The sequence below is a fragment of the Eptesicus fuscus genome, chromosome 5 (assembly GCF_027574615.1).
Source record: "Eptesicus fuscus isolate TK198812 chromosome 5, DD_ASM_mEF_20220401, whole genome shotgun sequence".
Taxonomy (NCBI): Eukaryota; Metazoa; Chordata; class Mammalia; order Chiroptera; family Vespertilionidae; genus Eptesicus; species Eptesicus fuscus.
In genome coordinates this window covers 100,458,126-101,034,841 of record NC_072477.1, presented here as the reverse complement: position 1 = coordinate 101,034,841, position 576,716 = coordinate 100,458,126, and the positions used below count along the sequence as shown (strand labels likewise).

Here is a 576,716-nt window from a genome sequence, read left to right as displayed (position 1 = left end):
ATATATTGAAGAGACTGTGTTGACTCCATTGTACGTTTTTGCCTCCTTTGTCAAATACTAATTGAGCATAATGGCTTGGGTCGATTTCTGGGTTCTCTGTTCTGTTCCATTGGTCTATATGCCTGTTCTTTTGCTAATACCAGGCAGTTTAGAGAACAGTGGCTTTGTAATATAGCTTAATATCTGGTATTGTGATCCCTCCAACTTTGTTCTTCTTTCTCAAGATTGCTGCAGCTATTCAAGGTCTTTTTTTATTGCAGATTAATTTTTTCATAGTTTGTTCAATGTGTCAAATATGTCGTTGGTATTTTAATAGGGATTGCATTAAATCTATAGATTGATTTAGGTAGTATGGACATTTTAATGATGTTGATAATGCCAGTCCATGAACACAGTATATTTTTCCATTTATTTATGTCTTCCTCTATCTCTTTTTTCAATGTCCTGTAGTCTTCTGAGTTCAGGTCTTTTACCTCCTTAGTTAAATTTATTCCTAGGTATTTTAATTTTTTTGGTTCAATGGTAAATGGGATTGTTTTTTGTTGGTGGTGGTTTTTTTAGTTTCTCTTTCTGTGAGTTCATTATTGGTGTATAAAAAAAGCCATAGATTTCTGGGTGTTAATTTTGTATTCTGCAACATTGCCAAATTCATTTATTAAATCTAGTAGTTTTTTGATGGAGTCTTTAGGATTTTCTATGTGCAATATCATGGCTTCTGTGAACAATGACAGTTTTACTTCTTCTTTTCTGTTGGGGAGTACATGAGACTTATTTGGAAAGTTTGTAAGGAGGACATTCTGATTAAAGGAAAGTGTGGGGAAGGCAGCCTGCCCTGTTTATCATAATTCTGATTTAGGGGAGACTTAGGGGAGTGTCACAGGTGGCGCCCCTGATTATTCCTTGACCTTTCCAAACATGCCTGTGCATATGCAGACCCTCAGGTGTTTACTGGAATACTTATGCTTAATCCCTGGATGTCCTTGCCTAGAGGACAGTGTAAACACATGTGTCCTCCCAAGATTATTCACCTTACTGATTGTATCTAAAGATAAAAACTGCAATAAAAGGCTAACAAGGCAAGTAATAGCGACTGCGCTAGCCGCTAGAGCCAGCAGCCCTTTATCCCTCTCTTTCACAGTCAAACTTAGTCTGAGTAATCTGTTCATCCATTGTTCAGGGGCTGCTTGTCAGCCCCTGCACTTTTCCAATTTGGATTCCTTTTATTTCTTCCTCTTGTCTGATTGCTATGGCTAGCACTTCCAATACTATGTCGAACAGGAGTGGTGCTTGGTATGATTTCTATCTTCTTGAATTTGAAGAAACTTTGCCTGTGTGGCAATATGTGGTCTATCTTTGAAAATGTCCCATGTACACTTGAGAAGAATCTATATTCTGTAGCTTTGGGGTGAAACATTCTGAAGATATTGATTAAGTCCATCTGATCTAGTGCGTCATATTGGATTGCTATTTCTTTGCTAATTTTTTATCTAGAGGATTTATCCAGTGGTGTCAATGGGGTACTAAAGTCCCCTACTATGATTGTATTGCTGTCAATCTCTTCCTTGATATCTTCCAGAAGTTTTTTTTTTTTTAATGTATTTGGGTGCTCCTGCATTGGGTGCATATATGTTTACCATAGTTATATCCTCTTGTTGTATTGATCCCTTTAGTATTATGAAGTGGCCTTCCTTATCTCTTGTTATGGCCTTCACTTTGAGGTCTATTTTGTCAGATGTAAGTATTGTTACCCCAGCTTTTTCTTTCATTTCCATTTGCCTGAAACTATTTTTCCATCCCTTCACTTTCAGTCTGTGTGATTTCCTTGTTCTGAGCTGGGTCTCTTATAGACAGCATATATAAGGGTCATGTTTTCTTATCCATTCAGCCACTCAATGACTTTTGATTGTAGCATTTAGTCCATTTACATTTAGGGTTATTATTGATAGGTACTTGCTCATAGCCATTTGTATTCTTTATGCCTGTGTTCCTTCTTCCCTTTCTATTTCTTCTTTTTACAACAGTACCTTTAGGATTTCATGAATTGCTGGTTTGGTAGTGATAAACTCCCTTAGCCTTTTTTTTTCTGCAAAGCTCCTGATTTCCCCTTCAATTTTGAATGATAGCCTTGCTGGATAGAGTATTCTTAGATTCAGTCCCTTGCTTTGCATCACTCCATGTACTTCATTCCATTTCCTTCTGGTTTGATGTGTTTCTGTTGAGAAATCATTTGATAATCTAATAAGAGATCCTTTGTAGGTAACTCTCTGTCTCTCTCTTGCACCCTTTAAGATTCTCTCTTTGTCATTGTTTGCCATTGTAAATATGATACATCTTGGTGTGAGTCTTTTTTGGTTCATTTTGTTTGGGACTCTCTGTGCTTGTGTGACTTTTTTATTTCCCAAATCAGGGAAGTTTTCTGTCATTATGTCTTCAAATAGGTTTTCTAACCTTTGTTCATCTTCTTGTCCTTCTGGCACCCCTATTATAAGTATGATACTTCACTTCATGTTGTCCCAAAGCTCCCTTAGGCTCTCCTCCTGCTTTCTAATTTTTTTCTCCAATTACTGTTCATATTCGGTGTGTTTCTCAGCCCTTTCTTCTTACTCACTAATTCCATCCTCAAAATCTTCTAGTCTACTGTTGAAACCTTCCATTTTTATTTTTTATTGTAGTTATATCATTTTTATTTCCTCTTGATTTTTACATAATTTGTTGATTTTCTTATATATCTGGTTTATGAACTGTATAGCCCTTACTCTTAATTCTTTTTCTGACATATTGCATGCCTCTGTTTCATTTAGTTCCTTTTCTAGCAATTCTTTCCTTTGGGGGTTGTTTCTTTGTCTCCTCATTTTTGCTATCACTGAAGGTCCAGGCAGCCAGTCACACAGGGCGCATGGCTGAAGCAGCAGGTTGGCGGGAGAGTTGTGCACCCATAGAGTTACCAGAGAGTCTAGGCACTTGGGCCCCTGGCTGAAGCAATAGGGTGGCAGGAGATTTGTGCAAGGGAGTTACTGGAGAGCCCAGGCACCAGGACACACAGGGCCCGTGGCCACATCAAGCCAATGGGAGGGCCTGCACCCCAAGTGTCACCAGAGAGTGCAGGCCCCAGGATGTGTGGGGACTATGGCTTCAGTGGTGGGAGGGCTATGCATCCCGAGAGACCAGGTGCCTGGAGGGTCATGCACCCCAAGATTCATGGGATTCTGTGGCTGGGGAGGCTGGAATCCTGGTATCCATGGGTCTATAACTAGGATAGCAAGTCTTTGGCCAGAGTTGCTGTTGGGTCCAGATTGGTGTCTGAGGCCAGTCTGGGTGGTGATGAGGCTGGGCTCCTAGTCATAACAGCTCTCTCATACAACATGGCATGGTTTCTGTGCTAGCGATGGCTGCTGGAAGTGCTGGCAGCAGTAGCAGGGGCTCCCCATCTAAGATAGCCCCATCCTCCAGCCCCCAAAAGTCCTGCAGGATCTAACTGTCCCTCACTCACACACATACCATACATGTCTACACACTCCCCTTTTGCTTACTCACTCACTCACACTCTGTTCCTCACTACCATCCTGCTGGCCACCATTTTGGAAATTTTCTCAATGACATTTTTTACACCAACAATGAACTCTCGGAGAAACTGAATATATATACCCCACTTATCATTGCAATGAAAAAATAACATACCTAGGAATAAACTTAACCAATAATATAAAAGACCTGTACTCAGAAAACTATAGGACATTAGAGGAAAATACCAACAAGTGGAAGCATATACTATGTTTGTGAATGGAAGAATTAATATCATTAAAATGTCCATACTAACCAAAGCAATATTTAGATCCAATGCAATCCCCATTAAAATACCCTCAGCACACTTCACTGATTTAGAACAAATATTCTAAAAATGTATATGGAACCAAAAAGGACCCTGAATAGTTGCAGCAATCTTGAGAAAGAAAAACAGTTGGAGGCATCACACTACCAGATATCAAACTTTACTACAAAGCCATTATAATAAAAAAAGGCATGGTACTGAAAAAAGAAGAAGCATATGGATCAATGGAACAGAACAGACACACCAGAAATCCACCCACGCCAATATGGCCAATTTATATTTGACAAAAGAGACAAGAGCATACAATAGAGTAGAGATAGTCTCTTTAATAAATGGTGTAGGGGAAATTATACAGGTATGTGCAAAAACTAGACCACCAACTTATACCATATGCAATAATAAACTCAAAATGTATAAAAGACTTACATGTAAATCACAGAACTATAAAAATCCTAGAAGAAAACATAGGCAGTAAATCTCAGCCATCTAACATAGTAGAATTTTCACTGATACATCTCTTAGTGCAAAATAAACAAGAAAAAAATAAACAAATGGTACTATATCAAATTAAAAAGCTTCTGCACAACAAAGGAAACCATCATCAAAATGAAAAAGGAATGCACTATATGGGAGAACATGTTTGCCAATGATACATGTGTTAAGGGGTTAATTTCAAAAATATACAAAAAAATCATACAACTCAACAAAAGGAAGACAAACAATCCAATTAAAAATGGGAAAAGTACCTACATAGATGCTTCTCCAAAGAGGACATACAGATGGTCAATAGGTATATGAAAACATTACTAATCATCAAAAAGATGCAAGTTAAAGATACATTGAGGCACCATCTCACAGCTGTCAGAATGGCTACCATCAATAAATCCACAAACAAGTGCTGTCCAGGATGTGGAGGAAAGGGAACCTTAGTATACTGCTGGTGGGAATGCAGACTGGTGCAGCCACTGTGGAAAACAATATGGAGTTTTCTCAAAAAAATTAAAAATGAAACTGCCCTCATGACCCAGCAATTCAACTCTGGGAATATATTCAAAGTAACCCAAAATACTAATTCGAAAGAATATATGCACCCCTATGTTCATAGCAGTGTCATTTACTACTAGAGGCCCAGCACACAAAATCGTGCATGGGTAAGGTCTCTAGGCCTAGACTGCAATCAGGGCCATCTTCTGCCTGTTCACCAGTCTCCAGTCCTACCCCACTACAGACACCTACCCCGGTTCCCCGTTTGCCATCTGGCAATCTATTGGAGCCTGCAGGCCAGGAGGAGGGACCAAGAAGTCTGCCCTCCACCTGCTTGCCAGTCCCCAGTTCCGCCCCACCACCAACACCCATCCTGGTTCCCTGTGGTTCCCTGTTCACCATCTGGCGATCAGAGCCTGTGGGCGCGGGGAGGGACTGAGAGGTGGTCAATGCACCTCATAGCGACTGGTCGATCAGTGGTTCTGGGTGTAATGCCATTATGGTCACGAACCTTTTATTATATAGGATAGCTATGATCTGAAAACAGCCCAAGTGCCCATGAATAGATGGGTGGATAAAAGAGCTGTGGTACCTTAACACAATGGAATACTATGCAACTATTAAAAAGAAGGTTGTCTTATCCTTTGCGACAGCATGAATGGAAAACTATTATGCTAAGAAAAATAAACTAGGCAGAGAAAGACAAATATCACATAATCTCACTTATATGTAGAATCTAATAAAATAAACTGATGAACAAATAGGTCCAGAGATATGGAAGCATGGAAAAGACTGACAGATATCAGAGGGTTGGAGGTAGGTGGGGGTAAGAGAATAACAAAAGAACTCATGCATAGATGCATATCCCATGAACACAGACAATAATGCAGTGAAAGCCTAGTATGGGACTGAAGCCAGGTGGAGGAGGGCAAAGGCAGGGGAGTAACAGGGGACATCTGTATATCTATAATAATAAAAATAAATTAATAAAGTAAAAATTAAAAAGGCAAAGATTAGACACAGATCCAGCATACCCATGGTTAACTTTGCTGATTAGATTAATATGGTTCTAGTAAATTTGTAAATTAGATAAAATGGCCAGGGGAAGGAGTGGGGAGAGAAAGAGATTATCTAAAGCTTGGTAAGATCAAATTACATATGGAATATCAAAATTACTTGAGAAAATCACAGGTTTTACTGACTTGCATGGAGTTTACTGGGATCAAACTGATTGGAAACAAAAACAGTTAAGTAGAGCAATATATGACCAAAAGCACCACCAACCTGGGTTAAAAGAAACTATAACTATTCAAATTATAAAATATCCCTTGTAGGTCATTGGGAAATTCCTCCTAACAGGATTCCATATAAGAAAGGGTGAGCTCTTTCTGCTTCCTTCTCCTTGCCCAACAGAGATTGGCAGCTTCATCACTGTTCACCATGCACAGTCCCTCTCCTCCACCTTACCTCATGGATGGATGAGATAACTGTGATACATAATTCATGATGAGCATGTTTCTGGAGGACAGAGAAAAAGGGAATTAAACATTTGATGTCATTTAAAAGTTGGAAGTCAATTGATATATTTATATTTGATAATAGATTAAGAAGCAAAGTCTCTAATCTGAGATAGCTTCTCAACCGTGAATGGCATATTTTCCAATATCCACTTCAGAGGAGCCCAAGGATAATAATGGAAAAGGGAGAGCTGTATAGGGGTGGGTTCAAGCACCACAGATAACAATGATCTGAGAAGTGACTCCTAGAAAATGTTACAGGAACAAATCAAGGAGCATTCCCTACCATCAGGGTGGGGCGGGGGAGGGGAGGGGCTTGCCACTTTTACTCAGTGAAATACTAGAATTGCTATAAACCAGTGACTGGTATGTACTTCACTTTCTTCCCATTTTTAATATGATGTCCCTACCCCACCATTGTATTATATTGGGTGTTTGAGAAGAATTGGATGGACAACTGTCATTTTAGTTCATAGGTCTCTGAATCAAGAAGAGCAGCAAGCAGCCATGATGTATATATCCAGATTCTGAACTTTTGTGCCCAGTGGCTGGGAATTTTGAGTATCTTGGGGAGAAGTGAAAGTATCTTGTTGGCAGAAGAGCAAATTGGGGAAGATCACATTCTTTTTAAAAATATATTTTTTTTATTGACTTCAGAGAGGAAGAGAGAGGAAGAGAAAGATAGAAACATCAATGATGAGAAAGAATCATTGATCGATTGCCTCTTTGCATGCCCCACACTGGCTATTGAGCCCACAACCTGGGCATGTGCCCTGACTGGGAATTGAACCCCATGATCTCCTGGTTCATAGGTCAACACTCAACCACTGAGCCACCCTGGCTGGGCCAGATCACATTTTTTGTTTACAATTATTTTTCCTTTCTCTGCCAACCTTCTTGATAGGTGCAATATATTTGCTAGCCCCATTGGTTTTGGCCATGACTATGTGGCCAATGGGACAATAATGGATAGGAGGTTTGTCGTGACCAAACAGATGATGTTAGAGGCATTGCAAATTTCTACCATTGCTTTTGTTGAGCCAGAGAGTGGTTTCAACTGTTTTCAGAATGAGATGACATGTAGAGTCCAGCACAGACCAACAGAGTTGCAGCTGATTCTCAGTTCTAATGTAAAAAAAAAAAAAAAAAAAATCGGTATCTGTTGTTGTACTTCACAGAGAGTCCTTCTAAAATCTAGTGAGACACCCTGTAAGTTGTAAGGGACATATTTGTTTGATCTCTATGTGACACATCTGGGATGAGGAAGCACATACTGAATGATAGTTTTAAAAAGACCCAATTAATATTTTGGGTCAATTTTTTTCTCTTCTGAAATAGGAGAGGAAAGTTTTCTAGAATGAACAGCTTCTGCAACTATAAGAAACTTTCATCAGTTGGTTTGGTGTCAAATACTCATTAAACCTGCATGATACCCAGATTCTTATCAATGGGGCTCCATGAGCACTCGATTCTAAGGCATGGATATAGCATTCTTTCCTAGATTTTTAGAATGTCCCCCATGCTGATGTTTGGAAATTCTGTTAATCCGCTCTAAAATAATTTATTTTTGGACCTTAAAAGTTTGCTACAAATAATTGATAGCTCATTTTAAAGCTGTAATAACAAAGAAGGAAGAGTACTAAAAATGGATAATAAAAATTATGGGAGATTCATTTGGGGCTCTTTAAAAATGATGAGTCCTTGGAAGGAGAGATGCTTTTAAAACTTGAAATGTCCCTTTGGAAATCAAAGGAATTCCCAAAGTGAGTGAAATGTTTCTGGAACCTCCCTTGTTCTGAGCCCTGTAGTTTTAAACCAGTGCTCAGATGGGCATTAAGAGTTGACAATTTGAGAGAAGGAAGATGGCTGCCAATGGGAAGGTATACTGCAAGATACTGCGTGAGTGAGAGAATGAAAGAAGAGTGTGTGGTCGCACAGGGAATGTATATTTGTGGGTTGAGGGACAGCTATACTCCAAGGGACTGTTGGGGATTGCCGGACCGGGTTCCCCTGACTGGGCAGCTTCCACTGCTGCTGAAATCTCTCCCAAAGCAACCAGCTTTGATTCAGAGACCGCAAAATCTTGAAGGGGAGACTGGCTGTTTTCAGAAGCCTAAAAATCCTGGGAATCTACAACAATAACACCCAGGGAACAGCTGAAAACCCAGGAACACCAGACCTCAAGCAGCATGAATACGTGGACTCACATGAGCTCTTCACCTTCTCAAGGAAAGGTCAGATTTCCCCTAGGAAAAGGAGAGAGTGAACCACTTAACCAGATAACTGGAGAAGAAAGATCATGGGGAGACAAAAAAACAGCCCGCATATGAAAGAAAAGGAGACATCACCAGAAAAGGAAGTAAATGAATTGGAGGTGAGCAATATGTCAGAGAAAGAATTCAGAGAAATGGTCATAAGTCACTAATTATCGGAGAGATGCAAATCAAAACAAAAATGAGGTATCATCTCACACCTGTCAGAATGGCTATCATCAACAAATCAACAAATGAAAAGTGCTGGAGAGGATGTGGAGAAAAAGGAACGCTTTTGCACTGCTGGTAGGAATGCAGACTGGTGCAGCCATTGTGGAAACAGTATGGCATTTCTTCAAAAATTTAAAAATGGAACTGCCATTTGACCCAGTAATACCACTTCTAGGAATATATCCCAAGAAAATAGAAACACCAATCAGAAAGGATATATGCACTCTTATGTTCATAGCAGTACAATTTACAATAGCTAGGATTTGGAAACAGCCTAAATGCCCATCAGCAGATGAGTGGATTAGAAAACTGTGGTACATGTACACAATGGAACACTATGCTGCTATAAAAAAGAATGAATTCTTACCATTTGCAGCAGCATGGATGGAACCGGAGAGCATTATGCTAAGTGAAATAAGCCAGGCAGTGAAAGAAAAATACCACATGATCTCACTCATTTATGGAGATCATTAAGAACATTATAAACTGATGAACAAAATGATACAGAGGCAGAGAAGCATTGAACAGACGGTCAAATTACAGCAGGAAGGCTGGAGAGTGTTGTGGTGGTGGGTGGTGGGTGGTAAGAGATCAACCAAAGGACTTGTATGCATGCATATAAGCATAACCAATGGACACAAGACACAGTGGTGGGGGTGATGGTATGTGCCAAGGGGTGGGGAGGCCAGGGGAAGGTCAATGGGGGGGAAAAAGGAGACATAAGTACTACTATTTGTAATACTTTAAACAATAAATAATTTTAAAAAATAGAAAGAGTTGACAATTTTTGCCCTGGCCTGTATGGTTAAGTTGAGTGGAATGTCATCTGATAAACTGAAAGGTCACTGGTTTGATTCCCCATCAGGGCACTGGGCACATGCTGTGCCCTGTAATCAATGTATGTTTCTCTTCCTCTCTCTCCCTCTCCCTTCTACTCTCTCTAAAATCAATAAAACCATGTCCTTGTGTGAGGAATAAAAAAAATGAGTTTGGGGAAAAAAGATGGCCACCAGCAGGAAGGTAGGGAGGGAGAGTGTGTGAGGGCGTGAGGGAGCAATAGAGCAGTGTGTGGACCTGAGTGGGTGTGTGTGTGAGTGAAATAGGGACAGTTAGACCCTGAAGTTCTTCCAGGGGGCTGCCAATCCGGGCAGTCTTAGACGGCAAAACCCCACTGCCGCCGCAAACACTCCGGGGAGAACACCGGCGGCACAAGATCACGCCATCTTGAAAACCAGAACTGCTTGAGACTAGGATCCTAGCCTCACCACCACCCAGTCTGGTTTCGATAGCAAACTGGGACCCTACAGCCGCTCTGGTAGAAGACCTATGACCACAGCTCTAGACACCAAGACTCCAGGCACCCCGGCTGCAGATTTCTGTGCGTCACAAAGCCAATTGCCCTCCCCCACTGCCCCCACAGCAGCGGATAGGAACTGCCAGACCCAGGCCGCACAATAGGGCTTTCTGCATACACACAGCAGTGGCAGCTCTACCTGACTTTAAGCCTTGGTGTCCGACATGGGAAGTTTGTTTCCAGCAAGCAGGCTCCGCGCCAAGGCAGGGAGACTGCTGAATTTGACCCTAAGTGCGCATCTTTGGGGAGATTATTTGCTGCGACCAGATCCTGTGCCCACGTAGGGCAGGAAAATAGTGCTGAATTTGAGCCTGGGCATGTGAACTAGGGGAATTTCGTTTCCCCGTGAACAGGCTCTGTGCCAAGGCAGGGAGACTGCTGAATTTGACCCTAGGCGCGCATCCTTGGGGAGACTGTTTTCTGCAACCAGATCCCGCACCTACACAGGGCAGGGAGACAGCGCTGAATTTGAACCTGGATGTGCAAACTAGGGGAATTTGTTTCCCGCAACTAGGCTCCGTGCCCAGGCAGGAGGGCTGTGCTGAATTTGAGCATAGGTGCATGACCTTGGGGAGATAGTTTTCCGTGACCAGATTTTGCACCCACGCAGGGAGACAGCGATGAATTTGAGCCTGGGGGTGCAAACCTGGGGAGTTTGTTTTCCATGACCAGACCCTGCACCCTAGCAGAGAGGCTGCGTTGAATTTGAACCTGGATGTGCGAACCCAGAGAGTTTGTTTCCCTTACCCAGGCTCCTCGCCCAGGCAGGGAGGATGTGCTGAATTTGAACCTGAAAGTGAGAACTCGGGAAGTTTGTTCCCCAAGACCAGACCCCATGCACACACAAGAGGGCAGCGCTGAATTTGAGTCTGGGTGCATGGACATGGGGAGTTTGTTTCCTACAATGCACACCCGCGGGACCAGACCCTACACCCACACTGAGCAGCAGTGCCACCTGACTTTGATTCAGGGCAAGCGCACACAGAGGCTGTTTTTCGCAGGGCAAGAGTGGACCGCCTGCCAACACAGTGCAACTATGCAACCCGGGCTCCCAAGCAGATTGCGGACCCTGAATCTCCATGTAAGAGGCAGCAATGAGCACCAGTGACTAGACTCTGTTTCTCATTGCATGTGCCTGGGATCCCTGATTCCCAGTACATTCACACTAAGAGCCAGTGACTCCAATTCTTGGTGCATGCACACAGAGGGACCCTGATTCTCGGCGTGAGGCTGCACCAAGCAACAGAGTCTGATACTCAATTCTTAACGTGGACAGAGGGAGCATCTGACTCCTGACACGCACTAGGGGACTTTGATTTTTGGCACAACTCAGCAGGTTCTCTGTTTCAATGTGACTCAGGCAGGGCCCTAGATTCTAGGTGCACACACGAGGCCACACTAAGCACCTGTGACTCTAACCCGGGGCGAGCGAGGCTTCCACCACCCCATAGCAGCCGTATGTCGTGTGTCCAAGCTATTCAGTGACACTTGGGGGGGGGTGCAAAACTCCCACTGCACGTGGCCCAGGCCCCCGCAACTCGACATTTCAACCCTCTGGTGATAGTCAGAATGGGAAGACAATGAAACAATGCTCAGAGGAAAGAAAAGGAGGAATCGCCAAGAAAGGAAATACGTGAAACAGAAGCATGCAACATGACAGAAAAAGAATTCAGAGTAATGGTCATATAGTTCATACACCAGATGGACGAAAAAAACAACAACTTATGCAAAAATCAGGAAGAAATAAAAAATGATATAGCTACAATCAAAAACACTATGGGAGGCTTCAACAGTAGACTGGAAGAAGCAGAAGACCAGATCAGTGAATTAGAAGATAAAGTACAAAAACAAGCCCAATCTGAACAGTAACTAGAGAAAAAAATTAAAAAGCAGGAGGAGAGTCCAAGGGAGCATTGTGACAATGCAAAACAAAATAACATACATATAATAGGGCTGCCAGAAGGATAAGATGAGCAGCAAGGATTTGAAAATTTATTTGAAGAAATAATGACAGAAAACTTCCCGGATATGGGGAAGAAAAAACTTACACAAGTACAGAGAATCCCAAGCAAGGTCAATCCCAAAATACCCACACCAAAACACGCCATAATTACAATGGCAAATGTTAACGACAAAGAGAGAATCTTAAAGGCCACAAGAGAGAGACAGAGAGTTAACTACAAAGGATCCCCCATCAGATTATCAAATGATTTCTCAACAAAAACACATCAAGCTAGAAGGGAATGGAAGGAGATATACAAAGTGATGCAAAGCAAGGGTCTGAATCCAAGAATACTCTATCCAGCAAGACTATCAATCAAAATTGAAGGGGAAATCAGGAGCTTTGCAGACAAAAAAAGGCTAAGGGAGTTTATCATTACCAAGCCAGCAATGCAAGAAATGCTAAAGGGAATGCTGTAAAAAGAAGAAATAAAAAGGTAAGAAGGAACACAGGCTGAAAAAAATAAAAATGGCTACAAACAAGTACCTTTCAATAATAACTTTAAACATAAATGAATTAAATGCTCCAATCAAAAGACATTCAGTGGCTGAATGGATAAAAAAAACAGGACCCATACATATGCTGTCTACAAGAGACCCACCTCAAAACAAGGGATTCACACAGACTGAAAGTGAAGGGATGGAAAAATATCTTCCAGGCAAATGGATATAAAAAAAAAAAGCTGGGGTAGCAATACTTATGTCAGACAAAATAGACCTCAAAGTGAAGGCCATAACAAGAGATAAGGAAGGCCACTTCATAATACTAAAGGGATCGATACAACAAGAGGATATAACCCTGGTAAACATATATGCAACCAATGCAGAAGCACCCAAATACATAAAAAAAACTCCTGGAAGATATCAAGGGAGAGATCGACAACAATACAATCATAGTACAATCACCACTGACATCACTGGATAAATCCTCTAGACAAAAAGTCAGCAAAGAAACAGCAATCCTAATGACTCACTAGATCAGATGGACTTAATTGACATCTTCATAACATTTCACCCCAAAGCCGGGGAATATACGTTCTTCTCAAGTGCACATGGGACATTTTCAAAAATAGACCACATATTGGGTCACAAGCAAAGTCTCCCCAAATTCAAGAAGATTGAAATCATACCAAGCATCTTCTCAGACCACAATGACATACTATTAGAAATACACTACAATAAAAACAATCCAAAACACTCAAACCCTTGGAACTTGAATAGCATGTTATTAAATATTGATTGGGTCACCAATGAGATCAAAGAAGAAATTAAAAACATCCTGGAAACTAATGACAATAAAAACACAACAATTCAAAAACTATGGGACACAATGAAAGAAGTCCTGAGAGGGAAGTTTATAGCTCTACAGGCCTACCTCAAAAAACAAGAAAAAATGGTAGTAAATCATCTAACTCTACAACTCAAAGAATTAGAAAGAGTGCAAGAAGAAAAGCCCAGAGTGAGCAGAAGGAAAGAGATAATAAAGATTAGAGCAGAAATAAATGACATAGACACCAAAAAAAAAAAAAAAATACAAAAGATCAATGAAACCAAGAGCTGGTTCTTTCAAAGGATACACAAGATTGATGAACCGCTAGCCAGGCTCACCAAGAACCAAAGAGAGGACCCAACTGAACAAAATCAGAAATGATAGAGGCAAAATAACAACAGACCCCACAGAAATACAAAGGATTGTTAAAAATATACTATGAACAACTCTATTCCAACAAACTAGACAACCTGAAGGAAATGGACATATTCCTAGAAAAATATGACCTTCCAAAACTCAATCAGGAAGAATCTAAAAATCTCAATAGGGTGATAACTATGGAAGAAATTGAAGCAGTCATCAAAAAGCTTCCAGGAAACAAAAGCCCGGGGCTAGATGGCTTCACAGGGGAGTTTTACCAAACATTCAAGGAAGAACTAAAACCTATCCTCCTCAGACTATTCCAAAAAATTCAAGAGGAAGGAACACTTCCAAGCTCCTTCTATGAAGCCAGCATCACCCTAATACCAAAATCAGATAAAGACAACACAATGAAAGAGAATTACAGACCAATATCCCTCATGAACATAGATGCCAAAATCCTCAACAAAATTTTAGCATATCGGATCCAGCAGTACATCAGAAAGATCATACACCATGACCAAGCAGGATTTATCCCAGGGATGCCAGGATGGTACAATATCCACAAATCAATAAACGTAATACATCACATAAACAAATTGAGGGAGAAAAATCACATAGTCATATCAATTGATGCAGAAAAAGCATTTGACAAAATCCAACACCCTTTCTTGATAAAAACTCTCAGCAAGGTGGGAATAGAAGGATCATACCTCAACATAATAAAAGCCATATATGACAAACCCACAGCCAACATCATACTCAATGGGCAAAAACTAAAACCATTTCCCTAAGAACAGGAACAAAACAGGGATGCCCACTCACACCACTCCTGTTCAAAATAGTATTGGAAGTACTAGCCATTGCTATCAGACAAGAAGAAATAAAAGGCATCCAAATTGGAAAAGAAGAAGTAAAACTACCCTTATTTGCAGATGACATGATACTGTACATAGAAAACCCTAAAGACTCTATCAAAATATTATTCGATTTAATAAATGGATTCGGTAAGGTAGCAGGATACAAAATTAACACCAAGAAATCTATAGCATTTCTATACACCAAAAGTGAATTTACAGAAAGAGAGACTAAAAAAGCAATCCCATTTACCATCACACCAAAAAAATTAAGATACCTAGGAATAAACTTAACTAAGGAGGTAAGAGACCTATATGCAAAAAACTACAGGACACTGAAAAAAGAGATAGAGGAAGACATAAACAGATGGAAGAACATACCATGTTCATGTATTGGTAGAATCAACATCATTAAAATGTCCATACTACCCAAAGCAATCTATATGTTTAATGCAATTCCCATTAAAATACCAATGCATATTTCACAGACCTAGAACGAACTCTCCAAAAATTCATCTGGAATAAAAAAAGACCCCGAGTAGCTGCAGCAATCCTGAGAAAGAAGAACAAAGTAGGTGGGATCTCAATACCAGATATCAAGCTGTATTACAAAGCCACTGTTCTCAAAATTGCCTGGTACTGGCACAAGAACAGACATATAGATGAATGGAATAGAATAGAGAACACAGAAATCGACCCAAACCACTAAGCTCAATTAATATTTGACAAAGGAGGCATGAATATACAATGGAGTCAAGACAGTCTCTTCAATAAATGGTGTTGGGGAAATTGGACAGATACATGCATAAAAATGAAACTAGACCACCAACTTACACCATACACAAAAATAAACTCAAAATGGATAAAAGACTTAAATATAAGACGGGAAACCATAAAAATACTGAGAAATCCACAGGCAGCAAAATCTCAGACGTATGCCGAAGGAACTTCTTCACTGATACTGCTCCTAAGGCAATGGAAAATAAAGAGAAAATAAACAAATGGGACTATATCAAAATAAAAATCTTTTGCACAGTAAAAGAAACCATCAACAAAACAACAAGAAAGCCCAGTGTATGGGAGAACATATTTGCCAATGTTATCACTGATAAGGGTTTAATCTCCAACATTTACAGGGAACTCATCCAGCTTAACAAAAGGGAGATAAACAACCCAATAAAAAAAAAATGGGCAGTGGACCTAAATAGAAACTTTTTGAAAGAAGAAAGAATGAAGGCCAAGAAACATACAAAACATGCTCAAAGTCACTAATTATCGGAGAGATGCAAATCAAAACAACAATGCGGTACCATCTCACACCTGTCAGAATGGCTCTACTCAACAAATCAACAAATGACAAGTGTTGGCGAGAATGCGGAGAAAAAGGAACCCTTGTGCACTGCTGGTGGTAATACAGATTGGTACAGCCACTGTGGAGAACAGTATGGAGTTTCCTCAAAAAACTAAAAATGGGAGAACATATTTGCCAATGTCATCACCGATAAGGGTTTTATCTCCAACATTTACAGGGAACTTATACAACTTAACAAAAGGAAGATAAACAATCCAATCAAAAAGTGGGCAAAGGACCTAAATAGACACTTTTCATAGGAGGACAGAAGGAAGGCCAAAAGACATATGAAAACATGCTCAAAGTCACTAATTATCCGAGAGATGCAAATCAAAACAACAATGCGGCATCATCTCACACCTGTCAGAATGGCTATCATCAACAAATCAGCAAATGACAGGTGTTGGTGAGGATGCGGAGAAAAAGGAACTCTTTTGCACTGCTGGTGGGAATGCAAACTGGTGCAGCCACTGTGGAGAACAGTATGGAGTTTCCTCAAAAAACTAAAAATGGAACTCCCATTTGACCCAGTGATCCCACTTCTAGGAATATATCCCAAGAAGCTAGAAACATCAATCAGAAAGAATATATGCACCCCTATGTTCATAGCAGCACAATTTACCATAGGTAAGATCGGGAAACAGCCTAAGTGCCAATCAGCAGATGAGTGGATTAAAAAACTGTGGTACGTCTGCACAATGGAATACTATGCTGGCTAAAAAAGAAGGAATTCCTACCATTTGCAACAACATGGATGGAACTGGAGAGCATTATGCTAAGTGAAATAAGTCAGTCATAGAAAGATAAATATCACATGATCTCACTCACCTATGGGAAATAATGAACAACATAAACTGATGAACAAATCCGGAGACAGGGAAGCATCGATCAGACTGTCAAACCTCAGAGGGAAGGTAGGAGAGGGTGGGGGTAAGGGGGAGAGATCAACCAAAAGACTTGTATGCATGCATATAAGCCTAACCAGTGGTCACAGACAACAGGGGGGAGGGGACATGAGAGGGGGGGGTTGGGAAGGTAATGGGGGGATGAGGACAAATATGTAATACCTTAATCAATAAAGAAATTTTAAAAAAATGAGTTGATGATTTTTAAAATTACTATTGTTAATGATAACATCACTTAACATTCATATAGTAAATTTAATTTAAAGTACTTTCACATCTATTTTGTCACTATTCTACACAGCAACCCCATGAGTTGGCTCTGACTTCTGGTGACCCTATGAATAACACCTATCATGTCCTGCTCATCTCCATAGACTCATGCCTGTGGCTTCTTTGGTGGAGTCAATCATCTCAAATTTGGTCTTCTCCTTTTATTTCTGCCTTCTATTTTTTCCAGCATTGTTGTCTTTTCCAAAGAACCCTGCCTTCTCATGAGGTATGAACCAGGGTACACAGGCTGTATCATCTCTTTTTAACAGATAACAAAATATAGATTCATAAAGGTTGAAAGAGCTGCCCAAAGTTGCATAGCTATTAAGTGGAAGAGATGGCTCATTTTACCTCAGGACCATTGTTCCTTAATCTATCATTAAACCTCAATAAAAATATACTAACTAACTTCCAACATTTAAATGACAACAAAGATGTAACTGCCCTTTCATTTTTCCTCCAGAAACATGACAGGTAGAGTTGAATAATCAATCACAGTTATTTCATTCATCCATGAGGTAAGATGGAGGCGAGGGACTGTTCATGGTGAACAGTGGTGCAGTTGCCAATCTCTGTTGATCAAAGAGAGGAAAGGCAGAAAGGTGACCCTGTTAGGAGGAACTTCCTAATGAGTTACAAGGCTCTGTCACCTGATTCACAGGCACCACACACAATTGCTAGTCCCAGGCACCCATGCTAATGGGGATGAGTGATAGCCAGATGGACTCATAATGAGATTAGTATACAAAGATACTACACAAGAAAAGACAGAAAAAGGAAGTGGGGGTTCAGAACAAATTAAAAAGTATCACCAGAAATGTGACACCACAGAACAGGCAAAAATTCAAGTATATCACCATGAATTTGCAAATTGAGATAAAACTATTGATTTATAAAACAACCTTTTAAATTTGGTTTATAAAGGCCTAGGGAAGATAAAGTGAAATAATAGATAAAACAAATGCTCACAGAAGTGTAAAGGTGGCTTTGGAAGGCGCACAAAGGAGAATAGACACTGCTGAGAACAAAATAAGAAATATGGACAAGAGTGAGGAAGTGAGAAATGGAAATAAACAATAATTGCAGAAGATTAGAGAGGTAAATATAGAAGAAATGTTTCTGAAATCCATTATTAATAGGAGACTTGAATCTAAATTTTAAATGGCATATCTTATTCTAAGAAAATAAACTTAAATCAAATTAGCAACACTAAGACAGATCCTGGGAAAGCTACTAGATATCAAAGATAAAGAAAGATTTTCTAACAATAGGAACAAAATTCAGAGGAAAATGAGAACATAAAGAAGGAGATAACATAAGTTGAGAGAGTTCCTTATTTTTCATAGTCAGGCAGTTAATATGTTGATTTAAATATATAAATATATGCATTAAAAATCAAACAAAAGCAGCAGTAGAAAGAATATTGGGAGAAGTGGAAATTATTGATATCAACATTATAGTAGTAAGAAGTTAAACAATGTTGAGCAAAGAAATAGATGTCTTATGTAAAGTACTAGAGGCCCAGTGCACAACATTTGTGCACTGAGGGGGCGGCAGGGGGGGGGAACCTCAGCCTGGTCTGCGCCCTCTCACAGTCTGGGACCCCTCAGCGGATGTCCAACTGCCAAGGGGTCCTTAGTGCTGCTGCAGAGGCAGAAGAGGCTCCCGCCACTGCCGCTGCACTCGCCAGCCATGAGCCAGGCTTCTGGCTGAGCAGCACTCTCCTTGTGGGAGCGCACTGACCCCCAGGGGGCAGCTCCTGCGTTGAGCGTCTGCCCCCTGGTGGTCAGTGTGCATCATAGCGACCAGTCATTCCACCATTCAGTCAATTTGCATATTATGGTTTTATTATATAGGATTATATAGGATACTTATAAAAATAAACAACCTTAGAGAATTATAAATCTTTCTTAGTATCAGTAAAACAAGCAAACAAAAAACACACACATAGACCACATGGCAAAAGATAGAAATTAAAGCATCAATAAAACCCAGAAGTACATCATTAACTATAACAAAAGTAAGATCTGCTTCAAGAAATGTATCCTACAAATATATTCATATATGTGTGAATTATGTATATACAAAGATGTCCACTGCAAAATTGTTTGTAATATCAAAAGACCTGGAACAATTTTAACTTTATTATTAGCAACTGATTGAATAAAGTATAACACATCCATAAAATGAAGTATTATATAGCAGTCAAAGAGAGTGAAGCAGCTTCAAAATCATAGTGTTAGATTTAAAAATAAGGTATAGGATACACAAGTATTTGTATAAAAATCATACAACATGCAAATCTGAATATGGGTATGTATAGGTATACATTTTACCTGGAAGGACAAAGAAATGGGTAAAAACAGCTCTTACCAGAGAGGGAAATTGGGTCTGTGGCAGTCTGAAGGCAAGAAAAGTAACTTTTATCCATGTACTTTTCTGAATCATATAAATTAAGTAATTTTTAAAATGCAAAAATAACCTTACCAATTGGTTGACCTTGTTATGCAAAGTGCCAGTTTATCATGAATTGGGAAAGAAAGGTGGTTTGACTCAGAAAATTCCCTGCCTAGAACATCTCTGAGTATCATATTTACTTCTGTATCCCACTGAGAGATAAAGTTTCAATTTGCCTTTGGAACCACTAAGAGTTTGACTTAGAAAGGATTTGAACACAGAGATCACTATCTGAACTAGATAAAAATGGTCCAGACCAGTAGTCAATGCCTACTTCAAAAGAAGGCTAGCCCTAGCCTGTTTGGCTCAGTGGGTAGAGCGTCAGCCTGCAGACCCAAGGGTCCCGGGTTTGATTCCAGTCAGGGGCAGGTACCTCGGTTGCAGGCTCCTCCCTGGCCCAGTAGTGCAAGAGGCAACAATAGATGTGTCTATCTCACATCGATGTTTCTCTCTTTCTCTCTCTCTAAAAATCAATGGAAAAAATATCCTCGGGTGAGAGTTAACAACAACAACAACAACAAAAGGCTAGAGAATGCCCATTTGTGGCATGCCCCTTGCACACAAGGAAACAGAATTAAGTCAGATTGAAGTCAGATTGCAGTTAGAGGCAGAAGCATGGTGTGTTCAGGGGCATGGAACCCAGCCTGCAAGGCTGTTGCTAAGTGTTCTTCAGTTCTTAACTTTTCTAAATAAATGTCCACTCCCACTAAGAGCACCCTCCTACAGAGCTCATTGGAAATGAGAAAATATTCTTGCTTTGCCTGTACTTTGTGGATTTTTTACCTTTCTATTAATAGAGTATAATCTCTTAGACCTAGATCAGAGAGACACTTTACACAAGACTACTCACACAGTATAGCCTTCCACAATTTGTTATTTCAAGGCATTAAAAAAAACAATCACAACTGATTAGAGAAAAAATATATAAGGGCAGTCTCCCTCTTGAGAGTTCAATTTGATCCTTTAAAGCCAGCAATTTGAACTTTTCAAAGGCACATCCTGTTCTAATCAATCAAGCTCTCACTTCCAATGGCAATTAACCTTCCCTAGGAACTAAAGAAATCAGAAACTAGAGCCTTGAATATGAAAAGTCAATATAGTCTTTTCTACTAAGTTGACTTGGTACCACAAACTTAATGTTCCAATATATCATGAGATACCAACACCATCTATCTGCACCAATCTGTCACATTAAATGGAGGAATTAAGGGATAATGTTTCTGATAAATTTGAGAAGACCCAAGGATAAGCAATAGCTTTCAGTATTTTTTCTCAGATAATATTGTTTTTGACTACTGTGTGCAAGATTGACTGGCTGAATATTCCAGAACATATGAGGATCTGAGTCTACTTACTCATAACAGTAAGTGGCTTTGCAGCTGTTGTTGGCCAGTAAAAGTGATAGGAAGAGTCATAAAATCTAGGTTATGCACACAATGAAATTTGCAGTACAAGACATGTTTTAGGGATTTTTTTTCCAATGTGTCACATTAGAAATTTGCAACAGACTCATTTTAAAAAGAACACTTTATTGAGCTACAATTGGCATACCAAAGTTGTACATATTTAATGTATCTAACTTCATAAGTTTGGAGATAAGTGTACACCCATAAAACCATCACTACAATTATGCCATAAAGATATCCATCACCTCAAAAAAGTTTCCTCTAACCCTGTTGATTTATTTAGTGATAAGAGGACTTAACGTAAGATTTATCTTCTTATTTTTTAAAAAATTATATATTTCAGAGAGAGAAAGGAACAGGGAGAGAGAGAAACATCAATGATGAGAGAGAATCATTGATTGGCAACCTCCTGCACGCTCCTCACTGGGGATTGAGCCCCCAGCCCAGGCATGTGTCCTGACCAGGAATCAAACCATGACCTCCTGGTTCATAGGTCACCACTCAACAACTGAGCCACACCAGTCAGGCAAGATTTAACTTCTTAGCAAAATTGTGAGCATACAATATAGTACTGTTAACTCTAGGCTCTATGTTGTACAATAGATCTCTAAGACTTAACTCATCTTGAATAACTGAAAGTTTTAGATCTAATTATTAATTTAAAATTCCCTGCCACTCTTATGAAACATTATAGGTTGGCTGGAAGCTAATCTTTTTTTATATGTTTTTTTAAGGTCATAATATTGCATTTCATGACACTGCTAGGTAAATTCATTAGACATGCAATTATAAAAGTCACTTGTTACAGTATATTCAGACTTTCTTTAAGCAATCTAAGCTTCTCTACAGCTTTATGTTCAATTAATACACATAATTATTCTAATTTAGTAGAACTGCTTAACAATCTAATTAGCATTTATGTTCTAGGAAGTTAAGAGGACAAATTTCAGCTGCCTAACTGCATGCAGATGTAATGTTTTCATTTTGCTCTCCAGTCCTCCTGCAGACCAAACCAAGGCCTCGGGGCTTAAGCCAGATCCAGGAGAATGAGGGCATCAGTGGAGGATTCCAAGGCATACATCTGCATGAATGAACGAGGCCTAAGTCACCCTGCTGCTGGTGCTGGAGTCTCCCAAAATACACACAGGATGGGAAATGAATCCATCCTGTGGCCAGAGTTGGAACTACCTAGAAATCTTTGACTCCCTAAAGACTCTGGTGAAGGCAGCCTGGTAGTAGTTGTTTTTAATCGCTCAATGCTGAGCTTGGGAGACCCAGATACCTTTCAGTAACTAAGAAAGGGCAGGGGTCAGTCCTGTTCACAGTTGTTAGAAGGTTTAAATGAGCTAAATTAGTCATGTAATCAGAGGCCATGCTGAAGAATGTTCTACTGCCACATAACTAGTTTGTGGTTTTCAAACAGGATAAAAGGGTGTGGGCTGAAAATGTGGCATACCACCTAGAAATAGCTGAAATTGCCAAGCAGAAGGCATAACCACATGCCTTGTTTATGATCTGTTGCCTGGCTCCTCCCTACAATATGAGCCCATGTCAGTTATCTAAGAAAATAAAGTTACCTATCTGAATATAAAGAAGGGCTTAGTGCATGGCTGCAGCTATTAGTGCCAGTCTAATGGCAGCAGGGTGTGCAGAGAAGAGCTCCAGACAAGGGGGAGAGTGCAGAGCTCCTGCCTTGGGAGTGTCTCTGACAAGAGTAAATCATGCAAATGCTCTGGGCCTTGATACCCTCCTTTATTAAACAATAACAACTGTATTTTTCTTGCAAAACTGTGCTCAGGATAAAGAAAACCAAGCAACTAGTATTTATGAGCTCCTAGTGCTTACAAAGGTATAGACCCAAAGGTGGGCTTGAAAAGGGGTAAGAAATCATTTCTGACACAGATGGCCAATACACATATGAAAAGATGCTCGATGTCGCTAATCATCAGAGAGTTTCACATTAAAACCACAATGAGATATCACCTCACACCTGCCATAAAGGCTATTATCAATAAATCAACAAACAACAAGTGTTGGTGAGGATGTGGAGAAAAGGGAACCCTTGTACACAGTTGGTGGAATACAGACTGGTGCAGCCACTGTGGAAAACAGTATGGAGTTACTTCAAAAAATTAAAAATGGACTACCTTATGATCCAGGGATTCTACTTCTGGGAATTTATCCAAAGAAACCTGAAACACTAATTAAAAAGACTATATGCACCCCCATATTCATTGCAACATTATTTACAACTAGAGGCCCAGTGTTTGTGCACGGGGGAGTGGGGGGGGGAGAAGGAGGGTCCCTTAGCCCGGCCTGCAATGATGCCAGCATCCCACACGTCCCAGCCAGCCTCTGACCAAAGGCCCGCCCACCTGTCCTCCCTCTGCGGGCTGGGGCGCATGGGACGCTGGGGCTCATCACCAGGACTACACCACCAACGTCCAGCACTCTGGCCGGGATGGGCACCACCATATTTGTGATGAAGTGATGGTTAATTTGCATATTGCCCTTTTATTAGATAGGATAGCCAAGATTTGGAAGCAGCCCAAGTGTCCATCAGTAGATGAGTGGATAAAACAACTATGGTACATTTACACAATGGAATATTACTCGGCCATAAAAAGGAAGGAAATTTTACCCTTGGCAACAGTATGGATGGATCTGGAGAATATTATGCTGAGTAAAATAAGCCAGTCAGAGAAACACAAAGACCATATAATTTCATTCATATGTGGCATTTAATGAACAAACTGAACTACCAAGCAAAATAGATAGAAACAGACTCATAGATAGAAAGCGGGCAGATAGTTCTGGTCAGTGGGGAGAATGTTACTGAAGGAAAGAGGAAGGGAGTGGAGGGATTGAGCAAAAAAAGAGAGAGAGAACTCGTGGACATGGATAGCAGTGTGGTGATTACGGAGTGGGGATGGAAATGGAAGAGGGCATAGAGGGGATAAATGGTGATGTGCACTGCAGCCGGCCAACCGGCCCCATTGCGGGTGGCCTGCTGGCCAACCTCTCGTGGCCCCTCTCCCCCGCTGACCCCATCCCCAATCATCCCCCCACCCTGATCGGGGCTGGGACTGGCTGACCAACCTCCTGCCACCCCTCCCTCCAGCCAGCCTGGCCCCCATCGGCCCCAATCAGCCCGGATTGGGTGGGCCGGCTGGACCCCATGCAGGAATTCATGCACCAAGCCTCCAGAAACCTATAATTTTTTAAGATTTCACAATCAAGGGAGGGTGTCCATGACAGGCCAGCAGCTAGGCTGGATCCAGAAAGCTGAAGACAATTGGGCTGGTGAAGGAGGGAAGGACAGGCATTCCTGTGAGAGGAACTGCATTAATTCAGGCTTCAAGGGAGCAATGACAGGGTTATTTAAGGGGCCAGGAAGTGACTGGAAAACATTTAAAGAAGAGTAGGGAATGAAATTATATAGGTAGAACGAGACCAGATTACAACAACAATGAAGCCAGGTAAAGGTGATTTGGGGAGGAGGGGGAGAGAGAGATAGGGTTCAGATATTTTCAATCAATAGTGACCCCATGTTTAAAGAAGATTATTTTGGTAATCAGTGTGTAGACTGATCAGAGCTAAGAAGATGAAACGTATTAAGGAAAAGCATCAATTACCCACTCTTAGTAGTAGTGATAAAAATATGGAGAAATAATGGAAGAAAAAAAATCAAACTTTACAGAGGAAAAAAACTGAAGAGGAAATTGAGATATGCTAATAGTTCATTCAAGGTTTGAGGCTGGTGACTACCAAAATGTCTGCTCTGTCTGAAAGACAGCACACACTGTTACTTTTTTAATCTGCTTTACTTTGCTTTAGTGGGGATCATTTCAAGAACTGCTTTACAAAATATTATAAATGCAATTGATTCATTAATTATGAACTTACTAGAGGCCTGGTGCATGAAATTCATGCACGTGGGGGAGGGGAGGTCCCTCAACCCAGCCTTCACCTTCTCCAATCTGGGACCGATCAAGGGATGGCCTAAACAGGCAGTCAGACATCCCTCTCACAATCCAGGACTGCTGTCTCCTAACCACTCACCTGCCTGCCTGCCTGATTGCCCATAACCGATCTGCATGCCAGCCTGATCACCCCCTAACCACTCCCCTGCTAGCCTGATCGAAGCCTAACTGCTCCCCTCCTGTCCCGATTGCCCCTAACTGCCCTCCTCTGCTGGCCTGGTCGCCCCCAACTGCCCTCCCCTGCAGGCCTGGTCCCCCCCCAACTGCCCTCCGCTGCAGGCTTGGTCCCCCACAACTGCCCTCCCCTGCAGGCCTGGGTCCTCCCCAACTGCCCTCCCCTGCAGGCCTGGTCTCCCCCAACTGCCCTCATCTGCCTGCCCAGTCACCCCTAACTGCCCTCCCCTACAGGCCTGATCGCCTCCAACTTTCCTTCCCTGCTGGCCTGGTTGCCCACATCTGCCCTCCCCTGCAGGCCATCTTGTGTCCACATGGGGGTGGCCATCTTGTGTGTTAGAGTGATGGTCAATTTTCAAATTACCTCTTTATTATATAGTATTTCCTCAGCACACACTGCTAATCAGTACATATTTCTGTAAGTAGTTTCTTGATTCTTCCCATCTTCATTTAACATCGACTCCTACTCTCTGGTTTTGCAATAAATGTTCAGCATTGTGTTCTTTTCACTGTTTTTGCAGATCTCTGAAGCTTAAAGTAGAATTGTTCATTGAATCCATCAATCCTTATTTTAACCAGCACACTGTTTTTATGAATGTTAGCTTCTAGGTCTTAGTAGCAAGACGCAATTCCATCTCAATACACTAGATGGCAGATAATCACTACTTTCTCTTTAAAAAAAAAAAAAAGAGGAAAGAAAGCTAGTTACAGAAAAACTAAATAATCTGGCTCACACATTTGTTTGTTCTCTAACCTCATATAAATACACACAAGCACACACACACACACACACACACACACACACACACTTTTATCCCTAACAGCTATCTGCATTAGGCTAAAAAAATGCAGGGAAGGGTTTTCACTATATTGAATCTTCAGTACATGTATTTTGCTTCTTTTAGTTGTTGTGGGCTTTTTTCCAAGTGTTTTGTTTCATTGACTTTGTTTTGGGGGCATATTTTTGCTTGTTTGTTTGTTCTTGTTCTGTTTTTCTGCTTAGGAAGGCAATGGTGGTGGGAACAAATAATAATGAAAGTGTTAATAAGGACATTATGAAGTGAGACTGTATTGATTATAATGCATTATTCATTCATTCATTCATTCATTTTGCAAGGCAGGGTTGAGGGAGTTAGGGTCAGGAGAGCACAATGGGAGCATATAGACAGACGATATGGTCAGGATGATTGAGCTTGTTCCCCAAAGCCATACAGCATCGTTACCAAAGAGCCTTTGACACTCTTTCAAAATTGCCCTGGCACCCCAGGTCTGAGAAATGTTACCAAAAGTTACTTTAAGGAAATATCTAGTTTATCTTTCTGTTTCTGCATAGTACTGTACTTAAATCAACTTAATAGGAAGAAGCCAACAGTGGACTTCAAATATGACTCTAATATTGAATTACTTTGAAAAGTGGAGTAAAAAAACATCCTTTGAGTGTCTACTTTGTGCAACACACTGCAGTGAATAGTCCTCCTATGCTGTGTAATGGCTCTCACATCTACCCCAGAAGAATTTAAAGCTACTGAAGCTTGTGAGACTTATTTATTTCTAGAGGCCCATTGCATGAATTCATGCATGGGTGGGGTCCAGCTGGCCTGCTCCAATCGGGTCTGATAGGGCAGGGTTGGCCAAGAGGAGGGGCCACAGGAAGTTGGCCGGCCGGCCCCACCCCCTGGTCAAACTCCCAGTTGAACTAGTAGAACTCCCGGTTGAGGAGATAATTGGCATATTAGCCTTTTATTATATAGGATTTTTCAAAATATTCTAACAACATTCAATGTCCTCCTACATGTTTTCTAATTATAACCAGAAAGTAAAATAAATGTTTTATTTGAATATGAAATCTGCGTTAAGATTCTGTTTCTAATTCCCTTGATAAAGTCTAATATTTCTAGTTTAAGGATAAGTTTTTTCAACAACAATAAAACTAATCTTATTTAAAGCTAAAGAGACCCTATTGAAATGACATTATTTTTGTGTATTTCCTTTAAATCTCTGGTCATTCTGAATGGGCTTTTTCACGACTCACTTTATTAGACCACAACTTACAGCTTATTTTGAGTTATGTTTCACACAATAGGACTTATATATGCTTACTCTTATCCTCCCTTGAACTTCTTCTATATACTTAAAGTGGACCGACTTAATTATATGAAGGCAGATGGTGTTTGGCCCTATTAAAGGAGCCATAACAGGGCACATGGAGTGATAAGCACTCTGCATTGACTTCCCCTGGGACTCAGGCACGGGGTACCAAGACAACAAGTGGCCGGCCATGGAGGAGGGGGTGCTGAGCTGAGGACTGCTCTGTGAAACACACTGCTTCAAGTCAGCGGTGATGAATAAGATCACTCTATAAAGACAAAACTGCTTTCATAATTGACTCACTCTAGCCCAGAAACTACCTTGGCCAACAGTATTCTAAAGTTTTGTTCATGTGATTTCACTTTCTAGTTTTCCTAGGGAAGCGGGAGGCTGATCTGTGTGAGCGTTATTTCCATATATAGAAAGAAAAACTGCCTGGTGAAAAAAAGAACCCGAGAGAAAGCTGAGTCAGTGGCCTTAGGTAGGAGTGACTGTTGGGAGTGTCAGGACTAAATCTGCCCTTCAGCAGACATTATTATTAACCGTGTTAGGGCTGCAGAGGATTCCAAAGACAGATCAGAAAAGGGAGGTGCTGCAAATGTCATCACATTCACAGAAATCTAACTGGCAGAAGAGAGTGCAAACATTTATTAAAATTCTGGAGGACTAATGCAAAGCAGATTTTCACAGCCTTAATTTTTTTAAATGATAATTATTACTACCTTTATGTCTACATTTGCTTATTTTTATTTAAAAATATATATTCCAAATAGAAACAGTTGTGACTTTGAAGCATTGCATTAGGATTAAAAATAGTGTAAAAATAGACATAAGGCAACCTTGCTGACAAGTCAGAATAATTCTGCACATGTACAGAAATTGTTTTTGCTGTTTGTGACATAATAGTTACTGCAGTTTAAAAGATAGAACTAGCAGGAATTTTGACCAGAATAGTTTCAAGAGGAAGGAAAGGACTTTTGGATCAATATTTGGGAAAGAATAAAAAAATGTACATCTATTCCTGACTCTTCAATTTTGCCAGTGTGTGCATAGCTCATACTATCTCCTTTTCCACTCATAAAAATGGTTGTATCGTGTCTCTACTTAGTTTTTAGTAGTCTAATGAATTTTTCTGTGATTATGCTCATAAAGCTTTTCAAACTTCTTGGGGGCAATAAATTCTTGTTTTTAAACATACATGTAGTTTACAGATAAATATGGCTATACTGATTATCACATGAGAATAAATAAAAAATTTGCCTAGGTGGTGTGGCTCAGTGGTTGAGCGTCAACCTATGAATCAGGACGTCCTGGTTCAATTCCCGGTCAGGGCACATGTGGGCTCGATCCCCAGTAGGGGGTATGCAGGAAGAAGCCAATCAATGATTCTCTCTCATCATTGATGTTTTCTCTCTCTCTCTCTCCTTTCCTCTCTGAAATCAATTTTTTAAAAAATCTGTAACATGGGAAATTTAAACATTACTAAATAACTGGAATGATCCCCTGGGCTTATTATTCTCAGAGTCCATAACAGTGGCAGAGAGGAAGTATCTAGTCAATACAAATCAACTAGAGAGGAAGTATCTAGTCAGTACAAATCATCTATAACACTGCTGTGACTAAATGAGCAAGGTGATGTAGGAAACCAAACAATTACCCAGTGACCATTTCCTTGCATAAAATAGAGAGATAAAAAATTTTTCCTCCAAAAAATACTTTTCCACTTAATATAGTATCTTCAATTTTTAACAGAAGTTAACATTGTCATTGTGGAAAATTCAACAATACAGAAATGCAAAAAAAAAAAAAAATGTGAATACCACTTCCTAGTTTCACTCTCCCCAGAGAACAGAGATAATACCCTGCCAGGCCTCTTTCTAAGGATAAACACACACACACACACACACACACACACACACACACACACACACACACACAAGTGCATCCATGCATATCTATATGATCATAATATAATATTCTGAAATTAATTTTATATAACTTTACAAATTAATATGTATAGATCAGCACCATTCTTTTGATTGGCTGCAGCCACTGACTGACTACACCACAGTTTACTTAAACTGTTTACATCTTTGAATGTTTGCATGCCCAAGATCAAGTATTTCCCCAAAGGTAAATTATAAAAGAGAAATTTCTGGGTCAGAATCTGTACACTTTCAAAATTTGGGGATAGTTTCAATTGCTCTCTCTCCCCTCAAAAGCACTTAATGCACTACTACTTTGTTGTACATGTTAAGGCATGTCTATTTTCTGTTGGTGTTGATTCTGCTGATGAAATCATTCTTGTTAAGGTATTATTGCAATCTTAACAGTTTAACCATTACATTATTATCAAAGAACCCCAAATGTATCATTTGATCCTGCCAATCAGTCCCCTTTCTCATGGGTTTTGCCCAGCAGGCAAATGAAAAAAGTGTCCACTTTACTGTTAGCTACACATGGACCTAATGCAGAGCTCTGGAACAGCTCTATCCAGAATGCAGTTAAAACATGAAGTATAGAAGGTGCACTCATTTCCCTCATGCCCAAATCTGAATGGTGGGATTCTTTCAACTATCCTGAAGCATGCAGAGAGAGTGGTGGCAGGGCCTCCTGTCCAGTCAGTTTACCTACAAGGGGCAGGAAAATAAAAAAGATGGATGAGATAAAGTTAACCATGAGTCCACCTCTTTTAATACCCAGTGCTTCGGTCCACAAGTGCCTTTGGTAAAGCTGATTCTTCTGGAAGGGAAGCTTGGAAGGGCATGATTAAAGGCAGGTTGGTGTGAGGAACTCTGCAGAAATTCTCCCTCCCCTACTGCTGATTCTTTCTCTATTTATACTCCCTTAGACCAGTTTTCGTGTGTTCTTTTTTTTTTTTTAATTGACTAGACAAGTCTACATATTATTTTAATTCCACAAGTGGTCATTATTATATTTTAACAAAGAAATCTGAGCCTACATTTCTCTATCCGAATCTATCATCAAATTATAACTTTGATTGCTCTTTTCTACTCCACTTGGAACTTTTTGAAAACTTTTACTTTGCCCTCCCTCTCTCCATCCCTCTTTCCTTTCCTAGGTTTTACTGAATAATCTGCCCAATTTTCCAGATGCTTTAATAATGATTTTCTTACAATATGATTTATTTTTTCAAGACTACTTTTAATTGCATCACACTTCATTTACCAAAATTTATTTTAAATTAATTCTTAATTTTATTGAAATTTTACTATTTACTACTCTTTCTTATATATTATGTTCTTTGCTTTTTTATGATCTTTACTCTGATTCCATTTTTATTTAACTAAATATTTTCTGAAGTAATTATCCCAAAAGTGTACATAGTTGGTACACTATTATATTCTGATTCTCGAATATCTAGGATCCTGAATTATAATCCATTTCCTTACTAACTTATGATTCTGGTATTAAAAGTGGGCTTTTGAAAAACAATACTGTCTTTAGTTGGTGAACATTTTCAACCTGCAAACAAAATCTTTTCTCCAGTTTTGAAGAATGATCTTCTATTATTTCATCAATTGTTCATTCTTTATTGTTTCCTTTTCTTGCATTTAGAACCCTGATTTTTTTAATCTTTATTGTTGAAAGTATTACATAGAACTCTCTCTTTCCCCCATTGACCTCATCTAGCCCCGTGGTTGGCAAACTGTGGCTCGCGAGCCACATGTGGCTCTTTGGCCCCTTGAGTGTGGCTCTTCCTCAAAATACCACTGCCTGGGCGAGTCTATTTTGAAGAAGTGGCGTTAGAAAAAGTTTAAGTTTAAAAAATTTGGCTCTCAAAAAAAATTTCAATCGTTGTACTGATATTTGGCTCTGTTGACTAATGAGTTTGCCGACCACTGGTAGCCCATCCCTGTCCACCACCCCAGGCCTCAACCACCCTATTGTCTGTGTCCATGGTTTGTGCATATATGCATACAAGTTCTTTGGTTGATCTCTTCACATGCACCCACTGTCCCCGCCTTCCTTCCCTCTGTGTTTAGACAGTCTGTTCCATGCTTCCATGCCTCTGGATATATTTTGTTCATCAGTTTATTTTGTTCATTAGATTCCACATATGAGTGAGATCATGTGATACATGTCGTTCTCTGACTGACTTATTTCACTTAGTATGATACTCTCCAGGTCCATCTATGATGTCTCAAAGGGTAAGAGATCCTTCCTTTTTAATGTTGCATAGTATTCAATGGTGTAAATGTACCACAGCTGTTTTATCCAATCATTTGCTGATGATGGGCACTTGGGCTGCTTCCAAATCTTAACTATTGTAAGTTGTGCTGCTATGAACCTAGGGGTGGATATATTATTTCTGATTGGTGCTTCAGGTTTCTTAAGATATATTCCTAGAAGTGGGAACTCTAGGTCAAAAGGCAGTTCCATTTTTAATTTTTTGAGGAAACTCCATACTGTTTTCCATAGAGGCTGCACCGGTCTGCATTCCCACCAGCAGTGTACCTTTTCTCCACATCCTCACCAACACTTGTCATTTGTTGATTTGCTGATGATAGCCATTGTGACAGATGTGAGGTGATAACTTATTGTCATTTTGACCTGCATCTCTCGAATGATTAGTGACTTTGAGCATTTTTTTCATGTCTTTTGGCCTCCTGTATTTCCACTTTGGAAAAGTGTGTATGTAGGTCCTTTGCTAGTTTTTTAATTGGATTGTCTTCCTTTTGTTAAGTTGTATGAGTTCCCTATATATTTTTTAAATTAACCCCTTACTGGATGTATCATTAGCAAATATGTTCTCCCATTTAGTGGGTGCTATTATCATTGTTTGGTGGTTTCTTTTGCTGTGCAGAAGCTTTTTATTTTGATGTAGTCCCATTTGTTTATTTTCTCCTTAGTTTCCTTTGCCCTAGAACCGTGGTTGGCAAACTGCGGCTCGCGAGCCACATGCAGCTCTTTGGCCCCTTGAATGTGGCTCTTCCACAAAATACCATGGCCTGGGCGAGTCTATTTTGAAGAAGTGACGTTAGAAGAAGTTTAAGTTTAAAAAATTTGGCTCTCAAAAGAAATTTCAATAGTTGTACTGTTGATATTTGGCTCTGTTGACTAATGAGTTTGCCAACCACTGCCCTAGAACATGTATTCCCAAATATATTGCGACAAGAGATGTCTGCAAGTTTGCTGCCTATGGTTTCTTCTAAGATTTTTATGGTTCCACGACTTATATTTAAATATTTTATCTATTCTGAGTTCATTTTTGTGTATGGTGTAAGTTGGTGGTCTAGTTTCTTTTCTTTCTTTCTTTTTTTTTTTTTTTTTTTTGTATGTATCTGTCCAATTTTCCCAACACCATTTATTGAAGAGACTGTCTTGACTCCATTGTATGCTCTTGCCTCCTTTGTCAAATATTAATTGAGCATAATGGCTTTGATCTATTTCTGGGTTCTCTGTTCTGCTCCATTGATCTATATTCTTGTTCTTATGCCAGTACCGGGCTGTTTTGAGTGCCGTGGCTTTGTAGTATAGCTTGATATCTGGTATTGTGATTCCTCCAGCATTGTTCTTGTTTCTCAAGATTGTTGCAGCTATTCGGGGTCTTTTTCCATTCCATATAAACTTTGGAGTGTTTGTTCTAGATTGTGAAATATGCCATTGGTACTTTAATAGGGATTGCATTGAATCTATGGATTGATTTGGGTAGCATGGACATTTTAATGATGTTGAGTGTTCAATTCATGAACATGGGCTATTCTTCCACTTGTTTATATCTTCCTCTGTCTCTTTCTTCAATGTCCTGTAATTTTCTTAGTACAGGTCTTTTACCTCCTTAATTATGTTTATTCCCAAGTACCTTAATTTTTTTGTTACAGTGGTACATGGAGTTGTTTGTTTAGTTTTACTTTCTGAGAGTTCATTATTGGTGTATAAAAATGTCATAGATTTCTTGTTGTTAATTTGTATCTTCTACATTGCCGAATTCATTTATTAAATCTAGTTGCCTTTTTGGTAGACTCTTTAGGATTTGTTATGTACAATATCATATCATCTGTGAATAATGACAGTTTTATAGCCTCCTTCCCAATTTGGATACTGTTTAATTTTTCTTCTTCTCTAATCACTATTGCCAGGACTTCCAGTACTATGTTGAAAAAGAGTGGTGAAAACAGACATCTCTGTCTTATTCCTGTTCTTAATGGAAATGCTTTTAGTTTTTTTTTTCCATTAAGTATGATGTTGGCTGTAGGTTTGTCATATCTAGTCTTTATTATGTTGAGGTATGATCCCTCTATTCCTACTTTGCTGAGAGATTTTATCAAAAAAGGATGTTGGATTTTGTTGAATGCTTTTTCTGTGTCTGTTGATATGATTATGTGATTTTTGTCTTGCAATCTGTTTATGTGATGTATCACATTTATTGGTTTGCCAATATTGTACAAGCCTTGCATCCCAGGAAAAAATCCCACTTGGTCATGGTGTATGATCTTTTTAATGCATTGCTGGATCCTATTTGCTAATATTTTGTTGAAGATTTTAGCATCTATGTTCATCAGGGATATTAGCCTTTAATTCTCTTTCTTTGTAGTGTCTTTATCTGGTATTGGAATTAGGATAGTGCTGGCCTGATAGAAAGCTTGGAAGTGTTACTTTCTCTTGAATTTTTAAAAATAGTTTGAGGAAGATAGGTGTTAGTTCTTTCAATTTTTTGTAAACCTCAATGTTTGTTCACCTCTGTCTTTGATTCTTGATGAGTCTAGCTAGAGGTTCATCAATCTTGTTTATCCTTTCAAAGAACCAGCTCTTGGTTTTATTGATCTTTTGTGTTGTTTATAGTGTCTATGTCATTTATTCCTGCTCTGATCTTTATTATTTCCTTCCTTCTACTTATTCTGGGCTTTTCTTGTTATTTTGTAATTCTTTAAGTTGTACTCTACAATGTAGAGTTAGTTAACTTATGACAAGTTTTTCATGTATTTTGATGTAGGCTTGTAATGCTAGGAACTTCCCTCTCAGAACTGCTTTCACTGTGCCCCATAGATTTGGGGTTGTTGTGTGTTCATTTGCATTTGTTTCCAGATATTATTTACTTCTTCTTTGATCTCTTTGGTAACCCATCCATTGTTTAATAACATGCTAGTTAGCCTCCCTGTGTTTGAATATTTTTTAGTGTTTTTATTGTAGTTGATGTCTATTTTTATTCCATTGTGATCTGAGAAGATGCTTGATATGATTTCAATCTTCTTGAACTTGTAGAGACTTAGTTTGTGCCCTAACATGTGGTCTATCTTTGAAAATGCTCCATGTGCACTTGAGAAGAATGCATATACTGTAGCTTTGAAGTGAAATGTTTTGAAAATGTCAATTAATTCCATGTGATCTATTGTGTCATTTAAGATTGCAGTTTCCTTGTTGAATTTTTGTCTAAAAGATCCATCCAGTGATGTCAGTGAGGTATTAAAGTCCTCTACTATGATGGCATTGCTGTCAATATCTTCTTTGATATCCTCCAGAAGGTTTTTTTAATATATTTGGATGTTCCTATATTTGGTGCCTATATGTTTATCAGAGTTATATCTTCTTGTTGTTTTGATCCTTTTAGTATTATGAAGTAGCCATCATTATCTCTTGTTATGGCCTTCACTTTGAATTCTATTTTGTCAGATATGAGTATTGCTACTCCAGCTTGTTTTCATTTCAATTTGCCTGGAAATTTTATTTCCATCTCTTCACTTTCAGTCTGTATGAGTCCTTTGTTCTGAGGTGGGTCTCTTGTAGACAGCATATATGTGGATCATGTTTTCTTATTCATTCAGCCACCCAATGTGTTTTTTTATTGGAACGCTTAAGCCATTTACATATAATCTTATTAATGATAGGTACTTATTTGTTATTCTTTATGCCTGCTTTCTTCTCTTTCTCTCTATTTATTCTTCTTACACCAATCCCTTTAGCATTTCTTGCAGTACTGGTTTGGTGGTAATAAATACTTTTAGCCTTTTTTTTTTTTTTTGTCTGTGAAGCTCTTTATTTCACCTTCAATTTTGAATGACAGCCTTGCTGGATAGAGTAGTCTTGGTTTCAGTCCCTTGGTTTTCATTACCTTGTATACTTCATACCACTCCCTTCTGACCTGAAGTTTTTCTATTGAGAAGTCTGCTGACAGTCTAATGGGATTTCCCTTATAGGTAACTTTCTGTCTCTCTCTATCTTTTTTTTTTTTTTTTTTTTTTTTTTTTTTTTTTTTTTATTTTTTTTTTTTAATTACTTTATTGATTAAGGTATCACATATTTGTCCTCAAGCCCCTCCCCCCGTTCCCTTCCCAATCCCCCCCACACACAAGCCCCCCTCCCCCTGTTGTCCGTGATCATTGGTTAGGCTCATATGCAAGCACACAAGTCCTTTGGTTGATCTATCTCCCTTGTCCCCACCCTCCCCTACTTTCCCTCTGAGGTCTGACAGTCTGATGGATGCTGTTCTTGTTCTTCAGTCTATGTTGTTCATCTTTTCCCCTAGATGAGTGAGCTCATGTGATACTAGGAATACACTTATAGGAACTGAAAATGAGACAAGCAATAATGGTTATGCTGAGAGGCAAATGAATCAGTCTGTAGTGAGTTTCTTTCTGGGCCAACAGTTCTTTTGAGTCCCGGTTTCTATGTCCAACAGTTGTTAATGTGTTCATAACAGCAATGATACTTCAGTTCTGGATGGTGGACAAACGGCGGTATTGCAGGTCCGACCCTCTCCGGTTTGGTCCTGGGCAATCTGCAGTGACGCACATCTGCTGACTGCTAGTATGGCAAGGCATCGTCAGCGTCTTCCATCTCTGGACTGTCTCTCCCCTGACTTCATGGCTGGAGCACTCCTGTCAATTCCCCTCTATCGCAGGAATCCACATGTCTCGGAGCTGTTCTCTGAAAACATACAAACACACTCTCGACCAAAAGTTAATAAAGGAACATTTTCTATGAATTTGATTTGCGATCCTTTTTCATTTTTTTGCCCAAATGATTTTCCTTTGGCTTGTTTTGACACCATGTATGTTTTACCTGGGTGACTTGCTGTTAGCATTACAGATGAAAGTTAATTTTCTAAAGTAAAAATTTTCTAGATGTAATTTATTTGCAGGATATTTTTCCTTACATGATATTCTTCTACTATCCCCCCTTTTTTGGTTTAAATATTGGGAGGCTTTTGGAAATTTTATGCTGTAATCTTGATAGCTTTTAAATTTTACTTTTTTGCACTAAAATGTGACTGCTTTAGGTTCATTATATGTTATGCAATTTTACCATGAGATGAACTACCAATAAAAATTTTAGTTAACACTTTAGTAACAGCTTTTTTGTCCAGTACAATTGATTTTTCTAGAGTATTTGCTTATTTTGGTTGGCCAATTTAAATTAGTCTGAAAACTTGACTACTATTTTACTGTCAAATTTAATATTCTAACAACCATCTTGTTTTACCCTGTAATTATTAGTGGAGAGGATTATTTGCCTTCTTGAGTAGGCCCTGAGCATTCCTGGTGCTAGGCTGGATTTAGATATCCTAGACCCCAGTTCCCCGGATCATGGGTGCAAGACATCTCCATCAAGTCTTGTTGCGGTGAGAGGGCATCTGCTGTCGGCCAAGTCTCTGTTACCTGGGTCCCGATTTGAGCTGGGCATGTGAAGCTGAGCAGCCATGGGGGCAGGAGATCTCCTTCAGCAGGGGTGAGGGTTCAGGCCCCTGCAAACTTGGGGGGGTGAAGGTCTGTGCCCCACCTCTGTTGACCCCCAAGTTCTCTCCTGATGGCCCCTGTGCGACTGTGCCTGTCTTAGGTTGTTCCTTCCCTGAGGAATCTTACCCGTCTCTGGCTAACCAGCCATCCTCCGGGGCCAAGCAGGGTGATGTGAGGTTTAGTTCTGTCTCCTTGGTCGCCTATGCCCCCATGGCCTCCGCGCCCAGCACCTGTCTTGGGATCCCCTCGCCTGCTGGCAGGGTCCCAGCACTGATCACATATCTTGTGGAATCCAGATTTCTTCTCCAGGGAGGCCCAGCTCACCCCACTGGGCGAGAGACACATCCATGGTACCAGCCATCATGAGGTTTCACCCTTGGCATGAACAGAAGCTCAGGCAATAGCTGTGGACAATTGGATTGTGAGAAGCAGGTCCCTCTTGGCTAAAAGGGCAAGAGGGGCCAATTTAGAATGCTCAGGTGCCTTCCCAGGGGGCCCTCTACATAGTGGAAGGGATTAAACCCTTTCATGTCCTTTTAAAATTGCTGCCAGACATTCAAAGAATTAGTTTGTAAGTTTGTTTGGGGTTATTATATAATATGCTGTTGTAATTCTAAAATATCTAGAGATGTGTTACGTTTGTCTCCAAGCACCAAACAGATGATTCCCCCCACCCCATGGGTGTGAGGAATTATTATATGTAATGGGGGTGATCCAAGTCTGGGAAAATTTTTAATGACAGTGTAGAATAATATCATGTAAGGATATTCTTTATTCCAGTCCATGGCAATACCCTTTCAAACTGGCTGTCTATTTCTTTTTGTATAGACAAGGTCTTGGTTACATTTTCTGCACTTCTACCATGGGCAAGTAGTGATAGTAGTGACACCCTTTCTTTGGTGTCCACACAAGCCAGAAACCTCTCTTTAATTTTACACACAAAGGGGCATTGTTTTGATTTTGTGTCATACAAAAGGGAAGCTGGGTGAAGACCCCTGTGTATTTATACTTTCTTGCCCCCTCCCCCCCCCCCCCCCCATGGACCTCCTGGATAACCAAGGTGTTTGGTATTATTGGTGACTACGTTAGTCAGGGGATCAGCCTATATGAGTGGTCTTACCCATGAAGAGTCAGGAGCATAAGTCCAAAATACTTACCCTCTTGTCCCGGGTAAAATTACCTTACATCTGATGATTGCTAGCATGGCTGGAAAGGCGTTCTCGTGCATTCTTGGGTTTCTGGTTACCTCACAATTTCTTCCCTGAGGTTTGACATTCTGATTGATGTTTCTCTGTTTCTGGATCTATTTTCCCCCCATCAGTTTATGTTGTTCATTATATTCCACAAATGAGTGAGATCATGTGATATTTATCTTTCTCTGCCTGGCTTATTTCACTAAGCATTATGTTCTCCATCTCCATCCATATTGTTGTAAATGGCAAGAGCTCCTTCTTTTTTACCGCAGCATAGTACTCCATTGTGTAGATGTACCACAGTTTTTTAATCCATTCATCTGCTGATGGGCACTTAGGCTGTTTCCAAATCTTAGCTATGGTGAATTGTGCTGCTATGAACATACGGGTGCATATATCCTTTCTGATTGATGTTTCCAGTTTCTTAGGATATATTCCTAGAAGAGGGATCACTGGGTCAAATGGGAGTTCTATTTTTAGTTTTTTAAGGAAACTCCATACTGTTCTCCACAGTGGCTGCACCAGTCTGCATTCCCACCAGCAGTGCACGAGGGTTCCTTTTTCGCCACATCCTCTCCAGCACTTGTCATTTGTTGACTTGTTGATAATGGCCATTCTGACAGGTGTGAGATGGTACCGCATTGTTGTTTTGATTTGCATCTCTCTGATGATTAGTGATTTAGAGCAGGTTTTCATATGTCTCTTGGCCTTCCTTCTGTCTTCTTTCGAAAAGTTTCTATTTAGATCAGTTGCCCATTTTTTGATTGGGTTGTTTATCTTCTTTTTGTTAAGCTGCATGAGTTCCCTGTAAATGTTGGAGATTAAACCCTTATCGTTGACATCATTGGCAAATATGTTCTCCCATGCAGTGGGTTTTCTTGTTGTTTTATTGATGGTTTCTGTTGCTGTGCAAAAGCTTTTTATTTTGATGTAATCCCATTTGTTTATTTTCTCTTTAGCTTCCATTGCCCTAGGAGCAGTATCAGCGAAGAAGTTCTTTTGGCATATGTCAGAGATTTTTCTGCCTGTAGATTCCTCTAGTATTTTTATGGTTTCCTGTCTTATGTTTAAGTCCTTGATCCATTTTGAGTTTATTTTTGTGTATGGTGTAAGTTGGTGGTCTAGTTTCATTTTTTTGCATGTATCTGTCCAATTTTCCCAACACCATTTATTGAAGAGACTGTCTTGACTCCATTGTATGTTCATGCCTCCTTTATCAAATATTAATTGAGCATAGCGATTTGGATCGATTTCTGGGTTCTCTATTCTATTCCATTGGTCTATATGTCTGTTCTTGTGCCAATACCAGGCAGTTTTGAGAACAGTGGCTTTGTAATATAGCTTGAAATCTGGTATTGAGATCCCTCCTACTTTATTCTTCTTACTCAGGATTGCTGTAGCTATTCGGGGTCTTTTTTTATTCCAGATGAATTTTTGAAAAGTTCGTTCTAGGTCTGTGAAGTATGCCATTGGAATTTTAATGGGAAGTGCATTGAAAGTATAGATTGCTTTGGGTAGTATGGACATTTTGATGATGTTGATTCTACCAATCCATGAACATGGTATGTTCCTCCATCGGTTTATGTCTTCCTCTATCTGTTTTTTCAGTGTTGTATAGTTTTCCGTGTATAGGTCTTTTACCTCCTTAGTTAAGTTTATTCCTAGGTATCTTAATTTTTTTGGTGCGATGGTAAATGGGATTGCTTTTTTAGTCTCTCTTTCTGTAAGATCATTATTGGTGTATAGAAATGCCATAGATTTCTTAGCGTTTATTTTGTATCCTGCTACTCTGCCAAATTCATTTATTAAGTCTAATAATTTTTTGATGGAGTCTTTAGGGTTTTCTATGTACAGTATCATGTCATCTGCAAATAAGGACAGTTTTACTTCTTCTTTTCCAATTTGGATGCCTTTTATTTCTTCTTCTTGTCTGATTGCAATGGCTAGTATTTCCAACACTATGTTGAATAGGAGTGGTGAGAGTGGGCATCCCTGTCTTGTTCCTGTTCTTAGGGGAAATGGTTTTAGTTTTTGCCCATTGAGTATGATGTTGGCTGTGGGTTTGTCATATATGGCTTTTATTATGTTGAGGTATGATCCTTCTATTCCCATCTTGCTGAGAGTTTTTATCAAGAAAGGGTGTTGGATTTTGTCAAATGCTTTTTCTGCATCAATTGATATGACTATATGGTTTTTATCTCTCAATTTGTTTATGTGATGTATGACGTTTATTGATTTGCGAATATTGTACCATCCTTGCATCCCAGGGATAAATCCTACTTGGTCATGGTGTATGAGCTTTCTGATGTACTGCTGGATTCGATTTGCTAGAATTTTGTTGAGGATTTTGGCATCTATGTTCATGAGGGATATTGGCCTGTAATTCTCTTTCATTGTGTTATCTTTATCTGGTTTTGGTATTAGGGTGATGCTGGCTTCATAGAAGGAGCTTGGGAGTGTCCCTTCTTCTTGAATTTTCTGGAATAGTCTGAGGAGGATAGGTTTTAGCTCTTCCTTGAATGTTTTGTAAAACTCCCCTGTGAACCCGTCTGGCCCTGGACTTTTGTTTGCTGGAAGTTTTTTGATGACTGCTTCAATTTCTTCCATAGTTATCAACCTATTGAGATTTTTAGTCTCTTCCTGAGTAAGTTTTGGAAGGTTGTGTTTTTCTAGGAATGTGTCCATTTCCTCCAGGTTGTCTAGTTTGTTGGAATAGAGTTGTTCATAGTATTTTTTGACAATCCTTTGAATTTCTTTGGGGTCTGTTGTTATTTCACCTCTTTCATTTCTGATTTTGTTTATTTGGGTCCTCTCTCTTTGCTTCTTGGTGAGCCTGGCTAGAGGTTCATCAATCTTGTTTATCCTTTCAAAGAACCAGCTCTTGGTTTTGTTGATCTTGTGTATTGTTTTTTTGGTCTCTATGTCATTCATTTCTGCTCTGATCTTTATTATTTCCTTTCTTCTGCTCACTGTGGGCTTTTCTTGTTGCTCCCTTTCTAATTCTTTGAGTTGTTGAGTTAGATGATCTATTAGCATTTTTTCTTGTTTTTTGAGATAGGCCTGTAGAGCTATACACTTCCCTCTCAGGACTGCTTTCATTGTGTCCCATAGGATTTGCAATGTTGTGTTTTCATTGTCATTCATTTCCAGGATGTTTTTAATTTCTTCTTTGATCTCATTGATAACCCAATCATTGTTTAGTAGCATGCTATTCAGTTTCCAAGTGTTTGAATTTTTATGAATGTTTTTATTGTAGTTTATTTCTAATATTATGCCATTATGGTCTGAGAAAATGCTTGATATGATTTCAATCTTTTTGAATTTGGGGAGACTTTGCTTGTTACCCAAAATGTGGTCTATTTTTGAGAATGTCCCATGTGCACTTGAGAAGAACGTATATTCCATGGCTTTGGGGTGAAATACTCTGAAGATGTCAATTAAGTCCATCTTATCTAGTGTGTCATTTAGAATTGCTGTTCCTTTGCTAATTTTTTGTCCAGAGGATTTATCCATTGATGTCAGTGGTGTATTAAAGTCCCCTACTATGATTGTATTGATGTCGATCTCTCCCTTGATATCTTCCAGGAGATTTTTTATGTATTTGGGCGCTCCTGCATTAGGTGCATAAATGTTTACCAGAGTTATATCTTCTTGCTGGATTGCTCCCTTTAGTATTATGTAGTGGCCTTCCTTATCTCTTATTATGGCCTTTACTTTGAGGTCTATTTTATCTGATATAAGTATCGCAACCCCAGCTTTTTTCTCATTTCCATTTGCCTGAAAAATGTTTTTCCATCCCTTCACTCTCAGTCTGTGTGAATCTTTTGCTCTAAGGTGGGTCTCTTGTAGACAGCAAATATATGGGTCATGTTTTCTTATCCATTCAGCTACCCTATGTCTTTTGATTGGTGCATTTAATCCATTTACATTTAATGTTATTATTGATAAGTACCTGTTTGTTGACATATTTTTCCTTAGTGTTTATGTTTCTTCTTGCCTTTCTCTATCTTCTTTTTACAGCAGCCCCTTTAGCATTTCTTTCATTGCCGGCTTGGTAGTGATGAACTCTCTTAGCCCTTTTTTGTCTGTGAAGCTTCTGATTCCACCTTCAATTTTGAACGATAGCCTTGCTGGATATAGTATTCTTGGATTCAGTCCCTTGTTTTGCATCACTTTGTATATTTCAGTCCATTCCTTTCTGGCCTGGTGTGTTTCTGTTGAGAAATCAGTTGATATTCTGATAGGAGATCCCTTGTAGGTAACTTTCTGTCTCTCTCTTGCAGCCTTTAAGATTCTTGCTTTGTCGTTGGTGTTCGTCAATTTAATTATGATGTGTCTTGATGTCGGTCTTTTGGGGTTCAACTTGTTTGGGACTCTGAATGCTTCTTGGACTTGGATAGTTTTTTTCTTGTCAATATCAGGGAAATTTTCTGTCATTATTTCTTCCAACAGGTTTTCTAGTCCTTGCTTCTCTTCCTCTCCTTCTTTTATCCCCATTATTCGAATATTGTTTCGTTTTTTGTCGTCCCAAAGCTCCCTTAGGCTCTCCTCTTGCTTTTTAAGTCTCCTTTCCAGTTGCTGCTGAGTTTGTGTGTTTTTTCCTACCTTGTCCTCTAATTCGCTGATGCGGTCCTCAGCCTCTTCTACTCTACTCTTTAAGCCTTCCATTGTGTTCTTTATTGCAGCTATGTCGTTCTTCATCTCCTCTTGGTTTCTTTTCATGTTGGTGACATTTTCATTCAGCTCCTTATAGTTCTCATTGAGTTGTGTGTATTTGTCATCCATCCGTTTAAACATCCTTATAACGAATACTCTGAATTCTTTTTCTGTTAAGCTGCTAGCCTCAAGTTCATTTAATTCCCTTTCTGGTGATTCTTCCTGTTCCTTCCTTTGAGAATTTCCTTTCTGTCTCCCCATGTTTTCCTGTAATGTTTTGATTGTAGTTCCAATTGCTTTGCTACCCAGGATCTTTTGGTGATGGTGCTACTGGTATAATCTCTCAGTTTTCCTGGGCTTGGTAATCAAATGTAGTTCCCTACTTGAACTATTTGGGTTCTCTTGATGTAGGCCTGCGAGTTTGAGAGGCACAACTGCAGTGTCTAGAGGTCAGCAGTCGTGGAGGGTAGTATTCAAATTTTTCTGTCTTGCACCCTAAATTGAAGTTACACTTGCCCAGTGGGGACTCACAGTGGCTCCAAGGAACCGTCTGTTGGGGTGATGTGGCTCGGGGGGGCCTGCACTCTGGAAAGGCGTGACTGTGTTGCCCAGAGTTCTGTAGTTGTGGGGTGGGCAGACTCAGCTTTTAATGCTGTACCTGTGGTGGATAGGTGCTTACTCCCAGTGGCAGCTCAGAGGAGCACCCTCGGTAAGTTTGCCAGCGAGGCACACTGAAGCACTCTGAGGAGCTCTGGTAGTATAACTGCTTAATAGATACTAAAGGTTTTTCTTTTGGGCGGTACCTATGGCCTCAGGGAGTATTCAAATCCTATAGTGTTAATCAGAGTGGTATCTGGGTGTGGCTATAATGGTTGCCTGGAGACTGGAGGGAGGGGTTATCTCTTAGGAGAAAATGGCGACCGGGGATCCGATGTGACTCAGCCCCAGACACGCTTCCACCTCTGCCCACTCTCCCCAGGTTCCACCACTCCTCCCCTTCTCCTGCACCTCAGCACAGGTAGGTGTCTGTATCCGAGAGGTCCTACGAACTAGGTTCAGTGGAGAAAGACGCAGGCCCCGGCGCGAAGCGGACCGTGTCTTTGCAATCTCCTCTCTTGCCGGCACTGCGCGGTCGGGCAGTTAGCTCTTCAGGGCTGCCTCCGAGCTCAGATCTCAAATCAGACTCCAAGGTCTAAAATCTACTACCTCCCGCAGTCCCGTGGACCCTCTTCCTCAAGTTCAGACACTCTGCCTGTCCTCAGGGACGCGGCTTGGCGCCGTGTAGTTTTCCCCTGACCTTCCGGGTTCAGAGATCCGGCAGATTCTAATGCCCAGAACCTTGTTTTACCTTTTTCCAGGAGATCTCTGCCCTTCCCAGCTGCAAACTGTCTCACCAGCCACTTCTCCTTCACCAATTCGGGCTGGATTCCTCTCGTTTCAGCTGCTCCCACTATTTCCTCCTGCGGGTGCGGGGCCGCGCAGACTGCTCACTCCCTTCCCGCCGCCATGTTCCCTAGCTCTCTCTATCTTTTGCAGTCTTTAAGATTGTATCTTTGTCTCTAATGTTTGCCATTTGAATTATTATTCAGCTCGGTGTGGGTCTTTTGGGGTTCATCTTGGCTGGGACTCTCTGTGTTTCCTGAACTTGAGTGACTATTTCCTTCACCAGGTTAGGGAAATTTTCTTTCATTATTTCCCCAATGTTCTTTATTCCTTGCTTGGATTCTTCTCCTTCTGTTACCCCTATGATGCAAATGTTGTTACATTTCACACTGCCTCAAAGTTTCCTTAAATTCTCCTCCTGCTTTTTAATTTTTTTCTCATTTGCTGCTCTGAGTGGGTGTTATTTTTTTTTCTACCTTGTCTTCTAATTCACTGATTTGATGCTCAGCTTCTTCTAGTCTACTGATAAATCCTTCAAGGTTGTTCTTTATTTCAGCTATGTCATTCCTCTTTTCCAATTGATTCTTATTTATTCTTTCAATCTCTTTTTTCATGTTGGTGCAGTTCCCATTAAGTCCCTTAACATTCTCATTAATTTCCTTATAATTCTCATTAAGTTGTTTGTAGTTCTCATGGAATTGTTTTTTGAGCACCCTTATTACCATTACTCTGAATTCTTTATCTGACAAATTGTTTGCCTCCATAACTTTGATTATTTTTAGATTAGACTTCCAAATCTGTTCTCCATGACACTTATATTTTCTTGTTCTCTCTCTGTCGCTCCCTCTCCATATCATTTGGTTTTGTTTAATTGTCTATTATTCACTATCATTATTTAGATTTTTATTTTGTCATGTATGGTTCACAATTTTTTTCAAAGAATTATTTCTTATTTTCAGAGTATTTCTTTTTCACAAAAGCCTGGGTTTCTTTTATTGTTTCTTCTTTATTTTTTCTAATTCACACAATATCTTCTCAAGTTTTATTGTGAATAGGAATCAGAATGTTTCCTCCAAACTCTCTTCTGGTTTGTTTGTTGTTGTTGTTGTTTTTAATATATTTGTATTGATTTCAGAGAGGAAGGGAGGTGGGAGAGAGAGATAGAAACATCAATAATGAGAGAGAATCGCTGATCAGCTGCCTCCTGCATGCCCCACACTGGAGATCGAGCCCACAACCTGGGCATATGCCCTGATTAGGAATAGAATTGTGAATTCCTGGTTCATAGGTCAACACTCAACCACTAAGCTATGCAAGCCAGGCCTGGTTCTTTTTTTATAGAGGTTCATTTGTCCTAAATGGTCAATGTAGTGCTCTATTTTTGACCAGAAGATTCTACTTATGTTGTTAGTGATTTGCTGCTATCAACTGGCTTATTTAGTATTGTTAGCTGAAGTGAGTCTCTTTAGTACTTATATAGCTCTGGCTCTGGGATTTCCCACAAGGAAATCATCTCTGAGTTGACCACTAGGAGTGACTGAGCCTTTTGTTAGATGACTTGGTGGTGCGTACCCTTGCAGGTGCACTGGAGAAAAGAGTCCGGCATGCCCATTTCTCCCAATAAGACAGGAGGCAGTGGGTCAAGGGGAAAACTGTGATTGGATCAACTCTTCTGGCTGACTAGAAAGATTTAAGTGAATGAAAGGACTCCATCAAACAATTCTTGTGACCATGGAGTCCAAGGGCTTCCCATTAGAGAGGTGAGCAAGACCAGATGATCATCCTTGTAACCTGACTATTGCCTGTATAACCTGTACATTAGTTTCGTATTGTTGCATAATAAATTACTACAAAGGACCGGCTTGAAATAACACATGTTTATTATAGTTTCCATGTTCCAGAGTCCAGGCAAATCTTAGATCCTCTGCTCAAGTCTCACAATCACAATGTCCGCCCTGGCTACAGTTCTCTTATGGGGCTCTGAGTCCTCTCCCAAGTTGATTCAAGTTTTCGAAATAATTCTGTTCCTTGTAGCCTATGACTGAGGTCCCTGTTTTCTTGCTGGGAACCACTCTCAGTTCCTAAGGCCACTTGCAGTCTCTTGTCTCATGGCCCTCAAAGCAGTTCACAATAAAGTTGCTCTATTCTTTCAGGCCAGTGGAAGCACACTTCTCTGACTTTCAGTCTCCTTCTGGTCTGCTGCAAGGATGTCTTATAAAACATAATGCAATCAGGAAACTGACCAACCCAATACCTCCACATTCTCACCCGCACTTATTTTGTTTACTTTTTTGTTTTCTATAAACACTCCCTTGGGCTTCAATGTCCCTCAAAGAACAATTCTAATGGCTCACCCATTCATTCTAAATGGGTGTGGCCGGACTAGTTTTCAACTGGGTGAGAAGGTAAAGAAAAAAGGGGGCAAATCTTCCTTTATTGATGGTGGAAATGTAAAATGGTACTGTGATATAAAAAAAAAAAAACAGTATAGTGGCTCCTCAGATTCTCTCTAGATACATAGCCAAAGGAATTGAAAGAAAGCATAAACACATATTTGTACGCAGACAGGTTTATAGAAATATTCACAGTAATCAAAAGGTGAAACTACCCAATGTGCAGTAATAGATGAATGATGGGTGAATAAACAAAATATGTTTATCCATTCATCCATTATATAAATGGCATATAGTGAAATATTATTCAGCCTTAAAAAGGAATGAAATTCTGACACACACTACAACATAGATGAACCTTGAAGACAATATGCTAAATGAAATAAGCCTGGTAGAAAATGGCAAATACTGCACCACTTTTATGAGGTATATCATACTAGTAGAAACAAAAAATAGAATAATGGTTTCCAGGGGTTAGGGGAGGGGAAATGGAGAATTATTGTTTGATTATAATGTTCAACACTTCTAGTTTCCAAGGTTATCATGTACATATAAATTAAGCTTATATTTTTTAGGATGTTTTGCCATGAATAAAAAAGAAGAAAAAGTTCTGGTGGTGGATAGTGGTGATGGTTGTACAAATGTGTAAGTACTTAATGCCACTGAACTGTACACTTACACATAGTTAAAATGGTAAACTTTATGTTATGTATATTTTGCCACAATAAAAAAAATATTCATGAAAGGAATGAACATTGGGCAGGAATGGAAGTCTGGCTCCATCTGGCTATGTTCTTGCATGACACTTATCTCTGGGATCTTTGAATCCTCCTTTCCAGAATCTTTAAGTCTGTAGTCATACAGTCATTCAATCATTCAACCAATGTTTAATGTTTATTAAGTGTGTAAGTTACTCTAACCCTATGGAATAGCTTGGAAACTATTAATTATAGGTTAGATGCAGGATCAATTTTATTAAAATTATCAATAAATGGGATTAACCAAAATTGTTTTTCTATTGAAACAATATAATTTCTTGCTATCCATATTACAGATTTTTGACACACGGATATTGATTTGATTCTTAAATCTTAGAGTGTCTGTTCTAGACTGAAAACTATAAGAAAAATGATCTAGTCTAGTATATTACTTAGCCTAGCAATTTTTCCAACTAAATTCTACAGAAATAACTAATATAGCAAAATACAATATTAAAACTGGTACATAGTCTTCCTGAACAGTCTAAATTTCCATTATTGGGTCAATTGTGGAAAACTTAAGCATATTCAAGGACCTCTGACTGCTGAGGTTCACCTGAGCTTTTAAGAATCCTCAGAGCACAGCTAAAAATCCATATCTAATTCTCCCCCTTGATTCTACAGATTGAAGTAAAACACATAATTTTTTTCATTGTGATTTTCAAAAGGTACTTTAAGTTGAAAATGAAATAGTTTGTTATTTTATTCACAATATTTTAAAACTATAAATCAATTGAGAAAATTGGAAAAGTCTACACGTCTAAGAGGGCAGTTGAATAAATATCGGACAGTACAAGAGTATGGACTTGGAGCCCAAAAAATCTAGTTTCTGGTTCTAGCTCTGCTGGACTTGAAAAGAATCATGCAACCTCCCTGATCTCTCTCTCTGTTACACTACATCTGAAGCTAAGGATCATAATACCCAACACATCCGGTTTCCAAGGTTACCATGTATGTGAGTTAAGCTTATATTTTTTAGACTGTTTTGCCATGGTATAAAAAAATGATAATAGCTATCACCAAAAATGAGGTTTTTTAAGTATAAAGAAGATGGTATGTACATTTAATGCTCTATATTTAAAAAGTCAACATTTTATGTTAGCCCAGATATTTTTAATTTATAAAACTAAAGTATCAATCCCACTCCCCAAAGAAAAAAAACTAGTCATAAAATCTGTAATTAACTTTTGAATTCCACATCTGTCATTGGACAGAAGTTCTTAAAATAGGGGCTACTCTACTATTTCATCAGTTTCCCCTCCACAGTAAAGAAAATATAATTTTCTGATTCCTCGATTTTATGGTCCTTCCATCTAGTCACAGTTCAGATTGCATAGCTCTTTCCTTAATCAAATTTACATTTAAAATGCAAGATTTCAAGACACTACATTTACTTTTCTATTGAAATAGTTTTATTAACTTAAAATATCTAAGCTGCATGCCTTAATAAGGTTATTCAAGCACAAAACAGATAACAATAATCCCATTTCAGAATGATTCCTTTGGCAATCCACAAAATCTCTAAAACAGAATATTTTTTTTAAATCTGAAATCCTCCTGTCTGCTTTAAAAAAAAACAAAAACTGGTGCTTTTAATCAGCAGTTTAAAATAATTCAGTGATCTAGGGTAGGGATTGGCAAACCAAGGCCTACACACCAAATCTGGCTTGTTTCCTGTTTTTGAAAATAAAATTTTCTGGAACAAAGCCATACTCATCTTTTTACATATTGTCCATGGCTGCTTTTGCACTATGAGAAAAACCACAGTTGAGTAGTTGCTACAGAGATTATATGGTTTGCAAAGCCAAAAATATTTCCTATTTGATCCTTTGTAGAAAAAATGTGCCCACTCCAGACCTAGGGACTAAGTAAAGAAAAAAGAAAATAAATGCTCCCCTTTCTTGAAGTCATTGTATAATCAGTAAGATCTAAAATATAACTACTCTGCCCTGAGTTGGAAAACCGGCATTCAGCCTAATGTTAATTAAAGCCTTACACTGAAAGATCAGCCTCTGGCCAGCACTCTTATTCTAGAGGACAACTAGCTGTGTCCAGATTGTTTAGGCAATATGACATTCTAAAGACAAACAACAATAATATACACGTAATAATGATACATAAACAAAGAGTAACAAAATGGTACAGATCCTTTCAGAAAATTTTGGATGGGTTTTTGGACCAACTTTACCTTATTTACACTTTTACTTTGAGAAGCTGTGCCTTTGGGACCGAGGTTTGGAGACTACGGGAAGTGTGCAGCAGTATCCTGGAGGTGCATTTCCTGTGCTTTCCTGTGCAGTGTAGGGACACTTCTTTTTTTTGTAGAAAGAATGTTTTAACACCTCCTGTACAGGCTGCCAAGCCTGATGTTGGGTCCACTCTATTATTTTCTAGCTACATAAAGCAATAAAGTCTGTCTTTGCTTCAGGACTTTAGGTAGGATTTTGACCGCTTACAATAACACACTTCTTTGCCTGATCCCCTCAGTGATAATGGTCCATGACTTTTCATTCCCAAGAAGCTCACCAGTGGGGGCCTGCTACTCATGGTGTTTAATGTCTGACCTGCATTAGAATCACAGCTCCAATTACTTGTTGATTGTGTGAGCTTTTGAGCATCCATTCCTACCTTTATAAAATGGAGACTATAGTAACTGCTTTCAATATTGTTGCAATGATGGAAAATACATATTTGAAAAGCATAAGGCAGAAGAGAGACAAAAAAATATTATGCAAGTGTTCCTCCAGTCTTCCTCAACCCAAACAGAAACAGTGGATTAAGAAGTCCTGACCCTCACCTCTTTCAACTCAACCTAAACATACTCACTCTTCTAGAATTAATTCAACTGTTTCTCCTTTGGGAAGTTTTCTCTGCCCACTAACCACTTTACTAAGCTTAGCTAGATGATAATTCACAGTGATTTTACAATCCTTTAAGATTAGACAACATTAAAGAACTTAAACCAGTTTTTAAGAATAACTTTTGCCTGGCCAGTGTGGTTGAGCATCAACCTATGAACCAGAAGGTCACAGAGCACATGCGTGGGTTGTGGGCGCGATCCCCAGTAGGAGGTGTGCAGGAGGCAGCTGATCAATGATTCTCTTTCATCCTTGATGTTTCTATCCCTCTCTCCCTCTCCTTTCCTCTCTCTGAAATCAATTTAAAAAAGAACACATTTAATAAAAGAGTAACTCTCAACCTTATTCATAATAGCATGCATGTTGATTATTTTAAAAACTGGAAAAGTACAAAGATGAATGTAATAACTGCACAAATCAACCATGTTACCATTCCTACAATCCAGAAATAATAAATTAGAGATTTCTCTCTCTCTCTCTCTCTCTCTCTCTCTCTCTCTCTCTCTCTCTCTCTCTCTCTCCTCTACCTACATGCATTAGAATGCTTTTGGTTGCCATTCAGGAAAAATCAAGACACAATATTCATTTGGCTTAAACAATAAGAAATAATTGAGTTACATTAATCCAGAGATAAGGTCACTTCTTTTTTTTAATTTAAATTCTTTATTGTTTAAAGTAATACATAAGTCTCCTTTTTTCCCCATTGACCTCTCCCTGACCGCCCCACCCGCAGCACATGCCCTCACCCCACTTTCCCATTCTGTATCCATTGGTTATGCTCATATGCATGCATACAAGTCTTTTGGTTGATCTCTCGCCCTTACCCTCACCCTCCCCTACCTTCCCTCCGAGGTTTAACAGTCTGATCGATGCTTCTCTGTCTCTGGATCTGTTTTTGTTCATCAGTTCATGTTGTTCATTATATTCCACAAATGAATGAGATCATGTGATATTTATTTTTCTCTGACTGGCTTATTTAGTTTAGCATAATGCTCTCCAGTTCCATCCATGTTGTAGCAAATGGTAAGAATTCCTTCTTTTTTACAGCAGCATAGAATTTCATTGTGTAGATGTACCACAGATTTCTAATCCACTCATCTGCTGATGGGCACTTAGGCTGTTTCCAAATCTTAGCTATTGTAAATTGTGCTGCCATGAACATAGGGGTGCATATGTCCTTTCTGATTGGTGTTTCTGATTTCTTGGGATATATTCCTAGAAGTGGGATTACTGGGTCAAATGGGAGTTCCATTTTTAATATTTTGAGGAAACTCCATACTGTTTTCCACAGTGGCTGCACCACTCTGCATTCCTACCAGCAGTGCACGAGGGTTCCTTTTTCTCCACATCCTTGCCAGCACTTGTCATTTGTTGATTTGTTGATGATAGCCATTCTGACAGGTGTGAGATGGTATCTCATTGTTGTTTTGATTTGCATCTCTCGGATGATTAGTGACTTTGAGCAGGTTTTCATATGTCTCTTGGCCTTCTGTATGTCCTCTTTCAAAAAGTGTCTATTTAGGTCCTTTGCCCATTTTTTGAATGGATTGCTTATCTTCCTTTTGTTAAGTTGTATGAGTTCCCTATGAATTTTGGAGATTAAACCCTTATCGGTGATGTCATTGGCAAGTATGTTCTCCCATGCAGTGGGCTTTCTTGTTGTTTGTTGATGGTTTCTTTTGCTGTGCAGAAGCTTTTTATTTTGATGTAGTCCCATTTGTTTATTTTCTCCTTAGTTTCCATTGCCCTAGGAGCTGTATCAGTAAAGATGCTGCTATGACAAATGTCTGTTACTTTGCTGCCTATAGCTTCTTCTAAGATTTTTATGGTTTTCCATCTTACGTTTAAGTCCTTTATCCATTTTGAGTTTGTTTCTGTGTATGGTGTGAGTTGGTGGTCTAGTTTCATTTTTTTGCATGTATCTGTCCAATTTCCCCAACACCATTTATTGAAGAGACTGTCTTGATTCCATTGTATTCTCTTGCTTCCTTTGTCAAATATTAATTGAGCATAATGCATGGGTTAATTTGGGTTCTCTGTTCTGTTCCATTGGTCTATATGCCTGTTTTTGTGCCAGTACCAGGCAGTTTTGAGAACAGTATCTTTGTAGTATAGCTTGATACCTGGTATTGTGATCCCTCCAACTTTGTTCTTCTTTCTCAAGATTGCTGCAACTATTCGGGTCTCTTTTTTTTATTCCAGATGAATTTTTGGATAGTTTGTTCTATGTCTTTGAAGTATGCCATTTGTATTTTAATGGGGATTGCATTGAATCTATAGATTGATTTGGGTAGTATAGACATTTTAGTGATGTTGATTCTACCAATCCATGAACACAGCATATTCTTCCATTTGTTTATATATTTTTTTTATAATTTCTTTATTGATTAAGGTGTCACATATTTGTCCTCATCCCCCCATTCCCATCCCACACCCCCCCCCACGGGTGCCCCCACCCCCCTGTTGTCCTTAACCATTGGTTAGGCTCATATGCATGCACACGAGTCCTTTGGTTGATCTCTCCCCCTCCCGCCACCCTCCCCAACCCTCCCTCTGAGGCCCGATACTCCGATCAATGCCTCCTTGTTTCTGGTTCTGTTCTTGTTCATCAGTCTCTGTTGTTCATCATTTCCCCTAGATGAGCGAGATCATGTGTCACTAGAAATATACTTATAAGAACTGAATGTGAGACGAGCAATAATAGTTATGCTGACAGGCAAATGAATCAGTCTGTAGTGAGTTTCTTTCTGGACCAACAGTTCTTTTGAGACCCAATTTCAATGTCCACCAGTTCCTTATGTGTACATGTTGGCATGACTTTTCAGCTCTGGATGGTGGACAAATGGTGGTAATGCAGGTCCGACTCCCTCTGGTTTGGTCTCGCCCGGACCCAGGGGCACGGCTTCACCCGGACTCAGGGGCGCGTGGCCTCACCCGGACCCAGGGGCGCATGGCCTCACCCGGACCCAGGTGTGCGCGGCCTCGCCCGGACCCGAGACCCAAACTCACCTGAATCCAGGGGCACACGGCCTCACCCGGACCCGGGATCCAGCTTCACCCGGACCCAGGGGCTCGTGGCCTCTCCCAGACCCAGGGGCGCGCGGCCTCACCCTGGCCCGGGACCCAGCCTCACCCGGATCCAGGGGCACACGGCCTCACCCGGACCCGGGATCCAGCTTCACCCAGACCCAGGGGTGCGTGGCCTCACCCGGACCCAGGGGCGTGAGGCCTCACCCAGACCCAGGGGCACGCAGCCTCCCCCGGACCCACGGGGGTGGCCTCACCCGGACCTGGGACCCAGCCTCACCCGAATCCAGGGGCACACGGCTTCACCCGGACCCAGGATCTAGCTTCACCTGGACCCAGGGGCGCGTGGCCTCACCCGGACCCAGGTGCGTGCGGCCTCACCCGGATCCAGGGCACATGGCCTCACCCAGACCCAGGATCCAGCTTCACCCGGACCCAGGGGTGTGTAGCCTCACCCGGACCCAGGGGCATGCGGCCTCCCCCAGACCCAGGGGGATGGCCTCACCCGGACCTGGGACCCAGCCTCACCCGGATCCAGGGGCAAACAGCCTCACCCGTACCCGGGATCCAGCTTCACCCGGACCCAGGGGCGCGTGGCCTCACCCGGACCCAGGGTTGCGTGGCCTCTCCCAGACCCAGGGTCGCACAGCCTCACCCGGACCCAGGATCCAGCTTCACCCGGACCCAAGGGCACATAGCCTCACCCAGACCCAGGGGCGCGCGGCCTCCCCCCAACCAAGGGGGTGGCCTCATCTGGACCCAGGACCCAGCCTCACCCGGATCTAGGGGCACACGGCCTCACCTGGACCCGGGATCCAGCTTCACCCGGACCCAGGGGCGCGTGGCCTTACCTGGTCCTGGGGACGCGCGGCCTCTCCTGGACCCAGGGGTGTGCAGCCTCACCCAGACCCAGGGGCACATGGCCTCACCCAGGCCCGGGACCCAGCCTCATCCGGACCCAGGGGTGCGTGGCCTCTCCTGGACCCAGGGGCGTGACCTCACCTGGACCCAGGGCCCAGCCTCACCCGGACCCAGGGGCATGGCCTCACCCAGACCCAGGACCCAGCCTTACCCAGACCCAGGGGCGTGAGGCCTCACCTAGACCCAGGGGCATGTGACCTCACCCAAGCCCAGGGGCGCACAGCCTCGCCCAGACTGGGGACCCAGCCTCACCCAGACCCAGGGATGTGCAGCCTCACCCAGATCCAGGGGCATGTGGCCTCGCCCGGACCCGGGACCCAGCGTCACCCTGACCCAGGTCCCAGCCTCACCCGGACCCAGGGAAGCGCGGCCTCACCCAGACCCGAGACCCAGCGGGGCTTCGTCTTCTTGATCCCAATTCCTGTTGGTCAATTCCCTCTCAGCAATTCCTTCGGCCATTTTCTCAGAGCTGCGGGGCGGCTGCCGCGGAACTCATTGGGCGGCGGGTTCGGCGAAGCTCCGGTGTGCCCGGTGAGCGGTGGCGGGCTGGTCCAAGGTCATTGTGATGGCACTCGGCTCTGCAGTAACAACCAGTTGCCAGGCAAGCACTCCTGGATTCAGGACCCAGCGGGGCCTCGTCTTCCCGATCCCAACTCTCATTGGTCAATTCCTTCTCAGCAATTCCTCTGGCCATTTTCTCAAAGCTCCAGGGCGGCTGCTGCGGAACTCGCTGGGCAGCGGGCTCAGCGAAGCTCCGGTGTGCCCGGTGCGCGGTGGCGGGCTGGTCCGGGGTCACTGCATCGGCGCTTGGGTCTGCAGCAGTGGCCGGTCGCCGGGCGTGCGCACCTGGCCGCTTCCAGGGTGCTGAGATTCTCGAAGGACTAGGAGGTCAGCAAGCACGGAGTCTCCCACCCCATGTCTCCCAGGGGCTCGTCTGTTCGTGCTTGGCAGCGAGTGGAGCCATCCCCTCAGCCGGAGACCACCAGGGGAACTGCACCAAGCATGTTCCAGGCCGCCATTGTGTCGCCAGAGCCGTAGTTCTTAAAGTGTGATCTTTGGCTCACCGGCATCAGCATCATCCCGCATACCCCTCTCTTTTATTCTAGTTGTAGAGCTCAGCCAGCCCTCTGGTGGTTCTGGATGGTGTCTGCTCTGTTTTCCCGTTGTAGTTTCAAAATTGTTGTGGTAGGCAACAATCAGGCGTCTGCCCTATGCCTCCATCTTGGTCCTCCTTTGTGTAGTTAAGTCTTGATTGTTGTTGGTGTCACTGGGAGGAATTTTCCTCCAGGCCAATTGGCTGTGAGGACCCGCTGTGTCTATAAAGGAAGAGTTGCTGTGCAGGAGACACGTTTATGGGCCAGGTCTTGGTGCAGCAAGGCTTTGGTGCTCACTGAGTCTGCCTCTTGAATGTATCCCTTATGCGAGTGGTTGAAATCTGGTGTCGTCTCACACCGACCACTAGATGCCCTCGTTTCTGGGTCTCCAATGGGGTTTAGGTCAGCTACTGTCTGAGGCCACTCAGCAGGAGTTATAGCAAAAACTGCAGCTTCCTCCTGCCTGAGAGGCCCTGGAGCAGTCCGACTAGAACCGCAGTTCACCTGGTCAAGCTGCCACAGGGCAGGCCACCTACATGCAAAAGCCGCTGCTTGGAGCCCGGGCGGGCCTGGAAAACATGCGGGGCGGGTCCCAGGGCGGGGCGGGTCTCAGGGCGGGCGGGGTCTCAGGGCGCCACCAGGCCATGGCGTGGCGAACCGCAATGTCTGCTTTTTCTGCCTTTCCGCGTTTCCAAGACCCCTCGTTCCGCACTCCAGCGCAGCAAACACTGATTGCTGGGCGCACCTCCACAAGGAAGTTACTCCCACTCTCCGACACGAAGGCCGAGAGTCCAGCCTCTCCCCGCAGGTGTCTGGGTCCCCCGCGCGTCCCCAGAAATTGGATTTCAGAGTGATGGGGAGCTTATCTGCCTTAGGGTTGGGAAAAAAAAGCCGCGCGTTTCCTCCCCCGCCACCAGCCCGACCCACGCACCTCCGCACCTTATCCCCTCCGAGTTTGCTCTTTCCTCTTCCCTCTTAGTTGTAAATCCACCACTCAGCCAGCTCTCCTGTGGTTCTGGGTGGCAGACGCTCTGGCCTCCAGTTGTATTTTTGAAATTGCTGTGCGCAGCGCAGTTCGTTTGTTTATCTTTGCCGCATTCTTGGTTTTCCTCTCTCAAAATGGCTAAAGGACTTGAATGTAAGACGGGAAATCATAAAAATCCTCCAAGTAGGTGTCGGTGGCCTCCGGGGCCCCGAGGATCTCACTGGGCAGCTCGGCCAGGTCGTTGATGTGGATGAGTCCTCCTGCAGAAAGATGGTCTCTTCCTTCACCGAGAGCCACTGTGCTGAGTCTGCGGCTGCCACCGCAGCAGCTGCCATGGCCACCGATGAGCCCATGGCCCCGGCTGAGGTGCTGACTGAGAGAAGCAGCCGCCCGGCCTGGGGAGACGTGAGCAGGAGTCGCCGCGCTCACCAGTCCATCTTTTAGTTGTATTTCTGAAACTGCCAGAAGGCAACAGATCAGCCATTCAACTCCATCGCCATCTTGGCTCCATTTGTTTATATCTTCCTCTATCTCTTTTTTCAGCGTGATAAGATCACTTCTTAAATAGAACAATTCATCAAAAGTCAGTCTCAAGTTACAGCAATAAGGAATAGGAACTGAGACAAGTTTAATATGTCTTAAAGAGTGCTATTATGAAGAGAAAATGAAAATCACTCAACTATATCTAAATAGTTAAAATAAATGAGTACATACAGAAAACTGGCCACATAGAGAACTGGTTACAGTGGTAGACATTTGGTGAATTGCCTTTTGGCCACTGACCTACAACCAATGACTGCAAGGTTGACTGATCAGCAGGTCGGCAGCACCAGCCAGGCATCCTTCCACATTCTCCTGTGTGTCAGCTCAGCTCCAGGCCTGGTGGCATGGTGGCTGTCATGGTGCAGACATCACCTGCAGACCCACCTACATTTACTAATAATAGAAGCAAGACCAATCTTTGTTCCTTGTGTCTTTCAAGATGGAGAAAATTTTTTTCCAGAAGCCTTACTACCCCCAAACCATCTCACTGGCCTGATATAAACCACATACCTACCCATGCCTCAATCTAATATTAATAAAGGTAACTCGTGGCAACCACAGATTCCTTTCTTAGGGCAGAGCTGGCCCCTGCCTCCCCTAAGCACATGGCTATGCAGAGGAAGATAGAAACCTCAACAAAATTGTGTTGTTAGGAAGGGAACAGGTAGGAAGACTGTAGAAAATGGGTTTAGGTAGAAAACCATTATTTTCTGCTACCATATCTTTTTGATTTAGCCTACATAAATTTCCCCATGACAATAAATATTTTCAAAAACATGATTTTAACTGAAAGCATAATTGCATGACAGCATCATAGTTTATTTAATAAGTTCTCTATTGTCAGACATTTAGGACAATTCAATTTTCTACTATTTTCAGTGACTCAGTGTTTTGTCTTAAAACTGTCAAATTAATGTCCATAAATCCATTAATGTTCATAAATCTTGAATAATAATGTTTCTCTCACTAAAATAAGTATTATCGTTGCCAGTTAAAAATGCTGTTATGTTTTCTCACTGTCATCGATAAGTCAGTAAATGATTATTCAAGAAATGCTGATTTGTAAAATGCATATAGACTTTTTTTAACCTTTATTACCAGCTCCTACATTATCTCACTTTTCTCCAGCTACACAAGCTCTTGGCCAACTCATTTCAATAAATATTTACTGATAATTTTGTCAACACCATTTGATGAGTACAACCCAGTTTTTGCCTTTTTGAGCTTATGATTTGGTAGGGTTTTTTCTGAGTTAACTCTTAGCAGATAAAGATCTTGAAATTTTCAGAACTGTCTGATTCACGTATTTGTTTAATATATATTGATTACCTGTTATTTGCCATGCTCTGCTCTAGGATCCAGGGTGCAATGCCCTCTTGGGACTTAGCAATCTTCTTTAGGTACTGAGAAAGCCATCCAAGAGGAACTTTCAAAATTATTCTCCTACCTTTTGTTTCCAGGCCGCCCTTTGTCACTTAAAGAGGAAACATCTGGCCTCCCTGCCTTTTTCTGATTACTTTTGAGGGAATAAATTCATGTACATTTTCTCACCTTTGGCCTTGTCACTGATGCCATAGATAATGTGGTTATTTCAACAGAGGGCTCAGTCAGAAAATAAAATTTGACAGACTTTATTTCCTGATGCATTTTGTGGCTTAAAACAAGGCAGGAAGTACTGCTCACAGTGAACTTTGTTGGCTGTGGCTGTGAATGATATGGCCACACTGAGATGCTGCTGACCCAGCTGGCCTATTCTCTCCAGGGACCCTGAACTTACCCACTGGTGAGAGCCCACAAAGCACTGGGCTCAGACATAGGACTTCTATTCAGTCTGGAATTTTTCAGGATAGGATTTCATCTTTACAAATGGGAATTTAAATGTAAACAGTTTTGCAGTTGCCAAGGTGAACTTAGTTTTTTAAAAAGGTACAAACATTTCATTTTTACTAAAATAAAATTATAAGAACCTTTTTACCTTTTGATAGTTCATCTAATTCTAAACAATTAATAGATTTATTTTTTTGGCTCAAAAGGACTTGATTGGGAAATAGATAATGATTTATAGAATTTTATATTTAGAAGGGCCCTTGGAAATCATATAGTTTTATGATGGGCAAACTTAGCTGCCCATCCAAAGAACATGAGGAGTTTTTAAAAATATGGATTCCAGGCCCTACCTAGACCAACTGGTCAGATTCTAGGGGTATAGGGTCCCAGTGCTAGAAACAATGGTCCAAAACTTCTCATTTCACAGATGAGGAAAATAGGGGCCACAGACTTGTCTAGTCACAGAGTCATATTATTTCAAAGAGAATAATACATTTTGTTTCCTCAAACATCAACTTCTCTCTTTAATCTATTACCCAAAAAAGGTCAGTGAAGCCAGAGGAGAGGCACTGCTGCAAACCTTTTGAATCCTGTAATGAGAGAAGGAACCCAAGGGGTTATCTGAAGAGAGACACGGTGCATCCTGTTCCAGAACAACCTTGCCCCAGCCGCACCACCCCCCCTGCACAGCACTATGGCGCTGGAGGCAGTGCTGCAGGAGCTGCTACACCATGGAGTCCTGATGCAGCAGAAGGATCTGACTAATCAGTCAGGTGCCAAGACAGTGACTCACCACAGTGTAACAGTGACTCAGACTGGATGCTGCCCAGCACTCCCTCAAGATGGTAACAGAGATACAGGCTCAAGTAAGCCCCCAGCTTTGCATCTGGGGACACACTTAGAACTGAGCTCAGGCCAGTAGCCTGGGGCCACATTTTCTTCGCTATGCAGACAAATATAGAAAGTGGTTAAATCCTCCTCCCCCAGCCCCAGGCTCCACGATGATATAGCTTTTTTAGAAAGACAGCAAAGGTTGTTGTTTTTTTCTTTTATGATACATTTTAAAAAGGCAGACTTTAATACTAGTCAAAGGAGGATAAATTGCTGTGACTGAGTTCTCCAATAACATGCATTAATTTAACAGATATTTATTGAGCACCTACTATACTCTCTAGGTACTGCTCTCTGTGGTTGGTTTCTAGAGCTTACATTCTTAGAATAGCAATCATAAATATCTTAGTAGCTAATGAATGGTGCATAAATTATGGTTTCCTTTTTCTGGAGTAAAAGCTTTCTGTCATTTATTGAGGTCTGCTTATTTCAATTTTTTTTTTTAAAGAGCAGCAATTTAATCAAGTGAAAATACCAGAACTAAAGATTGTGGCATGCTCGCAAATAGGAAGGACATATTAGGTTAATTTCACTCTGGCTAACATGGTAAACAAATTCCTTAAAGCCATACATTATTGTGTAAAGGAAAATTTAGTAAATTTTGACTCCATAAAAACCCACAAACTATAATTGTACACATCTTTTACTCTTGTGTTAACATAAAAGGTATTGATATATAATTTTAATAATAGTACCAATAGCTACAATTTACTGGACACTATGTGCCAAGCATTGTGCTAATATGAATTTTTAAAAATTTAATCCTTACCATAAACTTTTGAGGCAGATCGTGTTTTTCCCATTCTATAGATGTGATAATTGAAGCACACAGAGGTTAATAAATATGTCTAAGATTACACAGCTCTAGAACTAAATTCAAACCCAGTTAGTCTGATCCCCATTCCCCAGTATCAAAGCCAAATAGTGCCTGCCTCACTGAACCATCTTGGGGAATAACAGGATAATCCACGTAAAGCACATGGAACAGTTCTTGGTTCTTAGCTCTCAGTTAATGTTAACCACAATAACTATGGTAAACAATATAATAGTGGAGTGATATGCAGGAGTTAGAACCTTGGCTTTGGTATGAAATCTTCTCTTCTAATTTTAATCCCCCAAAATCTGAAGTTTGAGTTCTTGAGTCTCTTAGAATAATGACAAATTTTCATCAGATTGCTGGTTTGTTTCTTTCTTGACTCATCACCATAATCAAATTGGGAGATAGGAAATTGTCATACTAAAGACTAGGGCTTTGAAGCCAGAATAGGGTATGAAACTTGGCTCTGACACATAACTAATGTGTGGCCTTGGACTAATCATTAAATGTCATAAGCCTGCATTTCTCATCTGTTTATGATGAAGGATCAATTTTTCTTCCTTCCCCCCTCCCTCCCTCCTTTCTTCCTTTCTTTCTTCCTTCTATTTTTGTCATTTCCAATTTACTGTAGACAAATACTTTTGCAAAATACAATAGAAAAATCTTATGTCAAATTGCTACAGATGTCCTGGCCAGGTGGCTCAGTCACTTGGAGTGTCGTCCCATACACCAAAAGGTTGCAGGTTTGATTCTTGGTCAGGGCACATACTTAGGTTGTTGGTCTGATCCTGGGTTAGGGAGCATATGGAAAGCAGCCATCAGTATTTCTCTTTCACACTGATGTTTCTCTCACATGCACTCTTGCTGTCCCTTTCTTCTTTCTCTAAAATCACCAAAAACATATCCTTGGATACTCAGAGAGTTTTTGACTGTGCCTGGCTCCAGGAGTGGAATGAAGAGCTCCCAAAGGGAGCTGGTGCTTGCCTACAATGTTATCCACCTGGACAATTCATATAATAATCTATAATAATGAAAGCATAATATGCTAATTAGACCAGACAGCCGAACCACCTTCCGTATGACATTCCAGATGTCCTTCCAGATGAAGCCGCGGCAGAGGCGGTTAGGGGTGATCAGGCAGGCAGGTGACTGGTTAGGGGCAATCGGGCAGGCAGGCGAGCAGTTAGGGGCAATCAGGCAGTCATGCAGAGTGGTTAGGGGCGATCAGGCAGGCAGGCAAGCAGTTAGGGGTGATCAGGCAGGCAGGCAGGTAAGCAGTTAGGAACCAGCGGTCCCAGATTGCGAGAGAGTGCAGGCCAAGCTGAGGGACTCCCCCACTACCCTATGCATGAATTTTGTGCACCAGGCCTCTAGTACATAATACAAAGAAGACAGTTAACAATTGGTGGATCTCACTTTAAGTTTTCCTGCTTTAAGATTTTATTTCATAATCTATAAATGTGGGACACAAATACGTATTTAATATGGTAGTTGTAAAAAATCAAGTGAAATGATGTAGATAAAGTGCTTAGCATATTATGAGCAGTGAAGAACTTGGAGCCCTTTAGGAGCTCTTATTCCCAGCCTGTGCCAGAAACAGGGCTATAGAGATAGAAGAAAGAGCTACAAAAAGTAGCGATCTCAATGAGGAGGTGAGGAGAGGGGAGCATCTGTGATATTTTCAAAAATAAAGATAAATTTAAAAAATAAATACAAGTTTAAAAAAAAATAGTAGAGATCTCAACTATTCATAGCTGAGTCCCTTATGAGTTCACTTCTCCCCATCTCTTTGGGCAGCTGAATTGCTCCTTGGGAGATACATCCCAGAACTCTAGTGTTTTCATGATGTTTTAGAAGGGATAAGTGACTAGTTTGAGCTAAGCCCCGAGTCATGCCAAAGTTCATTCTGAACTGTCCACCATTCTGTTTTGCTCAATATAAGCATAAACCTAGAACATCACTAAAAATAAGCAGTAAGGACATCAATTTGCCTGTTTCAAAGAATTAAGCGCATTATCACCAGTGTTTCAACTGTGGCTCAGAAGTCAAAGAGCTCTCCCTATAATGCTTAGTTAAATTAATTTGAGGAAACACTGCTAAAGTAATACGTTTAATGACTTTGTGTTTGCTCTTTTGGTATGTCATCCTTTTGGCTCTAGGAGTGGAATGAAAAGGTCCCAAAGGGGACTGGTGCTGGCCTGTAATGCTATCCACCTGGACAATTCATATAACAATACATAATACAAAGAAGATCAGAAGATGCAGCTGAATCACAGTGATAATTGTCAGCAAACTCCAGGCAACAATCAAAGACTCTCTGAGCATCCAAGTGTTTAAATTGTGTTGCTAACATAAAACAGGATGTGTCTCCTTGCTCAAGATATTTAACTGAACCTGGCACAAGCTGAAATGAAAGCACAAAAAAATATGACAAATATCTCCAAGACTTACGTAATGACTCTACCCCTCAGTAATATCCTCAAAATGATAATGAAAAGTGGCCTCATGAAAACAGCAGTTAAGGCATGCCTAAATATTAGAGTGAAATTAAGCTCCCAGAGTCCAGATTTATATCAAATTTAAATTTATACCAAACTATATCCCAATATAAATATTAAATATATATATATACTTTATATATAATAAAGTATATATATATATATATATATATATATATATATACACATATATATATATATATATACATATATATATATATATATATATATATATATATATATATACTATTATATATATATATCAAATTGACCATTAGCCCTCACAAGATGGCTGCCTACCACCAGGCCAGCAGGGGGGTTAGTGAGGGACAACCAAACAACTGAACAAGCAGGCTGCGTGGAGAGACCAGGCTGGTGGGGGGGCCGTGAGGTGTGACCAGGCCAGTGGGGGGTGGGCAGTAAGAGGTGATCAGGCTGGCAGGGGGGGCAGTTGGGGGCAACCAGGCTGGCAGGGGGGCAGTAAGAGGCAACCAGGCCATTATGGGGGGAAGTTAGGGGCAACCAGGCCAGGGGGGTGCAGTTGAGGGCAACCAGGCTGGCAGGGGGGCCACTTGGGGGTGATTAGGGGAGGCAGTGAGGGGCGATTAGGCTGGTGGGGGGGCAGTTGGGGGTGACCAGGCCAGCAGGCGGGCAGTTGGGGGCGACCTGGCTGGTAGTGGGGGCAGTTAGGGGCAACCAGGCTGGCGGGGGGGACAGTTAGGGGTGACCAGGCAGGCAGGCAGGTGAGCAATTAGGAGCCAGAGGTCCAGGATTGTGAAAGGGATGTCTAACTGCTGATTTAGGCCCTTGGATCAGACCTAAACCGGCAGTTGGACATCCCCCAAGGGGTTCCGTATTGGAGAGGGTGCAGGTTGGGCTGAGGGGACCCCTGCCCCATGCACCAATTTCATGTACTAGGCATCTAGTTATTTAATATAATACTAATTATATTCATAAATAAAATAATTCCCATAGATTATTTATATCAGATATCAGATAAATTCTAATGCAGCCTGGCCAGTGGGCTCAGTGGTTAGAACATCAGTCCATGCACCTAAGTGTGTGGATTAGATTCCCAGTCAAGAGCACGTACTTGGGTGGTGGGTTTACTCTCCACCCCCGGTAGGGGTGCAAGCAGCAGGCAACCAGTCAATGCATCTCTTTCACATCAATGTTTCTTTCTCTCTCTCCCTCTCTCCTTTCCCTCCTTTTCAGTTTCTCTGAAAAGCAATGAAAAAAAAATCCTCTGATGAGGATTAACCAAAAAAAAGGATTTCTAATGTAAATATTATTTTGCCTTTCAGCTATGACATGGAAAGGTACAATACTGAAAAGCATTTGAAAGATAATATCTGTGTCAAATAGGACACACCATAAAAATCTTCCATATGGTCTTGGCCGGTTAACTCAGTGGTTAAAGTGTCAGGCCACACAGGAAAGGGTCACAGGTTCAACTCCTGATCAGGGGCATGTGCCTAAGTTGCAGGTTCTATTCCCTGGCCCCAGCCGGGGGTGGGGGAGGCATTCGAGAGGCAACCAATCTACGTGTCTCTCACATCTCTCTCTCTCTTAACAAAACAAAACAACAATGGAAAAAATATCCTCCGGTGAGAATTAACAAAACAACAACCAAAAAAATCTCCCATATGAAGCCCCAAGTGGAAATAAACTGGTAGAGAAAAAAAGATGTGAGAGTCAAATAACAAGTTGAAACTATTCAGTTCAGTATGGAGGAAAAATCAGTACATTGACACGTTGTATGCTCTAAAACAATGAAAATATAAAGCTGATCACTTTCACTAGTTGAGTTGACATTGTCTAAGGAGTCTCAATGTTAGCTTCATTATCAGAGAAGAATCAAGTAGTGTTATAGAAATGGAAAGAAGAAAAGTTCTGGCTCCTAAAACAACTGGGACAGACAAAAAGGAACATTAATGGACAACACATAAAGTAGTACAAGAAACAGATACCTAAGCAGCACGCAGGTAGACAACTTGAAGTGGTTACGAGTATGAGCTTTCAGTCACACAAATCTGGGTTGGAACCTTTCTATCAAATGGGGTTAACAATGTCTTCCTTGAAGATTTAATAAGGTGATATAAGAAAAGTGCTTAGCAACTTCCTAACATATACTGTGGGTTAAAGAAATGAGAACCATTGCTAAAAGTAACAATAATGATAAAGTAAGAACAATAGGTAGGGGCTACTTCACCCACTGTTTAACTTGCCATTCCCCCAAAATATAAACATTAAAGTATCACATATCTTATTTCTAAATCTGTACAGCTCTCTTAAAGGGAAAACAATCTCATTGTAAAGGGAAAGTAGAGATAAATTTAGCAAATTCATGAGGGGCCTAATTTATTTTATTTATAAATTGAGGTGAATATCATGAGAGGTAGCATGAAATCCTTTAGGGGTTAAATTATTTTATTTAGTAAGATCCTGAGTAGTTTATGTGAGACTACATTACTATTTAGCCTTTAAACTACATACTTTAAATATATCTGCTGGATAACTAACAGATTTTTTTTCAGCTAGTTGGTAGCTAAAGGGTAAAATAGGGACAGGTTGTATGGTGGACTTGAAGGTTCTGGTTTTAATAAACTAACTGTAATAATATAAATTTTTTAAATTACCAGAGAAATTTGACTATGGGTGAATATGAAATAATATTAAGAAAAAAATTGTTACTATTACTGAGTGCGATGATGTCATTGCAACTGTGCAAAAAAGTGCCCATAGTTTTAAAAAATTTTACTGAAGAAAGTTAAATGTGAAATAAGTTTCTAGATGGCTGGGTTTTGCTTCCAAATATTTCCAAAAAAGAAAAACCTGGATGGATGAAGCAAAGCAGCAAAAGCCTGGTAACAGGTAACTCTGGTGATGAGACTATGAAAGTTTACTGTATTCCTTTTCTCTACTTTAAATATGCTTGAAATTTTAAATAAGTTAAAATGAAAGCACTTCAACATCAGGTAGTTAATGTTCTCACTTTTTTAAAAGGGGATGCTTGGAAATGAAAATTCAATTTATTAATGTTCACCTCTATTTTTTCCCCAGCAGATAAATTATACTATGTCTCTGCATTATGTCATGAGGAATATGATGTAATGATTTGGAATTTACAGTACTTACAATGTCAGAATCTCTCCCTTTTAAAATCTACTTGACAGAAGCTCTAATATTATTGGGAAATGTGGCTAAGGAAGCTTATGTACTCTGATAAATTCTAAAAGTTTAAAGGTATTTACTTCATGATGACATAGATGACTTTTTGCTTAAAGTAAAAGAAATTAGACTGTTCAGTTCTTTTAGATTAAATCTATTTTATGCATCCATGTATAAAAAGATGCAAAAAGAAATTAAAAGCCAGGATCCTAAAAGTCCTTTCTCGTTTTAGAATTCAGGGACGGTCCTTACCTGGGCCTGGGAACAAACTCCTCAACACTCTTAATTTAATTTCAGTGTCCTCTCATAGAAATAAATTGTCAAAGACATATTTAAAATGTGCTAGATTCTGCCTCTCTGTTTGTACAGGTGTGTGTGTGTGTGTGTGTGTGTGTGTGTGTGTGTGTGTGTGTGTGTGTGTGTTTCTTCTAATCTGAATCTGGCCCATCTCTCCCTTTCATCCCCTCCATCTTGAAGAGGCCTCAGATCCATAGACCTCAAGTCTAAGCGACTCTTTTAAAGCTCTGCCTTTTCCTTGGTCCTTTCATGTAGAAATATCACCTTTCACCTTCCAGTTGTTTTTCTTTTGAGCCATCCTGTATGTGTTTTCTGCCTTCTGTTTTGCTTGTCACTTTCATTTCCTCTCTTGGGATGGCTCACATTCTCATTTCCCCCCTCTCCAGCCTCACTTTAAGGACAGTTTCTCTGCTCCTCATATTTGGCTTTCAAATCTTCCAAGTGTAATAAACTGGGAAAGAGAAACATTATCAGTGCATATTTCTAGTGATGAAATGAAACATTATCAGAGGTTCTCTAAAGAGAAGAAAACTAGAATATACCGAAGGTTGTGCTTTCCAAATAAAGAGATGATAATATCTAGGGGGGAAAAAATTATATATATTATAAAAAAAATAATTTCTATGAGGCATATATATATATGCCTAAGTGACCATCACAACCAAACAGACAACCGAACAGGCTGCGTGGGGCAACCAGGTTGGCAGGGGGGTTAGTGAAGGATGACCAAACGACAGAACAGCAGGCTGCGTGGGGCAACCAGGCCCGCAGGGGTGGGCAGTGAGTGGCAACCAGGCTAGCAGAGGGGGGCAGTGAGGGGTGACCAGACCAGCAGGGGGGCAGTGAGGGGTGACCAGACCAGCAGGGGGGCAGTTAGGGGCGACCAGGCTAGCGGGGGTGGGGGGACAGTTGGGGGCAATCAGGCTGGCAATGGGGGCAGTAAGTGGCAACCAGGCTGGTGGGGGTGCAGTAAGGGGTGACCAGGCCAGTGGGGGCAGGCAGTTAGGGACGATCAAGCAGGCAGGCAGGTGAGCAGTTAGGAGCCAGTGGTCCCAGATTGTGAAAGGGATGTCCAACTGCTGGTTTAGGCCCAATCCCTCAGCTTAGCCTGCACCCTCTCCAATCCGGGACCCCGCAGGGGATGTCCGACTGCCGGTTTAGGCCCCATCCCAGGGATCGGGCCTAAACCGGCAGACGGACATCCCTCTCACAATCCAGGACTGCTGGCCTCTAACTGCTCACCTTCCTGCCTGCCTGATTGCCCCTAACTTCCCCACCCCCCCCCCCCCGCCAGCCTGGTCGGGCCTAAACCGGCAGTCAGACATCCCCTGTGGGGTCCCGGATTGGAGAGGGTGCAGGCTGGGCTGAGGCAACCCCCCGCCATGCACGAATTTTGTGCACCAGGCCTCTAGTGATTGTATAAATAAAATAGAATCACTGTGGAGTGGCAAGCTGAAAAAGTTTGTAATTGTATAACAATATTTACTAGGAAAACACAACTGAAGATTTTTATAATGAAACTAGAGGCCCGATTCATGGATTTGTGCACAGGTGGGGTCCCTCAGCCTGGCCTTCACCCTCTCGCAATCCAGGACCCTTCAGGGGATGTCAGACTGCCAGTTTTTGGCCGAAACCGGCAGTCTGACATCCCTTGAGGGAAGTAGCAGTGCCGAAGCAGCAGGCAGCCAGGGGAAGCCTCAGCCAGGGATGGGCACCCTGCTACTGCCACTCCCCACTGCTCCTGCCGCCAACTCCTGCCCTGCCACCTGCTGCTGCCTGCAGCCACCACCTGCCTCCACTGCCACTCGGTATTGCTGCTGTGGAGGCGGGAGAGGCTCCTGCCACCACACTGTGCTCGCCAGCTGTGAGCCCACTGTGGGAGCGCACTGACCGCCAGGGGGCAGCTCCTGCATTGAGCGTCTGCACACTGGTGGTCAGTGTGCGTCATAGCAACCTGTTGTTCCAGTTGATCAGTCGTAATGGTCGCTTAGGCTTTCATATATATAGATTTGGAGTTGAATATTCTTTTAATTCTGCACTGGCAATGTAGCAAGCTCAAAAGCAAACTGCAAATCTACTTGTACATAGAGGCAATAGTCTCTTATTTTACAAATGACATTGTGATTATTTAAAAAAAGAAATTTATTTTCAGAGAGTTACAGAAAGTTCAAAAATTTCAAAATATAACTACAGATATTCAACTTGACACTGGAAACATCAAAGTCTAATCAAAATGGAATGGCAACAAAAGCTATTTCCTTCCCAACTATTTTTTCATAACATCCTGACTGACCAGCTGCCAGACTTTTAACATGCTTGACATGGAGGTTCTCCTTTCCATTGCAGGACTGTCATCTTGTTGAAAAGCTGTGGCCCTGAATATATGTAAATGTTTCTGATAATAATACCATTAAGTGTTTCTGAAAAGAAAATGCTTTCTGCTTTGTCATCCTAGTGCTAGCCAAATATTTCTCTTTACTAGACCAGAAAAACAACACCCTAAAAATCTAAATCTAGGGAGGAATGAGAAATCATGTAGCATGTTTCTTATGCTTAAAGTATGAATTAACTAAACTTGTAAGTGACAAATTGAAGCATAGATCTTTGTAAAAATTTCCTGATTATTCCACAACTTCAGTGACTAATTTCTACTCAATAATTTTTTTTTAAACCAGAACCCAAGGGATAAACGTATAGTACTAAGTTTGCTCCACTATGAAGCAGAATTGACATCACCCTCAACATTACTGTAGCAGATGGTGTTCACAAGGTTTATGTGAGTGATGGTATGGATATTACAGCAGCACTGAAGGGACACATAAAATCACGAGCAGTTCAGCCATCCCTGAAGCTTCACCTCTCAGCTGAGTAATTTTACACTGGCTTGAGCTCTCACTCTTATTTACTTCTATACAGAATGCTCCCCCTGTTCCCCACGCCCCAACACCACCACCACACACACACCAACAATTTTACATTTAGATACTTAATTTACTGTAACTTTCAATTTTCTTACTTTGAGACCTCTTCATTCTCATCATAGGCTCCGAAAGTCAACATTCCCCCCCCCAAAAAAAATGGAAGATTTTTCACATAAAAACAATGCAACTTTTATTCAAGTTACTGCTTTCAATGACAAAAACAGAACAGTCAGGTTGTGGAGAGCTGTGGCTGGTGACTCAGTCCTGAGCACTGGCCTGCAAGGATCCTAATCACACCTCAACAAAGGCAGTTGTTTAAAATTAAGGAAAACTGTACATGTTAAACTATGAACACCAATCAGTGACTTCTGACATATCTGGATTCAAATTCCCCTCACAATTTAGGGGGGCTCTAAACAGCAGAAAAATATTAGACCCCAATTTAATGTATTCCCCTCTTCTTTTCTTCTCCCTCCTATTATTTTGCTTCTTGATTATAATCATGTGTAATCTCTTTAAATACCTGCTCCTCCCATGACAACATAGTCAGTAGGATGTGGGTTTCAGGTGCACCGGTGAAAATAGTTGAGGGGGCCTGCTCTATATAATAGCCCATTGGCCCTTGAAGGCTATTATCAGTAAAAAGCTTTCACTCCTCTCCATTTAATAATCCCACTTACTCTTATTTTCTTTTCTCTTATTTTTTAGGCTCCTGTCCTTTAATCTTCTCTGTGGCCCCTCTCTGAACTTTTACCAAGTTTTACCTAACTGGTTTTGTTCAGTGGTTAGAGCGTCGGCCTGCGGAATGAAGGGTCCCAGGTTTGATTCCGGTCAAGGGCATGTACCTTGGTTGCAGGTACATCCCCAGTGGGGGGTGTGCAGGAGGCAGCTGATCGATGTTTCTCTCTCATCGATATTTCTAACTCTCTAACCCTCTCCCTTCCTCTCTAAAAAATCAATAAAATATATATTTTTAAAAAAACAAAAAACAGTTCCCTCTGCTTAGAAGAAATCAGTGCTACCCATAGAATTCTTAGAAGGCTCCAACAAGGCCATTTATGCAATTACATGATAGAGAAAATAAAGACTTCTTCAGGATTTTGTGTGTGTGTTTTTTTTTAATATATTTTAATTGATTTCAGAGAGGAAGGGAGAGGGAGAGAAAGATGGAAACATCAATGATGAGAGAGAATCATTGATCGGCTGCCTTTTGCATGCCCCATACTGGGGATCAAGCTCATAGCCAGGCATATGCCCTGACCAATAATTAAACTGTGACCTCCTGAATCATAGGTTGATGCTCAACCACTGAACTACACTGGCCAGGCTAAGACCTCTTGAGTTTTAAGAGGTAAAAGCCCAGGCCAGTGAGACTGGAACCAAGATGCTCATATTTGTGGTATTCCAAGATGTTTAAAAGGAAAGTAGTTAAAATATCTCCCAGCACTAATTTTTTCATTATATATAGTGTTTCATTTACTTTTTACATTACATATATTGCTGCATTTACTTTATTGTCCATAAGAACCCTGAGAAGGAAGTCATTGCTATCTCTATTTTACAGGTAGAAAGCTAAGGCTCAGAGAGGAAGTGTTAAAAATCAGAATGAGATTCCAGGTTTGTCTGACTTCAGAATGAAAGCTTTTGTACTAAATCATGCTGTTTTGCAAAATATTGTAAGTAAGGAAAGACTTTTCAGCCCCAGAAACAGCTCACCAGGGTGCTTTGGGGGTCCTACTCAAATTATCAGAATTGCATATTAATCCTCATAACTCTACAGAAACCAGCAGCTTTTATTTTACCTCTACTTTCCAAGTTTATTATCACTTAAAAGGGTGGCAAAAGGAGATAGAAACAGAAGAAAACTGCTATGTACCAAAGATATATATATATATATATATATATATATATATATATATATATCCTCATCCAAGGATGTGTTTTTACTGATTTTTAGAGAGAGAGAAAAGGAGAGAGAGAGAGAGAGAGAGAGAGAGAGAGAGAGAAACCAAAACATAAATTTGAGAAAGAAACATCAATTGGTTGCCTCTCTTACACATCCCGACTGGGGAATTGAACCCGAAACCAAGGTATGTGTCCTGACCAGGAATCAAACCTGCAACCTTTTGGTGCATGGGATGAGGTTCCAACCAACTGAGCTACCTGAACAGGCCAAAGACGTATTTTAGAAAATAAATTTTTTTATTCATGAATGGAATTTCTATGAGGCTAGTCTTAAATTAATGATAACTTGCCTATGCAGTTTTAAAACAGAATTTCTATATAAATGTAGTCATTAGGCATGCCATTTTCAGAATGACATTTGTCAATGGCTCTACATTGTCATTGTTCACCCATCTCTGTCAAATCTATAGACAAATGGTCTCCATCTTAACTTTACGTAAATTATCTTATTTTAATTTATTTTTTCCAAGCTTTTCATTATTTTGTTTTCCTGATTCACTTTTCAACACATCAATATGATTTTGGTAATAAACTAATTTTTTTTCCACAATGTTAGCTACCCACATTGATTACCTATAAATGACCAAGTTTCCTCAGTACTACCTAGGATTGACTCATAAAATATATCTATATCTCTCCACTCAAAACAAATATTTAAAGAAAATGGAACATTTTTATAAGACAATTTTCTAATTAATTGGTGAGCACACCTCATAGCCTATATACCACATAGCCTCCTTTTTTCCAAAAAAGTCTATTTTATAAAGATGTAATAATAATCACCAAATATTATTTAATGTCCTTAAGAGTACAATTGGTGCTGTACTAGATTTGCTTTGTACTAAAAGCCAGGGTATTTGGGGAAATTAGTCTTTTCCCAGAAACATGATTTTACTTGCTTGAAAAATGAGAATTATTTTGGAGTAGATTTATTTTGAAGTACTTATTTTTAGAAATAGCCTCAAATTTTTTGGTGTGGTATTAAAAGTTTATGTTTTGGTGGGAAGAAATATAAAGTGATCAATTATTTTTTTCCAGTTTTATTGAGAAACTAGTGCTCCAGTGCACAGATTCATGCACATTGAAAGGAAATTAATTAGAAGAAATATTTTAATATCGCTATTCGCCCTTTATCACAGAAGTGTCAACCAAATTCATGATCAACAATGACATATCGAAACACACACATGCGATTGGCGCCAGTGAGAGCTTTATATATGTTGCACTTGCACGAGTCAACTTAGCCTTTTATAGATATAGAATAAACTTGCTTAATTAGACCTACTTTCTGATTTAGCTAAACTTTTTCCAGTCCAGTGAAATACCCCAACTTCTCTTTCAGGTAATTGTCAGCAACACTGCAGTAAATATCAACATGAAGCAGATTATTATTGTAGATCACGCAGGGAGAACAAAGGGTAAAATATTTAACTGCAGCAGTGTTTGACTATATTCTAAGCAGTGAGAAAACCTGAAGTCATTTTCAAGTTCCACCATTTCTTACTTTTTTTCAGTCAGGTCAAGTTTGTAAACTTTCTAAATCTCTGTTTTCCGGCTAATGAAAAGAAAATAGGATTCTACAGAGTCTCCTATCTACCTACTCCAGGACTTCTGTGAGGATCAAATGAGATGAGGCATGGGAAAACGCTTCACAAACATTTGGTTAAAGTTTGAATGTTTGCACCTGGCTATGAAGCAAGTCGTGTTCCTGGGCTGAAGAAATTCTAAGGAGGCTAGTTGCTAGGGAGAGGAAGCCAGGCATTGCTACGTGACGTCATTACCTGGCACCCATAGCAACCATTTATGGGCTGGGCTGGGCTGGGCTGTGGGCTGCATTTTGTGCCATGGGGTCTTGGCAGCATTGGCTGCGATTTGGTGGGCTGTCACTCCGGGGTGGTGGCAGGGCCTGTGTCCCACTTGGGGGAAGCCGAGTATTTGTTTGTCGGCACCAGGTCTGTGGCACTATTTATTTTTAAATAGCCAGTGCACATCATGGCAGCTCCTGCATTAAGCGTCTTCCCCCTGGTGGTCAGTGCACATCATAGGTCACTGGCCACCAGGGGGTCAGACGGCCGGACACTTAGCCTTTTATATCTATAACTAGAAGCCCGATGCACGAAGATTTGTGCCAGAACGGATCTTCCTTTCCCTGGCTGCCGGCACTGCTTTTGCTCTAGGCGGAGCCGCCTTTCCACCTTCCTACACTGCTCAGAGGCCCAGAGCTGCCAGGGGCGCTTGGTGGCCACGTATGCAAATTAACTTCCATCTTTGTTGGGTTAATTTGCATACTCACTCCTGATTGACTGTGGGCGTTGCGAAGGTATGGTCAATTAGCATGTTTGTCTATTACTAGGTAAGATAATAAAAGTGTAATATGACCGGACATCCTTCCAGACGCCCTTCCTTCCAGACAAAGCCGCAGTGGGCGGGGGCCGAGGCAGAGGCGGGAGGAGATGGAGGCAGAGGCGGTGGCGGGGGGACAAGGCCCTTGCACTAACTTTGTGCATTGGGCCTCTAGTATATAGATAATTGGCATACATCACTGTATAAGTTTAAGGTATACAACAAGGTAGTTTGATTTACATATATTGTGAAATGATCACCACAATAGGTTCAGTTAATATTCATCTTCTCATATAGATACAACATAAGGAAAGAAATAAGAAAAGAAAAAAATTCCCCTTGTGATGAGAACTCATAAGATTTACTATCTTAACTTTTCTATATAGCATATAGCAGTATTAGCTATAGTCATCATGTGTACATTACATGCCTAGTATTTAATTAACATAAAACTGGAAGTTTGTACCTTTTGACTATCTTCTCCAATTCCACTTTCCCCTCTGCCTCTATTAACACAAGCCTCTTTCTCTATGAGTTGGGGGTTATTTTAGATTTCACATACGTGTAAGTGAGATGATATAGTATTTGTCTTTCTCTATCTGACTTAATTCACTTAGCATAATGCCTGCAAGATCCATCCACGTTGTCACAAATGGCAGGATTTCCTCATTTTTTGTGGCTGAATAATAGGCCATTGTGGTATCTACACTAATAAAAGAGAAAGATGCAAATTGACTGTCACTTCGCAACACCCACCAGCCAATCAAGAGTGAGTATGCAGATTAACCCACCAAAGATGGGTTAATTTGCATATGCAGGCACCAAGTGGCCTGGGTCCCAAGGACAGGCATCCTCAGGAGCCAGGCCGCTCTGAGCCTGTAGGCCCGCTCTGAGCCTGAAACGCCCCCGGCCACTCTGGGCCTACACTCGCAGGTGCCCTGCAGCTGGGGGCAGGGCGGGAACATCCCCTGCAGTGAGCGAGCAGACAGCAGGGGCCTGCTTGCCCCTGGCTGTGGCAGTGAGGGGCAAGCAGTCCCCCACAGGGCCCCCACAGAGAGCAGACACCAGGGTCCTGCTTGCCCCTGGACCCGGCCGCAAAGGGCAAGCAGGCTTCCACAGAGAGCAGACACCAGAGCCTATGGTGGTGTGAAGGAGGCAGGTCTGCAGAGAGCAGAGAACCATGGGGAGTGGGCCTAAGCCATCAGTAGGACATTCCCTGAGGGCTCCCAGATTGGAGAGGGTGCAGTTCGGCCTGAAGGACCCACCCCCCCATGCACGAATTTCAAGCATCAGGCCCCTAGTATGTATGTGTGTGTGTGTGTGTGTGTGTGTGTGTGTGTGTGTGTGTGTGTGTGTGTATACATCACAACTTCTTCACTCATTCATCCACTGATGGACATGTAGATTGTTTCCATGCCTGGCTATCATAAGTAATGCTGCTATGAAGTGGGGGAAATTGTGCAGATACCTTTTTGAGTTAGTGTTTTTTGTTTCTTTTGGATATATTCCCAGAAGTGGAATTGCTAGATAATATGGTAGTTGTATTTTTAAATGTTTTTAGAATACTTACATGCTGTTTTTTTTACAGTACCTGTACTAATTTACAATCCTACCACATGAACATTTATCTCTTGTCTCTCTAATGATGGTCATTTGAAAAGACCTGAAGTGATATCTCACTGTCATTTTAAATTATATTTACACTAGAGGTCTGGTGCATGGATTCGTGCACCGGTGTGGTCCCTCAGCCTGGCCTGTGGGATCAGGCTAAAACCGGCTCTCCAACATCCCTGAGGGGTCCCAGTTTGTGAGAGGGCACACGCCAGGCTAAGGGACTCCACCAGTGAACAATCGGGGCTGGGGAGGGACTGTGGGAGGGCTCCAGGGTGTGTCTGGCCCATCTCGCCCAGTACCGATCAGGGCTGATGGGGGCCATCTCACCTAGTCCCAATTGAGGCCAATCAGGGCTGGTCAGCTGAGGAGGGACCACAGGAGGTTGGCTGGCCAGGGACGAACCATGGGAGAGCTCCAGGGTGTGTCTGACCCGTCTCACCCAGTCCCAATCGGCAGGACCCCAGCAGCAAGCTAACCTACCAGTAGGAGTGTCTGCCCCCTGGTAGTCAGTGTGCATTATAGGGACTGGTCAAATGGTCGAATGAAGAGTTGAACACTCATATTAGGCTTTTATTATATAGGATACTTACTAGTGATATTAAACATTTTTTTTCATGTACCTGTTGGCTTTCTTAATATCTCCTTTGGAAAAATATTTATTCAGGCCCATTTTTTAAAATTGGGTTATTTTTTCTCCAATTGAGTTGTATGAGTTCCTTATATATTTTGATTATTAACCCCTTATCAGATATAGGGTTTGCAAATATTTCTCCCATTCCATAGGCTGTCCTTTCACTTTGTTGATGGTTTCTTTCACTATACAGCTTTTTAGTTTGATGTAGTCCCACTTGTTTATTGTTTATTTTGTTGCTTGTGCTTTAGGTGTCATATTTAAAAAATCATTATTAAGACTCATGTTAAGGAACTTTATTCTTATGTTTTCTTCTAAGTTTCATGGTTTCAGATCTTACATTCAAGTCTTAAATCCATATGGGTCCAGTTTTATTCCAGTACCATTTATTACAAGATTGCCTTTTCTCCATTGAGTATTCTTGGTTTCCTTGTCAAATATTAGTTGACTTTATATTCTTGAGTTTACTTCTGGGCTCTGGATTCTGTTTCATTGGTCTATGTGTCTGTTTTTATGACATACTTTGTTGTTTTGATTACTATAGTATTATAGTACAGCTTGAAATTGGAAGTGTGATGCCTTCTGCTTTGTTCTTTTTCCTTAGGATTTAATTGGCTATTCAAGGTTTTTTGTGGTTTCATATAAATTTTAGGATTGTTTTTTTCTACTTCTCTAAAAGTGTAATTGGAATCTTGATAGGAATTACATTGAATTTATAGATGGCTCCTGGTGGTATGGACATTTTAACATTAATTCTTCCAACCCATGAACATGGGATACCTATCCATTTATTTTTGTATTGGTCAGTTTTTTCAACAATGTATTATAGTTTTTTTATTTTATTTTTTGTTAATATTTATCCAAGGATATTTTTCCCTTAATTTTTTAGAGAGAGAGAGGGAGAAAGAGAGAAACATCAATGTGAAAGAGAGACATTGATTGGTTGCCTCCTGCACATGCCCCAACCAGGGCCAGGGAATCAAACATGCAACTCAGGTGTGTGCCCTTAACTGTAATCTAACCTGGGACCTTTTGGTGCATGGGTCAGTGCTCTAACCACTGAACAACACCAGGACTACAATATATTGTAGTTTTGATCATACAGACCTTTCACCTCCTTAGAGAAATGTATTCCTAATTATTGTATTGATTTTTATGGTATTGCAAATGCTATTTTAATTTTTTTCAGAAAATTTGTTGTTAGTGTATAGAAATGCTACCAATTTTTATATGTTAATTATGTATCCTAAAACATTGCTGTATTAATTGATTATATCTAACAATATTTTGGCTGAATTTTTAGCATTTTTTATACAGGCAGTCCTCGGGTTACACTGGATTCGACATACTGACCCCGGATGCCGTAACAGTCACAACCAGTCAGGCACGTAATAGTCATGACTGCTCAGGCACGGCCTAGGAGCGCCCCACAGCAGAAGTGGCCACCAGCAGGGGCGCATGCAGGCCCATGGCGCCCCCCAGCCTGGAGGCCGCCCAGCCAGGGGTCGTGAGCAGGGCCGCAGCGTCCCCACCCTGTGCTGAGGTGGAGCTGCCCCTGGTGGAAGTGGCCACCAGCAGAGGAGTGTGCAGGCCTGTTCAGCACTGATGTCATGCTGCCTGCCTGCATGGCACTGTCTGTGTGCATCCCCACCCAGTGCTGAGGTGAAGCTGCCTGCCTGTGTCCCTGACAAATAGCAATATTAAAATATTTTCTCTAATTAATTCCCTTTTAATGTGCACGAATTTCATGCACCAGGCCACTAGTTTATTTATTAAAAAAAAAAAAGTTCTGTCATTTCGACATATGTACATATGTGCTTTATTTTTTTTTATTATTTATTTACCACAAGTAAAGGTCAGGAATTGTTATCTTTTTAATTTTTTTTTTTTTTTTACTATTTCACTTCATTACTGCTGTGTATGTGCTCCATGTGAGTGACGTAGGTGCTTATGTAGGTGGGTTCCAACTTACGGCGAAAATTGTGTTACATCATGCTGTAGGAACGGATCTCCAACATAACCTGAGGACCTACTGTATATGACATCATGTCATCTGTAGAGATGACTTAACTTTGTTCCTTTTTTATTTTGATACTGTTTATTTCTTTTTCTTGCTTGACTGCTCTAGTTAGGATTTGGGGTACTGTGTTGAATAGGACAGTGAGAGTGGGCACCTTTGTCTTCTTGGTCTTAGAGGAAAAGCTTCCAAATTTTCACCATTGAGTATGATGTTAACTGTGGACTTGTACATGATCTTTATTATTTTGAGATGTGTCCCATCTATGCCTAATTTATTAGGAGTTTTTATCATGAATGGATGTTGAATTTCATCAAATGCCTTTGCTGCATCTATTGCAATGATCATATGATCCTTTTCTTTTATTCTATTAATGTGATGTATCACATTGATTTGTATATGTTGTATCATCCTTGCATCCCAGGGATAAATCCCACATGGCGAATGATCCTTTTAATATGCTGCTGAATTTGGTTTGCTAATGTTTTATTGAGAATTTATGTGTCTACATTCATCAAGGATGTTGGCCTGTAGTTTTCTTTTCTATTAGTGTACTTTGTTCGTTTTGGTATCAGGATAATATTGGCCTCATAAAATAAGTTTGAGAGTATTTCCTCCTCATTAATTTTTTGTAACTTTGTGAAGTACTGCTGTTAATTCTTCTTTAGATATTTGGTAAAACTTACCAGTAAAGCATTCTGGTCCTGGGCTTTTCTTTGTTGGGAGATTTTTGATGACTGATTCAATCTCCTTATTAGTAATTGGTCTATTCAGATTTTCTATTTCTTTATTATTCGGGCTTGGTAAGTTACATGTTTCTAATAATTTTCCATTTTTTCTAAGTTGTCCAGTTTGTTGGCTGATCATAGTAGCATCTTATGAGCCTTTGAAATTCTGTGATATACATTGTAATATCTTCTTTTTCATATAAAATTTTGTTGACTTGGGTCCTTTCTCTTTTTTTCTTTGGTTAGTCTAGCTAAGGGTTTGTCATTTTTGTATAATATTCCAAAGAACAAATTCTTAGTTTGGTTAATTTTTTATTGTTGTTTTTTCTATTTTATGTATTTCAGTTTTAATTTTTATAATTCCCTTTCTCCTGCTGTCTTTGAGCTCAGTTTATTCTCATTTTCTAGTTCCTTTAGGTGTAGAGTTAGATTTTTTTATTTGGGGATCTTTCTTGCTTCTTAATGTAGGAGTTTATTTCTTAGAACTATGAATTTCTTTCTTACAACTGTTTTTGCTACATCCCATAAGTTTTGGTATGTTGTGGTTCAATTTTCATTTGTATTAGGTGTTTTTTTAATTTCCCCTTTAATTTCTTTCTTGATTCATTGGTGTTTAGGAAAGTGTTTAATTTCCATGTATTCATGAATTTTCCAATTTTCTTCTTGTTATTCATTTCTAGTTTCATGCCATTGTACTCAGAGAATATACTTGGTATGATTTATATCTTTAATTTGCTAAGAGTTATTTTGTGGTATAATGTATGGTCTATTCTGGAAAATGTTCTTGAAAAGAAGGTGTATTCTGCTGTTGGATAGAATGTTCTGTTATGTTGCTAAGGTTAATTTTGGTTTCAAGTGTTGTTCAGATTCATTGCCTCCTTATTGATTGTCTGGAGTATCTATGCATTGCTGATAGTGAGGTATTGAAGGACCCAACTATTACTGTACTAGAGGCCCGGTGCATGAAATTTGTGCACAGAGGGTTTCCTCAGCCTGGCCTGCACCCTCTCCAATCTGGGACTCTTCAGGGGATGCCTGACTGACATCCCTCTCACAATCTGGGACAACTGGCTCCTAACCACTCGCCTGCCTGCCTGCCTGATCACCCCTAACCCCTCTGCCTGCTGGCCTGATTGCCTATACCTTGCCCCCCTGCTGGCCTGATCACCCCTACCTTGCTCCCCTGCCAGCCTGATCACCACTACCTTGCCCTTCTGCTGGCCTGGTCGCCTCCAACTGTCCTCCACTGCCGGCCTGATCTGACCGCCAACCACCCTCTCCTGCTGGCCTTATCACCCCTAACTGCCTCTTCCTTGGCCCCCACCACCATGGCTTTGTCTGGAAGGAAGTCGGACATCTGGAAGATGGCAGGTCGACCCAGCCCAATTAGCATATTACCCTTTTATTAGTGTAGATAGATTATATAGGATAGGATTGCTCAAAAAAAGGGAGAAAAGCCTTTTTCAGCAGGAGGAGATGCTCTTGGCAGACAAAAACACGTAATCTCCATATCTGGACTGATAGCCAGCCATATGTACTATACTGCCAAACCAGTCATTAAAAAATTGAATCACTTTCTTACAACTTACACCAAATAGCTGTTGCACTTAAAACCCCTCCTCAGCCCCCACCTTAGGTTCTGCCTTCGCAGTTCACCCAGATTTGGTTCTGATTGGTCGGTTTCTATGCCATTCAGTGTCAAAAGCTCCATCTCCTAGGCAGCCATTGGCTCCTCGCAATTCACCCCGATTTGGTTCTGATTAGTTGGTTTCTATGCCAGTCAGCATCTCTGGGCCTATCTCCGGGCTTGATCATAGAGGCGGGGCTGATCAACAGCCACCCCAGGCTGCTGGCAAGCGGGCTGAACTGCTGACCTCTGGGAGAGAGAGAGAGGTTTGGCTGTTGACAAGGCCAGGAGAGAGAAGCAGGGTGACCAAACCCTGCTTCTCTCTCTGGCCTTGCTGCTGATGATCAGCCCCACCAGTCTCTCTCTCTGAGAGGTCAGCAGTTCAACCCACTCGCCTGCTGCACACGGAGCCTGGCATTCAGTCGAGCCTCCGGTCATTGTGGATGCTACAACCCTGGCTCTTTATATATATAGACTACAAATTCATGCCCCGGGGGTGGGGGGTTCCCTCAGCCCAGCCTGCAACCTCTTCAATCCAGGATCCCTCAGGGGATGTCTGACTGCCAGTATAAACCGGCAGACGGACATCCCTCTCACAATCCGGGACTGCTGGCTCCTAACTGCTCACCTGACTGCCTGCCTGATTGCCCCTAACTTCTCCCCCTTCCCCCGCCAGCCTGGTCACCCCCAACTGCCCACCCCTGCCAGCCTGGTCCACACTACTGGCCCCCTGCCAGCCTGGCTGCCCCAATTGCCCCCCTCTGTCTTCTTTATCACGTTCTTTTATGTAATTGCTACTGTTTTTTTTTCTTTGTGATTACCATGAGGTTTACATAAAACATCTTAAAATTATAACATCCTATTTTTGCAGCTAAAGACCTAACTTCAATAGAATACCTAAACTTTACACTTTTATTTCTTCTATCCTTCACATTTTAGGTTGTTTCTGTTACAATATACATATTTTTTATATTGTGTAACTAATGACATTATTGTAATTATAGTTATTTTTACTACATTTATTTGTAACTTTTAAACTAACATTATAAGTGAACTATGCACTACCATTACTAAATTACAGAATCTATCTTTTACTATATATTTACTACTACCAGTGAATTTTATACTACCTTTTAATGTTTTTATGCTGTTACTTAGCATCCTTTTACTTCTAATTAAAAGATACCTTTTAGCATTTCTTGTAAAACAAGTCTGGTGTTAATTAATTCCCTCAGCTTTTGTTTGTTCAGGAATGTTTTCATCCCACTTTCTTTGCTGAAGAACAGCTTCACTGGATATAGTATTCTTGGTTGACAGATTTGTTTTTTCTTTCAATATTTTAAATATGTTATGCCATTATTTCCTCACCTAAAATGTATCTGTTGAAAAACCGGTCTATAGTCTTATGGAAGCTCCCTTGTATGTAACTGCTCTCTCCTCTTGCTTCCTCTAAAACTCTTTCTTTGTCTTTTGACAATTTAATTATAATATTTCTTAATGTAGCCCTTTTTGGGTTCACCATATTTGGGGCCTTTGGGGCCTCATGATCTGGATGTCCATTTCCCTCCCAAGGTTTGGGAAGTGTTTAGCCATAATTCCTTTTACTATACTTTTTGTACCTCTCTCTCTTCATCTGGAATTTTCATGAAAATATTGTAGGATTTTGTTTTGTTTTGTTTCATTGTTTCCCTTAAGTCTCATAAAGTTTTTTCCCTCTTTTTCTTTTTTTGTTCTCTTCATTCACTAAGTAATTTCTAATGTTTTATCTTTCAGGTTGCTGATGTTTTTTCCTTCTGCATGATAAAGTCTGCTTTTGAAACTTTCTATTGAACTCATCAGTTAAATGATTGTATTTTTCAAATCTAGGATTCCTGAGTGTTTTCTTTTATGTTTTATCTATTGCTTTGTCAAATTTCTCATTTTGTTCATTCATTGCAGTCTGTGTGTCTTTGTAGTTCATTAAACTTCTTTAAGAGAATTATTCTGAATTCTTTGTCTGACAAGTCATAAATATCTATTTATTTAAGATCAGTTATTAGAGGGCATCAGGATAGTTCTAGAGCCTGTATGGCTCACTTTGGTAACCTGAATCAGGCAAAAGTGCACAATGAATTTCCTGGTCAGGTAAAGCCACTAGTTTTGCTCTGTAGATTGGAAAGGCACATGCCACTTAAGCATGGCTGTTGAATGGGATACACAGTTTCTTGTATTCTCTGTTTAGGTTTCCTGGTTGGACAGGCTTAATATTGTATTCAGCAATAAGGGGACTATGCATTAGTTTCCCTGTCTGGACATAGTGAGAGAAGCAGGTCTAAAACTGGTAAAGCTGACCCAGGCTCCAATGTCCCTGGCCAAACAGATCCACTGGCTTTGCTCTGCAAACTATTATGTCCGCCTACCCTTACTCAGCTAGACTATTGCACAGCTTTCAGGCTTGTTGGTTTTGTTTTTGTTTTGTTTTGTTTTGTTTTGTTTTGTTTTGTTTTGTTTTGTTTTGTTTGCCAGCCCTTCTAGTCAGATGGAGCCAGGAACCACAATGTGGGAGCTTTGTCTCAGTTCCTTTGCCTGGGCAGGAAGGCAAGGGGTCATTCGAGGAAACTCTCAATTTCCCAACAGGCTCTTTGTTTGGGAAGGGCTTGCAACTATTCTTAGCCTTGGTTATAAATTAATTGTTTCTGCCTATGTGTAACAGAACTCCCTCTGCCTAGTACTGACTTTGCTTCAAGGGTGATCAGCTTTGCCTTCCCACATCTAGGGAGCAAGCATTGCTGAGCTACATAGCTTCCAGGTGTTCCTTCCAGCCCCTCTGATCATATGTGGCAGGGAGACAGTCTCTATAGTGAGAAAGACTGATTTGCCTGGCCTCAACAACCCAGGCCTTAGAACCAGTAAAACCCCTTGTTTGAGGATCAAAATAAGGCAGATCTGTACCATACTGAGTTCTCTGGGCCAGAGTATGCCAACCTGGTTATGCAGATGAGTAAAGCTGCTATTTGGGATTACTACTTGGGCAATGTAAGTATGAACTCTGTCTACCAAGATCCTTGTGCTGATTGTTACAAACCCCACCCCATTTTTATGTCAGTCAGATTCCTAGTAGATGCGCTCAGATTTCCCTGCTATGCCTGTGGGGTCCCACAAAGTGATCCACAATGCTGGAGGACATGGTGATGGTTGTCTCCCTTTGGTTTTCTTTTTCCACTGGAGAAACTGCAGACTACAGGGAAATCTCCCCATGTGGTGCCACACTGGCCTGGGGGAGGAGCAATGTGGTCAATGTGCAGCTGCTTCTCTTACCTTTCTAATGCAGTCTGTCTTGGTCTCTGTAGTATGGCAGGAAAGGGGGATGTTGCTTCAGCTTCATCCCTGTATTCTAAGATACTTTCAGTTGTGTCTTCTTCATGAATATTTGTTAGTTGTGAAGAGAACCAAGTCAGGACCAACCTATGTCAACAACTTGGTGATGTCATTCTCCATCTTATCCTACCTAATAATAGACAAATATGCAAATTGACTGTACCTTCGCTATGCCCGTGATTGGCCAGGAGGTGCCGGGGGGCGGGACTCGGGGTGGCCGGGGTGGCCGATTGGGCCAGCAGGACGCTGAGCTCGCATCGCCAGCAGCGGCTCGAGCTCAGCGTCTGCGCCATAGAAGGGGCCTCTGGGGCAGCGAGCTCACGTCCCACCGCGGACCATCAAAAGCAGGCACCATCCGCTCAGGCACCAGGCCTTTCAGAAGCCTCCGGTGGGGTGGAGGCTTCGGAAAGGCCTGGTGCACCAGCGGACAGGCACCCAGCTCCCCCACAATCGAAAGCAAAAGTGTGGGAGCTGGGTGCCTGTCCACTCAGGCACCAGGCCTTTCAGAAGCCTCCGCCGTGCTAGAGGCTTCTGAAAGGCCTGGTGCACCAGTGGACAGGCACCCAGCTCCCCCGCGATTGAAAGCAAAAGTGTGAGAGCTGAGTGCCTGTCCACTCAGGCACCAGCGGACAGGCACCCAGCTCCCCCGTGATCAAAAGCGAAAGCATGTAGAGGACCCTACACGTGCATGATTCAATCATGCACTGGGCCTCTCGTCCTATATAATAAGAGAGGAATATGCTAATTTTCTGTTATGCTGTGAGGTGTAATGACCGACTGCATAAGGACCAGATCATGGATCTGCAGGAGGGTGGGGCAGCGAACTACAAGAGGGAAGCGGAGAGCTACAGGAGGGGGCAGGGCAGCAAGCAAGCAGGAGGTGGAGAGCTACAGGAGGGCGCCAGTGACCTACTGGTACACGGATTTGTATGCAGGGCTACTAATCTCTTATATAAAAGGCCCGTGGTTGTCACGCCATAATGCCTTCACAACCAAACGAGCAATAACTCTCGAGGTGGGCAGGGCAAGGTGCAAGCTACTAGCAGCAGAGAGCTACGCTTGGTGGAGGGTGGGGCAGTGAGCTATGAGCGGCGATGGGCGGGGCGGCCAGCTGAGGCAAGTGGTAGCAAGCTACATGCACGCTGAGTCTCTAGTATTTATATAAATGTGTAATTGTAACAACTAAATTTAAAGCATGTAACTTGCCTTCTTTATTACTTTCATTAATATTTATTCATGCTGATTATGGTTAAAGTATAGCACTTACTTAGCATTTTCATCAATTTAAAAAAACAATAGAAAAGATTATGTGATTAAACAAATCTACTCAAGGCATAAATGTAGAGCAAGAATAAAAGGAAATTCTGATATATGAAGGGAATTTTATTTGTTGAAATGGTGAAATTATGGAGTATGTTCCAGTGTAGCATTTGAAATACATAATAATTTTAACTCTATAATATGAAAATTTATAAACATATAAAAGTACAGACTAATATAATGAACCATGGTATGTCTATCACCTAGATTCAGGAGTTATTAATATTTTTATCATGGATTTATCTTTTTTATTCTTATTGTATTTTTAAACAAACCCCTAATTTCAAAATTTTTCTCTTTTTTAAACTTAAATTCTTTATCTTTGAAAATATTACATATGTCTCCTTTTTTCCCCCATTGAGCTCTCCCTGGCTGCTCCCACCCCACAGCACATGCCCTCACTGCACCGCCCCCCTACTGTCTGTGTCCATTGGTTATGCTTATATTCATGAATACAAGTCCTTTGGTTGATCTCTTACCCCACGTCCCACCCTCCCCTACATTCCCTCTGAGTTTTGACAGTCTGTTTGATGTTTCTATGTCTCTGAATCTATTTTTGTACATCAGTTCACGTTGTTCATTATATTCCACAAATGAGTGAGATCATATCCTTCTCTGACTGGTTATTTCAGTTAGCATAATGCTCTCCAGGTCCATCTATGCTGTTATGAATGGTAAGAGTTCTTTCTTTTTTACAGCAGCGAAGTATTCCATTGTGTAGATGTACCACAGATTTCTAATCCACTCATCTACTGATGGGCACTTAGGCTGTTTCCAAATCTTAGCTATTGTAAATTGTGCTTCTATGAACATAGGGGTGCATATATTCTTTCTGATTAGTGTTTCTGAGTTCTTGGGATATATTCCTAGAAGTGGATCACTGTGTCAAGTAGGAGTTCCATTTTTAAATTTTTGAAGAAACTCCATACTGTTCTCCACAGTGGCTGCACCAGTTTGCATTCCCACCAGCAGTGAATGAGGGTTCCTTTTCTCCACATCCTCGCCAGCACTTGTTGTTTGTTGATTTGTTGATGATAGCCATTCTGACAGGTGTGAGATGGTATCTCATTGTCTTTTTGATTTGCATCTTTCAAATCATTAGTGACTTTGAGCAGGTTATCATATGTCTCTTGGCCTTCTGTATGTCCTCTTTCAAAAAGTGTCTATTTAAGTCCTTTGGCCATTTTTTGAATGGATTGTTTATCTTCCTTTTGTTAAGTTGTATGAGTTCCCTGTAAATGTTGGAGATTAAACACTTATCTGAGATAACATTGGCAAATATGTTCTCCCATGCAATGGGCTTTCTTGTTGTTTTGTTGATGGTTTCTTTTGCTGTGCAGAAGCTTTTTATTTTGATGTAGTCCCATTTGTTTACTTTCTCCTTAGTTTCCATTGCCCTAGTAGCTGTATCAGTAAAGCTATTGCTATGACAAATGTCTGCTACTTTGCTGCCTATGGCTTCTTCTAATATTTTTATGGTTTCCCATCTTACATTTAAGTCCTTTATCTATTTTGAGTTTGTTTTTGTGTATGGTGTGAGTTTTTGGTCTAGTTTCATTTTTTTGCATGTATCTGCCCAATTTTCCCAACACCATTTATTGAAGAGACTTGTCTTGACTCCATTGTATGATCTTGTCTGCTTTGTCAAATATTAATTGAGCATAATGGCTTGTACTGATTTCTGGGTTCTTTTGAATTGGTCTTTATGTCTGTTCTTGTGCTAGTACAGGCAGTTTTGAGAACAGTGGCTTTGTAGTATAGCTTGATATCTGGTATTGTAGTCCCTCCAACTTTGTTCTTTCTCAGAATTGCTGTGGCTATTCACAATTTTTCAATGTCATCATTTTTTATTTCACATCACCCTTACATATTTCTCTAAAAAAGGGACATTTTATTACATAATCACAATACAAGTAGCAAATCATTAGAAAGTAATAATTTCTTAATATAATCTAAAAATATGTTCATTAAGAATATCCTCTGGTGAGCATTGAAAATATATCTGTCCATATTAAAAGTTCCCCCAATTATTTCTTAAATGTCTTTTTATATTTGACAAGAGGCCTGGTGCACGAAATTCGTGCATGGAGGGGGGGTGTCCCTCAGCCCAGCCTACACCCTCTCCAATTTGGGACCCCTCCAGGGATGTCCAACTGCCTGTTTAGGCCCAATCCCACCTAAACGGGTAGTCGGACATCCTTCTCACAATCCAGGACTGCTGGCTCCCAACTGCTCGACTGTCTGCCTTCCTGATTTTCCCTAAATCTCTTCTGCCTGCCAGCCTGATCACCCCCTAACCCCTCGCATGCCAGCCTGATTGATGTCTAACTGCTCCTCTGCCAGCCTGTTTGCCCCCAACTTCCCTCCTCTTCCGGCCTGGTCACCCCTAACTGCCATCCCCTGCAGGGTGGATTGCCTCCAACTACCCTCCCTTGCAGGCCTGGTGCCTCCCAACTGCCCTCCCCTGCTGGCCATCTTGTGGTGGCCATCTTGTGTCCACATGGGAGCAGGATCTTTGACCACATGGGGGCAGCCATATTGTGTGTTGGATTGATGGTCAATCTGCCTATTACTCTTTTATTAGATAGGAGGATAGAGGCCTGGTGCAGGGGTGGGGGCCAGTTGGTTTGCCCTGAAGGGTGTCCTGGATCAGGGTGGGGTTCCCTTGGGGCGTCAGCCTGGGCAAGGGGCCTGTGGTGGTTTGCAGGCCAGCCATACCCCTGGCGACCCAAGCAGAGGCCCTGGTATCTGGAGTTTATTTACCTTCTACAATTGAAACTTTGTAGCCTAGAGCGGAGCCAAGCCTCCTGTTCAATCCGTGGCTGCCATTTGGATTTGTTTACCTTCTATAATTGAATCTTTGTATCCTTGAGTGGAGGCCTGGGCCCGCCAGAGTGTGTGGAAAGCTTGGCTTCTTCTGTTGCCGGGGAAACCCAAGCCTCCCTTCTGGTAGCCATCTTGGCTGGGGTTAATTTGCATACTCGCCCTGATTGGCTGGTGGGTGTGGCTTGGCTGGTGGGCGTGGCTGGTGGGAGTGGCTTGTGTAGCGGAGTGATGGTTAATTTGCATATTAGTCTTTTATTAGAGAGGATTTGTTCAAACCAGAATCCAAAATAAAGTTCCACTCACTGCAATTGATAATTATGTCTCTTAACCTTTTGCACTCGGATACCGAGTGTGACGCGACACGGTTAGCATCGGTAGCAGCTCTTTTTATACTCTTTGAATGTATCAATAATTTGAAATATAAAAAAATCCAAATAAATAAGTTTGTATGAAAAGAAACTCCAGTTTTTTATTCTACTGCCGCGCTTTGTAAAATCTGGGGTATTTAAAAAATTAAATCCCAAGTAGAATAAAGGAATCAAGAAAAAAGCAAACGAGTGCAAAGGGTTAAATCTCTTCTCCTCTTCATGTTTTCTTTTCAAGGTTCTTACTTGTAAAAATCATTTTAGACGGACTGCAGATTAGCCCACACTCTGGAGTTTTCTGGTGCTTTCTTATGGTATCATTTAAATTATTCCTCTATCCCCTGTACTTCTTATTAACTTAAAGTAAGATCTAAATGCTGGAATAGATTCTACTTTAATTTTTGCATTTTACAGGTTATATTTTGAACTTCACAAAACGCATCACATCAAGAAGTTCACGTCTGGCTCTAGCCGGTTTGCTTCGGTGGATAGAGCATTGGCCTGTGGACTGAAGGATTCCCATCAAGGGTACATGCTCTGGTTGGGGGTACCATCCCTAGTAGGGGGAGTGCAGGATGCAGCCAATCAATGATTCGCTCTCATCCTTGATGTTTCTATCTCTCTCTCTCCCTTCCTCTCTTGAAATCAATAAAAATATATTTTAAAAAAAGAAGAAAAAGAAGTTCATGTCTGGCTGAAAGACTTCCAGTGATGCGAAGACAGATCTATAAGTTCAGATTGGAGCAGTCCAATCCTTAATATTTTGTAGCTCTGCATCAAACTTTACCCTAAAGATTTATAGAAAAATCAGTTCTTTCAACAGAGATTGCTAAAAAGTGATGATTGCTAAAAATGATAAATGATACCTTTATCATTTCTTCTACAGTTATTAACTATAATTCTTCCATGAAGAAGAGCTTTATTTAATCAAATATACCTGTTTAGATACTTTGCCAAACAATTTGTACAGAAAAGACGGGAAATGCTTTTTTTCTTTTTACTCTCATTATTTGTTTCCAGAATAAGAATAGAAATTGGAGCTCTGGCCACCTTCAAAGATTACCAAAGAGAATTTTCTTTCTTCTTTTTTGAATTGTTCACTTTTTTAAAAGGTGTGTTTTTCCCTTCTTAAAAATGGTAAACTCATAAATGTTTTTGAATTCATTATATCTGAATCAATTGCAGTCATCTTTCCTCTTGATACTCAAATTGCCCCTTCTTGGACAGTAGAAAGAGTTTTTTCAAGCTGGATCCTCAGTCTTTTTAATATAATACAGTTAACCCTTAATAGTTTCCTTAGTTTCTGGTGTGTATGTGTGGACACACTCACATACACGGTCAATCCATCTTGTACATTTTCTATTTCTGGTTTGGAATCAACCATTTTCCAAGCACCTGTTGGTGTGATTTTCTGAGAAAACTCCCTATAGTGTTTCACAGTGGCTGCACCCAGTCTGCATTCCCACCAGCAGTGTACTAGGGCTCACTTTTCTCCAAATCCTCAGCAATACTTCTTTGTTGATTTGTTTATGGTAACCATTCTGATGAGTATGTGGTGATTCCTCATTGTAGTTTGAATTTGCATCTCTCTGATGATTTAGTGACATTGAGCATTTTTTTCATATGTCTATTGTTCATCTGTATGTCTTCTTCTTTTTTTTTTTTCTTTATTGATTTCAGAGAGGAAGGAAGAGGGAGAGAGAGATAGAAACATCAATGATGACAGAGAATCATTGATTGGCTGCCTCCTGCACACCCCCTACTAGGGATCAAGCCCACAACCCGGGCATGTGCCCTTGGCTGGAATCGAACCTGGGACTCTTCAATCTGCAGGCTGACGCTCTATCCACTGAGCCAAACCGGTTAGGGCTGTATGTCTTCTTTGGAGAACTGCATTTTCAGGTACTTTTCCAGTTTTTAATTGGATTGTTTGTCTACTTTTTGTTGAGTTGTTTGAATTCTTTATATATTTTGGAAATTAACCCCCTATCAGATGTATCATTGGTGAATATGTTCTACCAAACAGTGGGTTCCCTTTTCATTTTAATGATGGTTTCTTTTGCTGTGCAGGATTTTTTTAGTTTCATGTAGTTCCATTTCTTTATTTTTTCCTTTGTTTCTTTTGTTTCTCTCTTAAGTGAGATATCTGACTATGTTTTCTTCTGAGATTTTTATGGTTTTGCAACTTACATTTAAGTCTTTTATACATTTTGAGTTTATTCTTGTATATAGTGTAAGTTGGTGGTCTAGTTTTACTTTTTGGATGTACCTGCCCAATTTTCCCAACACCATTTATTGAAGAGAGTACTGTTACTCTACTGTATGCTCCTGCCTCCTTTGTCAATTAATAATTGAACATATTGGCCTGGGAAAATTTCTAGGGTCACTGTTAGTTCCATTGGTCTATATGGCTATTCTCTGGCAAGTACCAGGCTGTTTTGATTGCAGTGGCTTTGTAGTATAGTGTGATATCCAGTACAGTGACCCCTCCAACTTTGTTATTTTTTCTCAGAATTGTTATGGCTATTGGGATATTTTTTGGTTCCATGTGAATTTTTGGAATGTGTCTTCTAGCTCTGTCAAATATGCTTTTGGTATTTTTTTTCTTTATTGATGAAGGTATTACATATGTGTCCTTATACCCCCTTGTCCCCCATCCCCCACCCCCATTCATACCCTCACACCCCTGGTGTCTGTATCCATTGGTTAGGATTTATATGCATGCACACACACACACACACACACACACACACACACACACACACTAGTAGCCCAATGCATGAAATTCGTGCACTGGGGGATGGGTTGTCCCTCAGCCAGGTCTGCACCCTTTCCAATCTGGGACCCCTCGATGGATGTCCTACTGCTGGTTTACAGGGATCGGGCCTAAACCGACAGTCGGACATCCCTCTCACAATCTGGAACTGCTGGCTCCTAACTGCTCACCTGCCTGCCTGTCTGCCTGATTGCCCCTAACCACTCTGCCTGCCAGCCAGCTTGCCCCAACTGCCCCCTGCCGCCGGCCTGCTCACCTCCAAATGCCCCCTCACCAGCCTGATCACCACTAACTGTCCCCTGTGCCAGTGTGCTTACCCCCAACTGCCCTCCCTGCTGGCCTGCTCACCCCCACCTTCCCTCCCCACTGGCCTGCTCGCCCCCAACTGCCCCCCTGCTGGCCTTCTCACTCCAAACTATTCCCCCCACTGTCCTGATCACCTCCAACTGACCCCCACTGACAGCCTGTCACCCCCAACTGGCCTCCCTGCTGGTCTGCTTACCCCCAACGGCCCCGTACCCCACCAGCCTGATCACCCACAACTTCCTTCCCCTCTTGGCCTCTAACCGCCTCTACCTCAGCCCCGCCACCATGGCTTTGTCCAGAAGAACATCCGGAAGGTCTCCTGGAAGGTCTCCCAGTCTAATTAGCATATTACCCTTTTATTAGTATAGATAGAGGCATGGTGCATGGGTGGGGGCTGGCTGGTTTGCCCAGAAGGGTGTCCCAGATCAGAGTGGGGGTCCCGCTGGGATGCCTGGCCAGCCTGGGTGAGGGGCTGAGGGCCATTTTCAGGCTGGCCATACCCCCTTCAGGGTGGAGGTCCCCACTGGGGTGCCTGGCCAACCTGGGTGAGGGGCTGATGGTTGTTTGCAGGCTGGCCATGCCCCCTGGCAATCCAGGCTCCCAGCCCCTCCTTTTGTTTCTTTTCTTTTTGTTTTTTTCAGTGCCTCCTTGAGCGGAGACCAGGGCTGGCTGGAAGCAGGTATCTGGGATTTATTTATCTTCTACTAGGGGCCCAGTGCATGAACCTGCCCCCTCCCACATACTGGGAGCCCTCGGGGGATGTCCTACTGATGACTTAAGCCACAGTCTGGCCTCCCTTTGTGGGAGGCAATCGGGCTGATCAGGGGAAGGCACCAGCCCCATCACCCCGCTGTTGCAGCCACTGCCAGTCACCACAGCCACCAAGGTGTTTTCATCAACACGGACTCCAGTCCCTTCACCAAGAAAAAATGATAACTTTCTTTAGGCATTTTCAAGATGTGTCTTCCATAGGATATGCATTTCTTTCTTTCTTTTTTTTTTAATCCTCACCTGAGGATATGTTTCCATTGACTTTTAGAGAATGTGGAAGAGAAAGGGAAAGACAGAGAGAAACATCAAAGTGAGAGGAACACTTTGATTGGTTGCCTCCTGCATGAGCCCTGATCTGGGCCCCGGCCAGGGAGGATCCTGCAACCTAGGTACATGCCCTTGATCAGAATCAGACCCAGACCCTGCTGTTGGCAGGCCGAGGCATTATCCACTGAGTGAAACTGGCTAGGGCAGGATATGACATTTCTTAGCCCTCCAGCAGCAGACCTTCATTTTTTTCTCCAGAAGTGTGGTGGAAAAACCCTAGATCAGCGTTTTGGATTCTTATTACCCAAGTTACTAAGAACATTACCAGTGGCATACAGGAAGCTTAGCCATTGTGTAGTCAGAAAAGGTGTTTCCTCTATAGTTCACACCAATCGCAGGCTGGGCAGGGGCCCTCCAGCACCCTCTGATCGCAGGCTCCACCCCTGCCCAGGCCTGCCCAGGCCAAAAGCCTCTAGGGCAGGAGCAGAGCCCCAGCTCCCTGCCATTGATCACAGGGGGTCCGCTCCTGCCCAGGCCGAAAGCAGACCCCAAGCTCCCTGCGATCGATCGCAGGGGGTCCACTCCTGCCCAGGTGATCAATTGCAGGGGGTCTGCTCCTGCCCCAGGCCGAAAGCCTCCGGATTTCAACTGGAGCAGGAGCGGACCCCCAGCTCCCTGCGATCGATCTCAGGGGGTCCAGTCTGGCAGAGGCTTTTGGCCTTGAGCAGGAGCAGAGCCCAGCTCCCTGTGATCGATCACAGGGAGGCTTCTGGCCTTGAGCAGGAACGGAGCCCCAGCTCTTTGTGATCAATCGCAGGGGGTTCGCTCCTGCAACAGGCCGAAAGCCTCCAGCGAAGGCTTTCGGACTTGAGCAGGAACAGAGCCCCATCTCCCTGCGATTGATCGCAGGGGGTCCGCTTTTGGCCTTGTGCAGGAGCAGAGCCCCAGCTCCCTGTGATCAATCACTGGGGGTCCGCTCCTGCTCCAGGCCGAAAGCCTCAGCTTTCGGACTTGAGCAGGAGTGGAGCCCCATCTTCCTGTGATCGATCACAGGGGGTCTGATCCTGCACCAGGCCTTACCTCACAGTGACCTGGGTGCCAGGATGTTCCTGGGACACAGGCGCTGGGTGCCTATGTATGCAAATTAACCACCATCTTTTTTTGGTTAATTTGCATAGTCACTCTGATTGGCTATGGGCGTAGCGAAGGTACGGTCAATTTACATGTTTGTCTATTATTAGGTAAGATAATTGAAACTTTGTAGCCTTGTGCGGAGGCCAGGGCCGGCCAGGGCGGGCAGGAAGCTTGGCTTCCTCCATCGCCAGGGGCAACCCAAGCCTCCTGCTCACTCCAGCTCCATGGCCGCTGCCATCTTTGTTTGGTTAATTTGCATACTCGCTCCTGATTGGCTGGTGGGTGTAGTGGAGTGATGGTTAACTTGCATGTTTCTCTTTTATTAGTGTACTAGAGGCCCGGTGCACGAAATTCATGCACAGAGGGGGGGTTGTCCCTGGCGATGGAGGAAGCCAAGCTTCCTGCCCTCCCTGGCCGGCCCTGGCCTCCACACAAGGCTACAAAGTTTCAATTATCTTACCTAATAATAGACAAACATGTAAATTGACCGTACCTTCGCTACGCCCACCGGGATCGGGCCTAAACAGGCAGTCGAACATCCCTCTCACAATCCAGGACTGCTGGCTCCCAACTGCTTGCCTGTCTGCCTTCCTGATTGCCCCTAACTGCTTCTGCCTGCCAGCCTGATCACCCCCTAACCACTCTGCTGTCAACCTATTTGCCCCCAACTTCCCTCCTCTGCTGGCCTGGTCACCCCTAACTGCCCTCTCCTGCAGGGTTGATCACCTCCAACTTCCCTCCCTTGCAGGCCTGGTCCTTCTCAACTGCCCTCCCTTGCAGGCTGGGTGCCTCCCAACTGCCCTCTCCTGCTGGCCATCTTGTGGTGGCCATCTTGTGTCCACACGGGGGCAGGATCTTTGCCCACATGGGGGCAGCTATATTGTGTGTTGGAGTGATGATCAATCTGCATATTACTCTTTTATTAGATAGGATAGAGGCCTGGTACAGGGGTGGGGGCCAGTTGGTTTGCCCTGAAGGGTGTCCCAGGTCAGGGTGGGGTTCCCTTGGGGCGTCAGCCTGGGCAAGGGGCCTGTGGTGGTTTGCAGGCTGGCCACACCCCCTGGAAACCCAAGCAGAGGCCCTGGTATCTGGAATTTATTTTCCTTCTACAATTGAAACTTTGTAGCCTGGAGCAGAGCCAAGCCTAGGGCTTCCTCCGAGGCCAGCAGCCATTTGTGTTGGGGTTATAATTGAAACTTTGTTGCTTTAAGCGGGTGGGCCCGGCCAGGGTGTGCAGAAAGCTTTGCTTCCCCTGTTGCCTGCGGCAACCCTGGCCTGCTCTCTCAAGCTCCATTCTGCCGCCATTTGTTTGAATTTGTTTACCTTCTATAATTGAAACTTTGTAGTTTGAGTGGAGGCTTAGGCCTGGCAAGGGCAGGCGGAAAGCTTGGCTTCCTCTGTTACCTAGGAAACCTTGCTCTCTGTGGCTGTAGCCATCTTGGTTTGGGTTAATTTGCATACTTGCTCTGATTGGATGGTGGGCGTGGCTTGTGGGCGTGACTTGTAGGTGTGTCGGAGGTATGGTCAATTTGCATATTTGTCTATTATTAGATAGTGTGTGTGTGTGTGTGTATATATATATATATATATATATATGGCCCTCAGCCCAGCCTGCCCCCTCTCACAGTCTGGGAGCCCTCAGGGGTGGGAGGCAACTCGGCAATCAGGGGAAGGCGACGCCCCCATCACACCTCTGCTGCTGCCACTGCCGGCAGTGAAAGCCTCGGCCAGCCCTGCTTACCTGAGCCTCGGGCGGCCCTGGGCAGATGCTGAACAGCTGCCATCCGAGGCTTGCCTGCGCCTTGGGCCAGCCCTGGCCAGCTGGGCAGCCATGATCTGAGGCTTGCTACACCTTGGGCCTGTCCTGGGCGGCTGGGAAGCTGCCATCTGAGGCTTGCCTGCACCTTGGGCCGGCCCTTGGTGGCTGGGGGCTGAGGGGACTGGGGGACTCCAGAGGCAGGCTCGCAGAGTGGCTGGACCTGCCTGGGGCTGGGTCTGTCCATGCCGCATGCCTGCCACCCCAGCAGGGCTGAGGGGACTGGATGCCACCATCTTGTGGCTGTGGGTGCTGCCATCTTTGAGGGTGTGGCAGTCAATTAGCATATTCCTTCCTTATTGGCTGTGGGTGCCATCATCGTTTTGAAGGTGTGATGTCAATTAGCATATTCCCTCTTTATTAGATAGGATATATATATATATAATTTATATATATAATTTATTATCATATATATATGATCTTCTTTTCTTATTCATTCAGCTATCATATGTCTTTTTATTGGAGGATTTAATCCATTTATACTTAAAGTGATTATTGATATTATGTGGTTATTGCCATTTTATTATTAATACTTAACTCTTATTTATGCTCTTTTTTTCTCTTCTTAAAGTAGACACTAACATTTCTTGTAATACTGGTTTGGTGGTAATGAACTCCTTTAGCTCTATTTTTTGGGGGAGGCTCTTTATCTATCCTTTACTATTAAATTATAGTATTGTTGAGTAGAGTGGACTTGATTGTAGGTCTTTGTTCTTCATCACTTTGAATATGTTGTGCCACTCCCTTCTGGCCTGAAATTTCATGTTGAGAAACCAACTGACAGTCTTATAGGTGCTCCCTTGTAGGTAACTAACTGTCTCTCTCTTGCTTCTTTTAAGATTCTCTTTTTTGTTTATAACCTTTGTCATTTTAAGTCTGATGTGTCTTTGTGATGGTCTTTTTGGGTTCATCTTGTTTAGAACCCTCTAGGTTCTTGGACTTCTGTCTTTTTCCTTCAACAGTTTAGAGAAGTTTTCAGTCATTATTTCTTCAAATATATTCTCAATCCCTTACCCTCTCTCTTTTCCTTCTGGCACCTCTATAATGAAAATCATTTAATGGTTGATATTGTCCCAAAAGTCCCTTATACTATGTGTCAAATGGGAGTTCCACTTTTATTTTTTTGAGGAAACTCCATACTATTTTCTATAGTGGCTACACCAATCTGCATTTCCACCAGCAGTGAACTAGTGTTCCCTTTACTCCACATCTTTTAAATTCTTTTTTTTTTTCTTTGCTGCTCTGATTGGGTATTTTCTGCTTCCTTATCTTCCAAAATGCTGATTAGATCATTTCCTTCATCTAATCTGTTGATTCCTTCTAGTGCATTGTTCATTTGTTATCACATTCTTCAGTTCTGACTGTTGTTTTTTTAATTCTTTCTATGTCTTGTTTTTATTATTACTATCTCTTTTGAAGTTCTCACTGAGTTCATTCATTCTTCTCCTAAGTTCTTTGAGCATCCTTATAATCAGTGTTTTAAATTGTGTGTCTAGTAGATAGTTTGCCTCCATTTTGTTTATCTCTTTTTCTGGAGATTTCTCCTATTCTTTCATTTGGGACACATTTCTTTGTCTCTCCATTTTGGCTGCCTCTTTATGTTTGTTTCTATGCATTAGTCAGATCTGCTACTTCTCCCTGTCTTGGTAGGGTGGCTTTATGTAGTAGGTGTCCAGTGGGGCCCAGTGGCACCATCTTCCTGATTTCTTTAGCTGGGTGCTCCAAAAGTGTCCTTTGTTTTATTTATTTGTGCTCTCCTTTTGTAACTGATCTGTTGCCACATCAGTGGCTGGGATTCACTCTCAGATGATCTTGCTGTGAGGATTGGCCATGACCACTCTGTGGGGCTAACTTCACAAAGGGGGATTTTCCCATGTGGGTTCTATTGCCAGCCAAAAAAAGGAGAAAAAAGGAGACTTAAGTAATACTTTAAACAATAAAAATTTTAAATAAAACAAACACACACACACACACACACACTTAAATGTAAGTTGTGAAACCATAAAAGTCCTAGAAGGAAACATAGGCAGCAAAATGTCAGCCATCTCATGTAGCAGTATTTTCGCCAATACATCTGCCCGGGGCAAGAGAAACCAAAGAAAGAATAAACAAATGAGACTACATCAAAATAAAAGCTTCTGCACAGCAGAAGAAACCACCATCAAGATTAAAAGGGAACCCACTTGTATATTCATCAATGATACATCTGATAAAGGGTTAATCTCCAAAATATATAAAGTACTCATACAACTCAACATAAAAATACATACAATCCAATTGAAAAATGAGAAGACCCCTTAATAGATACTATAGTACTTCTCCAAAGAGGACAAGCAGATGGTTAATGGACATATGAAAAAATGCTCAAAGTCACTAATCATCAGAGAAATGCAAATTAAAACCACATAAGATATCACATGATACATAAATCAATAAACAAGTGTTGGCAAAGATGTGGAGTAAAGGGAACACTAGTTCACTGCTGGTGGAAATGCAGATTGGTGTAGCCACTATAGAAAATAGTATGGAGTTTCCTCAAAAAAATAAAAGTGGAACTCCCATTTGACACAGTGATCCCACTTCTGGGAATACTAATATAACCTACTATTAAAAACCCAGAAACATCAATCAGAAAGAATAAAGGCACCCTTATGTTCATAACCACGCTATTTATAATAGGTAAGATTTGGAAACAGCCCAAGTGCCCATCAGTAGGTGAATGGATAAAAAGCTGTAGTACATTTACATAATGGAATATCACACAGCTGTAAAAAAAGAAGGGTCTCTTACCCTTTGAGACAGCATGGAGGGACCTGGAGACTATTATGCTAAATGAAATAAGCCAATCAGAGAAAGACAAATGCTACAAGATCTCACTTGTTTGTGGAATCTAAGGAACAAAGTGAATTGACTAACAACATAGGACCAGAGGCATGGAGCCATGGAACAGACTGACATATATCGTGGGTGAGGGGATGGGGGAGGATGAGAATAGATAACCCAAAGAACTGATATATACTTTTATTTATAGCCCATGGACACAGACTATAGTGTCGTGAGGCCTTGGGTGGGGAAAGGGTTGGGCAGAGGGGAGGGGGAGGGGGAGTAAATGGGGGACATCTGTAATACTGTCAACAATAAAAATATATATGTATTTTTTAAAAATTAAAACAAAATCAAAGGTGTGTAGTGATATCTCACTTTTGTTTTAATTTGAAATCCCCCAAATATAATACAGAGCCTCTTTTCATATGCTTATTTGCCTTCTGTATATCCCATTTGGTGAGGTATATGTTAAGGCCTTTGGTCCGTTTCTTTAAAATTTATCTTTATTATTGAAAGTATTACAGATGTCCCCTTTGATTTTTTGTGTGTTTTTTTCCCATTGATCCCTTCTACTCTGCACCTATCCCTCCCAAGCCTTCACCATACTATTGTCTGTGGCCCATTTTTTAAAACAGGTTATTTTCTTATTGTTAAGTTTTAAGAGTTCTTGTATATTTTGGATAACAATCCTGTATGAGATATATCTTTTGCAAGTATTTTCTCCCTACTAGCGAAGTTTTAATTGAAGTGCTTCATTTTCATTTTCATAGCCAATGTTCTGACTGTAAGAGAAAAATAGTTTAATTGATATTTTAGGTATGTGGCAAACTTTACCAGTTCTAAATAAGGAATTCTTGTGATCATAGAGTAAAAAGCCTGTGACATCAGTGAACAACAATGCAGAAATCCTAAAGTAGCAGTCACAGGCCTTGTTTTCTGAATGCAACATGGAAGATATTATTAGGAAATATCATTAAAATGTATTCACAATTGCTCTCAATCTAATTAAAATTTTACAACAATTTTTAACTAAGGTGATTTTTAGATGTAATTTGAAGGTATTTTTGTCCCAGTATGTATGTTGAACATTTGAAATAAAAAGTTCTAGTTTATCTTTGAAGTTTATTGTACCTCGAAAAGTAAACACAAACAGCACACTCTTTAGTTATGTGGATTGATACAAAAGATTTACTTTTTCTGTTCTAGCTCCTACAGTTAAATAACACTGCAGTGAAAATCTCATTATAACAACCTATTTGGAACTTTATCTGATGTTTAAAGGTTTGTTTTGGATAAAACTAATCAATATACAACTCAAAATTCTAGGGCAACAACAAGAAAAAATTGGTGACTGAAGGAGACTTGACTTGGGTGGTGGGCACACAATGCAATATACAGATGATGATGATTGTACACTTGAAACCTATATAATTTTATTAACCAATGTCATGCCAATAAATTTAATTAGAAAACAAAATAATGATTCCTAATGTTTTAGGGTTAAGATCCTATTAAAACAAGAAATAGCTGCAAAAACACAGATTTGTGTGTATAAATGAAACTTTGTTTACAATTTTAGGGTGTTCATGGACTCATGGTTTCCCATGTATAGATACACAGCAAAAATTCTATCTTAGATCATATGTTATGGGGATTAATTTGGAGAAAGAGGATGCTTCTACTTATAGACATACTTTTTAACACTAACCACTCCGTAATGAATTTGGTCTAAAATCAAGCTTCTCCTAATTCAAATTGCCAAATTTTCTCAACATACTCAAAAGTAGTTAAATGAGTATAGAAATAGTGTTGTTTTATAGTCACTAGCCATAAACTATTGGTAGCACCATCATTTCCTGTACTGAATGACCCTGGTTCCTAAAAATAACTCAGTGTTATTCAACTGCTTATATTTGGCATATTCTTCATTCTTATTTGGGAAGGCACATTCCCTTCTCCAGCTGAAGAAACTCAGTGTCTGAAAAGAGCTGCCTAAAAACACTGTTCCCTCTGGACTCCTAAAAATGTTCAGCATCTGAATGTTGGCAGGGAGTGCTCATTCCCAGTGGACAGGAGAAAAGGGGGCCGCTATATATGGAGAACATAAAGCAGAACCAGTTGAGGCAGCCTTTCGTAAGTGACCCATATTCAAAGCCATAATCCAGCAATGACTAAGTGTCTAGAAAAGGAAAAGACTTAATGGCTAGCCTAAACTAAAAGGAATACACTGCAAATCAGGCCAGACTATTCTGGCATTTTCCACCTGACTTTAAAAAAACAAAGGAATAAAGCTCTGACTGAAGCCTCAAGACAGGCTAGTCAAATTCACTGACACATACCATATGTACAGAGTTGGTGGCTCCCTTGTAGCAAACTGAATATTTCATGGTTCCTCTGGCAGTGATAACAGGGTATTGAGAAGTGTCCACTAAATCAAAGCTCCCAAGCCAAAAATTGGTTTCCCTGCATTATGACTATTTGCATGTTATTTATATATTTAGAGACAGAAGGAGAAACTAGAAGGATTGTCTCACCCTTTCTTGTTCTTCAAAAATGTCAATAATTCTCAGGGCTGCCTTTTTTATTTTTTTAAACCAAAGCACACAAATTCACATTTATTTATTTTTTAAGAAGTTATGTTGTGTTTTTTTAAATATGCTTTTATTGATTTTAGAGAGAGGAAGAGAGAAATACCATGTGTCCCTGGATCCGGGTGAGGTCTCGCGCACCTAGGTCCGGGTGAGGCTACGCTCCCCTGGGTCTGGGAGAGGCCACGTTCACCTGAGTCCGGGTGAAGCCGTGCCCCTGGGTCCGGCCGAGACCAAACCAGAGGGAGTCGGAGCTCCGTTACCACCATTTGTCCACCATCCAGAGCTGAGGGGTCAGTGCTGACATGTACACATAAGGAACTGGTGGACATTGAAATTGGGTCTCTAAAGAACTGTTGGTCCAGAACGAAACTCACTACAGACTGATTCATCTGCCTGTCAGCATAACTATTATTGCTCGTCTCACATTCAGTTCTTATATCTCTAGTGACACATGATCTCGCTCATCTAGGGGAAATGATGAACAACATGGACTGAGGAACAAGAACAGAACCAGAAACAAGGAGGCATCGATCAGACTATCGGGCCTCAGAGGGAGGATAGGGGAGGTTGGGGGGAGGGGGGAGAGATCAACCAAAGGACTTGTGTGCATGCATATGAGCCTATCCAACGGTTAAGTTCAACAGGGGGTTGGGGCATCCGTGGGGAGGGGTGTGGGATGGGAATGGGGGGATGATGACAAATATGTGACACCTTAATCAATAAAGAAATTAAAAAAAAAGAAAGAAAGAAAGAAACATCTATTGGCTGCCTCCTGCATGTCCCCTACTGGGGATCAAGCACCCGAAACCCAGGCATATACCCTGACTGGGAATTGAACCAGCAACCTCTGGTGCATGGGATGACACTCAACCATCTGAGCCACACTAGGCAGGGACAGATTCACATTTAATAGTGGGATTTTAGTTTCTTTAAAAAGAGGAATAGGGTTATTTATGATTTATAAGCACTTTCGTATCAGTATAAGACATTACCAGAGACTATTACTGTTTCCATCCCCATCTACTCACCTTTTTCTTTTTCTTTTTTAATTAATTAATTTATTTATTTATTTATTTATTTATTTATTTTATATATTTTTATTGATTTCAGAGAGGAAGAGAGAGGGAGAGAGAGATAGAAACATCAATGATGAAAGAGAATCATTGACTGGCTGCCTCCTGCACGCCCCCCACTGTGGATTGAGCCAGCAACCCAGGCATGTGCCCTTGACTGGAATCGAACCCGGATTTGATTCCGCAGGTCGACGCTCTATCCACTGAGTCAAACCAGCTAGGGCTCTTTTTTAATTTATTTATTGTCTAAAGTTTTATATATGTCTCCTTTTTCCCCAATTGACCGATTAATACTGCGCCCCCCCCCCCCCCGCCCCCGCCCCGAGACAAATGGCAGGGTTTGGGGAGGGGTTTAGAGAGCAATCTTTTTCTTTTTTTAATGTTTAAAGGCATTACATTCTAAGTAGCTGGACATGGAAGTTGAGAAAAATATTTCTGATCATTTTTAGAAACAGTTCTTAGGAAAGTAGCTGAAGACTTATCTAGCCATGGTCAATCAGTTTGCCTTGGAAGCCATCATATATATTTACAGCATGATTTAAAACCAAGTCTTGCCCTGGCCGGTTTGGCTCAGTGGATAGAGCGTCGGCCTGCAGACTCAAAGGTCCCAGGTTCGATTCCGGTCAAGGGCATGTACCTTGGTTGCGGGCACATCCCCAGTGGGGGGTGTGCAGGAGGCAGCTGATTGATGTTTCTCTCTCATCGATGTTTCTAGCTCTCCCTCTCCCTTCCTCTCTGTGGAAAATAAAAAATAAAATAAAATAAAATAAAACCAAGTCTTGTTAGTCATCCAGGCAATTTTCAAAGATTTTTCCCTAACTAAACCTCCTAGTAGGGAATTTTCCTCACATAGGAACTGCCTAACTCAGCACATTAATCCCCACACAGGTTTTTTTTTCCCCCCTTTTATCAATGTTGGAATTGATCTTTACCTATACACCTGAAACCTGATTTGCTATATTTCCCTATGCATCCCCTTCAAATTTCTAATTACTCTTCATATTCTTCATTGTCTGGAGACTCTTATTTATATCAGGATGAACTTTTGAAAATGAAAAAGAGTGTTATTAATAATTATGTTTGGACAACAGACAAACTGGGGCTATCTTGGGCATAGTGGGTCATCAAGTCACCCTGTTTATTTTTAAATGATTTGGTATGAACAGAGCCAGAATGTGGCAGTCCATGGCCAGCATGAAGAAAAATTTGATCTTGGGTATACACTTCTATTTTCACAATGCAGGTATTCATCCTTTGTTCTAATGCCATGAGGTCTTGCCTCTGGTGATTATTATACTTAACTAGAGGCCCAGTGCACGAAATTCGTGCATGGTGGTGGGTGTCCCTCAGTCCAGCCTGCACCCTCTCCAATCTGGGACCCCTCAAAGGATGTCCAACTGCCCATTTAGGCCCGATCCTACCGGGCAGTCGGACATCCCTCTCACAATCCAGGACTGCTGGCTCCCAACTGCTCACCTGCCTTCCTAATTGCCCCTAACTGCTTCTGCCTGCCAGCCTGATCACCCCCTAACCACTCCCCTGCCAGCCTGATTGATGCATAACTGCTCCCCTGCCAGTCTGATTGTCCCTAACTGCCCTCCCCTGCAAGCCTGGTCACCCCTAACTGCCCTCCCCTGCAGGCCTGGTCCCCCCCAACTGCTCTCCCCTGCAGGCCTGGGTCCCCCACAACTGCCCTTCCCTGCAGGCCTGGTCACCCCCAACTTCCCTCCTCTGCCAGCCTGGTCACCCCTAACTGCCCTCCCCTGCAGGGTTGATCACCCCCAACTGCCCTCCCTTTCAGGCCTGGTCCCTCCCAACTCCCCTCCCTTGCTTGCCATCTTGTGGTGGCCATCTTGTGTCCACATGGGGGCAGGATCTTTGACCACATGGGGGCATCCATCTTGTGTGTTGGATTGATGGTCAATCTGCATATTACTCTTTTATTACATAGGATAGAAGCCTGGTGCATGGGTGGGGGCCAGCTGGTTTGCCCTGAAGGGTGTCCCAGATCAGGGTGGGGGTTCCCTTGGGGCGTGGGGAGGCCTGGGCGAGGGGCCTGTGGTGGTTTGCAGGCCGGCCATGCCCCTTGGTGACCCAAGGGGAGGCCCTGGTATCTGGGATTTATTTATCTTCTACAATTGAAACTTTGTAGCCTGGAGCGGAGCCAAGCCTTCTGCTCCCTCCGTGGTGGCAGCCATTTCTTTTGGGATTTATGTATCTTCTATAATTGAAACTTTGTAGCCTTAAGCAGAGGCCAAGGCAGGCCAGGGCTGCAGAAGCATGGCTTCTGCCATCGCCGAGGGCAACCCTAGCCTCCTGTTCTCTCCAGCTCCGTGGCTGCCACCATTTTTGTTGGGATTTATTTATCTTCTATCATTGAAACTTTGTAGCATTGAGTGGAGGCCTGGGCCCGCCAAGACAGGCGGAAAGCTTGGCTTCCTTCATTGCCGGGGAAACCCAAGCCTCCCTCCTGCTCTCTCCATGGCCACAGCCATCTTGGTTGGGTTAATTTGCATACTTGCTCCTGATTGGCTTGTGGGCATGGCTTGTTGGTGTAGCAGAGCTATGGTCAATTTGCATATTACTCTTTTATTAGATAGGATAAATGAAAATCATTGTGTACTAAAATATTTGCCTATACAAGTTTATACTTCTTAGAATGTTTCCATTCTCAAAACCTGAAAAGCTTTCAAGTTATCATGGGATGATTTGTGGCTAACTGAATGAGGTAATATTTTAAAGGCTAAGTGCCAGGAATGGTAAAACTAAAAGAGAAAGACAGCTATCTACTCCTGAAGCAAACACTGACTCACTCTCACTGTTCAAAAGAGATAATCAAATTTCTAGTGAAGCCTTTAGCCATTTTGTACTGGACTAAATATTAGTAGTTTCTTTTGTTTATGTAATCCTATACCTTAATTATAAATCTGTAGAAATAGGGATTAAATACTGATTGAAATTATCCTGAACATCCAATAAAGTCTTTGCTGGTAAGCAACTTTGAAACTTTACTTTGGAAAGAGTAGGTGAATAAAGATAGATTTTGAGGAGCACATGGTGGTATGGTGCTAAAACTAATAGGTCAACTTTTAAATATTTGACATAATGACTTATGAGATAGCAGAAGAAATTTATAATTGGAGACAGTACAGGTAAAGTATGATTTGTCTTAAATTCATGGTGCTAACAGATGTTCTATTATGATATGACTAGAGGCCCGGTGCACAAAATTCGTGCATAAGGGGGGGGGGAGAGTGTGTCCCTCAGCCCAGCCTGCATCCTCTCCAATTCAGGACTGCTGGCTCCCAACTGCTCGCCTGCCTGCCTGCCTGATTGCCCCTAACCGCTTCTGCCTGCCAGCCTGATCACCCCTCTAACCACTCCCCTGCCAGCCTGATCGATGCCTAACTGCTCCCCTGCTGGCCTGATTGCCCTTAACTGCCCTCCCCTGCCAGCCTGGTCATCCCTAACTGTCCTCCCCTGATGGCCTGGTCACCCCTAACTTCCCTCCCTTGCCAGCCTGGTCGCCCCTAACTGCCCTCCCCTGCAGGCCTGGTCCCCCACAACTGCCCTCCCCTGCAGTCTGGGTTGCCCCCAACTCTCCTCCCCTGCAGGCCTGGTTCCCCACCCCACCCCCCCCCCCGCTCCAACTGCCCTCCCCTGCTGGCCCAGTCACCTCTAACTGTCCTCCTCTGCTGGTCTGGTTGCTCCTAATTGCTCTCACCTGCTGGCCTGGTTCCCCCCAACTGCCCTCCCTTGCAGGCCTGGTCCCTCCCAACTGCCCTCCCCTGCTGGCCTGATCACCCACAACTGCCCTCCCCTGCTGGCCATCTTGTGGCAGCTATCTTGTGTCCACATGGGGGCAGCCATCTTTGACCACATGGGGGCAGCCATCTTGTGTTGAAGTGATGGTCAATTTGCATATTACTCTTTTATTAGATAGGACTAGAGGCATGGTGCACAGATTTGTGCACCAGTGGGGTCCCTCAGCCTGGCCTGTGGGGATTGGGCCAAAATTGGCTCTCCAACATCCCCCAAGGGGTCCCAGATTGCAAGAGGTCACAGGCCAAGCTGAGGGACCCCGCCAGTGCATGATAGTGCCAGGTAGGCCGCAGGTGGGCTCCAGGGCATGTCTAGCCCATCTTGCCCAGTTCTGATTGGCTTGATTCCAGCAGCAAGCTAACCTACTAGTTGGTGCATCTACCCTCTGGTGGTCACTGCGCATCACAGCAACTGGTCAAACAGTCAGACACTTAGCATATTAGGCTTTTATTATATAGGATCTAGCAATGAGACTTGTACTTTCCCTGCTTACTAGGATTTCATCTTTAGTCTGGTTAGTCTGACCAATCCTTTTTGGACTTCCATAAATTTTATAGTTAGGTAATTGTCCATTGCTTAATATTTAGGGGAAAATTCAAGTAGTGAAACTCCTGAGCAATCACTGGTTTTCTTAGAGAACATGTTCTTTAATTTCTCTTTTCCCAAAAGCTCATGACTTCTGTACATAAGTTGCTACTTACACTTCATTTTAGCCAAATGTTCTGGCCTGGTCCCAGGGAGCAAAAGGACCCAATTATGTGTTTATCAAATATTAGCAGACTCCCTATTATGTGTTCTGGAACAGTGTTTGATACTGGGATTAAAAAGATGATTCAACTCTCATGAACTAATTTTGTTTAGGGGTATGCAAATGTAGGTTTCATAACATTCTTGTGGCAAAGTTTGCCTCCTCAAATTTCATACAGGGAAGAAAATAAAGAGATATGTACTGCAAATCAACCATGGATCAATTATACTTTTTTTTTTTTAAATGGTCTCATATGCTGAGATCAGGCCAATCCTGATTAATTCTGAACAGTGGGATAGCCAATACCTTTATCTATTTAGACAGAATTTAACAATTTATTTGAACATGTCACCTAATATTTTGTCTTAATTTTTTTTTTTACTTTTTAAAATTGGAATTTATTGGGGTGACATTGGTTAATAAAAGTATACAGGTTTTGATAAGAAGAAATAAAAGGCATCCAAATTGGAAAGGAGGAAGTAAAACTGTCATTATCACAGATGACATAATGTTGTACATAGAAAATCCTAAAGACTACAAAAAAAACTTATTATGTAGATTTAATAAATGAATTCGGCAATGTAGCAGGATATAAAATTAACACACAGAACACTATGGCATTTTTACACACCAATAATGAACTCTCAGAAGAGAAACTAAACAAACAATTCCATTTACCACTGAAACAAAAAACATAAGATACTTAGGAATAAACTTAACTAAGGAGGTAAAAGACCTGTACTCAGAAAACTACAGGACGTTAAGAAAAGAGATACAGGAAGATACATAAAAAAGTGGAAGAATATACTACCATGCTCATGGATTGGTAGAATCAATATCATTAAAATGTCCATACTACCTAAAGCAATCTATACATTCAGTGCAATCCTTATTAAAATACCAACAGCATATTTCACAGACCTAGAACAAACTCTCCAAAAAATTTTTATGGAATGAAAAAGGACTCTGAATAGTTGCAGCAATCTCAAGAAACAAGAACAAATTTGGAGGGATCACAATACCAGATATCAAGTTATACTACAAAGCCACTGTTCTCAAAACTGCCTGGTACTGGCACAAGAACAGGCATATAGACCAATGGAACAGAAAAGAGAACCCAGAAATTGACCCAAGCCATTATGCTCAATTAATATTTGACATAGGAAGCAAGAGCATACAATGGAATCAAGACAGTCTCTTCAATAAATGGTGCTGGGAAAATTGGACAGATACATGCAAAAAAAAAAAAAGATACTAGACGACTAACTTACACTTTACACAAAAATAAACTCAAAATCGATAAAAGACTTAAATGTAATTAGTGAAACCATAAAAATTTTAGAAGAAACCATAGGCAGCAAAATCTCAGACATCTCTCCTAGCAATATGTTTACCAATACAGCTCCTAGGACAATGGAAACCAAGGAGAAAATAAACAAATGGGACTACATCAAAATAAAAAGCTTCTGCACAGCAAAAGAAACCATCAACAAATTAACAAGAGATCACACTGCATGGAAGAACATATTTGCCAATGATACATCAGATAAGGGGTTCATCTCCAAAATTGATAGGGAACTCATACAACTAAATAAAAGGCAGACAAACAATCCAATTTAAAAAATGGGCTAAGGACCTAATTAGATACTTCTCCAACGTGGATATACAAAAGGCCAAAAGACATATGAAAAAATGCTCAAAGTCACAAATCATCCAAGAGATGCAAATCAAAACAACAATGAGGTACCACCTCACATCTGTCAGAATGGCTATCATCAACAAATGAACAAATGACAAGTGCTGGCAAGGATGTGGAGAAAAAGGAACCCTCATGCCCTGCAGGTGGGAATGCAGACTGGTGCAGCCACTGTGGAAGACAGTATGGAGTTTTCTCAAATAATTAAAAATGGAACTCCCTTTTGACCCAGCAATCCCACTTCTCCAGTAATCCCACTTCTAGGAATATATCCCAAGAAACCAGAAACACCAATCAGAAAGGATATATGTACCCCTATGTTCATAGCAGCACAATTTACAGTAGCTATGAATTGGAAACTGCCTAAGTGCCATCAGCAGATGAGTGGATTAAAAAACTGTGGTATGTTGCTGAAAAAAAAAAAAAAAAGATGGAACTCTTACCATGTGCACAGCATGGATGGAACTGGAGAGCATTATGCTAAGCAAAACAAGCAAGTCAGAGAAAGATACTAGTAAGTATCACATGATCTCACTCATATGTGGAATCTAATGAACAACATAAACTGATGGACAAAAATAGGTCCAGAGACACAGAAGCATGGAACAGACTGTCAAACTTCAGAGTAAAGGCAGGGGAGGGTGGGTAGGTGGGAAGAGATTGACAATGAACTTGTATGCATATATGCATAACCCATGGACACAGACAATAGGGTGGTGAAGGCCTGGGGTGGGGGTAGGGGGTGGGCTGCGAGAAGCCAATAGGGGAAAAGGGGGACATATATACTACTTTCAACAATAAAGATTTTAAAAACAGAGGTGAGGCACAGACCTTCACCCCCCCCAAGTTTGCAGGGGCCTGAACCCTCACCCCTTGCTGAAGGAGATCTCCTGCCCCCATGGCTGCTCAGCTTCACATGCCCAGCTCAAATCGGGACCCAGGTAACAGAGACTTGGCCGACAGCAGATGCCCTCTCACTGCAACAAGACTTGTTGGAGATGTCTTGCACTCATGATCCGGGGAACTGGGGTCTATGATATCTAAATCCAGCCTAGCACCAGGAATGCTCAGGGCCTACTCAAGAAGGCAAATAATCCTCTCCACTAATAATTACAGGGTAAAACAAGATGGATGTTAGAGTATTAAATTTGACAGTAAAATAGTAGTCAAGTTTTCAGACTAATTTAAATTGGCCAATCAAAATAAGCAAATACTCTAGAAAAATCAATTGTACTGGACAAAAAAAGCTATCCCTAAAGTGTTAACTAAAATTTTATTGGTAGTTCATCTCATGGTAAATTGTGTAACATATAAAGAACCTAAAGCAGTCACATTTTAGTGCCAAAAAGTAAAATTTAAAAGCTATCAAGATTACAGCATAAAATTTCCAAAAGCCTCCCAATATTTAAACCAAAAAAGGGGGGATAGTAGAAGAATATCATGTAAGGAAAAATATCCTGTAAATAAATTACATCTAGAAAATTTTTACTTTAGAAAATTAACTTTCATTTGTAATGCTAACAGCAAGACACCCAAGTAAAACATACATGGTGTCAAAACAAGCCAAAGGAAAATCGTTTGGGCAAAAAAATGAAAAAGGATCGCAAATCAAATTTATAGAAAATATTCCTTTATTAACTTTTGGTCAAGAATATGTTTGTATATTTTCAGAAAACAACTCCGAGACCATGTGGATTCCTGCAACAGAGAGGAATTGACAGGAGTGCTCCAGCCATGAAGTCAGAAGAGAAACAGTCCAGAGATGGAAGACGCTGACCATGCCTTGCCATACTAGCAGTCAGCAGATGTGCGTCACTGCAGATTGCCCAAGACCAAACCAGAGAGGGTCGGACCTGCATTACCACCATTTGTCCACCATCCAGAACTGAAATATCATTGCTGTTATGTACACATAAACAACTGTTGGACATAGAAATCGGGACTCAAAAGAACTGTTGGCCCAGAAAGAAACTCACTATAGACTGATTCATTTGCCTCTCAGCATAACCATTATTTGCTTGTCTCATTTTCAGTTCCTATAAGTGTATTCCTAGTATCACATGAGCTCACTCATCTAGGGGAAATGATGAACAACATAGACTGAAGAACAAGAACAGCATTGATCAGACTGTCAGACCTCAGAGGGAAGGTAGGGGAGGGTGGGGGACAAGGGAGATAGATCAGCCAAAGGACTTGTGTGCTTGCATATGAGCCTAACCAGTGATCACGGACAACAGGGGGATGGGGGCATGCGTGTGGGGGGGTTTGGGATGGGAATGAGGGGGGGGGGTTGATGACAAATATGTGATACCTTAATCAATAAAGTAATTAAAAAAAAAAGAATAATCAAACTGGCCCTGGTCAGTTTTTCCCAGTGGTTAGAGTGCCAACCTGCACACCAATGGGTCTTGGGTTCGATTCCCAATAATGACATATACCTGGGTGCAGGTTTGATCCCTGATCCCCAGCCCAGTTGGGGTGCATGTGGGAGGCAACCAATCAATGTGTCTTTCTCACATTGATGTTTCTCTCTCTCTCGCTCTCTCTCTCCACTCCCTCCCTGCCTTCCACTCTCTCTAAAAATCAATGGAAAATAAATAATCAAACTATCAGAGGTGGGCTCCAGTGCTTTCCTTTGAGCAAAATGCACTTAATAAACAATTTAGACCATTTAAAAAATCATTCTCTTTTAAATTACAGAATTCCTACAGCTACACTTTATATTTAAAAAGAGTTCATCATGAATTAGTCAAGGTCTAATACACAAAAAAGAAAGGTAATGGTAATAAGTATAACTAAATCAGTATCTTAATCCAGTTAGGAGTCAGTCCCTTATAGTGAAGAAACTTTATGTAAACACCGTATAAACTATATTTAGGAATAATAAATATTTCATATATAAATACCAGATAGAGCATAAAAAAACTATAACCAAAGAAGATAAAATTATATAAAATTCACATTAAGAGACTTGGGTACTACATGGTAAAAACCTAGAGAATATGAACTTTGAGTCAAGATTTCTATTATCTTTAAACTCAGTACCTCTAAAAATAAAATTAAGCTTCTGAGGTTTTAGATATTTCCAAAGATTTTATATACTTTTCAAAAACAACTTTCTTGCGAGGTATAATTTACATACAATCATAAACATATTTAAAGTGTACAATTCGGTAAGCTTTCACAAATACACCTTGTCAAACCAGTAAACATATCCAACACCCAAAATTTTCCTGGACCCTTCATTATCCCTCTTCCCACCAAGAGAATGAATGATCTGCTTTCTATTACCATAGGCCCGTTACTAAAAATAAAAAAAAAAAAAAAAAAAAAAAAAAATTTTAAAAAAATGTATACAGGTTTTAAATATACAACTCTTCAATATATCATCTGTACTAGTATATTGCATTGTGTGTTTACCACCCCAAGTCAAGATTCCCTCTATAGCCATTTATCCCCGTTTACCTTCTTCTACCTCCTCCCACACCACCTTCCTTCTGGGAATCACCATACTATCGTCTGTGTCCATAGTCTTTAGTTCTTTTTTTTTCTTAATCCCTTCACCCTTCTCACCGAGCCCCCAAAACCTTCCCCTGTGACAGTTGTCAGTCTGTTCTCTGTAATCATGAGTTTGTCTCCATTTTGCTTGTCTGTTTGTTCATTAGATTTCACATGTGAGATCATATGGTATTTGTCTTTCTCTGACTAGCTTATTTCACTTAGCATAATATTCTCCAATGCCTTCTATGCTGTTTTAAAAGGTAAGATATCCTGTTATTGTTGTGTGTTTTCTGTTTGTTTTTTTATACAGCTCAGTAGTATTCCATTGTGTAATTGTACCACAGCTTTTTTATCCACCCATCTACTGATGGACATTTGGGCTGCTTCCAAATTTTGGCTATTGTAAATAACACTGCAATGAACATAGGGGTACATATATTCTGTCAAATTAGTGTTTTGGGTTTCTTTGAAATTATTCCCAGAAGTGGAATTGCTTGGTCATGAGGGCAGTTCCACTTGTAATTTTTTTGAGGTAACTTCATACTGTTTTCCACAGTGGCTGCCCCAATCTGCATTCCCACCAGTAGTGTCCCAGGGTTCCCTTTTTTCCACATCCTTGCCAACACTTGTTGATTTTTTGATGATAGCCATTCTGACAGGTGTGAGGTGATAGCTCATTATGGTTTTAGTTTGCATTTCTCTGATTAGTGACATTGAGCACTTTTTCATTGTCTATTGATTATCTGTCCTATTTGTTTAAGTGTCTATTTAGGTCCTTTGCCATTTCTTAATTGAATTTTTGTGGGTTTTTTTGGTGTATTGAGTTTTATAAATTCTTTATAAATTTTGGATATTAGGCCCTTATCAGATGTATCAGCAAATATTTTCTCCCATTCAGTGGGTTGTCTTTTCATTTTGCTGATGGTTTCCTTTGCAAACGTTTTTTTAGTTTGATGTAATCCCTTTTATTTATTTTTTCTTTTGTTTCCCTTGCCAGAGGAGATATATCAGAAAAGAATATTGCTATAAGAAATTACCTTTAAAATTAAGAATGTTGATGTCTGGTGGAAGCTTTACCATTGGGATATTAATATGGAGACAACATTTATACTCTTAAGCTTGGTCATCCATGAAGGAAGTGGCAAAAATCATGCTCATTTCTTAGAGGTCTTCAGAGATTATCTAACCAGCAGATTTGATTTTACTAGTGAGCAATGTGCAAATGTTCCACAGGTGGGATTACTGTATTTTCTTGTCTAAGATTGGCAGCCAAATGGGCATCCCAGCTTCTAATCTCAAGCAAGTGAACCACTATTTGCCATTTTCACAGACCTCATAATTTGGGCTCTGCTACAATTGGGTGCTGCAGCTCACCGACTGGCAAAGCACATTTTCAGTTTGCCAGCAGTATATTCTGAAATTACTGGGTTTCAGTATGATGCTGGTTGGTTCAAGTTTCACTCTTCTTATCAAAATGTGCCCGGTCGTGGCGGGGCGGGGCGGGGGTGGGAGAGGTCAATCGCGGGGGAAGGGGACAAATGTAATACTTTCAACAATAACGATTTAGAAAGACAATGCGCCCGGCCATTTTCATAATGAATGTTACCCTTTCCTCTTAAATGCTCCTTCTCCAGCCCCTATGTCCACTGCTAAAAAAAGAGTGAGGATAAATAGAAACTGTATTCTTCAGGATGAAACTTTTCCTTCTTATCCATGTTTCCCATAAATGGACCACGCGGTTTATCTCACAAGAGCAGCTCCCCAACTCGGCAGTTTTTCTCTAAAACTGTCCTCCTCTCCATCTTTCTTGGTACCCATCCTCTTCACAAGTATTCCCCTTTCTCACAGACACAAGTCCAGAAAACTGTCATTCTGGGAGAACACTACTGGCTTTACCTAATTCCCTTCCAAAAGGGAAACGTTTTGGGCCCCATGAACCCCTACAGGTGAGGGGTCCACCTCCAAGTTCCCGTAACTGAAGGGGCCGGGACAGGCCCCTGTAGGTCGGACAGACGCGCAGCTTCGGGACGGGACGCAGAACCGGGAAAGCGGAGTCCAGCGGGACGCGGGTGCACAGCCCACACCCCGCCCCTCAGCTCAGGAAACCGAGGCACCGCGCGGGCCCGGCGGAGGCGCGACCCCCTCCGCCGCCGCGGGCCGCTCCCCGCCCGGCCGGCTCCTTTGTCCGGGCCTCGGGCTTCCGGCCGCTTCCTCCCGCCCGGGCGCGGCGAGCGGCTGACGCGGCGAGGAATGCATTTCCGGAGGGAGCGGCCGGCGGCGGCAGCGGGAGGAGCGGGAGGAGCGGGCGGGGCGCTTCGAGAAGGCAGGGCCGCGGGGGTCCTTTCTGGCCTGGAGGCGGCTCCGGGCCGCGAGTCCCCGCCTCTCGCCCCCAAGTAGGAGGAGGAGGAGGAAGAGCCGCCGCCCGCCCCGCCCGAGACCGAGAGGCCGCGCCAGACCGCGGGAGAGGCCGAGCGGGAGCTGACGAGCCACGGCCCGAGCCGACCGCGCGGGACCGGACGCCTCCCGGAGAAGGTAGCGAGCGGCCTGGGTCGGGCGGGCGGCGGCTTCGGGCTCCCGTGCGCGGGCAGCCCGGCGGGGACCTTGGTGCTGGACGGCGGGGCTGGGGTGGCCGGGACGGGAGCGGAAGTGCGGGCCGCCCGCGTCCTGCGGACCTTCCCCGCCGCCCCTCGCTTCCCAGACGCCGGCGCCCGAGGGCGCAGAGCCCGCCCCGCGCCTTCCGAGGGCTGGGTGGCCGGTCTGGGCGCTGTCACCTCTGGGCTTGGGGTTGCTTGCGGAGTACCAGGACCCCCCACCGGCCATCCTGCCCCCCGCCACTCAGAGCGGTCGTCGCCTGACGCGTGGTCCGGCTCCGGAGGGCCGGGGACCTCGGGCCGAGGGCGTTCCCTCGGCCGACGGGGCGCGAGCCGGCGAGGAAGCGGGTGGAGGCCGCTTCGGGACGCCCTGGCCTCGGGGACTGAGACCCGCCCGGGCCGCGTCTCGCTCCAGCCTGAGGTCGGCTGCTCTTCCTTCGCTCCACCTGGAGTTCGGGGATTAGCTTCCAGGACCGGGGATTGCTCATCCTGCCCCGGAGCGGAGTCGGTGGCAGCTCTCCGCCTGTGGCGGGGTGAGTGTGGGCTGGGCCCCGCCGGGCAGGCCCGGAGAGCGCAGGGGGATGGGCGGGGAGGAAGGCGCAGTGGGCGTGGGGTGTCCCCGGCCTCGGCGGCCAAGGCCAGCGCCTGCGGAGGCCGGACGACGCGCGTCCTCGCAGGGCGTCCCCCTGGGTCTCCGCGAGATGTGGTGCCCGACGCTGCCCGGATCCCGTGTATTGCGTGTCCTTTCTTATGCTTCATAATGATAAGTGTTGTTTTAAACAGTACAAGCATTTTATGCCTAAGCAGTTTTTATTTTACCAAGTTTGTGCTTTTGAGTCAAAACCTAGCACTAATTGGTGGGATCACTGGTAAATGATACTTTCGGCTTCGTTTCCTCATCTCTAAAATGGAAACAGGAATACTGAACACTAATAATAAAAGTAATAATCACTATAATACTGACAGTGAAGGCCATGCTTAGCTCAGTGCACTTTATGTGTATTTTCTTACTTAATCGTGGAACCGATCTAATGAGGTAGTTGCTGTTTTATCCCATTTTACAAAAGAAGAAACTGAGGCACAGGGAGCATAAGTAATTTGCATGTGGTCATCCAGCCGCGAGTGGAGAAACCATGGGGTCTAGCTCCATAGCCCATGTTTGAATCACAGGTTACAGAATGGTTGTAAAAATCAGATGTAAAATGTGAAACACTTGGAGTATATGATCAAAAGTTGACTCCTTTTCATCTCTTCTTGACATAATAAAAGATTTTAAAAACTCAATATGTAATTGATACCCTCACTGGTAAGGTTTCTTTGGGCCTGCATACCACATAGATATTTAGGTGCATAGAATTGCTTCCTGGATTTTGACTGCTTTGATGGCACAGAAATAACATGCTAAATAAATTTTGATTAGGCATCTTTCTTAAACTATTTATGACCTTTCTAATAGATCACACAATTGACCACTTTTAGGAATTATTAAGGAATTTTAATTGGAAGTTACCTAGTATACGTTTGTGGATATCAAGGTGCAGAGGGGACAAGAACTCATCTAAGAGTCCCATTATATTTATATTTTCAAATAATTTTGGTTCGTTGATCAGTATTAAACGAGGGAAGATGAAGTGATAAAGAGGAAATGGATGAAACAAGGTGGTATTTTGGTTACAGGCATTTGAGGAGAAAGTCATTTTACTTATCCTAAAATTCAGTATAAAATGGAAGACATTATTAGAATAGTAGTTTAAAAGACGGGATGTGGTTCATACTTTACTTATGTAAATAGAAAGCAAATAAATTCTAATTTAAGTCATCTATGTTGACTTCACAGACCTAAAATTTTAAGTTCTTGTAATGTTGATTCTTTTAAAAAGAATGTTAAGTTGTATATTAAGATTGTTTTCTAATCTCCCTCAGCTTTCTGCGCATGAAAAGTATAGAATCAACAATATTGAAAATCACTGGATTTTGTAATTTTAAAAAGCTTTCTTCTTAACTTTCTGGTCAATAGTTAAAATCTGCCCCTATTTACCCTCACTGAATGAATATGTAGTTCTGTATTGGTGTCAATAAATTCCTAACTCTATAAGCGACTCTGGGGACTGAGTGAGATCTGGTCACTCTATAAAATGAAAGTTAATCAAATAGTTTAACATGATGCTGGTTTTCATGGAATGCTTGCCACTTAATATCTTTTATTGTTTGGCTTGTCAAATAAATTGTAGCTCACAGCATGGGGGAGTAGCATAATATTCTATCAGAAGAAAACTTTTTCATTAATATCCTGTAAGTGCACTGGTTTACTCTTAACTATAGTGCTAGAGTGATGAGTTTAAACATCTTAACTGCCAAAAATTTCAGCACTTTGAATTCTGAGAATTTAAATTTCTGACTGTATAACAAGCTGGAATTATCTGAGAAGATCCACATGGACTGTTCTTAGGATCAGTCAGATTGTTGGTAAAATACTAGAGGATTATATTGTGCAAATATGTAAATATCTCTCTTTTTTTTTTTAATATATTTTATTGATTTTTTACAGAGAGGAAGAGAGAGGGATAGAGAGTTAGAAACATCGATGAGAGAGAAACATCGATCAGCTGCCTCTTGCACACCCCCTACTGGGGATGTGCCCGCAACCAAAGTACATGCCCTTGACCGGAATCGAACCTGGGACCCTTGAGTCCGCAGGCCGACGCTCTATCCACTGAGCCAAACCGGTTTCGGCTGTAAATATCTCTTGTTGTATTAGTAGATTTATTTTTATTTTGGTTGTATATTGTGGGGTTTTTGTATGTTGCAGAGGTGGGAGTCTTGGGGTAGGAAGGATGCTTTGACAGGGGTAAGGGTAGGGAAGAGTAAAAGGTCCTGAAATAGTATCTGTATATGTAGAAAACTTTAAAAAAAAAATGATAGTATGTACTTGTGTTAAAGGAGGTGCAGCCCATAAAACCCAGAACATTAGCAGCCTTAGATTATTTCAGTAGATAAGTGAAAAAAAAAAGTGGTATCTTCTTTCAGGAGCTGTGTGCAAAAGGAGCCAAACTGTATTTGGTAAAATTCTCATCTTTTTAAAGATAGCTAATTTTAAGACTTTTACAGAGTTAAGTATTTAAAAAAAATTTTTTTTATTGTCTAAAGTTTTACATAAGTCTTCTTTTTCCCCAATTGACCCTCCCCCTTTACCCCCAGCCATTTCCACCCCAGGCAGGCCCCCACCACACCAGTGTCTATGTCCATTGGATATGCTAATATGCATGCATACAAGTCCTTTGGTTGCTCTCTAACCACCCCCTCCCCTACCATTTGTCTCTGGATCTATTCTTGTTCATCAAATTATGTTGATCATTATATCCCTCATCAGAGGCCCGGTGCATGAAATTTGTGCACAGGGGTGGGGGGGCCCTCAACCAAGCCTACGCCCTTTCACAGTCTGGGATCCCTCAGAGGATGTCTGACTACATTTTTAAAAAATCACCCTGTACTTAATTTTCTTACTAACTCCTCCTTTTAAACTCCCCTCACTATCACATTCTGTTTCTTTTTATTTAACTACTAGAGGCCCGGTGCACAAAATTTGTGCATGGTGGGGGGTGTCCCTCAACCCAGCCTGCACCCTCTCCAATCTGGGACACCTTGAAGGATGTCCAACTGCCCATTTAGACCTGATCCCAGTAAGATTGGGCCACTGGGATCGGGCCTAAATGGGCAGTCAGACATCCCTCTCACAATCCAGGACTGCTGGCTCCCAACTGCTCGCCTGCCTGCCTTCCTGATTGCCCCTAACCGCTTCTGCCTGCCAGCCTGATCACCCCCTAACCACTCCCTGCCAGCCTGATTGGTGCCTAACTGCTCCCCTGCAGGCCTGATCACCCCTAACTGCCCTCCCCTGCAGGCCTGGTCCCCCCTAATTGCCATCCCCTGCAGGCCTGGTCCCCCCCAACTGCCCTCCCCTGCAGGCCTGGTCCCCCCCAACTGCTCTCCCCTGCAGGTCTGGGTCCCCCACAACTGCCCTTCCCTGCAGGCCTGGTTGCCCCCAACTTCTCTCCTCTCCTGGCCTGGTCACCCCTAACTGCCCTCCCCTGCAGGCTTGATTGCCCCCAACTGCCCTCCCTTGCAGGCCATCTTGTGGCAGCTATCTTGTGTACACATGGGGGCAGTATCTTTGACCACATGGGGGCAGCCATCTTGTGTGTTGGAGTGATGGTCAATTTGCATATTACTCTTTTATTAGATAGGATTTTCCTGGCCTCACCCCATTTTAACATCCTTCTCTTTCCTTTCCCTCCCTCCCTTTGAACCTCCCACGGCCCCTCTCCCCCTGCTCCCTCCCTCCCTCCTCCATTCTCTCCCTTCATTCCCCATGTCTGTCTCCTTCTTACTCCTCCCCCCTCCCCCCCATTCGCCTTTCCCTTGTGAGCCTGAACCCTGCCTCCCTCCCTCCTTCCCTGTTATTACCGCCCCCCCTCCATGTTCACTGGTTTCTCTAATTTTAAACATTCCCCTTTCCTCTCTGGGACCTGCTTCCAGCCCCACCTGAGCACACATTGATATTAAAGCTTCCGTTTGGGGGGTGTTAACCCCCATCCCAGGGCCTAGCCCTGGCCAGGCCTTCGCCGCCCCTTCTTCCCCGGCTTCCCTGCTGCAGTCCTCCTCCCATTCCCTGCCTGGGACGCCCCAACTTCTAGTCAACAAAGTACACTTAACGCGCCACCAACCTAACCCTGGCCAGTGTCTTTGGGGTCCAGCCTTCGGGGACGAAAGCGGTACCCTCCTTAGTGTCCGACTCTGCCCCAGCTAAGCTGCGCCTCTCCTCCTAGTGTGGGGCGCCCGGCCCAGTGAGGGTGGCCGAGGCCCGCGCGGCCCGGCACTGCTGCTGCAGAGTAGGAGCGCCTCCGCCCGGAAGGCCTTGGACCGTCCACCCCTCCTTCCCAATGGCCCGCACCGGGGGCCACCGCCCTCCTCCTGCATCTGGGCGGGGCTCCCCGCTCTGCACCCCGCCCCTCGCCGGGTGCAGCTGCCCCTCCCCCCCGTGGTTGCCACCCCCTCCCATGTGCAGCCCTGCATTTCCTTCCCTTTTCCATTCCTGCGTCTTTGTCTTGTTCCCTTTCTGTATTTCTGTTTCTCCTCTCGGCCTGTCTGCATGCAGGCCTGCCTTCCTCTCCCTCTCCTTTCTTATCCCCTCCTATCGTATCCTATCCTACCTACGCTGGGCCTTGCAGCTGCCTGAGCAGGGGGCGGGGATGCAGCCTGCTGAATGGTCGTTACGTGATGGCGTCCTGGACAATTTACATATTCCTCTATTATTAGTATAGATATGAGTGAGATCATGTGATATTTATCTTTCTCCGAATGGCTTATTTCGCTTAATTAGCATAATGTTCTCCAGTTCCATGCGTGCTGTTGCAAATGGTAAAAGTTCCTTCTTTTTTATAGCAGCATACTATTCCATTGTGTAGATGTACCACAGTTTTGTTTTTTCTTTTTTTCCTTTTATTGTCTAAAGTTTTACATGTCTCCCTTTTCCCCAATTGATGCCTGCCCCCCCCCCCCCCCCAGCCATTCCCACCCAGGGCAAGCCCCCAGTGTCTGTGTCCATTGGATATGCTAATATGCATGCATACAAGTCCTTTGGTTGCATTCTAACCCCCCCCCCCCACACCATTTGTCTCTAGATCGATCTATTCTTATTCATCAAATTATGTTGATCTTTATATCCCACATATGAGTGAGATCATGTGATATTTATCTTTCTCTGACTGGCTTATTTCGCTTATCATAATGTTCTCCAGTTCCATCCATGTTGTTGCAAATGTTAAAAGTTCCTTCTTTTTTATAGCGGCATAGTATTCCATTGTGTAGATGTCTTGTAATCCACAGTTTTTTAATCCACTCATCTTCTGATGGGCACTTAGGCCGTTTCCAAATCTTAGCTATTGTAAATTGTGCTGCTATGAACACAGGGGTGTATATGTCCTTTCTGATGGGTGTTTCTGTTTTCTTGGGATATATTCCTAAAAGTGGGATTACTGGGTCAAATGGGAGTTCCTTTTGTAACAAAACGCCATACTGTCTTCCACAGTGGCTGCACCAGTCTGCATTCCCACCAGCAGTGCAAGGGGGTTCCTTTTTCTCCACATACTTGCCAGCACTTGTCATTTGTTGATTTGTTGATGATAGCCATTCTGACAGGTGTGAGATGGTACCTCATTGTTGTTTTGATTTGCATCTCTCGGATGATTAGTGACTTTGAGCATGTTTTCATATGTCTCTGGGCCTTCTGTATGTCCTCTTTTGAAAATGTCTATTTAGATCCTTTGCCCATTTTTTGATTGGATTGTTAATCTTCCTTTTGTTAAGTTGTATGAATTTTCTGTAAATTTTGGAGATTAAACTCTTATCAGAAATATCATTGGCAAATATGTTCTCCCATGCAGTGGGCTTCTCTTGTTGTTTTGTTGATGGTTTCTTTTGCTGTGCAGAAGCTTTTTATTTTGATGTAGTCCTATTTGTTTATTTTCTCCTTAGTCTCCATTGTCATTGTAGCTGTGTCTGTAACGATATTGCTACGACATATGTCTGCTATTTTGCTGCCTATGTAGTCTTGTAGGATTTTTATGGTTTCCTGTCTTACATTTAAGCCGTTTAGCTATTTTGAATTTGTTTTTGTGTATGGTATAAGTTGGTGATGTAGTTTCATTGTTTTGCATGTATCTGACCAAATTTGCCAGCATCATTGAAGAAACTGTCTTGACTCCATTGTATGCTCTTGCCTTCCTTTGTCAAATATTAATTGAGCATAATGGCTTGGGTTGACTTCTGGGTTCACTGTTCTATTCCATTGGTCTATATGTCTGTTCTTGTGCCAGTACCAGGCAGTTTTGAGAACCGTGGCTTCGTATTATAGTATAGCTTGATATCTGGTATTGTGATCCCTCCAACTTTGTTCTTTTTTATCAGGATTGCTCTGGCTATTTGGGGTCTTTTTTATTTCAGATGAATTTTTGGAGAGTTCTACAGAGATAAGTTTTATTAATAGAATAGAATAATAAAATGTGGGTTTTTAGAAGTCAGCTACCTTTAAATTTTATTTTTTGTCTGTGGCTTTAGAGAAGATAAGGTTAATTATATTTAGCAATATGCCAAAGCATGTGTATATCATTTCATCATGAAATATATGTGTGTGAATCAAAGAAAGTGTTTCAAATGGCTATTTGAAGCAGTGTCTTTGTGTGTATTTCTTACTATAGGGACATTATACAGTTTCTAAAATGTAGGTTCCTGAACTTTAGGAATGTTTTTGTTAAGGTTTATAGTATCTTATTATATTGCTGTAGACATACATGTATTTTAACTTATAAGTAAATATGCATATATTTTGGGTGTCTGTATGTATGCTCAAAATATTTTTTTAAATATATTTTTATTGAGTTCAGATAGGAAGGGAGAGAGGAGAGAGAGAGAGAAACATCAATGATGAGAGAGAATCATTGGTCAGTTGCTTCCTGCACGCCCCTCACTGGGGATCAAGCCTGCAACCCAGGCATGTGCCCTGACCGGGAATCAAACCCAGGACCCTTCAGTCCCCAGGCTGACACTCTATCCACTGAGCCAAACCGGCTAGGGCTGCTCAAAATATTTTTAATAGTAAAGGTGAGTGATCACAAAGCTTTGGAGATCATTGATATGTATAGGAAATGAGTTGGTTGGGGGTACAAGAACTACTGAGTTTAGGAGGGAGAATTGATAAAAGTTGGAGTTTGAGGTAAGAGAGATGAGAGAAATCCAGTGCACAGATTTCTGGTTAGATGATGCCATTTGCCAAGGTTGGCAATATGACCACAAGGGGGTGATCTAGTTGACTGAGGGAGGGGGAATGAATTTATAATAATGCTGAGGATTGTTTTTTTTAAGGTGTGCATGGGACATACATATGTAGAGATGTTTAGAGTGCAGAATGGCAGCACACACAAAAAAAGTCCGGTTGGTAATTCTTACTCTATAAGTGCTAGATGAAGCAATAGGCTGCAGGTGAAAATACCAATGGAGAGTGTAGAGCAAGCATGTCTAACTCAAAAGCTAACATGGGCCAAATAAACAAGGCTTAAGTTTATGTGGGCCCCAAAAAACAAAAGCTTCAATTTTCATAGAAACATAGGATTATTTTGATAGAGACATGCTGAATACAGAGGGCTGAACTAAATGAGTAATAGTTAACATAAAATAATAGAACATTTCAATAAAATTTAATATTTTTTCTTGAACATTAACTTACCAGACACTGAATAACTACACAAATTAATAAGCATAACCCAAATAAACCTATTTTTCTTGTTCTCCGAAAGCAAAATATTTCCTGTTACGCACACCAAACAAGTCAGTCCAAGACTAATTACGTGGCCACCGGCTGCTGAAATATTTGCTGCTAGTATTAGTGGAGAGAAATGGTGCACCTGCACGTAAGGTGAGGAAGGGAAATGAATGCAACATGATTATAGTAATCAGTCATTAGTGAATGTTGTAGTTCGTTATTAACCTTTTGCACTCGGATGTCGAGTGTGACTCAACACGGTTAGCATCGGTAGCAGGAATCGAGAAAAAAGCAAGCGAGTGCAAAGGGTTAATAACTAGAGGCCCGGTGCATGGATTCGTGCACCGGTGGGGTCCCTCCGTCTGGCCCGTGGGGATCGGGCCGAAACTGGCTCTCGGACATCCCCTGATTGTGAGAAGGTGCAGGCTGAGGGACCCCACTGGTGTACGATCGGGGCCAGGGAGGAACCATGGGAGGGCTCCAGGGTGTGTCTGGCCTGTTTCCCAGTCCCTGATGGGCCAGACCCTAGCAGCAAGCTAACTTACTGGTCAGAGTGTCTGCCCCCTAGTGGTCAGTGCGTGTCATAGCTACCAGTCGAACGGTCTAATGGATCTTGTAGTGAATATCTCGCTTAGGCTTTTACATATATAGATTATGTATAACAGCGTATTGTAAAAATTAAGTTACAAAATTTTTATTAAAATGTTTCTTACATACTGTTATATTGGCTGGGCCACAAAATTATTCATCGTGGGCTGCAAGTTTGACATGCTTGGTGTAGAGTAAAAAGGGGCCAAGGAGAACTTGGGAACACTTAGTAGTCAAGGTCTGGGAAGATGCAAAGGAGTCTACAAAAGCATTTCCCTTTCCCAGTTTCTAATTCCTTTGTGTGGCAGTTCAGTGAGTGACTTGGGTATTTGTGGGTTTTCCCTTTGGCATGTATGGTTTAAAGACAGACTGACTAGTCTTTTGAGATAATTAGAGAAGCAGTTTGATGCAGTAAGGTTTCTTGATTGGGAAAGAGGAAACATGGGTTTCAGTGCAAGTTCTGCCATTTTGGCTTTCTCTATGACCTTAGTGGGAATACTTCACCTTTGAATAAGGCTTTAGTTCTGTATTTATACCAGTAAGTAGTGGTCTCTACCTTTCCCACATTCTGTGAGTTGAAGGGTAGCTGCTGTTTGACCTGAGCACTGCAGAGTGCAGCTCTTCTCTTTCTCCCATGAACAAATAGTTTCTTGTATCATCACCATAGGGGGGGAGGTGCTGTGCCACATTATCGTTTAAAGCAGGCGTCCTCAAACTACGGTCCGCGGGCCACATGCGGGTGTTTTTGTCGTTTTGTTTTTTTACTTCAAAATAAGATATGTGCAGTGTGCATAGGAATTTGTTCATAGTTTTTTTTTAAACTATAGTCCGGCCCTCCAATGGTCTGAGGGACAGTGAACTGGCCCCTGTTTAAAAAGTTTGAGGACCCCTGGTTTAACCTTTTGCACTCGGATGTCAAGTGTGACTCGCCACAGTTAGCATTAGAATAAAGGAATCGAGAAAAAAGCAAGCGAGTGCAAAGGGTTTTAAAGGAAGCCTGCTGCTATGGGCAGTGTGGCTCAGTTGGTTGGAGCATTGTCCCGTATACCAAAAGGTGTAGGGTTTGATTTCCGATCAGGGCACATACCCAGGTTTCCGGTTCCACCCCCAGTCAGGTTGCATGATGTTTCTTACATCAATGTCTCTCTTCTTCTCTCTAAAATAAAAAAAAATAATTAAAAAAAAAGAAGCCTGCCAATGCTAAACAGCCAAATCTGTTGCTCTTTGTCAGCTTGTACCTCTGTTGTACATTACACTTTAATCTATCTGTGTAATGAGTGCCAGTTACCTGAAAAATGTGCTGAGTAGGTGTAGGAGCAAGAAGTTGTCATGGACCTTGCTGTTGAGTATACCAGTATTGTGGAGTTGGGACAAGTATGTTCAGTCTAGGGAAACATAACAAGTACCAAAGAATATTTTACACAATGTACCATATAAAATAATACTTTCTAATAGATCTTGAGAAAAAGATCAGCACTGGAGTAAGTGATTTTGGAAGGTTTTGTAGAGGAGCTTACAGAGGTATGAGCAAATATATGGATGATAGATGGATGACATATTCAAAGGACAGTGTAGTACAAAGCAGAATCTAGTCTGATTTAGCAAATGTTTTTTATTACTTCTAAAATGGGAGATCAGAGTACTTTTAAAATTGATTTTTTTAAAATTTTAGATATAGTGTTTATACTTTATTGGGTAAAGTAAAAGGATTGTGTTGAATAAATCAAGGATTAGGATGCAAAAAACAAAACAAAACATTGAGGACCTACATTCTTGCCTCTAGTTCTAGTCTGATGAGGCTCACAGACACAAATACAATTAGTTATAATAGAAGTTTTATAATGGAATTAAAGTAATACTTTATTAATGAGCATCACTAAAGGTTTGTCATTCACTGTGATAGGCACTACAAAGATGATGTTTTAGTACCACAAAGAATGGAGTAGTTAATTTTGCTTATTGTGGTTGGAGAAGAGATGAAGAGCCAATGAAGGCCAAAATAAAGCCAGACAGGTAGAAGAAAAGTTAGTATTCAATTTTGTTGTAGGGAATGCAGTTTCAGTGGAGTGATGAGGAAAGTATTTACATGAAAAAAATTTGGGGAATGTACCATTTGAAGTATGCAAGTCATGTCAGTGGTAAGTATTGAATGAATATGTAAACAACTTAGGTTTCATACTCTATGAAATTGGGAATGGTAATTTTTTAGCGCTCCAATATTTTATAGTTTATGTATGATATATTCATATTATAAATTTAGTGCTTCTTTAAAAGGGATGATGGTGGGTCATATTTCATTATTGGAGGAAGAGGCTGTAGTTCAAAAAAGTGCATTTAATGTTATATTAGGGAAATACATCAAAAAAGCACAATAGGCGATGGATTTGGGCTTCTTAAAGAAGCATGGGTTTTAAAAGATTGAGAACCTTTTATTAAGTAGACACTCTGTTTCTTATGTTTAGAAGCCTATGACCAGTGAATGAGTAGGAACTTAGAAGAAAATTCAGTAATCAAGTAAACTGTGATCTGTACATCACTATAAAGATATTTGTTGCTAAGAGCTTTCTCATTCATGGGCATATTTTATCCTTAAAACAGTTCCAAGGTAGATGTTATGCCCAGCCTAGTACTGAGTAAAATGAGAATGTTATTTTTCCCTATGTTTAGTTAGGTTTTAAAACATTTTTTACATATTTAAATCATACCCAGCACTGCTTGTTCTACTCCACTACAGGACAGAGAGGAAATGTGACAAATGACATGGTCAACATTTATTAAAGTTTTGATCAAGAAAGAATTTTGGAGTGGCCTACTTAAAAAGTGGATAAAATTACACAATTTGGGAACATAGTTTACAATTCTCCTTAATTGAAATTATGTGGAAGAAATTGTGCTTTCAAGTGCTTACTGATACCACTAATCAGGATGGATAACTTTTTTTTTTTGCTAGCTCCATTCACAGTTATTTTTGTAAACTTGCCTCAAAGTAAAATTTCCCAACTGAAACAGTTACTGACTTTTTCTTTTCTACTCACAGGGAAAGGCAACACCTATAGATATACAAAAGTATAAAGAAGGGGTGGCCTGTGGGGATTGGGCCAAAACCCACAGTCCAACACCGCCTGCAGCTCCTACCTGCAGCTCCCGCTCATCCTGGCCCCACTGCGCCTGCTGTGGGCTCGCGCCCAGTCAGTCCAGATCAGGAGAGTCAGGTGCCGCCACAGCAGTGCTTGCCAGCTGCCAGCAGTGGTGAGCCCTGCGTCTGGCGCCCTCCCGAGGGGAGTGGCCTGCGGAATCTGGCCGAAACCAGCTCTCTGAGGGACCCCACCAGTGCACAACTGGGGCCAGGGAAGGACCACGGGAGGGCTCCAGGGCGTGTCCAGCCTTGTCTCGTCCAGATCGGGCGATTGTGGCTGGCTGGCCGGGGAGGGACTGCGCAGGGCTCCAGGGCATGTTCGGCCTATCTTGTTCAGTCCCAATCAGCTGGACACCAGCTCCTCCTGGTAGGAGCGTCTGCACCCTGGTGGTCAGTGCACGTCATAGCAAGCGGTTGAGCGGCCTTAGCATATCATTAGCATATTATGCTTTGATTGGTTGAACAGTCAACCAGTCACCGGATGACTGGGCACTTAGCACATTAGGCTTTTATTGTATAGGATATGTTGTATATCCATTCTTTATCTTCCTCTTGCACTTGTGACTGGGTGGTGATAATTGACCTTCTATATGCTCATTTTCCTGGAGAAGATGGGTATTTTGTCTTCAATCTGTTATTGTGTAATTTTCTTAAAGTATCTGGTGTTGTTATGAGCTATTCTCAGACTTCACATTGTTTTGGGAACCTATAGCTTTGGAGCTGCCAAACCTTTGTTGTTGGAGCTCATTAGTCTCAAAGCCTTTTTTCTTCTGGGTGGGAGTAGTGAATTTTAGGAAGTTTTCTAGTTCAGGGTACTGTTCTATTTACCCACAGTGAATGGAAAAGTACTTCAAATAAGTACTTAGTTGCATCTTTGCCTTGGAATACTTAGCATCTTATCTTCTCTTTCCTGTTCTCTATCCTCCCCCACCCCCCTTCTTCATCCTTTCTGCTAAGTTTTTGTTAATTATTAACTCTAACTTAGTATTTGGGCTGTGATGGGGGGGAGGGGTTTGAGTTTTAATTGGTCTTCCTGTAAGGGGAAAGGTGCTCTTGCTCTGGATGAATTCACCCCCAACTCTCGCCCTCACATTTGATGGTATCCTTAGAGATCAGTAGGATTTTTCAGATTTCCTTCTATTTATGCTCTGCCATCTCATTGCTTTCTGTGCGGGGCAAAGTGGACTGAAAACAGACCTTCTAGCCCCAGTCAGGCCTTCAGATGACTGCAGCCCAACTGATGGCTTGGTTGCAACCTGGAAGGGACCCTGGGCCAGAATCACCTGCTAAGAGTCTCCTAGATTCCTAACTCTCAGAAACCACAGAATATAACAGATGTTGTTTTAAGCTGCTAAGTTTGGGGGCAGTTTGTTATGTAATAGTAGATAACTAGAACAGAGGCATTTTCCACAAAGTAAGGGAAATTAACAGTTGCATCTGATATGTGGAATCTAATGAACAAAATAAACTAACAAAATAAAAACAGACTCACAGATAGGGAACAGACTGACAGTTATCAGAGGGGAGATGGTTGGGGGCTGGGTGAAAAAGGTGAAGGGATTAAGCAAGAAAAACAAACAGATCCATAGACATAGAAAAGAGGGAAAGGGGGGGTTAATCTTACTTAGGTGTAGAACCTAAAATAAGTATCTAATTATACTTGTTAATATAGTTAGTATTTAATTATTATAATAATTAGCATCTGATTAAACATATCCAGTATAATAAGGTTGTGATATTGTATCAAAATAAGTACTATATGAATGGTAATAATAATCAACATTGTTTGTAGTTGTGTTATTTCTAACCCTTATACCTTATCTTTTATTCCATATCTTGTCTCTCCTAACATAGATCAATCCAAAGTTTTCTGGTTATAATTATGATTGAAAAAAAGGTAAACATTTAAACATAGTTACTTCTTTATTCAGTTAAGTTGTTGTTGAGCTCTAGCTATAATGTGTATTAAGAATGATAACAAACACTATTTAGGCAGTGCTTACAATGTGGCAGAAGTTGTTTTACGTTTATCAACTTAATTAAACTTTACATAACCCCTATAATTTTTTTTAGGATTTAAAAATAATTTTATTTTATTGTTTAAAGTATTACAAATAGTAGTACATATGTCTCCTTTTATTCCCCATTGACCTCCCCCCAGCCTCCCCTATCCCACAGCACATTTCCCCCTCCCCCCCCACAGTGTCTTGCATCCATTGGTTATGCTTATATGCAACCCCTATAATTTAAGGACCATTGTCTCCAGAGGAAAATGAGGTCCAGATTAAATAACTTGCCAGTATCACCTACCTAATTAGTCATTGATCAGATATTAATATTTAGGCATCTGGGTCTATAGCAGTGATTTTCAACTTTTCTCATCTCATGGTACACATAAACTAATTACTGAAATTCTGTGGCACACCAAAAAATATATTTTTTGCTGATCTGACCAAAAAAATAGATAAAATTTTGATTCATTCACACTGGATGGCTGTTGTTGTGTGGGATGTTATCATTTTTTTTTTATTTGACAATCTAAGGAAAAAGATGTCAGTGCTCCTCACTAAATAGTCAGGTATTGCATATTTTTAAAAATTCTTGTGGCTCACCATTTGAAATCGCTGGTCTGTACCCTTAACTCTGTCATGACAGTGGTGGCTTGCTTGCCCTTGTTAATCTTGCTGGCATTTTATTTTATTTTATTTTATTTTATTTTTTAAACCTTTATTTTTGAAAGTATTGTATATGTCCCTCTTTTTCCCCCATTGACCTCTTCTAACCCTCCATACTGTCCCCCCCCAACCCCAGGCCTTCACCACCCTATTGTCTGTGTCCGTGGGTTATGCATATGTGCATACAAGTCTTTGGTTGATACTTCGCACCCTCCCACCCTCCCCTGCCTTCCTTCTGAGATTCCACAGTCTGTTCCATGCTTCTGTGTCTCTGGATCTATTTTGTTCATCAGTTTATTTTGCTCATTAGATTCCACATATGAGTAAGATCATGTGATACTTGTCTTTCTCTGATTGGCTTATTTCGCTTAGCATAATACTCTTGAGGTCCCTCCGTGCTGTCTCAAAGGGTAAGAGATCCTTCTTTTTTATTGCATAGTATTCCATGGTGTAAATGTCCCTCAGCTTTTTTATCCACTCATCTACTGATGGGCACGTGGACTATTTCCAGATCTTAGCTATTGTAAATTGTGCTGCTATGAACATAGGGGTGCATATATTCTTTCTGATTGGTGTTTCGGTTCTCTTAGGATATGTTCCTAGAAGTGGGATCACTGGGTCAAAAGGCCAGTTCCATATTTAATTTTTTGAGGAAACTCCATATTGTTTTCCATAATGGCTGCACCAGTTTGCATCCCCACCAGCAGTGGACTAGGGTTCCTTTTTCTCCACATCCTCACCAGCACTTGTCATTTGTTGATTTGTTGATACTAGTCATTCTGACAGGTGTGAGGTGATACCTCATTGTCATTTTAATTTGCATCTCTGATGATCAGTGATTTTGAGCATTTTTTAATATATATCTCTTGGCCATCAGTATGTCCTCTTTGGAGAAGTGCCTCTTTAGTTCCTTTGCCCATTTTTTAATTAGATTGTTTGTCTTCCTTTTGTTAAGTTGTATGAGTCCCTTATATATTTTGAATATTAACCCTTTATCAGATGTATCATTGCCCAATATGTTCTCCCATACAGTGGGCTCCCTTTTCATTTTGCTGATGGCTTCTTTTGCTGAGCAGAAGCTTTTTATTTTTAGGTAGTCCCATTTGTTTATTTTCTCCTTAGCTTCCATTGCCCTAGGACAGTGGTCGGCAAACTCATTAGTCAACAGAACCAAATATCAACAGTACAACGATTGAAATTTCTTTTGAGAGCCAGACTTTTTAAACTTAAACTTCTTCTAACGCCACTTCTTCAAAATAGACTCTTCCAGGCCGTGGTATTGTGGAAGAGCCACACTCAAGGGGCCAAAGAGCCGCATGTGGCTCACAGAGCCGCAGTTTGCCGACCACGGCCCTAGGAGATGTATCGGTAAACATATTGCTACGAGAGATATGTGAGATTTTGCTGCCTGTAGTTTCTTCTAAGATTTTAATGGTTTTTACAGAAAACCAGAGAAGAACCAAGCAATGCTTAGAGAGATGGAGTTACATTTATTATGTGCGGGCCCAGAGGAAAATGTCTCTCAAATTCTGGTCCCCAACATGGAGGAACTTTCCCTATTTATATGTTTTTACCTGCTTTGTCTCCCAAATATGGGGTGTTTCCAGCCCCCTTTTGCAAGTTCTTAAAGAGCCCTATGTGCTGGGGCTTTGAGATCTCAACCAAAGGCCTGGCCTGATGCCAGCAGTGATAACTTTGTCCGGGGAAGGTTTAATGGACTCTCTGAAGTGGGAGTAGTCTTATTTTCCTTATTATTTAAGCAAGCAAGCATCTACAGAAGCCAAACAGCAGGGTTAAAATTTCAAACAGCAGTTTTTATATAAGATGGATGCTTCAGTTTCACTAATTACATCTAAGTCTTTTATCCATTTTGAATTTACTTTCTTGTATGGTGTAAGTTAGTGGTCTAGTTTCATTTTTTTGCATGTATCCAATTTTCCCAACACCGTTTATTGAAGAGACTGTCTTGACTTCATTGTGTATGTTCTTGCCTCCTTCGTCAAATATTAATTGCCCATAATGGCTTGGGTAGATTTCTAGGGTTTCTGTTCTGTTCCTTTTTGTTTGTTTGTTTTTTGAGAATTCATAATATCTCCAGTTACCTTTATCTATAGTTTCTTCACTTATTAAGTATTAAGATACTGTACTAAGTAAAGGGGACATGAAGAAATGACATTTAGATAATTCATAAGGCAACTCAGCTGTACATATCTATAGTAGATGGGTAAGAGCTACTTATGTCTTAAATACTAAATCTTTTAAGCTAAGATGGTTTATATTTGTTTAAAAACACTAGTATGTATACTAGAGGCCCGGCGCATGAAATTTGTGCATGGGTATGGTCCCTAGGCCTGGCCTGTGATCAGGGCCATCTTCCCCAGCCCCACCCCCTGCTGCCACCTACCCCGGTTCCCTGTTCGCCATTGGGTGATCGGAGCCTGCCGGCCGGGGAGGAAAAACCAAGAGGTTGGCTGCTCCCGCCCACTCACTGTTCCCGTCCCCCGATGCCAGTCGCCCTCTGTGTGTGAGGGGACCAGTGGGGCGAGGGCCTTGGCCTGGTGCTGCCCTCATCTGCCGCCACCCACCCCCAGTTCCCTGTTCCCCCTTGAGCAATCGGAGTCTGTCACCCAGGGGAAGGGACTGAGAGGTTGGCCAGCAATTGGGGCCTGCGTGCTGGGGGCAGCTCCTGCGTTGAGCGTCTGCCCCCTGGTGGTCAGTGGGCATTATAGCGACTGGTCGTTTCACCGACCAGTCATTCTGCTGTTCAGTCAATTTGCATATTACCCTTTTATTATATATGATGTGTCTGTATGTGAATTGCCTGGTTTAAATCAGCTCCCTAATTCCTCTCATCATTAGGGGGCCTCAAGAGTTTATAGGATGATACTTCTTAACCTTTTGCACTCGGGATGTCGAGTGTGACTCGACATGGTTAGCATTAGAATAAAGGAATCGAGAAAAAAGCAAGCGAGTGCAAAGGGTTAAACTATGGTCTAGCAATTTTCTTGACCTGTTCAACTCTGGTGGCCTTTGAGTACTGTATTAGAAACTAGTCTGTCCCCAATCCTCCTGGCCTTCCCTCTGATTCCAGCCACTGCTACTGGGAACATTTCTGTGACTGTTGGTTGACTGCATCTTTCCTTGAGTGCCTCCATTATTTCAACCCCTGGGATTTCTCTAGCAAGCACTCTTGTCTGTGGCCTTCTACAGCAGCCTTGTGGGCAAATGCACTGTAGTTCTTGGAAGTGTGGGGAAATTAATGTCCCTTGGGACAGATTTACCAATGGGGACTGAATTGATAAACTGCACTTCTGCACATTGACCCTCCTGTGGGAAGACTTTTTATATACACTTCTCAAAACTTCCCAGCAAGATCAAGCCTCCAGGCACCCACTGCAGTAAATCAGGTATCCTGAGGTTGGCTTTTCTCTTTTTCCTGGTTCACTTTCTTCAGTACCTCTCTCCTGGGCTCACCTTTGGAGTACACCCTTTGCCTGGACTCCAGTTCTTGTCTCAGGCTTCTTTTGGGGCAAGAACCTTGGCTAAAACAAGTACCCATAGCTATACTTTTACTTAGATCTTTTGACCCAAGACTGTGACATTTTAAAACCTCTTGGCTTACTTCCCAGCTCTTCTCCCTCCTTTGTTTATGTGGGCTCCTTTTCTCTCACCGCCTGGTGTAGTCTCTAGTCCTTTGACTTTGTCCTCATCTTTGTTGTTAACTTTTTGTCAACTCCATTTCTTTATGCACCCCATCCCTTCTGCACTTGCCCTGTAAACCAGTGGGTTAATTCAGTGATTTCAAATTGGCATCTGAGAATGATGGGAGGTAGTCTCAGTGATTTCAGCATTTCTACAAGATTTTAAAAAATAATTTTGTGCTTTTGTGCTGATAATTCAGTAATAACCAACAAACATTTGGATTATACTGAGTAATTGTTATTTCAGTGCGTATGTTTGTATTTGCTTGTGTGTGTAAGTTAATTTTGGTTCATAATGTATAGGAACCTATATCTAGCCTTAAGTTGAAAATCATTATCACTAGGGTATCCACAGTAACTGTTTTTTATTAAAAGAGGATCTGCACATTGACTAACCTGAGAAACTTTTCTTTCCTCTGAGTAATGTCAGAGAAAAATGTCATACAATATTTGAGCATTGATTTTGTGCCCAACACTTCTGGTGCAATGAATGAATAAGACACACCAAGGCTCTGTCTTCTTGGAGCCCAGAACCCACCAGGGAAGATAGATAACTGGTAGTTGCAAGTGAAATAAGTGATAATTGTGCCTTTATAAATTAAGATGTCATTACCTGCTGGCTCCTCAGCATTGCTCTATACCCCATCTCCTTTTCTCTCAGGGTAGTACTTACTTCCTATTTCAGAAGAAACATAGGCTGTTACTCGTGAATGCTCTCGCTTCATACCTCCTGCCATGACGTAGAGAAAAGGTGCTGCACCTCTCTTTAGGGTAGTATAACCCCTTGTGCTCTGGATGCCATCCCTCTTTGCTTCAAGGGGGCCTGGCTCCATTATTTACTTTTACTCTCTTTTCTGTGTCTTCACCTCTTCAAGTCTGCCCTTAGCTCTTCTCTCTTCCTAAGAATTTTTCACAATCTCATTCATTTTTCTAATTTCAATTGCCACCTATATAGTAACAGCTCTCAGATATGTATTTCTAGCCCTGATGTATCTCCTGAGATCAAGAATCCTGTGTCTTAACTTACCAGTCAGTATCTTTCCTATAGTCACAGAAGCATTTCAGTCTACATTTCTAAAACAAAAGTTATCATTTTCTCCCCTAACTTCATTCTTCTGTATTCTTTATTTGAAAGTGATGATTCTTTTTTCTCTCTGACCCTATCTTAATAATCATCAGATCCTACTGTCGCTACCTCCTAATCACTGATTTTCTTGTCCATTGCTACTGTCTGAATTTAGACATTTATAACCTCTTACTTGAACCTTGGCAGTAAATTTTGTACATCTCTTGTGGCTCCTCTCTTGCCATTCATCCTCTACTTCATTAATTTTCTGCAATGTATTTGTTGTCATGTCGTTAAAGAGTAACCTTATAACTTGTTTTGAAAGCTAGATTCACAGAAGCATTTCAGTCTACATTTCTAAAACAAAAGTTATCATTTTTTGGCAACAAATACATATCCTATATAATAAAAGGGTAATATGCAAATTGACCGAACAGCGGAATGACCAGTCACTATGACGCGCACTGACCACCAGGGGGCAGACAATGCAGGAGCTGCCCCCTGGTGGTCAGTGCGCTCCCACAGGGGGAGCGCTACTCAGCCACAAGCCTGGCTGACGGCTGGCATGCGCAGCGGCGGTGGTGGGAGCCTCTCCCACCTCCGTGGCAGCGCTAAGGTTGTCCGACTGGTGGCTTAGGCTCGCTCCTAAGTCACCAGTCGGACATTCCCTGAGGGCTCCTGGACTGCTAAAGGGTACAGGCCAGGCTGAGGGACCCCCCCACCCCGAGTGCACGAATGTTGTGCCCTGGGCCTCTAGTCTATCAATAATTGAATCTAAAAATCAAAATAAACAAATAAGAAACCTAATGTATCCAGTAGTTTGCTTGCTTCCATTTCTTTCATTTATAACATGCTTCTTTGTCTCGCATTTTGGCTGCTTCTCTGTGTTTGTTTCTATGTATTAGAGCTGCAATGTCTCCTGAAATTCTTAGAGTGACCTTGTGTAGTAGATGTCCTGTAGGGCCCAGTGGCTCAGCCTCCCCAGTCACCTGAGCTGGGCCCTCTAGATGTGCCCTTGTGTGGGCTTATATGTAGTTGATCCTTGATTGATGTTAGTGTCACTGGGAGGAGTTGACCTCCAGGCCAATTGGCTTTAAGGACCAGTTGCAAGTACAGTGGAAGAGCTGCTATGCAGGAGACACTCCTATGGAGCAGGACTTGCTTCATTGGGCCTTTGGTGCTCGCTGAGTCTGCCCCTTAGTGTGTCACTTAGAGCTGTGTAAAGTTGTAACCTGCTATGGTTTGAAGCTGTCCACCAGGTGCTAGGGCCTGGACCACTGAACTAAGACCTCCAGGGAGGTGCAAAGTCAGCCACTACCTGGGGCCACCCAGCAGGAGCTACAGAGAGATCCACAGATGGCTGCTATTTGTAGTGGGCTAGGAAGTTCCCAAGCGAGGCCCAGCTGTGAAAGCAAGGCAAGCTGGTCCTAGTGCCAGGTCTTGGACCTTTTATTGGGGCATGCTGATGCCAGCTGCAGCTTTTTTGAGAGATTTTAGTAAAGTCTGAAGCCTGAACTAGGACAGGCCATTCATATGGAAAAACTGCTGCAAACAGATTGGGTCGGGCAGCAAATTGGATGGGACAGGCTCTCAGAGAATCACCAGGGTTGAGCCAACAGTATGAGTTATGCTGATGGAAACTCAGATATGGCTGCCAGCCAGCTCTGCGATGGGGAGGTACCAGCACAGTAACAATGACCCCTGCAAGCACCCCCATATGGGAGAGAGCCACCCCAGAATTCCTGCCCCAATGCTAGATAATCCAGTTCTTCCCCTAATGTGTCTGGGTCTCCCAAAGCTGCCTGGTGCTGGAGTTCAGAGGGATGGAGTCCAAATCAGTGTGTGTGCTGGCCCTTTAAGAGGAACACCTGTCACCCAGCCACAATCCCTGCTTGTTTTTACAGCCCTAAGTTATGGGGACTTCTCTTTCCAGCTCTGGAACCTTGAGCTTGGGGTCTAGTGTGCTGCTGGGACCTCTTGCTCCTCATGGGCGTCCTCCACAGGGATGATCTCCCTCCTGATTAAAAAAGTGGCTCATGTGGGTGCCAGACCAGCTTGTTCTGCACCTCTGCCCCTCCTACCAGTCTCAGTGTGCTTTCTTCTTAACTTCTCTAGTTGTAAGACTTCCATTCAGCCAGCTTTCAGGCAGTTCTGAATGATGGTTGTTCCATATTTTAGTTGTAATTTTGATGTGGTTGTGGGAGGCAACATATACCTGTGTTTATCTACACCGCCATCTTGGTTCCTCTCTGCCCTGTTTTTATTTTTTTTTCAATTTCCTTACTCTATATTGAATAGAATCTAAACTCTTTTAGCATGGCTTTGAAGGCTCTCTGTAACCCAACTCCTCCTGCTTCACTGGTCTCAGTTTCTGTTATTTCCCACTTATAATTTAAGCCTCACAAATAGTTAAGTACTTTAGGATTCTTTTTGGCCTCTATATTAAGATTTTAACATAATTGATACTTACTGTAGAAAATTACAAGGATAAAAATAATCACTCATCTCACTGACCAGATTTAACTACAAATAACATAAACAAAGAGAGGCCTAGTGCACGGATTTGTGCACATTGAAAGGAAATTAATTAGAAGGTGTCCAGCAGGGCAGGACTGGGCAAGATGGGCCAGGCACGCCCTGAAGCCAACCTCCTGCGGTCCCTCCCCATCCGGCCGCACCTGGGGTGATGCTGGGGCTGAAAGGGCGAAAGGGCGTCTGCAGAGTGACCAGGGGTCCCTCCGGCAGGTGGGGTCCCTCGGCTTGGCCTATGGGGATTGGGCCAAAACCGGCAGTCTGATATCACCCAAGGGGTCCCTGAGTGCGAGAGGGCACTCTGCAAAGTTGCTGTCGCACGGCAGCTCCTACGTTGAGCGTCTGCCCCCTGGTGGTCAGTGCGTGTCATACCTACCAGCCAGTCAGCCTGTCACTTAACCTTTTATATATATAGGCTAGGGCCCAGTGCAAGAATTCGTGCACCTTGAAAGAAACTGTGGGCCCGCACAGCTGCAGTGGGCACAGGGGTGAGTCTCAGCCCATCCTCTGTGCTCCTGCCCAGCCCCTCCCACTGCAGCCCCTGGTCCCCTGTCTGCTGGCCGCCCTGCTTCTGCCGCCACCACTCTCATGCGCTGACAGTGCTGGCCCCTCACGCATCCACCGATGGTATGGCGCCATTGGGGCCGGTGCCAGCAGTGGGTGCAAGCGGGGCCATTGCCGGCAGCAGGTGCGAGAGGTGGCTGCTGGCCCCTATCACTCCTCAGGAGCAGGGGAGGTGGAGAAGCCCTGAGGGGTAAACAGGGCCAGCAGCCACTGCTGGCACCTGCTGATGGCGCTGAGCGATCGGGACCCGAGTCGGCTCTGGCAGCAGGTGCGAGCACTGGGTGGGACCACGGTGCGCAGGAGCAAAGAATTTTCAGTAATCACCAGAGAGAGGCTCGCCCTGATGACAGCGAACGGCGCCCCACCTTGGTATGGCGCCCCCACTCACTTGCTCCACCATCCCGCCGTGGCCGACACCCGCAATGTTCCACACTCTGCCACCTGCTACCGACGCCTACCATGTTCCACGCACGCACCCTGGTGGTCAGCGCACCTCAGAGCGACCAGTTGTTTGGTTGGTTGTTCCACAGTTCAGTCTATTTGCATATTAGGGTTTTATATATATAGACTTTTTTTCTGATCTTCTTCCTCTAAAGATAGAGTGAGACAGTTCCATTTGTGGAGGTGTGTAGTCACCCAAACATGTTTAGAAATTAAGGTTGAAAAGAAATAATTAGAATTCTTCTCAGGGCTCCATGGCTTTGCATGTACAAACCTTTTTGCCTGGAAGTCTTTTCTCCATTTGCCAACCCATTTTTTTATATGCCTAATTCTGGCTGAAACATTGCCATTTCCATGAAGCCTCTGAACATACCCAGGCAGATTTTGGGTCCTTAGTGCACTTTGTTTTTGTCTTCATTATAGAAAACATCATGTCATTTTGTAATTATTTGAATTTTTATCTTTGAAGTGAAAATTCCTCGAGGTATCCCAGATAGGGCACAAACCTGACATAGTTGTCTGAGGAAGAACTTTCAGAGACACCAGTGGTCCAGGGAAATAGAGTGTTTTAAGAAACAATGGTGAAATGTATTAAATATGTAATTTTTGTGGGTTGTAAGCTGCTGTATCTCCTCAAGTGCATATTGTAGGCAGTCAAGACATTTTTGAACGAATTAATGAATGTAGAGGGTAAGGTAAGGTCTGGAAAGTTTTCTTTTGCAAGAGCAGTTGTACATGCATGGTAGCGAGTGGACACCAATTATAGCAGAGGGAGTAGGAGGTTTTGAAATGGAGACCAGTGTAGACAACTATTTGTAGAACCTTGAATATAAGAGGATACAAAAGATAGGGTCAGGTTAATATCTGAAGGCATCTCTCCCTGTTGGCCCCTAATATATACTGTTCTATGTGGAATGTTCTTGATGGGAAACTCCTTAGGCCACCTTTTCTCAGTGTAAGAATTCCTGGAAGTACAGCCCAGGCCCCATTCCAAGACGGTGGTTTTTAGGTGTGCAATGGGCACCGGGTCAATCTGATGCACTTGTTCCCTACATCACACTTTGGGAAGTGCTGCCTTAGGAAGCTCTAGGTGTGTCCTTCTTCCCCGTACAGGTGCAGAAGTATCTGGTACCTTTAAAGACTGTCACAATTGGGTGGGGAGGCTGTTGAGTCTTCTCTGTACTTCCTCTTCACTATCCAGCTCTCTGCTGCTGACTTTCCTGGTGGCCACTTCTAACCAGGCTCTCTTCTAAACCTTATTGTCCTCATCGCTCTTCTTTATTTTTAACTTCTGTCTTCTATCTCCTGTGGCTTCTGTTTTCTGGACAGAAATCCTGGCCTTTTTACATCACCAGCCAGTGACTGTGCCTCTGTTTTGCCGGTACGCTGACCAGTCACAGGAGAGCTGACATTTGTCCTTGAGCTGTTCTTGGATGTTGTCCTTGTTCCCTCAGCTGTGCTTCAACACTAAAGACTTGATTTGTCTGCTTCTGGGTTTGAGCTCTTCCAGAGGCCTGATGCTTTCAGAAGGCTGATCTTTGGCTTGACAATGTTTATAGGAGGACGATGGCATTTAAAGAAATATTTTAAATCTATGTAACCTAAGAATGTTAGGAAATATTTTCTGTTACCTAATAACTTTATCTTAATGGTGATTCTCTGAAGTGTGTAATATTTTAAGAGGTTTCTCAAGGTAGTCTAGTGGTTCTTGAAATAGCCTGAGAAGTATTCCTATGAAACACGTATCAGTCCATATATGGTCTTTGTGCAGAAACTGCCCTTGATGCTCCATTTGTCACAGTCATGCATTTCCTTGGGAGTCTTAATGTTCCAGGTCCTTTTAGTCACAGCTTTGGAATTGATAACATTTGAGTTGCTTAGAAGTATGGTCTACATGGATTTATTACATGTTGCATCTTTTAGGTAGGCCTTAAAAGGTGAACTGTTAGGCATTTCACACTTTGTGTCAGTTTTCTTGGTCTTTTGGATGCAGTCACTGATATATAAGCACAACTGTGAGCTCCTGGCATAACAAAACTTGGCTAGCCTGAGCACAGTTGCCAAGTGGATGACTATGCACGTTATTATCACTTTTCTCTGGGAAGCTAACAGAGAAAAGGGGACAACTGTTCACAGCAGGGAAAATGCAAGTACCTGGGTGCTCTAAGACAACTTTGAAGCACTGTCTGGGAGCTATAGAAATTGCATCCTGGAATGTAAGGTTTTGAAGATGGAGGTTTTTAAAAAATATATGTTTGCTAAATGAAGGAAATTTACCAAAATGAATAATTGCACACAGCTACTCATCCATAAAAGAAGAAAAGACTATAACAGTTTAAAAACAAACAAACCCATAGTATCTATATTGTGCTTACAGCGGTTTGTCATATACAGATCTCTTGGGTTACTTTATATGCTGTTATTTTTGCATACCTGTTATCTTAATGTATACCTTACATCCAAAATTATTCTATAAACCTTTTAATGTTACTCCATTTTATTATTCTTATGACTCTAATAGGTCTATTAAGTTAGTGCAATTAGCCATTTCCCTATTTTTGGGTAGATGTTTGCACTTTCACCTCTTGTAAATATACAGAGTTGGGTAAAAGTTGCTTTACAGTTGTGAATATGGAAACACAGAGTTTATTCTTATATTATTATTTAGTAATTATTATATTATTTCCATACAAACAATTGTAAACCAATTTTCACCCTTGAGTTCTGTACTGATTGTGTATGTGCATGTGTATCACCTCTTATATTTTTAATTATTTCCTTAGGATGAATTTCCAATAGCTAGATTGCTAATTCAGAGGGTAGAAACATATTTTCATGACCTTTGATATAGGTTGTTAAATTATTTCCCCCCAAATTATACTAGTTTACAGAGCCATATCTGGTTTCTCTCAGTCTTCTGCAGTAAGTTTTGTTAGGTTAAAAAAAAAAAAAAAACTTTTTTTTTTTTTTTGCTTGCTAGTTTACCTTATATTGCTTTCATTTCTTTTTATTTGATAACTAATAAAGCTCTCCTTTTTTTTTTTTGTCTGTGTTTGTTTTTTTATATGGTTGGGACAGATATTTATGCATAATTATTTGACTGGCTGCTAGTCCAGAGCAGAAAGTAGTTAAGGGATAGGATCAGTGACCTCTGGCTATAGCGGTCTTTGACAAACTGGAAAGTTATAGATTAATATAGTAAAAACTTTGATTCACAGAAAATTGCTATCTCTATATATAAAAGGCTAAGTTTCCTTGTGTCTGACCAGTAGCTATGATGCATACTGACCACCAGGGGGCAGACACTCAAGGCAGGAGCTGCCATGACGCGCACTGGCCATCTACACTAATAAAAGAGTAAGATGCAAATTGACCTTACCTTCGTGACACCCACCAGCCAATCAGGAGTGAGTATGCAAATTAACCCAACAAAGATGGCAGGTTAATTTGCATATGCAGGCACCGAGTGGCCGGGGGCGTACCACACTGCCCCAGACGCTCCAGGCCTCTGGGCAGCATGGGAAGGCGGAAAGGCAGCTCCGACCGGAGCAAAGGCAGTGCCGGCAGCCAGGGTAAGGAAGGCCCATTCTTACACGAATCTTCGTGCATCGGGCCTCTAGCTTAAAAATAAACGGCACTACGAACGTGGCGCCAACAAACCAACACCCACCTTCCCCCAAGTGGGGCACAGCCCACCACCACCCAGGAGCAACACCCCACCAAATCGCAGCCATTGCTGTCAAGACCCCATGGCAAAAAATGCGGCCCACAGCCCAGCCCAGCCAGAAAACGGTCACTGTGGGTGCTGGGTAATAACGTCACATAGCAACGCCTGGCTTCCTCTCCCTAGTGACTAGCCTCCTTGGAGTTTCTTCAGCCCAGGAACCCAACTTGCTTTATAACCAGGTGCAAACATTTTACAGTTTAACCAAATGTTTGTGAAGCGTTTTCCCATGCCTCATCTCATTTGATCCTCACAGAAGTCCTGGAGTAGGTAGATAGGAGACTCTGTAGAATTCTATTTTCTTTTCATTAGCAAGCAGTGAATAGAGATATTAAAATATTTCTTCTAATTTCCTTTCAATGTGCATGAGTCCGTGCACCAGGACACTAGTGTATATATAATAATTTAGGTTATTCTGCTTAATATACAAAATATTATTTACTTTTTCTTTAGAGACTCTGTAAGACTTAAGCCTCTTTTAGGTTTCTTATGCCCCTCCCTCCCCCACCTTTTTGGAGTCTAGTTTGTAGATACAGAAATTGTGGGGAATTAAACTAAATATTTTATTAACTCCATGCATAAAAGTTGATTTTCTTAAAAAAGAAATTAAAAAAATTGAGTCAGAACCTTGTACAGGATATTGGTCATCTCCTGAGGAAAAATAAAAACTATTAAAAAATTGTAAGATGTCACATTCTAGATATGCCTGTTTGACCCCTTAGGAGCCATAGGCAATAATAGAGATACATATTTCACAGGACAAAGAAAGTTAATAGCTTTTATAAGTGTTAGGGAATACTCAACACTGTTAGTCTTTTTTTGAAGTACTGTTATTTAAATGTTAAGTATATGTGAATTGAAGAAAAGTAAGAACAGATTCTGGAGATTTGTTATGAAAGTTATTTTAGTTAATATAGGTGAAAGATGAGGTACATGGGGAGGAAAGGTAAAATGACTGGGGTGTGGAGAAAGGTTGGAGAAAAAATGGTTGAGAGGTATTATGTTAAGGCAGATAGAAATGATTTATGTTTAATATATTTTATTTTTAAAATATAATGTACATTTTATATTTCAGATGAATTTACAACTGATTTTCTGGATTGGACTGATCAGTTCAGTTTGCTATGTGTTTGGCCAAGCAGGTAAATAAAAAACCATATTTGTGTTTTCAGTATCTTGTATGGCTTTTTGACCAGTTAAATTCAAGGGAGACCTAAGTCAGATCCTACTGATCCATTTGAAAGCCCTGCAATATCTCACTCGAGTAAAGGGTAAGGTCCTTACTATGGCCTGCAAGGCCCCTCACCTTTGCCACCCAGAAATATGGTAGGCAGGTCTATAAGTGAAATGCTAAAATGATAGGATATTAGAGGCGCAGTTCACAGATTCGTGTGCAAGTGGGGTCACTCGGCCTGGCCTGCGCCTTCACGCAATCCGGAACCCCGCAGGGGATGTCGGATAGCCGGTTTCGGACCAATCCCTGCAGGGCCAATACAGACAGGGAGGGAGCCCGATCCCCACAGGCCCGATCCAGACAAGAGGGAGCCCGATCCTGTGCGTTGAGCATCTGTTTCCTGGAGGTCAGTGAGCATCATAGCGACTGGTTGACCGGTCGCTCAGTCGCTTAAGCTTTGATATATAGAGACTAGAGACCCAGTGCATAAAATTTGTGCATGGGGGGGGGCGGTTGTCCCTTAGCCCAGCCTGCACCCTCTCCAATCTGGGACCCCTCAGGGAATGTCTGACTGCCGGTTTAGGCCCGATACTTGTGGGATTGGGCCTAAACCGCCAGTCAGACATCCCTCTCACAATCTGGGACTACTGGCTCCTAACCGTTTGCCTGCCTGCCTGCCTGCCTGATTGCTCCTAAGTGCCCTGCCATGATCGCCCCCTAACCACTCCCCTGCGGGCCCCTAACTACTTCTGCCTGCCTGCGGGCCTGATTGATGCCTAGCTGCTCCCCTGCCCGTCTGATTGCCCCCAACTACCCTCCCCTGCCGGCCCAATGGCCCCCAACTGCCTTCCCCTGCTGGCCAAATCGCCCACAACTGCCCTCCCCTGCAGGTCTGGTCCCCCCCAACTGACCTCTGGGTAGAAATTAGTGTGTATCAAGGATTTTAAAGCCATTAATATTCTTCAACTCAGTGTGTTTTTTTTAAATCTATGATAAAAAAATAGAGTTTTATATTATAAGAATGGGATCATCTGAGTGGGTGCATCTATGTGTATGTATGTGTATATATGTGTTTCAGGGGTTTGTGTGTGCATGTGAACAAGCATGTGTGAACACAAGTTTGTTCACTAAATAGGGTGCGATATAATGAAATATGCAATTATTAAAAGCCATCATTTTGAAGAATTTATAATGATATTCTTAGGCTAAAGTATAAGAAGTAGTACACAAAATTTATGTCCTTAGTTTCATTTATATAATGTATATATATTATGCATTCTTGATATTTCTTACCTATTTATATGAAAAAAGACTAGAAGCATATATTTAATAGTAGTTCTATCTTATGAGCACATTGTGGGTGATTTTTAGGTTTTTTTTTTTTTGTTTTTATGTATTTTTCAAATTTTCCATAATGAGCATAATCTGAAAAGACACATTGTAGACAGTCCATGTCAGTGTTTACCACATGAAAGGCATGCTGATATTTAGATTAAAGAATTGTAAAACATACTTTGAACACAGAGCCTGATAAATCATGGGATTTTGGCTTGGATGAATATGAACTTTTCAAATATTTAACACTAGAGGCCCGGTGTATGAAATTCGTGCATGGGGGGGGGGTTGTCCTTCAACCAAGCCTTCACCCTCTCTAATCTGGGACCCCTCGAGGGATGTCCGACTGCCCGTTTAGGCCCGATTCCACATCCCTCTCACAATCCAGGACTGCTGGCTCCCAACCATTCCCCTGCCTGCCTGCCTGATTGCGCCTAAGCGCTTCTGTCTGCCAGCCTGATCATCCCCTAACAAGTCCCCTCAACGCCTAACTGCTCCCCTGCCGGCCCGATTGCCCCTAACTGCCCTCCCTTGCCAGCCTGGTCACCCCTAACTGCCCTCCCCTGCCAGCCCGGTCACCCCTAACTGCCCTCCCCTGCCAGCCTGGTTGCCCCTAACTGCTGTTTCCTCCTGGCCTGGTTGCCCCCAACTGCCCTCCCCTACAGGTCTGGTCCCCCACAACTGCCCTCCCCTGCAGGTCTGATCTCCCCCAACTGCCCTCTTCTGCCAGCCTGGTCCCTCCCAACTGCCCTCTTCTGCCAGCCTGGTCCCTCCCAACTGCCCTCCTCTGCCAGCCTGGTCCCTCCCAACTGCCCTCCCCTGCTGGCCTGATGCCCACAACTGCCCTCCCCTGCTGACCATCTTGTGGCGGCCATCTTGTGTCCACATGTGGGCGGCCATCTTGTGTTGGAGTGATGGTCAATTTGCATATCACCACTTTATTATAAAGGATAATAAAAAGGGAAAACTGCTCTGGATGCTTATAGGGTATGGCGATATGACTTAAATGAAGTATGCTTTGCCAATTTGTAAGAAAACTGACAATTATAACCATTCAACCTGATAGATCTGGAATAATGCCTTTGACAAAAAGGATGTGCATTAATAATTGTATGTAGTCCTTGCTATAGAAGACAAGAAAGATAACTGTCTTTTTATGGCTTTGTGTTAAGGTAATCTAGAATCACTACTCTCTGGGGCCTCTTTAGGGCAGGTCTAGATCATAGTATTCATATTTAATGTTCATATATATAATTCATCATTGTGATCCTGATTTTTTATTTTCTCTCTTGACACATCAAATAAAAATAAAGTGGTCTATTCTTTTTTTCCCTGACAGATGAAAATAGATGTTTAAAAGCAAATGCCAAATCATGTGGAGAATGTATACAAGCAGGGCCAAATTGTGGATGGTGTACAAATTCAGTAAGTAAGACAGCACAAATTCTTTCCATTTATTCTCTAGTCATGTAGTATTACACACAACTGTATCCTTGGAAGAGCTCGATGTGAATTTTCATTTAAATCAGTGTTTGTTGAATAAGCGTCAACTCTGTGTATAGTATTGTATGATGATCTAGAGTTGTGCTGATCAACACCTCATGTGACTTGAACACTTGAAGTATGGATGGTTCAAATTGAGAATTGCTGTAAGCCTCAAATAAATAACAAAGTTTGAAGACTTATTAGCATTATTAATACTTTTTAAAATCATTATTTTATATATATATAGCCCACCTTTGTGGAATGTATTATATTTCTATTGGATAGCTGCCCCCAAAACTCTAGCTATTTAATTTGACTATTTTAGGGTTTTTCCTTTTATTGATGGGAGAGGTATAAATTAACATTTCTAATTATATTTGAGTTAAACTAATATGGAATTGATTTTTCATTGAATTGATTTGCCAACTATTGAAGTTAGGGTTTAAATTTTATTCACTTTTGTCATCTCTATATATTGCTTAACATGGAACCTTCCACAATAGCTTACTGAATGAACAGACAAACCAATGAATGAATGAATGGATTAGAACAGGAATTGAAGGAAAGTCATTTTGAAGATGTATAATTTATTCAGAGTGAATATCAGAAGGTCAAAACTTACTTGTTTTTATTCAGTCACTTGACCTCCACATTTCAAGTACCGGTTTATAGACATAACTGGTCAAATTTGGTTTGACCATCTGAAAGAAAAAAATGAAAGGTTTTTGTTTTGTTATTTCAAAATTTTTCTAATGGTTACTTTCTGTTTTCCTAAAAATAGTATTCTGGAATTAAATTGGAGACAATGGAGGAAATAGGGAGTGCTGAACTTAATTGCAGTTTCACTTAAAAGGTTCTAAATGAGTGATAACTACTATCATCAACAGTATCCATTTTATTAGGGTTACTAGAGGCCCGGTGCATGAAATTTGTGCACGGGGGAGGGGGGGAGGTCCCCTCAGCCCAGCCTGCACCCTCTCTAATCCGAGACCCCTTGGGGGATGTCCAACTGCCGGTATAGGCCTGATCCCAGGGATTGGGCCTAAAGTGGCAGTCGGACATCCCTCTCACAATCTGGGATCACTGACTCCTAACTGCTTACCTGCCTGCCTGCCTGATTGCCCCTAACTGCCACCCCTGCCAGCCTGGTCGCCCCCAAATGCCGCCCCCCCCCCCCTCACTGCCCCACTGCCAGCCTAGTCACTCCACGCAGTCTGCTCTTCGGTCATTTGGTTGCCCCTCACTGCCCCCCCCCTCCCCCCGCTGGCCTGGTTGCCCCACGCAGTCTGCTGTTCAGTCGTTTGGTCTCCCCTCACTGCCCTCCCTACTGGCCTGGTCGCCCCACACAGCCTGCTGTTCAGTCGTTGCGTGAAGGTGTCCCGACTAATTTGCGTATTACCCTTTTATTAGTATAGATTATTAGTATAGTAGATTATTAGTATAGATAGTTTGTCTGGAGTTGACAGTTATCCTACCCTAACTATTTAAGTAGTTTAGCCTTTGATCTTTATAGCATAATTCTTAAGTTAATAAGGCTATTTTGGAATATGTTGAATGACATTTTACTTACATGTTATGATTTCTGGATTGGCTAATATTTAGAAAGTAATAATGTACTAGGTAGTAATTTATGTTTGATAATACATAAAAACAGTGCAATTTTGAACCATCTGATCCATGGCATGTTTTTTTTCCCCCCAGTTGTTTTTCTAATTATTTAAATGTTCTCATTTAAGCTTATGTTTCCCTTTAAAAACAGCTGATCAAAACCACTGTTTATTTTCTGTATTTAACCCTTTGCACTCGCTTTCTTTTTTCTCGATTCCTTTATTCTAATGCTAACCGTGTCGAGTCACACTCGACATCCGAGTGCAAAAGGTTAAGTGTTCTAACTATATACAACACCATAAAATTGGTAGATCATAAAATACCATATCAAAGTGAACATAAGTGACTCCAAATGAAAGGCCTTCTCTCATTTTCCCAATGTTAAGATTTTAAAATTTTTTGACTTACTAAATATATAATTTTTAGGGATATATGTCAAATATCTATTATAATAATTGATTTAGTTATATGTACACATTTAAAAATCATACATACACTCACATTGTTTTTTTTTCCCCCTCACATTTCATGAAAACATGTTATTCAAAATCTTTTATATACATCTTAAAAGCAGTGTTTTTGTTTTTACTAAGGTACTTTGGTCATCTGATACAATTTTTATTTCCATCTAAGTTGTTGATGTATAACACATTCTAAAATCATGTCATTACTGGAAATTTTACCCCAAGCCACAAGTACCATTTACATACCATTATGATCTTTTCTATTTTTACAATTTACTCGGTGGAAATATATTCATAACCCTTGTCATATAATCACTTACTGTATTGTTTACTGTAATATTCAATACTTAAAATTGTTTTAAACCTCCAAAAATACTAAATTTGTGCTAAATTTCTTCTTTTTGTTTAAAATGACATCATTAATCAAGAGGCTTTTAGGATAACATGTTTTCCACAATATATTGTTCAAGATTATTATGGTGGAGAATACTACATAATATGAGAGGCTTCTAAGGAATTTTCTTAAGGAAAAATATTTGCTGTTTGGTTGTATATACATTATTAGTGGATGTTAACCATGCTGAATTAGTGATTTCACTAAATAAATTTATTAGATACTCTGAATTTGAAGGTGGCATAGTTAAAATGTACAGTTAGATCAGTCCTAAGTATTATTAAAATAATACATTACTAACAATATATTAGTAAAAACAGAATTACTTTCCAGGGAAACATTCTACAGAATAAAAGCCTAATATGCTAAGTGTCTGGTTGTCCGGTCGGCTGTTCAACCAATCAAAGCATAATATGCTAATGATATGCTAAGGCCACTCAACTGCTCGCTATGACGTGCAATGACCATCAGGGGGCAGACGCTCCAACTGGTAGGTTAGCTTGCTGCTGGGCTCTGGCCAATCGGGACTGAGCGAAATGGGCTGGACATGCCCTGGAGCCCTCCCATATCCCTCCCTGGCTGGCCAAATTTCCTCCCATGTCTCTCTCCAACCCCATAGGAGATGTCAGAGAGCTGATTTCAGCTGGATCCCGCAGGCCAGGCTGGGGGACCCCACTGGTGCACGAATTCATGCACCAGGCCTCTAGTTTTGTTTATAAACAAAGAGCATTTATTATGGATTAGATGAAGGAAACATTTTGTTTAAAAACTAGAAATTAAGTACATTCAATATGTCACTTGATTTGTGCAATTTGATTGTGTATTAGCAGTTAAGTGAAAGATTTGACCATTATACTTTTTATTTATACCTATATTTTATTAAATGCCACTTAGACATTTTTACAAGAAGGAATGCCTACTTCTGCACGATGTGATGATTTAGAAGCCTTAAAAAAGAAGGGTTGTCATCCAGATGATATAGAAAACCCCAGAGGTTCCAAAGATATAAAGAAAAATAAAAACGTAACCAACCGTAGCAAAGGAACTGCAGAGAAGCTCAAACCAGAAGATATCACGCAGATCCAACCACAGCAGTTGGTTTTGCAATTACGATCAGGTAAGACATCTAATTCTGGGATACCTTTGTTTCTACTTGAGCTTTTCACAACAACTGTATATAATCCTCATCAGTTTCTGTTGAGGGTTCATTTTCATATGTGGACATGTTTTTAGACATGTTTTTCCAGACATAACAATTTGTAATACTTAATTGAAATAATAATAAATATTGCCTAATGTTCAAAGTAAATTGTTAAAGATTAAGAAAGTAATAGATTTAATGGTTTTTAAAAATAAAAGTGTTCATATATGCAGACAACATTTTAGCCTATATTTTTCCTTTGTATATGTTTAGTATTGTTAAATTATTAAGGTTTTTATCAGAATCTGTAACAATCTTGTATCTCAACAACATCAAAACACAAGCCCTCTTCCTGCTCATTCCAACGTCCATCCCCTTTCTCTCAAAAGAGTGGTGTACATTACTTTTGTCCCTGATTTCCACTCCCATTTACTCTTCAACCTGGTGCAGTCAGACTTCTGCCTCTTAGCCTGTTCTGGCAAAGCTCTACCATCACCTTGAACCACCAAGTCTAGTGAACCCTTGTTGCGGGGGGCCTTTTTCTTTTTAACCTTTCTGTACCAAGTGATGCCTTTGAGCCTCTTGAAATGCTCTTTATCTTGACTTCTATGGTATCACTCCTAGTTTTCTTAATACTGCTTTCTAAACACTTTTTTGTGTGTCTTTTTGTCTTCCTTTCTCTTTGCAGTCCTAGTTGTAGGCTTTCTTCTTATGGCTTTAAAACCATTTGTATATTGTCATACTGAATTTTCTCTTAAACTTCAAACCCATTTATTGAACTATGTACTAGAAATTTATATAGAAATAATCTACAAGGTAGTTGTTATTAATCCTTACTCGAGGATATTTTTCATTGATTTTTAGAGAGAGTGGAAGAGAAGGGGAGAGAAAGAAAAACATTGATGTGAAAGAAACACATCGATTTGTTGCCTCCCACATGTGCCTTGATCAGGGCCAGGGATTGAGCCTGCAACCTCAGTATGTGCCCTTGACCAGAATCGAACCCAAGACCCTTCAGTCTGCAGGTTGATCGATGCTCTATCCACTGAACCAAACTGGCTAGGACTACAAGTTAAAATTTTTATGATTTTCTTTTTCACCCAAACCTTCTCTTTCTCATGTATTTTCTAAGTGAATTAGACCTAACACCTCTTACTCATCTCTCTTCTCCTTCCTCATTGTTTCCATTCAGACTTTCACTGTCTTAGATTTTTGCTATAGTTTCTTAACAAGTTTCTTTGTCTCTGTAAGTAATTTTTAAAACAGGTTTTCTAAAGTAAAAAAACAGATTATGTTATTTGCATATAGTAGGATCCCATTAAATAGAGAACAGTCTTGATTTACAACTTCAAACTCTAAAAAGTCAGGTGTACCCTATAATGTGCCCTTCTCACCCACCCCAGTTTCATTTATGTTTTTCCATCTACTTGTTTTTCTCTGTGCTAGTTGTAAATTAACCATTTTTGTCTGTTTTACCCACTATGGATTTGGGATGTTGTCTTTTTCATCTTGTATCCCCAGGCTCTGGCATTTTAAGTATTTGAATGAAATTGAATATACACCCATTGTATTATGTATAGAATTTTGTGAAAAATATAGCAATAATACATTTCATTTTATGGTGTTTACCTTTCAAATACAGTCTGTTTGGTTTTCCTCATTGCTTTTTGTTGTTAACAAGCTAATTTCATTTTCTAATATCTGTTTAATTAGGGGAGCCTCAAACATTTGCATTAAAATTCAAGAGAGCTGAAGACTATCCCATTGATCTCTACTACCTAATGGACCTTTCTTACTCTATGAAAGATGACTTGGAGAATGTAAAAAGTCTTGGAACAGATCTGATGAATGAAATGAAGAGGATTACTTCGGACTTCCGAATAGGTGGGAATATTGAAAAAATTAATAATTTTCATTTGTATAAATCTTGGCAGTTTTGTTCTTCACCACATACTTATGAGATAAATAAGGTCAGGTTTTAGGCTTTTCTTTCAGAGAGGACTGATAATTTTTGTCACACATCTAATAATTTTTCTGTTTCCTTATTCCTCTGTTATGTATACTACCATGTTATTTGACACAGATTATAGTTGTGCCTTATATCCACTGGGTATTAGTTCCAGGACCCATGCTAATACCAAAATCCAAGGATGCTCAAGTCCCTTATATAAAGAACTCAAGGCCCAGTGCACAAATTCGTGCACAGGTGGGGTCCCACAGCCTGGCTGCTGATCAGGGCTGATTGGGGCCAACTCGCCCAGTCCCAATTGAGGCCAGCTGGCCGGGGGAGGGGTTGCGGGAGGTTGGCTAGCTGGGGGTGGAAGGGGCCGTGGGAGGTTCTGATCAGGAGGGGCCGTGGAGGTTGGCCAGCCAGGGGAGGGGCCATGGGAGGTTGGCTGTGGGAGTGCACTGACCACCAAGGGGGCAGCTCCTGTGTTGAGCATCTGCCCCCTGGTGGTCAGTGCACGTCATAACAACTGGTTGACCAGTTGTTCTGATTGTCCGATCATTGCAGACGTTCGGACCTAATGGTTGCTTAGGCTTTTATATATATAGATGGTATTTTCATTTAGGCAACAGCAGGAACTGCCTACTTGTCACCTTATTCACATGAATTCATCATAGTTCTCGGGGTATGGCAAATTCAAATGTTTGCTTTTTGTAATGTTCTGAGATTTTTTAAAATATTTTTGATCTGCAGTTGGTTGAATCTGCAGATGCAAAACCCACAGATGTGGATGCCTGATATTCTACCAGATGGATAATGAAATGCATGCTTATGTTCAGGAATTTAGTCACTCATTTGTTGATTTATTTTATAAACATGTTGAGTATTCAGGTTCTATTTCATTACTAATTAATATGATTGTACCAGCCAGTATAGCCTACTCTCTCTTGAGACCTGAATTTTTCATATTATAATGATCTCCTTTGAAACCTTATTATTAAAATCTTATTATTTTTTGTAAGGAAAAAGGTTGACTTATATGTGGTAACATTCTTGATTTTCTTTTTAATGCAAATTTATCCATTCATCTATCCATCCATTTCTCTTTATGCATTTTTCCTACACAGGGTTTGGCTCATTTGTGGAGAAAACTGTGATGCCTTACATTAGTACAACACCAGCAAAGCTCAAGAACCCTTGCACAAGTGAACAGAACTGCACCAGCCCATTTAGCTACAAAAATGTGCTCAGTCTTACTGATAAAGGGGGAGTATTTAATGATCTTGTTGGTAAACAGCGCATATCTGGAAATTTGGATTCTCCAGAAGGTGGTTTTGATGCAATCATGCAAGTTGCAGTTTGTGGGGTAAGTGCATTCATTTTCTACAAAGGTATATTATTTGTATGAATTTTAGTGTGATTTTACTATCAGTTAATGGAAAAAATTATCTTTATTACCATATCATAGTTAGTTATTCCAGAGAAGTACAGAATTTAGTCCCTTAAATTTCCTCCAACCATAGGTGTTTTATACAAGCACTAGAGGCCCGGTGCACGAAATTCGTGCACTGGGGGAGGGTGTCCCTCAGCCCAACCTGTACCCTCTCCAATCTGGGACCCCTCGGGGGATGTCTGACTGCCTCTTTAGGCCCGATCCCTGTGGCAGTCAGACATCCCTTTCACAATCCGGGACTGCTGGCTCCCAACTGCTCGCCTGCCTGCCTGATTGCCCCTAACCACTTCTGCCTGCCAGCCTGATCACCCCCTAAACACTCCCCTGCCAGCCTGATCGACGCCTAACTGCTCCCCTGCCAGCCAGATCATCTCCAACTGTTCTCCCCTGACAACCCGGTCACCCCCAAATGCCCTCCCCTGCATATTCCCTTTTTATTAGATAGGGTTTTTTCTTTAACATATTGGACAGCTCTAACTGGTTTGGCTCAGTGGATGGAGTGTCGTCCTGCAGACTCAAGGGTCCCGGGTTCGATTCCGGTCAAGGGCATGTACCTTGGTTGGGGGCACATACTGCAGGAGGCAGCTGATCGATGTTTCTCTCCCATAGATGTTTCTAGCTCTCTATTCTTTTCCCTTCCTCTCTGTAAAAAATCAATAAAATGTATTTTAAAAAAAACATATTGGACAGTGTACCTGCCATGGTCTTGACAAAACAGTAAAAATGTAAACCCAAACTAAAAGTCTCATAAAATAAACTCCTTAAACAGGAATTTCATGAGACTTGGAAAGGTGATATCATGTGGTTGTTTCTTTTTTTTTTCTTCTCTTTCTTTTTCTTGATGTTTCATCTTTTGTCCTTTCTTTCTTTTCTCCTTGTATTCCTTTTCTGTCCTCTCTTTCTCTAAACTTTTCCTTTGGTAGAATCATCAGTACTTGAATCGCTCCCTGGGGGCGCGGGTGCCTCCCAGCCAGACACCGAGGGCTGCCACTGGGAGGGGATGGCGGTGTGGGGTCACGGACGCCTCCCAGCCAGACACCGAGGGCTGCCACTGGGAGGGGATGGCGGTGTGGGGTCACGGACGCCTCCCAGCCGGACACCCTGGGCTGCCTCTGGGAGGGGATGGCGGCGTGGGGTCGCGGGCGCCTCCCATCCGGACACCCTGGGCTGCCTCTGGGAGGGGATGGCGGCGTGGGGTCGCGGGCGCCTCCCATCCGGACACCCTGGGCTGCCTCTGGGAGGGGATGGCGGCGTGGGAGACAGACGCCTCCCAGCCTGACACCGGGGGCTGCTTCTGGGAGGGCATGGTAGCATGGGGTCCCCGGCACCTCCCAGCCGGACACCCGGGTTGCCTGGCTCTCAGCGGCAGCCCTCCCTGGGACTCGGGGACTCCGGCGGGGCTGAGCGGACTGGGCGCTGCCATCTTGTGGCTATGGGGGCCGCCATTTTGTCGCGGAGGTACAGTTAATTTGCATATTACTCTATTATTAGATGGGATATGTAATCATGTCTCTATTTGAGCTAGGCACTTAGTTCATTTATACAGGGTTTTAAAAATCCAGTATGCTTACCATTTGAAACAGTTGGGCACTTCAGCTGGTGGTCTAGGTTTTTAGAAATGACCCAGGTATCCTGCCTTTCTGGCTTTGTGCCAGAAATGGAATTGAGGTCATCTGAGGTATCACGGTTGCATTAAAAGTGCTCAAATGGAGCAGTGTCTCAGGTGTCATTTTCCTTTTATCAGCTTTCTTCTGCTTATCATCTTTAAAATATGCCTTTCCCTAGCCCTGGCTGGTGTGGCCCAGTTTGTTAGGTGTTGTCTCATGCACCGAAAGGTCGCAGTTCAATTCCCTGTTAGGGCACATACCCAGCTTGCAGGTTCTATCTTCAGTCGGAGCACGTATGGGAGGTAACCAATTGATGTTTCTCTCTCACACTGATCTTTCTCCTAATTTGTAAACCGAGAACATGATATTTTGAGAAGACATAATATTTGTAATTTTTTAAAAATATATTTTTATTGGTTTCAGAGAGGAAGGGAGAGAGAGATAGAAACATCAGTGATGAGAGAGAATCATTGATTGGCTGACTCCTGCACACCCCCTATTGGGGATCGAGACTGAAACCCGGGCATGTGCCCCTGACTAGAGTTGAACCCGGGACCCTTCAGTCTGCAGGCCAACGCTCTAGCCACTGAGGCAAACCGGCTAGGGCTGTAATTTTAATTATAAGATTTCCAGTAGTAGCATTAGACTAGTGATTAGAATTTTATGATCCATTTACTAGCCGAAGATTTTGGGATGACCTTATAGTGAGGTAGTTGAAGCTGAAATTAGAAAACATTGTGAGGTAGATAATGTAACACTATAGTATAGTGATTAAGAGAGCAGTCTTTAGACTATTAGAACATAACTTCAAATTTTTCATCACTACTTATCTCAGGCAATTTACTTAGCCATTCTAGAGGGTTGTTTCCTTTTCCTTAAGAAGGGATAATAATAGATATACTTCATTAGGCATATTATGAAATTTAAATATAGTAATCCATCCAAAGTGCCACTAAGCACTCAGCAGATATTAACTAATATATTATTGTTACTTTTGACTTCTCTCTGGGTAGTTGCAATTTAAAGGTAGCCTGCTTTTAAAGGGAAAGAAAGAGCAATCTAGGTAGTACCTAGCCTGACACCTCTTTTCTTTCCAGCCATTTGTGATCCTGTTAGCAGCTCACTGGTGAGAGAGAGCATGCTCTGGGCTACCTGACTGTGCCTCAGCTTGTGGGATTAAAGCAAGCCATAATATCCATGGCCACTACTGTCTTTCTGATTGTTATGCTGAGAGTAAATGTTCACTCACTCTAGATGCAAAAGAGACATATGTTCCACTGAGTTGCCAGCATTAATAAACTTAATTTCTGCCTTCAAGGAATTTACAGTCTTATGAGGACATAAACAGATGTATTGAGTAAATTTAGACAAATATAATTACAAAATTACTGAGAGAAAGAAAGATTTTACGACTACATTAAATTCTTTGTTGAATAAGGTGGAGAATAAAATAAATGAACAAGTAAACAGTACTGATGTGTTATAATGATGGAATTAAGCAGGGCAAGTCTTTGGAGAAGATTATTTTTTCTGTGCTTAAAAAAGGAAGGCCTAATATGGAGGGCCCATAAAGGAGGTATATGCTGTAGAAGATAGAGCAAGGATAGAGGATGGAACGGAACAAGACAGCATCAGAAAGGTAAAGTAAAGACATGTCTGAGCCTGACCGGCAGGGCTCAGTAAGCATCGACCTATGAACCAGGAGGTCACGGTTCGATTCCCGTCAGGGCACATGCCCAGCTTGTGGGCTCAATCCCCAGTGGGGGAAGGGAGGGGAGTGGTGCAGGAAGCAAGTCAATCAGTGTTTCTCTCTCATCATTGATGTTTCTATTTTTCTTGCCCTCTCCCTTCCTCTCTGAAATTAATACACACACACACACACACACACACACACACACACACACACACACACATATATATGTCTTTTTTTTTAAAGCACGGGCTGAGACATTTTTATTTACCTAGCAAATACATGATGTGAAGCATGTACTGTGTGCTAACCACTGTGTAGCTGCTACAGTGGAGAAGATAAGCAAAACCAGATGTGGTCCCTGCCACACATAGAATTAGTTTGCTTATTACCTCCTAGTGGGAGTAAGACATTGATTTTAAAAGATACAGTTTTTTTTTTAAATGAATCTTTATTGTTCAGATTACAATTGTTTCTCCTTTTTCCTCCACATATCTCCCCACCACCCAGTTCCCATCCCCTCTCTGTCCTTACCTCCCCCCCACTGTCCTTATCCATAGGTGTATGATTTTTGTCCAGTCTCTTCCCATACTCCCCACACAGACACCCCTTTCCCCCTGAGAATTATCAATCCACTACCATTCTATGCCTCTGATTCTATTAAGTTCACCAGTTTATTCTGTTCCTCAGATTTTTAATTCATTTGACTTTTAGTTTCACTTGTTGATAGATATGTATTTGTTCAAAATTTTTATCTTTCTTCTTCTTTTTCCTTTTTAAAGAATACCTTTCAGCATTTCATATAATACTGGTTTGGTGGTGATGAACTCCTTTAGCTTTTTCTTATCTGTGAAGCTCTTTATCTGCCCTTCAATTCTGAATGATAACTTTGCTGGGTAGAGTAGTCTTGGTTGTAGGTTCCTGCTATTCATCATTTTGAATATTTCTTGCCACTCCCGTCTGGCCTGCATGGTTTCTGTTGAGAAATTAGCTGATAATTGTATGGGTGCTCCCTTGTAGGTAACTGTTTTTCTCTTGCTGCTTGTAAGATTCTCTCTTTGTCTTTTGCCCTTGGCATTTTAATTATGATGTGTCTTGGTGTGGTCCTCTTTGGATTCCTTTTGTTTGGGGTTCTGTGTGCTTCCTGGACTTGTAAGTCTATTTCTTTCATCAGGTGGGGGAAGTTTTCATTCATTATTTCTTCAAATAGGTTTTCAGCATCTTGCTCTCTCTCTCTCTTCTTCTGGTACCCCCATAATTCTGATGTTGGTTAGCTTGAAGTTGTCCCAGAGGCTTCTTACACTATCTTCAACTTTCTGAATTCTCTTCTCTTCTTGCTTTTCTGGAGGAGTGTCCTTGGCCTCTTTGTATTCCAAATCTTTGAGTTGATTCTTGCGCTCCTCTAGTCTGCTGTTGGGTCTCTGTATAATATTTTTTATCTCAGTCAGTGTATGTTTAATTTCTTGTTGGTCCTTTTTCATATCTTCGAGGGTCTCATTGAATTTATCGGCCTTTTCCATGAAATTCTTGAAAAACCTTATAACCGTGGTTTTGAACTCTATGTCCAGTCGCTTGTTCTCCTCCATTTCTTTGGTTTGTGATCTGTTTCCTTGCCTCCTCATTTTCGCTGCTTCCCTGAGTTGGTAGGGTAGCTTTGTGTACTAGGTGTCCTATTGGTTCAACGGGTCAGCCTCCCAGTTACTTGAGGTGGACACTCTTGGTGTACCCTTGTGTACTGTGTGTCCCCCAGCAGGAGCTACAGCAAGAACTAGTTTTCTCCTCCTTTGCTTGAGCAGTTTTGGAGCAGTCTGACTGGAGCTGCAGTTAATTTGGTTAAGCTGCCACAGAACAGTCCCTTTGTATGCAAAAGCTGCTGTGTGGAGCCTCAGCGGGTTTGTAGAATGGGCGGGGCCTCAGGGCTGGGCGGGATCTCTGGGCGTCATTAGGCTAGGGCGTGGCCAACGGCGATGGCTGGCGTCAGCCGTCTCTGCCTTTCCACGTTTCCAAGTCCCTGTGCCCCGTGCTCCAGCGCAGTAAAACATTGATTGCTGGGCACACTTCTGCAAAAAAGTCACTCTCACTTTCCGACCCGATGGCCGAGAGTCCAGCTTCTCCCTGTAGGTGTCTGGGTCCCCCGCGTGTCCCCAGAAACTGGATTTCAGAGTGATAGGGAGATTGTCTCCCTGCGGGTTGAAGAAAAGCCGCGCACCGAGTCGCCCGCCGCCAGCCCGATTCGCGCGTGCCTCCATACCTCAGCTCTCCAGCGTTTGTGCTCCTTTCTCTCCTTAGTTGTAAATCTACCACTCAGCCAACTTTCCCGTGGTTCTGGGTGGTAGACGTTTTGTCTTTTAGTTGTATTTTTGAAATAGTTGTGCGAGGCAGCAGATTAGTTGTTTAACTTTGCCGTCATCTTGGTTCCTCCCAAAGATACAGTTTTTAAAACAGCTGAGATAAATGGGCAACCAGGCAAGATATAGTTTTACAGTGGGATAGAGGAGCTTTATTCAATGGGTTCTATGTATTTATCACAAGAACTAGTGGCCCGGTGCATGAAATTCATGCACATTAAAAGGGGATTAATTAGAGGAAATATTTTAATATTGCTATTTGCCCTTTCTCTATAATAGAAGTGTCAGAGATAAAAGAAAATTAGTAAAATGTATATGAAAATCTTCCTCCTGTCAGAGTCTGGGGCCCGGTGTGGGACCCAGAGTTAAGTTCCCGCCCACCCACGGTGCCTCAAAATTGCATGGGACCCAGACCCTGCCAGCCCCATCCCCATTGGGCAAGATCCAGACCTGGCTGGCTCCACCCCTGTCAAGCCCCGCCATGCAGGGGGGCGCAGCCTGAGGTCCCCCAGCCCAGAACCAGGGCAGGGGGCACACCTTGAGGTCCCCTGTCAAGCCCCGCTGGGCCGGGGGTGTGGCCTGAGGTCCCCCAGCCCAGGGCCAGGGCAGGGCACGCAGCCTCAGATCCCCTGGTCTGGCGCCAGGCGGGGGGCGCAATCTCAGGTACCCCGGCGCCGGGGTGGGGGACACGACCTGAGATCCCCTGTCAAGCCCTGCTGGGCGGGGGATGCAGCTTGCAGTCCCCCTTCAAGCCCTGCTGGGCAGGGGGCACAGGCTCAGGTCCCTAATGATGGCTCCTTAAGGCTCTTTACAGGAACTCGGCCACCACCGTGGGTGCAGCCATCTTGTGTTATGGAAATCCCACCTCTGCTGTGATCGCCACCATCTTTATGACTGTCTGATGGTCAATTTGCATAGTGACCCGGTGCACAAAATTCGTGCACATTGAAAGGGGATTAATTAGAGGAAATACTTTAATATTGCTATTTGCCCTTTCTCTATAATAGAAGTGTCAGAGATGAAAGAAAATTAGTAAAATGTATATGAAAATCTTCCTCCTGTCAGAGTCTGGGGCGTGCCATGGGAACCAGAGTCAATTCGCCACCCACCCACGTGCGCCTTGAACTTGCGCAAGACCCAAACCCGGCCGGCCCCACCTCCATTGGGCTAGATCCAGATCTGGTGCTGAGGCAGGGGGCGTGGCCTGAGGTCCCCTGTCAAGCCCCGCTGGGTGGGAGGTGCAGCCTCAGGTTCCCTGCTGATGGCTCCTTAAGGCTCGTTACAGGAACTCGGCCTCCGCTGTGGGTGCAGCCATCTTGTGTTACGGGATCCCCGCCTCTGCTGTGAGCGCATCCATCTTGTATTACGGAATTCCTGCCTTCACTGTGGGCGCAGCCATTTTATGGTGTGACGGTCAATTTGCATATTCCCTCTTTGTTAGATAGAATAGTTTTAGAATTGTGCAAAGAGAAGGTAAAGAAAATACAGAATAAGGTTAAAAATACAATGGTAGCATATATGAATTATTGTGAGTAGTATTTTAAATTTTAATCCTTTTCTTTTCAAGTCATTGATTGGCTGGAGAAATGTTACACGGCTGCTGGTATTTTCTACGGATGCTGGGTTTCACTTTGCTGGAGATGGGAAACTTGGTGGCATTGTTTTACCAAATGATGGACAGTGTCACCTGGAAAATGATATGTACACAATGAGCCACTATTATGTAAGTGCTTAATTCCTTACACATTGAGTGGAATCATGTTGATTTTAGTGTTTAATACTAAGAGAAGTGTGGGTGACAGGCTTGTGGGTTTTTCAGAGTGTTAACATAAGAAACATTCAAACCTGTGAAGAATTTTTGTGAGTTTATTTGGGCCAAACTGTCAACAATTGATAGGAAGCAAAGTCTCAACAGATTGAGATAATGCTCTGGAGAATGGCAGTTTTGTACCTTATTTTATGCATTACAATCAAAAGAGGAGACTTAAGTAGGTTACATGAAATTCATTGGTGATAGATTAGGGAAGTGGGAGAAAGCAAAGCAGGAAACCTCTGGGATTGGATAAAAAATAAAATGATAGACACACACTTCTTTTACTTAGGTGGATATAGTATAGTTAATAGTCAACAACTAACGCAATAACATTGAGGGGATTTGTGGTCTCCACAGAGGAGTACCTGTGCTTCGAGGGGTCCAGAAAAAGGAAAATTACTTAGACATTCCAAAGATATGTTATCATAGATGAAAAAAGACAATAGGCTCAGTTAAGGTAAAGATTGACCTTTGTCAGGGAAGATACCGCCTAGGACATGACTACCCACCATAAACTGTTTTTAGTTAAAAAGCTTTAATTTCAGACCATCCTAGGTGGTTACTTTAGGTCTCTGAGTTTGTAAGGCCATCATGTAGGCCTCCCCTAAGCTTGTCAGGTTTACTATGTGGCTTCTTTTTGTCCATAAGGGTTTGGATTTTGTTATTTTGGTAAGTATGGGTCCTGACCTAATATGCAGGAAAGTTAGTATTGCTGTTTCTGTAGATGTGGCTTTGTGCTTGCTTCCTTGCACTTAGAGAAGGGCCTCAGTAGGGTGAAGGGAGCTACTTAGACACATTTACTCCATGCCTGGACAACGGCTGCTTCTCTTTTCACTTGTATGCATCATTTGTTAGCAAATTTGATATTATTTATAAACAAATAATATAGTCTTAATATTCCTTATCTTATTTACATGTGAGTTTTACAAATTAGGCACCCTGCTTCTATTAAAAATAAAGATTGGCCAATTACATAGTCTGGAAGAAATTTAAACCTTGGTGAATCTTGGTCTTTTTCTTAAGTGACAGATAATACAATCTTTAATTACTGGAAATTCCTTAATTTATTTGTTCTGACATTTCATATACATAGATAATATTGCTTTATAAAACCTTTTTATTATGGAAATTTTGATTCATACATAAATAGAAAAGAGTAGAAACACATAACACCATCCACTTCAACACACTGCTTATGTTATTTTAAGCAGTCTTCTGTGAGTGATCCAGTTATATATGCAATTTGATTTTCAAAAATGACTTAAAAATGTATTGATTGGGCCGAAACCGGTTTGGCTCAGTGGATAGAGCGTCGGCCTGCGGACTGAAGGGTCCCAGGTTCGATTCCGGTCAAGGGCATGTACCTTGGCTGCGGGCACATCCCCAGTAGGGGTTGTGCAAGAGGCAGCTAATCGATGTTTCTCTCTCATCGATGTTTCTGACTCTCTATCCCTCTCTCTTCCTCTCTGTAAAAAATCAATAAAATTTTAAAAAAAGAGAGAGAAAAAAAAAAAAAAATAAAATGTATTGATTGGATGTAATTACATACTAAATCTTATTACTTAATTTCTTAGGATTATCCTTCCATTGCTCACCTTGTCCAGAAATTAAGTGAAAATAACATTCAGACGATTTTTGCAGTTACTGAAGAATTTCAGCCCGTTTACAAGGTAAATATATATGTGAGATAAAAAGAACATCAAACTTCTAGACCACATTATTTAAGCACTGGTATTTAAAATTAAGTATTCAGTAGTTACTTACTGATTGAATTGCTATATTTGCATTTTATATGCTTATCTTTTAATTGCAGGAACTGAAAAATTTGATCCCTAAGTCAGCAGTAGGAACATTATCTGCAAATTCCAGCAATGTAATTCAGTTGATCATCGATGCATACAATGTGAGTACATTTTAAATACAATATGTTTGAACAGTACCCTGTTGAGAGGACTGTGCTCAAAGAAATAAAACTCCCTTCATACACGATATAGCAAAACCCAGAGGACAACATAAAATTCAAATTCTGTATATCTGGAGGAAAATCTCACATTCTCTTAAGAAAGTATTATCCTAAATAATAAAGAGGTAATATGCAAATTGACCATCACTCCCAACACACAAGATGGCCGCCACAAGATGGCTGGGAGGGGAGGGCAGTTGTGGGCGATCAGGCCAGCAGGAGAGGGCAGTTGGGGCCGATCAGGCCTACAGGGGAGGGCAGTTGGGAACGATCAGGCCTATAGTGGAGGGCAGTTGGGGGGGACCCAGGCCTGCAGGGTAGGGCAGTTGGAGGGGACCAGGAATGCAGGGGAGGGCAGTTGGGGGAGACCAGGCCAGCAGGAGAGGAAAGTTAGGAGGGACCAGGCCTGCAGGGGAGGGAAGTTGGGGGCGACTAGGCTGGCAAGGGAGGGAAGTTAGAGGTGACTGGGCCAGCAGAGGAGGGCAGTTGGGGAGACCAGGCTGGCAGGGTAGGGCAGTTGGAGGGGACCAGGACTGCAGGGGAGGGCAGTTGAGGGCGACCAGGCTGGCAGGGGAGGACAGTTAGGGGAAACCAGGCTGGCAGGGGAGGGCATTTAGGGGTGACCGGGCCAGCAGGGGAGGGCAGTTAGTGGCAATCGGGCCAGCAGGGGAGCAGTTAGGCATCAATCAGTCTGGCAGGGGAGTGGTTAGGGGATGATCAGGCTGGCAGGCAGAAGCAGTTAGGGGCTATCAGGGAGGCAGGCAGGCAAGCATTTGGGAGCCAGCAGTCCTGGATTGTGAGAGGCATGTCTGACTGCCGGTTTAGGCCCAATTCCACAGGGATTGGGCCTAAACCGGCAGTCAGACATCCACCGAGGGGTCCCAGATTGGAGAGGGTGCAGGCTGGGCTAAGGGACACCCCCCTCTAGTGCACGAATTTTGTGTACCAGGCCTCTAGTCCAATATAATAAAAGGCTAATATCCAAATAGACTGAACGGTGTAACAACCAGTCGCTATGATGCACACTGACCACCAGGGGGCAGACGCTCAACACAAGAGCTGTCCCCTAGTAGTCAGTGCGCTCCCACAGGGCGAGCGCAGCACAGCCGGAAGCCTGTCTCAGGGACATCCTCCAAGGGCTCCTAGACTGTGAGAGGGTGCAGGCTGGCCTGAGGGACTCTCCCTCCTCTCCCCAGTGTACAAGTGTCATGCACTGGGCCTCTAGTTATTTATATAGTCTAATCAAAGACATGTGGTGAAAATGTCTAAATATCCATTTGAATGTCATTAAGTAATAAGTCTTGTTGGAAAGCAAATGGGAAATATAACTCACATTTAGATTTATAGGATTGCCTCAGTCTTCTTTTTCCTTCCCAAGAATCCTTTATAGACTCACCTATTTTGATGCATTGTAAGTATTTTTGCCAATTTTTTTTCTTGCTATATATTTAGGTGATATAGTTTTCTATTCTCAAGATGTGCATGTACTATAAAATATATATAAAAATTTAAATATATATGACAACTATTTTAAAAGGATAAGATTTTTTTACCCACACACATGGAAGGAAGTTATATTGAAATTAAAGAGGAATTGTTTGCTCTGTCTATAGCTTAATCAGAGTACCTTTAGTGATACTCATTAAGTATTGGTTACAAATGCCTTCAGATTACTTAAAATGATTAATAACCAATACTTAATGATCATTTAAGTAATCTGAAGGCATTTGTAACATTACGGTAACCATTGTGTGCTGTATACATTATCTTCCTCTTCTTCCCTTGACAGGTTGAATTTTAGATATTTTTAAAATATATTTTTTTAGTTCATGTCAGGGGTTCCCAAACTGTTTTAGGAAGACCCTACTCAAAAAGAGAGGTTTTTACAAACATTTTCAAGATTCTAGTTGTTTCATGTCTTGTCTGTAGTTCTCCATCTTAATAGCATAAATTCCCATTCGTGCAGGAGTGTGTACAAGCTATAGCTTGCTGCTGCAGCCTTTTGCATTTGTCCTGAGCATTCTCATATTCTAAAAAATCACTGGTTTGAATCCTTACTTGGATCTATTGGTGTTTTTTTTGTTTGTGGGGGGGTTTGTTTGTTTGTTTTTGGCCAGAGCTACCATTATTTCTAAGGAAATTTGTTCTCAGACTTTGTACTAGATTGTTTACCTTAGTCCCATGTTAGATGAAGTCATAGGGCCATATTGGCAATGAGGAAAGAAAATTTTGGTTCTGAGTTCTTAGGAGTCCTCATAATTAATATCAGGCTTCTGTGCTATATGATTATTAACATTTTAACTTAGTAATTAAAGCACAAATATTCTTACTTTTCAGTCATGTACATTATTTTGAAGAACTGGTCCTTATTAATCAGAGCCTGTTTCTCTAGGTTCGGTGTTTTCTAGGCACCCAGGGTTTGGCTTCAAACATTTTATTTAAATGCCTAGAGACCCGGTGCACGGATTCGTGCACCAGTGGGGATCCCTCAGCCTTGCCTGCAGGATTGGGCCGAAACTGGCTCTCCAACATCCACCGAGTGGTCCCAGATTGCAGGGGGGCGCAGGCCAGGCCAAGGGATCCCCCCGGTGCACGATCAGGGCCGGGGAGGGACGCAGGAGCTTGGCCAGCTGGGGAGGGACCATGGGCGGGCTCCAGGGCATGTCTGGCCCATCTTGCTCAGTCCGATCAGTGATCAGCCAGACCCCGCAGCAAGTTAACCTACCAGTTGGAGCGTCTGCCCCCTGGTGGTCAGTACACGTCATAGCGACTGGTCAACCAGTCGACTGTCCCCTGTTGGTCAGTGCACACCATAGCGAGCAGTTGAGCGGTCTTAGCATATCATTAGTGTATTATGGTTTGATTGGTTGAACAGATGACCGGACACTTAGCATATTAGGCTTTTATTATATAGGATACTGTTTTCTTAATGGGCCCATTGGTTTTATGCATTCAACTTATAGTAGCATTTTGTTTGCCTTTCCTATGTGTAATTAGTCTTTGCTTTAGTCCCTTTCCTCAGAAGTAATTTTGGAAAACAGCAAATTGCCAGAAGGAGTAACAATAAGTTATAAATCTTACTGCAAAAATGGGGTGAATGGAACAGGGGAAAATGGAAGAAAATGCTCCAATATTTCCATTGGAGATGAGGTAGGTTGTATAAACATTTTCTGAAGAAAAGAAAAGAATTGCTGTTTTATATAAGCAATCAAGTTTGTAATTTGAGAATAAAATAAATGAAGAGCTTTTTAAAATATTTTTTAGTAGATTTAAATTGCTTACTTGTTAACTTAAAACTTAATCTTGTTTTTTTCCTTTAAGGTTCAATTTGAAATTAGCATCACTTCAAATAAATGTCCAAATAAGAATTCTGAAACCATTAAAATTAAACCTCTGGGCTTCACTGAAGAAGTAGAGATTATTCTTCAGTTCATCTGTGAGTGTGAATGCCAAAGTGAAGGCATCCCTAGTAGTCCAAAGTGTCACGAAGGGAATGGAACGTTTGAGTGTGGAGCTTGCAGGTAAGCTGGAAGTGATTGGAGAAGTATTGATTGTGTTGGAAACATATAGGCAGGCTATGTTTTGAGACAACCAGAAAAAACCTCTCTATGGAACAAATAAATGTTTTGTTCCAGTCACTTGTTGCTTACCACAAGATTAGTTTTATGATCTTGTGTGTACTATTTATAGAAAGTTCTCCCTTGTCTTTTTTCTTAAGACTGCTCTTTAAAGTAAAAGCTTTTATAGCCATCCAAGATATATTTATAACAAACTGTTAAGGTAGCATTTGGATTTTTTTCTCCTATAATAGCAATCTGAGTTTTCTAGAGCTAAATAAGCTTTTATAAAGTTGTTTTGGAAAAATATAACAAATTTATAATGGTGATTTTATCTGGGAAATGGAATTAGGAAGCAGTAAAGGATGTTCACCTTGTACTACATATACTTCTGCATTGTTGGAATAATTTTTTAAAAATGAATACATTTGGCCCTAGTTGGTTTGGCACAGTGGATAGAGCATCATCCTATGGACTGAAGGGTCCTGGGTTTGATTCTTATCAAACACATGTACTACCTAAGTTGCAGGCTCAATCCTTGGCCCTGGTCAGGGCAAATGCAGGAGGCAACCAATCAATGTGTTTTTTTTTTTTGATATTTCTCTCTCTCTGTCTCTCCCCCTCCCTTCCACTCTCTCTAAAAATCAGTGGAAAAATATCCTTGGGTGAGAATTAACAACAACAAAAAGATAAGTAAATGAAAGGATACAGTTTGCAAAATTAAAGAGAAAACAGTATTTCAGAACTTAGAGTCAAATTAACTTTAATCATATTATTTTAAAATTTATTTTTACACTCAGGTTACTTTTTAATTAAAAGTTAAAATTAAAATACTCTGTATTCCCTCTAAAAAAGTCATAGGAGGAAGGGAGAGTATTTTGATTAAATACCAGCTCCAAATGGGTTCATAAGGGTTTTAATCATGAGAAAAAAAATAAATTTATTTCATCATCAGTTATTAACTATCAATTTTAAATAGCAATTAAAATGTTACATTTTTATTTTTCATGTACATATCATGAGACATATAGACCCATTTTTAGTAAAATAATCCTTTAACTAAAAAAATTACCTTGAAAATGTTTTGCCTTCCTTCCCTTTATATTTACCAGATACAGAATTAGTGTATTCAGTGTCTATAAGCATTAGGTGTTTTAAAAATATACAGTGTGTCTGAAAAGTCTGGACCCATAGGATATATTTATTTTTAAACAGTATGTTCAAGTGATAAGCTGTGTTTTTCTTCAACTTCCATGCACTTTTATAGTGTGTTTATTGTACTTTTTTAGATTAACAGTTTGAAAACATACCCTTTAAAAATAAATTTATCCTGTTCCTAAATGTTTTATTCACCTGTTTATTGCTAGATTATATTTTCATCTTAGTTAAAATGGTTACTCTCCTGAAGAAAGGTTTTTTCCTAGACCCTGCATCTGAACTTGAATGGCTGGTGTGTGTGCATATGTACACTTTTGGGTACACAAACACTCCCATATAATATAATTATAACTTAAAGATATTGTTCATAGTCTTAATTTCCTCTCCCATTGTTTCTCAGGGCTTAACTTGTTTTGTTATTTCTTTTATGTAATTGAAATTTTGGACTCTTTCTTTAGGTGCAATGAGGGTCGTGTTGGCAGACATTGTGAATGTAGCACAGATGAAGTTAACAGTGAAGATATGGATGCCTATTGCAGGAAAGAAAACAGTTCAGAAATCTGTAGTAACAACGGAGAGTGTGTCTGTGGACAGTGTGTTTGTAGGAAGAGGGATAATACAAACGAAATTTATTCTGGCAAATTCTGCGAGTGTGATAATTTCAACTGTGATAGATCCAATGGCTTAATTTGTGGAGGTGAGAAAGGGGGTCAGAAAAAATGGTTATAAAATGTGATCCCCATCTAATATAATAAAAAGTTCAAGTATGCTTGATGAATAAATAAAAAAGGACAGCATTGAGAATCAGTTCATCCTTTACATACACTTTCTTAGGCATTATTGCTTATTTTTGCTTTTAAATCAATGCTCTGATTTTTATGTTTTACCATTGTTGAGAGAAATAATATTTTTAATTTCAGGAAATGGTGTTTGCAAGTGTCGTGTGTGTGAATGCAATCCCAACTACACGGGCAGTGCATGTGACTGCTCTCTGGACACGACTTCATGCATGGCCACAAATGGACAGATCTGCAATGGCCGGGGCGTCTGTGAGTGCGGCGCCTGTAAATGCACGGATCCCAAGTTTCAAGGGCCAACTTGTGAGATGTGTCAGACCTGCCTTGGCGTCTGTGCTGAGCATAAGTAAGTATTCCTAATTACTTGGAATAGTTGATATTTACTGTTTGTTACCCTAACTATTACCCCTAAATCCAGAACAGTACCTATAAGTAACTTACACTGTAAATAAAGTTTCTGCCACACACAAGCCAGCCTTTAAATCTTAAATATTCTTTCTCAATAGCTAGTGTTTGTCACATGATGTTGAAATGTGTCATCCAAGGGTGGTACTGTTATTTTGAATTTGCTATATAATCAAATCTATGTGGTGACTTGATAAATTAGCATTACCAATTGCTTAATTACCATCTTTTGACTAAGCACAATTGAAGGTTTTGCCCTTGAAGAACTGTTATTGTATCAACAACACAGTTTAAGTTCCTTTGGTTTTATGTTATATATTTAATATCTGATAGGGCTAGTTTTATTTTACTATTTTATTTCTTTTTGGGGATTTTAGTTTGAACTGTAATAAATTATAGTTTCACTTGGGAAACTAGCATCTTTATATTTAGTTTCTCATTGAGAAATGTCATATGCCTCTTCATTTATTCAAATCTTTCATAGCTCTTGGTTTAATTTGGTCAGATTTTGAGTCTAGCTCACAAAATAATCTTTAAGCAAATATTTTAAATAATAAAGGTTAAATGTAACAATTTGTGTTTTAACAGGGAATGTGTTCAGTGCAGAGCCTTCAATAAAGGAGAAAAGAAAGACACATGTGCACAGGAATGTTCCCATTTTAACATTACCAAGGTTGAAAGTCGGGACAAATTACCCCAGCCAGGCCAGGTGGATCCCCTGTCCCACTGTAAGGAGAAGGATGTTGACGATTGCTGGTTCTATTTCACATATTCAGTGAATGGGAACAATGAGGCCATTGTACACGTTGTAGAGACTCCAGGTAGAAATCTGATCATTTCAAAATGCCTTTCATTTCCTTTTATGTCTTGTTTTTACTACGTAGGCTTATTGGCAGTTTCTCTAAAATCCAGGAATGGCTTCCACCTTTATTATTTTAGGTTCATGTTGGGACATATTTTTATCTCAAAGTTTAAAAGAGTATTTAATTAATTTAATTAACTATATAAGAAATGAGGAAAAGAGAAGGCAAGTGTTAAGTTTTATGAGTGGAGAGTTTGAAGATTAAGTGCAATAATCCACATTGGCGCAATGCTCATCACTTAGGGCATTTAGTAGGTACTCAATAAGCATTACCTCATTATTGATGATATCTAACTCTGAACTTGAAATAGACTGGGACAGTGAAAAAGATAATTTGTTAAGGGATATTATAAAGTATGAATTTGTTCAGCTTCTCAGAAGATAAAGTATTTTCTTGGTGTTTCTATACACTTAAAAAATGTCTTTGATTTTTTGTGGGAATGTAAGTTTTCATTTCTCTTGGATAAATATTAGGAATGGATTTGGGAGACATATGTTATATATATGTTTATAAGGAAGAGCCAAACTGGTTTTAAAAGCCTGTACTATCTTGCCCTTTCATATTTGTGTTTTATAGTAGTGTCTCCCAGTCTTTCCCTCTTGTCTTCTCATTTTAACAGGGTTGTTGTTGTTTTTTTAAGACCAGAAGCTTTAATTTTAATTGAACTACAATTTACCAAGTTTTTTTTTTAATATATCTTGTTTTTGTTATTTAATCTGAGAACTCAAGTTTATAAGGACTTTTCTCCTGTGTTTTCTTCTAGAAGTTTTATTGCTTTGCTTTTTTGTTTTGATCTATACCCCTTTTGAGTTAATCTTAGTATATGGAGTGAGGTTTTAGTTTTTTGCATATGAATGTCCAGTAGTTCTAGCACCATTTGTAGAAAAGACTGACCTTTCTTAACCTTTGTTAAAAATGAGATAACTTTAGATGTGTGGGCCTATTTCTGACTATATTTCAATAATCTATGCAACTGTCTTTTAGCTAATATTACACTGTCTCAATTACTGTCACTTTATACTACTCTTGAAGTCTGGTATTGAGTTGTCCAACTTCGTTCTTTTCCAAAAGTGAATGTAGATTATCCCAAAGAATCTATAAAAAAGGCTCTAGAACTAACAAGTGAGTTGACAAGTGTTTTTGTAATATTTTCCTAGTTCTCTGCCTTTTTGGTAAATTTTAGAGGTAACTTGCTGATTCTATATAATAAAAGGCTAATATGCAAATTGTCCCCTTGACTGGGAATTCGACCAGGAGTTCGACCAGGGGGCTGGCCAACCACCTGAGGCCCTGGCTGGCCCCGCCCCTTATCAGCCCCCACCCTGATTGGGGCAGGGCCAGCCAACCGCCCACAGCCCCCCCCCCCGGCCTGCCCAGCTGGATCAGCCCCAACGGGGTGGGCTGGTCAGACCCTGCCTGTGCACGAATTCATGCACTGGTCCTCTAGTCCTATATAATAAAAGGCTAATATGCAAATAGACCGAACAGCAGAATGACCAACCACTATGATGCTCACTGACCACCAGGGGGCAGACACTCAATGCAAGACCTGCCCCCTGGTGGTCAGTGCGCTCCCATAGGGGGAGCATCGCTCAGCCAGAAGCTGGACTCATGGCTGGCGAGTTCAGTGGGGGTGGCAGAAACCTCTCCCACCTCCACGGCAGCGCTAAGACATCAGATATCCCCTGAGGGCTCCCCCTCTTCCCCTGAGTGCATGTATTTCATGCACTGGGCCTCTAGTATCTATCTATATAAGTACTACCAGGATTTTGATTGGGATTGCATTGATCAAGTTAGAGGAAAATTGGTATTTTAACAATGTTGTGTCTTCTAATCCATGAACATGGAATAATTTCTTTCATCAGTGTTTAGTAATGTTTAGCAAATGCAAATGTTGCACACGTTTTGTTGGATTTATGACTTTTAAAGCTATTGTAGAGGATACTATTCTAAAATTCAATTTCTAATATGTAAAAATAAATTTCTATATAACATACAGAAATACATAATGATTTGTTGTTTATTAACCCTTTGCACTCGCTTGCTTTTTTCTCGATTCCTTTATTCTACTCGGGATTTAATTTTTTAAATACCCCAGATTTTACAAAGTGCGGCAGTAGAATAAAAAACGAGTTTCTTTTCATACAAACTTATTTATTTGGATTTTTTTATATTTCAAATTATTGATACATTCAATACAATTTGACATACGAGCTGCTACCAATGCTAACCGTGTCGAGTCACACTCGACATCCGAGTGCAAAAGGTTAATCATGTATCCTGGGGCCTTGTCAACTCGTTAGTTCTAGAGTCTTTTTTATAGATTCTTGGGATAATCTGCATTCTTTTTATAGGAGACTGCCCAGTTCTTTGTAGTTTTGCCTTTATTCTACACACACTAATCCCTGGTGTACTCAGTCTTTTCTTCATACTTTATAGAGTGTCCCACTGGTCCAGACATCATTCCAATTGTCGCTGGTGTGGTTGCTGGAATTGTTCTGATTGGTCTTGCATTGCTGCTAATTTGGAAACTTTTAATGATAATTCACGACAGAAGGGAATTTGCCAAATTTGAAAAGGAAAAGATGAATGCCAAATGGGACACGGTAAGTTGCAAAACACCTAAAAAGTAAGGTCAGTCATAAAGTAAGAGTAATACTTCTGAGACTTGTTTATTAAATCTAAAATTGATTATTAAAGCCCTCACTAAGTGTTTTATTCCTCCATAAGTTCATTATTCAGAGAACTTAAATTTAGTGAAAAAGCAAAACATCTTAAATATATTCCATTAAAATAAAATACTGTACGAATGTATCTTCTGGTTACTGTGGTCATTATTTTTACTTTCTTAAAATTTTGGTCTTAAATCTATTCTGCCTTTTCATCTCATGTAAATTAGAATCCTATACAATGAAAAGATTTTTTCTCTCTCTCGCTCTCTTTTTTTTTTTTTTTTTTCAACAAAGAACCTTAAGTAGAAAGCAGTCAGACTCAAAAGGCTATATACTGTATGATTCTATTTATATGACATTCTGGAAAAGGCAAAACTATAGGGGCAGAAAGCAGATCTGTTTTCCAGGGATTGGAGTGGGGGTAAGGGTCATGAGGGATCTTTTTGGCATGACCTTAATTGTGGGTATGTTTATGCATTTGAGAATAAATGAACCTGTACTTTAAAAGAGATAAATTTACCCTCTGCAAATTATAACTCAACAAACCTTGCTTTATAAAAACTTTTGAAATCTGTTAGTGGCTGGAAGTTTGTGCTAGCGTTGGCTTTGAAATTTGTAGTCAGAGGTGGGGTGGCCAGATGTTGGCACTTGTGTATTTGTCTTTTGATAAAGGAAGGCTATGACAATTTTCAGTATTTTTAAATTATAAATGAACTTTAGTCATTTGCATTATAGTACAATTTGCTGGGGTTTTGAAAAAAGTAATTTCAGAAGTATAAAAATAGTAAAGTTAGTAAAATAGTAAAAATTCTCCTTTATAGTGTTTAAACACTACACATGTCATTTTTTTTTTCTGATGAAATCATTAGAAACTATTTCTTTTACTTTAGCAAGAAAATCCGATTTACAAGAGTCCTATTAATAATTTCAAGAATCCAAACTATGGACATAAAGCTGGTCTCTAAGTTGCCGTTCGTATTTTCTTTCATTTTCTGTCTTTGCATGTGAACTTTTATTCTTTTTGATTGCACTGTGTGTCCTTTGTCACTATTGCTATTTTTTAAAAGTCTGGCTTTATTTATATGACTATACTATGGCTTTTTGTGTGTGTGTGTATTAATTTAGACTTAGTGTTTAGAAGGGCTTTAAAATATGGGCTAGAAGCAGCAGCTGTGTTGTGAAAAGAGAATGTGCTTTGTGGTCAGACTCAGCAGGGTGAAATCCCAGCTCTTCACTGAGTAAGTAGAATAGCTGTGAGTCCCTCACTTTCTAGCGCTTTAGTTTTTCATATCTTTAACAAGGAGTCAGTAATAATGTCTGTTATGTAATGTGATTGTTTTTAGCTGATATGATATCAGCATGTCAGTTATAATCCTCATTACAGACCAGTACTTTGGAAATGATTATTTATCATATGCATGTTTTAGGGTAAAATAGTGAAAAATGAATGTGATATCTAAATTGGAAAATAGAAATAAATGGACGTAACCTGGCATAACATTGTTGGTTCTAGAACTATTTTGAGATTCTTTATTCTTGATTGTAAATTGAAATTCTATTAATAACCAGAAGACCTTCTATTTATATAGGTCTTATATATATATATATATATACATATACATATATATATGTTTCTTGTTAATTTTTGAATGAGTCTAATATTTAAATCTAATATTGAACCTTAAAAACAAAACTTTAAAGAGAAAAGGTCCTATCACAGTTTTAATTAAAACTTAGAAAATTTTATATTTATAACTAGAGGCCCAGTGCATGAAATTCATGCATGGGGGCGTGGGGGGGGGGCCTCAGCCCGACCTGCACCCTCTCCAATCCGGGACCCCTCAGGGGATGTCCTACTGACGACTTAGGCCCACTTCCCATGGTTCTCTGCTGTCTGCAGGGCCGGCCCACTTGGCCGCTTCCAGGTCGCCGCAGCGATGGCCAAGCAGGCCCTGCTCTCAGAGGCCGCCACCGGGACTGGAGGACTTCAGCAGGGCTGAGAGGACTGGGCACCGCCATCTTTGTGTTGGAGTGATGGTTAATTTGCATATTACTCTTTTATTAGATAGGACTAGAGGCCCAGTGCATGATTGAATCATGCACGTGTAGGGTCCCCTACACGCTTTCACTTTTGATCGCAGTGGAACTGGGTGCCTGTCCACTGGTGCCGGAGCGGACAGGCACCCAGCTCCCCCACTTTTGATGGTCCGCGGCTGCTGAGGGGGGCTACCCTGCTGTTGAGAGGCGCAGGGGGCGGGACTCCCACCCCCTGCGCCTCTTAACGGCCCCTGAGGGGGGCTGCCTGTGGGCACCTGGCTACCCTGCCGTTAAGATGTGCAGCTGGGTGTCCACAGCAGGCCTCCTCAGCGGCCGCGGATCTGGCCGTTGAGAGGCACAGGGGGCAGGAGTCCCGCCCCCTGCGCCTCTCAACAGCAGGGTAGTCCCCCTCAGTGGCAGCGGATCCGTGGTTATCCAGAAATCTTCTTTCCTTTCCCATCTATTTTTATTTCACACGTGAGAAAACCAAGGCACAAAAAGGATTAGGTAACTTGACCCAGGTTCATGTCTGGTTAGTGGAAGAGCTGAGACTCAAACCCAGGCATTTGGGGTCCAGGTCCTGGTATCCACTACATTGTACTGGTAGCAATCACATACTCTTCAGGAGACCATTACCTGGTTAAGAAGAGGTAGATCACTCTTTATAGAGAATTATTAAGCTTTTTTTTTTTTTTTTTTTGAGAATTATTAAGCTTTTTGACATTTGTTATAACTTAGGATAACACTACTGTGTTGGGCAAACATAGTGATGGGGAAAGCACTTTATTACATTGAAACCAACACTGTAGTTTTTCTTATAAAATAATAAGTAAGATATTAATATAGAAATGTTTTAAAAAACATAAAGGAAGTATCAATGATAGAAACCATTACTGGTCTGATTTTTCTTTTATTTCAAAGCAGATTTTAAAACTTTTGAAATGACAAAGTTATATATGGGCACGTTGGTTCGTTTTCATATTAATCTGAGACTTGTCACATTATTTTTCTTATCTAATACTTTCCAGAAAGTCATTTTTAGAAGAAACCTGTTGCTTAGCTTCCTTCCTTCTTTCCTTCCTCCCTTCCTTCCTCCCTCCTTCCCTCCCTCCCTCCCTCCTTCCCTCCCTCCCTTCCTTCCTTCCTTCCTTCCTTCCTTCCTTCCTTCCTTCCTTCCTTCCTTCCTTCCTTCTTCCTTTCTTGTGTTAGGTCAAAAACAGTCAAATATTGACAATTTCATATGATTACTTCTCATAGAAGAGAAAATTCTATATGTCCTACCAAAAGGTGAAATTTTCACCTTTGCTGTATGTTAAGTTGTACTTTGAAGAAAATTATCAATATTAGTGAAACTTAATGTCTGTATTGCTAACTTAATTTTTGGCTAAAATGTTATTTTTTTCAGCAAAAATAAGCATTTTGGATAATTCAAGAAGCAAAAGTAAAAATGTCTTTATTCATTAGTGAAATCCAGACAGACTAACAGAAATGGTAGTGTGAGGTTGTAAATTATTTTGAGTTGTTTTCTCAAGAAAAATTAAAGTAGAAATAAATAATAGAAATTAAAATAAGTCAAGGCTTGTAAAAAACATTTCTGATGTGGGACCAAAGTTTGCTAATCAATTATGTTATTAATGTATTTTGGATAATGGGCAGCCACTGTAATTATTTTAACATATAAGACTCATGTAGGGACATTAGAAAAATCAAATTATTAACTTTATAATTGTTAAGGTGATTTCAAAAATTGTCTCATCTGTCCTTCTCTGGTGTTAATGTAAATGCATTCCTAATCGTCCACAGTTGTGCATTGTAAATCTAATATATTTTATAGGGGTGATTCTGTAGCTGCCGCTGTCAGCTATTCTAGAGTGCACACAAAGATGAAATTTTACTGAATATAACCCTATTCTTTTGATTTAAATAGGCTTTGCATTTTTGTTGGGATAGGAGTGGGGTTGCATTCTGAACAATGAAAACTAATCTGAATTATTTTAGTTTACCTCCATTTAAAATAATGCCTAATGTAGATTAGTTTTGGTTTACCTCTAACCTTGCATGTTGAATTTTTGTTTGAATGGACTTTGAAATGATAAATATAAATGTTTGTGTGTATGAAAAGGCACACTTTTCTCCAGAGGTAAGATCTGCTATATAAATTGCATTTTGGGCTCATCAGTAACAACAAGTGTTTTTTCCTCTTTTGTTTTTTGTTTCCTGCATTTTTTTGTTTTGTTTTGATTTTGAACCTCCTTTACAATTCTTAAGTATTAAATATTAGATTTACCTAATGCACTTATTTTAAACTAGAGTCCCAGTGCACCAGTGGGGTCCCTCAGCCTGGACTGTGGGATTGGGCTGAAACCGGCTCTCCAACATCCCCTGAGGGGTCCCGGATTACGAGAGGGTACAGGCCAGGCTGAGGGACCCCACCAGTGCACTATCGGGGCCCCGGGAAGGACTGCAGGGAGGCTCTAGGGCGTGCCCGGCCTGTCTTGCTCAGTCCTGATCAACTGGACCCTAGCAGCAAGCTAACCTGCCAGTCGAAATGTCTGCCCCCTGGTGGTCTGTGCACGTCATAGCGACTGGTCAACCAGTCAACAGTCTGCCCCCTGGTGGTCAGTGCACGTCATAGCAACTGGTTGACCAGTTGACTGTGCCCCCTGGTGGTCAGTGCACATCATAGCAAGCGGTTGAGTGGCCTTAGCATATCATTAGCATATTATGCTTTGATTGGTTGACCTGACACTTAGCATATTAAGCTTTTATTATATAGGATAAACTTAAGTAAATGGTTATTTATTTTCCCAGCATATTTGAAAGAATGGGTAGTATTACATGCAGATAGGAAGATAAGTGTAACTTATTTGTGCTTTATAACTTGTTAAGAATGTAGTTGTGAGATTCCAATTTCCTATCTCCATTGTGAAATGTCTGTTGTAATTTTCTCTGATAGAGAATTATTTGCCTGTATTTCTCGGCTTTCAAGTCTACTTCAGTTTATAAGAACAGGAGAAAAAAGAATGCTTGCTATATATAGCAGATATTTGAATGTATCAGATAGCATGAGACTTTCTTAAGAAAACGGTAGTGTGAGATTGTACATTATTTTCCTTTTTATTTTTCTTAACCTGAGCTGCCCTGGCCATCATGAATGTTTTTCTTCTTTTTTTTGGGTTTTTTTTTTTTTTACATTTTTTTCTTAGTTATTTTTCTGCTTAAAACATCACTAAACATATTTTTGGATCTTGAAAGATCTTTTGTATTTATGGCTTTGACTTGTTTACTAGACTTAATTTCATTACTCCTTATTAAAATATACTATTGCAATAAAATTAAGACACTTCACCAGTACAATATTGAAGAATGACAATTATTTTCTTAGGAATGGTAATTATGTTTGTTAACATTCTAAGCAAATTTGGCAATGTGGTGACTTGGTGGAGGCTCAGCACCCTCAGTGACACTGACAACCGTACCCCAGGACTCTAAATCAGTAACACTTTTGGAATAACCTCAGGAGAACAATTCCCCTTCCTCACAAAAATTAAAGCCAAGGACTCCTATTAATTATCAAGCACCTTCTGTATACAATAAATGGTTAGGAATTAGGCTGTTGATGGCAAAAGAGTTAATTCTTTCTTTAAAAAGGCATTCAAAACTACTAAAAGAGAAACCATACCAACACATTCTCTACTATGGAGGACATTCTCCAGTCCACTCCAGTAAAGAATGGACTCAGGAATGAAATAATGCCAGTTCCTAGGTACACCTTTAGATCTGTAGAGCCAAGTTTTCACTTTACATATTTGCATAAACTTTTATTTGTACGTTTTTTAAAAATTTCATGTGCTATTTGGATTAATAAAATGGAAACAACTTCTGAAAATGACCTTATATTGACCTTATAGCTTATATTGTTTTATAAAATAATATCACATGATTTTAGTAGAGTAACTGATCATTTTTCTCACTTTTTTTTTTTTAGGGTGAAAATCCTATTTATAAGAGTGCCGTGACAACTGTTGTCAATCCGAAGTATGAGGGAAAATGAGCACTACCTATACCAATTTTACAACATTGAATGCAAAATAGCGAATTTCATAGTCACAGAGGAAGGTAGCTTTAGGGAATTGTCTCCATGGATTTTACTCGTGTAGGTTTTGAAACTGTATAATATGTATAATTAAAAAATGTTTTTTGTTATTTTGAAAATAATATAATCAATGCCAGGGACTGACGTAATACTTGAGACAGGATGGTTATCCTTGTCAGCTAAGGTCACATTGTGCCTTTTTTACCTTTTCTTCCTGGACTATTGAAATCAAGCTCTTATTTGATTAAGTGCTATTTCTAGAATGATTGAAAGGACAGTAGTTAAAGTAGTGAGTATGCTGAGAGTTTCTTTTAATCAAGTATTCAAATTGATTTTTAACTTTACAGATATGTCAGTTTTCAGTTATAAAAAACCCCGAAAGTAATCATCTTACTAGCTGGCTTAGAAATTATTTTAAATTTATTTTGCTATTTTCCTATTAGACATGATTGATGACATATCTGAAAGATGAATGAATATATTAGGAGTTAGTTGTATAAAATAGTTTTTGAAACGTTTGATATACAAAGGCCATGGGAAAATGTCAGTTAGGATGGGGAAAAACAGCCTGAAAATCTGTGTGCCATTTTAAGAATTACTTAATTCTTGGAACTTTCATGCCTTCTCTCTATAAATTCAAGCCTTGGATAAAAATATTGGAAATTTTTCTGCAAAAAGCACTTAATTTATCATTATTTACCTAAAGGCCTTAATTTACATAGTATTTTTTGAATTGGTAACTTTTGGGTTCTTTTATTTTGTTTAAAGCCTGGTGCTTTTTATCACCACTTCTAATCATTTAACGTATTTACAACTTTGAGGTAAGACTTTTTTAATTAGTACTTTAATTAGTAGCTGTAAATTTGCCTTTTTAATGAACATGTGAAGTTGTACTGTGGCTTAAGCAACAGCTATCACTGTGCCAGTCATACTTTCAGTTAGTGCTGTATAACAGACCACTGTACATTTACTCGTCACTGTTTGAGTTGCCCATTTTGTTTCATACTGGTCACATTCTTATTTTAAGTGTCTTTTAATTTTAACAGTTCACTTTTTACAATGCTGTTTACTGAAGTTATTTATTAAATAAAAATGCATAAAATGGGTATTTTCATTCTATATTGATATATTTTGTACTTTGTTTGCATGGTATTTTTATAGGTTAAAAAGGTTAATGTAAAAGATTTCTGGTTGATGGGTATTTTAGCTAAAAAGCTAAAATAGCCCTGGCCAGGTGGCTCAGTTGGTTGGAGTGTCATCCCATACATCAAAATGTTTTGGGTTCAATTCATGGTCAGGGCACATATCTAGGTTGCCAGTTTGATTTCTGGTTGGGGCACATATGGGAGGCATACTCTCACATCAGTGTTTCCCTCTCTCACGCTTCCTCTCTCTCTAAAAATCAATAAAAACATATCTTTGTGTGAGTTTTAAAAAGTAAAAAAAGCTAAAACATAGTTCTTAAAAAAAAAAAAAAAAAGGAAAGAAAAGATGCGCTAGAGAAAAAATTTTTTCCAGAGAATCAAATTCCTCCCTTGATCATGGGAGTGGAGTCTTATAATATCTTTAGAAAAAGAATTTTCTAAGATTCATACAGGAAAATGAATAGGTTTTATTGGCAAGGAATTATATTTCTTGGGTTATGAATTCTCATGGCCCTTCAGCCAGTCCTAAGAAAGGTGCTGCTGGGGTTCCACTAGAGCCAAAAGGAACCCCAAAGTGTCACTTTCATGTTGGAGCTGGGTCCATTACATTCAGTCCAGATTCTGTCCATTGTGTGGATCCCACATGGCTGTGAGCCACGAGCCACATGGGAGAATGCTGGGGAGTGTGCCCCTGCAACAGGAGTCACAGGAGCACAGGCAAACGGGAGAGGCAAGAGCCAAGAGAGCCAAAGTGAATTCCCTTTGTTCAGAAGTTTAAATATTTAGGTTTTATATTTAACCTGCAGTGGCCATGCCTATTCTGGCCAATTACCTGTTCCCAAGTGTGATTGATGGGAAAGCACCTTCCTATATCACTGAGACCTTACTGGGCATGTGTCCAAATTGCCTTTGTCCAGTACCTTCTCCCAGTGATCAGTGGGGAACAGACTTGGAGCGTATGAAATTAGCAAAGCTGTATAAATGGCATGCCTATATTATCTAGTCTTCCCTTTAATCCTTTCCTGTTAAATAATGAGTAGATTATTATAACAGTACCAATAATTAATATTGAAAAATAGATTTTTAAGACTATCTTTGAGCCCTCTAAATAATAATGGATAAATCTTCATCTCCTCCTTCAATTCCCCCACCTACAGTAGGACAGCAGTCACCAACCTTTCAGACCTCACAGACCACCAGTGGTCCACAGATCACCATTGGCAACTGCTGTACTAGGAGATATGTTTCATCCCTACATTAAAGCAAAATTAACTTTTTTTTTTTAGTTTTTCCTTTTTAAAACAATTTTTTAAAATTACAGTTGATGTATATTATTTTATACATTCACATGATTAGATATAACCTATGAAGTGATCACCCAGATAGATCAAGTACCCATCTGATACCATATATAGTTATTACAATATTATTGACTACTAGAGGCCCAGTGCACGAATTCATGCACGGGTGTGGTCCCTTGGCCTGGCTGGTGATCGGGGCAGATTAGGGCCGATGGGGGCCAGCTGGCTGGGGAGGAACCACAGGAGGTTGGCTGGCTGGCGGGAGGACTCCAGGACGTGTCTGGCCCTCTCACCCAGTCCCTATTGGCTGGGCCCCAGCGGCAAGCTAACCTACTGCTCCCTGATGGTCAGTGTGCGTCATAGCAACTGGTCAAGCAGTTGACCAAATGGTCGACTGTTCAGTCAGGCACTCTGTTTCTGTTCTGTTTGTTCATTTGTTTTTTAGGTTCCACATATAAGTGAAATCATATGTCTTATTTTACTGAGCACAATACCCTCTAGATTCATCCATGTGGTTGCAGATGATAAGATTTCATTCTCTTTTATGACTCAATCATGTTCCATTGTATATAGTCATAATTTCTTTATCCATTCATCTATTGATGGACACTTAGGTTTCTTCCATATCTTGGCTATTGTAAATAATGCTGCAATGAACATATGGATACATAAGTCTTTTCTATTCAGTGTTTTGTTTTTTTGGGGGGATAAATGCCCAGAAGTGGAATTGCTGGGTCCTTCTATGTTTCTGGTTATAGACTTTATTTTAAAGTCTATTTTATCAGGTGTAAGTATGACTACCCCAGCATTTTTTTTTCATTACCATTTTCATAAAATATCTTTTCCATTCCTTTACTGTCATGTGTCTTTTGATCTGAAGTGAGTCTCTTATTGACGACATATTTTAGGATCTTGTTATCCATTCAACCATTGTATGTCTTTTGATTGGAGCATTTGATCCATTTGCATTTAAAGTAATTGTTAATAAATATGTATTTATTGCCATTTTATTCATATTTTTTGTCTTTTTTCTCTTAAAGTAGGCTAACATTGTTTGTAATACTGGTTTGGTAGTGATTTACTATGCTAGTTTTTTCTCGTTGGGAAGCTCTTTATCTCTCCTTTGATTCTAAATGATAGCTTTGTTGGATAGTATAATCTTGGCTGTTCATCCTTACTTTTCATCATTTTGAATATTTCATACCATCCCTTCTGTCCAGAAAAGGTTCTGTTGAGAAATCAGCTGGCAGTCTTATAGGAATTCCCTTGTAGGTAACTTTTTTCTCTTGTGGCGTTTAAGAGTCTCTCTGTCTTTATTTAACCTTTGCCATTTTAATTATCAAGTTTCTTGGTGTGGACTTCTTTGGGTTCATCTTCTTTGGATCTCTCTCTGCTTCTTGGGCTTGTATGTGTATTTCCTTCACCAGGTTAAGGATGTTTTCTGTCATTTTTTCAAAGAAGTTTTCAATTTTTTGCTCTGTCTCTTTTCCTTCCAGCACCCCCCTAATGCACATGTTGTTATGCTTGAAGTTGTCCCAGAGGTTCCTTACAACATCCTCATTTTTTAGATTCTGTTTTCTTTTTATTGTTCTGATTGACTGTTTTCATTTATATGATCCTCTGCTTCTGCATTCATTTCATTTTTGACTGGTTCTTTTTTGTTTTCTTTCTTCGTTTTTATTTCCTATCTCTGTTGAAGTTTTCACTAAGTTTCTTTACCCTTCCTCTAAGTTCATTGAGCATCCTTATTAGCAGTGTTTGGAATTCTGTCTCTAGTAGATTGCTTGTCTCCATTTTGTTCAGTTCTTTATCTGGATTTTTATTCTGTTCTTTTATTTGGGTCATGTTTCTTTGTATCCTCATTCTGACTGTTTTCCTGTATTTGTTTCTATGTATTATGCACAGCTGTTATATTTCCAAGTCTTGGCAGAGTGGCCTTGTAAGTACGTGTCCTGTAGGGCCCACTGGCGCAGCCTTCCAGGTCAGCTGGGTGCTTCAGGTGCTCTGTGCCACTCCCCCCCGCCCCCAAACACACACACACACACACACACACACACACACACACATATATATACACCCCTTGACCCCTCACCCTCAGGCTGTGTGGGCTGTGTACACACAGCTTATATCCTGTTGTAGTTGAGCCTTAATTGCTGTTGGCATGTCATTTGGAGGGATTTACTCCCAGGCCAATCAGCTGTGACGACTGGCCATGATGACCACTGTGGAGGATCAGTTGTTCAGAGGCCAACCCAACAGAGCAGGACTTACTTCAGTGGAGCTCAGGTTCTTGCTGAATACTTTCCTTGAGTGTATCTCTGTGGAGGTGGTGGGTGGTGATTCGTTGTGGTCTGAAGTTGTCCACCGGGTGTGCTGCCTCTGGGGCCTCCCTCAAGGTGTAGGCCAAAGTCAGTCATTACATGTGCTCTGCCTGGGACCACAAAGCGATTTGCAGATGGCTGCTACTTGTATTGGGCTTGGAGGTGCCCAGTATAGGCCAAGCTGCGAGCCAAGGCTGGCTGCTGCTAGTGCCTGGCCTAGTGTCACTTAGCAAGAAGTACAGGGCACGCTGAGGCCTGATGCTGCTCGTGTGGGATATTGTAGAAAAATCAGCATGAGCCAAGACAGGCCACTTGTATGAAAAAGCCACTGGAAAGGGCTTGGTTAGGCCCACAAGTTGGGTAGGGAAGGATCTCAGGAAATCACCAGGGCAGACAGTGTTAGGTTGATGGAGACTCCCATAAAGCTCCTGCTGGTGGCTCTGTGGGAAAGGCTCAGCCAGGAAACAATGGCTTGTGCCAGCACTTCTGTCTGTGAGAAAACTGCTCCTCCAGCACTTGCCTTGAAGTCACACAATTCACTTTCTCCCTGTATGTCCCTGGCTCCTTTCAAATTGCTGCCCCAGCACTGGAACTCACTGGAGCTCAGACCCAGTGAGTCCCTGTAAGTCCTTGCATGAGCCCTTCAAGAGGAACTGCCTGGAATTCCAGCAGCCCTCCATCTCACTCAGCCATAGTCCCCACTAGTTTCTACAGCCAGAAGTTATGGGGACCTCTTCCTGCCACTGGAATTCTTTCATCTGACAATTATGTATTTTTACTAGAGGCCCAGTGCTTGAAAATTCATGCACTGAAGGGGGCGTCCCTCAGCCCGGCCTGCCCCCCTCACAGTCCGGGAGCCCTCAGGAGCAGGAGGCGACCCGGCGATCAGGGAAAGGCAACGCCCCATCACACCTCTGATGCTGCCACTGCTGGTAGTGCAAGCCTCGGCTGGCCCTGGTTACCTGTGCCTCAGGCCGGCCCTGGGCAGCTGGGGGGCTGAGAGGACTGGGGGACTCCAGAGGCAGGTGCCCCGGTGGAGCTGAGGGTACTGGGCGCCACCATCTTGTGGCTGTGGGTGCTGCTGTCTTTGAAGACAGGGTAGTCAATTAGCATATTCCCTCCTTATTGGCTGTGGGCACCACCATCTTTGAGGGTAGGGCAATTAGCATATTCCCTCCTTATTGGCTATGGGCACCGCCATCTTTGCAACAGTGTGAGGGTCAATTAGCTTATTCCCTCTTTATTAGATAGGATTAGTTTTTAAGTTCCATGACAAATATTATCTTATTAATTTATTACTCCATTTTATTTCCTACTACCCACAATCCCACTTAGCTCAACTCATTGCCTTAATGCCTTAAGAATAATCAATTTCTGCTCCAGAAGTTTCTTTTACAATGAGATTTTTAAAAAACTGTTACAAAAACAGTCTGTTTTCTGTTTATACATGACTTTATTTCCTGGCATGACTTTAACCTTTTGCACTCGGATGTTGAGTGTGACTCGACACGGTTAGCATTAGAATAAAGGAATCAAGAAAAAAGCGAGTGCAAAGGGTTAATGTTGAAATATAGTGCCGAAACCGGTTTGGCTCAGTGGATAGAGCGTCAGCCTTTGGACTCAAGGGTCCCAGGTTCGATTCCGGTCAAGGGCATGTACCTTGGTTGTGGGCACATCCCCAGTAGGGGGTGTGCAAGAGGCAGCTGATCGATGTTTCTCTCTCATCGATGTTTCTAACTCTCTATCCCTCTCTCTTCCTCTCTGTAAAAAATCAATAAAATATATTTAAAAAAAAATATAGTGAGTTCTTAGATTTTATATTATGATTTATCAATAGACTTTTCTGACTATAGAAACTGAATTTATTTCTCATAGTGACTGTAAGAGCATTGACATTTTAATAATTTTAGGTTTTAAACTGGCAATTTCAAAATCCAGCTTAAGAAATTGATAATTAGCTTTGATTGAAGCCATATAAGAACTTTCCTAAAAAAAATGTTTTTTTCCTAGCAACAGTGTACTTTTACCTCCAATGAAATGCCCAAAATATGAGTCCTTAAAATAATAGTTAAAAATGTTTTTCCTTCAAACTCTATATTATGAATATTTATAAACTGTAAGGTATTGAGACTTTTCAATGCCAGTGGAGTGGGTGGATCTTTCTTACAACTCTTCTCTGATCAAACTGGAAATAAAACTAAATTGGGGAACATTCACCCTAAATTACAAACTGAAGACTAGCTGAAGAAGAGACCTTTAAACAAGGAATGGTAGAAACCACCTCAAGACAGCCAGAGCACAGGATTTTGGTTTGCCCACTTACCCTTTAGTTTGGCAGAGGGAAGACAGTGCAGACTCGAGTTGCCTGAGGAGAGTCTGGGGTGGGAGGTAATGGGAAGAGACAAGGGAATGCAACTTTCAAGATACCTGTGCTCAGTCAACATTGCCTCCCCCTGATAACACAGCAGCCATTTTTTCTGAGAGGCACAAGCCACTTCCAGTAGCAGCAGCCTAGGGAAAGGCAATTAGCCCGCCCTCCAGGATACAGCTTGTCCCACTTTCTAGAATCCTGCTCACCTTACTCTGCATCTCAATCCCTTGCTGAGGTGGTGGCAACACAGGCCAGCCTAAGGGTCTGGGCACATTTGGGGCATCAGTGACTAGCTTTGGGGCAGGGCCATTACTCCCACTTTCTCAGGAACATGACTGGCACTTCCCCCTCACAGGAGAGCTCCCAACTTCTGGCAGACCCCACCAGCCTCCCTACAAGGTCAGGGAAATATTCTAGGACAGAGTCAGATGTGCAGCTCAGGGATGGGGGAACATAGCCAACATCTTCCCTGAAGTCTGAATAACACCTACCCTTCAGAGGCGATCCAGAGGTCCATCTTCCTGATTCTGCCAACAGCCTTTTCAGTGACTAAGTTTGACAACTGGCTAGCAGGTGGAGGTTGGCAGAGGCAGATCCCAAGGTGCCTTGGTTCATTTGCTGACTCACCCCTGGGCTCTGGGCCGCTATAAAGCCAGCATTGGAGCACAGCTTGGCCCCTCTGCATAGCCATGCCCAGTGGTGGCAGCCACGATCTAGATCACTTGAAGCTTCAAGGGGTTGCCGAGAGCCAAATATGGACAGCTTCTGAAAGTGGCTAGCATCATAGTACCTCCCAGAAGGTCCAGAATTGGCACACAAAACAGTAAGCCTCAGACAACATAAGAACAAGATACAAAGGGAGATCCCAGCAAGCACAAAACTGCCAAGATGAACTATACTTTTTTAACCACTGTATTCTTTATTTTTTCTTTTTTATAACTTTGTTATTCTTTTATATCTTGTTCTCTTTCCTTTTCTGACTTTATTTTTATCTTTCTCTTTCATTCTCTTATTTTTCCTTTTTGTAATTTTTTCTTCTTTTTACCATTTTTTTTTATTTTTTTCTTTTTCCTTTCATATTATTTTTTCTTTCCCTTTTCACTCCCCATCATTTTTTATTATTCTTGTTCTCCTAATATTTTTTCTTTTGTGGTTATTGTTTGGTCCTTTTGTTTGATTTTGTTTTGTTTCTTGTTACGTTTTGTTTTGTCCCATCAACACCTGTACAATAGCTCACATGATGTGTTTGGGGTTAAGCCTCACAGTCAGCCAGCCTGAGGAGAGATCTTGCCCACAAATGGGACAAAAACAATCAAAACCTAGTTACATTAGGGAGCCCAAGTAACCCACATAAGGGACATTACTAGAGCATCCAGCTCAGAAGATCAAGGAGACTTCACCACTGTATCCCACAGGATACTTATAACCCAAGGACACCACACAAAGACGGGGAGTCATACAAGTTCTATTTAATACATAGAAACAAACATAAGAGACAACTAAAGTGTACAAAGAAACACCAAATGAAAAAAAAAGATTAAATTTAATGGAGGCATGCAGTTTATCAGACATAGAGTTCAATGTAGTTGTTATAAGAATGCCCAAGGAACTTAGAACCACATGCAACTTAATATGAACTAGAAGGAACTTAGTGAGAATTACACCAGTATGATAAAGGAGATACCATGTATAAGAGCCAGTCACAAATGAAGAATATCTGACAGCAAGAATACACTGGAAGGAATTGAAAGTAGGCTGGATGAAACAGAGGATAGAATCAGTAATGTGGTAGACACAATAGGAAAAACACCCAATCAGAGCAACAAAAGAATTTTAAAAAACGATAGTTGAAAGGGAACTTTGGGACAACATGAAACAACAATATCTGCATCATAGGGGTAACAGATTGAAAAGAAATTGAGCAAGAGATAAAAAACGTGTTTGAAGAAATGAGAGATTTCCATAACCTGGTGAAGGAAAAAGTGACACAAGTTCAGGAAGCAGAGAGACTACAAATCAAGATGAACCCAAAGAAATGCACATCAAGATACATAGATATTAAAATGGTAAAGTTTAAAGACAAAGAAGTAATCTTAAAGGCAGCAAGTAAAAAAACAGTTACCTAGAAGCCTGTCAGATGATTTTTCATTAGAAAAACTTCAGGCCAGAAAGGATTGTCATGAAATATTCAAAGTAATGAAAAGCAAGGGCCTGAGACCAAGACTACCCTATTCAGCAAGGCTATCATTTAAAATTGAAGGTGAAATAAAGAGCTTCCCAGACCAAAAAAGAAAAAAAAAAAGGCTAAAGGAGTTAAGTACTACCAAACCAGCATTGCAAGAAATGGCAATAAATACCTAGCAATAATCTTAAATGTAAACAAGTTAAAGGCTCCCATCAAAAAATACATGGTAGTTGAATGGATGGGAAAACATAACCCATATATGTGCTGTCTACAAGAAGACCCACCTCAGAACAAAAAATTCACCCAGACTAAAAGTGAAGGAATAGAAAAAATATTGCATGAAAAACAAACAAAAAGCAAGCTGGAGTAGCAATATGTACTCATATCTGAGAAAATAGACTTCAAAAGAAAGGGCATAACGAGACAAAGAAGGTCACAACATAATACTGAACGGTTTGATACAACAAGAGGACATACCACATATATGTAAACATATATGTACCCAATATAGGAGCACCTAAGTATTTTTAAAAATTCTAGCTGTACTTAAAGGGAGAGATCAACAGCAGTATAGTCATACTGGGAGACTTTTGCCCCCCAATGACATCTTTGGATAGCTCTTCCAGACAAAATAACAAGGAAATATCAACTTTAAAGGACACACTAGATCAGATGTATTTAATATTTACAGAACATTTCATCACAAAGCAGCAGAATATACATAATCAAATGGATATGGAACATTCTCAAAGGTAGACCACATGTTAGAACACAAAATAAGTCTTAACAAATTCAAAAAGATTGAAATCATGTTAAGCAACTTGGATCACAATGGCATGAAACTAGAAACTATAATAAAAAGAACATTCAAACACAGGGGGTCTAATAGCATGTTATTAACAGTGAATGGGGTTACCAAGGAGATCAAAGAAGAAACAAAAAATTACCTAGAAATAAAGGAAAATGAACACACAACAACCCAAATCTGAGGATGTTCATAGCTTTACATACCTTCCTCAAAAAGCTAGAAAAATCTCAAATTAATCCTACATCTAAAAGAACTAGAAAAAGAACAAGAAAAGTCCAGAGTAAGCATAAGGAAGGAAATAATAAAGACCAGAGTGGAAATAAATGACACAGAATCTAAGAAGACCATACACATAAGAATGAAACCAAAAGTAGGTTCTTTGAAAAGATAAACAAGATTGATGCAGCTTTAATCAGACTTATCAAGAAAGAAATAGGACCCAAGTAAATGAAATCAGAAATGAAAGAGAAGTAACAACTGCCATCATAGAAATAGAAAGGATTTTAAGAAAATACTACCTGTCAATAGCTGTATGCCAAGTTGAACAACTTGGGTGAAATGAACAATTCCTAGACACATACAATCTTCCAAACTGAATCAGGAAGAATCCAAAAATTGAATGTACCCATAACAACTAAAGAAACTGAAACTTAATAATAATTTTTAAAAACTCCCAGCAAACAAAAGTCCTGGATTGAATGGCTTCATATGCAAATTTTACCAATCATTCAAAGAAGAAATAGCATCTATCCTTAAACTATTCCAAAAATTTCAAAAGGGGCGAACACTTCCAAACTCTTTACAAGGCATTATCATCTTAACTAGAGACCTGGTGCATGGATTCATGCACTGGTGGAGTCCCTCGGCCTGGCCTGTGGGAATCTGGCCAAAACTGGCTCTCTGACATCGCCTGAGGGGTCTCAGGTTGCAAGAGCACCGCTCTCGGGTGATGCACCCCAGAATCGGACTCCCTCATCTCTGGTTCTGGGTGTGTCACCCGGTCCTGGTGGTCATTGCATGTCATAGCTACCAGTCGGATGATTGCTTAGGCTTTTATATATATAGAGGCCCGGTGCACGAAATTCATGTGCGGCGGGGGGGGGGGGGGGGGGGCGGGGGGTGTCCCTCAGCCCAGCTTGCACCCTCTCCAATCTGGGAAACCTTGGAGGACGTCCAACTGCCAGTTTAGGCCCGATCCCTGTGGGCCTAAACCGGCACTTGGTTATCCCTCTCACAATCCGGGACTAGTGGCTCCCAACCGCTTACCTGCCTGCCAGCCTGATCACCCCCTAACCACTCCCCTGCAAGCCTGATTGATACCTAACTGCTCCCCTGCTGGCCCAATTGACCCCAAACTGCCCTCCACTGCTAGCCTGGTCCCCCACAACTGCCCTCCCCTGCAGATCTGGTCGCCCCCAACTGCCCTTCCCTGCCGACCTGGTCATCCCTAACTGCCCTCCCCTGCAGGCCTGGTCACCCCCAACTGCCCTCCCCTGCAGGCCCGGTCACCCCCAACTGCCCTACCATTCCAGCCCTGTCGCCCCTAACTGCTCTCCCCTGCAGGCCCGGTAGCCCCTAACTGCCCTCCCCTGTTGGCCTGGTCCCCCCGAACTGTCCTCCCCTGCAGGCCTGGCCCCCCAACTGCTCTCCCTTGCATGCCTGGTTACCCCCAACTGCCCTACCCTGCAGGCCTGGTCCCCCCCAACTGCCCTCCCCTGCAGGCCTGGTCACCCCTAACTGCCCTCCCCTGCAAGCCTGGTCCCCCCAAACTGCCCTCCCCTGCAGGCCTGGTTCCTCCGAACTGCCCTCCCCTGCGGGCCCGGTCACCCCTAACTGCCCTCCCCGGCTGGCCTGATCACCCACAACTGCCCTCCCCTGCCGGCCATCTTTGTGGCAGCCCTCTTTGACCACATGGGGGCAGCCATCTTTTTTTTTTTTTAATATATTTTATTGATTTTTTTTTTTTTTTTTTTTTACAGAGAGGAAGAGAGAGGGATAGAGAGCTAGAAACATCAATGAGAGAGAAACATCGATCAGCTGCCTCTTGCACACCCCCTACTGGGGATGTGCCTGCAACCAAGGTACATGCCCTTGACCGGAATCGAACCTGGGACCTTTCAGTCCGCAGGCCAACGCTCTATCCACTGAGCCAAACCGGTTTCGGGGACAGCCATCTTTGACCGCATGGCGGCACCCATCTTGTGCGAGGGTGTGAGGGTCAATTTGCATATCACCTCTTCATTATATAGGATATACTATATATATCCTGTATAATAAAAGCCTACTATGCTAAGTGACTGGTTGGCCAGTCAGCCGTTCAACCAATCAAAGCCTAATATGCTAATGATATGCTAAGGCCACTCAAATGCTCGCTATGACGTGCACTGGCTACAGGAGGCAGACGTTCTGACTGGTAGGTTAGCTTGCTGCTGGGGTCGGGACAATTGGGACTGAGCAAGATGGGCCAGACATTCCCTGGAGCCCTTCTGCAGTCCCTCCCTAGCTGGCCTACCTCCTGCGTATTTCCCTGGCCCTGATCATGCACCAGTGGGGTCCCTTGGCCTGGCCTGCACCCTCTTGCAATCCAGGACCCCTCAGGGAATGTCGGAGAGCTGGTTCAGCCCAATCCCACAGGCCAGGCTGAGGGAACACACTGGTGCTTGAATTCATCCACTGGGCCTCTAATCCTATCTAATAAAGAGGGAATATGCTAATTGACCATCACTCCATTACAAAGATGGCTGCACCCACAGCTGAAGCCAAGTTCCCATAAGGAGTCTTTTTTTAAAAATATATTTTATTGATTTTTTACAGAGAGGAAGAGAGAGGGATAGAGAGTTAGAAACATCGATGAGAGAGAAACATCGATCAGCTGCCTCTTGCACACCCCCTACTGGGAATGTGCCCGCAACCAAGGTACATGCCCTTGAATGGAATCGAACCTGGGACCCTTGAGTCCGCAGGCCGACACTCTATCCACTGAGCCAAACCGGTTTCGGCTCCATAAGGAGCCTTAACGAGCAATCAGCAGGGAACTGAGGCTACGCCCTCCCCCTCCTCTGTAGGGCTTGACAGGGGACTTCAGGCTGCATCCACCAGCTGGCAGGGCTTGACAGGGGACCTCAGGCTGTGCCCCCCAACCGGCAGGGCTTGACAGGGGTCCTCAGGCCATGCCCCCCGTCAGGCCAGGGGACCTGAGGCCATGCCCCCTGCTTGGTGGGGCTTGATGGGGGACCTCAAGGTGCGCTTCCCATCCTGGTGCTGGGCTAGGGGACCTCAGGCTGCTCCCCTCGCCCCAGTGCCAGGCTTGGGGACCTCAGGTCGCACCCCCCACCAGGTGGGGTTTGACAGGGGACTTCAGGCCATGTCCCCCACCCCAGCACCAGGCCGGGGGACCTCAGACCGCACCCCCCGCCCAGCAGGGCTTGACGGGGGACCTCAGGCCACAACCCCTGCCCCAGCACTGGGCCTGGGGACCTGAGGATGTGCCCCTCTGCCTGGCTGGGCTTGACAGGGGATCTCAGGCCGTGCCCCCCACCCAGCGGGGCTTGACAGGGGATCTCAAGGTGCACCCCCAGTGCTGGATCAGGGGAACTCAGGCCTCGCCCCCTGCCCTGGCACCAGGCCAGGGGATCTGAGGCTACGCCCCCTGCCTGGAAGGGCTTGACAAGGGTGGGACTGGCCAGGTTTGGATCTGTCCCAATGGGGGGGGCCGGCCGGGTCTGGGTCTCACATGATTTTGAGATGCATGTGGGTGGGTGGGGACTTGACTCTCGGTCCCGTGGTGAGCCCCAGACTCTGACAAGAGGAAGGTTTTCATATACATTTTACTAATTTTCTTTCATCTCTGACACTTCTATTATAGAGAAAGGGCAAATAGCAATATTAAATTATTTCCTCTAATTAATCCCCTTTTAATGTGCACAAATTTTGTGCACTGGGTCACTAGTATATATATATTCCAAAACCATATAATGACACTACAAAGAAAGAAAATTATTGGCCAATATCCCCAATGAACATAGATACTAAAATCCTCCGCAAAATATTAGCAAACCAGATCCAATAATCATTAAATGTATCATACACCATCACCATTTGCTAATTTTTCTGGGGTTGCAAGGCTGGTACATATTTGGTAATCAATAAAGGTGACACATCACATAAACAATGAAGGATATAAACCTCATTGGATAAAATTAATCACCCATTTATGATAAAAACTCTCTGCAAGGTGGGAATAGTGGCATCATACTTCAACATTATGTAGGCTATATATAGGAAAAACCTACAGTCAATATCATACTGAGTGGGCAAAAACTAAAAGTGTTTTCCTTAAGATCAGGAACAAGACAGGGATATCTGCCTTTACCACTCTTATTCAACATAGTGCTGGAAGTCCTAACCACAGTTATTGTTCAAGAAGAAGAAATAAAAGGTATTCAAATTGGAAAGGAGGCAGTAAAACTATCATTATTTCAAGATGACATGATATTGTACATAGGAAACCCTAAAGACTCCACCAAAAAACTACTATGTCTAATAAATTTGGCAGAGTAGCATGTTACAAAATTAATATCCAGAAATCAGTGGCATTATATCCAACAATAATGAACTGTCAGAAAGAGAAACTAAGAAAACAATCCCATTTTCTATTGCAACATCAACAAAAAATAAGGTACCTAGGAATAAACTTAACCAAGGAGGTAAAACACCTGTACTCGGAAAACTAGGACACTGAGAAAGAAAGAGAGGAAAATGCAAACAAATGGGAGCATATACCATGTTCGTGGATAGGAACCATTAGCATACTGAACAGATTTAGACAAATATTCTAAAAATATACTAGTATATGGAACCAAAAAAGACCCTGAATAAATAGCCTCAGCTGTCTTGAGAAAGAAGAACAGAGTTGGAGGTATCACACTACCTAATATCAAACTATACTACAAAGCCACTAATCAAAACAGCCTTATACTGGCACAAGAACAGACTTATTTCAATGGAACAAATCAGAGAACCCGGAAAGTAACCCATGCCTTTATGGTCAATTAATATTTGACAAAAGCAGAGCACAAAATGGAGTAAAAACAGTATCTTCAATAAATGGTGCTGGGAAAATTGAACAGGCCCATGCCAAAAAAAAAAAAAAAAAGGAACTTCCACCACATGTAAGAATAAACTCAAAATGATTAAAGAATTAAAAAACCAGGAAAATATAAATTTTTCCTATAAGAAAATATTTCCTATAAAAGAAATATTTCCTATAAGAAAATATGGGCAGATTTGTGGGGGAGAAACCAAGATGGCGGCATAGGTAAACACCTAAACTGCTGCCTCGCACAACAATTTCAAAACTACAACTAAAAGACAAAAAGTCTATCACCCAGAACCATGGGAAAGCTGGCTGAGTGGAAGTTCTACAACTAGAACGAAAGAGAAAAGAGCATTGAGACGTGCACAAGTGCTAAAAAGCTGAGTTACGGAGGCGCTCGAATTGGGCTGGCGGCGGGTGACTGAGTTCACTGCTTTTTTCAACCTGAAGGGAGACAAGCTCCCGATTACTCTGAACTCCAGTTTCTGGGGAGACGCTGGGGACCCAAACTCCTACAGGGAGAAGCTGGACTGTCTGCCATCGGGTCGGAAAGTGAAGGTGGCTTTCTTGCACAGCTGCTTGCAGGAATCATTGTTTACTGCGCTGGGGCGTGAGACACAGGGACGCGGAAACTCGGAGACGCAGAGACGGCTGGCTGGCAGCCATCGCTGTTTGCCACACCCTGGCCTAGTGACTCCCTGAGACCCCGCCCCGCACAATCTACAAACCCACCCAAGCTCCACGCAGTGGCTTTTGCATATAAATGGCCTGCCCTATCGCAGCTTAACCTAACAAACTGCAGCTCTGGTCAGACAGCTCCAAAACCTCCAAACCCCAAGCAAAGAGGAGAAAACTGTAGTTCTCGCTGTAGCTCCTGCTGGGTGGCCTCAGACTGTAGCTGACCTGCACCCCATTGGAGACGCAGAAGCCAGTGTACCTAGTGGTCAGTGTGAGATCACTCCAGATTTCAACTCCTCACATCCATAAATGACACATTCAAGAGGCAGACTCAGTGAGCACCAAAGCCCCACTGAAACAAGTCCTGCCCCATAAGCATGTCTCCAGCACAGCAGTTCTTCCAGTATAGACACAGTGGGTCCTCACAGCCAAATGGCCTGGAAGTCAATACCTCCCAGTGTACTAACAGCAATCAAGGCTTAATTACACCAAGACTTTACACTCAGCCCACAAAGGGGTGCACCAGAACATCCACCTCAGGTGATTGGGGAGGTTGAGCCACTGGCCCCGATAGATCACCTACCACACAAAGCCACTCCACCAACACAGGGAAGCAGCCAAAATGCAGAGACAAAGAAACATGTCACGAATGAAAGAAATGGAGGAAAGCAAACTACTGGACATAGAGTTCAAAACCACATTTATAATGTTACTCAATAATCTTCTATAAACCACCGAGAAACTTGATGAGACCTCTGAGGAGCTTAGTGAGACCTTAATGAGAATGCCAAAAAAATGGAAAAGGACCAGTCAGAAATTAAGCATACACTGTCTGAAATAAAGAATATACAGAAATTCAACTGTAGATCAAAGGACCCCAAGAATCAAACCAAAGATCTGAAATATGAGGAAACAAAAAACACCCAACCAGAAAAACAAAAAGAAAAAAGAATCCAAAAATATGAAGATAATGTAAGGAGCCTCTGGGACAACTTTAAGCATACCAACATCTGAATTATTGGGGTGCCAGAAGAAGAGAGAGAGCAAAATATTGAAAACCTATTAGAAGAAATAATGACAGAAAACTTTCCATACCTGGTGAAAGAAATAGACTTACAAGTCCAGGAAGTGCAGAGAACCCCACACAAGAGGAATCCAAAGAGGACCACACCAAGACACATCATAATTAAAATGCCAAGGGCAAAAGACAAAGAGAGAATCTTGAAAGCAGCAAGAGAAAAACAGTTAGTTACCTACAAGGGAGTATCCATATGACTGTCAGCTGATTTCTCAACAGAAACTCTTCAGGCCAGAAGGGAGTGGCAAGAAATATTCAAAGTGATGAATAGGAAGAACCTACAACCAAGATTACTCTATCCAGCAAAGCTATCATTCAGAAATGAAGGTCAGATAAAGAGCTTCACAGACAAGAAAAGCTAAAGGAGTTCATCACCACCAAACCAGGATTATATGAAATGCTGAAGGGTATTCTTTAAGAAGAGGAAGAAGAAGAAAAAGGTAAAGATAAAAATTATGAACAAAAAAATGACAACAAATACATACCTACCAACAAGTGAATCTAAAAATCAAGTGAATAAAAAATCTGATGAACAGAATGGACTGATGAATATAATAGAATCAGGGACATAGAAAGGGAGTGGACTGACAATTCTCAGGGGTAAGGGGGTGTGAGGGGTGTGGGAAGAGATTGGACAAAAATCTTACACCTATGGATGAAGACAGTGGCGGGGGATAAGGGCATGGGGTGGGGTGGGGAATCAGGTGGAGGGGAGCTATGAGGGGGGAAAAAAAGAGGAACACCTGTAATAATCTGAACAATAAAGCTTTATTTAAAAAAAGAAAAGAAAATATGGGCAGTGAAATTTCAGACATTTCTTGGAGCAATACATTTGCTGATGTCTCTGAGGGCAAGGAAAACATGAAAAAAAATGTACTACATCAAATTAAAAGGCTTCTGCACAGCAATAAAGGCCATCAACAAAATCTGATAAGAAGCTAATCTCTAAGTTATATAAAGACCTAATGCAACTCAAAACTAGAAAGATAATCCAATTAAAAATGGGCAAAGAATCTGAATAGACATTTCTAATATGAAAAAATGCTCAATGTCACTAGTCATCAGAGATGCAAATTAAAACTAAAATGAGTATCACCTTGCATCTATCAGAATGGTTACTATCAATAAACAAACCAATAACAAGTGCTGGTGAGGAGGTAGAGAAAAGGGAACAATAGTATACTGCTGGTGGGAATGCAGACTCATGCTGCTTGCCACTGTGGAAAACAGTATGGAGTTTCCTCAAAAACTTTAAAAAAATGGAACTACCATTTGACTCAGTGATTCCATTTCTGGTAATATACCCTAAGGATCCCAAAACACTAATCAGAAAGGCTATATTCACATTTTTGTTCATAGCAGTGTTATTTGCAATAGCCAAGATCTGGAAATAGTCCAAGTGCCCATCAGTAGAGAGTTGATAAAGCAGCACTTTTTTTTCTTTCTTTTTACACAATGGAATACTATGTCACTATAAAAAAGAATAATCTCTTAAATTTTTGAGACAGCATGGATAGATCTGGAGATTATTATGCTAAGTAAAATAAGCCAGTCAGAGAAAGAGAAATAGTATATGATTTCATTAATATGTGGAATGTAATGAACAAAATAAACTAATGAACAAAATAGAACCAGAGACGTGGATACAAGGAACTGACTGACAAATGTCCGAGAGGAGAGGATGGAGGCTGGGGTGGGGTGGGGTGGGAGATTGATTAAAGGAATGTGAAGGAATTAAAGAACATATATGCATAGCCAGTGTGGTGATGGCCAATGGAAGGGGTGGGCAAAAGGGGGGTGGTGGTGGTGGAAATGGAGCACATCTCTGCCGAGAACCAATTCCAGCATGTAATAATTACAAGAGTTTTACCAAAAGGTTGGTGAAGCTTGGGGAGCTCAACAGGGTTGAGTCACATGTAGTTTACCTGTTGGAAATGGCTACAAAGCATTTCCCCCAAACCTGAATGGTATTGTTAACTGCCAGACAGCTCAGGGCATTTTATTGCCTCCTGTTGGCCAAACACCTGAACCGCTGTAGGCTATTCCCCAAACTGACAATCTGTAAATCCTTTGATACCATACCCGTTGAAGTGCATATTTCCACCTTGCCTTGGGACAAATTGTGTTTAATAAAAGCATGGGTCCTTGGTCAAGGAGGAGAGTCTTCTAGCTCCTTCACCTGAAGCTCCTCTGACCCCCAATGCCTTTCAAAACTATCTTTCGTCCACGGACTCCTTCTTAATCATCTACGCACAGCCCTTTCTCCAGAATGCTGAACCCTTTGTAAGGCTGGGGAAAAAGAACCCCGGCATATCTCTAATAGTGAACAATAACAAATTTAAAGAAATGTCCAGTAATATGCATATATTCTTTCATCAGTGTCAAGTGTCAGTGCCTGGCATGTTTTGCAGTAATTCCCTGATACTTTACTGAGTTTTCTTTCTTTTTTTTATGGAAAGTACTAGTAGCCCGTTTGCACCAAGATTCGTGCAATAGACCTTCATTCACCTGGCTGCCTGCACCAGTTTTCTGCTGGCACCGGGGACCCAGGCCTTGGCTGTGGCCACCGCCTTCTGCCTTCTTTCAGGGTGGGGGCTTGGCCCCGGGCGGTGGCCTTGGGCTCGGCCGAATCCAGCGTCCCTGCTACCGATCGCAGGAGCAGACCCCCAGTGGTTTCCTTCGATCTGTGCAGGCTCCCCGCTGGTGCCCAAGGCCAGAAAAGCCTCGGGCGGCTTTCCCGGCCTTGGGCTCGGCTGCACCCAGCATCCCTGCTAAGGATCGCAGGAGCCGACCCCCTGGTCGTTGCCTGATCCGTGCAGACTCCCTGCTGGTGCCCAAGGCCGGGAAAGCCTCCGCCCGAGGCTTTCCCGGCCTTGGGGTCCGCCACACCCCAACGTCCCTGCAATGGTTTCCTGGTGGGCGTGGTTGGTGGGCGTGGTGTGGTTGGTGGGCGTGGCATGGTTGGTGGGCGTGGCTTGGGTGTAGCAAAGGTGCGGTCAATTTGCATAGTTGTCTATTATAAGGTAAGATAATTTTATGAATTTTTTTATGATAAAGTTGTTCAGATAAGACCTTATCACTATTGTCAAATTTTAACCTAGCATTTGGGGATCTCTGCTGCCTACTAGAGTCATTACAATATTTTTGACTATATTCTCTGTGCTGCACATTTCTGTGACTTATTTATTTTAAAACTGAAAGTTTGTACCTCTTATTCCTCTTCACTTTTTTCACTCAATCTCCCACACCCCTTACCTCTGGCAATCATCAGATGGTTCTCTGTATCTATGAGGCTGTTTATGTTTTGTTTCATTGTTTTGTGTTTTTAGATTTCACAGGTAAGTGAAATCATATGATATTTGTCTTTCTCTGATTTACTTCTCTTGACATTTATGTTGTCATAAATGGCAAGTTCTTTTTATTTTTTATTGCTGAGTAATATTCCACTATGTGTGTATGTGTGTGTAATCCATTTATCTACCAGTGGATAACTAATAATGCTGCAGTGAATACAGGGGTGCAGTTATCTTTTCAAATCAAAGAGGAAATTTATAAAGATACCTTGAGACAAATAAAAAGGAAACTCAACTCTCCAAAATCTATAGGATTCAGTAAAAGCAGTCCTAAGAGGAAAGTTCATAGTGATAAAGGCTTACCTCAAGAAATTAGAATAATCCCATGTAAACAATTTAATTTTACACTTAAAGACACTATGAAAAAGAATATCAAACATTTCCAAAGTTAGAAAAAAGGAAATAAAAGTCAGAAAGGAAATAAATGAAATAAAGATAAAAAACAACAATAGATGAGATGAATGAAACTAAAAGCTGAAAAGAAACAAATGTGATAAACCATTAGCTTAACTCATCAAGAGAGGGCTCAAATAAAATCAGAAATTAGAGAGAAGTTACAATAGACATCAGATATACAAATGATCACAAGAGACTACTATGAACAATTACACACGCGCAAATTAGAAAACCAAAAAAAAAAAAAAAATGGATACATTTCTAGAAACACACAACCTTCCAAGACAGAATCAGAATATTGAATAAAAATATGAATATACAAATTACAAGTAATTAAATTGAATCAGTGATTTAAAAACTCCCAGAAAACAGAAGTCTAGGGCCAGATAGCTTAGCAAGGAGAATTCTACCAAACATTTAAGAGGAATTAATACCTATTCTTCTCAAATTCTTCCTTTATGAGACCAGGATTATTCTTATACTGAAGACCATTATTCTTATACCAATATGAGCCTATGAAATTATAGGCTCATATTGATGAATATAGATGCAGAAATCTCAACTGAATTTAACAATACATTAGAATAAGAAAGTGGGACTTATTCCAGGATGGTGCACGGATAGTTCAACAATGTATTGAAATTAAGTGTACTCAATCAATATGATACACTATATTAACAAAATAAAGGATAAAATCATAGATGTAGAAAAAGCATTTGACAAAATACAGCATCCACTTGTGATAAAAACTCTTAGCAGAGTGTGCATAGAAGAAACTTATGTCAATACAATGAAGGCCATATATGTCAAACCCACAGCTAACATATTCAATGATGAAAAGCTGATGGCTTTTCCTCTCAGATAAGGAACAATAAAGAAAGCCCACTATTGCAATTAATATTCAATATAGTATTGGAAATCCTAGCTAGAACAATTAGACAAATAAAAGACATTCAAATTGCAAGGGACAAAGTAAAATTCAATATTTGCAGATTAGATGATACGGTATATACAAAACTCTAAATCCTATATCACAAAGCTATTATAACTAATACATTAATTTAGTAAAGTAGCAAGATATAAAACTAATATACAGAAATCAGTTGCATTTGTATACACTAATATAAAGCTATTAGAGAAATTAAGAAAGCAATCCCATTTGCAATTGTATAAAAAGAAGAAAATACCAAAAAATAAATTTATTGGAGGTGAAAGACCTGTACACTGAAAACAATGACATTGACCAAAAAAAAAAAAAAAAAAAAATTGAAGATGATGTAAATAAATGTAAAGATACAACATGCTCATGGACTGAAATAATCGATATTGTTAAAATGTCCATACTACCCAAAGCAGTCTACAGATTCATTACAATCCCCATCAAATTATCAATGTCAGTTTTCACAGAACTAGAGCAAAGCATCCTAAAACTTGTATCTACCGCAAAGGTCCTCAAATAGCCAAAGCAATCTTGAGAAGGAAGAACAAAACTGAAGAGAGATATCATTCTCCCTGATTTCAAACTATACTACAAAGCTATCCTATCTAATAAAAGAGTAATATGCAAATTGACTGTCACTCCAATACATAAGATGGCCGCCCCCATATGATCAAAGATGGCTGCCCCCATGTGGACACAAGATGGCCGGCAGGGGAGGGCAGTTGTGGGTGATCAGGCCAGGAGGGGAGGGCAGTTGGGAAGGACCTGGTCTGCAGGGGAGGGCAGTTAGGGGTGACCAGGCCTGCAGGCGAGGGCAGTTGAGGGGGGAACCCAGGCTAGCAGAGGAGGGCAGTTGGGAGGGACAAGGCCTGCAGGGGAGGGCAGTTGGGGGCAACCAGGCTGGCAAGGGAGGGCAGTTAGGGGTGACAAGGCCAGCAGGGGAGGGCAATTAGGGGTGAACAGGCTGGCAAGGGAGGGAAGTTAGGGGTGACCAGGCCAGCAGGGGAGGGAAGGTGGGGCAACCGGGCCTGCAGGGGAGGGCAGTTGGGGGCAACCAGGCTGGCAAGGGAGGGAAGTTAGGGGTGACTGGGCCAGCAAGGAGGGCAGTTGGGGGTGACCAGGCTGGCAGGGGAGGGCAGTTACAGGCAATCAGGCCAGCAGGGGAGCAGTTAGGCATCAATCAAGCTGGCAGGGGAGTGGTTAGAGGGTGATCAGGCTCACAGGCAGAAGCAGTTAGGGGCATTCAGGCAGGTAGGCAGGCAGGCGAGTAGTTGGGAGCCAGCAATCTGAATTGTGAGAGCGATGTCCCAGATTGGAGAGGGTGCAGGCTGGGCTGAGGGACCCTCCCCCCAACCCATGGACGAATTTCGTGCACCGGGCCTCTAGTAGTAATTAAAACAGTATGGTATTGGCATAAAAACAGACACATGCCCTAACTGGTTTTGCTCAGTGGATAGAGCATTGGCCTGCAGACTCAAAGGTCCCAGGTTCGATTCCGGTCAAGGGCATGTACCTTGGTTGAGGGCACATTCCCAGTAGGGGGTGTGCAGGAGGCAGCTGATTGATGTTTCTCTCTCATCGATGTTTCTAACTCTCTATTCCTCTCCCTTCCTCTCTGTAAAAAAATCAATAAAATATATTTTAAAAAACAAAACAGACACAGATCAATGAAATAGAATACAAAACCCAGAAATATACCAATGCATATATGGTCAATTAAACTATTTCAAAGGAGGTGAGAATATACAATGGGGAGGAGATAATTCCTTTAATAAATACTGTTGGGAAAACTGAGCCACTCTCATACCATTTATAAAAATAAAATCAAAATAAATTGAAGTCCTGAATGTTACACCTGAAACCATAAAACTCCTAGAAGAACACATAGTCAGTAAGCCCTTTGAAAGTGATCTTAGCAATATTTTTTGGATCAGTCTCCTCAGGCAATGGCAACAAAAGCAAAAATAAACAAATGGGATTGCATCCAACTAAAAAGCTTTTGCACATCAACAAAGTGAAAATACAACCTAACAATTGGAGATCAATAGGGGTTATTCAAAATTTATAAAAAATTTACACAACAATATAAAAAATTCCAATGGAAAAAATGGGCAGAGGACTTGAAGAGACATTTTTTCCTAGAAGACATAGATAGCCAATAGACAAAAAAAGATGTTCAATGTCTGTAATCATCAGGGAAATGCAAATCAAAACTACATGATATGATCTCACACCAGTCAGCATGGCTATTAGTAAAAAAACAATAAATAACAAGTGTTGATGAAGATGTGGAGAAAAGGGAACCCTGGTACACTGTTGGTGGGAATACAGATTGGTGCAACCACTTTGGAAAACAGTATGGAGTTCCTCAAAAAATTAACAGTAGAACTACCATATAACCTAGCAATTCCACTTCTGGGTATTTATCTGAAGAAAACAAAAACACCAATTTGGAGAGATCTGTGCATCCTTGTATTCATTTCAACATTATACTAGTATACAATAGCCAAGATATGGAGGCAACCTGAGTGTACATCAATGATATTTTTACATGGATAAAAATGTGGTATATATTACACAATAGAATATTACTCAGCCATAAGTAAAATAAAATCTTGTCATTTGTGATCACCTGGATGGACCTAGAGGGTTTTATGCTAAGTGAAATAAGTAAAACAGAGAAAGACAAATACCATATGATTTTTCTTATATACTAGAGGCCTGGTGCACGAAATTTGTGCACAGTGGGGGGGGGGGTCCCCTCAGTCAAGCCTGCACCATCTCACAATCCTGGACCGCTGGCTCCTAACCGCTCACCTGCCTGCCCGGTCACCCCTAACTACCCTCCCCTGCCAGCCTGATTGCTCCTCACTGCCTCTGCATGCTAGCCTGGCTGCCCCCAACTGCCCCCACTGCCAGCCTAGTCACCCCTCACTGCTCCCTCTGCCAGCCTAATCGCCCCCAACTGCCCCCCCTGCCAGCCTGGTTGCCCCCAACTGCACCCCCCCACCAGCCTGGTCACTCTCAACAGCCCCCCCTGCTGGCCTGGTCACCCCTCACGGCGCCCCCGCCAGCCTGGTCACCTCACGTAGCCTGCTTGTTCAGTTGTTTGGTCATCCCTCAGGCCGGCCCTGGGCGGCTGGGCAGCCAACATCCGAGGCTTGCCTGCATGTTGGGCCGGCCCTAGGCGGCTGGGAGACTGAGGGGACTGGGGGACTCCGGAGGCAGGCACACGGAGCAGCCGGACCTGGCCATGCTGAGCGCCTGTCACCCCAGCGGGGCTGAGGGGACTGGGCACCACCATATTGTGGCTGTGGGTGCTGCCATCTTTGAAGGCGTGACAGTCAATTAGTATATTCCATCCTAATTGGCTGTGGGCACCACCATCTTTGTGAAGGCGTGTTATATTAGCATATTCCCTCTTTATTAGATAGGATGGAATCTAAAAACCAAAACAAGTGTGGGAACCCTGTCAGAGTACACTAGATGCAAGGCCAATTAGAGTAGCGGTCCCCAACATTTCGGACCTCATGGACCACCAGTGGTCTGCGGACCATCGGTTGGCGAAGGCTGAATTAGAGTGTAGGAGCCCTGTTCAGAGTATGCCGATGTTCAAGGCCACTCAGCATGGGAATCTCAATCAGGGTGTTCACGGTTACTTTGCTATATACAAGTGCAAGAAGAAAGGACACAGTAATCTGTACACACTGTGCAAGCGTGCCCTTCTGTAACCCAAATAGTGATGTCACTATTTGGAAAGAAGCCTCTTTTGTCTAAGTTGGTATTAAAGTTGCCACTGACCAGCCGGCAGTATGTGGCTGCTTAGTGAGGCTGTAGCTCTAAGGATGGCTCCTGTATAGCTCCTATGTTGGAGGCTACTGCTACTTTGTAGGAAAGATGTATTGTTACCTAGCCAGTGTACGGCTACTGTATGGGACTTTACTTTGAAGAACTGCTTGGTCTAATAACTCCTGTCGTAGCAATGGCTACTTGGGCTACAATAACGACTCTCTTATATGCCCATGACTTCTCATGTCTTCTCTGTCAAATACCTGGCATCCAAGGGGGTCCAGTCCCTGGCAGAGAGGCTTGGACCCAAAAGTTGGCATAGTGGAGCAGGATTAAGGAGTGAGTACTCTAACAACAAGCAAACAAACAAAACTAAATAGTAATGCACTCATAGATACAGGAAACTTGTGGTTAGTGGAGAAGGGAGATGGTGGGGGTGGATGTAGGTAATTTAGGTAAAGGCGTTTATGATGTACAAATTTTCAGTTATAAAATAACTAGAGGCCCGGTGCACGAAATTCGTGCAGGGGGGGGGGTGGAGGGGGAGGATTGTCCCTCAGCCCAGCCTACAGTCTCTCCAATCTGGGACCCCTCAAGGGACCTTCATTTTTTCCTCCAGAAGTGTGGTGGAAAAACCTTAGATCACCTTCTTGGATTCTTATATTCCAAATTACCAAGAACACTGCAAGTGGTGGCCTACAGGGAGCTTAGCCAATGAGTTGTCAGAAAAGGTATTTACTCTCAAACTGGTTTGGCTCAGTGGATAGACCGTGGGCCTGCAGACTGAAGGGTCCCAGGTTTGATTCCTGTTAAGGGCATGTACCTTGGTTGGAGGCACATCCCCAGTGGGGAGTGTGCAGGAGGCAGCTAATGGATGTTTCTCTCTCATTGATATTTCCAACTATCTATCCCTCTCCCCTCTTCTCTGTAAAAAAAAATCAATAAAATATTTTTTTTAAAAGGTGTATCCTCTGCAGCTCATGCAGCCCCTGGGTTGTGACCACTGGGCTAGGGGGTGTCCCTGCCACCTGGTGGTGGCTGCTGGGGTCTCTGCACACCCCAGAGGCCAGCAGCCAGCCCCTGGTCCTGGGCGCCTGGCTGGGGGCATGGCCCCAAACCGCTGCTTCGTTTGCGAGCCTTTGCAAGCTGCTGGGGGCAGGGCGAGAACATCCCCGCCTGCCAGGCGGCTTGGGGCCTGCACCCATAGCCTTTGAGTGGCCAGGGGGTGTTCTGGGACCCCTGCTGCTCAGGACCTAAGCGCGGGCCTACAGGCTAGGAGAGGCCTGGGTCCGGAGGATGTTTCCGGGACGCAGGCCGCTCAGCGCCTGCATATGCAAATTAACCGCCATCATGTTCACTCTGATTGGCTGTGGGTGTAGCGAAGATACCGTCAATTTGCATGTTTCTCTTTTATTAGGTAGGATAGAGGCCTGGTGCAGGGGTGGGGGCCAGCTGGTTTGCCCTGAAGGGTGTCCTGGATCAGGGTCGGGTTCCCTTGGGGCGTGGAGAGCCCTGGGCGAGGGGCCTGTGGTGGTTTGCAGGCCAGCCACATTCCTGGCGACCCAAGCAGAGGCCCTGGTATCTGGAATTTATTTACCTTCTACAATTGAAACTTTGTAGCCTGGAGCGGAGCCAAGCCTCCTGCTCTATCTGTGGCTGCTGCCATTTCTGCTTGGATTTGTTTACCTTCTATAATTGAAACTTTGTATCCTTGAGTGGAGGCATGGGCCCGCCAGAGTGTGTGGAAAGCTTGGCTTCCTCTGTTGCCGGGGAAACCCAAGCCTCCCTTCTGGTAGCCATCTTGGTTGGGATTAATTTGCATACTCGCCCTGATTGGCTTGTGGGCGTGGCTTGGCTGGTGGGCGTGGCTTATGTAGTGGAGTGATGGTTAATTTGCATATTATTCTTTTATTAGAGAGGATGGGGATGTGATGTACAGCATAGTGAATATAGTTAATGATATTGTGATAATTTTGTATGGTGACAGATGGTAACTAGAGATAACGGGATCATTTTGTAATGCATATAAATATCGAATCATTATGATGTACACCTGAAATTCATAGGATGTTGTATATCAATTATATCAATAAAAATGTAAAACCAATAAAATGTAAGTAGAAAATCCAGCAATACTTCTGAATTTACATTAGTTTTTTGATGCTATTGTTTTTTAATTTTTTAAAATATATTTTTATTGATTTCAGAAAGGAAGGGAGAGGGAGAGAGATAGAAACATCAATGATGAGAGAGAATTATTGATCGGCTGCCTCCTGCACATCCTCTACTGGGGATCAAGCCCACTACCCCGGGCATGTGCTCTTGACCAGAATCAAACCTGGGACCCTTTGGTTCACAGGCCGATGCTCTATCCACTGAGCCAAACCAGCTAGGGCTTGTTTTTAAATTTTACATATAATTAAAATTCAAGAATATAAGTTGCTAAAATTAGGTAACTGAAATATAAAATGTTATATTTTTACCATGAATGTGACTTTGAAGTCTATTTCTATTGGAAAACAACTTCATAAACTCTTCTCCAAGCTTTAGTCTTTATTCCTCAGAATATTTTTAAAGCCTATTCTTGCTAGATTTGGCCTCCAAACAAATGAAACAGCACAATATCCTTGAAAAGTTATAAATGAGAAAACATTGTAAATCATTTTTATTGAGTAAATATTTATAGCATAAAATATTATAATTATTTTTAACTTTTATTATAGTTTACTCTTATAATTGTTCTGTTTTATTATTATTGTTAACCTCTTACTTTATTTTTAATCTTTATTGTTGAGAGTATTACAGATGTTCCCTCTTTTATCCCCCTTTGCTCCCCTCCACCCAGTTCCTACCTCACCCCAAGCCTTCACCACACCACTGTCTGCAATCATGGGCAATGCGTATATGCATATAAGTTTTTTGGTTAATCTCTGTCCCCACCCCTTCACTCCTTCCCTTTAAGATTCGTGAGACTGTTCCATGCTTCCATACCTCTGGATTTATTGACTTCATTAGTTTATTTTGTGCCCTAGATTCCACATAAAAGTGAGATCATGTGATATTTGTCTTTCTCTAACTAGTTTATTTTGCTTAACTTAATAATCTCAGGGTGCCTCTATGCTGTCTCAAGGGTAAGAGATCCTTGTTTTTACAGCTACACAGTATTCCATTGTATAAATATACCACAGCTTTCTTATCCATTCATCTGATGGGCATGTCAGATATTTCTAGATCTTAGTTATTGTAAATAATGCTCTTATAAACAAAGAGGTGCATATATTCTTTCTGATTCTTGTTTTGGGATTCTTAGAATATATTCCCAGAAGTTGAATCACTGAGTCAAACAGCAGTTGCATTTCTAATTTTTTCAGGAAACTCCACACTGTTTTCCACAGTGGCTACACCAGTCTGCATTCCCACCGGTAGTGTACTAGGGTTTCCTTTTCTCCACATCCTCACTAGCACTTGTTTATTGATTTATTGATGGTAGTAGCCATTCTGGCATGTGTGAGGTGATGTTGGGTATTTTTTCACAAGTCTCTTGTCCATTTGTATGTCCTATTTAGGTCATTCGCCCATTTTAAATGGATTGTTTGTTCTTGTTTTGTTGAATTGTATGAGTTTTATGTATATTTTGGAAATTGACCCCTTTTCAGATGTATCATTGGCAAATATGTTCTCCCATTAAGTGAGCTTCCTTTTCATTTGGATGCTGGTTTCTTTGCTGTGCAGAAGCTTTTTAGTTTGATATAGTCCCTTTTGTTTATTTTTTCCTTTGTTTCTTTTGCCCTAGGAGATGTATTGGTGAGAATTTTGTTATGTGAGATGTCTGAGATTTTGCTGCCTATATTTTCTTATAGGATTTTTATGGTCCCATGACTTTTGTATCCTGCTACTTTACCGAATTCATTTATTCTTGTAGTTTTTTAATGCAATCTTTAAGGTTTTCTATGTACAATATCAAGTCATCTACTACTAATAATAGTTTTATACCCTCCTTTCCAAGTTGGATGCCTTTTATTTTTTGTTCTTGTCTGATCACTGTGGCTAGGATTTTCAGTACTATGTTGAGTAAGAGTGGTGAAAGCAGACATGACTTGCTCCTGTTCTCAGGGGAAATGCTTTTAGTTTTTGCCCATTGAGTGTGATGTTGGTTGTAGGTTTGTCATATGTGGCCTTTATTATGCTGAGGTATGATCCCTCTATTCCCACTTTGCTGAGAGTTTTCATAAAACATTGGTGCTGGATTTGTCTAATGCTTTTATCTTTATTGTTCAGATTATTACAGTTCCTCTCCCCACCCCCATAGCTCCCCTCCACCCTGTTTCCACCCCACCCTCTGCCCTTACCGCCCCCACTGTCCTCATCCATAGGTGTACGATTTTTGTCCAGTCTCTTCCCGCACCCCCACACCTCTTTCTCCCTGAGAATTGTCAGTCCATTCCCTTCCTATGCCCCTGATTCCATTATATTCACCAGTTTATTCATCAGATGTTTTATTCACTTGATATTTAGATTCACTTGTTGAGAGATATGGATTTGTTGTCACTTTGTTGTTCATAATTTTTATCTTTACCTTTTTCTTCTTCTTCCTCTTCTTAAAGAATACCTTTCAGCATTTCATATAGTATTGGTTTGGCTGTGATGAACTCCTTTAGCTTTTTCTTATCTGTGAAGCTTTTTATCTGACCTTCAATTCTGAATGATAGCTTTGCTGGGTAGAGTAATCTTGGTTGTAGGTTCTTGCTATTCATCACTTTGAATATTTCTTGCCACTCCCGTCTGGCCTGCACAGTTTTTGTTGAGAAATCAGCTGACAGTCATATGGGTACTCCCTTGCAGGTAACTAACTGTTTTTCTCTTGCTGCTTTTAACATTCTCTCTTTGTCTTTTGCCCTTGGCATTTTAATTATGATGTGTCTTAGTGTGGTCCTCTTTGGATTCCTTTTGTTTGGGGTTCTGTGCACTTCCTGGACTTGTAAGTCTATTTCTTTCATCAGGTAGGGAAGTTTTCTGTCATTATTTCTTCAAATAGGTTTTCAATATCTTGCTTTCTCTCTTCTTCTGGCACCCCCATAATTTGGATGTTGGTACGCTTGAGGTTGTCCCAGAGGCTCTATACACTATCTTCATATTTTTGGATTCTTTTTTCTTTTTGCTTTTCTGGTTGGGTGTTTTTTGCTTCTTCATATTTCAAATCTTTGACTTGATTCTTAAGATTCTCTAGTCTTCTGTTGGATCTCTGTATATTATTCTGTATTTCAGTCAGTGTATGCTTAATTTCTAGTTGGTCTTTTTTCATTTCCCTGAGGATCTCACTAAATTTCTCGGAGGTTTCTAGAAGATTCTTGAATAACCTTATAACCGTGGTTTTGAACTCTATATCCAATAGTTTGCTTTCCTCCATTTCTGTCATTTGTGACCTTTTTCTTTGTCTCCACATTTTGGCTGCTTCCCTGTGTTGATAGAGTGGTTTTGTGTGCTAGGTGTCCTATGAGGCCCAGTGGCTCAGGCTCCCCAATTACCTGAGGTGGACACTCTTGGTGCACCCCTTTGTGGGCTGTGTGCGCAGTCTTGTTGTAGTTAAGCCTTGATTGTTGTTGGTATCACTGGGAGGAATTGACCTCCAGGCCAATTGGATTTGAGGATCAGCTGTGTCTACAATGGGAGAACTTCTGTGCTGGAGACACCCTTTGGGGCAAGACTTGCTTCAGTGGGGCTTTGGTGCTCATTGAGTCTGCCCCTTGAGTGTATCCCTATGGATCTGAGGAGTTGTAATCTGGAAGGTCCCACTCTGACCACTGGGTACACTGGCTCTTGGGTCTCCAATGAGGTGCAAATTTAGCCTCTGTCTGAGGCCACCCAGCAGGAGCTATGGAGAGATCTGCAGATTCCTCTTTTTTGTTTGGGGTTTGGAGGTGCCCAGATGAGGCCCAGCTGTGAAGCAATGCAAGCTGCTGTGGGGTCTTGGGCCTTTTTTTTGGAAGTTCTGGTGCTCTTTGACCCAGCTGCAGTTTGTTAGGTAATTTTAGATTGCAAAGGTCCAGGCCATTCATATGCAAAAGCCTCTGTGCACAGCTTGGGTGGGGCGGGGTCTCAGGGAATCAACAGGGCGGAGCAAACACCTATGGCTGATCCTCAGCCCTGCCCTAAGAGTTCCCCGAGTCTCAGTGTCCCTTGGTAATCACTGCAAGCACCTCTGAGAGAAATCCGCCCTTGGAGTTTTGGCCAAAGCTAGACAGTCCAGTTCCTCCCCGTATGAGTCTGGGTCCGCAGAGTCTCACCCGGAACTGGAGTTCAGAGCAGTCGGGAGTTTGTGTCTCCCTCCTGATTGAAAAAGACAACCGCGTCCTCAGTTGCCAGCCCTTTCCATGTGCGTGCGCCTCCGTAGCTCTGCACTTTACTTCCGCACCTCCTCTGAGTCTCAGTGTTCTTTTCTCTTTCCTTCTAGTTGTAGAATTTTCACTCAGCCAGCCTTCCTGTGATTCTGGATGATGTCCGTTTTGTCTTTTAGTTGTAGTTTTGAAGTGGTTGTGCAAGGCAGCAATTTCAGGTGTTTACCTATGCCACCATCTTGGTTTCTTCTGATTATGTGATTTTTATCCTTCATTGTGTTTATGTGATGTCACATTTATTGAATTAAAAATATTGTACCAGCCTTATATCACTGGAATAAACCTCCCTTGGCCATGGTATTGAAGCATAGTAACCTCCATCTTGGGTAAAAACTGCTGTTTAAATTTAACCCTGCTATTCTGGCTTCTGTAAATGTTTGCTTGCTTAAATAATAGGGAAAAATAAGACTACTTCCCATTCCAGAGAGGCCATAAACTATGCCTCAGATAGAGTTGTCAGTGCTGGCGCCAGGCCAGGCCTTGAGATATGGTCTCACGGTCATGTCCCAGCACACAGGACTTGTTCTCAGAAGGTCTGGAAGTCTCATTCCAAATTTGGAAAACAAAGAGCTAAAAAACATAAATAGGAAAAACTTCCACCATATTGGGCCCCAGAATTTGAGAAGTAAGATTTCCTCTGGGCCTGCTAGCGCTAGCAAAATGAATAGGACTCCAAATAAATTTGGCTTATTGATTAAGGCTTCTTCTGATTTACAATATAACATTTGGGGGCTCATCCCTGATAGTGCTTACTAGCACTCTGTCTCAGACGCTGAGGGCCGACGACATCCCCTAGCCTGGCTGCCGGCCCCTGGGAAGGCCTCCAGGGGATGAGCCCCCTGGAAAGCTTCGAGGGCCCCAGGGACACTCATTAGTGGTTCTGGCAGCCAAACGGAGGATGCCTGACATGCCTCTGCATTCTTTTGGAGTAAAAAAAACACAAAACAACAACAATAAACCTCCAGATGTGAATAAATCCGATTGAGTGAATTTGAGTTCATTTTCCTGTTTGTTTGTTTGTTTATGTGACCGGTCATTTTGCTACCAAGAAGAAGGACTGGACGCAGTCATAACTTCTCCAGTAGGTTCTCACCGAGACATTGGTTGAAAATCCTGTTCTTGGGGCGTGGGTTCAGCGGGGGCCTCCACGTCTGTTTCTGTTAGGCCTCCAAGTCTGTTTTGTTAGGGGAGTTGGGCAGGAATCCGATTAACTGTTTAAGTTCCGAGCATATGTCTGCTGAAGTGCAGTCCGAGTTCAAGCCTGCCTTTGGGGGAAGGGGAGGTGGCTCAGACTAACTGTTATGTAAAGTCTGAGAGCTGCTTTGTATTGTCCTGTGCTTTGTTATTTGTGAGAGATGTCTGGCTAAAAACATAAGAATATTTGTTAATGTCTTTGTCTGTTTAATTTGTGTGTGTATATATATATATATATATTATTGATTTTTTACAGAGAGGAAGGGAGAGGGATAGAGAGTTAGAAACATCGATCAGCTGCCTCCTGCACACCCCCCACTGGGGATGTGCCCACAACCAAGGTACATGCCCTTGACCGGAATCGAACCTGGGACCCTTCAGTCCACAGGCTGGCGCTCTATCCACTGAGCCAAACTGGTTTCGGCTGTCTGTTTAATTTGTTTGGGGCAAGCCAGCCCTGCTTTGGTAGGGGATTTTCCTGTGTTGGGTTAAATTTTAAAATTCTAAGGTTAATTTAAAGGTACAAAATTTGTAAAGATTGTAAAACAAAAGCTGGCTAAGTTCCAAACTACTTGTAAGGAAAAGCAAGAAAAAAAGTTGTAAACTCATAAACATGTCTAAGAGAAGTTTAAAACAAAGGGATAATTTATTGCTAGCCTGTTAGTTGCTGGCCTTTATCTCTTCCTGCCAGAAGAGAGGGAGAGGGGGAAAGATAAAAAAAATAAATAAAGAAAGAAAAAAAGGAGCTGAGTTCCTCCTGGAGAAGAAGGACGAAGGATGTGGTGGGGGGATGGAGCGGGTAGATGGACAAAGGCCAAGGGGCTTTTCAGAGAATCCAGGGTCTGGTTGTAGGGCACACTTCTCTGGCCAGTGTGGGGGTTTCTGGTCCCCGCCCCGCCACCATCGCTGGCTAGAGGCAAAGGCAAGCATATTTCCTGGTGGGAAGAGAGAAAGGGGGAGTCATTTGGGGGTCAGCTATGGCTGTCTGGGAAAGGGGAACGGGGAACCACCAGGTTGCCTAAGGAGGGGAGCCTTTGTTTAAGGCTTGCTGCTGGTTCACGGGACCCTAGGATCCAGGTCCTAAAGGGTTAAAGAAAATAAAGCAGGGCAGTAGGAGGAGTCAAAAGTGGACCAGACCCTTATTGGCAAAGTGGCTTGCAGACAAAACAAACAAACAAACAAACAAAAAAAAATCAATAAAAACCTATCTCTCCCTACTCTCTTCGCTGATGCGCCCCTTGGTCTCAGCCCACCTGCAGAAGTACAGAAAAGCTCTTAAAAGAAGCTCAGGATATCTATGTACATAAAATAAAAAAAGGCAAAACAAAACAAACTGAAACATTAACTGCTAGACAAGTTTTAACTTACCTGCTCTTAGTTTTATTACAGAAGGAAGGTCTCTTATCCTACCTAATAATAGACAAATATGAAAATTGACCGTACCTTCGCTAAGCCCGCGATTGGCCAGGAGGCGCGGGGGGGCGGGACTTGGGGTGGCTGGGGTGGCCGATTGGGCCGGCAGGAAGCTGAGCTCGCGTTGCCAGTGGCGGCTTGAGCTCAGCGTCTGTGCCATGGCTGTGTTGCGGCACAGAAGGGGCCTCTGAGGCAGCGAGCTCACGTCCCACTGCGGACCATCAAAAGCGGGGGAGCTGGGTGCCTGTCCGCTCAGGCACCAGGCCTTCGGCGGGGCGGAGGCTTCTGAAAGGCCTGGTGCACCAGCGGATAGGCACCCAGCTCCCCCGTGATCGAAAGTGAAAGCGTGTAGGGGACCCTACACGTGCATGATTCAATCATGCACTGGGCCTCTAGTATGTTGTTAAAGGTATATATTCTTAAAAGTAAAAGTACATTTAAAGTATGTTCATAAATGTTAATCTAAGAAATACTGGCTGTTTACTTCTGGTAATTATTAAAAATTAAGGTTTCTAAGAGTAAAGAATTCTAATTCATTTTAAAGGAAAAAAGGAAGGAAAAGGTCCACAGGTTGCTAATAGTGTGACAGAAAGGAAAGAATATTAGAACAGAGACACTTAATAGAAGGACTGAGGCATGGTTATGCATTTTGAAGGACATAGAAGGTTTAAAGGTTAATTTGAAAGTGTGAAATTTATGAAGGTTGTATATGTGATAAAAAAGAAAAGAAAAATGTTAAAAGGAAATTGATTAAATAATACAGGCCAGTGATCCAACACCCAAGTTGCTGCCCAGTGAGTTATGAATGTTTTACAACACATAATAAAAGACTTAAGCATTTGGCTTGCTGGTTAAAAGGAGACAACGGGCCCTGGGATCTGTAAAAGTGGCTGGGGATGAAGCTGATAAAGCTTCCCATTTGTAAATATGCTGAAAGGGTTCAGGACTACAGGAGCAAATGCCAGTACCTATTGCTGCTGGGAGAGGAGGGGCTGATGTCCCTTTCCAGTGCCTTGAACTCTCCCAGAGAAGCTAAAAGATTTAACCCCTTAGACTAAGGGGTGGGCTCAGACACCTGGTTGGGGGGTGGGGGCAGATGCCCTGTTCTTACAGAGAAACCTGTGGGAAAGGTCAAGGTCCTGCCAGGAAAGAGGACAGGTGGGAAGGCAAGGGCCTGATGCCCAAGCCCTCACCAGAGTTCTTTGCTATGTGCAAACTTGTCTCTCACTGCAGCCCCGGCTGTGTTTGGCTCGCCACTAGGAATCAAGCAGTGATGAGAGACAGGGATGGCAAGGCCCTGTAACTGATAAACAGGGTTAACAGGAGAGGGTAAAGGAAAGGCACTTTCCATGGACCGGAGAGCCTTCAGGACTTTCAGAAGCTCCTAGAGAGGAGGAGTCTGACTGAGGGACTGGCAGAGACCCCGTTGGGTTAGGAGGACCGGAGGCTGCATATTGAACTTACAGACTGCAGTTTGCTAGGCAGAGGTCCAGGCCCAGTTGTATAGGGGTTAAGCTGCCTGTGTACAGCAAAACCACTTTCTCCCGTGCCAGAATACACTTTAGGGAAATTGGACAGACTGTGTTTGTGGCTAGAAAGAACTGGCTGCCACGCACAGCCCTGACAGTGGCCTGCAGAAAACTGTATAATAGACTTAGATAATACCTGCGTCTGCATGGACGTGACTCCAGAGAGACAGGGACAATTTTGCTTTGTGTAGGAAGATAAAAAATAGACTTTAGTCACCTTCCTAAAATGTTTGTATAGCCCTACCATGTGTCATGTTTGGTAGCAGAAAATTTGGCTGCCTGAAGTGGCCACAGTGCCAATATTGTACTCCATTATGTTAATACTAGAGGCCTGGTGCATGAAATTTGTGCATGGGGGGAGGGGTACCTCAGCCCAACCTGCCCCCTCTCACAGAGTGGGCCCTCAGGAGATGTCCTACCTACCAGGTTGATCAGGGGAAGGAGCCAGCCCCATCACCCCGTTGCTGCTGCCACTGTCAGCCACTGCAGCCGCCAAGGTGTTTTCATCAACACAGACTCCAGTCCCTTCACCACAAAAAAAATGACAACTTTCTTTAGGCATTTTCAAGATGTGTCTTTCATAGGATATGACATTTCTTTATTTTTATTTTATTTTTTTATCCTCACCTGAGGTTATGTTTCCATTGATTTTTAGAGAGTTTGGAAGTGAAAGGGAAAGACAGAGAGAAACATCAATATGAGAGGGACACTTCAATTGGTTGCCTCCTGCATGAGCCCTGACCTGGGCCCCGGCCAGGGAGGAGCCTGCAACCTAGGTACATGCCCTTGATCATAATCAAACCTGGACCCTGTGGTTGGCAGGCTGAAGCTCTATCCACTGAGCCAAACCGGCTAGGGCAGAAAATGACATTTCTTAGCCCCTCCAGCAGCAGACCTTAGTTTTTTCCTCCAGGAGTGTGGTGGAAAAACCCTAGATCACCTTCTTGGATTCTTATAACCCAAGTTACCAAGAACACTGCGAGTGGTGGAGTACAGGGAGCTTAGCCAATGAGCGGTCAGAAAAGGTGTTTCCTCTGCAGCTCATGTGCATTGTGTCCACTGGTCTGGGGGCGTGCTCCGAGCCACACAGCGGCAGCTCGGAACATGCCCCCAGCTCTGCATTGTGTCTACTGTGTTGTGTCCGCTGGGCTGGGGGTGTGCTGCTTGCCCAGACACCCTCCCTCCTTCCCTGTCCGGGGCGCGGGATGCTGGCTTTGTCGCTGGGCCGCTGCAGCCAGTGTCCCGCTCCGGCCACTATGGGTGCCGCCAGCTTTGTGATGGAGTGATGGTTAATTTGCATATTACCCTTTTATTAGGTTAGATGTTATATTAACCTTTAATTCTCTTGCAGATTTGAATGCAGTTACCAAAAGGGCAGGTACCCGAATGGGCAAGGAAAAATACCCATCAGGTTTTGGTCTCTATTGAAAGACATTTGGCAGCCTGTGTACTGCCTTTCAGGCCTCTGTGACCATGCCCATGTCAGGGGTGTCACAAACCTCAACTTTAGGATAGTGGGGGAGGCCTGTGTGGAACAGAGGGAAGTGGTGAGGACCAGCCGTATGTCACAGGAATTACAGACTCTGTGAGGTCCTGTGACATGTGAGACCCTGTGAAGGAATAAAGCTCCCTTAGTCCATTCTGAGAGGGTGTGTCACCCCTCCCAGAGACCATATATAGTTTAAGGACAAGTCAAGTAGGGGAACCTTACTACAGGGACAGCTGTGACTATTTAAATATAGACACATTGTAAATTTCTTCTTGCCATTTAAAGACAGTTACTGTTTTGTTATAATACATTTAGGAAAATATTACTCTGAAAAGTCCATGAAAAGGACTGGCAAGGAAAATCAGAAGATCTTAAAGCAGGTCAGTATATGTTTTATTTATTTATTTTTTATTCATTTTTTAATTGTTATTGTTGAAAGTATTGTAAGTATCTCCCCCCTTTTTCTCCCTTTCCCCTCCCCAATCAGGTTCCCACCCCACCCCAGGGCTTCACCACCCTATTGTCTGTGTTCATGGGCAATGCATATATGCATACAAATTCTTTGGTTAATCTCTTCCCCTCCCCCAAGACCTTCCCTCTAAGATTCCTCAGTCTGTTGCATGTTTCCATGCCTCTGGTTCTATTTCACTCATCAGTGCATTGTGTTCATTAGATTCCACATATAAGTGAGGTCATATATTTGTCTTTATTTAGCTTATTTTTAATTTTTTTTATTGTTTAAAGTATTACAAATAGTAGTACATATGTCTCCTCCTTTTTTTCCCCCATAATATTTTTTTATAATCCTTTGTATTTCTGTGGTATCAATTTTTACTTCACCTCTTTCCTTTATAATTTTATTTATTTGAGTCCTCTCTTGGTTTCTTGATGAGTTTGGCTAAACATCCTTCAATCTTTTTTATTTTTTTCAAAGAACCAGCTCTTGGTTTCATTGTTCTTTTGTTTTCTTTCTTTCTTTCTTTCTTCTTCTTCTTTCTTTCTTTCTTTCTTTCTTTCTTCTTTCTTTCTTTCTTTCTTTCTTTCTTTCTTTCTTTCTTTCTTTCTTTCTTTCTTTCTTCTCTTTCTTCCTTTCTTCCTTTCTTCCTTTTCATCTGATATATTTGTTTATTGTTGAAGTCGTCTCATATCCAAAGCATCATATATACAAATTTATTCCAAGGAAATTGTAATACTATTGGAACCTTTATGAGGAAGATATCTATCAACCAGTAGGATATAAGATATATTATTTTTCTCCTTTACTAAACTTGAAATTCAGTGTCCTTTAAAGACTTTAACTGCAATTACAACCGCAATGTCTGTTTCTAAACATTAGCTCACTTATATTAAGAATTGATGCTCCTCGCCGAAACCGGTTTGGCTCAGTGGATAGAGCGTCGGCCTGAGGACTGAAAGGTCCTGGGTTCGATTCCGGTCAGGGGCATGTACCTTGGTTGCGGGCACATCCCCAGTAGGGGGTGTGCAGGAGGCAGCTGATTGATGTTTCTAACTCTCTATCCCTCTCTCTTCCTCTCTGTAAAAAGTCAATAAAATATATTAAAAAAAAAAAAGAATTGATGCTCCTTTTTTTAAAACAAGAATTCTTCTAAGTTATTTGTACAACTTTAATGGCTTTATAGTCTGGGTTTACATAATTTAAAGTTTAATTTAAATTAATTGTGCAGTGTACACAGTTGATTGCTCAGGCCATAGGACATAATCCTGGGTGTGCCCTCGCTTGATTTCCTTTTCTATTTAAAACTTTACAGTAATGAGAAGAGACTTGTTCTCTTCTTACTTGTGCCTCTCTCCCCTGGTAGAAAAGGAAAAAAAAACCTCTAAAAGCTTAATATTGTTATTAGATCACCTTTTCAAACTTACATGGATGCACTCAGCCCATTAAAGAATTGAAAATGTATGTGATAGAAAGAGCAGCCTCCCTTTCAGTTCCTTTGTAGTCTGACAACTGAGCTTCCAGTCTTCTGCTCACAGGGCTTTCATTCTAACAGAGTGTGATGACTTTCTGAGACTGAATTTCATGTGTTTGAGGAGTCCCCCAGGAGATATAAAATCCCAGCTTTATTTTGGATTGGCTTCAGGGCCTAAAAACTTCCACAATATTTTTTTAATCATGCATTGACTTTTCCAAATACACACACTGCATACTAAGCAGCCACCTGAAAGTTTTAGAACTGCCACCAAACATGCACTTCTTTTTTATGGCATGCAGCACATTTGAAAACTCTTTTAACACCTGATATGCACTCCTCATCGGTACCTAGGATTCTTTTAGATGTTGTTAACTCACTTTTGCAGCAAAACCCTCTTTGAACATTTACAAAGAAAGAAGCTTCCTTGGATAGTTTGTCTTCTTGGGGGTGGGGGGATAAAATAAAGAGAGCAGAAAGCAAACAGAATGAATGACAGTGGATTTAACTTTAAAATTTTCAGTTAGGAGAATGTAACTGGGGAAAAAGAAGAAGAAGAAATATAACAAGAATCGTTCAAGTAAGGAATGAAAGCAAAATGAAACTTCATCTAAGAAAAACAGTAGAGTGTATTTTGAAGCAGTAGTACAGGGCATAGTGGTTAGAGTCAGAAAGGCAATAGTGGTTAATTTTGTGTGTCAACTTGGCTGGGCTATGGGATGCCTAGATATTTGGTCAAATATTATTCTGTAAGGGTGTTTTGAATGAGATTAACATTTCTTTTTTTTTAAAATAAATCTTTATTGTTCAGATTATTGCAGTTGTTCCTCTATTTCCCCCCATAGCTCCACTCCACCTGGTTCTCACTCCACCCTTTGCTCTTACCACCTCCCTCTCGCACTGTCCTCATCCATAGGTGTACAATTTTTGTCCAGTCTCTTCCTGCACCCCCCAACACCCTTCCCCCAAGGAATTGTCAGTCCACTCCCTTTCTATGCCCCTGATTCTACTATATTCACCAGTTTATTCTGTTCATCAGATTTTTAATTCACTTGATTTTTAGATTCACTTGTTGATAGATATGGATTTGTTATCACTTTGTTGTTCATAATTTTTATCTTTACCTTTTTCTTCTTCTTTCTCTTCTTAAAGAATACTCTCCAGCACTTCATATAATACTGGTTTGGCTGTGATGAACTCCTTTAGCTTTTTCTTATCTGTGAAGCTCTTTATCTGACCTTCAATTCTGAATGATAGCTTTGCTAAGTAGAGTAATCTTGGTTGTAGGTTCTTGCTATTCATCACTTTGAATATTTCTTGCCACTCCCTTCTGGCCTGTATAGTTTCTGTTGAGAAATCAGCTGACAGTCATATGGGTACTCCCTTGCAGGTAACTAACTGTTTTTCTCTTGCTGCTTTTAACATTCTCTCTTTGTCTTTTGCCCTTGGCATTTTAATTATGATGTGTCTTGGTGTGGTCCTCTTTGGATTCCTTTTGTTTGGGGTTCTGTGCACTTCCTGGACTTGTAAGTCTATTTCTTTCAGCAGGTAGGGGAAGTTTTCTGTCATTATTTCTTCAAATAGGTTTTCAATATCTTGCTTTCTCTCTTCTTCTGGCACCCCCATAATTTGGATGTTGGTACGCTTGAAGTTGTCCCAGGGGCTCCTTACACTATCTTCATATTTTTGGATTCTTTTTTCTTTTAGCTTTTCTGGTTGGGTGTTTTTTGCTTCTTCATATTTCAAATCTTTGACTTGATTCTTGCAATCCTCTAGTCTGCTATTAAGATCTCTGTATATTATTCTTTATTTCAGTCAGTGTATGCTTAATTTCTAGTTGGTCCTTTTTTGTATCCTTGAGGGTCTCACTAAATTTCTCGGAGGTTTCTAAAAGATTCTTGAGGAACCTTATAACCGTGGTTTTGAACTCTATATCCAGTCGTTTGCTTTCCTCCATTTCTTTCATTTGTGACCTGTTTCTTTGTCTTCACATTTTGGCTGCTTCCCTGTATTGATAGAGTGGCTTTGTGTGCTAGATATCCTATAGAGCCCAGTGGCTCATGCTCCCCAATTACCTGAGGTGGATATTCTTGGTGCACCCCTTTGTGGGCTGTGTGCGCAGTCTTGTTGTAGTTAAGCCTTGATTGTTGTTGGTATCACTGGGAAGAATTGACCTCCAGGCCAATTGGCTGTGAGGATCAGCTGTGTCTATGATGGGAGAACTTCTGTGATGGAGACACCCTTATGGGGCAAGACTTGCTTCAGTGGTGCGTTGGTGCTCACTGAGTCTGCCCCTTGAGTGTGTCTCTTATGGATCTGAAGAGTTGTAATCTGGATGATCTCACTCTGACCACTGTGTACACTGGCTCTTGGATCTCCAAGGAGGTGCAAATTTAGCCACTTCCTGAAGCCACCCAGCAGGAGCTACAGAGAGATCTGGAGATTCTTCATCTTTGTTTGGGGTTTAGAGGTGTCCAGATAAGGGCCACTGTGAGGCAATGCAAGCTGCTGTGGGGCCTTGGACCTTCTTTTGGAAGCTGTGGGACTCTCTGACCCAGCTGCAGTATGTTAGGTTTTAGATTGCAAAGGGCCAGGCCATTTATATGCAAAAGTCTCTGTGCACAGTTTGGGTGGGGTAGTAAATTGGGTGGGGCGGGGTCTCAGGGAATCACCAGGGTGGAGCAAACAGCAATGGCTGACTGTCAGGCCTGCCCCAAAGAGGTTCCTGGGTCTCTGTATCCCGCGGCACCTTGCAGGAACAATGATCACTGTAAGCACCTCTGGGATAAAGCCACCCTCATGTTCCAGCCCAATGCCAGACAGTCCAGTTTCTCCCTGTATGAATCTGGGTCCCCCGAGTCTCACTTGGAACTGGAGTTCAGAGCAGTCGGGAGCTTGTGTCTCCCTCCCTATTGAAAAAGACAACAACGTACCCAGCTGCTAGCCCCTTTTGCGCACACCTCTATACCTCCACACCTCACTTCCACACTTCCACACCTCCTCCAAGTCTCTGTGTGCTTTTCTCTTTCCTTCTAGTTGTATAATTTCCACTCAGCTAGTCTTCCTGTGGTTCTGGATGATATCAGTTTTGTCTTTTAGTTGTAGTTTTTTTAAATTTTATTTTATTGTTTAAAGTGTTACACATAGTAGTACATATATCTCCTTTTTTTCCCCTTTGACCTTCCCCCAGCCTCCCCTACTGCCTGTCGCATGCCCTCATCCCACTCCCCACTGTCTTGTGTCCATTTGTTGTGCTTATATGCATGCATACAAGTCCTTCAGTTGAAAGAGTTCCCCTCTCCCTAACACTCCCCAGCCTTCCCGCTGTAATTTGACAATCTATTCGATGCTTTACTGCTTCTGTATCTATCTTTTTGTTCATCAGGTTATAATGTTCTTTATTTTTCATAAATGAGTGAGATCATGTGGTATTTTTCTTTCATTGCTTGGCTTATTTCACTTAACATAATACTCTCCAGGTCCATCCATGCTGCTGAAAATGGTAAGAATTCCTTTTTTTATAGCAGACAATGGGCAATGCATTGTGTAGATGTACCATAGTTTTCTAATCCACTCATCTGCTGATCTTTATTATTTCCTTCCTTCTGCTTACACTGGGATTTTCTTGTTGTTCTCTTTCTAACTCTTTGTGTTGTAGGGTTAGATAATTTATTACCATTGTTTCTTGTTTTTTTGCAGTAGTCTTGTAGAACTATGAACTTCCCTCTCAAGACTGCTTTCGCTGTGTCCCATAGATTTTGGATTGCTGTGTTTTCATTATTGTTTGTTGCCATAATGTTTTTTAGTTCTTCCTTGATCTTTCTGATAAGCCAGTCATTGTTTAATAGCATGCTATTTAGTCTCCAGGTGTTTGATTTTTTGGATTGTTTTATTGTAGTTGATTTCCAGTTTCATGCCATTGTGATCTGAGAAGATGCTTGATATGATTTATATCCTCTTGAATTTGAAGAGACTTTGGTGTGACCCAATATTAGGTCTATCTTTGAAAATGACCCATGTGCAGGTCTGGGTGAGGCCGTGTGCCCCTGGATCTGGGTGAGGCTGGGTCCCGGGTCCGGGGGAGGCCATGCACCCCTGGATTTGGGTGAGGCTGGGTCCCAGGTCCGGGTGAGGCCGCACCCCTGGATCCGGGTGAGGCTGGGTCCCGGGTCCGGGTGAGGCTGCTCCCTTGGGTCCGGGAGAGGCCACATGCCCCTGGGTCCAGGTGAGGCCACGCACCCCTGGGTCCAGGTGAGGCTGGATCTTGGGACCGGGTGAGGCCGCGCGCACCTGGGTCTGGGTGAGGCCATGTGCCCTGGGGCCCGGGTGATGCTGGGTCCCGGTTCCGGGTGAGGCTGCACGCCCCTGAGTCCGGGTGAAGCCGTGCCCCTGGGTCCAGGCGAGACCAAACCAGAGGGAGTCGGACCTGCATTACCACCATTTGTCCACCATCCAGAGCTGAAAAGTCAGTGCCGACATGTACACATAAGGAACTGGTGGACATTGAAATTGGGTCTCAAAAGAACTGTTGGTCCAGAAAGAAACTTACTACAGACTGATTCATTTGCCTGTCAGCATAACTATTATTGCTCATCTCACATTCGGTTCTTATAAGCATATTTCTAGTAACACATGATCTCACTCATCTAGGGTAAATGATGAACAACATAGACTGATGAACAAGAACAGACCCAGAAACAAGGAGGCATCAATCCGACTTCGGGCCTCAGAGAGAGGGTAGGGGAGGGTGGGGCTAGGGGGGAGAGATCAACCAAAGGACTTGTGTGCATGCATATAAGCCTAACCAATAGTTAAGGACAACAGGGGGGTGGGGTGAGGGATGGGAATGGGGGAATGAGGGCAAATATGTGACACCTTAATAAATAAATAAAATAAAACAAAAACAAAAACAAACAAAAAAAAATGAGTAGAGGGACAAGCCTGCAACTGTGAGGGCAAGAGTAGTATTCTAGTTTCTGGCTTGTGATCATCATGTCTTATTTATCTTTTACACTAAGCACAGGATTTGACATTTCTTAAGTGTCATCCAATGTGGGATGAGTGATCAACTAATTTCTTATCTCTCTGGTCTTCCTCAGAATTGAGCAGTGCTGCTTCATCCTCTCAATTCAAAACTGAAATCACACTTCAAGACTTAGCACAAGCCCCATCTCCTCCAGGAAACCTTCCTTAACAATCAAAGCATTCTTCAGCCATAAAGAAGGAAATCTTGCCATATGTGACAACATGGATGAACATTAGTAAGGGCATTAGGCAAGTGAAGTAAGTCAGAGAAAAAAAATACTGTATGATCTCACTTATGTGTGGTATCTCAAAACACCAAGCTAGGGTATACTGGTGATTGCCAGGGGCTGTGGAATGGGGGAAATGAGATGATGTTAGTTAAAAGGCACACATTTCCAGTTATAAGAGGAATGAATTCTGGGGCTCTAATGTACAGCATGATGACAGTAGTTAACAATACTGTATTGTATGCTTGATAGTATAGTTAACAATACTGTATTGTATTCTAACAGAGTAAATCTTAAATGTTCTCACCACTACTACCACCACCATCACAATAAATGGTTGTTATGTGAGGTGAAAAAAAAAAAGAAAAAAGAAAATGACCCATGTGCACTTGAGAAGAATGTATATTCTGTGGCTTTGGAGTGAAATGTTCTGAAGATGTAATTAATTCCATCTGATCTAATGAGTTATTTAGGATTGAGGTTTCATTGCTGATCTTTTGTTTAGAGGATTTGTCCAATGGTGATAGTGGGGTATTAAAGTCCCCTACTATGATTTTATTGCTGTCAATCTCTTCCTTGATATCCTCTAGAAGTTTTTTTTTATGTATTTGGGTGCTCCTGTATTGGGTGCATATATGTTTACCAGAGCTATTTCTTCTCCTTGGATTGCTCCCTTTAGTATTATGAAGTGGCCTTCCTTATCTCTTTTTATGTCCTTCACTTTGAGATCTAATTTGTTAGATATAAGTATTGCTACCCCAGCCTATTTTTTCATTTCCATTCACCTGAAAGACCTTTTCCCATCCTTTCACTATCAGTCTGTGTGCATCTTTTTTTCTGAGGTGGGTTTCCTGTAGACAGCAGATATATGGGTCATGTTTTATTATCCACTCAGTTACCCTATGTCTTTTGATTGGGGCATTTAATCCATTTACATTTAAAGTTATTATTGTTAGGTACTTGTTTGTCGCCATTTTTATTCTTTACCCCTGTGTTTTTTCTTCACTTCTTATTTCTTCTTTTTAGCAGACACTTTAGTATTTCTTGCATTGCTGGTTTGGTGGTAATAAACTCCCTTATTCCTTTTTTGTTGGTGAAGCTCCTGATTTCACCTTCAATTTTGATTGATAGCCTTTCTGGGTATAGTGTTCTTGGATTCAGATCCTTCCTATGCATGACTTTGTATATTTCATTCCATTCCCTTCTGGCCTGATGTCGTTTCTGTTGAGAAAGTCGCTAGTCTGATGGGGGATCTTTTGTAGGTAACTTTTTGTCTCTCTCTCTGGCCGTTTTTAATATTCTTACTTTGTCGTTGGTGTTTGCCAATTTAATTATAATGTGCACCAGTCTTTTGGGGTTCATTTTGTTTGGGACTCTGTGAATTTCTTGGATTTGTGTGAGTTTTTCTTCCCTGTATCAGGGAAGTTTTCTGTCATTATTTCTTCAAACAGGATTTCTATTCCTTGTTCAGTTTCTTCTCCTTCTGGCAACCCTGTTATGTGGATGTGTTTTCATTTTGTGATGTCCCAACATTCCCTTAGGCTCTCCTCTTGTTTTTAATTTTTTTTTCTAGATGCTGCTCTGCTTGGATATTTTTTCATACCTTGTCTTCTAGCTCACTTATGTGGTCCTCCACTTCTTCTAATCTGCTGTTGATGCTTTCCATTGAGTTCTTTATAGCAGCGATGCCATTTTTTCATTTCTTCTTGGTTCTTCTTCATTTCCTCTTGGTTATTACACATATTGTTGAATTTGTCTTCAATTCTTTTCAGCCACCTCATGACTATTTTTCTGAATTCTTTCTATGACAGGTTGCTTGCCTCCATTTTGTTTCCTTCCTTTTCTGGTGATGCTTGCTTTTCTTTCATATGCGGGCTATTTCTTTGTCTCCCCATGATCTCTCTTCTCCAGGTGTCTGGTTATGTAGTTCTCTCTCTCCTGTGTTGATTTAAAGGCACAAAATACAACACAACAAGGCACAACACACAAGGCACTGATCATAAATGTATTCACAATACTAATAACCCCTAATAAAGGTGACCACCAGAGAAAAGAGAATTAGAGGATAAGAAAGAATGAAGAAGAGAAGAAAAAACAAAGAGAGAGAGAGAAAAAGGAGTGCAAAAATGAAATTGGGAAAAGGAAAGAAAAGTAAGAGAGAAAAGAAAGAGAATAAAAAAGAAGTGGGGAAAAACTATTTATATGGGGAGAAAACTCCAATAGAACAGCCACTAATCCCAACAATGCCAGCAACAAATACCTAGAGATGAATGCAAACTACAAACAACAGCTAATATCAAGCGAGGCGAGGGAAAACAGAAGCAGAAACCAACAAAAACAAAAGGAGAAAATAAAAAGAAAAAGCAAAAACAATTTCACAAACAAGCCTAAAAGAACCAATATAATCAACAATCAAGCAAACAACAACAAAAGGACACAGAGAAAAAAAATTGGATAGTGAAGAAAGAAATGAAAGAGTCGTGTATGGACTTAGTGCAGGGGATTGGAAGTTAGATATATAAGTAGGTTGAAATTTTAACAGGAGGTAAAAAGAAGGAATAGGGAAAATCTAAAGCAGGAATAGGGTAAGAGAAATAGGACAACAAAAGGGGAAAAGTGAGGAAGAGTGTGTTGGCACAAAGGTAAAGTTGAGATAGATTAAAATGATGCTAAAGGAAAGATGAAAATAGAATGTAGAACACTAATCCAAAAATAAAATAAAGAGAAAATAAAATGACACTTTTTTTAAAAAAAGGTAAAATAGTAGTAGTAATAGTACTGATTAAAAATAAAAGTGTAATAATTTAAAAGGTAAAATCAAGTGAGGAAAAAAGAAAAAAATTTAGTTTCTTAAGAGATGAAAAAAAAAAAGTGCAGTAGTGAAGGTCATTCACTTCCTCTACAGTTCTATTTGGCCCACCTGTTTTCTAGTCAGAATAGTATTGAAGTTCCCTGCGTTTCACTGCTCCTCAGTGTTGTAGGCCACAGTCTTGATTTTCAAGCAGGCAGTACTCTGTTTCTTATACTCCTTTATTTGTGTTTACACAAGAGTCAATTTGTGATTCAACCCCTGGGTGACAGTGTTTCTGGATTGAACTCTGGGTCTATAGGTCCTCTATAGCTAGTGTTTAGATATTGTTTTCCCTGTGGCACTTAATACTGATTTGGGGGAATGGGCTGCCCCAGAGCTGCTTCTCTGATTGTTATTCCCTGCTATGATCCCCAGTTTCCACAAAAACAACTTTCCCCTGCAGTCTCTGAGAGTGTCCCCAGTTAGGTGATCCTATGTATTGGGCTTAGTAATCAAAAGCACAGATTTAAAGAGGAAAAAAAAAATAGAAAAAAGAGCCAGAGTAAGTGCACAAACTTTGGTGCTGCGGTGCAAGTCTGTGCGGTCTTTTTTCCCCTTGGATCTAAGCAGCTGGCACACTGTTAAATTTTTTTTTTTTTTGGCTGCCCTTTTGCACCCAGTTCAGCTATGGGTTGCTTTTTAGAGTTCCCTTCTGTTAGCAGCCCTGTGGATTCCCTTCTACATTCACGGATCATACCAACCCCAATGGCTGTGGCCTTTTCTGGGCGCAGATGTCTCCGGATCCTCCAGCTCCCGTGTGCGCATTTCTCTCTCCTGTCCGCAAAACAGACCTCACCTTATCCCAGGCAAAATCTGACCTTTCCTTGAGGAGGCACAGAGCTCCTCTGAATCCGCGTGCTTGTGCCACTTGGGGACCAGTGTTCCGGGTTTGCAGCTGTTCGCTGGGTACTGTTGTTATAGAGTCCTGGGATTTTCAGGCTTCCGACAACATCTACTATCCCCTTCAAGATTGCATGGTCTCTGCGTCAGAGCCGATTGCTCAGGGAGGGATCCCAGCAGCAATGGAGGTTGCCCAGTCAGGGGAACCCCGCCTGGTAATCCCCCATAGTCCCCTGGAGTGTAGCTGTCCCTCAACTCAGAAACAAACACTCCCCGTGCGACCACACACTCTCCCTTTGTTCTCTTACTCACGCACTATCTTGCAGTATGCCTTCCCATTGGCAGCCATCTTCCTTCTCTTAGTTGTAGTTTTGAAGTGATTGTGTGAGGCAGCAAGTTCAGGTGTTTACCTATGCCGCCATTATGGTTTCTCCTGTTTTTTCAATCTCTAAGTCATTTATTAATGCTCTGATCTTTATGATTTCCTTACATCTACTTAGTTTAGGATTTTCTTATTCTTCTCTTTCTAGTTCTTTTAATTGTATGGTTAGATTATTTATTAGAGATTTTCTTAATTTTTTTTTTTTGAGGTAGGACTATAGTGATACAAACTTCTCTCTCAGGACTGTTTTTGCTGTCTCACATAGATTTTGGGTTGTTATGTGTTCATACTTATTTCCAGGAGATTTTTTTTATTTCTTCCTTAGTCTTATTGGCAACCCATTTATTATTTAATAACATGCTGTTTAGCCTCCATGCATTTGAATGTTTTTGAGTGTTTATTGTACTTGATTTGTAGCTTCATGCCATTGTGATCTAAGAAGATGCTTGATATGATTTCAATCCTCTTAAACTTTTGACACTTAGTTTGTGTCCTAACATGTGATCTATCTTTGAGAATGTCCCAGGTGCACTTGAGAAGAATGTATATTGAGCAGTTTTTGGGTGAAATATTCTATAAATGTCAACTAAATCAATTTGATCTAGTGTGTGGTTTAGGATCTTTGTTTTCTTATTGATTTTTTTGTGAATTTCTGTTGAGAGATCAGCTATCAGCCTTATGGGAGCTCCTTTGTAGGTAATGAATTGCTTTTCTCTTGCTGCCTTTAAGATTCTCTATTTGTCTTTAATCTTTGCATTTTAATTATGATGTGTCTTGGCATGGGACTATTTGGATTCTTTTACTTGGGACTCTGTGTGTCCTGAATTTGTGTGACTTTTTCCTTCACCAGTTTAGGGATGTTTTCTTCCATTATTTCTTCAAATAGGTTCTCTATCTCTTGATCACTTTCTTCTCCTTCTGATACTTGACACAGATGCTGTTACATTTCATGTTGTGCCATAGCTCCCTTAATCTGTCCTCTTATTTAATTTTTTTCTTTTTGATCCTCTGATTGATTGATTTTTTTCTACCCTGTCTTCTAATTTGATGATTTTGATCCTCTTCCCTCTCTAATCTGCTGATTATTCTTTCCAGTATATTCTTTATTTTTGCGATGTCATTTTTTATTTCTGACTGGTTGTATTTCTCAGTTGCTATGTCTTTTTTTTCATGCTAATCATTACTCTGAACTCTATCTCTGATGCATTGCTTATCTCCACTTGATTTAGCTCTTCTGGAAAATTCTCTTGTTCTTTCATTTGGGGCTTGTTTCTTTGTTTCTCCATTTTGGCTGCCTCTTCATGCTTGTATCTATTTATTAGTTAGATCTGCAATGAATTCCAGTCCTGGTGGGATAGCCATCTGTAGTAGGGTGTCTTATGGGACCCACTGGTGTAATCTCCTTGATCTTCTGAGCTGGGTGCTTACATGGGTTATGTGGCCCCTCCTGTTTTAATTGGCTCTTGAGGCTGTTTTCCCTTTCTTAGGTGTGCTCAATCCTTGGGCTGGCTGACTATGAAGCTCAACCTAAACCACCTTATGCAGCTGATATACAGGTGCTGTTATAATAAGTCAAAACAAAACAGGACCAAACACAAAACAAGAACACACACACACACACACACACACACACACACACACACAATTAAAACTAATAACAAGAACCAAAACATAAGAGAAAAGAAACAAAAGGAAATAAAAAGGAATACTACAATACAATAGACTAAAAGAATTAGAGCAGAAAGAAGGAAGTGAATGAGGGGAATGTGAAAAAAAGAAGGTGGAGAGAAGAAAGAAGAAATAGGAATAGAAGAGGATAAATATATATGTGAAATAATAGTTTAAAATGGTAAAAATAATGAATAAGTTAATATATGGGTTAGGAAGAGAAAAACACAAAATAAATTAACAATTAAAAGCAAAGAGAAAGAAAAATAGATGGGGGAAAGGAACGAGAAAAAAGGAATATGAGAGGAAAAAAGAGAAGCAGAAACAAAGTGAAATGTAAAATAATAAAGAGATTATATACAAAATAATATTAAATAAATAAAAGAAAAAAAGTGGATTTCAGTTCTGTATATTTCGGTGCCTACTGCATTCAACCTTTGGAACTTGGTTAGGACAAAGCCCCAAACAGGCTTGTGGGTGGGTCTTCTGAAGCCCAGAGACTGAGTCTGCCTTGGGTCTGCCCTTTGCATGCCATTGCTCTGAGTTGCTCTTTCTTCCCCCACAGATCTTTGTCTGTGGGAGTATCCAGAGCTGGGCCAGGGTGGTTTAAGCAGACTGGTGTTGGTGGTAGTGCCTATAAACTGTAGTAGAGGGGTGGACACTTCCTCTTTTTCCCAGGGCTGCACTGGCTATATTCACTGGGAAGCTTGTATCTGCTTCATTGTAATGTTGCTGAAGGGCCAAGCAAACACCTCTGTCTCCCAGACAGAAACCCACCCAGGAGAAACTGTTGCAACACCTCAGCTCCACCTGGCTTCTTGGCACTCCCTTGCTGCCACTCAAAGTCGGAGGGGATTAAAAAAAACTCATACAAAAATCAGCCTTTCTTGGCACTTCAATCTTTCTGCACAGTCAGCTGCCCTTGGCCAGGGCTTCTGCCCAGGCTCTAACTGGCTAGATGTCCACGTTCCCTGCACTGTCAGACAGAGCTATAATTGCACAAATTTCTAACCCCTTTTATTTTCCTTTGGCTGGGATCACAGCAGAAGGGGGAAGATCTAGCTGGTTCTCAGGTTGGGGGCAGGGTGCTGTCAGTACACTTGAGATGGAAGGGCATTAGGGAATTCTGATCTTTTGTTTCCGCCCCCCTAGGTATATAGACCAGCCCCTCTGGATGTCTGCACAATTTTGCATTAGGGGATGGAGGGTCTCTCAGAGTCACTGCTGGTCGTACTAAAGATTATATATGAAACTAGAGGCCCAGTGCACAAAATTTGTGCATGGGAGGGGATTGGGGGTCCCTCAGCCCAGCCTGAACCCTCTCCAATCTGGGATCCCTTGGGGGATGTCCAACTGCCTCTTGCAATCTGGGACCTCTGGCTCCTAACTGCTCACCTGCCTGTCTGCCTGATTGCCCCTAACCACTTCTTCCTGCCTGCCTGATTGCTCCTAACCACCTCTGCCTGCCTGCCTGCCTGATTGCCCCTAACCACCTTTGCCTACCTGCCTGATCACCCCTAACCACCTCTGCCTGCCTGCCTGATTGCCCCTAACTGCACCCATTCCTGCCTGATCACCCCTAACTACTCCCCTGCTGGCTTGATTGCCCCTAACCGCCTCTGCCTCACCCCGCACCTGGGACCCAGGATACCCTTCTTCGGCTGGTCACAGGCACCTGGGACCCAGGTTTCCCTCTCTCTTGCTGACTGAAGGCACCCAGGACCCGTGCCAGCTTCGCCCGGGCCAGCTGCAGCCACAAGGGACCATGGGCGGGTGGCTTTGCATGGGCTGCAGCCACAGGCACCTTGGACTATGGGGCGGGCAACTTGTTCCTCTCCTGGGCCGCAGCCTGGCTGGCCCCCATTCCTCTCTCCTCAGTGTTGAGTGTCTGAACCATTAGGGTGTGATGACATGAGAACATGAAAACCATTTGCATATTAGCTTTTTATTATCCTATATAATAAAAGCCTAATATGCTGAGGGTCCGGTCGGCTGGTTGGCCATTCAACCATTCAAAGCATAACATGCTAATGATATGCTAAGGCCACTCAACCGCTTGCTGTGATGTGCACTGACCACCAGGGGACAGATGCTCCAACCGGTAGGTTAGCTTGCTGCTGGGGTCTGGCCGATCAGGACTGAGTGAGATGGACTGGACACACCCTGGATACCTCCCACAGTCCATCCTGGGCTGGCCAACTTCCCGCATCCCTCCCCGGCTCTGATCATGCACTGGTGGGGTCCCTCAGCTTGGTCCCTCTCACAATCTGGGTTGAGGTGGCCTCCCCCCAACGTGCACGAATTTTGTGCACCGGGCCTCTAGTATAGAATAATATTAAAGCTTTGCTTAGGTGCCTTTTCTACAGGAGCAGCTTCAGATGCCCTGGGCTCAGTGGGATTGATAAAAAGAGTCTCTGGTGGAGAATGTTGCTCACCCTTCTGGCCCCAGACAATAGCCCCTGAGGGTCTCATACTTGGATTGTCCTGCTCTGAGTTGTTCTCCTGTCCCCCATCAAACTACACCTTTGCCTACCTGCCTGATCACCCCTAACCACCTCTGCCTGCCTGCCTGATTGCCCCTAACTGCACCCATTCCTGCCTGATCACCCCTAACTACTCCCCTGCTGGCTTGATTGCCCCTAACCGCCTCTGCCTCACCCCGCACCTGGGACCCAGGATACCCTTCTTCGGCTGGTCACAGGCACCTGGGACCCAGGTTTCCCTCTCTCTTGCTGACTGAAGGCACCCAGGACCCGTGCCAGCTTCGCCCGGGCCAGCTGCAGCCACAAGGGACCATGGGCGGGTGGCTTTGCATGGGCGGGTGGCTTCTCCTGTCCCCCATGAGAGTATCTGGGTCTTAACAGCTGATCCTCTGTGAGGGAAAGGGTAAATAAGCAGTTATTATTGAATGGGCATAGAGTTTCCATTTTTAAAGCTGAAGAAGTTCTGGAGATGAATAGTGGGAAAGGTTGTACAGTATTGTGAATGTTATTGCCATTGAACTGTATATTAAAAATTGTAAAAATAGAGAAGGAGGCAAGATGACTGCAGCTAACAGGAGGGTGAGTGCCCTTGCTCTCAGCTAGGGCCTAGATTTACACTAAGACCATGTGATCAACTTGAAAAAAACAAGAGAAGTATAGCTGGTTGGACAAATTCTATCTAAGGAGCACTGAACAAAACAACATACCATGGGGTAAGAGAAGGGGAGTCATGGAAAGGGGAGCTCCCCTGGAGCTGAAACTACACTGAGAGGCCCAAGTTATTTTGGCTATAAAGCTCCCTCCCCTTGAGAGTGTGGGCTCCCACCCCACGCAGGAATCCCAAACCCAGAGCAGCAGAGCCTGGAAGATGAACCTGGGGGCAGAGTAAAGGAAGGAAGAGGAAATTCTGTCTGCCTGGGAGGCTGGGACCACACATTCCCAGGGAAGGAGTGCACCTATGATTAACAGCCTCAGCCTGGGAAGTTCGCCTGGTCTATGACTACTGGAAAGGCTGTGCTGTGGTTTGTGGGTCCAAAAAAATGGGCCTGGAACCTGCACCCACCAGTGACTTGGAGCGACCAGCAATGCTGAGATATCTGAGTCCTTCATGGAGCTGATTTTGTAACCCCTCATGCTTGGACCTGTTCTGCAAAGGTACCTGGGCCTTGCAGAGCCAGGATTTTAAGTCTGTATCACCCAGGAAAGACCCCTATTGGGGAGACAGAGGAATGAGAGCTAGGCTTTATGACTGATTATGGGAAGGCTAATCCAAGTTCCCCATGAGGTCAGTCAGCTACTCCTGGGAAGGAGAGGGAGAGCTGTTTCCCCCTCTTTCAGGCTGGGAACAGCATCCTTAATAGGAGCCGCTCAATGGCATTAATGACTTTCACAATGCTGTACAACTTTTCCCACTATTCATCTCCAGAACTTCTTCAGCTTTAAAAATGGAAACTCTATGCTTATTTAATAATAACTGCTTATTTACCCTTTCCCTCACACCTGGCAAGCATTCTAACTTCTGTCTCTATGAATTTGACTACTCTGTGTACCTCATATATGTGGAATTATACGGTATTTGTTCATTTAATACCATCTTATTGCACTTAGCATAATGTCTCAAGGTTCATCCATGTTGTAGTATGTGTCAGAATTTTCTTCCTTTTAAGGCTGAATAATATTACAGTGTATGTATATATCACATTTTCTTTCTCCATTTACCCATTGTCAAACACTTGGACTGCTTTTACTTTTTGGCTATTGTGAATAATACTGCTATAAATATGAGTGTACAAATGTCTTTTTTAAGCTCTGCTTTCAATTCTTTTGGGTATGTATCTACAAGTGAGTTTGCTGGATTATATTGTAACTAGAGGCCTAGTGCACGAAATTCGTACATGGGAGCGGTGGGGGGGGGCGTGTCCCTCTCCAATCTGGGACCCCTTGAGGGATGTCCGACTGCCCGTTCACAATCCAGGACTGCTGGCTCCCAACTGCTCACCTGCCTGCCTTCCTGATTGCCCCTAACCACTCCTGCCTGCCAGCCTGATCACCCCCTAACCACTCCCCTGCCATCCTGATTGATGCCTAACTGCTCCCCTGCCAGCCTGGTCACACCTAACTGCCCTCCCCTGCAGGCTTGATCACCCACAACTGCCCTCCCTTGCAGGCCTGGTCCCTCTCAACTGCCCTCCCTTGCAGGCCTGGTGCCTCCCAACTGCCCTTCCCGGCTGGCCATCTTGTGGTGGCCATCTTGTGTCCACATAGGGGCAGGATCTTTGACCACATGGGGGCAGCCATATTGTGTGTTGGAGTGATGATCAATCTGCATATTACTTTTTTATTAGATAGGATAGAGGCCTGGTTCACGGGTGGGGGCTGGCTGGTTTGCCCTGAAGGGTGTCCCAGATCAGGGTGGGGGTTCCCTTGGGGCATGGGGCGGCCTGAGCAAGGGGTCTGTAGTGGTTTGCAGGCCGGCCACACCCCCTGGCGACCCAAGCAGAGGCCCTGGTATCTGGGATTTATTTATCTTCTACAATTGAAACTTTGTAGCCTGGAGCGGAGCCAAGCCTCCTGCTCACTCTGTGACCGGCAGCCATTTCTGTTGGAATTGATGTATCTTCTATAATTGAAACTTTGTAGCCTGGAGTGGAGGCCTGGTCCGGCCAGGGTGTGCGGAAAGCTTTGCTTCCTCCATTGCCAGGGGCAACCCTAGCCTCCCACTCTTTCCAACTCTGTGGCTGCGACCATTTCTGTTTGAATTTGTTTACCTTCTATAACTGAAACTTTGTAGCCTTGAGTGGAGGCTTAGGCCGGCAAGGGCAGGCGGAAAGCTTGGCTTCCTCCATTGCCTGGGAAACCCAAGCCTCCCGCCTGCTCTCTGTGGCCATAGCCATCTTGGCTGGGTTTATTTGCATACTCGCTCTGATTGGCTGGTGGGTGTGGCTGGTGGGCATGGCTTGTGAGTGTAGCAGAGTGATGGTTAATTTGCATATTACTCTTTTATTAGGTAGGATTCTCTCTCATTGTTTTGAGGAACTGCCATATATTTTATACAGTGAAGCTACCATTTTACATTCCTATTAGCACAATACTTGTTACTCCCTGGGAGTTAAAAACAACAACAACAACAACAACATTCTAATGAGTGTGAGGTGCTAACTCATTGTAGTTTTGTTTTGAATTCCCCTAATACACATAATCTTATTCCTCCATTTTTGTCCTGTATCTATTTTTTTCCTCCCCAGGCAAGCATTAAACTCAATTTTGTTTTCAGACTTCTATTTAATCACCTTCATTTATTTTGTTTCTTACACACCTCATATTTTCACAGCACTTTCAGTGCTATTGTCCTATTTAATTCCTGCAGTCATTGGTTATAAAGTTTATCCAAAGTCTTTAAAGACCAATCACATTATCCTTCCTTTCTGAAGCAAATATGATGTGTTCTATGCACTTTGGAAATAGGAAACAATCTTGCAGTATAATGGGAAAATTGTGAAAGCCTATATATGTTATCAAAATAAAACCTGTACTATCCAAATCTGGAATTGACAGTTTTCTGTTTATCTTCTTATTTGATTATACAAATGTTCTCTGAGTGATTAATTTTTTTATTTTAAATTAATTTTAGACTTACAGACTAGTTGCAAAAATAATAAAGACTTTCCATACACCCATTTCCATGGAGTTCATTCTAAGCTTTCTGTAACTACTAGCTCCCACTCTCCATCATTACTGTATTTATTTGTTCAATCCCAGTATATATGTAAAGTATATTCAGGATTATAAGCCTCTACTATATAAGAAACAAATTTATTGGCTTCAGTGTTTATATATGTTATTTTTTCTTGAATCTCACAGTTTCCAGTAATATTTGATTTTTTAAATCAATGTTATATTCTTAAAACATTCAAGGGTATTTTAATTAAGAAGAGTATTATATAATAGCATAGATATATTGACTCTGTCTCTTGATTCTAAGTAAAACTTACTCTAATAATCCCATTGAGCCATGTCACTTTTACATATATTAAATATATCATCACACTCATGAGATAATTCTTCTGAAGCATTTTCAATGATTCTGATGATAATAATCAGGTAAAATTTTTGGTGCCAGGCACTGGTCCAAAACTCTACTCTTATCATTTCATTTAATCTCCTTTAAACCATTTTTAACTTTCATTCTACCTTCAATGATAGAAATAACATGTGAAGGTAGAATTTGACTGAATATTAAGAACATTTCTTACAATGAAAGACTCTAGTTGAGAGAGAGATTACTACAATTGGATGTACCTAAGTAGAGGCCAAAAGGTCACTTTTTGAAAATAGTAAGTGAAAGAAATTTTATATGGAGTAGAATATGTTGTGTATGATTTGTTACAACTCATGCTCTTATATTTTTAAAGAAATATATTCTATAAAATGAAGATAAAGTGGATAAAATGTTATCTTTCACCTAGATCTCACATTTTTCAAATCAAATTATGCTGATGGAGTATACATGTATTTGGATATAAAATTTGTGTATCATTGAGAGGCACCAAGGACATGTCAAAGAAACCACTTTGAATTATCTATGGGATCCACAATGAATGTGTGTGTTATATGCTGAGATATATGTGAAAGATTAAATTATTAAATGTAGAAACTTAAGTATCTATTGCACTTTTTTTTCACTACAGCTGTAGTCTATCAATGTAACCATGTTTTGAACTAATGTAATAATTTTGGATTCTGGGAAAAATGTTAATTAAGTACACAAGAGCATTATTTCACTTAGGTTTTTTTTTTTGTCTAAAGTTTTACATATGTCTCCATTTTCCCCAATTGACCTCCCCTGACCCCAGCCATTCCTACCCTGGGCAAGCCCCCACCACCCCAGTGCCAATGATATCCAGTGGTTATGCTAATATGCATACATACAAGTCCTTTGGTTGCTCTCTAACCCCTCCACTCCCTTACCATTTGTCTCTGGATCTATTCTTGATCATCAAATTATGTTAATCATTATATCCCACATATGAGTGAGATCATGTGATATTTATCTTTCTCTGACTGGTTTATTTCACTTGGCATAATGTTCTCCAGTTCCATCCATGTTGTTGCAAATGTTAAAAGTTCCTTCTTTTTTATAGCAGCATAGTATTCCATTGTGTAGATGTACGTTTTCTAATCCACTCATCTGCTGATGGGCACTTAGGCTGTTTCCAAATCTTAGCTATTGTAAATTGTGCTGCTATTAACATAGGGGTGCATATGTCCTTTCTAATTGGTGTTTCTAGTTTCTTGGGATATATTCCTAAAAGTGGGATCACTGGGTCAAATGGCAGTTCCAATTTTAACTTTTTGAGGAAACTCCATACTGTTCTCCACAGTGGCTGCACCAGTCTTCATTCCCACCAGCAGTGCATGAGGGTTCCTTTTTCTCCACATCCTTGCCAGCACTTGTCTACTTGTCATTTCATGATAGCCATTCTGACAGGTGTGAGATGGTATCTCATTGTTGTTTTGTTTTGCATCTCTTGGATAATTAGTGTCTTTGAGCATGTTTTCATATGTCTCTCAGCCTTCTGTATGTCCTTTTTCGAAAAGTGTCTCTTTACATCCTTTGACCATTTTTTTGATTGGATTGTTTATCTTCCTTTTGTTAAGTTGTATGAGTTTTCTGTAAATTTTGGAGATTAAGCCCTTATTGGAAATATCATTGGCAAATATGTTCTCCCATGCAGTGGGTTTTCTTATTGCTTTGTTATTTCATTTCATTTTATTTCATTTGAGTTTTCAAGTAGATAAGGAACCAAAATATTACTTAGTAATATTTATAAAATACTAGAGGCCCAGTGCACGAAATTTGTGCATGGAAGTGTGTGTCCTTCAGCCCAGCCTACACCCTTTCTAATCTGGGACTCCTTTCACAATCCAGGACTGTTGGCTCCCAACCACTAGCCTGCCTGTTTGCCTGATTGCCCCTAATCTCTTCTGCCTGCCAGCCTGATCACCCCCTAACCACTCCCCTGCCAGTCTGATAGATGCCTAACTGCTCCCCTGCCCCTAACTGCTTTTCCCCGCCAGCCTGGTAACCCCTAACTTCCCTCCCTTGCTAGCCTGGTCACCCCTAACTGCCCTCCCCTGCAGGCCCGATTGCCCCTAATTGCCTTCCCCTGCCAGCCTAGTTACCTCTAACTGCCCTCTGCTGCCAGCCTGGTAGCCCCCAACTGCCCTCCCCTGCAGGCCTGGTTGCCCCCAACTGCCCTCCCCTGCAGGCCTGGTCATCCCTAACTGCTCTCCCCTGCAGGCCTGGTCCCCCGCAACTGCTCTCCCCTGCAGGCCTGATTCCCCACAACTGCTCTCCCCTGCTGACCATCTTGTGGTGGCCAACTTTGACCACATGGGGCAGCCATCTTATGAGTTGGAGTGATGGTCAATTTGCATATTACCTCTTCATTATATAGGAGGATTAGATGCTGATAAAATAGTCTAAAATTAAATTTTAAAATATTAATATAAAAAGAGGTACATGATTAGTTTATAATAATAATAAAAAGCCACCAATCTCAGGGTCAAAAGAGAAAACAAGACAACACAAAGACACTGGACTACTGAATCATTCAATATTTACAAGTTTTTCCTCTTCTTTTTAATGTGCTTTTTAACATTAATATAAATTCAACTTGATGTTTATTAATAACATTCTCACACTGAATAAGTTCTTTGACTTTATACATATTTTTATAATCTATCGAGTGCTAGCACTGAGAGTTATAGTCTCAATAGGTTTAATAAGTATTATATAAATAGAAAGATTTGTTCTAATCTCTTTAATGAATTTTTAGTTTTAATATGAAAAAACCTGAAGTGAGATATTTTATTTTCTAAATTCAATTTCTTTATCTGGAATTGTAAGAAATGTATGGAGGTGACTTTTTTTAATAGTATCATGCAGAATAGATTTGCAAATAATATGACACTTAAATAATTATGACATTATCAAAATATGCAGAGCGAAAATTTTATTTAATTGCTTTTACACACCAGAAGGCATTACAGACATATTAGTGACTAGAAGCAAGCTGTAACTTCAACAGAGTTCTTTCTTAAAATCAGCAACAAAGAGGCTTTGATCTTAGTGTTTCAGATTTGTTCCAGATAGTACAGAAGAGTTCTGCAAATAAACCAAGTAATTGTAATTTTTATTTAATTCAACCTCTAATACACACACATAAAAACATTTCTGAAAATTTCAGTTTTGTGCATTTCTTGTTATTATAGTATACTAGACTGTTTACTGCTAGAGCCTGGTGAAGATTCGTGCAAAGAATGGGCCTTCCTTCCCTGTCTGCTGGCACTGCTTTCGCTCCGACAGCCTTTCTGCCTTTGCTCCAGCCCAGAGCCACCTTTCTGCCTTCCCACACTGCCCAGAGGCCCGGAGCAGCTGGGGCAGTGCGGAACGCCTGCGTCATCACTATGGCAACGTGTCCTGCCCTGCCCCCAGCAGTTCGGCGCCTGTGTGCATATGTAAATTAACTCAACAGCTTTGTTGGGTTAATTTGCATACTCATTTCTGATTGGCTGGTGGGTGTCACAAAGGTATGGTCAATTTGCATCTTTCTCTTTTACTAGTGTAGATTTTATAGCTGTAATTTTCAACATTTTTAAATGCATGGCAAATATAACCTAATCACTAAAATTCTGCAGCACACTAAAAAAATATATGTTTTGCCTGTCTGACAAAACAAAAAGGGGGGAGTATAATTTGAACTCATTCAAACTGGATGGCTATTGTTATGTTGGCTGTTGTAATTTTTAATTTGACAATCTTAGAGAAAAGAGGTCAGTATCCCTGACTAAGTAATCTGATATTGCATGTTTTTAAAATTCTTGCAGCACACCAGCTGAAAATTGCTGGTTTATACTAAATGTATGGAATTTTTCAAAATATTATCTAGATCTTTTAGTTTTAAAAATCAAAGATCTTTCTCTCAATGCTAAATATGTTCATTTTAGCTAGACATTGACAAAGACTTCCTCCTTAAGCAAACTTTAGTTGGACTTTTTAAAGCCCTGGTTTCACTAGGCCTCATATTTGACTCAGTCCTTGTCCTGCTATTAGCAAGAACACTGTTAGGCTAATTTAGAAGGAATCCCCCTACCCTTGATGTCTCCTCTTACTCATTTTACATCCTCACTCTGCTCATTGGCTGTAAATCCCCAGCTTTATTTCCTATATTTGGAGTTGAGTTTAATCTCACTCCCCTATTACAATAGTCTTGAATAAAGTCTTCCTAACCATTTTTAACAAATGCCAGATTTTTTTGAGGCTCGCTATTATGGATTTGTCCTTGTGGTGAAGATATATATTAGAAATTAGAGTCATGGACTTTAGAGGCCATTGTATGGATTCCCATCTTTTATCTGAACTCTGCCCAAACTGAAGGGTTTGGGAATTTTTTATTTTTAGGTCAGGAATAAATGCTTATATTTTTTGGGTTGGGGCATATTGACCATGGGCATCGTGCCATTAGCTTACCATCTTCAACTTAAACATTGACTGGCTGTTCAGGAAGGTGATAAAAAGTTAGAAAATGTATAATAGAGAGAACAATTATAATGCTTTTACTCTTCTCTGTCTGTGAATTCAGAGACAGTAGATTATGTCTCAGTGAAACTCTGAGTTGTGCATTCCTGCCATTATATTAAAGTAATGATAGACTTAAAATGTTAGGCAACTGCATGGACCAGGATTTCACTCAATTAGAAGATATTAATACTTTATATTTTAGTGACCAACACTTTATTTCTTGGCCCAACACTCAGCCATTTCTGTTGAAAATTCATATTTTATAAGTAACAATTACTGCCCACACCCTGTTAAAAATTTCATTTCATTTGCCACCCCAGTGCTCACTGATCTATATAAGAGCACAAGATACTGAGAATTATTTCCTAAATAAGAAAACAATTGCATAATTCACCTGAATCATGGATGTAACGTAATCAACCTCTCTCTCTCTCTCTCTCTCTCTCTCTCTCTCTCTCTCTCTCTCTCTCTCTTTCTCCACATGAAATCATGACCCTGTTCAAAAAGTCAACTGCCAATATTTAGAGGTAGAAAATAAATTTCTCTAACCTCCCTCCCCAAATAATACATGTTCTTTCTTGAAATAGAAAATTAAGGATTTTCTTTTTTTTGTCTCTGACCTGTTGATCTCTAATTTCCTGGACCAACTCTATGGCATATTGGAACTGGATGTTTAGGACACCACCAATTTGATTTTAATTAGAATTAGTGACAAATGGAAAAGAGAATGTTAGAGGCACTCTTTCTTTTTTGGTGTTTTTATTCTTTAAATATATATATTGTTGTTGTTAGAGGCACTCTTGCCCACTGAATAAGCCTCAACAGCATAAATTGAATCCATAATTTTTATAAATAAAAAGTTATTCTTCCATCTCCTTCTGGACAGAGTTTATTTATGAAGATGATATTTTAATTTGCACACCAAAGCAGACCTCACATGAATCTTTAGCTTAGGTGGTACACATCTGTCTTTAACAGCAACACCTTTAGATCAAGGATAGTAATAAAAAGTATATTCAAAAGATGAAATACTTTCTGTGCCTTTTTCAGTTCACTTAAAGCATTCATATGATATCCAGCAAGTTTTCAGCTTTTGAGTGACTCACAATAAAACCAAAGAAATATTTGAATATCCAGGGTTCATTAGATATTTATTCTCATATATATACCCTATCTCATTAACTGACCTCTTCAAGAAGGTAAGGATTTTCCTTATCTTTGATGGTAATCAAAGCCTCCAAAGCTATAGATCCTAATCACTTTGGCCTAATTTGAGCTAGTCTGAGTTCTTAGTTGAAACTGACATCACCTGCCACTAGTAAGCGCCATTCTTCTATCCTAAGGAGCATTACATCTTATATAACAGTTTTGTTGAAATATTGTTCCTGCTCCAATTTTTCCAGCTGTTTTCAGTTGTACCCGTCATTAATTAGCAGAAAACTTTTCTATGTATCCCTCTGAATAGCTCAGTGTCTACCCAGGTCCTCATTGATAATTCTTGAATTGCTCTGATCAAAATGGGAGCCACAAAGCATATGTAGCTATTTAGATTTAAACTAATTAAAATTAAACAAAATTAAGCACATTGAATTTTCAGTCACACTAGCTGCATTTCAAGAGCTTAATAGCCATATATGACTCATAGCTCCTACACTAGTGGGCACAGATATAGAATATTCCCATTATCAGAGGAAGTTCTATTGGGGAGTGATATAGAAAAGTCATCATTGCCATGAAAGATATGGCCTGGGAGAGAAACATTTAATGAAGGCAATACACATTGAATCTGTTCATTGGGCCCTCTCTGCCAGTAGTTACAAGATCTAGATGGAAGGATATGGTATAGCCCAGCTGATGTGACTCAGTGGTTAAGCATCCACCTAAGAACCAGGAGGTCACAGTTTGATTCCTGGTCAGGGCACATGCCTGGGTTGCGGACTCGATCCCTAGTAGGGGGCATGCAAGAGGCAGCCAATCAATGATTCTTTCTCATCATTGATGTTTCTATCTTTCTCTCCTTTTCCTTTCCTCTCTGAAATAAAAAACATAAATTAAAAAAAAAAAAGGGATACGGTACAAAATGGTGGAGTAGGTAGAAGTTGCATTCACCTCTTACCAAGATCACATGAAAATTACAACTAAATTATAGAACAATCAACCCGGAGAACCTCCTGAACACTAGTAGAATCAAGCTTTATAACTAAGGAGATATAGAAGAAACCAAAGTGAAACTGGTGGGCGGTGCAGAGACAGAAAACAGGCTCCCCCCCACAACTAAGTGTGGTGATTAAGAATCCAGAGGGGTATCTTACCTGCAAATATCCCTCCTGAGGAACATGGGGTCTCAACCCTACCCCAGGCTCCCCAGCCCAGAGCACCAGTGCTGGGAAGAGGAGCCCACATAACATCTGGCTGTGAAAATCAAGAAGGCTGCTGGAAACTCAGACATCCTCTTAAAGGGCTAATGCACAAACTTGCTTGCAAGCACTCATCCAGAGTTTCAGGGGAGGGATGGTGGCTCAGAGGGTATCAGATTCATACAAGGCGAGGCTGGGCTGTGTGGCTTCGGGGAGAGGGCTGGAGGGACAGCCCTCTCCTATGTTGAGTCCCTCTTCTGCGCTACTTACAAACAATCACCATATTTCCTAGGTCAAGCACTCCCCTCTTAAGGCATTCGCCTGAAGAGCTACTATAGCCCCAACCTGACAACTCTCAGAAGCCCCACTCTACCCATCTTGCTCACTGCTGGAAGCTCTGCCAACAGCAACCAGCCTAGGCCCCCATTTCAGACTTTCTTTAAAAAGTCTCAAGGAATTCTGAGTAAGTTTGGGCGGTGGTAGGACAGAGACACACAGGGAGAAACTGAGTTGTGTGGTTTTAGGGTGAGGCATGTCTTCCCACATTCCTGACAAGTGCCACTTTGATGTGTTAAGCCCTCCCTCTATGCAGCCACATATTAATCTGCTTTAACATAATGAGCTCTACTAGCTTCACCATGAAGACTGCCTGAGACCCCACTTCACTGAAAAGATCCACAGACCCCAGGCAGGTGGTGGCAGGCCTAGGTGTACTCTCAGACTTTTGCTGAGAGACCTCAGACCCAGCATTGATGCCAAGTGTGAATCTGTAATAACTTGGTGAACATCACTCTTCCCACACTGGTGACTCCCTGAAAATCTGTCTTATGTAATTTACACACCACCAGAGGCTCCTTCAGTGATTGAGTCTAACAGGAAGCCGGCCTCTATCGATGGGTCTTGGGCTACCTTGGGACATTTGCTGACCTGTCCCAGGCCTGGTACTGGTGGCAATTAAGGTTGGCTGCTGCCACATGCACCCAGGCCCAACACAGGCGGCTACCAACCATTGATCACATTGTAGCTCCTAAAAGGTAGCCCACGGTGGGTAACAGGCAGCATCCGGCATTGAAGCCCCCAAACCAACATACTAGTTGGCTGGCTTCAGACCACAACAGAGCATGATCTGATTATCTCTTCAAGAGGCACATTCAAAGAGAGATCTCAGCAGGCATAAGACACTCCTGGGGCAAATTCTGCTTTGTGGGGACAGCCCCTGCAACAGCCACTTATACACTGGCCATAGCCAGCCTGAAGGTCTACCACATCTATGGACATGCCAACAATAATTGAGGCTCAACTACAACATAACCCACACAAAGGATACTCCTGGAGCACCCAGTTAAGGGGACCAGGGAGACTGTATGGGCTTCACAAGACACTAACTACATTAAGGCCATCCTGCAAAGACTGAGAAACACAGCAGATCTATCTAACACATAGAAACAAGCACAGAGAGGCAGCCAAAATGAGAAGACAAACGTCCCAAATGAAAGAAAAGGAGAAAACTCTAGAAAAAGAACTAAATGAAATGGAGACAAGCAAACTACCAGATACAGAGTTCAAAACAATGATTATAAGGATGCACAAGGAAGCTAAGGGATGAATAAATGAACTTAGAACTTTAAAAAGGGATAGTAAGCATAAAAAAGGACATAGAAATGATTTAAAAAAACAGAAAAGAAGGATATAGTAACTGAAATGAAGAATACACTAGAAGAAATTAACAGCAGATTAGATGAAGAGAGGACTGAATTAGAAACTTGGTAGACAAGGTAGCAGAAAACACATAATCAGAGCAGCAGAAAGAAAAAAATACTTTCTCCTCTTTGAGTTTTATTTTCTTCTACTGCATTTTTCTCAATATCCATTCATACAGTATTAAACTACAGAATATTTTTAAAAATATTTTTCTCACCCTCACCATTTTCTTTTAACCACAAATAACCCCTTTTTATTTTTTAAAAAGCATTTTACAAAAAAAAAAATCTAGATTAAAAAATCAGTTGCAATCACTTGTATATAGGCTTGGCTATTAGTTGATTTCTCTTATATCATTAAATAATAAGCCTGATGGTTCTCAACTCTGGCTGCATATTTGAATAATATATAGAGAATTTGGTTTAATTGATTTGTTTATGGAGGCAGAGAAGTCATGTTTTTTAAAAGCATTTCAAGTGAATCCTATTTTGTAGACAGGCTTCAGGAGCACTGATTTAGCCTATATATTAGCTTATTTAGTCAAAAGATCATATGATTAATATATAAATAGCACTATTATCTGTGTAGTTTATGGCAGCAAACTGAGAAGCTGGATTGGATCTCGTTTAGATAATCCCAGCAATCTCCAGTCATGGGGGAATGCTGCTATGCTGAATTAAGCCTTGGAAAAATAATTCTAGAGAGAAACATAATATTTACTTTGCTCACAACCCAATTGGCAAGCTTCAAGAACTATTTTCCTATTCATTTCTGCATATATGCCTTCAAAACCCTCAAAAGAGTTATTCATACATTTCATCTTCATATTACCTTTGGTATCTTTCAATTTCAGAGAACAGATAGTCATTAGTAAAGAGTTAATCCATTTATTTTCTATCGACTGATACTTTATGCTCAATTCACGGTTTCTTACTTTGTAATCTGTATATTTTTACTATTATATAAAATGTAAATTATAGCTTTACAATGAGAGATTTTAGAGTATAGCCATTATTTCATTAATTTTATATTACTTTATATTGTTCCTTTAGAAACTCAATTTTCTTATTAATTTTTGACATAAAATAGATCTCCAAAATATTTAGATTAATATTATTGTTCGTGGATATAATCCATGCTGGAGAAATATACTTACATTCAGGTACAAAATGATGTTATATAAACTTAAATACCTATGTCAGTGATAATCCAGATTGCTTTTAAGATAATCTCATATTTATGCTGTCCAGGCTACAATAAAAATGTGATTTAAAATAATATTTTAATGCTATTAATATTGATTGACAAAAATCATGTCTTTAAAATCTTAGCACTTGTATTTGTGCCATTACAAATTCTACAGAATACGCTCTAGCACATTTCAATCAGGTTATAGTTATGAGGCATTTGTGTTTTCTTTTTTTCCTTTTTGAAATTGGTTGTACAATGTTCAAACATTAATATTTTGAATAGGCTTAATATTTTCATCATGTGTGATTTAAAAGATAGCTGTAATTTTTTAAAAGAAAAAAAGGAAAGCAATGTAAATATTCAAACTCACCTGTTGCAGATTAAGACCCTCATGATCTGAGCTTACCCTGTTTACTCAGGGTATTTCCCACTGTTGCTTAGTAAGCATCATCCACTTAAATCAGGGTTATTTTCATAAGGCTTCCATACTTGCACTTTTCATTGTTGTCTTCATTGATTTGCATATGTTGCTTAGCTTGCTCAGAATGCTTTTAATTCTCAAGAGTAAAGGTAGGTTGAAGGTTTTCCAGCAGTGGTAGGTGGCACTAAAAGAAAAGTTATATGATTTTAAAAAATACTTTACTTAATTTCATTATAGTTGATGTAACTTTTATTACAAAGGACATCATGGAAAACAGAATATCATTAAATGTTAATAATAGTAACATTGGAAATGGAAAAGCAGTATATATCTATAATAATAAAAGCATAATATGCTAATTAGACCGGACATCCTTCTGGACGACCTTCTGGACAAAGCTGGGGGTACGAGGGAAGCCCAGGTCCCGGATGCCAGAGGGAAGCTGGTGCCAACAGCCAGGGGAAGGAAGGCCTACTCTTGAACAAATTTCATGCATTGGGCCTCTAGTATTTAATCACTACCTATGTTTCTATAGAAATTATACCGGGACATACTTAACTTGGAGCAGAGTATATAATATAATGATTCTCAAATTTTAGCCTGCATCAGAATTACCCAGAGGACTTGTTAAAATGGATTGCTTAACTCAAAACCCACAGCTTCTGATTCAGCAAGTTTGCAGCAGGATCCAATAATTTGTATTTCTAATAGCTTTCCAGTTAATGCACAGGCTGCTAATGCAGCAGTCAAACTTTGAGAAACATTTATAGAATAGAGAAATTTTAAAAGTTCAAGTTCACTGCAATATTGTTTTTTGGTATCCATAACATGTGTATGCTTAATATGCTTATGGTTCTTCAAAAACATCAGTCAGCCGAAACCGGTTTGGCTCAGTGGATAGAGCGTCGGCCTGTGGACTCAAGGGTCTCAGGTTCGATTCTGGTCAAGGGCATGTACCTTGGTTGCGGGCACATCCCCAGTAGGGGGTGTGCAGGAGGCAGCTGATCGATGTTTCTCTCTCATCGATGTTTCTAACTCTCTATCCCTCTCCCTTCCTCTCTGTAAAAAATCAATAAAATATATTTAAAAAAAACCAAAACATCAGTCAGTTTTAACTGAAAAGCCAAATTTTGAACTGAATACATAAAATGTGTATGCTTAATATATCTATGATTTTTTGAAAAGACAGTTTTAAATGAGAGGCCAATTTATGAACTTCAGTAAAAGAGATCAAAAGAAATTAGTGCCAGGGAGAAAACAGCAGCAATTCCTTTTATGTAGAAGACGCATTTTGAAATAATGGAAACCAAGACTGGATTATAAAATATCTATTTATTCCAATGATCTTTATTGCAACACTAGAGGCCTGGTGCATGAAATTTGTGCATGGGTAGGGTCCCTAGGCTTGGCCAGTGATCAGGACCAATCAGGGCCTTCCGGCTGCCTGCCAGGACCTTCCTTCCCCAGCTGCCAGCTGCTGGCTACGGCCGGGGCCTTCCTTCCCCTGTTGTTGACTGCCGGCTAGGCCTTCCTTCCCCAGTTGCCAGCTGCTGGCTGGGGCATTTCTTCTTTCCACACCGCCCCCTGATGATCAGTGCACGTCATAGTGAGCAATTGAACTCCTGGTCTCCTGGTCGTACTCCGGAGGGGACAATTTGCATATTAGCCTTTTATATATATAGACTAGAGGCCTGGTGCACAAAATACGTGCATGTGTGTGGGGGGTGGTCCCTCAGCATTGCCTGTGTCCTCTCGCAATCCAGGATCCCTTGGGGGATGTCAGGTCTAAACTGGCAGTTGGACATCCCTCTCACAATCCAGGGCGCTGCATGCACCAGTGACCATACTTTCCATATAGGTGAAAGGCACCTTGCTGTTGTATTGGCAGCTACATTTTTTGCCCTATGATAAAAAGTAGTACATAACATGATCCTTCTGACACAGTAGTACTATTTTCCCCACCTTATGAGTGAAAAAACAAAAGCATAGAGAAGTTAAGTAATTGGCTTTGTCACACAGTTATAAGTGCCAGAATCATAGCTGACCACAAAATGTGCAAGCCAGAGTCCATGCATATCATTGCTGCATCATCCTGTTTTTTCAGTGTTAGAGGAGCCTTGCCAGATTTTAATGTTTAAACCTAAGAGACTGTTCCTAATATATTGGGTAAGGTCCCTAGGCCTGACCGGCAATCAGGGTCATCTGTGGGACAACTGGCAGGCAGGGCAATTGGGAGGCTCCCGCTGGCACCCACCTTGGCTGGTGGCCTGGCACTGCCCACTGGCCAGACCTGCCCTTTGATTGCTGCTGCTGGTCACCTCCCTCTTGGGGGGCAGACACTCAATGCAGAGTAGCTATCCCCTGGTGGTCAGTGCACGTCATAATGATTGGTCGTTCTGCCGGTTGTTCTGCCATTTGGTGGATTTGCATATTAGGGTTTTATTATATAAGATTGTTTGCTATAAAAAAACTGGAAAGAACCCATTTAACAGAGGTCTAGCTAAATATATTATAGTATACTCAACTATAAAGGTCTTAAAAAGAATTAGGTTGATTTGTATGTGCTGATATGAATTGGAAGATATATTACTATGCTTTAATAATTAATGAACAGGAAAGATCATGCTTTCTTGAATAAATAATAATAAAGGTGACATCATCAAGATGGATGTCCAGGAGGTCCCAGTGCTAGTCTCTCCCACAAAAACAACAAAAACAATGAGTAAACAATGAAAATAGCTCTAGGAAGAGCTATTTCTGCCCTACAAAGAAAAGCAGCAGAAATCTTGAGGAGCTCAAAAACCAAAAATGGCTGCATAAAAAAGCATAGGGAGCATTTTGCCTGAGTCACTTTATCATCCAGTCCAGGGCAGCAAGGAGGGAATTCCTGGGAGAGATTTTACCCCAGAGGGAAAAGGAGAGCAAGAGAACCACAGCATACCTCACTGCCATGGATGTTTGCAGCCTTTGCTATGGAGGATTCCCAGAGTGTTCACCAATGCTGATCCTAGCTGATAGAGCTGCCTGGTCTGCCCCCGAGCCCCCTATCTATTCAGGGCTGAAGTTGTGGCTGTGATGAGAACTGTCCTCAGGGGCACCTGTAGCTGCTGCACCACATTTTCTGAGATTTGGAAGCCACACCGTCTTATCATCTATGGGACCAGAGGGTTGCCACTGCTCTGAGCCTTACCCAGGCCCTAGGTTGTGCCTTTGACTTGCCATCACTAGGCCAAGTTGCTGCTGATCTATACTACATCCTGTGTGTCCTGACACTTAGCTTTAACAGACCATCCCCTGGACATACTATTATTTTCTGTGACTGACCCCTCGGGCCAGAGTTCAGACTTCAACCCACCATTCCCGACCATGATGCTACTGTATCCTGCTCCCTGAGCCCAAGCCACCACTGCATCCTGTCATCCCAGAGTCCAGGTGGCTGCTAGGTTCCTTCCAATTCCCTCCCACAGTCACTGCAGTGAATTCAAGAGACCTAGACTTTAGTTCTACTGGAAATCAGCATATGTCCACACCTCAGACACTAGTGCCACTGCCACTAGTACCTTTGTTCCAGGACCCAAGCATTGTGATAGTTCCACGTGTTACTGACCCCAGGATTGTCTCTACTGCTCATATGAGTGCTAGCACACCAGATCTGGCACCAGGAGGATTTCCTCAGGGAGAACTACCTCCTATGGGCAAAATAGGAGAAGAAGAGGACCACAGCAGCCATTACCTCCAAGAACCATAACAGCCTTAGGTGCTACTGCCACCTACAGGATCTTTACAGTCTTGGCCACAGAAGACTCCCTCAGTGTTCCCCAACATTGACTTCAGCTGATGAAACTGTATGGAGAATATACTGCTGTGTCCTCCCAAGAACCATAGATAATGCACCCCTGCCAGTCAGTGACCTCACATCCACCTTTGAGTGGGGGAATTTATCACCCCTAGAACTGCCTTACAGAAATGCTGAAGGGAGTTCCTCAAGCGGAAACATGAAAAAAAGGAAAGTATAAAACCCTCTATAATAATAAAAGTGTAATATGCTAATTAGACCAGATGTCCTTTTGGACGTCCTTCCAGACAAAGCTGGGGCTGCGAGGGAAGCCCGGGCCCCAGGTGAACTGCCGGTGGCCAGAGGGAAGCCCGTGTCCTGGATGCCAGAGGGAAGCCGGTGCCGGCAGCCAGGGGAAGTTAGGCCTACTCTTGCACGAATTTCCTGCATTGGGCCTCTAGTATATAATAAAAGCCTAATATGCTAAGTGTCCGGTCGTCCATTCAACCAATCAAAGCATAGTATGCTAATGATATGCTAAGGCTGCTGAACAGCTTGCTATGATGTGCACTGACCACCAGGGGGAAGATGCTCCGGCTGGTAGGTTAGCTTGCTGCTGGGATCTGGCTGATCAGGACTGAGCAAGACAGGCTGGACACACCCTGGCGCCCTCCCCCGGTCCTTCCCTGGCCCCAATCATGCACAGGTGAGGTCCCTCAGCCTGGCCTGCACCCTCTCACAATCCAGGATGCCTTGGGGATGTTGGAGAGCCAGTTTTGGCCTGATCCCTCAGGCCAGGCCAAGGGACCCCATTGGTGCATGAATTTGTGCACCGGGCCTCTAGTCTATTGATAAGATTAATATATAGTCAAATTCAAAACACTCTAAATAGTGATTTGTAAATCACATTGAACTTTAGCATATAGGTTAAAAAGCAGAAATATTTCAAATAACTATAGCTATAATATTATTGTTAATGGACACTGTACAAAAGATCTAAATTGAGACATCAACAAAATAAAATTGGGAGCAAGCAAATGTGTAGAATTTCTTTATGGAATTTAAGTTATCAGTTTATATTAGACTGTTATAACTATAAGATGTATTATTAAATCTTTATAATAATCACAAAGCAAAAAACAATAAATACACAAATGATAAAGAGAAAATAATAAAAGCATATTACTATAAAAACCTGCAAAAAATAAATGCACAAAGGACAGCAAGAGAGGAAAAAGGGAACTATAAAATATTCAGAAAGTAATTAACAAAACGGTGTTAGTAAATCCTTACCTATTAGTAATTACTCTAAATTTGTAAATGTTTTAAAATCACCAATTACATGACATGAATTGGTTGAAAGGATAAAAAAATAAAAAACAAGACTCTGATTTCAAGAAACTCAGTTAAGCTTTCAGGGCACCCATAGGATAAAGGGATGGAAAAGGCATTAATGCAAATTAAAGCCAAAAGAGAGCAAGAGTAGCTATATTTACATCAGACAAAATAGACTTTTAGCTTAAAATGATCAAGAGAATTAAAGTAATCAGATAATGATAAAGAGGTCAATTCATTAAGAGGATATAACAATCATAAATATATATATATATTCAATATTGTAGTACCTAAAAATATCAAACAGTTATTAACAAACTAGAGGCCTGGTGCATGGATTCATGCACAGGTGGGGGTCTCTCAGCCTGGCCTGTGGGAATTAGGCTGAAACTGGCTCTCCAACATCCCCCGAGGGGTCCTGGATTGCGAGAGGGCATTTCGTGGGTGATGCACCCTGGAATTGGGCTCTCTTCTCTGGTTCTAGATGCATCACTGGATAACCACAGCTGTCATGTCACTGTAGCTCGGCCGCTCCTGCTTTGAGCTACTGCCCCTGGTGGTCAGTGTGTGTCATAGCTACCAATCGGCCAATCGCATAGGCTTTTATATATATATATAGACTAGTGGCCCGGTGCACGAAATTCGTGCACATTGAAAGGGAATTAATTAGATGAAATATTTTAATATTGCTATTTGCCCTTTCTCTATAATAAAAGTGTTAGAGATAAAAGGAAATGAGTACAATGTATATGAAAATAATACATAATTTTATTAATAACTAAACAATAACAAAATGATATAACAATAACAAACTCATAATATAAAAACAACATTGATGCAAATAATGACTGATAAAGTGATTAAACTTATTCTAATATCTCCTTGTATACCACATTAAGAGTAAAAACACTTTCAGAGTGCTTGACTAATTTCCCTTGATATAAAGTATTTACAACTTTAACTTAAACGTCACATGCTCTTTGAACTCAAGAGAAAGCAAGAGCCGTAACTGGTTTGGCTCAGTGGATAGAACGTCGCCCTGTGGACTGAAAGGTCCCAGGTTCGATTCTGGTCAAGGGCATGTACCTTGGTTGCGGGCACATCCCCCGTAGGAGGTGTGCAGGAGGCAGCTGATTGATGTTTCTCTCTCATCGATGTTTCTAACTCTCTATCCCTCTCTCTTTTTCTCTGTAAAAATATCAATAAAATATTTTTTAAAAATACTTAAAAAAAAAAGAGAGAGAGAGAAAGCAACATATAACTGACCATGTCCAAAAATGGGCTCAGGTAGGAATATTCCTACTCTGTCTAGAGTTTGTCCTTTTGATTTATTAATAGTCATCACAAATGCTGGCATAACAGGAAACTATCTTTGAATTAATTTAAATGGGTGGCCAGTGTCAGATGGGGACAAATCAATTCTTGGAATCAGAACAATCTATCCCTCTGCAGATCCTGTTAATATTTCAGCTTTGATAATGTTAGGTCACAATCTTTTGATAATAAATCTGGTACCATTACAAAGACCCCATTTACTATTAAGATTTCTCAATAGCATGATGATTGAACCCACTTTCAATTTTGATTTATGACACGGCATTCCAGAAGAAGTAGTACTATTAAGAAATTCAATAGGAAAATTTTCCTTTTCAGCATCATCTGTTGAGTCAATGGAATCATCACTCAAATAGGTGTGAAAATCTCCATCAAGTATATCCAAAATTTCTTCATTTAATTTTTGAACGTGCTCATTTTTTGGACAAAGGATTGCAAGTTTAGATATATTTTTAATATTATCTATAGATATACTATTTCCAAAGGTGGCTTTAATAATAGATCCATTAAAAATCATTACATGGGGAATTTCAATAATATCCATTCCTAAATGAAAACTGCTATCAAGTTTGCCATCTCCAAGTTTTACTAACCATTCACTATAAGCAGATCATGGATCACGGATGGGGCAGGTGGTGTGGGTTAGCACCCACAGCCGCCTGCCCAGGTCCACGATAGGGACTTGGAGTCTAGCATAACAAAAAGAATATTCAGCAAAAGCAGGAGACAAGGTTTCATAAGTTCTCCCCCAGGTCACCACTGTTCTCTTATACATTTTAATTATCCCAGACTTTGCCTGATGAGATTTGATTTGAATTATGCCTGATAGAGATTACATGGCATGAATTGTAGGCTCATTCTTTCTTTTTGTGGTTGCCTGACTGAGAAAGGCTTTGTCATGAGAGAAGGCACTTTTATTTTCCTTTTTCATTCTATAGAGACTGAGGAATTACAGTTATATGAAGAAGTTAGAGAATGAAAGTCTCATGCTGTATTTTTCTGTAAGTTTTATCATATGGACTATCAAAAACCCTAACCCTAACCCTAACCCTAACCCTAAAAGGAAAATCTTGTAAAATTGGGATCCTTTACAAGAGGTGTTACAAAAATTATGTTGGAATTAATATTCAAGAGTAAAAGGAGAGAAGTGAGTGGTGGGTAAAGGAAAGAACTTTGTCCTAGAAACCATTTAGAAGCCACATAAACCTTCAGATTCTTACTCATTGTGCTTTGGAGGTATTAAAGGATAATTTTTTAAAAAGGTAAAATCATGACTCATGATCTGTATATATAAAAGGCTAAGTGACCGACATTTGTTCATCCGTCCGACCAACCAGTACATATGACGCACACTGGAAATTTAAAATTAAACTTTGACTCGCACACGTGCCATACATATAAAGCTCTCACTAGCGCTAATTTGAATGTTGCATTTGGTGGGAAAGTTCTTTTCAGAGAGGATTTTTGTGCTGCCATGCTATACGATTGGCCATAGTACAAATAAGGTTAAAGTACTGTAGTGTTTGGGGATGTTTCAGACAGTTGTCTCTTAAAACAGGATATGGAGATTAAAATTAGATAGGAAAGTAATAAACCTGGAGGACTTTAACCCTTTGCACTCGCTTGCTTTTTTCTCGATTCCTACTACCGATGCTAACTGTGTCGAGTCACACTCGACATCCAAGTGCAAAAGGTTAATAACCCACCCTCAAGGATAGACTATTTAGAAATAAAATTAATTAGTAAATAATGGACTTGAACTACACTTTAGACCACACAGACTTAATAGACATGCAGAGCACTCAAAGCAACAGAAAAAAGGTATCTCTCCTCCCCTGACCCCCATTCTTCTTAAATTTGGATGTGCTGATATATTTTGGAAATAGCTCTTCCTAGAGCTATTTTCATTGTTCCAAGTGCACATGGAACATTCTACAAATTAGAGCATATATTAAGTCACAAAACAAGTCTTAAGAATTTAAGAAGATTGAAATTATATCAAATATTATTTTCTGACCACAATTTCATGAAACCAAAAATCAGGAGGAAAGCTGGGAAGTTCACAAATATTTGGAAATTAAACAACATACCAATTGGTCAAAGAAAAAAATCAAAGGGAAATTTAAAAATCTAGTAGTACACAAAAATGGAAACATAAAATACCAAAACTTATGAGATACAGCAAGAGCATTCCTGGTTTTAGTGACAAATGACTAGATCAAGAAACAAGAAAGCTCTCAAATAAACATCTTAAGTTTACATCTCAAACTAGAAAAGAAACAACAAATTAAGCCTAAAGTTAGCAGAAGGAATTTAATAATACAAATGAGAGCAAAATTGAAAAAAAGGAAGAAGACTAGTAAAACAATACAAAAATATCAATAAAACTAAGGCTTGGTTTTTTGAAAAAATAAAATTGACCAACTTGAGGTAGACTAAGACAAAAATAGATGGCTCAAATTAATAAAATTCTAAACAAAAGAGAAAGATAATACTACTGATACCACAGAAATATAAAAGATAATAAAGCTACCATTAATTATATACCAACATATTAGGTAAGTTAGATTAAATGAATAAATTCCTAGAAATATACAACCTAACTACACTGAATCATGAAGAAATGGAAAATCTTAATAGACCAAAAATAAATAAGGAGACTAATCCTATGTAATAATAGACAAATATGCAAATTGACCATACCTCCGACACACCCACAAGCCACGCCCACCATCCAATCAGAGCGAGCATGCAAATTAACCCAAACCAAGATGGTTACAGCCACAGAGAGCAAGGTTTCCTAGGTAACAGAGGAAGCCAAGCTTTCCGCCTGCTCTGGCCAGGCCTAAGCCTCCACTCAAGCTACAAAGTTTCAATTATAGAAGGTAAACAAATTCAAACAAATGGCGGCAGAATGGAGCTTGAGAGAGCAGGCCAGGGTTGCCGCCGGCAACAGGGGAAGCAAAGCTTTCTGCACACCCTGGCTGGGCCCACCCGCTTAAGGCAACAAAGTTTCAATTATAACCCCAACACAAATGGCTGCCGGCCTCGGAGGGAGCCCCAGGCTTGGCTCCGCTCCAGGCTACAAAGTTTCAATTGTAGAAGGAAAATAAATTCCAGATACCAGGGCCTCTGCTTGCGTTGCCAGGGGGCGTGGCCAGCCTGCAAACCACCACAGGCCCCTCACTCAGGCCGCCCCACACCCCAAGGGAACCCCCACCTGATCCCAGATGCCCTTCAGGGCAAACCAGCTGGCCCCGACCCCTGTACCAGGCCTCTATCCTATCTAATAAAAGAGTAATCTGCAGATTGATCATCACTGCAACACACAATATCGCTGCCCCCATGTGGTCAAAGATCCTGCCCTCATGTGGACACAAGATGGCCACCACAAGATGGCCAGCAGGAGAGGGCAGTTGGGAGGCACCCGGCCTGCAAGGGAGGGCAGTTGGACGTGATCAACCCTGCAGGAGAGGGCAGTTAGGGGTGACCAGGCCGGCAGAGGAGGGAAGTTGGGGGGCAAACAGGCTGGCAGCAGAGTGGTTAGGGGGTGATCAGGCTGGCAGGCAGAAGCGGTTAGGGGCAATCAGGAAGGCAGGCAGGCAAGCAGTTGGGAGCCAGCAGTCCTGGATTGTGAGAGGGATGTCTGACTGCCCGTTTAGGCCTGGGATCGGGCCTAAACGGGCAGTCGGACATCCCTTGAGGGGTCCCATATTGGCTAGGGTACAGGCTGGGCTGAGGGACAACCTCCCTCCGTGCATGAATTTTGTGCACCGGGCCTCTAGTTTTTCATAGTAACTTAAAAATCTATTTAGCACTGTTGGACACTTGGATTGCTTTTATCGTTTGGCTGTCATAAAATATCTGTTCATGTCTCTCCTTTTTATTCTTTTGGGTATATATCTGGAGTGGAATATTTGAATCATATGGTAATGCTATTTTTAATATTTTGAGGGATCACCATACTGTTTTTTCATTACAGCTGCACCATTTCACACCCCCACAAGAGTGTTAATTTCTTCACATCTTAGCCAACACTTATTTTTTCTCTTTTTCCTTTCCTCTCTTTTCTTTTTTATTATCAGTAATAGCTATCCTGTTAGGTGTGAAGTGATATCTTATTGTGGTTTTTATTTGCATTTCCTTAATGAATAGCAATGTTTACCATATTTTCATGTGCCAATGGCTCTTTGTATATCTTCTTTGGAGAAATACATGTCTATTAAAGATTTTTGCTCATTTTTTAATCAAGTATTTTGTTTTCAAGTATTTTGTGTCATTGAGTTTTAGAAGTTCTGTCTATATTCTGGATATTAGCTGATCAGATATGTTATTTGTAAATATTTTCTCCCATTCTGTGGTTTGCCTTTTACTTTATTAATATTGTCCTTTGTTAAGAACTTTTTAAATTTTGATGAAATTTGCTTATTTCTTCTTTGTTTGACTGTAGCTTTGCTGCCATATTCAAGAAAATATTGCAGCATTATTCATGGTGACCAAAATTTAGAAATAGCCAAAGTGCCCTTCAATAGAGGACTGGATAAAGAAGATGTGGTATATATATACACAATGGAGTACTACATGGTCATAAGAAAGGATAAAATAGCATCATTTACAATGATGGACCTTTACATGAATGGACCTTGAGAACATCATGCAAAGTGAAATAAGTCAGACAGATAAAGCTAAGAACTATATGATTTCACTCAATTGTGGCATATAAAACTGAAACTTCTGAACACAAACAGCAATGTGCTGGTTGCTAGAGGGAGGAAGGTGGAGGGAGAATGAGGTGACAGAAGATTTGACTTTGGGTGGTGGGCACATGGTCCTATAGACAGATTTTTTAACTCAGTAATCCACACATGAAACCTTTATGTTCATGATGACTAATATCACTCCAATAAAATTTAATTAAAAAAAGAAAAAGGAAAACATTGCCATATGTTTTCTTCTAAGAGTTTTATAGCTTAGCACTTATTTTTAGGTCTTTAATCTATTTTAAGCTAATTTTTGCATATGGTGTAAGGTAAGGGTCCAATTTCACTCTTTTGCTTGTGGATATCTACTTTTCTTAGCATGATATGTTGCAACAATTCTCCTTTTCTCATTGAATAGTTTTGGCATTCTTGTCAAAAATTATTTCAGTATATATGTGAGGGTTTCTTTTTGAGTCCTCTATTCTATTTCATTGATTATATATCTGTCTTTATGTCATTACCACACTGTTTTGATTACTATAGCTTTGAAGTAAGCTTTGAAATTATGAAGTGCCCTTAAGATTCCATATGAATTTTAAAATGGATATTTCTATTTCTTCAAAAAATGTCAGTGAGATTTTGATAGAAATTGCACAAAATCTGTAGTGCAATGCTTCTTAACAATATTGTTTGCCATTCTATAAAAAGTCTAGTACTGACTAATATATTGGGAAATAAATATTTTATGAATTTCCTAGGAGAATTATTAACTAAAGTCATTTAGTAAGTAATTTGTCAATATGTATATATTAAAATAAAGACATATATACCCTTTAATACAGTAATTCCAGTTTCCATGGCCTCTAGAAATACAATTACCGCAGTATAAATATATAGGCACAATGATATTTTTTGCCCCATTGCTTGTAGTAGTAAAAATAATTTTTAAAAAAATTCTCACCAGAGGATACATGTTACATTGACTTTTTTTTTTTTTAAGAAAGAATGTAGGGAGGGAGGAGTGGGAGAGAGAGAGAAAAAAACATTGATGTGAGAGACACATTGATTAGTTGCCTCCCACAAGCACCCGAATAGGTTGGATAGAGCCTGCAACCAAGTATGTGCAATGGAATCAAACCCATGACCATTTGGTCTGCGGGCCAATGCTCTAATCACTGAGCCAAACTGGCCTTGGAGTAAAAAACAATTGGTAAAAATTGTAAATATCATCCAATAGAGAAATGGTTGAATAACACATTCATATTATAAAATATTATGCAATAATTTAAAGGTTCTGAAAGATTAAAAAATATCTATATCCATATCCCTGGATCAGAAGTAAGGAGGATCCATGCATATGATCCTATCCTCTACAATAAAAGGCTAATATGCAAATTGATTGAACAGCGGAATGACCCCTTACTATGATGCACACTGACCACCAGGGGGCAGACGCTCAACGCAGGAGCTGCCCCCTCGTGGTCAGTGCACTCCCACGGGGGAGCGCCATTCAGCCAGAAGCTGGGCTCACGGCTGGCAAGTGAAGTGGTGGTGGCGGGAGCCTCTCCTGCCTCCACAGCAGCGTTAAGAATGTCTGACTGCTGGCTTAGGGAGTGGGCTTAAGTCATCAGTCAGACATCCCCCAACGGCTTCCAGATTGAGAGAAGGTGCAGACCAGGATGACTAACCCCCCAAGTGCACAAGTTTCATGCACCGGGCCTCTAGTTATTGTATAACTAGAAAACACACACACACACACACACACACACACACACACACACACACACACACACGCGTTTGAAGAAAAGTTTGGAAAAATAACTTGGCTCATAAGATTGGTTGTCTGGGAAAGGGGTCCACAGTTTTGAGGTGTTTCGTAAATAGATACTATGAAAACAGTATATTTTATTTCATATATTGTATTAGCAGTGATTCTTTACCTTTATAGATAGATTTCCTTGCTTTAGAGATCACAGCAGGCAGAGTATTTGTCACTTCTAAACTTTTTTTGTTTGAGATTGATTTTTTTGGATGCCCTAAAAAAAAGAAAATATTATCAATAAATTACCCTAGAAGTGACCTAATTTGAACCTTTAAAATGTTAAAAATAAATTTTAACCCACTTCTAAACCATAACCTCCTTATGTTTTTCTAATAATTTAGATAACACAGCTTTACTAACAAAAATATTTTCTCTCTGAATTTTCCTTGCTCAGCACTTGATGTTTATGAACATAACTAGTAAGAATGCAAATCAAGAAGATATTCTGCAAATAAAAATGTCAGATAAATAACTTTTTTATAATAGGAAAGTAAAAAAACTTTAATAATTCAATAAGTAAATTATCAGATAAAGTTGTTATTTCTTTTTGCAACAGCATATACTTACTTAAAAAGAAATTTATATTCCCATAGTAAAAAATTTAGTCTATAATAGAGGGAGTGATGCTTAGAAATGATGTAAAAATACATATTTTGAACATTGTAATAAACTGTGCAATAATAAAAATAGTTTGAACATGCTCATTTAGAGAAAAATACATTACAAAAAGCAGAATATGGGCATTTAGAAGAAACTTTTTCAGTGTTAATGTGAAAAAGTACTATCTTTTATGTGTTACTGTGTTGAATTTCCATAATGCATGTCTTGCAAAGAAATAGATCATTCAACTTTTCAATTTTAAGGCAAATATTTATTTTAAAATGTTTAGCTGCCATTACTTTTAGATTAAAAGCTTATGATGGAAAATAGAAACATGTATGTATCATCATTTTCATTCAATCCACACCACACAAAAAAAACACCATTATTATTGTTCTCTAATTATGGAGTAAAAATTTGGATAGTGGATTATTTGTTAATTCTTACTCTCTTTCTTTTGCTTTGTTAGGTAATATTACTGCTTATAATTAATATCTCTGTCAAATAGAAGGCTTAGAAGAGAAAACCAAAATTATAGGTAAAACTAGGAGCTACATAAATGGAAAGCAGTATTGTAAGTGATATAAAATGGATGGTGAATCTAAAATCAATTACATTTTTCTAAAATGTGCTAAAAGATTCTGATTTCACTATCTAGCAGTAAGTAGGAAGAAGAATATAGCTTATTTGAACATAAAGGCATATAATAATTATTTTTTAATTTTGCAGGTTTGTTTGCCTAATATATCTTACTTTAATTAACAGTCAAATTTCACTTATCTCTGAATTATACAGGGTATTCAGCAAAGGTAGTTTTACAGTTATTTGTATAGAAAATAGTACAATAATTAATACATAATAATATGAGAATAAACTGTTTTGCATACTCACTACTGTAAACCTACTTTTGCTCAAACCTGTAAAACATAGATTAGTAAAATGTAAAATGTAGCTAATAGAGATGATAGTAAGAGAAGTGGAGTTAGAATAAAAACTGGCAAAAGTATTGCTAGCATATATAATTACTAGAGTCCTGATGCACGAAATTTGTGCAAGGATCTCCACCTTTGCAACTGTGGCAGCTTGCCTCGGCCCTTGCATCCTTGGCTTCATCCGGAAGGTCATCCGGAAGGTCGTTTGGCTGTTTGGTCTAATTAGCATATTACACTGTTATTATTATAGATTTTGGGTTTTAGAGAACATAATAGATCAAAGAAATATCTACATTTTAAAAAAGTTCAAATTCAATATCTGTAGGAAATGTACTAGGGTAATGTTTATGTAATGCTTCTGGAGCAATGGATAATAAGTAGGGTCTGTAAATAAGTTAGATATTAGTAGATTAGATGGCTGAGGAAATGATAATGAAGGGAAAGGGAAAAATGAACATAATGTTTATTTTTCTTCCCACCAATCCTCATGTTAAGTCTTTATATTGCAGACCCTATCTTAGATTGGACAAAAGAGAAGAGGATTATAGAATGAGTTTATCTCAGTCATCTGCAGGATCTATCATGGTACAAGAGAGCAATGTTGCAGAAAAGGAAAAACAGAGTTTCAATTTAGTGATAGTGGTGAAGGAAGAGCCATGACAGGGACACTAATCATCCACTAAGAATGCATTTACTTCCACTTACGTTTTGCTAAACTATTATATTACTAAGGATAATACAATCTGATTGTTTTCATAATTAAAACTTTATAAATTTAAAAAGTCATATTTTACACTAATATATATTAATAATTACCTGGAGATTCTTTAGTCAGTGAAGGAAAATGGATGCCTTTATAAATGCTTGACCTAGCCCTAGATGTTCTATGAAATGATTTTGAAGGTTCAGTCATATGGGGTGGAAAGTCTTCATAAGTTCTGCCTAGAAATATTTAGAAAATATGTTAGACATAATATGGATTGTTTATAATTACTTTTAATACACAGTGAGTTAGTTGCCAATAGCAATATAACATTTAAAAATCTGGAGGTATAAGAAGATTGGAGGGTGATGGTTAAGGGGTGTCAAGGTTGTTTTTTCCCCCCATAATTAAAATGTTCTAAAATTGAGTGTGGTGATGAAAGCACAACCCTGTGAATGTGTACTAAAATCCATTGAATTGCACACATTAAATGAGTAAATTGTATGTGAATTATCTTATCTAATAAAAGAGTAATATGCAAATTAACCACCACTCTGCTGCACCCACCAGCCATGCCCACCAGCCAATCAGGAGCAAGTATGCAAATTAACCCAACCAAGATGGCTGCAGCCATGGAGAGAGCAGGAAGGAGGCTTGGGTTTCCCTGGTGATGGAGGAAGCCAAGCTTTCCAGACAACCTGGTCAGCCCAGGCCCCTGCTTAAGGCTACAAAGTTTCAATTATAGAAGATAAATAAATCCCAGATACCAGGGCCTCCACTTGGGTTGCCGGGGGTGTGTGGCTGGCCTGCAAACCACCACAGGCCCCTTGCCCAGGCTGCCCCACACCCCAAGGGAACCCCCACCCTGATCTGGGACACCCTTCAGGGCAAACCAGCTGGCCCCCACCCATGCACCAGGCCTCCATCCTATCTAATAAAAGAGTAATATGCAGATTGACCATCACTCCAACACACAAGATGGCTGCCCCCATATGGTCAAAGATCCTGCCCTCATGTGGACACAAGATGGCCACCACATGATGGCCAGCAGGGGAGGGCAGGTGGGAGGAACCAGGCCTGCAAGGGAGGGCAGTTGGGGGTTGGGGACCCAGGCCTGCAGGGAAGGGCAGTTGGGAGGGACCAGGCCTACAAGAGAGGGCAGTTGGGGGTGATCAAGCCTGCAGGGGAGGGCAGTTAGGGGTGACTAGGCTGGCAGAGGGGGGAAGTTGGGGGCAAACAGGCTGGCAGGGGAGCAGTTAGACATCAATCAAGCTGAAAGGGGAGTGGTTAGGGGGTGACCAGGCTGGCAGGCAGAAGTGGTTAGGGGCAATCAGGAAGGCAGGCAAGTGAGCAGTTGGGAGCCAGCAGTCCTGGATTGTGAGAGGGATGTCTGACTGCCCGTTTAGCCCGATCCTACTGGGATCAGGCCTAAATGGGCAGTCGGACACCCTCGAGGGGTCCCATATTGGAGAGGGTGCAGGCTGGGCTAAGGGACACCCCGCCTCCCTCGTGCATGAATTTCATGCACCGGGCCTCTAGTATCTCAATAAAACTATTAAAAAGATTAACATCTGACTTATCATTACAAAAAGTGGAGAATAAAGGTAGTGGAATGATATTTTCAAAGTGCTGAAAACAAAATTCACAACCAAGATTTTTATACCCAGAAAAACAATTATTAAAAATAAAGATAAAACAAAGTCATTCCCAGGTAAAAAGAAACTAAGAAATTTTGTTGTTATATTAGCAAACATGTCTTATAGAACTACTGAAGGAAATCTTCAGGGTGAAATAGAATGATATCAGGTGGTAACTCACATCTACATGAAGATATAAAAAGCAGCTTTTAGGTAATTATTTCAATAAATATAAATGACATTGTACATTTTTTACACTTTTCTTCAATTAACTAGTTAAAAGACAAATGCATAAAATTTTACTGCTGAACACATAAAACAGAACTCAATTTTACTTCTATATATGAGAACTGAATAATCCAAAAACTAAATTAGAGAAATAATTTTACTTTCAATAGCATTGCAAATAATGATATAGTGATAAATTTAACAAAGGCAAAAGGCTTATACTAAAAGTTCCAAAACATTGCTGAGGAAAATAACAATCTAAATCAGTGGTTTTCAACCTTTTCCATCTCATGACATACATAAACTAATTACTAAGATTCTGAGGCACACACAATATATATATTGACTAAGGTATTATATAAGTGTCCTTATCTCCCCATTGTCCCACCCCCCCACACTCATGCCCTTACCCGCCTGGCAAAAATATATTTTTTCCCATCTGACAGAAAAAGGTATAATTCCACCCTAGCCAGTTTGGCTCAGTGGATAGAGTGTCGGCTTGCAGACTGAAGGGTCCTGGTTTGACTCTGGTTGAAGGCACATGCCCAGGTTGTGGGCTTAATCTCCAATAGGGGGTGTGCAGAAGGCAGCGATCAATGATTTTCTTTCATCATTGATGTTTTTCTCTCTCCCTCTCCCTTCCTCTTTGAAATCAATAAAATTTTTTTTTCTTAAAAATGTATAATTTTAATCCACTCATCTGCTGATGGGCATTTAAGTTGTTTCCAAATCTTGGTTATTGTAAATTGTGCTGCTATGAAAAGAAAGAACTCTTATCATTTGCAACAGCATGGATGGGACTGGAGAACATTATGCTAAGCGAAATAAGCCAGTAGGAGAAAGAAAAATACCACATGATCTCACTCATTTGTGGAATATTATGAACAACATGAACTGATGAACAAAAATAGATCCAGAGACATAGAAGCATCAAACAATCCATCAGTTCTGAGGGAAGGCAGGGGACGGTGGGGCTGAGGGATATGAGATCAACCAAAGGACTTGTATGCATGCATATAGGTATAACCAATGGACACAGACACTAGGGGGGTGGGAGCATGTGTGCAGGTGGGGTGGGGGTGGCCAATGGAGAAAAAAGGAGACATGTAATACTTTAAACAATAAAGAATTTTTTAAAATGTATAATTTTTATTGATTTACAGAAAAATATTTATAGTAATTGCCAACCCATTTGCTCCAAAGTGACTTAAAAAAAATCAGGTGCCTATATTTGTAAATAAGGATTTCTGGTACCATGAATTAAACAATATGATGCAACTTTATTATGCAACATTACCAAAAAGATGCAACTAATGACCTATATATTTATGGTTTAAGACGACATTCACAACAGACAGCTATAATTGTGTTGACTATTGCCATTTTGTTATTTGATAATCTAAGGAAAAAGAGGTTAGTCCACTTATTAAATAGTCAAGTATTGCATGTTTTAAAAATTCTTGCAGCACACCAATATTCTGCGGCATACCAGTTGAAAGTTGCTGATCTAAATAAATAAAAAATTCAATGTTTGTGAATTAGAACATTCCTGTTTATTCATTATTTATTGAAATATAATTGACCTATACCATTGTATTACTTTTCATGTATAATTGAATAGTTTGATATATATATATATATATATATATATATATAGTAAAACCTCAATATAATGGACTAATTTGAGTGAGGGTGTATCCATTAAAGATGAAAGTCCGTTATATAATAAAGTAGGTTTCCTGATCGTGTATGTTAAAAAATTGACAAATTAGTTTACCTGCTTTTACTTATGTAGATACATTTGTGTAATTAGACGTAACTATGTATGAAACGTTTAATTTCACAGGAAATTTTTTACATGTTACTGTAATTTTAAATTTTACTGAATAGGTCTAGTAAACGCATGCATTCACCAGTCACCACAAGTAAACAAATGCACATAGCTGGGACGTGACTTAGCCAAATTTAAATATCAGCATGAGTTAAAACTGCTGCAGAAAGTCATGCCATGTGGCAAGAGAACTAATTACCACAATAATGCAGTGTGATTACATGCTAATCATTTGCTGAACATTATTTAGGAGTGGTAACTCTTGGATTTAAATACGTAGACTATGCTTGGTCAGTGTAGTTAAGTTGGTTGAGCATCATCGCATGCACTCCGGTTGCTGGCTGGACCCAGTAGGGGGCATGCAGAAAGCAGGCGATTGATGTTTCTCTCTCATCGGTGTTTCTATCTCTCTCTCCCTCTCCTTTCCTCTGTCTTTAAAAAATAGAATAAAATAAATAAAAACATTTTAAAAACTTAAAAACTTAAAAAATTAATATCTAGATATGTAATATTTATTTATGTGAGCCATACAGTCTTTTTTTCCAACATATGGGCAATTTGCTAAAATTTATTAAAAATAACAGTGAATTACTAACAAAAAAAACAGTGTTAATTTAATTATAAGCAAATCTTGGTTAAAAGCATTTTAAAATTAACTTTCAGTTAATTTTCAGATATGACACACAGACCAGAAATTTTGTCCGTTAAATCAAGGTTCACAAAATCGAGGTTTTACTGTATTGCAAAATGATTACTACAAGTATAGTTAACAATCCATTATGACACATATTTATAATTTTTTTCTTTCAATGAGAACTTTTAAGATCTACTCTCTAAGCAGTGGCTAAATGAACAATACAGTGCTATAATTATATCCCTGCCAGTCTCCCCAGTCACGGCAGAGGACCCTAGATGTGTGTTAAATTAGAAGCCTTATCCTCAGGCTGCTTCTTTTAAGATCTGCACATAGATGCTTTCATTGAAAGATTGCTTTCAGTCTGATGCCTCTGTACTGGGCCTTAGGGGATAGCTAGTTAACAATCTTTGTTGTTGTTGTTACAGTACTGTGGAAGACATGAATATAGGCCCTGCTGGCCACCAAGGGTGCATCCTCTGAATAGTAGCCAGAAAGCTGGAATACCAGACATATACACAAGCTCCTTTTTAGAAGATAGTGGCAATCTGGAGTGAGGCAGAGGGAGAGTGCAAAGATGGCACCTCTTAACCTTCCCAGTCTCTAGAGAGCACTGTAGTCAGCCCCTAGATGTCTTTTAAATTAGAAGCCTGCCTAAGGGCCACAGCATTTAAAACAAGAAAATAGGCCTCTTTCATTGAAAGACTAGTTTAGCCTGCTGCCTCTGTGCTGGGCCCCGAAATATAGCCCTGAAGGATGAGTGCACAGGACCCAGTTAAGAATTATTTTTTAGTTTGCTATTTCCTTGTGGGTCTTGTGGGTACAAGTAACATTGCTTTTCAAGGATAGATATGTTGGGGTGTCACCTCTCAGTTGGAAGTTTTAAAAGTTTGGGTGCAAGATGTAGAGTCCAAACCATTTGTTCCTCAGGGAGAATATGGGAGTCATGAATTTCCTCCCCACTGAACTGGTGGTTTATGGCAAGATTTTGTCTCAGCCTTTCCTATTCATTTCAAAGGTTTTTTTCCCCCTTATTACTTGACTAGAGGCCCAGTGCACAAAATGCATGCATGGGGGTGTGTCCCTTAGCCCAGCCTGCACTCTCTCCAATCTGGGACCCCTCGAGGGATGTCTGACTGCCCTTTTAGGCCTGATCCCAGTAGGATTGAGCCTAAACGGGCAGTCGGATCGGGCTTAAATGGGCAGTCGGATCAGGCCTAAATGGGCAGTCAGACATCCCTCTCACAATCCAGGACGGCTGGCTCCCAACTGCTCACCTGCCTGCTTTCCTGATTGCCCCTAACTGCTTCTGCCTGCCAGCCTGATCACCCCCTAATCACTCCCCTGCCAGCCTGATTGATGCCTAATTGCTCCCCTGCCAGTCTGATTGCCCCTAACTGTCCTCCCCTGCAGGCCTGGTCACCCCTAACTGCCATCCCCTGCAGGCATGGTCCCCCCAACTGCCCTCCCCTGCAGGCCTGCTCACCCCCAACTTCCCTCCTCTGCCGGCCTGGTCACCCCTAACTGCCCTCCCCTGCAGGCTTGATCACCCCAACTGCCCTCCCTTGCTGTCCTGGTCCTTCCAAACTGCCCTCCCCTGCTGGCCATATTGTGGTGCCCATCTTGTATCCACATGGGGGCAGCCATCTTGTGTGTTGGAGTGATGGTCAATTTGCATATTACTCTTTTATTAGATAGGATGTTTAAGAGTCACTCAGCTTGTGTCTGTATTTCTTTCAGAGGGAATAATGTGTGTAGCTGTATATAGGGTGTGGCAGAGAGAGAAAGTGACTTCAGGAATTTCTTATGTCACAATTTTGAACTAAAACTCTTGGAACCTTCCTATTTTTAAGATGACTGTTCTCCCAAATTGATATATAGATTTAATATTGAAACATGAATTTTTAGGGATGAAAAAAACAGGTTTAGGAAGTTTTAGAAATTTTAGAAATTAAGAGGACCATGGAAGAATCACAGGGCCGCAGAGCAGCAGAATGTATATTTCCATAGAATAGGGGAGCTGAAAAGCTGCAACAGGTACATTTCCATAGAATGAGGGAGCTTGGAAACAGCAGAAGGTTTGTATTTACAAAATAAAGGGAAGGAAGCCCCTCATCCAGAAGGAGAAGAAGGAAGCCCATGTGAGGTTTGACCTCTGAGCTCAGGAGTTACTATAGTAACAAGCGTAAGGGAATAGTAACCAATCAGAGGGGATATCAAGGCACAAAGATCTGCAGCCTTTATAAACTCTGGCAAAGGGAACTCAGTGGGACCTTTTCCCTCTCCCTACGTGGGAGTCTGTGCTGTGAGATTCTTTCCCCTTCACCACGTTGGAATCTATTCTTGTTCTTCAATAAAATTTCCATCTTTGCTATACCGCTTTCCATCCATGGAATCATTCTTTGACTCCACTGGAAAAAGAGCCCAGGAACCATCCTGCTCAGGGGAACACCGTGTATTCCAGTCCAAAAATTACGTTTTAATATAAACCTTGTCAATACTTCCAGAGTATTTTTGTGTGTGCAGAAATGAACAACCTGAAACTAAAATTTATTTGGGAATGCAGAAGATGTAGAATAGCCAAAACCATTTGTAGAAGGTAAACAAAACTGAAGGGCATTTACTTACTAATTATGAAATTAACTATAATCTTTCAGTTAACAAAACTGTGCTAAAATAATAAAATTCAAGTAGATTTGCTCAGCCAGTGTGGCTCAGTGGTTGAGCATTGAGCCCATGTATCAGGAGCTCACAATTCGATTCCCAGTCAGGGCACATGCTTGGGTTGCAGGCTGGATTCCAGTAGGGGTCATGCAGGAGTCGGCTGCCTTCTCTCTCATCACTGATGTTTCTATTCCTCTCCCCCTCTCTCTTCCTCTCTCTGAAATCAATAAGGCCCAGTTGAGGAGGCAGCTTATAGCAAGGAAGGACAGGAGATGCTTGGAGACCTGTAGAAAGGATAGGGAGGGCTCCAGAGGGTGGCAGGACTGCAGGCTAGTGGGCCGAGAGGGAGAAGAGGAAGTTGCATTATGTATCAGTTCCCTTAGAAAATTAGAAGCCCGGCCCAGGCTGAGTACCAGAGCTGCATCCCTTAGCAGCAGGCATAACATCCAAATGTGAAAAGGAAAAGCCACAGGGCTGCTGGCTGCTTGAGAGTCTGGACCTGAGACCACAGCCACGAAAGGCTGCACCTTGAAAGACAGCCCTGCAAAAGCCTGCACCACAAGGGGAAAACAGTTCAGTGCTAGGAGGAGAGAAAACCGTGGTTTCATTGTTGTTTTTGTTTTGTTGTGTCTTTGTTTTTATTCTTTAAATCCGGAACACAGGACCTTTCAGTCGCATCACTCACCTGAGGCTTTGGCACAGGGAAGGAGTCATGGACTTGAGGTGCTGGAGGAGAGGTGGGGAAGCAAGCAGGGCAGAGAGAGGTAGCCAGGAGTCCTGCCTTGGAATATTCCTAGGCTTCCAAACCTAAGTGGCCATTTCTCCCCAGAGGATCTAGCCCCTCCCAGTAACCTCAGGGCAGGAGATACAGCCTGCTATACCCTGCATTTTGAGCTTTATAGAGAAAACAAAGGCAAAGGCCAAGCTTATGGGTCTGAATAGTCTCAAGGAGGCCTTAGTGACTGAATTGGAAGAGGGGCTGCCCGCCTCACTATTCTGGGAACCAGATTGACAAAAAAATCCAGGTTGCCAGCCAACCTCATTAGTCTACATACAAGGATCTCTGTTCAACCAAGGGCAGAGTAATATTTTGGGCCACTCATGGAATAGCTCTAGGACAGGAAAAAAAAACACCCCATCATATTCCCTGATATCAAAACTCAACTCCACCTAGAGCCCTAAAGCTTGGTCAGGCAAAGAGGGCAGATTGCCCTGCCTGCTTGCAGCCAAGGTCTATGGAGACAGAAATACGCAGAGGACCAGTGGATTGCCTAGAGCTTCAAGCAGGGTTCTAAAAGTCAAAAGACAGTGCCTGACAATGATTAGCACCTAAGTAACAGGAAGCCCACAGTTGGCAGAACAGAAGAGTTAGGGTACTAAACCAGCTCCCATGGGGCATTAAAATGTGGCTGAATGATATCATTTTAAATTTTTTATTTTCTTATTATCTACTAGAGGCCTGGTGCACAAAATTCGTGCAAGGGGGGGGGTTGTGTGTGTCCCTCAGCCCAGCCTGCACCCTCTCCAATCTGGGACCCCTCAAAGGATGTCCTACTGCCAGTTTACAGGGATCAGGCCTAAACCAGCAGTCAGACATCCCTCTCACAATCCAGGACTGTTGCTTCCTAATCGCTTGCTTCCTGCCTGCCTGATTGCCCTAACCGCTTCTGCCTGCCAGCCTGATCACCCTCTAAACACTTCCCTTCCAGCCTGATCAACACCTAACTGCTCCTCTGCCAGCCTGATTGCCCCTAACTGCCCTCCCCTGCCAGCCCGGTCACCCCCAACTTCTCTCCCCTGCAGGCCTGGTCCCCCCCTAACTGCCCTCCCCTGCAGGCCTGGGTCCCTCCCAACTGTCCTCTCCTACAGGCCTGGTCGCCCCAACTGCCCTCCTCTGCTGGTCTGGTCACCCCTAACTGCCCTCCCATGCTGGCCTGATCACCCACAACTGCCCTCCCCTGCTGGCCATCTTGTGGCAGCCATTTTGTGTCCACATGGGGGTGGTTATCTTTGACCACATGGGGGTGGCCATCTTGTGTGTTGGAGTGATGCTCAATTTGCATATTACCTCTTTATTATATAGGATTTTATTTTTAATTTTTTGCACATTTTTCTGCTTTTCTCTTTTTATCCTCCTGCTGTTCTTCTCCTTTGTTGGTTTTAGTTTTCCCTTCCCTTTCTTTCTTCCCCCTTTTAAAAATTGATCTTTATTTGCTTTATTGATGTGTTATAAGTCTGGTCTCTGTTGGTTTATTAATATACCTAATTTCCTCTTCCCTGATCCTACTCCATTTCCCCTTCTCTTTTCTTTTTCTTCCTATGCATTTTTTTCTCTCTTCCCATTCCCTATTCTTCTCCTAAATTTTTAACTTGTTTCACTTCCTTAATTTAGTTCTATCTGCTTTCTCCTCTATTTTCCTTTTCAAAAAATATTTTTTTTCTTCTTGCCTTCTCTTTTCTCTTTCCTCTATTCTAAACTATTGTCCTTCCCCTATTCATCCAACTCCTTAACCTTATCTTCTCTACTTAAGCTCTTTATTTACAGACTAGAGGCTCTTTATTTACAGTCTGGGGGAGATCCCTCAGCCTGGCCTGCACTCTCTCACAGTCCAGAAGCCCTTAGGGGATGTCCGACTGATGGCATAGGTCTGCTCCCCGTCAGTTGGACAGTCAGTTGGACATCCTTAGCGCTACCATGGAGGCGCCAGCCATGACCCTGGCTTCTGGCTGAGCTGTGCTCCCCCTGTGGGAGTGCACTGACCACCAGGGGGCAGCTCCTGTGTTGAGTGTCTTCCCCCTGGTGGTCAGTGTGCATCATAGTGACCAGTCATTCCTCTGTTGGGTTAATTTGCATATTAGCCTCTTATTGTATAGGATTCTGCCACCCCCCCTTTTTCTGTGTGTTTTTTCTTTGTGTTTTTGGGTTTATTTGTTTGTTTTGTTGTGTTTTCACCTTATGTTCTTTCTTTATTTTTTTCTTTCTCTAAAATTCTTAGTCTCTTTTTACTTTCCTAATTCTCTTTACTCTGGTGGTCACTTTTGTTGGGGTTATAGTTGTCTTGTATACATTTGTGTTCTGTTCCTTCTGTGGCATGTCTTGTTGTGTTTTATTTTGTACTGTTTAGTCAGAACTTCCACAAAGGCTGGAACAATGTGGTAAGGAGTGAGCAACATAATCAGATACCCTGAGAGGAGACTCCATCCATGAACATTGAGACCCAACTACATCAGGATAACCCAAACATCTCAAGTAAGGGACCTCCTTAGAACACCCAGCACAGGAGACCTGAGAGACTGTACCACTGGGTCCCACAAAAAATCAGTACTACATGAGACCAATCCAAAAACATCTGGGTGGAAAAGCAGTTAGATATAATACACAGAAACAAGTTCAAATGCACAGCAAAAAAGGGGAAACAATGAATCCCCAAATGAAATAAAAGTAGGAATCACCAGAAAAGCAACTAAGTGAAATGGAGGCAAGAAATTTGTCAGAGAAAGAATTCAGAGTAATGGTTATAAGGATGCTCAAATGTCTGGATGTGAAATTCACCAACATGTGTAAGAATCAGGAAGAGATAAAGAATGACATAGCTGCAATAAGTAACAGAATGGAAGGTTTCAACAGTAGACTATAAGAAGCTGAGGACCAAATCAGTAAGTTAGAAGACAAGGTAGAAAAAAGTACCCATACAAAGATACAAGTGGGGAAAAAAAATGAAAAATCAGCAGGACAGTCTAAGGGAATGTTGGGATAACACAAAACAAAACAACATCTACATATTGCGGGTGCCAGGAGGAGAAGAAGCTGAGCAAGGATTAGAAAACCTGTTTGAAGAAATAATGACAGAAAACTTCCCTGACTTTGGGAAGACAAAAGTCACACAAGTCCAAGAAGCACACAGAGCCTTAAACAAGATGATCCTCAAAAGACCGACACCAAGATATATTGTAATTACATTGGCAAAAGTAAAAGAAAAAGAAAGAATCGTAAAGGCCACTAGAAAGAGACAGAAAGTTACCCACAAGGGATCTCTCATTAGACTAAAAACTGATTTCTCAACAGAAACACATCATGCCAAAAGTGAATGGCATGAAGTATACAAAGTGATGCAAAGCAAGGGACTGAACTCAAGAATACTTTACCCAGCAAGGCTAACATTCAAAATTTAAGGTGAAAACAGGAGCAAATGGAAATGAAAAAAACAAACAAACAAACAAACAAAAAACTGGGGTAGCAATATTTATATCTGACAAAATAGACCTCAAAATGAAGGCCATACCAATAGATAAGGAAGACCACTTCATAATACTAAAGGGAAGGATACAACAATAGGCTATAACTCTGGTAAAAATCTATGCACTCAACACAGGAGTATCTAAATATATAAAAAAAACTTCTGGAGGATCGCCTACAACTGCTCAGCCCTGCCGGCCATCTTGTGGCAGCCATCTTGTGTCCACATGGGGGTGGCCATCTTTGACCACATGGGGGCAGCCATCTTGTGTGTTGGAGTGATGGTCAATTTGCATATTACCTCTTTATTATATATGATTATTATTTGTGATGATTAGTTTTCAACTAGTTGCCAAGGCCATTCAATTGAAATAGGACTCTCTTTTTACAAATAGTGCTGGGACAATTGTATAGACACTTGCAAAAAGATGAACCTGAAACTTTACTTATTTTTAAAAAAATTCCTCACCCAATGATATGTTTTTCATTGATTCTAGGGAGAAAAGGATGAGGGAAAGAGAGAGAGAAACATTGATTGTCTCCCATATGTGTCCTGACCAGGGATCAACTCTCCAACCTGGGTATGTGTCCTGACTGGGAATCAAACCAGTGACCCTTTGAGCCCACCAATTGAGCCACTACACAGTTGGCCAGGGCTGAAACTGAAAGTTTAGTCCCCACTACACAAAACAATTAACTCAAAATAAGTTAATAGTTTAGAACTTATTATAAACTCTTAGAAAAAAAATCTTGAGACTTTGAATTAAGCAATACCTTTTAAGATACAAGTTTAAAAGAATCAGTCATAAAAAATTAGTAAAATAGGCTTTGTCAAAATTCAAACTATTAAATATTATTAATAAAGTTAAGACAAGCCATAGACTGGAAAACATTTACAAATCATGCATCTAATAAAGGAGTTGTATCCAACTACAGAATATATAAAGAACTCTTAAAAACACAACTTTGCAAGTGGCAAAAAAATGTGAAGATATTTCTCCAAAGAAATATGCAAATGGCTAATAAGCACATGAAAAGATGCCAACGTAATTTGTCATCAGGAAAATGCAAAGTGAAACCACAAGAAAATGCCATTTCACATCCAATAGAATGTCTATAATCAAAAGGAAAGACAATAGCAAAATGTTGGCAATAATGGGGAGAAATAGAAACCTTCATATTTTGCTGACTTGTATGTAAATGGTAAGCCATTTTGGAAAACAGTTTGACATTTAAAAAAAAATAGCTAAACATGAGTTTACAATACCACACAGTATTTCTATTTTTAGATATCCGCTTAAGAGAAATGAAAACATTATGTCTTCACAAAGACCAACATGTGAAAGTTCAGAGTAGCATTATTTATTATATAGCCAAAAAACTGGAATAAACCCTAATATCTATCAACCTGAGAATGGAGAAAGAATATAGCTACAGCTAGCATACAAGAGAATATTATTTTGCACTAAAAATGAATGGAATATAATACATGTTACAGTATAGATGAACCTCAAAAACAAAATGAAAGAAGATACATACAAAATACCACATATTGTACGAATACATTTATATGAAATATCCAAAAGAGTCAAATATATAGACACAGAAGGCAGATTAATGGTTGCCTGCAATTGGGAACTAACTAAACTGTCATGAAGGATCTTGTTTTTCCTAAATACTAACTGCATTTAAAAATTTTTAAGTAATAGTTGACATTCAATATTATGTGGTATTCATTTTAGGTGTATGGCATAGTGGTTATACAATCATATACTTTACAAAGTCATCCCAGTGATGTTTCCACTACCTACCTGGTACCCTATACTATACTTATTACAATATTATTGATTATATTTCCTATGCTGTACTTTACATCCCTGTGACTATTTTGTAACTACCAATCTGTACTTCTAAATCCCTTCACCTTTTTCAATCAGTCCACCAACCCCCTTCCCATCCATCAACTATCAGTCTGTTCTCAGGTGTGATATGATATCTCATTGTGATTTAACTTACATTTCTCGAAAGATTAGTGACATTAAGCATCTTTTCATATGTCTGTATGTCCTCTTTGAATTAGTGTCTATTCAGGTGCCCTGCCCACTTTTTAATTGGATTCTTTGTGTTTAGAGTTTTTGTTTGTTTGTTTTGTTTTGTTTTGGTATTGAGTTGTGTGAGTTCTTTATATATTTTTGTTATTAACCCTTTGTCAGATGTATCATTGGTGAATATCTTCCTGTATTCAGTGGGTTGTCTTTTTGAAGATTTTCTTTACTGTGCATAAGCTTTTTAATTTGATGTAGTTTAATTTGTTCTTTTTTTCTTTTGTTTCCCTTGCCTGAGGAGATGCATTAGAAAAAGGCGTTGCTAAGAGAAATTTCAGAGATTTTACTGCCTATGTTTACTTCTAGGAGTTTTATGACTTCAAGTCTTACATTTAATCCTTTAATCCATTTTGTTTATTCTTGTATGTTGTGTGAAAAGATAGTCCAGTTTCATTTTTTGGATATATCTGTCCAATTTTCTCAGTACCATTATTGAACAGACTGTCTTTATTGAATGTTCTTGCCTCCTTTGTCAAATATTAATTGACATTATAGGCATGGATTCATTTCTGGACTCTATTCTGTTGCATTAATCTATGTGTCTGTTTTTATGCCAGTGACATGCTGTTTTTACTACTACAGCCTTGTACTATAGTTTGATATTAATTAGCATGACACCTCCAACTCCCCCTCCGAAGTGTTGGGACACTTGGGGCCTATGGTCACATCGGCAAGCTGGAGGGAGGGTCGCATACTCCAGGACTCATAGGCGCCTGCAGCTGATGAGGCTGAAATCACGGTATCCTTGGGTCTGCAGCTGAAGTCCTAGTATATATGAGTCTTGTCCTGCCTTCAAGATAGCATGGTTTCTATGCCAGTGCCGGCTGCGTGGGTGTGCTTGCAGTGGTAGCTGGGGTTCCCTGTCTAAGAGAGCCCAGTCCACCAGCCCCCAAACATCTTGCAGGATCTAACCATCCCTCATTCACACACACACACACACACACACACACACACACACACACACACACCACACATGTCCACACACTCCCATTTCACTCTCTCACTCACTCATACTCTCTCCCTCACTGCTGTCTTGCCAGCCGCCATCTTCCCTCTGCTTTGTTTCTTTTTATAGCCTATGTTTTAAATTATTAGAAAGCAGGAGGAGAGCATAAGGGAGCTTTGGGACAACAGGAAGTGAAGTAACATACGTATAATAGGGGTACCAGAAGAACAAGAATAGAAATAAGGATTATAAAACCTATTTGAAGAAATAATAACACAAAACATCTTTGGTTTGGGGAAGAAAAAAGTCACACAAGCGCAGAGTCCCAAACAAGATGAACCCAAAGAACCACACTAATACCTCATAATTACAATGTAATTCTATTTTTATGTAAGTATTGCTACCCCCACTTTTTATTTGAATTTTCATAAAATATCTTTTTTCTATCCCTTTACTTTCAGTCTGTGTGTTCTGAGGCAGGTCTCTTGTAGACAGCATATATATGGGTCTTGTCTTGTTATCTATTTGGCTACCCTATGTCCTTTTTTAAAAAATATATTTTATTGATTTTTTACAGAGAGAAGAGAGAGGGATAGACAGTTAGAAACATCGATGAGAGAGAAACATCGATCAGCTGCCTCTTGCACACCCCCTTCTGGGGATGTGCCTGCAGCCAAGGTACATGCCTTTGACCGGAATCGAACCTGGGACCCTTGAGTCCGCAGGCCGATGCTCTATCCACTGAGCCAAACCAGTTTCGGCTACCCTATGTCTTTTGATTAAAGCATTTAAGCCATTTCCAATTAAAGTGATATTTGATAGGTACATATTTATTGCCATTTTATTTTTTATAACTGTGTTAGTCTTTTTAAAATTTCTTTTTCTTAAAAAGACCCTTTAACATATCTTTTAATTGGCTTGGGGGTAATAAATACCTTTAGCATGTTCTTGTCTGGGAAGCTCTTTGCTTTACCTTCAATTTAAAAACATGTTTTTATTGATTTCAGAGAATGTAAGGAAAATTGTGAGAGAAATATCAATATGAGAGAAACATTGATCAACTGCCATCTGCACACCCCTTACTGGGGATTGAGCCCACAACCTGGGCATGTGCTCTTATCAAGGAATCTAACTGGTAACCTTCTGGTGTATGGGATGATGCTCAACCAACTAAGCTATACTGGCTGGGCTCACCTTCAATTTTAAAGATAGCCTTGATGGGTAGAGTAGTTGTGGTTATAGATCCTTGCTTTTCAACACTTTGAATATTTCTTGCTAATCCCTCCTGGTCTGGAATGTTTCTGTTGAGAAATTATTTGACAGTCTTATGGGAGCTCCCTTGTAGTTAACTAATTTTCTTTCTCTTGCAGATTTTAAGATTCTCTCTTTGTTTTTAACCTTTTCCATTTTAATTATGATGTGTCTTGGTGTGGGTCCCTTTCTATTTTTGAGACTCTCTGTGCTTCCTGAATTTATTTGTCTTTTTTTTCCCATTGGGTTAGGAAAGTTTTCAGTCATTACTTCTGCAAATAGTTTATTGATCCCTTACTCTCTTTTCCTTCTGGTACCCCTGATATGGATGTTGCTATGCTTATTGTTGTCCCATATGTCCCTTAAACTATCCTCATTTTTAAAATTCTGTTTTTCTTTTTGTAAATTTGCTTTTGTGTTTTCTGTTACCTTGTTTTTCAAATCACTACTTCATCCAATTTGCTGTTGATTCCTTCTAGTGTATTCTTTTTTGAAATTGATTTTGAGAGAGAGAGAGTGAGAGAGAGAGAGAGAGAGAGAGAGAGAGAGAGAGAAAGGGAGAGAGAGGATAATATACACAGAGAAACATTGATGTGAAAGAAAAACATTGATTGGCCGTCTCTCACAAGTTCCCTAGTTGGTAATCAACCCTGCAACCCCAATAAGTGCCCTAACCAGGAATTGAACCCACAACCTTTTGGTTTATGGTACAATGCTCTAACCAAAACCAACTGAGCCATACCATCCAGGGCAATTCCTTCATGTCAGATAGTGTATTCTTCATTTTGACTGTTTTTATGGTTTTTATTAGTATGTCCTTTTTAAATGACCACTATCTTTTTATTGAAGTTCTCACTTAAGTTTATCTATTCTTCACTTATGTTCCTTGAGCATCCTTGTAATCATTCTTTTGAACTCTGTATCTTATAGCTTGCTTACCTCCATTTTATTTAGTTCTTTTTCTGGGGATTTCTTCTGTTCTTTTCATTAGGATATGTTTCTTTACCTCCCCATTTTGGATGTCTTTTTGTTTTTGTATCTGTTTACTAGGTAGATCTGCTATGTCTTTCTGTTATGGCCTTATGTAGTAGGTGTTTTGGGGGCTAAGTGATACAACCTCCCTGATCACTTGAGCTAAACGATCTATCTAGGAATGTCCCTTATCTGGATTATGTGAGCTCTCCTGTTTTATTTGAATCTTGATTGCTTTATGCCCATCAGTGGGTAGGGTTGACCTTCAAGTTGTCTATTTTTGAGCAATGACCCTAGTAACAGTATAAGTGAGAGCTGACATCACAAAGCAGAATTTTCCCCAGCATGGTCTTGTGTCTGCCTACATGTCCCCTTGGGTATGACACGTGTGGGAATAATTGGGTTTTCCTCTGATGTGGACTAAAACCCACCACCAGATGTGTTGGGTTCTATGGCCTCCTGGAATGGTCTCTGTTAACATCAATAGTAGGTGCTGTCTGTGACTGGCCCTAGGCTATCAATAAGGAGTTACAAAGTGATCCACAGTATGTGTCTGCTTCTGCTTGGTCCATGTGCTCACTGGAGGGGCTAAGCTGCACACCAATGCTGGCTTTCACCAGTACTGAGATAGGGGGCAGGTATACAAAAGGCCAAAAGTACCCTGAGATCTGCTCTTGCTTGCCAACTGCTTCATCACCCCCTATGTCTGCTTGGACATCCTCAAGAGCCTACTAGGCAAATCTTCATAGTACGTCCAGATCTACTTGTCACCTCCATGGTACGTGAGCTAATCCAGGCCAGGGTTAGGAGTGTAGATCTATTGGATATCCGGTACTGGTATGGTGTTGGTCAGGCATATGCAGGGTGGCGAGAGGAATTGTCCCTATCCCAAAGCCTCACAAATCAGTCTCCTTGTGTCCTTCAACATTCCCTAAGACTTCCCAGACTTCCTCAATAGCTCTCCAATAAAGTATGCAGCACAAGTCTATACTGGCTAATGCTAGCAGACTCCTCCATAGGGTGGGATTTCAGCAGGGTTGGTCCACTAGGAGAAAAGGGTAGTGGCAACTGCATCTCTCATGGGGGGATAGCACTGTCTGGCAAGCAAGGAGAAAAATGGTTGCTTCACAATTCAGTTTCTCCCTGAACCTATCTCTGACAATCCCTGAGTCCACCAGACTTCCTTAAGAGCTCTTCAAGATAGTCTTCACCAGGTGCCCAGGCTGGCTGCAGCCAGTAGACTCCTCTACAGAGTACAAATTTGACAAGGTGACATGTCATAAAGTATTTTATTGGAATGACAAAATGTCCTAGAATTTAATTTACTAAAATTCTTAACTCAATTAAGATGGGTGAATTTTATGGTATACCAATTGTATCTCAATGAAGTGTTTTAAAAATAATTGCTATGCCTAGGCTATGTGGCTCAATTGGTTGGAGCATCCTATATAATAAAAGGGTAATATGCTAATTAGACCAGATGTCTTTCAGATGTCCTTACTGACAAAGCTGGGCCTGGGACAAGCCGCGGTCCCAGGCCCCAGCGGCTGCGGCTGCGGCCCAGGCAAAGCCACCCACCCCTGGTCCTGGGTGCCTGTGGCCAGCCCTGGTGAAGCCGCTCCAGTCCCGGGCGCCTGTGCCTGTGCCTGTGGCTGGCCTGGGCGAAGCTGACTCAGGTCCCGGGTGCCTGTGGCTGGCCAGAGGGAGGAAAGCCCGGGTCCTGGCCAGAGAGTGAAGCCTGGGTCCCGGGTGCAGGGCTGAGGCAGAGGCAGTTAGGGGTGATCAAGCAGGCAGAGGTGGTTAGGGGTAATAAGGCAGGCAGGCAGAGGGGTTAGGGGCAATCAGGTAGGCAGGAAGGTGAGTGGTTAGGAGCCAGTGGTCCTAAATTGTGAGAGGCATGTCCAACTGCTGGTTTAGTGTGGGATCAGACCTAAATGGGCAGCTGGACATCCTCTGAGGGGTCCTGGATTGGAGAGGGTGCAGGCTGGGCTGAGGGATCCCCCCATGCATGAATTTTGTGCACTGGGCCTCTAGTTGTCTCATAAATGGGTTCAATTCTCAGTTGGGGCACATATAGGAGGCAACTAATGGAAGTTTCTCACATCAATGTTTCTTTCTCTTTCCCTTCTTCTTTCTCTAAAATCCATAAATATATCCTCATGTGAGGGTTGAAAAATAATAATAAAATAAAATAATTTCTATGGCACAAGCATGGTGGCATAAGAGTTCCTTCTGGTCTCTCCCCTTGAAATTACAACAAGTTGAAAATATGTAATTCAACAAAGAATTCCCTGCTCAACTCACTAACACATCTGAGAGCTTGGCACATCGAAACATCTGAAGATGGGCAAATTTGAGAAAATAAGGTAGGAGGGAAGAGGAAGGAACAAAGATGTGTACCACTGACAGCCCAGAGCTCACCGTGTGGTCAGGAATAAGGGACAAATCAGGTTTACACTCTGAGTTGAGTGGTAGAATAATCATTTCTGCCTGAGTGTTCAGCAAAAACTGTGGCTGAACCCCATAATAGGCAGACATAAAACACAGAGGTGTGGCAGCTGTTTTCTAGCAGCTGACATTACCAGGCAGGAAACAAAATCACTGAGCTTAGCTGCCTCCCCTTACCCTCCTAGAGCCCAGCTTCTCCTCACAGTGCATAGCAGAAGTTGCAGCACTGAGTGTAGGATTATAGAGAACACTATATTATATCTGAGACCTGATCATAGAGGAGATGCCCACCTCCACAAGAAATACAAGGTATTTCCCACGGCTTAATGAAATTTGAGAAGCCAGAAGAATGAAAGAAGAAAGAGGAGAAATGGTGGCCAAACAGGCAGACATGTCCTGCACCTTGTCCCAGAGAAGATAAAGGGAGCAACTAAATCGAATAACATTCACCCAGAATTGGCCAATTGGACACAGCTGGTGAGACAATTCGCTACTGGGAAGGGCAGAGGATGCCTGGAGAATGGTAGGACTGGGTATCTGGGCTGGAGAGAGATGCATGACCACTGGGCTGAGAAAAAGCTGCACTGCACCAAGTCTGTGTCCCTTGGGGACAGGCGTAATATCTGACTGTGCAAAGGAAGTCCACAGGGCTGCTGGCAGCTGGGGAATCCTATCTAATAAAAGAGTAATATGCAAATTGACCATACCTCCACTATACCCACAAGCCATGCCCACCAGCCAATCAGGAGTATGCAAATTAACCAAACCAAGATGGCTGTGGCCACGGAGCAAACAGGAGGCTTGGGTTTCCCGGCAATGGAGGAAGCCAAGCTTCCTGCACACCCTGGCTGGCCCAGGCCTCTGCTCAAAGCTACAAAGTTTCAATTATAGAAGATAAATAAATCCCAACAAAAATGGCTACAGCCATGGAGCGAGCAGGAGGCTTGGGTTTCCTCGGCAATGGAGGAAGCAAAACTTCCAGGCTGGCCCTGGCCTCTACTCAAGGCTACAAAGTTTTAATTATAGAAAATAAATAAATCCCAGATCCCAAGGCCTCCACTTGGGTTGCCAGGGGGCATGGCCGGCCTGCAAACCATCACAGGCCCCTCACCCAGGCTGCCCCATGCCCTAAGGGAACCTCCACCCTGATCCAGGACGCCCTTCAGGGCAAACCAGCTGGCCCCCACCCGTGCACCAGGCCTCTATCCTATCTAATAAAAGAATAATATTCAAATTAACTGTCACTCCAATACACAAGGTAGCTGTCCCCATGTGGACACAAGATGGCCACCACATGATGGCCAGCAGGGGAGGGCAGTTAAGGGTGACCAGGCTGGCAGAGGAGGGAAGGTGGGGGCGATTGGGCATGCAGGGAAGAGCAGGTGAGGGGTACCCAGGCCTGCAAGGGAGAGCAGTTGTGGGGGGACTAGACCTGCAGGGGAGGGCAGTTAGGGGCAATCAGGCTGGCAGGGGAGCAGTTAGGCATCAATCAGGCTGGCAGGGGAGTGGTTAAGGGGCAATCAGGAAGGCAGGCAGGTGAGCAGTTGGGAGCCAGCAGTCCTGGATTGTGAGAAGGATGTCCAGCTGCCCGTTTAGGCCCGATCCCAGTAGAATCGGGCATAAACAGGCAGCTGGACATCCCTTAAGGGGTCCCAGATTGGAGAGGGTGCAGACTGGGCTGAAGGACACACTCCCCTTGCATGAATTTCATGCACTGGGCCTCTAGTCTAGATATAAGTCCACAGTCATGGGAGGCTATGCTCAGAAAGGTGGCCTGAAGAGCTGCCCAAGCAGCATGGTGCCAGTGAGGAGAGAAACTTGCAGTCATGTGGTTGTTTTGTCTTACTTTTATCTTTACTTTTATTTATCTAACCCAGTTCAGAGGACCTTTCAATTACAAACACTCACTCGAGGCTGTGGTGCAGGTAAAGGTGCAAATTTGTGGTGTCTGGGGAGAGGCTATGGAGGAGAGCAGAGCAGGGAGAGGTGGCCAGGAATCTAGCATGGAGACATTAGTGAGACTCTAAACCGAAGTGGCCATTTTTCACCTGAGCCAGCCCTTACCAGCAGCCTCAAGGAAGATAATACTGCCACACCCAGCTTACACCTTTAGCTTTACAAAGAAAACAAAGACTCTGAAGAGCCCCAAAGAGACCTCAGGGACTAGGTGGAAGGGGCCCTTTCATTTCCAGAAAGTGATACATCAACACCCGCACCTAAAACCCTGTCAGAAACAGACACTTGAGTGATTAAGATTAGCAGGCAGACAGGCAAAGCAGGCAGATTGGTCCTGCCTGCTTGCAGCCAAGGCTTGTGGACACAGACACAGAAGGGCAGTGGATCACATGGAACTTCAACATGGTGCAGACCACCTAACTGGAAACTCAGAAGTGGCAGTCAGAATAGAAAAGTGGGGTCTTAAACCAACCCTCATGGGACATTAAAACTTGGCTGAAGTGAATGACACTTGACTTATTTTTTTTTAAGTTTGTTTTATTTATTTTTTAGTGTTATTTTTTCTTTATTCTATTTTTATTTTTATTGTTATTTTATCTTATTTTTAAAAAATTTTCACCTTTTACTTCCTCACTTCTCCCTTTTTCATCCTATTTTCTCTTCTCCTATCCCTGCTTTAGTTTTTCTCTTTCCATTCTTTTTACCCCATGTTAACAATTGATCACCTTTATCTGCTTTATTATTATTATTTTTTTTTTGGAGAACAAGAAAAATAGGTATATTTGCATTGCGCTTATTAATTTGTGCAGTTATTCAGTGTCTGGTAAGTTAATGTTCAAGAAAAAATATTTTTAATAAAATGTTCTATTATTTTATGTTAACAACTAGGGGCTAGGTGCACAAAATTCATGCACAGGGGGTGAGGGGAGGGAGTGTTCCCTTAGCCCAGCCTGCACCCTCTCCAATTGGGGATCCCTTGGGGGATGTCCGACTGCCGGTTTAGGCCCAATCCCGAGATTGGGCCTAAACCTGCGGTCAGACATCCCTCTTGCAATCTGGGACTGCTGGCTTCTAACCGCTCATCTGCCTGCCTGCCTGATCTCCCCTAACTGCCTCTGCCTGCCTGATCTCACCCCCAACTGCCCTCCCTGGCCGGCCTGATTTTGCCCCCAACTGCCCTCCCCTGCCAGCTTGGTTGCCTCCAATGGCCCTCCCCTGCAGGCCTGTTTGCCCCTAACTGCCTCTGCCTCAACTCCCACCACCATGGCTTTGTCTGGAAGGAAGTCGGACATCTGGAAGATGGCCGGTCAACCAGGTCTAATTAGCATATTACCCTTTTAGTAGTATAGATAGATTATATAGGATAAGATTGCTTAAATGGGGGGGAGGGACCTTTTTCAGCAGGAGGAGGTGCTTTTGGCAGACAAAAACACATAATCCCTATATCTGGACTAATAGCCAGCCATATGCACTATACTGCCAAACCAGTCATGAAAAAATTGAACTGCTTTCTTTTTTTAAAAATTTTATTTATTTATTTATTTTATTTTATTTTTTGTAGCTGTTTCCACTTGTTTTGTGTGTTTTTTTTAATTTCTTTATTGATTAAGGTGTCACATATCTGTCCTCATCCCCCCATTCCCATCCCACACCCCTCCCCACAGATGCCCCAACCCCCTGTTGATCTTAACCATTGGTTAGGCTCGTATGCATGCACACAAGTCCTTTGGTTGATCTCTCCCCCTCCTCTACCCTCCCTCTGAGGCCTGATAGTCCAATCGATGCCTCCTTGTTTCTGGTTCTGTTCTTGTTCATCAGTCTATGTTGTTCATCATTTCCCCTAGATGAGCGAGATCATGTGTCACTAGAAATATACTTATAAGAACTGAATGTGAGATGAGCAATAATATCTGCTTTATTGATGTGTTATTATTATTGTAGTATCTGTTGACTTACTAATATATCTAATTTCCTCTCACCTGCTCAAAGTCCATGCACCCTTCTCTTTTCTCTCCACTAGATAACTTTTTTATGCTTTCCCCCCCCCTCCTCTCTTGCTCTCTTTTTCTCCTAATTGTTTAATTAACTTCACTCACTAAAATCAGCCGAGAAAACCTGAGATATTGAACCACTGGGTCCCACAAAACATCTACTATATAAGGCAAACTCAAAAAATCTGGGTGGCATAGTAGTTTGATCTGATGCAGAGAAACAAGGATAAAGTAACATCAAAAATGTAAAGACAAAGAAAAAAACACCCATATGAAAGAAAAGGAGGACTCACCAGAAAAGGAAATAAATAAAATGGAAGCAAGCAATTTGTCAGAGAAAGAATTAAAAGCAACGGTTATAAGGATACTGGAAAAGCTAGAAGACAAATTCGCCACGTGTAAGAATCAAGAGGAAATGAAGAATGACATAGCTGCAATAAGGATCACTGTGGAAGGTTTCAACAGTAGACTAGAAGAAGCTGAAAACCAAATCTGCAAGTCAGAAGACAAGGTAAAAAAAGACAAGAGTACCAACTTGAAAAAAAAAACCCAAAAACTTAAAAAGCAGGAGGAGAGTCTAAGAGAGCTTTGGGACAACATGAAATGAAACAACACCCTCATAATGGGGATGCCAGAAGGAGAGGAAGATAAGCAAGGAATAGTAAACCTGTTTGAAGAAATAATGACAGAAAACTTCCCTGACTTAGGGGAGAAAAAACTCACATAAGTCTAAGAAGCACAGAGAATCCCAAACAAGATGAACCCAAAAAGTCAGACTCCAAGACACACCATAATTAAATTGGCAAACATCAATAACAAAATAAGACTATTAAAGGTTGCCAGAGAGAGACAGAAAGTAAGGTACAAGATCTCCCATTTGACTATGAACTGATTTCTCAACAGAAACACATAAGGCCAGAAGGGAATTGAATAAAACATACAAAGTGATGCAAAGTAAGGGACTGAATCCAATAATACTATACCCAGCAAGGCTGTCATTCAAAAATTAAAGGTGGAATCAGGAGCTTCATAGACAAAAAAGGATAAGAGAGTTTATTACCATCAAACCAACAATGCAAGAAATGCATTAAATGCTCCAATCAAAATATATAGAGTAGCTGAATGGATGAGAAAACATGACCCAGATATATATGCTGTTTACAAGAGACCCATTTCATAATACTAAAGGGAGTAATTAAACAAGAGGATATAACTTTGGTAAACATATATGCACCCAATACAGGAGCACCCAAATGCATAAAAAAGCTTTTGGAATATATTAAGGGAGAGATGAACAGCAATACGATCAAATTAGGGGATTTTATATCCAATGACACCATTGCATAAATCCTCCAAACAAAAAATTAGAAAGAAAATAGTAATCCTAAATGACTCACTAGATCAGATGGAACTAATTGACATCTTCAGAACATTTCACCCCAAAAGATACAAAATATATTCTTCTCAAGTGCACATTGGGCATTTTCAAAGGTAGAGCACATATTGGGACACAGGCAAATTCTCTTCAAATTCAAGAAGACTGAAATCATATTAAGCATCTTCTGAAATCACAATGGCATAAAATTAATAAACTGCAATAAAAACAACAATCAAGTACTTTGAAACTAAATATAATGCTATTAAACAATGATTAGGTTACCAAAGAGATCAATGAAAACACAATGATCCAAAATATATGGGACACAATGAAAGCAGTCCTGAGAGGGAAGTTCATAGCACTATAGACCTATCTAAAACAAACAAACAAATAAACAAAAACAAACAAAAAAAACAAAACAAGAAAAACTGGTAATAAGTTATTTAACAATACAACTTAAAAAATTACGAAGAGAGCAACATGAACAGCTCAGAGTAAACAGATGGAAGGAAATAATAAAGATCAGTGCAGAAATAAATGACATAGAGACCAAAAAAGCAATACAAAAGATCAATAAAACAAAGAGCTAGTTCTTTGAAAGGATAAACAAGATTGATGAACCTCTAGCCAGGCTTATGAAGAAGCAAAGAGAGAGGACTCAAATAAACAAAATCAGAAATGAAAGAGGTGAAGTAAAAACTGACCCCACAGAAATACAAAGGATTGTAAAAAGAAAAAAAAACCAACAACAATATGAACAACACTATTCCAACAAAATGGACAACCTAGATGAAATGGACATATTCCTAAAAAATATAATCTAAAACTAAATCAGGAAGAATAAAAAAGTCTGAATAAACCAATAACTATAGAGGAAATTGAAGCAGTAACCAAAACTCTTCCAGCAAACAAAAGCCCTGGGCCAGAAGGCTTCACAGGGGAGTTTTACCAAACATTCAAGAACTAAAACCTACCCTCCTCAGACTATTCCAAGAAATTCAAGAGGAAGGCACACTTCCAAGCTCTTTTTGTGAAGCCAGAATTAACTAATCTCAAAATAAGGTAAAGACACTACAAAGAAAGAGAATTACAGGCCAATATCCGTCATAGATACTAAAATCCTTAACAAAATTCCAGCAAATTTTGGAATCCAGCAAATGCTGGATCCATCCAGCATTACATTAGAAAGATCATATACCATGAACAAGTGGAATTGATTCCAGGGATGCAAGGCTGGTACAATATTTGCAAATCAATAAACGTTGCATCACATAAACAAAGTGAGAGACAAAAATCACATAATCATATCAACTGATGCAGAAAAAAACACCATACCTCAACATAATAAAAGCTTTATATGACAAACCTATAGCCAATATCATACTCAATGGGCAAAAATTAAAACTATTTCCCCTAAGAACAGGAATAAGACAGGGATGCCCACTCTCACCACTCCTGTTCCACATAGTACTGGAAGTGCTAGCCATAGCCATTAGACAATAAGAAGAAATAAAGGCATCCAAATTGGAAAAGAAGAAGTAAATGTGTCATTATTTGCAGATAGCATGATATTGTACATAAAAAACTCTAAAAACTCCATAAAAACTATTGGATTTAATAAATGAATTTGACAATGTATCAGGATAAAAATTAACACCCAGAAATCTGTGGCTTTTTTATGCCCCAATAATGAACTCACAGAAAGAGAAATTTAAAAAGCAATCCCATTTACCACTGCAACAAAAACGTTAAGATACCTATGAATAAACTTAACTAAGGGGGTAAAAGACCTGTACTCAGAAAACTATAAGACATTGAAGAAAAAAAAAAGACATAGAGGAAGACATAAACAAATGGAAGAATATACCATGTTCATGGATTGGTAGAATCAACATCATTAAAATTTCCATACTACCCAAAGCAATCTATAGATTTAATGCAATCCCCATTTTTAAAAATATATTTTTATTGATTTCAGAGAGGAAGGGAGAGGGAGAGAGTGTTAGAAACATCAATAATGAGAGAATCATTGATCGGCTGCCTCCTGCACGCCCCATACTGGGGATCAAGCCCGCAACCTGGGCATATGCCTTGACTGGAATCAAACCCAGGACCCTTCAGTCCACAGGCTGACGCTCTATCCACTGAGCAAAACCATCTAGGGTTGCAATCCCCATTAAAATACCAATTCCATATTTCACATACCTAGAACAAACTTCAAACATTTATCTGGAATAAAAAAGGACTCCAAATAGCTGCAGCAATCTTGAGAAAGAAGAACAAAGTTGGACGGATCACAATACCAGATATCAAGCTATATTACAAAGCCACTGTTCTCAAAACTGCCTGGTACTGGCACAAGAACAGACATATAGACCAATGGAACAGAACAGAGAACTCAGAAATCAACCCAAGCCATTATGCTCAGTTAATATTTGACAAAGGAGGCAAGAGCATACATACAACGGAGTCAAGACAAAAATCCAGAGGCAGCAAAATATCAGACATATGTCGTATTAATATCTTTACCGATACAGCTCCTGGGGCAATGGAAACTAAGGAGAAAATAAACAAATGGGACTACATCAAAATAAAAAGCTGGCCAGATGTAGGAAAGAATTAGTGCTATCAAAGATAGAAATCTAGAAATTATGCAGATGGAAGAAGAGATTTGAAAGAAAATAAAAAAAGAAATAACTCAATGAGAGCTATCTGACTCAATCAGCAAGAGCAATATGAGAGTAATGGTATACCAGAAGCCAGAGGGAAAGAGCAAACAAAGAACTTATCTATATAGTCAACAAGAACTTCCAAAACCTATGGAAAGAGCTAGTCAGCTCTATTTTCTAAGCTCAGTAGTCCATACTTCATCTCCTTTATTGAGTTTTCAGCTTCAGAATTTCTATTTGCTTCTTTTAAAATGTTTCAATCTCTATGATAAATATTCTGGTGTTGGGAGCATTGACAGGTAGATTTAGAAAAATGAAACTAGACCACCAACTTGCACCATACATAAGAATAGACTCAAAATAGATGAAATACTTAGATGTAAGTCAAGAAACCATAAAATTTTAGAAGAAAAGGTAGGCAATAAAATAGAGATCACACATAGCAGCATTTTCATTGATACACCTCCTAGGGCAAGAGAAACAAAGAAGTTAATAAACAAATGGGACTACATCAAAGTAAAAAGCTTCTGCACAGCAAAAAAAACACAAAAAAAAACCCCATTCTGAAAATTCAAAGGCAACCCACTGTATGGGAAAACATATTCACCAATGATATATCTGATAAGGAGTCAATTTCCAAAATATATAAAGAACTCATAAAACTCAACAAAAGGTAGATAAAAAATCAAATTATAAAATGGGCAAATTAGGAAACAAATAAAATCAGAAATGGCCCAGCTGGGTGTGGCTCAGGGGTTGAGTGTCAACCCAAGAACCAATAGGTCACTGGTTTGATTCCTGGCCAGGGAATATGCCTGGGCATGATCCCTAGTAGGGGTTGTGCAGGAAGCAGCCGATAAATAATTCTCTCTTACCTTTGACGTTTCTATCCCTCCCTCCCCCCCTCCCTCCCTCTATCTTCCTCTCTGAAATAAAAAAGAATATATATTAAAAATTCAGAAATGAATGAGGAGTAACAACTGACGCCACAGAAATACAAAGGATTGTAAGAGAGATTCAAATTCTAAGTACAATGACATATCACCTCACACCCGCCAGAATGGCTACTATCAACAAATCAACAATCAACATGTGCTAGTGAGGATTCAGGGTAAAGGGATCCCAAGTACATTGATGGTATGAATGCAGAATGGTGCAGCCACTGTGGGAAATAGTATTGAGATTCCTCAAATAATTAAAAATGGAATTGCTCTTTGGCCCAGTGATCCCACTTTTGGGAATATATCCTAAGAATTGTGAAACACCAATCAAAAAGAATATATGTATCCCTATGTTAATAGCAGCATCATTTATAATAGCTAAGATCTGGAAACAGCCCAAGTTCCCTTAGTAGATGAGTGGATAAAAATGTGGTGGCACATTTATACAGTGGAATACCATGAAACTGTAAAAAGGAAGAATCTCTTACCCTTTGTGACAGCATGGAGGGTCCTGGAAATTATTATGCTAAGCAAAATAAGCCAGTCAGACAAAGACAAATATCACATGATGTCACTTATATGTGGAATCTAATGAACCAAGTTAACTGATGAACAAAATTGGTTCAGAGATATGAAAGCATGGAAGATACTGATATGGGAAGAGATCAACCAAAGAACTTATATGCATTGCCCATGGACACAGACAATGGTGCACTGAAGGCCTGGGGTGGGAGCCAGGCGGGTGGAGATAATGGGGGAAAAGTGGGGACATCTTTAATACTCTCAACAATAAAAATTAATTTAACAAAACTCAACCATCTGCTGCAATTAGGAGGCCCATCTTAATTGTAAGGACAAATATAGACTCAAAGGGAAAGGATAGAAAATGATACTTCAAGCAAATGACATCCAAAGAAAAGTGGGTGTAGCTGTACTTAAATTGACAAAATAGATTTCAACATCCAAAGATAACAAGACACAGAGATAGATATTTTATAATGATAAATAGGATAATACATTAAGAATATATATGTGCCCAATCAGGAGGCATATGATTTATATGCCAAAATATACAAAGCAACTACTAACAGAACTAAAGGGAGAAACTGACAAAATATAATCAAAGTAGAAGAGCTAAATATCTCATTGATAGGTATGAATAGATCATCCAAACAGAAAATTAATAAGAAAATTCAATCTTAATTGACACATTGGTCCAAATAAACATAATTGACATTTATAGAGCCTTTCATCTCAGAACACCAGATTAGACATTCTTTTCTAGTGCATATGGAACATTCTCAAGAATCTGTTGGGACACAATATACAAAGCAACTACTAACAGAACTAAAGGGAGAAACTGACAAAATATAATCATAGTAGAAGAGCTAAATATCTCATTGATAGGTATGAATAGATCATCCAAACAGAAAATTAATAAGAAAATTCAATCTTAATTGACACATTGGTCCAAATAAACATAATTGACATTTATAGAGCCTTTCATCTCAGAACACCAGATTAGACATTCTTTTCTAGTGCATATGGAACATTCTCAAGAATCTGTTGGGACACAAGCCTCAAAAATTTAAAAATATTAAAATTATACCAAGCACATTCTCTGAACATAATGCTTTAAAATTGGAAATGCAATGCAAAAAGAAAGGAGATTAAAGAACATGCTACTGAACAATGACTGAATCAAAGAAGAAATGAAAGTAGAGATCAAAAGATAGACAGAGACAAATGAGAATGACAATATAACATGTCAAATTTTTTAATATTCAGCAAAAGTGGTAATAAAGGGAAGTTTATATCATTATAGGCCTGTCTTAAAAAAGAAAAAAATTCTAAATAACCCTAAATTTCTCCATAAAGAACTAGAAAAAGAAAAAAGAAAGTCCAAAGTCAGTAGAAGAAAGAAAATAATAAAAAAATATAGCAAAATTAAACAGCCTAGGGAACAAAAAGACCATATAAAAATTAGTGCATCAAAGAGCTGGTTCATTAAAAAGAATAATAAAATTTACAAACCTTTGACTAAACTTACAAAAAAAAGAGAAAAATCTCAAATAAACAAAATCAGAAATGAAAGAGAAATCAGAAATGAAAGGCGGCAAAGTTAAACAAATGAACACCAATGAAATATAAAGGACTATACAATTATGTTTATTTGGATTAATGTGTCTAAGAATCTATGGAACACTATATGTCATCAAATTCAATAACCTAGAAGAAATGAGCAAGTTCCTAGAACTATGTAAAATTCCTAGACTGGAAAATCTAATTAGACTGAACAACATTGAGGAAATTAAAGCACCAATAAAAAACTTCCCCAAAAGTAAAAGTCCATGACCAGATGGCTTCACTGGAGAATTCTACCAAACATTCAAAGAAAATTTAATACCTATCTTTCTCAAGGTCTTATAAAAATTGAAGAAGAGGCAATACTTTCTAACTCATTTTATCTATAATAATAAAAACGTAATATGCTAATTAGACCAGACATCCTTCTGGATGACCTTCTGGACAAAGCTGGGGCTGCAAGAAAACCTCGGGTTCCAGGTGCCAGAGGGAAGCTGGTGCCAGCAGCTGGGGGAAGGAAGGCCTACTCTTGCACAGATTTTGTGCATCGGGCCTCTAGTAAAATCATAATTCTGGTACCAAACCCCAGCAAGAACAACATGAAAAAGAAAACTACAGACCAACATCTCTGATGAATATAGATGCAAAATCCTAAAAATAATAGCAATTTGATTACTACAATACATTTAAAAAATAATATATCATGGAGTTCAATCCAGGGAAGCAAGATGGTTCAACATACACAAATCAACCAATGTACTACATACACCACCATTAACAAAATAAAGGAGAAACAATAAGTAGGGCGAAAGGAGGCAAGATGGCGGCGGAGGTGAAAGGCTGATCTGTTGCCTCGCATGGCAGTTTCGGAAATACAACTGAAACATGGACTGGTGAGGGTGGTGACTGCTGCTCGCGTCTCCCCAGACCGGGCGGCTGCTCCTCTCAGTCAGCACCGCAGCCGGGGCCATGGGCTCGTGGGCGCCGCGGCAGCTGCTGTGGCGGCGGCTGCGAACTCGGCGCAGCGGCTCTCGGTGAAGGAAGAGACCATCTTTCTGCAGGAGGGGCTCATCCGCGAGAGAGATCCTCGGGGCCCCGGAGGCCGCCAACACCGATTTGGAGGATTCTTAGGATTTCCCATCTTACATTCAAGTCCTTTAGCCATTTTGACAGAGGAGAACCAAGAAGGCGGCAAAGTTAAACAAATGAACTGCGAACTGCGCCGCGCACAGCAATTTCAGGGGCACGACTGGAGGACAGAGCGTCTGCCACCCAGAACTACAGGAGAGAGGGCTGAATGGTAGATTTACAGCTAAGAGGGAAGAGGAAACCAGCGAAATTGGAGGGGATGAGGTGCGGAGGCACGTGGGTTGGGCTGGTGGCGGGGGAAGGGACGCGCGGCTTTTGTTCCAACCCTAGGGGAGATTAGCTCCCCATCACCCTGAAACCCAGCTTCTGGGGACGCGCAGGAGACCCAGATGCCTGCGGGAGAGGCGGGACTCTTGCGGAGGTGTGCCCAGCAATCAGTGTTTGCTGCGCTGGAGTGCGGAACGAGGGGTCTTAGAAACATGGAAGGCAGAAGGAGCAGACTTCTAGCCATTGCGGTTTGCCGCGCCATGGCCTGTTGGCGCCCTGAGACCCCGCCCCGCCCTGAGACCCGCCCCGCCCTGGGACCCGCCCCGCACGTTTTGAAGACCCGCCCCGCAAGTCTTGCAGGTGCACCTGCGCTCCAAGCAACGGCTTGTGCATGTGGGTGGCCTGCCCTCTGGCAGCTTGACCAGATGAACTGCGGTTCTAGTCGGACTGCTCCAGGGCCACTCAGACAGGAGGAGGAAACTACAGTTTTTGCAGTAATCCCTGCTGAATGCCTAAGGCAGTAGCTGACCTACACCCCATTGGAGACCCAGAAACGAGGGCATCTAGTGGTCTCCGCATAGGGGACACATTCGGGAGGCAGATTCAGTGAGCGCCGGGGCTTTGCTGCACCAAGACCCATCCCATAGGCGTGTCTCCTGTGCAGCAACTCTTCCTTTGTAGACAAAGAGGGCCCTCACGGCCAATTGGCCTGGAGGACAATTCCTCCCAATGACGCCAACAACAGTCAAGACTTAGCTATACAAAGGAGGACCAAGATGGAGGCATAGGGCGGAAGCCTGATTGTTGCCTACCACAACAAGTTTGAGACTACGATGGGAGAGCAGAGCAGACACCATCCAGAACCACCAGAGGGCTGGCTGAGCGGATGCTCTACAACTAGAATAAAAGAGGGGTATGCAGGATGATGCTGATGCCGGTGACCCAAAGACCACACTTTGAGAACTACAGCTCAGGCGACACAATGGCGGCCTTGAACGTGCTCGGCACAGTTCCCCCAGCGGTCTCCGGCTGAGGAGACGGCTCCACTGGCTGCCGAGCACGGACAGACGAGCCCATGGGAGACATGGGGTGGGAGACTCCGCGCTTGCTGACTTCCGAGTCCTTCAAGAATCTCAATCCCCCGGAAGCGGCCAGGTGCGCACGCTCGGCGACCGGCCACCGCTGCAGACTCAAGGGCCGACGCAGCGACACCGGACCAGCCCGCCGCCGTGCACTGGGCACACCGGAGCTTCGCCCAGCCCGCCGCCCAACGAGTTCTGTGGCAGCCGTCCTGGAGCTCTGGGAAAATGGCCGAAGGAATTGCTGAGAGGGAATTGACCAACAGGAATTGGGATCAAGAAGAAGAAACCCCGCTGGGACCCGGATGCAGGCGAGGTTGCGCGCCTCTGGACTCGGGTGTGGTCACACGCCTCTGGGTCTAGGTAAGGCCTCACGTCCCTGGGTCTGGGTGAGGCCACGTGCCCCTGGGTCCAAGTGAAGCCGGATTCCGGGTCCGGGTGAGGCCATGTGCCCCTGGGTCCGGATGAAGCTGGATGCCAGGTCGGGGTGAGGCCATGTGCCCCTAGACCCGGATGACGCTGGGTCCCGTGCCCGTGTGAGGCCATGCGCCCCTGGGTCTGGGTGAGGCCGTGTGCCCCTGGATCTGGGTGAGGCCACACGCCCCTGGTCTGGGTGAGGCCACGCGCCTCTGGGTCCGGATGAAGCCGGATCCCGGGTCCGGGTGAGGCCATGTGCCCCTGGATCCGGGTGAGGCTGGGTCCCGGGCCCGGGTGAGGCCACGCGCCCCTAGGTCCGGGTGAGGCCATGTGTCCCTGGATCCGGGTGAGGCCTCGCGCACCCAGGCCCGGGTGAGGCCACGCGCCCCTGGGTCTGGGAGAGGCCACGCGCCCCCGGGTCAGGGTGAGGCCATGTGTCCCTGGATCCGGGTGAGGCCTCGCGCACCTAGGTCCTGGAGAGGCCACACGCCCCTGGGTCTGGGAGAGGCCACGTGCCCCCGGGTCCGGGTGAGGCCATGTGTCCCTGGATCCGGGTGAGGCCTCGCGCACCTAGGCCCGGGTGAGGCCACGCACCCCTGGGTCTGGGAGAGGCCACGCGCCCCCGGGTCCGGGTGAGGCCATGTGTCCCTGGATCCGGGTGAGACCACGCGCCCCTGGGTCTGGGAGAGGCCACGCTCCCCTGGGTCCAGGTGAGGCCACGCGTCCCTGGATCTGGGTGAGGCTGGGTCCCGGGTCCGGGTGAGGCCACGTGCCCCTGGATCCGGGTGAGACCACGCGCCCCTGGGTCTGGGAGAGGCCACGTGCCCCCGGGTCCAGGTGAGGCCTTGCGCCCCTGGTCCCGGGTGAGGCCGGGTCCCTGGGCCCGGGTAAGGCCACGTGCCCCTGGGTCCGGGTGAGACCACGCGCCACTGGACCCAGATGAGGCTGGGTCCCTGGGCCCGGGTGAGGCCATGTGCCCCTGGGTCCGGGTGAGGCCTTGCGCCCCTAGGTATGGGTGAAGCCGGATCCTGGGTCCGGGTGAGGCCGTGTGCCCCTGGATCCATCTGGGTGAGGCTGGGTCCCGGGCCCGGGGGAGGCCACGCACCCCTTGGGTCTGGGTGAGGCCATGTTCCCCTTAGTCCGGGTGAAGCCGTGCCCCTGGGTCCGGCCGAGACCAAACCAGAGGGAGTCGGACCTCCGTTACCACCATTTGTCCACCATCCAGAGCTGAGGGGTCAGTGCTGACATGTACACATAAGGAACTGGAGGACATTGAAATTGGGTCTCAAAAGAACTGTTGGTCCAGAAAGAAACTCACTACAGACTGATTCATTTGCCTGTCAGCATAACTATTATTGCTCGTCTCACATTCAGTTCTTATAAGTATATTTCTAGTGACACATGATCTCGCTCATCTAGGGGAAATGATAAACAACATAGACTGAGGAACAAGAACAGAACCAGAAACAAGGAGGCATCGATCGGACTATTGGGCCTCAGAGGGAGGATAGGGGAGGTTGAGAGGAGGGAGGCGAGATCAACCAAAGAACTTGTGTGCATGCATATGAGCCTATCCAACGGTTAAGTTCAACAGGGGGTTGGGGCATCCGTGGGGAGGGGTGTGGGATGGGAATGGGGGGATGAGGACAAATATGTGACACCTTAATCAATAAAGAAATTAAAAAAAAACAAAAACAAAAAAACAATAAGTAGGGAAAGCCAGTGACAAGTAAACAATACATTTACTGGTGTTTACACTCTGTCTTTAACTGTCCTGAAATTAGCCTCAAGGATCAAAAATGAAAACATAGCCGAAACCGGTTTGGCTCAGTGGATAAAGCGTCGGCCTGCAGACTGAAAGGTCCCAGGTTCGATTACGGTCAAGGGCATGTACCTTGGTTGCGGGCATATCCCCAGTAGTGGGTGTGCAAGAGGCAGCTGATCGATGTTTCTCTCTCATCGATGTTTCTAACTCTCTATCCCTCTCTCTTCCTCTCTGTAAAAAATCAATAAAATATATTTTTTTAAAAAAATGAAAAAAAAATAAAGGATAAAAATCATATGATCATACCTAATAAAAGAGTAACATGTAAATTAACCATCACTCCGCTACATGCACAAGCCACGCCCACCAGCCACGCCCACCAGCCAATCAGAGCGAGTATGCAAATAAACCCAACCAAGATGGCTACAGCCACAGAGAGCAGGAGGGAGGCTTGGGTTTCCCAGGCAACCGATGAAGCCAAGCTTTCTACCTGCCCTTCCCGGCTAGTGTTGCCCCCCACTTTCCGCACACCCTGGCCAGCACAGGCCTCCACTCAAGGCTACAAAGTTTCAATTATAGAAGGTAAACAAATCCAAACAGAAATGATGGCAGCCACAGAGCTGGAAAGAGCAGGAGGCTAGGGTTGACCCCTGCTTTCTGCACACCCTGGCCAGCCCAGGCCTCCGCTTAAGGCTACAAAGTTTCAATTATAGAAGATATACACAAACCCCAACAGAAACGGCTGCCGGCCAAGGAGCGGGCAGGAGGCTTGGCTCCACTCCAGGCTACAAAGTTTCAATTGTAGAAGGTAAATAAATTCCAGATACCAGGGTCTCCGCTTGGGTCGCCAGGGGGCGTGGCTGGCCTACAAACCACCACAGGCCCCTCGCTCAGGCCACGGACACCCTTCAGGACACCCTGATCTGGGACACCCTTCAGGGCAAACCAGCTGGCCCCCACCTGTGCACCAGGCCTCTATCCTATCTAATAAAAGAGTAATATGCAGATTGACCATCACTCCAACACACAATATGGATGCCCCCATGTGGTCAAAGATCCTGCCCCCATGTGGACACAAGATGGCCACCCCAAGATGGCCAGCAGGAGACGGCAGTTGGAAGGCACCAGGCCTGCAAGGGAGGGCAGTTGAGAGGGACCAGGCCTGCAAGGGATGGCAGTTGGAGGTAATCAAGCCTGCAGGGGAGGGCAGTTAGGGGTGACCAGGCCAGCAGAGGAGGGAAGTTGGGGGCAAACAGGCTGGCAGGGGAGCAGTTAGACATCAATCAGGCTGGCATTGGAGTGGTTAGGGGGTGATCAGGCTGGCAGGCAGAAGTGGTTAGGGGTAATCAGGAAGGCAGGCAGGCGAGCAGTTGGGAGCCAGCCGTCCTGGATTGTGAGAGGGATGTCCGACTGCCCGTTTAGGCCCGATTCCACTGAGCCTAAACGGGCAGTCGGACATCCCTTGAGGGGTCCCAGATTGGAGAGGGTGTAGGCTGGGCTGAGGGACACATGCATGAATTTCATGCACCGGGCCTCTAGTCATATCAATAAATGCAGAAAAAGTATTTCACAAAATACAACATACATTTATGATTAAAACACTCAATAAAACTGGTATAGAAGAAAATGACCTAAATGTAATAAAGGCTATATGTGACCAACTCTCTGAGAATATCATACTCAATGCTGAAAAACTGAAAACTTTTCCTCTAAAATCAAGAACAAGACAAGGATGCCCAATTACAACTATTATTCAACATAGTACTGCAAGTCCTAGCTAGAACAATCAGGCAAGGAAAAGAAATAAAAAGCATGCTAACAATGAAATTTCATAAGAAGAAATAAAAAATAAAAAAAACACCCACACACACAATTCCTTTTGAAATTTTAACAACAAGGATAAAATAGTGAGGGATAAACTTGACAAAGCATGTGAAGGATCTGTACTCTGAAAACTATAAGAGCTCTAACTGGTGTAGCTCAATTGGTTGGAGCATCATCCCATACATCAAAAGGTGGTTGGGGCATGTGTGGGAGGCAAATGATCTCTCTCACTCTCTCTCCTTCCCTCTCTCTCTCTCTAAAAAAACAAAACAAACAAGGTACAAGACATCACTAAAATAAAATTTAAGACACAAAGAAGTGGAAAGAATTTTATTTTCATGGATTAAAAGAATCAACATAGCTAATATGCCCATATTACCTAAAGCAATATACAGATTTAATGCAACCCCCATCAAAATCCCAATGGCATTTTTAAAAGAACCAGAACAAAATATCATCATATTTATATGGAACCACAAAAGATCCTGAATAGCCACAGTAATTCTGAGAAAAATTACAAGGCCAAGAGGTATCACAGTCATTGACTCAAATTATACATGAAAATTATAATAATCAAAATAGCATGGTATTGGTAGAAAAATAGACACATAGAAAAATGGAACAGAATTGAGAGCCCAGAAATAAACCTAAATGTATATGGGCAAATAATTTTCCAAAGAGGAGTAAAAAAATTACAATGGAGAAAAGAAAGCCTTTTCAATAACTGGTGCTGGGAAAATTGGAAAGAAACATGCAAAAAAATGAAACACAAAAATTAACTGAAAATGGATCAAAAATCTAAATATAAGACCTGAAAAAATAAAATAGATAGGTAAGAATATAGGTACCAAACTTATATACTGTGGTCTTAGAGAATATTTTATGAATTTGACCCTAAAGGCAAGGGAAGTAAAGTAAAAAATAAAAAGGAATGAAATTATATAAAACTAAAAAGTTTCTGCACAGAAAAATAAAGCATAAACAAAAACAAAAATAAAACCAACCAAATGGTAGAAAATATCCTATCTAATAAAAAAGTAATATGCAAATTGACCATCAGTCCAACACACAAGATGGCTGCCCCCATGTGGTCAAAGATGGCCACCTCCATGTGGACATAAGATGGCTACCACAAGATGGCCAGCAGGGGAGGGCAGTTGTGGGTGATCAGGTCAATAGGCGAGGGTAGTTGGCGGGGACCAGGCCTGCAGGGGAAGGCAGTTAGGGGTGACCAGGCCTGCAGGGGAGGGCAGTTAGGGGGCGACCAGGCTGGCAGGGGAGGGCAGTTAGGCATTGATCAGGCTGGCAGAGGAGTGGTTAGGGGTGATCAGGCTGGCAGGCAGAAGCGGTTAGGGGCAATCAGGCAGGCAGGCAGGCAAGCAGTTAGGAGCCAGCAGACCTGGATTGTGAGAGGGAAGTCCGACTGCCCGTTTAGGCTCGATCCTACTGGGATCGGGCCTAAACGGGCAATCGGACATCCCTCGAGGGGTCCCAGATTGGAGAGGGTGCAGGCTGGGCTGAGGGACACAACCCTCCCACCCCCATGTATGAATTTCATGCACTGGGCCTCTAGTTGGTAAATTACAGCTTTGAAAAGGGGTTAATATCCAAAATATATAAAGAATTAAATACTCCCCAAACAATCCAATTTTAAAAATGGGCAGAGGACCTGAACAGACACTTTTCCCAAGAAGACAAATGGCCAACAGATATATGAAAAGATGCTCAACTACAATAGCTATTAGGGACATGTAAATCAAAGCTACAATGATATACCACCTCACACAAGACAACTAATTAGTATTGGAGAGGTTGTGGAAATGTAACTTGGTACAGCCACTATGAAAAACCACATGGAAGTTTATAAAAAAATTAAGAATAGAGTTACCATATGACCCAGTAACCTCTCTTCTGGGTACTTACTCCTAAAATTTGAAAACTTTTATTCATAAAGAAATATGTATGAACAATAAAATGGCAATAAATACATATCTATCAACAATTAAAAATAAAAGTAAACAAACAAGGAACCTAGTGAACAAAATAAACTGATGAATAAAATAAAATCAAAGGCATGGAAACATGGAACAGACTTATGAATCTCAAGGGAAGAGGGTAGGGGTAGGGGAGAGAGATCTTACATGCATATATGCATTAGCTATAGACACAGACAATAGGATAGTGAAGGCCTAGGCAGGGCGGAAACCTGGTGGAGAAGGGCACTGGGGGAAAAAAAGGGGACATTAGTAATATTCTCAACAATAAAGATTTTAAAAAAGAATATGTACCCTTACATTCATTGCAGCATTATTCACAGTAGCCAAGACATGGAAACAACCGAAATGTCCTTCAATAGATGACTAGATAAAGACGTATACATTGAAATACTACTCAGCCATAAGGAAAGATGGAATACTGCCATTTGTGACAACATGGATGGATCTTGAGAATATTATTGCTATGTGAAATAAGTCAGGTGGAAAAAGTCAAGAACCAAATTATTTCATTCATATGTGGGATATAAAGCTGAAAGCAACAAAAGATTAAATAAGACCAAAACTCATAGATTCAGACAACAGTATTGTGATTACAGAGGGGGATAAGGAAAAATTTGGGTGGTGAACAAACAATGTAGTATATAGATGAAGTATTATAGAATTGTACACTTGAAACATATGATTTAATTAACCAGTATAATCCCAGTAAATTTAATAAAATTTTAAAAATTGATAATTTGTACCTCTATGAGCAACAAATTTATCAACTAGAGTACAAGAGTTATGTACAGTTCTTTGTGTCTTTAGCCTAGCAATATCCATTCAAAACACTGCTTTCCATTACTTTGAGCTACTCATTTTTCTCCATTCCTATTGGTAAGGATATGCCATACATTAATTCTTTGTTTTTCTCCTCACTTTTAATAAGATATATGTGACATATTACACTGTGTATGTTTAAGGTATAACATGTGTTGATATGATGCATTTACATATTGCAAAATGATTACCACCATATCATTAGCTAACATCTCCATCACATCACATAATTACCATATATTTTTGTAGTGAAAACATTTAATTCTCCTAGCAACTTTCAAGTATAATATACTGTATGATCCTATCTAATAAAAGAGTAATATGCAAATTGACTGTCACTCCAACACACAAGATGGCTGCCCCATGTGGTCAAAGATGGCCACCCCCATGTGGACACAAGATGGCCTCCAAAAGATGGCTGGCAGGGGAGGGCAGTTGTGAGCAATCAGGCCAGCAGGGGAGGGCAGTTGTGAGCGATCAGGCCAGCAGGGGAGGGCAGTTGGGAGGGACCAGGCCTGCAAGGGAGGGCAGTTGGGAGCAATCAGGCCTATAGGGGAGGGCAGTTGGGGGGGTGGGGGGACCAAGCCTGCAGGGCAGGGCAGTTGGGAGGAACCAGGCCTGCAGAGGAGGGCAGTTGGGGGAAACCAGGCCAGCAGGGGAGAGCAGTTAGGGGAGACCAGGCTGGCAGGGGAGGGCAGTTAGGGGTGACTGGGCCGGCAGGGGAGGGCATTTGGGGGCGACCAGGCTGTCAGGGAAGGGTATTTAGGGGTGACCAGGCCAGCAGAGGATGACAGTTAGGGGAAATCAGGCCAGAAGGGGAGCAGTTAGGCATAGATCAGGCTGGCAGGCAGAAGCGGTTAGGGGCAATCAGGCAGGCAAGCAGGCAGGCGAGTGGTTGGGAAACATCAGTCCTGGATTGTGAGAGGGATGTCCGACTGCCTGTTTAGTGGGATCGGGCCTAAACGGGCAGTCAGACATCCCTCGAGGGGTCCCAGATTGGAGAGTGTGCAGGCTGGGCTGAGGGGCACACACACACCCCCTCCCCCATGCATGAATTTTGTGCACCGGGCCTCTAGTTAACTATAATCACTGTACCCAGCATTAGGTTCCCAGAACTTATTCATCTTCTTATTGGAAGTTTGTACCCTTTAATCAAAATGTCCCCATTTCCTTCACCCATAGTCCCTGGCAATAACCATTCTACTCTCTGTTTCTATGCATTCAGCATTTTTAGATGCTACATATAAATGAGATCATATAGTATTTGTCCTTCTATGTGTGACTTATTTCACTTAGTGTAATGTCTTCAAAGTTCATCTGTTATTCACAATAACCAAGACATGGAAATAATCGAAATGTCCTTCAATAGATGACTGGTTAAAGAAGTATACATTGGAATGCTACTCAGTCATAAGAAAAGATGGAATACTGCCATTTGTAACAACTTGGATGGATCTTGAGAATATTTTGCTAAGTGAAATATGTCAGATGGAAAAAGTCATTTTTTTCTTTTTTAAATAGTTTAATAGTATTCTATTATATATAATATAGAAAATAGATAATATAATAATACTTTATGTGTTGATAATATATTGTAATTATTATCCTATCTAATAAAATAGTAATATGCAAATTAAACATCACTCTGCTACACCCACAAGCCATGCCCACCAGCCAATCAGAGTGAGTATGCAAATTAATCCCAACCAAGATGGCTGTGGCCACAGAAAGCAGGAGGGAGGCTTGGGTTTCTCTGGCAATGGAGGAAGCCAAGCTTACCACACACCCTGGCGGGCCCAGGCCTCCACTCAAGGGTACAAAGTTTCAATTATAGAAGGTAAATAAATTCCAACAGAAATGGTGGCAGCCACTGAGCTGGAAGAGCAGGAGGCTAGGGTTGCCCTGGTAATGGAGGAAGCCAAGCTTCTGCAGCCCTGGCAGGCTCAGGCCTTCACTCCAGGCTACAAAGTTTCAATTATAGAAGATACATAAATTCTAACAGAAAGGGCTGCCACCACGGAGCGAGCAGGAGGCTTGGCTCCGCTCCAGGCTACAAAGTTTCAAGTGTAGAAGATAAATAAATCCCAGATACCAGGGCCTCTGCTTGGGTGGCCAGGGGGAGTGGCTGGCCTGCAAACCACCACAGGCCCCTTGCCCAGGCCGCCCCACGCCCCAAGGGAACCCCCACCCTGATCTGGGACACCCTTCAGGGCAAACCAGCCAGCCCCCACCCATGCACCAGTCCTCAATCCTATCTAATAAAAGAGTAATATGCAGATTGACCATCACTCCAACACAAAAGATGGCTGTCCCCATGTGGTCAAAGATCCTGCCCCCATGTGGATACAAGATGGCCACCACAAGATGGCCAGCAGGGGAGGGCAGTTGGGAGGGACCAGGCCTGCAAGGGAGGGCAGTTGGGGGTGATCAAGCCTGCAGGGGAGGGCAGTTAGGGGTGACCATGCCGGAAGAGGAGGGAAGTTGGGGGCAAACAGGCTGGCAGGGGAGCAGTTAGACATCAATAAGGCTGGCATGGGAGTGGTTAGTGGGTGATCAGGCTGGCAGGCAGGAGCTGTTAGGGGCAATCAGGAAGGCAGGCAGGTGAGCAGTTGGGATCCAGCAGTCCTGGATTGTGAGAGGGATGTCCGACTGCCCGTTTAGACTTGATCCCACCTGGTTCGGGTCTAAACGGGCAGTGGGACATCCCTTGAGGGTTCCCAGATTGGAGAGGGTGCAGGCTGGACTGGGGGACACCCCCCCCCCAATGCACGAATTTCATGCACCGGGCCTCTAGTTAATATATAAAATAAAATAGCTATTTTGAATACTTTATTGGGTAAATTGTGGATCTCCCATGTCTTTCGGTTTGGTTATAGGAAGTTTATTGTTATCCTTTGGTAGTGTCATGTTTCCTGGGTTATTTATGTTCCTTGGAGTTTTATGTTGCTGTCTTCACATTTGAAGTAGCAGTCTCCTCTTCTAGTCTTTATAACTGTTTTAAGGAGATAAATACCTTCTATTAACCCTCCTCGAGATTTGAGGAGTGGATACACCTGCTCAGACCTTGAATGGATACACCTGCTCCATGCTACCTACTCCCTTATTGTGGCAGAATTCTTAAGCTTGTATGTTTTCACTAACTATAAGCTGATGACAGCCTCCCACTTGCTTTCCCAATGGTGGCACTACAACTCAAGTTTGTGATTTCTCTCTGGCCTACACACACTTGGTCTGCAAGTGCTCCCTAGCTGTCCACTGAAGCTTGCTTTCACCACCGCCCTCAAGGGCATGCACATAGAGCTGGCTGCAGAATGGTGGTGGTGTAGGTAAGGCACACCTGTCACTGGGGTTGCCCATGGGCCAATTGGGGGGATCTGCAGGTAAGACTTTCTCAGAAGCTCATGAGTGGGCCTCCTGATGAAATCCACAATACATCTCTTTTAATACTGAGAATCTTATCTGCCATCCTCCTGATTTCCTCTCACCCCACAATTTAGCACTCTGGATGCTACAAGAGAGAAATGAGTCTCTTTGGCAGCTGGAGAAGCCTGGGGCTCATTCACATGCTCTCCCTTCCCCCTAATGGGGAGAAATCATGGAATAAGAAAGTCTCACTTGGCCCTGGCTATGCCACCATGGGGGAGGTGGGATGCAGGCAAAGTCAAGTTGTGTCCAAACTCTTATTTTTTTATTTTATTTTATTTTTTTGCTCCAATGAAGTTTTGAACTTCTTCTCTGGAAAATTGTACAGAATCTCCCTTGTTTGTGGGTAACTGCCCATGTCAGTGTTCTCTGTGTGCTCCAAGACCACAGCTGAGAGGGCCTGGAACCAGTTCATGTGCTACTGCAGGTTCCACAATGGGATGAAGATCTGTGTGCCTATTGCCTGATGAAGAGGTGGGCAAACATCTTCTAGGTCCCTTTAGCATTTGATGATGAATCCCACAACTCCCACAAAAGCACTTTTGTTTATGGGTAGATGCCAAAAATTTGTTGTTGGGGGGTGGACCAAGACAAGGGGTGCCTTATGCTTTTATGATGCTGATACATTTGTAATACAATCCGTTCCATATGTCCCAGTCTGCATTATATTCTGGGATCTTCCAACATCCTGGTATTTGCTTTTGCATTCATACTTTTATTGAAAAAAAGTAATAGAATTTAAATAGAATATAATTAAAGGAGGGAAAGAAGACATATCAGTAAATGTATTGATCATTGACTGCTATGTGCCTGTTTTTTTTTGCCTTTTTGTAGAGGAGAGCCTGTCTGGCACCTATCCCTGTCTTGCTATTATACTGTGCAGGGTGTGTGTATGTTTTATGGGAAGTCACATCATAGAAACTGCCTTTAAAATGATTATAGATCACAAGATTGTGGTCTTTGGCCATGATGCTAAATTTTTAATGAAAATTTAGTAGATTCTGGGAAAAGCACATGTATTTTGCACTTGGGCAGGTCAGGACTATTTGAAACCAGAGGCAATACTGGTGGATTGGTCTCAGTGTGTTCTTGACTATTGCCCTCCCACCAACCTTGATCCTGGCTATATAACTTCAGTGAATGGAACAAGAAGCAGAAACCTTAAAATTGCTTGTACATCGAGGCTTGTCCAGATGCCACTCTTAGAACCTGAGGTTATACCATGGTGACTCCTAAGGTGTGGATGATGAGAGACATGTAGCTAGGTCACCTCCTGTACCACTTGAAAAGTTGATTTTCTCTTAACTCCCTAGCCACCCTTCTATACTCTGCTTTGTATTCTGGATCTTGAACTCTGAAAACCACATTCTTGCTTTGCCAGGTAGCTCCAAGTTAGGCAGTGAAACAGGGTATGCTAGAGGGAGACTGAATTTAGAGATCATGGGATTTGTTTCTCCTATTTGTTACCAATGAGCTTCCTGAGAGATTCATGTCTCTTTTCAGTTTCTGTGAACATCATCCCAGCAATATTTCTTTATCCCAGGAACAGAAGTTCTTTCCATAATGTAAATGGTTTGTATTTTTTCCAACATTTAAGAATCAGTTTTATTTGAACTCTCCACCTGATACACTAGCAGTGCCTCTCTTTGGAAACATGTCTGGGCCCATTCTTAAAAAGTTAGACACAGTATCAGCCAAGCTGCATCCTCTACAGCCCTAGGTTTGGCAACCTTTTTCCTGAAATTTCTTCTTCCATGTTACTTTACAGATTTTTTATACTTTCAATTACCTAGTTAACAAATTTGTACTTAATTAGTTTTTTTCCCATTATTGCTCTTTTTTTTTCAAACACCTATGAGGTTTCTATTTATTGATGGAACCCAAATAATAGCCAGCCAATTGCCAGACATGTGAGTAAAACCACTGACCACAAGTTGACCAAAGATGCATAAGTTAGCCCAACCCAGTCTACACTACTACCTCCTAAATATGAGCTATGTTAATAGTTACTGCTTATGCTAAATATGTTTGGGGTAGTTATATAGTAAAAAAGATCACTAGCAAATATGAAAAATTAAAATAAGATGACATATGATTCAATAACTGTCATATGAGCATAAATGAAAAACCCTCACATCCCCACAAAAAAACCCCACTGATCTGTATGGCTCATGGTTATGCAGAGAAAATATTTCTCTCTCAAAACTGCTGGTGAAAATGTTCATTTTAAAAGCCGTTTAGGAATGCAGTCTAAAAATGTCTTTTAAAGTTAAAAATCCATGTATGCTTTAACAATCTCACTCCTGGAACTCTATCTCAATGAGATAAAAGTACCAATACATAAGGATATGTTTAGGAATACATTTACTAGTGGTAAAAAGCGAAACAAATAAACAAACAAAAAACAAAATAAAACACAAAAGAACAAAATACTAAAAAAAACCTTAATGCCCTTTAATAGGAAAATATCTGAACAAATAATTCTATTCCATGAAATATCATCCTGCCAGTAAAAAAAAAAAAAAAAAAAAAAAAGAGAGAGATAAAACCATTTCATTTTTAGGCTTGCAAGGATTCACTTAAGATATTTTAATAAAAAGTAAGATGCAAAATAAAAAACCATACTACAAAACTATTTTAATTACATACTTATTTTATGTCTTTAAGTATAATTTTTTACCTTGATTGTCAAAGGGTGATAAATTGATCACTTTTGTTGGGAATTTAGTTGATGTGATGTGCCTGGTGGACAAACCTTTTTGATGATATGAGAACTTATTTTTGTTTTTAAATAAATTCATACCTAAAATAAAATTTAAAAAGAAAATTACATGAAGACTTTGGATATTCACACTACTCCCTCAAATCCATGTCTTTAGTTATGGATACATAATGTTTTCTTCCCATATTTTTATTACTCCAGTTTCTATAAATTATTTCATTATTTTTTCTTCCTGTCTTTATTCTGTGTTCCTAGATAGCATCTTATTTTAAGCTTCATTGAGGTATACGTAGTATACAAAATTTTATACATATTTAATGTATATATTTTGATGTTTGAACATATTCATACACCTAGGATACCATCATCACTCTCAAAGTAATAAACATAACTATCGCCTCCAAAGACATCTTATGTGTCCCTGCTTTTGTGTGTGTAATAGGAACACTTAACACATGTACTTCCCTCTTAACAATTTTAAGTGCACAGCCCTGTATTGTTAACTCTAGACACAATGCTATACATGGATTTCTAGAGCTTCATCCAATGTAAACTAACTTTATACCCATTGAACAACTAATTTCTTCCTAATCTGTCCCTAGATTTTGAGTACTTTACATCTCATGTAAGTGGAATTATGCAGTATTTGTACTTCTGTGACTGGCTTATTTTACTTAGCATTAATGTCTTCCAGATTCATCCATGTTGTTGCATATGGAAAAGTGTGTGTTTTTTTTTAATATATATCTATACCAAATTTTATTTATTTATTTATTATTTTATTTATGTAGATATGCATTTATTTTTTCATTTTTTCTTTCTCTTTTTTTCTTTTCTTTTTTATTTAATATTATTTAAAAAATATTTCTTGTTGAAAGTATTACACTCATATGTGGAATCTAATGAACCAAATAAACTGATGATCAAAAATAGACCCAGAGACATAGAAGCATCCCAGAGACAAAGAAGCATGAACCTCAGAGGGAAGGGAGGGGAGGGTGGGTGGGAAGAGATCAAGGGATGAACTTGTATGCATATATGCATAACCCATAGACACAGTGGAGTGGTGAGGGCCTGGCGGGGGGGAAGGGAAGGGAGTGGGCTGGAAGAGGTTAATGGAGGAAAAGAAGGACCTATGCAAAATTATTTATTTCCCCCCACCTTTATTGAGATATAATTGACATGTAATATTATATAAGTTTAAGGAGTACAACATGATGATATGATACATGTATATATTATGAAAGGCTTACCACAATATGGGTAGTTAAAACCTCCATCACCATATGTAATTAGCTTTTTAAAATTTGTGGTAACAATATTGCATATCTACTTTCCTAGCAACTCTCAAGTGTATAATACAGTATTGTTAACTATAGTAATTACACTGTACATTAAATCCCAGAACTGATTCATCCTTTTTTAAAAATCCTCACCTGAGGATATGTTTATTGAATTTTTTTAGAAAGAGAGAAACATGGATGTGAGAGAGAGAAACATCAACTGGTTGCCTCTAGTATGTGCCCCAACTGCAGATCAAACCCACAACCTAAGTATGTACCCTAACCTGGAATTGAACCTACAACCTTTTGGTGTATGGAACAATGCTCCAACTAACTGAGGCACCTGGCCAGGGCAGAACTGATTTATCTTGTAACTGAAAGTTTGTACTCTGACCAACATCTCCCCATTTTCTCCACCCCACCACTCTTAGTAATCACCATTCTACTCTGTTTCAAGGAGATTAGTTTTTTTAGATTCCACATATGAGTGAGATCATACAAACGTTTTCTCTGTCTCATTTCACTTATATAATGACCTCTGTCCATTTATAATAATCACATTGTTGGTTGTTTTTTTGCTATTGAGTTGTATTAGCCCCTTACATAATTTGCATATTTACTTATATAATGACCTCAAGCTTTGGCAGGATTTCCTTTTTCATGGCTCAACAATACTTCATTGTGTATGTTATATCAAAATTTCCTTATCTCGTTAACTGTCTACTGACACATAGACTGTTTCCATGTCTTGGCTATTGTGACTAATGCTGCAATTAAAAGGGGAGTGCAGATAGCTCTTTAGGTAGTGATTTCATTTCTTTTAGATACATATCCAGAAGTGAGATTGTTAAGTTATGGTAGTTCGATTTTTAATTTTTGGAGGAACATCTATGCTGTTTTCCATAGTGACTGTGTCAAATACAATTTTACCAACAATGTACAAGGGTTCCATTTTCCCGACATCCTTGCCAACATTTATTTCTTGTCTTCTTTTAAATATGTTTTTATTGGTTTCAGAGAAAGGAAAGGGAAGGGAAAGAGAGATAGAAACATTAATGAAAAGAGAGAATCATTGGTCTGCTGCCTCCTGCATGCCCCTGACTGGTGATTGAGCCCCGGACATGTGCACTGACTGGGGATTAAACTGTGACCGCCTAGTTCCGTGGTCGGCAAACTTCGGCTCGCGAACCACATGTGGCTTTTTGGCTCCTTGAGGGTAGCTCTTTCACAAAATACCAAGGCAAGGGCGAGTCTATTTTGAAGAAGTGGCATTAGAAGAAGTTTAAATTTAAAAAATTTGGCTCTCAAAATAAATTTCAGTCGTTGTACTGTTGATATTTGGCTCTGTTGACTAATGAGTTTGCTGACCACTGTCCTAGTTCATAGATGGACATCCACTGAGCCACCCCCAACAGGCTATTTCTTGTCTTTTTTATGCTAGCCATCCTAACAGGTATGAGATAATATCTCATTGTGATTTTAATTTGCATTTTTAAAACTAGTAATGTTCAATACCTTTTTGTGTACCTATTGACTATTTGTGTCTATTCAGGCCCTCTGTCCATTTATAATAATTTAATTTGCATTTTTAAAACTAGTAATGTTCAATACCTTTTTGTGTACCTATTGACTATTTGTGTCTATTCAGGCCCTCTGTCCACTATTTGTGTCTATTCAGGCCCTCTGTCCATTTATAATAATCACATTTTTTGTTTGTTTTTTGCTATTGAGTTTACTAGCCCCTTACATAATTTGGATATTAACAATTATCCTATATATTAAAGGGTAATATGCAAATTGACCCTAATAGCGGAATGACCAGGAACGACCTGTTGCTATAATGAAAGGGAGTGAATTGACAATCCTCAGGGGGAAAGGGGTGTGGGGGTGCAGGAAGAGACTGTACAAAAATGTTAATCCAGGGGGCAGATGCTCAACACAGGAACTGCCCCCTGGTCTTCAGTGCGCTCCCACAGGGGAGCGCCACTCAGACAGAAGCCAGGCTCATGGCTGGCGAGTGCAGTGGTAGTAGGCAGGTGGTAAGGAGTAAGGGGTCCTGGACTGCGAAAGCCCTGGACTGCAAGAGGGATGTCTGACTGCTGGCTTAGGCCTGATCCTAAGGGCCTACGAGAGGGCGCAGGCCAGGCTGAGGGACTCCCCCCGCCCCCCGCCACTGCCGCCCCAGTGCATGAATTTCATGTACCAGGCTTCTAGTAAGATAGATGGTTTGCAAATATTTTCCCCATTTTGTAGGTTACCTTTTTATTTTGCTGATGGTTTTTGTTTTGTTTTTGCCAGAAGGTTTTATTTTTTTAATTTTTTAAAAAATAAATCTTTATTGTTCAGATTATTACAATTGTTCCTCTTTCCCCCCCTATAGCTCCCCTCCACCCAGTTCCCACCCCACCCTCTGCTTTACTCCCTCACCCCCCCTAATGTCCTCATCCATAGGTGTACGATTTTTGTAGTCGCTTCCTGCACCCCCACACCCCTTTCCCCCTGAGGATTGTCAACTCACTCCCTTTCTATGCCCCTGATTCTATTATATTCACCAGTTAATACTGTTCATCAGATTTTTTATTCACTTGATTTTTAGGTTCACTTGTTGATAGATATGGATTTGTTGTTCATAATTTTTATCTTTACCTTTTTCTTCTTCTACCTCTTCTTAAAGAATACCTTTCAGCATTTCATATAATACTGGTTTGGTGGTGATGAACTCCTTAGCTTTTTCTTATCTGTGAAGCTCTTTATCTGCCTTTCAATTCTGAATGATAGCTTTGCTGGGTAGAGTACTCTTGGTTGTAGGTTCTTGCTATTCATCACTTTGAATATTTCTTGCCATTCCTGTCCAGCCTGCATAGTTTCTGTTGAGAAATCAGCTGACAATCGTATGGATGCTCCCTTGTAGGTAACTAACTGTTTTTCTCTTGCTGCTTTTAATATTCTCTCTTTGTCTTTTGCTCTTGGCATTTTAATTATGATGTGTCTTGGTGTGGTCCTCTTTGGATTTCTTTTGTTTGGGATTCTCTGTGCTTCCTGGACTTGTAAGTCTATTTCTTTCAGCAGGTGGGGGAAGTTTTCTGTCATTATTTCTTCAAATAGGTTTTTAGTATCTTGCTCTCTCTCTTGTTCTGGGACCCCCATAATTCTGATGTTGGTATGCTTGAAGTTGTCCCAGAGGCTCCATACACTATCTTCAAATTTTTGGATTCTTTTTGTTTTTTGTTTTTCTGGTTGAGTGTTTTTTGCTTCTTTGTATTTCAAATCTTTGACTTGATTCTTGCAATCATCTAGTCTGCTGTTGGATCTCTGTATATGATTTTTTATTTCAGTCAGTGTATGCTTAATTTCTAGTTGGTCCTTTTTCATTTCCTTGAGGGTCTCACTAAATTTATCGGCCTTTTCTAGAAAATTCTTGAAAAACCTTATAAACATGGTTTTGAACTCTATATCCAGTCATTTGCTTTCCTCCATTTCTTTCATTTGTGACCTGTTTCTTTGTCTCTGCATTTTGGCTGCTTTCCTGAGTTGATAGAGTCGCTTTGTGTGCTAGGTGTCCTATAGGGCCCAGTGGCTCAGCCTCCCCAGTTACCTGAGGTGGACACTCTTGGTGCACCCCTTTGTGGGCTGTGTGCACAGTCTTGTTGTAGTTAAGCCTTGATTGCTGTTGGTATCACTGGGAGGAATTGACCTCCAGGCCAATTGGCTGTGAGGATCAGCTGTGTCTATGCTGGGAGAACTTCTGTGCTGGAGACACCCTTATGAGACAAGACTTGCAAAAGCCTCTGTGTTCAGCTTGGATGGGGCGGAGTCTCAGGGCAGAGCAGACAGCATTGGCTTCCCATCAGCCCTGCCCTAAGAGGCCCTTGGATCTCAGTGTCCCACAATAATTGCTGAAAGCACATCTTAGAGAAAGCCACCCTTGAGTTTTGCCCATTGCCAGATAGTCCAGTTTCTCCCTGAATGAGTCTGGGTCCCCAGAGTCTCTCCTGGAACTGGAGTTCAGAGCAGTCAGGAGCTTTTGTCTCCTTCCCGCTTGATAAAGCCAGCCTCGGTACCTCTGCCTTCCACAGTTCCTCTGAGTCTCAGTGTGCTTTTCTCTTTCCTGACAGTCCAGTTTCTCCCTGTATGAGTCTGGGTCCCCAGAGTCTCACCCGGAACAGGAATTAAGTGCAGTTGGGAGCTTTTGTCTCCCTCCTGCTTGAGAAAGCCAGCTGCATACTCAGTTGCTAGTCCTCTCCATGTGCGTGTCTCTGTACCTGTGCCTTCTGCAGCTCCTCTGAGTCTCAGTGTGCTTTTCTCTTTCCTTCTAGTATAGAATTTCTACTCAGCCAGCCTTCCTGCGGTTGTGGATGGTGTCCGTTTTGTCTTTTAGTTGTAATTTTGAAATTGTTGTGCAAGGCAGTTTAGGTGTTTATCTATGTCGCCATCTTGGTTTCTCCTCTTGCCAGAAGTTTTTAAATTTGATGTTGTCCCATCTGTTGATTTTTGCTTTTGTTGCATGTGCTTTCGGTGGAAGATCCATAATATTGTCACCAAGACTAATGTCAAGGAGATTTTCTTTTCTTCTGTGCTTTCTTGGAGAAATATTAAGGGTTTAGGTCTCACATTTAAGTCTTTAATCCATTTCAACTTAATTTTTGTTAATGATATAAAATATGAGTCAATTATATTCTTGCATGTGGATGTCAAAATTTCCAAACCATTTATTGAAGATAATATCATTGAGTATTCTTGGCTCCCTTGTGAAATACTAGTTGTCACCATGAGGCTATATTCAGGCAATTGATTCTGTTCCATTGGTGCATGGTCTGTTTATGTGTCAGTATCATCGTGTTTTGATTATTATCGCTTTGTAACAGTTTGAAATCAGGAAATGTGATGCCTCTACCTTTGTTTTTGTCTCACAGGATTGCTTTGGCTATTAAGAGTCTTTTGTGGTTCCAACAAATTTTTCTTATTTTTGGAAAAAACCATTAGAATATTGATAAGGATTGCATTGAATCTATAGATGGATGGGGGTGGGTATTGATATTTTAAAAACATTAACTCTTCTAATGCATAAACCCAGGATATAATTACATTTATATGTGCTTCTTCAAATTTTTCCATCAAAGTGTTATAGATTTTACTGTTTAGATAGATCATTCTCAACCTTGCTTAAATTTATTCCTAAGAAGTCTTTGTGTGTGTGTGTGTGTGTGTGTGTGTGTGTGCATGTGTGTGTACATGTTCAACCTTTATTATAAAGTGCATTGTACCCATCTGACCAAGAAAACTCTTTTATCAGAAAAGATAGGTATGAAAGGGCCCTTCACAAAGCATGCAGCCACCAGCCCATAGTGCTTTCAAGGACATGCCATTAGAATTAAGCCTCACCCTTGGGCACCCTCAACTTAGGGGCCAAATAGAGTCCAGCCCTGTCTCCCATCACTCTTCCCCAGGGCAATCCCAACCTGGACTTGAGCCAACAGGGCTAAGGGTCCTTGGAGGACAGGTTCTCTCACGTTGAGGGTATGCCTCTTCTTCTAACACCAGGTCTTGATATTTCATTCACAGCCCAACTGACACCTGGTTGGGCTGTGAATGAAAGTATCCACCCCAGTATTTTAAGTATCCACCCCAGTATTCTATTATTAAGTATCCACCCCAGTATTGGGCTGTGAATGAAAGTATCCACCCCAGTATTTTAAGTATCCACCCCAGTATTCTATTTTTAAGTATCCACCCCAGTATTCTATTATTTTTTTATGCTATTGTACATGGAATTGTTTTATTTCTATTTCAGATAGTTCATTCTTAGTGTATAGAAATGAAAAAGATTTCTATATTTTGATTTTCCTAACCTTCAACTTTATTTGCTTATTAGTTCTAGTTTTTAGAATTTTCTCTAAATTATTTGCAAAGAGAGACTATACCATATTACTTTGTTCTTTTTAATTGCCCGTTTTCTTTATATTTCTTGCCAGATTACTAGGAATTTCAGTACTAAGTTGAATAGGAGTGATGAGAGTAGGCATATTATTTCTAATCTTATAGAAAAACCATTTAAACTTTCATCATTGACTGTGATTTAGCTGTGGGATTGTTGGGTATATCCTTCTATGCCAAATTTGTTGAGAGTTTTTAATCATGGAAAGATCTTGAACTCCATCAAAGGCCTTTTCTGCATCCATTGCGATGAGTATATGATTTTTACCCTTCGTTTTGTTAATGTTGTATATCACATATATTGATTTAGATGGGTAGAAACATTCTTGTATGCCATAGGTCATGGAGTATGGATCCTTTTAAAGTGCTGTTAAATTTGGTTTGCTAATATTTTGTTGAGAATTTTTGCATCAATTTTTATCAGGGATATCATTATCAGATTTGTAGTTTTATTTTCTTGTGGTGTTCTTATCTGCTTTGGTATCAGAATAATGCTAGTCTTGCAAAATAAGCTTGAGAAAACTTTCTCCTTTTTGTTTTGGAAGAGTTTGAGAAGGATTGGTATTAATTTGTCTTTAAATGTTTGGTAAACTTCATAGTGAAACCATGTAGGTGGACTATTCTTTAATGTTTTTTTTTAATTACTGATTAAATCTTCTTATTGCTATTGGTGTGTTCTGATTTTATATTTCTTTATGATTCAGTATTGGTAGGTGGTATGTTTCTAAGAATTTATTTACCTCTTCTAGGTTATCTAATTTGTTAGCATATAATTATTTATAGTATCTCTTATAGTGTTTGTATCTCTTGTAGTGTTACATGTAATGTCTCTTCTTTAATTTCTGACTTTATTTGAGTCTTTTCTCTCTTTCCTATTTAGCCTAGTTAAAGGTTTGTCAGCATTGCTTACCTTTAAAAAAAACCAACAACAAAAATACCGTTAGCATCTTTGATCCTTTTATTGTCTTTCTGGTCTCGATTTCATTTATTTTCACACTGATGTTGTTATTTCCTTACATATGCCAATTTTGGGCTTAATTGTACTTCTTTTTCTAGTTTATAAGTTTTTCTCTTATAACTGCTTTTGCATCATCCCCTAAGTTTTGATGTGATGAGTTTTCATTTTAATTTGTTCCAATATTTTTTTTTAATTTTATATTTTATTTCTTCTTTGACCCATTGATTGTTCAGGAGTGTGTTGTTTAATTTTCACATATTTGTGAATTTTCCATTTTTCACCTAGTTACTGGTTTTTCCTTTTATACTATTGTGGTCAGAAAAGATACTTAAATATGCTAAGACTTGCTTTGTGAATACCATATGATCTATCCTGGACAATGTTGTGTGTGAACTTGCAAAGAATGGAATGCACTCTATATGACTTTTAGACCAATTTGGCCTACCTATAGTTCAAATTCAATTTTTTTTCATTGATCTTCTGTCTGGATAATCTACTGATTGTTGGGGGTGGAGTGTTGACATATCCTACTATTATTGTAATTCTCCCTTTACACCTATTAGTATTTAACATATTTAGGTATCTGATGTTGAATGCTTATATACTTGTGATCTTTTTATCATTATATAATGATTTTTGTCTCTTATTACTACTTCCGAGTTTGTCTATTTTGTCTGATATAAGTGTAGTTAATCCTGCTCTAATTTGATTTCCATTGACATGGAATATCTTTTTCCATTATTTCACTTTGACTCTATGTGTGTCCTTAAAGTTGAAGTGAGTCTCTTGTTTAGCAATATAGTTTGGTCCCTGTCTCTCCCTCTCTCTCTTCCTCTCTTTCTCTCTCTCATAACTGGTTATGCTCTAATCTACACTAATAAAAGATAAATATGCAAATTGATAATCACTTCACGACACCCACTAGCCAATCAGGAGTGAGTATGCAAATTAAATGACAAAGATGGAGGCGGCCCCACCCCACCAGCCACTCTGGGCCCTGGGCAGCACACATGCAGTCATGGAGTGGCCAGGTCGGACAGGGCAGAATGCCTGCTATGAGGGGAAGGGAAGGGGGCGGAGGGAGCTACAGGAGTGGTGCTCAGGCTGGAGCAAAGACTGAAGGCTCCCACCAGAGTAAAGACTGAAGGCTCCAGCTAGAGTGAAGATGGAAGGTGGCAGCCAGAGCGAAGGCCTGAGTCCCGTGTGCCGGGGGAAAACTGGTGCAGCAGCCAGGGGAAGGAAGGCTTATTGCATGAATCTTTGTGCAATGGGCCTCTAGTTTTTAATAAATGGTCAAAGGAGGTAGGGTGTGGGTGAGAGAGGACACCCTCCAACCTAGAGTTGGGAGGAAGCACACTCAGTTGCCAAGCTTGATGGCAGGGCTGCCTAGCCATGGACAACAGGTGATGCGCCTGGGACACCCGGACAGGTTTGGCTGGGAAGTAGGGAGTGGGGAGGGAGCTGCAAGGTGCACCCTGGGGCCTCAGGAAACCACTGGGAAACTGGAGCTTCTCTGGTGAATTCTGCAGGGTGATGGTAGAGGATAAGGTCGTGGTCTGTGCGCTGGGCCCAGGGAGCCGTGGGGTCCCACCAGCAGAAATTTGGCATGCACCTGCTCATGTGTCCAGACACTTGGTCCCTGCAGAATTGCCTCTGGAGTTTCTTAAGCAATTTCTTATAACCCCGTGGATTAGGCATCCAGAATCCCACTTGTCCCTGGGTTCACAAATTCTGATCACTGGGAGAGAGAAACTGAGCTTTTCTTAGGGACCTGCGCAAATTGGTGCTTAATTTGCCCTGAATTGTTGTGATTCTATTTTTGTTTTGTTTTTCTTCCTCTAGACTGAATTTGTGGAAGCCTCTCTTGCACCCTATAACCCATAGGAGTTAGGTACATCCTCCGCTTTGTCTTTCTCCTCCAATTCCACTGCCTAGACTAAAAAAGTGGGAGGGCTACAGGGAAAGGACCAGGGGACACTACCTGGGCTGCACCTTCCCTTCCAGGCGAGAATTGGCTTTTTCTCCAAGGGGTGGGAGGAGATAGTGTCTATGTGCTGTGGGGGTGCAGAGGGCAGGGGGCCAGATCAATGGTGCAGCTCCAAGGATCGTGGCACAGAAAACTAGCAGACCTGTGGCCTCTGTAAGCCTTTACACTCATCCTAGGTGGAAGGAAAGACACAGAGTCGGCCGGTTCTACCTAGCCATATACCTTGCAGGAGAAGGATATCATGTTGGTAGTCCTTAACCTGAATTTAATGTAATCAAGAACTAAAAGCGGTGATCCAGTAATTAAATTTCAGGACCTGGGAGCTGCACACCTTCCTGATTTCTATTCCTTGTTTAGCCTATATGTGTCAGAAAATAGGGTATTTCATCCCCCTATACCTGTCCTTATAAGTGGAGATTTGTGGTGGGTGAACTGCAACACTTGTCAAAGACAGACTTCCTTGTGTGAAGAGAAGGAAATATGCATTGTCAATATCCCTTGAAGTATTTGTGCCACCCAGTCTCACTTGGTGGCTTAGTTGCTGTGTTCTTCTTCTCTTTTCTTTTCCTTCCTTTTCTTCCTCTCCCTTCCTTCTTCTTCTTCTCCTTCTCCTCCCACCCCCTCCTCCTTCTTCTTTCTTCCTCCTCCTCTCTTCCTCCTACTCCACCTTCCTTCCTCCTCCCCCTCCTCCTCATTCTTTCTTTCTCACTGCAGTTTCGTTTAGCTGCTAACAATCTGGGCTATCAAGTCTGTCCGTGCTGTTCTCATATCATTAGCTTAAAACCCTTGCCTTCCTATCATGAATGACAGCTGTTTAAAAATGTTTTCCCACCATACCCTTGTCAGCCTTGGGTACTTTGATTCTGGTCAGCCTCTCATCCTTGATGTAAGTCCTCATCAAGTTCAATACCACTTGACATAAAATTCCATCTCAGCAAAGACTTCCATTGATTTCTAGGGGCCAGGCACCCAAAATAGGTCTGGATCAAGGATGGCATTCTGAGGCAGAGAAGAGTGAGTACCTTGTTTGTTTCTGTAGATGTTTCTGACAAGTTGTGAGGCAATCACATCTCTCACATCCAGTCAGTCATCAGGTCCTTCCAGTTGACTTTCGAAGTAATTCTTACATATTTTCCTTTTTTTGCATGTCTCTTAGTTTGGTCTCTTTAAAAATATTTATCCATTCAGCCACTCTATGCCTATTTTTAAATTAAATGTATTGTAGTGACATTGGTTAATAAGATTATATAGGTTCCAAGTTAATAACATTGGTTAATAAGATTATATAGGTTCCAATTCTATGATATATCATCTGTATGTTGCGTTGTGTGTCCACCACCCAAAGTCAAATCTTCTTCCCTCACCATATATTTGACCTCTCCTTACACTTTACTATCCCCACCTTTTTATCCTGGTAACTACCATATTGATGTCTGAGACTATGAATTTTGTTTCTCTTGTTTGTTCATTTGTTGCTTTCAGTTTTATATGAGTGAAATCCTATGGTTCTTAACTTCTTTTATCTGGCTCATTTCACTTAGCATAATATTCTCAAGGTCTATTCAATGCTGTAACAAATGCCAGTATTTAATATTTTCTTATGGCTGAGTAGTATTCCATTTTACATATGCATCACATCATCCTTATCCAGTCATCTATTGAAGGATACTTCACTTTGGTTATTTCCATTTACATGTTTTGACCACTGTGAAAAAAGTTGCAATGAACATAGGGGTACATGTACCTTTATGAATAAATTATCTGAAATTTTGGGGGTAGATATCCAAAAGTAGGGTCATATGGTAATTATATTCTTAATTTTTTGAGGAGGCTCTGTATGGTATTCCATAGTGGCTGTACCAGTTTACCACAGCAACAGCAATGAATGGAGGATTCCTTTATCTCCACAACCACTCCAGCACTTGTTATTACTTGTTTTGTTGATAATAGCTGTTCTAACAGGTGTGAGGTGGTATCTCACTGTAGCTTTGATTTACATTTCCCTAATAGCTAGTGAAGTTGAGCATATTTTCATATGTCTGTTGGCAAACTGTATGCCTTGTTGGGTGAAGTTTCTGTTCAGGTTATCTGCCTATTTTTAAATAATTAATTAATTAGTTAATTTTACTTTTTATTGAATTTATTGAAGTGACACTGGTTAAAATAATTATACAGTTTCAGGTGCACAATTCTATAACACATTATCTACACACTGTATTGTGTGTTCACCAACCCAAGTCAAGTCTCTGTCCATCACCATTTATCTCCCTTATATCCTCCTGTTCCTCCCACAACACCCTCTCCCTAGCAATAACCACATTGTTCTCTGTGGATTGTTTGTTTGGTGTTGAGTTGTGTGAGTTCTTTATGTATTTTGGATATTAACCCCTTTCAGAGCTATTGTTAACAAATATCTTTTCCCATTTGGTTAGTTGCCTTTTTTGTTTTGTTCATGGTTTCTTTTGCTGTGCAGAAGCTTTTTAGTTTGATATAGTCCTATTTACTTATGTTTGCCTTTAATTCTCTTGCCTTTGGGGTCAAATTCATAAACTCCTCTCTAAAACCAAGCTCCATTAGTTTAGTACCTATGATTTCTTCTATGTAATTTATTGTTTCAGGTCTTTATGTGGGGCTTTGATATATTATTTTTCTTTATTGATTAAGGTATTACATATGTGTCCTTATCCCTCCATTGCTCCCCCATCCTCCCACTCATCCCTTCACACCTCTGGTGTCTGTATCCACTGGTTAGGCTTATACGCATGCATACAAGTCCTTTGGTTGATCTCTCCCCTTTACTCCTCCCCTCCCCTACCTTTCCTCTGAGGATTGATGGTCTGAATGATGCTTCTCTGTCTCTGGATCTGTTTTTGTTCATCAGTTTATGTTGTTCATTATATTCTACAAATGAGTGAGATCGTGTGATATTTATCTTTCTCTGACTGGCTTATTTTGCTTAGCATAATGCTCTCCAATTCTATCAATGCTGTTGCAAATGGTAAGAATTCCTTCTTTTTTACAGCAGTGTAGTATTCCATTTTGTAGATGTACCACAGTTTTTTAATCCACTCATCTGCTGATGGGCACTTAGGCTGTTTCCAAATCTTAGTTATTGTAAATTGTGCTGCTATGAACATAGGGGTGCATATATCCTTTCTGATTGGTGTTTCTGTTTTCTTAGGATATATTCCTGGAAGTGGGATTACTGGGTCAAATGGGAGTTTCATTTTTAGTTTTTTTAGGAAACTCCATACTGTTCTCCACAGTGGCTGCACCAGTCTGCATTCTCGCCAGCATTTGCCATTTGTTGATTTGTTGATGATAGCCATTCTGACAGGTGTGAGATGGTACCTCATTGTCGTTTTGATTTGCATCTCTCAGATGATTAGTGACTTTGAGCATGTTTTCATATGTTTCTTGGCCTTCCTTATGTCTTCTTTCGAAAAGTATCTGTTTAGGTCCGTTGCCCGTTTTTTGATTGGGTTGTTTATCTTCCTTTTGTTAATTTGTATGAGTTCCCTGTAAATGTTGGAGATTAAACCCTTATCAGAGATAACATTGGCAAATATGTTCTCCCATGCAGTGGGCTTTCTTGTTGTTTTGTTGATGGTACATTTGCTGTGAAGCTTTTTATTTTGATATAGTCCCATTTGTTTATTTTCTCTTTACTTTCCATTGTCCTAGGAGCTGTATCGGTGAAGTTATTGCTTTTGCATATGTCTGAGATTTTGCTGCCTGTGGATTCCTCTAAGATTTTTTATGGTTTCCCGTCTTATGTTTAAGTCCTTTAATCATTTTGAGTTTATTTTTATGTATGGGGTAAGTTGGTGGTCTAGTTTCATTTTTTTGCATGTATCTGTCCAATTTTCCCAATATCATTTACTGAAGAGACTGTCTTGACTCCATTGTATGTTCTTGCCTCCTTTGTCAAATATTAACTGAGCATAGTAGTTTGAGTTGATTTCTGGGTTCTCTATTCTATTTCATTAATTTTTATATCTGGGGACTATCAGTAGTCTAGTTGCATTCTTTTGCATACGGCTTTCCAATTTTCCCAGCACCATTTATTGAAGAGGGTTTCTTCTGTCCATTGTATGCTCCTTTGTCAAAAATTATTTGCCCATATACACGTGGGTTTATTTCTGGACTCTCAATTCTTTTCCATTGGTCAGTGTGTCTGGTTTTCTGTGCATACTATCCTGTTTTAATTTGTGTCAATTTGCAGTATAATTTTAAGTCAGAGTGTGTGATATCGCTGGCTTCATTCTTTTTTATCAGGATTCCTTTGGCTTTGGGGTCTTTTGTGGTTCCATACAAATCTGATAAATTTTTGTTCTATTTCTTTAAAAAATGCCAATTGGATTTTGATGGGGATTGCATTAAATCTGTATGTTGCTTTGGATAATATGGGCATTTTAACTATGTTGATCCATGAACACAAGACATTTTCCCATTTCTTTGTATCTTTTTCAGTGTCCTTTAATAATGCTTTGTAGTTTCCACTGTATAGGTCCTCCTTCACAAGTTTGGTTAGGTTTATTCCTAGATATTACATTCTTTTTGTTGCAATTGATAAATGAATTATTTTTTACTCTTCTCTTTTTTAAAATTTTATTGTTAGTATATAGGAAGGTAGTGAATTTTTGTTCATTAATTTTGTATTTTAGTTGAAATTCCAGTTTGGTCCTTGGAGTGTGTCTGTGCAGCATCCACTTATTATGCCACCACTTTTAATCTTTCTGTAGATTAACTTTGCATCCTGCAAATTTACTGTATTTGTTTATTGTTTCTAATAGATTTTGGTGGACTCTTTAGGGTTTTCTATATAAATTATTATGTCATCTGCAAAAAGTGACATTTTTTACTTCTAATTTCCAGTTAGGATGCCTTTTATTTCTTTCTCTTGCCTGATTTCTTGACTAGGACTTCCAGTACTATGTTGAATCAAGTGGTGATTGGGCATCCTTGTCTTGTTCCTGATAATAGAAAAGAAGCTTTCAGGTTTTGATCATTAAGTATATTGGTGGAAGATTTGTCATATTTGGACTTTATTGAAGAACTTTCCTTCTATACCCATTTTATTGAGTGTTTTAATAATAAATGTATGTTGTATTTTGTCAAATGCTTTTGCTGCAAGTATTGGTATGATCATACGATTTTTATCCTTTATTTTGTTAATGTGGTGCATTACATTGATCAATTCGAATATGTTGAACCAGCTTTCTGTACCTGGAATGAAGCTCACTTTATCATGATGTATTATTTTTTTAAATGTATTGTTGTATTTAATTTGCTAGTATGCTGTTTAGGATTTTTGCATCTGTAATCATCAGAGATGTTGGACTGTAGTTTTCTTTTTCTTTTCTTTCCTCGTCTTTTCTTTTTGATATCCTTGCCAGGCTTTGGCATCAGGGTTTTGTTGGCCTCATAAAATGTGGTAGGAAATATTTTCTTTTCTTCAGTTCTTTAGCAGAATTTGAGGATAGTTATCAAATCTTTGAATGTTTGGAAGAATTCATTAGTGAAACCATCTGGTTCTGGCCTTAACTTTTGGGGAGGCTTTGTATAGTTGTTTTAATTTCCTCACTGTTTATCAGTCTATTTAGATTTTCAAGTTCTTTGTGATTCAATCTAAGAAGGTTATGTATTTCTAGAAACATCTCAATATATTCTAGGTTATGGACCTTGGTGGCATATAGTGTTTCGTAGTAAGATCTTGTATGATTCTTGTATATCTGTGATGTCTCTTTCCCTTCTGATTTTGTTTATTTCAGTCTTTTAAATTTTGTCCTTAGGGAGTCTAGCCATAGATTTGATTATTTTATTAATTTATTATAATAACAAGCTCTTTGTTGCATTGTTGTTGTTTTTTTGTGTGTAGGCTTTTTGTTCCCCATTTTATTTAATTGTCCTATAATTTTTATTATTTTCTTTTAAAAAACGTATTTTATTTATTTCAGAAAGGAAGGGAGGAGAGATAGAAAAACATCAATGATGAGGCAGAACCATTGATCAGCTGCCTCCTGCATGCCCCCTACTGGGGATCGAGCCTACAACCTGGGTATGGCCCTGAGGAGGAATTAAACTGTGACCTCCTGGTTCATAGATTAACGCTCCACAACTGAGCACCACCGGCTGTGCTACTTTCTTTCTTTTTCTGACCTCGGGCTGTGTTTGTTCCTTTTTTTCTAGTTCTTTAAGATGCAATGTTAGGTTCTTACTTGGGATTTCTCTTGTTTCTTGAGATTTCATCTGTAATGATATAAACTTTCCTTTTATTACTACTTGTGCTGCATCCTAAAAGTTTTCCTATGTCTATTGTCATTTTTATTTATCTCTATATGTCTTTTGATTTCATCTTTTAATTCTCCCTGACTCAGTCATTGTTTAGTAACCTGTTGTTTTATCTCCACATAGTTCTGCCCCCCCCCCCACACACTTCCTTTTGCAGTTAATTTCCCATTTCAAAGCACTGTATTCAGAGAATACATTTGGTATGATTTCAATCTTCTTAAATTTGTTAAGGCTAGATGTGTGTCCCAACATATGGTCTATCCTTGAGAATGTTCCATGTGCACTGGGTATGAATGTATAATCTGGTGTCCTTGCATAAAAGGCTCTATAAATGTTAATTTTGTTTATTTGTTCTAATGTGTCATGTAGGCTGATAGTTCTTTATTGATTTTCTGTTTGGATGATCTATCTAGAGCTGTCTAAAGAATATTTAACTCCCTAACTATGATTGTGTTTCTGTCAGTTTTTCCCTTGAGTTCTGTTAGTAGTCACTTTATATATTTCTGTGCTCCTTGATTGGGAAGTGTGATGTTTTAATGTAATATCCCCTTTATCATTATAAAATGTTCATTTTGTCTCTTCTTACCTTTTTTAAAAAATATTTAAATCTATGTTGTCAGATATAACTGTGACCACACCTACTTATCTCTGGATGCCATTTTCCTGCAGAATCGTTTTCCACTCTTTCACTTTGAGTTTATATTTGTCTTAGCAGCTTAGACGTGTTGCCTGAAGGCATCATATGTTTGGGTTTTATTTTTTGATCCAATCTGCTACTCTGTGACATTTTATTGGTAAGTTTAGTGCATTTACATGTAGGTGATTATAGAGGTATGAAGATTTCCTATAGCCATTTTGTTTAGTTTTCTGATAGCTCTGTGTCTCCTTTGTTTCTTATCCCTTGTATTTTTGACCTTTGTTTTAGTTTGATGGTATTCTATAAGCTTTTCCTCTTTCTTTTTTTTTAAGTTATGTGTCTCAGTTTTGTTTTTCTGTGTGTGGTTACAATTAGGTTTATGCAAAAATAGTTTTATGTATTCAATAGTCTTTTCCTCTGAATGCATCTTTTTTTATATAATAAATCTTTATTGTTCAGATTATTACAGGTGTTCCTCTTTTTTCCCCCCTTCCCCTATAGCTCCCCTCCACCTTATTCCCCACCCCACCCCATACCCTTACCCCCCACCACTGTCTTCATCCATAGGTGTAAGATTTTTGTCGAATCTCTTCCTGCACCCCTCAGACCCCTTTCCCCCTGAGAATTGTCTGTCGCCTCCCTTTCTATGTCCCTGATTCTATTATATTCACCAGTCCATTCTGTTCTTCAGATTTTTTTATTCATTTAATTTTTAGATTCACTTGTTGGTAGGTATGTATTTGATGTCTTTTTGTTGTTCATACTTTTTACCTTTACCTTTTTTTTCTTCTTCCTCTTCTTAAAGAATACCCTTCAGCATTTCATGTAATTCTGGTTTGGTGGTGATGAACTCCTTTAGCTTTTTCTTGTCTGTGAAGCTCTTCGTCTGACCTTCAATTATGAATGATAGCTTTGCTGGGTAGAGTAATCTTGGTTGTAGGTTCTTGCTATTCATCACTTTGAATATTTCTTGCCACTCCCATCTGGCCTGCATAGTTTCTGTTGAGAAATCAGCTGACAGTTGTATGGGTGCTCCCTTGTAGGTAACTAACTGTTTTTCTCTTGCTGCTTGTAAGATTCTCTCTTTGTCTTTTGCCCTGGGCATTTTAATTATGATGTGTCTTGGTGGTTACAATGTGCCTTTGGATTCCTCTTGTTTGGGGTTCTGTGCGATTCCTGGACTTATAAGTCTATTTCTTTCAGCAGGTGGGGGAAGTTTTCTGTCATTATTTCTTCAAATAGGTTTTCAAGTATCTTGCTCTCTCTCTTCTTCTGGCACCCCAAAAATTCAGATGTTGGTACGCTTAAAACCATCCCAGAGGCTCCTTACGCTATCCTCACACTTTTGGATTCTTCTTACTTTCTGCCTCTCTGGTTGGGTGTTTTTTGCTTCCTCATGTTCCAAATCTTTGGTTTGACTCTTGGGGTACAGTGATCTACAGTTGAGTTTCTGTATATTCTTTATTTCAGACAGTGTATGCATAATTTTTGACTGGTCCTTTTCCATTTTTTTTGGTATTCTCACTAAGGTCCTTGAAGGTCTCTTCAAGTTTATCAGCGGTTTTCAGAAGATTCTTGAGTAACCTTATAAATGTGGTTCTGAACACTGTTTACTTTCCTTCATCTCTTCTATTCGTGACCTGCTTCAGTGTCTCCACATTTTGGCTGCCTCCCTGTGTTGATGGAGTGGCTTTGTGTGGTCAGTGGCCTATAGGGGCTGGTAGCTCAGCTTCCCCAATCTCCCTAGGTGGTAGCTCTTGGTACCTCCCTTTGTGGGCTGAGTGCAAAGTCTTGGTGTTGTTAAGCCTTGATTGCTGTTGGTACTCTGGGAGGATTTGACTTCCTAGCCAATTGGCTGTGAGGATCAGCTGTGTCTACGCCAGGAGACAGCCTTATTCAACTAGACTTGCAAAATTGTAAAAGCCTCTGTGCTCAGCTTGGATGGGGCAGAGTTTCAGGGTGAAGCCTACAGCCTTGGCTTCCTGTCAGCCCCACCCTATGAGGTTCCTGGGTCTCAGTGTCCCTCAGTGTCCCTCTGTACTCCCTGCAAGCACCTCTGAGAGAAAGGTGCCCTGGAGTTTCGCCTGCTGCCAAACAGTCTAGTCTCTCCCCTAATGAATCTGGATTCCCAGATTCTCACCCAGAACTGGGTTTCAGTGCAGTCAGAACTGGGGCTCAGCGCAGTTCGGAGCTTTTGTCTCCTTCCTGCTAAGGCAATTCAGCGGCACAGTCAACAGTCTGTCCTCTGCGTGCATTCACATGCGCGCCTCCGGAGCTCTGCCTTTTGCTGCTCCCCTGAGTTTCCGCCTTACAGCCCAGATTCCCCCAGTATAAGCCTGGGTCCCCAGGGTCTTGCCCGGAACTGGGGTTCAGTGCAGTCAGAGCTGGGGTTCAGCACAGTCCAGAGCTTTTGTCTCCTTCCCGCTAGGGCAATTCAGCGGCACAGTCAACAGTCCATCCTCTGCGCGCATTCACGTGCGCGCCTCTGGAGGTCTGCCTTTCGCTGCTCCCCTGAGTTTCTGCCTTACAGCCCAGATTCCCCAGTATGAGCCTGGCTCCCCAGGGTCTCACCCAGAACTGGGGTTCAGTGCAGTCGGAGCTGGGGTTCAGTGCTATCTGGAGCTTTTATCTCCTTCCCGCTAGAGAACGCCGGCCAGGCACTCAGATGCCCCGTCCTCTCCGGCTCCATCCTACCCGCAAGTGCGCGTGCCAGTGTCTCCGCCTGTGTCTCTGTACCTCAGGCTTTTACGGCTCCTCTGATTTTCCTTGCGGTTTTCTCTTTCCTTCTAGTTGTGGGCGATTCAGACAACCAGCTTTCCTGTGGTTCTGGATTATGTCCGTTTTGACTTTTAGTTGTATTTTTGAAATTGTTGTGTGAGGCTGTAGTTTAGGTGTTTACCTATGCCGCCATCTTGGTTTCTCCTGAATGCATCTTATCTGCACCCCCTTTGCTAATTCAGAGCTTTATCCCTTCCCCTTGTATATTTTATTGTCATAAATTATCCCTATTTATGCTGTGAGTTAATTTCTGAATTGTAGTAGCTATTGTCTTATTTTTTAACGTTTTATCTTCATTAACCTTTATGTGCTATTTATGTGTATAGTACCCTATCTTGCTTCTGTCTGTTGGTGATCTTACTCATAGTTAGGTGTCATTTTGTTCTGTTTCAGCTAGAATAACCCCTACAGGAATTTGTAATAAAGGTCTTCTGGTGGTAAATTCCCTCAGCTTCTGTATGTCTGGAAAAGTATTTCTCCTTCATATCTAAAGGATAACTTGGCTGGATATATTATTCTTGGATGGTAATTTCTTACTTTCAGTACTTTATATATTTGAGTTCACTCTTTCATACCTTGTAGGGTTTCTGCTGAGAAATCCTATTATATCTAATGAGTTTTTCTTTATAGGTTACTGTGTTCTTTTTTCTGGCTACCTTGAGAATTTTTGTCATTAATTTTGACAAGTTTCAGCTTAAACCCTAGCTAGATTGGCTCCTTGGGTAGAGCATCAGCCTGCAGACTGAGGGAGCATGGGTTTGATTCCAGTCAAAAGCATGTACCTCCTTTCCAGGCTTAATCAACAGCCTCAGTTGGGGCATGTGTGGGAGGTAGCCATTAATGTGTCTCTCTCACATCAATCTTTCTCTCTCTGTTTCTCCCCCTCCCTTCCACTCTCTTAAAATCAATGGAAAAATGTCCTCGGGTGAGGATAAAAATTTTTTTAAAAAGAAAGGACGTTTTGGATTTGATATAATTAAGTGCTCTGCTTGCTTCTTAGATCTGAGGATATGGCTCTTTCAATAGGTTTGTGAAGATCTTATTAACAATTTGTTTGAACAGCTCTCTACTCCTTTCTCTCCTGGTATGCCTATTATTCATTTTATTTATTTATTATTGTTTAACCTTTTGCACTCAGATGTCGAGTGTGACTCGACACGATTAGCATTAGAATAAAGGAATCGAGAAAAAAGCAAGCGAGTGCAAAGGGTTAAAGTATTATAAATAGTAGTACATATGTCTCCTTTTTCTCCCATTGACCTCCCACTGGCCTCCCCTAATGCCCCTGGCACATTCCTTTACCCCCCTAGTGTCTGTGTCCATTGGTTATGCTTACATGCATGCATACAAGTCCTTTAGTTGATCACTACTCCCAACGCCCAACACTCCCCTGCCTTCCCATTGAAGTTTGACAGTATGTTCAATACTTCTTTGTCTCTGGATCTATTTTTGTTCATCAGTTTATGATGTTCATTATATTCCACAAATGAATGAGATCATGTGATACTTATCTTTCTCCTACTGGCTTATTTCGCTTAGCAAAATGCTTTCCAGTTCCATCGATGCTGTTGCAAATGGTAAGAATTCTTTTTTACAGCAGTGTAGTATTCCATTATGTAAATGTAACACAGTTTTCTAATCCATTCATCTGCTGATGGGCATTTAGGCTATTTCTAAATCCTAGCTATTGTAAACTGTGCTGCTATGAACATAGGAGTGCTTATGTCCTTTCTGATTGGTGTGTCTGTTTTCTTGGGATATAATCCTAGAAGAGGCATTACTGGGTCAAATGGGAGTTCCATTTTTAGTTTTTTGAAGAAACTCCATACTGTTTTCCACAGTGGCTGCAACAGTCTGCATTCCTACCAGCAGTGCAAGAGAGTTCCTTTTTCTCTGCATCCTCACCAGCACTTTTCATTTGTTGATCTGTTGATGACAGCCATTCTGACAGAGGTGAGATGGTACCTCATTGTTATTTTGATTTGTTATATCTTGGATGATTAGTGACTTTGATCATGTTTTCATGTGTCTCTTGGCCTTCTGTATGTCCTCATTCAAAAAGTATCTATTTATGTCCTTTACCCACTTTTTTGATTGAATCGTTTATTTTTGCTTTATTAAGTTGTCTGTGAAGCTCCTTATTTCCACTCTAATTTTGATTGATAGCCATACTGGATAGAGTATTCTTCGATTTAGTCCCTTTCTTTGCATCACTTTGTATATTTCATTCAATTCCCTTGTGGTCTGTTGATAAATCATTTGTTAATCTGATTGAAGATGCTTTGTAGATAACTATCTGTCTCTCTCTTGCAGATTTTAAGATTCTCTGTCATTAATGTTTGCTATTGAAATTACAACCTGTCTTGGTGTGGGTCTTTTTGGGTTCATCTTGTTTTTGACTCTGTGCTTGTGTGACTTATCTCTTCCCTATATCAGAAAAGTTTTCTGTCATTATTTCTTCAAATAGGTTATCTAAACCTTGCTGCTCTTCTTACACCCCTATTATAGGTTTGTTACTTTGTTTCATGATGTCCAAAAGTTCCCTTAGGCTCTTGTCCTGGTTTTTAAATTTTTTTCTCCAATTGATAGTCAGATTGAGCTTTTTCCTCTACCTTGTCTTCTAACTCACTAATTCGGTACCCCACTTCTTCTAGTCTAGTATTGAAACCTTCCATCGTGTTTTTGATTGTAGCTATATCACTTTTGATTTTCTCCTGTTTCTTGCATAGATTGTTGATTTTCTCGTCCATCTGGTTTATGAAGTGTATGACCATTAAGCTGAATTCTTTTTCTGACATATTGCATTCCTCCCTTCATTTAGTTCCTTTCTTGGTGATTCCTCCTTTTCTTTCTTTTGGGAACTGTTTTGTTGTCTTCCCGTATTTTGGTATCACCAAAAGGTCCAATTGCCAAGTTGCGGGGGCCTGACCCACATGGTGCAGGAGTGTCATGAAGAGTTTGGGCACTGAGACGCATGACTGCTGTGGGTTGGCGGGCATATGCTGAGAGTTGGCCCACTTGAGAGTTGGTCCACTTAGGGGTGGTTGGTGTAGCCACTGGGTTCAGCAGCAGCCTTCCTGGGTGCATGCTCCAAGAATCAGAGTCCCCACATGCATGCACTGAGAATCAAAAGTCACAGACACTCAGTTAGACCACCTTGGGCCAGCCTATTATTTTTATATTAATCTTTCTTATGGAGTCAGATAGTTCTCACAGAGTTCTTCCTCTTTTTTATGCTCATGTCTTTTTCTTCCAAGTGTGTCATTTCTAGGTTTCTTTTTTCAACATTCCTAATCATTTCCTTTCTCTGCTCACCTCTACTTCTTAAGTTTGCTAGTTCATTCTTTATCCTTGTTATTGAGTTCTTCATCTCCAGAATAATATTGGGTTCTTTTTTAAAGTTTTGAACTCTTAGGTGAAGTACTTGTTTTGTTCATTGATTTATTTAAAAAAAATATACTTTTATTGATTTCAGAGAGGAAGGAAGAGGAAAAGAAAGATAGAAACATCAATGATGAGAGAGAATCATTGATTGGCTGCCTCCTGAATGCCCCCTACTGGGGATCAAGCCAACAACCTGGGCATGTGTCCTGACCGGAAATTGAACTGTTACCTCCTGGTTCATAGGTCAATGCTCAACCAATGAGCCACGCCGGTTGGGCTGTTCATTGATTTCATTTCTGAGTTTATTAAACTGCCTATTTGTGTTTTCTTGTACCTGTTGAGGTTTTTCAGAACTTCAACCTTGAATTCTCTGTAATTTTTCTGGAATTTTTTTTTTTTTCCGAGATGCCTCGTTACCTAGGTTATTCATGGTATTTGATGGATTATATCCCTGTCTTGGCATCTATGTATAAGTGGCATTCCTCTAGTAGATTGATAAGAAGTCTTTTTATTATTTTCTAGTAGGTAGCACTGATGCACGGTGTTTTTTTTTTTTTTGTGTGTGTTGTGGTGTGTGTGTGTGTGTGTGTGTGTGTGTGTGTGTTTAATCCTCATCCAAGGATATTTTTTTACATTGACTTTTAGAGAGTGGAAGGGAGAGCATAGGTGGAAGAGAAAGAGAAACATTGACGTAAGAGAGACACATGGACTGGTTGCTTCCCACATGCACCCAGACCAGGGCTGGGGATCAAATCTACAACTGAGGTACATGCCCTTAACTGTGAATCAAAGCTGTGACCCTTCAGTCTGTGGGCCAATGCTCTAACCATTGAGCAAACTGGCTAAGGCAAAGCAGAAGATTTTCAATTTCTTTTGCACTAATTTGGCTTTTTAGATCTCTTTGGGGTGGTGGAAGATGTCCTGTGTCCCTTTGGAAGATGATTATCTCTTCAATGATCAACTTACCTTGGTGTCAGGGCACTATCATCATGTGGGAATGTAATGGAGAATGGGGTTCCAAATGTGTGATACCACAGTGCTGTCCCCTGAAGCCAGATGCTACCAGCAGTGCAGCCATGATGGGCGGGGGGAGTAGCATGACCTGGGGGAAGCTGGAAGCTGGCTGGTGCCTCTGTGACTTTGTTCTCTCAGTAACAGTGACTGGCAGACTTTCCTTCTGTATTTTCCCCTGCCCCCAGCATTAGTCACAGAGTGCTCTTATCACAGGGAAAAATGTTTTGGTAGTTCTGTTTCTCAGGTTTGCAGGTAATGTACACTACAACCCAATATTTACTGCTATAGCTTCTTCAGGGGCCTGCTGCTAGATCTCAGTGGGTGAGGGAACACAACCAGGCTCTACTTGCTTTGTTTTTTTGTTTGGCAATAGCATTTGCCAGATAATCATGACTGCACCTTTGTGCTTTGTCTCTGTTCCTGCAGAAATGCTCACTGCATCTCTCTGAGCTGGAAGAAGTTTGCTTCATCAAATACTGGGCTGAAGGGAGTGTCAATGACAACCTGATTCCTCCCCTCTCTGGGATGAAACCTTAAGTGAGCTCAGGGGTGTGAGCTCTAGGCTACATCCCTAGCACCATCCCAGTTCTTCTCCTTCCCCATCTTCTGAGTTCACTCCCACTTGCCCACCTTTATGTGTTTCAATGTGCAGGTCTCTCAAACCTGTTTGTGTATTGAACAGGTGATCCTTTGTTGAATTATAGCTGTTCAAATGGTTGAAACTTCAAAGGGAGAGATCAGTGGGACCTCTCACACCACCATTCTTCTGATGTCCACTTCTTATTTTGCTTACCATTTTCCTGCTTTTGTTGAACTGTCTGTCTGTGTTTTCCTGTAGCTCACTGAGCTTATATATTTTTAAATTCTTTATTAGTTAAATCAAAAATATCCATTTCTTTGGGGGTTATTAGGAAAGCATTGTATCTCTTGTATGATAACATCTTTTCATGTTCCTTCATGTCCTACACTGCTATCATTACATTTTAGAAGCAGGTTCCTCCTCCAGACTTTACTCACTGGTTTCTGGAGAGAAATACCTCTGTCATCACTGTTAGGGATTTTGAGGCTTTCTTACACTTTTTCTATAGGTACAACTGCTCTACACGTCCTGCCTCTTTTGTAACAGAATTTTAAAACATGTATGCCTTTTCTCTGTTCTGTAAAGCAGGCTCATTGTTGATAGCTCTCTTTTGCTTTATCTTAAGTGGTGCTAAGTGCTCAAATTTGTGGTTTATCCCATGTATGCAAATCAGGCCCATTTTCTATGTGTTTTCACTAGCTTTCTATTAAAGCTCACTTCTACTACCATTAGGAGAACACATAGGGAGCCATCTACAGGGTGGTGGTTTGTGTGTGTGAGGCATATAGAGTTCTAAGGGGGTGCCTGTGGGCCAATTTATGGGGCTACACATATAGTGTTTGCAGCAGCTGATGTGCATACCTCCTGATGAGCTTCTCATGTTTTTGGACATAATTACCAGTATTCACATCCCTTTAAACATTCCATTTTGTGCTGTGGCTGTTGTTCTCTCACTGCAGTCTCCCAGTCATGCAGCTTGTAACTCAGTCCTCTGAATGGGAAAGATAAAAATGGGCCGTTTTGACAGTTTCCTGCACAGCTAGAGATGCTAGGTGCTCACTCACATGCTCTCACTTTCCCCATAGGATACATTATGGGATGAGAACTGCTGTCTTGGCATTGAGATATGTTTCTAGGGGGAGAAATGATGCAGGCAAAGTTAAACTGTAACTCTTACCCCTTCAATGCATCCAATCTCAGATATTTTTCTCCAACAGTGTGCTTTTACTTCTCTACCAAGCTTCTGGACTTCCACAAAGGCTCTGTCATCTGTGAATGATTGTCAAATTGGTTCTCTCTGGGGTGGAGTAAGATGGTAGAAAATTCTATTGATGTTAACTGTAATTTTCTTTCTCTCTTGCCAAATATTTTCTATAGGAAATGTTGCTTATTGCTTTAGGTCTCTGATATGTACAATTCTTTCAAATTCATGTAGATTTTTCTCCCTTCAGGTTGAGGAAGCTACTTTTGTAGAACTTTGATGAAGTAGTTTTTTAATATTTGCCAATGTAGATGCACAAAACCCCTTTTTCCACTTTTTAGGTAAATTAAAATAATTAACAGCAAAGCTTGCACTGTTTTTGCTATTGTTCTTCTTTTCTTATCTGGAAAGTAGCATACATGGGTTTTGTCTGAGGAAAGGATATCTATTCTCAGCATCTGCCTTAATTTTGATCTTTGCTCAGACCAGAATATTCATTTCTATACTTTATCTATACTTTACATGTAGAAGAATACACTCACAATGATAGTTTTGGAGATCGAACTCTATGCATAAACCACTTACTATCCCTACCCATTCAATTAGTGTTTGTTAGATATTTTTCATAAGTCCATTTATCACTAAAGTGAAATGTGCTATTATTGAACATATTCATTTAAATAAAGAATTGTAAGTCACATATTATTTAATCATTAGCTAGAGATTAAACTGAAGCCACAGGCTGAGAGATTTAGTTAGAGGTAGTTATTAAGAAAATAAAATATTGTGGACACAATGTATTTCAGAAGCCATGACTCCAAGCTAGCTTTTCACATCTATACTAATAAAAGGGTAATATGCTAATTAGACCGGGATACCTTCCGGACATCCTTCCAGACAAAGCCATGGTGTCAGGGCTGAGGCAGAGGCAGTTAGGGGAAAGCAGGCCGGCAGGGGAGGCAGTTGGGGGTGAGCAAGCCGGTTGTGGGGGGCAGTGGGGGCAATTGGGTGCAAGCAGGGGGGCAGTTGGGTGCAAGCAGGCTGGTGGTGGGGGTAGTTGGGGGTGAGCAGGCTGTCAGGGTGGGGCAGTTGGGGGCAATCAGATCAGCAGGGGTGGGCAAGTTAGGGGTGATCAGGCTGGCAGGGGGGTAGCTGGGGGTGAGCAGGCCAGCAGGGGATGCAGTTGGGGGTGAGCAAGCTGTTGGGGGGGGCAGTGGGGGCAATCAGTCCGGCAGGGGGGGCAGTTGGGGTGATCAGACCAGAAAGGGGGAAGTTGGGGGCGATCAGAGTAGTTACTAGAGTAACTACTAGAGTAGTTAGGGGCAATCAGGCAGGCAGGCAGGTGAGTGGTTAAGGAGCCAGTGGTCCCGGATTGTGAGAGGGATGTCCTACTGCCGGTTTAGGCCCAATCCCACCGGCATCAGACATCCCCCGAGGGGTACCATATTGGAAAGGGTGAAGGCCGGGCTGAGGGACATCCTCCCCCTGCATGAATTTCGTGTACTGGGCCATTAGTTTGTCATATACGAGTAAAAGTTGCAGATAATTTTTACGTCATTAAAAATTGTATGTTAGTATGATGGCCCCATACTGTCAAACTTAAGTTTATTCTTGATCTTAATTATATGAAAGCATGAAAGCTAGGTTGTTTTCATGAAGATATTTTGTAGATGTTGGTATTAAAAACTGAATATAGAATAAATTGAGCACAGCTGGGGAGACAACTCACAACCAAGAAGGACAGAGGATGCCTGGAGACTGGCAGGAAGGCTGATTTTGGCTTGAATGGAGTGGCTAGGCAAGAAGTAGAGGAGGAAGCTGAGTTATGGGAGTGTCAGTTCCCTCAGAAAAATAGAAGCCTGGCCCAGGCTAATTACCAGAGCCACATCCTTTGGCGGCAGGTGTGAAAAGGAGAAGCCACAGGGCTGCTGGATGCTTGAAAAACAGTGCTGTGAGGGGAAAGTAATTTGGTGCTGGGGGAAAAGAAAGTTGTGGTTCCCTTCTTGTTTTTGTTTTGTTTTGTGTTTATTCTCTAAACCCAGAACACAAAACTTTTCAATTGCAACCATACACCTGAAGTTTTGGCGCAGGGAGGGAGGCACAGACTTGAGGTGCCCGAGAAGATACTGGGGAAGGAAGGAGGGCAGGCAGATGTGGCCAGTAGTCCTGCATTGGGATGTGCTTAGGCTTCCAAACCTAAGTGACCATTAAACCCCCCCCTGCCCCCGCCAAGAAAAGCTAGCTCCTCCCACTAGCCTCAGGGCAGGTAATTCAGCCTCCACACTCTGCATTTGAGTTTAACAGAGGGAACAAAGGCAGAGGCCAAGTTTACCAGTCTGAAGAGTCTAAAGGAGCCCTCAGTGACTGGATTGGAAGAGGGGCCATCCACCCAGCTATTCTGGGAACCAGTCTATAAAAACACCAGGTTGCTAGCCAACCCCACTGGTTTCCATACAAGGATCTCTGACCAACCAAGGCTAGAGTAATATTTTGGGCCACTTAAGGGGGAGTAGCTCTGGGACAGAAAAAAACACCCATCTGAGACAGCAGCAACCCCACCTAGAGACCTGCCAGAAACAGACACTTGAGTGATTAAGATTGACAGCTGGCAGACAGGCAAAGAGGGCAGATTGGCCCTGCCTTCTTGCAGCCAAGGCCTGTGGAGACAGATACAAGCAGAGGACCCAGTAGATTGCTAGGAGCTTTAAGCAGGTTTTTAAAAGCCAAAAGACTGTGCTTGACAGAGTTTAGCACCCAAATAACAAACAGGAAGCCCAGAATGGCAGACAAACAGAAGAGTTGGGTCCTAAACCAGCTCCAATGGGGCATTAAAATTCAGTTGAAGTGAACAACACTTCACTTTTTAATTTTTTAAAAATTGTTTATTATTATTTTATTTTTCATATTTTTATTTTTCATTTTTTGCATCTTTTTCTTCCTTTATTCTCTTTTTATTCTGTTTTCTTCTCATTTGTTTGTTTTAGTTTTTCTCTTTCTTTTTGCTCCCCTTTTAAAAATTGATCTAATTTATCTGCTTTATTGATGTGTTATTACTCTAGTCTCTGTTGGTTTATTCATATATATATAATTTCCTCTTCCATGATCCTACTCCATTTCCCCTTCTCTTTTCTTTTTCTTCAGTACTCATTTTGTTCTCTCTTCTCTTCCCCTATTCTTCTCTTAATTTTTTAAAACTTGTTTCACTTCCTAAATTTAGGCCTATCTGCTCTCTCCTATGTTCCCCTTTAAAATATTTTTCTTTTACTTTTTGTATTCTCACTTCTTTTCTCACTCCTCTATTCTAAAACATGGTTCTTTTTCTAGTTATTCAATTCCTTAACCTTATTTTCTTTATTTAGGCTCTGCATCTAAAGATTCTTCCCCACCCACCTTTTGTTTTTTATTTGTGCATTTTGGTTTATTTGTTTGTTTTGTTTTATTCCCATATATTTTTTCTTTTTCCTCCTTTTTTCCTATTTCCCCCTATTATTCTTGCTCACTTTTCACTTTCATAATTCTCTTTTCTCTGGTGGTCACTTTTATTTGGGTTATAGGGGTCTTGTGTACATTCATGTTTTGTTCATTCTGTGCCATGTCTTGTCGTGTTGTACTTTATGCTGTTCAGTCAGCACCTCTACAACAGTTGGAATGACATGGAAGGAAGTGAACCACATAAACAGAAACCCTGAGAGCAGACTCCATTCACAAATGGAACAGTAACATTCAAGACCCAACTACTCAGGAGAACCCCAATATATCAAGTAGGAGACCTCTCTAGAACACCCAGCACAGGAGTCCTGAGAGATTGCACCATGGAACCTTCAAAACATCTACTACATAAGACCAGTTCAAAAACTCTGGATGACATAGCATTTTGATCTAATACATAGGAAAAATACAAAGGAACAGGAAAAGTGAGGAGGCAAAGAAACAAGCCCCAACTGAAAGAAAAGTAGGAATAAACAGAAAAGGAACTAAATGAAATGGAGGCAAGCAATTTGTCAGAGAAATAATTCAGAGTAATGGTTATATGGATGTTCAAACGGCTGGATTAGAATTTCACCAACATGTGTAAGAATGAAGAGGAAATGAAGAATGACATAGCTGAAATTAAGAACACAATGAAGGTTTCAACAGTAGACTAGAAGAACCTGAGGACCAGATCAGCAAGTTAAAGATAAGGTAGGAAAAACTCCCAAGCAGAGCAGCAACTGGAAAAATAAAAACACCTTAAAGAGCAGAAGGAGAGTCTAAGAGAGCTTGGGGACAACTCAAAACAAAACAACATTCTCATAATAGGGGTGTCAGAGAGAGGAAGATGAGCAAGGAATAGAAAACCTATATGAAGAAATAATGACAGAAAACTTCCCTGACTTAGGGGAGAAAAAACTCACACAAGTCCAAGAAGCACAGAGAGTCACAAAAAAAAGATGAACAAAAAAGACTGAGTCCAACACACACCATAATTAAATTGGCAAACATCAACAACAAAGAAAGAGTCTTAAAGGCTGTCAGAGAGAGATAGAAAATTACCTACAAGGGAACTCCCATTAGACTATGAACTGATTTCTCAACAGAAACACATCAGGCCAAAAGGGAATGGAATGAAGTATACAAAGTGATGCAAAGAAAAGAACTGAATCCAAACTTACTCTATCCGGTAAGGCTATCATTCAAAATTGAAGGTGAAATCAGGAGCTTAATGGACAAAAAAAAGGCTAAGGGAGTTTATTACCACCAAACCAGGAATGGAAGAAATCCTAAAGGGACTTGTAAAAAGAAGAAATAGAAAGGGAAAAAGGAACACAGGCATAAAGAATAAAAATGGCAATAAACAAGAACCTGTCAATAATAACCTTAAACATAAATGATTAAATGCTCCAATTAAAAGACGTAGGGTAGCTGAATGCATAAAAAACATGACTCATATATATGCTGTCTACAACATACCTACCTTAGAACAAAGGATTCACACAGACTGAAAATGAAGGAATGGGAAAAATATTTCAAGCAAATGGAAATGAAAAAAATCTGAGGTAACAATACTTACATATGACAGAATAGACCTCAAAGTGAAGGCCATAACAAGAGATAAAAAAGGTCACTTCATATTACAAAAGGGATCAATACAACAAGAGGCTATAACTCTAGTAAACATATATGCACCCAATATAGGAGCATCTAAATATATATATTTCTGGAGGATATCAAGGGAGAGATTGACATCAATACAGTCATAGTAGGGGGCTTGAAATACCTCATTGACATCACTGGATAATTATTCTAGACAAAAAAAAAAATCAACAATTAAACAGTAAGCCTAAATGACACTCTAGAACAGATGGAACTAACTGACATCTTCAGAACATTCCACTCCAAAGTTACAGAATATATATTCATTTCAAGCACACTTGGGGCATTTTCAAAGATTGACCACATGTTAGAACACAAGTTAAGCCTCTACAAATTCAAGAAGATTGAAATTATATCAAGCATCTTCTCAGACCACAATGGCATGAAATTAGAAAATAGCTACAATAAAAACACTCAAATACACAGAGGCTAAATAGCACTCTACTACACAATAAATGGGTTACCAAAGAGATCAAAGAAGAAATAAAAAACATCCTAGAAACAAATGAAAATGAAAATGAACACACAACAATCCAAAATCTATGGGACACAGTGAAAGAAGTCCTGAGAGGGAAGTTCATAGTACTATAATACTACCTCAAAAAAAAAAAACACAAGAAAAAATGGTAATAAGTTATCTAGTAATACAATGTAAAGAACTAGAAATAGAACAAGAAAAGCCAGGAACAAGTAGAAGGAAGGAAATAATAAATATCAAAATAGAAATAAATGACATAGAGATAAAAAACAACAACAACAACAAACAAATAATACAAAAAAATCAATAAAACCAAGTGCTGGTTCTTTGAAAAGATAAATAAGGTTGATGAACCTCTAGCCAAACTCACCAGGAAACAAAAGGAGAGGACCCAAATAAACAAATCACAACTGAAAGAGGCGAAATCACAACTGACCCCACAGAAATACAAAGGATTGTAATAAAATACTATGAATGACTTAATTGCAACAAATGGGACAACCTGGAGGAAATAGACATATTCCTAGAAAATTATAACCTTCCAAAACTCAATCAGGAAAAGTCAGAAAACCTGAATAGGCCATTAACCACTGATGAAATGGAAGCAGTAATAAATAAAAATTCCAGAAAACAAAAGCCTTGGTACAGATGGATTCACAGAGGGAGTTTTACCAAATATTCAAAGAAGAACTAACACCTATCCTCCTCAAACCCTTCCAAAAAATTCAGGAGAAAGGAACACTTCAAACTGTTTGTATGAGTCCAGCATCACCCTAATTCCAAAATCAGTTAAAGACACAACAAAGAAAGAGTACAGGCCACTATCCCTGATGAACATAAGATGCCAAAAAAAAAGAAAATTTTAGCAATCTGGATTCAACAATACATTAAAAAGTTCATATATCATAACCAGTGGCATTTATTCCGGGGATAAAAGTCTGGTACAATATTCATAAATCAATAAATGTGACATAGCACATAAACAGATTACAAGACAAAACACACATGATTATATCAATCGATGCAGACATCCTTTTTAAAAAATATATTTTATGATTTTTTATAGAGAGGAAGGGAGAAGGACAGAGAGTCAGAAACATTGATGAGAGGGAAACATCGATCAGCTGCCTCCTGCACACCCCCCACTGGGGATGTGCCCGCAACTAAGATACATGCCTTTGACCGGAATTGAACCTGGGACCCTTCAGTCCGTAGGCCGATGCTCTATCCACTGAGCCAAACCAGTCAGGGCCAGACATCCTTTTTTGATAAAAACTCTCAGCAATGTGGAAATAGAGAGAACATACCTCAACATAATAAAGGTCATATATGACAAACCTACAGCCAACATCATACTCAATGGGCAAAAACTAAAACCATTTTCCTTAAGAACAAGAACAAAAGAGGAATTTCCTCTTTTACCAGTTTTACTATACATAGTTCAAGAAGTCCTGGCCATAGAGATCAGACAAGAAGAAGATGACATTAAAATGCATCCAAGTTGGAAAAGAAGAAGTAGAACTGTCATTTTTCACAGATTACATGATATTGTACGCAGAAAACCCTAAAGACTCCATAAAAAATACTACTAGATTTAATAAATGAATTTGTCAATGTAGCAGGATATAAAATTAACACCCAAACATCCATTGCATTTTTATACACCAATAGTGAACTCTCAGAAAGAGAAACTAAAAATAAAACAAAACAAAACCTATCCCATTTACCATTACAACAAAAAAGTAAGATACTTAGGAATAAACTTAACCAAGGAGGTAAAAGACTCAGAAAACTATAGCATACTGAAAAAGAGTTAGAGAAAGATATAAACAAGTGGAAGAATATACTATGTTCCTGTATTGGTAGAATCAACATCATTAAAATAGCCATACTCCCCAAAGCAATCTATAGATTCAATGCAATCCCTAGTAAAATACCAATGCCATTTTCACATATCAAGAACAAACTTTCCAAAACTTTTTATGGAATCAAAAAAAGACCCTAAATAGCTGCAGCAATATTGAGAAAGAAGAATAAAGTTGGAGGGATCACAATACCAGGTATCAAGTTATACTACAAAGCCAGTGTGCTCAAAATAGCCTGGTACTGGCACAAGAACAGGCATACAGACCAATGGAACAGAACAGAGAACCCAGAAATAGACCGAAGTCATTATGCTCAATTAATATTTGACAAAGGAGGCAAGAGCATACAATGCAGTCAAGACAGTTTCTTCAATAAATGGTGTTGGGAAAATTGGTCAGATACATGTAAAAAAATGAAACTAGACCACCAACTTACACCATACACAAAAATAAACTCATAAATGGATAAAGGACTTAAACATAAGACAGGAAACCATAAAAATCTTAGAAGAATCTATTAGGAACAAAATCTCAGACATATGTTGTAGCAATATCTTTACCAATACAGCTTGTAGAGTAATGGAAACTAAGGAGAAAATAAACAAATGGGACTACATCAAAATAAAAAACTTCTGCACAGCAAAAGAAACCATCAACAAAACAACAAGAAAGCCCAATGCACGGAAGAACATATTTGTAAATGTTATCTCCAATAAGGGTTTAATCTCTAAAATTTACAGAGAATTCATACAACTTAAAAAAGGAAGATAAAGGATCCAATCAAAAAATGGGCAAATGACCTAAATAGAGACTTTTTGAATGAGGACATACAGAAGGCCAAGAGACACATGAAAATGTGCTCAAAGTCACTAATCATCTGAGAGATGCAAATCAAAACAACAATGAGGTACCAACTCACACCTGTCAGAATGGCTGTCATCAACAGATCAACAAATGACAAGTGCTGGTGAGGATGTGGAGAAAAAGGAACCCTCATGCACTGCTGGTGGGAATGCAGACTGTTGCAGCCACTGTGGAAAAACAGTGGAGTTTGGAGTTTCCTCAAGAAATTAAAAATGGAACTCTCATTTGAACCAGTAATGCCTCTTCTAAGAATATATCCCAAGAAAACAGAAACACCAATCAGAAAGGACATATGCACCCTTATGTTCATAGCAGCACAATTTACAATAGCTAAGATTTGGAGACAGCCTAAGTACCCATCAGCAGATGAGTGGTTTAGAAAATGTACATCTACACAGTGGAATGCTATGCTGGTGTAAAAAAGGAAAAAAAACCTCTTACCATTTGCAGAAACATGGATGGACATAGAGATCATTATGCTAAGCGAAATAAGCCAGTTAGGGAAAGATAAATATCACATGATCTCACTCATTTGTTGAATATAATGAACAATATAGACTGATGAACAAAAATGGATCCAGAGACAGAGAAGCACTGAACAGACTGTCAAACCTCAGAGAGAAGGCAGGGGAGGGTTGGGGTGGGTGATGTAAGAGATCAACCAAAGTACTTGTATGCATGCATATTAGCATAACCAATGGACACGGACATTGGGTTGGTGTGGACTTGTCCTGGGTCATGGGAGTGGCCTGGAAGATGTCGATAGGGGAAAAAGCAGACATATGTAATACTTTAAACAATAAAAATAAATAAATATAAAATAAATGGTGCTGGGAAAATTGTACAGATACATTTAAAAAATAAAATAAAAAGGAAACTAGACCACCAGCTTACACCATACACAAAAATAAGCTCAAAATGGATAAAATGGATAAAAGACTTAAATGTACTTAGTGAACCCATAAAAATTTTAGAAGAAACCAGAGGCAGCAAAATTTCAGACATCTCTCATAGCAATATGTTTACAGATACACCTCTTAGGACAATGGAAATTAAGGAGAAATAAACAAATGGGACCACATCAAAATATAAAGCTTCTGCACTGCAAAAGAAACTATCATCTAAATAACAAGAGAGCCCACTGTATGGGAGAACATATTTACCAATGATATATCTGATAAGGGTTTAATATCCAAAATATATGTGGAACTCATACAACCTAACAAATGGAAGACAAAGGATCCGATTAAAAAATGGGCAAAAAACCTAGACACTTCTCCAAAATGGACATACAGAAAGCCAAGAGACAAATGAAAAAAATGCTCAAAATCACTAATCATCTGAGAGATGCAAAACAAAACGACAATGAGATATCACCTCACACCTGTCAGAATGGCTATCATCAACAAATGAACCAAAGACAACTGTTGGCAATGTTGTGGAGAAAAGGGAACCCTTGTACACTGCTGGTCGAAATGCAGACTGGTGCAGCCACTGTAGAAAACAGTATGGAGTTTCCTCAAAAAGTTAAAAATGGAACTCCCATTTGACCCAATTATCCCACTTCTAAGAATATATCCTAAAAAATCTGAAACACTCTTCAGAGAGAATATATGCACCCCTATGTTCATACTAGCACAATTTACAATAGCTAAGACTTGGAGACAGCCTAAGTGCCCATCAGCAGATGAATGGATAAAATCCTGTGGTACATCTACACAATAGAATACTATGAGGCAATAAAAAGAAAGAACTCTTACCATTTGCAACAGCATGCGTGGACCTGGAGATTATTATGATGAACAAAATAAGCCAGTCAGATCAAAATAAGGATCACATTATCTCACTCATATGTGGAATCTAATGAACCAAATAAACTGATGACCAAAAATAGACCCAGTGTCATAGAAGCTTGAATGACTCTTGAACATCAGAAGGCAGGCAGGGGAGTGTGAGTAGGAAGAAATCAATCAATGAACTTGTATGCGTAATATGCATAACATGTGGACACAGATAATGTGGTGGTAAGGGCCTGGGGCAGAGGAGTGAGCTGAAATAAGTATATGAGGGAAAAAGGAGAACCTATTTAATACTTTCAACAATAAATATTTTAAAAATAAATTAAAATAAAATAGAAACTGAACGTATGTTTGGATACAGGTGTTATAGAAGACTAGCTATCCCAAATGTCCTGATTCCAGCAACAAAACTGCTAGATTTAAAAATGTATTTTAAAGAGTGTAGCTGCAAAGGCATAAAAATACTCTAGAGAACAAAAAGGTAATAAAAACATTTAAGTTAGGAATTTCTTCTAAAAATGTGCGTGTGTGTGTGTGTGTGTGTGTGTGTGTGTACACTTTTAAAATTAAATTAAATTAATTTAATATATGTGTTGTGGGGGAGAAGATAAGGTGGGAATTCCATAATAAAAATTAAATGTAAAGAGAGCACAATAAAATATTTTGAAAAATACTTATATAGAATATCATTACATATAGCTTATGACTACATATGATAAAAGCTGAGAAAGAGGTAATGTAATTTTAACAGAATAGAAAGGAAATCATTAGAATGTAGTATTTTTATATGTGTTAGGTATTTTATGAAGTTTTAAGTATTTTATAAAGGGTAAAATTAAAAAGTATACTATAAAACATTCTGAGCAATTAGATACTTATTTTATATTACTATATATTATTTTTTACCTTGATTGTCAAAGGATGAAAAATTGATGATGTTTGGTGACAATTTAGCTGGTACATTAGGCCTGGTAAAAAAATCTTCTTGATGTGTGGATGTATCTCTGTTTTTAAAGATATTCACACCTAAAATTAAAAAAATTAAAAAATTATACAAAGATACTATGACTCTCTGCAGGCTAGTTATCTCCCATGTATTATTTTTTATTTTTGAAATTAAAAATTTTTATTCATATGTTTGATGGGCCATTTGTCTATAATTCCAATTTCTATAAACTCTTCGTTCATTTTCTAATCTTTTATTTGCTCTGGGTTCTTAGATAGCATTTTCCTTAATTTTGACCTTTAAACCAACCCCATTTTTACCTTAAAGAAGAGTATTCATTTCTATTTTTGATCTAGTCTCCTGTCAACTCTTTTCCCCTTGACAATTTCTATCAAATAAATAGAGCATTTAATTGTTTAGAGCATTTAATTATAAATGCACCATCTATATATATAAAAGCCTAAGCAACCATTATGACTGAACGACCAGGAGGACCAGAACGACCAGTTGACCAGTTGATATGATGTACACTGACCACCAGGGGGCAGATGCTCAATGCAGGAGCTGCCCCCTGGTGGTCAGTGTGGTTAGCCAGAAGCTGGGCTCACTGCTGGTGAGCACTGCTGTGGCAGAGGGAGCCTCTCTTGACTCCGCAGCAGTACTACTGAATAGCAGCAGCAGGCGCAGCAGGCGCAGCAGGCTGGGATGAGTGCAAGTGGTGTGGTGCTGGCTCAGGCTCCTCCCTGGCCGCTTGCTGCTTAGCACACTGCTACATCCCTTGGGGGATGTCTAACTGCTAGTTTAGGCTTGATCCCCAAAGGCCAGGCACTTGGGGGGACATCCCTCAGCCTGGCCTGTGCCCTCTCGCAGTCTGGGAGCCCTCAGGGGATGTTCGACTGACGACTTAGGCCCGCTCTCCTTCCTTAGTGCCTGCTGCGGAGGTGGGAGAGACTCCCACCAGCGCCGCTGCACTCACCAGCAGTGAGCCCGGCTTCTGGCTTAGAGGCACTCCCCTTGTGGGAGCACACTGACCACCAGGGGGAAGCTCCTGCATTTTGCATCTGTCCCCTGGTGGTCAAGTGTGCATAATAGCGACCGGTTGTTCTGCTGCTTGGTTGATTTGCATATTAGCCTTTAATTATATAGAATGTTACCCTAATAAATTCAATAAAGGGAGAAAAAAAATAAGTAACTGGATGTACCTAAGCAAAAACATGAAAATTATTGACATAGAAAAATGGTTTATCATAATTTACCAAATTTGTTAGAGTAAATCACAAAAAAAATTACTTGGTTCAAAGAATTTTATATTTACAACACCAGATTTTCTCTGTTATAAGCTGTTTGAGTAAATAATTTTTGATCTATTTTTAATAATACTTTGTTTGGAAGCAGAAAGTGTGAACAGAATAAAATAAATGATAAAGCATTTAAAAGAAAAGTTTTGGAAATCTTGCTCTAATCTTAAATTTCAGTGAGAACACAGTGCTTATATATGAATATTCAGGTACTTCCAAATCTATCTTTCACCATCAATTCTGCAGTAAAGTTCATAACTACAGTATTCCTTGCATCAAAGAGAAATGTATCTAACACTGTTATTCTAGGACTAAAGACAGTACTGTATTTGTGAAATATGTAACACAGCTAGAGTCTATATATATAAAAGTCTAAGTGACCGTCCAACCTTTTGACCATCTGACTGGTAGCTATGATGCTCAATGATCACCAGGGGACAGATCCTCAATGCAGGAGCTGCCAAGCTGTGGTGACTTGGCAGCTGCCGTTCTCGAGTGATGCATGGGGAACCAGAGTGGAGGGAGCCTAATTCCAGGTTGTGTCACCCTGGAATCACCCTCTCACAATCTGGGACCCTTCGGGGGATGTTGAAGAGCCAGTTTCAGCTCAATCCCCACAGGCCAGGCCAAGGGACCCCACCAGTGCATGAATCCGTGCATTGGGCCTCTAGTAGAGGTATACATTTATGGGCCAACTTAATTATTTAGAGGGAATTGGTATCCAATACAATGCCTATTGGTTATATTTCTCTTCTTATAACACATATTAAATAGTCCTTTTGCTTTTTCACATTCAGATCAACTTTCCTTTCTAATCCTTTCAATAGAAAGTGAGTGGAATAGCAGTTGGAAATATTTACATCAAAAATATTCCAAGGTCATTAGAGCATTGGATTTTATGGATTACTTTATAATTTGATGGATTTAAAGCCAATAAAACCTAGCTAGCTTTCTATTGATAGTGAACACTAGAATTTAGCTAATTATAACAGGGAATTCATTAAAAATGTTACCCATGTAGTTACTGTTGTTATTAAAGAACCATACTTAGTTAAATCTTGGAGGAGACATAATCTATAAATATTAAACTTGAAAAATTCTTATTCTTACCAGCATAACTCCTAAGTTGTTCCTTGATTTCAGCAATTATTTTTTCTTTTCCAACCGTATCTGTCATAGGTTCTATATCAGTCTCTATAAACATAAAACATATTTCAAAAACACTTTTTATGGTAACCATTAATAAATAAGTGTGATTGTGTCTGTGGTACTACTTAATTAGTATTTGCTATAGAAGAAAAATGATCAACGTCTGACATTGCACATTCAGAAAAACTTAGAATTTGAAGAGCTCTTAGTAATCATATAAGCCTCATTATTTGGAGGCTTAGATATTTTTGTGATTTGATCAAGAACACATATCAAGATAAAATTGACATATAAACTGATGTCCCATAATTCATTCATTTTTATATACAATGCTATTTCCTATACAAACTTAAATCATTTTGGTGAGTTTACATTCATAATATAACCTCCAAGTTTATACTCAGTGGATATTCATATTGTAAGAGTATACCTCTTGAGGTGGAGCATAACATTTTTGTTCACAAGTCAAATCATAAACCAAGGTCCCACATCACAGAAAGTTACTATGAGGCAGAAATTCTTTGACTCTCTCAAGACTATTTTATGCACTTTTTAGGCTATGTAATTGTAAATCAAGTGGGCATTCAATGATGTAGAAAAATAATATATTCTGTGGTCTAAGAACAAGTGTCTACCAGGTTCCTTTAATACATATACATTATAGCTGGAGAGAGGTAAAAAGGGTAAAATTTACAGCAATATAGTTAATCTTCAATTTCACAGACTTCAATTTAACTGACTTTGAATTTAACAAACAAAATTTCCAGTCCATATGTCATATGGGAAAATTTACACCTTGTTAATTTTAAAATGCTTTTAACCAACATTTGTTTATAATTAAATTAACATGTCATTTTCTTATTATTCACTGTTACTTTTTTTTTTTTAACAAATTTTAGCAAATAGGCCATAGGTTAGAAGAAAACACCGTAGTAATTTTGCTGACATAAATATTACATATCTATAGCTATAGTCTACATATTTAAATCCAAGAGTCACCATGTGTAAACAATGTTTAGTGAATAATTAGCTCATGACCATGTCGCATGGCACAACTTTTTGCAGTAGTTTTAACACGTGCTGGCTGGCCAATGTTCTGACTTGCTCTAGGCCATGCCCCAGCCATATGCATTTGTTTACTCACAGAGACTGGTGAATGTATACATTCAGTATAAATTTAAAATTACTGTATTAATTTTTGTGAAATTAAACTTTTCATATATACTTAATTTTAATTACACAAATGTGTCTACATAAGTAAAAACAGATAAACATTACCTAATTTGTCAATTTTTTAATATATACATTTGGAAAACCTACTTTATTATATAGCAGAATTTCAGCTTTAATGGATACCCCCTTGCCTGAATTAGTCCATTATATTGAGGTTTTACTGTACCAGCATTGGGATTGCAGCTACTTGATTTTTTAATTTGATTTGATATTTGCTGAATTTAAAAGCTAATTAGGTAACATGAAAGAATATGAGTGTTATTAAAGAGGAATTCATACTGAAAACGGGATTATTAGAATAGGTGACTTCTGCCAAACAATGTATTTAATGTTTTGTGAATGAAAGTTGGTTGTAGGAGAGCAAGTACCAAAGGTAACAAACCTGTTATAAACCTGACACTATAAGGTGGATGGATGTGTTTGTTGCAATGCTTGAGACCATGAAAAATATTAAAGGGAGAGACAAAATGGTGGTGGAACAGACAGATGTGTCCCGAGCCTTGTCCCAGAGCAGATAGAAAGAACAGCTGAAACGAATAACATCCAACCCGAATTGGCAAAGGAGACTCAGTGGCCCAGGGCACTGCAACCACATGAGCATCAGACACACAAGCAACCCACTCCTGTCCAAAGAGCAGCAGCCCCATGAGCAGCCTGCCCCAGGCCTAAGAGCAGCAGCCTCATGTGGCCTGCCCCTGTCCAAGGAGCAGCAGCTGTATAAGTGGCCCACTCCCCTGTCCAAGGAGCAGCAGCTGTATAAGTGGCCCACTCCCCTGTCCAAGGAGCAGCAGCTGTATAAGTGGCCCACTCCCCTGTCCAAGGAGCAGCAGCTGTATGAGTGGCCCACTCCCCTGTCCGAGGAGCAGCAACAACGCGAGCAGCCCGCCCCATCTGAGGAGCAGCAGCCACAAGAGCAGCCCGCCCACATTTGAGGAGTGGCAGCCCTGCACAGCCTGCCCCCATTTGATGAGAAGCAGCTGCGGGCAGCCCGCACCCTGCACCTGTCCAAGGAGCAGCAGCCGCACAAGCAGCCTGCCCCCATCTGAGGAGCAGCAGTGGTGGGAGCAGCCCACACCCATTCGAAGAGCAGCAGCCACCTGAGCAGCTCGTCTGCATCCAAGGAGCAGCAGACCTGCGCAGCCTGCACTGGTCCGAGAAGGAGCAGCCACACGCAGCCTGCACCAGTCTGACGAGCAGCAGTTGGCTGAGTGGCCTGCCCCCAGCCAAGGAGCAGAAGCCACATGTGCAGCACAATCCTGCCCGAGGAGCAGCAGCCACACAAGCAGCCCATCCCCTGTCCAAGGAGCAGCAGCTGTGTGGGCAGCCCGGCCCCGTACAAGGAACAGCAGCATTGCGAGCAGCCCACCCCCATTTGAGGAGCAGAAGCTGCCCAAGCAGCCCACCCCAGACCAAGGAGCAGCAGCCAAATGAGCAGACCGCCCACATCCAACGAGTGGCAGTCCTGTGCAGCCCGCACTGGTCCAAGGAGCAGCAGCCACATGCAGCCTGAACTTAACCGACAAGCAGCAGCTGGGTGAGCTGCCCGCCCCCATCCGAGGAGAAGCAGCCACATGAGTAGACTGTCCATGTCTGTGGAGTGGCAGTCCTGTGTAGCCCGCACTAGTCTGAGGAGCAACAGCCACACGCAACCTGGACCTGTCCAACGAGCAGCAAATGGGTGAGCGGACCACCGCCATATGAGGAGAAGTAGCTGCATGTGCAGTTCACTCCCACCTGAGGAGCAACAGCCAAGCAAGCAGCCAATCCCCTGTCCGAGGATCAGCAGCTGTGCGAGGAACCTGAACACATATGACGAGCACCAGCCTGGCAAGCAACCTCTCCCTGTCCAAGAAGCGGCAGCCTCACGAGCAGTCAGCCCCATCTGAGGAACAGCATCAGTGTGCAGCCAGCCCTGATCTGTGGAGCAGGAGCCATGTGAGCAGTCCACCCCTGTGCGAGGAGCAGAAGCCATGCAAGCAGCCCACCCCCCATCCAAGGAACAGCAGCTGTGCGAGCAGTCTTCCCCACCAGCCAGAAAAGACACCACTGCTGCTAACAGCACCCACCAGAGGAGCCTCTGCCAACTGAGGAGGAGCCACTTCAGTGACCACCTGAGAAGCAACCGCAGCCTGAGAAGCCACTGCCACCCAAGGAGCAGCCCCTGCACGACTCTACATCTAGATCAATTGGTAGACAAAGAAACCCCCAAAGGAAAGAAAAGGAGGAATCGCCAGAAAGCAGCTAAGCGAAACAGAATATGTCAGAAAATCAGCAATATGTCAGCAATATGTCAGAAAAAGAATTCATAACAAGGGTCATACAGTTCATAAATCGGATGGAGGAAAAAAATCAACAACTTAAAAATCAATAACTTATGTAAGAATCAAGAAGAAATGAAGAGTGATATAGCTGCAATAAAAAACACCATGGCAATTTTCAACAGTAGACTAGGAGAAGCAGAGGACCGAATTAGCGAATTAGAAGATAGGGAAGCGAAACGCACCCAAACCAAACTGCAATTGGAGAAAAAAATTAAAAGACAGGAGGAGAGACTAAGGCAGCTATGGGACAACATGAAATGAAGAAACTTACAAATAATAGGGGTGCCAGAACAACAGGAAGAGGAACAAGGGTTAGAAAACCTATTTGAAGAAATAATGTCAGAAAACTTACCTGATGCGGGGAAGAAAAAAGTAACACAGAGAGTCCCAAATAAGATGAACCCAAAAAGACCCACACCAAGACACATCATAATTATGATAGCAAATGTTCAGGACAAAGAGAGAATTCTAAGGGCTGCAAGAGAGAAGAAACAGAAAATTACATACAAGGGAGCTCCCATTAGATTATCAAATGATTTCTCAACAGAAACACGCCAGGACAGAATATAATGGAAGGAAATTTATAAAGTGATGCAAAATAAGAGATTGAATCCAGCAAGGTTATCATTCAAAATTGAAGGGGAAATAAGCAGCTTCACTGACAAAAAAAAGGCTAAGGGACTTTATCACTACCAAGCCAGCAATGCAAGAAATGCTAAAGGGACGTGTGTAAAATGAAGAAATAAAAAAGTAAAAAAGAACACAGGCACAGAAAATAAAAATGGCTACAAACAATTACCTTTCAATAATAACTTTAAACATAAACGGACTAAATGCACCAATCAAGAGACATTGAGTGAGTGAATGGATAAAAAAACATGACCCATATATATGCTGTCTACAAGAGATCCACCTTAGAACAAGGGACTCACACATAAAGAAAGTGAAGGGATGGAAAAATATCTTTCAGGCAAATGGAAATTAAAAAAAAAAAGTTGGGGTAGCAATACTTATATCTGACAAAATAGACCTCAAAGTGAAGGCCATATCAAGAGATACAGAAGGCCATTTCATAATACTAAAGGGATTGATACAACAAGAGGATATAACTCTGGTAAACATATATGCACCCAATGGAGGAGCACGCAAATACATAAAAAAAAAACTCCTGGAAGATATCAAGGGAGAGATCAACAACAAGAAAATCATAGTAGGGGACTTTAATACACCACTGACATCACTGAATAAATCCTCTAGACAAAAAAATCAGCAAAGAAACAGAAATCCTAAATGACTCACTAGATCAGATGGAATTAATTGACATCTTTAGAACATTTCATCCCAAAGCCATGGAATATACGTTCTTCTCAAGTGCACATGGAACATTTTAAAAAATAGACCACATATTGGGTCACAAGTAAAGTCTCCCCAAATTCAAGAAGATTGAAATCATATCAAGCATCTTCTCAGACCACAGTGGCATAATATTAGAAATAACCTAAAATAAAACAGCCCCCAAAATTCAAACACTTGGAAGCTGAATAGCAAGCTATTAAACAGTGATTGGGTTACCAAAGAGAGCAAAGAAGAAATTAAAAATATCCTGGACACTACTGACAATAAAAACACATCAATCCAAAATCTATGGGACACAATGAAAGCAGTCCTGAGAGGGAAATTGATAGCGCTACAGGCCTACCTCAAAAAACAAGAAATAATGGTAATAATCTACCTAACCCTACAACTCAAAGAGTTAGGAAGAGATCAACAAGAAAAGCCCACTGTAAGCAGAAGGAAGGAAATAATAAAGATCAGAGCAGAGATAAACGACATAGAGACCAAAAAAACAATATAAAAGATCAACAAAACTAAGAGCTGGTTCTTTGAAAGGATAAACAAGTTTGATGAACCTCTAGCCAGGATCACCAAGAAGCAAAGAGAGAGGACCCAAATAAACAAAATCAGAAATGAAAGAGGAGAAAAAACAATAGACCCCACCAAAATACAAAGGACTGTTAAGAAATACTATGAACAACTCTATTCCAACAAACTGGACAACCTGGAGGAAATGGACATATTCCTAGAAAAATACAACCTTCCAAAACTCAATCAGGAAGAATCTAAACATCTCGATAGGCCAATAGCTATGGAAGAAATTGAAGCAGTCAATAAAAAGCTTCCAGCAAACAAATGCCCGGGGCCAGACAGCTTCTTCACAGGGGAGTTTTACCAAACATTCAAGGAAGAACTAAAACCTATCCTCCTAAGACTATTCCAAAAAATTCAAGAAGAAGGAACACTTCCAAGCTCATTCTATGAAGCTAGAATCACCCTAATACCAAAACCAGATAAAGTCAACACAATGAAAGAGAATTACAAGCCAATATCCCTCATGAACATAGATGCCAAAATCCTCAACAAAATTCTAGCAAATCAGATCTAGCAGTACATTAGAAAGATCATACACCATGACCAAGTAGGATTTATCCGAGGGATGCAAGGATGGTACAATATCCGCAAATCAATAAACTTGATACATCACATTAAAAAACTGAGAGATAAAAACCACATATCAATTGATGCAGAAAAAAGCATTTGACAAAATCCAACACCCTTTCTTGATAAAAACTCTCAGCAAGGTGGGAATAGAAGGATCATGCCTCACCATAATAAAAGCCATATATGAAAAACCCACAGCCAACATCATACTCAATGGGCAAAAACTAAAACCATTTGCCCTAAGAACAGGAACAAGACAGGGATGCCCACTCTCATCACTCCTATTTGACATAGTACTGGAAGTACTAGCCATTGCGATCAATGAGAAGAAATAAAATGCATCCAGATTGGAAAAGAAGAAGTAAAAGTGTTCTTCTTCTCAGATAACATGATACTGTACATAGAAAACCCTAAAGACTCCATCAAAAATTATTAGACTAAATAAATGAATTTGGCAATGTAGCAGGATACAAAATTAACTCCAAGAAATCTATGGCATTTCTATATACCAATAGTGAACTTACAGAAAGAGAGACTAAAAAAGCAATCCCATTTAACATCTCAACAACAAAAAAAATTAAGATACCTAGGAATAAACTTAACTAAGGAGGTAAAAGACCTATATGTGGAAAACTATAGAACACTGAAAAAAGAGATAGAGGAAGACATGAACAAATGGAAGAACATACCGTGTTCATGGATTGGTAGAATCAACATTATTAAAATGTCCATACTACCCAAAGCAATCTACAGATTCAATGCACTCCCCATTAAAATACCAACTGCATATTTTGCAGACCTAGAATGAACTTTCCAAAAATTCATCTGGAATAAGAAAAGACCCCAAATAGCTGCAGCAATCCTGAGAAAGAAGAACAAAGTAGGGGGGATCTCAATACCAGATATCAAGCTGTATTACAAAGCCACTATTCTCAAAACAGCCTGGTACTGGCACAAGAACAGACATATAGATCAATGGAATAGAATAGAGAACCCAGAAATTGACCCACGCCACTATGCTCAATTAATATTTGACAAAGGAGGCATGAACATATAATGGAGTCAAGACAGTCTCTTTAATAAATGGTGTTGGTAAAATTGGACAGATACATGCAAAAAATGAAACTAGACCACCAACTTACACCATACACAAAAATAAACTCAAAATGGATAAAGGATTTAAACATAAGACGGGAAACCATAAAAATACTAGAGGAATCCACAGGCAGAAAAATCTCAGACATATGCCAAAGTAATTTTTCACTGATACTGCTCCTAGGGCAATGGAAACTAAAGAGAAAATAAACAAATGGGACTACATCAAAATAAAAAGCTTTTTCACAGCAAAAGAAATCATCATCAAAACATCAAGAAAGCTCACTGCATGGGAGAACATATTTGCCAATGTTATCACCAATAAGGGTTTAATCTCCAACATCTACAGGGAACTCATATAATTCACCAAAAGGAAGATAAACAACCCAATCAAAAAAATGGGCAATGGACCTAAATAGATACTTTTCTAAAGAAGACAAAAGGAAGGCCAAGAGTCACATGAAAACATGATCAAAGTCACTCATCATCCGAGGGATGCAAATAAAAATGACAACGAGGTACAATCTCACACCTGTCAGAAGGGCTATCATCAACAAATCAACAAACGACAAGTGCTGGAGAGGATGCGGAGGAAAAGGAACCCTTGTGCACTGCTGGTGGGAATGCAGACTGGTGCAGCCACTGTGGAGAACAGTATGCAGTTTCCTCAAAAAACTAAAATTGGAACTCCCATTTGACCCAGTGATCCCACTTTTAGGAATATATCCCAAGAAACTAGAAACACCAATTAGAAAGGACATATTCACCCCTATGTTAATAGCAGCACAATTTACAATAGCTAAGATTTGGAAACAGCCTAAGTGCCCATCAGCAGATGAGTGGATTAAAAAACTGTGGTACATCTACACAATGGAATACTATGTTGCGGTAAAAAAGAAGGAGTTCTTACCATTTGCAACAGCATGGATGACCCTGGAGAGCATTATGCTAAGTGATATAAGCCAGGCAGAGAAACATAAATATCACATGATCTCACTCATTTATGGAATATAATGAACAACATAATCTGATTAACAAAAATAGATTGGGAGACAGAGAAACATCGATCAGACCATTAAACCTCAGAGGGAAAGTAGAGGAGGGTGGTGGTAAGGGGGAAAAAACAACCAAAGGACTTGTATGCATGCATAGAAGCCTAACCAATGAACACAGACAACAGACGGGTGAGGGCATGAGGGGGGAGGGTAAGGGGATAATGGGGAAATAAGGACACATATGTAACACCGTAATCAATAAAGAAATTAAAAAAAAAGAAAAATGTTAAAGGTTGCACTATGACCTTTGCAGCTCAAATAGACATCTAGTGCATTCTAAAAAAGAGATGGAAACTATCCTGATTTTCATCATTATAAAAATGAATAAAAACACATAAAAAAGGAAAGAACAACTTTCAACAAGTATAAAACTACATTTTGTGAAAGTAATATGAATTACAGCAATGTAAAATTAGATATTAGTAGATATATTTGAGGCTCCCTGGTTCTTTTTCTAACTGGCATAAGTAAAAAGGAATGGGCCATAGAAATGAGCATGCAGAGATGCTTAAATAAACAAGGAGGCATTATAAAGAATATTTGATAGGAGGTAGGATAAGGATTAGGAAATAAAATATGTGCTAAACAATATGGTAAGAATCACAAGCTCCCATCTTCACAATATCCTTCCACTACCTTATTAAGTTTTTTAAAACCAATATTCCCTGGAGTTTTCACTTCACTGTCTCTTTTTAGGTCTTATATATTTTGTGGTAAAAACTGGGCATTTTACACAACGTATTGCAGCAAATCTTTGTACTGTATTCCCCCCACCCCAGTTGGAGGCTTGTTGTGATTGTGTGCCTGGTCATTTATTGAGTGATAAGGATGGACTATTTTATATTTTATTGAAGTGTCTTTCCCTGCTATGTCAAGCTTCTAGTGTGTTTCTGTGAGGGCATGGACTTGGGGCAAGAATACTATCACCTTTGGATGACTGGTGTTATAAAAGCCTTTCTCTGATTGTCTCCTTCCCTGATTGTTCTGTTAACCTGCCTGCATCCATTGGTACCATGTAAAAGATCATGATGAAGTGTGTTAAGCACTGATCTAACAGGACAGGAAACAGTAGATTATAATATAAACTATATTTGAAAAACTCCTAAAGGTTGCTATTTCACTTTAGATATTACAAATTTGCCTGATAGTTTAATCACATGGATGGACTTAATAACTGATGCAATGTCCCTTTTCTAAATTCCTCGTCTAATCCCATTCATCAGGTAGCTTTTCTGCCTTTGCAAGTACAATGCAACTATCTGATAGGATCTGAAAAAGACTGTGAGTAGAATAGCATTTTATAGGCTTCCAACAACCATATTTCAAGCTCACAGCAATATTGTGTGTTTTTTTTTATGGATCACTTTAAACGGATGAGTACTAAAACACATTATGTAGCTAATTATCTACTGATTTAACTGCTAGAATTCCATTAATTATAAAGGGAAATTATGAAGTTCTACCATGTAATAATAGCATATAGGTGCCATGCCGGTGTGGTTCAGTGATTGACATCGACCCATGAACCAAGAGGTCATGGTTCAATTCCCAGTCAGGGCATATGCCTAGGTAATAGGCTTGATCTCTGGTGGGTGGTCAGGAGGCAGCCAATCGATGTTTGTCTCTCATCATTGATGTTTCTGTCTGTCTGTCTCTCTCTCCCTTCCTCACTCCGAAATGAAGAAAAAAAAAATATGAAAAATATTAGCATACTAGAGGCCCAGTGCATGATTTAATCATGCACGTGTAGGCTGTCTGTCCGCTGATCAGGACCGGTGTGGCTGGCAGCTCCGAAGTCCCTGGGCCCCTAGGGTGAGGCGGGGCGGGGGCGTGGTCCTCCCTCAGCCGGAGCCCAGGCAGGGGTCTTGCCTTCGCCTCCCGCCCAGGAAGGCTGGGGCCGCCGCTGCCTCCTCTGCCTTTGTGGAAACCCGAGTCCTTGGACACCGGGACACCACCGTGTGCTCCTGTGGCCCAACTGCTGCCAGACTCCTCCCCCGGGAGCCGCGCCCGCCCACCCGCGCGGCCTCCAAACCTCCAAATGCCCGGCTCCTCCCGGTGGTGCAGACGCTGAGCTAGAGCCGCCCCTGGCAACGCGAGCTCAGCGTCCTGCTGGCCCAATCACCACCCCAGCCACCCCGAGTCCCGCCCCCTGTGTCTCCTGCTGGCCCAATCGTGGGCGTAGTGGAGTGATGGTAATTTACATATTACCTTTTTATTATGTAGGATAGGTACTGTGGTCATTTAAGATCCAAACTTAAATTTCTGAGAAGATAAACCATAAATAGACTTGAAATATTCTTGTTCTTACCAGCATGACTCTTTGGTTGTGTCTTGACTTTCGCCTTTATTATACTTCTTCCAGCAGCATCCAGTATTTGTTCTGTATCAGACTCTATAAAAATAGACAATTATTAACAAGTATGTGAGTGTGAAGGTTGTAGTACTAAAAATAGTATTTTTTATTATAAGAGGATTATAATGAAATAACTAAATTTGGCAAAATGACTGAGAACATGAATATCACCATGGCAGTACATACATATCACCACAGCAATCTAAGCAGAGGTGAAGTCCAAATGGGGCATCATTAGCAAAGCCAAAGACACACTGGATTGGGCAGAACAACTTTGCCATAGTAAGTTATGACATTTGTGAAAGTAACACCAGTTATAGCAACACATGACAGGACAACCTTAGCAGGCATGTGTTATTCCTTTGTCTTCCTCTAATAAACAAAAAGAAGAATTGATTCATTTGAACTGAGGGAGAAAAAATTCTTAGATAATCAGGCAGATTGGTTTTAAAACTATGAGCAAAAAAGGTATGTGGTGGAGAAACCTATAATCTATTAAGACGCACAATTTTCTTATTTCACAAATTCCTACCACTGCTTTCTTTTTCTTTTTTAAAAATTTTGACAGTATTATAGATGTCCCCAACCCCCCACACCCCTGCCTAGCCCATCTCCACCCAGACCTTGCCCACCCCATACCTTCAGTACTTGATAGTCTGTGTCCATGGTCTATGCATATATGCATTTAAGGTCCTTGGTTAAACTCTTCTTGTCTCTTCCAGCCCCCTCTCCTCTGAGATCTGTCAGTTTGTTCCATGTATCCATATCTCTGGGTCTATTTTGATCATCAGTGTATTGGCTCATTAGGTTCCACATACAATGTGAGATCATGTAGTAACTTGTCTTTTTCTGACTGGCTTCTTTCACTTAGTATAATACTTTCCAGGTCCCTCCATGCTGTCTCAAAGGGTAAGAGACCTCTTTTTACTACTGCATAGTATTCCATGGTATAAATGTATCACAGAATTTTTATCAATTCATCTACTGATGGGCACTTTGGCTGTTTCCAGATCTTAGCTATTGTAAATAATGATGCTATAAAATAGGGGTGCATATATTTTTTTCTGACTGGTGTTTCAAGATTCTTAGGATATATCCCCAGAAGAGGGATTGCTGGATCAAAAGGCAGTTCCATTTTTAATTTTTTGAGGAAACTCCATACTGTTTTCCACAGTAGTGTACTAGGGTTCTCTGTTCTCCACATCTTCTCCAGCACTTGTTTGTTTATCTATTGATAGTAGCCATTCTGACAGTTGTGAGGTGATATCTCAAGGTGTTTTAATTTGCATCTATCTGATGATTAGTGACTTTGAGCATTTTAAAATATGTCTACTGGCTGTCTGTATGTCCTCTTTGGAGAAGTGTATGTTCAGGTACTTTGCCCATTTAAAAAAATCTGATTGTCTCTTTGGAGTTGGGTTGTATAAGTTCTTTATATAGTTTGGAAATTAACCCCTTATCAGAGGTATCATTGGTGAATATGTTCTTCCATACAGTAGACTACCTTTTCATGTTGTTGGTTTCTTTTGTTACGCAGAAGCTTTTTAAAAAATCTATGTTGTTGAAAGTATTATAGATGTCTCCTTTCTCTCCCCATTGACCCCTTATAGCCTGCACCCACCCTCACCCCAGGCCTTCACTACTCTATCATCTGTGTCCATGGGGTTATGCATATATGCATACAAGTTCTGTGGTTAATCTCTTCCCACTCACCCAACCACCCCTACCTTCAACTCTGAAATTCCATAGTCTGTTCTATGCTTCTATGTCTCTGGATCTATTTTGTTCATCAGTTTATTTTGTTCATTAGATTCTATATATGAGTGAGATCACGTGACACTTGTCTTTCTCTGATTGGCTTATTTCACTTAGTATAATAGTCTTCAGGTCCCTCCATGCTGTCTCAAAGGGAAAAAGACCCTTCTTCTTTTTTACTGCTGCATAGTATTCCATGGTATCAATGTATCACAGCTTTATTATCCATTCATCTCCTGATGGAGACTTGGGCTGTTTCCAGATCTTAGATATTGTAAATTATGCTGCTATATATTCTTTCTGATTCATCTTTTGGGTTTCTTAGGGTATATTCTCAGAAGTGGGATCACTGGGTCAAATGGCAGTTCAATTTTTCATTTTTTGAGGAAACTCCATACTATTTTCCATAATGGCTGCACCAGTTTGCATCCCCACCAGTAGTGTACTAGGGTTCTTTATTCTCCACATCCTTGCCAGCACTTATTATTTGCTGATTTGTAGATGGTAGCCATCCTGACAGGTGTGAGGTGATACCTCACTGTCATTTTAATTTGCATCTCACTGATGATCAGTAAGTTTGAGCATTTTTTCATATGTCTTTTGTCCATCTGGTATGTCCACTTTGGAGAAGTGTTTATTTTGGTATTTTGCTCATTTTTAAATTGGATTGTTTGTCTGTCTTTTGTTAAGTCATATGAGTTCCTTATATATTTTGGAAAGTAACCTCTCATCTGATGTATCATTGGTAAATATGTTCCCTCATGCAGTGAGGTCTCTTTTCATTTTGTTGATGATTTCTTTTGCTGTGCATAAGCTTTTTATTTTTATGTAGTCCCATTTATTTATTTTCTTCTTATTTTCCTTGCCCTAGTAGATGTATTCATAAACATATTGCCATGAGAGATGTCTAAGATTTTGCTGCCTATGGTTTTCTCTAGGATGTTTTTGGTTTCACAACTTACACTTAAGTTGTTATTTGCAGATGACATGATATTGTATTTAGAAAATCTAGACTTCACCAAAAAACTACTAAATTTAATAAATGAATTCAGCAATATATCAAGATATAAAATTAACACCCAGATATCCATGATAATACATACATATGATCTCTCAGAAAGAGACACTAAACAAACAATCCCATTTACAATTGCAACAAAAATTAAGATACTTAGGAATAAACTTTACTAAGGAGGTAAAAGACCTATATTTAGAAAATTACAAGATGTTGAAAAAAGAGATAGAGGAAGATATAAACAAGTGGAAGAATATACTGTGTTCATGAATTGGTAGAATCAACATTATTATAATGTCCATACTACCCAAAGCAATCTATAGATTCAAATTAAAATACCAACTGCATATTTTACAGATCTAGAACAAATATATATAGAAACAAAAAAGACCCCAAATAGCCACAGCAATTGTGAGAAAAAACAAAGTTGGAGGGGTCAAAATTCCATATATCAAAGTTATATTACACAGTCACTGTAGTCAATACAGCCTGGTATTGACACAAGAATAGGCATATAGATTAATGGAACAGAACAGAGAACCCAGAAATTGACCCAAGCCATTAAGCTCAATTAATATTTGACAAAGGAGGCATGAACATACAATGGAGTCAAGACAGTCTCTTCAATAAATGGACAGGTACATGCAGAAAAACTGAAACTGGACCATCAACTTACACCATACACAAGAATTAACTCACAGTGGGTAAAGACTTAAATGTGAGTTGTGCAGAAGCTTTTTAGTTGGATGTAGTCTCATTTGCTCATTTTTTATTTTTTTGTTTCTCTTGTGCTAAGAGATGTATTGGTGAAAATAATGCTGTAGGAAATGTTTGAGATTTTGCTGCCTATGGTTTCTTTCAAGAATTTAAGTATTTTATCCATTTGAATTTATTCTTGTGTATGGTGTAAGTTGGAGGTCTAATTTCAATTTTTTGCATATACCTATCCCATTTTCCCAATACCATTTATTAAAAAGACATTCTTTCTATATCATTTCTTGTAAAGTGGGCCTGCAATCAAAGAATTCTCTCTCTTTTTATTTATTTAAGACTTTGTATCACATTCAATTTTTTGTGCCATTTTGGTTTATTAAAATATAATGCATACTTATCAAAATAAATTTAGTACATATATATATATGTACTATATATATTTATATATATACTAGAGGTCCGGTGCACGAAATTTGTGCATGGAGGGGGGTTGTCCCTCAGCCCAGCCTGTACCCTCTCCAATATGGGACCCCTCTCACAATCCAGGACTGCTGGCTCCCAACTGCTTGCCTGCCTGCCTTCCTGATTGCCTGCTCTTCCTAACTTCTTCTACCTGCCAGCCTGCTCAGCCCCTAATCACTCCGCTGCCAGCTTATTTGCCCCCAACTTCCCTCCTCTGCTGGCCTGGTCACCCCTAACTGCCCTCTCCTGCAGGGTTGATCACCTCCAACTGCCCTCCCTTGCAGGCCTGGTCCCTCTCAACTGCCCTCCCTTGCAGGCCTGGTCCTTCTCAACTGCCCCCCCCTTGCAGGCTGGGTGCCTCCCAACTGCCGTCTCCTGCTGGCCATCTTGTGGTGGCCATCCTGTGTTCACATGGGGGCAGGATCTTTGACCACGTGGGGGCAGCTATATTGTGTGTTGAAGTGATGATCAATCTGTATATTACTCTTTTATTGGATAGGATAGAGGTCTGGTACAGGGGTGGGGGCCAGCTGGTTTGCCCTGAAGGGCATCCTGGATCAGGTGGGGGTTCCCTTGGGGCGTGGGGCGGCCTGAGCGAGGGGCCTGTGGTGGTTTGCAGGCTGGCCATGCCCCCTGGCAACCCAAGTGGAGGCCCTGGTATCTGGAATTTATTTTCCTTCTACAATTGAAACTTTGTAGCCTGGAGCGGAGCCAAGCCTGGGGCTCCCTCTGCGGCCCGCAGCCATTTGTATTGGGGTTATAATTGAAACTTTGTTGCCTTAAGTGGGTGGGCCTGGCCAGGGTGTGCAGAAAGCTTTGCTTCCCCTGTTGCCAGTGGCAACCCTGGCCTGCTCTCTCAAGCTCCATTCTGCCGCCATTTGTTTGAATTTGTTTACCTTCTATAATTGAAACTTTGTAGCTTGAGTGGAGGCTTAGGCCTGGCAAGGGCAGGTGGAAAGCTTGGCTTCCTCTGTTACCTAGGAAACCTTGCTCTGTGGCTGTAGCCATCTTGGTTTGGGTTAATTTGCATGCTTGCTCTGATTGGATGGTGGGCATGGCTTGTGGGTGTGTTGGAGGTATGGTCAATTTGCATATTTGTCTATTATTAGGTAGGATATACATACATACATACATACATACATACATATATATATGAAATATGCAAATTAGGCTGGGATGCTGTAATGGGTCACAACCAGACAGGAGGAGGTTGTGTGTGCAGATGAAGCCTGGAGGGGACACAGACAGGGACAGAGGGGCTGGCAGCTTGCTTCTGCCTCCACCTCCCACAGAAGCCACATGGCTCCTGGTGATACACTGCGGTTCTTGCCCTCTCCTGTGGAAGCGGCAGGTGGCCTACTGCGTGCGATATCACGCGATGGACTACTAGTATTATATAAAAAGTAAAAATCATCTATATTCTTACCCAGACATAACTACCTCTAACATTTTGGAGCTTTTCCTTTTAATCTTTCCATATACTTATTATTCTGTAACATAATTCTTTTGTATAATATATATCTGGCAGCCTGTCATAATCATAGTATATTTTATCAATGGCTTGCTTAAAACATTAAAATTATATTCTTTGTTTTCATTTTGCTTTTGTAAAATTACTCAAAACAAAACATTCTTGTGACTAAACCTCTTTTTTTAAAAAATATTTTTATTGTTGACATTACAGATGTCTCCCATTCTCCCCCAGTTTGCCCACTGCCACCTAGTCCATACCCTCCCTCCTTCTAGCCCTGTCCACACTGCTGTCTGTGCCTATGGTTTATGCATGTACGTTCTTTAGCTATTCTCTTCACCTTATTTCACTCCATACCTTATTTCACTCCATTCACCTCACTCCCTTCTGCTCTGAGATCTGTCAGTCTGTTCCATACATCCCTGCCTCTGGTTGTATTTTGTTTGTCCCTTTATATTTTTCATTAGATTCCACATATAAGTGAGATCTTATGATATTTGTCTTTCCCTGACATGCTTATTTCACTAGTATAATGATCTCCAGGTCCAACCATGCTATCAAAAGTGGTAAGAGTTCCTTTCATTTTTTAGCTATGTAGTATTCCATTGTGTAAATGTACCACAGCTTTAAAAAAATTAAATCTTTATTGTTGAAAGAATTACATATGTCCCTTGTTTTCCCCCATTGACCCATTATGGCCTGCACCCAACCCTTATCCTGGGCCTTCACCACCCTATTATCTATGTCCATGGGTTATGCATATACGCATACAAGTTCTGTGGTAAATTTCTTCCCACTCACCCAACCACCCCTACCTTCCCTTTGAGATTCCACAATCTATTCCATGCTCCTATGTCTCTGGATCTATTTTGTTTATCAGTTTATTTTGTTCAGTAGATTACATATATAAGTGAGATCATGTGATAGTTGTATTTCTCTGACTGACTTATTTCACTTAGCATGATACTCTCCAGGTCCCTCTATGCTATCTCAAAGAGTAAGAGATTCTCCTTTTTTACTGCTGCATAATATTCCATGATATAGATATACCACAGCTTTTTAAAAAATATATTTTTATTGATTTCAGATAGAAAGGGCGAGGTAGAGATAGATAGAAACATCAATGATGAGAGAGAATTATTAATTGGATGCCTCTTCCATGCCCTGCACTGGGCATTGAGCCCACAACCCAGGGATGTGCCCTTGATCAGAATTGAACCTGGGACCCTTCAGTCAGCAGGCTGACACTATCCACTGAGCCAAACTGGTTAGGGCTATACCACAGCTTTTTTAATTCTCTCATCTACTGAGGGGCACTTAGGCTGTTTCCAGATCTTGGCTATTATCAACAACACTACTATGAAATAGAGGTGCATATATTTTTTTCTGATTTGTGTTTTTGGATTCTTAAGATATATTTCCAAAAGTGGGATCACTGGGTCAAAAAGCAGTTCCATTTTTTCATTTTTTGAGGAAATCCCATACTGTCTTCCATGGTGGTTGCACCAGTCTGTATTCTCACCAGCAGTGTACTAGGTTTCCCTTTTCTCTACATCCTCCCAGCACTTGTTAATTTATTGATGGTAGCCATTCTGGCAAGTGTGAGGTGACACTTCATTACAGGCATAATTTGCATTTCATTGTGAATGGTGACATTGGACATTTTTTCATATGTCTATTGTCCATCTGTATGTCCTCTTTGGAGAAGTGTTTATTCAGGTTCTTTGTCCACTTATCTTCTTGATGTTGAGTTGTATAAGTTGTATAAGTTCTTTATATATTTTGGAAATTAACTCCTTATCAGATGTATCATTGGCAATCCATACAGTGGTTCTCTTTTCATTTTACTGATGGTTTCTTTTACTGTGCAGAAGATTTTTAGCTTAATGTAGTCCAATGTTCGTTTTTGCCTCTTTTTATTGCACTAGAAGATTGTTGGCAAAAATATTATTATATGAGCTGTCTGAGATTTTACTGCTTGTGTCTTATAGGATTTTCATGGTTTTGTGACTTACATTTACTAGTAAATCTTTTATCCATTTTGAGTTTATTCTTGTGTACAGTGTAAATTGGTGGTCAAGCTGTATTTTTTTTTGCATGTACCAGTTTAATTTTCCCCACACTATTTATTAAAGAGACCGTCTCCATTGTATGCTGTTGACTATTTTTTCAAATATTAATTGATCAAAGAGGCATAGGTTGTTTTCAGGGACCTATGTTATTTTCCATTGATTTATTTGCCTGTTCTTGTGCTACTATGAGGCTGTTTTTATTGCAATGGCTTTGAGTATAGTTTTATGTCTTGATATTGTGATCCCTCCAACTTTGTTTTTCTTTCTCAAGATTGCTGAGGCTATTTGGGGTCTTATTTGATTCCATATAAATTTTTGGCATATTTGTTCTAGATCTGTGAAATATGCTATTGGTATTTTAATAGGGATTGTTTTGTATCTATAGATTGCATTGGGTAGTATGGACATTTTAATGATGTTAACTCTACCAAATCATGAGCACAGTACAAGCTTTAACTAATTAGTATCTTTCAACATTTGTTTATTCAATGTCTTATAGTTTTATGAGTATAGGCATTTTACCTTCTTGGTTAAATTTATTCCCAGGCACACTATTATTATCACTAGGGGGGGTGTCCCTCAGCCTGGCCTGCCCCCTCTCACAATCCGGGAGCCCTCAGGGGTGGAAGGTGACCCAGTGATCAGGAGAAGGCAATGCCCCATCACACCTCTGCTGCTGCCACTGTCAGCAGCACAAGCATTGGCCAGTCCTGGTTACCTGAGCCTCAGACGGCCCTGGGTGGCTGGGCAGCCACCATTCGAGGCTTGCCTGTGCCTCAACCTGGCCCTGGGAGGCTGAACAGCTGACAACTGAGGTTTGCCTATGCCTCGGGCATTGGCTGGACAGCTGCCATCTGAGGCTTGCCTATGCCTTGGGCAGGCCCTGGGTGGCTTGGGGGCTGAGAGGACTGGGCACCACTATCTTGTGGATATGGGTGCCACCATCTTTGAGGGCAGGGCAGTCAATAAGCATATCCCCTCCTTATTGGCTGTGGGCGCCGCCATCTTTGCGATGGTGTGAGAGTCAATTAGCATATTCCCTCTTTATTAGATAGGATTATTAACTAGGGGCCCAGTGCATGAATTCATGCTCCTTGAAGGGAACTGTGGGCCATGAAGCTGCAGAAGGCACAGGGGCGTGTCTTGGCCCATCCTCTGCACCCCTGTATGGCCCCTCCTACCACAGCCCCCAGTCCCCTGTCTGCCAGCAGCCCTGGTCCCGCCGCTGCTGCTCCCACGTGCTGACAGTGCCGGCCCCACTCACACCCACTGATGGCATGGAGTGATTGGGGCTGGCACCATCAACAGGTACAAGCGGGGCTGGTGCCGTCAGCAGGTGCAAGTGGTGGCTGCTGCCCTGATCACCCCCAGGAGCAAGGGGAGGTGGTGAAACCCTCAGGGGCAATCAAGGCTGACAGCTGCCTCTCACAGCTGCTGATGGCACCGAGTGATCGGGACCAGCGCCGGGCACTGGCAGCAGGTGTGAGCAGGGCCAGCACTGGCAGTGGGTGCAAGCGGTGGCTCTGGCGCCGGCAGTGGGTGTGAGTGGGGCCAGTGCCAGCAGCAGGTGTGAGCACCTGTCAGGACCGTGGAGTGTGAGAGCAAAGAATTTTCAGTAACCATTAGAGGCTCACCCCCATGACAGCAACTGGCACCCCTCCTTGGTCTGGCAACCCCGCTCACCTGCTCCACCATCCTGCTGTGGCCAATGCCTGCCATGTTCCACACACACTCCCTGGTGGTCAGCACATGTCATAGTGACTGCTTGTTCGGTTGTTTGGTTGTCCCACTGTTTGGTCTATTTGCATATTAGTTTTTTATTATATAGGATTACTATTTCTGCAATATTAAATGGAATTGTTTTCTTAGAATCTCTTGCTGAGAACTCTTTATTGTTGTATAAAAATGCCATTGATTTCTGGATATTGATTTTGTATTCTGTTACTTTTCCAAATTAATTTATTAGATCTAGCAGTTTTTTGGTTTTTTTTTTCGTAGAATCTTTAGGGTTTTTGATGTACAGTATCACTTCAACTGCAAATAATTACAGTTTTACTACCTCCTTTCCAATTTGGATGCCTTTGATTTCTTCTTCTATCTGATCTCTGTGCCTAGGCCCTCCAGTACTATGTTAAATATGAATGGTGAAAGTGAACATCTTAGTTATTTCTTGATGTTAAGAGAAACACTTTTAGTTTTTGACCATTGAATATAATGTTGGCTGTAGGTTTTTCATATATGGCATTTACTATGTTGAGGTATGATCCCTCTATTCCCACTTTGCTGACTGTTTTTCTCATAAATGATTTCTGTATCTATTGATATGATCATTTGATTTTTGTTACTTTTTATGTGAGGTATCATATTTATTGATTTGTGAATATTATACCAACCTTAGATCCTAAGAATTAATCCCAGTTGATTCTGGTGTATGATCTTTTTAATATATTGCTGGATGAGATTTGCTAATATTTTTTTGAGGGTTTTAGCACCTTTGTTCATTTCCTTTCTTTGTGATGTCTTTATCAGCCTTTGAAGTTAGGGTAATGCTGGACTCATAAAGAGAGCTTGGAAGTCTTCCTTCCTCTTGAATTTTTTGGAATTGTTTGAGGAGGATATGTGTTAGTTCTTCTTTGAATGTTTGATAAATTTCCCCTGTGGAGCAATTTGGTACAGGATTTTTGTTTGTTTGGAGTTTTTTATTTTTCTCTCTTTTATTACTTCTTCAGTTTCATTAGTTGTTATTGGTTTATTCGGGTTTTATAATTTTTTCCTTATTTTGTTTTAGAATACTGTGTATTTCTAGGAATTTGTATACTTCATCCTGGTTGTCCAATTTGTTCATAATATTTTCTTACAATCTTTTGTATTTCTGTGATGCCATTTGTTACTTTTCTTTCATTTCTGATATTATTTATTTGGGTCATTTCTGTTTCTTGATTTGTCTAGTTAAAAGTTCATCAATCTTATTTATCTTTTTTAAGAACCAGTTCTTGTTTCATTGATCTCTTGTATTGTTTTTTAAGTTCTATGTCATTTGTTTCTGCCGTTATCTCTATTATTTCCTTCCTCCTACTTACTTTGGGCTTTTCCTGTTGTTCTTTTTCTATGTGTTGTGTTGTGTTGTGTGTGTGTGTGTGTGTGTGTGTGTGTGTGTGTGTGTGTGTTGAGGTAGATTGTTTACTTGAGATTTTTCTTATTTCTTGATATAGGCCTGTAATGCTATGAACTTTCCTCCCAGTACTGCTTTCACTGTGTCTCATATATTTGGGGTTGTTGTGTGTTCATTTTCCTTTATTACCAAGTAATTTTTTATTTTTCCTTGATCTCATTGGTAACCTATTCATTGTTCAATAACATGCTATTTAGCCTCCATGTATTTGAATGTTTTTGAGTTGTTTTTATTGTGATTGATTACTTCTAGCTTCATGCTGCTTCATGCCATTGTGATCCAAGAAGATGTTTGACATGATTTCAATCTTGAATTTGTTAAGACTTATTTGTTTTCAAACATGTGGTCTATCTATGAGAATCTCATGTACACTTTTAGAAGAATGTGTATTCTGATGCTTTGGGATTAAGTAAATATCAAATAAATCTATCTCATCTAGTGTGTAGTTTAAGGTTACAGTTTCCTTGTTGATTTTCATCTGGAAGTTCTCTCCATAATGACAGTGGGGTGTTAATGTCTCCAATTATGACTGTCAATCTTTCCCTTAAAAGTTCTCCAAGAGTTTTAAAATATATTTAGGTGCTCTTATATTGGGTGTATATATATTACCAGGGTTATATACTCTTGTTGAATTGATCCCTTTAGTATTATGTAGTGACATTCTTTGTCTTTTTTATAACCTTTGTTTTGAATTCTATTTTGTCAAATATGAGTATGGCTACCCCAGCTTTTTTGTTTGTTTCCATTTTGCATGGAATATTTTTTCCCTCCTTTCACTTTCATTCTGTGTGAATCTTTTGTTCTGTCTTGTAGACAGAATATATATGGACCATGTTTTATTATCCATTCAGCTACCTTGTATCTTTTTATTGGAGCATTTAATCCATGAATATTTAATATTACTATTGATAGGTACTTAATTATTGCCTTTCTTTCTTTTTTTTGGCCTATATTCCTCTCTCTATATATTTCTTCTTCTTCTTAAAGTAGTCCCTATAACATTTCTTGCAAAGTTGGTTTCATGGTACTGAACTCCTTTCACCTTTTTTTGTTAGGAAGCTCTTTATTTCACTTTCATTTTATTTATTTATTTATTTTCTTTATTGATTAAGGTATTACTTATGTGTCCTTATTTCCCTATTGGCCCCCCCACATTCCCTCCTCGTGCCCTCACCCCCTTAGTGTTTTTGTCCATTGGTTATTCTTATATGCATGCATACAAGTCCTTTGGTTGATCTCTCCCCCTTCCACTCATTCTCCTCTGCCTTCCCTCTGAGGTTTCATGGTCTGATTGATGCTTCTCTGTCTCTGGATCTGTTTTTGTTGTTCATTATATTCCACAAATGAGTGAGATCGCGTGATATTTATATTTCTCTAACTGACATATTTTGCTTAGTATAATTCTCTCCAGGTCTATCCATGCTGTTGCAAATGGTAGGAGTTCCTTTCTTTTTACAGCAGCATAGTATTCTATTGTGTAGATATACCACAGGTTTTTAATCCACTCATCTGCTGATGGGCACTTAGGTTGTTTCTAAATCTTAACTATTGTAAATTGTGCTGCTATGAACATAGGGGTGCATATATCCTTTCTGATTGGTGTTTCTAGTTTCTTGGGATATATTCCTAGAAGTGGGATCACTGAGTCAAATGGGAGTTCCATTTTTAGTTTTAAATTATAGCCTTGCTAGATAGAGCAGTCTTTGTTGGAGGTACCTGCTTTTCATTACTTTGAATAATTCATCCCAGTATCTTCTGGTCTGAAGTGGTTCTATTGAGAAATCAGCTGATAGCCTTATGGGAAGTCCTTTGTAGGTAACTAACTATTTCTCTCTTGCTGCCTTTAAGATTCATTATTTCTTTTTATTTAAACTTGGTCATTTTAATTATGATGTGTATTGGTACTTGAACCCAGGAGATGGTGCCTAAGGATGGTGTGGGATGATGACGCAGGACAGTGACCTCAGTAACCACCTTCCAGATCTCTGCAGCTATGCTACAAAGATTTTCTCTTTATGGATTCTGTATGGTCTGAGTCTCCTTCTCTTTACCAGAGCCCCAGATGAGTGCCCAATAGCAATCCCCTGTGCACTGGCCCTTAAAGAGAAAACCCGGAGATTCTAGGAGATTTCCTTTTCTTTCCAGTGGACAAAATCCCCACTTATTTTTTCTCCCAAATACTATGCAGGGTCTTCTTCCTGGCCTTATGGCACTAGTTTATGGACTCCAGGGTGGGGTTGAGAAACCACCTTCCTCAGGGTGGACTTTTTCAGCCACAATATCCCTCCAGCTTCTTAGTCAATGCACCTGAGTGTAGGGACCAACCTGCTCTGGGTCTATGCTCTTCTTACCGGTTTCTGTGTAGTTTCTTTATTTTTGATCCTTGGATATAATACTCCAGTTACGGTGTCCTTCAGTGTTTCTTTGTGTTTTGTTTTCAGGTAGATTGCTCTAAATTTTAGCTGTAAATCAGGTTTATCGCCAGGTATGTGTTGCTTCTGCTTACACTATATCCATCTTGAATCTCCAAAGCTTCATTTTTGGAAGATAGTTTGCTTGATACAAGCTTCCTCATAGACACACTTGAACTATTCCACTCCATGCCTTATGGCCTCTATAGTCTCTGATGCTCACTTGTTACCAGCTCACCTGACTTGGGTTCTTTTTTTCATAATCAGTTGTTTTCTCTTCATCTTTCAATATTCTTACTATACTGGGTCTGGTTGTAGATTTTTGGTGCTCATTCTACTTAGGTTTCATTCTGCTTAGATGTGTTTGTAAATTAAAAACTTTCATTGAATACTGTTAAAATTTTCAGCTTTCTTTCTTCAAATATTTTTACTGCTCATTTCTTTCTCTACTCTCCTCCTGGTATTCCCATTACCTTAATTGTGCTGGTTCTTTCTTTCTTCAGTTCAAATAAATATTCCTTTGAACATTTTCTTTTGGCTGATCAAAGAAAGTGGTTTCTTGAGATGGCATCTACTCTTAGAAATGATGCTGGGAAGATTGTTGGATTAACAACAAAGGATTTAGAACATTACCTAAACTTAGCTGAAAGAAAGGTGGCAGGTTTTGAAAGTACTACCCAAATTTTAAAAGAAGTTGTACTGGGGTCATAATGCTATCAAAACCTTGAATGCTACAGAGAACTCATCCATGAGCAGAAGAGTCAGTTGATGTGGCAAACTCTATTGTTGTCTGATTTTAAGAAATTGCCATAGCTATCTCAACCTTCAACAACCACCAGTCTGATATCAGCAGCCATCAACATTGGGGTAAGACCCTCCATTAGCAAAGAGATTACAACTCACTGAAGGCTCAGATGACAATTAATTCAACTTAAAAAAATATAAATAAACCTGTAATATTTTATTTTTTAAATCCTTCTTCTTACCAGTGAGTTCCATTGAGTGTACCTTGAGTTGTTCCTTTACTATACCATGTGCAAATGTATCCGTTGAACGTACTGCATTAGTCCCTACAGAAACAAACATACTTTAAAACACATCATATTATAATTTATATACAAGTCATTTACATAGGAATATATGTTTCCATGAGGGTTTGTGTATGTTGGGTGCAAATACCATGTTGTATTACACAGAACAGCATTACATTGAAATATCTGGATTACAGATTCACAAAAGCTTAAATTGGAACAGATGGAGCAAGGATATAAGCCATATTATGTTGATGTTCAGAGATGAATAGTGACTTTTCCAGAACCAAATATCCAGGAAATAACAATATTTATACACACTTTAGGAGCTATGCCACATAATTCCTTAAGCAGTGTTTATTCCACACAAATTTTCTCTTATGCAAATCAAAATCATACCAGAGAAATTATGATAATAAAATTATTTCCAGGCTTACATTAAATGCACTCTCTTTTTTTAAGGGATAGACCTTGTGAAATTGAACTTCACTGTTTGTTTATTTATTTATTTATTTTTCCTGATAGATTAATTACCTAGAGGGAATTAACCAATGTAATATCTATTTCCTAAATTCCTTTTCTAATCCCATGTGTAAGGTAGCTTTCTGCTTTTGCAAATGCAAAGCAGCTACCCAATTGTGTCTGAAAAAGAACGTAAACCGAATAGCATTTTAAAAACTTCCTACAAGCATATTCCAAGCTCAGAATAGCATTGGGATTTTGTGGATCACTTTTAAAAGATAAGTTCTAAAACATATGTTATATAGTTAATTTTCCATTGATGATAACTGCTAGAGTTCTACTAGTTATAGGAAGAAATTATGAAGATGTTTTATCATGTCATAAGAGCTTATAGAAACTGTGGTCATTGATGGTCTAAAGTAAATAAACTTCTGAGAAGATAAATAAGGCATAAATAAACTTGAAATGTTTTTGTTCTTACCAGCAAAATGCGTTGATGGTGTCTTGACTTCCCCTTTAAGCATACCACTTCTGAAAGCACCCAGTAAGTAGTCTGAGTCAGTCTCTAGAAATAGGCAGTTTCAAATCAGTTTTGTAGGGTAAATATTAGCATATGTATGTTGATGTATGTGTATATGTGTCTGTGTTGGTTTGCATGTGTAAGCGTGTTTGTGACTAGTACTCCTTTAATTAGCATATTTTTCACAGGAAAAGGATTATACTGAAATATCTGTGTTTCTGAAGTAAACACCTTAGAATCATTAGAGCCACTAGCCTAATGATTGTATAGAGCCATTATACTGAGGCTTATACAAGTTCAGTGATTTGAACAATTTGACATATCCAGCTAATGACAAAATTAAATCACAAACCAATGTCTCATAATGTTTTAACTGGGTCTTTTCTCATAACATACAAATGCTTTTTCAACTGAAATCATCCTAGAGAGCTGATCTTAATAACATAACTTTCATGTGTAAAAAATCTACATTTATATTTCAAGACTAAACATAGTTGGGCAGGTTCAAACAGTTTTTCCCAGGTCAGGTTGCAAACAATGGTCTTCGTAGTTACAGAACCGAACTGTGAGGCAAAAATTCTCAGACTTGTCCATGAATATATCCATGTCCTCATCCTCTTTTTGTTATGTAAGTGTAATGCAGTTAGGCATTAGCTAGCATTGGAAAAGAATAACAGGTAATTATGGTCAGAGGTAAAGCTTATGCCCTCTCAAGTCTTATAAGCATGATTACCCAGCTGGGGAAGGAAAATGGGTAATTTGCAATAATGTGAGCATTGGTGTTGTGTTCATTTCCATTTCAGTCCTTAGGTGACTTTCACCTTTTGCTGGATATGGAAACTGAAGAAAACCCTCAATTTGGTGGACCTTGATTGAATGGACTTCAGATTTAAAGTATAAAATTTCTGAAAATTAACACCTTGTTAATTTTAAAATGTTCTTAACAAAATTTTTTTATAATTAATCAGGTTATTTTTGTTAGTATTTATTGGCTATTTTAATTTTTTTATTGTTTAAAGTATTACATGTAGTAGTACATATATCTCCTTTTTTTTCCCCATTGACCTTCCCCCAGGCTTCCCTACCTCCTGTCGCATGCCCTCATCCCAACCCCCCAGTGTCTTGTGCCCATTTGTTGTGCCTATATGCATGCATACAAGTCCTTTGGTTGATCTCTTTCCCCCCTCCCCAACACTCCCCTGCCTTCCCGCTGTAATTTGAGTCTATTCAGTGCTTTACTGCCTCTGTATCTATCTTTTGGTTCATCAGGTTATAATGTTCTTTATTTTCCATAAATGAGTGAAATCATGTGGTATTTTTCAATGCCTGGCTTATTTCACTTAACATAATGTTCTCAGGTCAATCCATGCTGCTGCAAATGGTAAGAATTCCTTCTTTTTTATAGCAGTGTAGTATTCCATTGTGTAGATGTACCATAGTTTTCTAATCCAGTCATCTGCTGATGGGCATTTGGGCTGTACCCAAATCTTAGCTAAGGTGAATTGTGCAGCTATGAACATAGGGGTGCATATATGCTTTCTAATTGATGTTTCTAGTTTCTTGGGATATCCTACCTAATAAAAGAGTAATATGCAAATTAACCATCACTCCGCTACAACCATAAGCCATGCCCACAAGCCACGCACACCAGCCAATCAGGAGCAAATATGCAAATAAACCCAACCAAGATGGCTACAGCCACAGAGAGCAGGAGGGAGGCTTGGGTTTCCCAGGCAATGGAGGAAGCCAAGCTTCCCACCTGCCCTTGCTGGCCTAGGCCTCCACTCAAGGCTACAAAGTTTCAATTATAGAGGTAAACAAATCCAAACAGAAATGGTGGCAGCCATGGAGCTGGAAAGAGCAGGAGGCTAGGGTTGCCCCCGGCAATGGAGGAAGCCAAGCTTTCCACACACCCTGGCTGGCCCAGGCCTCCACTTAAGGCTACAAAGTTTCAATTATAGAAGATACATAAGTCCCAAGAGAAATGGCTGCTGCCACAGAGCAAGCAGAAGGCTTGGCTCTGCTCCAGGCTACAAAGTTTCAATTGTAGAAGATAAATAAACCCCAGATACCAGGGCCTCGGCTTGGATCACCAGGGAGCATGGCCAGCCTGCAAACCACCACAGGCTCCTGGCTCAGGCCACCCCATGCTCCAAGGGAACCCCCACCCTGATCCAGGACACCCTTCCGGGCAAACCAGCCAGCCCCCACCCATGCACTAGGCCTCTATCCTATCTAATAAAAGAGTAATATGCAGATTGACCATCACTCCCACACACAAGATGGCTGCACCCATGTGGTCAAAGATCCTGCCCCCATGTGGACACAAGATGGCCACCACAAGATGGCCAGCAGGGGAGGGCAGTTGGGAGGGACCAGGCCGGCACAGGAGGGAAGTTGGGGGTGACTGGGCATGAAGGGAAGGGCAGATGGGGGGGGACCCAGGCCTGAAGTGGAGACCAGTTGGGCGTGACCAGGCCTGCAGGGGCGGCAGTTAGGGGTGAACAGGCCTGCAGGGGATGGCAGTTAGGGGCAATAAGGCTGGCAGGGGAGTTGGTAGGGGGTGATCAGGCTGGCAGGCAGAAGCAGTTAGTGGCAATCAGGAAGGCAGGCATGTGAGCAGTTGGGAGCCAGCAGTCCTGGATGATGAGAGGGATGTCCGACTGCCCATTTAGGCCTGATTTCAGATACATGCAAAAAACGGGCAGTCAGACATCCCTCTAGGGGTCCCAGATTGGAGAGGGTGCAGGGTGGGCTGAGGGACAACGAATTTTGTGCACCGGGCCTCTAGTATTCCTAGAAGAGGGATCACTGGATCAAATGGGAGTTCCATTTTTAGTTTTTTTAAGGAAACTCCATTCTGTTCTCCACAGTGGCTGCACCAGTCTGCAGTCCCACCAGCAGTGAATGAGGGTTTCTTTTTCTCTGCATCCTCGCCAGCACTTGTCATTTGTTGATTTGTTGATGATTGCCATTCTGACAGGTGTGAGATGGTACCGCATTGTCATTTTGATTTGCATCTCTCAAATAATTAGTGACTTCAAGCATGTTTTCATATGTCTCTTGGCCTTCCTTCAATCTTCGTTTGAAAAGATTATATTTAGGTCTGTTGCCTATTTTATTTATTGGATCATTTATCTTCCATTTATTAAGTTGTATACATTCCCTGTAGATGTTGGAGATTAAACCTTTATCAGTGATAACATTTGTGAATATGTTATCTCCCATACAGTTGGCTTTTTGTTTTGTTGATGGTTTCTTTTGCTGTACTAAAGCTTTTTATTTTGATGTAGTTCCATTTGTTTATTTTCTCTTTAGTTTCCATTGCCCTAGGAGCAGTATTGATGAAGAAATTTTTTCAGCATATGTCTGAGATTTTTCTGCTTGTGGACTCCTCTACTATTTTTATGGTATCCCATCTTATGTTTAAGTCCTTTATCCATTTTGAGTTTATTTTTGTGTATGGTGTAAGTTGTTGATCTGGTTTCATTTTTTTTGCATGTATCTGTCCAATTTTCCCAACACCATTTATTGAAGACTGTCTTGACTCCATTGTATGTTCATGCCTCCTTTGTCAAATATTAATTGAGCATAGTGGTTTGGGTCGCTTTTATTTTATTCCATTGATCTATATGTCTATTCTTGTGCCAGTACCAGGCTGTTTTGAGAACAGTGGCTTTGTAATACAGCTTGAAATATGGTATTGAGATCCCCCATACTTTGTTCTTCTTTCTCAGGATTGCTGCAGCTATTTGGGGTCTTTTTTAAATTCCAGATGAATTTTTTGGAGAGTTCTTTCTAGGTCTGTGAAATATGCCGTTGGTATTTTAATGGGGAGTGCATTGAAACTATAGATTGCTCTAGGTAGTATGGACATTTTGATGATGTTGATTCTACCAATCCATGAACATGGTATGTTCTTCCATTTGTTCATGTCTTCCTCTATCTCTTTTTTCAGTGTCCTGTAGTTTTCCATGTATAGGTCTTTTACCTCCTAAGTTAAGTTTATTCCTAGGTATCTTAATTTTTTTGGTGTGATGGTAAATGAGATTGCTTTTTTAGTCTCTCTTTCTGTAAGTTCACTATTGGTGTATAGAAATACCATAGATTTCCTGGCATTAATTTTGTATCCTGCTACATTGCTTAATTCATTTATTAAGTCTAATAGTGTTTTGATGGAGTCTTTAGGGTTTTTTATGTACAATATCATGTCATCTGCGAATAGGGGCAGTTTTACTTCTACTTTTCCAATTTGGATGCCTTTTATTTCTTCTTCTTGTCTAATTGCAATGGCTAATACTTCCAGTACTATGTCAAACAGGAGTGGTTTATTCCTGTTCTCAGGGGAAATGGTTTTAGTTTTTGCCCATTGAGTATGATGTTGGCTATGGGTTTGTCATAAATGGCTTTTATTATGTTGTGGTATGATCCTTTTATTCCCACCTTGCTGAGAGTTTTTATCAAAAATGGGTGTTGTATTTTGTCAAATGATTTTTCCGTATCAATTGATGTGACTATGTGGTTTTTATCTCTCAATTTTTTTATGTGATGCATCTCATTTATTGATTTGCAGATATTATACCATTCTTGTATTCCTGGGATAAATCCTACTTGGCCATGGTGTATGATCTTTCTGATGTACTGCTAGATCTGATTTGCTAGAATTTTGTTGAGGATTTTGGCATCTATGTTCATGGGGGATATTGGCCCGTAATTCTCTTTCATTGTGTTGTCTTTATCTGGTTTTGGTATTAGGGTGATTCTGGCTTCATAGAAGGAGCTTGGAAGTGTTCTTTCCTCTTGAATTATTTTGAATAGTCTGAGGAGGATAGGTTTTAGTTCTTCCTTGAATGTTTGGTAAAACTCCCCTGTGAAGCCATATGGCCCCGAGCTTTTGTTTGCTGGAAGCTTTTTTTTTAAGGTATTATATGTGTATATATCTTACCATTGCCCCCCCCAACCCCACTCCCATATATGCCCTCACCCCCCAGAGTTTTGCGTCAATTGGTTATGCTTATATGCATACAAGTCCTTCGGTTGATCTCTTATCTCCCCCACCTCTCCCTAACCTTCCTGCTGTAATTTGACAGACTGTTTGATGCTTTACTGCCTCCGTATCTATCTTTTTGTTCAACAGTTTATAATGTTCTTTATTATCCATAAATGAGTGAGATCATGTGGTATTTTTCTTTCATTGACTGGCCTATTTCACTCAGCATAATGTTCTCCAATTCCATCCAGGTTGCTGCAAATGGTAAGAATTCCTTCTTTTTTATGGCAGCATAGTATTCCATTGTGTAGATGTACCATAGTTTTCTGATCCAGTCATCAGCTGATGGGCACCTAGGCTGTTTCCAGATCTTAGCTATTGTAAATTGTGCTGCTATGAACATAGGGGTGCATATATCCTTTTTTATTGGTGTTCCCAGTTTCTTAGGATGGTAGAAGCTTTTTGATGACTGCTTCAATTTCTTCCATAGTTGTTGGCCTATTGAGATGTTTAGATTCTTTCTGATTGAGTTTTGTAAGGTTGTATTTTTCTAGGAATATGTTCATTTCCTCAAGGTTTTTCAGTTTGTTGTAATATAGTTGTTCATAGTATTTTTTAACAATCCTTTGTATTTCAGTGGGGTCTGTTGTTATTTCCTCTTTCATTTCTGATTTTCTTTATTTGGGTCCTATCTCTTTGCTTCTTGGTGTGCCTGGCTAGAGGTTCATCAATCTTGTTTATCCTTGGTTTTGTTGATCTTTTATATTGTTTTTTTTTGGTCTCTATGTCGTTTATCTCTGATCTTATCTTTATTATTTCCTTCCTTCTGCTTATACTGGGCTTTTCTTTTTTCTCTCTTTCTAACTCTTTGAGTTGTAGGGTTAGGTAATTATTTATTACCATTGTTTCTTGTTTTTTGCAGTAGGCTTATAGAGCTATGAACTTTCCTCTCAAGACTGCTTTAGCTGTGTCCCATAGATTTTGGGTTGCTGTGTTTTCATTGTCATTTGTTGCCATGATGTTTTTTTATTTCTTTTTTGATCTCTTTGGTAATCCAGCCATTGTTTAATAGCATGCTGTTTAGTGTCCATGTGTTTGATTTTTTGGATTGTTTTTGTTGTAGTTGGTTTCCAGTTTTATGCCACTGTGATCTGAGAAGATGCTTGAATTTGAAGAGACTTTGCCTGTGACCCAATATATGATCTATCTTTGAAAATGACCCATGTGCACTTGAGAAGAATGTATATTCTGTGGCTTTTGGGTGAAATATTCTGAAGATATCAATTAATTCTATCTGGTCTAGTTAGTCATTTAGGATTAATGTTTCTTTGCTGATATTTTGTTTAGAGGATTTGTCCAATGGTGATAGTGGGGTATTAAAGTCCCCTACTATGATTGTATTGCTTTCAATCTCTCCCTGATATCCTCCAGGAGGTTTTTTTTTTAATGTATTTGGGTGCTCCTGTATTGGGTGCGTATATGTTTAGCAGAGTTATTTCTTCTTGTTGGACTGCTCCCTTTAGTATTATGAAGTGGCCTTCCTTATCTCTTTTTATGTCCTTCACTTTGATATCTAATTTGTCAGATATAATTATTGCTACCCCAGTTTTTTGATTTTTTGTTTTTTCATTTTCATTTGCCTGAAAAACCCTTTTCTATCCCTTCACCCTCAGTCTGTGTGTGTCTTTTTTTCTGAGGTGGGTTTCTTGTAGACAGCAGATAAATAGGTCATGCTTTCTTATCCAATCGGTTACCCTATGATTTTTGATTGGTGCATTTAATCTATTTACATTTAATGTTATTATTGATAGGTACTTATTTGTCGCCATTTTTATTCTTTACCCCTGTATTCCTTCTTCCCTTCCTATTTCTTTTTTTCTTTTTTTCTTTTTTACAGCAGACCCTTTAGCCTTTCTTGCATTGCTGGTTTGGTGGTAATATACTCACTTAGTCCTTTTTTGTCTGTGAAGCTCCTGATTTCACCATCAATTTTGATTGATAGCCTTGCTGGGTATAGTATTCTTGGATTCAGAACCTTCTTTTGCATATTTCATTCCATTCTCTTCTGGCCTGATGTGTTTCTGTTGAGAAATCAGTCACTAGTCTGATGGGGGATCATTTGTAGGTAACTTTCTGTCTCTCTCTGGCAGCCTTTAAGATTCTTACTTTGTCGTTGGTGTTTGCCAACTTAATTATAATTTGCCTTGGTGTCAGCCTTTTGGGGTTCATTTTTTTGGGACTCTGTGAGCTTCTTGGATTTGTGTGGTTTTTTTCTTTCCTGTATCAGGGAAGTTTTTGTCATTATTTCTTTAAACAGATTTTCTATTCCTTGCTCAGTTTCCTATCCTTCTGGAACCCTTATTATGCAGATGTTTTTTTGTTTCATGTTGTCCCAAAGTTCCCTTATGCTCTTCTCATGCTTTTTAATTTTTTTTTTTCTAGAAGCTTCTCTACTTGGGTATTTTTTCATGCCTTGTCTTTTAGCTCACTGATGCGGTCCTCTGCTTCTTCTAGTCTACGCTTTTTGGTTTCTATTGAGTTCTTTACAGCAGCGATGTCATTTTTCATTTGTACTTGGTTCTTCTTCATTTCCTCTTGGTTCCTACACATATTGTCAAATTTGTCTTCCATTCTTTTCATCCACCTATGACCATTTCTCTGAATTCTTTCTCTGACAGGTTGCTTGCCTCCATTTCGTTTACTTTCTTTTCTGGTGATGCCTGCTTTTCTTTCATATGTGGGCTCTTTCTTTGTCTCCCCATGATCTCTCTTCTCTGGGTGTTTGGTTATGTAGTTCTCTCTCTCCTTTCTGTGAGGGAGTGTAGAGCTTCTCTGAATCCTTGTGCTTGCACCAATTGGGGACTGGTGTTCTTGGATTCGCAGCTGTTTGGTGGATTCTCTTGTTGTCAATTCCCCGGGCTTTTCAGGTTTCCAAGTAATATCCACTTTCCCCTTCAAGATGGTGTGGTCTCTGCATCTGAGCCCAGCTCTCTGGGAGGGAACCCAGTAGCAGTGGGGTCTGCCTGGTCAGTGGAGCCCCATCCAGCAGTCTCCCAGAGTCTCCTGGAGTATAGCTGTCACTCAACTCACCAACAAACACTCCCCGTGCTACCACACACTCTCCCATTATTTTCTTACTCACACACTATCTTGCAGTCTGCCTTCCTGTCAGCAGCCATCTTCTCTTCCCTATTGGCTATTTTAAAGAAATTTTAGTGAATGGGGCAGATGTTGGAAAAAACAATGTAGTAATTTCATCAAAACACACACACACACACACACACACACACACACACACACACACACGTTATATATCTACAACTGTGGTCTATATATTTAAATCCAAGAGTGATCCCTCATAAACAATGTTCAGGGAATGATTATCACATTATCACATGGCACATAGTAATTGGTCCTGTCATTGGGTGGCATGACTTTCTGTAGTAGTTTTAAAACGTTATAGCCAATGTTCCAACCCATGCTAATCCACACCCCAGCCATGTATATTTGTTTATTGTGAAATTAAACATATGATACATACTTAATTTAAATTGCACAAAGGTGTTCACATAATAAAGACAGGTAAACTAGTTTGTTGAGGGATCTTTTATTTTACTTTTGTAATTTTTTAGGAATGCCTCATACCATACCAATATAAGATGACAAACTTAACTGAGAAATGTGCATTATCTGACTGCTCCACTCACTGATCATTTCTGTCTCTTGGTTTCCTACTCCTTGAGGCACAACAATATTGACATTAGGCCTATTAATAATTCCACATTGGCTTCTAAGTGTTCAAGGGAAATGAAGAGTCTCACACCTCTCCCTTAAATCAAAAGCTAGATAAAATTAAGGAAGGCATGACAAAAGCTAGGCCTCTTGTGCCATTAAGCCATGTCATGTATACAGAGGAAAACCTCTTGAAGGGAAATAAAATTGCTACCCCAGGGATCCCAAGAATGATAAGATGGGAAAAACAGCTTTATTGTTGGCATGGAGAAAATTTTAGTGATTTTCATACAAGATAAAGACTGCCACAACATTCCCTTAAGCTTAAGCCTAATCCAGAGCAAGACCTAACTGTTTAATACTATGAAAGTGACAGATAAAAGCATGAAGCTCCCAGAAATTATTTCAAGAGGTTTAAGAAAAAAAAGCCAACTACATATACATAAAAGTGCCAAGGGAAGCAGCAAGTGCTCACAAAGAAGCTACATCAAAGTGTCCAGAAACTCTAGTTAAGACAGTTGGTGAAGGTTGCCACACCACACAACAGGTTTTCACTGGTGACACAGTAGCCTTATATTTGAAGAAGGCAGCAATAGGAACTGCATAGCTAGACAGGAAAAGTCAGTAACTGCCTCCAGAATCTCAAACAACAGGCTGATTACATCGTTAGGATTTAATGCATCAGATGAGTTTATTTTGAAGCCGATGCTCATTTGTCATTCTAAAAATCCTAGGACTTTTCAGATATATATTCAATCTCCTCTTCCTCTGCTCTATAATGAGAATAACAATGCCCAGATGACAGCACATCTGCTTACAAAACCGTTTTCTGACTATTTTGCCCAATTATCGAAACCTACTATTCAGAAAAAAAGAATATTTTAAAAAGATTACTGCAAATTGACAAAGCACCTGGTCGCTCAAGTGCTCAGAGGGGACAGGCAATGAGATTAATGGTGTTTCACACCAGCCAACACTATGTCTCTTCTGAAGCACATAGGTAAAGATAAGTAATTTTGAGTAATTTTAAGTCTTATTATATGAGAAGTGCATTTCAAAATGCCATAGCTACCATACATAGTAATTGCTCCAATGGATCTGGGAAAAGTGAGTTGTAAATCTTTAGGAAATAAACTTATGATACATGCCATTAACAAAACCTGTGATTAATGGCAGAGGTCAAAATATCAATAGTAAGAAGAGTTTGAAGGACGTTGATTTTGACCCTCCTTAATGACTTTTAAAAGTTCAAGTTTTCCATCAAGGAAATAACTGTTGAGGTGGTAGAAATAGCAAGAGACCTAGAATAATAAGTGGAGCCTGAAGAACTGCAGCCTGGATTTCTGCTGTGATCTCATGATAAAACTTTATTGGATGAGGAGCATTTTCTTCTGGCTGATCAAAGAAAGTGGTTTCTTGAGATGGCATCTACTCTTAGAAAAGATGCTGGGAAGATTGTTGGATTGACAACAAAGGATTTAGAACATTACCTAGACTTAGCTGAAAAAGAAGTGGTAGGTTTTGAGAGTATTACTTCAATTTTAAAATAAGTTCTACTATGGGTATAATGCTATAAAAAAAGCCTTGCATGCTACAGAGATCTCATCCATGAGAGAAAGAGTTAGTGGATGTGGCAAACTCATTGTTCTATTTTTTTCAAAAATATTTTTATTGATGTCAGAGGGTGAGAGAGAGAGAGAGAAACATCAATGATGAGAGAGAACCATTGATTGGCTAACTCCTGTGTGACCCCTACTGGGGATGGAGCCTGCAACCCGAGAATGATTAGGAATCAAACCATGATCTCCTGGTTTATAGGTCGACACTCAACCCCTGAGCCACATCAGCTGTGTTCATTTTTGTCTTATTTTAAGAAGTTGCTACAGCTACCCCAACCTTCAGCAACTACCACTCTGATCCTTCAGCAGCCATCAACATTGGGGTAAACCCTCCATCAGCATCCTACCTAATAATAGACAAATATGCAAATTGACCGTACCTTCGCTATGCCCGCGATTGGCCAGGAGGCGCAGGGGGGCGGGACTCGAGGTGGCCGGGGTGGCCGATTGGGCCGGCGGGACGCTGAGCTTGCGTCGCCAGTGGCGGCTGGAGCTCAGCGTCTGCCCCATGGCTGTTCTGCGGCACAGAAGGGGCCTCTGGGGCAGCCAGCTCATGTCCCACCTCGGACCATCAAAAGCGGGGGAGCTGGGTGTCTGTCCGCTCAGGCACCAGGCCTTTCAGAAGCCTCTGCCACTAAAGAGGATAAATAAACCTAAAATATTATATTTTAAAAATATTGTTCTTACCAGGGAAATCCATTGCCCGTGTCTTGAATTGTCCCTTTTTTATGTCAGGTACAATTGCATATGTTGAGCGTTCCTCATTACTGCCTAGAGAAATAAACCGATATGAAAAAACATCATATGATGATTTACATAGATATTATTTACATATGAATACATGTGTTTTGAGTGTGTGTGTATGGTGGGTATCACTAGCATGCTTTATTATATAGAAAAGCATTATATTTAAATCTCTGGGTTGCAGAATCACAAAATCTTACAATTAAACAGATGAAGCAAGGATATAACCCATATTATGTTGATGTTCAGAGATGTTTAGTGACTTGTCCATTGATTTTAAGAATTATGCCACATAATTTCTTAAGCAGTGCTTATTCCATACACATTCTCTCCTGCAAATTGAAATCATCCCAGAGAAGTACTAAAAATAAAATTAATTCTATACTTACATTAAATGCAAACTCTTTATATAGGGATGGACCTGATGAAGTATAATATTTCTATTTGATTGTTTGTTTTATTTATTTATTTATTTATTTATTATTTATTTATTTATTTATTTACTTATTTATTTTAACCACAGGACAATTATAAAACCAAAAATGTACCATGAGCTAGAAATACTTTGACTCACCCACCAAAATATTACTTCCCCCTTAGACTTTGTATCTGTTAACCATGTAGATATCAGAGAATAAAAAGAAGTTGACTGGTTTCAGATAAAGTGTCCTCTGAGGTTCCTTTGGTATGGAGACTTTGTGACTTGCAAGGAGAAAATGGTTAAGTTTGCAGCAGTAACAAGGGTTCTGATTGGATCATTTGCCACATGACTTTACATATGATTCAAAGCTTTTGCTATAATTAACAACTATTAACTTGGTCCCATGACATAAAAAATTCATGAAAGGTATTAAAGAAAAATGAGCATTGTGGGAGGGATAAATTGGATTCAGGAGCTAGAGTGGACTTCAAGGCCAACAATGTATGGAGTGGAAGTCAGTTCTAGTGACCCTGCAAGTGTAGTTGGAAACATCTCATGGTCTTGACACTGCACAGCAGACCTATTGCTTTGAAGTAATGCCTGAGCCCATGAAGAAATATAAAAGGTCGCACTATGACTCTGTCAACCAATATGTACCATACCAGTTTCTTTACAGAGAGTATCCCAGCTGGGTTACCATTAACAAAATAAATAAAAATGCCTCATATTGAGCAGAACAAAGGTTCATTAATTGATTAGAAACATTTTGTAAAAGATACATGTGCTACAGTAACACAACACTGGGCAACATTAGTCAATATATTTTAGTTGTTCTGGTCTTTTTCCAATAGGCATAAGTAAGAAACACCAAGCATGTAACATACTAAGATAAATGGGAGGCAATCAGAATAGCATTTGAGGCGAGAAATGCTGGAGAAATTTATCCTATCTAATAAAGAGGGAATATGCTAACTGACCCTCATGCCATTGCAAAGATGGTGGTGCCCACAGCCAATAAGGAGGGAATATGCTAATTGACTGCCGTGCCCTCAAAGATGGCAGTACCCACAGCCACAAGAGGGCAGTGCCCAGTCACCTCAGCCCTGCAGGGGCCAAGCCCCTTGCACAAATTTCATGGATCAGGCCTCTAGTTTTGAATAAGAGTGATGAAAGCAGACATCCCTGTCTTGTTCCTATTCTTAAGGGAAATACTTTTAGTTTTGTCCATTGAGTATGATGTTGGTTTTAGTTTTGTTGTATATGGCCTTTATTATTTTGAGGTTTGAGTCCTCTATTACCACTTTGCTGAGGGTTTTTATAAATAATGGGTGTTGGACTTTGTTGAATGCTTTTTCTGCATCAATTTATATGATCATGTGATTGTTATCTTTTATTTTGTTAATGTGATGTATCACATTTATTGATTTGTGAATATTGTTCCAGACTTGCATCCTTGGAATAAATCCCACTTGGTCATTGTGTGTCATCTTTTTAATATATTGCTGAATCCTATTTCTAATATTTGTTGAGGATTTTAGCATCTATGTTCATCAGGAATATTAGCTTGTAATTTTTTTCTTGTAGTGTCTTTATCTGGTTCATTAATTAAGATAATGCTGGCCTTGTAAAAAGAGCTTGAAAAAAGAGCCTTGTGAAAAGAGCTTGTAAAAAGAGCTTTCTTCCTCTTGAATTTTTTTGAATAGTTTGAGGAGGAGACGTATTAGTTCCTCTTTGAATGTTTGGTAATAATTCCCTGTAAAGCCATTTGGCTCAGGACTTTTGTTTGCTGGAAGCTTTTTAAATTACTGCTTCAATTTCATTAGATGTGATTGGTCTATTCAAATTTTCTAATTACTTCTGATTCAGTTTTAGAAGATTGTATGTTTCTAGGTATTTTTCCATTTCTCCCTGGTTGTCCAATTTTTAAGCATATAGCTGTTTGCAGTATTTTCTTACAACCCTTTGTCTTTCTGTGGTACCAGTTCTATGTCTCCTTTCATTTCTGATTTTATTAACTTGGGTCCTCTTTTACTTGATGAGTTTGGTTCAATATTGTTCATCTTTTCAAAGAACCAGCTCTTGGTTTCACTGATCTTTTGTATTGTTTTTTTACAGTCTCTATGCTATTTACTTCATTCTACTTACTCTTGGCTTTTCTTGTTCTCTTTCGAATTCTTTTAGATTTAGGGTTAGATAATTGATTAGAGAATTTTCTTGTTTCTTGAAGTAGGCCAGTAATGCTATGAAGTTCCCTCTCAGGTCTGCTTTAGCTGTGTCCTGTAGATTTTGGTTGCTATATGTTCATCTTCGTTTGTTTCCAAGAAGTTTTTAAAAATTTATTTCTTCTTGATTTCATTGGTAACCATGCATTGTTCAATAGCATGCTATTTAGCCTCCAGGTGTTTGAATGTTTTTGGGTGTTTTTTGTTGTAGTTGATTTCTAGTTTCATGCCATTGTTATAAAGAAAGATGCTTGATATGATTACAATCATCTTGTACTTGTAGAGATTTATTTTGTGTCCTAACATGTGATCTATTTTTGAATCTGTCTCATGTGCACCTAAGATAGTTTTTGACTATATCTCTCTTGCTGCCTTTTAAGATTCTCTCTTTGTTTTTAACATTTGAAATTTTAATTATAATGTGTTTTGTAATGGGTCTATTTGGGTTCATATTGATTGGGATCCTCTGTGCTTCTTGTACTTGTGTGGCTTTTTCCTTTACCAACTTAGGGAAGTTTTCTGTTATTATTTCTTCAAACAGGTTCTCTATCCCTTTTTAACTGTCTTCTTTTTTGGTACTACCTGTGCTGCAGATGTTCTATTTCATGTTGTCCCATAGTTCCCTTAAACTGTTCTCATGATTTTTAAGTATTTTTACATTTTGCTGCTTTGATTACATTTTTTTCTACCTTCCCTTCTCATTTGCTTATTTGATTACTAAGGGCCCACTGCACAAAATTCATGCACTGGGGTTGGGGGAGTCCCTCAGCCCAACCTATACCCTCTCACATACTGGGAGCCCTCAGGGGATGTCCTACTGATGGCTTAGGCCAGATCCCCACGGGAAGCGGGCCTAAGCCGCAGTCTGGCCTCCCTTTGTGGGAGGCAACCGGGCTGATCAGGTGAAGGCACCAGCCCCATCACCGCCCTGCTGCAGCCACTGCCAGTCACCACAGCCACCAATGTGTTTTCATCAACATGACTCCAGTCCCTTCACCAAGAAAAAATGACAACTTTCTTTAGGCATTTTCAAGATGTGTCTTTCATAGGATATGCATTTCTTTCTCTTTCTTTCTTTCTTCCTTCCTTTCTTTCTTTCTTTCTTTCTTTCTTTCTTCTTTCTTTCTTTCTTTCTTTCTCTTCCTTCCTTCCTTCCTTCCTTCCTTCCTTCCTTCCTTCCTTCCTTCCTTCCTTCCTTCCTTCCTTCCTTCCTTCCTTCCTTTCCTTCCTTCCTTCCTTCCTTTCTCTCTCTCTCTCTTCCTTCCTTCTTTTCTTTCTCTCTCTCTCTCTCTCTCTCTCTCTCTCCTCTCTCTCTCTCCCTCCCTCCCTTCCTCCCTCCCTCCTTTCCTCCCTCCCTCCCTCCCTCCCTCCCTCCCTCCCTCCTTTTCTTTCTTTCTTTCTTTCTTTCTTTCTTTCTTTCTTTCTTTCTTTCTTTCTTTCTTTCTTTTCTTTCTTTTATCCTCACCTAAGGATATGTTTCCATTGACTTTTAGAGAATGTGGAAGAGAAAGGGAAAGACAGAGAGAAATATCAAAGTGAAAGGAACACTTTGATTGGTTGACTCCTACATGAGCCATGATCTGGGCCCCGGCCAGGGAGGAGCCTGCAACCTAGGTACATGCCCTTGATCAGAATCAACCCAGACCCTGCTGTCGGCAAGCTGAGGCTCTATCCAATGAGTCAAACCAGCTAGGGCAGGATACGACATTTCTTAGCCCTCCAGCAGCAGACCTTCATTTTTTTCTCCAGAAATGTGGTGGAAAAACCCTAGATCACCTTTTTGGATTCTTATTACCAAAGTTACTAAGAATATTACCAGTGGCATACAGGAAGCTTAGCCAATGTGCAGTCAGAAAAGGTGTTTCCTCTATAGTTCACACCAAATCACGGGCTGTGCCCTGCCCAGGCCTAAAGCCTCTGGCCAAAGCTTTAGGCCTGAGCAGGGGACCCCAGCTCCCTGCAAGCCACCACAGGAGCAGACCCCCTTGCAGGAGTGGACCCCCAGTTCCCTGTGATCCATTGCAGGCTCCCTGCTCATGCCCAAGGTTGGAAAAGCCTCTGGTGGATGCTTTCCTGGTGGGCGTGGTTTGTGGGTGTAGCGAAGGTACGTCAATTTGCATATTACTCTTTTATTAGGTAGGATCTGCTTCATCAAGCCTGTTTTTAATTCCTTTCAGTGTATTCTTGATGTCAGATATAGTATTATTCATTTCTGCCTATTTCTTAGTCATAATTTCTAAATATATATATATTTTTCAAGTTTAAGTATTTTTTTATTATCTAAAGTTTTACATATGTCTCCTTTTTCCCCAATTGACCCTCCCAACCATCCCCACCCTGAGCAGGCTCCTACTCTCCATTGTCTGTGTCTACTGGTTATGCTAATATGCATTCATACAAATCCTTTGGTTGCTCTCTAACCTCCCCACATCCCCTGCCATTTGTCTCTGGATCTGTTTATGTTGATTATTATGTCCCATATATGAGTGAGATCATGTGATATTTATGTTTCTCTGACTGGCTTATTTTGCTTAGCATAATGCTCTCCAGTTCCATCCATGCTATTGCAAATGGTAAGAACTCCTTCTAGGTGCTGGGCATGGAGGCCATGGGGGCATAAGTTACCAAGGAGATAAAACTGAATCTCACATCACCCTGCTTGGCCCCAGAGGATGGCTGGTTAGCCAGAGATGGGTAAGATTCCTCAAGGGAGGAACAACCTAAGACAGGCACAGTCGCAGAGGGGCCATCAGGAGAGAATTTGGGGATCAACAGAGGTGGGGCACAGACCCTCACCCCCCCCAACATTTCAGGGGCCTGAACCCTAGCCACTTCTGAGGGAGGTCTCCTGCCTCCATGGCTGCTTCGTGCTTCCCATGCCAGCCCAGATCAGGACTCAGGTGACCGACAGAGACTTGGTTGACAGGAGATGCCCTCTCACTCCAATAATATTTGTTTGAGTTGTCTTGTACCCATGGTGTGGGGAAGTGGGTTTATGATATCTAAATCCAGCCTACCACCAGGAATGCTCAGGACCTACTCAAGAAGGCAAATAATCCTTTCCACTAATATTTACAGGGTAAAATAAGATTGTTGTTAGAGTAATAAATTTGACAGTAAAATAGTAGTCAAGTTTTCAGGCAAATTTAAATTGACTAGTTGAAACAAGCGAATATTCTAGAAAAATTAATTGTACTGGACAAAAAGGTGTTCCTAAAGTGTTAACTAAAATTTTTATTGGTAGTTCATCTCATGATAAAAATGCGTACCATGTCATGAACCTAAAACAGTAATATTATAGTGCTAAAAATTAAAATTTAAAAGCCATCAAGACAACATTATAAAATTTTCAAAAGCATCCTAATATTTAAATAAAAAAGGGAGGGGGTAGTAGAAGAATATCATGTAAGGAAAAATATCCTGTAAGTAATTACATCTAGAAAATTAATACTTTAGAAAATTAATTGTAAGGTTAAAAACAAGACACCCATGAAAAAAACACAAGGTGTCAAAACAAGCCAGAGGAAAATCATTTGGGCAAAAAATAAAATAGGATCCCAAGTCAAATTTATAGAAAATATTCCTTTATTAACTTTTGGTTGAGAATATGTTTGTATATTTTCAGAAAACAACTCCAAGACCATGTGGATTCCAGGAACAGAGAGGAATTGACAGGACTACTCCAGCCATCAAGACAGAAGAGAAGCAGTCCAGAGATGGAAGACGCTGATGTCGCCTTGCCATACTAGCTGTTAACAGTTGTGCGTCACTACAGGTTGCCCAGGACCAAACCAGAGAGGGTCAGACCAGCATTACCATCATTTGTCCACCATCTAGAACTGAAATGTCATGGCTGACATGTACACATAAGGAACTGTGTGACATTGAAATAGGGTCTCAAAAGAACTGTTGGCCCAGAAAGAAACTCACTATAGACTGATTCATTTGCCTGTCAGCATAACCATTATTGCTTGTCTCATTTTTGGCTCTTATAAGTGTATTTCTGATAGCACATGATCTCACTCATCTAGGGGAAATAATGAACAACATAGACTGATAAACAAGAACAGACCCAGAAACAAGGAGGCATGGATCAGACTGTCGGGCCTCAGAGGGAGGGTAGGGGAGGGTGGGGGTAAAGGGGAGAGATCAACCAAAGGACTTGTGTGTATGCATACGAGCCTAACCAATGGTTAAGGGCAACAGGGGGGTGGGGGCATCCGTGGGGAGGGGTGTGGGATGGGAATGGGGGGTAGTAAGGACAAATATATGATACCTTAATCAATAAAGAAAATTAAAAAAAAAGAACTCCTTTTTTACCGCAGCATAGTATTCCATTGTGTAGATGTACCACAGTTTTTTAATCCACTCATCTGCTGATGGGCACTTAGGCTGTTTCCAAATCTTAACTATTGTAAACTGTGCTGCTATGAACATAGGAGTCATATACACTTTCTGATTGGTGTTTCTGGTTTCTTGGGATATAGTCCTAGAAGTGGGATCACTGGGTCAAATGGGAGTTCCATTTTTAACTTTTTTAGGAAACTCCATACTGTCTTCCACAGTGGCTGCACCAGTCTGCATTCCCACCAGCAGTGCACGAGGGTTCATTTTCTCCACATTCTCGCCAACACTTGTCGTTTTTTGATTTGTTCATGATAGCCATTCTGACAGGTGTGAGATGGTATATCATTGTTGTCTTTATTTGCATCTCTCAGATGATGAGTGACTTTGAGCATGTTTTCATATGTCTCTCTGCCTTCTGTATATCCTCTTTCAAAAAAGGTCTACTTAGGTCCTTTGCTCATTATTTGATTGGATCATTATATTTCTTTATTAAGTTGTATGAGTTCTCTGTAAATTTTGGAGATTAAACCCTTATCTGAAACATCATTGGCACACATATTCTCTCATACTATGGGCTTTCTTGTTGTTTTGTTGATGGTTTCTTTTGCTGTGCAGAAGCTTTTTATTTTGATGTAGTCCCATTTGTTTATTTTCTCCTTAGTCCCCATTGCCTTAGGAGCTGTGTCGGTAGACATATAGCTATGGCATATGTCTGATATTTTGCTGCCTACGGAGTCTTGTATTATTTTTATTGTTTCCAATCTTACATTTAAGTCCGTTATCCATTTTGACTTTGTTTTTGTCTATGGTGTAAGTGGTGACCCAGTTTCATTTTTTTTCATGTATCTGACCAAATTTCCCAGCACTATTTATTGAAGAGACTGTCTTGACTCCATTGTATGTTCTTGCCTACTTTGTCAAATATTGAGCATAATGGCTTGTGCCGATTTCAGGGTTCTCTGTTCTATTCTATTGGCCTATATGTCTTGTGTCAGTACCAGGCAGTTTTGAGAACTGTGGCTTGGTAATATAGCTTGATACTTGGTATTGTGATCTCTCCAACTTTGTTCTTTCTCAGGATTGCTGTGGTATTTTGGGTCTTTTTGTTTATTCCAGATGAACTTTTGGAGAGTTTGTTCTAAATCTTTGAAATATGCTGTTGGTATTTTAATGGGGATTGCATTGAATCTGTAGATTGCTTTGGGTAGTTTGGACATTTTAATGATGTTGATTATACCAATCCATGAACATGGTATGCTCTTCCATTTCTTTATGTATTCCTCTATCTCTTTTTTAATGTCCTATAGTTTACTGAATATAGAATTTTTTACCTCCTTAGTTAAGTTTATTCCTAGGTATCGTAATTTTTTTTTGTTGCAATGGTAAATGTGATTTTTTTTTAGCTTCCCTTTCTGTGAGTTCATTATTGGTGTATAAAAAGGCCATAGATTTCTGGGCATTAATTTTGTATCCTGCTACATTGCCAAATTCATTTATTAGGTCTAGTAGTTTTTTGGTGGAATCTTTGGGGTTATCTATGTATAGTATCATGTCATCTGCGAATAATGACAATTTTACTTTTTCTTTTCCAATTTGGATGCCTTTTATTTCTTCTTCTTGTCTAATTGCAATGGCTAATACTTCCAGTACTATGTCAAACAGGAGTGGTGAGAGTGGGCATCCCTGTCTTGGTAGAACACCGCTGTAAAGCCATTCGGACCAGGTTTGCTGAAAGATTTTTGGTCACTGTTTCAATTTCTTTGGTAGTTATTGCCTATTCAGGTTTTTTGATTCTTCTTGGTTGAGTTTTGGGAGCTTGTATTTTTTAAAGAATATGTCCATTTCATTGAGGTTGTCCATTTTGTTGGAACAGAGTTGTTCATAGTATTTTTTTCATAATCGTTTGTATTTCTGTGGGATCGGTTGTTACTTTACGTCTTTCATTTCTGATTTTGTTTATTTGGGTCCTCTCTCTTTGCTTCTTGGTGAGCCTGGCTAGAGGTTCATCAATATTGTTTATCCTTTGAAAGAACCAGCTCTTGGTTTTGTTGATCTTTTGTATTTTTATTTTTTTTTGTTTTTATGTCATTTATTTCTGCACTGACCCTTATTATTTCCTTCCTTCTGCTTATGCTGGGCTTTTCTTGTTGCTCTCTTTCTAACTCTTTGAGTTGTAGGGTTAGGTAATTTATTATCATTTTTTCTTGTGTTTTGAGGTAGGCCTGTAGAGCTATGAACTTCCCTCTCAAGACTGCTTTCACTGTGTCCCATACATTTTGGATTGTATTGTTTTCATTGTTGTTTTCATATGATGCTTTTTATTTCTTCTTTGATCTCTTTGGCAACCCATTCATTGTTTAATAGCATGCTATTTAGCATCCAGGTATTTGATTTTTAAATTGTGTTTACTGTAGTTGATTTCTAAATTTATGCCATTGTGATCTGAAAAGATGCTTGATATAACTCTATCTTCTTGAATTTGTTGAGACTTTGCCTGTGCCCCAATATGTGGTCTATCTTTGAAAATGACCCCATGCACTTGAGAAGAATGTATATTCTGTGACTTTGGGGTGAAATGTTTTGAAGATGTCAATTAATTCCATCTGATCTAGTGAGTCATTCAGGATTGCTGTTTCTTTGCTAATTGTTTGTTTTAGAGGATTTATCCAGTGGTGCTAGTGGGGTATTAAAGTCTTCTACTATGACTGTATTGCTATCAATATCTCCCTTGATATCTTTCAGAAGATTTTTTATGTATTTGGGTGCTCCTGTATTGGGTACATATTTGATTATCAGAGTTATACCTTCTTAAATTGCTCCTTTTAGTATTATAAAGTGACCTTCCTTACCTCTTTTTATGGTCTTCACTTTGAGGCCTAATTTGTCAGATATAAGTTTTGCTACCCCAGCTTTTTTTTTTTTTTTCATTTTGATTCGCCTGAAAAATGTTTTCTATCCCTTCACCATCAGTCTGTGTGAGTCCTTTGTCCTGAGATGTCTCTCTTATAGACAGCAGATAGATGGGTCATGTTTTCTTATCCACTCAGCTACCCTATGTCTTTTGATTGGGGCATTTAATCCATTTACATTTAAAGTTATTATTGATAGGTACTTGTTTGTTGCCATATTTATTCTGTATGCCTGTGTTCCTTCTTCCCTGTCTATTTCTTCTCTTTACAGCAGACCCTTTAACATTTCTTGCATTGCTGGTTTGGTGGTAATAAACTCCCTTAGTCATTTTTTTGTCTGTGAAGCTCCTGATTTCACCCTCAAGTTTGATAGATAGCCTTGCTGGGTACAGTATTCTTGGATTCAGACTCTTGCTTTGCATGACTGTGTATATTTCATTCCATTCCATTCTGGCTTGATGTGTTTCTGTTGAGAAATCAGTCACTAGTCTGATGGGGGATCCTTTGTAGATAACTTTCTGTCTCTCTCTGGCAGCCTTTAAGGTTCTTACTTTGTCGTTGGTGTTTGCCAATATAATTATAATGTGTCTTGCTGTTGGTCTTTTTGGGTTCAAATTGTTTGGGACTCTGTGAGATTCTTGGACTTGTGTGATTCCCCCTCTGCCTGCCTCACCACCCCCCAACCCCTGGCCAATATCAGGGAAGTTTTCTGTCATTATTTCTTCAAACAGGTTTTCTATTCCTTGCTAAGTTTCTTCTCTTCCTGGCATCCCTATTATGCAAATGTTGTTTCATTTTGTGTTGTCTCAAAGTTCGCTTAGGCTCTCCTCCTGTTTTTTAAGTTTTCCAGCTGCTGCTCTGCTTGGGTATTTTTTCCTACCTTGTCTTCTAGCTCAATGATGCAGTCCTCCACTTCTTCTAGTCCACTGTTGATGCTTTCAATTGTGTTCTTTATTGCAGTGATGTTCTTTTTCATTTCTTCTTAGTTCTTCTTCATTTCCTCTTGATTTTTACACATATTGTTGAATTTGTCTTTAACCCTTTTCAGCATCCTTATGACCATTGCTCTGAATTCTTCTTCTTCTTCTTTTTTTTTTTTTTTGGATGTTCAGTTTTCTTTAATGACTCCCAGCTCCCTGGAGGATGGGTGCAGGCAGCTAGAGGATGGCAAGAGATGTTCACTTGAAGATCTTGCCCTGATTGAAGGCTTTGCCCATGTGCTGGAAGGCCTACTCCCAGCAAAAGTACTCTCACACTAGCATCTGGGTCTCCACACTGCTGGGATACAGCTTCTACCATGTGTATGACTTGTAGTCCACCTGCCAGTTTGGAGTCAGTGGAAAGGCAAGCTCCTGGCCTCAGAAGACCCAGACTCCAGAAATGGAGCTTCTGTTGGTTTCAAAGAGGATGGCACTGGCAAAGGAGTTCTTCCTCAGCTTGTCCAACCGCTGGAACATTCCAGTGATGAGGTTGCAGATCATGAAGGTCTGGGTGAACTCTTCAGGGAAGCAGTACTCAGAATACCTCAGGGACCTGCTGTCCTTATCAAAGTGCTCCCAAAAATATGGGAGCGCCACTGACAGCAGGTCCTCATTGCAGTACTTGAGCTTGAATTTATCCAACACAAAGGTACTCCTGGGCAGGTGAGGAAAGGGGTCCTTGGCCATCGGCTCTGTCACCAGCGCTTGCTCATACTCATCCATCTTCTCCTCGGAAGTGGATGCAGCAGCCTTTTCTTCTCCTCTTTCTGCTTGGTCTGGGGCTTTGGCTTCTCCTCTCGAGGTCCTTTCTCCTTCCAGGGTATGTTCTTTTTAGGCTAGCTCTCTGCAAACTTTTTAGCATCAAACTGGGCCATCTTCTCACAGAGCTTTACCTCCCCCAACACAGCGCAGAACTGGGGCTAGTTAATGCAGGTGAGGAACCAGTGGTTGGTGTTGGGGAAGGCCTGGTGGAAAGACGGCTCCAGGACCTGCTTATAGAGCCACAGCAGGGTGCAGACAACTGTGATGTCAGCCAGTGTCACACGTTCACCCACCAGAAAGGTCCTTGTCTTCAAGTGAGCATACAGCAGCCCTAGTATCACTTCATGTCCTCCTTTGTAGTCTCTGTGACCTGCTTATTGTAGTGCATAATGCCCAAGGTACTGGCTGGGGGCATTATGTCACTATCAGCAAAGCTCACCCACCTGGGCTGCTGCTTCTGGACTACTTCCCTGCAGGTCCTCATTGCTCATGTAGTAGGCAATGACATTGCTCTTGAACACATAGAATCCATCATCACCTTCAAATGCTGGAAACTTGGCTGCAGGAAACTTATGGAGAAATTCAGGGGTGCGGTTGGTTTGGCCAAAGTGGAAGTGAGGTGGTGCAGAGGGTACATGGACCAGAACCCCACTGTACTGCATGGCAATGAGGGCCTTGAAGGCCCTTCAGGTTTCAGGGTATGTGTACAGGATCCCAGCCACCATGGTGATTCTGCAGAGAAAGGGATGGGGCTCTCAGTCACTATGAATTCTTTCTCTGACAAATTACTTGCTTCCATTCCGTCTACTTCCTTTTCCAATGATTCCTCGTTTTCCTTCGTATGGGGCTATTTCTTTGTCTCCCCATGTTCACTCCTCCCAGTGTGTCTGGTCATGCAGCTCTCTCTCTCCTGCACTGACTCTCTCCAAGTGATCTCTGGCCTTTCTTTTCGCTGAGTGCCTCACCAGCTGTGTTTAATTCACCAGTTCTGGGTGGGTGTTATTTGATTCAGCTGTTCCTTCTATCTGCTCTGTGAAAAGGTGCAGGACCCAACTGGGTATTTGGCTGCCACCTTGTCTCAGTGTTTGTTGGTTTGTAGCTGAAGCAGCTGGTCCCTGGGGATTGTGGTTGTAGGGTCCCTGGATGTATCCGAGGTCTCATTGGTTAAAGGTAAGGCTGAGCTTCTGATCACAGCTACTCTCTCCTTCAAGATGGCATGGTCTCTGTGATAGAGCCAGCCACTAGGAGAGATTTCAGTAGTAATAGATGCTGCCCGTCCAGGGGAGCCTGGTCCACCAGTCTCCAATAGTCCTGTGGAATATAACTGTCCCTCACTCACAAATACACTCCCTGCACATCCATGCACTCTCCTTTCGCTCTCTCACTCACACACTATCTTGCAGCCTACCATCCCATCAGCCACCATCTTCAAGCCTCTCCTATATATTTTTGAATGATAGACTTGCTGATAAAGTAATCTTGGTTTTAGATTCTAGCTTTTCATTACTTTAAATATTTCATACTGTTTCTTTTTTTTTGTCTGAAGTGTTTCTGTTGGATTTTTCCTTCACCAGCTTAGTGAAGTTTTCTGTCATTATTTCTTCACAGAGGTTCTCTATACCTTACTACCTGTCTTCTTCCTTTGGTACCTCTATGATGCAGATGTTGTTCTATTTCATGTTGTCTCATAGTTCCCTTAAACCGCTCATGATTTTTAAGTATTTTTACTTTTTGCTGCTTTATTTTCTACCTTCTATTCTAATTTGCTTATTTGATCATCTTTTTCATCAAGACTGCTTTTAATTCCTGTTTCTTAGTAATAATTTCTATATATTTTTTCATGCTGAGGCACCTTCCTCTAAATTATTTGCAATTCCCACTATTGGTTCTATTAAGTTTCTTGTTTTCACTGTTACTTGAACATCTTTATAACCATTACTCTGAACCCTATATCTGATAACTTGCTTATATCCATCTTGTTTAGGTGCTTTTTTGGTGATTCTTCATATTTTTTAATTTGGGGGTTGTTTCTTATCTCCCCATTTTAGTTGTCTCTTTGTGTTTGTTTCTCTGTGTTAGATATACTTTCTATAACTCCCAGGATTTGTAGTGTTGGCTTTTGCAGTAAATGTCCTATGGGACCCAGTAGTGTGGTTTACTTATATTAACTGAGCTGTATGCTCTAGTCATGCCCCTTTTGAGGGTTATTTGGGTTCTCCCATTGTAATTGGATCTTGATTGTTATTATGCAGTTTATGGGTAGGCTCTTCTCTCAGGCCAACTAACTGTGAGATTCAGCCATTACCATGTTATGTGAGCTGTTTTATCAGGTGCTTACAAACAAAAACAAACACCCCCAAAACAACAACAACAACAACAACAAACAAACAGGAACATACAAAAAATCCTGACAACAATAGCAAAATCCACCACAAAAGAAAAAAATATTAAGAAATAGAAGAGAAAACATGAATACTAAAGTAAAAATAAAGAGAGAAAAAGATAATATTGCTAATAGTGAAATAAAAAATAAAGAGGACACTGGAAGAGAAAATGGGCAGGAAAAATATTCTAAGAGGAAAGAATGGAGAGAAAATAAGAGTAGAGAGTAAGAAAAAGAAAATGGTAAAAAAAGATAAGAAGATAGAGTAAGAAAGCAAAAATGTTATGGAAAGGTAACAAGAAGAGAAAGAAAGGAAAAGCAAAAGAAAGAATGGAAAATAAAAAAGGGAAAAGGGCTTAACAAAAGGAAGGAGGCCAATAAGAGATATGAAAGAAATGAGCAAAAGTCTTAATAATAATAATAATAATATCAAAGTAATAAAGAAGAAAAATAAGGAAAATATTGAAAAAAGAAGAAAACAAACAAACAAAACATTTTTTAAAAAGACAGTCATAGGAAGTTTTTCTAGACAGCTTATATTGTCTGAGGCTTACTTTTTGTCTGCTGATTTCAGGCCTCCTGGGAGGTACTTTTGGGTCAGCCAATTTCAGGAGCTAAGTTTGGCTTTCAGTGTTCTGTTGTAGCTGTGGTCAGTCTGAGGTTCTCTGAAAATATCTTCCATCTGCCTCTCTCCTGAGGTTTCCTAGCCTTCCTGCAGTGTCATCCAAAGAATGTCTTTAGGGTGGAGGCAGGAAGGCTAGCATAGCTAAGCCTAGTGGGCCTTCTTCTTAGAGATTTCACCTTCAGGCACTCAATGAGTATAAATTAACCTCTGCTTCAAAGCCAAACTACTCAGTCTCTACCATATCCTCCAAATACAGTTCCATCTTAGGTGGCCTGATGCATGTTCAGGTTGGATACAGCTGGCTGCCTTTTCTGAAGGAGCAGTTTCAGCTGCCCAGGCTCAGTGGGATTGATCAAAAGAGTCACCTGTGAGAATGTTACCTGCCCAACCCACAGGAGGAGGACTAAGCATTTCTTCCTTGTCCCAGGCAAGAGCCTTTGAGGGTCTTATTCTTGGAATGCTTTTCTATGAGATATTCTCCCTACCCCCATCAAAGTGTACCAGCAGAGGTATCTGAGGTTTCAGAGAGCAGATCTAAGCCCTTTCCTGTTGTGGTGTTCCCAGCCTGCAGGATGGGTAGACATGCTCCACCCCTCCTTCCTGGGATGGCTGACTGAAATCACAAGGAGCTTGGAACAGCCTCTCCACAATGCAGTCACAAAGTTCAGCTCTTGCTTGTCTGTCTCCCCAGTATAAACCTTCCTTGGGGGTGCTGTCCAAACATACAAACATACAAACAAACAAAAAAACCTGTTTTGTGAGGCCCCAGTACCCTTGCACCACAAGTCCAAGCAGAGGGGTCTACAAAGTCAGCCCCACACAAGACTCTGATCTATCAGCACAGCTGGTCTCAGTAAAGGTGTGGCTGAGAATCCCAGCCCCACGCACACTCCCAACTCTCCTCAGTGCAGATCAAAATCCCCAATCTGTCCTTCTACCAGTACCACAGGCTGAGCAGTCCATGAACTCCACAGGGAAGGAGGAGTTCCAACCCATCTCTGGAGGTGGGAGAGTTCCCCTCCCCTTCATAGGCCACATAGTTTAGATGCTTTATGGGTATCTTTACAATGCCTTTCTGGAAAGCAGAGGGTCCCTTTAAGTCACTCCTGGGTGAATCCCTCAGGCCCCTTTCTATTCTGGAGCCACAGACTGCAGTGCTGCTTTTCCAGCAGTCAGAGACTGGGGTGAACCTCTTCTAAAGGGGCTGGTGACATTAGGTGTGCTCTTTTACTGCAAAGGTACAGACCCAGCCTTCAAGGCAGTTATGCTGCATCTCTCTGACCAATGCTGTGTGGGCTCCTCCTAATCTTTGCTGTTCAGGATTTGGGATCCCTGCATGGAGATGCAAGCCCAACTCCTCTCTTATCAGTCACAATGTTGTTTCTTCAGTGCTCATTAGATATAATATTTTACAATGAATTTATGGCAGGTTGGCTCACAAGCAGATCCCTCTTTAAAAACAAAAATTGGGGAATCTCCTTATCGCACCTTAACTTTGAAAGATAGTTTGGTTGGATACAATATTCTTGTAACAGTATTTTTTATTATCCCTTTGAATATACCATACCACTGTCTTTGAGATTCCCCAGTTTGTCATGTGAAGTCAGCTGTTCATCTTACGGGTGTTGTTGCCTGGTCAATTTGGCCCAGTGGTTGAGCATTGAACCATGAATCAAGAGGTCATGGTTCAATTCCCAGTCAGGGCACATGCCCAGGTTGCAGACTCAAATCTGTGCAGGAGGCAGCAGATCAATGCTTCTCTCTCATCGCTGATGTTTCTATCTCTATCTCCCTCTCCATTCCTTTCTCTGAAATCAATAAAAACAACAATAACAACATTTTACTGGTGTTCTCTTTTCCATGATGATTTGTTTGCCCTTTGTGGGTTTTATGATTTTCTCTGTCCTTCTTAACTTATACTATAATGGGTCTCATTGTGGATTTCATTGTACTTATTCTAGTTAGATTTCATTGAACTTGTCTATTCAGATTGATATTTACCATTGAATATGTTTGAAAAATTTCGACCATTATTTCTTCAAAAAATTTCCTTCCCTTTTTCTCCTTGCTCTACATTTATAGTTCTCATTACTTTATATCTAGAGATGCTTTCTTCTGACCATTCAAATCTACTCTTGAGCTTCTCCAGTGAAGTTTACCTTACAGTTATTGAAATTTCAATGTCACAATTTTTAATATTTTTATTTTCATATATAATTCTCTCTTTGATATTTGATAACATATTATCACCTATTTAATATATTTATAAATTATGTAACAAGCTACAACTGGAATATACACAAAGAGTTTTTGTGGTCTGCTTTTCTTCTTTATCTAGTTTACACTTGCTATTTCTTTTCATGTCTCATATATTTTGTTGCAAAACCTGGACTTTTTAGGCAATGCATTGTAGAAAATCTGGATACTGGGTTCCCCTCTACTCTGGAAGATTGTTATCATTGTGTTTCTGGTTCTGTATTGAGTGATGAGGCTAGACTATTTCATATTTTACTGAAGTCTTCTTCCATGCAATGTCAAGCTTCTAATGTTGATCCTGTGAGGACATGAACTTGGGGAATGAACACCATCACCTTTGGAAGACAGTGGTTTTGAAAACCTCTCTTTTACTGTCTCCTTCCCTGATTGTCCTGTTAACCAGCTTGCCTCATTTTATATCATATCAAAGATCATGATGAAGTGTGTTAAGCACTGATCTGCCAGGACAAGAATCAGTAGTCTCTACACTAAACTGTATTTTTTTAAAAAATGTAAAGGTTGCTGATATAGTTTAATCATATAGAGTGAATTAATAACCAATGCAATATCTATTTTCCAAATTCCTCTTCTATCCCATAGAAAAGAGCATTTTTATTTTGAAAATACAAAGCAATTATCCAATTGGTTCTGCAAAGAGAATTAATAGCATTTTAAAGGCTTCCATCAAGCATATTCCAAGCTCACAATAGCATTGGATTTTTGTGAATATTGTTAAATTGATGAGTTCTAGAACTTACATTATATAGCTAATTTTCCATTGGCATAAACTACTAGAATTCTATTCAGTATAGGAAGAAATTATGGTGATGATTTATCATGTAATAATAGCATATAGGTACAGTGGTCATTGAAGGTCCAAACTTAAATTTCTGAGAAGATAAATAAACTATAAATAGACTTACAATATACATAGTCTTACCAGGGTGACTTTTTGATTGTATCTTGACTTCCCCCTTTATTAGTCCTCTTCCAAAAGTACCTGGTAAGTGTTCTGTATAAGTCTCTATAGAAATAAGCAGTTTTAAATCAGTTTTTTAAGGTAAATATTAACATATGTGTTGATGGATGTATGCATGTGTATGTTGGTTTGTGTGTATAAACTAATACTCATCTAAAGAGCATTTTTACCACAGGAAAATAATTATAATGAAATATCTGAGTTTCAGAAATTAACACCTTAGAATTATTAGAGCCATTAACCATCACAAAAGCCTCATTGACCAAGGTAACTTATGCAGCTCATAACAAAATTAAATCACAAACTGACGGTTCATAATTCCTTAAGTAGGTCTTTTTTCATAACATACAACTTATTTTGCCAATTTAAATTATTCTAGAGAGCTTACTTTTATAACATAAATTTCATGTATACCAAAAAACACATTTCTATTGCAAGGATACACCTATTTGGGCGGGTCCAAACAGGTTTCTCCAGGCCAGGTTGCAAACAATGGTTATCATAGTCACAGAACCCAACTGTGAGGCAGAATTTCTTAGACTTGTCCAGGAATATATCAGTACCCTCTTTTTTGTTATATAAATGTAAAATGATTAGGCATTAGGGTTGGAAAGCAATAACTGGTAATTTGTAGACAGATGTAAATGGTCCTCTCAAGTCATAAGCATGTAGATCTTCTAGCTGGGGATGGGGAAATGGGTAGTTTGCAGTAATGTGAGCATTGGTATTGCATTCCTCTCCATTTGAGTCTTTTGGTAATTTTAACCTTTTGCTGGATTTGGAAACAACTCTCTAGGTCCAATGACAGAAAACAATATAATGACATTTATTTTTAACAATTGCATATTACAAAAGAATAATTAGAATGGTGATTCTGCATCACTATCTGGGTAAAGTTTTACGGGAAAAATGTTTTTAACGCAATACGTACTTGGGATGGAAAGGTGCCATCTTCAAGACATCATAAAGCAGAAATTATTGCTTTGGCAAAGTGACTGAGCCCATGAATATCACCCTAACAGTACAATCATTCCACAATAGCAAAGTAAGCAGAAGTGAAATGCAGATGGGGGCACCATTTGCAACAGTAAATTATGACATTTGTGAAAGTAACATTAGTTATAGCAAGACATGACAGTAGAACCTTATCAGACATGTTTCAGTTCTTAGTCTTCCTCCAACAAAAACATTTAGAAGAATTTATGCCTTTGAATTGAGAGCACAAAAATTTTTTAGATAATCAGGAAAGCAATGAGAATAGCCCTTGAGGGCAGATTGGGTTTAATGCTGTGATCAAAAAAGTTATGTGTTGGAAAAACTTATAATCTATTAATAGGCACAATTTCCTTGTTTAACAGAATTCTGCCATTTCTTTTAAGTCTTTAAAAAATCCACCCCCTTTGAAGTTAACTCAGGTATTAAAAAAAACATATAAGACAGTACTATACGATTTTCCCATCTTATCTAATAATAGACAAACATGCTAATTGACCATATTAGTGATGCCCACAGCCAATCAGGAGTATGCAAATTAAACCAATAAAGATGGTGGTTAATTTGCATATGTGTTCTACCCTGCCCCCAGCTGCTCTGGGCCTCTGAGCAGTGTAGGAAGGTGGAAAGGCGGCTCCCGCCAGAGCAAAAGTGGTACCAGCAGCCAGGGAAAGGAAGGTCCATTCTGGCATGAATCTTCATGCATCAGGCTTCTAGTGGTAAATAACTATTCAATGGCTATTAATAATTCAGAAAGCTGTGCAACAATGCAACAATTGCATAGTCACCCTTTACTAGTAGTATATTCTTCACATTTATAAAAAATATATTGCAGAGAGATATAGAATTGTGATTTCTATGTAGTTTTAGTCAATCCTTCACTTTTTTTTTTACTACAGTATTACATGTTACATGTATGGATATTAAAGGCATTACTGAAAATGCTGTTATAATATTTTTATGAAACTAAATTGTAAGAAAGCCGAGAAATAAAAATTCAAGAAAGAATATATTTAGAGTCTTTGTAATATAACCATTTTATTTATAATCTTTAGACTTTGATGTGCTTCCTGAAAAATCTAGTGCCATTTTCTTATTTAAATTCATCTTTGTCATCATCATCTCCTTTATGCTGCTTTTGTGAAATACTATTTGTGTATAGGTTAGAATACCAACAAAACATGTTGTACCTATTGTTTTATACAGTTGCCTTTTAAAACAATTAAAAAAAGAGTCAGATATGCATTTACAGGGATTTCTGTAATTCTAGAATTATTTTGAGTGATTGTGGTTTTATCACTTATTTATCTTGTGTGGACTCAAATTACTGAGTGAAATAACATCCTTTCTTTAATATTTCTTGTCAAATGTTTCTGCAAGCAATGAATTCTAACCCTTTTTATTTATTTGAGACTCCCTTTATCTTCATTTTTGGAAAATAGTTTGCCTGATATAAGATTTCCTAGTTGACAGACTTACCTTACACACTTTGGCTATTCTACCCATGCTTTCTGGTCTCTGATGCTCAGTCACTTGCTCACATGATTCTGTTCTCTCTTTCATAATGAACTGTTTTTCTCTTTGTCTTTAAACATTTTTACTATAATGGGTCTATTAGCGCGTTTCTTTGTGCTCACTCTCCTAAGCTTTCATTCAGTTTGGATGTGTATGTGGACTAATAACTTTCATTGAATACTGTTCAAAATTTTCAGCTTTCTTTCTTCAAATATTTTTACTGCTCATTTCTCTCTCTTTTTTTCCCCCTGATATTCCTCTTACCTTAAGTGTGCTGGTACTTTCTTCAGACCAGTCAAATCTTCCTTTGAATTCCTGCAGTGATTCCCACCCCCTCTTCACCCCCAGTTTACTCATTGAAACTTTCAACTCCAGAATTTGCTTCTGGGTCATTTGTATTAATTTTGTTTCTCTTGGTTGATACTATATAGTTGATGAAATATTTTCATCATACCTTCATTTTTCTTTGCAAATATTTTCTTATATTACAAATTGAAAATTTTTGGCAAACACATAAAGCAAGATATTGTGGACCTTTTCCCAAAAACATTTATTGTCTTTGTGTCTCTGAGCCCCATTTTGGTAATTCTCACAATGTTTAAAACATTTTTATTAGTATTACAGTGGTTACGGTGATATGTAAAAAGGGACATTTAATGTGAATTTTATAAATCTTTTGGAATGCCTTGTAACACACCCATATAAATTGACAACTTAACCAGTAAGTGCTGTGCACTATCTGGCTCCTCCTCTCACCATTCCTGTATCTTTCCTTACCTTTGGTCTCCCTAGTCCCTGAGGCACAACAATATTGAAATTAGGCCCATTAATAACCCCATATTGGCCAATAAGTGCTCAAGTGAAAGGAAGAGTTCCACATCTCTCCCTTAAATCAAAAGCTAGATATGATTAAGTTTAGGAAGGAAGGCATGACAAAAGCCAAGATAGACCCCATAGCTAGGCCTTTTGTGGCAGTAACGAGGTAATGAATACAGAAAAAAAATATCTGGAAGGAAATTAAAGTACTAGTCCAGGAAAGCCAGGAATGATAAATGGTAAAACAGCCTTATTTTTTACATGGAGAAAATGTTAGTGATTTAGGTAAAATATCAAGCCAGCCACAAATCCCAGAAAACCAACCTTAATCCAAAGCAAACACATAACTGTCTTTAATACTATGAAAGCTGCAAAAAAAATGTTTGAAATTCATAGAGAGTTTCCGAAGCTGTAGAATATTATCCAGAATCCCTAGCTGAGATAATTAGTGAAGGTGGCTTATTTATCATTGAAACAGATTTTCAAGGTCAAGAAAGAAGGCTTATATTTGTAAAAGATGCCAATAGGCTAACTTACACAACTAAAAAAAAACAACAAAAAAACTCAGTGACTGCCTCCAGGGTTTCAAACAAGAAGCTGACCATTTTAGAATTTGATGCATCTGGTGAATATACTTTGAAGCCAATGCTTATTTACCATTCTAAAAATCCTAGGACCCTTCAGAACTGTGTTCAATTTTCTCTGCCTGTGATCTATAATTAAAACAACAAAGCCTGGAAAACAGCACATGTGCTTACCAAACATTTTTCTGAATATTTTGGTCCATTGTTAAGACCTACCACTCAGAAAAAATAATTCTTTCAAAATATTGCTACAAATTGCCAAGGCACCTGGTCACCCAAGTGCTTTGATGGTGATGGCCACTGCGATTAATGGTGTTTCACTCCAGCCAATACTATATCCATTCTGAAGCACATGGATGAAGAGGAGTAATGTTGAGTAAATTCAAATATTATTATATGAGAAATGCATTTTAAAATGCCATAGCTACCATACATAGTAATTGATCAGATGGATCTGGGTAAAGTAAATTGTATACATCCAGGAAATGAACCACTATGATCTATGCCATTAACAAAACCTGTGATTCACGGGAGAGGTAAATATATCAATAATAACAGGAATTTGAAAGAAATTGATTCAGACACTCCTGAATAACTTTTAAAAGTTCAAGTTTTCTATCAAGAAAATAACTGGTGAGGTGATGGAAATAGCCAGAAGAACTAGAATAGTAAGTGGAGCCTGAAGAACTTGATCCTGAATTGCTGTTGTGATTTCATGATAAAGCTTTAATGAATAGGAGCATCTTCTTATGGATCATCAAAGAAAGTGATTTCTTGATATGGAATCTACTCTTATAAAAGATGCTGTGAAGATTGTTGACATGACAACAAAGCTTTAGAACATTACCTAAACTTAGCTTATAAAGAAGCGGCAAAAGATATAGAGACAAATGAGAATGACAATACAACATATCAAAACCTCTAGGATGCAGTGAAATCAGTAATAAGAGGGGAGTTCATATCATTATAGGCCTATCTCAGGAAACAAGAGAAATCCCACATTAAGAACCTAACATCACATCTTAAAGTACTAGAAAAAGAATAAAAGCAACCCAAAGTCAGTAGAAGAAAATAAATAATAAAAATTAGAGCAGAATTAAATGAAATAAAGAACAAAAAGACTATATAAAAATCAATAAAACAAAGAAGTGGTTCTTTGAAAATATTAATAAAATTGACAAACCCCAGGTTAGATTCACTAAGGGAAAAAATATATATATAATAAAAGTCAGAAATGAGAGAGAAGTTACCACAGAATCACAGATAAACTAAGGATCATACTAGAATATTATTAAAGACTTTATGCCAACAGCCGAAACCGGTTTGGCTCAGTGGATAGAGCGTCAGCCTTCGGACTCAAGGGTCCCAGGTTCGATTCCAGTCAAGGGCATGTACCTTGGTTGCGGGCACATCCCCAGTAGGGGGTGTGCAAGAGGCAGCTGATCGATGTTTCTCTCTCATCGATGTTTCTAACTCTCTATCCCTCTCTCTTCCTCTCTGTAAAAAATCAATAAAATATATTTTTTAAAAAAAGACTTTATGCCATCAATTCAAAAATCTTGAAGAAGTAGATAAGTTTCTAGAAGTATATAACCTTCCTAGACTAAATCATGAAGAATTAGAAAATCTAAATAGACTGATCATCAGTGAAGAAATTGAAACCATCAAAAACCTCCCAAAAAACAAAAGTATAGAACCAGATGGCTTCAACAGTGAATTCTACCAAATATTCAAAGATTTAAAACCTATCCTTCTTAAACTCCTACAAAAAATTTTGAAGAAAAGGCAATACTTCCTAACACATTCTAAGAGGTCAATATAACCCTGATGATAAAACCTGCCAAAGATAACACACACAAAAGTAAACTACAGATCAATATCTCTGATGAATACAGATGTAAAAATCCTAAACAAAATACTAGAAAATAGAATTATAAAAAAAAATACATCATGATCAAATGGGGCTCATTCCAGGGACACAAGGATGTTTCAACATACACAAATCAATCAATGTAATACACCACATTAACCAAAGAAAGGATAAAAATTATATGATCTTATCAATAGATGCAGACAAAGCTTTTGATAAGATAAAATACCCATTTATGATTAAAACATTCAATAAAATAGGAATAGAAGGAAAGTACCTTAACATAATAAAGGCCATATATGATAGACCCTCAGCATTTATCATAATCAATATTGAAAAACAGAAAGATATTCCTCTAAGATCAGGAACAAAACAAGGATGTCCACTCTCACCACTCTTATTCAACACTAGAGGCCAGGTGTGTGAATTCGTGCACCAGTGGGTCACTTGGCCTGGCCTGCAGGATCAGGCCAATACTGGCCTTCTGAAACTGGCCTGAGGGGTCCCAGATTACAAGAGCGCTCAGGCCAGGCCAAAAGACCCCACTGGTGGACAATCAGGACTATGGAGGGATGCGCGAGATTGGCCAGCCAGGGAGGGACCGCATGAGGGCTCCAGGGCATGTCCAGCCCATCTTGCTCAGTCTCGATTGGCTGGACCCCAGCAGCAAGCTAACTTACCAGTCAGAGAGTATGTACCCTGGTGGTCAGTGCACATAATAGCAAGTGGTTGTGTGGCCTTAGCATATCATTAGCATATTATACTTTGACTAGAAGCCTGGTGCACGAAATTTGTGCATGGAAGGGTTTCACTCAGCCCAGCCTGCACCCTCTCCAATCTGGGAACCCTTGAGGGATGTCGTTAGGATCGGGCCTAAACGGGCAGTCAGACATCCCTCTCACAACCCAGGACTGCTGGCTCCCAACTGCTCGCCTGACTGCCTTCCTGATTGCCCCTAACCTGCTTCTGCCTGCCAGCCTGATCACCCCTAACCACTCCCCTGCCAGCCTGATTGATGCCTAACTGCTCCCCTGCCAGTGTGTTTGCCCCTAACTGCCCTCCCCTGCAGGCCTGGTCACCCCCAACTGCCCTCCCCTGCAGGCCTGGTCACTCCTAATAGCCCTCCCCTGCAGGCCTGGTCCCCCCAACTGCTCTCCCCTGCAGGCCTGGGTCCCTCCAAACTTCCTTTCCCTGCAGGCCCAGTCACCCCCAACTTCCCTCCTCTGCCATCCTGGTCACCCCTAACTGCCTTCCCCTGCAGGCTTGATTTTCCCCAACTGTCCCCCCTTGCAGGCCTGGTCCCTTCCAACTTCCCTCCCCTGCTGGCCTGATCGCCCACTACTGCCCTCCCTTGCAGGCCTGGTCCCTCCCAACTGCCCTCCCCTGCTGGCCATCTTGTGGTGGCCATCTTGTGTCCACATGGGGGCAGGATCTTTGACCACATGGGGGCAGCCATCTTGTGTGTTGGAGTGATGGTCAATCTGCATATTACTTTTATTAGATAGGATAGAGGCCTGGTGCATGGGTGGGGGCCAGCTGGTTTGCCCTGAAGGGTGTGCCAGATCAGGGTGGGGGTTCCCTTGGGGCATGGAGCAGCCTGGGAGAGGGGCCTGTGGTGGTTTGCAGGCCAGCCACGCCCCCTGGCAACCCAAGCAGAGGCCCTGATATCTGGGATTTATTTATCTTCTACAATTGAAACTTTGTAGCCTGGAGCAGAGCCAAGTCTTCTGCTTGCTCAGTGGTGGCAGCCATTTCTGTTAGGATTTATTTATCTTCTATAATTGAAACTTTGTAGCCTTAAGTGGAGGCCAAGGCAGGTCAGGGTGTGTGGAAAGCTTGGCTTCCTCCATCGCTGGTGAAACCCAAGCCTCCCTCCTGCTCTCTCTGTGGCTGCAGCCATCTTGGTTGGGTTAATTTGCATACTCGCTCCTGACTGGCTTGTGGGCATGGCTTGTGGGTGTAGTGGAGGTATGTTCAATTTGCATATTACTCTTTTATTAGATAGGATTGGTTGAACTGATGACTGGATGACCAGACACTTAGCATATTAGGCTTTTATTATATAGGACTAGAGGCCCAGTGTACAAATTTCATGCATGGGGAGTTCCCCTCAGCCTGCACCCTCTCCAATCTGGGACCCATCAGGGGATGTCTGACTGCCGGTTTAGGCCCAGGGGATTGGGCCTAAACCGGCAGTCAGACATTCTTACAATCTGGGACCACTGGCTCCTAATTGCTCACCTGCCTGCCTGCCTGATTGCCCCTATCTGGCCCCCCCAGCCTGATTACCTCTAACTGCCTCTACCTGCCTGCCTGATAGCCCCTAACTGCCCCACTGCTGGCCTTGATCACCCCCAACTGCCCCCCACCGGCTTGGTTGCCCCCAACTGCTCCCCCTGCCAGCCTGGTCGCCCCTCACTGCCTCCCTGCCAGTCTGGTCGCTCCATGCAGCCTGTGTTCAGTCATTTGGTTGTCCATCACTGACCCCCCCTGCCAGCCTGGTCACCCCACGCAGCCTGCTATTCAGTCATTTGGTCGTCCCTCACTAACTCCCCTGCTGGCCTGGTCACCCCATGCAGCCTGTTGTTTGGTCATTACTGTGAGGGTGTCCTGACCAATTTGCATATTATCCTTTTATTTGTAGAGATAGTATGGTCAGTCCTAGCCAGAGCAATAAGGCAAGAGAAAGAAATAAAGGCATCTAACTAGGGAAGGAATAAGTCAAACTGTCACTTTTTGCAGATGACATGATTCTGTATATAGAAAACCCTAAAGACCCCACCAAAAAACTATTAGAAACAATAAACAAATACAGTCAAATTGCAGGATACAAAATTAATGTGCAAAATTCTATTGTCTTTCTGTATACTAACAACAAAACTTCAGAAAAAGAAATGAACAAAACAATTCCTTTTGCAATTGCAACCAAAGGATAAAATACCTAGGAATAAACTTAGCAAAGAATGTTAAAGACCTATATACTGAAAATTATAAAGCATTATTCAAAAAGATTGAAGAACACACAGCAAAATGCAAAAGTATCCCATGTTCATGGATTAGAAGAATCAACATAGTTAAAATGGCCACATTACCCAAAGCAATATACAGATTTAATGCAATCCCCATAAAAATCTCAATGGCATTTTTTAAAGAAATAGAAAGAGAAATCATCAGATTCTTTTGGAATCACAAAAGAACCCAAATAGCCAAAGCAATCCTGAAAAAAAAGAACAAAGTTGGAGGTATGCTACCTGATTTCAAATTATACTACAGAGCAATGATAATCAAAATAGCATTATACTGACAGAGAAATAGACACACAGAGCAATGGAACAGAATGGAACCAAATGTATATGGACAAATAATTTTCAGCAAAGGAGGCAGAAATACACAATGGAGTAAAGGTTTTCTTCAATAAATGCTGCTGGAGAAAACTGGAAAGCCATATGCAAACAAATGAAACTGGACTACAGTTTGTCCACATGTACAACAATTAATTAAAAATGGATCAGAGACCTAAATATAAGACCCAAAACAACAAGTTACATAGAAGAAAATATAGGTACCAAACTTATGGACCTTGGTCACAGAGAACATTTTATAACCTTGATCCCAAAGGCAAGGGAAGTAAAGGCAAAAAATATCACATGATCTCACTCATATGTGGAATATAATGAACAACATAAACTGATGCACTAAAATAGATCCAGAGACATAGAAGCATCGAACAGAATATCCAACCTCAGGGGGAACATCCAACCTGTGTGTGTGTAGGGAGGAGGGGGCACTGTGTGGGGGAGGGTGAGAGATCAACCAAAGAAATTATATGCATATAAGCATAACCTATGGATACAGTCAGTGGGGGAGGTGAGGGCATGTGCTGTGGGGGGTGGGAACACATGGGGAGAGGTCAATAGGGAAAAAAGGATTCATATGTAATAATTTAGAATTAAAAAATTAAAAATAAGTAATAAAAATAAAATAAAATAAATGAGACTATATCAAACTAAAAAGCTTCTGCACAGCAAAAGAAACTGACAACAAAACAAAGAGGCAGCCAACCAAATGGGAGATGATATTTGCAAACAGTAGCTCCAAAAAATTTCCAAAATATGTAAAGAATTAATAAATTTCAACACCAAACAAATAACTCAATCAAAAAGTGGGCAGAGAACCTGAAAATACACCTCTCCCAAGGAGTTGTACAAACATACAATAGATATATGACAAGATTTTCAACATCACATTAGGGAAATGCAAATCAAAACTACAATGAGATATCACTTTATACTTGTTAGAGTGGCCATTATCAACAACACAAGCAATAGTAAGTGTTGGAGAGATTGTGGAAAAAAGGGAACCTTCATTCACTGCTGGTGGGAATGTAGACAGATATAACAACTATGGAAAGCACTCTGGCAATTCCTCAAAAAATTAAGAGTAGAGCTACCATATGACCCAGCAATCCCTCTCCTATGTATATACCCGAAAATCTTGAAATCATATACTCACAAAGAGAGTGCACATCTATGTTCATTGCAACATTATTCATGGTGGCCAAGACATGGAAAAAATGAAACAAAACACAGTGTCCCATGAGAGTGGACTGGATAAAGAAGATGTGGTGCACATACACAGTGGAATACTACTAAGCCACAAGAAAGTGCCATTTGCAACAACATGGATAGACCTTGAGAATATTATGCTAAGTGAAATAAGTCAGTCAGAAAAAGCTAAAAACCATATGATTACACTCATATGTGGGTTATAAAACTGAAACTCGTGAACACAAACAGCAGTGTGATGGTTGGCAGAGTGTTAGGGAATGGGGGCGGGGGAGAGGTCCTAATATAAGGTGGCAGGAGAAGATCTGACCTTGGGTGGTGGGCAAACAGTGCAATATAAAGATCTTGTAATATAGAAACTCACATCTGAAACATATAAGTTCATGTTGACCAATGTCACCTCAATCAATTGGATACATAAAAATATCAAAATAAAATAAAGTTGTTTGAGAGTACTACTCCAATTTTAAGATAAGTTATACTGTGGGTATAATGACACCAAACAGCCTTGCTATCTACACAGAACTCATCCATGAAAGGAAGGGTCAATAGATGTGGCAAACTTGTTGTCTTATTTTAAGAAATTGCCACAACTACCCCCACTTTCAGCAACCACCACTCTGATGCATCAGCAGCCATCAACATTGAGGTAAGACTCTCCATCAGCAAAAAGATTACAATTCACTGATGGATCAGATGATTATTACCAGTCTAGCCATAAAGTATTTTAAATTAAAGATGTGCATTGCTTTCTTTTGTATAAAAAATATAATTGCACACAGGGTAGACTACAATATAGAGTAATTATCACATTTATATACTCTTGGAAACTAACAATTTCATGTGACTTGCTTTTTGTGATAGTCACTCTATAGCAATGCTCTGGAAACAAACACAAAGTATCTCCAAAGAATGCCTGTATTCAATGTAAGAATTTAACTTATTAAAGGAGGGTATGCATCAATCTTTTTCTCTATGTAATAATAACCCTTAGATACTTTTGTTCTTAAATATACACACTTAATTCAACTCAAAAGAGGATAAATGAACCTGAAATATAAGATTTTATAAATTCTTCTTCTTACCAGGGAGTTCCATTGATTGTGGCTTGAGTTGTCCCTTTATTGTTCCATGTGCAATTGTATCTGCTGGGCTTTCTGCATTACAAACAGATTTCAAAAGACACCATATGATCATTTACATATAAATAATTTACATAAGAATATATGTTTCCATGAGTGTGTGTATATTGGGTGTAACTAGCATGTGTTTTGCTTTTAAGAAAAGCATTATATTGAAATATCTGGGTTGCAGATTCACAAAAACTTAAGTTAGAATAGATGGAGCAAGGATATCAGCCATATTATGCTGATGTTCAGAGATGTTTAATGACTTATCCAAAATCAAATATATAGAAAATGACAAAAGTGAAATCATTTTAGGAGTTATGCCACATAATTCCTCAAACAGTGCTTATTCCATACAAATTCTCTCTTATGCAAATTGAAATCATCCCAGAGAAGTTATGATAATAAACTTACTTCCAGGCTTATATTAAATGTGCACTCTTTTTTTAGGGATGTACCTCATGAAGTAGAACTACACTGTTTGTCAGTTTGATTCTTACCATAGGGCAAGTTGCAAAGAATAGATTGTATAGTCACAGAAATACTTGACTCAATAGGAAAAATTTTAATTTCCCTTTAGGTTTTATAACTGTAAACCATATAGATGTCAGTGATCAAGAGAACAAAAAGACATTGATTGGATTGAGAAAAATGCTTCCTGAGGATCCTTTGGCATGGGGAGCTTGTGACATATAAGGAGGAAATGGTTAAGTTTGCATTAGTACCACGGTACTGCTTGGATCCATTTCCTCTGGAGTTTTCATATGATTGTTTTTCTTATAATTAACAACTATTAAGTTTGTCCAGTGACATAAAAATGCATGAGAGGTATTAAAAAGAAATTAGTACTTTGAAAGGGATAAATTTGACTGGTGAACTAGAGTGGATCTCAGGACCAACAGCTTATGGGGTTTTGGAAGTAAGTTCTAGTGACCCTGCAAGTGTAGTTGGAAACATCTCAGGGTCCTAACACTGCACAGCAGACCTCTTGCTTTGATGAAATGCCTGAACCCATGAAAAGTTATAAAAAGTCACATTATGACTCTGCCAGTCAGCACATACCATACCACCTTTTTTACGGAGAGTGTCCCAGCTGGGGTATCAATAACAAACCAAACAAATAGGTCATTTTTATGCAGAACAAATCTTCACTAATTGATTAGAAAGATTTTGTGAATGATTAAACACAGCACTCGGCAACATTATAGCCAATATATTTCACCTGCTCTGGTCTTTCTCCAATAGGTATAAGTAAGAAACACCAAGACTGAAGAATCAAGTACATAAAGTATACTAAGATAAATGGGAGGTAATCAAAATAGCATTTGAGGGGAGAAATTTATAATATGGTAAGAATCAAAACTTTCTTCTCATATCTTTCCATTGCTTTAAATCTTCCTTATTCTCTTACTATTTGTAGTTCAGATATCTATTTTAGCAAATGTATAGTATACAATACATTTTTCATATATATAGTGTGAAATTCAATGAGTTTTTAAAATTTATATTCAAAGTTGTGTAACTACCAACATTGATCATTTTAGAATCTACATCAAATAGATTCTAAATAATTTCCAGAGAGATCTTGAACAGCTTATCCAATATAGTTCTTTTACCTCTTTCTCCTTTTTGTATTATTATTACACAGCAGACTCACCTTATTATTGAGGGATCCATTCCAAGATCCCCCAGTGGAAGGATGCTTGAATTGTGGATTGTACCAAACCCTAAATATATTATGACTGTTCCTATACATACTTATTTATGATAAAATTTTTGGTTTTCCTTTGGCACATCCAAATTGCCAGCATCATTATTCTTGTCTATTGGTGCCAGTATGAAGTAAAATCATGTTTACTTAAATACAAGCACTGCATTACAAACAGATTTCAAAAGACACCATGTGATACCATGACAGTGCTTACTCATGTAATAACCTAAAAGACTACTGAGTGACAAAAAGGCAGATAGTGTACTCAATGGGTATAAGCTGGAGAAAGGGATTATTCATGTTCTGGGCAAGACTTAGGGGAATGGAATGAGATTCACCATGCTCCACAGAATAGTGCATAATTTAAAAAATATGAATTATTTATTTCTGGAATTTTCCATTTGATTTTTTTGTGTGTGTGATTGACCATGAATAACAGAAACTGGACCAATTAAAACTGCAAACAATAGGGAACAATGGTGTTGAATATGTCTATATTATGTGTTATAATTATCCTATCTAATAGAGAGGGAATATACTAATTGACCCTCATGCCATCACAAAGATGGCAACACCCACAGCCAATAAGGAGGGAATATGCTAATTGACTTCCCTGCCCTCAAAGATGGCGGTGCCTACAGCCACAAGATGGCGGCGCCCAGTCCCCTCAGCCTTGCTGGGGCTGTAAGCATTCGGCAAGGTTGGGCCTGCCCCCAGGCAGACCCAGCCGCTCCATGCACCTGCCTGCAGAGTCCCCCAGTCCCTTCAGCCTCCCAGCTGCCCAGGGCCAACTCAAGGCTCAGGTAACCAGGGCCAGCCAAGGCTTGTGCTGCCAGCAGTGGCAGCAGCAGAGGTGTGATGGGGCATCACCTTCCCCTGAGTGCCAGGTCGCCTCTCACCCCTGAGGACTCCAGGACTGTGAGCGGGGCAGGCTGGGCTGAGGGACCCCTCCTCCAGTGCATGAATTTTCATGCATCATGCCTCTAGTTTTTATATAACTGTATGTCCTCTGAAGAAATTAAGAGAATGAACAGAAAGTATAGTATATATTTACAATGTTCTTTTATATTAGTCTCCTTATTTATGATTCTGGGTTTTCTTCATTTGCTCCTGCACATTTGTGGTTAAATCTGCTAAAGCATCTTACTGAAATACATTGAGACTCCCACACTTATCCTTTGTGCTGCCATAGTGGAATATATTCCTTTTCCACATTTTATAGGCACAACAATACAATGATATACATTTTGATTAAGCAATTACCTTTTAAATCAACTACAGAAGCAAAACATGCATTCATGCAGTCTTTTAGAATTACTTAATTCCTTGAACCCATGCTATATTAAAGGAGGGAATCAAATTATTGCCTGAGGTAAAATTGCTTTCAACATGAACAATATGCTTGACTGCTACTGTTAAGGTAGGTCTGCTGGCAAACAGATCCCTTTTGTTTGTTTTGTTTTGCTTTTTGAAATTTGGGAATATATTTTTGTCACCTTCACTTTGAAAGATAGGTTGGGTATATATAACATTCTTGGTGACAGTGTTTTCTATTAGCACTCTGAGTATGCCATCCCATTCCCTCTGGCCCTGACAGTTTGTGATGTCAAGGCAGCTCTTCATCTTACCAGGTTTCTATTTTCCATGATGAGCTGTTTGCCCTTTGTGGGTGTTGTGGTTTTCTCTGCCTTCATAATTTTTACCAAGATGGGTCTGGTTGTAGATTTAATTGTACTTAATCTACTTAGATTTCATTGATCTTGGATGGACACATTGATATTTATCATCGAATATGTTAGAAATATTTCAACCATTATTTCTTCCAATGCTTTTCATGCTCCTTTTCTCTCTACTCTATGTTCACAGTTCCCATTGTTTTAAGTTTGGAGATTCTGTCTTATGACAATACCAATCTATTCCTGAGCTCCTCTAGAGCATTTTACCTTACAGTTATTGGAATTCCAATGCCAACATTTTTAGAACTCATTTCTTTAAACTGATCCACAAAAATACAATGCTATTATGATCTTGGAATATGCTTGATGGAATTCTTTAAAATGCCATTCTAATAACTTTTTCAGTGTTTATATTTTCATATATTTGTCACTTTGTTCATATTTTTATTCAATGAAAACTTGGCTGCTATGTTATTTTTCTCTTTTAAAAAATGGGATTGTGTATTTAAAATATTTATATATTACTAGAGGCCCAGTCCACAAAATTCATGCACAGGAAGGGGGTGGGTCTTCTCAGCCAAGCCTGCACCCTCTCCAATCCAAGACCACTCAGGGGATGTCCGACTGCTGGTTTAGGCCCAATCCCAGGGACCTGGCCTAAACCAGCAGTCAGACATCCCTCTCACAATCCTGGACCACTGGCTCCTAATCGTTCACCTACCTGCCTGCCTGGTTGCCCCTAACTTCCCCCCCACCAGCCTGGTCATCCCTAACTGTCCCCTGCTGCCAGCCAGGTTGCCCCCAACTGTCCTCCCCCCTGCTGGCCTAGTTGCTCCCAACTACTCCCTCTGCTGGCCTGGTCACCTCTCACGGGACCCCACCAGTCTGGTTGCCCATGCAGCCTGCTGTTCAGTTGTTTGGTCGTCCCTCACTAACCTCCCTGCCAGCCTGGTCACCCCACGCAGCCTGCTGTTCAGTCATTTGGTCATCCCTCACTAACCCTCATGCCGGCCTGGTCATAGGTAACCATCTTGTGAGGGAGTGATGGTCAATTTCCATATTACCTCTTTATTATATAGGATAGAAATGCCTCCAATTAGAATAAACAAAAAGAGTTTTGGGGGTCTGATTTTCTCTTTTGTAGAGTTCACATTTGCTGTTCCTTTGCATGTCTCTTATATTCTGTGGTAAAACCTCAGCATTTTAGGCAATGTATTGTAGCAAATCTGAGTACTGTGTCTGCCCTCTTCCCCAAATTGGGAAGCTTGTTGTCATTGTGTGCCTGGTTATTTATTGAGTGATGAAAAAGGACTATATCTTATTTTACTGAAGTGCCCTTCCCTGCAGCGTCATGCTTCTAGTATTGTACCTGTGAGGGCATGGACACTAACACCTTTGGATGACTGGTGTTTTGAAAGCCTCTGTTTTACTGTCTCCTTCCCTGATTGCTCCCTTGACTTGCTTAATTCCTTTGGTACCATCTCAAAGATCATGACAAAGTATGTTAAACACTGGTCGGCCAAGATAAGAAGCAGTAAGCTATACTCTAATCTGCATTAAAAAAAAAACCCTAAAGGATACTACACAACCTGAAATATTAGATATTTGGCTGATAGTATAATCACGTGGAGGGGATTAATAAACAATGGAAAATATTTTTTTCTAAATTCCAATTCTAATCCCTTCATAAGGTAGCTTTTCTGCATTTGTAAATACAAAGCAACTAATGAATTGTGTCTGATAAAGAAAGTGAGCAAAATGTCATTTTAAAGGCTTCCATCAAGCATGTGTCAAGCTCACAAGAGCAGTGGACTTTTGTGGATGACTTTAAAGAGATGAGTCCTAAAACATATATTATGTATCTAATTACCCATTGATGGTAACTGCTAGAGTTCTACTCATTATAAGAAGAAATTATGGAGATAGTTTATTATGTCAAATAACATTTAGTTACTGTGGTCATTGAAAGTGTAAACTTAAATAAACTTCTGAGAAGATAAATAAACCATAAATAGACTTGAAATATTCTTGTTCTTACCAGGATAGTGCATTTGCATTGATAGTTTCTTGGCTTCCCCTTTTATTTTACCTCTTCTGAAATCGCCCGGTAAGTATTCTGTATCAGATGCTATAAAAATAAACAGTTATAAATCAGTTTTGTAAGGCAAATATTAAACTATGTGTGTTGATGTGTGTGTCTCTTGGTTTCTGTGTGTAAAAAAAAAAAAAAAGCTAGTGCTCTCCTTATTAGAATTTTTATCACAGGAAAAGGATTATACTGAAATATCTATGTTTCTGAAATAAGTACCTTTGAATCCTTAGAGTGATTAACCATTAGATAAGACTTATTGTTCTGAGGCTTACACATATTCAGTGGTTTGACCAAGGTAACATATATACCTAATAACAAACTCCAATTACAGACTGATATATCATAATTCTTTACAGGGTATTTTCTCATAACATAAAAATTCTGTGTAATTAAATATCCCAGAGAGTTTATCTTAATAACATAACCTTCAGGTGTAAAAAAAAAAAAAAAAACCCACATGTCTATTGCAAGGATAAATCTAGTTGCGCAGGTCAAAACAGTTTTCCACTGCTCAGGTTGAAAACAATTATCATCATAGTCAAGAATCCAACTGTGAAGCAGAAATTCTTAAACCTGACTATGGATATATCCATGACCTCACCATATTTTTGTCATATAAATGTAAAACAGTTAGGGAATAGCTAGCATTGGAAACTAATGGCAGGTAATTTGTGGTCATATGTAAAGCTAATACCCTCTCAAGTCTTATAAGCATGTAGATCTTCTAGCTGGAGAGGGAAAATAGGTAATTTGCATTCATGTGAGCATTAGTATTGTGTCCCTTTCCATTTGAGTCTTTAGGTGATTTTTTCCCTTTTGCTGGATTTGTAATTTACTCTCCAGGTCCAGTGACAGAAAAACTATAGTGAAATTTAGTTTTAAAACCTGCATCTTGCAGAAAGAATAATTAGAATGGTGACACTGCATCACCTACTGGGTAAATTTTTCTGGGATGATAATAATAATAATAATAATAATAATAATGGTTTCAATGCAAATGGAACTGAGACGGAAACTTTACATGATGCAGACATCATAGACTGGAAGCCTTGTTTTGGCATGAATATGAATATCACCATGACAGTACAAACATACCACCATAGCAATCTAAGCAGAGGTGAAGTCCAGAAAGGGCATCTTTAGCAAAGAAAAAGACACACTGGGTTGGGCAGAACAACTTTGCCACAATAAATTATGACATTTGTGAAAGTGATATCAGTTATAACAACACATGACAGCACAACCTTAGCAAACACATGTTATTCCTTGGTATTCCTGCAACAAATACAATTAGAAGAATTAATTCATTTGAATAGAGAACAAAACAATTTATATAATCAGAAAGGCAATAAGAATAGCCCTTGTGGACAGACTGGCTTTAATACTGTGAGCAAAAAAGATATGTGTGGGAGAAACTTATAATCTATTAAGAGGCATACTTTTATTTCACAAAATCCTACCATTGCTTTCGAGTCTTTAAAAAATTCTTATTCTTTTTTAAGTTACCTAAGCTATTTAAAAATATATATAACTAGAAGCCCAGTGCATGAAATTTGTGTATGGAGGTGTGTGTCCCTAAGCCCAGCTTGCACCCTCTCCAATCTGGGACCCCTCGAGGGATGTCCGACTGCCCGTTTAGGCCCAATCCCACTGGGCAGTTGGATATCCCTCTCACAATCCAGGACTGCTGGCTCCCAAATGCTCGCCTGCCTGATTGCCCCTAACCACTTCTGCCTGCCAGACTGATCACCCCTAACCACTTCTGCCTGCCAGCCTGATCACCCCTAACCACTCCCCTGCCAGCCTAATCGATGCCTAACTGCTTCCCTACCGGTCACCCCTAACTGCCCTCCCTTTCCAGCCTGGTTGCCCCTAACTGCCTTTCCCTGCCAGCCTGGTCACCCCCTACTGCCCTCTCCAGTAGGCCTGGTTGCCCCCAATTGCCCTCCCTTGCTGGCCCAGTCACCCCTAACTTCCCTCCCTTGCCAACCTGATCTCCCCTAACTGCCCTCCTCTGCCAGCCTGGTCCCCCCCAACTGCCCTCCCCTGCAGGCCTGGTCCCCCCCAACAGCCTTCCCCTGGAGGCCTGGTCCCTCCAATTGTCCTCCCCTGCAGGCCTCATCCCCCCAACTGCCCTCCCTTGCAGGTCTGGTCACTTCCGACTGCCCTCCCCTGCAGGTCTGATTGCTCCAAACTGCCTTCCCCTGACTGCCCTCCTCTGCCAGCCTGGTCACCTCTAACTGCCCTCCTCTGTAGGCCTGGTTTCCCCCAACTCCCCTCCCCTGATGGCCTGGTTCCCCACAACTGCCTTCCCCTGCAGGCCTGGTTACCCCCCAATTGCCCTTCCCTGCAGGGCTGGTCACCCCCAACTGCCTTCCCCTGCAGGCCTGATTGCCCACAACTGCCCTCCCCTACTGGCCATCTTATGGAGGCCATCTTATGGAGCGCATCTTGTGTCCACATGGGAATGGCCATCTTTGACCACATGGGGGTGGCCATCCTGTGTGTTGGAGTGATGGTCAATTTTCATTTTACCTCTTTATTATATAGGATGAACAAAAATAGATACAGAGGCAAAGAAGTATCGAACAGACTGTCAAACTCCAGCGGGAAGGCAGGGGAGGGTTGGGGTGAGGTAAGAGATCAACTGAAGGACTTGTATGCATGCATATAAGCATAACCAATGGAAGAAAGACACTGGGAGGAGGGGGGAGGGCATATGCTAGGGGGTAGAAGAAGCCAGGGGGAGGTCAATGGGGAAAAAAGGAGACATATGTACTTCTATTTGTAATACTTTAAACAATAAAAAGTGCAATGCCCAGTAAAAAAAAAATAAAGAAATGAAATAAATAAATAAAAACAATTAATAAAAAGCCAAAAATGCATTTTCATGACCTTCTGTAATTCAAAAATTATTTTGAGTGATATTTTAAATTTTTGTTTACTTTTTATTTCTTTTGTGTGGATTCATGTGAGAAGATGTTCTTGTCTAGCAGGTCTGCGAACAATGAATTCTCTCATTTTTTATTTATTTGAGAATGTCTATCTCACCTTCATTTTTGAAAAATAGTTTCCCTGAGAAAGAATTCCTAGTTGACAGATTGCTCTTATGCAGTTTGGCAATTATACCCCATATCTTCTGGCCTCCATAGTCTCTGATGCTCAGTCAGTCACCTGCTCATTTGACTCACTTCTTCTCAAAACCTTCTGTATGTCTCCATATTTCAACATTTTCAGCATAGTGGGCCTGCTTGTGGATTAGTTTGTGTGCATTCTACTTAGATTGCATTCAGCTCAGATGTGGATATGGATTAATAACTTTCATTGAATACCACTCAAAATTTTCAGCTTTATTTCTTCAAATATTTTCATTGCTTATTTCTCTCTCTACTCTCCTTCTGTTATTCCCAGTACCTGGAGTGTGCTGGTTCTTTCTTTGGGCTGTCAAATCTTCCTTTCAACCCTCTAGTGAATTTTACTCATTTTCAATTTGAACTCCAGAATTTATATTTGTTTTTTTACATAAATTTTTATCTCTTGGTAGATACTATCTATGTGATGTAATATAATCATCATACCTTCATTACTGTTTGCAAATATTATATTTTTTATAAAATGCAGATATTTGTAAACCTTACATCAAGCAAATAATTGGGGTCCTAGCTACAACAGCATTTGCTCACTTTGTGTCTCTGAATCCCATGTTGGTAATTTGCACAATATTTCTAAGATTTTCATTAGTACTGCAGTTGTTATAGTGATATGCAAACACAGTTATTTGATGTTACTATTATTATTGTTTTAGAGTTCCTCATACCATGCCGATGTAATATGACAAACTACACCAATAAAGGTTTTGCTATAGCTAACTGCTCCACTCATCATTCTCTTTCCCATACGTTTGGCCTCCCTAGTCCCTGCGACACAACAATATTGAAATTAGGCCCATTAATAATCCCTCATTGGCCTCTAAGTCTTCAAGGGAAAGGAATAGTCTCTCACCTCTGCCTTGAACAAAAAGCTAGATATTATAAAGTTTAGTAAACAAGGCATGGTAAAATCCAAGATAGGCCTGATGCTAAGCCTCTTATGGCAGTAAGTCTGGTTGTGTACACAGAGAAAAAGTTTTGGAAGGAAAGTAAAGGTGCTACGCTAGGGATCCCAAGGAAAATAAGGTAGCAAAACAAACTTATTGTTGACATGGAGAAACAAAATTACAACTCACTGAAGGCTCAGATGATTATTAGCAGTTTGAAGCCATAAAATATTTTTAATTAAACATATGTATTATTTTGTTTTGTAGATAAAATATAATTGCACAAAGGGTAGACTACAATATAGTGTACTCATCACTATTGTACACTCTTGGAAAGCCAAAATTTCATGTGATTTGTTTTTGTGCTAGTCACTGTATTGCAATGCTCTGGAACCAAACCCACAGTATGTTCAAATTATGCCTATACTTCACAAAAGAAGTTAACTAATTAAAGGAGGTTTTTTCATCAAAATTCTTCTCCATTTAATAGTGAGAGGAGTTAGCTTGACATGCAGGCAGACATGGCAGGGGTTCAATTAAAAACAAAGGCACATAGAACATAGGTAGGGGTAGACAGAGCAGTTTGAAACCAAACATGCAGAAATAATAGAGTGTTTTTTTAACTCAGAATGGGAGGCCTGCGAAACCAAAGGAAGGCCTGCAGCAATAAGGTGTACTGACCTGTAGGAACAGGAAAAGTTCAGGTCCATTGCTGGGCAAGAACAATGAGGGAATCAATCAGGTGGTAACACAGGTAGATATAGAGGAGGCTTGTAGCACATATATATCCCTAGACTTACTAGCTTGACTGGAAACCTATTATTTGGGCACCCTCCCCAGGCAGGGAGTATGAATCTACTTGCAATAAATTTTCCACCCTTTTGCTTAAATCATCTGGTTCACAGTGATGATTCTTCAGCATCACAAGATATGACCCCGGGAAAAACCCCTCAGTTCACAATTCTGATTATCAATAGTAACCTATAGGTAAGTTTGTTAAGTTCACACTTAATTCAATTTAAAAGTTGGTAAATGAACTGGAAATATTTTGTTTTTAAAATACTTCTTACCAGGGAGCTCCATTGATTGTGTCTTGAATTGTCCCTTTATTATACCACGTGCAGTTGCATCTGTTGATCGTTCTGCATTAGCCCCTACAGAAACAAACAGACTTTAAAACCCACCATATCATCTTCTAAGAGCGAGTGTATGCTGCTTGTTACTAGCATATTTTATTGTACAGAAAAGCATTATATTGAAAAAACATGGATTATAGATTCACAAAAATATAAATTGGAACAGATGGAACAAGGATATCAGCGATATTATGTTGATTTCAGAGACTTTTACTGACTTGTCCAAAACCAAATATCCAGATAATGACAAAATTGATATACATGTTAAGAGCTATGCCACATAATTCCTTAAGTGGTGTTCATTCCATATAAATTCTCTCTTATGCAAATTGAAATAATCCCAGAGAAGTTATGATAATAAAATTACTTCCAGGCTGATACTAAATGCACACTCATTCTTTAGGGATGTACCTCATGAAGTAGAACCTCACTGCTTGTTTGTTTCTTTTTCTTTTTTTAGCCACAAGACAAGTTGCAAACCACAGACTGTTTAGTCACAGAAACTTACCATGAGCAGAAATGCTTTGACTCACCAGGGAAAGTGTTAATTCCCCTTCAGGTTCTGTAAATGTAAACCATGTAGATACCAGTGATTAAGAGAATAAGAAGACATTGACTGGATTGAGAAAAATATCTCCTGAGGATCCTTTGGCATGGAGAGCTTGTGACATGCAAGGAGGAAATGGTTAAGTTTGCTACAGTACTAGGTACTGGTTGGATTCATTTCTGCTGGAGTTTTCATATGACTCCAAATTTTTCCTATAATTGACAACTATTAAGTTTTTCCAGTGAGATAAAAAATGCATGAAAGATACTAAAGAGAAATTAGTATTGACTTTGGGGCCAACAACGTATGGAGTTTTGGAAGTCAGTTCTACTGGACCCCGAAAGTGTAGTTGGAAACATCTCATGGTCCTGACACTGCACAACAGACCTCTTTCTTGCTTTGAAGAAATGTCTGAAGAAATACAAAAGATTGCACTATGACTGCCAGCCTACCTGCACCACACCAATTTCTTTACAGAGAGTGTTCCAGCTGGGGTACCATTATCAAAATGATCAACAATAGCTCATATTGGGCAGAACAAATGTTAATTAGTTGATTAGAAACATTTTCTAAAAGAAATAATAGAGTGTTTTTTTAACTCAGAATGGGAGGCCTGTGAGCTAGAGCAACACAACACTGGGCAACATTCGCCAATATATTTCACTGCAATACCATGACACTGCTTACCCATTTGATAAAGGAGAAGGCTGCTGAGTGATAATGGGCAGGAAACATACTCAGCATTTACTAGTATATGCTAGACAAAGGGATTATTTATGTTCTGGGTGTCAAATACGGGAATGGCATGAGAATCACCACACTCCACAAAATAGTGCATAATTTAAAACTTATGCATTATTTATTTCTGGAACTTTACATTTTATATATTCAATTAATGATTGAACATGAATAACAGAAACCGCAAAAATTAAAAATGCAGAAAATGGGGGGTGCCGGTACTGAATACAGGTATGTGTTATGCTATTTTTATATAAATGTGTGCCCTCTGAAGAAGCTAAGAGAAGAAAGAAGTGAAAGTATATATTTACAATATCCTTTTATATTAGTCTCCTTATTTATGATTCCGGGTTCTCTTCATTTACTACTGCCCTTTTGAGGTTACATCTGCTGTAACATCTTACTGAAATACATTATGACTCCTACACATCTCCTTTGTGCTGCCACAGTGGACTGTATTCCTTTTACACATTTTATAGGTACAACAATACAATTATATGCATTTTGATTATGCATTGTCTTTTGAATCAATTATGGTGACAGAACATGAATTCATGCAGTCTGCTTTCAACATAAACGATTTGCCTGAGTGTTACTGTTATGGCAGGTCTGCTGGCAAACAAATTTCTGGTTTCTTTGGTTTCTTGAAATATGGAAATATCTGTTTGACATAGTACTGGAAGTACTAGGCATTGCAATTAGACAAGAAGAAGAAATAAAAAGCATCCAAATTGGAAAAGAAGAAGTAAAGCTGTCCTTATTTGCAGAGGACATGATATTGTACATAAAAAACCTGAAAGACTCCATCAAAAAACTAATAGACTTAATAAATGAATTTGGCAATGTAGCAGGATACAAAATTAATGCCAAGAAATCTATGGCCTTTCTATACACCACTGATGAACTTACAGAAAGAGAGACTAAAAAAAAACAATCCCATTTACCATCACACCAAAAATATTAAGATACCTAGGAATAAACTTAACTAAGGAGGTAAAAGACCTATACATGGAAAACTACAGGACACTGAAAAAAGAGATAGAGGAAGACGTAAACAGATGGAATAACATACCATGTTCATGGATTGGTAGAATCAACATCATTAAAATGTCCATACTACCCAAAGCAATCTATAGATTCAATGCACTCCCCATTAAAATACCAACGGCATATTTCACAGACCTAGAAAGAACTCTCCAAAAATTCATCTGGAATAAAAAAAGACCAAGAATAGCCACAGCATTCCTGAGAAAGAAGAACAAAGTAGGAGGGAATCTCAATACCAGATTTCAAGCTATATTACAAAGCCACTGTTCTCAAAACAGCATGGTACTGGCACATGAACAGACATAAAGATCAAGGGAATAGAATAGAGAATCCAGATATCGACCCAAACCAGTATGCTCAATTAATATTTGACAAAGGAGGCATGAACATACAATGGAGTCAAGACAGTCTCTTCAATGAATGGTGTTGGGAAAATTGGACAGATACATGCAAATAAATGAAACTAGATCACCAACTTACACCATACATAAAAATAAACTCAAAATGGATAGAGGACTTAAAAAAAAGATGGGAAACCATAAAAATACTAGAGGAATCCACAGGCAGCAAAATCTCAGACATAGGCAGAAAGAACTTCTTCACTGATACTGCCCCTAGGGCAATGGAAGCTAAAGAGAAAATAAACAAATGGGACTACATCAAAATAAAAAGCTTTTTTACAGCAAAAGAAACCATCAACAAACCAATAAGAAAGCCCACTATATGGGAGAACATATTTGCAAATGTTATCACTGATAAATGTTTAATCTCCAACATCTACAGGCAGCTTATGCAACTTAATAAAAGGAAGATAAATGATCCAATAAAAAAATGGGCAACAGACCTAAATAGAATCTTTTCAAAAGAAGACAGAAGGAAGGCCAAGAGACACATGAAAACATGCTCAAAGTCACTAATTATCCGAGAGAAGTAATCAAAACACCTGTCAGAATGGCTATCATCAACAAATCAACAAACGACAAGTGTTGGAGAGGATGCGGAGAAAAAGGAAGCCTCATTCACTGCTGGTTGCAATGCAGACTGGTGCAGCCACTGTGGAGAACAGTATGGAGTTTCCTCAAAAAACTGAAAATGGAACTCCCATTTGACCCAGTAATCCCACTCTTAGGAATATATCCTAAAAAACTAGAAACACCAATCAGAAAGGATATATGCACCCCTATGTTCATAGCAGCACAATTTACAATAGCTAAGATTTGGAAACAGCCTAGGTGACCGTCAGCAGATGGCTGGATCAGAAAATTATGGTACATCTACACAATGGAATACTATGCTGCCATAAAAAAGAAGGAATTCTTACCATTTGCAGCAACCTGGATGGAATTGGAGAACATTATGCTAAGTGAAATAAGTCAGTCAATGAAAGAAAAATACCACATGATCTCACTCATTTATGGATAATAAAGAACATTATAAACTGATGAACAAGAAGATAGATACAGAGACAGTAAAGCATCAGACAGACTGTCAAATTACAGCGGGAATGTTAGGGAGAGGTGGGGGAGATAAGAGATCAACCAAAGGACTTGTATGCATGCATATAAGCATAACCAATGGATGCAAAACACTGGGGGGTGAGGGCATGTATGGGAGTTTGATGTGGGGGGCAATGGTAAGATATGTACACATATAATATCTTAATAAAAAATGAAAAAAAAATCTTACCACAAAAAAAAAAAAAAAATGGGAATATCTTTTTGTCATTGTCACTTTGCATGATAGTTTGGCTAGGTATAAAATTCTTGGTGACAGTGTTTTCTATTAGGTTTTTGAATATGCCATCCCACTCCCTTCTGGCCCCTAGTTTGTGATGTCAAGGCAGCTCTTCATTTTACCAAGTTTCTCTTTTCCATGATAAGTTGTTTGCCCTTTGTGGATTTTATTATTTTCTCTGCTTTCATAATTTTTACCAAGATGGGCCTGATTGTAGATTTCATTGTACTTATTCTACTTAGATTTCATTGAGTTTGGATATGCAGATTGATATTTATCATTGAACATGTTTGAAAATACTCAACCATTATTTCTCCCAATGCTTTCCCTGACCCATTTTTTTCTATTTTAGTTTTACATTTCCCATTATTTTAAGTGTAGAGATTCTTTTTTCTAACAATTCCAATATATTCCTGAGCCCCTCTAGTGCACTTTAACTAACAGTTATTGGAATTACAATGCCAAAATCATCAGTGTTTTTCTTTTCATATGTCATTCTATCTCTTGAGTGACATTTTTATTTGATGAGAACTTGCAGCTATATTCTTTTTTTTCTCTTAAACTTGGAGTTCTTTACTTAAAATATTTATAAATTATTGAAAAACCTACAACTGGGATAGACACAAGTGTTTTTGTGATCTGCTTTTCTCCTGTGCAGAGTTCACACTTGCTGTTCCTTTGCATGTCTCATATATTTTTTGGTAAAGCCCGCAATATTTTTGGCAATGTATTGTGGCAAATCTGAAGGCTTATTGTCATTGTGTGTATAGTAATTTATTGCTTTATGAGGCTGGACTATCATATTTTACAGAAATGTCCTTCCCAGCAGAGCCAAGCTTATAGTGTTGTTCCTATGAGGGCATGAACTTGGACATGAACACCTCACCTTTGGATGACTGGTGTTTTGAAAACCTCTCTTTTACTGTCTTCTTCCCTGATTGCTCCCTTAACCTACCTATTTCCTTTGTTATCATGTCAAAGATGGTGACAAAGTGTGTTAGCCACTGATCTGCCAGAACAAGAAGCAATAATTTATACTATAAACTCTATTATAAAAAACCCAAAAAAACAAACTAAAGGTCGCACCATCACCTGAGATATTAGAAATATACTTATTGGTAATTTCATGGAGAGTATTCATAAACAACATTATATCTATTTTTTAAATTCCTGTTCTAATACCTTTCATTAGGTAGCTTTTCTGTGTTTGCAAATACAAAGCAACTAACTATTTGGGTTTGAGAAAAAAAAGTGAGTAAAATGGCATTTCAAAGGCTTACATCAAGCACACTATAAGCTCACAATAGGTTTGGAGTTTTGTGACATCACTTTTAAAAGATGAGTCCTAAAACATATAGTGTGTATCTAATTACTCACTGATGGTAGCTGCTAGAGTTCTACTCATTACAGGAAGAAATTATGGAGATGTTTTATTATGTCAAATAACATATAGTTACTGTGGCAATTGAAGGTGTAAACTTAAACAAACCTCTGAGAAGATAAATGAACCATAAATAAACTTGAAATATTCTTGTTCTTACCAGCATGGTGCATTGATTGTGTCTTGACTTCCCCCTTTATTATACCTCTTCTGAAATCATCAGGTAAGTATTCTGTACCAGTCTCTATAGAAATAAGCAGTTTAAAATCAGTTTTGTAAGGCAAATATTAACATATATGTATTGATGCATGTACCTGCATAAGTGTCTTTTTGTCTAGCACTCCCCTTATATAAGACTTATTATTACAGGAAAAGATTAAACTGAAATACCTGTGTGTCTGAAATAAACACCTCAAAATTTCTGGAGTCATTAGCCATCACATAAGTCTCATTGTACTGAGGCTCATACATGTTCAGTGATTTGACCAAGGTGACATATCCAACTAATGACATAATTCAAACACAAACTGAGTTCTCATAATTTCTTAACTTGGTCTTTTCTCATAACATACAAATTCTTTTGCAAATTCAAATCATCCTCAAGAGCTGAATTTAATAACATAACTTTCTTGTGTAAAAACAATAACAAAAACACATTTCTATTGCAAAGATAAACCTAGTTGGACAGATTCAAACAGTTTTCCCCAGGTCAGGTTGCAAACAATGGTCTTCATAGTCACAGAAGCATACTGAGAGGCAGAAATTCTTAGAACTGTTTTGGAATATATCCATGTCCTCATTCTCTTTCTTATTATGCAAGTGTAAAGCAGTTAGGCATTAGCTAGCATTGAAAAATAATAACGGGTAATTTGTGGACAGAGGTAAAGCTTACACCCTCTCAAGTCTTATAAGCATGTATACCTTATAGCTGGGGAGGGAAAATGGCTAATTTGCAGCAATGTGAGCATTGGTATTGTGTTCTTTTTCATTTGAGTCTTGAGGTGCTTTTCACATTTTGGTGGATTTGGAAAGTACTCTCTAGGCCCAATGACAGAAAACTATAACAATATTTAGTTTTAAAATTTGTATCTTGCTGAAGCATCATGTACTGGGTAAAGTTTTCTGAAAATCTACACTAATAAAAGAGAAACATGCAAATTGACCATACCTCCACTACACCCACCAGTCACACCCACCAGCCAATCAGGAGCAAGTATGCAAAAAAAACAGCAAAGATGGTGGCGGCCATGGAGCTGGAGCAAGCAGGAGGCTTGGGTTGCCCCTGGCAATGGAGGAAGCCATGCTTCCCACCTGCCCTGGCTGGCCCTGGCCTCTGCTCAAGGCTACAAAGTTTCAATTATAGAAGATAAATAAATCCCAGATACCTGTTTCCAGCTACCAGCCCTGGCCTCCACTTAAGGAGGTGCTAAAAAAAAAAAAAAAAAAAAAGGAAAAAAGGAGGAGCTGGGAGGAGCTAAAAAAAAAAAAGTGGGGGGAGGTGTAGCCAGCCTGAAAACAACCCTCAGCTCCTCACCCAGGCTGGCCACACTTCCATGGGGTGAGGACCCCCAACTTGACCAGTCTGAAAACGGCCCTCAGCCCCTCACCCAGGCCGCCCCCACCCCCCAAGGGAACCCCCACCCTGATCCAGGACACCCTTCAGGGCAAACCAGCCGGCCCCCCCCTGTGCACCAGACCTCTATCTATACTAATAAAAGGGTAATATGCTAATTAGACTGGGAGACTTTCCAGGAGACCTTCCAGATGTTCTTCTGGACAAAGCCATGGTAGCAGGGCTGAGGTAGAGGCGGTTAGAGGCCAAGGAGGAGGGCAGTTGTGAGTGATCAGGCTGATGGGGGCGGGGCTGTTAGGGGTAAGCAGACCAGCAGGGAGGCCAGTTGGGGGCAAGCAGGACATCAGTGGTGGTCAGTTGGAGGTGATCAAGATAGCAGTGTGGGCAGTTTGGAGTGAGCAGGCCAGCAAGGGGGCAGTTGGAGGTGAGCAGGCCAGTGGGGAGGGGAGGTGGGGGTGAGCAGGCCAGCAGGGGGTGCAATTGGGGGCGAGTACACTGGCACAGGGGGAAGTTGGGGGTGAGCAGGCCGGTGGCGGGGGCAGTTGGGGGCAAGCAGGCTGGCAGGCAGAGTGGTTAGGGGCAATCAGGCAGGTAGGCAGGCAGGTGAGCAGTTAGGAGACAGCAGTCCTGGATTACGAGAGGGATGTCTGACTGCCAGTTTAGGCCCAATCCCTGTAAACTGGCAGTAGGACATCCTTCAAGTAGGTCCCAGATTGGAGAGGGTGCAGGTCGGGCTGAGGGACACCCCTCTCCCCTGTGCATGAATTTCGTGCACCAGGCCACTAGTAAATAAATAAATAAATAAATAAATAAATAAATAAATAAATTGTTCCACATCAAATGGAACTGACATGAAAACTTGCCAGGATGTAAAATGATAGACTGGAAGCCTTGTTTTGGCAAAATTACTGAACACATGATTTTCACCATGCCAGTAGAAACATACCACTACAGCAATCTAAACAGAGGTGAATTCCAGAAGGGGCATCATTGGCAAAGACAAAGACACACTGGATTGGGAAGAACAACTTTGCCACAGTAAGTTTATGACATTCATCAAAAGTAACTTTAGTTATAGCAACACATGACAGGACAACCTTAGTAGGCATGTGTTATTTCTTCATCTTCCTCCAACAAATACTATTAGAAGAATTAATTCATTTAAATTTAGGGAGCAAAAAAAAATTAGATAATCATAAACACAATGAGAATAACCCTTAAGGGCAGATTGGCTTTAACATTGTGTGCAAAAACGGTGTGTAGTGGAGAAACCTATATCTATTTAGAGGCACAATTTTCTTTTTTTTTCACAAAATCCTACCATTGGTTTTGAGCCTTTAAAAAAATCCTATCATTCTTGAAGTTACCTAAGCTATCTTTTTTTAAAAAACATATAACATATTACTCTACAATATTTCCATATTAAATGACTATTCAATGGTTATCAGAGGGTTGTGCCACAATCAGTATAGTCACCCTTTAGTATAAGCCTCTGATTTATACAAAATAAATTCTGGGAGATATAGACTTGAGATTGCTATACAGTTTAATTAAGTACTAGTAGCCCAGTGCATGAAATTCATGCATGGGGTTGGGGGGGTCCCTCAGCCCAGCCTGCACCTTCTCCAATCTGGGATCCCTCAGGGGATGTCCAACTGCTAAAGGGATCGGGCCTACACCTGCAGTTGGACATCCCTCTTGCAATCTGACTCCTAACCGCTCACCTGCCTGCCTGACTGATTGCTCCTAACCACTATGCCTGCTAGCCTGCTCGCCCCATCTGCCTCCCCAGCCGGCCTTCTTGCCCCCAACTGCCCCCTCACTGGCCTGCACACCTTCAACTGCCCCCCGCCAGCCTGATTGTCCCCAACTGCACCCCCGCCACTAGCCTGCTTGCTCCCAACTGCCCCCCCCATGCTGGCCTGCTCACCCACAACTCCCCCCCTGCTGGCCTGATCATCCCAAACCGCTTCCCCTGCTGGCCTGATTGCCCCCAACTGCCCCCTCCTGCTGGCCTGCTCACCCACCCTCAACTGCCCTCCCCACCTGGCCTGATTGCCCCTAACCGCTTCTGCCTCAGCCCTGCCACCATGGCTTTGTCTGAAAGATCTCCCGATATAATTAGCATATTACCCTTTTATTAATATAGAATAGAGGCCCTGGTGCATGGGTGGGGCTAGCTGGTCTGCCCTGAGGGGGGTCCTGGATCAGGGTGGGGGTCCCTTTGGGGGGTGGGGTGGGGCCAGCCTGAGCGAGGGGCCTGGGGTGGTTTGCAGGCCGGTCACACCTCCATCAGGGTGGGGGTCCCCTTGGGAGCGGGGAGCGGTGCCAGCCTGGGTGAAGGTCTAGGGCAATTTGCAGGCCAAACACACCCACATCAGGGTGGGGGTCCTCACTTGGGATGTGGCCGGCCTCGGTGAGGGGTTGATGACCGTTTGCAAGCTGGCCATGACCCCATCAGGGTGGGGGTCCCCGCTGGGGGGCGTGGTCAGCATGGGTGAGGGGCTGAAGGCCATTTGCAGGCTGGCCATGCCCCCATTGGGGTTAGGGTCTCCGCGGGGGGATGTGGCCGACCTGAACAAGGGGCTGAGGGACAATTGGGGGCAGTTTTCAGGCTGGCCAAGTCCCCAGCTTTGTCCAGAAGGTCTCCCAGTCTAATTAACATATTACTCTTTCATTAGTATAGATTTCCCATTTTTCTGGTATTGTATTACATGTTACATGTATGCATATTAAGGGCATTGCTGAAAATGCTGCTATAATTATAATTATACCTTTATGAAACTATACCTGTTAAGGAAGCTGAGAGAAATTTAAGGAATAATATATTTAGAGTGTTCATTATATACGTGTCTTATTTATTGCCATGGTATTTTATGTGCTTCCTGTGGATCTAGTGTCATTTTTGTACTCTAATTCATCCTTATTATCACCATCTCCTTTATACCACTTTTTTGATATATGCCATTTGTCTCTAGGTTATAATACCAACAATATATGTTTTACCTACTACTTTATACAATTGCCTTTTAAAACAATTAAGAAAAAAGGTACAGTCAATTTGCATCTTTCTCTTTTATTAGTGTAGATTTTTTACCTTTCCTATGAATCACAGGTTTTGTTAATGGTATAGATCATAGTGGGTCATTTCCTACAGGTTTACAACTTACTTTACCCAGATCCATTGGAGCAATTATTATGTATGGTAGCTATGGCATTTTGAAATGCACTTCTCATATAATAAGACTTAAAATTACTCAACATTACTCCTTTTCACCCATGTGCTTCAGAATGGATGTAGGGTTGGCTGGTGTGAAACACCATTAATCTCATTGGCCATCTCCATCAGAGCACCTGGGTGACCATGAGCCTTGTCATTTTGCAGCAATATTTTGAAAGTATTCTTTTTTTTTCTGGAAGGTATGTTTTAACAGTGAGCCAAAAGATTCAGAAAACTATTTAGTAAGCAGATGTGCTGTCATCTGGCCATTGTTATTCTCATTATAGTGCAGAGGCAGAGGAGTTTGAACATAGAGCGGAAGAGTCCTGGTATTTTTAGAATGGCTAATGAGCATTGACTTCAAAGTAAACTCTCCAGATGCATTAAGTCAAGATAGGGCTAAAGTTAGGCCTCTTGTGGCAGTGAGCCAGATTGGGTAAACCCAAAATTTTCTTAAAGGAAAGTAAAGGTCATTCCCCAGGAATCCCAAGAAAGTTAAGGTACAACACTGACTTATTGTTGACATAAAGAAAATTATAGGGGTTTGAATAAAAGATCAAGTCAGCCACAACATTCCTTAAAGCCTAGACCTAATCCACAGCTAGACCCTAACTCTCTTCAATACTATGAAAGTTGCAGAAAAAACTTTGAAGTTCATAGACTGTTTCAGTATTTTGAATAAGGAAACCATCTCCACAAATGTAAATGTGCTGGTCAAGCTGCAGGTGCTCCTGGAGAAGCCAGAGGAAAGTGCCCAGAAATTCTAGCTAAGATGGTAAAGTGGTGACACCACACAACAGGTTTTCAAAGGTGGTACAGTAGCTTTATATTTAAAGACAATGGCAATAGGAACCTGCATAGCTATAAGGAAAAGTCAGTGACTGCCTCCAGAGTTTCAAACAATAAGCAGGCCACATCTTTAGGACTTAATGCATCTGATTAGTTTATTTTGAAGCTAATGCTCATTTGGCATTCTAAAATTTTTTGGACTCCAGATCTATATTCAAACTCTTGTACCTCTGCACTATAATTAGGACAAAAATGCTCAGATGATAGCACATCTGCTTACAACATAGCTTAGTGAATATGTGGCCCATTAATTAAGATCTACCATTCAGGAAAAAAATAATATTTTCAAAATATTACTGCAAATTGCCAAGGCACCTAGTCACCCATGTGCTCTGATGGCGATGGCCAATGAGATCAATGGTGTTTTACACCATCCAACCCTACATCCATTCTGAAGCACATGAAGGAAGAGAAGTAATGTTGAGTAATTTCAAGTCTTATTATATGAGAAGTGCATTTCAAAATGCCATAGCTACCACATATAGCAATTGCTCCAATGGATCTGGATAAAGTGAGTTGTATACATCCAGGAAATGAACCATTGTGATCTATGCTAATTAACAAAGAGATCAAAATATCAATAGTAACAAGAGTTTGAAAAAAGTTGATTCAGACCCTCCTGAATGACTTTGAAAAGTTCAAGTTTTCCATCAAAGAAATAACTGGTGAGGTGGTGGAAATAGCAAGAGAACTAGAATAATAAGTGGAGCCTGAAGAACCCTAGCTTGGATTTCTGCTGTGATCTCATGATAAAACTTTAATGGATAAAGATCATCTTCTTATGGCTGATCAAAGAAAGTGTTTTTTTGAGATGTCATTTACTCTTAAAAAGATGCTGGGAAGATTGTTGAATTTACAACAAAGGATTTAGAACATTACCTAAACTTAGCAGAAAAAAAAAGTGGCAGGTTTTGAGAGTACTACTCCACTTTTTAAAGAAGTTCTATTGTGGGTATAATGTTATCAATCGGCATTGCATACTATGGAGAACTCATAGAAGAACAGAAGAGTCAGCTGATGTGGCAAACTCTATTGTTGTCTTATTTTAAGAAATTTCCACATTAACCCCAACCTTCGGAATCCACATGTCTGATCCATTAACAGAAATCAACATTGGGGTACGACCCTCCATAAGCAAAGAGACTGCAATTCCCTGAAGGCTCAGATGATTATTAGCAGTTTGAGACCATAAAGTATTTTTAAGTAAAAATATGTATTATTTTCTTTTGTAGATAAAATACTATTGCACACAGGGTAGACTACAATATAGAGTAATTATTGCTATTGTACACTCTTGGAAACAAAAAACTTGTGACTTGTTATTGTGCTAGTACAGTATTGCAATGCTCTGGAACCAAATACAAAATATGTCCAAAGTATGCCTGTACTTCACAAAATAAGTTAACTAATTAAAGGAATGTTTGCATCAAAACATTTCTCCATGTAATAGTAAACTCTAGGTACTGTTGTTCTTTAAGTTCCACACTTAATTTAACTCCAAAGATGATAAAGAAATGTGATATTTTTTATTCTTACCAGGGAGATCCCCTGATTGTGTCTTAAGTTGTCCCTTTATTAAGCCACGTGCAGTTGCATCTGTTGAGCGTTCTACATTAGCACCTACAGAAACAAACAAACTTCAAAATTCATTATATCACCATTTATGTACAAATAATTTAAATAGAAATATATATCTTTCTAAGGGTGAGTGTGTATGCTGGTTGTAACTAGCATGTTTTATTGGACAGAAAAGCATTATATTAAAATATATGGATTGTAGATTCACAAGAACTTAAATTGGAACAAATAGAACATGGATATAAGGCCATATTATGTGATATTCAGAGACTTTTGGTGACTTGTCCAAAACAAAATACCCAGATAATGACAAAATTGATATACATTTCAGGAGCTATGCCACATAATTCCTTAAATAGTGCTCATTCCATACAAATTCTCTCTTATGCAAATTGAAACCATCCCAGAGAAATTATGATAATAACATTACTTCCAGGCTTATATTAACTGCACACTCTTTCTTTAGGGATGTACCTCATGAAGTAGAACCTCACTGCTTGTTTCTTTTTGTTTCATTTTTTTTTAAACCACAGGACAATTTGCAAACCATAGACTGTGTAGTCATAGAAACTTACCATGAGCAGAAATGCTTTGACTCACCAGGGAAAGTTTTAATTCCCCTTTAGGTTCTGTAACTATAAACCATGTATATAGCAGTGATTAGGAGAATAAAAAGACATTGATTGGATTGAAAAAGATGACCCTTGAAGATCCTTTGGCATGGAGAGCTTGTGACATGCAAGGAGGAAATTGTTAAGTTAGTAACAGTACCAGGGTACTGGTTGGATTCATTTCCATTGGAGTTTTCAGATGATTCAGTTTTCCCTACAACTAACAACTAATACGTTTGTTCAGTGACATAAAAATGCATGTAAGGTATTAAATAGAAATTAATATTGTGGAAGGGATAAATTAGCTTGGTGAACTAGAGTGGCCTTCGAGTCCATCAGTGTATGGGGTTTTGGAAGTCAGTTCTAGTGACCCTGCAAGTGTAGTTGGAGACATCTCAGGGTCCTAACACTGCACAGCAGACCTCTTGCTTTGATGAAATGCCTGAGCCCATGAAGACATACAAAAGGTTGTACTATGACTCTGCCAACCAACAGGCACCATAACGCCTTGTTTATAGAGAATATCTTAGCTAGGGTGGCATTAACAAAATAAACACACATGCCTCATATTGGGCAGAACAAATTGATTATTAAATTTTTGAAAAGATTTATGAGCTGGAGCAACACAAAACTAGGCAACATTAGCTGACATATTTTACTGTAATACCATGATAGTGCTTACCCATGTGAAAAACGAGATGGCTGCAGAGTGATAATGGGCAGGAAGCATACTCAGCATTTATAAGCTGCACAAAGGGATTACTTATGTTCTGGGTGGCACATAGGTGGATGACATGAGATTCACCATGCTCCACAAAATAGCACATATTTAGAACTTGTAATTTATTTATTACTTAATTTTTCCACTAGTGTCCCGGTGCATGAAATTCATGCACATTAAAAGAGAATTAATTAGAAGAAATATTTTAATATTGCTATTTGTCCTTTCTCTATAATAGAAGTGTCAGAGATTAAAGAAAATTAGTAAAATCTAATCTAATAATAGACAAATATGCAAATTGACCGCACCTTCGCTACACCTAAGCCACGCCCACCAGCCAAGCCATGCCCACCAACCAATCAGGACGAGTATGCAGATTACCCCAACAAAGATGGCGACTAATTTGCATACCAAGACAGCATCGAAAGGGGGGGAGGGGAGGAGAAGGGAGGAGCTAAGTCAGGGCTGGGGGCGAACGGAAAAGCAGGCGGGCTGGAGGAGAAGGCGGGGCGGGCGACAAGGGCGGGGCGGAGGCAGGGCCGGGGGCGAAGGGAAACTCGGGTGGGCTGGAGGAGAAGGTGAGGCGGGGACAAAGGAGGAGCAGAGGCGGGGTAGAGTGCAGCAGGAAATCCTATTGCAGGATTTTTCCTGCAACGGGAAAGCTAGTGTATATATAATATCCCTCCTATCAGAGTCTGAGGCACACCGCGGGACCTAAAGTCAAGTCCCCGCCCACCACCTGCATGCACTTTGAAAACACAGGAGACTGAGACCTGGGGTCCCCAACCTCGTCAAGCCCCTCCAGGTGGGGGCGTGCAGCCTCAGGTCCCCCAGCTTAGCGCTGGACTGGGGTGCAGCCTCAGGTCCCTCGGCCCAGTGCTGGGATGTGGGGTGTGGCCTAAGGTCTCCTGTCAAGCCCTGCTGGGTGGGGGATGTGGCCTGAGGTACCCCATCAAGACCTGCTGGGTGAGGGCATGACCATTAAGCCCCATGGGGCAGCCTGATGTCTCCTGACCCAGTGCTGGGCCCCACCCTGAGGTCCCCCATCAAGCCCAGAAGGATCACGTCAGCGCTGAACAGGGACACATGCAGGCAGTGTCATGTCCCTAGCTGGGGATCCAAGCAGGCAGCTTCACCTTAGTGCTGGGTGGGGATGCAAGCAGGCAATGTGATGTTAGTGCTCGGAGCGGAAGTCCCTGACCCCATCCCTGCCCACAGACTGGTTGTGACTGGGACACCATAAAGGACAAATTAGCATATTACCTCTTTATATGTATAAATTTGATATATTCAATTTGGGATTGCCTATGGATAACAGACACTGCAAAAATTAAAACTGCAGCCCTAACCAGTTTGGCTCAGTGGATAGAGCATCAGCCTGCAGACTGAAAGGTCCCAGGTTCGATTCCGGTCAAGGGCATGTACCTTGGTTGCAGGAACATCCCCAGTTGGAGGTGTGCAGGAGGCAGTTGATCAATGTTTCTCTCTCATTGATGTTTCTAACTCTCTATCCCTCTCCCTTCCTCTCTGTAAAAAAAAATCAATAAAATATATTTTTAAAAAACTGCAGACAATGGGGAATGGTAGCACTGCATGTACCTATGATATAAAGTTGTCTGTTATATTTATTTTTATATAAATGTTTGCCTTCTGAAGACGCTAAGAGAAGAAAGAAGTAAAAGTAAATATTTACAATGTTCTTTATATTAGTCTCCTTATTTATGATTCTGGGTTCTTTTCATTTATTCCTGGACTTTTGAGTTTACATCTGCTGTAGCATGTTACTGAAATACATTGTGACTCCCACACTTTTCCTTTGTGCTGCTACAAGGAAATGCATTACTTTTCCACATTTTATAGGCACAACAATACAATAACATACTTTGATTATGCAATTGCCTTATGTACAAATCATTTACATAGAAATATATATGTTTACAAGAGTGAGTGTGTATGCTGGTTGTAACTAGCATGTTTTATTGTACAGAAAAGCATTACAGAGAAAAAGCATGCATTCATACAGTCTTTTGGAGTTATGTAATTCCTTGAATCCATGCTCCTTTAAAGGAAGGAATCAGAGACTTCTGCAGGGACCACATGCCAGCAGAATGAACTCCCACACCAGGCCTCCTCACTAGCCAGCTGGGACCCAGCGTCCTATGATCTGGCTCCAAGATTTCACAGTGAGTTTAAGCCGGGGAGACCCTGTGCCCCACCCCCACCCTAGACCCTAGAACCATGCCACTAGCCTGACCTGAAGCCACCCAGCACTTGTCCACCCCCAGTACCAAGACCTGCTGCTGGGGTGACCTGGACCAACCCAAAGCATGCCACACAGGAGCTCTGACTGTGTGACCCAGAACAACCCACACCTGCTCCACTCTGCCCTGGGACAGTTCTTGCAGGGCCATCTGGAGCAACCCAGTGTGCACCTCACTCCTGGTGACAGGGGAGCACATGCCTCACTCTGGGCTATAGGGGAGCGCAGCCTGAGGTAACCAAGAGTAACCTGCCCCTGCTCCACACTGAGGAGGGGTGAACTGGAGCAACCCAGCATGCATCTCACTCTGGGCTCAAGAAAGCTGGGACAGGGCAACCCAGAGCAACCCACACCCACTTCTCACCAGCACTTGGGACAGTCCTAAAGGGGCTACCCAGAGCAACCAAGCAACTGCCTCACTTCTGGCCACAGGCAAGTGCTTCCAGGGCAACCCAGAGCAAGTTGGTGTGCCCAGCCCAGCCAGTGGCCACAGGACAGTGGTATAAGTGTGCTTCCAGAGGGAAGTAGCATGCCACCCTGCCACAGGTGCCAGGCTGCACAGCAAACTGTATGCCAGAGGGCTCTGGGTCCTCACAGGGAGTCACACATCAGAGGAACTGTGCACACACTCCCACCAGCCCAAGCATCTGAAGCAGACAACTGAGGGACCGGATCAGTGTGAGAGGGTGATACAACTCAGAGCAGAGGCAATAAACACATGATACTCAAAGCAGACCCAGCCTCTGGTCTAATGATTTCTGGACCATTGCCCTAATAGGATCTTCAACTTCTAAAATCCCAAGCAGGGTGCACAGAGCCAAAAGAGACAGAAAATGGGGAGACAAAGAAACAACCACCAAGGAAAGAAATGGAAGAATCGCCAGAAATGGAACTAAATGAAATGAAGGCATAAAATATGTCAGAAAAAGAATTCAGAGTAAGGGTCATACAGATCATAAACCATATGGATGAGAAAATCAGCAACTTATGTAAGAATCAAGAGGAAATAAAAATGATATAGCTACAATAAAAAACATGATGGAAGTTTCAACAGTAGACTAGAAGAAGTTGAGGACTGAATTAGTGAGTTAGAAGATAGGGCAGAGAAACACATCCAATCTGAACAACTATTGGAGAAAAAAATTAGGAAGCAGGAGGGGAGCCTAAAAAAACTTTGGTACAACATGAAACAAAGTAGCATAAGTATAAAAGGGTTAGCCAGAAGGACAAGAAGAGGACCCAGGATTAGAAAACCAATTTGAAGAAATAATGACAGAAAACTTCACTGATTTGGAGAAGAAAAAAGTCACACAAGCACAGAGAGTTTCACACAAGAGGAACCCAAAAAGACCCACACCAAGGCACATCATAATTACAATGGCAAACATTAATGACAAAGAGAGAATCTTAAAGGCTGCAAAAGAGAGATAGAAAGTTACCTACAAAGTATCTCCTATTCTATTATCAAATTATTTCTCAACAGAAATACATCAAGCCAAAAGGAAATGGAATGAAGTATACAAAGTGATGCAAAACAAGGCACTGAATCCAAGACTACTCTATCCAGCAAGGCTATCATTCAAAATTAAAGGGGAAATCAGGAGCTTTGCAGATAAAAAAATGGCTAAGGGAATTTATCACTACCAATCTAGCAATTTAAGAAATGTTAAAAAGGACTGGTGTAAAAACAAGAAATAAAAAGGGAAGAAGGAACACAGGAAGAAAAAATAAAAATGGCTACAAACAAATACCTATCAATAATAACTTTAAATGTAAATGGACTAAATACTCTAATAAAAAGACAAGACATAGCTGAGTGGATAAAAAATCATGACTCATATATAAGCTGTCTACAAGAGACCCACTTCAGAACAAGAAATTCAAACAGACTGAAAGTGAAGGGGTGGAAAAATATCTTTCAGACAAATGAAAAAAAAAAAAAAAGCTGGGGTAGCAATACTTATATCTGACAAAATAGACCTCAAAGTGAAGGCTATAACAAGAGCTAAGGAAGGCCACTTCATAATACTAAAGGGATCGATACAAGAGGATGTAACCCTGGTAAACATATATGCACTCAATTCAGGAGCACCCAAATACATAAAAAAACAAAAAAAAAACAAACCCTGGAAGATATCAAGGGAGAGATTGACAACAATAAAATCATAGTAGGGGACTTTAATACACCACTGACATCACTGGATAAATCATCTAGACAAAAAACCAGCAAAGAAACAGCAATCCTAAATGACTCACTAGATCAGATGGACTTAATTGACATCTTTAGAACATTTCACCCCAAAGCCACAGAATATACGTTCTTCTCAAGTGCACATGGGACATTTTAAAAAATAGACCACATACTGGGTCACAAGCAAAGTCTCCCCAAATTTAAGAAGATGGAAATCATACCAAGCATCTTCTCAGACCACAATGCCATAAAATTAGAAATAAACTAAAATAAAAACAATCCAAAAATCTCAAACCCTTGGAAGCTGAATAGCATGCTATTAAATAAGGACTGTGTTACCGATGAGATCAAAGAAGAAATTAAAAAGATACTGGAAACTAATGACAATAAAAACACAACAATCCAAAAATCTATGGAACACAATGAAAGCAGTACTTAGAGGGAAGTTTATAGCTCTATAGGACTACCTCAAAAAAACAAGAAAAAGAAAATGTTAGTAAATCATCTAACACTACAACTCAAAGAGTTAGAAAGAGAGCAACAAGAAAAGCCCAGAGTGAGCCAAAGGAAGGAGATAATAAAGATCAGAGCAGAAGTAAATGACATAGAGACAAAAAAAACAAAACAAAACAAAACAACAACAACAACAAAAAAAAAATACAAAAGATCAATGAAGCCAAGAGCTGGTTCTTCTGGATAAACAAGATTGATGAACCTCTAGCCAGGCTCACCAAGAACCAAAGAGAGAGGACCCAAATAAACAAAATCAGAAATGAAAGAGAAGTAACAACAGACCCCACAGAAATACAAAGGATTGTTAAAAAATACTATGAATAACTCTATTCTAACAAACTAAACAACCTGGAGAAAATGGATATATTCCTAGAAAAATACAACCTTCCAAAACTCAATCAGGAAAATTCTAAAAACCTCAATAGGCCTATAACTATGGAAGAAATTGAAGTAGTCATCAAAAAGCTTCCAGCAAACAAAAGGCCGGGGCAAGAGCGCTTCACAGGGGAGTTTTACCAAACATTCAAGGAAGAACTAAAACCTATCCTCCTCAGATTATACCACGAAATTCAAGAGGAAGGAACACTTTCAAGCTCATTCTATGAAGCCAGCATTACCCTAATATCAAAACCAGATAAAGACAACACAGTGAAAGAGAATTACAGGACAATATCTCTCATGAACATAGATGCCAAAATCCTCAACACAATTCCAGCTTTCTGATCAAGCATTATATCAGAAAGATCATACACCATGTCCAAGTAGAATTTATCCCAGGGTGCAAGGATGGTACAATATCTGCAAATCAATAAACGTGATACATCATATAAACAAACTGAAAGATAAAAATCACAGTCATATCAATTGACGCAGAAAAAGCATTAGACAAAATCCAACACCCTTTTCTTGATAAAAACCTTCAGCAAAATGGGAATAGAGGGATCATACTTCAACATAATAAAACCCTTATATGAAAAGCCTGTAGCCAACATTATACTCAATGGGCAAAAACTAAAACCGTTTCACCTAATAACAGGAACGAAACAGGGATGTCCACTTTCACCACTCCTGTTCAACATAGTTCTGAAGTGCTAGCCATAGCAATTAGTCAAGAAGAAAAATAAATGGTTTCCAAGTTGGAAAAGAAGATGTAAAACTGTCCTTATTCGCAGAAGACATAATACTGTACATAGAAAACCCTAAAGACTCCATCAAAAATTATTAGACTTAATAAATGAATTTGGCAATGTAGCAGGATAAAAAATTAACACCACGAAATCTATGGCATTTCTATACACCAATAGTGAACTTACAGAGAGAGAGAGAGACTGAAAAAAAATCCCATTTACCATCGCACCAAAAAAATTAAGAAACCTAGGAATAAACTTTTTTTTTTATTCCTAATGTTTTAATTTATTTATTTTATTTAATTAAAAATTTGTTTTCCCTTAAATTCTTTTTTTAAAACTTCTTTATTGATTAAGGTATCACATATTTGTCCTCATCCCTCGATTCCTATCCCAAACCCAACCCACGTATGCCCCCAACCCCTGTTGTCCCTGACCACTGGTTAGGCTTATATGCATGCATACAAGTCCTATGGTTGATCTCTCCCCCTACCCGCCACCCTCCCCTACCTTCCCTCTGAGGTTTGACAGTCTGATCGATGCTTCCGGGTTTGTTTTTGTTCATCAGTTTATGTTGTTCATTATTTCCCCTAGATGCGTGAGATCATGTGATACAAGAAATACTCTTATAAGAACCGAAAATGAGACAAGCCATAATGGTTATGCTGAGAGGCAAATTAATCAGTCTGTAGTGAGTTCCTTTCTGGGCCAACAGTTCTTTTGAGTCCCAATTTCAATGGCAAACAGTTCCTTATGTGTACATGTCAGCCATGATATTTCAGATCTGGTTGGTGGACAAATGGTGGTGATGCAGGTCCGACCGTCTCTGGTTTGGTCCTGGGGCATCCTTCAGCGACGCACAGCTGCTGTCTGCTAGTATGGCAAGGCGTTGTCAGCGTCTTCCATCTCTGGACTGCTTCTCTTCTGTCTTCATGGCTGTAGCAGTCCTGTCAATTCCTCTCTGTTGCAGGAATCCACATGGTCTTGGAGTTGTTTTCTGAAAATATACAAACATATTCTCGACCAAAAGTTAATAAAGCAATCTTTTCTGTAAATTTGACTTGGGATCCTGTTTCATTTTTTGCCCATACGATTTTCCTTTGGCTTGTTATGACACCATATGTGTTTTTCATGGGTGTCTTGTGTTGCTGAGTGGTGCACCTTTGGAGGTGGAGGTCCTAGGGTCCCCGTGTCTGCAGCTGGGGTAGCAGGATTTTGGCAGGAGTGGCTGCTGGGTCGCGGGGCAGTTCCAAGGGCTGTCTTGGTGGTGTTGATGAGCTCTTAAAAAAGGCAGTTCTCCTCTTCAAGAAGGCGTGGGCTCCGTGCTGGAGTCCTGCCATCCGGGGAGTGCTCGCAGCAGTGATAGTCTCTTCTTGTCAAGGAGAGCCTGTCTGCCATCCCCTGCTGCTCCTGCGAGATTTAACTGTCCCTCACTCACTCACACACACACCATGCACATCCACACACACTCCTTTCATCCCCTCACTCACTCATTTCCTCTCCCTCAACTCTGTCCTGCCAGCCACCATCTTTCCTCTCCAGAATAAAATTTTAACTAAGGAGGTAAAAAACCTGCACTCGGGAAAACTTCAGGACACTGAAAAAAGAGATAGAGGAAGACATAAACAGATGGATGAATACCGTATTCAAGGATTGGAAGAGATAACATCATTAAAATCTCCATACTACCCAAAGCAATCTGTAGATTCAATGCACTCCCCATTAAAATACCAATGGCATATTTCACAGACCTAAAACAAACTCTCCAAGAATTCATCTGGAATAAAAAAAGAACCCTAATAGCTGCAGCAATTCTGAGAAAGAAGAACAAAGTAGTAGGGATTTCAATACCAGATATCAAGCTGTATTACAAAGCCACTGTTCTCATACTGCTGGGTACTAGCACAAAAACAGACATATAGATCAATGGAATAGAATAGAGAACCTATAAATCAACCCAAACCACTATGCTCAAATAATACTTTACAAAGGAGGCAAGAATATACAATCGAGTCAAGACAATCTCTTCAATAAATTGTGTTGGGAAAATTGGATAGTTGCATACAAATGAAAAAAAAAAAAAGAAAGAAACTAGACCTCCAATTTATCCCCCACACAAAAATAAACTAAAAATGGATAAAGGACTTAAACATACGATAGGAAATCATAAAAATACTAGAGAAAACCATAGGCAGCAAAATTTCAGACATATGCCGAAGCAATTTCTTCACCGATATAGCTCCTAGGGGAATGGAAACAAGAGAAAATAAATAAATGGAACTACATCAAAATAAAAAGCTTCTACACAGCAAAAGAAACCATCAACAAAACAATAAGAAAGCCCACTGCATGGGAGAACATATTTGCCAATGCTGTGAATGATAAGGGTTTAATCTCCAATGTTTACAGGGAACTCATACAACTTAACAAAAGGAAGATAAACAACCCAATCAAAAAATGTACAATGAACCTAAATAGATACTTTTCAAAAGAAGACATAAGGAAGGAAATAGGAGAAGCCAAGATGGCGGCATAGGTAAACACCTAAACTGCTGCCTCGTACAACAATTTCAAAACTACAACTAAAAGACAAAATGAACCAGAACCACAGGAAAGCTGGCTGAGTGGAAATTCTACAACTAGAAGGAAAGAGGAAAGCACATGAAGAATCAGAGGAGCTGCAAAAGGCTGAGGTACGGAGACATGCGCGCAGGCAGCTGAGTGCTTGGCAGGCTTTCTCTAGCAGGAAGGAGACAAAAGCTACCAACTGCACTGAACCTCAATTCCGACTGCACTGAACGCCAGTTCCGACTGCACTGAACACCAGTTCCGGTCGAGACCCTGGGGACCCATGCTTATATAGGGGGAATCTGAACTGTCAGGTGGAAACTCAGGGGAGCCACAAAAGGCAGAGGTCTGAGGCATGCACGTGAGTGTGCAAAGAGAGGACTGACTGCTGAGTGCTACCACTGGCTTTCTCTAGTGGGTGGGAAATAGAAGCTCACCACTATGCTGAACTCCAGTTCCAGGTGAGAATCTGGGAATCCAGATTCATTGGGGGAGAAACTGGACTGTCTGGCAGTGGATGAAACTCAAGGGCGGCTTATTCTTAGAGGTGCTTGCAGTGATTACCGAGGGACACTGAGACCCAGGGGCCTCATAGGGCAGGGCTGATGGGAAGCCAAGACTGTCTGCTCAGCCCTGAGACTCCGTCCCATCCAAGCTGAGCACAGAGGCTTTTGCAATTTTGCAAGTCTGGTCCTATAAGGCTGTCTCCAGCACAGAAGTTCTCCCAGCATAGACACAGCTGATCCTCACAGCCAATTGGCCTGGAGGTCAATTCCTCCCAGTGATAACAACAACAATCAAGACTTAGCTACAAAAAGGCTGTACACACAGTCCACAAAGGGGTGCACCAAGAGTGTATACCTCAGGTAACTGGGGAGGCCGAGCCACTGGGCCATATAAGACACCTAGCACACAAAGCTACCCTACCAACTCAGGGAAGCAGAGAAAATGCGGAGACAAAGAAACAGATCACAAATGAAAAAAATGGAGGAAAACCAATGACTGGATATAGAGTTCTAAACCACGGTTATATGGTTTTTCAATAATTTCCTAGAAAAGGCCGATAAATTTAGCAAGACCCTCGAGGATATGAAAAAGGACCAACTAGAAATTAAACATACACTGACTGAAATAAAAAATATTATACAGAGACCCAACAGCAGACTAGAGGAACACAAGAATCAAGTCAAAGATTTGAAATACAAAGAAGCAAAAAACACTCAACTGGAAAAGCAAAATGAAAAAAGAATCCAAAAATTTGAAGATAGTGTAAGAAGCCTCTGCGACAACTTCAAGCGTACCAACATCAGAATAATGGGGGTGCCAGAAGAAGAGAGAGAGCAAGATACTGAAAAGCTATTTGAAGAAATAATGACAGAAAACTTCCCCCACCTGGTAAAAGAAATAGACTTACAAGTCCAGGAAGTGCAGAGAACCCCAAACAAGAGGAATCCAAAGAGGACCACACCAAGACACATCATAATTAAAATGCCAAGAGCAAAAGACAAAGAGAGAATATTAAAAGCAGCAAGAGAAAAACAGTTAATTACCTACAAGGGAGCACCCATACGATTGTCAGCTGATTTCTCAACAGAAACTATGCAGGCTGGACAGGAATGGCAAGAAATCTTCAAAGTGATGAATAGCAAGAACCTACAACCAAGAGTACTCTATCCAGCAAAGCTATCATTCAGAATTGAAGGGCAGATAAAGAGCTTCACAGACAAGAAAAAGCTAAAGGAGTTCATCACCACCAAACCAGTATTATATGAAATGCTGAAAGGTATTCTTTAAGAAGAGGTAGAAGAAGAAAAAGGTAAAGATAAAAATTATGAACAACAAATCCATATCTATCAACAAGTGAATCTAAAAATCAAGTGAATTAAAAATCTGATGAACAGAATAAACTGGTGAATATAATAGAATCAGGGGCATAGAAAGGGAGTGGACTGAAAATTCTCAGGGGAAAGGGGTATGGGGATGCCGGAAGAGACTGGACAAAAATTGTACACCAATGGATGAGGACAGTGGGGGGGTAGGTAAAGGCAGAGGGTGGGGTGGGAACCGGGTGGAGGGGAGCTATGGGGGGAAAAAAGAGGAACAATTGTAATAATCTGAACAATAAAGATTTACTAAATTTAAAAAAAGAAGACATAAGGAAGGCCAAGAGACATATGAAAACATGCTCAAAGTCACGAATCATCCTGAGAGATGCAAATCACAACGATAATGCAGAACCATCTCCCACCTGTCAGAATGGCTATCAGGAACAAGTTAACAAACGATAAGTGTTAGTGAGGATGAGGAGAAAAAGGAACCCTGGTGCACTGCTGGTGGGAATGCAGACTTGTGCAGCCACTGTGGAGAACAGTATGGAGTTTCCTCAAAAAACTAAAACTGGAATTCCCACTTGACCCAGTGATCCCACTTCTAGGACTATATCCCCAAGAATCTAGAAACACAAATTAGAAAGGATATATGCACCCCTATGTTCACAGCAGCACAATTTACAATAGCTAAGATTTGGGAAAAACCTAAGTGCCCATTGGCAGATGAGTGGATTAGAAAACTGTGGTACATCTACACAATGGAATACTATGCTGCTGTAAGAAAGAAAAAAAAATCTCTTACCATTTGCAACAGCATGGATGGACATGGAGACATTATGCTAAGTAAAATAAGCCAGTCGGAGAAAGTAGATATCCCATGATCTCACTTATTTTTGGAATAAACAACATAATCCAATGAACAAAAATAGATCCAGAGACAGAGAAGCATTAAACAGACCCTCAAACCTCAGAGGGAAGGTAGGGGAAGGTGTGGGGGTAAGGGATCAACTAATGGACTTGTATGCATGCATATAAGCATAACCTATGGATAAAGACACTAGGGTGATGAGGGCATCTGCAGGGGTTGGAGGTGGCCGGGGAGAGGTCAATGGGGGGGAAAAGGAGACATATGTAATAATATATGTAATACTTCAAACAATAAAGTTTTTTTTTTAAAGTAGGGAATGAAATTACTGTCTGTAGTCAATTGCTTTCAACTTTAAAAACCTGCCTGTTACTGTTAAGGTAGTTCTGCTGTCAAGCAAATGCCCTGTGTTTTTTTTATTTGTTTGTTTGTTTTTTATTGTTTGTTTATTTGTATTGCTCTTTGGAATTTGAGAATCTCTTTTTGTCAACATCACTCTGAAAGATAGTTTCACTAGGTATAACCTTGTTGGTGACAGTGTTTTCCCTTAATCCTTTAAATATGCCTTCCCACTGCCTTCTGACCTGGACAGTTCATGATGTCAAGGAAGCTCTTCATTAAACTATGTTTCTCTTTTCCAAGATGAGTTGTTTTCCCTTTATGGGTTTTTTATTTTCTCTGTCCTTCATAAATATTACCAATATGGGTCTGGTTTTAGATTTTATTGTACTTTTTCTACATAGGTTTTTTTGAGTTTGGATGTGCAGATTGCTATTTATCATTGATTATATTTGAAAATACTCAACCATTATTTTTCTGCCTTTCCTTCCCCTTTTCTTCCTGCTCAACCTTTATAGTTCCCATTATTTTAAGTGTACAGATTCTTCTGACAATTACAATCTATTCCTGAGACCCTGTAATGCATATTACCTAATAGTTATTAGAATTTGAATGCCAAAATTGTCAGTGTTTTTTTTTCATATATCATTCTGTTTCTCTGTTGATATTTTTGTTCAATGAGACCATACCACCTATATTCTTTTCTCTTTTAAACATAGGATTCATTATTAAAAATATTTATAAACTAGAGGCCCAGTGCATGATTGAATCATGCACGTGTAGGGTCCCCTACACGCTTTTGCTTTCGATCGCGGAGGAGCTGGGTGCCTGTCCGCTGGTGTTCCAGGCCTTTCAGAAGCCCCCGGCGTGGCGAAGGCTTCTGAAACGCCTAGTGCCGGAGCAGACAGGCATCCAGCTCCCCTGCTTTTGATGGTCCATGGCGGGACGTGAGCTCGCTGCCCCAGAGGCCCCTTCTGTTCCGCAGCACAGCCATGGCGCAGAGGCTGAGCTCGAGCCGCCGCTGGCGACGGGAGCTCAGCATCCCTCTGGCCCAATCGGCTACCCCGGCCACCCCGAGTCCCGCCCCCTGCGCCTCCCGCTGGCCCAATCATGGGCATAGCGGAGTGATGGTAATTTACATATTACCATTTTATTAGGTAGGATTAAAGAAAAATCTACAACTGGAACACACAAAAAGATTTGTTCTGGTCTGCTTTTCTCCAGAGGCAAGTTCACACTTGCTGTTCCTTTGCATGTCTCATACAGTTTTTGGTAAACCTGTGCATTTTTGGCAATGTATTATGGCAAATCTGGGTACTGTGTTCCCTCCCCCCTCATTTGTAGGCTTGTAGTCATTGTGCATGTGGTAATTTACTGAGTGATGAGGTTGGAGTATTTATATTTTACTGAAGTGTCTTTCCCTGAAGTGTGAAGTTTCTGTGAGGGCATGAACTTGGGGCATGAACACCTCACCTTTGGATAACTGGTGTTTTGAAAACCTCTCTTTTACTGTCTTCTTCCCTGATTGCTTCCTTAACCTACCTATTTCCTTCGTTATCATGTCAAAGATGGAGATAAAGTATGTTAGTCACTGATTTGCCAGAACAAGAAGCAATAATTTATACTATAAACTCTATTATAATAAAAAACAACACCAAAAAACAAACTAAAGGTTGCACCATCACCTGAGGTATTAGAAATTTGCCTATTAGTAATTCCGTGGAGAGTATTCATAAACAATGTGATATCTATTTTCTAAATTCCTGTTCTAATGCCTTTCATTAGGTAGCTTTTCTGCATTTGCAAATACAAAGCAACTAACTATTTGGGTTTGAAAAAATAAAGTGAGTAAAATGGCATTTTAAAGGCTTAAATCAAGCACAGAATAAGCTCATAATAGCATTGGATTTTTGTGGATCACTTTAAAGAGATGAGTCCTAAAACATATAGTATGTATCTAATTACCCATTGATGGTAGCTGCTAGAGTTCTACTCATTATAGGAAGAAATTATAGAGATAGTTTATTATGTCAAATAACATTTAGTTACCATGGTCATTGAAAGTGTAAACTTAAATAAACTTCTGAGAAGATAAATAAACCATAAATAGACTTGAAATATTCTTGTTCTTACCAGCATGGTGCATTAAATGTTTCTTGGCTTCCCCCTTCATTATACCTCTTCCAAAAGCACCCGGAAAGTGTTCTGTATCAATCTCTATAGAAATAAGCAGTTTTAAATCAGTTTGTAAGGCAAATATTAACAAAAGTGTGTTGACGTGTGTACGTGTTCTTTTCAGTGTGTGTGTTTTTGTCTAGAATTCCCCTTTTATTAGCCTTTTTATGACAGGAAAATGATTAAACTGAAATAGCTATGTGTCTTAAATAAACACCTTAAAATCTTTAGACTCATTAGCCATCAGATAAGTCCCATTACACTGAGGCTTATACATGTTCAGTGATTTGACCAAGGTGACATATCCAGCTAATGACAAAATTTAATTACAAACTGATGTCTCATTATTTCTTAACTGGGTCTTTTCTCATAACATACAAATTCTTTTATAAATTCAAACAATCCTACAGAGGTTATCTTAATAACATATCTTTCATTTTTGAAAAACACACACACACACACAACACCCATATTTGTTTTGCAAAGTGTTATAATAATGTAACCCCTCTAATTATTGTGTGAAAAGTTTGCTGTATGGAAACTCCCATTACTCTGTAATTTCCAAAATTAATGAACACCCCAATATCTTGATGTAAAAGCTATGTGCTCTTAAGTGTAAACAACCTGCTCCCAGCCTAAGGCCCACACTGATGACACAAGTTGCTGGTGGCAGTCTATATAACCATGGGGTCAGCTTCAGTTGTGGTCTCCTGCCCGATAAGAGGAGGACTCCACGTCGCTCAGAGAGACGAGCCCCTGATTGCTCTGCTGTATGAGCTTGAACCAACTGCGGCCGCTGCCTGTCTGTTTTCATCGTCTGTCCTTCAGTGTGCATCGCCGGGTGGCCTTTGCTGGAGCCTAGGACCCACTAGGAATAGGTAAATAAATGCTGTGTGATTGCATACTAATTCTGTCTTGTGTGTCATGTGTTCTGGTTCGGCTCAGCTGTCTAGACATTGAAGTACCAGGGGATAGGCCATTATTGCTGACTCCTGGTCACCTGCGTTTGTACCACTAAGTCTAGACAGATAAGCAATTAATTGGGGCATAATTGGGACACAAAGATAAACCTTATTGGGCAGGTCCAAACAGTTTTCTCCAAGTCAGGTTGCAAACAATAGTCAACAGAATCCTACAGTGAGGCAGAAATTCTTAGACATATATCCATGTCCTCCCCTCTTTTTGTTAAGTAAATTTAAAATACTTAGGCATTAGCTAGCATTGGAAAGGAATACCAGCCATTTTGTGGGCAGAGGTAAAGCTAACACCCTCTCAAGTTTTATAAGCATGTAGACTTTCTACCTGAGGAGGGAAAATGGGTAACTTGCAGTAATGTGAGCTTTCCATTTGAGTCTTTAGATTTTTACCTTATGCTGTATTTGGAAACTACTCTCCAGTTACACTGATGAAAAAAAATGTAATGATGATTAGTTTTAAAATCTGTGTCTTGGAGAAAGCATAATTAGAATAATGACTCTGCATCACATAATTGGTAAAGTTTTGTGGACAAATATAAAAAATAAATAAATAAAATGGTTCCAAATCAAATGGAAGTGACATTGGAACTTGCACTGATGCAGACATCATAGACTAGAAGCCTTGTATTGTCAAAATGAGCCCTTGAATAACCCCATGGTAATACAAACAAACCAAGATAGCAATCTAAGCAGAGGTGAAGTCCAGAAGAGGCATCATAAGCAAAGACAAGGGCACACTGTATTGGGCAGAACAACTTTGCCACAGTAAGTTATGACACTCATGAAATAACTTTAGTTATAGCAATACATGACAGGATAACCTTAGCAGGCAGGTGTTATTTCTTGGTCTTGCTCCAACAAATACAATTAAAAGACTTGTATCCATTTAAATTGAGAGAGCCAAGAAATTTAGATAATCAGAAAGACAATGAGAATAGCCCTGAGGACAGATTGGCTTTACCAATGTGAGCAAAATAAGTGTGGTGGAGAAATTTATAATCTATTAAGAGGCACGATTTTCTTATTACACAAAATTCTACCATTGCTTTTGAAAAATTCTATCCTTCTTGAAGTTACCTAAGCTATTTTTTAACAACATATAACATAGTATTATATAATATTATGATATTAGATGACTAGTCAATGGTTATTAATAGTGCAGAGTGTTGTGCCATAGTCAGCATAGTCACCTTTTAGTATATGCTTCTGATTTATACAAAATAAATTTGGGGAGATATAGAATAGAGATTACTATATAGTTTTATTCACTATTTCCTATTTTTGTGGTGCTGTATTACATATTACATACACGCATATTAAAGGCATTGCTAAAAATGCTGTTATAAGTATAATTATACTTATTTCTTTACAAACTATAAATTTTAAGGAAGTTGCAAAACAAAGTTCAACGAGGATTGTATTTAGAGTATTCATTATATATCCATCTGTTTACAATCTTTGGTTTTTATGTGCTTCTTGTGGATCTAGTGTCTTTTTTTTCCTTTTAATTCATCCTTTTCATCACCAACTCCTTTATGCTACTTTTTAAATATATACTAACTATCTCTAGGTTATAGTCCCAACAATATATGTTTTATACAGTTGTTTTTAAAAGAATTAAGACAAGAGTCACAAATGCATTTTTATGGCCTTCAGTAATTGTACAATTGTTTAGAGTGATTTATTAAAAATTTTGTTTATTTTTTATTTCTTTTGTGTTGATTCAATCTACTAAGAGAGAAGATGTCCTAACTTCAGTATTTCTTGTCTAGTGCATCTGCAAACAATGATGTATCTCATTTTTTATTTATTTGGGAATGTCTTTATCTCACCTTCATTTTGGAAAAATAGTTTGCCTGATATAGGATTCCTAGTTGTCAGACTGTTATTATGCACTTTGGCTCTTCCACCCCATGTCTTTTGGTCTCCATAGTCTCTGATGCTTAGTCACTCACCTGCTTACCTGACTCACTTCTCTTTTTCATAATCTGCTGTTTGTCTCTTCATCTTCCAACATTTTCAGCATAGTGAGTCTGGTTGTGTATTACCTTGTGCTCATTTTACTTATATTTCATTCAACATGAATGTGCATGTGGATTAATAACTTTCATTCAGTACCACTCAGAAATTTTAGCTTTATTTTTGCAAATATATTTACTGCTCATTTCTCTCTCTACTCTCCTTCTGGTATTCCCAGTACCTGAACTATGCTTGTTCTTTCTTCAGGCCTGTCAAATCTTCCTTTGAACCCCTACAGTGACCCCCCCGCCCCATTTTACTCATTTTCCATTTCAACTCCAGAATTTGCATTTGGTTTTTCACATTAATTTTTATCTTTTGGTTGATACTATCTCCTTAATGCAATATGTTCATCATACCTTCATTTTTCTTTGCAAATATATTTCTTACAAAATGAAGATTTTCACAATCCTACATCAAGCAAGTAATTGGGATCCTCACTCCAATATCATATGCTCACCTGTGTCTCTGAGGCCCATGTTGGTAATTCTCACAATATTTTAAACATTTTCATTAATATTACAGTTGTTATAGTGATATTCAAATAGGTATATTTGATGTTACCATTATAATTGTTTTGGAGTACCTAGTACCATGCCCATGTACCATGACAAACTTAATCAATAACTGTTGTGCTTTATCTGATGGCTCTACACATTGACCTTTTGGATTTCTTTACTTAACTGTGGTTTCCTTAGTCTTCCTATTGTTGAGACACAACACTATTAAAGTAAGGCCCATTACTAGTCCCACATTGGCCTCTAAGTCTTCAACATAAAGGCAGAGTCTCACACCTCTCTCTTAAATCCAGTGCTAGGTATTATTATGTTTAGTAAGCAAGTCATGGCAAAAGCAAAAATAGGTCCAAAGCTAGGCCTTTGGTGGCAGTGCTTGTATAAACCCAAAATTTTCTTCAAGGAAAGTAAAGTTGATACTCCAGGGATCCCAATAAAGATAAGCTAGAAAAACTCTCTTATTGTTGACATGGAAAAAAGTATTGTGCTTGAATAAACGACCAAATCAGCCACAACATTCCCCTAAGCTTAACCCTAATCCAGAGCAAGACCCTAACTCTCTTCAATACTATGAGGGCTGCAGAAATAAGTTTGAAGCTCAGAGAGACTAAGGAGGTTTGAAAAAGGAATCCATCTCCATAAATGTAAAAGTACAGAGGAAGCTGCAGGTGTTCCTGGAGAAGCCACAGCAAAGTACCCAAAACCTCTAGCTAAGACAGTTAGGTTTTCAGTGGTGACACAGTGACCACATATTTAAAGAAGATGGCAATAGAACCTGCATAGCTAGAGAGGAAAAGTCAGTGACTGCCTCCAGAATTTCATACAACAAGCAGACCACATTTTGAGGATTTAATGCATCTGGAGAGTTTACTTTGAAGTCAATGCTCATTAGCCATTCTAAAAATATTAGGACCCTTCAGATCTATGTTTAAACTCCTCTGCTTCTGCACTATAATGAGAATAACAATGGTCATATGACAGCACATCTGCTTACTAAATAGTTTTCTGAATCTTTTGGCTCACTGTTAAAACATACCTTCCAGAAAAAAAAAGAATACTTTCAAAATATTGCTACAAAATGACAAGCCTCATGGTCACCCAGGTGCTCTGATGGAGATGGCCAATGAGATTAATGGTGTTTCACACCAGCCAACCCTACATCCATTCTGAAGCACATGGGTGAAAAGGAGTAATGTTGAGTAATTTTAAGTCTTATTATATGAGAAGTGCATTTCAAAATGCCATAGCTACCATACATAGTAATTGCTCCAATGGATCTGGGTAAAGTAAGTTGTAAACCTGTAGGAAATGACCCACTATGATCTATACCATTAACAAAACCTGTGATTCATGGGAAAGGTAAAAATATCTACACTAATAAAAGAGAAAGATGCAAATTGACTGTACCTTTGTGACACCCACCAGCCAATCAGGAGTGAGTATGCAAATTGACCTAACAAAGCTGGTGGGTTAATTTGCATATGCAGGCGCTGAGGCAGAAAGGTGGCTCGGGCCAGAGCAAAGGCAGTGCTGGCAGCCATGGGAAGGAAGGCCCATTCTTGCATGAATCTTCCTGCATCGGGCCTCTAGTCAATAGTAACAGGAGTTTGAAAGATGTTGACTCAGACCATCCTGAATTACTGTGAAAAGTTCAAGTTTTCCATCAAGGAAATAATTGGTGAGGTGGTGAAAAGAGCAAGAGACCTAGAATAATAAGTGAAGCCTGAAGAATTGGAGCCTGGGTTTCTGTTGGGATCTCATGATACAATTTTAATGAATGAGGAGCACTTTCTTCTGTATGATCAAAAAAATTGGTTTCTTGAGATGCAATCTACTCTTAGAAAATATGCTGGGAAGTTTGTTCCATTGAGAACAAAGTTTTAGAACATTACCTAAACTTAGCTGATAAAGAAGCGGCAGGTTTTGAGAGTATTCCAATTTTATGTATGCATGCATATAAGTTTAACCAATGGACACAGACACCAGGGGGGTGAGGGCATGAGTGGGTTGGGGGGAGCAATGGGGGGAATGGACACATATGTAATATCTTAATCAATAAAGAAAAAAATAAAATAAATTTTAAAAAATCTTGCCAGTTTTACACTCCAAAATGAAAAATATAAACAGCTCTGGTCTGGTCATTCAATTTATTGGAGCTTTGTTCTGATATGCCAAGGTGGCAGGTTTGATCCCTGGTCAGGCCACATACAAGAATCAAATCAATAAATAATAATTAAAAAACAAAAACAACCGTGCAATTCCCTTTCCCCCAATGTAGAGGTCCTGGTCTAAAAATAATATTTTCTTTTGTTAGAAGCCCTCTTGGCCCTCTCTTCTTTTTACAAAACCTTCCATTTTGTACAAATCCTGAGTGAGCCCTTCTAATTGCTAGGTGAGAAGCTGCTTGATTCATGAATCACTTAATAAAGCCAATTAGATCAATTTTTTTAAAAAAGTAGTTATACTGTGGGCATAATGCATTATACATTATCCTCAAGCAGAAGAGTCAGTTGATGTGGCAAACTCCATTGTTGTCTTATTTTAAGAAATTGCCACAGCTACCCCAGCCTCCAGCATCCATCAGTTTGATTCATCAGCAGCCATCAACATTGGGGTAAGACCCTACATCAGCAAAGAGATTACAACTCACTGAAGGTTCAGATGGTTATTAGCAGTTTAAAGCCAAAAATTATTTTTAATTAAAGATATGTATTATTTTCTTTTGCAGATAAAATACTATCGCACACAGGATAGACTACATAGTGTAATTACAATATAGTGTAATCATCACTTTTGTACACTCTTGGAAACCCAAAATTTATGTGACTTGTTTTTGTGCTAGTCACGGTATTGCAATGCTTTGGAATCAAACCCAAAATATCTCAAAAGTATGCCTGTACTTTATAAAAGAAGTTAACTAATAAAAGGAGTGCTTTCATTAAAACTTTTCTCCATGTAATAATAAATTCTAGGTACTCTTATTCTTTAAGTTCCACACTTAATTCAACTCCAAAATGATAAATAAATGTGACATTTTATTTTTTAAATTCTTCTTACCAGGGAGTTCCACTGATTGTATCTTGAATTGTCCCTTTATTATATCACGTCCAGTTTCATCTGTTGAGCGTTCTGCATAAGCCCCTACAGAAACAAACAGACATCAAAACTCATTATATTATTATTCATGTAGGAATATATATGTTTCCAAGAGTAAGTGTGTATGCTGGTTGTAACTAGCATATTTTATTGTACAGTAAAGCATTATATTAAATTACAATAAACCTAATTTGGAACAGGTGCAACAAGGATATAAAACAATCTTATATTGATGTTCAGAGACTTTTGGTGACTTGTCCAAAACTAAATACCCAGATAATGACAAAATTGATATACATTTCAGGAGCTATGCCACATAATTCCTTAAATAGTGCTCATTCCATACAAATTCTCTCTTATGTAAATTGAAATCATCCCAGAGAAATTATGATAATAACATTACTTCCAGGCTTATATTAACTGCACACTCTTTCTTTAGGGATGTACCTCATGAAGTAGAACCTCACTGCTTGTTTCTTTTTGTTTCATTTTTTTTTAAACCACAGAACAATTTGCAAACCATAGACTGTGTAGTCATAGAAACTTACCATGAGCAGAAATGCTTTGACTCACCAGGGAAAGTTTTAATTCCCCTTTAGGTTCTGTAACTGCAAACCATGTATATAGCAGTGATTAGGAGAATAAAAAGACATTGATTGGATTGAAAAAGATGACCCTTGAAGATCCTTTGGCATGGAGAGCTTGTGACATGCAAGGAGGAAATTGTTAAGTTAGTAACAGTACCAGGGTACTGGTTGGATTCATTTCCATTGGAGTTTTCAGATGATTCAGTTTTCCCTACAACTAACAACTAATACGTTTGTTCAGTGACATAAAAATGCATGTAAGGTATTAAATAGAAATTAATATTGTGGAAGGGATAAATTAGCTTGGTGAACTAGAGTGGCCTTCGAGTCCATCAGTGTATGGGGTTTTGGAAGTCAGTTCTAGTGACCCTGCAAGTGTAGTTGGAGACATCTCAGGGTCCTAACACTGCACAGCAGACCTCTTGCTTTGACGAAATGCCTGAGCCCATGAAGACATATAAAAGGTTGTACTATGACTCTGCCAACCAACAGGCACCATAACGCCTTGTTTATAGAGAATATCCTAGTTTGGGTGGCATTAACAAAATAAACACACACGCCTCATATTGGGCAGAACAAATGGTCATTATTTGATTAGAAACATTTTTTAAAGATTAATGAGATAGAGCAACACAAAACTGGACAACATTAGCTGATGTATTTCACTGCAATACCATGAGTGCTTACCTATGTGAAAAATAATAAGGCTGCAGAGTGATAATGGGCAGGAAGCAGGCTCAGCATTTATAAGCTGGACAAAGGGATTATTTATGTTTTGGGTGGGACAGAGGGAGACTGTATAAGATTCTCCATGCTCCATAGAAGAGTGCAAATTTAAAACTTATGAATTATTTATTTCTGCAGTTTTCCATTTGATATATTCAATTTGTGATTGACCATGGAAAACAAACTGCACAGATTAAAACAGCAGGAAGTGGAAAATGACAGTACTGAATACACCTATGATATAAAGTTATGTGTTATGCTTTTTTATATATAAGTGTGTGGCCTCTGAAGAAGCTAAATAAAGAATAGGAAGTATATATTTACAACATTCTTTTATATTAGTCTCACAATTTTTATTCTGCTGCATTTGTTTTTCATTTGCTCCTGCGCATTGGAGGTTACATCTGCTGTAGCATCTTACTGAAGTACATTGTGACTCCCACACTTCTCCTTTGTGCTGCTACGTAGAATGTATTCCTTTTCCACATTTTATAGGCAAGAAATATAATAATCATTTTGATTATGCAATTGCATTTTGAATCAATTATAGAGACAAAAGATGCATTCAAGCAGTCATTTGGAATTACTTAATCCCTTGAACCCATGCTCCTTTAAAGGAGTGAATTAAATTATTGCATTTAGTCAATTGATTTCAACATAAACAACTGTCCTAATTGTTACTGTTAAGGCAGGTCTGCTGGCAAACAGATGCCTTGTTTTGTTTTGTTGTGTTTTTTTTTTAATTTTGGATTCTGATTTTGTCACCTTCACTTTGAAAGATAGCTTGGCTTGGCTGGTGCCATTTTGGGGCTCAGCCAATCTGGTATCCAGATGACCTAATAAATTCATAATTATTTACCCCTAAAAAAAGAAAGAGAGAAAGATAGTTTGTCCAGATATAGCCTTCTTTGTGACAGTGTTTTTCATTAGCCCTTTAAATATGCCAGCCCACTGCTTTCAGGCCTCGCCATTTTGTGATGTCAAGGCAGCTCTTCATCTTACCAGGTTTCTCTTTTCCATGATGAGTTTTTTGCCATTTGTGGATTTTATGATTTTTATCCTTCATAACTTTCACCAAGATGGGTCTTGTGTAGATTTCACTTTACTTATTCTACTTAGGTTTTATCGAGCTTGGATGTGCAGATGGATTGTTATCATTTAACTAGTGGCCCAGTGCATGAAATTCGTGCATGGAGGGAGGGGTTCCCTCAGCCCAGCTTGCACCCTATCCAATCGGGGACCCCTTCAGGGATGTTCCACTGCTGGTTTAGGCCTGATTTCTGTGGGACATTCCAACAGTTGCACATCCCTCTCACAATCTGGGACCACTGGCTCTTAACTGCTCACTGGCCTGCCTACCTGATCACCCCTAATTGCCTCTGCCTGCCTGCCTGATCACCACTAACCCCTCTGCCTGCCTGCCTGATTGCCCCTTACCACCTCTGCCTGCCTGCCTGATCATCCCTAACTGCTCCCCTGCTGGACTGATTGCCCCTAACTGCCTCTGCCTTACCCCGCACCCAGGACCCAGGCTTCCCTCCTCTGGCCAGCCACAGGCTCCCAGAACCCAGGCCGGATTCACCCAGGCTGCCCGCAGCCACAGGAGACCACGGGCAGGCAGTTTCGCCCAGGCTGCAGCCGCAGGCACCCGGAACCACAGGGTATGCAGCTTGTCCCTCTCCTGGGCCAGAGGTGCAGGCACAGCTGCTGGCACCTGGGACCTTGGAGCGGGTGGCTTGTCCCTCTCTCAGGCTGCAGCCTGGCTGGTGCCCATTCCTTTCTCCTTAGTGTTGAGTGTCTGAGCCATTATGGTGTGATGGCATGAGGGCGTGATGACTATTTGCATATTAGCTCTTTATTACATAGGATTTTAACTTGTCATGGTCTATCTTCAAGAGGATATTATACCACTTCACATCTTGTATAGAAACTTCATTGTAACAAAATTTCATTTTTCCCGGGCAATCTTTGGGCTATTGTTGTTATGTATTTTACTTTCACAGATGTTATAAAACTGACATTACATTATTATTTGTTTAAATAGTTAATTATCTTTAAATATATTTAAATAATAAGAAACTTTTATTATATTTTTTCCTATGCATTTACTGTCTTTGGTGTTTCCCATTTCTTGGCATAGATCGTTATTTGTATCTGGCAAAATTTTATTTCTGCTTGCAGGACTTCTTCTAACATTTCTTACACTACAAATCTGCTGGTGAGAAAAATTCAATCTTTTATACATGAAAAATATATTTTAACTATTTAAAAATATTTTACTCAGTCTAGAATTATAAATTGAGAGGATTTTCCCCCATTGTGAGTACTTTAATGATGTTGCTATACTATCTTCTCCCTTACACTGTTTCTGATGAGAAATCTTTTGTAATCCTTATGTTTATTCCTGTGTATAGTGTGTCTCTTTTCTTCTGACTACCTAAAAGATTTTTCTTTTCAGAATTGGTGTTGAGCAATGTGATTTTTATGTGTCTTGATGTAGCTTTCTTTATGTCCTGTGATTGCTATTCACTGAGCTTTTTTGATCTGTGGGTTTACATTTTTTACTATATTTTGCTAAATTTGGAAATTTTTGAATCATTCTTTCTTCAGATGATTATATATTACGAGTTCAGGTCTCTAGAGGGGGCTGGGGAGGAAGAGGAGTGAACCAAATCATAGGATCAGAACCTCAGCAGGCAATTGAGTACGGGGATGGCCAGCAGAGTCACCCTGCAGTGGCCAGTTCATGACCAGCTGCCTGAGACTGGCTCATTCCTGGGCTGGGGAGTTTTATGCATCTGCTCTGTGCTGCCCAGAAGTGTGGTGCCTGTTGGGGCTGTGCATAGCTTATGGGGAAGGTGCGGCCTGGGGAGTTGGAGCCTTGATCATGCGCAGTAACCAGATCTGGGCATTGGGAATGTGACCAGTTCTCTGCGCCCTGAGTCACCACACTGTTGTGTCCCTGAAGCAGTTATGATGCCTTCTTCCATCACGGTCCCCTAAGCTCACAGCGATGGAGGTGTGCTGTCATAGATTTGGATGAAGGGAACATAGAAGACCCCTGTGTGATAGCAGGTGCCATGTATTTTACTGTTGGCTGGGGAGGCAGTTGGTGTGGGTTTGCATGAAGCGCTCACAGTCACAGCTTTGGAAGCCTCTTTCTTAGTTTTTGAGAGAGCTCAATGGTGAGGAAATGCAGGTCTCATCCTGCATTGCAGTTCCTGTGGGAAGCCTCGTCGTTGGGGGTGTCAGAGGTGTTGGCCAGGAGCACCTGCGGCAGAGCGACACCCTTCTCCTATAACCTCTTCGCAGGCGGACTGGTCGCTGGATGCCTGGGAACTGCTCAGTGAATCCCTGCTGTCTCACAGAGCTCTCTGAGCAGCAGTCCATCTTCCACAGGAAAAAAGGTGTGTGATTGTGTACAGTCACTGCCCGGTCCCCTGCCCCAGACATGTTCTCCCACTTGGTTCGCAGAGGTCATACAATTATTGTCCAGAATTCCCTTGTTTAACAAAGAAAGTTAAGTTCCCATTGAGGCCCTGGTTAGAAAGGGAGGGGGTTGGGGAGAGGTGGAGGAGCTGAGCTGCCTCTTCCCTGCTTGTCGAAAGGCATGGAGCATGAGGCATGACCTCCAGCCTGCTCACCTGCCCTGGGAGGCTTCTTCCAAAGAGACCTTGAAGGCCGGGCTCTGCTCCTGTGTCCTGGTGGGTCTGAAAAGCAGGAGGCAGAGCCATGCTCTCACCTGGGCCTCGGGGCAGCGGCCTCCTGGTTCTCAGTAGAGATGGTGGCCCTGGGGTCTGACCACTCCGCAGTTGTTGGAACCCCATGTAGGAGCCCCTGGGAGGCAGATACAGCGGGAAAACCATTGACCTTGTTGCCCGAGTGATGATGCCAGCATCCTGCCCGGCCACTATGGGCACCTTCATCTTTGTCGTGAAGTGATGGTTAATTTGCATATTCCCTCTTTATTAGATACGATATATATGTTTGAAAATATTAAACCATTATTTCTTCCAATGCTTTTTCTGCTCTGTTTTATTTGTTCTACTTTTACTCTTCCCATTATTTTAAGAGTAGAAATTCTTCTGATAATTCCATTCTATTCCTGAGCCCCTCTAGAGAATTTTACCTTACAGTTATTGGAATTTCAATACCAAAATCATGTGTTTTTCTTTTCATATGTCATTCTGTCTCACTATTGATAGTTTTATTCAGTGAGAACTTACCACATATATTTTGTTCTCTTTTAACCCTTTGCACTCGCTTGCTTTTTTCTCGAGCTGCTACCGTTGCTAACCGTGTCGAGTCACACTCGACATCCGAGTGCAAAAGGTTAAATATGGGGTTCCTCACACAAAGAGTTTTTGTAGTCTGCTTTTCTCTTGTAGAGAGTTCATACTACTCTACCATTGTATGACTCATGCATTTTTGTGATAATCTGGGTAGTATGTTCCCCTCCCTCATTTTAAGGCTTGTAGTCATTGTGTGTGCGGTAATTTATTGAGTGATGAGTCTAGATGATTTCATATTTTACTGACGTGTCCATCCCTGCAGTGTGAAGCTTCTAGGGTTGTTCCTGTGAGGGAATGAACTTGAGCATGAACACCTCACCTCTGGATGACTGGTGTTTTGAAAGCCTCTCTTTTACTGTCTCCTTCCCTGATTACTCTCTTAAACTGCCCATTTCCTTTTCTACCATGTGAAAGATGGTGACAAAGTGTTAGCCACTGCTCTGCCAGGACAGGAAGCAATAATTTATACTTTAAACTGTATTAAAAAGAGAAAAACTAAAGTATGCACCATCACCTGAGATATTAGAAATTTGCCTAATAGTGTAATTACATGGAGGGTACTCATAAACAATGCAATATATATTTTCTAAATTCTTCTTTTAATACCTTTCATTTGGTAGCTTTTCTGCAGTTGCAAATACAAAGCAATTAATGATTTGGGTCTGATTAAGAAAGTGAGTAAAATGGCATTTTAAAGGCTACCATTGAGCACATTCCAAACTGACACTATCGTTGGATATTTGTGGATCACTTTAAAGAGATTAGTTCTAAAACATAAATTATGTATCTAGGGAGGAGAAAATGGCAGCTGAACAGGCAGACCTGTGAACACAGAATAGTCCAAAATTGGGGACTATAAAAAGGGACACAATAAAAGCAATCCAGAGAGAGGTCATAGCACTACAGGCTTACCTCAAAAAACAAGAAAAACTGGTAATAAGTTAGCTAACACTACAACTTAAAGAATTAGAAAGAAAGAAATAAAAAGGAAAACAAGAAAAGCCCAGAACAAGTGGAAGGAAGGAAATAATAACGATCAGAGCAGAAATAAATGACATAGAGACAACAACAATAAACACACACAAAAAAACAAAAAAAACCAAAAGATCAATAAAACCAAGAACTGATTCTTCAAAAGGATAAACAAGACTGATAAATCTCTAGCCAGACTCACCAGGAAACAAAAGAAGAGGACCCAAATAAACAAAATCAGAAAAGAAAAAGGTGAAGTACCATTGAGCACATTCCAAACTGACACTAACAAGTAATCCTACAGAAATACAAAGGATCATAAAACAATACTATGAATGACTTTACTCCCACAAATGGGACAACCTGGATGAAATGGACATATTCCTAGAAACCTACAATCTTGCAAAACTCAATCAAGAAGAATCAGAATACCTGAATAGGACAATACCGTACTTTCCGGTGTATAAGACGACTGGGCGTATAAGATTTTTCTGGGTTAAAAAGTCATTTTACACGCTGGAAAATATGGCATATTGGACTATATTGATGGGATTAGATATAATGGATTAGATATATTGGACTACCATATTTTCCGGTGTATAAGACGACTTTTTAACCCAGGAAAATCTTATATGCCTAGTCGTTTTATATGCTGGAAAATATGGTAACTAATGATGAAATAGAAGCAGTAAGAACAAAACAAAAACAAACAAACAAAAAAACAACCTCAGCAAACAAAAGACTGTTTCACAGGGGAATTTTACCAAACATTCAAAGAACTATAACACCTATCCTCCTCAAATTATTCTGAAAAATTCAAGAGGAAGGAACATTTCCAAACATTTTTCATGAGAGTAGCATTACCCTAACTCCAAAACCAGATAAAGAACAACAAAATAAAAAGAAATAGAGAGAGAGAGAGAGAGAGAGAGAGAGAGAGAGAGAGAGAGAGAGAAAGTACAGGCCAATATCACTGATGAACATAGATACTAAAATCTTTAACAAAATTTTAGCAAATAGGATCCAGCTATACATTAAAAATATCATACATCATGACCAATTGGGATTTATTCCAGGGGTACAAGGTTGTTACAATATTCACAAATAAAAAAATGTGATGCAGTACATTAACAGATTGCAAGACAAAAATCAAATGAATATATCAATCGCTGCAGGAAATGCATGTGACAAAGTCCAACACCTTTTTTGATAAGAACTCTCAGCAATCTGGGAATAGAGGGATTATACCTCAACATAATAAAAGCCATATATGACAAACCTACAGCCAACATCATACTCAATGGGAAAAGACTAAAACCATCTCCATAAAGAACATGAACAAGACAGGGATGACCTCTTTCATCACTCTTGTTCAATATAGTTCTGGAAGTCCTGGTGATCAGACAAGAAAGAGAAACAAAAGGCATTCAAATTGGAAAGGAGGCAGTAAAACTCTTATTCTTCGCAGTTGACATGATACTGTAGGGTTTGATGAAAATCCTAAAGACTCCATCAAAGAACTACTAGATTTAATAAACAGATATAGAAAGGTAGCACTATACAAAATTAACACCCAAAAATCCACAGCATTTTTATATACCAATAAGTGAACTCTCAGAAAGATAAACTAAAAAAACAATCCCATTTACCATTGCAACAAAATTTAAGATACTTAGGAATAAACTTAACCAAGGAGGTAAAAAACTTATATGCCGAAAACTATAGGACATTGAAAAAGGAGATAGAGGAAAATATAAACAACTGGAAGAATATATCATGTTCATGGGTTGGTAGAATCAATATCATTAAAATTTCCATACTACCCAAAGCAATCTATAGATTCAAAGCAATCCCTATTAAAATACCAATGGCTTATTTCACAAATCTGGAATGAACAAAACACAAACATTTAAATGGGACCAAAAAAGACCCTAAATAGCAGCAACAATCTTGAGAAAGAAGAACAAAGTTAGAGGAATCACAATACCAGATATCAAGTTATACTTAAAGCTACTGTGCTCAAAATAGCCTGTATGGGCACAAGAACAAATATATAGATCAATAAAACAGAACAGAGAACCGAGAAATTGACCCAAGCCACTATGCTCAATTAATATTTTACAAAAGAGGCTAGAGCATACATTGGAGTAGAGACAGTCTCTTCAATAATTGGTGTTGGGAAAATTGAACAGGTACATGCAAAAATATGAAACTAGACCACCATCCTACACCATACACTAGAATAAACTCAAAATGTAAGACATGAAACCATGAAAGTCTTAGAAGAAACCATTGGCACCAAAATCTCAGACATCTCTAGTAGCAATACATTTACACATACATCTCCTAGGACAGTGGTCGGCAAATTCATTAGTCAACAGAGCCAAATATCAACAGTACAATGATTGAAATTTCCTTTAGAAACCAAATTTTTTAAACTTAAACTTCTTCTAACGCCATTTCTTTAAAATAGACTTGCCGAGGCCGTGGTATTTTATCGAAGAGCCACACTCAAGGGGTCAAAGAGCCACATGTGGCTCGCGAGCCGCGGTTTGCCAACCATGGTCCTAGGACAATGGAAACTAAGCAGAAAAAAACAAATGAGACTACATCAAAATAAAAAGCTTCTGCTGAAACCGGCTTGGCTCAGTGGATAGAGCGTCAGCTTTCAGACTCAAGGGTCCCAGGTTCGATTCCGGTCAAGGGCATGTACTTTGGTTGCGGGCACATCCCCAGTGGGGGGTGTGCAGAAGGCAGCTGAGCGATGTTTCTCTCTCATCGATGTTTCTAAATCTCTATCCTTCTCAATTCCTCTCTGTAAAAAATCAATAAAATATAAAAAAAATAAAATAAATAAAAATAAAAAGCTTCTGCAGTAAAAAAGAAACTACCAACAAAATAACAAGAGAGCACACTACAGGGGAGTACATATTTGCCATTAATACATCCATTAAGGGATTCATCTCCAAAATATAGAGGAACTTAATAAAAGGAAGACAAACCAGCCAATTAAAAAATGGGCAAGGGACCTAAATATACACTTCTCCAAAGTGGATGTGCAGAAAACCAACAGACATATGAAAAAATTGCTCAAAGTGACTAATCTGAGAGATGAAAATCAAAATGACAATGAGGTACCACCTCACACCTGACATAATGGCTATCATCAACAAATCAATTAACGATGAGTGTTGGCCAGATTGTGGAGAAAAGGGAACCCTAGTACACTGCTGGTGGGAAAGCAGACTGGTACGACCATTATGGGAAACAGTATGGAGTTTCCTCAAAAAATTAAACATGGAACTTCCATTTGACCCAGTGATCCCACTTCTAGGAATATATCCTAAGAAACCCGACTCATCATAAAGAATATATATATATGCCTATGTTCATAGCTGCATAATTTACAATAGCTAAGATTTGGAAACAGCCTGAGTACCCATCACTCAGCAGATGAGTTTATAAAAAAAACTGTGGTACATTTACACAATGAAATACTACACAGCAATAAAAAAGAAAGAACTCTTACCATTTGCAACAGCATGGATGAATCTGGAGAGTATTATGCTAAGTGAAATAAGCCAGTCAGTGAAAGATATGTATCACATGATATCACTCATATGTGTAATCTAATGAACCAAGAAAACTGATGAACAAAAATATATCCAGAGACACAGAAACATGAACAGACTGTAGACCCTCAGAGGGAAGGCAGGTGAGGGTGGGTGGGAAGAGATCAACCAATGAACTTGTATGGATATTTGAATAACCAGCAAACACAGATAGTGGGATGGTCAGGAAATGGGTGGTGGGGGTTAGGGGGTGCAGGAAGTGGGCTGGAAGATGTTCCTGGGGAGAAAAGGAGGACCCATGTAATACTTTCAAAAATAAAGTTTTAAAAAAATAAAGTAAAATAAAATCACCTCATAAGCAATAATAATAATAATAATAATAATAATAAACATTCTAGGTAAAAATATGTATCTAATTATCCTATTATGTAAAATAGCATATAGGCATTGTGGTTATTGAAGGTCCAAAATCAAATAAACTTATCTGAAGATAAATAGACATATTCTTGTTCTTACCAGCATGGTGCATTGATTGTATTTTGACTTCTCCCTTTGTTATACCTCTCCCGAAAGTACTTGGTAAGTGCTCTGTATCAGTCTCTATAAAAATAAGCAGTTTTAAATCAGTTTTATAAGGCAAATATTAAACTACTAGAGGCCCGGTGCACAACATTCGTACACTTGGGGAGGGTCCCTTAGCCTGGCCTGCACCCTCTAGCAGTCCAGGAGCCCTGGGAGCATGTCCGACTGATGGCTTAGTGGGCCTAAGTCATCAGTCAGACATCCTTAGCATTGCCTTGGAGGCGGGAGAGGTTCCCACCTCTGCTGCTGTGCTCACCAGCCGTGAGCCTGGCTTCTGGCGAAGTGGCGGTCCCCTGTGGGAGCAAACTGACCACCAGGGGGGAGCTCCTGCGTTGAGTGCCTGCCCCCTGGTGGTCAGCGCATATCATAGTGACTGGTCATTCCACCATTCGGTCATTTGCATATTAGCGTTTTATTATGAAGGATACACTGTAGATGAGGTCTCCTAGAACCATAAGAAATGCAAAAAATTCACTGTTAACTGTTAACTCATTCTCAAATTGCCCCCACTTAAAATCAATCCCCCTACCCCCGCTGTGGGGCGTGTGCTGCAACTTGGGAACCACTGGGCTTGAGAGTTTTCCTCTCCGAGCTTCATTTCTGAATACAAACCCATATACCACAGGAATTGTAATCTCTTCTCTGCCTAGCTCACTGGGTTGTCATGAGGAGGTTCTGAGCTAATAAACCCAGAAATGTTTCATCAAGCAAGTGATGTCTAAACTGGAAGGGATTGTTATTTTTAAGCCCACAGGTACCCTCACAGGTAGCAGGTGCTGATTAGGGGAGGAGGGCATGATTGTTTCCTGGGACTGTAGCTATGGAAGCTTTGCAGAAGATTCCGCAGTCTTTGGAGGGGCAGGCTCTGGCCAACAGCCCTGTAGTGGTGGTCATCCTGGAGGTGCTGGAGGGAAGCAGGGAGTTAGGGGGGCATAAAGGGGCAGTGAGGCTGAAGAGGGAGTAACTGTCAAACCTTTCCACTTGGCGCCATTCTTTAAATTGTACGTGGCTGTTTCACAGCTGTACCTTATCAGGGTGGGGCTCCAATCTCCTGGAGCGGGGTGGGGCCTGGGCCAGGGCTGAACTAGGCGGGCTAGGAGGGCGGCTTTAGCCATGCCCCCATCGAGGTTCAGTGCGCTTTTGCTGTGGAGACAGCACTGCTGCTGTCGAGGGTTAGGGGGGGAGGGTCTGATCCTGGGGGGTGGCTCAGGCCTGCTTCCACCTGGGCCTGGAATTGTAGGGAGGAGAGGCGTGCCTGCCCAGGCAGAGGGGGCCCCATAGTGGTGGGCCACGGGCCCTGGGTGCCTCTGGGGCGCTGACAGGTGGTCACCAATGTGCTATTGTTGTGGGTGCCCCTGGCGGGGGTGGCGGGGGAAGAGATCGGGAGTCGGAGGTGTGGGCTGCAGCTACTACCCCCGAGTCTGGGTCTTCTCCCTGTTCAGCCAGCCTCCCCATCCCCACCGGGGACAGGGGCTGGGGTAGAGTGTTTGTCGGTCCCACAAGGGGGTGCGGGGGCTGGGGTAGGGTGTCCATGCAGGGGGATTGGAAAAGCTCCCCGTGGCCACTTCCTCTTCCTTCTTTGCAGTCAGGGCTCCTATCAGGTGCTCTCCTCAGACCCCAGGAAACTTGGCTCCAGCCACCCACCCCCTGCTGGGCATGCATCAATATGCAAATCGGTCGTTACTGAGACACTGTAATGGCAATTAGCATATTACCTCTTTATATGTATAGATGTGTGTTGATTTGTGTATGTGTTGTTTTCTGTGTGTAAGTGTGTTTGTGTAGTACTCACCTTATATTAGCCTTTTTTTTCTCATAGGAAAAGGATTATACTGAAATGTATGTGTTTTCAAATAAACACCTTAGAATTGTTAGAGTGATTAACTATTAGATAAGTCTCATTGTTCTGAGGCTTTTACATGTTCAGTGATTTGACCAAGGTGACATACCCAGCTAATGACAAAATTCAATCACAAACTGATGTCTCATAATTCATTAACTGGGTGTTTTCTCATAAGATACAAATTATTTTGCAAATTCAAATCATCCTAGAGAGCTGACCTTAATAACTTAATTTTCATGTGTAAAAAAGCAACACATTCCTATTGCAAGGATAAATCTAGTAGGTCCAAACAGTTTTCCCAAGTTCAGATTGCAAACAATGATCTTCATAGTCACAGAATCCTACTGTGAGGCAGAAATACTTAGACTTGTCCATGAATATATTCATGTCCTCATCCTCTTTTTGTTATGTAAGTGTAAAGCAGTTAGGCATCAGCTAGCCTTGGAAAAGAATAACAGGTAATTTGTGGACAGAGGTGAAGTTTATGCCGTCTCAAGTCTTATAAGAATGTAAATCTTCTAGGTGGGGAGGGAAAATAGGTAATTTGCAGTAATGTGAGCATTGGTATTGTGTCCCTTTCCACATGACTCTTTGGGGATTCTCCCCTTTTGCTGGATTTGGAAACTACTTTCTATAATGTTTTTAAATTTAGTTTTAAACTCTGCATCATTCAGAAAGCATAATTTGAATGGTGACTCCACATTACCTACTCTATAAAGTTTTTTGGGCAAAACAAACAAATAAATAAAATAAAATAAAATGGTTCCAAATCAAATGAACTGAGATGGAAACTTGCCACGATGTAGACATCAGAGACTGGAAGCCTTGTTTTAATGAAATGACTGAGCCCATGAATATCACCATGGTAGTATAAACATACCACCACAATAATCTAAGCAGAGATGAAATTAAGAAGGTGCTACATTAGCAAAGACAAAGACATACTGGATTGGGCAGAAAAACTTTGCCACAGTAAGTTATGACATTTGTGAAAGTAACATCAGTTATAGTAATACATGACTGGACAACCTTAGCAGACATGTGTAATTCCTTGGTTTTCCTACAAAAAAATACAATTAGAAGAATTGATTCATTTGTATTGAGAGAAAAACAATATTGGTAATCATAAAGGCAATGAGAATAGCCCTTGAGGGGTGAATTGCTTGAACACTGTGAGAACAATGCACAGATGACAGTACATCAGCTTATAACATAGTTTTCTGAATGTTTTGGCCCATAGTTAAGACCTACCATTCAAGAAAAAAAAAATCTTTTCAAAATGTTGATGCAAATTCACAAGGCACTTGGTCACCCAAGTGCTCTGATGGAGATGGCCAGTGAGATTGATTAATGGTATTTTACACCAGCTAACACTACATCCATTCTAAAGCACATGGGTGAAGGAAGTAATGCTGAGTTATTTCAAGTCTTATTATATGAGAAGAGCATTTAAAAATGTCATAGCTACCATACATAGTAATTGCTCCAATGGATCTGGGTAAAGTAAGTTGTAAACCTTTAAGACATGACCCACTTTGAACTATGCCATTAACTAAACCTGTGATTCACAAGGGCGGTCAAAATATCAATAGTAACAGGAGTTTGAAAGAAATTGATTCAAACCCTCCTGAATGACTTTGAAAAGTTTAAGTTTTCCATCAAGAAAATAACTGGTGAAGTGGTGGAAAAGAGAACTAGAATAATATGTGGAACCTGAAGAACTGGAGCCTGGATTTTTGCTGCGATCTCATGATAAAAGTTTGATGAAGAGCACCTTCTAAAGGCTGATCAAAGAAAGTGGTTTCATGAGATTGAATTGACTCTTAGAAAACAAACAAACAAAAAGATGCTGGGAAGAATGTTATATTGACAACAAATAATTTTTTAGAAGATTACCTAAACTTAGCTGATAAAGAAGTGGCAGGTTTTAAGAGTACCTACCCCACTTTTAAAAGACGTTCTACTGCGGGTATAGTGCTATAAGTCAGCACTGAATGTTACAGAGAACTCACCCTGAACAGAAGAGTCAGTTCATTTGGCAAACTCATTTGTGATCTTATGTTAAGAAATTGCCAAGCTACACAACCTTTGGCAACTATCAGTCTGATCCATCAGTAGCCATCAACGTTGGGTTAAGCAAAGAGATCACAACTCACTGAAGACTCAGATGATTACTAGCAGTTTGAAGCCATAAAATATTTTTAAGTAAAGATATGTATTATTTCCTTTTGTAGATAAAATACTATTGCACACAGGGTAGACTACGATATAGTGTACTCACCACTATTGTACACTCTTGGAAACCCAAAATTTCATGTGCTTGTTTTTGTGCTAGTCACTGTATTGCAATGCTCTGGAACCAAACCCAAAACATGTCCAAAGTATGCCTGTACTTCACGAAATAAGTTAATTAAAGGACAATATTCATCAAAACTTTTCTCGATGTAATAGTAACTTATAGGTACTTTAGTTCTTTAAGTTTCACACTTAATTCAACTCAAAATAATATAAATAAACCTGAAATATTTTATTTTTAAAATTTTTCTTCTTACCAAAGAGTTCCAATGATTGTGTCTTGAGTTGTGCCTTTATTGTGCCACGTGCAGTTGCATCTTTTGAGGGTTCTGCATTAGCTCCTATAGAAACAAACAGACTTCAAAACTCATCATTTACATACTAATCATTTACATGAGAATATATATGTTTCTAAGAGTGTGTGTATGCTGAGTGTAACTAGCATGTTTTATTGTATAGAAAAGCATTTTATTAAAATATATGGATTGTAGCTTCACAGAAACTTAAATTGGAACCGATGGAGCGAGGATATCAGCCATATTATGGTTATGATCAGAGACTTTTAGTGACTTGTCCAAAACCAAATATCAAGTTAATGACAAAATTGATATACATTTTAGAAGCTATGCCACATAATTCCTTAAACAGTGCTCATTCCATACAAATTATATGCATCCTTTTTCTTTAGGGATGTACCTTATGAATAAGAACTTCACTTCACTGTTTGTGTGTTTCTTTTCTGTTTCTGTTTTTTTGTTTGTTTTTTTTTGCTTTGTTTTTGTTATTGGTGTTTTTACCACAGGAGAAGTTACAAATCATAAACTTTATAGTCACATAAACTTACTGTGAGCAGAAATGTTTTGACTCACCAAGGAAAATTTTAATTCCCCTTTAGGTTCTGTATCTGTAAGCCATGTAGATATCAGTGATTAAGACAATAAAAAGACATTGTTTGGATTGAGAAAAATAATCCTGAAGATCCTTTGGCATGGAGAGCTTGTGATGTGCAGGAGGAAAGGGTTAAGTTTGCAGCAGTACCATGGTACTGGTTGGATCCATTTTCACTGGAGTTTTCAGATGATTCAAAGTTTTTCCTACAATTAACAATTATGTTTGTCCAGTGACATAAAAATGCAAGAAATATACTAAAGAGAAATTAGTTTTATGGAAGGGATAAATTGGATTGGTGAACTACAGTGGACTTCGGGGCCAACAATTTATGGGGTTTTGGAATTCAGTTCTAGTGGACCCTGCAAGTGTACTTAGAAACATCTCATGGTCCTGACACTGCACAGCAGACCTCTTGCTTTGATGAAATGCCTGAGCCCAGGAAGAAATATAAAAGGTTGCACTATGACTCTGCCAGCCAACACATACCATGTACCTTCTTCACAGAGAGTTTCCCAGCTGGGGTACCATAAAAAATAAAAAAAAATAAAAAATCTCATATTGGACAGAACAAGTGTTCATTAATTGATTAAAAACATTTTTTAAAGATTCATGAGCTAGAACAATACCAAATTGGCCAACATTAGCTGATATATTTCAGTGAAATACTAAGATGGTGCTTACCCATCTGATAACTGAGAAGGTTGCTGAGTCATAATGGGTAGGAAGCATACTCAGCATTTATATGCTGGATAAAGGAATTATTTATGTTCTGGGTGGGACAGAGGGAGGTGGCATGACATTCACCATGCTCCATAGAGGAGTGCAAATTTAAAACTTATGAATTATTTACTTCTGGAATTTTCCATTTGATATATTCGATTTATGATTGAGCATGGGTAACAGAAACTGCCCAAATTAAATCTGCAGACAATGGAAGATGATAGTACCGAATACACCTATGATATAAAGTTATGTGTTATATTTATATAAGTGTGTGTCCTCTGAAGAAGCTAAGAGGAAAAAAAAAAGAGAAAGTATACTATATTTACTAGGTGTTTTTTATATTAGTCTCCTTAGTTATGATTCCAGGTTCTCTTCATTTGTTCCAGAACATTTGAGTTTACAAATGCTGTAGCATGTTACTGAAATACATCGTGACTTCCACTCTTCTCCTTTGTGCTGCTACATTGGAATGTATTCCTTTCTCACATTTTATAGGCACAACAATACAATGATATACATTTCAATTATGCAATTGCCTCTTGAATCAATTAAGGAGACAAAACGTGCATTCATACTGTCTGTAGGAATTACATAATTTCTTGAACCCAAGTTCCTTTAAAGGAGGGAATCAAATTACTGTGTGGACAAAAGGGGCCACATGCTGACCTGACAAGCTCAGGGAAGGCCTGCATGGCAGTCTTGCAAACTCAGAGACCTAAAGTAACCACAAGGATGGTCTGAAATTAAACTTTAACTAAAAGCAGTTATGGTGGGCAGTTAAGTTGTAGGCCACCAATATCTTCACTGACCAGGTCAACCTTTACCTTAACTGAGCTTATCTGTCTTTTTGCATCTATGATAACATACCCTTGAGGTGTCTGGGTAACTTGTAATTTCCCTTTTTCTGGACCCTCCCTGGGGCACAACCAAATGTTCTGGGAGCCAGGGCAGATACCACAAATCCCTTCATTATCATGTTAATCGTTCCTGCACCCACTTAAGTAAGTGTCCATCATTTTACTTTTTATTCAATCCCAGGGGTCTCCCCCGCCCTTTGCTTTCTCCCGCCTCTCTAATCTATCACCAATGGATTTCATGTAACCCTCCTATTTCCCTTCCTTTGATTGTAATGTATAAATATAGATGTAATCTGCCATTCTCCAGAGCATTACCACAATTCCTTGAGGTTCTGCTTCCTGGCATATGTAGACAGTTTGGCTCAAATAAACTCACAGAATTTCTTACAGGTTTCAATGGTTTTTTTATGTTAACAACTGCTTGAAGCCAATTGCTTTCAACATAAAAACAAACAAACAAACAAACAAACAAACAAAACTTTCCTATTATTACTATTAAGGCAACTCTGCTGGCAAACCAACTGTTTAGTTTTTGATTGTTTTGTTTCTTTCAAATTTGGGAATCTCTTTTTACACCTTCACTTTAAAAGATAGTTTGGCTAGATATAACCTTGGTGACAGTGTTTTCCATCAGCCCTTGTAGGCTTTTATGATTTTCTCTGTCTTTCATAACTTTTTCAAGACGGTTGTAGAAAATGTGGTTGCAGATTTCACTGTACCTATTCTACTTAGATTTTTTTGAGCGTGAATGTGCAGATTGAAATTTATTATTGAATTTGTTGAAAACACTCAACCATTATTTCTTCCAATGCTTTTCCTGCCCCTTTTCTCTCTGCTCTACTTTCACTGTTCCCATTATTTTAAGTGTAGAGATTCTTTCTTCTAACAATTCCAATCTATTCCTGAGCCCTTCAATGCCAAAATCATCAGTGTTTTTCTTTTCACATATCATTCTGTCTCTCTGTTTGACATTTTCATTTAATGAGAACTTGCCACCTATATTCTTTTTTCTTTAAACATGGGGCTCTTTATTTAAAATATTTATAAATTATAGGAAAACCTACAATTGGAACACACACAAAAATTTGGTATGCTTTTCACCTCTGTGGAGTTCACATTTGCTATTTCTTTGCATGTCTCATATATTTTGTGGTAAAACCTAAGCAATATAGGCAATGCATTACAGCAAATATGGATTCTCTTCCCCCTCCTTTGAAGGCTTGTTGTCATTGTGTGATTTATCATTTATTGATTAATGAGGCTGGGCTATTTAATATTTTACTACCGTGTCCTTCCCTGCAGTGTGAAGCTTCTAGTGTTGTTTCTGTGAGGGCATGAACTTGGGGCATGAACACCATCACCTTTAGATAACTAGTGTTTTAAAAGCCTGTCTTTTACTGTCTCCTTCCCTGATTGCTCTCTTAACCTCCCCACTTCTTTGGTACCTTGTCAAAAATGGTGACAGTGTGTTAACCACTGATCTGCCAGGGCAAGGATCAATAATTTATACTCTACACTGTATTAAAAAGACAAAAAGTAAAGGTCACACCATCATTGGAGATATTAGAAATTTGCCTAATGGTGTAATTAGGTTGGGAATATTAATAAACAATGCAATACCTATTTTATAAATTCCTCTTCTAATACCTTTCATTAGATAGCTTTTCTTCACTTTTAAATACAAAGCAACTAATGAATTGAGTCTGAAAAAAAAGTAAGTAAAATGGCATTTTAAAGGTTTCCTTCAAGCACATTCCAAGCTCACATTAGCATTGAATTTTTGTGGGATCACTTTAAAGACATTAGTCCTAAAACAGAAATTATGTATCTAAGTATTCCTTGATGGTACTTCTAAAGTTCTACTAATTATAGGAAGTAATTATGGAGATGTTTTATTATGTAAAATAGCATATAGATACTATGGTCATTGAAGGCACAAACTTAAACTTCTGAGAAACTAAATAAACCATAAATAGACTGGAAATATTCTTGTTCTTACCAGCATGGTGCATTGATTGTGTCTTGGCTTCCCCTTTTATTACACCTCTTCCAAAAGCAACGGGTAAGTGTTCTGTATCAGTCTCTATAGAAATAAGCAGTTTTAAATCAATTTTGTAAGGCAAATATTTAACTATGTGTGTTGATTTGTGTATGTGTTGTTTTCCATGTGTGTGTTTGTGGCTAGCATTCCCCTTATATTAGCCTTTTTATCACAGGAAAAGGATTATACTGAAATACCTGTATTTCTGAAATAAACATCTTAAAATTGTTAGATCCATTACCCATCACCTAAGTCTAATTGCACTGAGGCTTATACATGTTCAGGTGATTTGACCAAGGTGACATATCCAGCTAATGACAAAATTCAATCACAAATTGAAGTCTCATAATTCCTTAACCGAGTCTTCATTGTTGTCTTTTTTTAAGAAATAGCCATAGCTACCCCAGCCTTTGGCAATCACCAGTCTGATCCATCAGCAGCCATCAACATTGGGGTAAGACCCTCCATCAGCAATGGGATTACAACTCACTGAAGGCTCAGATGATTACTAGCAGTTTGAAGTCATAAAGTATTTTTAATTAAACATATGTATTATTTTCTTTTGTAGATACAATACTATTGCACATAGGGTAAACTACATTATAGTGTAACTAGAGGCCCGGTGCATGAAATTCGTGCACGGAGGGGGGTTGTCCCTCAGCCCAGCCTGTACCCTCGCCAATATGGGACATCCCTCTTACAATCCAGGACTGCTGGCTCCCAACTGCTTGCCTGCTGCCTTCTTGATTTCCCCTAACCACTTCTGCCTGCCAGCCTGATCAGCCCCTAACCACTCTGCTGCCAGCCTGTTTGCCCCCAACTTCCCTCCTCTGCAGGCCTGGTCACCCCTAACTGCCCTCTCCTGCAGGGTTGATCACCTCCAACTTCCCTCCCTTGCAGGCCTGGTCCCTTTCAACTGCCCTCCCTTGCAGGCCAGGTGCCTCCCAACTGCCCTCTCCTGCTGTCCATCTTGTGGTGGCCATCCTGTGTCCACATGGGGGCAGGATCTTTGACCACATGGGGACAGCTATATTGTGTGTTGCAGTGATGATCAATCTGCACATTACTCTTTTATTAGATAGGATAGAGGCCTGGTACAGGGGTAGGGGCCAGCTGGTTTGCCCTGAAGGGTGTCCCGGATCAGGTGGGGGTTCCCTAGGGGTGTGGGGTGGCCTGAGCGAGGGGCCTGTGGTGGTTTGCAGGCCGGCCACGCCCCCTGGTAACCCAAGCAGAGGCCCTGGTATCTGGAATTTATTTTCCTTCTACAATTGAAACTTTGTAGCCTAGAGCGGAGCCAAGCCTGGGGCTCCCTCAGAGGCCGGCAGCCATTTGTGTTGGGGTTATAATTGAAACTTTGTTGCCTTAAGTGGGTGGGCCTGGCCAAGGTGTACGGAAAGCTTTGCTTCCCCTGTTGCCGGTGGCAACCCTGGCCTGCTCTCTCAAGCTCCATTCTGCCACCATTTCTGTTTGAATTTGTTTACCTTCTATAATTAAAACTTTGTAGCTTGAGTGGAGGCTTAGGCCTGGCAAGGGCAGGCGGAAAGCTTGGCTTCCTCTGTTACCTAAGAAACCTTGCTCTCTGTGGCTGTAGCCATCTTGGTTTGGGTTAATTTGCATGCTCGCTCTGATTGGATGGTGGGCGTGGCTTATGGGCATGTCGGAGGTATGGTCAATTTGCATATTTGTCTATTATTAGGTAGGATCATCACTATTGTTCACTCTTTGAAACCCAAAATTTCATGTGACTCAAAAGAAGATAAATAAACCTGAAATATCCTATCCTATCTAATAAAAGGGTAATATGCAAATTAACCACCACTCCATCACAAAGATGGTGGCACCCATAGCCACAAGATGGTGGTGCCCAGTCCTCTCAGCCCCACTGGAGTCCTCCAGTCCCAGGAGTGGCTGCTGAGAGCAGGCAGCATGAGCGGCCACCCTACCGGAGTCCTCCAGTCACCTCAATTTCCCTGGAACCTGGGGGAACCCTGCAAAGTTGTTGTGATGATTATCACCATTATCTTGATATTTCACCTCCACCAGCTATGCAAAGTTTGGGTGGGAGGAATAGAGGTAGATATCAGTTCTGTGACAGGTAGGGGAGGGGTCGGGCAGGGAGCCTCTGCCACAATACAGGGCGGAATGCTAGGGTTGGTCCCCCTCGGCATCTGCTTCCCAGTCTGAGCTCAGTGATGGCCCCTCATGAAGCAGATTGAATCCTGCCCCTGGCACTTGCCCTAGCCGCTGTGGCCACAGTGTCCTGGGTGAGAGGCCTGCCTGATGCACTCTGGCCGGGGCAGGGCTGCTCTGCACTGGGCAGCTGCTGCCCTGGCCGTGAACCGATCTGCACAGCATGCAGGCCCCTGTGCTGCTTCTGCGACCAGGCATGTGGCACAGCGCGGGACAGCTGCACGGACTACTCCCAGGCCTGCCCAGGCACGCCCAGGAGTGTTTGGTGCATTGGAGAGCGGGGTTTGGGGCTGCAGCAGGGGATGTAAGGATGCTGTTCACGTAGGTTTCTGGGCCTGGAGGTACACATGGAGAAAGTTGTGCGAGGCATGGATCAGGGCACGTGAGTCTCGGAGCGGAATGGAGAGGGATGCTTGGAAGTTGAGGGGCGTTCCAGAGCAGAGGGTGCAAGGACTATGCGCTGGACTTGGAGTGGGCTTGAGGGTCGGGGGCAGGTGGTCATGGAAGTGGTGCACTGGCCAGGACACTGGTGGGAGATAGACACTGAACAGAAATAGGTGAGTTGGGGCATGGAGGGGTGTGAGGTGGGAGAGGGCACTGGGGTTGGGGGAAGGGTGCCAGATTTAGCAAATAAAAATACAAGAATCCCAGTTAAACTTGAATTTCGGATAAGCAACCAATAAGTTTTTTTTTTTAGTATAAGTACGTCCTATGTATTGCACAGGCCACACTTCTTTTAAAAGCCATTGATTATATTTTTCTGAAATTCAAATCCAACTGGGCACACAGTGTTTTATCTGGCAACCCTAACAGGGTGGGGTGGGGGGAGGAAGGAAGAGACGTGGGGTATGGAGGGGTGCAAGGGAGGATTGACTGCACGAGCTGCATTGCAGACATGGGGGGGTGTCATGGGGCAAATGGAGAGGGTGTTGAGAAGGCCTAGGGCTGGGTGAATCTGGAGGGGTGGGAGAACTGGGGGTGGGTCGGGGGAGGAGCAGGCTGAAACTTGGTTAGGCCACCAGAGGTGGAGGTAATGCCTCCCTGTGGTCCTGGTGTTGGGAGTGACCAAGGGACCAGGGTCTAAGCATTTCCTATAAAGACCCCACCTGAGTAGTACCCACTGGACTCTGAAATCAGGGGTTGATTTGTTGAGTTAATAGTGGGGAGGATTCTGTCTTCTTTAAATCCCAGGAGTAAGTTTTTCACACCCATTGGAGACAAAAATCTACATTCTGTAAAGTTGATTTCACCCAATTTTGTCAGGCAATATATCAATTGGACCCTTCTATCCTGAGACATCAATAATCCTTCAGGAATTTACATTGAAAAGAATTTACCTTTAAAATTTAAGAATTTATAAAAATAAATAAATAAATAAATAAAATAAAATAAAATTTAAGAATTTATAATTTAAAAAAAATCCTCACCTGAGGATATATATATATATATATATATATATATATTTTTTTTTTTCCCCAATGATTTCCAGAGAGTGGAAATGAGGGAGGCAGGGGAGAGAGAGAGAAACATCAATGTGTCACATAAATTGGTTGCCTCCCCCTGCACCCTTATCACACTGGGAAATCTGCAACTGAGGTACATGCCCTTGACTCAGAATTGAGCCCCTGTCATCGGTCAGTGGGCTGGTGCTCTATCCACTGAACCAAACCAGCCAGGGCAAGAATTTACAATTTTTAAAAACTCAAAATTGAAGGCACCCAACATTTATTGATCATTTACCATGTCTGTGCCCAAGAGCTAAGCTGGGTGTCTCATCAAACAAACCTGATAACTTTCTCACAGCACTCTGGGATCTCTGCATATAATAATGTCCCCATTCAGCAGATGAGAAAAGTTGGGCTTGGAGAGGAGAAAGCTTTGGCCAGCCAAGGTGTTCCAGTAGGTTTTGAAATATTAAAATATTTCCTCTAATTAATTACATTTCAATGTGCACTAATTGACCAAGCGGCAGAATGACAGTTCTATGACACACACTGACAATCAGGGGGCAGACGCTCAATGCAGGAGCTGCCCCCTGGTGGTCAGTGTGCTCCCACCACAGGGAGAGCACCACTGAGTCAGAAGCCTGGCTCACACCAGCTCTATGGATGTCACAGCAGCCCTAGGAATTATGTGGCATAGCTCTTAAAATGTATATCAATTTTGCCATTTTCTGGATATTTGGTTTTGGAGAGGTCAGTAAAAGTGTCTGAATATCAACATAATATGGCTTTATATAATTATTCCATCTGTTTCAATTTAAGTTTCCATCTTCCAATTGTAAATTAAGCTCCCCAGGCCTAAACTGTCAGATATCCCTGGAGGGCTCCTGGACTGCATGAGAGCAGGCCAGACTGAGGGACCCCAATCCTTCCCAGCACCACTGAGCCAGAAGCCTGGCTCCACAGCAGCCCTACGGATGTCCAACTGCCAGCTTAGGCCGGCTCCCCAGGCCTAAGCTGTCAGTCAGACAACCCCCGAGGGCTCCCAGATAGCAAGATGGCAGGCGCAGGCCAGACTGAGGGGACGCCCCAACCCAGTGCATGAATTTTGTCCTCCGGGCCTCTAGTATATATATTTTAAATTCTGTATTATAAACTGTATTATATTTTAAATTCTTACCGTAGAGTTCTATTGATTGTTTCTGGAGTTGTCCCTTAATTATATCACGTGCAATTGCATCTTTTGAGCGTTCTGCATTAGCTCCTACAGAAACAAACAGACTTCAGACCCATTATATCATCATTTACTTATAAATCATTTACATAGACATATATATGCTTCCAGCATGTTTGTATGCTGGTTGTAAATAGCATGTTTTATTGTACAGAAAAGCATTATATGGATTGCAGATTCACAGAAACTTAAATTGGAACAGATGGAATAATGATATAAAGCCATATTATGTTGATATTTAGACACTTTTACTGACCTCTCCAAAACCAAATATCCAGATAATGGCAAAATTGATATACATTTTAAGAGCTATGCCACATAATTCTTTAAATAGTGCTTACACATTCTCTCTTATGCAAATTGAAACCATCCAAGAGAAGTTATGATAATAAAATTACTTCCAGGCTTGTATTAAATTCACACCATTTCTTTAGGGATATAACTCATCAATTAGAACATCACCATTTGTTTGTTTCTTTTTCATTTATTCACTACAGGACAAGTTGCAAACCATAGACTGTGTAGTCACATAAACGTACCATGAGCAGAAATACTATATATATATATACTAGAGGCCCAGTGCATGATTGAATCATGCACGTGTAGGGTCCCCTACACGCTTTCGCTTTTTGCGGTGGAGCTGGGTGCCTGTCCGCTGGTGCACTAGGTCTTTCAGAAGCCTCCGGCTCCGCGGAGGCTTCTGAAAGGCCTGGTGCCGGAGCAGACAGGCACCCAGCTCCCCCGCTTTTGATGGTCCACGTCCGCTGAGGGGGGCTACCCTGCCGTTGAGAGGCACAGCTGGGTGTCTGCGGCAGGCCCCCTCAGCAGCCGCGGATCTGGTCCTTGAGAGGCACAGGGACACTCCCGCCTATATCAGTGATTAAAAGAATAAAAAGACATTGTTTGCACTGAGAAAAATGCCTCCTAATGATCCTTTGGCATGAAGATCTTGTGACATGTAAGAAGGAATTGGTTAAGTTTTCAGCAGTACCAGGATACTGGTTGGATCCATTTCCACTGTAGTTTTCATATGATTTAAAATTTTTCCTGTAATTAAACTATTAAGTTTGTTTAGGGACATAAAAATGTATGAAATGTATAAAAGAAAAGTTAGTATTGTGTAAGGAATACATTGTATTGGTGCATCAGGCCTCTAAATTAAAATATTTATAAATTATAGGAAAACCTAAAACTGGTAGACACAAAGATTTGTTCTGGTCTGCTTTCCTCCTATGTGGAGTTCACACTTGCTGTTCCTTTACATGTTTCATATATTTTCTGGTAAAATCTGTGCCTTTTAGGCAATGTATTGTAGCAAATTTGGGTACTCTTACTGCATTTGGAGGCTTGTCATTGTGTGCCTGGTCATTTACTGAGTGATGAGACTGTGCTATTTCATATTTTACTGAAGTGGCCTTCCATGAAGCGTGAAGCTTCTAGTGTTGTTTCTGTGAGGGCATGAACTTGGGGCCTGAGCACCATCACCTTTGGATAACTTGTGTTTTGAAGGCATCTCTTTCAGTATCTCCTTCCCTGATTGCTCCCTTAACCTGCCTATTTCCTTTGCTACCAAGTCAAAAGTGGTGACTGTGTGTTAGTCACTGATCTGCCAGAACAAGAAGTAATAATTTATACCCTAAATTGTATTAAAAAGGAAAAAACATCACCTGAGATATTAGAAATTTTCCTGGAATTGTGATTACATGGAGGACATTATTAATAAACAATGCAATGTGTATTTTCTAAATTCCTCTTCTAATTCTTTTTTTTTTAAGGTAGCTTTTCTACATTTGCAAATACAAAGCAACTAATGACCTGGGTCTGAAAGAGAAAGTGAGTAACATGGCATTTTAAAGGCTTCCATCAAGCATATTCCTAACTCACAATAGCATCGGACTTTCATGGATGACTTTAAGGAGATGACTCTTAAAACAGAAATCATGTATCTAAATACCCATTGATGGTAACTGCTAGAGCTCTAATAATTATAGGAAGAAATTATAGAGATAGTTCATTATGTCAAATAACATTTAGTTACCGTTGTCATTGAAAGTGAAAACTTAAATAAACTTCTGAGAAGATAAATAAACCATAAATAGACTTGAAATATTCTTGTTCTTACCAGCATAGTGCATTGATTGTTTCCTGGCTTCCCCCTTCATTGTACCTCTTCCGAAAGTACCTGGTAAGTGTTCTGTATCAGTCTCTATAGAAATAAGCAGTTTTAAATCAGTTTATAAGGCAAATATTAACATATATGTGTGTTTGTGTTTGTGTTGGTTTCCATATATAAGTGTGTTTGTGACTAGTGCTCCCCTTATTAAAATTTTAATCACTGGAAATGGATTGTACTGAAGTATCTGTGTTTCTGAAATAAGTACCTTAAGATCATTACAGACATTAGCCATCACATAACCCTCATTGCACTGAAGCTTATACATGTTCAGTGATTTGACCAAGGTGTCCTATCTAACTAATGACAAAATTGAATCACAAACTGATGTCTCAAACTTCCTTAATGGGTCTTTTCTCAGAACATACACACTGTTTTGAAAATTTCCGTTATCTTAGAAAGCTTATCGTAATAACATATCTTTAATTAAAAAACCACACATTTCTATTGCAAGGATAAACCTAGTTGGGCGTGTCCAAACCCTTTGTCCAGGTCAGGTTGCAAACAATGGTAATCCTAGTTACAGAACCTTCCTATGAGGCAGAAATTCTTAGACTTGTCCATCAATATATCTATGTCCTCACCTTCTTTTTCATTCTATAAATGTGAAACTGTTAAGCATTGGCTAGCTTTGGAAAAGATAACAGATAATTTGTGGACAGAAGTAAAGCTAAAATATTCTCAAGTCTTACAACTTTGTAGACCTTCTAGCTGCGAAAAGAAAGTGGGTAATTTGCAATATTGTGAGCATTGGTATTGAATCCCTATACATTTGTGTCTTTAGGTGACTTTCACTTTTTGCTGGATTTGGAAACAAGTCTCTAGGACCAATGACAGGAAAATTATAATGAAATTTAGTTTAAAAGATGCATCTTGCAGAAAAAAGTAATTATATGGTAACTCTGCATCACCTATTGAGTAAAGTTTTCTGAGCATTAATAATGATAATAATAATAATTATTATTATAACTCAATTGCAAATGGAATTGCAGTGGAAACTTTCTATGATGCAGATACCATAGACTGGAAGCTTTTGTTTTGGTAAAATGATTGAGCCTATGAATATAACCATGGTATACTAAGATATAGTATAATTATCACTTTTTTACATTCTTGGAAATCAAAAATTTCATGTTACTTCTTCTTCTTTTTTTGGTAGTCACTCTATAGCAATCCTCTGGAACCAAACCCAAAATATATCCAAGGTATACCTGTACTTATGGAAAGATTCACCTAATTAAAGGAAGGTGTTGATGAAAAATTTCTCCATGTGATACTAAACTCTAGGTACCCTTTTCTTCAGGGTTCACGCTTAATTCGATTCATTCTTCCTTTCAACACCAGAATGTGCATTTGTGGTTTTTTTTATATAAATTTTTCTCTATTGGTTGATACTATGTATTTGATGAAATATGTTAACCATACCTTCATTTTTATTTGCAAATATTGTATTTTTTACTAAATAAACATTTTTTCACAATCCTATATCAACAAGTAATTAGGGTTCTGTTTCCAACAGCATTTGCTCCTGTTACATATCTGAGATCCATTTTGGAATTCACAATATTTCAAACATTTTCATTAGTATTACATTTGTTATGATTATCTTACCTAATAACAGACAAAAATGTAAATTGACCGTACCTCCACTATGCCACTAGCCAATCAAGAGTGATATGCAAATTAACCCAATAAAGATGGTGGTCAATTTGCATACACAGGCACCAAGTGACTGGGGCGGGATGCCCCACCCCCAGTCTCTCAGGGCCTCTGGGCAGCATGGGAAAGTGGGGCTGGAGCGGAAAGAGGCAGCTCTGAGGCCTAAGCAGAAAGGGGCTGGGCTGGAGTGGAAAGGTGGTGCCGGCAGCCTGGGAAGGAAAGCCCATTCTAGCATGAATCTTCGTGCATCAGGCTTCTAATATGTACATAATTATCTTTGATGTTGCCACTGTAATTTTTATGGAGTGCCTCATACTGATGCTGTTGCAATAACCTATTTATAATTAAAGAGTAAAGGAGTTAATAGGAGATCAGATAATACAAATATGCCATTTATAAAACTCTGCCACAAAGTACCATTTAATACTCTCTAATTCTGTTCCCTGCTGATTGATGGGGCAAGGGACTGGGCAAAGGCAGGTTGGAGGTATGGCCAGTAAGGTTTGGGTGACATGGGAAGTTCCTTTGCTCTCCATTAGAGCTCAGAGTGAGGCAGTTGCTGGAAGGGGTATGGTCACTGCAAGTGAGTCAAACCTGAATATTTAAGCTTGAATCAGATGAGCTCTTCTATGGGCATAGGATGCACTCGCCTTCGCCAGTGACTCATGGCCATGTGGACATATAGACAATGAACTAATGAACTTTAATTAGCTTGCATGCTGATATACACCTGGCTGCAACATGGAATGGAAGCTCTGGACTCTGGCCTTGTTTTTAGCTCTGCTGGAACCCACAGTTGCCCCACTTTCAGGACTGGCTTAAGGAGGATGGTACTTTACAACTGGAGGAATGTAACTCCATGCAATAAAGCCTTTTACCACATTTCATTATCCTCTGGGGCTTCTCAAAATTCTATTTTTGGTGGTACACTGAGAACCTGAATCCCATGGGTGACAGTAATTTGATTCCTCTGTTAACATCTATTGGTGAGAGAATCTGTTAGGGACAAATGTATAATATTGTGGCTAGCTATAATTATAAGAAATATTAATCATGCTCTGTTAACCGTGATTGTTTTGCTCTGATTAAAGAACTCATGTTCTGACTTGTTCACTAGAGAAACCAAGATGGCGGCATAGGTAAACACCTAATCTGCAGCCTCGCACAACAATTTCAAAAATACAACTAAAAGTCAAAATGGACATCATCCAGAACCACAGGAAAGCTGGCTGACTCAAACGCCCACAACTTGAAGGAAAGAGAAAACCACAGGGAAAATCAGAGGAGCCATAAAAGCCTGAGGTACGGAGACACGGGCAAAGACATGGGTGCAGGTGGGGAGGACGGAGCCGGAGAGGACAGGGCGGCTGAGTGCCTGGCCAGTATTCTCTAGTGGGAAGGAGATAAAAGCTCCAGATTGTGCTGAACCCCAGCTCTGACTGCACTGAACTCCAGTTCCGCATGAGACCCTGGGAAGCCAGGCTCATACTGGGCTAATCTGGGCTGTAAGGCAGAAACGCAGGAGAGCGGCGAAAAGCAGAGCTTGGAGGCACGCACGTGAATGCGCGCAGAGGACGGACTGTTGACTGTGCTGCTGAATTGCCTTAGCAGGAAGGAGACAAAAGCTCCGGACTGTGCTGAGCCACAGTTCTGACTGCACTGAAACCCAGTTCCGGGCAAGAATCTGAGAATCCAGATTCATTGGGGGAGAGACTAGACTGTTTGGCAGCGGGAGAAACTCCAGGGCGCCTTTCTCTCAGAGGTCTTGCAGGGAGTACAGAGGAACACTGAGGGACACTGAGACCCAGGAACCTCATAGGGCGAGGCTGATGGGAAGCCAAGGCTGTAGGCTCCACCCTGAAACTCCGCCCCATCCAAGCTGAGCACAGAGGCTTTTACAATTTTGCAAGTCTAGTTGAATAAGGCTGTCTCCCGGCGTAGACACAGCTGATCCTCACAGCCAATTGGCCTGGACATCAAATCCTCCCAGTGTACCAACAGCAATCAAGGCTTAACAACACCAAGACTTTGCACTCAGCCCACAAAGAGGGGTACCAAGAGCTACCACCTAGGGAGATTGGGGAAGCTGAGCTACCAGCCCCTATAGGTCACTGACCACACAAAGCCACTCCATCAACACAGGGAGGCAGCCAAAATGTGGAGACACTGAAGCAGGTCACGAATAGAAGAGATGGAGGAAAGTAAACTAATGGTTCAGAACCATATTTATAAGGTTACTCAAGAATCTTCTAAAAACCGCTGATAAACTTGAAGAGACCTTCAAGGACCTTAATGAGAATACCAATAAAATGGAAAAGGACCAGTCAAAAATTATGCATACACTGTCTGAAATAAAGAATATACAGAAACTCAACTGTAGATCACCGTACCCAAGAGTCTAACCAAAGATCTGGAACATGAGGAAGCAAAAAACACCCAACCAGAGAGGCGGAAAGTAAGAAGAATCCAAAAGTGTGAGGATAGCGTAAGGAGCCTCTGGGACGGCTTTAAGCGTACCAACATCCGAATTTTTGGGGTGCCAGAAGAAGAGAGAGAGCAAGATACTGAAAAGCTATTTGAAGAAATAATGACAGAAAACTTCCCCCACCTGCTGAAAGAAATAGACTTACAAGTCCAGGAAGCGCACAGTACCCCAAACAAGAGGAATCCAAAGAGGACCACACCAAGACACATCATAATTAAAATACCAAGGGCAAAAGACAAAGAGAGAATCTTGAAAGCAGCAAGAGAAAAACAATTAGTTACCTACAAGGGAGTACTCATACGACTGTCAGCTGATTTCTCAACAGAAACTATGCAGGCCAGAAGGGAGTGGCAAGAAATATTCAAAGTGATGAACAGCAAGAACCTACAACCAAGATTACTCTACCCAGCAAAGCTATCATTCAGAATTGAAGGTCAGACGAAGAGCTTCACAGATAAGAAAAAGCTAAAGGAGTTCATCACCACCAAACCAGGATTACATGAAATGCTGAAGGGTATTCTTTAAGAAGAGGAAGAAGAAAAAAAAAGGTAAAGGTAAAAATTATGAACAACAAAAAGACATCAAATACATACCTACCAACAAGTGAATCTAAAAATCAAGTGAATAAAAAAATCTGAAGAACAGAATGGACTGGTGAATATAATAGAATCAGGGACATAGAAAGGGAGACAACAGACAATTCTCAGGGGGAAGGGGATCTGAGGGGTGCAGTAAGAGATTGGACAAAAATCTTACACCTATGGATGAAGACAGTGGTGGTGGGGGGGTAAGGGTATGAGGTGGGGTGGGGAATCAGGTGGAAGAGAGCTATGGAGGGGGGTGGAAAGAGGAACACCTTCATAAAGAAAAAAAAAAAAAAGAAATCATGTTCTGATCTGGCTGGGATCTGGGAGTTAAGAACTGCCTGTTATCATAGAAAGATTAACAATTCTGTTGCCCAAACAATGGAGTCCCATAGGAGCCCATCCCCAGCACACATTGCTTGTAACCCTTAACCATTATACTCATCCTTAATTTATTTTGCCTACACCCCCATGTAACCTTTGTCCTCCCAACATAAGCAGCTGGTTTATGCAGGGGGAGGGGATTTCAGAGCAGATTTTTGTATATGACCTGCTGCTGTCCCATACTGCCAGCATTATTGGAATAAACACACATATATGATTCAACCCTACCTCTGCTTAATTGGCTCAAGTAACGACAGACAACCTGGAACCATTATTTGTCTGGTGTCAAAATCTGGTGACCCAGGTAGGACCAGCAGGTATCCCACTTGCTGCCTAGACTGGAGGTTCCTGGGGCTTAGTTATGGACTTCTTCGTGTTTTTGTTTTTTTTTTTTTTGTGGCAGAAATTGAGTAATTTAACTGGAGTGATTTATATTTTGTTTATGACACACTGGGATTATAACCATATTTGTCTTCATAATATTTCAGTTATGTATCACATTTTTTAAAATTTCTTTATTGATTAAGGTATTACAGTGTCTTCATCCCCCCATTACTCCCCCAACCCCTCCTCCCACTCATGCCCTCACCCTCCTGTTGTCTGTGTCCATTGGTTAGGCTTATATGCATGCATACAAGTCCTTTGGTTGATCTCTCCCCCTTACCCCCACCCTCTCCTACCTTCCCTCTGCGGTTTGACAGTCTGGTCAATGCTTCTCTGTCTCTGGATCTGTTTTTGATCATTAGTTTATGTTGTTCATTATATTCCATAAATGAGTGAGATCATGTGGTATTTATCTTTCTCTGACTGGCTTATTTCACTTTGCATAATGCTTTCCATTCCATGGACTTATTTATTTCCAGTGCTACCAGGAATTCTCCTGTTTCAGGTCCCAGCTACAGCCTCAGCAATCCCCATCAACTCACCTAAGATCTAAGTTGAATCAAGCATTTTTGTATGACAGGAGAAGCATTTGCTCTCTCTCACCTGGGCTTCTCTGTAATGCATTGGGTGCATTTATTGTGCATGGCAAGGGAAGCATTTAATGCCTCTTTCTTGTGGAGATTGATCAGCTTCAGGTGGCAAGAAACCTCCAATGGTCCTTGCCTAATGTCCAAGCACATAGCCTGACTTGCTTTGAGACAAGAGACATTGCTCTGCTTCAATGTTTTATTTTAAATGCAGGGCATTCTGAGGTTTCTATGGCAGGGAGGACAGGGAGAATAGTGTGAAGCTCTTGTCTGTGAGTTTTCTGCCTATAAATATTTATACAAGTGTCTCTGTTGAATGTTGTTTTGTGGCTCTTTATTGTTGGGTTTAATTTGTTTAAAGTTGTGGCATATCCAACATTGCTGAGGGGCTCCAGCTGCTTATGGCCAGCTGAACCCATGGCAAGGATTGCAGGAACTTCCCAGCAGCTACTGAGAGTTTTTAATCTTGGGTACCTCCCTGCCCTTCCTCTCAAGGCATCAGCTGCCCCAAATGCTTAGCCTGTGAGTTTTTCCTGTCTGTAATGTAACTTCGGTTACAGATGTTCTTTGCTTGCTTTCTTATCTTTTGGGGACTTAGTTCACTCCTCAACATTTTATGAAAACAGGAGATCCTCTGTCTCTGCTATTTGGGCTTTGTGCTACTTAGAACACAGGTCATTTGCTTGGCTGGGTTAGTGTGAGATAAGATTCTAAGGCCAATGTCCCAGTCCATCCTTTTGTAAGTGTCATTTATTTACCTTAGGGTTGTTTTTATTTCTGTTTTAAAATTAGATAAGATCTCTTCTAATATGCAAGATTTCATGTTGTTACATTCTATTCAGAAATGAAAATATGCAAAATAAACCTTTTAAACTCCCCAAGTTTTTCTCCTAGAAGGCAAACTGCAGAAGTGGCACTGAAGGGCCACTCCCACTTGCTGAAGAAAAAGTAAAGTATTTGATAACTTAAAGCTTTGGAGTTCTGCTGGGTTAAACAGTAAAAATTATTCAATATCTAGATATTTTGATGTAACAGAGTGTTCCAAATATTAATTATTCTCAGTTTGCCTACTTTTGGTTTCTTATTACAGAGATTCTAGAGGATAGATTTTAATCTGTTAATAAATATGTCTTATATTTTATTTGAAACTAGAGGCCCGGTGCACGAAATTCGTGCATGGAGGGGAGTTGTCCCTCAGCCCAGCCTGTACTCTCTCCAATCTGGGACCCCTCAAGGGATGTCCGACTGCCCGTTTAGCGGGCCTAAACGGGCAGTCGGACATCCCTCTCACAATCCAGGACTGCTGGCTCCCAACTGCTTGCCTGCCTGCCTTCCTGATTGCCCCTAACCGTTTCTGCCTGCCAGCCTGATCAACCCCCTAACCACTCTGCTGCCAGCCGGTTTGCCCCCAACTTCCCTCTTCTGCCAGCCTGGTCACCACTAACTGTTGCAGGGTTGATCACCTCCAACTTCCCTCCCTTGCAGGCTTGGTCCCTCTCAACTGCCCTCCCTTGCAGGCTGGGTGCCTCCCAACTGCCCTCTCCTGCTGGCCATCTTGTGGTGGCCATCTTGTGTCCACATGGGGGCAGGATCTTTGACCACATGGGGGCAGCGATATTGTGTGTTGCAGTGATGATCAATCTGCATATTACTCTTTTATTAGATGGGATAGAGGCCTGGTACAGGGGTGGGGCCAGCTGGTTTGCCCTGAAGGGTGTCCCGGATCAGGTGGGGGTTCCCTTGGGGTGTGGGGTGGCCTGAGCGAGGGGCCTGTGGCGGTTTGCATGCCGGCCATGCCCCCTGGCAACCCAAGCGGAGGCCCTGGTACCTGGAATTTATTTTCCTTCTACAATTGAAACTTTGTAGCCTGGAGTGGAGCCAAGCCTGGGGCTCCCACCGAGGCTCGCAGCCATTTGTGTTGGGGTTATAATTGAAACTTTGTTGCCTTAAGTGGGTGGGCCCGGCCAGAGTGTGCGGAAAGCTTTGCTTCCCCTGTTGCCAGCAGCAACCCTGGCCTGCTCTCTCAAGCTCCATTCTGCTGCCATTTGTTTGAATTTGTTTACCTTCTATAATTGAAACTTTGTAGCTTGAGTGGAGGCTTAGGCCTGGCCAGGGCAGGCAGAAAGCTTGGCTTCCTCTGTTACCTAGAAAACCTTGCTCTCTGTGGCTGTAGCCATCTTGGTTTGGGTTAATTTGCATGCTCGCTCTGATTGGATGGTGGGCGTGGCTTGTGGGTGTGTCGGAGGTATGGTCAATTTGCATATTTGTCTATTATTAGAGAGGACTAGAGGCCCGGTGTACGAATTTGTGCATGGGTGAGGTCCCTAGGCCTGGCCGTCGACTGAGGCCTATTGTGGGGCCAGCTGGCTGGGGGAAGGACCCCAGGAGGTGGGCCCACTGGCCCTCTGATTGGGGTTTATTGGTGGGTGCCACCCAGCAGGGGGGAGGAACCACAGGAGGTTGGCTGGCTCGGGGGAGGGACTGTGGGAGGTTGGCTGGCTGGCACTCCCAATTGGTGCCCTTCAGGAGAGCTGGACAGCTGGGCGAAGGGGCCATGGGAGGTTGGCCAGCCGGTGTGTGTGGGGGGGGCAGTGGGGGAATGCGAGAGGGGGACCTGACTGGATAGGGGGTAATGTGGGAGGTGCCTTGGAGGTTGGCTGGCAGGGGTGGGTGGAAATAGGGGCCATGGGAGGTTGGTTAGCTGGGAGGAGGGCCTGTAGGAGACTAGCTGGTCATATCCCTCATTGGAGCCAATGGCGGGGGGGCAGGCAAGGGGGAGGGGCTGCAGGGGGTTAGTTGTTCTGGCAGGTGGAAGGGCCACAGAAGGTTGGATGGATGTGGGGAGGGGCCTCAGGAGCATGGCCATGGAAGCTCCCTGAACACTAGGGGGCAGCTCCAGAAATTGAGCATCTACCCACTGGTGGTCAGTGTGCGCCATAGTGACTGGTTGACTTGTCCTTCCAGTTGTTCTGCTCATTCAGTCATAAAGGTCACTTAGGCTTTTACATATATAGACTAGAGGCGGGTGCACGAAATACGTGCACAGGGGGAGGGGTGTCCCTCAGCCCAGCCTGCACCCTCTCACAATCCCAGACCACTGGCTCCTAACCACTTGCCTGCCTGCCTGATCACCCCTAATCACTCTGCCAGCCTGCTTGATCACCCCTAACTGCTCGCCTACCTGACTGATCACCCTAACCGCCTCTGCCTTGGCCCCTGCTGCCATGGCTTCATCAGGAAGGACATCCAGACTGACATTCAGAAGGTTGTTCAGCTGTCTGGTCTAATTAGCATCTTACACTTTTATTATTAGAGATATATCTCTTAAAAATGTGACTGTATTGCTACTCTGAGGACTGTTAAATACTTACTTGTCACTTAAAAATTAAGGTTTCTAAGAGTTAAGAATTCTAAATAATTGGAAATAAATTCTATAGTTTTGGTAATAGGAGGCATGAAGTGTGGAGATGCATTTTGAAGAAAACATGAAAGTGAGTTTTCTAAAACTGTTTTTTTCAGAATGGGAAAGAGGGTTTGTGAAAGTTGTAGAAAGGTTGTAAAGAGAAATCTTAAAATGAAAATTATAGCTAATCTGAATTAATAAATTTAATTACCTTAAAAAACATGAAGAAAGCTAGTACAGAATATGTTTTGTCCTTTTCCAGTCTGTTAAAATGGAAAATATCTTTCCTGTATTTGCCCAGGAAGAAAAATTGTATAAATTATTGAAATTGTTATATATTATATTATATTAATCAGGTACTTGAATACTATGAAAAAGCCATTTTCTTAAATGTGGGAACTGAAGTTTTACTAGCCTATGTTTGTGTTTAATATGCTTTTGTCACTTTGAATGGATAAATAGTCTAATACTGTTGCAGAATAAAAATAAGGATATATAATCTTTTGGTAAAGTAAGTTTGACAAACTTCCCAGGGTTTGAACTTTAAGAAAATTTTTCTTGACTTGAAATTGGATTTAGTTCATTTCAATAGGCCCTGGAATGTCTCAAGGATTTGTTTTTTCTCCTTATGAAGGAAATTTTTACACTTAAGGTACAGGAGAAACTTTGTCAAATAAAGAAATAATAACTGTATTTTATTTATATATGCATATTATTAAAATAGATGCTCTAAAAATACCCAGGAGTGTATAAATTCTAATATACTTTCATCTATAGCTCTAATTATTGTTCTGGAATATTATGTTTTGCAGAAAGGACAGGATTCCATGTCAATTGCATTATAATCAACCCATAATGGTGTCATTTAAAAGTTCTTCTTGTTATAAGAGATAGTCACTGTTTTGTTATAATGCATTTGCAAAAATATTACATCTTCTGAGGGATCCATGGAAAGGACTATGACTTATTTTAAATTAGATATCTCTGAGAATCAAATTTCAGTTCATCCCCTTCCAACTGGGTAAAAATTATTAGAACTCTACATAGTACCTGGATTTATAGAAGTACTGTCAAGAAAACTCAAGAGAAACAAAAATCAATTATATGACTGAATAATCTGAAAATATATAATTTTTGTAACTTTTTTGTATGTATTTCTGATTGATAATCCCTTTTTTCCCAATATACCAATAAGGATATGTTTTTAAGGCAATTTAGTAAGTTACATATTTTTCTCCCTACCATATCCCTCCATAATTTGGCAATTCTTAGTGAGTAAGTCATGGCAATATATTTCTTTGCATGAATTCAGTAACACCAGTATCCAACTGTGGTTTCCTCAACCAAGACTTTGATTGGTATGTTATGCCTGAGAGAGAGAGACATGCCTGGACTCTGGAAGTCACTAGAAAGCCTTATGAAGTCAATACCAGGCCCTGGAAGAAAGCTACATACCTTTCTTGATCACTTGGTTCGTGGCAGTTTTTCCAGGTAAGGAACGGAAGTTACTTTTCTGAATGAAGGCAAGAAAGGAACCTCAATACAACATTAGGGACCTCAAATATTTGAGGAATTCACCTAAGTGTATAGTTATTGCAGGAAAACCTGATGACAGCTGGGTGGCTGAGCTTCTTTGTCCTGAGAGGCTAATAAAAGCTCAATCATAAAATTCCAGCAAAACAGATTTTTAAAAGCCTATATAATCAATTGCTATTCTTATTGTATTCATGCAAACCATCAGACCAAATTGTAATAGTCTTAATACAGTAAATAAATTTGTCTTAATTTGGCTCTTTAATAAAAATGAGGGTAATTTTAGGGGGAAAGTTTTGTTTCAATAGACTCTATAATATCTAATTGTAAGTATTATACTCTAATTCAATAAACTTTCTTCAAAGTTTTCTTGCTATTCTAACTTCCCCCCAAAAAACTTAAACGTTATACTTAAGTTTATCTCCAACAAGTTACAAACCCTATTCACACTCAGAGAATACCATCTCTAGACACCATTACCACCTTTTTCCATGCCCAGCCCTCATTGTACCTCAGACAGGGAGCAAGGACCTTAGCTACAGAAGAGGCCTGCACCCCTTTTCTTTGAAACTAGTAGTCCGTTTGCACGAAGATTTGTGCAATAGACCTTCATTCACCTGGCTGCCTGCACCAGTTTTCTGCTGGCACCGGGGACCCAGGCCTTGGCTGTGGCCACCGCCTTCTGCCTTCTTTCAGGGTCGGGGCTTGGCCCCGGGCAGTGGCCTTGGGCTTGGCCGCACCCAACATCCCTGCTAAGGATCTCAGGAGCCGACCCCCAGTGGTTTCCTGCAGTCTGTGCAGGCTCCCCGCTGGTGCCCAAGGCGGCTTTCCCGGCTGCACCCAGCATCCCTGCTAAGGATCGCAGGAGCTGACCCCCAGTGGTTTCCTGCGATCCGTGCAGGCTCCCCACTGGTGCCCAAGGCCGGGAAAGCCTCTGCCCGAGGCTTTCCCGGCCTTGGGCTCCGCTGCACCCCAACGTCCCCTCACTAAGTTAGTGAGTTAAAATAGATCTCATCTGAGCCCAAGCTATTTAAGCCAATCAGTTTAGTTCAATTCATCTCTGGTTTGCTAAATCAGTGCATGTTAATGTTTGCCAATAAGAAGCCTGTGTTTCTGAAACCTGTTTAATAATTTATGGAATGTTAATTGTCCACTTTTAGTTCTTTTTCCTTTCTGCCTGATACCTCCAGAATTTGGCAATTATTAATGAGTGAGTTATGCCAATGCATTTCTTTGCATAAATCCAATAATATCAATTCCAAACTATGTGGCCTTATTGACCAAAACTTTCACAGGATTGCCATGTCTAAAGGAGACATGCCTGAATTTCTGGATGCCACCAGAGTCCTTAAGGAATTGAGATTGCCCCTCAAACTGATTGAAACCAATCAAGAACCACTTATAAAACTGGCCTGATACCTTGCTAGGTCACATGGTTTGTGACAATGTTTCCAGTGAAGAGACAAAGATAGTTTTTCTCTTCATGTTGTCTTTGAAACCTCCAGGACTAGAGAACATGACACAAACCAGTATCACAGGTACAACCTGATAGAAATCGTGGCCTTCACTTCTCCACCCAGTGGGGCTGGCTCACTAGAGCACAATCTAAAAGTTTCTTATAAACAAATGAGATTCCAACAAAGCAGATTTGAAAAAGCCTGTGGGATCAATTTGATCATTTGTTACTCTGGTTGTGTTTATGCAATTAATAAAGTCAAACTTAACACAGTCTCTTAAAACACGAGGGTAATCTTAGGGAGAGAAATATTGTGCTTCAATGCCCAATTGTAGATATTGGACTCTACAATGCCCAATTGTAGATACTGGACTCTAATGCAGTTAACTGTCTTCAATGTCTTGATTTTAAGGCTGTGTCCGCATATGCAATATAGACCTCAACACCTGATGACATCACCAGAAATGAAAGGTGTTCTAACTTCAGACAAACTATCAGATTGTCACTGCTTGTTTCCATTTTTATAGAATGTATGCCTATGTTCTTTGTACCTAATGGCTTGTGTTCAAAATATAGACCTCAGTTTAGAAGCCATCTGCATCACCATCTGCAATGAGACTCAATGGTCTGGACTTATGACTGAATCAATGAAACATGGACTGTTTATTTGCTTCACTTGAAACTGCTTTCCTATTCTGTCCAAAATGGTACATCAGAAAAGGCACAGAGTTTCTCACAGGGAAAATCTTAGACTATTTCCCTTAGCTTACTTTAGATTCAGTGTGGTGGACAAAAGGGCTTCAGACAGGTGAGACACATCTGCCTTCAGGGAAGCCTATCCTAAAACCCAATTGGGGACACTGACAGTCTTTCCTTTGTCACATGGGTTTCTGCCTCTCACTAAAGCCTTAGTTGTAATAAGTCTCCTCACTTTTGAGTTTTGCCTTTTAAACTTCTTGTCAAGTTTGTCATTTCCAAAACACATGAAAAATGCCATGTTCTCCAACATGTCATCCATCTGGACATCGCATGTGTCATCTCCCTGGAATACCAGCCTTCATTGTCTTTGCAGAATTCCTCTTCCCTGCATAAAGACTCTTTTTCCATAGTTGCTTCCCCCTTCCAATGTCAGACAGGGAGAAACCTAAAACTGTAGATAGGAAGATCTACTCCTGCTTGTACGCAGGAAGTAGATATAGATGACAGAGACTTTTGTCCATTTCCCCTTCAGACAACTATGAAAAGGTTCTATTTTTCTGAGGGAGAATGATGCCATTGTAATAATAGGGTATTATTTAACAGGAAAATAATAAAGGAGAGACCAGATAATATAGGCATGCCATTTATACAGGTTGGCCAAAAAGCTAAATTTAACACTCTCCAACTCTGTTCCCCACTGATCAGTGAGGGAAGGGACTGACAAAGGCAGTTTGGAAGCATGCCCAGTAAGGTCTGAGTGACATGGGAAGGCAGTTTCCCATCAATCACCCTTGGAAACAGGTAATTGGCCAGATGGGCATGTCTATTGCAAGCACATGAAACCTGAATATTAAACATTTAAACCAAGGAGCACACTCTGTCTTTTTCTTCTCTCTCTGGTGCACTTAGTTCCTTGCTCTCCTTTGGCAGGGGAAGTACTACACTGTATCCATTTGGGTCAAGGCCAGGTGGGACTCCACACAATGGACTAACGAACTTGAATTAGGGAGGCTCTGGACTCTGGCCTTGCTTTTGGCTCTACTGAAACCCCGAATGCCCCTCTTTCAGAACTGGGTTAAGGGGCATGGAACTTCAAAACATGAGTAAGGTAAATATGCACTAATAAAAAATGTTACCACATCATGGTCTCCCTGGACTTGCATTTTATATTACTTCAGCAATAACCCAAAAACCTAACTCTCACTAATGACAGAGACATTTGGTTTCCTAGTAAGAATTCCATGCACACATAAAAGAGCAACCTTAACCAATAAATGCTGTGCATTATCTGAATGATGTACTCTTTGAACATTTCTGCCTTTTCCCATTACTTTAGCTCTCCCTAATCCCAGAGACACAACAATATTAAAATTATGCTGATTAATAACCCCACATTAGCTTCTAAGAAGTTTTGAAGTGAAAGGAAGAATTTTATAACTCTTATCTGAAATGCTAGATACTATTAAGTTTAGTAAGTAAGGCATTCCAAAGCCAAGATAGGCTGAAAGCCATGGCAGTAAACTAGATTATGAATACAGAGAAGTTCTTGAAGAAAAGTAAAGGTGTTAAACCAGGGACAACTAAGAATGATAAGATAGCAAAAAAGTTCTATTGCTGATATGAAGAACAGTTTAGTGATTTGGATCAAGCCAGCCAGAACACTCCCTTAAGCCTAAACAAATCCAGAACAAGACCCTAACTCTCTTTAATACTATGAAGGTTGCAGAAAAAGGTTTGAAGCTCACAGAGATTGTTTCAGGAGGTTTGAAAAAAAGCAGCCATCTCCTTAAACATAAAGGTACAGGGGAAGCTGCAGGTGCTCCTGGAGAAGCCACAGTAAAGTACCAAGACTCTAAGACACTTAGTGAAGATGGCCACACCACACAACAGGTTTTCAATGGTGACAGAGTAGCCCTATTTTTTAAGAAAACGACAACAGGAACCTGTATAGCCATGGAACAAAAGTCAGTGACTGCCTCCAGGGTTTCAAACAGCAGACTGACAAAACCATGAAGATTTAATTCAACTGGTGAGTTTATTTAAAACCCAGTGCTCATTTGCCATTCTAAAAATCCTAGGACCCTTCACATCTATGTTCAATGTCCTCTGTCTGTGCTCTATAATGAAAACAACAATGTCCAGTTGACAGCACATCTGCTTATAACACAATTTTCAAAATATTTTGGCCCACTGTTAAGACCTACCATTCATAAAAGAGAATCTTTTCAATATATTCCTGCAAATTGACAAGACACCTGGTCACCCAAGACTTCTGAGGGAAGAGCAATGAGATTAATGGTGTTTCACACCAGCCAACACTACATCCCTTCTGAAGCAGATGGGTGAAGATGAGTAATTCTGAGTAATTTCAAGTCTTATTATATGAGAAGCACATTTGAAAATGCTATAGCTACCATACATAATAATGGCCCCAATGGATCAGGGCAAAGTAAGTTGTAAATTATTCAGACCCACACTTTTATCTATGCCATTTACAAAAACCTGTGATTCACGAGAGATGTCAAAATACCAATAGCAACATGAGTTTGAAAGAAGTTGATTCAGGCCCCTGTAAATGACCATGAAAATTTTAAGTTTTCCATCAAGGAAATAACTGGTGAGGTGATGGAAATATCACGAGAACTAGAATAATATGTGGAGCCTGAAGAAGTGCAGCCTGGAGTTCTGCTGTGATCTCATGATACAACTTTAATAGATGAGGAGTACCTTCTTATGTGGTATGATCAAAGAAAGTGGTTTGTTGAGATGGAATCTACTCTTAGAAAAGATACAGAGAAGATTGATACATTAACAGCAAAGTTTTAGAACATTACCTAAACTTAGCTGATGATGAAGTAGCAGGTTTTGAGAGTACTTCTTGAAATTTAAAAGAAGTTCTACAGTGGATATAATGCTATCAAACAGCCTTGCATGCTACAGAGAACTCATCCATGAGCAAAGAGTAAGTTGATATGGCAAACTCTATTGTTGTCTTATTTTAACAAATTTCCACAGCTACCCTGTCTTCAGCAACCACCAGTCTGAACCAACATCAGCCATCAACATTGAGATAAGACCCTATTTATATAAAATTATTACAACTCAGTTAAGTTTCAAATGGTTATTTTCAGTTTCTAGACATAAAGTATTTTCAATTAAATACATATATTATTTTCTTTGTAGATAAAATGCTACTGTACACAGAATAGAATTCAGTATAGTGTAATCATCATTTTATACACTTTGTGAAACCCCAAATTTCATGTGCCTTGTGTTTTGTGATATTCACTCTATTGCAATGGTCTGGAATACAACCCAAAGAATCTCCAAGGTATGCCTGCACTTAAGGCAAGAATTTAACTAATTAAAGGAGGGTATTCATCAAAACTTTTCTCCCTGTAATAGTAACCTACAGGTACTTTTGTGCTTTAAGTTCCACACTTAATTCAACTCCAAAAAGATGAATAAACCTGACATATTTTATTTTTGAAATTCTTCTTCTTACCAAGAAGGTCCAGTGATCGTGTCTTCAGTTGTCCCTTTATTGTGCCATGTGGAGCTTCATCTGTTGAGCGTTCTGTACTAGCCCCTACTGAAACATAAATTTCAAAGCACATCATTGTGATCATTTATGTACAAGCTAGAGGCCTAGTGCATGAACTCATACACAAGTGGGTTCCGGCCAGCCTGCCTGGATTGGGGCCTGATCAGGGCTGGGCTGGCTGTGGGTAGGGGCTGTGGGTGACTTGCCGATGGGCCCCACCCACAATTGGGGTGGGGGAGAAAACAGGGATGGGGCCAGCCTGGGGAAGACCCCTCAAGCAGGGTGGGAGAGGCTGATCAGGCTCAGGGCCAAAGGGTATTGTGACTGCCCCATCCTCAAACAGGGTGGGAGAGGCCAATTTGGCCAGTTAGCTCGCCATAGTAGGTGTCATAGCCACGGGTCATTCCAGTCTTTATAGTGTACCAATTGCTGGCTTTTTATATAGATTATAGTGTACCAATCGCTGGCTAATATATATAGATTATTGTACCAATAATAGTTTATAGTGTGCCAATAACACTTTATAGTGTACCAATCGCTGGCTAATATATATAGATTATTTATGTGTGTATATGCTGCTTGTATCTAGCCCAGTGATGGGCAACCTTTTGAGCTTGGTGTGTCAAACTTTGCCAAAAAACTGAGCATAACTCAGGTAGTGTGTCACTTTGAGGAAAAAACATTGTTTCGCAAATGTTTCATCCTCAGGAACAGCAAATGTTTTGTCCGCGGCATGCGGCTGCCTCACTGGGCGCGTGTCATCAAAAATGGCTACGCGTGTCAGTGCTGACACGTGTGTCATAGGTTCGCCATCACTGATCTAGTCTATCAAAATTTTATTGAAATATCTTGATTGCAAATTCAAAAAACATACATTGGAACTGATAGAATAAATATGTCAGCCATGTTATGCTGATGTTCAGAGACATTTAGTGACATCTCCAAAACCAACTATTCAGGAAATTGTAAAATTGATATACATTTTAGGAGCTATGTCTCATCGTTCCTTAAAAACTGGTTATTCCATACAAATTCTTTATCATGCAAATTGAAATCATCCCAGTGAATTTATGATAAAAAATTACTTGCAGGCTTACATTAAATGCACACTCTTTCTGTAGGGATGTACCTCATGAAATAGAGCATCATTGTTTGTTCCATTGTTTGTTTGCTTGTTTTTCTCCACCAGACAAGTTCCAAACCACCAACTATATAGTCACAGAAATTCCCATGAGCCAGAAATACTTTGACTCACCAGGGAACATTTTAATTCCCCTTTAGATTTTGTAACTATAAAGCATGTAGTTATCAATGAGTAAGAAAATAAAGACATTGATAAGATTGAGAAAAAATGCCTTGTAAGGTTCCTTTGAATGGAGACCTTGTGACATGTGAGGAGGAAATTGTTAAGCTTTCAGCAGTACCAGGATACTGGTTGGATCCATTTCCACCAGAGTTTTCATATGATTCAATGTTTTTCCTATAATTACCAACTAATAATTTGATCCAGTGACATAAAAAATGCATGAAAGGTATTAAAGAAAAATTAGCATTGTGGGAGGGATAAATTGGATTCAGGAGCTAAAGTGGACTTGTGGGCCAACAATGTATGGAGTGGAAGTCAGTTCTAGTGACCCTGCAAGTGTAGTTGGAAACATCTCATGGTCCTGACACTGCACAGCAGACCTCTTGCTTTGAAGTAATGCCTGAGCCCATGAAGAAATATAAAAGGTTGCACTATGACTCTGCCAGCCAACAATTACCATAACATCTTCTTTACAGAGAGCATCCCAGCTGTGATATTATTATACAGCAGGCCCATATTGGGCAAAAGAAAAAAAGTTCATTATCGATTAGAAACATTTTGTGAAAGATACATGAAGTAGAGCAACACAACACTGGGCAACATTAGCCCATATATTTCAGCTGCTCTGGTTTTTCTCCATTAGGTATAAGTAAAAAACACATTAGAAGAATCAGGTATGAAAGTATACTAAGATAAGCGGGAGGCAATCAGAATAGGCTTTGAGGGGAGAAATGTAAGAGAAATTACAGTAGGAATCACAATTTTGTACCATAAACATCTTTCCATTGATTTAAACCTTCCTTAATTGCTTACTATTTGTAGTTCAGAGAGCTATTTTTAGCAATTATTTAGGCATACAATACATTTTGCCCATATAAACTGTGAGATTTAATGGGTTATTAAAATTTGAAACTGTGGATTGTACCAAACTCTAAATATATTATGAGCTTTCCTATATAAACTTACCTCTGATAAAAATGTTGGCTTCTCTTTGGTATATCCAAACTGCCAGCATCTCTATTCTTGCATGTTGGGGCCAGTATGAAGTAAAATCAGGTTTTAACGTAAGCAGTGCAATACCATGACAGGCTTACCCATGTGATAACTGAGAAGGCTACTGAGTGACAAAAGGGCAGGTAGCGTTATCAGAGTGAATAGGCTGGACAAAGGGATTGTCCTGGGTTGGACAGAGGAGGATGGCATGAGATTCCCCATGCTCCACAGAATAGTGAATAATTTAAAATTTATGAGTTGTTTATCCTTGGTTTTTTCCATTTAATATATTCCACTCCTGATTGACCTTTATTTATTTATTTATTTTTTAAATTTCTTTATTGATTAAGGTGTCACATATTTGTCCTCATCCCCCCATTCCCATCCCACCTCCCTCCTCACGCATGCCCCAACCCCCTGTTGAACTTAACCGTTGGATAGGCTCATATGCATGCACACAAGTCCTTTGGTTGAACTCTCCCCCTCCCCCCACCCTCCCCTATCCTCCCTCTGAGGCCCGATAGTCCGATCGATGCCTCCTTGTTTCTGGTTCTGTTCTTGTTCCTCAGTCTATGTTGTTCATCATTTCCCCTAGATGAGCGAGATCATATGTCACTAGATATATACTTATAAGAACTGAATGTGAGATGAGCAATAATAGTTATGCTGACAGGCAAATGAATCAGTCTGTAGTGAGTTTCTTTCTGGACCAACAGTTCTTTTGAGACCCAATTTCAATGTCCACCAGTTCCTTATGTGTACATGTCAGCACTGACCCCTCAGCTCTGGATGGTGGACAAATGGTGGTAATAGAGGTCCGACTCCCTCTGGTTTGGTCTCGGCCGGACCCAGGGGCACGGCTTCACCCGGACTAAGGGGCACGTGGCCTCACCCATACCCAAGGGGCGCGTGGCCTCACCCGGGCCCGGGACCCAGCCTCACCTGGATGGATCCAGGGGCACATGGCCTCACCCGGACCCAGGATCCGGCTTCACCCGTACCCAGGGGCGCAAGACCTCACCCAGACCCAGGGGCACATGGCCTCACCCGGGCCCAGGGACCCAGCCTCATCCGGGTCCAGGGGCGCGTGGCCTCTCCCAGACCCAGGGGCACGTGGCCTCACCCGGGCCTAGGTGCACAAGGCCTCACCCAGATCCAGGGACACATGGTCTCACCCGGACCTAGGGGCGCGTGGCCTCTCCCAGACACAGGGGCACGTGGCCTCACCTGGACCTAGGTGCGCGAGGCCTCACCCGGATCCAGGGACACATGGCCTTACCCGGACCCAAGGGCGCGTGGCCTCTCTCAGACCCAGGGGCACATGGCCTCACCCGGGCCTAAGTGCGCGAGGCCTCACCCGGATCCAGGGACACATGGCCTCACCCGGACCCAAGGGCGCGTGGCCTCTCTCAGACCCAGGGGCACGTGGCCTCACCCGGGCCTAAGTGAGCGAGGCCTCACCCGGATCCAGGGCCACATGGCCTCACCCGGACCCAGGGGCGCGTGGCCTCTCCCAGACCCAGGGGCACGTGGCCTCACCCGGGCCTTGGCGCGCGAGGCCTCACCCGGATCCAGGGACACATGGCCTCACCCGGACCCGGGGGTGTGTGGCCTCTCCCAGACCCAGGGGTACGTGGCCTCACCTGGACCTAGGCGCGCGAGGCCTCACCCGGATCCAGGGACACATGGCCTCACCTGGACCCAGGGGCGCTTGGCCTCTCCCAGACCCAGGGGCGCGTGGCCTCACCCGGGCCTAGGTGCACGAGGCCTCACCCGGATCCAGGGACACATGGCCTCACCCGGACCCGGGGGTGTGTGGCCTCTCCGAGACCCAGGGGCACGTGCCCTCACCCGGACCTAGGTGCGCGAGGCCTCACCCGGATCCAGGGCCACATGGCCTCACCTGGACCCAGGGGCGCTTGGCCTCTCCCAGACCCAGGGGCGCGTGGCCCCACCCGGACCTAGGTGCGCGAGGCCTCACCCGGAGCCAGGGACACATGGCCTCACCCGGACCCAGGGGCGCGTGGCCTCTCCAGAACCAGGGGCGCATGGCCTCACTCGGACCTAGGCGCGCGAGGCCTCACCCGGATCCAGGGACACATGGCCTCACCCGGGCCTAGGTGCGCGAGGCCTCAACTGGATCTAGGGACACATGGCCTCACACGGACCCAGGGGCGCGCGGCCTCCCCCAGACCCAGGGGCGCGTGGCCTCACCCGGACCCGGAATCCGGCCTCACCCGGACCCAGGGGCACGTGGCCTCACCCAGACCCAGGGATGTGAGGCCTCACCTAGACCCAGAGGCGTGTGACCACACCCGAGCCCTGAGGCGCACAACCCCGCCCACACCCGGGTCCCAGCGGGGCCCCATCCTCCCGATCCCAATTTCTGCCGGTCAACCCCCCCTCAGCAATTCCCCCGGCCATTCTCCCAGAGCTCCAGGACGGCCGCTGCAGAACTCGTCGGGCGGCGGCTCGGCGAAGCTCCGGTGCGCCCGGTGCATGGCGGCGGGCCGGTCCGGCGTCGCTGCGTCGGCCCTTGGGTCCGCAGCGGTGGCCGGTCGCCGAGCATGCGCACCTGGCCGCTTCCGGGGCATTGAGATTCTTGAAGGACTCGGAGGTCACCAAGCGCAGAGTCTCCCACCCCATGTCTCATAGGGGCTTGTCTGTCCGTGCTCGGCAGCCAGTGGAGCTGTCCCCTCAGCCAGAGACCGCCGGGGGAACTGCGCCGAGCATGTTCCAGACCGCCATTGTGTCGCCTGAGCCGTAGTTCTTAAAGTGTGGTCTTTGGGTCACCGGCATCAGCATCATCCCGCATACCCTTCTTTTATTCTAGTTGTAGAGCATCCGCTCAGCCAGCCCTCTGGTGGTCCTGGATGGTGTCTTCTCTGCTCTCCCGTCATAGTCTCAAAGTTGTTGTGGTAGGTAACAATCAGGCTTCCGCCCTATGCCTCCATCTTGGTTCTCCTTTGTATAGTTAAGTCTTGATTGTTGTTGGTGTCACTGGGAGGGCCCTCTTTGTCTATAAAGGAAGAGTTGCTGTGCAGGAGACACGTTTATGGGCCGGGTCTTGGTGCAGCAAGGCTTTGGCGCTCACTGAATCTGCCTGTTGAATGTGTCCCTTATGCGCGTGGTTGAAATCTGGTGTCATCTCACACAGACCACTAGATGCCCTCGTTTCTGGGTCTCCAATGGGGTGTAGATCAGCTACTGCCTTAGGCACTCAGCAGGGATTACAGCAAAAACTGTAGTTTCCTCCTCCTGTCTGAGTGGCCCTGGAGCAGTCCGACTAGAACAGCAGTTCATCTGGTCAAGCTGCCAGAGGGCAGGCCACCCACATGCATAAGCCGTTGCTTGGAGCGCAGGTGCGCCTGCAAGACTTGCGGGGCGGGTCTTCAAAACGTGCGGGGCGGGTCCCAGGGCGGGGCGGGTCCCAGGGTGGGGCGGGGTCTCAGGGCGGGGCGGGGTCTCAGGGTGCCAACAGGGCATGGCGCGGCGAACCGCAATGGCTAGAAGTCTGCTCCTTCTGCCTTCCACGTTTCTAAGCCCCCTCATTCCGCACTCCAGCGCAGCAAACACTGATTGCTGGGCGCACCTCTGCAAGAGTCCCGCCTCTCCCCGCAGGCGTCTGGGTCTCCCGCGCGTCCCCAGAAGCTGGGTTTCAGGGCGATGGGGAGCTAATCTCCCCTAGGTTTGGAACAAAAGCCCCCTTCCCCCACCACCTGCCCGACCCACGCGCCTCCGCACCTCATCCCCTCCGATTTCGCTGGTTTCCTCTTCCCTCTTAGCTGTAAATCTACCATTCAGCCATCTCTCCTGTAGTTCTGGGTGGCAGACGCTCTGTCCTCCAGTCGTGCCCCTGAAATTGCTGTGCGCGGCGCAGTTCGCAGTTCCTTTGTTTAACTTTGCCGCCTTCTTGGTTCTCCTCTGTCAAAATGGCTAAAGGACTTGAATGTAAGATGGGAAATCCTAAGAATCCTCCAAATCGGTGGTGGCGGCCTCCGGGGCCCCGAGGATCTCTCTGGGCAGCTCGGCCAGGTCGGTGGCGCGGATGAGCCCCTCCTGCAGAAAGATGGTCTCTTCCTTCACCGAGAGCCACTGCGCTGAGTCCGCGGCCGCCGCCACAGCAGCCGCCGCGGCACCCACGAGTCCATGGCCCCGGCTGCGGTGCTGACTGAGAGGAGCAGCCGCCCGGTCTGGGGAGACGCGAGCAGCAGTCGCCACCCTCACCAGTCCATGTTTCAGTTGTATTTCCAAAACTGCCATGCGAGGCAACAGATCAGCCTTTCACCTCCGCCGCCATCTTTCTCGGTCTCCTGACCTTTATTTTTGAAAATTGGAATCCCTTTTTATAACCTTCATTCTGAAAGGTAGTTTGGTTACATATAAGTATCATAGTGACATTTTTCTATTAGCACTCTGACTATGCCATCCCACTGCCTGTAGTCCTGGACAGTTTGTGATGTCAAGTCAGCTTTTCATCTTACCGGGTTTCTCTTTTTTAAGATGAGTTGTCTGCCCTTGTGGGTTTTACTATTTTCTCTGTCCTTCACACCTTTTACCAGGATGGGTCTGATTGTATATTTCATTGTATCTATTGTACTTAGATTTCATTGTGCTTCGATGTGCAGATTGATATTTTTAATTGAATATGTTTAAAAATATTCAACAATTATTTTTTCTGATGCTTTTCCTGCCCCCTTTCTCTCTTTCCATTATTTCAAGTGTAGAGATTTTTCTTCTGACAATTCTAATCTATTACTGTGCCCCTATATTATATTTTACCTAACAGTTATTAGAATCTCAATACCAAAATTATCAGTGTTTTTTCTTCTTATATATCATTTTGTCTCTCTGTTGACATTATCATTTGATGAGAAGTAGCCACCCATGGTCTTTTCTCTTTTAAACATGGGGTTCTTTATTTAAAATATTTATAAATTATAGGAAAACCTACAACTGGCAGACACAAAGATTTGTTCTGGTCTGCTTTACTCCTATGTAGAGTTCACACTTGCCGTTCCTTTACATGCCTCATATATTTTGTGGTAAAACCTGTGCCTTTTAGGCAATGTATTGTAGCAAATCTGGGTACTCTTACTGCATTTGGCGGCTTGTCATTGTGTGCCTGGTCATTTACTGAGTGATGAGGCTGTGCTATTTCATATTTTACTGAAGTGTTCTTCCCTGCAGTTTGAAACTGAAAGTGTTGTTCCTGTGAGGGCATGAACTGGAGGTCTGAGCACCATCACCTATGGATGACAAGTATTTTTTAGGCATCTCTTTCAGTATCTCCTTCCCTGATTGCTCCCTTAACCTGCCTATTTCCTTTGCTATCATGGCAAAGATGGAGATAAAGTGTGTTAGCCACTGATCTGCCAGAGCAAGGAGCAGTAATTTATACCTTAAATTGTATTAAAATGGAAAAAAACTCTGGTTGCACCATCACCTGATATATTAGAAATTTACCTGGTTTTTAATCACATGGAGGGGATTAATAAGCATGCAACGTCTATTTTCTAAATTCCTCTACTAATCCCTTTCTTAAGGTAACTTTTTTTTTTTTTTTGCATTTGCATTTGCAAATACAAAGCAACTAATGAACTGGGTCTGAAAAAGAAAGTGAGTAAACTGGCATTTTAAAGGCTTCCATCAAGCATATTCCAAGCTCACAATAGCATTGGATTTTCAAAGATGACTTTAAGAAGATGAGTCCTAAAACAGAAATTATGTATCTAAGTACCCATTGATTTTAACTGCTAGAGTTCTACTAAGTATAGGAAGAAATTACGGAGAAGTTTTATTATGTAAAATAGCATATAGGTACTGTGGTAATTGAAGGTGTAAACTTAAATAAACTCCTGAGAAGACAAATGAACCATAAATAGACTTGAAATATTCTTATTCTTACCAGCATGGTGCATTGATTGTTTCTTGGCTTCCCCCTTGATTACACCTCTTCCGAAATCGCCGGGTAAGTATTCTATATCAGTCTCTACAGAATAAGTAGTTTAAAATCAGTTTTGTAAGGCAAATATAACATATGTGTGTGTTGTGTGTGTTGGTTTCCATGTATAAGTGTGTGTGTGACTAGTGCTCCCCATATTAGTATTTTATCACTGGAAATGGATTGTACTGAAGTATCTATGTTTCTGAAATAAATATCGTAAAATCATTACAGACATTAGCCATCACATAACCCTCATTGCACAGAGGCTTATACATGTTCAGTGATTTGACCAAGGTCATATCATACTAATGACAAAATTCAATCACAAACTGATGTCTCATAATTCTTTAACAGATCTTTTCTCATAACTTACATGTGGTTTTGCAAATTTCCATAATCTTAGAGCGTTTATCTTAGTAACATACCTTAAAACACACACATACACATTTCTATTGCAAGGATAAACCTAGTTGGGCAGGTCCAAACCCTTTGTCTAGGTCAGGTTGCAAGCAATGGTCATCTTAGTCACAGAACCTTCCTATGAGGCAGAAATTCTTAGACTTGTCCATCAATATATCCATGTCCTCACCTTCTTTTTCATTCTATAAGTGTGAAACTGTTAAGCATTGGCTAGCTTTGAGAAAGAATAATAGGTAATCTGTGGACAGATGTAAAGCTTAAATACTCTCAAGTCTTACAACTTTGTAGACCTTCTAGCCGGAAAAAGAAAGTGGGTAATTTGCAATATTGTGAGCATTGGTATTGAGTCCCTATATATTTGTGTCTTTAGGTGATTTTTCACCTTTTGCTGGATTTGCAAAAAGGTCTCTAGGCCCAATGACAGAAAAACTATAATGAAATTTAGTTTAAAAAGTACATGTTGCAGAAAGAAATATTTATGGCGACTCTACATCGTCTATGGGGTAAAGTTTTCTGGGTAATAATAATAATAATAATAATAATTCACTTGCAAATGGAATTGAGAGGGAAATGCAGACATCATGGACTGGAAGCCTTGTTTTTGCAAAATGACTGAGCCCATGAATATAACCATGGTATACAATATAGTATAATTATCACTTTTGTACCTTCTTGGAAACCAAAAATTTCATGTTACTTGTTTTGTTTTGATTTTGTCATTTTTTTTTTATAGTCACTGTATTGCAATGCTCTGGAACCCAACCCAAAATATACCCAGGTATACCTGTACTTATGGGAAGAATTCACCTAATTAGAGGAAGGTGTTGATGAAAAATTTCTCCATGTAATATTAAACTCTAAGTACCATTTTCTTTAAGGTCCACACTTAATTTAATTCATTCTACCTTTCAACAGCAGAATTTTAATTTTTTTAATATAAATTTTTCTCTCTTGGTTGATACTATTTATTTGATGAAATATGTTAACCATACCTTCCTTTTTCTTTGCAAATATCGTACTTTTTACTAAATAAACAGTTTTGGCAATCCTACATCAAGCAAGTTATTAGGGTCCTCTTTCCAACAGCATTTGCTCCTGTTGCATGTCTGAGATCCATTTTGGATCTCTCAATTTTCAAACATTTTCATTAGTGTTATAGTTGTTATGGTGGTATGTACATAATTATCTTTGATGTCACCATTGTAATTTTTCTGGAGTGCCTCATACTGATGCTGTTGTAATAGCCTATTTATAATTTAATAGTAAAGGCATTAATGGGAGACCAGATAATATAACCATGCCCTTTATAAAGCTCTGCCCAAAAGTGGCATTTAATACCCTCTAAGTCTGTTGCCCACTGATTAATGGGGCAAGGGACTGGGCAAAGGCAGGTTGAAGGCATGGCCAATAAGGTCTGGGTGACATGGGAAGTTCCTCTGCTCTCCATCAAAGCTTGGAGTGAGGCAATTGCTGGAAGGGGCATGGCCACTGCAAGTGAGTCATACCTGAATATTTAAGCTTGAATCAGATGACCTCACTGCGTTCCTGGCTCTCCTATGGCACAGGATGCACTCCCCTTGGCCAGTGACTCATGGCCATGTGGACCTATAGACAATGAACTAATGAACTTTAATTAGCTTGTATGCTGATCTACACCTGGCTACAACATGGAATGGAAGCTCTGGACTCTGGCCTTGTTTTTAGCTCTGCTGGAGCCCACAGCTGCCCCTCTTTCAGGATTGGCTTAAGGAGGATGGTACTTTACATCTGGAAAAATGTGAGTCCATGAAATAAAGCCTTTTATCACATTTCATTATCCCCTGTGGATTCTCAAATTATTTTATCTGTGGTACACCAAGAACCTGACTTCCTTGGGTGACAGAAATTTGATTCTTCTGTTATCATCTTTTCATGAAGGAATCTGTTAGGGACAGATATATAATGGCCTAGCTTCTTATAAAGTTTGTCCAGGTGGAGATAAAATGGTGATTGAATAGGCAGATATGTCCTGTCCCTTCTTATGGAGCAGATAGAAGAAACAACTGAATCAAATAACAACCACCCAGAATTGGCGAATTAAACATAGCTGTTGAGACAATCCATGGCCAGAAAGGACAGAGTATGCCTATAGAACAGTGGCATCAGGGATCTGGGCTGGAGAGAGAGACTCGAGCATTCAGGAATAGAGGCTTAGAAGGAAACAGCACTGCACCAAGTCCACGCCCCTTGGGGACACATATAACGCTCCACTGTTCCACAGGGCTTCTGGCAGCAGGAGACTCTATATCTAAGCCCACATCCCATGGGAGGCTGTGCCCAGAAAGCAGCCTGAAGTTCTGCACCATCCACACAGTTCCCAGGGGGAGAGAAATGCATAGCCAGCAAGGTTGCTCTGTCTTTATATTTTTCTTGATTTTACTTGCTAGACCCAGTACATAGGATCTTTCAATTACAAACACTTACCATGGCTGTGGTGTAGGGGAAGGTGGTTTTGTAGAAGCTGGGGGGCAAAATAGGGAGAGGTGACCAGGAAGCCAGGTCTGGGACAGTCTGGTCCCTTCAACCTTGAACAGCCATTTTTCTCTTGAAGACCAGGCCCCTCCTAGCAGTTCAGCCACACCCAGCCTTGTGCTGGGCAGGGAAACAAGGATTTTGAATACCCCCAGGGAGCCCTCAGGCACTGAGTTGAGGGGCCATTTGGTCCGGGAAACTAATACAGCAACACCGCCATCTAGAGCCCATGTCAGTAATAGACACTTGTGTAAATACAACTGAAAGCAGGTAGACTGATCCCACCTGCCTGAAATCAAGGCTCTGGAGTCTGACACAGGAACGGAGGATCTCTAGGAACTTCAATACGGTGCTGACTACTTAACAGGAAACTGAAAAGTGGAAGACAGAACGGTAGAGAGGTGTCTTAAACCAACCCCCATGGGACATTAAAACTCAGCTGAAGTGAATGACACTTCACTACTTCACTTTTTACATTTTATCTTTTACTTAAGAAATTAAAATATTTTTCTTTTTTCTTAATTTTGTTATTTTTTAAACTTTTATTTTTTTGTATTAGTGTTCTACATCCTATTTTTATTACTTTATAATTATTTTACTTTATCTCATTGTTTTTCCTTTTTGCCAACCTTTTCTTCCTCACTTCTCCCTTTTTCATCTAGTTTCTCTTCTCCTATTCCTATTAGTTTTTCTCTCTCCTTTCTTTTTACTCCTTGTTAAAAATTGATCTTCTTTATCTGCTTTATTGATGCATTACTATTATAGTAGTCTCTGTTGGTTAACTCATATATCTAATTTCCTCTCCCCTGCTCCAAGTCCATGCACCCTTCTCTCTTCTCTTTTTCACTAGCCAATTTTTTTCTTGTTGTTGTTTTATTATTTGTTTTTATTTATTTATTTTTTTTATGCTTTTGTTTTTCCTCTCTTCACTTGCTCTCTTCTACTAACACCTTAATTAGTTTCACTCACCAAACTCAGGCCTATATGCTTGCTACTCTTTTCTCCTTTTCCAAAAATAGATTAATAGGAAGATGGATAGATTAAAGGAAGGGGAAAATATATATAATTATTTTTTAACTTTTTTTTATTGAGTATGTTTTTAACTTTTTTTCTTATACACTCATTCTTTTTCTACCTCTTCTATACTAAATCATGGCCATTCCCCCACTCATTCAATTCATTTACCTTACCTTCTGGAAATAAGCTCTGCCTATTCAGATTCAGTCTCCCCTTTTTTTCTGGGTGTTTGTTGTTTACATTTTTTGGTTTATATGTTGGTTTTGTGGAGTTTCCTCCCCATATACATGTATTTTCCCCATATTTTTTCTTCTTTTTATTTTCACTCTTACCTTATTCCTTTCCTCAATATCATTTTTGCAATCTATTATCTCCCCAAATTCTCTTTTCTCTGGTGGTTATTGGTGATGTGAATACATTCGTATTTTGTTACCTCTGTATCGTGTCTTATCATATTGTATATTGTGCCTTTTGGTCAACATGGTAGAGTGAGCCACATAACCACACACCCTGAGAGGAGCAAAAATGAGCAGACAAAGAAACAGCCCCATATGAAAGAAAAGGAGGAATCACCAGAAAAGGAAGTAAACAAAATGGAGGCAAGCAATTTGTCAGAGAAATGGTCCTAAAGACACTGAAAAAAATTGAACACAAATTCAACAACATGTTTAAGTCAAAAGGAAATGAAGAACCAAAAGAAATAAAGCATGACAGAGCTGCAATAAAGAACAAAATAGAAAGCATCAACAGTAGACTAGAAGAAGCTGAGGACTGCATCAGTGAGCTTGAATACAAGGTAGGAGAAAACACCCAAGCAGAGCAACAACTGGAAAAAAACCTAAAAAGCAGGAGGAGAGCCTAAGGGTGCTTTGGGACAACGTGAAATAAAACAACATCTGCATAATAGGGGTGCCAGCAAGAGAGGAAACTGAGCAAGTAATAGAAATCCAGTTTGAAGAAATAATCACAGAAAACTTCCCTGATATAGGGAAGAAAAAACTCAGACAAGTCCAAGAAGATCACAGAGTCCCAAACAAGATGAACCCAAAAACACCAACACCAAGACACATCATAATTAAATTGGCAAATACCAAAGATAAAGTAAGAATCTTAAAGGCTGCCAGAGAGAGACAGAAAGTTAACTATAAGGAATCTCCCATTAAACTAGCAACTTATTTCTCAACAGAAACACATCAGGCAAGAAGGGAATGGAATGAAATATACAAAGTGATGAAAAACAAGAGATGGAATTCAAGAATACTATACCCAGCAAGGCTATTATTCAAAACTGAAAGTGAAATCAGGAGCTTCAAAAAAAAAAAAAAAGACTAAGGAAGTTTATCATCACCAAGCTAGCAATGCTAGAAATGCTAAAGGGACTGCTGTAACAAGAAGAAATAGGCAGGGAAGAAGGAACACAGGCGTAAAGAATAAAAATAGTGACAAACAAGTAGCTATCATCAATAATTACCTTAAACATAAATGGATTAAATGCTACAATCAAAATACATAGGATAGCTGAATAGATAAGAAAACGTGACCCATATATGTGCTGCCTACAGGAGACCCACCTCAGAATAAAGGACTCACACAAACTGATAGCGAAAGGATAAAACAATTTTTTTCAGACAAATAGAAAAGAAAAAAATAAAAGCTGTGGTAGCAATATTTATATCTGACAAATTAGACCTCAAAGTGAAGGCCATAATAAGAGATACAGAAGGCCACCTCATAATACTAAAGGGAATAATTCAACTAGAGAAGATAACTCTGGTAAACACATATGCATCCAAAACAGGAGCACCCAAATAAATAAAAAAACTCCTGGAAAATATCAAGGGAAAGATCTACAGCAATATAGTCATAGTAAGGGACTTTAATACCCCAGTGACATCACTGGATATATCCTCTAAACAAAAAAACATCATCAAAGAAACATCAATACTAAATGAATTATTAGATCAGATGGAATTAATTGATATATTTGGAACATTTCACCCCAAAGTTACAGAATAAACTTTTTCTCAAGTGCACATGGGACATTTACAGATAGACAACACATTTGGACCTAGACAAAGTCTCTTAAAATTCAAGAAGATAGAAATCATATCAAGCATATTCTCACATCACAATGGCATAAAATTAGAATTCAACTATAATAAAACAATGAAAAAAAACACTTGGAGGATAAAGAACATGCTATTAAACTATGATTGGGTTACCAAAGAGATCAAAGAAGAAATAAAAAGCATCCTGGCAACAAACAACAATGTAAACACAACAATCCAAAATCTCTGGGACACAATAAAGCAGTTTTGAGATGGCAGTTCATAGCTATATAGGCCTACCTCAATAAACAAGAAAATATGGTAATAAACTATCAAACTCTACAACTCAAAAAATTAGAAAGAGAGAAACAAGAAAATCTCAGAGTAAGGAGAAGGAAGTAAATAATAAAGATCAGAGCAGAAATACATGACATAGAGACCAACAAACAATACAAAAGATCAATAAAACCAAGAGCTGATTCTTTGAAAGGATAAACAAGATTGATGAGCCTCTAACTGGGCTCACCAGAAAGCAAAGAGAGAGGACCCAAATTAAAAAAATCAGAAATGAAAGAGGTGAAGTAACAACCGATCCCACAGAAACACAAAGGATTATGAAAAAATACTATGAACACCTCTATTCCAACAAACTGGACAACCTAGAGGTAATGGATATATTCTTAGAAAAATATAAACTTCCAAAACTCATTTAGGAGATAATTAAAAAAACCTGAATAGGCCAATAACTACCAAAGGATTGAAGCAGTAATCAAAAATCTTCCAGCAAACAAAAGCCCTGTTTCGAAGGGCTTTACAGGGAGTTCTACCAACCTTTCAAAGATGAACTAAAACCTATTCTCCTCAGACTATTCCAAAAAATTTCAAGAGGAAGGCACACTTCCAGGCTCTTTTTATGAAGCCATCATTACCCTAATTCCCAAATCAGATAGACACCTTAAAAAAAAGAGAACGACAGGCCAATATCCTTGGTGAACATAGATGCTAAAATCCTCAACAAAAGTCTAGCAAGTCAGATCCAGAATTATATTAAAATCATACACCATGACCAAGTGGGATTTATTCCAGGGATGCAAGGATGGTACAATATCCACAAATCAATAAATGTGATACATCACATAAACAAATTGAGAGACAGAAGTCACATATTTATATCTATTGATGCAGAAAAAAGCATTTGACAAAATTCAACACCCTTTCTTGATAAAAACTCTCAGAAAAGTTGGAAAAGTGGGATCATACCTCAACATAATAAAAGCCTTATATGACAAATTTACAGCCAACATCATACTCAATGTGCAAAAGCTAAAACCATTTTCCCTAAGAATAGGAACAAGACAGGGATGCCCACTTTAACCACTCCTGTTCAATATAGTACTGGAAGTCCTAGCCATAGTGATCAGACAAGAATAAGAAATAAAAGGTATCCAAATTGGAAAAAAGAAGAAGTAAAACTGTCCTTCTCAGATGACATGATTCTGTTCATAGAAAACTCCAAGGACTCCATAAAAAAATTACTAAAGTTAATAAAGGAATTTGGCAATGTAGCAGGATACAAAATTGACACCCAGAAATCTATGGCTTTTTTATACACCAATAATGAGCACACAGAAAGAGAAACTAAAAAAACAAAAAACAATCCCATTTACCATTGCACACAAAAATTTAAGATGCCTAGGAATAAATTTAACCAAAGAGGTAAGGGACCTGTATTCACAAATGTATAGGATGCTGAAAAAGAGATAAAGACATGAACAAATGGAAGAACATACCGTGTTCATGGATTGGTAGAATAAACATAATCAAAATGTCCATATTACCCAAAGCAATTTATAGATTTAATGCAATCCCTGTAAAAATACCAATGGCGTATTTCACAAACTTAGAACAAACTCTCCAAAAATTCATATGGAATAATAAGAAACCTTGAATAACCGCAGCAATCCCTAGAAAGAAGACCAAAGTTGGAGGGATCACAATACCAGATATCAAGCTATACTACAAAGCCAATGTTCTCAAAACTGACACAAGAACAGACATATAGAGCAGAATAGTAAGCCCAGAATTAGATAGAAGCCATTATGCTCAATTAATATTTGACAAAGGAGGCAAACACATAAAATGGAGTCAAGATAGTCTATAATAAATGGTGCTGGAAAAATTGGACAGATATGCAAAAAAATGAAACTAGACCAATAACTTACACCATACACAAAAATAAACTCAAAATGGATCAAGGACTTAAATGTAAGATAGGAAACCATAAAAATCATAGAAGAATCTATAATCAGCAAAATATTAGACATATATTGTAACAATATCTTTATCGATACAGCTCTTAGGGCAATGAAAACAAGGAGGAAATAAACAAATGGGACTACATAAAAATAAAAAGCTTCTGCACATCAAAATAAACCATCAACAAAACAACAAGAAAGCCCACTGCATGGGGGAACATATTTGTCAATATTATACCTGATTAGGGTTTAATCTCCAAAATTTATAGGGAACTCATACACCTTAACAAAAGGAAGAAAAACAATCCAATCAAAAAGTGGGAAAAGGACTTAAATACTTTTCAAAAGTGGACATACAGAAGGTCAAGAGACATATGAAAACATGCTCAAACTCACTAATCATCTGAAAGATGCAAATGCAAATCAAAATAACAATGAGATACCATCTCACATCTGTGAGAATGGCTATCATCAACAAATTGACAAATGACAAGTGTTCTTGAGAATATGGAGAAAAAGAAACCCTGTGCACTGCTGGTGGGAATGCAGACTGCTGCAGCCACTGTGGAAAACAGTATGGAGTTTCCTAAAAAAATTAAAAATGGAACTTCCATTTGACTCAGTAATATCACCTGGGAATATATCCCAAGAAAACAGGAACACCAATCAGAAAGGATATATGCACCCCTATGTTCATAGCAGCACAATTTACAATAGCTAAGTTTTGAAAATAGCCTAAGTGCCTATCAGTAGATGAGTGGATTAGAAAACTGGTACATCTACACAATAGAATACTACTCTGCTGTAAAAAAAGATGCAATTCTTACCATTTGCAACAGCATGGATGGAACTGGAGAGCTTTATGCTAAGTGAAATAAGCCAGTCAGAGAAAGATAAATATCACATGATCTCACTCATATGTGTGATATAATGAACAAAATAAACTGATGGACAAAAAAATTTAAGATACCTAGGAATAAATTTAACCAAATTTATTCAACCTCTGATACAAGGCAGGGGAAGGGGGGTTAGAGATCAATCATAGGACTTGTATGCATGCATATTAGCATAAACAATGGACACAGAATCTGGGGCAATAGGGGCTTGTCCTCGGGGTGTGTGTACCCAGGGGGTCAATCGGGGGAAAAGGGGACATATGTAATACTTTAATCAATAAAAAACAAACATACAAAAAACTGCCTCTTTCTATATAGAAAAGAGTAATATGCAAATCAACCAAATGGCAGAACAACCAGAACGACCACTTGACCAGTCTCTATGAGGCGCACTGACCACCTCTCAGTCTCTCCCCCTGGCTGACAGGCTCTGATCCCCTGATAGAGAACAGGGAACCAGGGAAGGGTGGTGTTGGAGGGTGGGGCCAGCTGGAGCAGCCAGGGAAGATGGCACTATTCACAGGCCAGGCCTAGGGACCATACTTGCACATGAATTTTCTGCACCTGGCCTCTAGTTATCAAATAAATATTAACAGCCTTGTTGCCCAAAAAAGGGAGTCCCAGAAGAGCCCACCACCAGCACACATTGCCTATAATCTGTAACCATTATATACATTCTTAATTTCTTTTGCATACGTCCCCATGTAATCCTTGTCCTACCCAATATAAGAAGCTGGTTTATGCAGGGGCAGGGAGGGGATGAGGAGAGGATATTGCAGAGCAGATTTTCCTGGATGACCTGCTGCTCTCCCATACTGCTAGCATTACTGTAATAAACACTCATATATTATTCAACACTACATCTGCTTAATTGGCTCAAGTAGAAACAGGCAACCTGACCCATTAGTTGTATGGTTCCATAATCTGGTAGCTCATGTTGGGGGAGTACTGGACGGGAATACAAGTGATCCCACTTGCAGCTTGGACTGAGGTACCTGAGGCTGAGGTCTGGAATTTTTATTTGTAGTGCTGCAAAGAATTTTCCTATCATTTCCCAGCTACAGTCTCAGCAATTCCCATTGACTCACCTAAGATAGAAGATGAATCAAGGATTTTGTTTTTTAATTTCTTTATTGATTAAGGTATTATATGTGTGTCCTTATCCACTCATTTCCCCTACACCCCCACTCATGCCCTCACCCCACTGTTGTCTGTGTCCATTGGTCAGGCTAATATGCATGCATACAAGTACTTTGGTTGATCTCTCCTCGTTACCCCACCCTCACATAACTTCCCTCTGAGGTTTGACTGTTGGATCAATGCTACTCTGTCTCTGGACCTGTTTTTGTTCATCAGTTTATGTTGTTCAATATAATCCATAAATGAGTGAGATCATGTGATATTTATCTTTCTCTGACCGGCTTATTTCATTAGCATAATGCTCTCCAGTTCCATCATGCTGTTGCAAATGGTAAGAATTCCTTCTTTTTTATGCAGCATAGTATTTCATTGTGTAGATGTACCACAGTTTTTTAATCCACTCCTCTGCTGATGGGCATTTAGGCTGTTTCCAAATCTTAGCTATCGTAAATTGTGCTGCTATGAACATAGGGGTGCATATATCCTTTCTGATTGGTTTCTAGACTCTTGGGATATATTCCTAGAAGTGGGATCACTGGGTCAAATGGGAGTTCTATATTTAGTTTTTTGAGGAAACTCCATACTGTTTTCCACAGTGGCTGCACCAGTCTGCATTCCCACCAGCAGTGCAAGAGGGTTCCTTTTTCTCCACATCGTCGCCAGCACATGTCGATTGTTGATTTGTTGATGATAGCCATTCTGACAGATGGGAGATGGTACCGCATTGTCGTTTTGATTTGCATCTCTCGGATGATTAGTGACTTTGATCATGTTTTCATATGTCTCTTGGCCTTCCTTATGTCTTCTTTCTAAAAGTATCTATTTAGGTCCTTTGTCCATTTGTTGATCGGGTTGTTTATCTTCCTTTTATTAAGTTGTATGAGTTCCCTGTAAATGTTGGAGATTAAACCCTTATTGGTGATAACATTGGCAAATATGTTCTCCCATGCAGTGGACTTTCTTGTTTTGTTGATGGTTTCTTTTGCTGTGTAAAAGCTTTTTATTTAGATGTTGTCCCATTTGTTTATTTTATCTTTAGTTTCCATTACCCTAGGAGCAGTACCAATGAATAAATTGCTTTAGCATATGTTTGAGATTTTGCTGCCTGTGGATTCCTCTAGTATTTTATGGTTTCCCATCTTATGTTTAAGTCCTTTATCCATTTTGAGTTCATTTTTGTGTATGGTGTAAGTTGGTGGTCTAGTTTCATTTTTTGCATGTATCTGTCCAATTTTCCCAACACCATTTATTGAAGAGTTTGTCTTTACTCCATTGTATGTTCATGCCTCCTTTGTCAAATATTAACTGAGCATAGTGGTTTGGGTTGGTATCTGGGTTCTCTATTCTATTCCATTGGTCTATATGTCTGTTCTTGTGCCAGTACCAGGCAGTTTTGAGAACAGTGGCTTTGTAATACAGTTTGATATCTGGTATTGAGATACCAGAAGTACTTTGTTCTTCTTTCTCAGGATTACTGCAGCTATTTGGGGTCTTCTTTTATTCCAGACGAATTTTTGGAAAGTTCATTGTAGGTCTGTGAAATATACTGTTGGTATTTTAATGGGAGAGCATTGAAAATATAGATTGCTTTGGGTAGAATGGACATTTTGATAATGTTGATTCACGGTATGTTCTTCCATTTATTTATGTCTTTATTGCTTTTTTTTCAGTGTCCTGTAGTTTTCCGCATATAGGTCTTTTACCTCCTTAGTTAAGTTTATTCCTAGGAATCTTAATTTTTTTGGTGTGATGGTAAAAGGGATTTTTTTAGTCTTTCTTTCTGTAAGTTCATTATTGGTGTATAGAAATGCCATAGATTTTGTGGTGTTAATTTTGTATCCTGTTACATTTTGAATTAATTTATTAAGTCTAATAATTTTTTGATGGAGTCTTTAGGGTTTTCTATGTACAGTATTATGTCATCTGTGAATAAGGACAGTTTTACTTCTTTTCCAATCTGGATGCCTTTTATTTCTTCTTCTTGTCTGATCACAATGGCTAGTACTTCCAGTAATATGTTGAACAGGAGTGCTGAGAGTGGGTATCCCTGTCTTGTTCCTGTTCTTAGGGGACATGGTTTTAGTTTTTGTCCATTGAGTATGATGTTGGCTGGGGTTTATCATATATGGCTTTTATTATGTTGATTTATGATCAACCTATTCCCACTTTGCTGAGTGTTTTTATCAAGAAAAAGTGTTGGATTTTGTCAAATGCTTTTTCTGCACCAATTGATATGAATATGTGATTTTTATCTCTCAATTTGTTTATGTGATATATCATGTTTATTGATTTTTGGATATTGTACAATTCTTGCATCCCCAGGATAAAATCTACTTGGTCATAGTGTATGATCTATCTGATGTACTGCTAGATCTGATTAGCTAGAATTTTGTTGAAGATTTTTGGCATCTATGTTCATGAGGTATATTGGCCTGTTATTCTCTTTTGTTGTGTTCTCTTTATCTGGTTTTGGTATTAGAGTGATGCTGGCTTCATAGAAGGAGCTTGGAAGTGTTCCTTCCTCTTGAATTTTTTGAAATATTCTGAGGAGGATATGCTTTATTTCTTCCTTGAAATTTTGGTAAAACTCCCCTGTGAAGCCGTCTGGCCCTGGGCTTTTGTTTCCTGGAAGCATTTTGATGACTGCTTTAATTTCTTCCATAGTTATCAGCCTATTGAGATTTTTAGAACCTTCCTGCTTGAGTTTTGGAAGGTTGTATTTTTCTAGGAATATGTCCATTTCCTCCAGGTAGCCTAGTTTGTTACAATAAAGTTGTTCATAGTATTTTAACAATCCTTTGCATTTCTGTGGGGTCTGTTGTTACTTCTCCTTTTTCATTTCTGATTTTGTTTATTTGGATCCTCTCTCTTTGCTTCTTGTTGAGCCTGAGCCTGGCTAGAGGTTCATCAATCTTGTTTATCCAAAACAACCAGCTCTTGGTTTCATTGATTTTTTTTTTTTTTTTTTCATTTACTTCTGCTCTGATCTTTATTATCTCCTTCCTTTGGCTCGCTCTGGGTTTTTCTTGTTGCTCTCTTTCTAACTCTTTGAGTTGTAGTGTTAGATGATTTACTACCATTTTTTTCTTGTTTTTTTTTTTGAGGTAGTCCTATTGAGTTATAAGCTTCCCTCTCAGGACTGCTTTTATTGTGTCCCATAGATTTTGTACTTTTGTGTTTTTACTGTCATTAGTTTCCAGGATCTTTTTAATTTCTTCTTTGATCTCATCGGTAACACAGTCATTATTTAATAGCATGCTATTCAGCTTCCAAGGGTTTGAGAGTTTTGAATTGTTTTTATTTTAGTTTATTTCTAATTTTATGGCATTGTGGTCTGAGAAGATGCTTGGTATGATTTCAATCTTCTTGAATTTGGGGAGACTTTACTTGTGACCCAATATGTGATCTATTTTTTAAAATGTCCCATGTGCACTTGAGAAGAACGTATATTCCATGGCTTTGGGGTGAAATGTTCTGAAGATGTCAATTAAGTCCATCTGATCTAGTGAGTCATTTAGGATTGCTGTTTCTTTGCTGATTTTTTGTCTAGAGTATTTATCCAGTGATGTCAGTGGTATAATAAAGTCCCCTAGTATGATTGTATTGTTGTCAGTCTCTCCCTTGATATCTTTCAGGTGCTTTTTATGTATCTGGGTGCTCCTGCATTGGGTGCATATATGTTTATCAGGGTTATATTCTTTTGTTGTATCAATCCCTTTAGTATTATGAAGTGGCTTTTCTTGCCTCTTGTTATGGTCTTCACTTTGAGGTTTATTTTGTGTTATATAAGTATTGCTACCCCAGCTTTTTTTTTTTTTTTCACTTCCACTTGCCTAAAATATATTTTTCCATCCCTTCACTTTCAATCTGTGTGAGTTCCTTGTTCTGAGGAGGGTCTCTTGTAAATAGCATATATATGTGTCATATTTTTTATACATTCAGTCTCTCAATGTCTTTTGATTGGAGCATTTAGTCCATTTATATTTAAAGTTATTATCAAAAGGTAAAGGTACTTGTTTGTAGCCATTTTTATTTTTGTGCCTTTGTTCTTTCTTATCTTTTTATTTATTTATTTTTTACAGCATTACCTTTAGCATTTCTTGCATTGTTGGTTTGGTAGTGATAAACTCCATTTTTTGTGTGTGTGCATTTTTTTTTTGGTCTGTGAAACTGCTTATTTTCCCTTCAATTTTGAATGATAGCCTTGCTGGATAGAGTATTCTTGGATCCAGTCCCTTGCTTTGCATCACTTTGTAAATTTCTTTCTATTCTTTTCTAGCCTGATGTGTTTCTGTTAAGAAATCATTTGATAATCTAATGGAAAGTCCCTTTTACGTAACTTTCTGTCTCTCTCTTGCAGCCTTTAAGATTCTCTCTTTGTCCTGAACACTTTCCATTGTAATTATGATGTGTTTTGGTGTGGGTCTTTTCAGGTTCATCTTATTTTGGACTCTCTGTGCTTATGTGACTTTTTTCTTCCCCACATCAGGGAAGTTTTCTGACATTATTTCTTCAAATAAGTTTTCTAAACCTTGTTCCTCTTCCTGTTGTCCTGGCACCCCTATTATTTGTATGTTGCTTCGTTTCATGTTGTCCCATAACTCCCTTAGGTTCTCTTCCTGTTTTTTAATTTTTTTCTCCCATTGCAGTTCAGTTTGGGTGTGTTTTGCTTCCCTGTCTTCTAATTTGCTAATTTGGTCCTCCACTTCCCCTTGACTACTATTGAAACTTTCCATGGTGTTTTTTATTGCAGGTATATAACTCTTTATTTCTTCTTGATTCTAACATAAGTTGTTGATTTTTTTTCATCCATCTGGTTTATGAATTGTATGACCCTTATTCTGAATACTTTTTCAGACATATAGCATACCTCTGTTTCACTTATCAGCTTTTCTGGTGATTCCTCCTTTTCTTTCCTTTGGGGGTTTCTTTGTCTACACATGTATGATGTCACCAACTGATCCAGATGTCGAGTCATGCAGGGGGTGCTCCTTGGGTAACAGTGCCTCCTCAGGCTGCAGTTGTCCTCAGGTGGTTGTGGTAGCGGCTGCTCCTCACTTGGCAGCAGCTCCTCTGGTGGGTACTGTTCACAGCAGTGGTGGCTCCTCTGGCTGGCGGGGGGAGCCTGCTCGCACAGCTGCTGTTCCTCAGATGGGGGTGGGCTGATCACAAGGCTGCTGCTCCTCAGATGGGGGTGAGCTGCATGCAGCTGCTGCTCCTTGGATTGGGGTGGGCTGCACTGTGGCTGCTACGCCTCAGACGGGGGAGGACTACTCACGTGGCTGCTGTTCCTTGGATGGGGGCTGGCTGTGCGCTGCTGCTGTTCATTGAATGGGGAAGGTTGCTCCTGAGTCTGCTGCTCCTTGGACAGGGGCAGGTTGCTTGCAGGGCTGCTGCTCCTCATACGGATGCAGGTTGCTCACACAGCTGCTGCTCTTTGGACAAGGGCAAGCCACATGAGGCTGCTGCTCTTAGGCTTGGGGTGGGCTACTCGCGGGGCTGCTGCTCCTTGGACAGGAGCGAGCTGCTCACTTGTCTGCTGTTTGTGTGGTTGCAGTGCCCTGGGCTAATGCATTGGTCCATTCAGAGGGGAGAGTGCTTCAGAACTCACAGGAGCCTGCACTTGTGGTGGTTGGAGACTCAATAACTGTGGGACCACAGATGAGGTAGCAGGTCCCTGGCAGGGGTGGCTGTAGTGACCCAGGTGTTATCTGAAGACACTCTGTGTGGAGGTGAGTCTGGGCTCCCAGTTACAGCAGCTCTCCCCTTCAAAAAGACTAGGCCTCTGAGGAAAAACCAGCCTCCAGATACTGTTTGCAACAGTAGCAGAGGCTGCCTAGTTAGGCAAGCCTGGTTAGCCTGCCCCTGAAGGTCCTGTGGGATCTAACTGTGCCTCACTCACACACACACACACACACACACACACACACACACACCACATGACTGCACACTCCTTTTGCTCCCTCACTCAGTCACGCTCTCTCCCTCACTGCCACCTTCTTGCTGCCTCTGTAGGTGGGTCTAGGGTGTTATTGACCCATTTGTGGATGGAGTTTCCACTCCAGGTGTCTAGTTATGTAGCTCGCTCTCTAGCACATTGGCCAGACAGGATAAAATTCACCTTGACAAGACACAAGACAAGGGAACAAAGCAAGAATGTACTCATGACACCAATAACCCCAATATAAGTGATGACCTGAGAAAAGAGAATTAGGGGAGAGAAAAGAGAGCATAAATGATATCAAAGAGAGAAAAAAGGTAAGAGGGAAATAAAAAAGAAAAAGGAGAATATATATATAATCACCACAGAACCAGTAGATTAAAAAAAATACAAACACCAAACACACCCAGCAAAGAAGGTGAGGGCAGAATCTGTAGAGGCTGAGCTTATATACAGAAAATAAGGTTAAGAATTGGATGAATATGGAGAGGACCTCAATTCAGTATAGAGAAAGTAGAAAGGGGATGCATGGATAAGAAGAAAGAGAATGAGAAGAAAATAATAATAATAAATAAATTTATTAAAAATTGATTTTAAAAAATGGTATAAAATACAAATAAAAATAAAATAAAATAGAGTGATGGAAAAATAATGTGAAAATAAATAGAAAATAAATCAACAATCAAAAAAGGAAAACAAAGAAAAAAGAAGAAAAAAAAGAGATAACAAAATAATAATAAAAAATAAAAGTGAAAATGAAAAAGTGAAATGTTCCTTTGGCTGGCTTAAGATCCCAGTCTTCTGTATTGTCTGAGGTTTATCAGTTTCCTGTTGCTCGGACTGAAGGCCTCCCTTTAGGCCAGTCCCTGTGGACTCTCAGGGACTGCTCAGATTTTTTTTAATCCTTTGTACCATTCAGGGTGGAGTCTGGGTGTGGCTGTATTGGTTGCCTGGAGACTGGAAGGAGGGGTTATCTCTTCAGGACAAAGTGTCTGCCCAAGTACCAGGCTCAGGTATGACTCAGCACCAGACTCGCTGCCACTTCTCCTGGACCCCCTCCACTCTCCAGCCTCTGCCCAGATTCCCCAAGTCCACACCTTCTTCTGTACCTCAGCCACAGGAAAGTGTCTGTATCTGAAAGTGAAGTGAAGGGTTAAGTGAAGAAAAGCACAGGCCATAGAGAAGGGAAGGACTGCACCTCTGCGAGCTGGCTCAGAGGTCTGGCAATACTCTCTTGTCCAGATCCTTGATTTTACCTTTCTCCAGGGGTCCTCTGCCCTTCCCGGCTGCAAATTGTCTCACCAGATGAGTCTCCTTTGCCAATTCAGTTTGATGTTATTTGTTTCTGCTACTCATTCTATTTGCTCCTGGACAAGGCTTGGGATATCCATCTATTCTGCCGCCATTTTGTCTCCAATCAAGCATTTTTGTATGACAGGAGAAGCATTTGCTCTCTCTCACCTGGGCTTCCCTGTAATGCATTGGATGCATTTATTGTGCATGGTAAGAGAGGCATTTAATGCCTCTTGTCTTGTGGAGCCTGATCAGCTCCAGGTGGCAAGAAACCTCCAATGGTCCTTGCCTAATGTCCAAGCATATAGCCTAACCCACTTTGGGACAAGAGACATTGCTCTACTTAAGTGTTTTCTTTTAAATGCAGGGCATTCTGAGGTTTCTATGGTGGGGCAGACCAGGAGAATGGTGTGAAGCTCTTGTCTGTGGGTTTTGTGTGCCTATAAATATTTGTATGAGTGTCTCTGTTGAATGTTGTTTTCTGGCTCTTTATTGTTGGGTTTAATTTGTTTACAGATGTGGCATATCCAACATTGCTGAGGGGCTCCAGCTGCTTATGGCCAGCTGAACCCATGGCAAGGATTGCAGGAACTTCCCAGCAGCTACTAGAGTTTTTAATCTTGGGTACCTCCCTGCTCTTCCTCTCAAGGTATCAGCTGCCCAAATGCTCTGCTAGTGAGAGTTTTCTCTGTCTGTCATGTAACGTTGGTTATAGATGTTCTTTGCTTGCTTTCTTATCTTTTGGGGACTTAGTTCACTCCTCACCATTTTATGAAAATAAGAGATCCTCTGTCTCTGCTATTTGGGCTTTGTGTCACTCAGACCACAGGTTATTTGCTGGGCTGAGTTAGTGTGAGATAAGATTTTAAGGAAAATATCCCAGACCATCCTTTTGAGAGTGCTCATTTATTTACTTTAGGGGTTGCTTTTATTTCTGTTTTTAAATAGAATAAGATCTCTTCTAACATGTAAGATTTCATGTTGTTATATTCTATTTAGAAAGAAAAATATGCAAAATAAGCCTTTTAAACTCCCCAAGTCTTTCTCCTAGAGGGCAAGCTGCAGAAGTGGCACTGGAGAGCCACTCCCACTTTGTGAAGAAAAAGAAAATAGTGAAGTGTATGGTAACTTAAAACTTTGGAGTTCTGCTGGGTTAAAAAGTAAAACTTATTCAATATCTAGGTATTTTGAAATAACAGGAGACTTGAAATATTAATTAATCTGAGTTTGCTTACTTTTGGCTTATTATTACAGAGAAATCTAAAGGATAGATTTTAATGTGTTAATAAATATGTCTTCTATTTTATTTGAGATATATCTCTTAAAAATGTGAATATATTGCAACCTGATGAATGTTTATTACTAGTCACTCAAAAATTAATATTTCTAAGAGTTAAGATTCCTAAATAATTGGAAAGATATTGTATTATTTTGGTAATAGGAGGAATGAAGTGTGGAGATTCATTTTGAAGAAAACATGAAAGTGAGTTGTTCTAAAGCTTTTTTTTTCCTGAATGGTTAAGAGTGTTTGTGAAAGTTGTAGAAAGATTGTGAAGATAAATCTTAAAAGGAAAAGTATAGGTAATCTGAATTAAGCTAGTACAGAATAAATCTGAAGTAAGCTAGTACAGAATTTGCATAGTCCTTATCCAGTCTGTTAAAATGGAAAATATCTTCCCTGTATTTGCCGAGCAAGTAAAAGTTCTAGAAATTATTGAAATTGTTATGCATTATGTTATATTAATTAGCTATTTTATTACTTAGAAAAGCCATATACTTAATTGTGGTAACTGAAATTTAACTAGCCCATGTTTGTGTTTAATACCCTTTTGTCATTTTGAATGGATAAATAGTCTAATACTCTTTCAGAATAAAAATAAGGATATATAATCTTTTGGTAATGTACATTTGACAACCGTCCCAGGGTTTAATGTTTAAGAAACAGTTTCTTCATTTTCTTGCCCTTGATTTTGGCTTTAGGTTATTTCAATAGGCCCTGGAATGACTCAAGGATTTGTTTTCTCTACAATCCAAACTTTTATACTTAAGGTTCATTGGAATTTTTTTCAAATAAAGAAACAATAAGAGGAAAAAAAAATGGCGACGGAATAGAGTTGGGTTTGGAGTCTGTTCCTGGGGCGGAGAGTCGGAGCAGCAGAGGCTCGCAGAGGGAGTGTATGTGGGCAAGCCAAGGGACAGCTAAACTCCAGGAGAAGGCGGGGGAGTGCTGGGCAGTGTTCCTCTGACCGCGCAGCACCCACAGGGGCTGGGTCCCCTCCCGGAGCTGCGGGCTCGCCGGGCGCCTTGCCATCTTGCAAGGAAAGGAGGATTTTAGTGGAAACCTGACTTTCCGCGTCAACTGCAAACACTGAACTGCTGCGATCACCAGACCACCGGTCCCCTATCAGCGCAAACATTCGGATTCAAAGAAACTCTTCACTGCACCACGGAAAGGTCAGATTTCGCCTGAAATGAGGGGCGGTTTCTAATCCCCACGGTGGGTGAGGGAAGCGCTGGGTGAGGGAAGCGCGGCAGCCGCAGGACCTGCAGGAGCCGGGAGGTCTGTGCCTAGAAAAATCGGCAGCAGTTGTAACTGCCGTGATCCGTGAATGAGGAGGGGGGTCTTCTGAGCTGCTAACAGAAGTGACCTCTTGAAAGCAACTCATTTTAATCTGACGAGGAGGGTCAGACTAAGAATTTTCAAAGGAGTGCAGGCTCCTTAGCCTGGTGCACAGACCCACGGTCCGCACACTTGGGCTCTTTCCGACTCTGATTGCTAAGCCCAATACATAGAAAAACCCAGGTGGAAACCCTGAAAGACTGCAGGGGGAAGGTGTTTTTTCGGAACCTGGGGACCAGAGCTGCGTGTGACCATCAGAGAGGCAGCTCTGAGGCGCACACCTCCACAAGCTCTGAGGCGCACACCTCCACAAACCGGTAGTGAGTGCCATAGAGGGAAAAAAAAAAAAAAAAAAAAAAAAAAGAGCTAGAGAGGCCCGGAAGTCAATTCAGAAACACTGCCACCCAGGGGCTGAAACGCTAATTGTCTCTGGTGTAATAAAAAATAAATACGAGAAATTAAGACACGGCTGGCTCAAAAAGCAGGACTGGCTTCCAACACTGAGGAGCCCTGGAATGAAGCTGAACTGAAATACCGCCCAGACTGGGAAAAAGGCGTACCAAACAGAATAATAGAGGAAGTGAATGACAGCCGCTACTGCACATTTTAGTCTTCCTATTTTTTAATTTTCAATTCTTTTTTCAATTTTTTATTCTCATATTTTTTATTTTCATTTTTTGCATCTTTTACTTAAGAAACTAATTTTTTTTCTTTTTCCTCACTCGATTTTCACCTTTTTAATTATTACATTTTTATTTTCAATCAGCACTATTATTACTATTATTTTACTTTTTTTTTTTTTTAATGTCATTTGATTTTCTCTTTCTTTTATTTTTGGATTAGTGTCCTACATTCGATTTGCATCTTTCCCTTACAATCGCTTTACCCTATCTCAAAGCTAACATTATGCCATCACCCTCCTCCTAACCTTTCCCCCTTGGTCCCCAGTTTATCTTAACTCTTTCTGGCTTTAGATTTTCCCTACTTTTTCAGTTTATTCCCTGCTAAAACTTCACCCTACTTATATATCTAATTCCCAACCCCCTGCTCCAAATCCATACAAACCTCTCTCTACGCTACCTTAAAAAAATTATTTTTCTCTCGGGCCTTTTGTTGTTGTTTGCTTGAATGTTGATTAGATTGAATTTTTATGCTTTTTTATGAGATTGTTTTGATTATTCTTTTTATTGGTTTGGTTGGTTCTTTTGTTTGCTTTGTTTTTTTTTGTTTTTTACTTTTGCTTTCCCTTGCCTCACTTGATATTAGCTGCTGTTGCAGTTTGTATTAATCTTCAGGCTCGTGTTGCTGGAATTTGCTGGGAATAGTGGTTGTTCTAGTGGAGTTTACTCCCCATATATATAGTTTGTTCCCCTTTTCTCTCTTAGTATCATTCTGGTCTCTCTTACTTTTTTTTTTTCTTTTCTTTTTCTTTTCTGTTATTTCTTTTTCTTTTCTTTCTTTCTGCTCTTTTCCCAAGTTCAGATTCACACTCTTTGTTTTTTGTTTTTTTTTTTCGTTGTTGTTCTTTCTTTTTACTCTCCCTCTTCCACTCCTATTCCCTAATTTGTCTTTCTCTGGTGGTTACCTTTATTGGAGGTTATTAATATCGTGAATACAATTCTGTTCAGTGCCTTGTCTGTTGTGCCTCGTTGTGTTGTATTTTATACCTTTAAATCAACGCCAGAGAGAGAAATCTATATAACCAGACATCCGGAGAAGAGAGACCATGAGGAGACAAAGAAACAGCCCCCACAGGAAAGAGAAGCAGGCATCACCAGAAAAGGAAGTAAACGATTTAGAGGCAAACAACCTATCAGAGAAAGAATTCAGAGAAATGGTCATAAAGTGGCTGAAAAGGATGGAAGACAAATTCGACAATATGAGTAAGAACCAAGAAGAAATGAAGAAGAACCAAGAAGAAATGAAAAATGACATCGCTGCTGTAAAGAACTCAATAGAAAGCATCAAGAGTAGACTAGATGAAGCAGAGGACCGCATAAGTGAGCTAGAAGACAAGATGGAAAAAAATACCCAATTACAACAGCTTCTAGAAACAAAAATTAGAAAGATTGAGGAGAGCGTAAGGGAACTTCGGGACAATACAAAACAAAACAACATCAGGATAATAGGGGTGCCAGAAGGAAAGGAAACTGAGCAAGGAATAGAAAACCTGTTTGAAGAAATAATAACAGAAAACTTCCCTGATATAGGGAAGAAAAAACCCACACAAATCCAAGAAGATCACAGAGTTCCAAGCAAAATGAACCCCAAAAGACTGATGCCAAGGCACATTATAATTAAGTTGGCAAACATCAACGACAAAGTAAGAATCTTAAAAGTGGCCAGAGAGAGACAGACAGTTACATACAAAGGAACCCCCATCAGACTAGCAACTGATTTCTCAACAGAAACTCACCAGGCCAGAAGGGAATGGAATGAAATATACAAAGTAATGCAAAGGAAGGGTCTTAATCCAAGAATACTGTACCCAGCAAGGCTATCAATCAAAATTGAAGGTGAAATCAGGAGCTTCACAGACAAAAAAGGACTAAGGGAGTTTATCACCACCAAACCAGCAATGAAAGAAATGCTAAAGGGTCTGCTGTAAAAAAAAAAAAAAGAAAGAAATAGGAAGCAAAGAAGGTACACAGGGGTATAGAATAAAAATGGCGTCAAATAAGTACCTATCAATAATAACTTTAAATGTAAATGGATTGAATGCCCCAATCAAAAGACACAGGGTAACAGACTGGATAAGAAAACAAAACCCAGATATCTGCTGTCTACAGGAAACCCACCTCAAAAAAAAGGATGCATACAGACTGAGAGTAAAGAGATGGAAAAAGGTTTTCCAGGCAAATGGAAATGAAAAAAAAGCGGGGGTTGCAATACTTATATCTGACAAATTAGATCTCAAAGTGAAGGACATAACAAGAGATAATGAAGGCCACTTCATAATACTAAAGGGAGAAATCCAACAAGAAGAAATAACTCTGGTAAACATATATGCACCCAATACAGGAGCACCAAGATACATTAAAAAAACTCCTGGAAGACATCAAAGGAGAGATTGACAGCAATACAATCATAGTAGGAGACTTCAATACCCCACTATCACCATTGGACAAATCCTCTAAACAAAAAATCAGCAAAGAAACATCAATCCTAAATGACTCACTAGAACAGATGGAATTAATCGACATCTTCAGAACATTTCACCCCAAAGCCACAGAATATACATCTTCTCAAGTGCACATGGGTCATTTTCAAAGATAAACCATATGTTAGGACATAGGCAAAGTCTCTCCAAATTCAAGAAGATAGAAATCATATCAAGTATCTTCTCAGATCACAGTGGCATAAAACTGGAAATCAACTACAATAAAAACAACCCAAAGAAATCAAACACTTGGAGACTAAACAGCATGCTATTAAACCATGACTGGGTTACCAAAGACATCAAGGAAGAAATAAAAAACATCATGGCAACAAACGACAATGAAAACACAACAATCCAAAATCTATGGGACACAGTGAAAGCAGTCCTGAGAGGGAAGTTCATAGCTCTACAAGCCTACTGCAAAAAACAAGAAACAATGGTAATAAATTACCTAACCCAACAACTCAAAGAGTTAGAGAGAGAGCAACAAGATAAGCCCAGTGTAAGCAGAAGGAAAGAAATAATAAAGATCAGAGCGGAGATAAACGACATAGAGACCAAAGAAACAATACAAAAGATCAACAAAACCAAGAGCTGGTTCTTTGAAAGGATAAACAAGATTGATGGACCTCTAGCCAGGCTCACCAAGAAGCAAAGAGAGAGGACCCAAATAAACAAAATCAGAAATGAAAGAGGTGAAATAACAACAGATCCCGACGAAATACAAAGGATTGTTACAAAATACTACGAACAACTCTATTCCAACAAACTGGACAACCTGGAGGAAATCGACATATTCCTAGAAAAATACAACCTTCCAAAACTCAATCAGGAAGATTCTAAACAGCTCAACATGCCAGTAACTATGGAAGAAATTGAAGCAGTCATCAAAAAGCTTCCGGCAAACAAAAGCCCGGGGCCAGATGGCTTCACAGGAGAGTTTTATCAAACTTTCAAGGAAGAACTAAAACCTATCCTCCTCAGACTATTCCAAAAAATTCAAGAGGAAGGAACACTTCCAGGCTCCTTCTATGAAGCCAGCATCACCCTAATACCAAAACCAGATAAAGACAACTCAATGAAAGAGAATTACAGGCCAATATCCCTCATGAACATTGATGCCAAAATCCTCAACAAAATTCTAGCAAATCGGCTCCAGCAGTACATCAGAAAGATCATACACCATGACCAAGTAGGATTTATCCCAGGAATGCAAGGATGGTACAATATCCGCAAATCAATAAACGTGATACATCACATAAACAAATTGAGAGATAAAAATCACATAGTCATATCAATAGATGCAGAAAAAGCATTTGACAAAATCCAACACCCTTTCTTGATAAAAACTCTCAACAAGGTGGGAATAGAAGGCTCATACCTCAACATAATAAAAGCTATTTATGATAAACCCACAGCAAACATCATACTCAATGGACAAAAACTAAAACCATTTCCCCTAAGAACAGGAACAAGACAGGGATGCCCACTCTCACCACTCCTGTTTGACATAGTACTGGAAGTATTAGCTATCGCAATTAGGCAAGAAGAAGAAATAAGAGGCATCCAAATTGGAAAAGAAGAAGTGAAGCTGTCCTTATTTGCAGATGACATGATATTGTACATAAAAAACCCAAAAGATTCCATCAAAAAACTAATAGACTTAATAAATGAATTCGGCAATGTAGCGGGATACAAAATTAACGCCAAGAAATCTATGGCTTTTCTATACACCAATAATGAACTTACAGAAAGAGAGACTAAAAAAGCAATCCCATTTACCATCGCACCAAAAAAATTAAGATACCTAGGAATAAACTTAACTAAGGAGGTAAAAGACCTATACGCAGAAAACTACAGGACACTGAAAAAAGAGATAGAGGAAGACGTAAACAGATGGAAGAACATACCATGTTCCTGGATTGGTAGAATCAACATCATTAAAATGTCCATACTACCGAAAGCAATCTACAGATTCAATGCACTCCCCATCAAAATACCCACAGCATATTTCACAGACCTAGAAAGAACTCTCCAAAAATTCATCTGGAATAAAAAAAGACCCCGACTAGCCTCAGCAATCCTCAGAAAGAAGAATAAAGTAGGTGGGATCTCAATACCAGATTTCAAGCTGTATTACAAAGCCACTGTTCTCAAAACAGCCTGGTACTGGCACAAGAACAGACATATTGATCAATGGAACAGAATAGAGAACCCAGATATCGACCCAAACCACTATGCTCAATTAATATTTGACAAAGGAGGCAAGAACATACAATGGAGTCAAGACAGTCTCTTCAATAAATGGTGTTGGGAAAACTGGACAGATACATGCAAAAAAATGAAACTAGATCACCAACTTACACCATACACAAAAATAAACTCAAAATAGATACAGGACTTAAACATAAGACGGGAAACCATAAAAATACTAGAGGAATCCACAGGCAACAAAATCTCAGACATATGCCACAAGAACTTCTTCACTGACACTGCCCCTAGGGCAATGGAAGCTAAAGAGAAAATTAACAAATGGGACTACATCAAAATAAAAAGCTTTTTTACAGCAAAAGAAACCATCAACAAAACAACAAGAAAGCCCACTGCATGGGAAAACATATTTGCAAATGCTATCACTGATAAAGGTTTAATCTCCAACATCTACAGGCAGCTTATGCAACTTAATAAGAGGAAGATAAATGATCCAATAAAAAAATGGGCAACAGACCTAAACAGAATATTTTCAAAAGAAGACAGAAGAAAGGCCAAGAGACACATGAAAACATGTTCAAAGTCACTTATTATCCGAGAGATGCAAATCAAAACAACAATGAGGTACCATCTCACACCTGTCAGAATGGCTATCATCAACAAATCAACAAACAACAAGTGTTGGCGAGGATGCGGAGAAAAAGGAACCCTCGTGCACTGCTGGTGGGAATGCAGACTGGTGCAGCCACTGTGGAGAACAGTATGGAGTTTCCTCAAAAAACTGAAAATGGAACTCCCATTTGACCCAGTAATCCCACTCCTGGGAATATATCCGAAGAAACTAGAAACACCAATCAGAAAGGATATATGCACCACTATGTTCATAGCAGCACAATTTACAATAGCTAAGATTTGGAAACAGCCTAGGTGCCCATCAGCAGATGACTCGATCGGAAAACTGTGGTACATCTACACAATGGAATACTATGCTGCCATAAAAAAGAAGGAATTCTCATCATTTGCAGCAACCTGGATGGAATTGGAGAACATTATGCTAAGTGAAATAAGCCAGTCAATGAAAGAACAATACCACATGATCTCACTCATTTAGGGATAGTAAAGAACATTATAAAGTGGTGAACAAAAAGATAGATACAGAGACAGTAAAGCATCAAACAGACTTTCAAATTACAGGGGGAAAGTTTGGGAAAGGTGGGGGAGTTTTGAAATCAAACGAAGGACTTGTATGCATGCATATAAGCATAAACAATGGACGCAAAACTCTGGGGGGGGAAGGCATGTGTGGGTGTGGGGTGGGGGGGTAATAGTAAGATATGTACACATATAATACCTCAATAAAAATATTAAAAAAAAAAGAAACAATAAGAATATTTTATTTATGTATGCATATTATAAAATAGATGCTCTAAAAATCTCTAGAAGTCTATAAATTCTAATACAATTCATTTATAGCTCTAGTTATTGTCCTGGAATATTGTGTTTTGCAAAAAGGACAGGATTCCATGTCAATTATATTATAATCAATCCATAGCAATATCATTTAAAATTTCTTCTTGTTATATAGAGATAGTCACTATTTTGTTATAATGCATTTGCAAAAATGTTACATCTTCTGAGGAATCCATGGAAAGGACTCTGACTTATTAAATTACATATCCCTGAGAAAAATTAAATTTCCCTTTCAAATGGATGAAAATTATTAGAACTCTACAGAGTACCTGGATTTATAGAAGTACTGACAAGAAAACTCAATAGAAACAAAAATTAATTATATGACTGCATAAACTAAAAATACATAGTTTTACTAACTTTTTTGTAAGTATTGCTGATTTATAATTCTTTTTTCCAATATAAGGATACATTTTTAAGGCAATTTATTAAATTATATATGTTTTCACCCTACCATATTCCTCCATAATTTGGCAATTCTTAGTAAGTAAATTCTTTGCATGAATTCAATAACACCACTTTCTAATTATAGTTTTCTTGACCCATTTGGTATGTCATTCCTAAGAGAGAGACTTGCCTGGACTCTAGATGTCACCAGAAAGCCTTAAGAAGCCAATAAGAGGGTTACCCAAGATGGCGACTGGCAAGAAGGTAGGGTGGGAGAGTTTGTGAGAGAGTTAGGAAGTGATAGAGGAGTGTGTGGTTGTGTGTGGTGTGTGTGTGAGTGAGAGCTAGGGACAGTTCGATCCTGCAGGACTTCTAAGGGGCTGCCAAACCGGGCAGTCTTAGACGGCAAAACCCTGCTGCCACTGCAAAAACTCCTGGGTAGGCCAGCGTGGGCACAGAGACCACGCCATCTTGAAGAACAGAACTGCTTGAGACAAGGATCCTAATCTCAACACTACCCAATCTGGTCTCAGACACAAACCGGGACCCTATAGCCACTCAGGTAAAAGACCTGCAATCACAGCTGTAGACCCATGGACACCAAGACCCCAGGCACCCTGCCCGCAGATTTCTGTGAGTCACAGAGCCAATCCCCCTCCCCGCCAGCCCCAAAGCAGTGGCATAGAAACTGCCAGACCCTCTTCGCTCAAACAGGCTTCCTTCCCACACACAGCAGCAAAGGCTCTACTTGAATTTGAGCCTGAGTGTGCAGACACAGGAAGTTTGTTTCCTACAGCCAGACCCCACACCCATGCAGGGAGGCTGTGTGAATTTGAGCATGGGTATGCAAACACAGGGAGTTTGTTTCCCATAGTGCATACCCATGGGACCAGAACCTATGCCAACACAGAAAGGCAGTGCCACCTGACCTTGATTCAGGGCAAGTGCACCCAGTGCGACTGTGCAACCCAGTCCCCCAAGCTGACCTGGAGCCTGATTCTCCATGCAAGAGGCAACACTGATCACCAGTGATTTGACTTTGTTTCTCATGGCGCACACATGGGATCCCTGATTCCCAGTGCATTCACACTAAAAGCCAGTGACTCCAATTCTTGGCACTTGTGCACACAGGGACTCTGATTCTTGGCGCAAGGCTGCCCCAAATAACAGAGACTCAGCTACTTGATTCTTGGTGCAGGCACAGGGGTCTCTGACTCCTGACACATGCTAGGGGACTCTGATTTTTGGCACATGCCAGCAGGGTCTCTGTTTCAGAGTGGCACAGGAAAGGTCCCTGATTCTAGGTGTGCACATGAGGTCATACTAAGCGCCTGTGACTCTGATCCTGGGCAAGCGTGGCTCCCACCAACCCACGTCTTGGGATTGGAGCTCTTCAGTGAAACTTGGGGGGTGCAAAGCTCCCACTGCACATGGACCAGGCCCCTGCAACTTGACATTTGAACCTTCTGGTGATAGTTAGAATGGGGTGACAATGAAACAATCCCCAGAGGAAAGAAAATGAGGAATTGCCAAAAAAGGAAATAATTGAAAAGGAAGCATGCAACATGACAGAAAAATAATTCAGAGTAATGGTTGTATAGTTCATAAAACAGATGGACAAGAAAATCAACAACCTATGCAAAAACCAGGAAGAAATCAAAAGTGATATAGCTACAATCAAAACACCATGGAAGGTTTCAACAGTAGACTAGAAGAAGCAGAGGACCAAATTAGTGAGTTAGAAGATAAGGTACAGAAACAAACTCAAGCTGAACAGCAACTGGAGAAAAAAAAAATAAAAACAGGAGGAGAGCCTGAGGGAGCTTTGGGACAATGCAAAACAAAGCAATTCTATCTAATAAAAGAGTAATATGCAAATTGACTGTACTTCCACTACACCGATAAGTCATGCCCACAAGCCATGGCCACCAGCTAATCAGGAGCGAATATGCAAATAAACCTAACCAAGATGGATGTGACCACAGAGATAGCAGGAGGGAGGCTTGGGTTTCCCTGGCGATGGAGGAAGCCAAGATTTCCACCTGCCCTTGCCGGCCCAGGCCTCCACTCAATGCTACAAAGTTTCAATGATAGAAGATAAATAAATCCCAACAAAAATGTCAGCAGCCACGGAGCTGGAGAGAGCAGGCGGCTAGGGTTGTCCCCAATGATGGAGGAAGCCAAGGTTCTGCAGCCCTGGCTGGCCCAGGCCTCCACTTAAGGCTACAAAGTTTCAATTATAGAAGATAAATAAATCCCAACAGAAATGGCTGCTGCCACAGAGCAAGCAGAAAGCTTGGCTCCACTCCAGGCTACAAAGTTTCAATTGTAGAAGATAAATAAATCCCAGATACCAGGGCCTGCGCTTGGGTTGCCTGGGGGCATGGCTGGCCTGAAAACCACCACAGGCTCCTCGCCCAGGCTACCCCATGACCCAAGGGAACCCGAACCCTGATCCAGGACACCCTTCAGGGCAAACCAGCTGGCCCCCACCCATGCACCAGGACTCTATCCTATCTAATAAAAGAGTAATATGCAGATTGACCATCACTCCAACACACAAGATGGCTGCCCCCATATTGTCAAAGATCCTGCCCCCATGTGGACACAAGATGGCCACCACAAGATGGCCAGCAGGGGACAGAAGTTGGGAGGGACCAGGCCTGCAAGGGAGGGCAGTTGGGGGTGATCAAGCCTGCAGAGGAGGGCAGTTAGGGGTGACCAGGTTGGCAGAGGAGGGAAGATGGGGGCAACCAGGCCTATAGGGAAAGGCAGTTGGGGGAGACCAGGCCTGCAGGGGAGAGCAGTTGGGGGGGACCAGGCCTGCAGGGGAGGGCAATTAGGGGCAAACAGGCTGGCAGGGGAGTAGTTAGGCATCAATCAGCCTGGCAGGGGAGTGGTTAGGGGGTGATCAGGCTGGCAGGCAGAAGCAGATAGGGGCAATCAGGAAGACAGGCAGGTGAGTAGTTGGGAGCCAGCAGTCCTGGATTGTGAGAGGGATGTCCGACTGCCCATTTAAGGAGGGATGTCCTACCGGGTTCGGGTCTAAACAAGCAGTTGGACATCCCTCGAGGGGTCCCAGTTTGGAGAGGGTGCAGGCTGGGCTGAGGGACACTCCCTGCCCCCCGTTCACAAATTTCGTGCACTGGGCCTCTAGTATATGTATAATAGGGCTGCCAGAAGAGCAGTAAAGATTAGAAAATCTACTCCGAGAAATTACAGAAAACTTCCCAGATATGGGGAAGAAAAACGTTACACAAGTACAGAGAGTCCAAAGAAAGATCAATCCTAAAAGACCCACACCAAGACACTTCATAATTACAATGGCAAATGTTAATGACAAAGAGGGAATCATAAAGGCTGAGAGAGACAGAGAGTTACCTACAAAGGATCTCCCATCAGATTATCAAATGATTTTTCAACAGAAACACATCAAGCTAGAAGGTAATGGAAGGAGGTATGCAAAGTGATGCAAAGCAAAGGACTGAATCCAAGAATACTCTATCCAGCAAGACTATCAATCGAAATTGAAGGGAAAGTCAGGACCTTAACAGACAAAAAAAAAAAAAAAAAAAAAAAGCTAAGGGGGTTTATCACTAACAAGCCAGCAATGCAAGAAAAGCTAAAGGGAATGCTATAAAAAGAAGAAATAGAAAGTAAAGAAGGGACAGAGACATAAAATAAACAAATGGCTACAAACAAGTACCTATCAATAATAACATTAAATGTAAATGGATCAAATGCTCCAATCAAAAGACATTGAGAGGCTGAATGGATAAGAAAACATGACCCATATATATGCTGTCTATAGTACACCCACCTCAGAACAAGGGACTCATACAGACTAAAAGTGAAAGGATGGAAAAATACCTTTCAGGCAAATGAAAATGAAAAAAAAAAAATAATAAAAAGCTGGGGTAGCAATACTTATATCTGACAAAATAGACCTCAAAGTGAAGACCATAACAAGAGACAAGAAAGGCCACTTCATAATATTAAAGGGATCGATAAAACAAGAGGATATAACTCTGGTAAACATTTATGCACCCAATGCAGGAGCACCCAAATACATTAAAAACTTCAGGGAGATATCAGGGGTGAGATTGACAGCAACACAATCATAGTAGGAGACTTTAATATCCCATTAACATCAATGGATAAATCCTCTAGACAAAACAGCAGAGACTTCCATCCTAAATGACTCACTAGATTAGATGGACTTAATCAATATCTTTAGAACATTTCACCCAAAAACTACAGAATATACATTCTTCTCAAGCGCACATGGGACATTTTCAAAGATTGACCACATATTTGGACACAGGCAAAGTCTCTCCAAATTCAAGAGGATTGAAATCATATTAAGCATCTTCTCAGATCACAAATGGCATAAAATTATACATCAACTACAGTAAAGACAATCATAAAAATTCAAACACTTGGAGACTGAATAGCATACTATTAAACAATGATTGGGTTACCAGAGAGATCAAAGAAGAAATAAAACACATCCTGGAAACAAACAACAATGAAAACACAACAATCCAAAAACTTTGGGACACAATGAAAGTAGTACTGAGAGGAAAGTTCATAGCATTACAGGCCTACCTAAAAAACAAAACAAAAACAAAACAAAACAAAACAAAAAAAAAAACACAAGAAAAACAGATAATAAACCATCTAACTCTTACAACTTGAAGAATTAGAAAGAAAGCAATAAGAAAAGCCCACAATGAACAGAAGAAAAGAGATAATAAAGATCAGAGCAAAATTAATGACATAGAGACCAAAAAAACAATATAAAAGATCAATGAAACCAAGAGCTGGTTCTTTGAAAGGATAAACAAGATTGATGAATCTCTAGCCAAGCTCACCAAGAAGGAAAGAGAGAGGACCCAAATAAACAAAACCATAGACAAAAGAGGTGAAATAACAACAGACCCCAGAGAAATATGTAGAGTCATAAAAAATACTATGAGCAACTCTACTCCACAAACTGGTCAACCTAGAAGAAAGGGACATATTCCTAAAAAAAGTAACCTTCAAAAAACTCAGCCAGAAAGAATAAAAACATCTGAATAGGCTGCTAACTATGAAGGAAATGGAAGCAGTGATAAAAAATCTTCCAACAAATAAAAGCCCTAGATCAGACAGCTTCACAGGGGAGTTTTATAAAGTATTCGAAGAAAAAAAAAAAGAAGCCTATCTTACTCAGACTATTCCAAAAAATTCAAGAGGAAGGAGCACTTTCAAGCTCTTTCTATGAAGTCTAATGACAAAACCAGATAAAGATAACACAAAGAAAGAGAATTACAGGCTAATATCCCTTATGAATATAGACGCTAAAATCCTCAACAAAATTCTAGCAAATCTACTCCAGCAATACATTAGACAGATCATACAACATGAACAAGTGAGATTTATTCCAGGGATCCAACGATGGAACAATATCTGCAAATCAATAAATGTGATAAACCATATAAACAAACTGAGAGACAAAAACCATATAATCATATCCATTGATGCAGAAAAAGCATTTGAAAAAATCCAACACCCTCTCTTGATAAAAACCCTCAGCAATTTGTGAATAGAAGGATCATACCTCAACATAATAAAAGCCATATATGACAAACCCACAGCCAACATCATAATCAATGGGCAAAAACTAAAACCATTTCCCCTAAGAACAGGAACAAGACAGGGATGCCCACTCTCACTACTCCTGTTCGACACAGTACTGGAAGCACTAGCCATTGCTATCAGACAAGAAGAAGAAATAAAAAGCATCCAAATTGGAAAAGAAGACGTAAAACTGTTCTTATTTGAAGATGACATTATATTGTATATAGAAAACCCCAAAGACTCCATCCAAAAACTACTAGGCTTAATAAATGAATTCAGCAATGTAGCAGGATACAAAATTAACACCCAGAAATCTATGGCTTTTCTATACAACACTAATGAACTCACAGACAGAGAACTTAAAAAAGCAATCCCATTTACCATTGCAATAAAAAAATTAAGATACCTAGGAATAAACTTAACCAAGGGCATAAAAGACGTGTACTCCATAAATTTCAGAATGCAGAAAAAAGAAATAGAGGAAAACATGAAAAAATATAAGAATATACCATGTTCATGGGTTGGTAGAATCATCATCATTAAAATGTCCATACTACCCAAAGCAATCTATAAATTCAATGCAATCCTCATTAAAATTCCAATGGCATACTTCAAAGACCAAGAACAAATTTTCTAAAAATTCATCTGGAATAAAAAAAGACCCCTGAATAGCTGCAGCAATCTTGAGAAAGAAGAACAATGTTGGAGGGATCAAAATACCAGATATCAAGCTATACTACAAAGCCATTGTTCTCAAAACTGCGTGCTACTGGCATAAGAACAACAGACATATAGACCAGTAGAACACAACAGAGAATCCAGAAATGAACACAAGCCATTATTCACAATTAATATTTGAAAAAGGAGGCATGAACATACAATGGAGTCAAGATAATCTCTTCAATAACTTGTGTTGGGAAAACTGGACAGATACTTGCAAAAAAATGAAACTAGACCACCAACTTACACCATACACAAAAAGAAATGCAAAATGGTTAAAGAACTTAAACATAAGATGGGAAATCATAAAAATCTTAGAAGAAGCCATAGGCAGCAAAATAGCAGACATTTGTCCTAGCAATATATTTAACAATCTAGGACTGCTGGCTCCCAACTACTCACCTGCCTGCCTTCCTGATTGCCCCTAACTCTTCTACCTGACAGCCTGATCACCCCCTAACCACTCTCCTGCCAGGCTGATTGATGCCTAACTGCTCTTATGCCAGCCTGATTGCCCCTAACTGCCCTCCCCTGCAGGCCTGGTCACCCCTAACTGTCCTCCCCTTCTGGCCTGGGACACCCCCCCTCAACGGCCCTTCCCTGCAGACCCGATAGCCCCCAACTTGCTCCTCTGCCAGCCTGGTCCCCCTAACTGCCCTCCTCTGCAGGCTTGATCACCCCCAACTGCCCTCCCCTGCTGGCCATCTTGTGGCAGCCATCTTGTGTCCACTTGGGGGCAGCTATCTTTGACCACAAGGGGGCAGTCATCTTGTGTGTTGGAGTGACAGTTAATTTGCATATTACTCTTTTATTAGATAGGATAGAGGTGGGGGCGGGGGCGGGGGCCGGCTGGTTTGCCCTGAAGTGTGTCCCGGATCAGGGTAGGGGTTCCCTTGGGGCATGGGGTAGCATGTGCGAGGGGCCTGTGGTGGTTTGCAGGCTGGCCATGCCCCCTTGGCAACCCAAGCAGAGGCCCTGGTATCTGGGATTTATTTATCTTCTATAATTGAAACTTTGTTGCCTTGATTGGAGGCCAGGGCCAACCAGAGCAGGTGGGAACCTTGGTTTCCTCCATTGCCAGGGAAACTCAAGCCTCCTGCTCGCTCAGTGGCCACATCCATCTTGGTTGGGTTAATTTGCATACTTCCTCCTGATTCGCTGGTGGTCATGGCTTGTGAGCATAGTGGAGGTACGGTCAATTTGCATGTTTCTCTTTTATTAGTGTAGATGAACAAAAATAGATACAGAGGCAGAGTAGCATGGAACAGACTGTCAAATGACAGTGGGAAGGCTGGGGAGGATGGGGTGGGGGGAGTTAAGAGATCAACCAAAGGACTTGTATGCATGCATATAAGCATAACCAATGGACTCAAGACACTTGCGGCGGGGGGCAGGTGGGGGGAATGAGACTATGTACCCAGGGATAGGGCAGGGTGGGGAAGGTCAATTGGGAAAAAAAAAGGAGACATCTGTACTACTATTTGTAATACTTTCAACAATAAAAAAAAAAGAAGCCAATAAGAGCACCTGGGAGAAAGCCTAGTATCTTGCTTGATCACTTGGTTCATGGCAGTTTTTACAGGTATGGAAGGGAAGCTCCTTTCCTGATGTTTGGCAAGGAAGGAACCTCAATGCATCATTGGGGCCCTCAAGTATTTGAGGAATTCACCCAAGTGTACAGTTATTGCAGGAAAACCTGATGGCAGCTAGGTGGTTGAGCTTCTTTGTCCTGAGTTGCTTATAAAAGCTCAATCATGAGATTCCAGTGAATCAGACTTTTAAAAGCCTATATAATCAATTGCTATTCTTATTGTATTCATGCAAACCATCAAGCTAAATTGTAACTAGTCATAATATAGTGAATAAATTTGTCTTAATTTGGCTCTTTAATAAAATGAGGGTAATTTTAGGGGGAAAGTTTTGTTTTAATAGACTCTATAATACACAATTGTGAATATTATACTCTAATTCAATTACCACCTTCTTCCATGCCCAGCCTTCATTGTCCCTCTGACAGAGAGTAAGGATTTCTTGGATCTGATGAAAACTTCATCCCTCCTCAGCATGAAGCAGATACAGAAGAGGCTACACCCCTTTTCTTTGAAATGATTCAGGCCAAGATCCTTGAGGAGGTGATGTGGGAGGTAGTTAGATAGACATGAGCAGAGCATGGACTATGGGCCAGGTCCACAGAGTTCTATTCAAAACATGGGAAGCAGGAGACAGACAGAGTTCTATTCAAAACATGGGAAGTAGAATGCCAGATGATCAAACAGAGGAAAAATGGATAGGATTCTGAGATGTGCTTCTTACTACTCAAACTGCTCTGAAGCTGATAATGGAGAACAGACCTTTACATCTAGCCTAGTAGGAATTGGGACACCTATTGTTAATATATAGAATTCTTGTATTCATTTTGGGAAGAAAGTTACAGATAGGGATCTTTATATGTTGGGACCCACTGTCTGGGAAAAGGATGCAGAGATGTTTTCCCTAAAGGTTACTGGAGTAGCTTTCTTTGGTGAATATCTGACATTTACTGGGTGTTCTATATTATTATTAAGTATCTAATAGCTGCAATATGAATTCATCTGAGAATTTCTCCCTCCCTTATAGTAATGGACATAGTAAGCTGCGGGCTGGCTAGTTTCGGATATATAGGTAATCATTTATTCATATAGCCCTGCCAAGAGCACCAGGGGGAAAACATCACAGGGTCTGAATCAAAAGAGACCTTTTCATGGCCATGGCACAGGACTTCAATGATGATCTCCACCTGTGGAATCCTGCTGAATACATTGCTTTAACCATTTTTGTTATGCTAGTAACGATAGACTCTCTTAATGTAGAAGTGGCTGGGCTGGCTGTAGTATAGTAAAAACTTTGAATTCCATTTGCAGGGCTATACATGGAATAAATCAGGAACTGAGCCAGGTGAGGGAGACAGTTCTAGAGAATCTGGCAGGAGCAAATTATTTGATATTTTTAGGTTTGATGAAATAATGTAAGTGACCCCCCTTCCCTGGTAATTGACCTTTAGACCACTTCACAACAGACATTCCCTTCACTTAGACCACATTCCACTTGCTAAGACTGTTATCTTTCCCTTCCAGACTTTTCTAGGATCCAGACCCACCCAGAGAGTTCCCTGCTGAAAAAGCCCACCTAGAGTACTTTAAAACCTCTGAATCACTGTCCTTTGAGCTTACACCATTTTGTGGCTCAATCATTGGGTATTGAGATGACCTAATAAATGTATAATCCCTTACCACATTTGGCCCCATCCATTCCTCTTTCAATTATTTTAACATTTGGTGCCTACATCCAGGAGGGTTCCACAGGAAAGGGGAGGCATTGCTCCAGCTTTGTTCACCCAGAGTTTGCTACTCAGAGAAAGATAGGTAGTGGTAGCTCATCCTGGGCTTACTTCCTAATCCTACCTGGGTGACTCCATTGCGAGCCTCAATTAGGCCACCCTCCCTTATGGTCCCTCCCAAACCAGGCCAGGAGGACTCTAGTTTAGGAACCTGTCCTTTTCCATTGCTGACCCTCTATCCCACACCAGCCAATCTTCTCTAGGAGAGTGCTATTACATAGTTTCACTAGTCTCGAGTCTTTTGCCAACTTACTTTCACTGACTTCTCAAAGTCCTCTAATCTCAAAAGTCCTAGTACTTGGCCAGAACACTCCTTCCTGAGCCATTGTGCTTCTGGCCCTTCTGGAGTGGGGATGCCCAGTCTGGAGGGTTACTCCTCATTTATTGTAGTGATTTCTTTAGCAGTGGTGATGCCTGCCCTAAATAGTCACCTTTGGACTTGCAGTCTGTCACTCACTCTTCCCCTCATGGGCCAAGTTTATTCACATTATCATGGGGAGCACGCCCTAAAAAGACACCTCTTGGCTATCACCTTAAAAATCTAAAGCACCTCTGGCCCTGCCAAGGCATTGGGGGTAAGTTAATTAAATGTCTGACCAAATATAGCAGGCTAATTTTTAATTGATAATTTTGTTTGGCCCACAAATGATGTTATAAATATCCCAATTGCCCTGGGCAGAAAAAAGTTCCCCATCCCTGGCATAGAAGATAGAACATAGATCATATGGATCATGGAATGTTACATATCTGTTGTTGCTGTTTTAAACTATATTTTTCTTGATTCCAGAGAGGAAGGGAGAGGGAGGGAGAGAGAGCGATAGAAACATCAGTGATGAGGGAGAATCATTGATAGGCGGTTTCCTGCATAACTCACAGTGGGGATCAAGGCCACACCTGGGCATATACCTCAAACAGGAATCAAACTGTGATCTCCTGGCTCATATGTTGATGCTCAAACACTGCGCTACGCCAGCTGAGCTGTTTTTACTATTTTCAATGTATCACATCATTTAAAAACTCCTGGAATTTATTTCTGAGAAAGAGAAGGAGGCTTGGACAAAGGAGAGGATGAGAAGAAACCAAATCTTTAGAAACAAAGTGAAATCTAAAATGCCATATAAGCAAAGTATTGAATCTCAGAGAAAGGTGGGTGTGGATGGGTGGATGGGAAGACATCAACCAAATGACTTACATGTATATAAGCACAACCCATGGACACAAACAATATGTGGTACAGGCTGGGATTGGGGGGATAGGGGACAGGCTAGAAGGGGTCAATGGGGAAAAAAATTTCAACAATAAAAATTTAAAAAAATTAAAAATAAATTCCAAAAAATATTATTTCTCAACTCCCTTAGACTCATGGGGGAGATTACGCCCAACACCTCATTTTCTTTTCTGCCTTGTTTGGCCATAATACAAACTAGATAATAAATATCATTGGCCTGAAAATGGCACTTTTTATTTTAACACATTGTGTGATTTAGATCATTGCTGTCACTTCAATGGAAAATGGTCAGAGATTCCCTACTCCAGGCCTTTTTCAGCCTTCTGCCTCTACCCTCTCTGTCAGTCCTGCTCTACCAATAAGATCCTTCTCCTTCACACAAAACATCATGCCCCTAACACTTCTGATTCTGAATCTACTTGTAACCTAGAAGGCCATCCACCTCTACCCCCTTATGTGCCCTCCTTCACAGTAGAATCCAGGACCCAGGTTCTCTTAACCAGCAACCACTTTTTCCCCCAGCCCCTGACAGCCCAAATCCTGAGAATGAGTTCAATATAGCCTTTTCCCCACCATACACTCACTCATGTGTGACCCAATGACCCAACCTTTCTCAAGAGTCACTTCAGTTCCCTCACCCATTCTACCCGTGGGAGGTAGCAGTAACTGATGGCATAGTCTGACATATTATTCTCTATGTCCGACATTTCCTAGATTGAAAAAAGACTAAGTTCTTTTCCAGTGAACCAACCACTTTTACTAAGGAATTTGAGTACCTGACCCAATCCTCTGACCTGATCTGGCATGACATTTATGTCACCCTGTTCTCCTCTCTAACCCCAGAGGAGGAAGGGTGCATTTGGCTAGCAGCTCAGGTTACCATGCTGATGTCCTGCATAAACAGGGATGGCAGCTAACCTGGTTGGCGCTGATGCAGTGTCCTGAACTGAACTGAGATGGGTCTATCAGGGCACTGGCTCTGTAGCCCCCATGCCTTTCATCCAGTCTCATTTGTCCATAAGTAATTTTCCAAAGTCTTTGCTAACTTAAAGGTATTGGAGCATTGCTGGGTGAATTGACAAATATCTAATTATTTTAAAAAATAACATTAAAATACTGAAACATTGATTGCTAGACAAGTTTTAAATTCACCTGCACTTCCCTTTCATTACAGAAGTCCTCTTGTACTTTGTGAAGTTATATTTTATTGAAAGTAACAGGGTGTTTAAAGTATTTTCCCAAATTTACATTTTGGGCAAAGCTGAATATTTGTCAATGGGAAGAAATTTTTGTTGAAGTTGTAAAAAAAGTTGTCCAGTGTCAGGACCTGATCACCCCTTACATATGAAGGGACCCCTTCTCTCCTTGTAAGATAAAGTGACCCTGCCCAGGCTCTCCCCTGTTGCTTAAGTCCTTAGATTGGAGCCTAGATTTTCTTCATTTCCACGGCTCATTCATAGTCCTTGACACTATCATTTAAAGTCTCAACAGGTCTTCCTGCTTGGTGTTTAGGAACTTCTCTCCACTTTTCTAGACTTCTTAAAAGTCATACACTGCAAAGGACATCAAGTCGGGAATGATTGCGTAATACAGGGAAATAACAAAGCAGACCAGGAGGCCAAGACAGCAGCTCGGAGGAAGCCTCTGTCTCTCTAAAGTCTTAGTTATACCTCATACAATAGCCAAATACCCTCCAGAAAAAATTCAGTTCTTATTAACTCTTGGGGCCACCCAGAAAGATTCATAGTTAAAATTTCAGGGAAAATATATCCTTCACTTGGGATAGGCCCATGAAATCTAATGGGCTATTCACAATTCTCTATATAAGGAATACAGACTACTTTTTCAACTCCTAAAACCCCTCATCAGATATCCTAGCCTAGCCTCCATACTGCCAGATATCTCCAAAACCTGTTCTACTTGTTACTCAACATCTCCCCAAGGGCAGGTTAGATTAGACCTCTTTTCCCCCCACTCATCAGGCTAGGGGCCAAATCCCTGGACAAGACTGTCAAATTCACATCATTCACATGCTCCCTATTAAAGAACCAAACATTTCTTAAACCTAGTAGATGCCTTCTCAGGCTGGGTAGAAGACATTTCCCACTCCCTCTGAAAGTCCTCTGAGGTCACACAAACTGTCATTCAGCATAGCATTCCAAGATCCAGCCTACCCACCTCATTGCAATCAGATAATGGACCTGCTTTCATATTTCAAATAACTCAACAGGTCTCCTCCACTCTGAACATCAGTGGAACTTACACACCCCTTACCAGCCCCGATCTTCAGCCAAGATAGAAAAGGTGACAGCCTTAATTAAGTCCCACCTAACAAAATTAACTCTTGAAACTAAAGAACCTTGGCTACTCTCCTACTTCTAGCCCTTATTTGTATCAGGGCAACCCCCATGCACCCTACTTTCTTAGTCCCTTTGAACTCATGTATGGAAGACCTTCCACAGAGACCCCTCCAGGAGACTATGTTCCCATTTTAAATCTCATCCAACAATTATTGAGAGAACATGTTGATCATGCTGGTCCTCCCTGAATCTTTAATGGAGACATCCCCCTACTCCTCTACAGACAGGGGACTGTGTCCTCCTAAATGAAACCCACCCATCAAAAATTTATAGCCTATTGGCAAGGCCCTTATCAAGTACTCCTAACTACCCCAAACTGCAGATAAACTACCGAGGCATACCCCATTGTTCCAGCTTTCCAGATTAAAACTCATTTCAGGCATACCACCATTTCATGATCTGGAGTCCCCTAAGTATCACAGCCATCCCACTGCCTGTGGAAAGATGATGTGTTTGTATACCTGGCTACTGCACTTCATAGGACTATTAACATTCCTACTCCTCATCCTTGTTTTTGGCCCATGTAGTCTGCGACATTTTTCATCTTTCCTTCAGGACTGCTTTTGAGCCTTCAGCAACCAGTCTCTCAGGGAAATCATGTTGCTGCACCACTCACTCCAACCATAAGGAATCTATACAGTGTTCCAGCCAACTGCAACCAGATTCTATCCCCCTACGGCCTGATGTTCCCCTTTAGCAGGAACTAACTATGGAAGATATGACCTCTTCCCCTATTGTATATAATGAGAGGAATATGCTAATTATCGATTAAGCCGTGAGACAAAACGACTCACCACATAATGACTGGATCATGAATCTGCAGGAGGCTGGAATATCGAACTACAAGCAGGCAGTGTAGAGCTACAGGAGCGGGCAGGGCATCAAGCTCTGAGGGGGCTGAGGTGAGAGGGGGGCGGGAGAGCTACAGGAGGGCGGCAGCAAGCTACTGGCACATGAATTTGTGCACAGGGCTACTAGTTCTATATAACAAAAAGGCTGGAATGTTAGGTCTGATGGAATAATTGAATTGATACCTACTCCCTTGGGAAATGACCTTTAGTCCACTTTACAACTGACATTTCCTTTTGCTTAGACCCCATTCCACTGGCTAAACCACATTTCACTTGCTAAGACCATTATCTTTCCCATCTGCACTTTCCTAGGATCCAGACCTGCCCAGAGATTTCCCTGCTGAAAATGCCTGTGTAGAGTCCTTTTAAACTTCTGACTCCCTGTTCCTGGGTACTGATGCCTTACTGGAGCTCAACCCTTTGGTATCCAGATCATCTAATAAATTTATAATCCCTTACCATGTTTGGCCTCATGCATTCCTCATTAGGTGATATTAACATCTGTTGTAGCACTACGAAGTAATTCAAAAGAATGTGCTGTTTTAATGTGACAATTATTAATTAATAAAAAACACACAGATTCAACAAATAGGTAAATCATCTCCAAGGTAAAACAATGAATTATTTTTTGTGAATTTGGCTAATCCTTGGATACCCAGCCTGTGTGTGTTGTGGGAATTCGTCTTTAGTTTCCTAGAGTTTATTTTTGTAGTCTGATTGTATGCTGCTGCTTTCAATATATTCCTGCATTTGTTGTATTCAATTCCCAGGAACTGCTTTCAAGACAGAAGCAAATGCAGTCCAGCAGGATGAGACCTTTGACCTAAAACTAATCTCATAGATATGATGCGATAGAAATAGCAAGGGGGAATGTCAGGGATAGAAATAGAATATTGGAACCAACTATAATGATAATAAATATTAATTATGCTCTGTTATCCATGATTTTTTTGCTCATTCTGAACTGGCTGATACCTGATAGTGAAGAACTTTCTATTATCATGGAAAGATTAACAACCTTGTTGTCCAAATAATAGTCCCAGAGGTGCCCACTGACAGCCTGCATTGCATGTAATCTGTCACCATTATACCCATTTTAGTCCCATTACCTACATTACAATGTAATCTTTCTCCTAGCCAATGTAAGCAGCTGGCTTATGGGGGGAAGGGGACTTACAGAGCAGATATTTGTGGAAGATCTGCTGCTCTTCCATACTGGCCACATTATTGGAATAGATGCTCATATATGATTCAACCCTGTCTCTGCTTAATTAGTCCAGGTAGTAACAGGCAGCCTGGACCCATTGGTTGTCTAGTTTAAAATCCAGGAGTATAATAAGCAGGAGAGTGGACCTGTGAAATGCATGGGGAAAATTACTCCATTCCAGGACTCAGAGGATAAAGCAGCAAAGAAGGTGAAGACTGACCAAGAACCTGGGGAGCCCAGTAAGAAAAGAATTTAGCTTCCCTATTCTGGGAATCTCTCTTTCTCCCATATCCTAATTCCTTTATGGGCAATTCACTTTCTGTTTTTTGCTGCTTCAGACTCAAGGCCAACCTCATGGGAGTGGGATATCCAGCTGTGTCTCCAACTGGGGCTATGGCTGGCACAGAAACCCCACAGCTGTAGCTACCCTAGCCCCTACAAATGGGTTGGGTGCTTCCTCAGTGCCACTACCATAGTATTCAGGTCTGGGAACCCTCATGGGACACACACTGAATTCCAGTTTAATAGGCTCTGTGTCTGGCCTGGGAGATTTGAGAAGCTTCCCAGGCATACAGAGTAATGCTGACTTCACAGCACCACATCTCCACTCTGAATGCATGTTAACAGTGTCCCTAGAGCTGGGGACCACTTATAGAAGGTGCTAAGCTCTGGGCCCCTGGATGGTTGGGGACTGGAGTCTAAAGGCTACTTTCCCAGAAACCCCCTGTCCAAGTTTCTTTCATCCTGGTGCTAACAACCATGCCTCCACCCTGACTGTGATGTGCAGAATAAATATAACTTTTCTTTCTCTCCCTCAGCGTGAAAGATGATGTGTTTACAGGTGGCTGAGACACCTCCTTCCAAAATGACACCTGAAATTCTCCTAACCCTCCCCAAAGTACCCCACCTCCCCAGCACCTTGTAGATTGAGGAATGCAGGGCTCTGACCTCCTGGTGCTCTTGCTAGAGAATAGGGGGAGAAGGGCACCCCATTGGATGCATTAAGAAAAGCTGCTTAACTGTTTTTGCTGATAGCAGTGGCCCCAGCCTCTCTCTTCTATGCTAAGGGGCCAATGGCATTACCACTAGCAGCCTTGTTGCACTTCAGGTGCATGTCCATCCCCCTGTGGGCTCCTGAGCATAGAAGGGCATCATCCCTCCCTCCACTTTTGTTTCTTTTCTCTTTGAAAGCAAGAATAACACAATTTCCATTCTAGGAGAGTGCCCCACGCTGGCATGGAATTTTATTTTGGGTTTTTCAAAGAAAACTGTCTGCCTTTAACTGCCTTTCTAGTGCTAGTGCCCAGTCTTCAAAAAGTCTTGTCTGAGCCATCTGTTGGAATGCAGATTCTAAGTTCTATGAAAGCTTCCAATAAGATCAGAGGCACAAAGAATCTTCTGTGTGGAGATAACTAAGTTCAATCCAAGGATGCCAGATCAGCACTAACATTCTAACCCTTCACTACTGGGCAAAATTTTATTGTTATTTTGGAAAGGTCTCTGTCCCAGTGTGGGAAAGGAAGGGCAAAACACCATTCTCTGGATGCAGAGACTGACAGTGGGTGGCCCTGTGAAAATCCTAAGCTCTGGCACGTGACCAGAAAGCTTGAGAATATTGAGGACGCTCAACCATTTCCTCAGCTTTCCAATCTCTCTCCATTCCAGAGTTTTCATTTTCTCCTCAAAATGTACAACAATACAATTTTCAATCCTCAAAAGTGCCCACACTCTGGCATGGAATGCAGATTCAGAGATCTCATCTGAGCCTAAACTTATCTGAGCCAATCAATTTAATTAAGTTCACCTGTGATTACTAAGTTAGTGAGTTAAAATAGATCTCATCTGAGCCCAAGCTATTTAAGCCAATCACTTTAGCTCAATTCATCTCTGGTTTGCTAAATCAGTGCATGTTCATGTTTGCTAATAAGAAGCCTGTGTTTCTGAAAGGTTATGAAACCTGTTTAATAATTTATGGATGTTAATTGTCCACTTTTAGTTCTTTTTTTTCTGTCTGATACCTCCAGAATTTGGCAATTATTAATGAGTGAGTTATGCCAATGCATTTCTTTGCATAAATCCAATAATATCAATTCCAAACTATGTGGCCTTATTGACCAAAACTTTCACAGGATTGCCATGTCCAAAGGAGACATGCCTGAAATTCTGGATGCCACCAGAGTCCTTAAGGAATTGAGATTGACCCTCAAACTGATTGAAGCCAATCAAGAACCACTTGTAAAACTGGCCTGATACCTTGCTAGGTCACATGGTTTGTGACAATGTTTCCAGTGAAGAGACAAAGATAGTTTTTCTCTTCATGTTGTCTTTGGAACCTCAAGGACTAGAGAACATGACGCAAAGCAGTATCACAGGTACAACCTGATAGCAATCGTGGCCTTCACTTCTCCACCCAGTGGGGCTGGCTCACTAGAGCACAATCTAAAAATTTCTTATAAACAAATGAGATTCCAACAAAGCAGATTTGAAAAAGCCTGTGGGATCAATTTGATCATTTGTTACTCTGGTTGTGTTTATGCAATTAATAAAGTCAAACTTAATACAGTCTCTTAAAACAGGAGAGTAATCTTAGGGAGAGAAATATTGTGCTTCAATGGAAACCACAATGCCCAATTGTAGATATTGGACTCTAGTGCAGTTAACTGTCTTCAATGTCTTAATTTTAAGGCTGTGTTTGCATATGCAATATACACCTCAACACCCTATGACATCACCAGAAATGAAAGATGTTCTAACTTCAGACAAACTATCAGACTGTCACTGCTTGTTTCCATTTTTATAAAATGTATGCCTATGTCCTTTGTACCTAATTTCTTGTGTTCAAAATATAGACCTCAATTTAGAAGCCATCCACATCACCATCTGCAATGAGACTCAAGGGTCTGGACTTATGATTGAATCAAAGAAACATGGACTGTTTATTTGCTTCACTTGAAACTGCTTTCCTATTCTGTCCAAAATGGTACATCAGAAAAGGCACAGAGTTTCTCACAGGGAAAATCTTAGACTATTTCCCTTAGCTTACTTTAGATTCAGTGTGGTGGACAAAAGGTCTTCAGAAAGGTGAGACACATCTGCCTTCAGGGAAGCCTATCCTAAAACCCAATTGGGGACACTGACAGTCTTTCCTTTGTCACATGGGTTTTCTGCCTCTCACTAAAACCTTACTTGTAATAAGTCTCCTCACTTTTGAGTTTTGCCTTTTAAACTTCTTGTCAAGTTTGTCATTTCTAAAACACATGAAAAATGCCATGTTCTCCAACATGTCATCCATCTGGACATCGCATGTGTCATCTCCCTGGAATACCAGCCTTCATTGTCTTTGCAGAATTCCTCTTCTCTGCATAAAGACTCTTTTTCCATAGTTGCTTCCCCCTTCCAATGTCAGACAGGGAGAAACCCCAAAACTGTAGATAGGCAGATCTACTCCTGCTTGAACGCAGGAAGTAGATATAGAAGACAGAGACTTTTGTCCATTTCCCCTTCAGACAACTATGAAAAGGTTCTATTTTTCTGAGGGAGAATGGTGCCATTGTAATAACAGGGTATTATTATTTTTTTAAAGATATTTTCTTGATTTTTTACAGAGAGGAAGCGAGAGGGATAGAGAGAAACGTTGATCAGCTGCCTCCTGCACAACTCCTACTGGGGATGTGCACACAACCAAGGTACATACCCTTGACCAGAATTGAACCTGGGACCTTTCAGTCTGCAGGCCGATGCTTTATCCACTAAGCCAAACCGGTTAGGGCAACAGGGTATTATTTAACAGGAAAATAATAAAGGATAGACCAGATAATGTAGACATGCCATTTATACAGGTTGGCCAAAAAGCTAAATTTAACACTCTCCAACTCTGTTCCCCACTGATCAATGAGGGAAGAGACTGACAAAGGCAGTTTGGAAGCATGCACAGTAAGGTCAGAGTGACATGGGAGGATGCTTTTGTATCAATCAAATTTGGGAACAGGTAATTGGCCAGATGGGCATGTCTATTGCAAGCACATGAAACCTGAATATTAAACATTTAAACCAAAGAGCACACTCTGTCTGTCTCCTCTCTCTCTCTCTGATGCACCCGGTTCCTTGCTCTCCTGTAGCAGGGGAAGCACTACACTCTGCCCACCAGGCTCAAGGCCAGGTGGGACTCCACACATTGGACTAATGAACTTTAAGTAGGGAGGCTTTGGACTCTGGCCTTGCTTTTCGCTCTGCTGAAACTCCGGATGCCCCTTTTTCAGAACTGGGTTAAGGGGCATGGAACTTGAAAACATGAGTAAGGTAAATACACACTAATAAAAAATGTTACCACATCATGTTCTCCCCTGGACTTTCATATAATATTATTTCAGCAATATCGCAAAAACCTAACTCTCACTAATAACAGAGACATTTGGTTCCCTGGTTAGAAAGCCATGCACACATAACTTTAACCAATGAATGCTGTGTAATATCTGACTGATGTACTCATTGAACATTTCTGCCTTTTTCCATTACCTTAGTTATCCCTAATCCCAGAAACACAACAATATTGAAATTATGCTGATTAATAACCCCACATGGCTTCTAAGTGTTCAAGTGAAAAGACTAATGTCATACAACTCCCTTAAATCAAATGCTAAATATTATTAAGTTTAGTAAGTAAGGCATTCCAAAGCCAAGATAGGCTGAAAGCGCTGGCAGTAATCTAGACTGAGAATACAGACAAGTTCTTGAAGAAAAGTAAAGGTGTTAAACCAGAGACAACTAAGAATGATAAGATAGCAAAAAAGTTTTATTGCTGACATGAAGAATAGTTTAGTGATTTGGGTAAAAGATCAAGCCAGCCAGAACATGCCCTTAAGCCTAAACAAATCCAGAACAAGACCCTAACTCTCTTTAATACTATGAAGGTTGCAGAAAAAGGTTTGAAGCTCACAGAGATTGTTTCAAGAGGTTTGAAAAAAAAAAAAAGCAGCCATCTCCTTAAACATAAAGGTACAGGGAAATCTGCAGGTGCTCCTGGAGAAGCCACAGTAAAGTAACCAGAAGCTCTAGCTAAGACACTTAGTGAAGATGGCCACACCACACAACAGGTTTTCAATGGTGACAGAGTAGCCCTATTTTTTAAGAAAACGACAACAGGAACCTGCGTAGCCAGGGAGCAAAAGTCAGTGACTGCCTCCAGGGTTTCAAACAGCAGACTGACAAAACCATGAAGATTTAATTCAACTTGTGAGTTTATTTAAAACCCAGTGCTCATTTGCCATTCTAAAAATCCTAGGACCATTCACATCTATGTTCAATGTCCTCTGTCTGTGCTCTATAATGAGAACAACAATGTCCAGTTGACAGCACATCTGCTTATAACACAATTTTCAAAATATTTTGGCCCACTGTTAAGACCTACCATTCATAAAAGAGAATCTTTTCAATATATTCCTGCAAATTGACAAGACACCTGGTCACCCAAGACTTCTGAGGGAAGAGCAATGAGATTAATGGTGTTTCACACCAGCCAACACTACATCCCTTCTGAAGCAGATGGGTGAAGATGAGTAATTCTGAGTAATTTCAAGTCTTATTATATGAGAAGCACATTTCAAAATGCTATAGCTACCATACCTAATAATGGCCCCAAAGGATCTGGTCAAAGTAAGTTGTAAACATTCAGAAAATTCAGTAAGTTGTAAATTATTCAGACCCACTTTTATCTATGCTATTAACAAAACCTGTGATTCATGGGAGAGGTCAAAATACTAATAGTAGCATGAGTTTGAAAGATGTTGATTCAGACCCCTGTAAATGACCATGAAAATTTTAAGTTTTTCATCAAGGAAATAACTGATGAGGTGATGGAAATATCACGAGAACTAGAATAATATGTGGAGCCTGAAGAAGTGCAGCCTGGAGTTCTGCTGTGATCTCATGATACAACTTTAATAGATGAGGAGTACCTTCTTATGTGGTATGATCAAAGAAAGTGGTTTGTTGAGATGGAATCTACTCTTAGAAAAGATGCAGAGAAGATTGATAAATTAACAGCAAAGTTTTAGAAATTTACCTAAACTTAGCTGATGAAGAAGTAGCAGGTTTTGAGAGTACAGCTCCAATTTAAAACAAGGCCTACTGTGGGTATAATGAAACAGCTGCGCATGCTACAGAGAACTCATGCAAGAGCAAAGAGTAAGTTGATATGGCAAACTCTATTGTTGTCTTATTTTAACAAATTTCCACAGCTACCCTGTCTTCAGCAACCACCAGTCTGAACCAACATCAGCCATCAACATTGAGATAAAACCCTAGATATACAAAATTATTACAACTCAGTTGTTTCAAATGGTTATTTTCAGTTTCTAGACATAAAGTATTTTCAATTAAATACATATATTATTTTCTTTGTAGATAAAATGCTACTGTACACAGAATAGAATTCAGTATAGTGTAATCATCATTTTATACACTTTGTGAAACCCCAAATTTCATGTGCCTTGTGTTTTGTGATATTCACTCTATCGCAATGCTCTGGAATACAACCCAAAGTATCTCCAAGGTATGCCTGCACTTAAGGCAAGAATTTAACTAATTAAAGGAGGGTATTCATCAAAACTTTTCTCCCTGTAATAGTAACCTACAGGTACTTTTGTGCTTTAAGTTCCACACTTAATTCAACTCCAAAAAGATGAATAAACCTCTCATATTTTATTTTTGAAATTCTTCTTACCAAGAAGGTCCAGTGATCGTGTCTTCAGTTGTCCCTTTATTATGCCATGTGGAGCTTCATCTGTTGAGCGTTCTGCATTAGCTCCTACTGAAACATAAATTTCAAAGCACATCATTGTGATCATTTATGTACAAACCAGAGGCCCAGTTTTGTACATTTATGTGATCATTTATATGATCATTTATGTACAAACTAGAGGCCCAAACTAGAGGGTCCAGCCAGCCTGCCTGGATTGGGGCATGATCAGGGCCGGGTTGGCTGTGGGCAGGGGCCGTGGGTGATTGGCTGATGGGCCCCACCCACAATTGGGGTGGTGGGGAAATCAGGTGTGGGGCCAGCCAAGGAAAGGGGCTACTGGCTTTGGGGTGGGGTGGGTTGATCAGGGGCTTAGCCAGATAAGGGGAAGGGCCCTTAATCAGGGTGGGAGAGGCTGATCAGAGGTGGGGCTAAGGGGGTGTTTGTGGCTGCCCCATCCTCGAACAGGGTGGAATAGGCCAATTGGGCCAGTTTGCTTGCAGTAGTGCACATCATAGAGACAGGTCATTCCAGTCTCTATAGTGTTCCAGTAGCTGGCTTTTTATATGTGTAGATCATTTACATAGGAATATATATGTTTCCATGAGTGTGCGTATATGCTGGTTGTTTCTAGCCTATCAAAATTTTATTGAAATATCTTGATTGCAAATTCAAAAAACATATATTGGAACTGATAGAATAAATACGTCAGCCATGTTATGCTGATGTTCAGAGACATTAAGTGACATCTGCAAAACCAAATATTTAGGAAATTGTAAAATGGATATACATTTTAGGAGCTATGTCTCATAGTTCCTTAAACACTGCTTATTCCATACAAATTCTTTATCATGCAAATTGAAATCATCCCAGTGAATTTATGATAAAAAAATTACTTGCAGGCTTCCATTAAATGCACGCTCTTTCTGTAGGGATGTACCTCATGACATAGAACATCACTATTGCTTTCATTGTTTGCTTGTTTTTCTCCACCAGACAAGTTCCACACCACCAACTATATAGTCACAGAAATTCCCCTGAACCAAAAATACTTTGACTCACCAGGGAACATTTTAATTCCTCTTTAGATTTTGAAACAATAAAGCATGTAGTTATCAATGAGTAAGAGAATAATTACATTGATAGGATTATGAAAAAATGCCTTTTAAGGTTCCTTTGCATGGAGACCTTGTGACATGTGAGGAGGAAATTGTTAAGCTTTCAGCAGTACCAGGATACTGGTTGGTTCCATTTCCACCAGAATTTTCATATGATTCAATGTTTTTCCTATAATTTCCAACTAATAATTTGATCCAGTGACATAAAAAATGCATGAAAGGTATTAAAGAAAAATTAGCATTGTGGGAGGGATATATTGGATTCAGGAGCTAAAGTGGACTTGTGGGCCAACAATGTATGGAGTGGAAGTCAGTTCTAGTGACCCTGCAAGTGTAGTTGGAAACATCTCATGGTCCTGACACTGCACAGCAGACCTCTTGCTTTGAAGTAATGCCTGAGCCCATGAAGAAATATAAAAGGTTGCACTATGACTCTGCCAGCCAACAATTACCATAACATCTTCTTTACAGAGAGACTCCCAGCTGTGATATTATTACACAGCAGGCCCATACTGGGCAAAAGAAAAAAAGTTCATTATTAGAAACATCTTGTGAAAGATACATGAAGTAGAGCAACACAACACTGGACAACATTAGCCAATATATTTCAGCTGCTCTGGTTTTTCTCTATTAGGTATAAGTAAAAATCACCACATCAGAAGAATCAAGTATGCAAAGTATACTAAGATAAGCGGGAGGCAATCAGAATAGGCTTTGAGGGGAGAATTGTTGGAGAAACTTATGGGAGGAATCACAATTTGTTACCATAAACTTTTTCCCATTGGTTTAAACCTTCCTTAATCGATTTCCATTTGTAGTTCAGAGAGCCATTTTTAGCAATTATTGAGGCATACAATACATTTTTCCCATATAAAGTGTGAAATTTAATGAGTTGTTAAAATTTTTACTCAGAGTGGTATAACTACCAACATTGATCATTTTAGAATCTAGTTCTGATTGATACTAAATAAATACCAGTGAGATCTAGAAATGCTAATCCCATATAATTCTCTTACTTCTTCCCATTTTTGTGCTACTATTTCACAGCAGGCTCATCTTATCAGTGAGGGATCCATTATAAGATCCCCCAGTGGATGGATGCTTGAAACTGTGGATTGTACCAAACCCTAAATATATTATGAGCTTTCCTATATAAACTTACCTCTGATAAAAATTCACTTTGATATGTCCCAAGTGCCAGTATCTCTACTCTTGCTTGTTGGGGCCAGTATGAAGTAAAATCAGGTTTACTTGAACATAAGCAGTGCAATAACGTGACAGGCTTACCCATGTGATAACTGAGAAGGCTACTGAGTGACAAAAGGGCAGGTAGCATTATCAGAGTGAATAGTCTGGACAAACGGATTATTCATGTCCTGGGTAGGACAGAGGAGGATGGCATGAGATTCCCCATGCTCCACAGAATAGTGAATAATTGAAAACTTATGAATTATTTATCTTTGGCATGTTCCATTTAATATATTCCACTCCTGATTGACCTTTATTTTTGAAAATTGGAATCCCTTTTTATAACCTTCATTCTGAAAGTTTGGTTACATATAAGTATCATAGTGACATTTTTCTATTAGCACTCTGACTATGCCATCCCACTGCCTGTAGTCCTGGACAGTTTGTGATGTCAAGTCAGCTTTTCATCTTACCGGGTTTCTCTTTTTTAAGATGAGTTGTCTGCCCTTGTGGGTTTTACTATTTTCTCTGTCCTTCACACCTTTTATCAAGATGGGTATGATTGTATATCTCATTTTACCTATTGTACTTAGATTTCATTAAGCTTAGATGTGCAGATTTATATTTTTAATTGAATATGTTTGAAAATATTCAACCATTATTTCTTCTGAAGCTTTTCCTGCCCCCTTTCTCTCTGCTCTACTTTCACTCTTCCCATTATTTCAAGTGTAGAGATTTTTTCTTCTGACAATTCCAATTTATTCCTGTGCCCCTATATTGTATTTTACCTAACAGTTATTAGAATCTCAATACCAAAATTATCAGTGTTTTTTCTTCTTATATATCATTCTGTCTCTCTGTTGACATTTTCATTTGATGAGAAGTAGCCACCCATGGTCTTTTCTCTTTTAAACATGGGGTTCTTTATTTAAAATATTTATAAATTATAGGAAAACCTACAACTGGCAGACACAAAGATTTGTTCTGGTCTGCTTTTCTCCTATGTAGAGTTCACACTTTCTGTTCCTTTACATGTATGTTTCATATATTTTGTGGTAAAACCTGTGCCTTTTAAGCAATGTATTGTTGCAAATCTGCATACTCTTATTGCATTTGGCGGCTTGTCATTGTGTGCCTGGTCATTTACTGAGTGATGAGGCTGTGCCATTTTATAATTTACTGAAGTGTCCTTCCCTGCAGTGTGAAATGTATAGTGTTGTTCCTGTGAGGGCATGAACTTGGGGCCTGAGCACCATCACCTTTGAATGACTAGTGTTTTGAAAGCATCTCTATCAGTATCTCCTTCCCTGATTGTTCCCTTAACCTGCCTACTTCCTTTGCTACCATGTCAAAGATGGAGATAAATTCTGTTAGCCACTGATCTGCCAGATCAAGTAGCAGTAATAATTTATATCCTAATGTGTATTAAAATGGGAAAAACTCAGGTTGTACCATCACATGATATATTAGAAAATTTCCTGGTTTTTAGTCACAAGGAGGGAATTAAAAAGCAAAATAATGTCTATTTTCTAAATTCCTCTCCTAATCCCTTTCTTAAGGAAACTTTTCAGAATTTGCAAATACAAAGCAACTAATTAATTAGGTCTGAAAAAAAAGTGAGTAATATGGCATTTTAAAAGTTTCCATCAAGCATATTCCAAGCTCACAATAGCATTGGATTTTCATGGATGACTTTAAGGAGATGAGTCCTAAAACAGAAATTATGTATCTAAGTACCCATTGATGGTAACTGCTAGAGTCCTACTAATTATAGGAAGAAATTATGGAGAAGTTTTATTATGTAAAACAGCATATAGGTACTGTGGTAATTGAAGGTGTAACTTAAATAAACTCCTGAGAAGACAAATGAACCATAAATAGACTTGAAATATTCTTGTTCTTACCCGCATGGGACATTGATTGTTTCTTGGCTTTCCCCTTGATGATACCTCTTCCAAAATCGGCGGGTAAGTATTCTGTATCAGTCTCTACAGAATAAGTAGTTTAAAATCAGTTTTGTAAGGCAAATATTAACATATGTATGTGTTGGTTTTCATATATAAGTGTGTTTGTGACTAGTGCTTTCCTTATTAGCATTTTTATCACTGGAAATAGATTGTACTGAAGTATCTATGTTTCTGAAATAAATACCTTAAAATCGTTACAGACATTAGCCATCACATAACCCTCATTGCACAGAGGCTTATACATGATCAGTGATTTGACCAAGGTGTCATATCGTAATAATGACAAAAATTCAATCACAAAATGATGTCTCATAATTCTTTAACGGATCTTTACTCATAACCTACACATGGTTTTACAAATTTCCATCATCTTAGAGCGTTTATCTTAGTAACATAACTTAAAAAACACACACACACACATTTCTATTGCAAGGAAAAACCTAATTGGGAAGGTCTAAACAGTTTTCCCCAGGTCTGGTTGCAAACAATGGTCATCTTAGTCACAGAATCTTCCTATGAGGCAGAAATTCTTAGACTTGTCCATCAATATATCCATGTCTTCACCCTCGTTTTCATTCTATAAGTGTGAAACTGTTAAGCATTGGCTAGCTTTGGGAAAGAATAACAGGTAACCTGTGGACAGATGTAAAGCTTAAATACTCTCAAGTCTTACAGCTTTGTAGACCTTCTAGCTGGAAAAAGAAAGTGGGTAATTTGCAATATTGTGAGCATTGGTATTGAGTCCCTATATATTTGTGTCTTTAGATGATTTTTCACCTTTTGCTGGATTTGGAAAAAAGTCTCTAGGCCCAATGACAGAAAAACTATAATGAAATTTAGTTTAAAAAGTACATGTTGCAGAAAGAAATATTTATGGTGACTCTGCATCGGCTACGGGGTAAAGTTTTCTGGGTAATAATAATAATAATAATAATAATTAATAATTCACTTGCAAATGGAATTGAGAGGGAAATGCAGACATCATGGACTGGAAGCCTTGTTTTTGCAAAATGACTGAGTCCATGAATATAACCATGGTATACAACATAGTATAATTATCACTTTTGTACCTTCTTGGAAACCAAAAATTTCATGTTACTTGTTCTGTTTTTTGGTGTTTTTTTTTTTTTTGGTCTTTTTTTTGTTTGTTTGTTTGTTTGACAGTCACTCTATTGCAATGCTCTGGAACCAAACCCAAAATATACCCAGGTATACCTGTACTTATGGGAAGAATTCACCTAATTAAAGGAAGGTGTTGATGAAAAATTTCTCCATGTAATATTAAACTCTAAGTACCATTTTCTTTAAGTTCCACACTTAATTTGATTTATTCTCCCTTTCAACACCAGAATTTGCATGTTTTAGTATAAAATTTTCTCTCTTGACTGATACTATTTATTTGATGAAATATGTTAACCATACCTTCCTTTTTCTTTGCAAATATTGTACTTTTTACTAAATAAACATTTTTGGCAATCCTACATCAAGCAAGTTATTAGGGTCCTCTTTCCAACAGCATTTGCTCCTGTTGCATGTCTGAGATCCATTTTGGATCTCTCAATTTTTCCACCATTATCATTAGTACTACAGTTGTTTCGGTGGTATGTACATAATTATCTTCGATGTAGCCATTGTAATTTTTCTGGAGTGCCTCATACTAATTCTGTTGTAATAGCCTATTTATAATTTAATAGTAAAGGCATTAATGGGAGACCAGATAATATAACCATGCCCTTTATAAAGCTTTGCCCAAAAGCAGCTTTTAATGCCTTCTACGTCTGTTGCCCACTGATTAATGGGGCAAGGAACTGGGCAAAGGTAGGTTGGAGGCCTGGCCAGTCAGGTCTGGCTAACATGGGAAGTTCCTCTGCTCTCCATCAGAGCTAGAAGTGAGGCTGTTGCTGGAAAGGGTATGGCCACTGCAAGTGAGTCAAACCTGAATATTTAAGCTTAAATCAGATGAGCTCACTGAGTTCCTGGCTCTCCTTGGCCAGTGACTCATGGCCATGTGGACCTATAGACAATGATCTAATGGACTTTAATTTGCTTGTATGCTGATCCTCACCTGGCTTCAACATGGAATGGAAGCTCTGGACTCTGGCCTTGTTTTTAGCTCTGTTGGAGCCCATAGCTGCCCCTCTTTCAGGACTGGCTTAAGGAGGATTGTTCTTTACAACTGGAGGAATGTAACTCCATGTGATAAATCATTTTATCACATTTCATTATCCCCTGTGGATTCTCAAAATTCTTATATCTGTGGTACACCAAGACCTTGACTCCCTTGGGTAACAGTAATTTTATTCCTCTGTTAACATCTTTTCAGGAAGGAATCTGTTGGGGACAGATATAGAATATTGGGGCTACCTATAATTTTAAGAAACTAGAGGCCCAGTGCACTAAATTCATGCAAGATGGGGCAATCCCCTCAGCCACGTCTGCACCCTTTCCAATCTGGGATACCTCGGGGGATGTTCAACCAGTAGGCAAACATCCCTTTCCACCCACTGGCTCCTCACTGCTCACCTGCCTACCTGCCTGATCATTCCTAACTGCTTCTGCCTACTGGCCTGATCACCCCTAATTGCTCCCCTGCCAGCCTGGTCTCCCCTAACTGCCCTCCTGCTGGCCTTGTCACCCCTTACTTTCCCTCTGCTGTCCTTGTTGCCTCCAACTGTACCCCTCTGCTTGCCTGGTCACCCCAACCTTCCCCACTGCTGGCCTGGCCACCCTTACATCCGCCCTTGCAGGCCTGGTCACCCCAACTTTCACCCTCTGATGGCCTGGTCACCCCTAACTGCACCCTGGTGGCCTTTTCACCCATTACTGCCCCCCTGCCAGCCTGGTTACCACAAACTTTCCCCCTGCTGGCATGGTTGCCCTCAACTGCCTCCCTACTAGTCTGGTTGCCACCAACTACCCTCCTGCCATCCTGGTTGCTGCACACAGCCTGCTGTTCAGTCATTTGTTGCCCCTCACTGCATGCCCTGCTGGCCTGGTTGCCCCATACAGCCTGCTTTTCAGTTGTTTGTCCCTCACTAACCCTCCTGCCGGCCTGGTTGCCCCATGCAGCCTGCTGTTCAGTCCTCTATCCAGTTTTATTTGGTCATGATGGCCCCTGCTTTTATTATATTAGTATATTAATCATTTTCTGCTAACCATGATTGTTTTGCTCTGATTAAAGAAATCATATTCTGATCTGGCTGGGATCTGGGATTAAGAACTGCCTATTATCATAGAAAGATTAACAATCTTGTTGCCCAAACCATGGAGACCCAGAGAATCCCACCCCCAGCACACATTGCCTGTAATCTTTAACCATTATGCTCATCCTTAATTTATTTTGCCTACTTTCCCATGTAATCTTTGACCTACCCAATATAAGCAGCTGGTTTATGCAGGGGGAGAGGGATTTCAAGCAGATTTTTATGGATGACCTGCTGCTATTCCATACTGCCAGCATTATTGGAATAAACACTCATATATGATTCTACTGTACCTCTGCTTAATTGGCTCAAGTAATGACAGACAACTTGGACCCATTATTTGTATGGTTTCTTAATCTGGATCTCCTATGGCATAGGATCCATTTCCTTGTGGTGACTCATGGCCATGTGGGCCTATACACAATGAACTAATGAACTTTAATTAGCTTGTATGCTGATCTACACCCAGCTTCAATATGGAATGGAAGCTCTGGACTCTGGCCTTGTTTTTAGCTCTGGTGGAGCCCACAGCTGCCTCTCTTTCAGGATTGGCTTAAGGAGGATGGTACTTTACAACTGGAGGAATGTAACTCCATGCAATAAAGCCTTTTACCACATTTCATTATCCCCTGTGGATTCTCAAAATTCTTATTTCTGTGGTACGCCAAGAACCTGACTCCCTTGATTGAGAGTAATTTGATTCCTCTGTTAACATCTTTTCATGAAGGAATCTGTTAGGGACAGATATGACAACCAGGTATAACCACCAGGGATGCCACTTGCTGCCTGGACTGGGGGTTCCTGGGGCTGAGGTATGGAATTTTTATTTCCAGTGCTGCCAGGAATTTTCTTGTTTCATGTGCCAGCCACAACCTCAGCAATCTGCATCAACTCATCTAAGACCTATGTTGAATCAAGCATTTTTGTATGACAGGAGAGGCATTTGCTGTCTCTCACCTGGACTTCTTTGTAATGCATTGGATGCATTTATTTTGTATGGAAAGGGGGCATTTACTATAAGAGTACTGCCTCTTGTCTTGTGGAGCCTGATCAGCTCCAGGTGGCAAGAAACCTCCAATGGTCCTTGCCTAATCTCCATGCATGTAGCCTGACCTGATTTGGGACAGGAGACATTGCTCTGCTTCAGTGTTTTCTTTTAAAGGCAGGGAATTCTGAGGTTTCTGTGGCTGGGCAGACAAGGAGAATGTTGTGAAGCTCTTGTCTGTGGGTTTTGCATGCCTATAAATCCTATTGAATAAAGAGGGAATATGCTAATTGACTGCCATGCCCTCAATGACAGCGGTGCCCATAGCCACAATATGGCAGCGCCCAGTCCCCTAAGCCCCTCAGGAACCCAGGGCTGGCCCAAGGCACAGGCCAGCCTTGGATGTTGACTGCCCAGTCACCCAGGGCTGCCCGAGGGTCAGGTAACCAGGGCTGAATGAGGCTTGAGCTGTTGGCAGTGGCAGCAGCAGAAGTGTGGTGGGGAAATTGCCTTCCTCTGATCACCGGGTTGCCTTCCGTCCCTGAGGGCTCCCAGACTGTGAGAGGGGGCAGGCTGGCTGAGAGATTCTCCCCTCCAGTGCATGAATTTTCATGCACTAGGTCTCTAGTCTATAATTAAAAAGCTTAATATACTAATTATACTGGACAGCCAAATGACCTTCCAGACGTTATTCCACATGTCCTTCAGGACAAAGCTGCAGTGGCAGGGGCCAAGGCAGAGGTAGTTAGGGGCAATCAGGCAGGCAGGTGAGTGGTTAGGGGCGATCATGCCGGCAGGCACGTCATTAGGGGCTATCAGGAAGGCAGGCAAGGGATTAGGGGAAATTAGGCAGTCAGGCAGAGGCTGATAAGGGCAATCAGGCAGGCAGGCAGGTTAGTGGTTAGGGGTGATCAGGCAGGCAGGTAGACTAGTTAGGGGCAATCAGGAAGTCAGGCAAGGGGTTAGGGATGATCAGGCAGGAAGGCAAGTGTTTAGGGGAGATCACGCAGGCAGGCAGGCAGATGAGTGGTCGAGGTGATCAGGCAGGAAGGCAGAGGCAGTTAGGGGCAATCAGGCAGGCAGGCAGGCCAGCAGTTAGGAGCCAGCAGTCCAGAATTGTGAGAGGGCCATCAGACATCCCCTGAGTTATCCCAGATTGTGAGAGGGTGTAGGCCAGGCTGAGGGAGCCCCCCTCCCCCATACACAAATTTCATGCACCAGACCTCTAGTATTTATATGAGTGTCTGTAGAATGTTGTTTTGTGGCTCTTTATTGTTGGGTTTAATTTGTTTAAAGATGTGTCATATCCCAATTTGCAGAGGGTCCTAGCTGCTTATGGCCAGCTGAACCCATGGCAAGGATTGCAGAAACTTCCCAGCAGCTACTGAAAGTTTTTAATCTTGGGTACCTCCCTGCCCTTCCTCTCAAGGTATCAGCTGCCCCAAATGCTTAGCTAGTGAGAGTTTTCTCTGTCTGTCATGAAATAATGACAGAAAACTTCCCTAATATCAGGAAGAAAAAACTTAGACAAGTCCAAGAAGCTCACAGAGTCCCAAAGAAGATAAACCCAAAAAGTAAAACACCAAGACATAATTAAACTATAGGCCTGGTGGACAAAAATTCATGCATGGAGGGGGTCCCTCAGCTTGGCCTGTACCCTCTCCAATCCAAGACCCCTTGGGGGATGTCTGACTGCCTCTCCCAATCCGGGACACCTGGCTCTTAACCTCTCACCTGCTTGTCTGCCTGATCACCCCTAACCCCTCTGCCTACCTGCCTAATCACCTCTAACTGCTCCCCTGCTGGCCAGATCACCTCTAACTGCTTCTGACTCACCCCACACCCAGGATCCAGGATTCCCTTTTCCAGCCAGTCGCAGGCACCTGGGACCCGGGCTTCCCTCCCTCTGGTCTGCCGCAGGCACCCACAATCTGGGCTGGCTTTGCCCGGGCTGGCGATAGCCACAAGGGACTGTGGGTTTGTGGCTTCACCTGTGCCACAGCTGTAGGTGCCTGGTACTCTGGGGTGGGTAGCTTGTTTTTCTCCCGGGATGCAGCCAGAGGCTCTGGTGACTGGGACTTCAGGGCATGAGGCTTGTCCTCCTCCTGTGCCGCAGGCGCAGGAGCAGGTGCTGGAGCCCAAGACCACAGGAGGGGCGGCTTGTCCCTCTCTTGGGCCGCTGGTGCAGGCACAGCTGCTGGTGCCAGGGACCATGGGGCAGGTGGTTTGTCCCTCTCCTGGGCCCCAGCCCCAGCCACTGGCACCTGTACCATGGGGCTTACGGTTTGTCCCTCTACCCAGCCGCAGGCACAGGTGAAGCTGCTGGCACCCGGGGCCATGGGTCAGGCAGCTTGTCCCTCTCCCTAGCTGCAGCCTCAGCCACTGGTGCCTGGGACCACAGGGAGGGCGGCTTGTCCCTCTCCCAGGACATAGGCACAGGTGCAGTTGTTGGTGCCCAGAACCATGGGGTTGATGGCTTGTCCCTCTCCCGGGCCGCAGCCTGGCTGGTCCCCATTCTTCTCTCCCCAGTGATGAGTGTTTGAACCATTACAGTATGACAGCCTGAGGGTTTGACCATTTGCATATTAGCTCTATATTATATAGGATTAGCAAACACTAATGACAAAGTAAGAATCATAAAGGCTGCCAGAGAGAGACAGAAAGTTACCTACAAGGGATCTCCCATCAGACTATCAACTGATTTCTCAACAGAAACACACTAGTCCAGAAGGGAATGGAATGAAATATACAAAGTCATGCAAAGCAAGGGTCTGAATCCAAGCATACTATACCCAGCAAGGCTATCATTCAAAATTTATGGTAAAATCAGGAGCTTCACAGACAAAAAAGGACTAAGGGAGTTTATTATGACCAAACTGTCACTGCAAGAAATGCAAAGGGTCTGCTGTAAAAAGAAAAAATAGGAAAGAAAGAAGGAACACACAAATAAAGAATAAAAATGGCAACAAACAAGTACCTATCAATAATAACTGTAAATGTAAATTGATTAAATGCCACAATAAAAAAACATAGGGTAGCTGAATGAATAAGAAAACATGAACCATATATTTGCTGTTTACAGGAGACCCACCTTAGAACAAAGGACCCACACAGACTGATAATGAAAGGATGAAAACTTTTTTCAGGAGAAAGGAAATGAAAAAAAAGCTGGGGCATCAATACTTATATCTGACAAATTGGACCTCAAAGTGAAGGCCATAACAAGAGATAAGGAAGTCCACTTCATAATACTAAAGGGAGCAATTCAACAAAAGATATAACTCTGATAATCATATATGCATCCAATTCAGGAGCACCCAAATACATAAAAAAACTTTCTGGAAGGTATCAAAGGAGAGATTGACAGCAATACAGTCATACTAGGGGACTTTAATACCCAACTAACACCACTGGACAAATCCTCTAAACAAAAAATCAGCAATGAAACATTAATCCTAAATGACTCACTAGATCAGCTGGAATTAATTGACATCTTAGGAACATTTCACCCCAAAGCCATAGAATATACTTTCTTCTCAAGTGCACACGGGGCATATTCTAAGCTAGACCACATATTGGGGCATAGGCAAAGTCTCTCCAAATTCAAGAAGCTAGAAATCATATCAAGCATCTTCGCAGATCACATTGGCATAAAATTAGAAATCAACTACAATGAAAATTATGAAAAAAATCAAACACTTGGAGGCTAAACAGCATGTTATTAAACAATGATTGGATTACCAAAGAGATGAAAGAAGAAATTAAAAGCATCCTGGTAACAACCAACATGAAATAACACCAACCCAAAATCTATGAGACATGGTGAAAGCAGTCTTGAGAGGGAAGTTGATAGTTCTTCAGGCTTAACAAAACAAAACAAAACAAAACAAAACAAAAAAACAACACAAGAAAAAATGGTAATAAATTATCTAACCTTACAACTCAAAGAATTAGAAAAGGAGCAACAAGACAAGCCCAGTGTAAGCAGAAAGAAGGAAATAATAAAGATCAGAGTGGAAATAGATGACATAGAGACAAAAACAAAAACAAAAACAAAAGATCAATAAAACCAAGAGCTGGTCCTTTGAAAGGATAAACAAGATTGATGAACCTCTAGCCAGGCTCACCAAGAAACAAAGAGAGCAGACCCAAATAAATAAAATAAAAAATGAAACAGATGAAGTATCAACTGACTTCAAAGAAATACAAAAGATTATGAAATAATACTATGAACAACTCTGTTCCAACAAAATGGACAACCCAGACAAAATGGACATATTCTTATAAAAATACAATCTCCAAAAACTGAATCAGGAAGAATAAGAAAATCTGAATTGGCCAATGACTACCGAAGAAATTGAAGCAGTAATCAAAAATCTTACAGTAAACAAAAGCCCTGGTGCGAAGGGATTTACAGGGGAGTCCTACCAAGCATTAAGAGAAGTAACACCTATCCTCCTCAGACTATTCCAAAAAATTCAAGAGGCAGGCACACATCTAACCTCTTTCTGTGAAGCCAGCATTACCCCAATTCCAAAACCAGATAAAGATACACACACACACAAAGTGAACTACAGGCCAATATCCTTGATGAACATAAATGCTAAAATCCTCAAAAAAAGTCTAGCAAATCTGATCTAGCATTACATTAGAAAGATCATTCACCATGATCAAGTGGGATTTATTCCAGGGATGTAAGGATGGTAAAATAGCCACAATTCAATAAATGTGATATCACATAAACAAATTGAGAGACAAAAATCACATAATCTTATCAATAGATGCAGAAAAAGCATTTGACAAAATTGAACACTCTTTCTTGATACAAAACAAACAAAACCTATCATACCTCAATATAATAAAAGCCTTACAAGACAACCCTACAGCCAACATCATACTCAATGGGCAAAAACTAAATTCATTTCCCCTAAGAGCAAGAACAGGACAGGAATTCCCACTTTCACCACTCCTGATTGATATAGTATTGGAAATGCTAGCCTTAGCAATCAGACAAGAAGAAGAAATAAAAAGCATCCAAATTGGAAAAGAAGATGTAAGACTGTACTTATTAGCAGATGACATGATACTATACATAGAAAACCACAAAGACTCCGAAAAATTACTAGACCTAATAAATGAATTTGGCAATGTATCAGGATACAAAATTAGTACTCAGAAATCTATGACCTTTTTATAAACTAATAATGAACTCACAGAAAGAGAAACTAAAACCACAACACAATTTAAAATCGCACCCAAAAAATTAAGATACATAGGAATAAACTTAACTATGGAGGTAAAAGACCTGTACTCAGAAAACTATAGGACATTGAGAAAAGAGATAGAGGAAGACATAAACAAATGGGCAAACATACCATGTTCATGGATTGGTAGAATCAACATAATTAAAATGTCCATACTACCCAAAGCAATCTACAGATTCAATGCAATCCCCATTAAAATAACAATGGCATATATCAAAGATCTAGAATACAATCTCTAAAAATTCATCTGGAATAAAAAAAAAATAGACCCTGAATAGCCAAAGCAATCCTGAGAAAGAAGAACAAAGTTGGAGGGATTCCAATACCAGATATCAATCTATATTACCAAAGCATGGTTCTCAAAACTACCTGGTACTGGCACAAGAACAGACATATAGACCAATGGAACAGACCAGAGAACCCAGAAATTAACCCAAGCCATTATGCTTAATTAATATTTGACAAAGGAGCAAGAGCATACTATGGAGTCAAAACAGTCCTTTCACTCCAGCACAGAAGTTCTCCCAGTGTAGACACAGCTGATCATCACAGCCAATTGGCCTGGAGGTCAATTCCTCCCAGTGATACCAACAACAATCAAGACTTAACTACAACAAGGCTGTACACACAGTCCACAAAGGGGAGCACCAAGAGTGTCCACCTCAGGTAACTTGGGAGGCTGATCCCCTGGGCCATATAGGACACCTAGCACACAAAGCTACCCTACAAACTCAGGGAAGCAGCAAAAATGTGGAGACAAATAAACAGATCACAAACAAAAGAAATGGAGGAAAACAAATGACTGGATATAGAGTTCAAAACCATGGTTATAAGATTTTTCAAGAATTTCCTAGAAAAGGCCGATAAATTTAGTGAGATCCTCGAGGATATGAAAAAGGACCAACTAGAAATTAAACAAACACTGACTGAAATAAAAAATATTATACAGAGACCCAACAGCAGACTAGAAGAACGCAAGAATCAAGTCAAAGATTTGCAATACAAAGAAGCAAAAAACACTCAACTGGAAAAGCAAAAAGAATCCAAAAATTTGAAGATAGTGTAAGAAGCCTCTGTGACAACTTCAAGTGTACCAACATCAGAATAATGGGGATTCCAGAAGAACAGAAAGAGAGCAAGATACTGAAAACCTATTTGAAGAAATAATGAAATAATGACTGAAAACTTCCCCCACCTGGTGAAAGAAATAGACTTATAAGTCCATGAAGTGCACAGAACCCCAAACAAAAGGAATCCAAAGAGGACCACACCAAGACACATCATAATTAAAATGCCAAGAGCAAAAGACAAAGAGAGAATATTAAAAGCAGCAAGAGAAAAACAGTTCATTACCCACAAGGGAGCACCCATACAATTGTCAGCTGATTTCTCAACAGCAACTATGCAGGCCACACGGTAGTGGCAAGAAATATTCAAAGTGATAAATAGCAAAAACTACAACCAAGATTACTCTACCCAGCAAAGTTATCATTCACATTGGAAGGTCAGATAAAGAGCTTCACAGATAAGAAAAAGCTAAAGGAGTTCATCACCACCAAACCAGTATTACATGAAATGCTGAAAGGTATTCTTTAAGAAGAGGAAGAAGAAGAAAAAGGTAAAGATAAAAATTATGAACAACAAATACATATCTATCAACAAGTGAATCTAAAAGTCAAGTGAATTAAAAATCTGATGAACAGAATAAACTGGTGAATAAAATAGAATCAGGGGCATAGAAAGGGAGTGGGCTGATAATTCTCAGGGAGAAAGGGGTATTGGGGGGTGCAGGAAGAGACTGGACAAAAATTGTACACCTATGGATGAGGACAGTGGGTGGGGGAAGTAAGGGCAGAAGGTGGGGTGGGAACCGGGGTAGCTATGAGGGGGGGAATGGAGAAACAACTGTAATAATCTGAAAAATAAAGATTTATTAAATTAAAAAACAAACAAACAAAAAAGAATAGAACCTTAAAAAAAAATACAGTCCCTTCAATAAATAGTGCTGAGAAATTTGGTCAGATACATGCAAAAAAATGAAACTAGACCACCAACTTAGACCATACACAAAAAGAAACTCAATATTGGTAAAGGATTTAATGTAAGACAGGAAACTATAAAAATCTTAGAGGAATCCACAGGCAACAAAATATCAGACATATGTAGTAGCAATAACTTTGCCAATACAGCTCCTAGGGCAATGGAAACTAAGGAGAAAATAAACAAATGGGACTACATCAAAATAAAAAGCTTCTGCACAGCAAAAGAAACCATGAACAAAAAAAAAACAAGAAAGCCCACTGCATGGAAGACCATATTGGCAATGCTATTTCAGATAAGGGTTTAATCTTCAAAATTTATAGTGAACTCATACAATTTAACGAAAGGAAGAGAAACAATCCCATCAAAAAATGGGAAAAGACCTAAATAGACACAAAAGAGGGCATACAGAAGACCAAGAGACATATGAAAACATGCTCAAAGTCACTAATCATCTGAGAGATGCAAATCAAAACAGCAATGTGCTAGAAACTAATTCCAGCAGATCATAAATGCAAAAATTTGATGGAACTTGGGGCTTTAGCAGGGCTGTAGATCTACATATTATTGCTTGTTGCCAGACAGCTGAAGGCAGTACCCCCAACCTGATAATCTTTTACTGTTTACCAAACCTTACCTTTGATATGTATATCTGCTTTGCTTTAGGGTAAAATCTATGTATATAAAACCCTAATATGCAAATAGACCGAATGGCAGAACAACTGAACAACCAGTTGCTATGACATGCACTGACTACCAGGAGGTGCATGTGGAACATGGTGGGCATCAGCAGCAGGCCACAGAGTGCAGAACATGAGAGGCATTGGCCATGGCGTGATGGTGGAGCAGGTGAGTGGGGGCACCAGACCAAGGCGTGACACCGGTCAGCTGTCATTGGGGCAAGCCTCTCGTGGTTACTGAAAATTCTTTGCTCCTGCATGCCATAGTCCCACTGAGCGCTCACACCCACTGATGGTGTCGGCCCCAATCACTCCACACCGTCAGGGGTGCGAGTGGGGCCAGCGCCATCAGTGCCTGGGAGCAGCAGGGCTGCCAGCAGACAGGGGACCAGGGATGTGATGGGAGGGGCCAGGCAGGGGTGCAGAGGATGGGCTGAGACCCGCCCCTGTGCCCACTGCAGCCTGACGGCCCACAGTTCCTTTAAAGGTGCACGAATTCATGCACTGGGCCCTTAGTGTGTTAATAAAAAGGTAGGGGTCCAGACATTCGAAGAGCTTAGTCACTAGAACTAGGTTTCTGTCTGGCTTTCCCCCATGCCTTCCAGATTCATATTTCTTCTCTAGCCTCTTCATTCATTTATGCACAGCCCCTTTTCCAGATTCCTGAACCCTAGTTGATGCTGAGAAAGACCCCAGCATGTATGGCACCCCAGATGGGACATCTGGAGAATATTTCACAGAGTGAAGAAAAAAGGATTCACTGGTAAAGATGAGGGAGTCACTGAAAATTTGGTGAGGAGATTAACTGTGCATAAAGCCTGCATCAGCTTTGGAAGTCAAGAATCCATACTAGGTGGGAATGTCTTTTGTTTCAAGCCAGACTATAATGGGAAAGAATTTGGTTCAAAGGCAAATATATCATTGTAAATTTTTAGCTTGTATGCTCAAGTATAAAGAAATTGAAATGTCAAAAGGCACTTTCTTAAATCAGACTGAAGGAAAAAGGGTGCCATTGTCATATTTAACTATATGGCTTCTTGTTTAAATTACAAAATGCCTAATTCGTATTTGGAATCAAAAGTCTGTAATTTCTAAAAAGCCACTAGATCCTCTGCTTCTAGTCTCCTGAGGTTCAAGGGCAGCTAGAGAGGGTGGAGCCACCACCTCTCTCAAAGAGGAACTCTCTGTTGCTTTGTTTACCTGGGCGGCCAGACCGTTTACTAAATTTCCCCAAAGGAAGCAGGATGTGATACGTGGTGATCCTGTAAAATGGATGCCCACTCCCAAGAGTACTATTAGAAAAATTAATTTTTGCCATGTTTTTCCCCAGTCCATCATTTAAAAATTTTGCAAAACTTAGGAATGTGTCTGGGAATTTCTATACTCGTAAAGAGAGAAAGCTAGCTTAAAACAAAAGAGTGCTCCATCAGATGTTGGACAAGGTTTTGAGCTAAGTTTAATCTCTTTATGGATGCTACAGAATAAACCCCAAAACTTTTTTCTCAAAAAGATGGCAAAAATAAACCAAATGAAAAAATACAGGCAGGTTCTAAGCAACAAGATTGGTATTTCCATAATAAAGTGTAGTTTTTAAATAACAATGGACCACATTCCAAAGTTAACATTAAGGTCATTACAAAGTCAGTAAATTATCTCTGTTACAGAATTTGGCAAAGTAAATGCCTTGGAAAATAATAATTGGCTTTAGAATCTCAAAATTGTTGAAACATGGATAGATAATGCATTAATTATAAAGGTCCAGTAGCCCAGGGAAAAACTGGTTTCACTCTTTGTTGAAGGAGGGGGCTGGTCCTGGCTTGCAGAAACTTCTAAGGAAGAATGTGATGATTTACATTTAAATAGACCAGGCTGGCTTTCAAAGCCATTGGCAACTTAAAGCTTTAGAGTTTACTGAATTAAATAATAAAGATTTATTAAACATCTAGGTATTTTGAAATGACTAAAGTGCTGAAATGTTAATCTGAATTTGCCTCATATGAAAAGTCTAGAGGATAAAATTAAATCTATTAATTAAGTATGTCTTGTATTTTATTTGGAATTTGTTCTTACAAATGTGAAGGTGTTACTAATCTGGAAAACATGTTAAGTATTTAACTTGCCAGCTAAAATTTAAGGCTTCTAAGAATTTAAAGTTCTGCCCTAACCAGTTTGGTTCAGTGGATAGGGTGTCAGCCTTCAGACTGAAAGGTCCCAGGTTTGATTCCTGTCAAGGGCATGTACCTTGGTTGCAGGCACATCCCTAGTAGGAGGTGTGCAAGGAGGCAGCTGATTGATGTTTCTAACTCTATCCCTCTCCCTTCCTCTCTGTAAAAAATCAATAAAATATATTTTAAAAAAAAGAATTTAAAGTTCAAATTAAGTTAGGAAAAGTCATATAGTTGTAATAACAAAATGCATAAAGTATAGAAATTTATTTTTGAGGAAAAAATTCCTGTATTTTTTTGGAAGAAATTAGTAGTTCAAAATATATTATAATCTGTGTGGTAAAATTTCAAACTAAGGTATAATATTTTATATGGTCTGATTAAAAAAAAGGATTAATTCAGTGGTCTGAACCAAATTTTTAATATAAAAACCAGTTTAATTTTAATTAATATCTTTTAGAATAATTATAAAAAGTATATATTATAATTTTTGGGAGATTATATATATATATATATATATATACTAATAAAAGAGAAAGATGCAAATTGACCATACCTCCGCTACACCCACCAGCCAATCAGGAGTGAGTATTCAAATTAACCCGACAAAGATGGAGGGTTAATTTGCATATGCAGGCATCCAGTGGCCTGGGTCCTGGGAACATTCTGGGACCCAGGCTTCTCCAAGCCTGTAGGCCCATGCGTAGGCCCTGAGCTGCCAGGGTCCCAGAAGCCCCTGGCCACTCCTAGCCTACCGGCCTTGGCGCAGATCAGCCAGGGGCAGGGTGGCAGAGACTTGAGCAGGGCCTGAGCGGAGCTGGGGGGGACCCTGCCCAAGCTGTGGCACAGGCTTAATTGGAAGACAGGGGGCCCTGCCAAGCCACAGTGAAGGCTTGAGCAGGGCCTGAGTGGAGCCGGGGGTGCTCTTCCCAAGCCACAGCAGAGGCTTGAGCAAAGCCTGAGCAGAGCCGGGGGTGGGGGGTCCTGCACAAGCCATGGCAGAGGCTTGAGCAGGGCCTGAGTGGAGCCGGGGGGCCCTGCCTAAGCTGTGGCAGAGGCTTGAGTAGAGCTGGTGGGGGGCCCTGCCCAAGCTGCAGCAGAGTGGTGCCAGCCTCGGCTTGCCAACACTCCTGCCTCTGCGTGAGCTGCAGAGGAAACACCTTTTCTGACCACTCATTGGCTAAGCTCCCTGTACACCACTGGTAATGTTCTTGGTAACTTGGGTAATAAGAATCCAAAAAGGTGATCTAGGGTTTTTCCACTACACTCCTGGGGAAAAAACAAAGGTCTGCTGCTGGAGGGCTAAGAAATGTCATATCCTGCTCTAGTGGGTTTGGCTCAGTGAATAATGCCTTGGCCTGCCAACCTAAGGGTACAGGTTCAATTCTGATCAAGGGCATGTACCTAGGTTGAAGGATCCTCCATGGTCGGGGCTCAGGTCAGGGCTCATGCAGGAGGCAACCAATCAAAGTGTCCCTCTCACACTGATGTTTCTCTTTGTCTCTCCCTCTCCCACACTCTCTAAAAATCAATGGAAACATATCCTCAGATGAGGATAAAAAAAGAAAGAAAGAAAGAAATGTCATATCCTATGAAAGATACATCTTGAAAATGCCTAAAGAAAGTTGTCATTTTTTTTCATGGTGAAGAGACTGGAGTCTGTGTTGATGAAAACACCTTAGGGGCTGTGTTGGCTGGCAGTGGCTGCAGCAGTGGGGTGATGGGGCTGGCGCCTTCCCCTGATCAGCCTGGTCGCCTCCCACAGAGAGAGCGGGCCTAAGCCATCAGTAGGACATCCCCTGAGGGCTCCCAGTCTGTGAGAGGGGGCAGGCTGGGCTGAGGGACCACCCCCCAGTGCACAAATTTCATGCACCAGGCCCCTAGTGTGTGTGTGTGTGTGTGTGTGTGTGTGTGTGTGTGTGTGTATTTGATAATCTTTCCAAGTTAAATTTCAAGATTTTAATCGAGAGATAATTTTGGGGTACTCCAAAGACCCTGGAGTGGTTCAAGAATTTATTCTCTCTCTTCTTAAAAAAATAATTTTGATTAATCCAATCTAATATACTTGA

At 40.8% G+C, this 576,716-nt stretch overlaps 2 protein-coding genes and 1 pseudogene across 4 annotated transcripts; 1 reads left to right on the top strand and 2 right to left on the bottom strand.

The window, feature by feature from the left end:
* The first annotated feature begins 113,639 nt into the window (after positions 1 to 113,639).
* ITGB1 (integrin subunit beta 1) lies at positions 113,640 to 177,802 on the top strand. 2 transcript variants are annotated; one of them, XM_054716619.1, is made up of 17 exons: positions 113,640 to 113,872; positions 141,751 to 141,817; positions 144,524 to 144,609; positions 148,030 to 148,252; positions 149,990 to 150,160; positions 151,352 to 151,590; positions 158,890 to 159,045; positions 160,710 to 160,805; positions 160,949 to 161,038; positions 164,108 to 164,248; positions 164,420 to 164,619; positions 166,272 to 166,510; positions 166,734 to 166,956; positions 167,604 to 167,836; positions 170,318 to 170,484; positions 171,441 to 171,521; positions 176,576 to 176,642. In XM_054716619.1, the coding sequence occupies exons 2-16, from the start codon at positions 141,751 to 141,753 to the stop codon at positions 171,513 to 171,515; spliced, it is 2,406 nt and encodes an 801-aa protein (XP_054572594.1). In that variant the 5' UTR covers positions 113,640 to 113,872; the 3' UTR covers positions 171,516 to 171,521; positions 176,576 to 176,642. The 2 variants fall into 2 exon arrangements, with proteins under 2 accessions (XP_054572594.1, XP_054572595.1); XM_054716620.1 differs by lacking the exon at positions 171,441 to 171,521 and having other exon boundaries at positions 113,644 to 113,872; positions 176,576 to 177,802.
* A 58,766-nt stretch (positions 177,803 to 236,568) lies between these two features.
* LOC114227992 (coiled-coil domain-containing protein 7-like) lies at positions 236,569 to 481,632 on the bottom strand. Of its 2 annotated transcripts, XM_054716617.1 has the most exons (24): positions 481,554 to 481,632; positions 479,378 to 479,461; positions 474,524 to 474,607; positions 470,311 to 470,394; positions 465,850 to 465,933; positions 455,146 to 455,229; positions 448,536 to 448,619; positions 433,337 to 433,420; positions 426,319 to 426,402; positions 420,646 to 420,729; positions 415,486 to 415,575; positions 410,019 to 410,090; positions 398,552 to 398,635; positions 380,650 to 380,733; positions 369,583 to 369,666; positions 368,595 to 368,678; positions 354,492 to 354,575; positions 343,942 to 344,025; positions 341,494 to 341,613; positions 304,357 to 304,479; positions 259,137 to 259,262; positions 256,907 to 257,002; positions 243,771 to 244,005; positions 236,569 to 236,735 (listed from the first exon to the last, which is right to left on the bottom strand). In XM_054716617.1, the coding sequence occupies exons 1-23, from the start codon at positions 481,591 to 481,593 to the stop codon at positions 243,959 to 243,961; spliced, it is 1,974 nt and encodes a 657-aa protein (XP_054572592.1). In that variant the 5' UTR covers positions 481,594 to 481,632; the 3' UTR covers positions 236,569 to 236,735; positions 243,771 to 243,958. The 2 variants fall into 2 exon arrangements, with proteins under 2 accessions (XP_054572592.1, XP_054572593.1); XM_054716618.1 differs by lacking the exon at positions 304,357 to 304,479.
* On the bottom strand, positions 391,784 to 393,087 carry LOC103299442 (elongation factor 1-gamma-like; annotated as a pseudogene).
* Positions 481,633 to 576,716: the final 95,084 nt, after the last annotated feature.

Excerpts from the sequence above, each read along its gene's own strand:
- LOC114227992 (XM_054716617.1), bottom strand. The coding sequence starts at position 481,593 with ATGAAGGGGGAAGCCAGGAAACAATCAATGCACTATGCTG. Across the intron at positions 354,576-368,594 it reads ACACTCAATGGAACTCACTG|AGTCTGATACAGAACAAATA; the intron begins GTAAGAAGAAGG and ends CTATTTTTATAG. Across the intron at positions 259,263-304,356 it reads ATCACCCTTTGACAATCAAG|GCAGAACTTATGAAGACTTT; the intron begins GTAAAAAATTAT and ends AAATATTTCTAG.
- ITGB1 (XM_054716619.1), top strand. The coding sequence starts at position 141,751 with ATGAATTTACAACTGATTTTCTGGATTGGACTGATCAGTTCAGTTTGC. Across the intron at positions 141,818-144,523 it reads CTATGTGTTTGGCCAAGCAG|ATGAAAATAGATGTTTAAAA; the intron begins GTAAATAAAAAA and ends TTTCCCTGACAG. Across the intron at positions 159,046-160,709 it reads ACACAATGAGCCACTATTAT|GATTATCCTTCCATTGCTCA; the intron begins GTAAGTGCTTAA and ends TTAATTTCTTAG.